General features: G+C 38.8%; 7 protein-coding genes and 2 pseudogenes across 47 annotated transcripts; 4 read left to right on the forward strand and 5 right to left on the reverse strand.

The window, feature by feature from the left end:
• Nucleotides 1-1192: 1192 nt before the first annotated feature.
• Nucleotides 1193-319239, reverse strand: ADAMTS6 (ADAM metallopeptidase with thrombospondin type 1 motif 6). Of its 15 annotated transcripts, XR_016220205.1 has the most exons (26): nucleotides 318720-319239; nucleotides 309517-309888; nucleotides 306119-306483; nucleotides 294458-294626; nucleotides 284316-284527; nucleotides 283410-283493; nucleotides 282729-282874; nucleotides 189643-189686; nucleotides 184658-184763; nucleotides 153583-153729; nucleotides 143583-143724; nucleotides 130244-130351; nucleotides 117590-117735; nucleotides 115475-115538; nucleotides 100389-100491; nucleotides 76987-77120; nucleotides 74960-75083; nucleotides 74350-74430; nucleotides 64249-64412; nucleotides 63693-63831; nucleotides 62929-63017; nucleotides 43451-43580; nucleotides 33626-33830; nucleotides 21640-21816; nucleotides 17771-17927; nucleotides 1193-4379 (listed from the first exon to the last, which is right to left on the reverse strand). XR_016220205.1 is itself a non-coding variant. In XM_089312802.1 (25 exons), the coding sequence occupies exons 2-25, from the start codon at nucleotides 309608-309610 to the stop codon at nucleotides 4270-4272; spliced, it is 3351 nt and encodes a 1116-aa protein (XP_089168928.1). In that variant the 5' UTR covers nucleotides 309611-309888; nucleotides 318720-319239; the 3' UTR covers nucleotides 1193-4269. The 15 variants fall into 15 exon arrangements, 7 of the variants coding, with proteins under 7 accessions (XP_089168928.1, XP_089168933.1, XP_089168930.1 ...); XM_089312802.1 differs by lacking the exon at nucleotides 62929-63017; XR_016220206.1 differs by lacking the exons at nucleotides 1193-4379; nucleotides 17771-17927; nucleotides 21640-21816; nucleotides 33626-33830 and adding an exon at nucleotides 63428-63497 and having other exon boundaries at nucleotides 43535-43580.
• A 22040-nt stretch (nucleotides 319240-341279) lies between these two features.
• CENPK (centromere protein K) lies at nucleotides 341280-386425 on the reverse strand. Of its 17 annotated transcripts, none has more exons than XM_089312821.1 (12): nucleotides 386252-386391; nucleotides 379023-379130; nucleotides 376860-377000; nucleotides 373253-373309; nucleotides 371432-371547; nucleotides 359720-359792; nucleotides 357630-357676; nucleotides 352939-353021; nucleotides 352742-352840; nucleotides 351983-352109; nucleotides 345477-345530; nucleotides 341280-342116 (listed from the first exon to the last, which is right to left on the reverse strand). In XM_089312821.1, the coding sequence occupies exons 6-12, from the start codon at nucleotides 359775-359777 to the stop codon at nucleotides 341958-341960; spliced, it is 627 nt and encodes a 208-aa protein (XP_089168947.1). In that variant the 5' UTR covers nucleotides 359778-359792; nucleotides 371432-371547; nucleotides 373253-373309; nucleotides 376860-377000; nucleotides 379023-379130; nucleotides 386252-386391; the 3' UTR covers nucleotides 341280-341957. The 17 variants fall into 17 exon arrangements, with proteins under 17 accessions (XP_089168947.1, XP_069912862.2, XP_089168943.1 ...); XM_070056761.2 differs by lacking the exon at nucleotides 371432-371547 and adding an exon at nucleotides 378578-378781; XM_089312817.1 differs by lacking the exon at nucleotides 371432-371547 and adding an exon at nucleotides 381466-381501 and having other exon boundaries at nucleotides 386252-386368.
• Nucleotides 364521-365917, reverse strand: LOC149122419 (ubiquitin-ribosomal protein eS31 fusion protein pseudogene; annotated as a pseudogene).
• Nucleotides 386426-386478: 53 nt separating the features above from the next.
• PPWD1 (peptidylprolyl isomerase domain and WD repeat containing 1) lies at nucleotides 386479-410052 on the forward strand. Of its 3 annotated transcripts, XR_016220213.1 has the most exons (12): nucleotides 386479-386683; nucleotides 389285-389387; nucleotides 391902-392002; nucleotides 392143-392263; nucleotides 395863-396310; nucleotides 398706-398862; nucleotides 400204-400394; nucleotides 403238-403427; nucleotides 404388-404569; nucleotides 406057-406138; nucleotides 407909-408091; nucleotides 409366-410052. XR_016220213.1 is itself a non-coding variant. In XM_002714064.6 (11 exons), the coding sequence occupies exons 1-11, from the start codon at nucleotides 386491-386493 to the stop codon at nucleotides 409507-409509; spliced, it is 1938 nt and encodes a 645-aa protein (XP_002714110.1). In that variant the 5' UTR covers nucleotides 386479-386490; the 3' UTR covers nucleotides 409510-410052. The 3 variants fall into 3 exon arrangements, 2 of the variants coding, with proteins under 2 accessions (XP_002714110.1, XP_089168938.1); XM_002714064.6 differs by lacking the exon at nucleotides 398706-398862; XM_089312812.1 differs by lacking the exons at nucleotides 386479-386683; nucleotides 389285-389387; nucleotides 391902-392002; nucleotides 392143-392263; nucleotides 395863-396310.
• A 1815-nt stretch (nucleotides 410053-411867) lies between these two features.
• On the reverse strand, nucleotides 411868-445500 carry TRIM23 (tripartite motif containing 23). Of its 3 annotated transcripts, XM_089312813.1 has the most exons (12): nucleotides 445275-445500; nucleotides 444795-445093; nucleotides 440232-440394; nucleotides 438011-438132; nucleotides 432318-432596; nucleotides 431555-431737; nucleotides 429541-429756; nucleotides 421711-421845; nucleotides 419195-419324; nucleotides 418235-418345; nucleotides 415580-415704; nucleotides 411868-414069 (listed from the first exon to the last, which is right to left on the reverse strand). In XM_089312813.1, exons 2-12 carry the CDS (start codon nucleotides 444873-444875, stop codon nucleotides 413890-413892), a joined length of 1725 nt encoding a protein of 574 aa, XP_089168939.1. In that variant the 5' UTR covers nucleotides 444876-445093; nucleotides 445275-445500; the 3' UTR covers nucleotides 411868-413889. The 3 variants fall into 3 exon arrangements, with proteins under 3 accessions (XP_089168939.1, XP_051709668.3, XP_051709669.1); XM_051853708.3 differs by lacking the exon at nucleotides 445275-445500 and having other exon boundaries at nucleotides 444294-444885; XM_051853709.3 differs by lacking the exons at nucleotides 440232-440394; nucleotides 445275-445500 and having other exon boundaries at nucleotides 444795-444954.
• A 58-nt stretch (nucleotides 445501-445558) lies between these two features.
• SHLD3 (shieldin complex subunit 3) lies at nucleotides 445559-450235 on the forward strand. Its single transcript, XM_051853721.3, is given in 3 exon segments — nucleotides 445559-445620; nucleotides 449274-450073; nucleotides 450076-450235. Coding segments are annotated over 2 exon segments (720 nt in total). The 5' UTR covers nucleotides 445559-445620; nucleotides 449274-449388; the 3' UTR covers nucleotides 450111-450235.
• On the forward strand, nucleotides 445559-494337 carry TRAPPC13 (trafficking protein particle complex subunit 13). Of its 4 annotated transcripts, none has more exons than XM_002714067.6 (13): nucleotides 445559-445620; nucleotides 459277-459345; nucleotides 459899-459998; nucleotides 465255-465339; nucleotides 472756-472883; nucleotides 478087-478159; nucleotides 479428-479472; nucleotides 482860-482877; nucleotides 484891-485024; nucleotides 487481-487679; nucleotides 488867-488967; nucleotides 492683-492833; nucleotides 492955-494337. In XM_002714067.6, exons 1-13 carry the CDS (start codon nucleotides 445575-445577, stop codon nucleotides 493060-493062), a joined length of 1257 nt encoding a protein of 418 aa, XP_002714113.2. In that variant the 5' UTR covers nucleotides 445559-445574; the 3' UTR covers nucleotides 493063-494337. The 4 variants fall into 4 exon arrangements, with proteins under 4 accessions (XP_002714113.2, XP_008260505.1, XP_008260506.1 ...); XM_008262283.5 differs by having other exon boundaries at nucleotides 492686-492833; XM_008262284.5 differs by lacking the exon at nucleotides 482860-482877.
• A 2673-nt stretch (nucleotides 494338-497010) lies between these two features.
• Nucleotides 497011-545321, reverse strand: SGTB (small glutamine rich tetratricopeptide repeat co-chaperone beta). 4 transcript variants are annotated; one of them, XM_002714068.6, is made up of 10 exons: nucleotides 545194-545321; nucleotides 539481-539584; nucleotides 536488-536557; nucleotides 525888-525987; nucleotides 512011-512115; nucleotides 503087-503225; nucleotides 502924-502986; nucleotides 499461-499498; nucleotides 499131-499214; nucleotides 497011-497279 (listed from the first exon to the last, which is right to left on the reverse strand). In XM_002714068.6, exons 1-10 carry the CDS (start codon nucleotides 545291-545293, stop codon nucleotides 497168-497170), a joined length of 915 nt encoding a protein of 304 aa, XP_002714114.1. In that variant the 5' UTR covers nucleotides 545294-545321; the 3' UTR covers nucleotides 497011-497167. The 4 variants fall into 4 exon arrangements, with proteins under 4 accessions (XP_002714114.1, XP_089168941.1, XP_089168940.1 ...); XM_089312815.1 differs by lacking the exon at nucleotides 545194-545321 and adding an exon at nucleotides 540665-540796; XM_089312814.1 differs by lacking the exon at nucleotides 502924-502986.
• Nucleotides 515047-516320, forward strand: LOC127492868 (nucleophosmin-like; annotated as a pseudogene).
• Nucleotides 545322-546169: the final 848 nt, after the last annotated feature.

Below are 546169 nucleotides of genomic sequence, written 5' to 3' on the forward strand. Positions count from 1 at the left end.
GAATTACATTTCTTTTCCTTTTTTTTTTTTAAATAATGAGCTTTAGCCCAGCCCAGCAAATGCACACGTTTGTTACTGAGGTCAACACTGGCCTTTGGGAGCATAAAGTTTTGAGGATGACACCTCCATGGGGAGTGGCTGACTCTCCGTGGAAGGCAGACTGTTTTTGTTCTTGGAGTTGGTAAGCAGGACAGGGTCCTTTAGGTTTTTCAGAGGGACAAAAATCATTTAATTGAAAACAACTGCAGATGAAACGAGAGACTTGAATCTAATGGATCCAAGCTAAAGCAAGCCACTTCCTGGGTATATTCTCATCTTGCCAAGCCCTGAAAGAACTATCCTCTGAAAATGAAGAGAGAGGTGAAAATGGCTGGTACCCACAGTCTTCTCATTAACTCAATATTCATGATTCTTGAGCCATTTTGGCTACTGGGAGTGACTTTGGGGCAATACTCTCCCAAGAATACCTAACCTCACTTGGTCCAATAAGATTACTGCAGTGGGTAAGACTGGGTATGTGTGTATGGAACATGGGAGTGGGTAAAGCACCACCATGCTTGAACATCCTACTCTTCTTTTATGATGATGATGTTGTCCCTATAAAAGTACTCAAACAACTAAGTATGCACATTCAAAGCTTTTCTGAGTTATCACTGCCTATTATAGTATCCCACAAAAACCGTGCCACTGGTTCATCTTCAGCCGAAGAGAAAATGTCTGAAGGTGGAAAATGTGCCTACCATGTTTCTATGCCCCACTGAATCTGAGTAGAAAAATCCACCCAGTTTGAATTCAGTACCCTTTCCACACTGAAATATTTTGTATTCTCTACAATACTTAAGAAGTTACATGGATAGGAAAGGAAGGAGGACAAAAGAGTTGTATACCCAGTGACAGGAGGTACATGGCAGTGGCCAGTCTGGACTTCCTTCCTGGCCTCACAGTAGCTGCCTGGTAAGTAGGTAGCTACTCTGGAAACAGAGCCCCACAAGAACTAGCTTAAGTCCTTGAATGTAGACAAGACTAAGATGTGTACAAACAGATGTACTCTCTGAGAAGGATGTGACAAATCCTCTTGATCCTGATACTTCTAGATAATTCAGATAATACAGATATGGTATCCCACAGCATAGATTTCTTGTACTGCAAGTTTAACATGAACTTCTCAGGAAATAGACAACTTCCATCTGAATCATTATTATAAGCTGAATTTTTATTTTTACTAAATTATCTATGTCAAAAAAAAAAATCTGTGCCTGGTGTGGAATTTCACTCCATCAAGTGTTACAATGACTTTTTCATTTTCATTACAAGCAGGAGAATGGATGTAGGACAAGTGTTAGGAAACATGGCAATAAATTAGAATATAATTTACAAAAGCAAAAAAAAGTAACAGTGTACCACATTAATACTGAGTATAAAATAATAAGCAACAACTAATCACAATAATACAAAAGTAATTTTGTTCTGTATTATTAAGGATACCTATGTGACATTCACTCAAATAAAAAAGTTCCTAATGAAGTGGACTGTTTGGAAGTCATATATATTTCAAGGAGTTTAATCATTTGGGTACATTTTACCTTTCCTGTTTTTGGTAGGCCTTTACACCAGTGGCAGATACTGCTCCCAGGCGTGGGGCACCGTGGGGTACCTGGGGTTCATTAAGTGGTCTGTACAGCTCCTTACTTTTGGAGAGCCTACCTTGGTGGCCCAGCTTCCATGGACAATCCTATTGTTACTGCTTAGGAATGAAGCATCATGTAGCCATGTTGGTGGCTAGAGTGGCAGTGGTAGTGTAATGTGCTGTGCAATATATGCACACACACACATATATTAACCTACTCAGGTCCATGTTCATGGCTTATTTAAAAAGTTTAATCCTGGTACATTCCGTACTTGGTTCCCTCTTGAAAGGTAGTCTGAGGTGCCCCAGGGGGAGCTCTTGGCATTCTGCCCTCAGTGCTGGTGCACGTCCCAGAGGCTCTGCACAGTACACAAGCCCTTGCAAGGTCAGGCCCCAGGCAAAATGTAGCCTTTAGTCAATAGAGTCAGAAATCTTTTTGAAATAAAAATATAAGCTGGTAGTTATCTTGGAGAAAATCAGATCATGATAGCAAACCTATGCTTAATCTACTGCAGAAATCATCTACCCTTTATTTAATTTCACCAGCACATTAGCACCAAGTTCATTTTCTTTGAAAAAGAACACAAGAATTCAGGCCCTGCCGCCCATGGGCTGCCTTCCCTTCACTGAATGGGCAAGATGGCACTGGGGCTGGTCTGCTAAGGGTAGCGTAGATGGGGCTCTGGCACCATGCTTCTTCATCAACAGCTCTCTCTCTCTCTCTCTCTCTCTCTGTAAAGCTCAGGGACGGGAACCATGGACCTGAGAGAGAAGCCAGGTAATGAGATAGATAGTCACGACTGAGTGTGGAGGAAGCAGCCCATGCCAACCATATACAGCAAACCTGTGTGAATTTAGGTTGTTTTTTGGTGTCTGAGAGTCTCTCTACCTTTCAGAAAAAAACAAAACAAACAAAAACGAATCATCGACATTAGGCTGCAGTGCATATGACACACTGAAGTGTGGTTCAGAGCAGTGAACTTGAGCAAACCTTTTCTTTAACTGCAGGTATCAGGTCTACCAAGCAGCCATTTAGTTTTGAGCTGTAGAGTCGGCGTATTCACCGAGGACACGTGTACAATAAAGGAGGCATGCTGGACACAAAGCACATTCCTCTGGAACCTGCTGCAAGCCACAAGTCTTCAAGTACAAAACATCTATAGAAACAAGTACCCTTTTCAAAAAAACACTGTTGTTGAGCCTTTTGATGAGAAGGATGCAAAACTCGAGGATAGGGAAAATATGAGCCAGACGTTTTACTTTAGGTGGATGTGACTCTAGAATTTGACTTGCCCAAGAAACTGGGTTTCACATTTAGTTGCCATTCAGAGTATCCGTAAAAATAATACAAAATTCTTGGTTGAGTGACTTACAATGTATGCTTTCTGATCTCTAGTCTTCACGAGCTTTCTTCTTTGGTTGTTATCCCTTGCCTCCTTTAAAACTCAGAAATAGCACGTTTATGTGGGAGCACACTCATCTTTCCACACACTCAAAAGCGCCCGCACACACACACACTTGCTCTCATATAAATAAATGCCCTTCTACCATATCAAAGAAAGGACATCTGGAACCCATCATAATTGTCATCAAGTTGCAAAAGGGTCTGTCTGGTTGTTACCGAGCCAGTCTAGCTTTTGCATGGTATCATCTCGGTTAGCACAACACGCATGCAACAACGCAACAGGGCAGGAGCTGTTCTGTAGCTGGTGCGGGTGTAAACACAGTGAGTTGGGGTGACTCAAATAAGAAGTAAGGTAACCTCTGTGATGGCAGCAGAGGGCCTGGTGCCTTCATCTCAGCCATACTCCAGGTCTGGCTTCTGCACGAAATTGAAATGTTTTTCTCTTAAAGTTTTAATGGAAATCTCAGCTTCACTTGCACAATGGCAAGTTGGCCACAGTCTTTTAGCACTGAATTTATAGACTTGCACAGCTGCGGTTACTGATGCACTGCTTCACACTAAGTCCCTCATTGTTGTTCAGTTTAATATAGTTTTATATATGGCTCACAGCAGTGTTCAGAACAGGGGGATTATTCCTAAGGAAATTAGGTGAAAGGAAGAAAAAATAATACAAACTCTCATTACTTTTGATTTATAATTGCTCCTTAAGTTACAGTTCAAAGCCCATTTTATAATTTAAGTTGTGGCGCTGCTGTAGTGAGATAGAGTATAGTAAATATTTTTAAGCTATGACTTAGGAATTCTGAATCTTCTTTACTTCCATAGTTGACCAAGTCATAACAGCTACATTTTAAACAGTTTTAAATACAAATGGATTCAGTGTCATTGCTAAGTCCATAATAAAAATTATCTTAATGGTCCACGGAGGTAAACAGGCTATTGGATTTACTCGAAAGAACACAAACATTCCACAGTAAGCAAGTCTCCCCGTGTTGTTTGGATCTCTCCAATCTGGCATTCCCTCCTAATACCGTGTCCAGCACTTTGGATCAATAAATCCCACTTCACAGAAGTTAAAATAATATTGAAATCCTGTCAGCTAGGGCTGACCAGTGGTTACGTTTTCCACAGGGTAATGCATTTGCAAGGACATCAACCCTCTTCCTCTGGGTGGCTCTCTTTGATGGACGCATTTCCATGATGAAATGACAAGGTTCTCTCTCTGGCTTTCTGTGGGTCAGTGTCCTTGGCAGGTCTTACAACACATCTGTCTGAAGTATGCTCGACTGCAGAACTTGAACTTCAGCACCAGTGGGCAATAAGCCACTTTGTTCACATCTTTGCACTCTAACGAATGGGGGCAAACAATGGAAAACAATTAGAGGCACATAACCAAGTACACAAACAAGCCAATGTGCTTGGGTGTTCAGTGAGGACCCCCCCCCCCGCCCCCCCAGGAGCCATCCACCTTGGCTTCCAGATCCATGTGGTTTTTGTTTTTGTTTTTAGGCATACCCTGTCTGGTACAGCCTACCAGAAACATTCTTTTGATATATTTTAACACAACATTTTTTTAAAAAAAATGTTTGCAAGGCTTTTTTTCTTCCAGACTTTTATAAGTATGGTGCATGCCCACTGTGTCTTGAAAGAATTACCATTTGTTGGGATAAGTGATCACTTTAGACAGCTTGGAAACATGAGTCATTTTTCTTACAGCGCTTTTATTGCTTCTTTCTCAAGGGTTATTTTATTCAGCAGTGCAAGGTTATCCAAAATCAAACATGAGTTTCATTGTTTGATACCAAAGTACACACGTCTCTCGAGAACCTCTGCATCTGGGAGGCACGCGGATGGGCCTGCGTGAATGAAAAGGACTGCTGACAGTGGCCTAGATTCAGCGACTACAGTCGACCAAGAGGAAACCTTTGAGGGGTTGGCCTCAAATGGCAGCAGTCTGTGGGTTATGGAAACATGTAGAAATGGCTTTTTTTAATTTGGAAGGGAGACATGGCCTTCTTTTTTCCTATGTGTGTTTTCTCTTCCGTGCTGGAATTGCCACAGCTGCAGTCTTACAGTTCCTGCAGCCAGAAGGTGAACAAACGATTGTTTCCCCATCTCCCCTTGAGGCTGTTACAGAGGTGGGACTGGGGGCCATTGTACAGAAGAGGGGCCTGGGGCCTTTGAGTCTCAATAACCTTGCCCCTGCCACACAATCCCAGTGCTGCTAATAATGATATCCTTCCCCAGTATTCTGGTCACTTTTATCTGGGGATTTCAAGATACTTTGTGTAAACCTAGTAATTAAATTTTCATATGCCTCCCAGAACCAAAGTTCCACTCTCCGTTTTCCAGGTGGTTAGCTGAAGCATGCTGGGTAAATTGCTGTAGGTAATTAGGACAAGTTCAGCACAACACAACTGAGGGTTTGCTGTTGTTTGCTTGTTCTTTTCCTGGCTTCAGTAAAATTCTCAGAGACCAAATCTGTAGTACATGATCAATATGATACAAATGGGAAATTACATGCAAAGAACTGGGAAAATGTCCAGTTCTTACAATTGAGAAGTAAGGTAACAGTCTTACAGATCTCATTCATTTTAAAGGCTCTTTCAATGAAAGTCTTAAAATTTGAACGTGGAACTCCCAAATCCTCTGAGAACATAAGCTCTGCCACCACCAAACTTTCTCACTCTTGATTTGACTGACAAAGAGAAAAATAGTTAGAAATTGGAATAGAAATTTTTCACAGGCAATTCAATTTTCAGCTAAAAGTAGGAAGGGCAAGAAAAAGTCTTTAAACTTTGCACCAAAAAATAAAAAAGAAATCAGATGGTATTTGGTGGATCATGTTTGAATATGAGTTGAAAAGACGTCCATATATTTTAAAAAATTGGAGGTCACTTGGTATTTTTTTTTCTTTTCAGCTCAAAGAGTCATGACCAATAAAAGTATCACAAAAAGTTTAGACTGAAAATATTTTTGTGAGAAAAATTTATCATTGTTACCAAGAGGGACACATTGTCAGGACAATATAATCATTCAAATAATGAGAAAAGCATCTCTCTGTTGAAGTACTGTCCCTCATCTTTGATTCCAAATTACCCTCCTTGGGCCACATGGGCACTGTGGTGCAGCAGGCTAAGCTGATGCTGGGGATGCCTGCACCCCACGTCACAGTGCCTGGGGTGCAGTCCTGCCTCTGCTTCTGACCCAGCTTCCTGATAACGTACTTGGGAGGCAGCAGGTGATAGCCCAAGTATTTTGGTTCCTGCCACCTTTGTGGGAGAACCAGATGCAGTTTCTTGCTCCTGGCTTTGGTCTGGCTTAACCCTGGCTGTTGCAGGCATTTAGGGGAATGAACCAGTGGATGGAAGATCCCTCTCTCTCTCTCTGTCTCTTTCCCTGTCACTCTTTCAAATAGATAAATAAATGATTCTTCTACAAAACAAAATAAATTGCCCTCCTTATGGGGCAACCACTCGTACTCTGCAACAGGGACTAGCAGTACTGCTTAAAATACAAAATAAGCTTTAGCTTTGACCTTCTTTGCCAAAACATAAAAATGATTTAGTTGATAAACAGATAGAAGAGGACTGGTTGTTTTAATAGTACAAGGAAATAAAATTAGAAGCCAGACTGCTTGGATTTAATCCTAGCTTTACCGTTTATTAACTTTATGACAATACAAGCACATTCAGATTTTTCTTTTCGATTTAAACTTCAGGATCTGATAAAACAGTAAATAACCTATAAGGAATGAAATAGTGTTTGAAAATTGCTTCTATCTCCACCTACTGCTCCCCTCCCCCTGCCAACCTTCAGGCTATTACAAATAGAGCTGGAGACTGCTTCTTAAGTCAGTGCTGGAAATAAGATTCTCTGCACAGGCCTCATCCAGAGGCAGTACTCGGCCTAGCTTAGGGATGGGCGGGAGGCCAGCGGCCAGGGTGACCCTCTCTGACATTCCCCATGCCCACAGTGCCCAACTAACTTGGGTAAAAGCAGGAAGCTGTTTGGGTCCTGGAAGCAGGGTCAAGCTGAGGGAGGGAGACAGATGCGTGCCCCCTGGCCTGCGGCAGCAGAGCAGCACAACTCGGAAATCAGAGAGTGGAGATCTGCTGTCAGGTGGAGCTGGAGAGGCACTCTGGCTCTGCTTCTTGTAGCACTGTTTGTCCTTTGCCAAGTTACCTCACTTCTCTGCCTCAGATTCTGCATCTCTGAAACGAAGACCATGAAGAGGCCTGCTGATAGGATGCTGTAGGGCTTGCATGAGGGCATGCATACAAAGCACGTGCCGTGGCCCTTGGCTCAGTTTATTAGTTCTCATTACTCTTCCATCATCATTGAATGTTACCACCGAAACATCTGCCTGTGTTGCCTCTCTGGCATCCCCATCCAAATGAATAGAGACAAGCTCTCAGAAGGGTGACATGTTTGTACAGAAAGAACAGGTACATCATGATAGTGACAGAGGTGAGGAGAGATCTGGGACTGACAAAACCCAGAACACAGGCCCTGATGAGATACTGAATTAGACTCCTAGGCTATAGAAGGACACTCAGCCTTGATGGACTGTGGGCACTTCCAAGAAGGATGGGCTGTGTGGAAGATCCACTTCCTACTCTCTCCATTTTGCCTTCTAGGAACTGACTGGAAGAATCAGTTCATTAAATGTTTTGACTGATAAAAATCTAGTCACCAAAGGTCAACCATGGCTTATTTTTAATTCTCTGATTTTTTTTTTTTACTCTGTAAGGACTTAGTAACTACAGCACTAAAAAAATAATTTACCAAGCATCCCTCTTTGTGTCAGGTTTTTATATATTTTTATATTTCATTATTTCAAGTCAGCTGGCAAAACTTAAGCTCAGAAAGCTGCTGAAACTCATACTGGGTCACATAGCTAGTTGGTCTAAGAACTGGGATTGGAACTCAGATTTGTCTGACTCCAAAGCCACTCTACTTTGGTAGTATTCTTGGTCTCTAACTGCAAACAGTTTCTGCTTGTCTATGACTTTGTATTCTTGAGACAACACAGATAAGCCAACATGTGAGGCATCATAGTCAGGTTTGTTTTTTTTTTTCTGAATTGGCTCTGCATCCTTAGAGAAGGGGAAAATGTTTTTTAAAAAAGGAGATTTCTAGATTATAGGCATTTAAAATAGCCTGAACTATGGGGCTGGTGCTGTGGCTGCTGTCTGCAGCGCCAGCATCTCATGTGGGCGAGGGTTCAATGTTCTTGCTGCGCCACTTCAGATCCAGCTCCCTGCTAATAAGCCTGAGAAAGCAATGGAGGATGGTCCAAATCTCTGGGCCCCTGTACCCAGAAGAAGTTCCTGGCTTTGGCCTTGCCCAGCTCTCTGCTGTTGTAGCCATTTGAGGAGTGAACCAGCTGATGGAAGATCTCTCTCTCTCTCTCTCTGTAACTCTGGAGCTCAAATAAACAAATAAAACCTTTTTTAAAAAAAAAGTAAAAATAAAATAAAACAGCCTGAATTACACCTTCTCTGAATTTTCTTTGCTATATCCTTCTCTTTGAATTTTATAAAGCTATCTAACTGAAAACATGATTTTGACACAAAGAGTTTTAAGCCCCCATTATTATAGGAAGCTGAATGTAATCTTCAGAATATTAGTACAGCTTTAAATTTTATTGGTACATTCAACCTGACTGCCACTTTCATCTAACTAGAGAAGACTGGCTTGTTGTGCTCTTGGATTGACTCATTGACATAATACCAGTGTGGTTAAGAGGCCTTATTATAAAACTTAATCACTTCATTCCTCTGCCTCATCCTCAAAATCCATTGAAATTATGAAATAATCTTCTCCCTTCTACTCTTGAGCCAATACAAAATCCAATCTTCTCTTGTGAGAAAAATCATTTTGGGAAATACATAAATTAAACTATATTTTTCCAACTGAAATCAACTCTATGATACAAATGTTGTGTTTTGATTTCTGCATGATCTGCAGTTATCCTTGATTCCTAGCTAATACTTAAAATATTTAAAAATTAAAAGTTTCTCTATATTCAAGCAGTAAATTATCTGCAAATAAACAATAGTAGGAAATCCATATGGAATCTTCTGGTTTAGGAGAAATTCTTTGTTGTCACATAAACACTGTAGATGATGTGTTTCGAGGGTTGGTCTTTACTATCAGATTTTCTTCATGAAGATACACTCATACTGACTGCTCTTTAAGTGGTGCAGTCTAAGTCAAGGATTTTTTTTTTTTTTTGACAGGCAGAGTGGACAGTGAGAGAGAGAGACAGAGAGAAAGGTCTTCCTTTTTGCCGTTGGTTCACCCTCCAATGGCCGCTGCGGCCGGTGCGCTGCGGCTGGTGCACCGCGCTGATCCGATGGCAGGAGCCAGGTACTTCTCCTGGTCTCCCATGGGGTGCAGGGCCCAAGCACTTGGGCCATCCTCCACTGCACTCCCTGGCCACAGCAGAGAGCTGGCCTGGAAGAGGGGCAACCGGGACAGAATCCGGCGCCCCGACCAGGACTAGAACCCGGTGTGCCGGCCCCGCAAGGCGGAGGATTAGCCTAGTGAGCCGCGGCGCCGGCCAAGGATGTTAAGATGAAGCAGCCCGATTTACTCTTCCAACATCATCATGTACCTGCAAGTACTCTCCTGGGAGTAGAACAGGCATGTTTTCTACCTTTTTTCCTCATCAAGATATCAGAAGTAAGAAGTCCTCATTGTGCGGTTTCTAGGAGACATTTTGTGGACCTAACTATTCTCCTTTATTTTCATGTTCCACAAACCTGAAAAAAATAGTTGTACCTTCCCCAAGGCCAGAGATTTCTAGAAATGACAATTTAAGGAGTATTCCATAATTCTCCTCAGGGAGACCTGGGAACACATCAAGGGCAAAAGCCAGGCCCTAGGCCCTTGGATGTGGACTAGATCCATGATTAGAATCGTAGGGAACTTGCCAGGTATGCTGTAGTAGTTCTCACGGGTAATTTCAGTTTTGGTAGAGTTGAAAGATAAAATTAGGCAGCTTGTTTCATAGACAACACAAGAATATACTTATTATTGATACTCCAATGAGCTTTTTCTCCAAGTGGTTTAATCTTTCAAAACCCTAACCTAAAAGACATGTTTTCAAAAATTCACATTGAACATAGGCTTAGTAGGATACAACTGGATTCAGATTCATTGGGATTTAGTCCAAGGAATACAAAACCAACTCCTCAGATGCAGTGCTCTTGTATTTATTTCATCAAATGTTGCAAAATTTGTCTACGTTATATCACTAAAGGGAACTGGGATACTCAGGGTCAGATCCCTCCACAACCAGAACCAGGCTGATCCTTCACCTTTTTTGAGAGAATTCGTACTCTCGGAGCCTGAAAGCTCTTTATGAGATTCAGAAGAACAGAGCTAAGTGGGGAATTATGACTTAATTACCTCAGAGTCTATCTTTTGGATTGAAAAAGCACAAGCAGCTGTGATTCTGACAAAGCACCCCTGTAAACACAGAGCCTGGTGAGAAGTGAGATGGCAAAGGCTATGCATGTGCAATTGCAGGACCAGAGGTGCAGATGTGTGCACTCACTGTTCTTTTCCTGATAAAGCTGAACTTCAGCTTAATACGTTACATACTCAGACAAGAAAAGGATGAGATGGTGTTTCACTTGGAATTTGACAGTATTCATTGCAATGGGAACAGTCTACCGACTTTTCATCTCAGAAACAAGATGATCAGTTATTGAACTTTGTTCTGATTTAATAATTTAAAAACTTTTTTGGTATTTTATTTATTTTAAAGGCAGAGGGAGAGTTATGGGGGGAGGAGGAGACAGAGATGGGGACAGAGGAAGAAAAGAATGAAAGAAGGGAGGAAGGGAGGGAGGAAAAGAATAGTGAAGAGAGAGAAGGAGACAGGATGGAAGGAAGGAAGGGAGGGAGGAAGGGAGGAAGGAAGGGAGGAAGGAATCTTCCATCTGCTGGCTTACTCCACAGATGGTCACTATGGCCAAAGGCTGGGCTAGGCCAAAGTTGGAAGCCAGAAACTCAGTTCAGTTCTTGCATATGGGTAGCAAGGACCCAACTACTTGAGCTATCATCTGCTGTGTCCAAGGGTGGGCATTAGCAGGAAGCTGGAATTAGGAGCAGCACCAGAACTCAAACTTCGGCATTCCAATGTGGGATGTGGGTGTTTTAAATGGCACCTTAACCTCTATACCAGACGCCTGCTTCCTGGTTTTCATCTTACCATAGACTAAACCATTCTTTTATCTCTTTGTTTTCTTAGTTTCTTTTTATTCAGTCTTCTCTTATTCTCCAGATGCTACCCCATTCAACCTCAAACTACCGTTGTCCCAACCCAAATCCATGGTTCCCTCCAACCAGACAGCCAGGAATGTGAACCTGAATGCTAAATGGATTATGAACTCTCTGAAGTGGCAAAGGAAAAACTGCCTCCTCACTTCCTGGAAATCAGTCTTCAAATGACCTTCATTATTCCCTTCCCTGATTTTAATACATAAGATTGCACATTAAAATCTAAATTCTGTAGCTGTTTTGTTCCATTGACCTTGCTATAAGATTTTGGGAGTTGCCTTGGCATTCCCAGAGTTGTTTACATGAGAGAGACTGTGCCCACCAAAGCTACCATTAGACTTCCTGGGCCAGTAAACCAATGTACACTAACCACACCTTTCCTGGGTCGGTTACCAGCTCATGGCACACCATGACTCATTACCTCACAGCAATAAATACTAGATGACAGAGTGCCTTGCGCTACTGAGAAACTGAAAAGACTTACCACATAAGCTACAAGAGAATTTGAAACTGCATGAAAGATGAATAACATGGCATTTTGGATAGAATTTCAGGTGAGCTTGAGAAAGCTAGTCCCAGTTGCCATATGCACCTTGAAAAATTATTCTGTGTAGTATTTCAAATGCAGTGGTGCCCAGCATATCTATAATTCACTCTTAGCAGCACCGTAATGTTACTCTCATCAGTGGCAGTCTGTCAAGATCACATATATAATGCTTTAACCCTTTGTTGAAGCTTTCAGACAAAAACAAAGACCAAACAACTGAAAGCAGATGTTGAGTACAGCAAATTGTGTCTCTTCTCCTCCCACTTCCCTCTCATCACTTTAATTTCTTGATGTCCTATCTCTGATTTTCTTTTTCTTATGCCCCCCTTTTTTTTGTTGCCCTAACCTCCATCCATTTCTTCAGTTTCCATTTACTTTATTGTCTGTTATCTTATTTAAATTCTATTTTATTATGGCTTCGGGAGGGAGTAAGGTATTTACCTTTTCTACTGCTGTATGAATTTCATAGCATGATTAATGGTAATCTTACTTAAATCTGAAACTTTGGAATCATCCTGAAACACCTCTGCATCTCTCATTTGCATGACTAACTGTTCATCAGATTATTTTTACTCTGTTTCCCACTTTAATTTTTCCCATTTCACCATCCTCCATTATCATCATTATCATATTAACCTTAGTTCAAGCCTTCTTCATTTCTGGCCTGGACTCTGATAACACTTTTCTAGTTCACCTTGCACACAAGGCTGCTCTATGCACCTCTACACTCCTGCTATCCTGAACATGTCACTTCCCAAGTTTCTTTACTTGGTCCCTACAATCCATAAGGTTCTAACTTCCTTCTGTTATACACAGGATCCTCTAAAATCAAGTTCCTGTCTGTACCTTTGTGGCCCCATCTCCACTGCCTGCTCATCTGACAACCCACTGCAGCCAGAGTGAGGTACATGCGTGCCCGCATGACAGCATATCCTCACCCTCTGCCAGGAATGCCTTCTTGGTAAACTGTTTCCCAGTGCCCAGGTCAAGTTTTCTTTCTCTGTGATGCTTCTGCTGATCACCCACTGCTCTGTGCACTTAGGGTAGCTTCTTTCTACCCATCACAATACTGCTCACACGGTGAAAATCATTAGTTTGCATGTTTCCATTTCAACTAAATTATGCTCTTCCCTATAAAGACGTGACCTTGTTGTATTATAGTCTCAGTGCCTTGCACACAGTAAGTATGTTTGCTAAGCAAATGAATTAATGGTTAAATGAGTGCAGCATGTTAACTTAAAAACCATAACCTTAAGGGATGGATAAGTGGATAAATATGTGTAAAGCAAATTCAATGAAATGTTAATGACATGAGTGTCCATGGTGAAATTCTTTTCATTTTGCTGCATGTTTGAAACTTTTTAATTATTTCCATAATAAAATGTTAGGTGGAAGAGGTGTTACCAAAACCTTGGTAGTTAAAAAAATCCTCACGATTCTATTTGTGACATATTTCACTCATAGATACTCAACTGAAAGACTCTATTTCAGATCCCAAGCAGTCTCTCTGGATTGTAACGTCTTGGGGCTCAGCTGAGCTGGTGTTTCAGTCGCCCTGAACCATGAGTCACAGGAACCTGACTGTACTGGGGAAAGGAGAATCCTCTTCTATTTTCTTTCCTTCTTTCTTTCTTTTTTTGTTCTTTCTTTCTCTCTCTCTCTCTTTCTTTCTTATTTGACAGGTAGAGTTACAGACAGTGAGAGAGAGAGAGAGAGAGAAAGAGAGAGAAAGGTCTTCTTCCCATTGGTTTACCCCTCAAATGGCCGCTGCGGCCGGCGCTGCGCTGATCCGAAGCCAGGAGCCAGGTGCCTCCTCTTGGTCTCCCATGTGGGTACAGGGCCCAAGCACTTGGGCCACTCTTGCATTATTTTCATGCAAGGGCTTCATCTCTTTTGTAATCCATGTTATCTGATTATTAAATATCTATATGTTTGGGACTGGCACTACGGCATAATGGGTAAAGCCTCCACAGTGGCATCCTATATGGGTACTGGTTCAAGTCCTGGCTGCTCCACTTCTGATCCAACTCCCTGCTAATGTGCCTGGAAAAGAAGTGGAAGATGGTCCAAGTATGTGGGCCCCTGCACTCACGTGGGAGACCCAGATGAAGCTCCTGTCTCCTGGTTTTGGATCAGCCCAGCTCTGGCCACTGCAGCCATTTTGGGAATGAACCAGGGATGGAAGATCTCTCTCTCTCTCTCTCTCTCTCTCTGTTTCTGTCTCTCTCTCTCTGCCTTTCAAATAAATAAATGAAATCTATGTGGTGGAGGACACTTAGGATTAACCTCAAATGTTTTATCCACTTTACCAGGGTACAAACTGGGCTCTTCCAATGCCATGCTCCAGTACAGATCACTTAGTCCGTGAAGTCTGCCTTGTTCAAAACTAGTGAAATCATCAGTCCATCATTTGAGTCCTTTAGCCCTTGCATAAACAGCTCCACATAAACACATTCCATCTTCCACTTTCAAATTAAAAATAATTGTTTTTAATTCTTACGTAAGTGTTTTCTTTGAAAGCCTATGAACTTATTAATGTATCTTAATTTTCCATAAGGAAAAGCAGAGGTTGGCCACAGGAAGAACTCAATAATTAGCTGCCAATTAAATTAACAAGTAACTTCAGGCATTTAAATCAAGTTTATATATGCCACTAGGAAGTTAAGGAGAACATTAAATAGGACAGACATGTTGTTTGTACTTCAAATCTAATTTTGAAGGAGGGTGATTCTCTTCCTTTTCAATGAGTCAACTGCTTTAGGTAATAACAATTCTAACATTAGTCATATTCTGCAGAATTAATAATTTCCTAAAAGTTTCCTTCTTTACTGAGAAGTCTAAAAATATTGCCTTAACTTCTAACTTCAGATTAATATTAACAAATGATTTAGCCCGGCAGATGAAATGACCATGAGATATTTCTACAAATAATCCAAAATCTTCAGATTAACAACTATCAATTTTAAAATAATTTTTAAGGCAGAAATAAGCACAGTTGCAAATGATGATCTGCCCACTTTGAAAATAATATTGCATCTTTAGCTACAAAGTTTATGTACAGTAATTATTCGCTATAGAGATGCTTTTGAAGAAATTATTGAAACTATGTAAAATGACATTCTGAACTTAACTTCAATATATCAATTGTTGTGGGCATGTTAAAAGTCAATTCTTTCAGGAATGATTAAAGACTTAATTTATTTAATGAGGCTGACACACATACCAGAGGATCTCTACTTCACAACCAGAAGCTCTGTTTTCATCTCAAAATACCCCAGTTTAAAGACTGAATTAAGAAAAGCATGTCTCTGGCCGGCACTGCGGCTCACTAGGCTAATCCTCCGCTTTTGGCGCCGGCACTCTGGGGGTTCTAGTCCTGGTTGGGGCGCTGGATTCTGTCTTGGTTGCTCCTCTTCCAGTCCAGCTCTCTGCTGTGGCCCGTGAAGGCAGCAGAGGATGGCCCAAGTGCTTGGGCCCTGCACCTGCTTGGGAGACCAGGAGGAGGTACCTGGCTCCTGGCTTCGGATTGGCGCAGCACACTGGCCTTAGCAGCCATTTGGAGGGTGAACCAACGGAAAAGGAAGACCTTTCTCTCTGTCTCTCTCACTGTCTAACTCTGCCTGTCCAAAAAAAAAAGAATAGCATGTCTCTGCTATGGCCTGGGAAAGCAGTGGAAAATGGCCCAAGTCCTTGGGCCCCTGTACCTGTGTAGGAGACCTGAAAGAGGCTCCTGGCTCCTGGCTTCGGATCGCAGCAGCTCCAGCCATCACAACCAATTGGGGAGTGAACCAGTGGATGGAAGACCTCCCCCGTCCCCCCCGCCCCGTGTAACTATGACTTTCAAATAAATAAATAAATCTTTTTTTTTTTTTTTTTTTTTTGACAGGCAGAGTGGACAGTGAGAGAGAGACAGAGAGAGAAAGGTCTTCCTTTGCCGTTGGTTCACCCTCCAATGGTCGCCGCTGCAGCCGGCGCACCGCGCTGATCTGATGGCAGGAGCCAGGATCCAGGTGCTTTTCCTGGTCTCCCATGGGGTGCAGGGCCCAAGCACCTGGGCCATCCTCCACTGCACTCCCTGGCCATAGCAGAGAGCTGGCCTGGAAGAGGGGCAACCGGGACAGAATCTGGCGCCCCAACCGGGACTAGAACCCGGTGTGCCGGCGCCGCAAGGTGGAGGATTAGCCTATTGAGCCACGGCGCCGGCAAATAAATAAATAAATCTTAAAAAAGAAAGAATAGCATGTAAATGTAGTTGAAACTGACACGCCCATGGGCTCTGCCAAGTCTGAGTTCAAATATTGACTCTATTATTTCCTGATAGTTTTGTAATTTAGGCAGGTCACTATCCATATCTGTGCTTCAATAATTCCAACTCTCAAAAGACCATTTTTAGGATTATATAACACACACATGCACACAAATATATACAGAGAAATGAATTATTTATGTACGTGAGAGCAATAAGGCAGTATACCTAATGGGTCTAATGTAGCATCCGACATGGATTATTTTAATATAACCACTCTATAGCCTCTTTCCCATTTCTACCTTTTGTTCCAGCTCTGAAAGAAAAACAGACTGCCAAACCGATGTTGCTAATAATTTATAATGGCTAAAAGGTACTTGTTACAGTCTTATGGAACAGAGATATTTTTAGTTAGATCACTAAGATCTAAAAATTTGTTTGCATTTAGTTCATTTAAAAGACATGTCTTTTCTAAAAAAAAAAAAAAAATTCCTGTTTGTCATGGATTTTGAGCCCTTTTTAAGAGAGGGAAAGCTGGATTTTCAGAGAGTCCCTTACCAAAGAGGCAAAACAAAAGTGGATGGCGTCAGACCCTTTGAATTAATGCAGGAAAAGCTGTGCTTCTTTGGAAGAGGAAAGTACACGGACTGTGCTGAGGCTCAGCTACAGCGAGCAGGCCACGTGCACAGACGCGATGTCTCCGCACTAACCTAGGAGATGCTCACCACCGCCCCTAAACAAAACTCCCAAGGAAACATTTAAAAATAGCAAATATAATTCAAACACCCTTCATACTGGATAGATCTGATGAAGATGGAAAGAAAAGCTTTTTGAATTGGTTTATGAGTACATAATTTTCATATGAAAATATTAACAAATTATTTGATTATTATATTCATTTTTTTAAAAGCAGGGCCTTAAAATTGGATTTCTTACATAACTTAAATTCATGGCTTCAGATATACCTCATGTGCATGTATTTCATATAAGAAGGCAGTCTGAACTTGCAGACTGTACCATATTTATCTTTACATTTCTGATAATTTCTTGTACATACTAACATTCAAGGAATTTTGAATGAATGCCTATGGATTATTTTGCTTAAATATGAAAATCTGGATTTTGGCTGGCATCTGCCATTAATAAAGGGATTTCTCATATGTAAGAAAAAGAAAGAAATTTTAAAATGTAAAGACTTTTTCTATAATGAGAAAAATTGCATTTATGACACAGTTTCAAATATGTATTTTCATTATACATATAATAAGCATGAATTTAATTTTCTCAGTGACTGAAATCCATTATCATATAAAAAACAGAAGTTTTCACTTTTAAGAGTGGTTCATTAGAAATCACGTCTAGATTTCTAGTATAAATTAAATACAGAATATTAGGTTAGATGTGACCTTAGAGATTATCCACTTTAATCTCTTATTTTCTAGATAGTAAAGTTACCTCTAGAGATGCTAAGTGACTTTATAAGGTCAGTTAGTCAGAATCATGGAAAATATTATAGATGTGTATAAGCAACTTTCACAAATACTCTATGCAAACTATAGTACAATGGGGGGTTTATGGGACTTTGAAAATGCTGGAACAGTATAGGTGAGTCTGTAAAAGCCACAGTCCCTTTCGCCATGGAAAACTCACCTTCAGTGTTGGAAATGGGGGTACTGTCACATTTGCTTTCACACTGTTGCATCGATGGAGGCCGGGCAGTTTCTGGACAATCGCTAGACGCCTGTCCAGTGTAGGAGAGACACTGCACAGTTCGCATCTGCTGTCCAAGGCCACACTGAGCAGAACACTAAATCCAAAAAACACAGAGAAACATAATGTTGATCTCAATAATTTTCAGGACGTAAGAGATACTACTTCAAATACCACACATACAACTTTTAGAGCTTATATGTGGTTCCTCTTTGAGATGTGTATTATTAGGTTTACCATAGAATGGATTTGGAAAGTCAAGGATATTATTACCATAGAAAATAGAAGCAATATAGTTCCCAGAAGACAGTAGCTGGGGATTTCTTGGACTATCATTCCAATGATTCCAGGGAAGGCTGGTAAACTCTGGCAGGAGTGCAGTAAGAAAAGTCTTGTGATGAAGTAGAATAATCAGAGATCCTAGAGCTAAAGCTTCACTATTGCTCCTGTTTGTTGTGGGTAAGAAGGTAAATAACTTGATGATTTATGGGGGTACATGGTATCTGCCCAAAATATTAGTGCAGTACAACAGCAGATACAGTTGTGGGGCCTCCTTATGGGTTCAATTAAAAAAAAGACAGAGAAAGAGTTTAAGTAACTACTTCAAGCTTTCTTAGGTACTGTCAGCCACATAAACTTGAGAAGTGATCTGATCTTAACCAATTAGCACGTCTCCTCCTCCTTCATCTACTCAAGGTTCCATTACTTCCAGGTTAAAATTACCCTCTGAGTGGCTTAGTTTTAGCTGGGACTAATCAGGTGTTCAGGCTAAAGAAGGGAGCTGGGTCTGTTCTTTGGGCCCAGCACTCATAACACCAGGGAGATTGAAATCTGGGATCAAAGAAATGAGGAGCTAACTGGTGCAAAAACCAGGGCTACCGACATTTAGAATGCAAACACATTGAAGACCTATTGGATTGTTGACAAAAACTTTCAAAGCAGAATGGGCTAAAAGTTTAGCCTAGCAGTTAAAACTCTCCTGTCCCATGTCCTGCACTGGAGTACCTGGGCTCAATTCCTGGCTCCAGCTCCTGACTTCAGCTTCCTGTGAATGCAGACCCTGGTGGGGAGTGGTGACAGCTTAAGTAACTGGGCTCCTGCCACTCGTGTGAGAGACCTGGATAGCGTTCCTGGCTTTCCTGCCTCCTGGCTTTGGCCTTGGCCCAGCCCCACTAGGGCATTTAGGTGCCAACCCGTGGATAGGAGCTCGCTCTTTCTCTCTCCTCTTTCTCTCCCTCCCTCTCTCTCCTCTTCTCTCTCTCTTCTCCTGCTCAGCTTAAAAAAAAAAACAGAAGCAAAACTCTGAAAGCACCCACAGAACTCAGAGATATTCACAGAGATTTTTTTCTTTTCCCACTTTCTAATAGAAAATGATCAATGCATTATCAAAATGTATTAAGGCATATTTCAAATACATTTCTGGGGCCAGCACTGTGGAGCAGCATGTTAAGCCACCATCTGCAGTGCCAGCATCCCATATGAGAGCCAGTTCTAGTCCCAGCTGCTCCACTTTGGATTCCAGCTCCCTGCTAATGCGCCTAGGAAAGCAGTGGAAGATGGGCCTGCACACATGTGGGAGACCCAGAGGAGGCTCCTGGCACCTGGCTTCAGCTTGGCCCAGTCCTGGCCATTGTGATCTTTTGGGGAGGAAACCAGCAGATGGGGAAGATCTCTTTCTCTCTCTCTCTCTGTAACTCTGCCTTTCAAGTAAATAAATAGTTCATTTAAAAAAAAAAAAGAAAATTCATTTTCATTGATTATTTTGAGTTTTAAAAAACTGTGTTGACTGAATCTGTAGTTGGGAGGAAAATTATTTGATATTTATTTATTTAATTATTTTTTGACAGGCAGAGTGGACAGTGAGAGAGAGAGAGAGAGAGAGAGAGAGAAAGGTCTTCCTTTGCCGTTGGTTCACCCTCCAATGGCCGCCGCGGCTGGCGTGCTGCGGCCGGCGCACCGCGCTGATCCAAAGGCGGGAGCCAGGTACTTATCCTGGTCTCCCATGGGGTGCAGGGCCCAAGGACTTGGGCCATCCTCCACTGTACTCCCTGGCCACAGCAGCGAGCTGGCCTGGAAGAGGGGCAAAAACCAATCATCTTGGCCAGCGCCGCGGCTCACTAGGCTAATCGTCCGCCTGTGGCGCCGGCATCCCGGATTCTAGTCCCGGTCAGGGTGCTGGTTCTGTCCCAGTTGCTCCTTTTCCAGTCCAGCTCTGTGTGGCCTGGGAGTGCAGTGGAGGATGGCCCAAGCGCTTGGGCTCTGCACCCCATGGGAGACCAGGAGGAAGCACCTGGCTCCTGGCTTCGGATCTGCGCAGCGCGCCAGCTGTAGCTTCCATTTGGGGAGTGAACTGACAGAAAAGGAAGACCTTTCTCTCTGTCTCTCTCTCTCACTATCTAACTCTGCCTGTCAAAAAAAAAAAATCATCTCAGATAGCCAATTGCAAATTGGCTATCTTTCTTTTGATCTTTATATAATATTGCATTTCAACAAAGAATATATAAGGAAGCAAATACCTACGTGGCTTAAAATAAAAATTATTAAAACATGTCAATACATATTCTTTAATATAGTATTAATTATAATTGTGAAACTATTTAGTATAGAAATAATTATTATTGTGAAACTACAGTCACATTCTACATTTTGACACTTATTGCATGCAATGTTTAACCTTATCAGGTGGATTCCATATGAGCATTTTGTAAACTAAACCAATTATTGCTATAGAGCTACAAAGTATTAATTATTTTATGTTCATCTTCTTTTGTCTCCCCAGGGCTGAACATAGAGCCCTGTTTGTTTGCCTAAAGAGGTTTATTGATACTGCTACACTCCAGCAGAATTGCATTTTGGCCAGAATTTTGGTAGCTACTTCTAAAATAATAGGTCATGGCAGGTCCAGAGAACAAGCAACATCATACTGGCATAATTATATGCTATTATTATGATTTATTTGGGTCTCTGATATCAGAAAATGACTAGCTACATGGCCAATTAGGAGAATAATGGCATTGATTGCCTAGAAATTTACTTTTGAGGTCATTAATTTTTCAATATAAACTAATGTACTCTTAGAAGGATAATATTTAATTTTTCATCTATGGAAATATGTCATCTTAGGGTTTTGTAAGTTAAAAATAGTTTTTAATTGATGGTAATATGTGACTATCATGTACAACATGACTAAGTCTACCAAGTTAACAATATATTACCTCATATTGTTGTTTTGTGATGAGAATCAATTTGTTTAGTAGAATTTAAAGTGGCCTATAGTAAGACATCACAATTTAAAAGTAGATGAGAAAGTTCAAAGAAAAAAATAGGAATTGAAACATAAAATGGAAATGAACCTAATATAAAAATATATACTAAAAGCTCCATACACACGTGCTTTCCAATTCAATGTTCATCAGAAAAAAATAAGACATTGGATAGTAGGGATTTTTCTCTATTTTCCAAGTGGGAAGACAGTGGTGTCAATTGATTTGTTATTGGGAAAAATCTGGGGCTAGAACCCCAGCTTGTTCAAATCTCTGACCATCTAGACTACTTCTCATGTAAGTTTAACTTTAAATAGGAGGATCCAGAACAGAAGTCAAAGTCTGAAGCCTTTAGGTGTGGGAGAAAACATAACTGTGCATGTGTCCATGTAGTAGCTGCCCCATTTGTGTATTCTCTCACATTCGAGTGTGTGAGAGTTCTTAGATTTCTCCGTGTTAACTGCTACTCCTCTCTCAAGCCCTTCCAGGGAACAAGTCAGGGACCTGAGACTTGTGTCTCAAGACGCTGCCCCTGGACTGCCTTACCTGGCCCCAGTCTCCCGTCACCCATCGAGGAGGAGGGCAGCGCCCCAAACTGCAGCGGATGCGGACAGGAGGCTTGCTCTCCTCCGGACACTGAGCAGCTGGGAAGGTTTTAGAAAGGTCACTGCTCTTGCACAGAACAATCCGATGCTTGAATCCTGGGCCGCACTTTGGAGTACACTGGAAATAAAACGAATACTCTTTATAATGACAGTAGAAAGACAAAAATTTGAGGAAACTCTTCCTGGAAGTAAACGTGCATTTAGATATACAATAAACATATACACTAAATTCTGGGCAAAATCTCTCAGATATGAAATTCCTTAAAAGTTTTTGAGCAGAAACACTTTTCCCTTTTCCCTAAGGTCTTTAAGAGCTAAATTCATTCAATGTTTGCTTTTCTTGGTTAACTTATTTTCTTCATTTACTAGAACTATGTTTATTCCTCTATTCTTCCCCATCCTTGGCTCATTCAGCTGTGTAAAGAGTCTGCTTATTTTGACAATGTGGAATTCTTGATTTCTACTTGTTGGGTGTAGTCTTATAAAAAGAATTTTTACATTATTAGTAAACCACAAGAACTTATCTCTGTCAAGCAAGCTGGGGGTTCATTTAGCCAAGCTAAGAACACATGGTCACAAGGGAAGGTTTATTACACAGAAAATTTCTGGACCTTTCCTTGCCAGTTACAAACATAATACATTTGACTGTTATTTAAAATTGTGTCTGTCCAGGGGTGGGCATTGTGGGTTAAGGAGCGGCTTGGGACACCCGAATCCCATCTGGGAATGCCTGGTCTGAGTCAAAGCTATTCAATGCTTCCGATTCAGCTGCCTGCTACTGCGCCTGGGAGGCAGCGGATGATGGTCAGATACTTGGATTCCTACCATACAGGTATAAGGACTGGATGGAAGCCCTCTGTCATCCCCTCTCTCTTTGTCACTCTGCTATTTAAATAAATAAATAAATAAATAAATAAATAAAACCTTAAAAAAGATTCGCTCCCCTTTGAAAAAAAAATTGTTTTTCATCCTAAGAAAAGATGCTTCTTCCCCTGTCACAGATCTGATTATTCACTGTATCTCCACGTGCTTCTAGAAGTCATCTATTGAACGTGAAGGTTGGCTAAAGTCCTCCGGCTTTCTCCTGTGAATGTCTGCACCCTGCCTTAAAATTTGTATTTCCCTTAAGTCAAATGAGAGTTTTACCAACAACATTTGGGAACACTGCATCTGTATTTTTTATTTAAAAAATTTTCCAGATCGCCTACAGGAACCACACCAGACTGGGGAGATCTAAAAACAACTAGATAGTCTCGACCCTGAAGGACCCCATCATCTATTTTAGGAGGCAGACATCTGAGTACAAAGTTCCTGTTAAGTACCATAACAGTGGACATGGAATGTGTCGGTTCTTGTATACCTAATCGCCACTGACTTGTTTTACAACTTTTTTTTTATTTACAAATCTTATCTCTGTCAGACCATGAGCTCCTTAAAATTATTTAATTTCTGTTTCATCTTTGTACACACACACACACACACACACACACATGCTCTGGGACCCCAGAATCTACCTGAGGACTTTGGGTAAGTGCCCAATAAATATATGTTGTACTTTATTCAGAAAGATGGTTTTGATATACCAATAGTTAAGTCAATATGTACTAGTTGTGGGATGATGATGTCTTAGTGGACATTGTACATACTTGAGTGGGTTTGTTAGAGGGTAATTCTTGAGTTTGATAAATGTCATAAAAATATTAACATCTTTTTCAGGTGGAATCAAAGGTCCCATGGCAAACTCTTCGCAGTGAATGTAGGAACAGAATACATATCCTCCAACATAGAGTAAGTTTCATCAGGATGTATTTTGAAGAAGAATAACATGAACTTATTTCCAATATGGCTCCAAAAAAGAGGCTTCATAGGGAGTTAAGATGAAGAGAGAAATTTCCAATACTTTTCACTGTTGAACCAATATCCTCACATCTTGCTATCTCACTGTATCCATATATTCAATCACTACATCTTATTAATCCAACTCCTCAATCTCCTTAACATCTATTGATTTCCCTCCATCTCTACTGCCACTAACCTTACTTCAAACAAATAAACATTTCCCAAAGGAAGCTTTGCATTGGCTTTTTAATAGGTCTTATGTTTCTTGGTCTTGCAGGGATCCAGTCCACCCTTTAAACTTTAGCCAGAAGGATCTTCCTAAAGCCAAAATCCAATTACATTGTTTTCTGAATTAACAAAAGGGCTCACTATGGCCTTCAAGATAAATATTTAAGCAATCTGTAGGTATGCTAACTACAAAATGATAATAAGGCTCTATTTACATCTTCAGTTTCATTTCTCTATATCCAACCCTACTAAAGAATTCCTAGTATTTTCAATGCAAATCCAATGTCAGGTACAAGCTAACACTGTTGCTACTATTCCTACAGCCACAAGGACTATTACTTTTAGTACCACTAATAGCAGCTATCATTTAATAGACACTATATATTGAATACTGTGCTAAGTGCTATAATTTACATAGTCCTTACAAAACTCCTATGAGGTAGCAAATATTCTGTTTTTATTTGTTTTTAAATTTTTACTTATTTATTTGAAAGGCAAAAGAGAGAGATACAGACAGAAAGATCCCATCTGTTGATTCACTTCCCAAAAGCCCACAGGCATCATAGCTGGGCCAGTCTGAAGCCAGGAGCTGAAAAAACAATCCAGGTATCCCATGTGGGTGGCAGGGAACCAGGTATTTCAGTCATTCCCTATTGCCTGCCAGGGTGAAGGCTGGGATTAGGAGTACAGCCGAGACCCAAACCCTGGCACTCCAATGCAGGATGCAAGAGTCTCTAGAAGTATCTTAACTGCTGCATCAAGCAGCCCTATTATGTTTTTAAAATGAGGGAATAGATTAAATGATGGGACATTAGAATATCAACTGTTATGAAGTGTCCCTTGGATATTAGGTGCTACTCTCTACTTTGTATATATTATGAAATTTAATCCTCACAACAACCTTATTGCTTCTCATTTCAAGAAACCAATACATGAAATAATTTCTATAGGATGAGTAAAGCCCCAATCTGTTTCCTGAGCTTGCTCTGCTTAGGTTCAGTTCATTTCCATCTCTTGAACTTGATTCATTTGTGCTAGTCCTCTTGACTAGCACACTGAGCCTCCATGGTCCAAGCAAAAGGCAGAGGGTTTCTGACACCCTGGTAATGCTTATTATTATCATTAATAACAATTACACTTCTACCTGTACTGGATTTCACAATTCACAAATGCTTTCAAATACATTATTAAACAAGTTTTTAAAAGTTATTACAGATGAGAAAAGCTTCAGTAACTTAAAGATAAAAGCAAATGGCAAAGCTAGAATTAAATGAATCCTAGGCCTTGTGACTCAAATTTTAGGGTCTATTAATTATCTATTCCTCCATTATTACTGTATTCCAAGAATTCTCTTAGTACTGGTAGAAAAAGAATTATAAGAATATATAACAAGTTTTAATTAATTATAGGAAAAAGTAAATAGAGATGAAATTCAAGAGGAGGGAAGGCTACTTCATACTAGAGATAGGCAGAAATGTAGAGGCCATATATGGAGCTCAGTTACTGTATTTTCAGGGTTTAATGAGTTTTTTAACTTTGGAACATTCATTTAAAAAGCACTGTGCCATTCCTTTTGCCCCATTTACATTTAAAAATCATATATATGAATATTAAAGGTAGAAACATCTGTCTCTTGCTTATTCTAATATATTTTTCCAGTAGCAAGAAACTTTTGCTATTATTTTAAGAATATGGTTATACCTAGCAGTCTTTCCTAAGAGTATATGCCAAGTTCTGCTTACAATTAGGGGAGGCAGATATTGCAAAGACAGACAATTCATTGATCTGTGTCTGAAAAGTCCCTGGGAAAAACAAAACAAAACAAATAATAAGATAATAAGAAGCATAAGAAAAGAAAATAGCACTAGTGTTTAATTAGTGTCAGGCAGTGTTCTTTATCCTTTGCATGTAATAATCTATCTAATGCTCACAAAAACTATTATCATATCCATTTTGCTGATGAGCAAACTGTAACACTGAGAACTACAGATAAATCCAGGTAGCACTTTAAAATGTACAAAGACCCAAACCCTTTGTAGGATAATGTATAAAGGTAATCATAGTATATCATCTTCTATTTGGACAAGAAAACATTTTAGAAAATTATATCACTGATCCACTAAATAAGCCAAGGGTATTCTATGCTGGAGCAGTAGAGGTCAAGAAACAATCAACTGGGTTCTCAAAATAGTAAATGACTGAAAATGATGGTAGTTCCTCGTTATTCATGATTTTATTTTCTGCAGTTTCAGTTACCCACAGTCAACCAAGGCGGAACATGCTAAATAGGAAGTTCCAAAAATAAATAATTCACCACTTTGATATTACACACCATTCTGAGTAGTGTGAGAGATTTCTGATCCATTCTGCACAGGAGGTGAATCATCCCTTTGTTCAGTGCATCTATACTGTATATGCTACTTATCCATTAGTCACCTAGTGGCTACTGTGGCTATTGGATTGACTTGTAAGGGTAGAACAGTGCTTCTGTTCAGTAATTCTTATTTCTTATTTTACTTAATAATGGTCCCACAGTGCAAGAGTAGCCATGCTGGTAATCTGGAAGCTGTAAAGCATTTTCTGGAAGTGAAAAGGTGAAAGTACTCACCTTCATAATGAAAGAAAAAAATCATATACTGAGGTCCCTAGAACCTACGGTATCCGTAAAACAACAAAGAAGCAAAAAGGAAATTCCTGCTAGTTTTGCTGTCACAACTTAAAGTGCAAAAGACATGGCCACATGTGTGATAAGTTCTTAGTTAACACGGCATAGGCACAACACCTGTGGATGCAAGACATGAACAGAAAACATGTTCTGACTACAAGATGCTGCGCCAGAAAGTATTGAGCCTATATGAAGACTTCAGCAAGGGATTTCCAGAAATTAGTGACATCAGGCTTTTTATTGCAAGTAAGGGATGGTTACACAGATTTGGGAAGAGGTCTAGACTGAAAAATATAACAATTAGTAGAGATTGTTTGCTGAAGAAGCAACTGCTACGTTTCTAGCAAAGTTGAATAAGTTGATTAAGAAGAGAAACCATCCAAAGCAAATCTGTAATTATAATGAAACTGTACTCTTCTGGGAGAAGATGCCCAATAGAACCTACATTTATAAAAGTGCCAATGAGAAACCAGAGCATGCACACAAGGAATGAGAGTTTAACTCTAGTACTATGTGCAGGGCATATGATAAAGTCAGTGCAGAGTACTGAGCAAAAAAACCAAGTGCTCACAGAAATAAAAAGAAAAATTACATTTTTAGAGAGAGAGGAAGTACATTCACATAATGTTTATTACAGATTAACTTGTATTTCACTGATTGTTGTTAACATCTTATTGTGTCTACTTTATAAGTTAAAATTTATTCTAGGTATGTGTGTATAGGAAAAAACATTACATACAGGGTTGATACTATATGCAGTTTCAGACATCCATTAAGGACCTTGGAACATATACCCTGCAGTTAAGTGGGAACTACCATACATTTCTGCCACATTCTCTTTTTACAAAATTACTTATTTTCATTTTATTTGAAAGAGAGGGAGAGAGAGGGAGAGAGAGAGAGAAAATGACCTTCTATCCACTGGGTCACTGGAACTTAACTTGTGTCTCCCACATGGGTGGCAGTGATGCAACTACTTGAGCCATCACTGCTATCTCCCGAGGAGGGCATTAATAGGAAGTTGGAAGAAAAAGTGGAGCCAGATCTCAAACTCCGGCTCAAATGCAGGATGTGTATGTCTCAAATGATGGCTTAACAACTTAAGCCTAATCCCTGCAGATCTAACCACAAACACTAAATACTTATGGCCAGAATCTCAATTCTGGTAATCTTCAAATATTACACTTCTCAAGAGAGTTTATAAAATTGTTAAAATAGGCCGGCGCCGCGGCTCACTAGGCTAATCCTCCGCCTAGCGGCGCCGGCACACCAGGTTCTAGTCCCGGTTGGGGCGCCGGATTCTGTCCCGGTTGCCCCTCTTCCAGGCCAGCCCTCTGCTGTGGCCAGGGAGTGCAGTGGAGGATGGCCCAGGTGCTTGGGCCCTGCACCCCATGGGAGACCAGGAAAAGCACCTGGCTCCTGGCTCCTGCCACCGGATCAGCGCGGTGCGCTGGCCGCAGCGCGCCGGCCGCGGCGGCCATTGGAGGGTGAACCAATGGCAAAGGAAGACCTTTCTCTCTGTCTCTCTCTCTCACTGTCCACTCTGCCTGTCAAAAAAAAAAAAAAATTGTTAAAATAATTACTTCTAAAAAGAAGTAAAGGCACAAGGATGTCACTTAGACCAGGTTGAATCTAAGTAGAATTCTATCCAGCAAATATTTCTGATCTTTCATATGAGATGTTCATGCAGAGATATTGTTTTAAATTTTTTTTTGACAGGCAGAGTGGACAGTGAGAGAGAGAGACAGAGAGAAAAGTCTTCCTTTGCTGTTGGTTCACCTTCCAATGGCCGCCGCGGCTGGCACGCTGCGGCCAGCGCACTGCGCTGATCCCATGGCAGGAGCCAGGTACTTATCCTGGTCTCCCATGGGGTGTAGGGCCCAAGTACTTGGGCCATCCTCCACTGCACTCCCGGGCCACAGCAGAGAGCTGGCCTGGAAGAGGGGCAACCGGGACAGAATCTGGCGCCCCGTCCGGTACTAGAACCTGGTGTGCTGGCGCTGCTAGGCGGAGGATTAGCCTAATGAGCCACGGCGCCAGCCATTTATTTTTATTTTTAATTCTTCCCTCTGTTTTCTTCTGCCTAAATTTCACTTCTGCCTCTTTTTAGCCTGTAATAAATAAATGTTGTTGTCCATCTGGCAACCTGAGTTTTATATAATTGTCAAAACGAATAAGACATTCTAGAAAAGCAAGATGTAGCCATGATTATATACATGAACATAGCATTGTCAGATATAATTGTTTGTCTAGCCCCATGAAAAGGGTATGTTTTTGCAAATTTTTGAGTTTACAGTATAATTCATTAATAATTATAAATTTGAATATTTGATTCAGTAATAAAAATGTACCATTTTCAAATTAAGGAGTAGTTATATGTACAAATTCTACTCTAATGTTCCTCTAAATATATTATTTCAGCAGACACCCCATTCTTTAGTGTGATTGTTTCTCAATATTTCTCCTTATTGCAGGTAAATACCTATTTTTCATCTACAACTCACACAAATAGAATCCCACTATTATTTAAAATCTGACCAGACCATCTGTTTTTTGTTTTCATCTCCATGGGATATAAAAGATAATTTTTATGACAAATGCGTTTATGTTTTAGCTGAATGCTCCATGATTAAGAAGTAAAGACGTATTTTGCAGAAAAATGTATTTGAAACCACACCAGGGAAAACAATTTGGCTCTCACTTGTAAAGGATACAAACATTAACATTTTGGGTTTAGACAGAGTTCTGTCTGGAGAGGTGAGTTTAATTTACTTAGAGGATCAGAGTGGAACTCGGGAATATACAAAGCGATGTCACAACTGTATTCTCAAACAGGACAGTATCTTGTAGCAGATTCCTCCCATCCCAATCCTTCTTAAGTAATGCCACCTAACTATAACCCCTATAAAGTCAATTGGGTATGAAGCCAGGTATTTAGTTGTCCAAGATAAAGTTCAAGAAACAGACTTTTTTCAATGGGTACTCTGTGGGAGTCAATGAAACCATTCAGATACACAAAAGAATGGGTTAGGACTTCTGGAAACCCATCCATAACATGCAGCAGAGCTTTCAAAACTTACTGCCAACTGAAGCAAGTCAAGAAAGAAAACATTTCAAATCCAATATAGCATGGGTGATCCCAAGACTGAAGATAGATGATAGGAAATGGGAAAGCTATGGCTTCATTAGTTGCACAAAAGGCTGCCAATGAGCCATTTTTCCATCAAGGTAATCTGGCTATTTTATTTTTTTTCATTAGACATAAGCACTGGGTGAGTTTAACTGAAGGTGGAATGGTTGCTGGCTTTGCAACAATGGAAATTTTATATCATATTAGAGTAGTCAGCAAAACAAAGGGTCAAAGGGTAAATTCCTCTTACTACAACATGTTTTCAACAGTTGAACCTCACCCTTGTGATTAGCAAAACTCAAACAGCTGATAGTTGGAAGTGGTGAGGAGGAAGAAAGAGGAGGGAAGTTATGGGTGTGTCTCAAAGAAAATAGTGTGGAATATTTGCAAAAAATGAAGTGAAAGAGTCTGAACATTGCCTGGTCTGCTGCTGAGAGTTCCCCTTTTCATTAGTGGGAGGTGTTCAGTTCCTCTGGGAAGAGTAGGCTCCTTGTTCTCACATTGTTCTCCAAAGCTACTCAGAGATTTATTTCACTTAATGCTGTTTATCCTTATTTATTTTTAATCCTTCTAGGGTGGAGGTGGGACGCCTTACAAAGTAGGGAATTGGAAGCATGAGAGTGTGACCCCCACTTCGGAAAATAAACAGAAGAGATTATGGGGCAAAATCATCATTTTCCTCTTGAACAAAGGATGATCATGGTAAAGATAGTATTCAATTAGAGTCTGAGATGTAAACAGCAGCATCTCTTGTCCAATGCTTCACCCCAGAATAGTCTGACTCAATGGTCTGTGGAGACAATAGCAGCTGCCAAGTCTTGGTCAAGGTGGTAGTCCCAACGTGTAATGCCAGCCCCTCAACACTACCCCTTTTCCCCAAGCTTTGACCTACTTATCGTAACAGAGGGGCAGGCATTTGGCTTAGTAGTCAAGACACCAGCTAAGCGTATGTCCCAAAGTGAGGTACTTGGGTTCAATACTAGATTCCTGCTCCTGATTTCAGCTTCCTGCTAAAATGCTAACCCTGCAGGCAGCAGACGATAGTTCAAGTAGTTGGGTCCCTGCCACCCACATAGGAGACCTGTATTGAACTCCTGGTTTCTGGTTTTGGCCCTGGGCATTTGAGGACTAAATCAGCAGACAGGAGTTCATTTGCCTCTCGAATTGAAAAAAAAAAAAAAGATAACTGAAATGTAATTAAAAGCTCTCAGCTTTTATATATTTCTTCAGGCAGCCTCTAGGAATGCCTGATAGCCTTTTGGCACCATTTTGTGGGGAGCAACTTGGACTAGACTAAGTTACTGGAATTAAGACTTATTCTATGCATCTGCTTTCCCACAATATGGCGCTGAGAAGGGAGTAGCAACTTCTACGCAGCTGCCTCTCGCTAGCTTGGGTGATGACCTGCAGGAGCTGATCCTGCTCCTGATTGCAGGAGAGCAGCGTACTCGGCGTGTGGGTAGCAGAGTTGGGATTGGTGGAAGAGGACTATAAAGGAAGAGAGAGACAACATGCACCAGGAACATCTGAGGGAACACCTGTGCAGCTCCCGAGAGAGCCGGCCGGCGGTGTGCTGCTCCCCCGCGGAAGTGGGGAAAGTGGCTAGGGGGAACCGCCCTTCCACGGAGGTGGAAGGGACAGTAGCCAACCCGGGAAGAACCAGCAGCAAACCTGGGGAGGGCCGAGCAGACAAAAGAACAGCGCAGGGTCCTGTGTCGTTCCTCCACGAAGACGGGGAGTGACATAATGGTGCCGTGACTCGGATATGAAGCCTAGGCAGGGTTTAGTGTCATTCCTCCATGAAGAGGGGGAGCGACACATTTGAGCAAGTCATTTTGAAGACTGGATAGACAGAGTCAAAATTCTAAGAGTAGGGAAAGCACAACCTCTGTGAAGTTGAATTTAGTACAAAATCTTAAAATGGTATTTGGAATGGAAGCATATCAATAATATACATTTGTATTTCTCAAGTTTGTTGTTGGTTGTGTTTTATTTTAAGACAAAACCACAATGATACAGACAAGTGTAGGTCAGCAGGCCAATATGAAGTGTCTGAGTTGGTATTTTGGTAACTGGCAGAAATTCTTAGATTTTGCTTGTAAAGGATACTACATTCAAGCCTTCCTATTACTTAGGAACTTTATTTCATTTTATCTGCTTGTTATACCTTAAAACAAACCCTTTTCTCCTACCCTACTTTTATCTTACAATCTTTGTGTTTCTGCTCAGTTGTTTCTCTTACCAGGAATACCTTCTTTTCCAGCTTCTTGATTCTTTCCTCTGCTTCAGATTCTATACCTCAATTCCCATCAACTCAAAAAGCCTCTGATCCTACTCCAGGCTACTCTGACCTTCTCAGCTCCAAATTATTACAATTTCACACTTACATCTCAAAATGCATTGTTTTATTAAAACACTGTCTTTATTATTCCCTACCTGTTTCGTGGATATTTCTTATTTTTCAAACTTGTATAATTCTTTTGTATTATCTCTAGTGCCTATCCTGATGTGTTTATTAAGCACTCATTTATACTTACCAACTTGACCTGAAACCCTAAAGCTGCTTCCTGAAAATCATGAGGTTTCCCATGATCATTTTTAAACAACAAACTCATCATCATTATCAGCAAATATTTATAGATTTCTGTAAGTCTCAGGCACTAAGGTGGAATGCCTATCATTTACCAATGGACTTTACCTTTCAATTGAACTTCAGAGTTAGTGTACCCACTGTTAGAGAACCACAGCACCCACACCATTCTCCACCACCACGGTCTGAGTGGTACCAAGAGCGTCTCTACATTGGACGGAACTACAGATAGAAGCAGGCAGGCAGACTGCAATTACTGAAGCTGGAGGAGGGCCAGGAAACTTGGGAGAATGCCCCCAATTCCTGTCGGAGATTGCATGGATAACCACAGCTGGCCAGAATCTGCACTTCCACGTATCACCCTAATAAAGCCTTGTGCCTATAGCAAAATAAGGCCACTCACAGGGGGAACGGTCACATTCAGAGGTTCTTGAAGAAAAATGTTTAATTTTTTCATTTGTTTGTTGGCAAATTTATGAGGTCTACTGTAAGTATCCAAAGCAAGTACCACAATGTTTCTGGCAGAGTGCGTTGGAATAGAATCTGAAATGTATCCTGTTTTGCTAACTTGAAAGCATTATCTCTCTAGTTATATAGCCAGGGACTCATTCTTTTTAACATTAACTTGTCCTACAGTAGGATTCAACTCTTCTTTGGGAAATGTGGAGAGTTCCATGGTGTGTTTATGTGTATGTCTCATGCATATTGAGAGGCCAAAAAACTAATTAACTACTGTTTGCCTAAACTTTCATAAAAATTCATCTTTCTGAGTGCCTCTGGATTATATTAAGCTATTCTGTTCACACATATACCAGGAAAACATAATTTTAGTCAGGTCTTCCTCTCTGGTCAAGTAAGTGAAGAAAGTACTGGTGAATTCTGAATTCAACTTTTTGGTATATTATAGCACTCAACGTCATGTTTCTTCCTCAGATGTAATGGAAGCAATTTAAGCATAAAGATAAAGATATGCCAAAGATTCATACCTATGACTTATATAATTAGGCTGTACCATTACTTGGAAAAAAGTTATAAAAATGTTGGGCTTCCCAACTGAGAATGTAGGTAAGAAAGGTCTTTTTGAGTCTTCAAAAAGTTTGGGGGTAAGAAAGGTTCTTCACTCTCCTTTTGAATTTCAGTTTTTTAATCACATACCACCAATTCTATGCATGTGACACTTCTCAATAGTAAGAAGGAAAAAAGCCATTTATTTGGGTACTCATTATAGAATGTTATTTCAATTTACTTTAGACTTATTTTTAATCAAATTGATGACTAGATTCTCATGGATCTCCCTAACCCCAAAACCTCCTTACTTCCTGACAAGCAGTAACAACATATAACACGCCCAATTCACTGTTCTGCAGTCCTTACTTGAGTCCTAAGCTGTTCACATGCTCAGGGGTCCTCAATGTTAAATGCTTTGGCACTGATATTTAAGAGAGCTCAAAACACACAGCCCCAGATTTCCTTACTTCCGACCAGTCCAAAGTCACCCACTGAGGTGGGCATGACTGGTTGTTGCAGGGCTCTTTTTCGATGGGCCGATGTGTTAAACAACCACTGGAGTCCAGTGTCTCCTCCTCAGAAGGTCCGATCTTCCTGATGCACAGCACTGCCCTTGTGCGCATTCCACCGTCACAAGTCTTGCTGCATTCCAACCAGTCCCCAATGAACCACCTGTGGCAAGTGGAAGAAACACATAAAAGCATTTCCCTCAGTGTACCCAGAGCTGTTCTGCTGAGTGAAGTCACTGACATGGACTTCATCCTTTATTCAGAAGGGTTGACATTTCGATGTTGCTCAATACGACAAATAGCAAATGGAAGAGCTGCTAAGGAAAAGATCTTTTCACGTCAATTGCCTTTTAAAGTGTAGTGTATGGGCTTTGTAGGTTCAAACAAACAATGCACTGTGTGTTTTTATACTTTGATTTTTCCCCTTTTTTATTAATTTCTTTTTTTAAAAAAATATTTATTTTATTTATTTGAAAGAGTTACAGAGAGAGGTAGAGACTGAAAAAGAGGTCCTCCAACCACTGGTTCACTCCCCAAATGACTGCAATGGCCAGAGCTGAGCTGATCTGAAGCCAGGAGCCAGGAGCTTCTTCTGGTCCTCCCATGTGGGTGCAGGGTCCCAAGGACCAGGGCCATCCTCTACTGCTTTTCCAGGCCATAGCAGAGAGCTAGATTGGAAGTGGAACAGCTGGGATTCAAACCAGCACCCCTATGTTATGCCAGCCCTGCAGGCCGGGGCTTTAACCCGCTGTGGTACAGAAATTTTTATTAATTTCTAAAATGAGGATAACAATGATCAATCTCATAAGACTGTCATGAGGAGTAAATAAGGTAATAAATGCAAATCTCCAATGTCCTGATAACAAATGGCTCTCCATGGGAGGAAAGAGTTTTGATTCAAAATGTTTGCCAATTTTTGTAGTGTAAATACCTCACTACAATCAATTTCAAGTAAGCAGCTTGACATACTGAACATGAACAAGAGAAGATACACTAATAATAGAGTCTCACAGATCAGTACCAATTGGCTTCAGAACACAACTGAATACTTCTAACATAGTGTCTGGCATATAAGAAACAACAAGACAAAGTAGCTATTTCCATTCATATTCTACTGAGCCATATTCTCCCATAGTTGAGGATTTTATGCTTAGATAAACTTAAAGGACCTGGGAATTTGTTTTCCAGCTGCCAAAAATGGAATTCTATGACAACAGAAGACAAAGACAGAGAAGGCTCAAGTATCCAACCTGAAGACATGGGAGTCTTAAAACACCTTCACTTTCCTCAAAAATAGGGCCCTGAGCCAGCCCCTGAAAACATGGGAGATCCCGCTTTTATCCCTTTGCTTCTAAAAACAGCTTCTACACAACTAATGTGGGAAGGAATTCAAAGGTCTTAACAAAATGAACACATCTCACATTTGTAGGTATCTTAGTCCTTTTCCCAAATCAAGGAACTTTCATATATATGATTTCAGGGTTTTTCTTGATAATACTCTCAGGACTCACTTTCTTAGACATATTAATTGGTCCAAGGAATGTGAATCATGATTCAAATCAGGCCAATAAGAATTCTGTGTTAGGGGGCCGGCACCCTAGCTCACTTGGTTAATCCTCTGCCTACAGTGCCGGCACCCCATATGGGTGCAGGGTTCTAGTCCCGGTTGCTCCTCTTCCAGTCCAGCTCTCTGCTGTGGCCCGGGAGGGCAGCAGAAGATGGCCCAAGTGCTTGGGCCCTGCACCCGCATGGGAGACCAGGAAGAAGCACCTGGCTCCTGACTTCAGATAGGCATAGCACCGGCCGTGGCGGCCATTTGGGGAGTGAACCAACGGAAGGAAGACCTTCCTCTCTGTCTCTCTCTCACTGTCTATAACTCTACCTGTCAAATAAAAAAAAAAAAAAAAGAATTCTGTGTTAGAGGAGCAGGCATTTATCCTTGTAGTTAAGATGCCCACTTCCCACATTGGAGTGTGTGGTTCAATTACTGGTTCAAGCTCCTGATTCCAGCTTCCTGCCAGTGCAGACTCTGGGAGGCAGTGGTGATGTTTTATGTAACTGGGTCCCTGCCACCCACGTGGGAAACCTGAACTGTGTTTACAGGTCCTGGCTTTGCTCTGCCTGGTTCCACCATTGAGAATTTGGCAGTGAACCAGCAGATAGAAGCTCTCTGTCTCTGTCTCTCTGTCCCTGTGTCTCCTCCACCAGACCCCATCTTTCAAATAAAAAGACTTCTAAGAATCCTGTGTAAGAATTTTTATATGTCAACTGGAGTTTTAAAAAGGATCACTTTTCTTTCCAGTTACAGAAATGTATAAGGAAATGAATGTGGAGATGCTGGTGGCCATGTCCCCTGTTAAGTGGAAATAGCTGATTTGAAAGAATGCAGAGGCTTAGAAAATCCTGACAGTGTTTCAAGTCTTTAATTCCAGACATTCTGCAAGGTAGGTCCACTCTTAGATTTCCTTCAGCCTTCTTACATATATGGAAGCTAACACCAGTTCAAGCTTTTGTTATTTGCAACCAGAGTCCTGACTGATATATTATTATATTATTGTATTTAATTTAACAAATATTTGCTAATTGCCCACTTTAGTCAAGATTTTGGGCTTTGTTTTTTATAGAAGTAAGATCCAGTGTTAGGGAAACAAATAGCAACCATGGAACTAGGACTAGATTTCCCACCAATTGCTATTTCAACTGGATTTCATTTTTAACATTGTTGAATTGTAGAGTGTAGATCATACGCATGGAGTCATAAGACATTTCTTCAATCCATAACTATAAATCCTGCAACTATCCTCAAAGGGCATGGACATGCTCAAACTCTTGAGTGAACAACTACCCAGAGAAAACATAAAAGCTTAAAACAATTTCCTCAATATTTCCAGTTTTGTATATGGAAGATAATATTTCAGTGAAGATGGTGTACTAGTATTCTAAATTTTAGCCTGCATTTGGCCAAGTAAACTACAATGGCCCTTTTATTATTATTTGTACTATTTGTAATTATAGAAGAAAGCCAGGGGGCTGGCGTTGTGGCATGGTGGGTAAAGCCGTGGCCTGCAGAGTCGGCCTCCCATATGGACGCTGCTTCGAGTCTGATCTGGCTCTTTGCTGTGGTCTGGGAAAGCAGTGGAAGATGGCCCAAGTCCTTGGGCCCATGCACTTGTTTGGGAGACCTGGAAGAAGCTCCTGGTTCCTGGCTTCGGATTGTCTCAGCTCCAGCCAATGTGGGAATTTAGGGAGTGAACCAGCTGATGAAGACCTCTCTCTCTCTCTCTCTCTCTGTAACTCTGCCTAATAAAATAAACAAATCTTTTAAAAAAAGAAAAGAAAAAGAAAAAGGAAAACAGCTTTCTCCTACCAAGATTTTAAAAAAAGAAAGCTGCATTTAGAAATAAAAATGTCATAGTTGATCATTTTCTCAAACTTAATATATATTTTGTCAAAATCTAAAAATTTCAGGGGCTGGCACTGTGGCGCAGTGGGTTAATGCCCTGGCCTGCAGTGCCTGCATCCCATATGGGCGCCGGTTCAAGACCTGGCTGCTCCACTTTCGATTCTGCTCTCTGCTATGGCCTGGGATAGCAGTGGAGGATGCCCCAAGTCCTTGGGCCTCTGCACCCACGTGGGAGACCCAGAGGAAACTCCTGGCTCTTGGCTTCCAATCAGCACAGCTCCAGCCACTGCAGCCAACTGGCAAGTGAACCAGCAGATGGAAGACCTCTCTTCCTCTCCTTCTCTCTCTCTTTGTAACTCTAACTTTAAAATAAATAAATCTTTTAAAAAAATCTAAAAATTTCAACCCAATATTCATTTAAAAATGATAATTTAATCCTGAACTTTAAAAACCTGACATTAACTTTTTTTTTTCTGTCAAGTCATTTTCCAAGGTGGATTTAAAGTGATTTTCATATTTTTTCTGTCTTCCACAGATACACATGATCCCAAAATGTTAGTACCATTTTTGGTAAGGAGGAAAATGTATACTGAGAATAATAACTTGCATGCCAGCCATAGTGAAACTCTGATTCAATTTGCAATAGTGATTTCATCATCAAGATTAGGGAATAAAACAGAAATGTGTATAACTCAGCCACAAAAAGTTCAGTCATACCACCTCCAGCCATGATCTCATTAGGTCTCATAATGTAAGAGTGATGGAGAAATTCAAATTAAACACAGGTGCCTAGAGTAAAAGCAATGATTTAGAGTTGTTGCTGTTCTTTGTCACATAGGGTCAGGGCCATCTCTCCCTTTTTATTCTTCAACCTCTCTTTTATCACCAACTGTCTCACTCAGAAACTTAGCCTAGATGTATTGCTCTAGGCTTCAACTTGAAATGTATGAAAGTAGTAGTATTAATCAGCTTCCCAATTTCCTTTCTGACTTTAACTCTGATTTTAGGCTTCATATTCAGTCCCAGTTGCATCTTTATTGCGCATCATTTCATTCCACCCCATGTTTCTCTGAAGACTTCAATCACACCCTAGTTATCTAAATAGGTTTGCAATTTCCACTGCATCTTCTTGTCTCAGTTTCTCCATTCTCCTGTCTAGTTTAAGAAAAACCGCTTCCTTCATCTTCATTGTCCATTTTTGTGAAACTCTGATGGCATTCTTAGTTTTCTTTTCTTTCCTTTAGATTCAGTGGTGAAAATATGAACACACAAGTTCTTGCTGTAAACATCAATTGCTGATTTGTTAATAGCCTGAACAATTACTGGATTGTTTTTTACCCCCACGCTCTTTCCAACCCCCAGTGATCGAACTGTCTTAATCCTCACCAGTGCCTTCATTTCCATTCACTGCCAATGAATAGTGGGATTCATATTTGGGTGTCTGATATAAGAGTGTTTGCTGTAGCCTATGTAATCTGATGTCCTGTCTCAGGCTCCTATTACTACAAACAATAATATTAATTATAGGAGGGAATAAGAGAGACACCATAGAAAAGTTCGCCATAATTTTAGTAAACCAGGATGTTTGAAAAAGCAATCCATTATAAAACCAGAATGTTATTTTTCTCTTTAAAGTGAAATAACAGAGTATACAAAAATAAAACTGACATTGAAGGTTTAGTTGAAAACAGATTTCCCAGCATTTGTCCTGGAGTTAAGGGTGTCATCACCAACTCTCTTTACAAACTCAATTCAATAAAATAATTAAAAAATCTTCAGAATTTGACAATAATCAAAGAGATTCAATTACATAATCTATTGTCTACTTACAAAGACAAAAAAATGTTCTTTTAAAATAAATTTTAGGTAGCTTTTCAAAACAAAAAGTTGATTAAAAAAGAGATTTTGTTCATTCCTCAGCTAAATGGAAAGTGAAACGAATATTAAGGAGAATTCTCTATACCCTAAGCATTCGATAGTCAAACTTTTCTAAATTTTTTTAAAAGAATTATTTTATTTATTTGAAAGAGAGAGTTACAGAGAGAGGTAGTGACAGAGAGAGGTCTTCCATCCACTGGTTCACTCCCCAGGTGGCCGCTATGGCTGAAGCTGTGTCGATCCGAACCTAGGATCCAGAAACTTCTTCCAGGTCTCCCACGTGAGTGCAGAGGCCTAAGGACTTGGGCCATCTTCTACTGCTATCCCAGGCCATAGCAGAGAACTAGATTGGAAGAGGAGCAGCCGGGACTAGAACCGGCGCCCAAATAGGATGCTGGCATTTCAGGCCAGGGTGTTAACCCGCTGTGCCACAGTGCTGGCCCCTCTAAATTTTTAAAAAGTAATGTAGAAGTGGGTGTTTAGCCAACTGTTTAAGATGTTTAAGACATTTGTGTCCCACTTCAGGGTGCCTGGATTTGATTCATGGCTCTTGTTTTTTACCAATGCCCACTCTAGGAATCAGCAGTAATGGCTCAAGTAATTGGGTTCTTGTCACCCACGTGGGAGAAGGTTTGCACTCACAGCTCCAGGCTCCAACCCTGGCCCAGTCCCAGCTGTTGCAGCATTTAAGGAGTGAACCACCAGTTGGGAGCCGTCACTTTTTCTGCCTCTCAAACAAATAAATAAACAACACTTAAAAATAAAAAGCAACGTAAATAAACTCTGAAGTTGTGGTGATTGGGAATGTGTCAACAAATCAAGGAGAATTAGAACATTAGAAAATTCTGCAGACATTTGACTTGTAACTCACAAAGTTAGTAGTGTTTGGGTATAATGGGAAAACTTCTCAAGAAAGTAGCATATCATCATGTGTAAAATGAAGAGAGTTGGTCTACATGATTGCCATGATTCTTTTCAGGTCTTAAATTTTGGAATTTTATAAGAAGGTTGTGATTAATCTTTTCCTAAATTTAAAGTAACTTATTATACTTGTTCATAGGTGAGGTCCAATGACTCAAAATAATTGTTAGACATTTTGCCATAAAAGATACCATTGCATAAAGCTTAGCCCAGATAAAAATTAATCTCTTCCCACTCTGTACTTCCCTCAGCACTTTTTTTTACAGCTCTTGTATTGTATATAGCCATATTTTGTCTTGTACTATAGTTATTTTTAAATGTATTTGCTTAATTCTGTCCTTAGGAAAAGAAACCATTCTTCCCAAAGTACAGTGCCTTTTACATTACAGTTGATTAATAAATGTTTTTAAATTTCAGCTACAGTATTATTATGATGTTTACTTCTCTACACATTTTTAGCTCACTGCTTCTCATAAATCTAAAACCCACAAAATCATATGGGAATAATATTTAGTGTTCAAAGATTCTTCATATGAGCTCCTTTGTAGAAATATTCTTGCTATTAAAACACATACAGTAAAAATTGAACTCTTGGCCTTTTTCTTTGGATTCCTACCCAGCATTACTTCCTTTCCTTAAGATACAGCACCAGCTTCCTAACAGTCATATCCTTTAGTATCAACTCTTTCTTTCCTTTTTTCCAATTATTTAAGCCTATGTCATGGATTACAACATTTTCAATTCTAGTCACTTGGATACTGCACTATTTCTCACAAAAAAAGTTGCTGCTATAACGCTAACTTTCCCTACAAAGGCCATCTCTGACCCTTCAAGGTATGCCAAACAAACACTCCTGTTATTTCTTTATCAATGCTTCCTTCGATTAATCTTTCTTTTTTTTTTTTTTTTGGTGACAGGCAGACTTAGACAGTGAGAGAGAGAGAGAGACAGAGAGAAAGGTCTTCCTGCCATTGGTTCACCCCCTAAATGGCCACTACGGCAGGCGCGCTGACTCGATCCAAAGCCAGGAGCCAGGTGCTTCCTCCTGGTCTCCCAGGTGGGTGCAGGGCCCAAGCACTTGGGCCATCCTCCACTGCCTTCCCTGGCCACAGCAGAGAGCTGGACTGGAAGAGGAGCAACTGGGACAGAATCTGGTGCCCCGACAGGGACTAGCACCCGGGGTGCCAGCGCCACAGGCGGAGGATTAGCCTAGTGAGCCACAGAGCCGGCCTCAACTAATCTTTCTAATCCCTTGTCATTTTCTTCACACAAGGAAAATCTTACTGTCTTTTATTTTTCCATACTGCACTAATAAATTCTCTCAATATATATCTTTTCATTATTTGAAAAGATACTTCTGATTAAAAAAAGACATTTTGAATTTTAAATTAATGGTATTGGGAGAACAACATTTGAAAATAAATATGGATCGCTTCCACAAATTAGGCAAATATATGAGTATTTCAGAGAGATTAAAGTTTACATTAAGACAAAAAAGAAACTTTGAAAGAATAATATTGGAGTGGGTAAGACATTTCTAAACATGATACCAATAAAAGAAATAAGGGGCTAGCATTCCCATATCAAAGTGCTGGTTCAAGTTCTGGCAGCTCTGCTTCCAATTCAGCTCCCTGCCAATGTGCTTGGGAAAGCAGCAGAAGATGGGCCAAGTGCTTGATGCCATTCACATGAAAAACAAAGAGGTAGTTACTGGCTCCTGGTTTTGGTCTGGCCCCGACCTGGCTGCTATGGACATTTAAACACTTATGCTTAGACAACTTAAAAAAAAAAAAAAAAAACTTCAACCAAAATAGGAGAGGTGTAACCAGGCCACTCAGATGCCTTAAATGGCTGATCAAACACCAAACATAATTCTTAAAATCCTAAGTGTCAGGGAAGTCACTTGTTGGGTTGAGACTCAAAATACATGAAGTTATTAGAAACATAGGAAGGCACAAAATTAGCTTGAGGAGTTTGAACATAACTTCATTTACATCATTTTTTGGCAGAAAATAGGAAAGGAAAGCAATTAAATAAAGCACTTTTGCAACACATATATAAGTCACATTTCCAACTTTCTCTTTTCTTAAGGAATTAGTTACATAGTGATCACATTTTGAAAAGAACAGACATAAAATTACACAAAACTTTGGTCATGCTACATGTCTTGTGCTCATTATTTGGTAGCCACTACCCTAAACCTTTTCCAGAGAGTAGTAGTGAGTCTTCCTTAAATATTCAACTGTTCTTTTTTCTGTTCCAGGTTTTTGTGACTTCACTTCAATGTGGTCATTTTTCAAAAAGGACTACTTCATAATAAAATTCTCCTCTCCAGTCTCACAGTTTGGATTGGGTTAGTAGCTAACCAAGGGGATAAGGGCTACTCCAACTTTCAAACCAGAATGAAATGCCACTCATGCAGCTGTCGGGCGGGATCCCTACAAAAATCATTTTTGTCAAGATGAATTCAGCATTCTGGTCTTTTTTTTTTTTTCACACCATAGATTGCATTTTTCTCAATCAAGAAACATTTTTGTCCTTATAGATAATAGTCTAGGCTGGTGCTGTGGCTCACTTGGCTAATCCTCCACCTGTGGCGCCGGCACACCGGGTTCTCGTCCCGGTTGGGGCATTGGATTCTGTCCCGGTTGCCCCTCTTCCAGTCCAAGTCTCTGCTGTGGCCCGGGAGTGCCGTGGAGGATGGCCCAAGTGCTTGGGCCCTGCACCCCATGGGAGACCAGGAGGAAGCACCTGGCTCCTGGCTTCAGATCCGGCTCCTGGCTTCGGATCAGCGCAGCGCCGGCCATTTGGGGAGTGAACTCTCTGTTTCTCTCTCACTGTTTATAACTCTCTTTCTGTCTGTCTCTCTCTCTCTCACTGGCTAACTCTGCCTGGCAGAAAATTAAAAAAATTAAAAAAAGATTATAGTCTACTTTAAAGTTATCATTAAAATGAATGGGCTCTCTCTATATGCCTCCCCTTAGCAGGAGTTGTAATTGCTATAGTAATCAATCCTAAGAGACTGAAATATACCCCTGTGCCTGTGCCTAACACTATAAAGATAGGATGTTTTACAATGACAGAATTAAAACTAGGTCAGCAAATGAAGGTACTAATATTTCAGCATATTTCTAAACCTTTTACAAGTCTTTAGGACTTTAGCATATACATATAGTAAAGACTTCAGTCCAAACAAATCACCATATTTTATTAAATCAAAGACACCATTACTTTACCGTACTAGTAAGAAAGTGGGAAAATGCCACTTACTATCTAAGACATCATCAGTTCAAGATAAATCCTAATTTCAGATATGTTAAAATGTGCAGATGTGTGCCTTGGAATTGAAGAAATACAACCATTCCCAGCACTGTGTCAGGATCAAATTCACTGAAATTCCTGCTTTAAAGAGGTTAGTAACTGAAGCCTATGGAAAGGGACATAAAAATTCCACTCTCTATGGTGTTTTTTCCTTTTTCTCAGCCTCAATTACTTGTATCATATGAGCGTGTTTCTAATTTGAAAACATAGTGTTTCTTTGCACTTGAAACAAGTAATTCCCACTTCTTCCTCTTACTTACTCAGGTGGGCAGGGCTCAGTGTTGCAGGTTCTTTGATTTTCAGGTGGCTTACTGTCGGGGTCACAGTAATTGTTCTGGACAATAGAGTTGTCATCCAACCTTTTACAGACCACCTCTTGTCTTTGGACACCTTGAGAAAAGGAGGACATCATTATTGAAGAGCAGTTTATCTTCCAGTAAGTTAGGTCTGCATAGCTTCCCTCTGTGGGGGATCAACCTCACTGGATCGCTGCTGTCTTATCTGTTCCAGATACACTTGCCTGCTTCTCTAAAAAAGGAGAGAAGTCCTGGTCATTACACTGAAATTTTAGGCAAAATTATTATTCTCATATTTAGAAACATACTGCTTTCAAGTGCAGAAAAAAGACTACTGGTAACTTTACACAATTAGTATTTCCATTTCTACATTCTTCTCCATGCTAAAAGAAAACAGGCTTCAATTTCCCAAAATATCATCAGATAAAATGAATGAATATATGTTTCAATACAAAACAATGGCTGTATGTTTATTTAAAATTAAAACAATAGGGACAGATTTACTTTTTGATATTTTATAGGACACACCCCGTCAATTTAGTCTTTGTTAGGAACACATCACATCACAGCCACACATTTCATTTTTTCTTCCATGTACACCTCTTTGAAAGTTTAGTATTTAAAGATTGCAGTGAGCCTTTTTAAGACTGTAACCAACTAGTCTGTTTGCTCTAACAGAGTTGGCCCCTGTTGATTAAATCATTGTCAAACAATACATAGTTCATTCATACATTTATTCACAAAATGCTTATCTCATCTCAGAAATTAGTCTATGTGACCTGTTGGCCACAATGAAAAATAGTCTCATTATAAAATTCTAAGTATATGTTTATTATTTTTGATAAAATATCCATAACAGCTCTCTCACATTTCACAGAATATAAAGAGACATACAAACACACACTCTTATTTGTAAACATCCCTGGTGAACAGACGTTTTGTATACTCATATTCTCTTTAGTGTCAAAGAACTAAATGAAACAGATGAGCAATGAAACAAGATACCAAAGAGAAATAAATCACACTGTAAGATAAAGCTAACTGTTTCAGATCATATAGACTCAAAGGTAACAGGTTACTCCTAGAAATGAAAATAAAAGTGAAAACTAAGCTATTCTCCCCAGTCACTCATACCATCCCTATAAACAGGGAAGTTCAATTACCCAGAAAAAGTTGTAAAAAGCAGCATGATCCAGGAAACCACAGCTTCACACCTAGCTTATCCCACATGATCCTTCAGTTGTTGTTTCTCTTTTTTTCTACTTTGCCTTTTAAAAAGAGTTGTTCTTAAGTTATAGTACACTTTAAAAAAATAGTCTGATCACAATTAGAGAAATCCATGTGACATAGGATCATTAAGCAAAGGAAACCGATACCTCAAGAGCTGTACCAAATGCTTCCCCCAAGGTCCCTTGGGAGTCATAATAATTCTGCAGGTGGGGGTGTCCCAGTTATCATGTTATGCACACCTTTAACTAAGCTGTTTGAATGTAAAGATTGGCAGGAAAAACTATATTAAATCCACTAACCTCATAAGATTTAAATCCTCCAGTCTCCACATAGTGGTAAATAGTTGAAAAAGATATTTTTGCTTGTTTGCAATGACCCAAGGCTCTTACTGATTACATTTAAGAACAAGTTTTTACATTTTCCTAATTTAGGGGTCTAAAACAAAGACAAACAATTTACTGGTAAAACGTCTTAGAGTATGTATTGTATTCAGTTCCTCTCAACTCCTAGAATAGAACAAACAACTTGGTTTATGTGATGACAACAATTTGGAATTTTTCAGCTATTAAAATTGGATTTTTGAGGGAAGAATGACATTCGTTAGCTACCTCTCCACTGTGTCATTCCAGTGGGCAGATAAGTACGTTCATGTGGTCCACCTAGACAGATAGCTTTACCCTTAGTCAGGATCCAACTACCAACTGCAACAGTGGCTCAGATTATTCATTCACCCTGGTTCAATACTTTGCTTCTACTAAGGGCAGCAAAAGATTGTTTTTATAGGTTACCGTACTTATTTTTTAAAGTAATTCAAATATGACTATATTTGAAACAAGAATATTGTTATCCAATAGAATATTTTGGTTGTTTCACAGAAAAGAATAAAGTATCTTTAAGCCTACAAAATGAAACTAATGTTTTGTTTCAGTGACAGAAATATTCAATTTCTTCGGGTTAAAATAAAATTCTACTTTCTTTAACTCTAGAAATGCTGTTTGGCTATAATCACACTTGTTTTCAAAAGTAGCCTATAAAGAGGTGATGGTGGTATAATGGTGAGCACAGCTGCCTTCTAAAAGGAGCCTTTAATGTAAAAACAGGGCCTTTGCGATTTGAATCACAAATGAGATTAGTAGAGGTGAGATTTGCATTTCATTTTTAGATAAATTCTAGCTATATGTCACATCAAAAAATTTTGCTGTAACATTTATTGTTAAAAATTTTGAAAATACACAAAACTGATAGTCTAGGACCATGGAGCTGATGGTGCCTGCAAGTCACAAGTCCAGTTCCCTGTATAATACTACCCACCTACTTATCCATCAAATAGGTCCCTTCCAGGCGGGTCTCCCTTACCTGAGATCTGGTGGGAGGGAGGCACCATGTGAACAGCCATTCCTCTTCTGACCTCATAAAAGAAGCCAGCAATTGGGAGAGGGCACTTCTCTCTGAAGACCAAGAACTAGAGACAGGCTGAAGGTACCTTCTCTTTAATTACCCTCCCCAACCGCTTTCTGCCTCCGGCCCACTCCATGCTGCATCTATGCACATACAAGTGTGTTTGCTTTCTCATCTTTTCAATAAACTTTATCACTTTGTGTGTCGTATATGTGCCTGTATTTAGAATGCTTCTCTAGGCAGAAGGCAAGGACTTGGAACAAAAACTAGACCCCACTTCCTCCACTTCAAAAACACAAGGAATAAAACTAAGATTACTCATGGTACTATAGCTTTGTTCCTGACCTTTATTTTGAGGACTATTTTGCTATTTGGTAGGGTCCAGTGATTAATTTAAAATTAAATAAATACAAACCCAAACTGCCAGCTAAATGCAGTTGCAGATCATTCATTCATTTACTGATTCATTCATTAAACTCCTAAGCACAAGAAACGATGAGAAATTGGGTGAGTGCTAAGAAGTATAAACTGCCTTAATTTTGGTCATGTTTTCCATCATTCTTAACACTTAGGAGGAATTAAGGGTATTTGGGAATATATTTCAGCTTCGTAATTTCAGAATGTTATTTTTCTATGAAGTAAAAATTAAAAATTAAAGTTCTCAAGTAGACAGCTGAAATTGCCCTATATTTTTAAAAAGATGCATTTTCTCTTGCTTTCATCTTTTATCACTTTTCTTCTAGAATGTATATTATACAGCTTGGTATTTCACACTCAAGAAATAAACCTACTAGTAATCTATTTGGAAAGTAGAAAATACTGATCAACTAGAAATCACCTACATTAAACCAACAAAAGAAATGTCTGAGTTTAGAATCTTTTTATGTGATCAAATGTCTTGTACATAGCTTCTTTTAAAGTAGTCTGTAAAATATTTCTAAGAAGTTGGTTTTTAAACCTTGTTGGAAATAATTACATCTAGGTACATAAATCCTCCCTCTTTTCAAGTCTAAAGACTTTCCGGTTATAACCTAAAATAAAAAGAATGTTCACATGATCAGTCAGTGTACATCTAATCAAAAGTAATATTCCAGTGGTCATATCCCTTGGAGATAGGCAGATGTTCTGTAAGATTCAATTGGTCAAACTTAAAACTGTACTAGTTATATTTTAAACACTTAAAGTTACTGGCATGCAAATTCTATACCTGTTTTTAACTGCAATAAAAGTAATGGTTTCATATTATAAAAGTAAAATACAAAGATGCCATTGCCATAACATATTTACCTTAAACCCTCTAAAAGGTGAATCTTTTCAAAAGCCTTTTTATTTGTTTGTCTTTTGAATCCTTTGAATCAGACAATATGATTGTCTGATGATTTTTTTTTTTTTTTGACAGGTAGAGTGGGTAGTGAGAGAGAGAGAGAGACAGAGAGAAAGGTCTTCCTTTGCCGTTGCTTTACCCTCCAATGGCCGCCGCGGCCGGCGCGCTATGGCCGTTGCATCACGCTGATCCGAAGGCAGGAGCCAGGTGCTTTTCCTGGTCTCCCATGGGGTGCAGGGCCCAAGCACTTGGGCCATCCTCCACGGCACTCCCGGGCCACAGCAGAGAGCTGGCCTGGAAGAGGGGCAACCGGGACAGAATCCGGCGCCCAGACCGGGACTAGAACCCGGTGTGCCGGCGCCGCAGGCGGAGGATTAGCCTAGTGAGCAGCGGCGCCGGCCGTCTGATGATTCTTAACATGGAAATGTAACTCTCACTTTTTGTGTACAAATTTGTCAGATCCTATATTTAATTTTCTGTCAATAGTTAAAAGTTAAAGATCTTTTGTCTGTCAAGGGTTCTCTTTATAATATAGAGAGGAGTAGCAGATTTAAATTGCTCTTCTGCCTGCATATTAAGAAATGGCTTTAATTTTGAAATTGTATGGGCCACAGGCAAGTAAGCAAGAAGCCCACCAAAAAAGAAATGAATCCTGGCAGGAATCCTTCATCTGCTATTCTTACTCCAGAGAAAGAATGCCTGATGTACTCGTAGAATGAAGCAATTCTATAAGTTATTTGCAGCATGGTATTTGTCGGTATGTTGCTTTTCTCCAGTGGTTCACTACTTTGAGTAGAAGGAGGGCATGCCTAATGTACAGAAATTACCAGTTGAATTTAACTTGAAAGAATAATAGGTGTTAAATCAAGAGAAATGGAAGTGGGTGGTTAAGAGCAGAAGAAAAATCTTCTGGATCTTCCCAGATGTACGTATATGACCCATCATTTCAGTCCTAGACGATTCAATTGTTAAATGGGCAGTCTGTAACCACATATGACTGAGTCATTAAGGCAAAGGAATATAAATATATCCTTGGGATTGAGGAGCTAACCAACCTCCAGATAATTGACTGTAGTGGCAAAGCACATCAAGTCTACCCAAGAAACCTTTTTTTTTTTTTTCAGACAAAATTGAGGGAAAAAAATTTTTGAAAAGAAGTCATAACTTGTACTAAAAATGTTGCTGGTGGCTAAGGCAACAATTTGCTTAACCACAGTATCCATTCAAAGTAGCTAGCAACCAAGACAACACTATATAACCACAGTATACCCAGCATATGAGCAACAATATTAATTTAATCTAAATATTTGGTACAGATAGCATCCAGAGAGCGACAAGTGCCAGGAAAAAAACAATGTCTCTCTGCTTTGCCTTTCACTGCTGGAATCTGGCTGTTGTGCAGTGTGATTGTTGGCCAGACACAAGTATTTTCAGAGCAGAGCAAAGCCCATCTGCCTTGGATCTAACAGCTGGCACTCAGGGTACTAATCAGCTCCACCCAGATGCTTCCTTCCCCTGAAGAGTCTCCTGTTAGTTTTTATCTTTCAAAAGCTTCCCTTCTCTGCCTCCCTTCTAAGTAAAACTAGATGTCCTGAGAAAATACAGGATGATCAAAAGGAAAATGTTGCTCAAAAATGTTTGTCTACAGCAACTGTGCTTAGTGATGGTAAGGCATACACACACCCTCTAGTTTTTGAAATCACATTATCCCAGGAGGGAATCTCTACTACTCAATGGACACTAAGAGTAATTTATTCTGTGGAAAGTGTCTAAATTAATTTAATTCACTGAGTTCCTGCTGTGTCTAAGGCACAGTTTTCATTATCATAAAGGGGAAAGTGAATAGAACAGTCTTAACCTCAATGAGATGACATTAAAATGGGAGGTAGGTAGCATAATGCAAGAACCATTATGTTACATGATGGAAGATACGTTACCAAATACAATTTTCAGTTCTATTATTTTCAGTTCTAATATTTTTAGCTTTATATTCCTCCTATTTTGTTAAATTGTTGTTTGATTTCTCTTTTTGAAACCTCAATGATCTTGAGAATTCTCTTCAAAGATTATGATATCATTACCTTTTACTTAATCTTATTCTTGTTTTCTTTATCTCAGCTTCTGTCATTTTTAATTATTTCTTTTTGAGATCTAGGCAATTTAAGCAAATGACCTCAGGCAAGTTTTTAATTCTTTTCTTGAGACAATCAAGTTATATGATTTCTAATGTTTCTTTCAGATCCAAAATTCTGTAAAAGTTGTCTCTTTTCTTCCTTCACATTTCAATTGCTCACCATTTTTTCCACCACTTTTCTCTCCCTTTTATGTATGCCTTTCCCCTATATTCTAAAGAATAATAAGTCTGAAAAACAAGCATCTGTTATTTTCCATTTGGTTTTGTCGTCTTGTTTCAGTGTCCGAGTTCTTACCAGTGTGAGGTTCATGTTTTTGGGGTTAGATATGTCAAATGGCAGAATACTAACTAGAAATAGGGATTTTAAAAAATATTTATTCATTTATTTGAAAGGTGGAGTTACAGAGAAGCAGAGGCAGAGATAGGGAGAGAGGTCTTCCATCCACTGGATCATTCCCCAGATGGTTGTAATGGCCAGAGTTGAGCCAATTGGAATCCAGGAGCTTCTTCTGGGTCTCCCAGGTGGGTACAGGGGCCCAAGGACTTGACTTATCTTCTACTGCTTTCCCAGGCCCTAGCAAAGAGCTGGATTGGAAGTGGAACAGCCGGGACTCCAATTGGTGCCCATGTGGGATTCCGGCACTGCAGGCACCAGCCCCAAAATAGGGATTTGAAAAAAGGCAATTTTCTTCATATAAAGAATGAACCCAGGAGACCCAGAAGAAGTTCCTGGTTCCTGGATTCAGCCTGGAGCAGCCCTGGCTGTTGTAGCCTTTTGAGGAGTGAACCAGCAGATGGAAGATCTCTCTCTCTTTCTTTCACTCTCTGTAACTCGGCCTTTAAATTAAGATTTAAAATAAATCTTAAGAAAGAATTAACTCATATTATACTAGAGAGTAAGCTCCATGATCTTCAGTAAAAACTTATTTGTTTCATATATTCTATTTAAAATTTTAAGAGGAATGATGCTGAGAGTACAAGACCTTGAGTTTCTTCCATATGCTATGATGTACTTATTAACAATAGAGAAGTTTTCCTTTTAATTATATATAAAATCCCCTTTTTGGGACCAAAGAGTAAATATTTTAGGTATCATTAAGACAAGGGTACAATCATAAAAAAGCTGTATATCTTTTCAATTAAACTCTTTATCTTGTTTAAGTCAATATCAAAACATCCCACAAGATTAGAATGATGACAGCTACTATTATAAAAAGCTTTACTTTTTCCTAAAGTATTTTATGTATATTATCTTACAAAGATGCATAATGTTATGGTTATTAAAAATGCTACTTTAAGCAATTTGGGGGTGAACATTTGGCATGGTGTTTAAGACTTTGGACACCCATATCAGAGTGCCTAGACTTGAGCCAACTCTACTTCCAATCCCAGCTGCCTGCTAATGCACACCAGGAAGGCAGCAGGTTCAAATACTTGGATTCCTGCCACCCATGTGAGAAACCTGGACTTAGTTCTGGGCTCCTGGCTTTGGCCTGGTTCAGCCCCAGCTATTTGGGCATTTGGGGAGTGAACTAGAGGATGGAATATCTCAGTCTGTGTTTACCTTTCTGCCATTCAAATAAAATGCGAATAAAATTTTTGTGAAATGAAACATCACCTATGATACATAGATTATTAACACAATTGAAATGTACTCAAAACTCTGGTTTCAGTCTTACCAAAGTTAGTGATTTTGTATCCAAAGTCTGCTTCTGATAATGTTAAGGAAGAATATAATCATTAAAGCAATAGAGACAATGAAAGAGCTGAAGGAAAAGGACATTCTGAGACTGTCAGCAGAGATTTCTTGCCTTTAGCTATAATCTTAATTCTAGAGAAAACAAAAGCCACAATATGCAGGGGTGAACAATAAAAATTGTCAAGATTATCAAAGTAACCTTTCATATGTAAGGCTTTTTACAAGATGTATTAAGAGGATTTTATAGGAGAAGCCATATGCCCAGCTAGGATTTTAGTATAACTAACCCAATACATTAAAGGACACTTTTTCTTTACAATAATGAAAATGATCTGAAAGGAAGAGATGGCAGGAGAGAGTGAATGTGGGAATGCCATGGTCAGTGCTGTGAGGTGATTAGTTCTCCATTTATCATCCTTTTCAAAGAGAAAATTAGGGAGCAATAAACAAAGCTGAATACAAACCCTTATTCTTTCTAAACTCAAGTCACTTTTTTTACAGAATATTTATCTTATTAAAAATAACACAGTTATCAGTTTTATGCCTAAGTTTGGTAAACACAGGAATCAAATGTAAAAGTTTCAAACAATAGTACATAGTGTAACTTCACACTGAAAATACCTTCCATAGAGAATATTTCCTAAAACACTAATCATATAACTATTTCTTCAAAGAAAAGTAAAGAACAATGAGTAAGGCGTTTTTTAACTATGTAAAGTTTCCATCTGTAATCTTATATTTAATTTTGAAATTTTCAGATAGTAACTTTTAAGTCAAAGATAAGCAAATTTAGTTATAAGATTCAACCTTTTCATATCCATCACACTTAACTTTAATCAAGTCTGTTACGAATCTCAAAAAAGAAACAATTAGATATTGTTTTCCCCTGCCTGCTCCATTTTGAGACCCTTGTGCTTTGACTTTCAATGAAAATTACAGTGTATGTGTCTTTTATGAGCTGCAATATAACTGCTAGTCATTATTTTTACTATTATATCTATAAAAGTCAAGACTCAAAACCCTTGTTTGTTTGAGGCACATTCTGTTAGTTCACTAATAATGTGAACTGACTTCTTAGTGATGTTAAATGTGTTCAACAGACAGAATAGGCAAAGAAATTAAAAATGACATCTGTGAAAAATGTAAAGCATTTGTCTCTGTTTTACTGGTATTACGAGAATTGTTCTCTTTTCATTAAGCATTATTTCTGGCCTAAAGATTGTATTGTATTTTTTCTAATAATTACTTTTCAAAAATAACTTAGAAATTATTTTAGAATAGCTTTACTGTACTTTTAAGTGAATGTTATGTTTGCATTGTATCATTCTTGAAAACAGTAAAATATATAACATGAACATATGTTTCCATAGAAACAACACAGGAACATCCAAATTTTTCAAGGAACCAAGTCAATCTACTTGATAGTTTCATTAACATAACTTGAAAATTGTGTTATCAATAAATGGAATAATGTATGTCGCTCCCTGTCTTCGTGGAGGAACGACACAGGACCCTGTGCTGTTCTTTCATCTGCTCGGCCCTCCCCGGGTTTGCTGCTGGTTCTTCCCGGGTTGGCTACCGTCCCTTCCACCTCCGTGGAAGGGCAGTTCCCCTTGCCACCTTCCCCACTTCCGCGGGGGAGCGGCACACTGCCCGCCGCCTCTCTCGGGGGCTGCACAGGTGTTCCTTCAGATAGATGTTCCCCTTAGATGTTCCTGGTGCATGTTGTCTCTCTCCTCCTTTATAGTCCTTTTCCACCAATCCCAACTGTGCTACCCACACGCCGAGTACGCTGCTCTCCTCCAATCAGGAGCAGGTCCTACAGTTTATTGGTTGAACTGGAGGCAGCTGCGTAGAAGCTGTTTCTCCCTTCTCAGCGCCATATTGTGGGAGAGCAGATGCATAGAATAAGTCTTAATTCCAGTAACTTAGTCTAGTCCAAGTTGCTCCCCACAGATCCCCCTTTCTTTTTATTTTTTGGCGTTGATACGCGCCTGTCTTCGGTGCCCCGTGGCACACACTCTGCTCTGCTTGCTAGAGTTGCCCACAGGTGCTTACAAGCCCTATCAATCAGGCAAACCGAATCCGGGTCCTCTCTTCGCCATGTTGTGAGGAGGTTTTTAGGCGCTGATGCGTGCCTGAGTTCGGTGCCCTGCAGCGCATGCTCTGCTCTGCTAGAACTGCCTGCAGGTGCTTACAAGCCCTAGCAATCAGGCAAACTGAATCCAAGCCTTCTCATTGCCGTATTGTGGGGAGACTTATTGGTGTTGATAACGTGCCTATCTTCGGTGACCTGCAGCTCATACTCTGGTCGAGCTGCCTACTGGTGCTTATCGCCTTACTAATCAGGCAGACCGAATCCAAGCCTTCTCATTGCGGTATTGTGGGGAGACTTATTGATGTTAATTCGTGCCTGTCTTCGGTGACCTGCGGCGCATAAGCTGCTAGCTGCCCGCAGGTGCTCACCACCTCCCTAATCAGGCAGACCGAATCCAAGCTCTCTCATTGCCATGTTGAGGGGAGGCCTTATTTTTCTCTATTTCTCTATCTCCGGGCATTCCTATTTCTCCTATTTTACTTCTATCTACCAGCATTCTTATTTCTCTCATTTTACTTCTAAACTTCTGTTTCTCTTATCCCTGCGGCATCCCGGCGCCTGCCCCGAGGCTGCTTCTCCGCACCTCGCCCCGCGGCGGCTTCTCCGCTCTGTGCCGCTTCAGCCCGCGCTTCTCTCATCTGCGCGGCCTCCCGGCGCCCGCCCCGTGGCGGGTTCCCGGCTCTGCGCACACGCTCCGTGGTCTCCGCGCCCCTTTGCGCCCGCACCACAGCCTCCGTGCCAGCCCCACGTTCCCTATCTATTTGCGCCCCGTGCTCTCTCTGCACGCGGCGGCCTCCACGAGTCACACAGCATAGCTTACGTTTCCGCCACCACCGGCATTCAGTCCAAGTTCCCCTGGCTAACCTGGCAAATTCCAACCTGGCGGCCCACGTCTCTGCCTCTGGTTCCAGATTTTCGCCTTTTGCTCCCCGGGCTGACTTGAAGAATTCCAAGCTGGCTTACGTCTCCGCCTCAGCCTGCCCCCGTGGCTTCAATTTTCCTAACATTTTTCTCTACCCGGTATGTTTCCTAACTTTTCTTCCAACAATATTCCCCTCTCATTTCTCCTGGCCTCTCCCCATAGTCCGCATCCGAGTCCAAGCCTCCTCCAGGTTTCACTTTCGCTTTCAATCTCCTAGCTTCCCCGCCATAGTCCGCATCCGAGTCTATGAAAGCTTTCACTTTCGCTTTCAATCCTAACTTCTTTCCCACAGTCCATATCCGAGTCTATGCCTAGGCTTTCAATAGCTTCTTCCAGCACCTTTTCCGTCCGGCTTTCCCTAGGCTCTTTGCTAGTCTCTCTCTCCGGTATTTTTCCACTTCTTCCCGTTTCTTCCCTCCTAGGTTTCCTATCCCTCCTAGGTTTCTGATCCGAGTCACAGCACCATTATGTCGCTCCCCGTCTTCGTGGAGGAACGACACAGGACCCTGCGCTGTTCTTTTGTCTGCTCGGCCCTCCCCGGGTTTGCTGCTGGTTCTTCCCGGGTTGGCTACCGTCCCTTCCACCTCCGTGGAAGGGCGGTTCCCCCTAGCCACTTTCCCCACTTCCGCAGGAGAGTGGCACACCGCCTGCCGCCTCTCTCGGGGACTGCACAGGTGTTCCTTCAGCTAGATGTTCCCCTTAGATGTTCCTGGTGCATGTTGTCTCTCTCCTCCTTTATAGTCCTTTTCCACCAATCCCAACTGTGCTACCCACACGCCGAGTACGCTGCTCTCCTCCAATCAGGAGCAGGTCCTACAGTTTATTGGTTGAACTGGAGGCAGCTGCGTAGAAGCTGTTTCTCCCTTCTCAGCGCCATATTGTGGGAGAGCAGATGCATAGAATAAGTCTTAATTCCAGTAACTTAGTCTAGTCCGGGTTGCTCCCCACAAATGTATATGACTTATGTGAACTTGTTAGTCACAAAGAAGAGACTGCTATCAGAAACTCTTTTAAATACATTCTTCCTTCATTCTTTTTTGCTTTAATCACTCACCAATCTTATACAGAATTAAGAGACAAAGGAAGGAAACATATTCAGGATGCCATATGAGAAGGAACACTTACTACAGATATGAAGAGGAAATTTATATATATTTCAAGACCTCTAGTTCATTAACTGGCAATACTACAGAGTCTAATTTTTAAATTCTGAACATCACCAGGGCCCTGAATAATGAGTTTATATGCAGCTTTTTCCTCTTATGAAATTCAATATCTAGTAAAACAAAGTGAGGTCTCATTTTTATCCAACTTTACTAATACTCATTTATAGTAAATCAGAGATTCTCAGATGTTTTTGGTTAGTGGTACCCTTAATATCTCAACAGTTTTTTAAAACATTATTTCTTGGGGCCAGCATGTGGTGCAGTGGGTTCAGCCTCCACCTGTAATGCTGCATCCATATCCACACACAGCTGGAGTCCTTGCTGTTCTGCTTCTGACCCAGCTCCATGCTAACGTACCTGGGAAAGCAGCAGAATACGGCCCAAGCAATTAGGCCCCTGCCACCCACGTGGGAGACCTGGATGAAGCTCAGGCTCCTTGGGCTTCTTCCTGGCCCAGCCCTGACTGTGGTGGGAAGTCAATCAGCAATGGAAGGCTCTTTATCTGTTTCTTCATATCTCTCTCTGTCACTCTGATTTTCAAATAAATAAAATAAATCTAAAAAATTTACTTCCTAAAGAGAAAACAAGTATTGACTTTTGTTTATGAAATAGTTCCAAATACCTAATTGTAATAATTTGTGTGGTATCTGACCAATGTCACTGTATTTTTCTTGAAAATGCAAAATCCTGCATTACTCTGGGCAGGCTGGTGCAGTCTGAAAAATATGTCCCTAATTGAGGAAAATCCAAAATAGTAGTTGAAAATCATATAAAGCTTCTTAAAATCTCAAAGAGTAGATATTAACTCCAATATGTATAAAAATAAAAAAAAGTAAAATAAAAAATTGTTCTTGCTAGAAAGAAGAAATACATAGTATGTCTTCCTTATTTACATGCTATACACATACATACACATGCACACACACACACACACACACACAACTCACAAATTAGGCTTAAAATGACAGCCACCAGGGAAGTAAAAGAATACCAGAAGAAACTTAGATAGGCAAGAAAAATTTAAATAGATAATGTAAATGTAAAAATAATGATATTTCAAATAGTCAATGATAACTGATCAGAAATGTTCCTGCATAAATACATAGCATATATATATATAAATACGTAAGCAGATACGCATGCATGCATATATCACTGCTATTAATTTCTAAATTAAATCAAAATTGTCTCTTACAGTAGTGTCTCTGTCCTTCTCCTCTTCCTCAATCTAAGCATAGCTTTAATTTATATTATTTTTTCCTCTGAGATGCAGTGTTTAACAAAGAGATGCCTCTGTTTATCAGCAGAAAACTGACCAAACTGAGTTCTTTGCATGCAAATCTTTTGCTTCTACACAAAGAAAAAGAAAACTCTAGGAAAAAGATTTTAAGAGGTTATTAGAAGTACCAATGAAGTCAATGGCAGAACAAGGATTGTAATATTTAGGGTATTAAATTTAAAAATATAATAACTGTAAAATAGCATATATATTTCTGGCCATTTTTTGAACTGCAAATAAAGTATTAATAAGGTTTCTCTTGTAATAGAACAGGCACAAAGCTAAATACAGTGCTAAAGCATCAACTCTTAGTTAGCTTTGGAAGGTCTTACTTTAAAGCCTAAGGGTTGTATTAAATAAAAGGAGGGTTGGAGGGTTGGAGAAAGGGAATGGTTTGAACAGTAGGAAATGAGAATGCATCTAGAAAGACAGAGTAGAGAATTATTATGAATATTGATGTATTTTGCAAAGGTTCAATCCATAATGAATCAGCAATGTCCTAAAACTACAGAAGGCCTTCTTTCTTTAGAATAAATCAGACAGAAAAAAGGTGCTTATCAGTTTTCATAAATATTGAGATTAAAAAAGGGAACATATACCTCTAACATATAATTTGAGATTAGAATGAAGATGTTTGAAAGATCTGTCATAGCATAATTCCAGTCAGGTTTAAAGCATTAATCAGATGCCTATAAATGATGAATCAGGTAAAGAAATCACGAAAGTAAACTGAATTACAAAGAAAGGCTTTCTGTAGGCATGTCCAAGACCATTGGTCCCACTAAAAATTATAAAATAAATCAGCATCCCACTTCAAAGTCTTATTAGACTTTGCATTCAATTAGTAGCCAATTAATAACAGAGATGTATATGAGTAATGCTCCCAGAGATATTTGGACCTGAATGTTAATTTTTTGGATACTAAAACTTTCAATGAGTCTCAAAGTCAGTACTTCTTAACTTTGGCTACACATAAATTACAACTTCTTCTTCTTCTTCTTTTTTTTTTTTAAGAGAAACAATTGCTTAGATATTTGCATTTTAAAACAATAGAATCAAGAATCTTTTCAAAATATGATGCCAAAGCCCCACTCCTAACCAGCTTAATAAGACTTTGGAGGTGGAGCTCAAGTATCAGAATTAGTTAAAATTCTCGTAGTGATTCCAATATATAGCCAAAGAACCATTACTCTAGGGAAAGCATTTGAAAAAATAAAATTTCAAGCTAGTGAAGGAGATACAGTTGAATGGGGATTTATCAGATTTCTCTGTTGAGGTTGCCAACTAATCCAAAAGCTCTGCTCAAGTTAACAAACCATTTTTATTATTAGAGAAAAATTCTATATTAAATGCATCACTAGAGACTCAATAGCTAGGTCTTGATTTCAGCAAGTTACTTCACTTGAATTATATCTATAAAATAGGAATAAGAGCAGCAGTTCTTATCTCATGCAGTTGTTGAGGATGATCAAATAAGCATCAGAAAATGTTTCATAAATTGTAAAATTTTATTTATTATTACATAGCTAAGCAGAACCACTTGTCGTTAAAAATATTAGTGGTAATGTAGATTACAACTATGCTATGAATGATTACCAGATTTGTCACTTTGTTTTAATAAGTATTTACTTTAGGACATGTGTCACAGCAGCATCACTTGAAAACTTCTTAGAAATGCAAATTCTTGGAGCCTACTTCAGACCTATTGAATCTAAAACTGAAGGCAGAACCTAGAAGTCTCTGGTTTAACAAGCTCTCCAGGTGATTTTTATGTATGCTACAATTTGAGGGCCACACATTAGTAAAAAGAGTATGTATGACTAAAATCAAAGGATAAGGATGCCACTTTGTAGGGAGGCTCACTATGCTGCCTTTCCTCCATGATAAAGAGCATCCTGTGCCCAGGGGTGGCCTCTGGGACGGCTCTCACAAATCCTTCCCCAGGTTAACACCCTAAATAAAATCTGGGGGGAAGGGCCTATCTAAACCTAGGACAGCTGGGGCTTGTGTCTTTGCGTTGATAGCCTGGTTGAACCAATAGTATTTAACATGAGTACTACGGTGAGCAGGCAGATTACAATATCTACCGCCTGGCCAAATCAGTCACTCCTGGGAGTAAAGGTGTCTTTCCAACTGGACTTCTGGGTGGTTTTATTTGGAATTAATGAACATTATCTGTGAGTCCTCTTGGACTTTGGGCTTCCGTAGTGTGACAAATATTTATTACTTAACCCAGGGGTGAGAAACCTTTTTTTCTGCCAAGGGCTAATTGGATAATTATAACATCATTTGTGGGCCATACAATGCTAGCAACTTAAAAATTAGTCTGTTATAGATTTATTGAATTTCGAGTCCCCCCTGCAGTTGCCTTGGAAAAGCTAGATCAAATGATTTTGTGGACTATATAAAACCCACGTGTGGGATGTTGTCCACTCTTGAATTCTTTAAAAGTCACAGTGCAGGGGCCAGCATTGTGGCAAAGCAAGTTAAGCTGCTGCCTGCAATGCCAGCATCATATATGAGCACTGGCTGGGCCCCGGCCAACCGTGCGGGAGACACAGATGGAGTTCCAGACTCGACTCTGGCCTGTCAGAGCCTGGCCCCAGTTGTTGTGGCTATTTGGGTAGTGAACCAGCAGGCAGAAGATATCTCTCCCTTTCTCTCCCTAGCTCTCTCCTTTTCTCTGTAACTCTGTCTTTCAGATAAATAAATCTTATAAAAAGAAGTCACAGTGCAAAGATACACTGGCATAAATTACTACCAAAACAAAAACCTCCTAAAGCTTTGAATTTTCAAATAATAGGAATTTCACTTCGCAGTCAAGCTTTATTAATTCACACATTACAATAGTCCCTAATTTAATGGTAGTACATAAATTTGAGAGTCAGATACATTATATTGTATAAAATGCTTTGGGTATGAAATAAAGAAACTCTAGTAGGAGTAACAATGGTTCTGAAAATAGTCAAGTTTTCATTCATTGGGCTTGGGCTTTTTTCTCAGAGGAATAGTCAAGGCTATATCTTAAAAATCACATTTATCCTGAAGACAACACCCCATCGCATATCTCAAATGTTCCTAATCAGCCTAAGGAAGTGTTTCATCACTGACTCAGAGAAAAGACCATGACTTGCACTGAATCACCAACAAGGTTTCCTGCACCATTAGATTTGTCACTGGGTCTTCTAAGCAACAGAAAAAAACAGTCTCAAAACGTCTTATCTTAAAAGATCTCAAAAGAGAAAGTTATTATCACTCCCAAACTCAGAATCCAAAGGGTTTGACCAGGTAAAACATATGCAGGACCATAACAGGTGAGAACCCTGAGGCATCTTGTGAGACAGCTATTGAAGGTTCTTTTGAGATTTTTTTTTGGTTTTCTCTTTCCTTTTAAAAACTGTCCTTAGACTCAAGACACTCACTACCTCCCACGAGAGTTGAAAATAAAGTAACCCAATTAAGAACTGACTAGAATTCATTCTTAGTTTTGGAGTGAAAACTAGGTAGAAATGACTTTGTCCTGACACCTTTATTTACCTTAGATGAAGTTTCATTTACCAATACAGAGCAGGTGACCCTGCCTCTCTCTTTGATCAAGGTTCGTGACCCCGAAAGATGCCCTTCAGTCATAAGTTTCCTGTATTTAAACAAGCTAGGGTTAAAAGGGGGGGCAGATGTAGAAAAAGTAAGTTCAGTAATTGATATCTGCACTCTGAATCCTAGGAAATATTTTCTACCTATTCAAAGTAAAGAAAACAGAGAGAAACTTGGTTTTGTTTGTCCACACTAAATTAAAACTATACAATCTCTCCTTGGTGACTGTTTCATGCCATTTTCATAAAAAATAGCAATCTAGACTCTCATTTTTCTACACTAGAAACAGCAAGTACAAACATATAGTTGAAAACCTGATTCTTTGGCTGGTGCCGCGGCTCAACAGGCTAATCCTCCGCCTGCGGCGCTGGCACCCTAGGTTCTAGTCCTGGTTGGGGTGTCGGATTCTGTCCAGGTTGCTCCTCTTCCAGTCCAGCTCTCTGCAGTGGCCCAGGAAGGCAGTGGAGAATGGCCCAAGTTCTTGGGCCCTGCACCTGCATGGGAGCCCAGGAGGAAGTACCTGGCTCTTGGCTTCGGATCTGCACAGTGCGCTGGCAGTAGCGGCCATTTATGGGGGAACCAATGGCAGGAAGACCTTTCTCTCTGTCTCTCTCTCTTTTACTGTCTAACTCTGCCTGCTCAAAAAAAAAAAACAAAAAAACAAAACAAAACAAAAAAAAACACCTGATTCCTTTAATTCATTCATGTATAAAGCTTTATTGAGCACTTAGTACATTGCAGATATTGTTCTAAGTGCAAAATGAGCCTACAGATATCTACAGACTTCAGTGATGGGCATGAGGATTCTTTGTTTACAGTGCTAAGTTCTAGTTTTCATGTCAGCCAAGACCAGTGTACATAAATTGAACAAGTGTAAGAATCACCTGGAGACTTTGCTAAAAAATATTGCTGGGCTGCACTCAGCATGTATTTTTTTTTCAGTAGGTCTGAAATAGGGTGCCCACATGAGCATTTCTACCAAGTTCCCAAGTAATGCTGATGCTGCTGTTCTGGGGACTGCACAATGATCACCACTTACCAAGACAAATGGCAGCTCTTCATACCATGACTCCCAGCTTTCAAACACTGACAATCCCTCTTCCAAAGAAGGCAATGAACCCATGAATGCTCATCATCACTCACAAGCAAGGAGAACTTGTGTTCTCTACACCACCTCAGACATAGAAGACCAACAGCTCCAGAATCAAAGAAAGAAGCACAAGATACAAATAACAAAGAAGAGAAATCTCTCCTTCCAGGGACTTTTCTCCTTTCTGTTTTACTTTTATTCTCTACCACAAAACAAAACAAAACAAAAATCACTTTTTTTCCAGTACAAGTGTTATGGAAAAGAATAATACTCCTTTAGACTTTTCACACTTTCTTACTTCAATAAAATCAGTTTTTCTTCCAAATTCATTTCTCATGCCTCCCCCCATCTTTTTTTCTTTTTCTGTGGGACTATCTCCTTCCAGAGCAAACAGAATCATAGGGTTAAAGGAACATTAAGAATTTACTTAATCCCTTCTTGGCCTCAGACAAGACTCTGTCTAAACCATCCCCAAATATAGCAATTTCAGCACAAAGAAGAACAGGCACTAAGAATTTGCCATTCAACATTCTGTCTTGAAGCTACTAATGTGCTTTCCCTCAGCCTTTTCTTCTCCAAGCTTATTCACCTCAGTTTTAGACTTTCCCTATTAGATTTAATAAACTTTATTTTGACTCATCTTTAATGAGTTTTTCTGCCTTACTCAGGGCCTGATTTATACATATATACATGTACATATATATATATACACACATATGTATGTGTGAATATATATATAATTCTAATGAGGAATTATTGTTTATATTCAGAAAGGGATAAATTAATTTATAGATGAATAAAAGGACTTTAATTTTAATAAGGAAAGATGTATGCATAAATGCCAACTAAAATACAATGTGATGGCATTAATGGAACAATTAACTGTAAGCATCTTATTAAAAGAAATGGGAATGTCTGATAGTTTTTAAAACTTTCACATATGTATATTTCACTATCCATTTCAACATAAAATGGATGGGAATTAGAGAACTTTAAAAATATGCCGGGTATAATCATGATTCATGATATTTACACAGGACAAAACATTGATTCTCTTTTGTTTTTTTCCTGTTATATAGTCTTTGTTATTAAAACAGGAGTCATAGTTAATGACCTAATCCTATACAAGCATACACATAGTGAACCTATTACATGATAAGCATTTCTCTGATAATAATTTATCCAATTCAAGTCTTGAAAGTCAGAGGTGTTTAGAGATTCAGGACAAGAAAGGATGAAGTCTATGTGAAATCACACATTTCTGTGTAGTTTATAAAAAGAATATAGAAAATACATTGGGTGATTCACTGTATTTCAACTTTGCTCATTCTAGATATCACTATTCAAAATTTAATCTTTGCTTTTGGAATGGTGAGGCGCTCTAGTCCAGCCTAGGCCTGAGGGATAAGTTTGTTTTCTTGCCTGTTGGGATCAAGGTGTACGGTGGAGGCGATGCATTTAGTCTCCAGAGAGAAGGAAGATGCTGCTTGCACAGCACTTCTACTCACCAGTCCATGCAGCAGCAAGGGTGTTGGCTTTGAAGGAAGCCAACTGTCCTGCTCTCCCAGCCAGAGGTAAAGAATTGCATTGGTGGCCACTAGAGGGAGGAGGATTAGGAATAGAGTAAATTGTGGGGAAAAGGCACCCATGAAAAACGCACATGGGACAACCAACACATCACCAACCACCGCCTAGCAGCTACCTCTACCTCTCTGAGGGACTATAACAGGGTCAGTATACACCATTAACCCAGAGACCCAGACACCAGTAATTATCGTAGCATCCCAGTATACAGCCCCTTAACTTTGATGGCTGGAGAAGGGAGTTTGAATAGGATGGTGGGAAACACACATGCATACACACACAAACACACAAGCACACTGTCATACATTCTCATCCCCCATTACAAGAAGCTGCATCTGTGATGTCTGATTCTTGCTCATTTTCTTATTTAAAACACTTGATGTTCTTTACCAAGAATGTGTTCACGAAAAGCAAACAGCCCACCTTCATGTTAGTCTTGGGAGAAGCACCAGCAGAGACACTCATTGTGCCAAGATGTATTTTACCAACAAATCTGTACAAATTACATGAGGTTGAAAACAAATGGAATATAATATAATTAAAGCAAAGTTTCTTTTGCTAAATTACAGTTGAAGCAAACCTGCAAGAAATGTTTCCAATTAGCTTCTTTAGCAAACACAAAACAGAGCTCAGATACGTTTTGTTCTCCATCCTGCCCTCTGAGTGGGCTGCCTAATTGGTGTCTTACCTCCAGCACAAGTAGCTGAGCAGTCTGACCAAGGCTGATAATTCCATGAAAAGCCAACCTCATTATCTCCACTGCCAGTTCGAGTGATGGGAACGTTGAACTTATACCTAATGCCCAAATTCTGTTCCTGAAGCAGAACCTGCCATTGAAAACAACTGGTGAAGACAATTAAAATACAATGAGCCTTCATTCAGATATTTATTATTTCTTTTGAAGAAGAAAATGTCATAAAGTCCTACAGTAAACTTAAAATACACTTTAAATCAATGAGTTTATATAAAAATTTCTCTTTCCATTTTCACAGGTAGTTTGAAGCCATTTCTGTCTTCTGTGGTCATAAAAATATTATTTAAGAAAGCATTGAAAAAATTAAATATTCAGATGGAAAGAGCACTATGGCTTTAACTTTGCACTGATTTTATACTTTTGGGCAAATCATTTTGCCTTCCTTTAGCTTAATTTATTGTCGGCAGAAGAGTGATAATAAAACCCGCCCCTTCCTACTTCATAAAGGGGAATTACAAATAGTAGAAATAAAGTGGCAAAACACACTTACCATAACAATGAGATTTTCTGAGGTGGGACCTAGAGCTTCCAGGGATTCTGGTTCATCAGTTGGTCTCTTGTAGTGAAAAGCTGTCCCAGCAACATCAAACTTTCTAGGCCAGTCAATAGTCCAGGCACCATTAATATAGTAATCATCCCCTTCAGATTTTAAAGCTAAGAAAAAAAATCACAATTCACCTACAGATGTAAAATTTCATTTATCAAATCATCATAACCCAAATGTCTACAAACCGATAAAAAACTGTGATATATATAGTACAATGGATTGTTATTCAGTCCTAAATATTGTTCAACCATAAAAAGGAATGAAGTAATGATACTTCGTACTCATAGAGATGAACCTCAAAAATAATTAGGTCACATATTATACCTCATTTGCATGAAAAATGCAGAATAGGTAAAAAATCCTCAGACAGAAAAGAGATTTGGTGGTTGTCAAGGGTTAGGGTTAGAGAGAATGGGGAGCAACTGCTTAATGAGTATGGGTTACCCTTTTGGGGTGGAATGTATTATAAACCACTGAATTGTTAGCTTTTTTAAAAAAATTCAAAATGTATTTATATGAGGGACTGAAAGAAAAAGAGTTGTCCCATGTGCTAGTTCATTCTCCAAATGCCTAAATTGGCCTGAAAGCCAGGAACCAGGAACTTAAACAAGGTCTTCTCTGTGGATGTCAGGAAACCAATTACCTGAACCACTATCACTGCCTGCCTCCCAAGGTCTGCGTTAGGAAGAAGCCGGGGTCAGGAGTCATAGATGGGTATCAGGCACTCCAATATGGGATGCAGATGTATTAGTCACTAGTCAAATGCCTGCCCCTAAATTGTTAACTTTAAATGCTTAATTTTAAGCAATGTGGATTTTATCTCAGAAAAAAAGGAAAAATGCCAGATGGATGAATATTTAAATGCAACTATAATTAAATGATGAAATTTATAGAGAAAATACAAGAGGACCTTTTTCTTATAATATTGGGGCCATAAAAAGGTCTAAGCATGACAAGAAACTCAGGAACCATGAAGGAAAAGATTAACACATGTGCATGCATAACCTTTTAAAAACTTTATGGGAAAATATATTTTACAAAGTTTAAGAATATATGAATACAGAAAAGAGTTTTTAGCACTGCCATATAAACTCCTGTAAATAAATAAGACAGTGATAATCATGTCACTTTAATTTTTATTACCTTCCTAGCTTGCTTAAAAAACTTCAACAGATCAGATAAACAAGATGAACAAGCAGAAGCAGCTCAAAAGGACTTACTGTTAATATTACAGAGCCTTTTCATCTTCCCCACCCCACCTGCCTGAAAAATATATTTGCACTTGCTTCAGATATGTTGCAAAGATTTATTTAATTGCCAAAGCAAACAAAAACTAACCTTTTGAGATAGGAATATGTCAAACAAAATAAGGACTATTTGATCTTTAATTTTTCTTATAAAAATTTCCTTTAAAATTTATATTTGCAACCTCTACTTCTAGCATTTTCTCTCTGATTTACAATATCAAAATTATTTAGGTTTTATAAGAACATCTGAACCTGTATTATCTGAAATAGTAAAATAAAATTTTAAAACAACTCCTAGCAGCTTTAAATACTTCAATTCGAGCTTTCATCATCTATTTTCTCAAATACTAAGTGAAAGAATCCTAATTCCCTTTGCTATCAGGAATTCCTAATTCCTGGTACCAGTTCAGAAAAAACACAAAGCATTTAAAAAACACTGAATGAGAGCTAACTAATGGAGCATTCCAAACAGGAAATGATTTAAGGGAAGAAGCTGATGCTAGGGCATTTATTTTTGTTTTCAGCCTAATTGATACAGAAAAGAACTCAAAATTATGATATGAAAACAAGGGGACTTCTTAAAAAAAGAAATCACTCACTGATACAGGTAGTATGTCTGAAGATGAATTATTATTTTAAAAAGCTTTAAAGTGAGGTGGGCCCAATCCCCTCTTAAAATGCCTTGGTTCAAAGGCTCCACTCCTATTCCAGCTTCCTACTAACGTGCATCCTGGGAGGCAGCAGGTGATGGCCCAAACAGTTGGGACCCTGCCGCCCATGTGTGTGGCCAGACCCAGAATGGCTCAGCCCTGGCTGTTGTAAGCAGCTGGGAGCAAACCAGTGGATGGGGGCTCAATCTGTCTCTCAAATAAATAATACTTTTCAAAAAGCTTTAAGAGGGCAGGCATTTGGCCTAGCAGTTAGGCTGCCAGCTAGGAAGCCTGCATCTCACATGGGAGTGCCTAGGTACGAGCACCTGGCACTCCTGGTTCCTGCGCCTAACTCCAGCTTCCTGTTGAAGAGAACCATAGGAGGCAGCAATGAGGGATAAAATAGTTGAGTGGCTGCCACCCAGGTGGGAGACCTAGACTGAATTCCCAGCCCTCAGCTGCAGCCCTCAAGCTGTTGCGGCCATTTGGGGAGTGAACCAGCAAATGAGAGCTGTTTCACTCTCTGTCTGTTTCACTCTCTCACTGATTCACTGTTTCTCAATAAATAGCTTTTTTAAAGTTTAAACGGAAAAGGCATGATATTATAAAGAGAATGACAGCACTCATTCTGGTCACTTACTAGGAGTTTCTGAGAGACTAGAGGGATTAAAGCTATCGGAAAGGATCTAATATAAAATAAATAGGAACTCCCACTTATTTCCATGTTGAAAAAACTGACACTAGATTTTCCATGGAACTGTAAGTCCTCCAGGACTCCATACCAGCACTCCCACTACTCCAGACACTGGACTGAGGGCCAACAGCCACAATCCTGGGTTCTCCTTTGTAAGCCAGCATCAAGATTCACATACCTGTGCTAGGACTGAGAGGAGCTGCCCATAACCCCACTGCTGCTGTCATCAACAGAAGAAGATACACAGAGACTGTACTACAGTGTCCAAATGGAACTAAAGACAAAGTAGTTGACAAAACCATTACCCAAAGACACATCTTCAGGAAAGAGTCTTTTAATATAAGAGCCATTCTTTAAAAGTGATAGTGACAAATGATATACAAATGTCAATGTAGGGATACTGGAAGTATGAAAAATCAAGTGAATGTGATGCCTGCAAAAGAATACAATACTGCTTTAGTAACAGACTCCAAAGAAAACAAAATTGACAAAATGCCTGATAAATCCAAGGAATAATTATAAGAATGCTCAAAGAGATATGAAAGAACACAGAGGGAAAGTTTAATGAAACTAGGCAAATACATTATATGAATTAAAAACATAATGGCCGGTGCCGCGGCTCAATAGGCTAATCCTCCGCCTAGCGGCGCTGGCACACCAGGTTCTAGTCCCGGTCGGGGCACCAGATTCTGTCCCGGTTGCCCCTCTTCCAGGCCAGCTCTCTGCTGTGGCCCGGGAGTGCAGTGGAGGATGGCCCAAGTACTTGGGCCCTATACCCCATGGGAGACCAGGAGAAGCACCTGGCTCCTGGCTTCAGATCAGCACGGTGCGCCAGCTGCGGCGGCCATTGGAGGGTGAACCAACAGCAAAGGAAGACCTTTCTGTCTGTCTCTCTCTCTCACTATCCACTCTGCCTGTAAAAAAATAAAAACAAACAAACAAACAAAAACAAACACAAAAACCATAAGCAGGCCAGCGCTGCGGCTCACTAGGCTAATCCTCTGCCTAGCGGCGCTGGCACCCCGGGTTCTAGTCCCGGTTGGGGTGCCGGTTCTGTCCTGGTTGCTCCTCTTCCAGTCCAGCTCTCCGCTGTGGCCTGGGAGTGCAGTGGAGGATGGCCCAAGTGCTTGGGCCCTGCACCTGCATGGGAGACCAGGAGGAAGCACCTGGCTCCTGGCTTCGGATCAGCGCAGTGTGCCGGCTGCAACGTGCTGGCCATAGTGGCCACTTGGGGGGTGAACCAATAGAGAAAGGAAGACCTTTCTCTCTGTCTCTCTCTCACTGTCTAACTCTGCCTGTGAAAAAAATAAGCAAAAACATAAATATTGAAAATAACTCGAACAGAAATATTAGAAATGAAGAACCCAATAAATCAAGTTAAAAATACAGATAAAAGCCTCAAAACCAGACTACATCAAGTAGAATAAAGAATACCTAAACTTGAAGACAGGTCTTTTGCAATACCCCAGACAGCAAAAGATAAATGTGATAAAAAACAAAAACAATAAAGTCAGCCTGAGATTTTGAGGATACTATTGTATTAACAAATATTTAAACTTGGGGGATATCTAAAGGAATAAAGAAGTAAAGGCATAGAAACTTATTCAATTAAACATCACTGGAAAATGTCTCCAAGCTTGAAAAAGAAGTGGGCATCCAAGTACAGGAAGGCCAAAGGCTGTGAAACAGACATTTAGTCATTTAGTCAAACTCTCAAATGTATAATAAAGATAATTTCAAAATATGCAAGAGAAATTTACTAAGTCACTTTAAATAGTCCATATTAGACTAATAGCAAAAACTTTATAGAGTAGGAGGGAATGGAATGATATATTCTAAGCTCTGAAAGAAAAAACTGCCAACCAACAGTTTTATACCCAGTAACACTGTCCTTCATAAATTAAATAGAAAGACTTTCCAAGACAAGTAAAAACTAAGGAAATTCATGACCTCCAGGCTACCTTACAAAAGATGCTTAGAGAGCATCCTACCCACAGGAGCAAAAGAAACATAATCCCCATCATAAAACATACGAAAGTATAAAGCACAAAGGAAAAAAATGAAGGATATTCAAAAGACATTTTCTAAATGGCAAGACTAAATAATTACTTGCCAATAATAACCTTGAATATAAATGAGCTAAATTATCCCAAGTAAAATATATAGACCAGTTGAATAAGTGAAAAAAAAATTAACTATATGCTACCTACCAAAAAACCTTACTTTAACACTACATATACACAGAGACTTAAAGAGAAAGGACAAAAAATACATTCCAGAAAAACAGAAACCAAAAGCAAGCAGGGGTACCTGTTCTTATATCAGACAAAACAGACTTCAAGACAAAAACTGAAAAACTGTAAGAAGAGACTAAGAAGGTCAAGAGATAATGGTCAAGTTAACAAGATGATATAATGATTGGTAAATGTATATGCATCTAATGCTAGAGCACTGGATTTTATAAAACAAACATCCAATCTAAAGGATGAGAAAAGTTTCAATGCAATAATACCAGGAGTATTACTGAACAAAAATGGAAATGCAAATCAAAACCACAGTGAAGTATCACTTCACTCCAGTTAGAAAGATAATTATCAAAAAGAAAACATGTAAGTGCCTGTGTGGTATAGCAGGTAAAGCTGCAGCCTGCAACACCAGCATCCCATATTGGCATGTGTTTGAGTCCCAGCTCCCCCACTATTGATCCAGCTCTCCGCTAATGGCCTGGAAAAATCAGCAATGATGGCCAAAGTATCTGGGCCCCTGCCACCCATGTGGGAAACCCAGAAGAAGGTCCTGGTTCCTGGCTTTGGCCTGACTCAGTCCTGTCTATTTTGGCCATTTGGGGAGTGAATCAGCAGATGGCAGATCTCTCTCTCTCTCTCTCTTTCTCTATCCTTTCCTCTGTAAACTCTTTCAAATAAATCTTTTTTAAAAAGACAAAATAATAGACACTAGGCATGAATGCAGAGTAAAGAGAACATTTGTATATTCTTGGTGGGAATGCAAATTAATATAGACATTATAGAGAACAGTGTGGAATCTCCTTGAAAAACTAAAAATAGATATACCCTATGACTCAGAATCCTCCTTCTATAACATGCCTGAAGTATATGAAAGCAGTATATAAAAGAGATGAATACAGTCTACTATTCATTACAGCACTATTCACAATAGCCATGATATGAAATCAGCCTACATGTCTGTCAATGGATGAATCAATAAAGAAAATGTGGTATACAAACACATTGGAATATTATTGAGTCATAAAGAGTGAAATCTTGATTTTGCAACAAAATACAAGGAACTGGAGACCATTATGTTAAGTGAAATACATGGACTGAGACAAATATTGCATGTTTTCTTTCATGTGTGTAAGATTAAAAAAAGTCAACCTGAACTTAGCTTAGTAACTACTAGTGGTTGGGATGGGCAGGCTTTGGGGCAGAGGAAGGTTTGATAACAAGTAGTAAAACACAATCTGACAGGAGTAATAATTTCCGGTATTCCACAACACAGTGATAGTGGATTATTTACTGTATAAATTCCTGGAAGATAGGATCTGGGATACTACAAACCTTAAGAAAAGATAAGAAAATGGATTGGTTTCATTGGTTCACAATGAGTATACGTGTTGAAATACTGCACTGGACTCCATGAAACTGTACACGTATTATGTGTTTAAAAAATTTTTTAAATTGTTTTTAAAAAACTATGCATGGATTTCAACATTTTTGCAGTTAAACAACTTATCCCTTAATTCCATTTAATCCAAACTTTATCAAGTGTCTTTGTATAAGGATAATTTATTATGACAAGATAGTATTTTTTAATCTCAAGAATACTAAGGTAAATTTAACATTTGAAATCAAATCAATGCATTTACTATATTAAAAGAAGAAGAAAAGCCCACTGATCATGTAAATAGATTTAGAAAACCTCAATACCCATTCATGAATGAAACTCAAAGAAAACTAGACATAGAAGGCAACATCCCCAACCTGATAAAAGGCCATCTACATAAATTGTCTAACTAAAATTATGTTTAATGATAAAAATAACACTTTCCCCTTAAAAACAGTAAAAATAAAAAGATGTTCAGTTTTCTCACCTCTATTCCACATTGTATTGAAGGCCCTGAACACTATTTTAAGGTACCAAAAAAAGAAAAAAAAGGCATATAATTTGGAAAGTCGAAGACCAATTGTCTGTGTTCAAGGTTGACATGAAATCTAAATATAAAGTCCAAATTAACTTATAAAACAATTATTAGAAGTAATAAGTGAGTTTTATCAGGTCTCAGGACTTGAGGGCAATATAAAAAGAGGAAATCCAAATGGCCAACAGACACATGAAAAAATGTTCAGGATCACTAGCCATCAGGGAAATGCAAATCAAAATCACAATGAGGTTTCACCTCACCCGGGTTAGAATGGCTCACATACAGAAATCTACCAACAACAGATGCTGGCGAGGATGTGGGGGAAAAGGGACACTAACCCATTGTTGGTGGGAATGCAAACTGGTAAAGCCACTATGGAAGACAATTTGGAGATTCCTCAGAAACCTGAATATAGCCCTACCATACACCCAGCCATCCCACTCCTTGGAATTTACCCAAAGGAAATTAAATTGGCAAGTAAAAAAGCTGTCTGCACCTCAATGTTTATTGCAGCACAATTCACAATAGCTAAGACCTGTTTGCCAATCTGTTGTTGATTTGCATTTCCCTGATGGCTAGTGATCCTGAATATTTTTTCATGTGTCTGTTGGCCATTTGGATTACCTCTTTTGAAAAATGTCTATTTAGGTCCTTGGCCCATCTCTTAAGTGGGTGGTTTGTTTTGTCGTTGTGGAGTTTCTTGGCACCAGAAATCAATCCAGCCGGCGCCGCGGCTCACTAGGCTAATCCTCCGCCTAGCGGCGCCGGCACACCAGGTTCTAGTCCCGGTCGGGGCACTGGATTCTGTACCTGTTGCCCTTCTTCCAGGCCAGCTCTCTGCTGTGGCCAGGGAGTGCAGTGGAGGATGGCCCAAGTGCTTGGGCCCTGCACCCCATGGGAGACCAGGAGAAGCACCTGGCTCCTGGCTCCTGCCATCGGATCAGCGCGGTGCGCTGGCCGCAGCGCGCCGGCCACGGCGGCCATTGGAGGGTGAAGCAACGGCAAAGGAAGACCTTTCTCTCTGTCTCTCTCACTGTCCACTCTGCCTGTCAAAAAAAAAAAAAAAAAAAAAAAAAAAAAAAAGAAAGAAAGAAAACAATCCAAACATCAAACATCTACAGCCAACTTATATTTGATCAATGATCTAAAACCAATTCCTGGAGCAAGGACAGTCTCTTCAACAAATGGTGCTGGGAAAACTGGATTTCCACATGCAGAAACATGAAGCAAGAAGCCTACCTTACACCTCACACAAAAATCCACTCAACATGGATTAAAGATCTAAATCTACAACCCAGCACCATCAAATTATTGGAGAACATTGGAGAAACCGTGCAAGATATAGGCACAGGCAAAGACTTCCTGGAAAAGACCCCGGAGGCACAGGCAGTCAAAGCCAAAATTAACAAGTGGGATTACATCAAATTGAGAAGTTTCTGTATTGCAAAAGAAACAGTCAGGAAAGTCAAGAGGCAACCGACAGAATGGGAAAAAATATTTGCAAACTATGCAACAGATAAAGGATTAGTAACCAGAATCTACAAAGAAACTTCATATTTTTAAGATATTAGTTCTCTATAAGTTGACATATAGATTCTATAAATATTTTATTGAAATTGAAAGTTGATAATAAAATATAAATAGAAATGTAAAGGATTTAGAAAAGCAAAAAGTAACTTTCATAAGAAGAACAAATTTGAAGACCTATTCCTTCTGGATTTCCAAACCCACTGGAAAGGTCCAATACAACATAGTTTTAGCTTAAGGATAGACACATAGATCAATGGGTAGGAGTACCCATACACACATGTTTAATTGATCTCCAACAAAGATATCAAAGTAATTCAAAGAAACAAATTATCTTTTCAACAAACAGTGCTATAGTAACAGACTATCCATATTGAAACAAATTGACCTTTATATAAAAATTAACTCATCATGGATCACATATTTAAATGTAAAAACTAAAAATGTAAGTTCTTGAAAAAACATTGAAGATAATCCTTGTCACCTTTCTGAGATAAGCAAAATTTCTAAGATAGGACATGAAAATATAAACCATACAAAAATTCATAAGACTGGGCATTTGCCTTAGCAGTTAAGATGCTACTTGGGACACTTATATCCCATATCTGAATGCCTGGGTTCAAGTTCTGGCTCTACTTCAGTTTGGGCTTCCTGTTAATGTGCACACTGAGAGGCAGCAGGTAATGGCTCAGGTAGTTGGGTCTATGCCACCCATGGATGAAACCCAGACTGAGATCAGGCTACTGACTTTAGCCTGGATCAGCCTTGGCTATTGTGGTCATTTGGGGAGATCTCCCTCTATGTCTCTGTCTCTCTCTCTACCTCTCGGATAAAGTAATTAAAAATGTTCTAAAAATTAATACAGCTGTGACACATGATGATATGGGAACATATATATTTATAGTCAATAACATATCATAATGAATTTTTAAAGTAATAAATTGGATTTCATCAAAATTAAAACATGTAATTTTAAAATTCATAAGCCAGTTATAAGCACATATATAAGATCACTTATATGAAATTACAGAATAAATGAAAGTAATATATACAATGTCAAAAATTAAATTATTAAGACTGGGACTGAGGGAATTTGACTGAAAAGGGAATGAAAGATAGTTTTGGAATCATGGAAATGATCTAAATCTTGTTTGTGGATTATGTAATTGTTAGTTCTCTTTGAACTATACTCTTATAGTAGATGCATTTTATTACATATAAATTTTACCCAATAAAATTTATATTAGAAATTCAAATAATCAGCCCAGTGGAGAGTCAACGATATATTAATTTTTCCTTTTAGCATTTTACATGTGTCCTATAAAACTGAGAATTTCATTCATTTTAGTGTAAAAGTATTTCACCTCAAAGCAGTATGTCTTTTCTTTCATGATACTATACTGACTTTCCTAATTGTTGGAATCTAGCAAAATAGGGTTACTTGCCACAGCAGTTACTTTGCCACTTACGATGTGTCCTTCCCATATTGGAGTGCCTGCTGTGAGTTCCAGCAACTCTGCTTCTGATCCAGTCCCTTGCCAATGCACACCCTGAGAGGAAGCTGGTGATGGCCAAAGTACTTGGGTTTCTGCCACCCACATGGAAGACCAGGATGAAATTCCAGGCACCTGACTTTGGTCTGGCCCAGTCCCAGTTTTGGCAAGCATTTAGGGAGCAAACCAGCAGATGGCAAATCTCTGAGTCTCTGCCTTTTAAATAAAAGTGAAAATGAAAAAAATTAAAACAACTAGCAGAATAACGTACCAATATAGTTCTTTGACATGGAAACTTCTCTGACTTCAATGTGAACGGAGCCTCTTGGTATCTGCACAACTTCCATGTATCCTGCAACACAAAAGACAAGTCGTTAATAAGCAGCCTCTGTCATAAAATGAGTAACCATTCCATAACTATACTTTTCTTATTCTTCTATTCTTTCTTTGGCTTTGCACTTCATAAATTATGAAATTTGGGCAAATTCTCCTTTGGGTTCATGAATACATTTTAGAGAAAAATCATTTTATAATCTTTTGCCTTAGAAATATCTCAAGATGTTTTTAAAGCCTCAACATATACAATACAGGTTCTTTTTCTTTTTTTCTCAACATGTTTCTTATATCAATGTTCTGTGGGAACTCACACCTTAAAGAAACATGGCTAAATTATGTCAAGTAGAGAGGACTATAACACTTTCTTAAAGCATCATACATGAAGCCACATTTGATACTTTAAAAACTGAAGGAAATTTTGGGGAAAAAACCTACTTTCTTCCCAATAAAGAAATTTTAAACTAAGTGAGGGAGGGGAAATCAAGTGTTTTTGGCTATTCCAAGTACACCAGAGGTGTGAGGAAGCGTTCTCTCTACACACTCACCTCCTCTGGGCAACGAATCATTGAAGAACCCTTCAATGGCATCACATGTGCTTCCATCCCCTCCACAGACTCGACATCTATCTTCCCTAGCATCAGATCCCAAAATATTATCACAACCTACATGCTGAAAACAGAGAAGAATATTCAGTGTGTCAAAATGAGAAGCTCTTGGAACCATAACTAACCAGATACATGAAACTTATTCATTTAGTTGTTTTTCCAGTAAAGGAAATCGAACTAGAAAAATACTACTTCCACTCTTCAATAAGTCACAGCTAATATTTCTCAACAGCTAAGATCAAGAAAAAAAATCCCATTTCCTGGAATGTACACCTGTATTTTGATCTGAGACTTTGTCTTCACTTTTAGATATCATGCTCTAATCATTAAAGAATTCTAATTGGATAGATTCTTAATTATCCCCTCCATGAAGAAATTTAAAAATTCAAGAACTAAGAAAAATGGCATATGGTCCTATACAGAGTTATAACAGCAAGAGTTCTGACTGAGAATTACTGTCTGCCCTTTCTAAACCACTGACTGTTTTTGGATATTGTAAGTATTGAAAATTAGTTTTGGAATTCACATCTTGGTGACTCTTTAAAAATGAGTATGTATCCACTAGCTGAATACAACTGCCATAAACAAAACAGGGCTGTACGCATGCAATGTAAGAAGCTGAAATTCGACCTATTTTGCATTTAATCATAAAAATTAGGATTTTTGCATATATTAGGTACTTATTTGGTACTTGAATTTGTACAACTGACCTTTAGCTATTGACACCTTTAATCTCTCTCTCTCTTTTTTTTTTTTTTTTTTTTTTTTTTTTTTGGACAGGCAGAGTGGACAGTGAGAGAGAGAGACAGACAGAAAGGTCTTCCTTTGCCGTTGGTTCACCCTCCAATGCGCTGATCCAATGGCAGGAGCCAGGTGCTTCTCCTGGTCTCCCATGGGGTGCAGGGCCCAAGTTCTTGGGCCATCTTCCACTGCACTCCCAGGCCACAGCAGAGAGCTGGCCTGGAAAAGGGGCAACCGGGACAGAATCTGGCGCCCCGACCGGGACTAGAACCTGGTGTGCCGGCGCCGCAAGGTGGAGGATTAGCCTATTGAGCCGCGGCGCCGGCCGACACCTTTAATCTCTGAATAGAGCCTATACCTGGGTCTTTGCTATCTGAAAAAAACTTGAATACTGTCACAAGTAATTTTATTCAAGGAAAGAAAGTATCCTTTCCCTATCCATACACATAAACACATATAAATACACAAACTGGATTATTGTATACACATGGAGGCATGTAGACAGAATGATAGAAACTTTCACAAGAAATTATGAGATGAAGTAAAATAGTGTTTTTTTTTCTCCTCTTTCTCAGTTTCACCACTTTGTTTTGTGCTTCTCTTTAAAGAAAAACAAAACCAAACAAGCAAAAACTTATAAAAACTGATTTTTGTAGCTTTTCTTATTAGATAGCATTCATATACAAGTCAAGGAAAATAATATAAATATATTCTACAAATCCCAACTTGTCTAAGTTCCTAAAGTAAATGCATTAATGACAAAGACTAATTCTATAATTAAAACCATTGCAAATGCTTTAAAAGAGATAAAATCGAAGGAGCATAGTTGTTTCACACTTTGGGAAAAATTATGCTATGAAATACATCAAATAATCTTCCAACAAAAACATATGGCAGCCATACGAATAACAGCTGAATCCTTTTTCCCTCCTTTTTCCTATCATATTTTTTGTAAGCAGAAAAAAATGATAGAAATTAAAGTCCAAAACATTTTCATACCTTTGGCAATCACTATAAACATAACTAGATCACATACTTGCATGGTGCTTGAGTATGAATGGGTCATTCTACCTTTAAGTACATATATTGTATTCTAAATTGGAAATTAACTTTCTCTAAAATGTGGCTCTTTTTAAAAAAATCCAAAAAGTATTAATTAGGAGATATAATTTGAAAAAAAGACAAAAGTCTCAAAAATTTGAACAAAAGGCAGTAAAATATAGAACCTTGCATTCTCCATTGATACAGATATCCAGTGAATCTGCATTGCACTGGGTCCCGTCAATCACCGCAGGGGCACGTTCAGTGTAGAAATTATAACCTTCAGCCAAACAGTTTAATGCACAAGGCTTTACACCACCTGGACAAATATAGTAGAAGAGAAGTAAATGGAATGTTTCTCCTGATGAACAATGATTCAGTATTATTCACAGCAACTTTATAATTCACATAGATATCATTCCCTGACTATATTTTTATTTTTTAAAATTTTTTTTATTTATTTGACAAGTAGAGTTATAGACAGTGAGAGAGACAGAAAGATCTTCCTTCAGTTGGTTCACTCCCCAAATGGCCGCTACGGCTGGCACTGTGCTGATCCGAAGCCAGGAGCCAAGTGCCTCCTCTGGTCTCCCTTGTGGGTGCAGGGGTCCAAGCCTTGGGCCATCCTCCACTGCCCTCCTGCGCCACAGCGGAGAGCTGGACAGGAAGAGGAGCAACTGGGACTAGAAACCATATGGGATGCCGGCACCACAGGCGGAGGATTAGCCAAGTGAGCTATGGTGCCGGCCCCTCGTTCCCTGACTATAAACATCTTCCCTGACTATATACCTAAATATGTAGGTTTTTTCCCTTTTCTTTTTCTTACCTAGTTTCATTACTTATGTAACTTAAAGGAAGATCTACAGAACAGTTTCAAGGTTTATACTTTTGGGATATTTCCTATATATGTTTACAATATATTTTTAGAAGTAACAGTGGAGGCAACAGAATGTTTAAAAAAAAACAGATAAAAGAAGAATTGCTTTTGAAATTAACCAAGGAAATAGAGTTTAAGGAGGTGTGAAACACTACATTGCATAACAAATAGCAATTTCCGTTACATATATTACTGAAGCAGATTTCGAAACTACCATATCAAACAGAAATATGGCAGTGGTAAAATTAAACTAAATTTGCATGTGCCTTAAATTTAACACATTCCATGAGCTTGGTTGTAGCATGAAGATAAATTCTTAAGATATTAGGAAATTTAAGATGAAGTAAATTACAACATTAAATCTGAATTATTCTTATGAAATTTATAAATCAAAGATACATGTTAAGTCTAACATTAAACAAATAATTAAAACAATCTCTATTTTTACTTTGTAAATAAATGTATTTGACTACTTTCATTAGCCATTGACACTGTCATTTTTTAATATTGAAGTGAAAATAGGCATAAATAATAGCAGTGAAGAAAAACAGATTACATATCATAACTATAGTATATTACAAAAATAGCAGTAAACATGAATTTATTGTATTGAAAAGCAAAACATGAAAAAGCTACTATTTATAAATATGTATTATCAATTGAAATTTTTACTTAAAAACCTTTCTTTTGAATACTTATCTCATGAGGTTTGAAATATATGCTGACCTTATTCTAATTATGCTGATAAAAATTTCACTTCAAAATAAAGAAGACTATTTCTTTTTAAAAAGTTTTTAATTTTAATTAGTTTTTAACAAACTCAATTATAGTTCATAGTTGCAATTCTAAGAATATAATGCTATTTGCTTCCTTTTCCCTCCCTCTCACCCTCCCCCAGAATATTATTTCTAATTAAGAAAATAAAACAATCTGATGAAATGGCATGCCTAAGTCTCAGTGAAGTTCTCAGAAACCAGGTTTCTGCAGGGTTAATAAAAAGAAAGCAGCAGACAGAGGGATGGAGTCAATGAGAAAGCAGGAAGAGCCATTCCACCAAGGATCACTGTTAGGTTGCATATTGTTTGGTAAGATGATGGCCCAATATGTAAGATGTAAAGATGAAAATCTAGATTTTTTTCCAATATAAACCCTTTAAGCTTTTAAATGCTGACAACTCAGTAAAGTTTTCAAAATTGTGTAGAGGCTAATATATATATATATATATATATATATGCATGTATGTATATACACACATACACACACACACCAGTTTAAAATAGTCCCTGAATTACCAGTTTACCACCTCTGGCTTGAGTCCATATTTTTTCCTATTTTACATGTTTATTGGCCTTAGGCTTCTATATAACTTACAATGTTATTTTTAGGCTTAAGTTAATGGTACATTTTGCTGTACTGAGAAAAGAAATAACACAATAAATACAATAATTTCTTCCTGAATTAATAATCAAACTATACTTTTATAAGATCCTCATGAATAAAATCACTCTACATTTCCATGAATCTTACTGGAATTATTTTCATTACTACTCAATATAGTCCTTTTTTCATCTTATTGTAATATTTTAGAACTTAATGTAGCATTTTATGTAGAAAGCCTTAAAAAGAGAACCTGAGTCTTTTGCTTACCCAATTTTAACATTACATTCACCATGTAGCCTAATATTTGATAGGCAGGACATAGACAGGTTATACTCCTCAGCCCACTACACTAGATGACAGAAATAGGAATTAATTTCTTCTTTGTTTACTGCTGAAGACACGTTCAACTTCTGCTCTGAGAACTTTCCGAAGAGAAATGTCAGCAAGTTGGTAGAAGAGGATCTTTACACCACTGCATCTCCACATTGGTACTGAGCGTGAAAACTACCCACAGAGAACAGCACCTTTGTGGGCGTCTGAGGGTCCAGCAGAGAAGTCCCAGCACACCACTGGAGAAAAAAATATCCAAGAACGGATGCACTGAAGAGGTCTAAGAACGGTTTCATTTTATCTGTATCTTACTTTCCTCAAGGCAGCACAGTTCAGTGAAAAGACAGACCTCGCCCTTGGCCTGTGATTTCTCTCACTGGGGAAAGTAAGAGCACAGAGACTGAGCACCCAGCTCGCCTACCTGTATGGGACACTGCTCAACAGGTCCATTTCTTCCATGTCCACCCCAAATACGGAGGTGACAGGCATGGCTGGATGGTTGAGAGCAAAGAAGAAAGGCTGTAAACACAACTAATCATTCAGTGGATTACATTAGGAAGACCAACCATGAGACATTTGGTATGCTTTGTCTGTGGACCCATGGATACCCCCAAATTCTGTGCACTTCTCCTACCCTTAAACACTCCCCAAGGCATGCAGCCCAAGTGCACTCTCATGGATGACCGGCCCAAGTGTCTCCTGTAGACAGCCTGATTGACCTTTGGAGGGTTGGGAGAAGGCACACAACTTCAGCATTTTAGGGTACCACTCTAAGGAAGATAAATTGAGGCTTTCCATGTCCGAACTGGCTTTGCCAGAGAGGGCATACAATCTTAAGGATTCTTCCCCAAGAGAGGAAAGAAGTGTGGAATAGGTGCATCCACAGAAAAGGTCTAAGAGAGCCTCAATTTCCCTACCTGGGCTGTTTCTCTCCAGAAACCAGTTAGTAAAATCTGGAGGGAGTAATTCCTTCTTCAAATGTGAAATTGGTAACAATACTTCAGGAAACACGAAAACATGACACCACTAATTAAATATATAATATTTGAGTAACCAAACCCAAAGAAATGGAGATACACAAATAGCCTAACAAAAATTAAAAATAATTGTTTTAAGGAGGCTATGAGAGCTACACAGGATCACAACCCAGTGAGATTAGAAAAATAATACATTAACAAAATGAGTTAAATTAAGAAATAGAAATGCCAAAAAAGTTCTGGAGCCGAACAATCAACAAATAAGATGGCAAAGTACAATAGAAAGCATCAACATGTCAAGCAGAAGAAATAATCTGTAAACAGAAAGAGGGGTCATTTGAAAACATATTAAGTCAGAAGAAAGAAAAGGAAAAAAAGAATAAAAATGAATGAAGAAAATCTACAGGATTTATGGAACATCACCAATGGAGCCGTAACATTTATATTCTGGGAATGCCAGAAGGAGAAGAGAAAGAAGAAGAAAATTTATGGAAACAAATAATGGCTGAAAACTTCTCAAAGCTGGGGAGAAATACAGACATCTAAGTACATGAAGGGCAAAGGTCTCTGAAAAGATTCATACCAAAGATGACTTCACGAAGATGCATCACAATAAAATTGTCAAATATCAAAGACAAACAGAATTTTGAAAGTAGCAAGAGAAAAAAAGCTTATCACATATAACAGAACTCCATAGGTCTATCCACAGATTTCTCAACAGAAACTTGTAGACCAGGAGAGAACAGGATGATCTATTACAAGTGCTGAAAGAAAATAACTGCCAACCAAGAATACTTTACCTGGCAGAGCTGTCCTTCAGAAATGAAGGAGAGAGAAAGACTTTCCCAGACAAACAAAAGCTGAAGGAGTTCATCACCACTAGACCTGCCATACAAGAAATGCTAAAGGGAATTCTTCAAGCTGAAACGAAAGGATGCTAATTAGTGACATGAAAACATATGAAAGAATAAAATCACTGGCAAAGGTCAGTATACAGTAAAATCAGAAAACTCTAAATACTGCCCAGTGTAAAGAAAAATATTTAATTCTAATAATCTATTAATGGATCAGAAAACTCTAAATACTGCCCAGTGTAAAGAAAAATATTTAATTCTAATAATCTATTAATGGATACATAATCTAAAAAGTCATAAAATTGTATCATCAAAAACACAAAATGAGGGCTAGTAAAAGTGCAGAATTTTTGTATGTGATCAAAGATTTTTATTATCAGCTTAAAATAGAGTGCTATAACTATAAGATGTTTTATGTAAGCCTCTTGGTAACCATAATGTAACAGGCCACCTTCTGCTGCTTTTCCCAGGCCATTAGCAAGGAGCTGGATCAGAAGTGCAGCAGCTGGGACAAAACCAGAACCAGTATGGGGTGTTGGCATTGCAGGCAACAGCTTTATCTGCTATGCCACAATGCAGAAGAGGAAAAGAAAGTAACTAAAGCACACCACTACAGCAAATCATCAAATCACAAAGAAAGACAGCAAAAGAGGAAAAAGAATGAAGGATCTATAACTCAGCCAAAAACAATTGAGAAAATGGAAATATTAAAGTTCTTACCTAACAATAACGGCTTTAAAGCTAAATGGATTAAATTTTGCCATCAAAAAACATAGAGTGGCTGAATGGATTAAGACTATAAAAAGTCTACTTCAGATTTAAGAGCAGACATACAATGAAAGTGAAGAGATAGAAAAAGGTATTCCATGTAAATGGAAACCGAAAGAAAGCAGGAGAGTGGCTATATCTATTCCAGACAAAACAGATAATAAGCCAAAAACTGTAACGAGGCAAGGTCATTTTAAAGTAAAATGCGGTCAATTTAACAATTCGTTGCATTCTTAACTTTTATTTAATAAATACAAATTTCCAAAGTACAACTTTTGGATTACAGTGGCTTTTCCCCCCATAACTTCCCTCCCACCTGCAACCCTCCCATCTCCCACTCCCTCTCCCATTCCATTCACATCGATTCATTTTCAATTATCTTTATATACAAAAGATCAATTTAGTATATATTAAGTAAAGATTTCAACAGTTTGCACCCACACAGAAACACAAAGTGTAAAGTACTGTTTGAGTACAAGTTATAGCATTAATTTACATTGTACAACACATTAAGGACAGAGATCCTACATGGGGAGTAAGTGCACAGTGACTCCTGTTGTTGACTTAACAACTGACACTCTTGTTTATGGCATCCGTAATCACCCTAGGCTATTGTCATAGGTTGCCAAGGCTATAGAAGCCTTTTGAGTTTGCCAACTCCGATCTTATTTAGACAAGGTATAAGTTCTCTACTCCCTTCAGAGAAAGGTACCTCCTTCTTTGATGGCCCCTTCTTTCCACTGAGATCTCACTCGCAGAGATCTTTCATTTAGGTGTTTTATTTTATTTTATTTATTTATTTATTTATTTATTTATTTTTTTGCCAGAGTGTCTTGGCTTTCCATGCCTAAAATACTCTCATGGGCTTTTTAGCCAGATCTGAATGCCTTAAGGGCTGATTCTGAGGCCAGAGTGCTGTTTAAGACATCTGCCATTCTATGTGTCTGCTGTGTATCCCGCTTCCCATGTTGGATCATTCTCTCCTTTTTAATTCTTTCAGTTAGTATTAACAGATATTAGTCTTGTTTATGTGATCCCTTTGACTCTTAATCCTTTCATTATGTTCAATTGTGAACTGAAACTGATCACTTTGACTAGTGAGATGGCATTGGTACATGCCACCTTGATGGGATTGCAATTTATTGCATTTTATAATTGTAAATACGTATACACCCAACATTGGAGTACCTCATTATATAAAGCAAACATTAACAGATCTGATGGGAGAAACAGATAGCTATACAATAGATAAAGACTTCAGTATTCCACTTTCAGCAATGGAGAGGCCATTCAGACAGAAAAATCAATAAAGAAACACTGGAGTTGACCTATACAATAGATCAATAGGACCTAACATTCAGAACAGCATCAAATATTTGGTGCAGCAGGTAAGTCACCACTGAGGTGCCTGTATCCTATATCAGAGAGTGCCTGGTTTGAGTCCCAGCTATTCTGCTTTCAATCTAGCTTCCTTTTAATGCATACCCTGGGAGGCAGCAAATGATAGCTGACATGCTTGGGTCCCTCCCCCAAACTTTCCACCCCATGTAGAGACCTAGATTGATTTCAGGTTCCTGGCTTCCCCTGATCCAGTCCTGGCTGTTGAGGGCTTTTGGAGAATTAACCAGCAGATGGAAGATTACTCTGCCTGTCTCTGTCTCTCCTCTTCAACTTTTCAAATAAGAATGGAAATAATTTTTTAAAGATTTATTTATTTATTTGGAAGTTGGGGGGGGGAGACAAAGAAAGAGAGAGAGAGAGAGAGAGAGAGAGAGAGAGATCTTCCATCCACAGGCTCACTACCTAGATGGCTGCAATGGTCAGGGAGGATCCAGGACAAAGCTAGGAGCCAGGAACCAGGAGCCAGGAGCCTCATTTGCGTCTCCTACATGGGTGGCAGGGGCCCAAGCACTTGGGCCACCTTTTTCTGTTTTTTCCCAGGCAGTTAGCAAGGAGCTGGATCAGAAGTGCAGCAGCTGGGACACAAATCAGAACCAATATGGGGTGTTGGCATTGCAGGCAGCAGCTTTACCTGCTATGCCACAATGCCAGCTCAGGAATGAAAATACAGTTAAAAATATACATTCTTCTCAATTTCACACAGAACATTCTCCAGGACATATTATATGTTAGGCCACAAATAATTCTTAACAAATTTAAGACTAAAATAATATCAATAATCTTTTCTTATTATGATAGTATGATTCAAAATCAGTAACACAAGGAAAATTGGGAAAATTACAAATATGTGAAAATAAAACAACATGATCCTCAGCAATCAATGGATAAAAGAACAAGTCAATAGCTAAATCAAAAGTTATCCAAGACAAGTGAAAATGGAAACACATTCCAAAATTCACAGCATGCTGAAATAGCCCTCTAAGAGGGACATTTATAACAATATATGCATATACAAAGAAAAGAAGAAAGATTTTTAAATAAACTACTTAAATTACACATCAGGAACTAGAAAAAGAAGAACACACTAAGCCCAAGCATAGTAGAAGAAAGGAAATAACAGACTGGGACAGAAATAAATAAAATAGAGATGAGAAAAAAAATTAGGATCAAGAAAACTGATTTGGTTTTTTGAACAGATAAATGAAATTAGCAAATTTTTAATTAGGAAAGAGAGAGAAGACTCAAATAAATAAAATAGGAAATGAAAGAGGAGATACCACAACTGCTATCACAAAAATACAAGGGAATCATAAGAGACGACTATTAACAAATACACACCAAAATTCTGGATAACTGTGAAGAAATTAATACGGTCCTAGAAACATACAACTGACCAAATTTGCATCATGAATAAATAGAAAATATGAACAGATCGATAACAAGTAAGGATACTGAATCTGTGTTAAAACAATTCCTGCCAAATATCAGCTCAGGACCTGATGGCTCTATATCAAATCTCAAATTACTCCAAAATGTTGCAAGGAGGGGACATATTGTAACTTATTTTAGAAGGTAGGAAGAAGGATTCCAAGATGGTGGAATAGGGAGGGAGCTTACTGCTCTAATCTAGGGGAAGATAGTTTTAAAAAAGTAGAGAGAGTGCAATCTCAGGGAAGAGTTAGCGAGAAATAGGCAGAGGAAAATCCAGGCAAGTTAAAGGGACACTGTGTATCTACGTGGAGGGTTGGACATGCACAAATCAGGACCTCAGCAGTCAAGAGCATCAGCCTTGGAGAGTGATGTGAGTCCAGACTGCAGCAGCCCAAGCCACTAGTGAGAAAGCTGTGGGAAGAGCCTGGAGTGAGTCTGACTTAGAGTTCTGTAGGGGACAGTGTACCTGCCAACCTAGAGAGAAAAAAAGTGGAGCACCAGCATTCTGTAACTAGCTGAGAGAGGCAGAAGCCTGATCTGGCTGGGAATATTGACTGGGGGCTGGACGCTAGTGAATGTGGGAATCTTGTGTGCTGGGACTGTGAAAACACTAAGGCTGTGTAGGAGGACGCAGGGTACGGCTGAGTCTTTGGGCAGTCAATGAGGGCGGCTCCACATGCTCAGGGCCCTCTGATTCCTTGCTGAGGGTCACTGCTGTGGGATCTGTGCTTACACTGAATACATGGATCCTTTGTGTGGTACTTGTGACAGCATGGATGAATATTGTACCCACTGGGGCTAGCGCCAGGGTTTGGTTTCCTTGGAGGAGAGCAAGCGAGCTTGAGATTACAAAGAGCTGATCAAACCTTCTCTCTGATTAAAAAAAAGAGAGAGAGAGAGATTTACCATGCCCAATTTGGGTGTCACCTTGGACACTCCCCTTATCCTGGAGCACTGAACAGAGCTCCATGGCCACACCCAGCACACACCTCTGGGTATTCACTGAAGGGACACTCCACAAAGCCGCAGAGGCTTAGTCTAAAGATAAAAGCTATCACGGAGGAAAAAAATGTATCTCCATAAATGTCTAATAATAAACACAGCAACTGAAGATACAAAAATAAGGAAGATGACATGATGCCCCCAAAGGAACACAACACTTCAATACTAGAATGTGAAGATGAGGAGATTGAAGAAATGCCAGAAACAGAATTCAAAAAATTGATCATAGGATTTCTTAGAAGCAATCAGAAAAAAAAAACCCACAAATTAAAGAAATAATACATGACTTGAATGAAAACTTTTTCACATGAAATTGAGAACCCCAGAGGCACAGGAAATCAAAGTCAAAATTGACAAATGGGATTACATCAAATTGAGAAGCTTCTGCACTGCAAAAGAAACATTCAGCTAAGTGAAGAGGCAACCAACAGAATGGGAGAAATTATGTGCAAACTATGCAACTGATAAAGGATTAATAACCAGACTATATAAAGAGCTCAGAAAACTCAACAACAACAAAACAAACAACTAAGTTAAGAAATGGGCAATGGATTTTAACATGATTTTTCAAGAGGGAATCTAAATGACCAATAGACACATGAAAAAATGCTCAGGATCACTAGCTGTCAGGGAAATGCGAATAAAAACTACAGTGAGGTTTCACTTCACCCCTGTTGGAATGGCATTCTTTTTTTAAAAAAAAAAAAAAGATTTATTTAATTATTTGAAAGTCAGAGTTACAGAGAGAGGAGAGGCAGAGAGAGAGAGAGAGAGAGAGAGAGAGAGAGAGAGAGAGGTCTTCCATCTGCTGGTTCACTCTCCAATTGGCCACAACAGCCGGAGCTGTGCTGATCTAAAGCCAGGAGCCAGGAGCTTCTTCCGGCTCTCCCACGTGGGTGCAGGGGCCCAAGGACTTGGGACATCTTCTAATACTTTCCCAGGCCATAGCAGAGAGCTGGATCAGAAGAGGAGCAGCCGAGACTAGAACCGGTGCCCATATGGGATGCCAGCGCTTCAGGCCAGGGCGTTAACTACTATATGCTCCAGCAATCCTACTTATGGGAACATATCCAAAGGACATACAATTACTATCTTAAAGATTACTACACTCCCATATTCATGAAACACTAATCACAATAGCCAAGATATCTGTCAGTAGATGAATAAATAAAGTGTGAATATATATCGCAATGTTATTCTGTCAAAGAAAGAATTCCTATCATTTGAGACAACATGGATAAACCTAAAGAACATGATGCTACATGAAATAAGCCAAACACAGAAAGACAAATAGCACATGATCTCACTTATATAAAAGACTGAACAAGTTGACCTTATGAACATATGTAGAACACTATGTCCAATAATTGCAGAAAGTCAATGATTTTCAAGTATACACAGAACATTCCTCAAGAATATAGAGTATTCTCTGATTTTAATAAAATTACACTACTCAGTAATAGCAAAAAGACATTTAGAATCAATATTTGGATCAAATATTCGGAAAATTAAAACAAGACAGGTATAAGTAATCTGTAAGTCATAGAAAAAAATCACAATGTTGATAAAATATTTTGAATTGAAGGAAATAAAACTTTGGAAATATCAAAGAGCAAAATAAACTGAAAACCATAAAAAATAAATTAAAAGCAATAATTATTAAATATTTTAGAGATGCCAAAACGGTAATTAGAGAACAACATACTGTGCTAGGATAGGAGTGAACAGTAAAACAAACAAACAAACAAACAAACAAAAAACTGGGGGCTGGGTGCTGTGGTGCAGTAAGTTAATCCTCAGCCTGTGGTGCCCAGCATCCCATGTGGGTGCCAGTTCGAGTCCCAGCTGCCCCTCTTCCAATCCAGCTCTCTGCTGTGGCCTGGCAAAGCAGTAGAAGATGGCCCAAGTGCTTGGGCCCCTGCACCACGTGGGAGACCAGGAGGAAACTTCTGGCTCCTTGATTCGGATTGGCGCAGCTCCGGCCATTGTGGCCATTTGGGGAGTGAACCAACAGAAGAAAGACCGTTCACTCTGTCTCTCTCTCTCACTGTCTATAACTCTACCTCTCAAATAAATAAATTAATAAATAAAATCTTTATGAAAAGGTGTAGGAAGTGCACTCTCAGGGTATAACTGGAGAAAAACCATACTGGAAATCGTATAAGAGGAAGAGGAATGCCAAGGACATGTGTGTAAGGTGTGGACACACAGCATGAACACAATTACTAGAACAACTGCAGAGCCGAGAGCCGGAGCAGGAAGCATCTTGGAGACGGAGGTGAGATGGGACTGCAGCAACTTGTAGTAATACAGCATCTTTCAAGAGAGGAAATTCAAATGGTCAACAGACACTTGAGAAAATGCTCAGGATCACTAGCCATCAGGAAAATGCAAATTAAAGCCACGGTGTATTTCACCTCACTCCAGTTAGAATTGCTCACATAAAGAAATCAACAAATGGCAAATGCTGGCCAGGATATAGGGGAAAAAGTACTCTAATCCACTGTTGGTGGGAATGTAAACTGGTGCAATCACTGTATAAGACAGCATGGAGATACCTCAGAAAGCTGAAATAGACCTACAATGTGATCCAGTCATCCCACTCCTGGGAATTTACCCAAATCAAAAGAAATCAGTATATGAAAGAGTAGTCCATATCGCCACGTTCTTTGCAGCACAGTTCACAATAGCTAAGATATGGAATCAACCCAGATGTCCATCAACTATTGACTAGATAAAGAAATTATAGTATATATACACTCTGGAGTTAAAAAAAATCATGAAATCCTGTTGTTTTCAACAAGATGGATGCAACTGGAAATCATTATACTTAGTTAAATAAGCCAGTCCCCAAAAGACAGATTTCAGGTTTTCCCTGATCCAAGGTAAGTAATGAGTACTGAAATGTAATGTGTTGGAGTGAAATAGACATTTTGAGAAAGGATGATTGTTTGTTAATAGCCCTTGTCTCTTCACTTGAGGCACAATGTTTTTGTTTGGCGGTGTTGTTTTCTTTTTTTTTTTGTCATACTATGTATTAGCTCTTTTACTAAGTATAGGGTTAACTATAGAATCATTAAGTAAGCTGAAAATATTTCTTGGTAAACATTAAGAGTGGGAATGTGAGAGGAAGGAGAAGGAAGGGATGTAGCATGGGTGGGAGAGAGAGTTGGGGGGGAGTGTCACTATGCCTCTAAATCTGTATATACGAAATACAGGAAATTTGTATACCTTAAATAAAACTAAAACATATATATATATATATAATAAAAATGTTTTTAAAATTCAGAATAATACAACATTTGATTATTTTAAAAGGTTAACAAAACTGATAAGCACGATCCAAGGGTGATCAGGAAAAACAGCACAAATTAATTGATAACGGAAATGAAAGGGTATGTATCACTGCAGAGCAAATAGATAATAAACAGGATAATATGAGAATATTATGATCAATTTTATGTTCATAAATTGAACAACATGGATATAACACAATTTTTTTTGACAGGCAGAGTGGACAGTGAGAGAGAGAGAGACAGAGACCTTTTGCTGTTGGTTCACCCTCCAATGGCCGCCACGGCTGGCGCGCTGCAGCCAGCGCACTGCACTGATCTGAAGCCAGGAGCCAGGTGCTTTTCCTGGTCTCCCATGAGGGTGCAGGGCCCAAGGACATGGGCCATCCTCCACTGCACTCCCAGGCCACAGCAGAGAGCTGGCCTGGAAGAGGGGCAACCGGGACAGAATCTGGCGCCCCAACAGGGACTAGAACCCAGTGTGCCGGTGCTGCATGGCGGAGGATTAGCCTTTTGAGCCGCGGTGCCGGCCATAACACAAATTTCTTAAAGACACAAGTAAAACTGAAAAAAGAAATTCTTAAAAAATCTGTTACAAGGATATTATTTCTAGAAGTTAGAATACTTCTACTACAAAAACCTGTTAAATACATATAAGAACTCGCAAATCAACATTCCTTACATATGTGTAAATATTCTTAAGAAGACATTAATGGTTAAATTTACTAATATATATAAAGTAATACATCATTAATGGGTTTTATTCTGGGAATATAATAAAGCTGGCTTGACAGTGTTAAATCTATTGCATCATTTGGTATATTAACAAAAATAAAGAAAAAATACAAATATGCACAAATTATACTGGTGGGCTGATTGAGTACACCAAGTCAAGAAAATAAAAGGCATAAAGATTGAAACAGATTGTCTCTATCTCCAGATACCATGACTCTTAAGGAAGAAAATTATATGCAATTGGTATCTTTTAACCTATGTAAATATAGAAAAGTCACAGAACACAAAGTTAATAAAAAATCAATTTTATTTTTGTAAACTAAAGCAAACAATTGAAAAACATAAATTAGGGGTGTGTTTCTTTTTTTAAAAAAAAGATTTATTTATTTATTTGAAAGAGTTAACACAGAGAGAGAAGGAGAGGCAGAGAGAGAGGTCTTCTATCTGCTGGTCACAGTGCCAGCTCCATATTGTTATTATTATTAAAGTTTTGAGGAAAAAAATAGCTGGATTCCAAGACGGCCATACAGGGGAAAGACATGCTTATTTTGATCAGGGAAGATAGCAGAGAAGTGTTTTCCTAAGGGAGAATTGGAGTGAAGTTTGCAGTCAAAATTCTACAAAAGAAGAGGGACACAATGGAGCAGCATGGAAAGAGCCGACATGCAACAGCAAGTGGGGACACCACACATGACTAACGTAGCCAGGGGCTGGAGGAGATGCCAGCTACTGAGAGACACAGGTGAGGACAGGCTGCAGCAGCCTGTGCCACTAGGGATATTGCATGAGGGAGAACCTTGCAAACCACACTGACTTTGAGACTGATCTGGAGCCCTAAAGGGGGGCAGGGTACCTACCAGTGAAGGAAAAGCACATTTCTTTCTCTGCATCCACCAGCAAGCGCACCCAGCAACTGGCAGAGAGAAGATGCCATCTCTACACCAGTAGAGGCTATGGTGGCTCTTGCACGCATAACCAGGGGATTTTACCAGAGGGAAAAATGTGTGTTTCCTGCTGTCTTGGAGTTTGGACTGGAGGGATGACGACGGGCTGCACATCAACTTAGAATTGTTGAGGTGCCGCCATCCTCTCAATCTATCACAAGCTCTGGAGCTAAAACTGCCAAGGCAGAGCACCCAAGGCAGCTGGTTCTGGAAATGACTGTAGGGTAGGCTCACGAGGCAGAGAGGGGATCCTCTGTACCCCACGAATGTGGGAGCCTTGTGTCCTAAGACTGTGGGGATTCTGTGACTGCACAGTAGGGATATAGCTGGGTTTCGGCAATCACTGTAGCCAGTTTCAGAGGCTCAGAGCTCCCTGACTGCCTGAGGTGGGTCACTGCAGAGAGTTCCATGCTAACCCTGAGGGCTGGACAGATCCTTTGTGTAGTTCATGCACCAACGTGGGTGAAGGTGTACCCACTATAGGCTAACTCTGGGCATTGATCACCTTGGAAGAGAGGAGGTGAGGTTGTGATTATGCCAACAGGCAAGATCATATACTCCCCACTGCTGACAAAAGAGGAGATTAACCACACCCAACTTGGGTGTCACCCGGATTCTCACCCCATCCTTGAGCATTAGAACAGAATTCCCTGGCCAGACCCAGCATACACCTCTGGGTATTCACTGAAGGAGCTGATACTCCATTGAGCCACTGAGGCATAGTTTAAAGATAAAAGTCATTGGCAGAGGAAACAAACAATTGTTTCCACAAATGCCTAAAAATAAATGCAAAAATAGAAGAAAAAAGAACAAAGAAGACATAATGATTCTGCTAAAGGAACATAAAAACACTTCAATATTAGAATTGAAAAGAATGATCATATTATTACTCAGCATCACTGGGAACCAAATTCATGAGATATATAAATTCATACATGACATGGAGGAAAAATTTTCCCGTGAGAGAGATTTTGAAGGAAAATAAAACTGAAATATTATAAATGAAGAATTCAATATGTCAAATAAAAAAAAAGCACAGTGGAAAGCCTTACCCAATAGACTAGGTGAGGCAGAAGAAAGAATATCCAAGCTAGAAGGAAAATCTTTGGAAAATCTAAGATAATAAAAGAATAAATTAGAAAAATTAAAAACAATGATCAAGATTTATGGGATACTACCAAATAACCCAACATATAACCCATATGTTGGGTCATAGGAGTTCCTGAAGGTGTGGAAAGAGAGAATGGATTAGAAGGTCTATTCTTTGATTCCTTGAAATAATAACAGAAAACTTCCCCAATTTGGAGAAAGAAAGGAACATCCAAGTACAATAAGCACTGAGAACTCCTAGAAAATATCATAAAAGATCTTCACCATGACACAATGTAGCCAAACTTTCAACACTAAAAGATAACGAAAAGATTCTAAAATATGCGTGAGAGAAATGCCAGATTACTTTCAGAGGCTCTCCAATTAGACTGACAGCTGTTTCTCCTCAGAATCACCATAGGCTAGGAGAGAACTGAGAGATGTAATCCAAGTCTTAAAACTGTCAACCCTGCAAATCTCTCATTTATGAATGAAGGTGAAATAAAGACCATCCATAACAAATGGAAATTCAAAGAATTTGTCACCACTTGTCCAGCCATACAAATGATGCTAAAAAATGTGCTACACACAAAAACACAGAAAGATAGTTATACTATGAAAGAATGTGAAGGCAGAAAATCTCCTAGTAAAACTACAAAGTAAATTCAGAGGGAACAATAGGAATATTTATGGAAAAATGTAATAGCCAAGTCATTACTTAACAATAAAAACCTTGAATGTAAATGGCCCAAATTCTCCAATTAAGAGATACAAACTTGATGAATGGATTAAAAACGAAGACCTATCTATTTGCTTACAACAAGAAATACATCCCACCAACAAAGATATACACAGGCTGAAAGTGAAAGGATGGAAAAAGATATTCCATGCTAATGGAAAGCAAAAATGAGGTGTAGCCATTTTATATCAAAGAAATAAGACTTTAACACAAAAACTTTTAAAAGATACAAAGAAGGGCACTATACAATGATTAAGGGATCAATACAACAGGAAGATGTAACTAGAATATATGTATATGCACCAAATGCCAGGGTGGCTGGCTATTTAAAAGAAATGTTAATGGATCTAAAGGGAGACAGAGACTTCAAAACTATAGTAATGGGGGGCTTCAACACTCTATTTTCATCAATGGACAGATCAAATACATAGAAAATCAATAAAAACAACAGAACTAATCTACACTATGTACCAAATGGACTTAATGGATATCTACAGAACATTTTATCCCACAGTTGAAGAATACACCTTCTTTTCATCAGTGCATAGAACTTTCTCTAGGATAGACAATATGTTAGGCCATAAGGCAAGTCTAAGCTTATTCTAAAAAACTGAAATCATACCACACAATTATATTTTTTTCACATATTTATTTATTTGAGAGGCAGAATTGCAGAAAGAGAGAGGTGCAGAGAGAGAGAAAGAGAGGTCTTCCATCCGCTGTTTCACTCCCCAGATAGCCACAATGGCTAGAGCTGGACTGATGTGAAGCCAGGAGAAAGGAGCTTCTTCTGTGTCTCCCACAAGCATTTGGGTTATCTTCCACTGTTCCACTGTTTTCCAACACCATTAGCAGGGAGCTGGATTGGAAGTGTTGCAGCCAGGACTCAAACTGGCCACATATGTGATGCTGGCACCACAGAGAGGCTTAAACTACTATGCCACAGTGATAGAGCAATCTTTTGTGACGACAATGGAATGGACCTAGAAATTAACAACCCAATAATCTCCAGAGGATATGCAAACACATGGAGACTGAATAACACAATCCTGAATGCACATTGGGTCAAAGGGGAAATCAAAAAATCCCAAAAAGAATGAGGATTACAATACAACATATAAATACTTAAAGAACACAGCAAAAGTAGTGTTAAAAGAAAAAGTTTACAAAAATTAGTGCCTATATCAAAAAATTGGAAAGGTACCAAAAAATGAGCTATCAATGTTTCTGAAGGACCTAGAAACAACAGACTCAACCCAAAATTAGAAGGAAAGAAATAATTAAAATAGAGAAGAAATAAACAAAACTGAAACCAAAAAAATACAAAAATTGGCAAAATGAAGAGTTGGTTTTTTGAAAAAAAAAATTGATACATAATTGGTCCATCTAACCAAAAACAAAACAAAAAACAAAAAACAGAGAGAGAGGGAGAAGGGAGAAGACCCAATCCAAATCAATAAAATCAGAGATGAAAAGGGAGATGTAACAACAGGTACCACAGAAAGAAAAAGAATCATTAGGAATTACAGTGATTTGCCACCAAATTGGAAAATCAAGAAGAAATGGATATATTCCTGTACACATATAATCTACCAAAATTGGGTCATGAAGACACCAAAACCCTAAACAGACCAATAACCACAGCAGAGACTGAATCAATAATAAAGACCCTTCCAACAAAGAAAAGTCCAGGACCATATGGCTTCACTGATGAATTCTACCACACTTGTTAAGAAGAACTAATTCCAGTTCTACTCAAACTATTCAAAATAATTGAAAAGAAGAGAATACTCCCAAACTCTTTCTAGGAGGCCAGCATCACCTAAACTCTGAACCAGGGGAAAAAAACAAAAAACAACAACAAAAAACCAGAGAACCATAGACCAATATCCCTGATGAACATAGGTGAAAAAATCCTCTACAAAATACTAGTTAAGTGAATGCAACAACACATCAGAAAGATCATTTTTTAAAAAGATTTTATTCATCTATTTCAGAGGTAGAGTTATAGACAGTGAGAGGGAGAAACAGAGAGAAATGTCTTCCATCCACTGGTTCACTCCCCAATGGCCACAACAGTCGGAGCTGCTCCAATCTGAAGCCTGGAGCCAGGTGCTTCTTCCCAGTCTCCCATGTGGTTGCTGGGGCCCAAGCACTTAGGCCACCCTCTACTGCCTTCCCAGGCCACAGCAGAGAGCTGGATTTGAAGAGGAGCAACCGCGACCAGATCTGGAGCCCATATGGGATGCCGGCACCACAGGTGGAGGATTAACCTACTGCGCCACAGCACCAGCCCCCAAAAAGATCATTCTTCTGGATCAAGTGGAATTTATCCCTGGAATGCAGGGATGGTTCAAGATATGCAAATCAATAAATGTGACACAACACGTGAACAAATTGATGAATAAAATCCATATAATTATTTCAATAGATCCAGAGAAAGCATTTGAATAAATGCTTTCTGTTCATGATAAAAACCTTAGGCAAATTGGGTACCGAAGGAATATTTTTCAACACTATCAAGGCAATTTATGACAAACCAACAGCCAGTATCATATTGAATGGGGAAAAGTTGGAAGGATTTACAGTAAAATCTGGAACCAGACAAGGATTTTCACCATTGCTATTCAACAGATTCCTGGAAGTTTTAGCCAGAGCCACTAGGTAAGAAAAAGAAACCAAAGTGATACAAATTGGAAAGGAGGATGTCAAATCATTCCTGTTTGCAGATGACATGATTCTATATACAGGTGAACTGAAAGACTCCATTAAGGGACTATTGAACTCTTAAGAGAGTTTGAAAAGCTGCAAGATATACAATTAACACACAAAAATGAATAACTTTTGTATACATAATAAATACCATGGCTAAGAAAGAACTCTCACGATCAGTCTCATTCACAGTAACTACAAAAGATTTTAAATAGCTTGGAATAAATTTAACCAAGGTTGTGAAACATCTCTAAAATGAAAATTTAAAGATTCAAGAGATCCCAATCAATTTTTCTCAGATCTAGAAAAGAATGATGCTAAAATTTACTTGGAAACACAAGAGACCCCAAATACCTAAAGCAATCTTAAATAACAAAAACAAAGCCAGAGGCACCACAATACTAGATTTCCAGATACACTACAGGGTGGTTATAATCAGAACAGCCTGGTACTGGCACAAAATAGACATGTAGACCAATAGAACAGAACAGAATCCCAAGAAATCAATCCACACATCTACAACCTGCTAATCTTTGACAAAGGAGCTAACATCAATCCCTGGAGAAAGCATAGTCTCTTCATCAAATGGTGCTTTGAGAATTGGATCTCTACACACAGAAGTATGAAACAAGACCCCTAACCTACAACTTATAAAAAAAATCAACTTAGAGTGGATCAAGAATCTAAACTATGACTTGATACCAGCAAATGACTGGAGGAGAACATTGTAGAAACTCTGCAAGACATTTGTGTAGGCAAAAACTCCTTGGAAAAGACCCCAGAAGCACAGAAAATCAAAGCAAAAATTGACAAATGGGATTACATGAAGCCAAGAAGCTTTTGTACTGTAAAGGAAACACTCAGCAAAGTGAAGAGGAAACCAACAGAATGGAAGAAAATATTTGCAACCACAACTGATTAATGACTAATACCCAGAATCTATAAAGAGCTCAAGAAACTCAACAACAACAAAACAAACAACCCAGTTGAGCAATGGTCAATGGACTTGAAAAGGTATTTTTCTTTTCTTTTTCTTAAAGATTTTATTTATTTGAGAGGTAGTTACAGACAGTGAGAGGGAGAGACAGAGAGAAAGGTCTTCCATCTGCTGGTTCACTCCCTAAATGGCTGCAACAGCCAGAGCTGAGGTGATCCAAAGCCAGGAGCCAGGAGTTTCTTCTGGGTCTCCCACGTGGGTGCAGGAGCTCAAGGAGTTGGACCATCTTCTACTGCTTTCCCAGGCCATAGCAGGGAGCTGGTCAGAAGAGGAGCAGCTGGGACTCGAACTGGTGCCCATATGGGATGCTAGTGCTGCAGGCGGAGGACTAAGCTACTGCACCACAGAGTCAGCCCCAAACAGGCATTTTCCAAAAGAGGAAATGCAAATGGCCAACAGACACATAAAAAATGCTCAAGATCACTAGTCATCAGAAAAGTGCATATTGAAACCATAATGAGATTTCACCTCACTCCAGTTAGAATGGCTCTCCTACAGAAATCAACAAACAAGAAATGCTGGGAAGGATGTGGAGAAAAAGATTCTCTAATAACTGCTGGTGAGAATGCAAAACAATATAGCTATTGTGGAATACAGTATGTAGATAACTCAGAAAGCTGAAAATGGATTTACCATATGACTCAGCAATTCTACTTCTGGAACTATACCCAAATGAAATGAAATCAGCATATGGAGTTATCTGTTACCCCCATGTTTACTGAAGCTTAATTCACAATTGCTAAGATATGGAGTCAAGCTCAAAAACTGATGACCAGATAAAAAATATGTGGTATATATACACTATGGAATATTAATTAGCTGTAAAAAAGAATGAAATCGTGGCTTTTGCAACAAAATAGATGCAATTGGAAACCATTATACTTAGTGAAATAAGCCAGTCCCAAAAAGACAAATATTACATGTTTTCCCTGATCTATGGTAACAGGGTACAAAAAATGTAATATATATGAAATTGATATTTTGGAACAGTGGTTTCTTTCTTCTTACTTTTTGTTGAATTTTTTACTTAGTGGAGGGTTAGTCTTTTTTTTTTTTTTTTTTTTTTTTTTTTTGGACAGGCAGAGTGGACAGTGAGAGACAGAGAGACAGAGAGAAAGGTCTTCCTTTGCCGTTGGTTCACCCTCCAGTGGCTGCCGTGGCTGGTGCACTGCGGCTGCCGCACCGCACTGATCGAAGGCAGGAGCCAGGTGCTTTTCCTGGTCTCCCATGGGGTGCAGGGCCCCAGCACTTGGGCCATCCTCCACTGCACTCCCTGGCCATAGCAGAGAGCTGGCCTGGAAGAGGGGCAACTGGGACAGAATCCGGTGCCCCGACTGGGACTAGAACCGGGTGTGCCAGTGCCGCTAGGCAGAGGATTAGCCTATTGAGCCGCGGCGCAGGCCAGGGTTAGTCATATGATTATAAAATAAACTGAAAGTGTGTCATTGTGAAAGTCAATAGAGGGGCCGGCGCCATGGCACAGTAGGTTAATCCTCCACCTGCAGTACCAGCATCCCATGTGGGTGCTGGTTCTAGTCCCAGCTGCTCCTCTTCCAATCAGCTCTCTGCTATGGCCTGGAAAAGCAGTGGAAGATGGCCCAAGTCCTTGGGACCCTGCACCCATGTGGGAGACCTGGAAGAAGCACCTGGCTCCTGGCTTTGGATTGGCCCAGCTCCGGCCGTTGTGGCCATTGGGGAGTGAACCAGCAGATGGAAGACCTTTCTCTCTGTCTCTCCCTCTCACGGTCAAAAACTCTATTTCTCAAATAAATAAATAAAAAGTCTTTAAAAAAAAGTCAATAGAAAGAATAAGAAAGGAAGGAGGAGAGAGGGTCGGAGTGCTGGTAGGAGGGAGGGTAGGGTGAGAAGTATCACTATGCACCTAAATCTGTATGAAAATTTTAAAAATTGTTTAAAAAGATAGGCAAATATCTGAAAAGAGTACAAAAGAAGATATATGAATAGCTAGTAAGTATGTGAAAAATGTACTCAACATAATTAATCATCAAGAAGTATGAATTAAAACCTCAGTGATACACCACTCTATTCCTATCAAAGGAAGATTGCAAACACCAAATATAATAAGGACGTGGAGCAAATAGGACTCTCATATATTGTTAGTGACAATATAATACAGTACAATCACTTTAGGAAAATATCTCAGAGTTTCTTTTAAAACTAAACTCACATCTATTGTTGGTCAGCAAATTCACCCCTAAGTTTTTACATAAGAGAAATAAAAACACATACTCAGGAAAAGACTTGTACACAAATGTTAAAAGCAGCCATCCATAACAGCTAAAACTAGAAACTACCCAAATGTCTAACAATAATAGCAAAATGGAAAAATAAGCTGGCACTACAATGGAATCCTGCTCAGCAATAAAAGGAATAAACTACTGCTACATACAAAAATAAAGCTAGGCCTCAAAAACATTACTTAAAGGATCCTTACATTAAGAGTGTATATGGCATTTGTTTATTTATATGAGGTTAAGAACAGGCAAAACTAAACTATGATGAGAGGGAAAAAATTCAGAACAATGGCTGTGTCTCAGAAAGAGTTAATATGGGCAGTTACTGATAATAAAAATGTATGAGGAGTAATAGGGACTAAATGTGTTACCTCAAAATTCATATTCACTATGATGGCATTAAACAAATGGGACCTTTGAGAGCTAATTATAGAAATGGAGCCCTTATGGATAGGATTATCAGCCTTCTAACAAGGATCCCAAAGAACTCTCTCCCTATTTCTGCCATGTAAGATACAATGAGAAGACAGTCAGCAACCCAGACAAGGGCCCCCACCAGAACTGAACCATGTTGGCAACTTAATCTTCATCTTCCACATTGTGAGAAATAAATTTAAGAACCCCCATCTCTGATTTTTTTAAGTTTTAGTTATTTACTTATTTGAAAGTCATAATTACAGAGAGAGGGAGGGACACAGGAAGAGAGAGATCTTCCATTTGCTTGTTTATTCCCCAAAGTTCTGCAATGGCTGGGGCTGGTCCAGGCCTAAGGTAGGAGCCAGGAGCTTCCTCGGGGTCTCCCTCATGGGTGCAGGGGACCAAGCACTTAGGGTGTCCTCTGCTGGTTTTCGCAGGCCTGAATTAGACGGGGGGCAGCCAGCAACCATATGGAATGCTGGCATTGTAGACAGCGTCCACTACACCACAACGCTGGCCCCTGAATGTACTTTTAAAAAAAGTTATATTGTTTGTTTTTCCAATATCTTTAAATATTATATGACATACAGTATTAAGAATTTTGCAGTGTCAACTGTATGTCTATCTCAAATATCCTATCATGAACATATTACTATACTTGCTCTAAACACATCTATTCACCTCTTTGACCATTTATTAATCCAGTCCATTTTTTGGATGTATTTCAAAGTAAGTTTCATTCATTAATATCGTTTCCTTTAAGTACTGCAAAATGTTTAACATTAAACATAATGTAAATAAAAATAAACCACAATCAATAAAAATTTAAAGAATGGTACATTCAATTTTTCTGAGAAAATTTAGCTTGAATTTGTGTTTTGATATATGCTCAAATTAAAGTGCAAAAAACGCTTCCTAACTCTGAAAAAGTTATAATAATCTGCAGAAAGATCCTTGACCTCTGACTAAAACTGAACATAGATTTTCCTAGTCTCTTTAATTTGGTTTATGTTGTTACCTTTGTTTTAAGGGTGGTAATTGTAAATATTCACTGATTATAATCTGGCTTATCTATACCCTAAGGAAGTCTCAAGCAAAACTCAAAAGTATATGTTTTTAATGTACATCCTATTCTAGGAATTTTGACCTTATTACATATAATTTGTTTTAAAAAATTTCTGATAATTTGTAAAAATATATCATCTTTACTACAGTGAAACTAAAACATGAGAACTTCATAGTATTACAAGCACTTTCCTTCTTTGATTTGCAGGTACTAATTCTAATTAGTGTGAACATGAATGTATATGTGTTTTTGTATGTATTTATATACTCTGATATTTTCAAATCTCTCAAGCATGAATTTTCTGCCAGGTTATACATTACCTCCAGTATAGGGTTTCCAGTTATAATACTTTCCTCGGAAAGGCATATTGTCAAAGTCTGCACACTGTTTCTCTCGAAAATCTCGGGAACCCAAAGGGCATGGCTAAAATAAAATAGAATCATAAATGGTACCATTGTTGGAAAATACCAAAACCAAGGAACAATGTCCCTCAAATTAAAATTACCTGAAGCTATCATAATAGCTTGCTACCATATTCCCTGGCAAATATTCTGGCATTTGCTTTACTGCTTTACAATTAATATTTAAATTGAAGTGTCTTAATTATAATTTTAGCTGTAGAATAACTGAAGCAATATAAACAAAGATAAGTGTTAGTTTTCATATAACTTTGCATTCAGATACATGTCAGAGTCCATCTTGTAACCAATCCATCAGGTTATAAACACACAAAAAACTAGAAAGAAATTAAAACACCAAAATCCTTTTCATCACATTATTTGATGTCTAGTTGCCATACCTCCTCTCAGTTCTTTATTTTAAGGAATCAAGAGGCAGGTTTGTAGCATGACATTTAACACTATTAATTTTGGTTTAGAACCCTTCTATTATAGCTGTTTACTGTCTAGCCCTGACAAACCCATATTTTAAAATGCAATGAAATGGACAAAATGCTAAGTCTCAAGTCTAAACACCTTCAAATTCAAGGAATTTGGATTTAAGATTTACATTTAATACATTAACACCACAGAAAATACTAGATTGCTCAAAATAAGCACATGTATTAAGGGTGGCAAGGGCAAGACTGTTGAGAGGGTAAAGAAAGGATTATTTATTTTTAAAAGTTTCAAATACTTCTTTATCTGAATTTTTAAAAGACAAGTATCCTGTCAATCTAGCTAACTACAGATTCTAAATAGCAAAGGGTCATCCTAAATGCAATTGTTAATTTCCTACAGATTTATAACTTCTCATAGTGTTTAAGCAGTGTGATTTTATTTTATTTATCTTTTAGAGTTCTGCAGCTGTAGCATTTAAAACCCAGTATTGCTGATTTTGAAATGCCGAGAAAACATTCCTCTTAAATATGGAAAAACAAGAATACGTCATTAGATATAATTTTTAATTGTAAATAAATCTGAAGGATTTCAGAGACATTCTCTGAGATCATTTTGAATGCCTTTTTACTACTGTTCCTTGGATCTCTATATTTGTACAATTTCCTAAGGTCAGTACATGGTAAATAATCTCTATGAAGCACATGCAATAAGAGTAGACCACAATTTGTAAATATTTGCATGGTCATCATTACTTCCTAAATACTATAGGTTGAATTTTTATACCAAGTCCAAAGTCTCAGATTCTGAAAAGAGTAGCAGCAGGTCCATACTGTGTTATGAGTCCTTAGTTTTAAAATATTTTCAGCACATTAAAATAATGATTTTCCATTGCCTAATGATTTTTCTTGTCAAAGTACCTTTCTTACTTGCCCTTAAGAAAAGTGAAAAATAACTATTTATCATAGGTTACATACTTCCAAGACCTTTTTTTTCATGCTCCTATTAATGTTTGAATCTTTGGAACGCTTTGGATTAAAGGAATGCTTTCCTTTTTCTAACTATTTTCAGGGAACCTTACAAAAGAAATTCTTCAGTGACTTTGCCATGCATCATGACTACATTTTTAAACAAATAATCATTTTTTAAAAATACAAGTAATTTGAACTCTAGCTACAAGCCTTCATGTAACACTCGAATATTCTTAAAAAAGTTAACACAAATATGGCTTTTAATCTAGTTGGAGAAGCAAGATATAAATGGAAAAATTATAGAACTATTTCAGGCAATATGAACAGCATTTGACAGCATGTCATAGGTTAACTATAGCGCTATTTATAGATAAAGGATCAAAGCGTCACGTGATTAGTTAGGGAAATAATGGTTGAGAAAGAAAAGCTTGTACTAAAGTATTACAAAACTTCAGGGGCCTGCTCTGGCGCAGCGGGTTAAGCCACTGTCTTCAGCGTCAGCACCCATATGGGCACTGGTTTGAGTTCCAGTTGCTCTGCTTCTGATCCATCTCCCCGCTTATGGCCTGGGAAAGTGGCGGAAGATGGCTCAAGTGCTGGGGCCCCTGTACCACGTGGGAGACCTGAGAAGCTCCTGGCCATTTGGGAAGTAAATCAGTGATGGAAGATCTCTGTCTGTCTCTCCTCTCTCTGTAACTCTTTCAATAAATGAATACATCTAAAAAAAAAAAAAAGATTTGAGAAGTTAAGAAAGAAAAAGGACTTGGTAGATTGTGGGGGACTAGTGAGAATGAAGCCAAGAGAAGCCATGAGGACAGGAAGAAAAAGGCCGTATGTTGAGAGAAAGGTTGGAAAACACCATCGTAGATGAAAGACAGTAACCATTTAGAAGTATAAGAGCAAATGCGACTTCATATATATAAGCACTAGTATTTACCAAAGGCATCATAGAGGGTGGAAATTATCATTTTTTAAAGATTTATTTATTTATTTGAAAGGCAGATTTACAGACAAGCAAAATCAGAGAAAGAGAGAGGTCTTTCGTCTGCTGGTTCACTGCCCAGATGGCCATAACGGCTGGAGCAATGCCAATCCGAAGCCAGGAGCCAGGAGCTTCTTCCCAGTGTCCCATGCAGGTGCATCCTCTACTGCTTTCCCTGGCCACAGCAGAGGGGTGGATCAGAAGTGGAGCAGTTGGGACTCGAAACCTGTGCCCATATGGGATGCCAGCACTCCAGGCGGCAGCTTTACCCACTATGCCACAGCGCTGGCCCCTTCATTATTTTCTTAAAACTGTATATATGAAATACATGAAATCTGTTCCCTTTATACAAACACATAAATAAATAAAAGTGAAAAATAAATTCAAAAAGAAAAAAGGAAACAAAACAAAATGCTATTTTTTAAGTATCTTTTAGTGATTCTTCTAAACAGTAGAAAAGTACAAGACCCAACAGCAGGCTATTATTGTTTAATTAAAGTATCTGAAAGCACTGTATAAAATTTCTGATTTACTCTTTTCCTGTGATAACCATTTCTAGGGTCTGCATAATAAAAATAGTAATAACAACAAGAGCTAGCTAGGATTCCTACTCTTTGGCAAATTATTAAGAGATGTTTAGATGTAATATCTATTTAATCCCTCTCAACAGTCTTAAGGTAGTTATAACTACCTTTCAAAATAAAATAAGTTGGAATCAAAAAGTAATTTCAGGGCTGGAGCCGTGGCTCACTTGGTTAATCCTCCACCTGCGGCGCCAGCATCCCATATGGGCACTGGTTCTAGTCCTGGTTGCTCCTCTTCTAGTCCAGCTCTCTGCTGTGGCCCGGGAAGGCAGTGGAGGACAGCCCAAGTGCTTGGGTCCCTGCACCCGCATGGGAGACCAGGAGGATGCACCTGGCTCCTGGCTTCGGATTGGCATAACTCTGGCTGTAGCGGCCATTTGGGGAGTGAACCAATGGAAGGAAGACCTTTCTCTCTGTCTCTCACTGTCTAACTCTATCTGTCAAAAAAAAAAAAAAAAAAAAAAAAAGTAATTTCAGGTACAAAAGCACCTCCATATCTCAATAGTAGCTCCTTTGGACATTTTCTAAATGCTACAATGAACACAAATTTTTAACCCTGTTAAGATGTACAAAAACCTTGGGCCAGGGCCGTGGCTCACTTGGTTAATACTCCCCTGCGGTGCCGGCATCCCATATGGGTGCTGGGTTCCAATCCCGGATGCTCCTCTTCCAGTCCAGCTCTCTGCTGTGGCCTGGGAGGGCAGTGGAGGATGGCCCAAGTGCTTGGGCTCCTGCACCTGCGTGGGAGACCAGGAGGAAGTACCTGGCTCCTGGCTTTGGATTGGCACAGCGCCGGCCGTAGTGGCCATTTAGGGAGTGAACCACCAGAGGCAAGACCTTTCTCTTTGTCTCTCTCTCTCTCACTGTTTATAACTCTATCTGTCAAATTGAAAAAAGAAAAAGAAAAAAAAAGAAAAAAAGAAGTTCAAAAACCTTATAGGAATAATTTGGGTTCTTGGTTCTTACTTAATCAATAGCCATCTGCAAAGATATTTATATCATCTCCAAACTACTTTTATTTATTTTGTAAAATCAGAATGCTAAAAGCTAGAGTTTTGGAGTCAAACAGTTTTGGATTCAATTCTAACTTCATCATTTATGTAATTCATAGCTTTGAATAATTTACTTAGTTTTCCAGGTAAGTTTCTTCTTTAAGTTGGGGATAATACTAGTATTTATGTCCTAGGTGAGGATTCATGCAAACTCTTTAGCACTGACCTGGCATATGGTAGTACTTAGAAACTATTAGCAGCTGTGCTGGTCTCAGACCTAGGTGTCCTTACCCTCATTTTCCACGTCTCTGCTCTGCTGTATTTTAAGAGAACAAACTCTGCAAGCTGCATTTCTCAGGCTTATGTGTCAGCTGACATATGGATAGGTTCAGGCAATGCAAGGAACTAGTTGAGAACCAGGATATTTTTCTCATTTCTTCTGTCTCAAGCCGCATCTCAAACAAAAGCAGAACACATTTTTTGTGGCTCCTAATTTGGGCAACAGTTCCATTCTCCCTGCCATCCTACTCTGTGGTTCAATTCCTCAATTGCAGTCACGGCTTGGACAAAAGTATCCCTGTCTGTGTCCTGCTGATGCTGATCAATGGGTTTAATTCCTTCTTCCACCATCTATGTCACCAATCCCCTGCTCTATTTAAACAGAGTGGAATAAATTATTATGGTTGAATTTTTGTTGATATATCTATTAACAAAAATAAGAAGTACTTGAAAAACTGAATAGAGAAATATCTCTATATATTACTTCTTGCTGTTTATTACATTAGAGCAGAAGTTGAGAATCTTTTTGTAAAGAGCTACATAGTAAATATTTTAGGCTTCATGGGCCATGCAGTCTCTGTTGCAACTACTCAACTGTGCATTATAGGGTGAAAAAAGCCATAGAAAACATGTAAATGAATAGCCATGGCTGTGTTCCAATCAAAATATTTATAAAAGGAAATGACAGGTCAGATTTGGTCTGGGAAGTACAATTTGCTAACCCATGGCAAATTATGTTAACATAAGACATAGCTGTCTGGCAAAATTTTGCAGAAGAACAAAACTAAATTATTAACTTTTTAGTCAATACAGAGTAATGCTTTTAAAACCTGATGTTAAAAGTGATAGACTCTATTTGTACAAGATGCTTAGATTTTCTGTATAATTATTCTTAAAGTGGTCTGTATAAACATATACAGAAAGATAGATCAAATACTTTTCAGACAGCTGCAACTATTAGGTCTTCCGTACCTTCACCCAACACCTCCCTTCCTATAACCCAATGGTCTTTCTTCTTTCTTTGGAATCTACATTGAACAAATCTAATCCTAAACCGAAAAGAACCTAGACCCTGATGACATTCCTATGGGTGCATCATAATAACTGATCATTAGTCCTCTTCAAACAAGGCACCAAGAACTGGGCCTAGATATCTTTCTTTCATTAGGCAGGTATTTATAAAATGTTTAACATGTGCCAGATATGATTTAGGCTCTAAAGTTACAGTGGAAACACAAAGCAGACAAGGTCTCTGTTCTTATGGGGCTTACTTTATTTGGAGATAAGAAACATGAAAAATAAAGCAGGATAAAGAGATTGACAGTGAGATAGAAGAAGAGTTGTTTTAAACAGTAGAGAAATTCTGATGATGTTGCATACAAGCAGAGCTGGAAGAAACTGAAGGAATTACTTATGCACACATCTGTGAAAAGAGTGTTCCAGGAAGTAGCACACGCAAAGGCCCAGAGGCAGGAGTGTATATAAGGTACTCAAAAGATAGCGTAGAGAATGGAAGAGCTAATGGTGATCATAGCGGACTTGGGGACTTGATCTCAGGTCTTGCTATTTCTAGAATACACCAGCCAGTGATCTGTTCTCCTGATTTCAATGTTATCATTAGTGAAAGTTCTGAATTTGTGTTGTTTAGAAATAGGCCCAGCAGGAGCTGTATAACATATATTGGTTCAAAGGAATGGGAATGTTCAAAGGAAATAACGATTTCTTGAGGAAAAATTATTTTAAAAAAAGTTTTTTTAGTTTAGGAATAGTGGAGAGTTTAAGGACTAATGCCTTTTTTTTTTTTTTTTTTTTTGACAGGCAGAATGGACAGTGAGAGAGAGAGACAGAGAGAAAGGCCTTCCTTTACCGTTGGTTCACCCTCCAATGGCCGCCATGGCTGCTGCGCTGTGGCCGGCGCACCGCGCTGATCCGAACGCAGGAGCCAGGTACTTCTCCTGGTCTCCCATGGGGTGCAGGGCCCAAGTACTTGGGCCATCCTCCACTGCACTCCCTGGCCACAGCAGAGAGCTGGCCTGGAAGAGGGGAAACCGGGACAGAATCCAGCGCCCTGACCGGGACTAGAACCCGGTGTGCTGGCGCCGCAAGGCAGAGGATTAGCCTAGTGAGCCACAGCGCCGGCCAGGACTAATGCTTTTTATATTAACTAAGGATAACGAATGCTGACACCATGCAGAAACTCTAACAGAAAACAGTTGGCATAAGCAAGATTTTTTTATGTAAAGCTTGACAGATTTTCAGTTGCCTAATGCAAACACCAATCAAGCATCCTCTCCTTTTAAAAACTGACCAGAAGGGACCCACATAAATCCAGTGAGCAAAGCTGCAGGTCTCAGCATCTTTTGATCTTCTTAGTACTTCAAAGATATAAAAAAAATAGTATTTTTATCACCACTTTTTTTTTCAGAGATCTATGTAGGTCAACACATTTTATAAGCTATCTGGTGCTTCCAGTAAGCATCTCCTTTAGACTAAATTTAACTTTTTATTATTAAATACGTTGTAAACAGAGTAATTCACAGGGGCATTTAAAAGTTGCTATAGAAAGAAATCTTAGTTTCTGCTGACAAACTTTCCAGTAGCAATTCTGTTAGTAGGGTTCTAATCCTGATTTTTTCCCAAAAGTAGGGTGACCTTGGCAAGTCCCAAATCCTTGGCAAGTCCTTTCTTTCTTTCATTTACAAACATATCCCAATTGTCCTTATCTTCAAGAGAAATACATCCTAAAATGTCCTGCAAATGAGGAAAATTCTGAAAATACTACATTATGTCTTATGAGTAATAGAAGTAGACCGAGAGTGAAAACTATTTTTCTGCTTTGTATTTCCTCTCCTCTTCCTAAAGGAAATGGGCAGGCTAGGAAGATTTCTCTGATCTCAAAGAAAATCACAAAATGAGTAAAATTGGCATTCTGTTCTTCTACTTCCTCCCCACCTTCTGCTTCTTCCTTTCTGCTTTCACACCAAATGCACTTCTGCTTCACCCCTGTTACATTAGATCAGCCTTCAACACGCCCAAGATTTAATTTTCTTCCTCTCCAGGAAAGCAATCTATTCTTAGCAAGTTATATCTTGTTAAATGAGGAAGTTTGAAATCCAAACCCTTCCTGCTTAGCAAGCCATGTTGTTGACAAGGAACTATGAAGGACACATTTTTATTTGTTTACTCAGCTGGACATCTTTCTGTAAGTTATACAAAGATAACACATGGGCTAACAGAGGCCTTGCTTATGCATTCCTTTTTTACAAGGTGCAAATAAAATGCCTGACTCCCAAGTTTTCAGATATTATATGGCTATCTAATTAAAGTAATTGATAAGAAGACATTTCTAAAGCTAAATTTAGTGGTCCAAACATGTAGTGAATCATCTCAATCTCAGTTTTGGTTCAACTTCTTTGGCAGTTTAAGTACATATTTATTTTTAAAGTAAAATAAAACAAAGGACTAGTAATTCAGACTGTCCATACAAAATTGATTCTGGCTGTCAGGTTTGATACCATAATCTTTTATGCATATTCTTAAAATTAAAGTTATTTGTATATGTCTTTCATAACCTGAATTAAAAAAATATTTAAGGGCAGGCACATGGCACAGTAGTTAAATCACTACTTTGGATGCCAACATCCCATATCAGAGAGCCTAGTTCCAGTTCTGGCTACTGTACTTCTGATACAGCTTCCTGCTAATGCACACTTTAGGAATCAGCAGATGATGGCTCAAGTAGTTAGATCCCTTCCTCCCATATGAGAGACCCAGATTGAATTCTAGGATCCTTGCTTTGGCCTGGTCCAATACTGGCTGTTAAGGACATTTGGGGAGTGAGCCTGTGTATGGAAGATTTCTTTCCATGTCTTTCTTTCAAATAAAAAGAAAAAAAAACATAAAATTTTTTAAAAATGTATTTGTTTGACAATGGAAGGAGAGAGAAAGAGAGAATGCTCTTTTGGTTCACTACTCAAATGCCTGCAAGGGCTAGAGAGGGACCAGGGCCAGAACCAGGAGCCTGAAATTTAATCCAGGTCTCCCATGTGTGAGACACGAACTCAGTTACTTGAGCCAGCATTTCTGCCTCCCAGGTGACAAGGGGAAACCAAGTAGGAAGTCAGACAAGAATAAATGAGCCAGGTATCTCCCCACGACTCTGTCTCACAGCCCTGCACTGTGACTTCACTTTGTATGACAATCCAGTACACCCAATTTCCCATGATTTAACTGGGCAAGAGGAGACACCATAATGAACACATGGAAGTTATCCACATGGAGATACCAGAAAACTTCATACACACTAACTCCTGCCCAAATTCCACTCTATATATTAAAATGAATACCATCTCATAAAAAGAACTTTTGCTGCTGGGAGCGGCCCTTTTTCGGCTTCTTGACCTTGCTGTTGGCCCTTCACTCCCCTTCTCCTGTGTTGTCTTCTAGCGGGCATCTCTCTGGCCCTCTCATGTCAGGTTTCTCTCCCCATGGGATTATCTACACTCACATGTGAATTTATAGTCACTCTCTTACTTTAAATAAATCTCATTTATGCACCTTACTCATGCCCCTGCTTTGAATTCTTATCTCATGCAGGGGCAAGAAACTGGAATAAAAAACCAGGAAACATATTCCAATAACACGGGGTCTGAATTGGTAGGAACGAGGAATCAGCAGTCAGAGGCACAAATAGAACCCAGGCAGGTATGAATGCAGGTATCTTAACTGATGGGCTAACCAACCTCTTCTACCCTGAATTTAAAATCCTATTTATCTATGGCCTAACCCTTTCTTCTAAGCCTATAAATATGCTAAGAAATAAACTTTGACTCTGTAATTTTTTAAGAAATGTTTTTTAAAATAATATAAACAAACTCTATTATGTACTTAAAAGCCACTCCTTATTTCTCAAAACAATATATACTATGAAATTCATAGTAACCTAAGGAAGATTACTGTTTGTGTTCTTTCCTGTAATACATATGCATGTATTGTATTTATGTTTCTAAATATATTTATTTATAAGAACAAAAGTGGTTGACACACATTTGTTTTCTAATAATACTTTGGAACAAGGCTGTGACACTCTTAGTTAATGAACAACTCTGTACCTGTTCATCACTTATGTGGCTCCTCTCCCTAGGGGTAAGACCTACAGTTTCAGAATGCTCTTAGCTATCTAATGCTGCTTCAGGGCAAGCTTAGCCTGGACATAGGACAATGTCGAAGACGATCAAACTCTCAGAGAAACTGGCTTTGCCATATCTACCTCCCAAGGGCTCTATCTGTTACAAGAATACTGTATCTGTAATCAAAAATCCCATGCCTCACTGAATCCCTTCCATGGTACTAGCCTGATGCTGAGCCTTTCCTCATTTAAAAAATATTCTTAAAAAGTTTATCTTTTGGCCAGCGCCACGGCTCAATAGGCTAATCCTCCACCTAGTGGCGCCGGCACACAGGGTTCTAGTCCCGGTCGGGGCGCTGCATTCTGTCCCGGTTTCCCCTCTTCCAGGCCAGCTCTCGGCTGTGGCCCGGGAGTGCAGTGGAGGATGGCCCAAGTACTTGGGCCCTGCACCCCATGGGAGACCAGGAGAAGCACCTGGCTCCTGGCTTCGGATCAGCGTGGTGCGCCGGCCGCATCACACCAGCCATGGCGGCCATTGGAGGGTGAACCAACGGCAAAAGGAAGACCTTTCTCTTTGTCTCTCTCTCACTATCCACTCTGCCTGCCAAAAAAAAAAAAAAAAAAAAAAAAGTTTATCTTTCTCTTCAAAAAAATTACTTAAAGGTTTAATGAGGTTATTTAATGAGTACATTAAAACATGCAAACTATTAGATAAAAATAATCATTCTGTATTGAGTGCACATTAAGGACTAAGAATAGCACTAGATGTTTTACTCGTGTTCCTTCTTTTCATTCTCTAATAACTGCAAATCTGATACAATTATGCTCTATGTAGGAGTCAACTGAAGTTATGGTACATGTAAAGAGAGATGAGAAAAAGAGCTGGAGGAAAAATGTCACCACATCCCATACCAAGGTTGCCTCCGATGGCTGGCAACCAGCGATCACTATTGTGGCAAAGCTGCTGCCCAGAACTGTCACTGGCCGAAAATATCCAACATGGCTGCAGACCTCATTCCCATGATATCTGCCTACAGCCTATTATAATAAAATTATCATGGCTGACACCTCTACTCATATCAGGTACTTGATGCCATGACACTTCTGAGACTTCCTAAAAAGATCAAAAAATGAACATTACCAAATTCCTGGAAATCTCCACCTTCTCATTGCAAACTCCACCCAAAGCACCACACCCTATTTAGCCTCCAGATCACAAAAACAGATGATCCCTAACCTCACGAGGCACAGCTCACTCTCAAACATGCCCAGCCTCCGCTTCAGTGTGTGTTCTAGCTTTACTAATGAATCTTATTCCTCTGCTAACTTTATCTACATCCCATCCTCCAGTTCAGAGACAAGAAGCTGGACTCATCCATTCCATGACAGGTACCTGCCATGGTAATAAGTAGCATAGTTAGGATTCAGACTCAAGTCAATTTGACTTCCAAATGCATGTTTTTTTCACTATAATCTTACTTCCAAATAGAGGCTATAATTTCTCTGTTTATCAAAGCCTAGGCGATAATAACTTAATTACTTTAACCATGCATTGAAAAAAAATTGCTGAATAGCATGCCCCTTTAGGAAAGTTGACTAAGAACACATACAAGTACTATACAATCTAAACTTATATTTTAGAACACACTATGATGACTTGGAAGATCGTTTTGCTCTGTACATATTTTATAGCTTTGACACATAAAGGAGAGAGATGAGAGCAGTTCAGATGCAGGAGTAATATGACTGTCTATCCCAGTCAAAGTATAGCTTAGGTAACAGAAGTTCTATCATGGTCATATTATTAAGCAGACACGTAAGTCACAAATAATATGGAATAGGGGAAAACAAATATTATTTTGATTTTGGAAAGCAACTAAGTACCAGTACTTTTCATAATAGCTAATTGTACTGTACATTATGACATTCAGCTCACATTCTCCTTTTTGCTCATTTTGACCTCATGCTCTGTCACAGAAGTCCCTATTATGTGTCTCTGCCTTCCTTGTACATTGAATATGATTACCCTTAGACTTCAATATGAAATATGGTTCAGAATCTCAATATAGTCATATTTTTACTCTTTAAAAAAATAAAATTTTCTAGGAAAGTATGTACATTGCCAACCTTTAGTTACCAGTACTTAAAAGTAGTTATGATACATATATTATTTTTTAACCTCTTAGATCATTCCACATGATAGTTTTAAGTCAACAGAATGAAAAAACAGAAATGCCTATTTGTGGCCAATATTCTTTTATGCTAGAGAAAAGGAGATTCCATACACATACCAATACTCTACAAAGGAGAAGGAGGAAGACTTCTCTCAGGACAGGAAGAGAATATGATTATAATAATATGTCTTATAAAAGGTAAGTGTTCAATAAATATTATCAGCAGTTACTTTTACTGTTAATTCTATTGGTAAAGAGGGAAATTAAAAGAGCTCTGAGGCAGTCACCTATGCTTTACCCAATATCTATCACTGCCTGCTTTCTTGCTAATAGAACTCAGATTTTTTTTTTTTTTTAATTAAGAATCTCCCTTAGGAATCCATTCCAGGGACAAATCAGGATCAGTCTAAATTAATTATGCCAACAACTTAGGTGGGCATGTGATCTTCTGGCAAATAAAAGGTAAAGGAGGAAATCTAAAGTCTAAAAAATCTAAAATCTAAAATCTAAAGGTAAAGGAGGAAGTCTAAAATCTGCCACTTTTATTTTTCTTTTTCCACTACTTATCATACATTATTTACATTAGATAGTCTATATGCTGTTAGAGCTTAAATGTGTACCTACTCACACAGTTGTACAATGAAGGAAATAGTTGGGAATTGAGAGGTGGGTCTGAGTTTCTCTCTCCTAACAGTCTGATGATATAGCATGTATTCACTTCTTTTATGATTGTATAAAACACGTATTCCTCTAAGACTCAAGCTATTATACAAATTACTACCTGGCCTAGCAAATGAGAGTCATTTTCCTTCATTTATTAAGGAGTTTGGTACCTGGTTCACAGTCTCACTCACACTCTTAGATTCTAATACAATCCTGAGTGACTTCTGCATCTAAATAGAAGACTCCCTAAACTCATTAACTTCAAAATCCTTTGAATTCCTTCATCTCCCCTTAGAGTTAGGCCTGTAATCCCATGGCCACACTACAGATGTACCATCACTGAGAATATTCTCACTGTCGTATCTCAAATTCAAATATGTTTCATTTTCAGATCTTCTCATCTTCTATTTCTCTCGATCTGTTTTTTCCTACTACATGGGTTCGTTGATTTTTATGCTCCTTAATTCTCTCCTTGTTAGTACTCTATAGACATTAGTTTTTCCCAGTAACTCTCAAATGGTATAGCCCATTACTCAGCACTTTAATCATTCTCACCAATATCCTTAAATTCTTCTTGATTTGTTTACTATCATGTGTTAATCGTGTAAGAGATGAGTTCATAAAAGCAATGAAGGCCAGACTGTGTAGAATTTGCAAAGCTTTGTAAGTATTTACATTTAAGTAAAGTGAGTTGCCATTGAAGGGTTTTGAGTAAAATAAAATCTGATTCACTCTGCCTCTTATATTGAGGCTGTAAAGGACAGGAATAGTAACAGGAAATCCTCAGAAGAGACTATTAAAGTAATCCAGTGAAAGACGGTGGTACCTTATACCAGAGTAGTAGCAGTGGAGGTAGTGAGAAGTGGTCATATCTACAACATATTTTGTATGCAAAACCAAAAGGATTTCCTGAGAGATCATCCTCTTATAAGTCAAAATAAAATTCTAGAAGTTGACATGGGAGAAAACTGTTGGGAACAAGTTTGTGGCAATGTTTTGGAGATAAATATTAGATGTCTATTAGAAGTCTAATCTAGAAAGATATGGGCCTGCAATCTATGGAAGAAGTCTGAGCTAAATATATAAATTTGAGGATCAAATGGAATATAAATGGTATCATAAGCAACAGAGCTGTATTGGATCATCAAAGAAATGAGTTATTGTTAGAACAGCAGGGGAAAAAGCCAAGGACTAAGCCCTGGATTCTCTAACATTGGGAGATCAGAGAAAAGAGAAGCAAACAGCAAAGGAGAATGAAGATTGAGAAGTGATGTAAACAAGCAACCAAAAAGTTGTGTCCTGGAAGCCTGGTGAAAGCCACGTAAAATGGAAACTCAGAATTGACTACTGGATTTAGCAACACAGAAGTCATCTACAACTTGACAAGGGCATTTCAATAAAATAACGATGCAAAAACCAGACAGGAGCAAAATTAGGAAAAAAAAGAAGAAAGGAAAAAACTAGAAGACATGAATTGGTTTCTGTAAGTATAAGCCAGTTTTCTGAGGAATTTTGTTTCAAAGGAGCAAAGAAAATATCTAGCAAAGAGGCCTGCATATTGGCATAGCAGGTAAAGCTGCCTCCTGCGATGCCAGCATCCTGTGTGGGTGCTGGCTTGAGTCCCAGCTGCTCAAATTCCAATCCAGCTCCCTGCTAATGGCCTGGGAAACTAACGGAAAATGGCCCAAGTGTTTGGTCCTCTGCATCCATGTGGGAGACCTGGAAAAAGCTCCTGGCTCCTGGCTTTGGATCACTCCAGCTCCCAAACTGCAGGCATCTGGGGGGTGAACCAGCAAATGGAAGCTCTCGCTCTCCTCTGTCTCTCCCTCTATCTCTGCAACTTTGCCTTTCAAATAAATAAATCTTTTTTTTTTAAAAAAGGAAATAACTCGCAGAGTGTTTTTATTAGTTTATTTTCAGATAGGAGCATGTTTGTATGCTTATGTAAAATTCCAGAAGATATTGGAATAATAATAAGAATATTTATTAAGTCATCAAGAATTAGGTAGGAGAACGGTTGGAGAGCACAGGAGTGAGAGATAGTGGGTTAACTCTTTGATGACATAAAATTTAAAACCATGGTTTTCAAATGGGAGTAATGTAGAATGATACGGAAGGAATAACAACATACATCAGGATAGTCAATCCTTCTCCTGGTCCCCCGTTTGGAACTAGAGAGAGAGAGAGAGAGAGAGAGAGAAGTATCTTATGAGGAGAGTCAGTGTCCATGAAAGCAAGAAGGTAAAGGGAAGAAAAATCCAAAAAGTCAGAGGGAATAAGGAATTCTGCTGATAATGGATTGCGGTTTCCTCAGAGTACACAGTAAAAGACCTTCAGAAGTTGGGCAATCAGAAGTTGATAGCAATCAGAAGGGCAGATACACACAATTTTATTTCAATGGGTGGAAAAAAGATGAGGGATAATGTGGGTGTCTGGAGCTTCTTGCAATGGCAAACATAAAGTAGGATAAAGGATAAAATAAGGTTAGTCCTGGCAGACTCAATGAAGATAGGGGTTGTGAAGTTGTAAGTTTTGTGGGGTAAGGCAATACAGGATGCGTGTGTCTCCCTTGATGGCTGCTGGGAAAGAATGTACTTGCGCCTAGTGCTGGAACTGTCTCTTGACCCTTTATGGAACTGATTAGGTTGTGATCAACTCCATTCATTATTAGCAATTTAGAAAATTTATGTGACCCAGAGACACATAGAGTTCTGATCGAACAGTTTATAATTTTAAAAATTTCCCTGCTCTAGGGAAAAAGTAAGTTAATTTTTCATAGCAGTTTGATTTTACTTACATCTGTGTTACAGGAGCGATATCGTTTCCTTTCCCCAAGGCAATATTTTCCACCTCCTGAAGGTCTGAAAAAACATTTTGTTTAACATGTGAATATAATATATCTTCCATTCAAAGAGTACATATATTGTTTGATGGAAACACATTAAAGTTTACTTTAAGAAAAATATTATATTTGACATTTTAATAATTATTAAAATAATCATGCTGTGATTATTAGCAATGATTACAGAGTTGACAAAAAAGTTAAGGCAATATACTATGAGTAATGTACAAGACTCTTCATTGTCATGTTTTACTCTTAAGAAAATGTAATTAAATCAATATTTTTCTCACTATCATGGTAGTACTGTCATCAGTTTTAGAATCATTTATTTATAATGAAAAACCACTTAAAATTTTTCAATAAAACCCATAGTCTGATGCTGTCTACCCAGTAGGAATGGAATTTTTGTTTTCTGAAGACAAGAAGCAAAGAGAGGACACTAAATATCTCTGGAAATAAGCTTCAGTTCAGATAAGTAACGCAGAAGTGAATTTCCTTCTTATTTCAAATATTACATGACGTTAAATCCAAAAATCAGATGGCTTTGCATTATATAAATTTTCATGTTACTCAAATTAAATGAAAGAGGAAGATATCAAATATTTGATTTACACAGCTTAATCTTTATAATGTTTCATAGGGAAAACCATCTGCTATTATTTGGGCATGCTAGTATTAAATGTGAAAAGAAAACTTATTTCCATTTTTAAAAGAGGTCCAGGTCATTTCTTTAAATATCTGGGTACATTGTTTATCATAAGGTTTTATACTTTTGGTTTTTAATTTACAGTAGCCTGTAATTGAATTCAGGTTAAGTATTCTGTACTTGTTTAAAAGTGATCAAGCCCAAATTATAATTTTGGCTCATTGCTACCAAAGGGATAAGTAAACTACATTTTGAAGATATTTTGAATGCCAGTGGGTCTAAGTAAGGAAGAGAGAAAAGTGACTCAGCTTGAGAGAAATGGGTAGTAGGGATGGTGACAGGATGATGATTTATGAACAGGTAACAGCATGTGTTATTTTGTAGAAGGGTAATAACTGATAGAAAGTGAGAGAATGGAAACACAGAATATAAAGGAAAAACTGTTAAATTAAAAAAAGAGTGAAAGAGAAAAAAAGGCACATTTTGAGAGAGGAACCAAAGAATGGAATCGTGAGTTAAAATGAGAGAAAAATAAAATAGTCCATCTTTTAACCTGGCAGGTGGGTGGAGGGTGGAGTAGAGGTGTTATCACATCATTCTTCACCAAAATACTAGCTGGGAAAGAATGCTCTCAAATGGGGTTCTAGACAAAAATGGGCACTTAACATGTAGCAGCTGAGAAGGAGTTTAGTCTGAGGGAAGACAGTAAAATATAACTAGAGCAACAGTCCACCTGCAATGGGCACTGGTGAGAAGGAGAAGCGATAGAGCTAGAAAAGAATACTGATGGGCCTGGCCTTCCGCCAGGAGAACGCTGGCTGGAGGAAAGTGGTGGGAGAGGAGCAGTCTGACCTGTATAAAACAGTCATTGGGAGAAAAGTGGCGGCAGCTAAGGAAGATGATTAATGGGGGCATGTGAATGGAAACTATTTTAACACATGGGCAATATTCTTTTCATTGTGATTTGTGATGCGAATCAAGGCGTTTCAACCCTTGAAGTGCTCTCATTGGTCCTTTTAATACTAATGTAGCAGTAATAATTTTATGTGACATGTGAAAAGACCTTAGGTTTCCTGGGAATAATGGTAATGTAGCTAAAACCAGACCTGGATTCATCCATAATTCAGTAGTTTTTGGAGGAGGATATATATCTGATTAATACTAGATTAAAAGTATGGCTTATCTGGGACAGAAACAATGCTTTTCTATTTTTCATATTTTATTTTTAGTTACACGTTAAGGGGAAAGGAAGAAAAAGAAATCGTCTAACAAAGTTCCTCCACTTTCCTGTGCCTTTTGCTTGTTCTGAAGACAAGCATTTGGCTCACTAGAGAAACGTTTTTACAGATAACATGTGAAACCACAGCTTTGAATCATTTCCAACTGTGTCTTTTTGTTGGCTCCGGCTTACTTTAGCTACTTACGCTGGACTGTCACAGTGTCTTAGGGATGAGGAGACGCCTCCCCCGCAGGTCCTGCTGCACTCTCCCCATAGTGACCAGGGACCCCAGCCCCCATCTACGCTCTGGGGCCAAGTGCCAAAAGGAACACAATCTCCCTGATAACACCACTGCAAGATTTCACAGAAAACACAGAATTAGCTTTTAGCAGATAGAGCTATCAGAGTAGAAATACATAAAGGTCAAGTAATGGCCAATTATAGGCATTAGCATTCTCACAATAGATAACACAGATAGTTCTTTAATTGTGCATAGACATTGGTGAAGGTGCATGTGGATTGCAAATTATTTTTAGCTAGATGGTGATTTATAGATCTCTACCTTGTACCAGGAGGTCTAAAATCACCGACTTTGCTTCTTTTTCCTTGTTTCTTCTCCTCCAGACTTTTAGTGTTTCTCATTATGAAGCTAGCTATAGACCTCCAAATCTTTTTAGATATTTTAGTATTTTGTAAAAAAAAAGATTTTTATATTCCACTATTATTAGATTCAAGAAATGATAACGCAATATGGAAAGTTCCCCAGTAAGGAATTTTTATGATGGTAATTGCTCTTTCTTAAAAAAAAAATAAAAAAGACTAGTTGAAGCTACAATAGTAAAAGAATGTGTTGTGGCATTTCATCTACACGAGCACTGCAGACATAATAAAAATAATGCCAAGACACTAGGGAATGAGTACAAAAAACCCTTATATACACTGACTAGCCATGTGTATGGTCCCTACATGAACATGTGTACTGGAATTCTGCTCGCCTTAACTCTCTGTAATAAACCACACATACTGCACCTACACAGAAAGCCAGGAATAAATTATCAAGACACAGACATCGCATAATCAGTTCATAACTCTAGCATGATAAATCTTATTTGTAGAATATGACAAAATGAAACACTTAACTTTAACCAACTATTTATAGGCTTTTATTAGCACATTTTTCTGAATTATCAAACTCTGACAAAAGCATACTGATACTATGAAAGTCATCTCCTTATATGAATAGCAATGGGGAACATGCTTATTAAGAGTTGAATAAGTGTCAGCAATGTTAAGATTGCTAAATAAAAATTTAACCTTATCTTAAAATGTAGAGGAATATGACAGGTGCTGCTCAGAAACTAATTAGCTTAGTAAACTACTTCTATCACCAGACTTCATTGATTTTACCTACACGATGCATCAGTTATTCTTTAACATTTACCTTCTTCTCTCTACCACCCTGAACCAAACTGGCAAATGGAGTGGCTTCTTACCTGATCACTCTGCCTTTACCCTTTTCTACTAGAATTTATTTTCCAGAGAACATTCAGAGAGATCTTTGAAAAACATGATATGACATCAAGTCACTTTTTGGCTAAAAGACCTTGGTGGGTTTCTACTCCTCTCAATTCTGCTCAACAGTGGAGTTAGTGGTTTAGCTCTGCTTCCTTTTCAATCATTCTCTCCCTTGCACAGACTGCTCCAAATAGTTGCTTTCTTTTCTCTAATACCAGTATAGCTCAAAAAGTTTGTAAAAACAAGGAATTAAAAGGTAAGTTTATTTGGTGCCAAAGATGTCTGAAATCCATGCTCAGTTTTTTCATAATAAAAATTTTCTATGAGCTTTTCAGAGGTTCCCTCCTACACTAATCTTGTTCTTTAGAGGATTTGCATTTGTATTTGCTGGTCCTACTTGTAATGCACTACTCGCAATTCCTCATGTTACTGTCCTCTTACCACTCAGTTTCAGGCAAAGTGTCATTTCAACAAACAGGTCTTCCCTTGACCACACACTCTTACTCTGAAGCTCTGTTTCATCAGCCTTTTACAGCTCTATTCCTCCATTGTAACATGTAATAAGGATGAAATCTTCCTGGTTTGGTTCCTCTGACCACTTAAAACTGATTCAGAGGGGCCAGTGCTGTGGTGTAGCAGGTAAAGTTGTCTCCTGCAGCGCCTGCATCTCATATGGACGCTGGTTGAAGTCCTGGCTGCTCCACTTCCAATCCTGATTTCTGCTATGGCCTGGGAAAGCAGTGGACTATAGCCCAAGTCCTTGAGCCCCTGCTCCTGCGTGGGAGACCCAGAGGAAGCTCCTGGCTTCTGGCTTCAGATCAGAATAGCTCTGGCCATTCTGGCCATCTGGGGAGTGGGCCAGCGATAGAAGACCTCTCTCTCTGCCTCAGCCTCTGTAACTCTCTTTCAAACAAAATAAATAAATCTTTAAAAAAAAAAAAATGATTCAGAGTACTTGTTTGCCTCCCCTCCTCAGTATATAAAAGACTAGAGAGCCACATGTGGCTATTAAAATTTAAATTAAAAGGAAATTTTCAGTTTCTCAGACCCACTAGCCATATTTCAAAGGTTACACAGCCACATGTGACTAGTGGCTACAATGTTGGACAGAGTAGATGTGGAACATTTCCATCATCACAGAATGTTGTATTGGAAATAATGAATGCCTAGAATAGCACTTGGCATGCACAAAATTTATTGAGTGAACACACAGTTTTTTGTTGTTTTGTTTTTTAGAGTTTTTTTTTTGTAGAATCCTGTATCTTGTTTTGCTTACTACAGGAAGGAACTGGAGATATTGGTGAGTAAACACAGTAAATTCATATTTGTTTCCTTGGTAACTGGTACACAAATTGGCACTCAGTAAATGTTTAAGTATTTGTGAAATCATAAAGGACATTTTAGGGAGATGCTGAGCAATTACCAATTGTCTGTAAGAAATTAGTCAAAAGAAAGTCCAAATCTGGTTGGCTATAAGGAAGAACATTCTGATCCTAAACATGATACACATTAAAGTACAATGCTGTAAGATTATAAGTTATGGATGGTGAAAAGTACCATGAGAAAAACAGTCATCTGTCCAAAATATTGAAAAGGCAATTGGTAAAGCCAATAGTATATTAAACACTGGTATCTGGGCTGCTAACATAAATATGAAGAAAATCTTCCAGCTGCCACTTTATGACTTGTTTCATTGGTTCTAGAGACAATCCGTTTTTAATTATGCTAGATTTTCACCTAAAAAATTACAACATCAGGCCAAATAATCTTGTTTTGTGTTTCAGTTACAAGAAGTGGCTGTGTATAAGAATATTTATATCTGTATCATTTTTTCTTTGGAAATAACTGAGTCATATGGGTGCCAGGTTCTAGTCCCGGTTGCTCCTCTTCCACTCCAGCTCTCTGCTGTGGCCCGGGAGGGCAGTGGAGGATGGCCCAAGTGCTTGGGCTCCTGCACCTGCATGGGAGACCAGGAAGAAGCACCTGGCTCCTGGCTTCGGATGGGCGCAGCGCCGGCTATAACAGCCATTTGGGGAGTGAACTAATGGAAAGAAGACCTTTCTCTCTGTCTCTCTCATTGTCTGTAACTCTACCTGTCAAAAAAAAAAATTCAAGTCTTCAAATTTATTTTTTCAAGATATAGATTTAGCATTATTAATTTTTCATAACATCCAAGCCTAGTTTTACATTTAGTTCATATAATCACAGAGTTGCATCTAGGGCTTAAAGAAACTTCAGGATTCATGTGGTCTAAGCACTTAATTTTTTCAGATGAGGAAAACAGAACCTGAAGGAGTTGATTTGCCCAAGGTCACTTAGTGGCAGAAAAGGGATTATCTGTCTAAAAATACACAAAGTCAACAAGAAAGAAATCAATTGAAGGTGCAGAGTTAGAAATTTGAAGACATGGCCGGCGCCGCGGCTCACTAGGCTAATCCTCTGCCTTGCGGCGCCGGCACACCAGGTTCTAGTCCCGGTCGGGGCACCAGATTCTGTCCCGGTTGTCCCTCTTCCAGGCCAGCTCTCCGCTGTGGCCCGGGAGGGCAGTGGAGGATGGCCCAAGTACTTGGGCCCTGCACCCCATGGGAGACCAGGATCAGTACCTGGCTCCTGCCATCGGATCAGCGCGGTGCGCCGGCCACAGCACGCTGGCCGCGGCGGCCATTGGAGGGTGAACCAACGGCAAAGGAAGACCTTTCTCTCTGTCTCTCTCACTGTCCACTCTGCCTGTCAAAAAAAAAAAAAAAAAAGAAAAGAAAAAAGAAATTTGAAGACATTAAAGAATACTATACTGAATTTTTTAGAAAATACTATATAAAATAACACTGAAGATTAAAAACAAAGAGCTGTGTATTCACATAGTATTTCAGACTGCTTTCAGTACATGACTTGGCAGAGAAAAAATTTCCTTTTTTCATTGTTCATAAGAGAAAGGGATTGAGAGGGCCACAGCATACTGAGAGATATAGGTTCTAAAGTATTTAGTAATATTGGTGACCATGTTTCTAGAATGTTAACCAAATACAGCTCAGTGAGAGAACTTACATAGATCCTATTGCTTTCCTTTTCAAACAAAAAGTAAAAGATAAATATAATATTCAGTTTGTAAAATGCTGCTTAGCTTTCACTAACATAGTAGAATTTCATAATTAGTTTATTAGAAGACCTTTTACTGCATAAATTCATGCTTTGGTTATATCTCTTCCCATGGACATATAATCTCACAGATCATCATAGAGGTGGGCTCCGAGGGTTAAGGTGCTTCTTGGGACAGCCATATCCTATATCGGAGTGACTTGGATTGAGTACCACCTCTGCTTCCATCCAGCTTCTTGCCATTGTGCCAGGAAGACAGCAGAGGATGGTCCAAGTATTTGGGTTCCTGCCACCCATTTGGGAGGCTTGGATTGAGCCCTAGGCTCCTTGTTTCAGCCTGGCTCAACCTTGGCTGTTGCAGGCATCTGGGGAGTGAACCAGTGGATGGAAGACCTCTTTCTCTCACTTTCTCTCTCTGTCACTTCCTCTCTTGCTATTACTCTGCCTTTGAAATAAATAAATAAATCTTTTTTTAATAGACAACTGTATAAAAAGTTAAATGGCTTAAAATTCATAATAATATGGATCAGTCATGCAGTAGTAAAAAAAGACTAGTTTCTAGTTTAATAACTAGTTAAGATCTTAGTTGACTAACTTACAAGTTAACCTCAATCTGTATAGCAAACTTTGTTACAAACTTCAGTTATTGTAGCAGTATCTTCAGTTCAAAGCATGTCATTTGCTTTCTTTTTTCTCCCTAACTACAAAATGGGGACTCATTTTAGCTTTTCAGATTAGGACAGCTTTAAAAGTTAGTTCAATGGAGACATGCCTCCAAGAAGTTAAAACTCTTATCAAACAACTTATTTGATTTTGATATGTGGTGGAAGTATTCTTTTATGTTTTGTTTTTCCAGTTTGTATTTATAGGAAAGGATCTCTTGGGAATTCTTGCTACTTCTCTCCTTTGGTAGGGAAAATCCTAATGTATGAGTTCAAGAAAAGAAATTGAGTCCTGCATTGTGCAGTGTGTTAAGCAGCTGCCTACAATGCTGGCATTCCCACATGGGAGTCAGCTCAAGTCCCTACTCTTCCATTCTAGATTTAGCTCCCTGCTAATGCACCCAGGAAAGCAGCAGAAGCTGAACCAAGTGTTTGGGCTCCTACTACTCAAGTTCCAGCCTCCTGACTGGCTGTTGGGCCAACTGAGGTTGAATCACTAGATGGAAAAGCTCTCTTCTCTCTTTCCCTCTCCCTTTATCTTTCCCTTTCCCTCTGTAATTCTGCCCTTCAAATAAGTAAAATAAATCTTTTTTTTTAAAAAAAAGGAGAAGAAACTTCACTTAATAAAAAGAACTTTAAGAGGTCCATAAAGGAATTCACATGGATCAAGTGATTTGAGCTATTTTTCTGTATGATTGCATTAATCAAAAAATATCAATTTTAATCTGTTTAAATCACAAGTAGAATAATTAGGTTACACCAAGTAAAGCAACTTGAAATATACAAATCACAAACGTGAGTCTTCTTTGGGGCCAGTGCCATGGCTCAGTAGGTTAATCCTTCACCTGCAGCCTTGGCATCCCATATGGGTGCCAGTTCTAGTCTCAGCTGCTCCTCTAATCCAGCTCCCTGTTAAGGCCTGCGAAAGCAGCAGAGGATGGCCCAAGTGCTTGGGCCCCTGCACCCATGTGGGAGACTCGGAAGAAGCACCTGGCTCCTGGCTTTGGATCGGCGCAGCTCTGGCCATTGCGGCCATTTGGGGAGTGAACCAATGGAAGGAACACCTTTGTCTCTCCCTCTCATTGTCTGTAACTCTACCTCTCAAATAAATAAATAAAAGAAATAAAAAAGAAAAAGAAAAAACAAAGGCAAGTCTTCCCAGTGTTGTATTATGTTTATCCTGTTTCACATGTAGATGCTGAATTTGTAAAGTTCTATTTCCAAAAGCACAGAATTCTATGAAGGGAAGTTAAATATGCAGATGGAGGAAAGTTTCTAATTTTGACTCAAAGGTTATACCCAACCTAGTCACTTTGACAGTTCTAAAAATCAGTCTTATTTCTTCAGCTTAAATAATCCAGGTAGAAATTTGATAAATTAGGTCTTTCTTTTGCTAATCCAGGTATATACAACCAGATTTGTAAAGATAACAAAAGGTATAAAGGTGAGGCTGGCGCCGAGGCTCACTAGGCTAATCCTCCACCTAGCGGCGGCGGCACACCGGGTTCTAGTCCCGGTCTGGGCGCCGGATTCTGTCCCGGTTGCCCCTCTTCCAGGCCAGCTCTCTGCTGTGGCCCAGGAGGGCAATGGAGGATGGCCCAAGTGCTTGGGCCCTGCATCCGCATTGGAGACCAGGAGGAAGCACCTGGCTCCTGGTGCGCCAGCTGTAACAGCCACTGGGGGGGTGAACCAATGGAAAAAGGAAGACCTTTCTCTCTGTCTCTCTCTCTCTCTCTCTCTCTCTCACTGTCTAACTGCCTGTCCAAAAAAAAAAAAAGGTATAAAGGTGAAACAATCACATTCCAAAATTAGTACAATCTCATATTGTTTATTCTTGCTTTTCACATTTTCCTTAAATTACTGTTCTAAACACTATTACACCATCAAGAAAGATGGTATATTCTAAAAGGCTTTAACAGCCTCTTTATGAAATACTACCCATTATTAAACAACATCTCTTACTATTAGACTAGTTAATTTCATGACCTATATTATAGTACATGAGCAAGATATATTTTAAATCAATCTATCTGACAACATGACAGAATTCCACAAAGGAAAATTTCAATGTGTACTGAGCATACACATTGTTTTCAATTAATTTTTCTTATTTATTAGAGTGATTTTTAGGGTGTTATTGTGGTTTATCTTGTTAGAGACAGCACTGGGTTCTGTCAGCATTTGGAATGAGAAGATGCTAAGGAAATCCTAAGATTTTAAAGAAAGTAATATTGATGATTCAGAACATTTTTCCCAAATCAGAAGAGCTAAGGGTTGGAGCAAAGCACTACTGAAAGTCTTGTATTTTTTTTCTGTGCAGGTGTGGGAATGCTAAAGCCACATTTCAGTCCAAATTTTAAATCAGAACTTGTCATCCCATTCCATTTAAATTTTTAGAGCAATTGTAACAATTTCTTTCTTTGCTTCCTATGTTTATAGTTTAGCACTCAGTCAAAACATACCATATTCTACCTTAAGTGAATCAAGAGCTAAAGCTACAAATGTTCTATTATATATCCAGTGCTTGAGAAGGGCAATAATAATCCTGTTTCTATCCAGGCCTATGTTTCCCATGCAAAGAAATTAGGGATCAATGTCACTTATTTTTTAAATATATTTTTAACTTTTATATAGTAAATATAAATTTCCAAAGTACAGTCTATGGATTACAATGGCTTTCCCCCTACCAAAACTTCCCTCCCACTCGCACTCCTCCCATCTCTCGCTCCCTCTCCCATCCCATTCACATCAAGATTCATTTTCAATTCTCTTTGTATACAGAAGATCGATTTAGTGTATATTAAGTAAAGATTTCATCAGTTTGCACCCACACAGAACATGAAGTATAAAATACTGTTTCAGTATTAGTTATAGCATTAATTCACATTGGACAACACATTAAGGACAGAGATCCCATATGAGGAGTAAGTACACAGTGACTCCTGTTGTTGACTTAACAATCTGACACTCTTGTTTATGGCATCAGTAATCTCCCTAGGTTCTAGTCATGAGTTGCCAAGGCTATGGAAGCCTTTTGAGGTCGCCGACTTCAATCTTATTTAGACAAGGTCATAGTCAAAGTGGAAGTTCTCTCCTCCCTTCAGAGAAAGGTACCTCCTTCTTTGATGGCCCTGTTCTTTCTATTGGGAGAATAGATTGCAGAGATCTTTCATTTAGGTTTGTGTGTGTTTTTTTTTTTTTTTTTTTTTTTTTTTTTTTTTTTTTTGCCAGGGTATCTTGGCTTTCCATGCCTAAAATACTCTCATGGGCTCTTCAGCCAGATCTGAATGCCTTAAGGGCTGATTCTGAGGCCAGAGTGCTGTTTAGGACATCTGCCATTCTATGAGTCTGCTGAGTATCCCGCTTCCCATGTTGGATCATTCTCTCCCTTTTTTATTCTTCCGGTTAGTATTAGCAGATACTAGCCTTCTTTGTGTGATCCCTTTGACTCTTAGACCTATCAGTGTGATCAACTGTGAACTGAAATTGATCACTTTGACTAGTGAGATGGCATTGGTACATGCAACCTTGATGGGATTGTATTGGAATCGGATCAATGTCACTTATATGTAAGCCCAAATGGTGAGCTATATCTCTAATTGAGACTTATAGAATAAGCAAATCAATCTTTGGCAATAAACCAAGTATTTGAAGCCTTCTTTGTGGTCATCAACAGGGATTATAAGGATTGAGTCTTGATTATACTTAATATCCTGTTCAGTAAACATTGCGATCAAAATTTCTACAATCTACATACTTATTTACCATTTCATCAAATATGGCATCCTTCTGATTCCCATCCAAACGATTATTTTTGTTGCTATATCTGAGGAAAGTTCTCTGGCTGAAAGTTATATTGATTGATTAGTAGGAGACTGACCCATAGACATAGTACCAGCGTACCGTCTAGGCTCATCAAATTTCCTCCTTTGGTTAATGCTACTGTCCCTGAGCACATCCATTCAGCCCATATGGTTCTTATTCAGTCCTTGAATGGCTTATTCAGGCAAACATCCAATGGCTGTAATAGCGATGTCAGACCCCCCAGGACTCACGCAAAGATCAGTTTTTAATTTTTTGGCTGTATTTCTTACTCCATCTGCTAAATGTACATGGAACAGTTCCCATACTTACATGGAACGTTTGTGGAACTGTGCCCCCGGGCAGGGATCCCATATCTTTTGCAGCCAGAATTTGACGAGATCATCATGGATCCAATGCTCTGGATATGTCTATGCTATTGCTTGAGCAATATTTCTACCCCTTCCTTTTAAAAAATTTATTCTGAAAACTATGTGCAGCTTTGATTTTGTACTGCTGGTCAGACAGTGTTCTTTCTTATTTCTTCTAGTGAGAGTAGTTTTTAAGTTCACAGTTAAGATTGTGGATTGTGGATATTCCATTCATGTCCCTAAGACACACAAACTCATGCTCAAACTCTCTAATGCTCATTGCTGCCAGTTAAGAGTCTGGTACTGGAATCTGTCTACCATAATCTAAGGCTGGCAAATAATAGTGAAAAGTAATGATGATACTCTAGTAATATGTAGCATATATCCTTAGAGGAAGCTCACAAAAATAACAGTTAGACATTATCTCATTCTATCCTCACAACATCTTTATGAAATAAGTAGAAATCAATTTTCTACCACTGTAGAGATTCATTTTAGCAGTTGGCACACAAACATAAATTCTTAGCTCAATGTTCTACCCATACTGTTGTCTTATTGTGATTCCTGAGCTAAGAAATTGTTATAGGTATATAAATAAAAAATTCATTTAGCATTCATGGGTAAAACACATTGTCACTACTCATCTCAGGTTTCATGACCCACTTTATTCCTGTGACAATGAAAAATGGATTTTTTTCTCTGTAATACTTCCAAGTGAAGACAAGGTAAAATTAGAGTCAGTACTGAGGGACAAAGATTTAAACTCTGGAATCAGAAAAACCTAGGCTGGAATTTCAGCTATGCCATTAAATTGCTGTGTAATCTTGTGCTCTAAGTCTTATTTTTCTCATCTGTAAAATGGAGTTAAAACAGTTCCCACGTCATAGGATTTTTATTGATATTAAACAGAAGAATGGTTGTAAAGTACCTAATAATATGTGCCTGGCACAGTGTAAGTACTTATAAAATATTCAGTCATCATCATCATTGTTACTAGGAATGTCAACTATTTTTAGATGGCAAGTTTACAGACTAACCACACAAACTTTTACAATTGAAAATTCCACTTTAATTTTGTCACAAGCTCTTTGCGTGGCTGTTTTGCTCTTAGTCAAAATTCTTGGTCTGGTTAAATTTCCAAATAGATACAGCCTTAAGGGTAAAATCTGCATTTAGTAATAGTAAACATGCTTCTCTCTTAAGAAAAAAAAAAAAAAAACAAAAACAAAAATGGAAATCAACAACAAATTAGAAATTCATGTAAAAGATAACATGATGAGTGCATTTAACAGAAAATAAATAAAAGATAAATTAACAAATATTTAGCTTACATGTCTAGTTCTCTGGTTCTTTTGTTTGTTTTTCTTAAAAATGTAGGTTGATTAAGTTCTCTAAAAGCTCTTTCATAGATCCAAAGTTAATAATAGGAATGTTTTGAGGATCTTCCTTGTTGCTGGAAGAATGGCTAAGATTTGTTTTGTAAATTAATTTTAGGTGGTGACATCCATTATATTAACCTTACGACAGTATACTCTTATATAAATGACACACATACTTTGCTAGACATCAAATTCCTTAAACAGTTTTTCATGGAGCCCAAGTTGTTCCTTGGAGGTATGTCAGGAACTGCCAAGGATTCAAAGACTGGGTAAGGGGCTTGCAAAGGGCTTTAAATCAGAGTATTTTCATTTTGTCAAATGTGTATATTAGAATTCTTTAGAATTCATTTGAACAAAGAGTTGAAAACTATTAACCTATATTAATAACACTGAGTCTTTAGAAAAAAGAATATTTTAATCCCATTTTATTCACTTTCTCTTGCCTGTGCTTATTCTTATTTATGCCAGGAGAACTGTATTTCTCCTCTATTTATTTATCTAAATTTAAATTCAATATTGTCTGCTTTACTTGAGAGTATTCCCGAAATGTCCTTCAAAACTACAATTCCAAGTAATATGTTATCTGTATCTCACATACACACTTATACTTTAAGATCTGACATTTGAGGGTTCTACTATTAAGCAAAAATGACAGATTCAATACGTGTTTATCATACAAACAATGGGTAGGGCTGAGCTATATGTTCTCAGATAGCCACTATTCAGAGCTTATTTATTTGGAGTGATTACATAAATTATAGAATGCTTCTAGGAGGATTCTTAGGTGTCTTTTTAAAAGAATGAATTCTTTATGCTTCTTGTTTTAAAATAAAGTAAAATAAAAATCCACAGTCTTAGTGGTAGTAGTATTCTAGGCAAATAAAAATTGTGGCTCTTGAACTAGATCACAAGAATAATAATGAATCAATGGCAAATAAAGAAACAGATTCTCATTATTATATTCCCCTACCCATGGCAGTGTATTTCTTCTAATTACAAACTGATGTAAATTGTTATTTGTCATTAACAAGGATTATTGGTTCCAAAACAAACCTAAACTGTTGTTTCAACAATGTGGTTTCTAATATTGTCTATTATTTCAATGAAAAAAAAAAAGAAGGAACTTTTTTGGTACTGCATGAAGGTCACTGCATTTTTATTGGTTACTTATAAAATCTTATAAAAAGGATCCTTAATCCTTTTAAAATGACCCTATCAATTAATATATTTAGCATAATTTACCAACATTTCCAAACTCAGCATGGAAAAGCCATCACCATGGCACTAGGTCATGGATTCCAAATGAAGCCGTCAGCAAGGATTAATAAACTGTGACAGCTGTCCAAAGCTTTCATTCCTCTTATCTAAACATCAGATTGCAAGCTGAAATTCAGTGTAATCTTTGTTGAAACTTGCCCAGCTAACATGGAAGAAGTCAGAACTGAGAACAGATGATTGTAGTAGTTGTTATTATAAATTTAGTTCATAGCAATAAGTCCTAGAATTTACATATATAGCAATTTTTAGAGAATTTCAGGAGTAGCACACTACTATCTCTAACTGTTTGGAATGTACTCAACAATGATATTTCTGAAAACTAGACTGATGAAACTAAAGTTATTTATTTTTAATTTCTATGGTCAATAAATTGTTTATTCTTTCACTATTGATTCCTTCTCTCATATCACAATTTAAAAAGTTTATTTTGGGGTTGCATAATTTTCCTAGGGATTATAAGAAAAAAACTAGACCATCTGATATGACTACAAAACTGTTGCTGAAATTTTTATTGTACAAATACAGCTCATAGATATCTCAACAAGAAGGTGAAACTGATCTAGAAAATGGTTACTGTAATTTCCTAAACAAGGCAGATTTGCAGAGAATAAGATATGACAATCCACTAGGCTAAGAATTTATTGTTTTTAAGTGCATATAAATGAATATATAATATTTCTTAGTGTTTAGATATTAGCACCAGAAATTTATCAGTTTATTCTACATGTCAAATAGCTAGCAGATCATTTGAGCTTACCCCCTTTTCAATATTCCCAGTTTGACATAGTGTCCCCTCAGCTGCTGGAATACTGTTGGTAACACAGCGGTTGCTTTTGCTGAGGCACCAGAGCTCTCTACACACTTCCTAGGAAAGAAGGCAAAAGCAAGTTGATCAGAAATACATACGAAATTCATGGCCCATGTTCTATAAAATATACTCACAGTCACTCAGCATTATGTTAAAGGTCACATGCTGCTGTTGAATCCTCAAAGATAAAGATTTTAGAGGAATTCCTGATGGAAAGTGGGTCTCTCATTTTGCCAAATCATTTAAACAATTGTCTTTATAACTCTTATAGATAAAATATATCTTAGCTTTTAAAATTGATTAGGATCATTTTATAATACTATATAGAAATGTCATTAATATAGAAGAGTTAGAAGAAAAATGAATATGTAGAAAGGAAATATAAGTTTATCACACTCAAGAAAATATGACAGACCAAACTTACCAATTAACAATGAAGTTTTGCCAGATAAATGATTTCCTAGATCTACCACAATATTCAAATAAAGACAATTTTAAAATATAAAAGGATGGAGAGAGAAACAGAGATAATTCCACCATAGGAATGAGTAGGGATTTAATATATGAACTGAACAAACTAAAGTATGTTTGGAGTAATTTTTAATGTTCATATAAGCCTAAGAGCAGTCTAGCAGTTGTTGTTTTCAGTTCATCATTGCAGACTACTTCCACGAAAGGGAAACTTGGTTTTGAACAAATGCTAATTTTTATGGATTGTTTCAGACTTTGTTTGGGGCTGTATTATCTTCTTGATTATGAATTTTCACTATCCTACCTTAGCATTTATCAATAGACTATATATATTCTGAACCATGACCAGGGATGCATGATCTAATACATGGTTGCACAATGGAACAGAATTTTTTTAACAAAATAATGACTATTACCTACGACCTCAGGCACATTATCAGGGAGCTGGATCAATTTGAGCCCCAGCTCTTCTACTTCCAACCCAGCTTCCTGATAATGTATACCGTGAGAGGCAGCAGGTGATAGCTTAAGTAGCTGGGTCCCTGCCACCCATGTGTGGAGGTCCGGATTGAGTTGTGGGTTCCTAGGTTTCAGTCTGGTTGTTCCAGACTAACTCAAGTCTATGTAAACACTGACAAACCTCATAGATAATAAACATTCCCCATATATTAACAAAGCTATGATGTCTGTCTCTTGGCCTTTCAGATAAAATAGAAAGTAAATAAATTTTAAAATGTTTTAAAAGGAAAAGACTGTTCATCTACATGTAGATTTAAGGCCTCAAAACCAGTGTAAGCAGCTAAATTGCTCTCATAAACTTCAGATAGCAAAAGGATAGGACAACCATACACAGTGCCTTTCATTTACATGGCATGTGGCAGACATTTCTGTTACATAACACATAAACTTTGAAATGAATGTCTAATTTCATGGGATCAGCTTGTAACTGATTAGGAGAATTGTCTGGCAATGCATAAGGGATAGTATTTTCCATGTTTATTTAAAGATATTTATTGAGAATCTACTATGTATGAGGCATTATGTCAGTATTACAAATAAAAATACTATAATACTATCACTTAGAATTCATAGTAACTTTACAGAAGGAGTTAGGATATCAACAGACACGTAGTCCAAATGTCATGGATTGGAACTGCTCTGTGAAAAAGTGTTTAAATGTTCAATGACAAAATTAGAAGAATGATGTCAAGTTAGTCACGTTTTAATGAGTCATTGGTACTTCTCAAGTTCATCCTTTTATTTTTTTATGTCATAATAGATTGTAAAATTCCTGAGGGTGGGGTCTGTGTGTTAATGGCAGCCTTTACCAAATGTTCTCCTTGGTAAAATTGGAAAGTGGCATCCTATCTTGGTCTGCCAATTTTTGGAGTGAAATTTTCCTTGCCTGCCAAAATCTAAGTAAGTGAACTACCCTCTGAACAGATTTGTTTTTTAGATTTATTTATTTTGAGAGAAACTCTTTAAATGCCTGAATCAAAGGACTTTTTGTATCCCTTTGAACTTTTTCTAAGAGTTTTTGTGTATTGTTGAAGACTTTCTCTTTAGTTGTGAGAAAGCTTACCTGATAACTTCAAATCATTAATTATTATGAAATAATTGCATATGATAAAACAAGACATGGAATCATTCTACAATTTGACAGTTGTTCCTATGTCTTCTCATCACAGAAATACATGTTGTAGTCAATGACTAAATATAATTGTTAGTTTTATTTTATTTAGCACCTTTGTTTTTGCACATAAAGGAATGATTGTGTTTACTGTTTGTCAAGGTTTTGAATTGGATCTCTTTTCCTAGATTTTAGAAATTCAATGTAATTAAAGATTAGGAAAAAATATGCACATCAGCTTAGTCAGTTCAACTAACAGGTAAAAACTAGAGGGAGCAGATTGATATTACTTTAATATATATAGAAGAATCTTCAAAAAGTCAGAGCTGAACAATGATAAACTAAAACTTAATCACTGAAAACACTGCACCACATACTTCATGACAGGGATGTTCTGACAAGGAAGAAAAGAAATAATACTTTTCTAGGATTTACTGTCAACTACTACGCTAAGCATTCTGTATCTCATTTAATCATCATGGCAATCTTTTAGAAATGCATTAAATGTATATATGAAATGCATTAAATTTGTTCACCTTAAACATTTTTAAAGTAATTTTTTAAAAAAATGTGAGAAACTTTAGGTTCAGAAAAACTTAGCAATTTGCTTTAATTCTAACTGAATCTAAATTTGAATCAGTTCTATCTGAGGTCAATGCCCAAGATTCTCCACACAACTAAGCTATTTTCCCATTTCTCTCAAATGTATCAGAACTAAATTATGTCACTGGTCAATTAAGGCTCATTAGTAAGGGTTTACTTTTATTCTAATATAAAAGATCACTAAATAATCACAATACCTTACTTTTATTGTAAAGGATTGTATCTCCAAATCAAAATGGTTATACACAATTAATATATATTTACTCAATATATGAGCTTAGACACCAATTTTGTCATTATTATTATTACATTTAAGTTCTGGATTTAGTATAGCTACTTGTGTTTGGATTTTTAAAAGATACTGTTAATACACTTAACAATATGGATATATATAACAAAATTATCCCACAATCTTCCAAAAAACAAGACAATTAATATTACTACTTATTCAACATTTTAATATGAACTCCCAGATTTCCAATCTATTTGATTTTTCAGATGCATAACACTATTTGCAAACATTAACAGTATAAAATATTATCAAGCATAAGTGATAGTAAAATATATTTAGAAAATGGAATTTTACAGTAATTATCTAATGTAAAATAATATACCTGACATACAGTAAACAACTTTGCCAAGAATTGCATGAGGGCTCATTTGAGCAGAATAGATAATAGATTATTTTATAGAGATCCTTTAAATATAACAAGAGAGGTGAAAATAACCCTTCTTAACATTTCCATGCTTCTTAAGTAACTACATACGTAAAAACAAACTAAAAAAAAATAAGAAGTTCTTTGATTTACCTAGGAAAATTAAAATTTGTAGCTGACACAAGGGGAAAAGAAACATAAAAACATAAAATGATTGTATAATTAGATTATTAAGATTTTGAAATTATTATATTTTTATTATATTATATATTTATTATATAAAAATAAAATGGTATACCTATCGCTAATTTTTTTTATTTCTCTTAACAGCTGTAAAGACCAATAAAAGAAATATTTACAAATCATCTGCCATTGGGAAACCCTAACTCTATGACATCCTGGGTCCTTGACTTCAAATCTGAAACATTCTCTTTGTCCTTATTACCCTATCAGTAACATCCTTCAACAGCTGTTCACAATAAAGGATCCTGATGGTAGAGGAGGAGAGCAGAGCCCTGGAAGAGGTCAGGAAAGAGCACTCGTGGTTAGAAAGGTTACTTATCATATGATCACACAAAGGAAAACTGAAAACCAACATATGGTGACCCATGGCCCGGTACCAGTTGTTCACAAGCCATTTCAAGAGAGAGAATAACATGCTGTCATTTCTGCCTTAAATAGCTTAATCCTGTTACGTGGGTAATTTACATATAAGAGATCTTAGAAGGCAGAAAATAACAACAATCCTAGTCTAGAAATTCAGGTTAAATAAATAACTAACAATTTGAAGGGATTAAAAATTATTAAATGGTTAAGAAGAAGAAAAATATCTACAAAGCAAACCCAGAGTAAAAAACCATTGATCTTTAAGGATATGAGTGAGATGGATATATGATTTTGGCTTGGAATTTAGGAAAATTAAAATCAAGTAAACCTCTTGCTAAGTATATGCCAGATACATGTATCTGTATGGACTCCAAAAGAATATTGAGGTGCTACAATATTTCCATGGTTTTTATTCCCTAAGTCCATATCAAACAGCACTGCAGAGTATTTATATCGCCTTAAAATCTTTCAGGAAAGTGATTCTATAATCTCTCTCAGTGCAACATTCCAGTATTTAATAACCTGGAATTATTTCTAATACCTAATCTACAATCTTTAAATTGTAAAAATTAAGACTACTTTGAGTTTCTAAATGTTCTTGGTAGGAAGGGTATCAGTTTGTTACCAGAAATCAAACTATTAGGTGTTCTAACACCTGAGGATGGTTTTGAGGCCAAAACAAGGACATTTAACTTTCTCTTTTATAAGCTACTCTCCCTCATTTTCTTTAAACTTCTCTAATATGTACTTCTCAGTATGTCACTACTATCCTCTCTCAAGTTATCTGCACCTCTTAAAAAATTGTCCATGTAGCTAACAGTATCTTAAGAAAGAGTAATTTGAGTAAGGTCAACATATAATTATATGAAGGAATGATTCTTAATGATAAATAATGACTTGAATCTTAGTTAAGTGATGGTGATTTAAAAGCAGAAACAAAAGAGAGATAGCAAGAAAATATTAAAAGCTAGAATCTGAGAGACAAAATATGCAAGTCTTTATTAAGTACTCTACAGGGAAGAGTTGATCAGAGATTCAACTATCTTTTCTCTGGTAGTGACCTTGACTACAAAGAGCTAGCTTTCAAGTGGAAAGAATTTAATGGTATTATTACTACAATTATTAATACTGTTTCGTGTTTTAATTCTATGCTTATTAAAAATATTTTAATAATGAATTTACCTACTGGTAGATTTCTATAGATGAGCAATGTGCAGATTTCAGTAGATTTGACTGTTGCTATATTTCCTATTATAAATCAATAAATACAATCACATCCTTATTTCTTTGATCTTTCATTTCTAATATTAGATCTAAAAATCTCTCAAAGTTTGGAATAAATATGTTGCTCAACTCTTTGTAAAAAGATTGTTCTGGGCCGGCGCCGCGGCTCAACAGGCTAATCCTCCGCCTTGCGGCGCCGGCACACCGGGTTCTAGTCCCGGACGGGGCACCAGATTCTGTCCCGGTTGCCCCTCTTCCAGGCCAGCTCTCTGCTGTGGCCAGGGAGTGCAGTGGAGGATGGCCCAAGTGCTTGGGCCCTGCACCCATGGGAGACCAGGATAAGTACCTGGCTCCTGCCATCGGATCAGCACGGTGCGCTGGCTGCAGTGCGCTGGCCGCGGCAGCCGTTGGAGGGTGAATCAACGGCAAAGGAAGACCTTTCTCTCTGTCTCTCTCACTGTCCACTCTGCCTATCAAAAAAAAAAAAAAAAAAAAGATTGTTCTATTATTGAACATTTAATTGAGGTATGTAAAAAATTTGCAAGTTTGATGATCTGTAAGTAAAGTACATTTCTTCTGGAAGGATTCAAAAATAATATGAAGTCTTAAAGTTTGCGAAGTTACGTCACTTTTTAAATATGTACTTTAATATTTCTACCTAACATACTGGGATTCTGCTATTTAAAAGTCAAAATTATGGAGCCCACACAACTTTAAACATGAATTTCTCTCTATTTTATCTCAGAGTTATGCTGCATCACCTTCTAGTATAAAAAGAAAGAATTTGCAGTTACCTAGAAAAGTGAGGGCATGCTGCAATGCAGGATCATCAGTGGAACAGCCATTTTAGTGTTTTATGTAGGATGTGTTGGGGGTGAGAGAAGAGGGAGGAGAGAAGGGCTTATATCACTTTACAATAGCCTTTAATTTTCTAATATCATTTTTCCAGATTATGGAATGATATGCTTCCCAAGACCTAAGGTGCCTTAGAAATGTTGTGACTTTCTGCATATCAATAAGCCCCTCTGGTATCATTCATTAAAAACACTTGAATAGTTCCTCATTGCTTTTAATATAAAAACATCGAATTCTTAGCATATCTTTTTAGATGCAGCCATATTTGACTTCTCCCACCTCTATATTTATGTAGTGTTTAAGAGAAAAACCACAATGTAATTTTTCAGCACTTCACAGTAGCAAGGCCTTCACAAAGGTCGTCTCCCCATTACCTCATCACCAGATGATTTTCTTCACAGACTTTGAGTTACTCATTATACAAATATCCATGAAATAGCCAGGTAGAATCCTTTTCCTCATAGAAAATTACACTCTTATTACAATTATCAGTCTATTCATTCACCAAATATTTGTTGAACCCCTACCAAGAGCTAGACAATGTGCTAGGAGCTGAGAATACAGCAGTAAATGAAATAGACAAAATATCTGCCTCACAAGGAAAAAAGAATTTGGTGGGAAAGGTAGCAATAAGCAAGATAAGCAAGTAAAATAAACAGTGTTACAAAGGATAAATGTTAAGGAGAAAAATAAATGATGACAGGAATTGTGTGTGTGCCCATGCAATTTTAAGCAAGGTTGTCATGAAAGATTCATCTAGATCACATTTAAATAAGTAAAAAGAAATCAAATAAGCAAAATAATTATGGATTTTAATAAATGCTATAAAGGAAATAAATAATATAATGTGAAAGAGTAATCAAAGAAGCCTTTCTATAGAAAGTGATCAGAGAGAAATGCCTCTCTGAAGAGAAACTGGAATTTGAGTTGAGATTGCAGAGATTGCGTCAGTAAGTGATTCCTGGGGTAGGTGTTTGGCACAGCAGTTAAGACACAGCTTGGAACACTAGCATCCCCTATCAGAAGGCTTGGGTTGTAGTCTTCACTCTGCTCCTGATTCCAGCTTCCTGCCAATGGGACCCTGAGGGACAGCAGATGATGGCTCAAATGCCTGGGTCTCTGACACCCACATGGGAGACCCAGACTGAGTTTCTGGCTCCTAGCTTTGGCCTGGCTTTGCCTTAGCTGCTGTGGGCATTTAAGGAATGATCCAGTGAAAGGGAGATCTATCTCTGCTTTTCCAATACATACAAACATTTTTAAAATTAATAACCCTTTGAATATCTGTTTTCAAAAATATAGAAGGCTCCAATTTTCCCAAAGCAGTACCAACGTATCAGCAATATAGGAGTGACATTCATAGAGGAAACAGAAATAGTTGTTGAATGTCTACCATATGCCAGGTAAATGAAAGGCATTTTGTATGGCTGTTATATCCTTTCATTATTTGAGGTTTATAAGAACAATCTGACTGCTTTTACTGGAAAAAGTGTTCTAAAACTGAGTAAAATCTATTGATGGTCAATTTGAAGTCATAGTTAATAGTGAAAAGTTGCTTTTATTTAAAAATATTCTGCTAAGACATATTTGGTTCCTCCGTGTGTTAGATCATGTGTCCTTATTCATGGTTCAGAATATGTGATCTATTGGTAAGTCATTCAGTTCTACTGTAAAATAAGTTATAATAATATAAAAGGCACTGTTATGTATTTTTGTACTAACTCAAGACTATGTAAATGCTGAAAAACTTCAGAGATAATAAAAATTCCTCATAAATTAAGCAGAGCTATGACATCTATAACATTTCATGGTTTTTAGGCCTTAAATTTACCTATAGATAAAGAATCAAACAATCAGCTCCTTTTTAAACATTTTTTTATTTGACAGATAGAGTTAGACAGTGAGTGAGAGAGAGACAGAGAGAAAGGTCTCCCTTCTGTTGGTTCACCCCTCCAATGGCCGTCACAGCTGGAGCTATACCGATCCGAAGCCAGGAGCCAGATGCTTCCTCCTGGTCTCCCAAGCAGGTGCAGGGGCCCAAGCACTTGGGCCATCCTCCACTGCCTTCCCAGGCCACAGCAGAGAGCCGGACTGGAAGAGGAACAACCGGGACTAGAACCCAGCGCCCATAGGGGTGCCGGTGCTGCAGGTAGAGGATTAACCAAGTGAGCCACGGCGCTGACCCCATCCTTTTTAAACATTTTAAAAGCTTATTTATTTTCATTTTTTATTTGAAAGGAAGAGAGAGAGAGAGAGAGAGAATCTTCCATCTACTATTACTCCCCAAATTCCCCAGGCAGGGTTGTGCCAGACTGAAGGCTAGGAGGCCACAATTCAATCCAGGCCTCCACGTAGCTGGCAGAGACCCAAATACTTAAGCCATTACCTGCTACCTCCCATGGCATACATTAGTAAGAAGTTGGGGGTTGGAAGTGGAGGTGCTGGGGTTCAAACAGGCACTGTGATATGGGATGTGGGTGTTCCAAGCAATGTCTTAACTGCTGCACCAATTATATCTTAATGGTTAACAGTAAATGATGCCCTGGATATTGTTAATCTATTCTGAACCATGAAGTGTATTGAAAACAATGTTTGGTATATGATTTGAAGTAACAGAATAAAGAAATAAGAAGGTAATTCTGAGATTGAGACCTGAATTAATATATATATTTTGGGGGAAGCTGTCAAAATCACCCAGAACCCCAACATTACATAGGCCTACTAGTAGTTTCTTTCCTAAATATAAATTGTTGTTATTGAGGTAATATGCTATTTGTTAATCTAATTTTTATAAGTCTTTTCTAGTAAATTTGAGAAGACTAATAGAAACTGTTAGAGAAGTGAGACAATAGATTCTACGAAGCTTTCTAGGCAAAGAAACAGGCACGAAAACTTTTTTTGAATATATTGATACTGCTGATCTATTTGCAATGTATTTTCATCAAAGAAACATCATAGGTCCCTTAGAACCTGGTAACATAAGTTAGCAGATATTTTTGAACAATTTATTAGGGATCTAGCAATGCGCACTGCTTGTCTGTACTTGCATCTTGCTAGGAAGAAATCTTAATTTTTTTTATATAAGGTAAAAGAAAAAATCCACTGAAAGGCAAAACATAGACATCTGAGAATTTATGACTCCAAAGAATAATTTCAGAAAAGGCCTTCTGATGATGATATCTCTCTCCAAGAAACTAGGACAAGATGAGGGGTTTTGAAATTTCTAGTAACTGATATTACCTGATGTAAATGAAATTACATGGTCTTTTGAAACAAAATACATCTCCTATATCTATTTTATCAACATTATTATACCTAGTAGATTTAGACTTTGTTTTTTAACTGTGGAGTAGATATATCACATTCTATATTTTCAGTTTCCTCATACATGAAATATTATAGCATAGTTTTTAGGGCACTCTGAAGTATCTTACAAAAAGGTACTTGATAATTCAGAAACTACATTGTACAACTAATATTCTATATATTATATTATACTGTTTTGTTCTTTGTATTACCATTAAAATCTCATTATTTCTATTGGAAATTAGGAACATTAGGAAAATAAATAAAAATAGATATGCAAGGATAATAGTAGAAAATAGTTGTCTCCAGAAAAATATCCATGTAACTTCTGAAATGTAACTAACATGTTTATTAATGTACCAGCTTAATAAGAATTCAGGCAAGATTTTTCATGACTTATAATCACTGGTAACCCAGCGATGACTACATGATGACCAAAAGAGGTGAAAAACTGATCACTGCAATACTTATGGATCATTTGACAGTTTTCTAGACTATATGACATCATTAGAGACCTGCTAGTTGAAAAAGGAATGAGTTCATGATTCTTCAACAGTTTCCTGAAAGACCACAGTGTGGTAAGTATACAGCAGAGGTGTTTAGTATTGATCTCGGCAGGCCATATTCAGACTATCCACATATTTCTACCTTCACCTGTCACCAGAAGCATAGTTTGCTTATCTGACTGAACTATCATCTTAAAGCCATTATTGCTTTCTTTTGAAAAAAATATTTATTTATTTGAAAGAGAGAGAGAGAGAGAGAGAATGAATAAATCTTCGATCTGCTGGTTCACTCCTCAAATGGCTGCAATGGACAGGACTGGGTGAGACTAAAGCCAGAAGCCAGGAGCTCCATCCAGGTCTCCTACATGGATGCAGGGGCCCAAGTACCTGGGCCATCTTCCACTGCCTTCGCAGGTGCATTAGCAAGGAGCTGGATCAGAAATTGAGCAGCCAGAACTCGAACTGGTATCCAGGTGGGGTGCTGGCAGCACAGGCAGTAGTTCAAATGGCTAATCCAGGCCCACCACTATTGCTTTCTAAAGCTATTTAGAATTGTTTAAAATCTTAAGCATTCACCAGATAAACCATAGTATAGTTTTGGGTGCTATCAATTATGTAAACCCATTTCTTCAGGCATAAGTTTAGCAAGTATCAGTGATTACAAAGAATCTATTATGATTCAAGAAATTTTATTAGTAATATATATTACTTTTTAAAAATAGCATTTTTATATATTACACAAATCTAGGGAAACCACCATTTTGCATCAAACTAGAGTGAAAAGGATTCATGATAAAATATATGAAATTGTATAGGTTTGTAAGATGCTACTGTCTTTCCCAACATCTTCCAATTTTCTATTATGACTATCAAAGAAGTTATTAAAAACAGGACCCATGAAGAATCTAAAAGCAGAATGTGAGGAACATAAACTGAAAATACATAATTTCATAATTATTACTTATTTCATTTTGAATCAAACAATCTGAAATGAATGAGATAGACACAGTGAGGACAATCAAGTCAATTTTTAAAAGGTATGTATGTATTTATTTATTTACTTATGTATTTATTTATTTATTTATTTATTTATTTCAGAGGCAGAAAGAGTGACAGAGAGATAGAGAGACAAAGAAACAGAGAGGAAGAGCTCCTGTCTTCTATCTTCTGGTTCATTTCCCAAATGGTCACAATAGCTGGAGCTGGTACAGGCCAAAGCCAGGAGCCTGGAACTCAGTGCAAGTCTCCTGCCTGGGTAGGAGGAACCCAACCACTTGATTCCATTGCCTGCTGTCTCTCACAGTGCACATTAGCAGGAAACAGGAAATAAGAACAGAACCAGGACTTGAACCCAGTCACTCAGATACCTCTAAGTGTACCTCCTAAGTGGTAACTTAACTTAAATGCCAAGTGCCTGACCCCATTTTTAAATTAATTTATTCATGAAAGATTAAAAAATCTGTTCAGAGATCAGAACTGATCATCTAAATTATCTAATATGAAAACATATAGGTGGAATTTAAATCCAATTTTCAATAGAAAATTAAAATGTAGATTAACTATTTTACTTGTGAAGAAAGAAATGAGCGACACATAGATAAAAATAATCTAAAAAAATCCCTAATGTCATTTGATCATGAATTCTAATTTACTAACCAATAAGTATATACAAAGGCTGTGATTAAAGTCTGACTTATTTACACACGAAGGGTAGAACAATCTAAGGATAAAGGAAACTGGAACCATACAGAAAAACAGAAGACCCTTACAATAATCAAACACCAAAGTTGTATTGAAAGTTCAACCAAGAAGTCCTTTAAAAATCACTTATTTTGTACTAGACCCAAGAAGAATAATTAGTATAGGACAGTGATATATTGCTTAGTCTGAACTACTTTAAAACTTAATTCTTGGGGCCAGCACTGTGGTGCAGTGGGATAAGCTACTGCCTGCAACTCTGGCATCCCATATGGGCGCTAGTTTGAGTCCTGGCTGCTCTACTTCTGATGTAGCTCCCTTCTAAAGTGCATAGGAAAGCATCAGAATATGGCCCAAGTGCTTGGGACCCTGCACTCACATGGGAGACTGTGATGAAACTTCTGGATCCTGGCTTTGGTCTGGCTCAGCCCTGGTCTTTGGAACCATTTGGGAAGTAAGCCAGCGGATGGAAGACTTCTCTCTCTCTGCCTCTGCCTCTCCCTCTCTGTAACTCTGTCTCTCAAATTAATAAATCCTTTTTAAAGAAAATTTATTTCTTTAAAAAAATTTATTTGATTCATTTGAGAGGCAGAGTGACAGATACAAAGAAGGAGAGACAGAGAGAGAGAGGTGTTCCATCCGCTGGTTCACTCTCCAGATGGCTGTAATGGTTGGAGCTGGGCCGATCCAAAGCCAGGAGCTTCTTCTGAGTCTCCCATGAGGGTGCAGGGACTCAAGCACTTGGGCTATTTTCACTGCTTTCCCTGACCGTTGGCAAGGAGCTGGATCAGAAGTAGAGCAGCCAGAACTGGAACCGGAGCCCATATGGGATGCCAGCAGGGCAGGTGGAGGCTTAAACTACTATGCCACAGCACTCAACTCTACCAAAAATTATTTTTATTGACATTACTTTTAAAAAGGATTTTAAAAATTATTTACACGAAAATAGGAACCAGGCCTTAATTTAAAGTTATTTTTGCATGTTTTTTGGCAAACAATTTGACATTTTAAAATCCATTTTTTGATTTGACATGCTTATTCTATGTTTCTACTATGAACATGTCCTATACCAGACCTGAAATATTTCTCTATGAAATTTTATACATTTTCTGGTATTGGCCCTTTAATTTTTTAAGGCAGATATAAAGAGTAAATTATGATGCCTACCTTTTTTTTGTTGTTGTTGTGGTTTTTTGTTTTTTTTTTTTTTTTCCAGAGCAATTTTCCTTGTTTCACTACTTGAGCTAATGTCATCTTGTTCCTGCTTGGTTATCATGTTGGAATGTGGGCAGTGGATGAAGCAACTTGAAATGACTCAGTTCTAGCTAGTATGAATTAAAGTAAAGGCACCTAGCCAACTTAAAAATGCCCTTTAGCTCAAAGCTAAGACTACCAGAAAAGAGGATTTGGGGAGGGCTTTTAAATCCACAACACTTCACAAGACAAAATAATGTGGCATCATAAACTCAAAACTTAAAGAATAAATACCTTAGAAGTTATTAAAATCCTACTGCATCTTTTCATAAGAAATTTGAAATTTGTTTATTTTAGAACTACTCAAGCATTTACAAATAGGTATTATACAAATGACATCAGAAATACATATTTAAAAAGCCATATTTAAATTAATAATGTTACTGGATATAAATTACTTTCATAATAATTCCATCTTAACATTTGTGTCATGAAAGAACATATAAAAATGGCTAAACAAAAGGATGAAGACTTCTTACCCCATATTTACATTGGCGGGATGTTGCTCCATACTGGAAACGACATTGCTCATCAGCATCATACACCTGACCTGGAGCCACAGCTGGATAAAGAAAGTCACGCTTGGGAGGCTCATTATCAAGGCAAGTACCACGGCCTGAACTGTTCAACATAAAGGATCAAAGGAAATTAGGTACTCTATGGACTGTTTCAGTCACAATTATGAAACCATGTGTTGAGCTCTTTATTTTAATAACTTGATGCATGAAAACAATACATTCTACCAGGAAATAATCACATGGGAAATAGAATAGCTTTATTGAAACCTGAATAAGAGCTCCAGATTTTTAACACCAAAAACACAATAAAAGCATCTCAGATAATAATGTGAAAATGTCATGTTGGCCTTTAAAAGATTGATTTAAATTAATTTCTGAAGGAAAACAGAACTTCATATTGCTCTAAACGTCTTTTTTTTCCATTGAAAATATAACCACATCTGGTAGTAAAATTAAAAACATGAAATGTGGAAAGTTTTTTAAAAAATTGTGGTTGTAATTTTTAAAGACCTAATTTATATGCTTCCACCTTGGGCAGAACAATAGATGCTGTGGTAAGACATGTCCATAGGTTCTTGAAGTATTTCACTAAAAAATAGGCTGAAAGACAGATGAGGCCAAGATCCAAAATCCTCCTCTCAAGTATATTAGAAGTGTTTAGTCTCTAAAAAATTTCATATTTCATCTAGGGTCATCAGAATTGGAAAAGAGAATGTTCTCCTCTCTATAATTTCTGCTTTTCAAAGTACGCCTGCACTCAAACATAATATTTTAATTCACTGGAACAAATAACATGAAGATCGCCAAAAGCCAGACAGAATACCTTAGTTTAAAGAGTTTTAAACTTTGCTAAATATAATTGTTCATTTTTATTTAGTCAGTGTGCATAAAATAGGACATATGCTTTTTTACTTTCATTTCACATGTGAGTAAGTTAGAATTTTTAAAGAATTCCTATGCCAACATTTAAAAATTTTTTCCAACATTCCTGTTCATTGTGCCAGCACTTGCGTTTTTTTTTTTCCAAATGTTTTCCATCCACTTTGCCAAAGGAAAATAATTTCACAAGTAGAAGTTCTTCAACTGTTATTTAGGAAAGTACAGCTTTTCATTTATAGGTAGGTAAGAAAGAACCATGTGTAAGAGTAGGCTTTATACTCACTTAAAAGTTTCTCATATTCTTAAAATGGAAAAGCTAAGGTATCATAGAAAAATGTATATTTGCATATCCAATAATCAATACCTTTTAAAAATTGAACCATTCTATTGCTAAGGTGATATAGATTCAAAGACCAAAGGGATAGAAGACTCTTTGGTATCCTTTTTCTTTTCATTTACATTCTTCTTAATTTTTTAATCAATAAAATATATTTAGATGAAATATAAACATGGTACTTACAGAAAAATGTAATTAATGGCTATTACAGTTGTCACTTCAGAAAGCTATCCAGTTTTTGTAACAGAATTTCTAAATTTCTTTTTATTTTACTTTTAGAAATTGACATGATAATCAGCAAGAAAATCTGTTTCTAGATGAAATTTTTAAATAGTGAGGGCTGGGGCTGGCATTGTGGCACAGCAGGTTAAGCTGCTGCTTGCAACCTGGCATCCCATATGAAATGACAGTTTGTGGTCTGGCTGCTCCACTTCAAATCCAGCTTCCTGCTAATGTGCCTGGGAAGACAGCAGATGGCCCAACTAAAGGAGACCCAGATGGAGTTCCTAGCTCCTGGTTTCTGCCTGGTCTTGACATGGATGTTACAGCCATTTGGGGAGTAAACAAGTCTCTCTCTCTCTTTCTCTCTCCCTCCCTTTCCTCCCTCCCGTCTCTTTCTCTTTTCTTTGTATCTGCCTTTTAAAGAAATAAATAATGGGGCCAATGGCTGTGGCCTAGTGGGTAAAGCTGCCGCCTGCAGTGCCATCATCCCATATGGGCACCAGTTCAAGTCCCGGATGCTCTTCTTCCAATCCAGCTCTCTGCTATGGCCTGTGAAAGCAGCAGAAGATGGCCCAAGTCCTTAGGCCCCTGCACCCACATGGGAGACCAGAAGAAACTCCTGGCTCCTGGCTTCAGATTGCTGCCGCTCTAGCCGTTGTGGCCATTTGGGGAGTGAACTGGCAGATGGAAGACCTCCCTCTCTCTGCCTCTCCTCCTCTCTCTGTGTAACTCTGACTTTCAAATAAATAAAATAAATCTTAAAAAAAAGAAATAAGTGAATCTTTAAAAATAAGTAAATAGTAAAGACTTTTTATGTGATTATATGTAATCTTTGGGCAAATATAATTCTAGTAAATCAGAAATTATATATTAAGGTTAACAACAAAGAGATTATATTTGAATAGTATAAAGGAAAAAGAACTATTTTGATAATATAGATCATTTGTGAGATGACTGAATTAGTAGTTTAATTTCTCAATTTTCCTTCTAAAATACCAGTTTCTCCTCTATCTATAATAAAGTTAAAATATCCTTATGGAAGGAATTAAGTATGTAATAAAAACAAAAAAAGTTAAATACCACTACAAATCAACATAAAATATAAAATTGTATACTTAAGTACTTAAGTACAGTATCCTATTGGCAAAAAATATTTAACAACAGCATTACCAAAAAACTAAAGGATATATTTACCTAAGCAGTTTGTCAACTCAGAATCTTTTTAAAATTATAATATATATTTAAAAAAAAATTGGTTGGTGCCGTGGCTCACTAGGCTAATCCTCCGCCTGCAGCGCCGGTACTCCAGGTTCTAGTCCTGGTTGGGGCACCGGTTCTGTCCTGGTTGCTCCCCTTCCAGTCCAGCTCTCTGCTGTGGCCCGGGAGGGCAGTGGAGGATGGCCCAAGTGTTTGAGCCCTGCACCCTCATGGGAGACCAGGAGGAGGCACCTGGCTCCTGGCTTCGGATTGGCGCAGTGTGCTGGCCGTAGCGGCCATTTGGGGGAGTGAACGGAAGGAAGACCTTTCTCTCTGTCTCTTTCTCTTTCACTATCTAACTGCCTGTCCAAAAAAAAAAAAGATAATATAATATCAAATTAGTTCTAGGAATACAGAAAATTAACCTAAACACTTAAAGGAAGAATTATGTAGACCCCAGAGAATTTAGAATAGATATAATTGGGACCAGTGTTGTGGCATTGTGGGTAAAGCCACCAGTTGTGGTGCCAGCATCCCATATGGGCACCAGTTCTAGTCCCAACTGTTCCACTTCTGATCCAGCTCCCTGCTAATGTGCTTGGGGAAGCAGCAGAAGATGGGCCAACTGCTTGGGCCCCTGCACCTACATGGGAGCTTCTGGCTCCTGGCTTCTATGGGCCCAGCTTCAGCCGTTGTAGCCATTTGGGGAGTGAATGAGTGGACAGAGATGTCTCTCTCTCTCTCTGTGTGTGTGTGTGTGTGTGTGTGTGTGTGTGTCTTTCTCTCTGTCTCTGTAACTCTGCCTTTCCAATAAAAAAAAATAAATCTTTTTTAAAAAAAGAATAGACATAATAAGGAGAAAATTATGTTAAATTGAAAATTGGCTTAACTAAGGAGGAAGCAAGAATAATTATATTCTTATTTCAAGATATTAATGGTCTTCTAATCATGGTTCATATTCTTTAAAACATACTGAATCCAGGGCCCGGCATTGTAGAGTAGCACATTAAGCCAGTGATGCCAGCAACACATATGGGCAATGGTTCTAGTCCTGGTTGCTCCACTTCCCATCCAGTTCCCTGCTAATGCACCTAGGAATAGCTGAAGATAGCCTGAGTACTTGGGTCCTCGCACCCACATGGAAGACCTAAATGACGCTCTGGCTCCTGGCTTTGGCTTGGCCCAACCCTGGCTGGTGTGGCCATTTGGAGAGTGAGCCAGCAGATGGAAGATCTTTCTCTCTGCCTCTCTTTCTCTAAAACTCATTCAGATAAATGAATAAACAAACTATATATATGTATGTATGCATATATATATATATATATATGGAATCTGGGGACCACTGCAAAGCCCTTCAGACAACCAGAATACCATGCATTTGAGGGCACCTGTTGCCCAAACCCTTCTGAAAAAGTTCATTACATCAGTATATTTTTATTTAAGTTCTTTAGATTCACCCACTGCTTTGTGCTAATATGGTCTAATTAAATAGCTCCACAATTCTTGTTTTCCTTTTCCAGTATATTTCTGCAGAAGAATAAAACATCATGTGAAATAAAATATAGAAGACAGCCATCTGGATCTATTACAAGGAACCTGTATTTAGGAATATCACATCAACAAACCAACAAAGGCCTTTTGAAATGAGTTTGGCTATATTTATGCAAATTAACAAGGCCTTCTAGTTAAGTTCTTGCAATTCTTATCTGAAGGTTAAAAAACAAAAATGCTGTTTGTATAATATAACAAAAATTTATCTGTCACTTTGCAGCCAGTTCTGTAGATTTTAATTATTATTAATTAATTAACCCTTAGAAAATAATAACCCTGGATATTTTCATGTCTTTTAGTCACCAATTACCATAATGAAACATCTCAGATATAGGTACAAAAGATAGAGGACATGATCAGAGAGGTGCAGACTTAACCCTGGAAGTATTTTCATTATTATTATTATTATTATCTTATTGCTAAGAAAATTCCCAAGTGCTTAACTCCAATTACAGTTTTCATTTTCCTTCCCAGAGATCACTACTACTCTGGTGCTTTATAATAATAATTCCCTTTTTTTCCTTATAATTTTATGCCCCAATTATTCAACTGCTTGGTTTTAGACTTTTTATAAAAGGAATCCTGATGTAGGCTTTCTTTTGTGACTTTTTTTAGCTCTAGTATTATAAATGTGAGATCTGTCTATGGTCATGTACATAACTGTAGCCTGCTAACTTTTATTGTCCTTTAATATTCTACTTAAATTATACCACAATTACTTATGCATTCTTCCATTGATAAACATTTGCATTATTTCTAATTTCTGGCAATTGCAAATTATACTGATTTAAATGTTTTTGTACATGTTTCCTGGTGCAAATGTGTAAATGTTTTCTTGCCATAAAATATTAAATGTGTGCTATTGTTTTATACTTTGTAATTGTCTTATTTTTAACAAAATAGAAATTATAGGGAATTTTTATTTAATCTATGGTTCTAGCTAATTGGCATATAGCCATATAATTCTTATGATATTAAACCTAGTATTATTTTTGCTATTGTCAAAATAATAATAGAAGTGATATTATATTAATCTTCTTGAATTTTGTCATCAATTATCACTTTTAAACATAATTGTTTTATGCCTTGGTGTCATATACAAATTTTTCCACCCAGAAAAAATAAACTTCACACATTAATAAACTAAATAGTAAAATACTGTTAGTCACCATTTATGGGATACTATTAAAAGTTACTATTGTTAGGTAAAGATAGACTTTTCCTGAGTAAAACTGTATATACAAAAAGTAAAAATGTGATTATTTTCCTAGCAGCATATATTTCACAACTAAAAACCCAAGCCCAGTTAATTCTACAGCAATATAATTATTGAATACACAAACTAATTTGTGCTTCTAAGACAGAAAAAAATATGTATTAGTTTAAGTATATGCTTCTTCCTTGATTATGAAATTCATAGTACATAAAATGGCATTTACATTTCCAGAAATCTTTGCAGCATAATGAGAAAGTCATATTTTGTATTCTATTTCTACTTTAGAGTGGTCTTATTTACATAGTGTACTCCAGGTTTAGCTAGCAGAATTGCGTGAGGAATACTCCTAGTAGTCATTTTAGGTTTCCTTTCACTAAAACAATTATACTATATAGTATAAATCTTAAGTCTACAGCATAATGGGCCAGTCTGAAAACTAAATTTCCTATATGACTCTGTATATATCTTAACAACAACAACAGCAAGCTAACAATCACATGTCCTAGTTTTTTTTTTTTCCCATAAAGTTATGCGGACACACATAAACTAAAGAACAATGAATCAGGCAGATACCATCTATATGGCTAGTCAAGAGTCTTACCTATTACATTCTCACAAGCTACGTTACCATAAAACTTACAATGTTTTACCTAAGTTTAAAGTATAACAATACAATAATCCATTTAGATAAATGTAAGCCTAAATGTATTATCCCAAGTCACATCTTTTTCTCTCAGTATAACTGGAGAACTTGAAAACAAATGAAATTGAGGCTTCCAAGATACAAATATTGTATGGATAGTAGTTTGCACTTTATATCTGTCATATGTAATTATGACTTAACAAAAACAATGGTTAGAGCAAGGTTCCCAAAACATGTCAGACAAACGGAAGGTGCAGAGACCTGTTTTGCCAAGCTGTTTCTTGGAATCCACATTTTTAAAAGGTCTCCCATCTATAAAGATTGTTTTCCATCTAATAGATTAATGTTGACCTTCAAAGTAATTACTATAGAGAAAATATGAGTGCCTTGGTCATCTTGTCTATCTCATATCCCTTCTTTTGCCGCTCTACTCTCATCTTCTTCACATTCAACCATAACACTGACTCTCTTAATGTGTTCAGCTCCTACCCTTTCTATAAAAATGGCTAGGTACTTTGGATTTAATTTGGAACTGCAGGAAATTTTGCTATGGGCCTTTGACAGTTCAATTTAACAGACTTTAATTTAAGTAATGCAAAAGTTGATTCATAGATCTCCTATAATTGTTGAAAACTATATGAAAATACTCCATACTATCTTTAAGTAGTGGAGAATGTAATGAAAACTGGGCTAAATTAGTTCTGGCTGCCTTTCACTGCCTGGTAAATTAGCCCATAGTCATCGAAGAGTATGAGCTATAATACCAGGTTCATTTTTCTCTATTTTTCTAAATAAATAAGTAAGTCCCGCAGGCAGATAGGAAGAACACTACCTGCAAAGCCGTCGTCGGAAAACATCAGAAGCTGGCATAACACGTCCATTTTAACGGAAATGGGTTCTTTATTATTTAATCAGGACGGCTTCTGGGCGATTCATGAACCACTTATTGAATCACCGAGTTAAAGAAATCTGAAAAAAAATATTGGGAGTTGGTAAACACCATCTCCTGAATGATCAATAGCACCTAGGGTTTCAGAATGACACCAGAGACTATATTCTATTGGCACTTAAAGGCCACGGAATTGTTTTCAGTTGACCATAGTGTGAATCCCTATAAATCATAGAAAGCTCATTGTTAAAATCCACCATAATCTTTGGCTTATACAGTCACTAAGTGGAGAAAGGTATGCATTTTGTTGGCTGGGCTGCAGTTCCTAAACAATTCATCTTTCAAGGTTTCTTTTTCTTGAGAAGAGAAGCTAAAATAAAATGTTATAAACCTTTTTGAGCCAACTATAAAACATAAATGTAACCTCATCCCTGATCAAAATATCATTGAATTTTTAAAAATATCATGCATGGCTGTTAAAGCAATTAAGTTCACTGCCTTAATAAAAAAGAAAAAAGAAACTCAAGAAAGTTACTGTTATGTCTTTGTGCTCCAGTGAACTGACCTTTATAAAGGTCCTGGAGTTTAAAACCCTTTATTACTTGGTCATATTATAATCAGAATTGTTTAGTTTATTATCAAAGTAAGGAGAAAAAGCCAACTTTTCTCCGAGCCTCTGCTCATTGTCTTTCATATTTATCTTCACTAATGGTCTTAATTTTGTGTGCATTCACAAGAGAAATAACTTTTACAAAATACCAGATAAATAAGCCTATTAGAATTGCATTGACACTAATCATACTTACACACACAAAATGCCAAGAAGCAATAAAAATTAAATACTGCTGTTAATTAATTATTTTAATTAATTCAATGGAACATTTCAATGCAATTAGTAACAATTTATATCTCTCTCAACTGCATTTTACCAACAATTTAGGAATTCCCCTTTGGAGTATCTTAAAAGCCTTAATATGGTTTAATCTAGAAAGGATTTGGCAAGAGGCCAATTTTGGTCCTTGTAGTAAGTATACAGATATGGTCTAGCAAATGAGCTGTGCAATGGTCAATGGGATGGAAACAAGATATAAGAAAAAAGAAAACAATACTTTTAAAAAATAAGAGAAAGGCAAGCATCAAAAAGGTTTAAAAATCCAGAACATGTTGAACAGTTTGTCTTTTGATGATAGTAAGATTTCATTATAAAAATATGAGCCAACTTAAAGGAGAAATTCCAGATTTGGCTTGATTTCTGGGGAGAGCAGATATTCAACACTGTTTAAAATTCAGGCAAATTATTTCATTAAAATCATCTTAGAAAATATTACTGATACTTTCCATTAAAACCACCAAAAGATGTCAAACAAATTCTCTGCAATCTATTTTTATAGAATTTAATACAGCTTTGGCACTGGGCAAACACAGTGTTATAATTATCTATCACTAAGATTAAAATTTGTTAGGATATATATTATATGATTATTATGAAGAGCTACTTTCTAAAATGAATCTCTAAATTTTCAATTTTATTATTATATTTATTTAAAAAGATCCCATTTGAAATATTTATCTTTAGCTTTTTGAGTAAAGCTCTGTACTAGGTAATTTCAAAATATCTTATTTGAGGCTTTTAAAAATACATGATTCTGGGGCTGGTTATGGCACAGAGAATTAAGGTGCTGCCTGTGATGCCAGCATCTCTTATTGGAGCACAGGTTCAAATACTAGCTATTCCACTTCTGATCCAGCTCCCTGACAATGCACCTGGGAAAGCAGTGGAAGATGGCTGTCACCCATGTGGGAAACTCAGATGGAGTTCTAGGCTTCTGGCTTCAGTCTTGATTAACTCCAGCCAGTTGCAGCCATTTGAGTAGTGAACCAGTGGGTAGAAGATCCTCTCTCTCTCTATTTCTGTCACTCTGCTTTCCAAATAAATTAAAATTATTATTAGTTATTAGTAGATGTAAAGGAAAATTTTAATGAATAATATTATCCTATATAATGTATCTGAATTTTAAAAACTTTACAACATAATCCTATTAATATAAACTTTGAAAAAGCCAATTGTTAAAAAGAATTTCCATTGTTCTATGTATCACTTTTTCAGAATAACGTCTTAACCAAGAAAATAAGGCCACAAAACAGTTAAAGTAACTGTAGAGCAACAGAGCAATGAAACCTTGATACTATTTAAAATAGTAACATTTGCCAATTAATGAATGTTTTATCAAGTGTTTTATATACATCATAGCATCATACAAAATTTTACACAAACCACCTGATGATGTACATATTATGACTTAAACTCAGGTAACAAATTAGCACACTGAAAATCAGAAAAGTTATGTAACATGTCCAAGGTCACACAGAAAGTTATACCCAAGCCTAACAATTTCCAAAGTCCAATGCTGAAGCCCTAATCAGGTGAAATGGAAGAGTATCTCCTTTTCTCAACATAATTATATTTGGGATAATTCATATTCTTCCCATTCAGATAACCAAACTCTTGAAATATAAAGGACAGGAAAAGAAGTTCCCTAACTGTAGAAGAGATGGGTCATTTAATAAATCCTTTTCTGAAAGTGTTCAATACCTGGGTGTTTGTTGTTGTTGTTGTTGTTGTTTGGTACTGTTAGATAAAATTGCATTTCTATAACACTCTTTTTTAAACTGACAAAATAAAATTTATAATAACTGAATTAATTTTGGCCTTAGTGCTACTAAATCATATATATAGAAATTCTTTCTAAAATTGATTTCAATTGATTGAACAATTCTAATTACTCATATCATCAGCCTCACTTACATCCTTGCTACACCTCTTCTCATCTATTCAATAAGATCTATTTGAGTATGAAGGGAAAATTTTGCCATAAGGATATATTAAAACATTTGGGAAACAGCCAGATACCTCACTGGGTCCTATAAAAGTTCCTCATTATGCAAAGTTTGAAGCACTACATAGTAGGCTTCTACCAATGGATTACTTCTGGAACAATTTATCATCACTCTCCAGAGATTACTTACTCTAGAAAGCTGGTGATATAGTCTCTACTGCAGGCAGACCAGGAAAAAGGATTGGTATTTGCAGTAATATGAGCTGCCATAAGTTTTGCTGCTTCATGACCTTTTGTCCCACAAGAATTTCCAATTCCATCATGGTTCATACCAAAACTGTTTTAATGAGAAACATAAAAGACAGAAATAAGAAAAAAATAAAGCAATCTATACCATATTCTTTATTTCCTTATCCAATCATTTATTAGTTTTATCAACATTTGCCTTCCGTTAAGATAGACAGATCCTCTTAAAAAATGTAAGACTGTGGTTAAAGAGACTAATGAATAATTTAATTATACAATATATGTGTAATTCTATTTAAATTTGCCATATATGCTCACATGTTATCACACATGATTACATCTTTTCTTGAGCAATAAAGGAAATATAGAATATTAATCCTCACTTTAACAATTAGCAAAGATAAATGACCTGCTAAAGATCACACAGTAAGTGTTGAAAATGATAGAATCTGCCTTTTAACAAAGGACTATTCTTCTTACCTTCCTATGCCCTTCTGGAAAGGGAGTTATAAAAATATTGTTATAATCCACTGAATTCTAGTTTATAGGGCAAACACGTAAGTCCTTTTACTTACTAATACTGATAAAGGAGCATTAAATACATGCAGTTTTCAATTCCTTACTTTCATCAAATTCACATGAAGTGATCCAATTAACAGCTATTAAAGTCATTTTTGATACAATCACCATGTTTTAATTTATTTGAGAGGCAGGCGAAAGAGAGAAAAAGAGAGAGATTGAGAGAGAGAGAGAGAGAGAGGCCAAGCTGAAGCCAGGAGCTGAGAGCTCAATCCAGGTCTCCCACATTGGTGGAAGGGAAACAATTGTACTATTACTCATTGTCTTCCAGAATCTGCATTAGTAGGAAATCGGAATCATGAATGAAGGCAAGTACTGAACTCAGGCACTGCAATGTAGGATGTGGATGCCATATGCTCCACGCTAGACACCAACCCCACTATGGTTATATTTTGACAAATAATTCAAAAGAGTTCAAAGAATTGAGTGATATTTCTATAATAAACTCCTTAAATCCATGTCTACTCATTTATATAACAAATTTCCTCAGTAGTCATATCTATAGAAACAAAATATAAAAATAAAATACATGCTGAAATCTTGCCTCATTCTAGCAATATTCTAGCAATATAGAAATAAATGCAGTAGTTGGAAAAAATATATCTAAATAAAAATACATTTTCTGCAAACACTTTACTTTTACATTTATTTGTCATAAAGACAAGGAAATGGAAAAGCCAATTATTTGATTTGATCATTTGTACTGTATGTATGCATTGGAATATTGCAATATATTCCATAAAAATGTACAAGTATTATTATTACATTAACACGAAAACTTTAAAATAATAAAATTTATAATGTGTATATGTTCTTCCAATTATCACTAATAATTATTGTAATATAGTGAATGTTCATTTCAGAAAATTTATGAACACAGGTTATGATTTTTATTATAATTTCAATTTACAAATGTTTTTGTTGTAGAAATATATAACAATACTTTTACAGATACATCTATATTTAAAGTACATTAGGATATATACTAAGATAAAATAATGCAATGGAATGAGCATATTGAGTCAAAAGAAGAAAATAAGGATGTAAATTTTGACTATCGAAGAACCAGTTCAGATCTGCTGCAGAAGATAGTTCACTAACAGTGACACAAAGTGAAATGGAAGTTTACACTTGACATTCTTGACATCAGCTTCAAAAAGATCTCTCTAATTGGCAGATTAGGTCTTTTACAAAATATACTGTTAAATATATTTCTTTAAAAAAAAAAGATTCCCTCCTGGATATACTGTAACACCCAAGAGTTTGATACGAGATGTGAAACTCATTAGAGATCAGATAAAATAAAATAAGATGCCACTTTAAAAACAATTACACTTGTAAAAATTAGAATGTTAGCGGAGACTAAATGTTGGCACTGGTGTAGAGAATCAGCGATCCTTGTGCATCACAGATGTTCTAAGAGCTAGTCAGCATTACTTACTTAAGTTAAATGGGTAAATACAATATGACCCAGCAATCCAATTCTTGGATATGTATTTAAGAAATACTCTCAAAGGGAATATTAATAAGAATGCTTATGGCAGAATTACTTTTAACAGTAAGAAGTTAAAGCAACCTAGGTGTCTGTCACTGGAGAATGAATAAATAAACTTTGGCAGATGTATATTACAGAACACTAAGAACTCAGAAAGAACAAATAAGATTGATATCTACACATAATTACAATGAATCAAAAAAAACAAGAGAAAAAAGGTGTTTAGCACAACATAAGTACACCAAAATGACATACTCTTAGATGACTAATAAGGGTTGAAGAGCTTTTCCAGATTAAACACTAAATAGATACAACCAAATGCAATGGAAACTGGATTAAGGAGAAATAATGCTATAAATGATATTGCTAGAACAATGGTAAAATTTGCATATAGAATGCATATTACATCATTACAGTATATCAATGCTAAATCTCCAAATTGACGATTTTCCTGTGTTTATATATATAAAAGAATATCCTTTGTTCTTATGAAATATTCAAATATTTAGAGCTAAGGAACATAATGTCTAAAACTTACTCTCAAAGAGTTCAAAAATGTATTTGTACAAGTGCATAAACAGAAAGAAATAAAGTAAATGTTGCAAAATATTAAAATTTTTTGAATCTGGGTGAAGAACACATAATAAAGCTTTCTACAAATCATTCAAAGCTTAATTGAAAATAATTATTTTAACTTAATTGAAACAACTGAAATAATTTCTAACTTGAATAGTAAATACTCATATAAAACAATGGGCAATATTTTACAAGAATATCCATGGATTCAAACGTGCATATTAAATTTCTTAGCAAAGCTGTCTATGGGAGAAGAGAAATTGGAACACAGAAATTTATAAAGATATACAGATATTAAACAAGAAAGGATCTTGCTGGTATTGATACTGATAATGTTGTTGTGCCATGAACTAAGTATAGAAGTACAGATGGATGGGTGGATGGATGGATGGATGGATAGACAGAAAATCAACTCAACTCTCTGCTCTTGAATTTCAAAAATAAACATTAAATTTAAAACAATAAGAATGGAAGTTTGGCAAAACTGGGGCCAACTCCAATGGATAATCTGTAGTAACAAGAGAACTTCACCATGGTTGGTTTTGTGTATTTAGTAAAACATATCAGAATACATAGCTATAGATTCTTATTTGTGGATGATTTTAGGGAAACACACAAACAGAGATAGAGAGATAGAGAGAGAGAGAACTTTCTTGAGCCTCCTGTCATCTTCCACATCTTGCTGTATTTTCCAAGACTACAAGGCCTTTGCTCTTCTACTCAGTTCATTTCAAAGCTTAACTTTGAGATGTGATGTAATACCTCCTCTTGAATAAAGTACAGATTAACTTTTCTTTTCTTAGTTTTTATTTAATGAATACATTTTTTCATAGATATAACTTTAGGAATGTAGTGGTTCTTTCTCCCTTATCCATCCCCCAGCTCCCATCCCACCTGCCTATCCCTCTCCCATCTCCTTCTTCATTATGGTTCATTTTAGTAAGGATTTATATACAGAGCACCAACTCCATGCTAAGCATAGACTTCAACAATTTGCACCCACGCACACACACAACATACAGATTACAGTTTGGGGAGAAAATTTGCAGTCGATTTTCATATATCAATTCATTAGGGACAGAGGTCCTACATGGGGAGCAAGTGCACAGTGACTACTGTTGTTCTTTTAACAATCAACACTTTTTTTATGACATTAGTGATCATTCGAGTCTCTTGCCATGGACTGCTGAGCCTATGGAAGCCTTTTATGACCACAGACTCCATCGGTATTTGGACACGGCCATAAGCAAAGTGGATGTTCTCTCCTCTATGCAGATAAGAGTTTATCCTTCTTTGATGACCCTTTCTTTCTTCTGACGTCTCACAGAGATTGTCCGTGTAGAATATTTTTTGCCACAGAGTCTTGACTTTCCATGCCTGAAATGCTCTCACAGGCCTTTCAGCCCAACCAGGAAGCCTTAAATGTTGATTCTGAGGTCAGAGTGTTATTTACAGCGAATGTCATTCTAGGAGTCTGCTGTGTGGACTGTTTCCCATGCTGGTCTTTCCTTCTTTTAATTCTATTATTTTTACCGGGTACTTGATGTTATTTATATCATCCCTTTTAAACTTAGACCAATCTACATGTTGCCTTTAACTTTTTTTTTAACTTTTATTTAATAAATATAAATTTCCAAAGTACAACTTTTGGATGATAGCAGTTTTTTCCCCCCATAACCTCCCTCCCACCTGCAACCATCCCATCTCCCGCTCCCTTTCCCATCCCATTCACTTCAAGATTCATTTTCAATCATCTTTATATACAGAAGATCAATTTAGTATATACTAAGTAAAGATTTCAACAGTTTGCACCCACATAGAAACACAAAGTGAAAAATACTGTTTGAGTACTAGTTGTTTCGTTAATTCACATAGTACAACACATTAAGGACAGAGATCCACATGGGGAGTAAGTGCACAGTGACTCCTGTTGTTGATTTAACAATTGACACTCTTGTTTATGGAGTTAGTAATCACCTGAGGCTCTTGTTATGAGCTGCCAAGGCTATGGAAGCCTCTTGAGTTTGCCAACTCCAATCTTTTTCATGCAAGGCCATAGTCAAAGTGGAAGTTCTCTCCTCCCTTCAGAGAAAGGTACCTCCTTCTTTGATGGCCCCTTCTTTCTGCTGGAATCTCGCTCACAGAGATCTTTCATTTAGGTCATTTTGTGTTTTTTTTTTGCCACAGTGTCTTGGCTTTCTGTGCCTGCAAAACTCTCATGGGCTTTTTAGCCGGATCCAAATGCCTTAAGGGCTGATTCTGAGGCCAGCGTGCTTTTAGGACAATTACCATGCTATGAAGAAGACATTGATTCTAAAAGTGACAATTTAGCTTCAATAGCTTTCACTTTTGGTGCATTTTTTTTTTTTTTCGCGAATCAGGGAGAACATATGGTGTTTGTCTCTTTGGGACTGGGTCATTTCACTAAGTATGAGGTTTTCCAGCTTGCTCCATTGTGTTGCAAAGGACTGGATTTCATCCTTTTTTATTGCTGTGTAGTATTCCATAGTGTACATTTCCCACAATTTCTTTATCCCATCTTCAGTTGATGGAAATTTAGGTTGCTTCCATGTCTAAGCTATTGTGAATTGAGCTGCAACATGGAGGTGCAGATAGTTCTTTTGTTTACTGATTTCATTTCCATTGGGTAAATTCTCAGGAGCAGGATGGCTGGGTCATATGGTAGGTCTATATTCAGATTTTTGCAGTATCTACATACTGTTTTCCACAGTGGCTTTACTGGCTTACATTCCCACCAACAGTGGGTTAGGGTGCCCTTTTCCCCACATCCTTTCCAGCATTTGTTGTTTGTTGATTTCTTTATGAGGGCCACTGTAACTGGGGTGAGGTGAAACCTCATTGTGGTTTTGATTTGCATATCCCTGATGGCTAGAGATCCTGAGCATTTTTCATGTGTCTTTTGGCCATTTGGATTTCCTCTTTTTTTTTTGTTTTTTGTTTGTTTGTTTGTTTTGATTTTTTTTAACTTTTATTTAATGAATATAAATTTGCAAAGTACGGCTTATGGATTACAATGGCTTCCCCCCAATAACGTCCCTCCCACCCGCAACCCTCCCCTTTCCCACTCCCTCACCCCTTCCATTCACATCAAGATTCATTTTCAATTATCTTTATATACAGAAGATCAGTTTAGTATACATTAAGTAAAGATTTCAACAGTTTGCTCCCACACAGAAACATAAAGTGAAAAATAATAGATGATTTTTTAAATGATGATGAAATCAGATCAGACCTATTGTCATGTTTAATCCCAGTGAGAGTCAAGTTGGGAATTCATAATTTCTTCTTTTTTTTTTAAACAGAAGATCAGTTTAGTATACATTAAGTAAAGATTTCAACAGTTTGCACCCCCATAGAAACACAAAGTGAAATATACTGTTTGAGTACTCGTTATAGCATTAAGTCTCAATGTACAGCACATTAAGGACAGAGATCCTACATGAGGAGTAAGTGCACAGTGACTCCTGTTGTTGACTTTACAAATTGACACTCCTGTTTATGGCATCAGTAATCTCCCTATGCACCAATCATGAGTTTCCAAGGCTATGGAAGCCCCTTGAGTTCACCGACTCTTATCTTGTTTAGACAAGGTCATAGTCAAAGTGGAGGTTCTCTCCTTCCTTCAGAGAAAGGTACCTCCTTCTTTGAAGACCTGTTCTTTCCACTGGGATCTCACAGAGATCTTTCATTTAGGTTTTTTTTTTTTTTTTTTTTTTGCCAGAGTGTCTTGCCTTTCCATGCCTGAAAATACTCTCATGGGCTTTTCAGCCAGATCGGAATGCCTTTAGGGCTGATTCTGAGGCCAGAGTGCTGTTTAGGACATCCGCCATTCTATGAGTCTGCTGAGTATCTCACTTCCCATGTTGGATCACTCTCCCCTTTATTTATTCTATCGGTTAGTATTAGCAGGTACTAGACTTGTTTATGTGCTCCCTTTGACTCTTAGTCCTTTCATTATGATCAATTGTGAACTGAAATTGATCACTTGGACTAGTGAGATGGCATTGGTACATGCCACCTTGATGGGATTAAATTGGAGTCCCCTGGTATGTTTCTAACTCTACCATTTGGGGCAAGTCAGCTTGAGCATGTCCCAAATTGTACATCTCTTCCCTCTCTTATTCCCACTCTTATGTTTAACAGGGATCACATTTCAGTTAAATTTCAACACTTAAGAATAACTGTGTATTAATTACAGAATTAAACCAGTCATATTAAGTAAACAGACAAAAAAAAACTACTACGAGGGATAATGTATTAAATTGTTCATTAACAGTCAGGGCTATGCTGATCAAGTCACCGTTTCTCATAGTGTCCATTTCACTTCAACAGGTTTCCTTTTTGGTGTTCAGTTGTCACCGATCAGGGAGAACATATGGTATTTGTCCCTTTGGGACTGGCTTATTTCACTCAGCATGATGTGTTCCAGACTCCTCCATTTTGTTGCAAATGACTGGATTTCGTTGTTTCTTACTGTGGTATAGTATTCTAAAGAGTACATATCCCATAATTTCTTTATCCAGTCTAGCGTTGATGGGCATTTAGGTTGGTTCCAGGTCTTGGCTATTGTGAATTGTGCTGCAATAAACATTAGGGTGCAGACCGCTTTTTTGTTTGCCAATTTAAATTCCTTTGGGTAAATTCCAAGGAGTGGGATGGCTGGGTTGAACGGTAGGGTTATCTTCAGGTTTCTGAGGAATCTCCAGACTGACTTCCATAGTGGCTTAACCAGTTTGCATTCCCACCAACAGTGGGTTAGTGTCCCTTTTTCCCCACATCCTCGCCAGCATCTGTTGTTGGTAGATTTCTGTATGTGAGCCATTCTAACTAGGGTGAGGTGAAACCTCATTGTGGTTTTGATTTGCATTTCCCTGATTGCTAGTGACCTTGAACATTTTTTCATGTGCCTGTTGGCCATTTGGATTTCCTCTTTTGAAAAATGTCTATTGAGGTCCTTGGCCCATCTCTTAAGTGGGTTGTTGGTTTTGTTTTTGTGGAGTTTCTTGATCTCTTTGTAGATTCTGGTTATTAACCCTTTATCTGTTGCATAGTTTGCAAATATTTTTTCCCATTCTGTGGGTTGTCTCTTCACTTTCCTGACTGTTTCTTTTGCAGTACAGAAACTTCTCAATTTGATGCAATCCCAATAGTTGATTTTGGCTTTGACTGCCTGTGCCTCCCAGGTCTTTTCCAGAAATTCTCTGCCTGTGCCAATATCTTGAAGGGTTTCTCCAATGTTCTCTACTAACTTGATGGTGTCAGGTCGTAAATTTAGGTCTTTAATCCATGTTGAGTGGATTGTTGTGTAAGGTGTAAGGTAGGGGTCTTGCTTCATGCTTCTGCACATGGAAATCCAGTTTTCCCAGCACCATTTATTGAATAGACTGTCCTTGCTTCAGGGATTGGTTTTAGATCCTTGATCAAATATAAGTTGGCTGTAGATGTTTGGGTTGATTTCTGGTGTTTCTATTCTGTTCCATTGGTCTATCATCTGTTTCTGTACCAGTACCATGCTGTTTTGATTACAACTGCCATGTAGTATGTCCTGAAATCTGGTACTGTGATGCCTCCAGCTTTGTTTTTGTTTTACAAGATTGCTTTAGCTATTCGAGGTCTCTTGTGCCTCCATATAAATTTCAGCACCATTTTTTCCAGATCTGAGAAGAATGTATTCGGTATCTTGATTGGTATTGCATTGAATCTATAAATTGCTTTTGGGAGAATGGACATTTTGCTGATATTGATTCTTCCAATTGATGAGCATGGACGATTTTTCCATTTCTTGGTATCCTCTTCTATTTCTTTCTTTAAGGTTTTGTAATTTTCATCGTAGAGATCTTTAACATCCTTGGTTAAGTTTATTCCAAGGTATTTGATTGTTTTTGTAGCTATTGTGAATGGGATTGATCTTAGAAGTTCTTCCTTAGCCATGGCATTGTCTGTGTATACAAAGGCTGTTGAATTTTGTGCATTGATTTTATACCCTGCTACTTTGCCAAACTCTTCTATGAGTTCCAATAGCCTCTTAGTAGAGTTCTTTGGGTCCCCTAAATAAAGAATCATATCATCTGCAAAGAGGGATAGTTTGAGTTCTTCCTTCCCAATTGGTATCCCTTTAATTTCTTTTTCTTGCCTAATAGCTCTGGCTAGAACTTCCAGAACTATATTAAATAGCAGTGGTGAGAGTAGGCATCCCTGTCTGGTACCAGATCTCAGTGGAAATGCTTCCAACTTTTCCCCATTCAATAGGATGTTGGCTGTTGGTTTCTCATAGATTGCTTTGATTGTATTAAGGAACGTTCCTTCCAAACCCAGTTTGCTTAGAGTTTTCATCATGAAAGGGTGTTGTATTTTATCAAATGCTTTCTTGGTATCTATTGAGATAATCATATGGTTTTTCTTCTGCAGTCTGTTAATGTGGTGTATCACATTGATTGTTTTGCGCACATTAAACCATCCCTGCATGCCAGGGATAAATCCCACTTGGTCTGGGTGGATGATCTTTCTGATGTGTTGTTGCATTCTATTGGCGAGAATTTTATTGAGGATTTTTGCATCTATGTTCATCAGGGATATTGGTCTGTAATTCTCTTTCAATGCTGCATCTTTTTCCGGCTTAGGGATTAAGGTGATGTTGGCTTCATAGAAAGAATTTGGGAGGACTCCCTCTTTTTCGATTGTTCTGAATAGTTTGAGAAGAATTGGAGTTAGTTCTTCTTTAAATGTCTGGTAGAATTCAGCAGTGAATCCATCTGGTCCTGGGCTTTTCTTTGTTGGGAGGGCCTTTATTACTGTTTCAATTTCTGTCTCAGTTATGGGTCTGTTTAGGTTTTCGATGTCTTCCTGGTTCAATTTAGGTAGGTTGCATGTGTCCAGGAATCTATCCATTTCTGATAGGTTTCCCTGTTTGCTGGCATACAAGTCCTTGTAGTAATTTCTGACGATTCTTTTTATTTCTGTGGTGTCTGTTGTTACATTTCCTTTTTCATCTCTGATTTTATTGATTTGGGTCTTTTCTCTTCTTTATTTAGCTAGTTGGGCCAATGGGGTGTCAATTTTGTTTATTTTTTCAAAAAACCAGCTCCTCGTTTGGCTGATTTTTTGGAATGTTTTTCTTGATTCAATCCTGTTGATTTCTTCTCTGATTTTAATTATTTCTCTTCTCCTACTAGATTTGGGTCTGGTTTGCTGTAGGTTTTCTAGATCCTTGAGGTGAATTGAAAGCTCATCTATTTGGTGCCTTTCCAATTTCTTGATGTAGGCACCTATTGATATAAACTTTCCTCTTAACACTGCTTTTGCTGCGTCCCATAAGTTTTGGTATGTTGTGCTGTTATCCTCATTTACTTCCAGAAAATTTTTGATTTCTCTTTTAATTTCTTCTATGACCCATTGTTCATTCAGGAGCATGTTGTTCAATCTCCATGTGTTTGCGTATGCTCTAGGGATTCCTGAGTTGCTAATTTCCAACTTCATTCTTTTATGGTCTGAGAAGCTGCATGGTATGATTCTAATTCTTTTGAATTTGCTGAGACTTGCTTTATGGCCTAGTATGTGGTCAATCCTAGAGAAGGTTCCATGTACTGCTGAGAAGAATGTAAAATCTTTAGCTGTAGGATTGAAAGTTCTGTATATATCTGTTAGATCCATTTGGGCTATAGTGTCGTTTAAATCTACTGTATCCTTGTTGATCTTCTGTCCTGTTGATCTGTCTATTTCTGAGAGTGGAGTATTGAAGTCCCCCAGTACTATTGTATTGGGGTCTAAGTCTCCCTTTAAGTCCCTTAACAAATCTTTTAGATAAACCGGTGCCCTGTAGTTAGGTGCAAATACATTGATAATTGTTATATCTTCTTGTTGTATTGATCCCTTAATCATTATATAGTGTCCCTCTTTGTCTCTCTTAATAGTTTTTGTGGTAAAGTTTATGTTGTCCGATATTAAGATGGCTACACCCACTCTTTTTTCATTTCTGTTGGCATGGTATATCTTTTTCCAGCCTTTCACTTTCAGTCTGTATGGATCTTTGTTGGAAAGATGTGTTTCTTGTAAGCAGCAAATAGATGGGTTTTGTTCCTTAACCCAATCAGCCAATCTGTGTCTTTTAACTGGACAGTTCAAGCCATTAACGTTCAATGTGACTAATGATAAGTGGTAACTTCGCCCTGCCATTTGCCAAAGATAAGTTCTAATATATGCTTTGAATTCCCTGTGATCTTTTGCTGTGAGGTTTCCTTCCTTTACCTTCTTTCATATTGATGACCGTGTTTCTGTGTGTAACACATCTTTAAGCATCTTTTGCAGGGCTGGACGAGTGGCGACACACCGCGCTGATCCGATGGCAGGAGCCAGGTACTTATCCTGGTCTCCCATGGGGTGCAGGGCCCAAGCACTTGGGCCATCCTCCATTGCACTCCCTGGCCACAGCACAGAGCTGGCCTGGAAGAGGGGTAACCGGGACAGAATCTGGCGCCCAGACCGGGACTAGAACCCGGTGTGTTGGCGCCGCAAGGCGGAGGATTAGCCTATTGAGCTGTTGCGCCGTCAAGTTTCTTGATGTAGGCACCAACTGCTATAAACGTTCCTCTTAGCACTGCTTTTGCTGTATCCCACAAATTTTGGTATGTTGTATTATCTTCATTTGTTTCCAGAAATTTTTTGATTTCTCTTTTGATTTCTTCCATGAACCAGTGTTCATTCTGAATCATGTTGTTCATTCTGTATGTGTTTGCATATGATGCAGAGATTCTAGAGTTGTTGATTTCGAGCTTCATTGTATAGTGGTCTGAGAAGATGCATGGTATAATTTCAATTTTTTTAAATTTTCTGAGGCTTCCTTTATGGCCTAGCATATGGTCAATCCTAGAGAAGGTTCCATGTACCAGGGAGAAATATATGTACTTTGTGGCTGTGGGGTAGAAGGTTCTGTAGATATCCACTTAGTCTATTTGGTCTACAGTGTCGATTAGCTCTGTTGTTTCCTTGTTGGTTTTCTGTCTGGTTGATCTGGCCATTGCTGAAAGTAGGATATTGAAGTCCCCTGTTACTATTGTATTTGAGTCTACATTTCCCTTTAAATCCCTTAAAGATTCTTTCAAATAGCCAGGTGTCCTGTAATTAGGTGTATATACATTTATAATAGTAATTTCTTTGTGTTGAATTGATCCTTTAATCACTATATTGTCCTCCTTTTTCTCTTTTAATAGTTATTTGTGTTAAAGTCTATTTTGTTTGATATTAGCATGGCCACACCAGCTCTTTTTTTGTTTCTGTTAGCTTGGAATATCTTTTTCCATTCTTTCACTTTCAGTCTGCGTGCATCTTGGCTGATGAGGTGTGTTTCCTTAAGGTGACAGATAGATGGGTTTTCTTTTTTAATCCATTCAGCTAGTCTGTGTCTTTTAACTGTAGAGTTGAGAGCATTTACATACAGTGTGACTATTGATAAATACTGTCTTTTTCCTGCCATGTTTCTTTAAGTAGAGCTGTTTATGTATTTTGGCTTTTGTTTGTATTTTAGCTGCATCATTTTTTACATTCGTCTTCTTTTTAGTGAAGTTCTTGTTTCTGCATTTCTGAGTGCAGCATATTCTTGAGCCAGTGTTGTAGGGTTAGGTGTGAAGATAGGAATTCTTTCAATTTCTGTTTGTCACAGAAAATCCTTATTTCCCCTTGATTCATAAATGATTGCTTTGCAGGTTACAGTATTCTGGGTTGACAGTATTTTTCTTTTAAAACTTAGAATATATCTGAATATATCTCATCATTGTCTCCTTGCCTGTAGGGTTTGTGATGAGAATTATGAGGTGAGTCTGACTGGATTACCTCTGAATGTGATTTGTTGTTTCTCTCTGGCACATTTTAAGATTTGTTCTTTGTGTTTCACTGAGCTGAGTGTTGCCACAATGTGTCCTGGTGAATTTCTTTTCTGGTTGTGTCTGTTGGGAGTTCTGTGTATTTCTTATATTTGGACATCTCTTTCAATCTGCCTATTGTGGAAGTTTTCTGATATTATTTCATTAAGAAGGCCTTCTAATCTGTTCTCTCTTTCCACACTTTCAGGGACTCCTATTATCTGTACATTACAATGGTTGACAGAATCTTGTAAATCTCCAGCTGTGATTTTTAATTTTCTAATTTCTTCTAGTGTTTGGTCTGACTGTATTATTTCTGGAAGTTTGTCTTAGAGTTCTGATATTCACTCTTCTATTTTATCTGTTCAATTTCTGAGAGATTCAATGGCATTTTTTATGTGGTCAATTGAATTTTTTATTTCCAGTATTTCTTTTGGATTCTCTTTAGAATCTCTAATTCTTTGGTGTGCTATGCATTCAGATCTTGAATCTGTTTCTGATTACTTTTAAGTAATCTTATTATTAATTTTCTGAATTCTTTTTCTAGCATGACTTCAATTTCTTCTTCTTCAGCCTCTATTATTGAAGGTTTAGATTGCTCCATTGATGAGTTCACAGGTTCTTCCATATTCTTATTCAGGATTTTTCCTTTGTTCTTCAGCATTTCTGTTTGGTTTCTGTTTGGTTTAATTTTAAATTGATTTCCCTCTGCTGTGGGCTGCTATGGGTCTGTGCCAATTGCCAGTGTAACAAGCAGCCCCACCTCCTAGAGCTTTGATTATTTCTGGGATCTTAAGGAGGCATGTACTTAAAGAGGTAGGTACCCGGGCTTTGATGTTCTAAGTCCCGCCCACTGGGGGGCCAGTCTCCCTGTTCCTTTGTTCACCCAAAAGGGCCTGGACCTCGGTTGTTCAGCCTTCCCCATTGCTGTGACCCATGTGCAACAAGGGGGAAGTCACTCTGAACTGTTGTGATCCTTGTTCCCGGGTGGGGTGGCCCCTGCAAAGGATGTTTGTGTGCAGGAGGTGAAAGCACAACCTGCGCCTGTGCTCAAGAATGTAAACAATCAAGGTGGCTGCTTCCCTCCTGCTGCAGCTCCGGTTGGGGCGGGGGGAGGAGACATGAAGGGATCCTGGTATGTTCAACTTCTCTGCTGGTCCCCCAGAATCTCGCCCTCTTCCCCCTTAGAGCACCAAGCGCTGTTCACTGTTTTTCCCCACTCATCTGTGTCTGCAAATCCATGGGTTTTCACCCTCTCACCTGGTTTTCCCAGGGTGTGGCAATGGCTGCCCCCTCACTGGTCCTCCACTCTGTTCTCTTTCTACTTTTTGGGCACCCCTCGATTTTCCCCAGTGTGGTTCCCAGCACTCTCTGGTGAACTCCCGGGCCACTCTGTGCCAACATTCGGTGGTTCTGTCGCCTATTTGTATCCACTCTATTCCTTAATCACTTATCTTTCTCTGTGCAACTCAGAACATCTTGCTGCTCTACCACCATCTTCCTCCGACCACCCACATTAACTTATGACTTGCTATAAAAGTATATAGATTCTTCACACTCAATGTTTCTCACCTGTGATGTAAAATCATTGCATGTGCAGCAGTTATATTTGCCAAATTGTATTGATCCTGTGGAAATTTGGATCAAGAACCAAAATAGTATGCTGAACCTTATGCTCTTTACTCTGCTGTAATAAAATACTCTCAATGGCATAAATATGTCTTTTGCTAGAAGCCATGCAACAGTAATAGGTTTAGCTTTCAGCAGTGTAAAATACAATCACAAATCCAAAGAGATGATGGGTATATCACAGTGGGTTATGCTGCCACTTGGGATGCCCACATCCCATATCAGAGTGCAAGCCAGAGTCCCAGCTACTCTGCTTCCAATACAACTTCCTGAAAATATATGGTGGAAGGCAGGAGATGAAGGCTCAAGTGTGTAGGCCCCTAAAATGGACATGGAAGACCCAAATAAAATTCTGGGTTCTTGGCTTTGGTATGGTCCAGCTCTGGCTGTTGTGTGCATTTGGGATGCAAACCAGTGGAAGGAAGATTTCTCTTTCTCTCTCTGCCTTTCAAGTAGATGAAACTCAATAAATAAACATCAAAAGAATCTAATGAGAGAGAGCAAGTGAGAGATATGATTAGGATAACAAACTCAGTGTACATAAAAAGCTAAGTAAGCCAGAAAGCAAAGTATCCCAAATTAGTCAATTTTTTTTTTAGAAAATTAAGCCCATATTGTTTACTAAAAGTAGGGGTTTTTTGTTTTGTTTCCTACCTAGGAAATACATCATATGTAGTAGATTTTTCAACTAAATTTCAGGCTGGAGACAGCTAAATTCCCTTTCTCATATCTTAGTATTCCTATATATCTCAAAAGTTTAAAGGACATTTTTTATTTCTAAATTGTTAAGTGCAAATTTTTCTAGGGGCTGGCATTGTGTTGTAACAGGTAAACCCACCACCTGTGACACCAGCATCCCCTGTAGGCACTGGGTTCATGTCCTGGCTGCTCCACCTCCAATCCAGCTCCCTGTTAATGTCCCTGGGAAAAGCAGTAGAATATGCACAAGTACTTGGGCCCCTGTCACTCATGTGAGAGATGCAAATGAAGTTCCTAGGTCCCTGGTTTTATCCTGGCCCAGCCCTGACTGTTGTGACCATCCGAGGAGTGAACCAGCAGATGGAAGATCTCTGTATCTCTGTCTCTTGTATGTCTATCTGTCTCTCTCTTTCAAATAAATAAATAAATCTTAAAAATAAAAGTTTTTCTGCAAGATTATCACCCAAACACAAGAATAAAAATAAACACAAACTATATATTTAATGAAAAGTAGACGGGGCCGGTTCTGTGGCTCACTTGGTTAATCCTCCGCCTGCGGTGCCGGCATCCAATTTGGGTGCTGGTTCTAGTTCCGGTTGCTCCTCTTCCAGTCCAGCTCTCTGCTGTGGCCCAGGAAGGCAGTGGAGGGATGGCCCAAGTGCTTGGGTGCCTGCACCCACGTGGGAGACCAGGAAGAAGCACCTGGCTCCTGGCTTTGAATTGGCGTAGCTCCGGCTGCAGTGGCCATTTGGAGAGTGAACCAACAGAAGGAAGACCTTTCTCTCTGTCTCTCTCTCTGTCTAACTCTATCTGTCAAATAAATAAATAAATAAAAAGAAAAGTAGAGAAATTATAAAACTATAAAAACTATAAACTGTTCTATTGAGATCCCAAGATAGTGGAATAGGAGGGAACAGTATATTATGCTAGGCTGGGATAAGCAGTAAAAGAAAAAAAAAAAGTGTAGGAAGCACATTCTCAGGGGTGAGTTAGAGAGGAAACCACAGTGGAAATTTCAAAATTTTTACAAAAGGAAAAGGAATGGTGTAGATCTGTGTGCAAGGTATGGACACGCAGCACGAACATGGACACAACACAACTCCAGCAGCTGAGAGCCAGAAAAAGCACCACCTCTGGATACTGAGGTGAGCTCAGATGCTGCAGTCCTTGCCACTGCTGATACAGCTGGAGGCAGAGCATGGTGTGAGTCCTGTCTGGAGCCCTAAGGAGGAGTGGGTACCCATGGACCCAGTAAGAAAAGGGGGAGCACATTTCTCTCTCCCCATTCCCACCCCACAATGGTGCCCAGCAGCTGGCTGAGAGAGGGAGTGCCATTGTGGGCATAGGTGGCAATGGTGGAAGCCATTCTGCATGTGCACAACAACCGGCTGGACAAGATGCCATCTTCTCAGCAGTACTGGTGGGAGCAGCTCTGATGAACGGCGGGGAGAAGGCAACATTTGGCTAGAGGCTCTTGTGTCCATGTGTGATCAAGAAATTCTAGCAGAGGGAAAAATCTGCATTCTCCACTGACTTTGAGTCTGGCCGAGAGAACGGATGGGGGCTCGGCATCCATGTAGGACTGTGAGTTGACCCCGACTTCCCATCATATCATAGACTCCGGGACTCAAGTCACCCAGGCAGAGTACCCACAGGCAGCTGGCTTTGGGAATGTCTGCCTCTCTGTGGACTAGCTAGGCTAGAGGGCAGACCGGATCATCTGCACCCCATGACTGTGGGAGCCTTGTGTGCTAAGACTATGAGACAGCTGTGATTGCACATAGGTCACAGGGTAATCTCTGGGCAATCACGGTATGAGGCTCCACATGGTCAGAGCTCCCTGATTTCCTGGGTGGGTCACTGCAGTGGGATCCAGGATCACAGGGAGGATTGCACAGATCCTTTGTGCAGCTCATTAGACAGTGTGGATGAGTATAGTACTCACGAGGCATAACACCTAGGCATTGATCACCTTGGAAGAGAGGAGCTGAAGGTGAAACCACACCAACAGAACTGACCATTCCAGCCCTTCTAACAAGAGAAGATCTATCACACCCAACTTGGGTTTTACCTGGATACTCACCCTACACTGGAGCACTGACCAGAGCTCCCTGAACACACTGAACACACACCTCTGGCTATTCAGTGAAAGTACAAGTATTACACTAAGTCACAGAGGCACAGTCCACAGACAAAAAACAGCAAAGAAAAAAACCAACAAGCATACCCCGAAATGTTTAGCAATAAATGTAGAAATTCCAGTGGCGTTGGCACTGTGACATAGCGGGTAAAGCCACTGCCTGCAGTGCCAGATCCCGTATGGGTGCTGGTTTGAGTCCTGGCTGCTCCACTTTTGATCCACCTCTCTACTATGGCCTGGGGAACCCAGTGGAAAATGGCTCAAGTCCTTGGACCCCTGCACCCATGCAGGAGAACCAGAAGAAACTCCAGCTTCTTGGCTTTGGATTAGCCCAGCTCCAGCTGTTGTGGCCATTTGGGGACTGAACCAATGGATGGAAGATCTCTCTCTCTCTCTCTCTCTCTCTCTCTCTCTCTGATTCTGCTTGTCTGTAACTCTGCCTTTCAAATAAATAAATAAATATTTTTTAAAAAGAAATTCAAGAAACAATAGCAAAGAAAACATGGTGCCCCCAAAGGAACACAATAATACTTAGAATGTGAAGATGAAGAAATTGATGAAATGACTGAAATGGAATTCAAAGAGTAATCACAGGATTACTGAGGCAAAAATCAGAAGAAAATGCATGAATTAAAGAAATACATACATGACATGTATGAATATTTTTCTCATGGAATTGACAGTTTAAAGAGAAATGAAATATTAGAATTGAAGAATTTAATAGATCAAATAAAAAATATGGTGGAAAGCCTTGACAGATTTAGATTTAGTGAGAAAGAAGAAAGGATATCTGAGCTAGAAGACAAACCTCCAGAAATTTTTCAGTCAGGCCAAAAAGAAAGAAAAAATTAGAAAAAATAAAAACAGTGTTGGAGATTTATAGGATACTATCAAATGACCGATGTATAGGTCTTAGGAGTTCCTTAAGGAATAGAAAGAGAGACTAGATTAGAAGACCTATTTAATGAAATAATTTCAGAAAACTTTCCCAATTTGGAGAAAGAAAGGCATGTCCAAATACATGAAATTCAGAAGGAATAAGAAGTGGGCATATAAATATATAAATTGAAAAAAAAAACTCAGAAAATTAGAAATAAAAGAAGAATTAACAGAGAGTTGGGGGCGAGCATTTGTCTCAGTGGATAAGATGCTGCTTGGGACTCTTGCAAAACATATCTAGGACTGCCTGGTTCATGTTCTAGCTCCTCCTCCAATACAACTTCCTGATAGTGCACATTCTGGGAGGCAACAGGTAATAGCTCAAGTGTTTGGATCTGTGCCAATCACATAGGAGACCCATACTTGGTTCTGGGCTCCTGGCTTGGGGCTGACTCAATCTCTGCCATGAGTTTATGGGGAATAAATCAAAAATGAAAGATATCTCCGTGTGTGTGTGTGTGTGTGTCTATGGGTCTGTGTCTCTGCTTTTCAGTAGGTGAAAATAAATAAGTTAATTTATAAAAGAACGAAAAAGAGCTGCCACAGAAAAGATAAAAATCAGATACATATTAACATGAATCCAAACTTAATAAAGTTATCATTTTATAAAAACAGAATATAATGCAAATAAACAAGAAATAAGAGAGGATAAGGCAATATGGGAGATGGAAACAAAAGCTATCAGAATAAATAACAGGAAAAGAACAAAATCATCACAGGAAAAAGGCCACAGTGAGATAACAAAAAAGTAGACAACTGCTAAAAACATTTCTCATAGGAGTGATAAAAACAAATAAAATGAAAGTTTAGAGAGTTTAAAAGTTTCAAAGTAAAGATATGCAACATTTATATTACTAATGTCCTCAAAAAAGATAACCAAAACAATTTTTCAAAATATCATGATAAACTGCAAGAAAACAAGCAAGAGATAAAATGGCTAAAGTCTGATCAAACTGAATTATTTTATGGGTATGTCCAAGAAAAAACTGATGCAATATGAATGCACACTGAGCTACATTTCAAAAAACTTATGGGGCTTCAAAAATAAAGTATCTTTTGGGTAATCAGGACCAAAAAATTGCCTATAAAGTTAAAACAATCAGAGTATCCTCAGATTTCTTTGTGGTGATATTTTATGCTAGCAGATCATGGAGAAATTTGTGTGTCTTGCACCCAGTCAAACTCAGATAAAAATCATTTGGAGCAAGAATTCAAAGAATAAAAGTTTGCAAGCTATTCTTACAGAAACTTCTGAAAGATAAACTTCAACTTGTTTTTAAGTAGTATAAATGCTTAATGGTTTACTGACATTATTTAAATTTCTTAGCCCCTGAAAAGGGTGCCTGGTGACCAGGAGAGAATCTGCCATTTTTTTAAAAAGATTTATTTACTTGAAAGTCAGAGTTACACAGAGAGAGGAAAGGCAGAGAGAGAGAGAGAGAGAGAGAGAGAGGTCTTCCATCTGCTGGGTCACTCCCCAATTGGCCTGAACTGTGCCGATCTGAAGCCAGAAGCCAGGAGCCTCTTCCGGGTTGCCCACGTGGGTGCAGGGGCCCAAGGATTTGGGCCATCTTCCACTGCTTTCCCAGGCCATAGCAGAGAGCTGCATCAGAAGTGGAGTAGCCGGGTCTTGAACCAGTGCCCATATAGGATGCCAGGGCTTCAGGCCAGGGCATTAACCCGGTGTGCCACAATGCCGTCCCCAAAACTGGCATTTTAATACAAGCAGAAGCTACAGAGTCTCACACCCATTCACCAACCACTAAAGGGGTTTCATTAGAGGGATAAATCTTCATTACCTACTGAATATTTATATGCTTAGTAATTTCTTTATTTCCTCTTGTTTTTCATTTGTATATATAATTATATATATTTTATTTAAGGTATACAAATTTCATATATTTCATATATACAGATTTAGGAACATAGTGATCCTTCTTACCCTACCCTCCCTTCTGCCCACACTCCCACTCTTATTCCTCTTCTCTCTCCTCATTTTGACAAAGATCTATTTTCAAGTTTCTTTATACTCATAAGATTAACCCTTTATTAAAGAATTCAACAAATGGTATGAAGGAAAAAAAACCTTTTTCTCAATAGTAGAGACAAGGGCTGTAAACAATCATGGAAAGTCAAAATGTCAATTTCACTACTGTACATTACATTTTAGGTACTCTATTAATTACCAGAAATCAGGGAAAACACATGGTACTTGTCTTTTTGGTACTGGCTTATTTCACTAAGTATAATGGATTCCAATTGCATTTATTTTATAGCAAGAGAGAAGATTTAATTCTTTCAACTTCTGAGTAATATTCCATAATGTATGTGTATATCTATAGCTATATCTATATATATGTATCTCTATCTATCTATCTATCATAATTTGTTTATCCAGTCATAAGTTGATGGCTATATGAATTGATTCCATATATTACCTATTATGAATTCAGCTGCAATGAACATGGGGTTACAGATAACTCTTTCATATGCTGATTTCATTTCATTTGGGTAAATTCCAAGTAGTAGGATTGCTGGATCATATGGTAGATCTATTTTCAGTTCTCTGAGGAATCTCCATATTGTCTTCCACAGTAGCCGCATCAGTTTACATTCCCACCAACAGTGAATTAACGTACCTTTTCCCTATATCCTTGCCAGCATTTACTGTTTGTTGATTTCTATATGAAAGCCATTCTAAATGGGGTGAGATAAAATGTAACAGTGATTTTGATTTGCATTTCTCTGATGGTTAGTGATTCTGAGCATTTTAAAATAGTGTCTATGGCCATTTGAATTTCTTCTCTTGAAAAATGCCTGTTCAAGTCCTTTGCCCATTTCTTAACTGGGTTGTTTGTTTTGTTGTTGTTCAGTTTCTTGAGCTCTTTATAGATTCTGGATATTAAACCTTTATCAGTTTCATAGTTTGCAAATATTTTCTCCCATTCTACCAGCTGCCTCTTCACTTTGCTGAGTGTTTCTTTTGCAGTGCAGAAGCTTCTCAGCTTGATATAATCTCATTTGTCAATTTTTGCTTTGATTGTCTGTTCTTCTGGGGTCTTTCCTAAGACATCTTTGCCTATGCCAATGTCTTGCATAGTTCTCCCAATTTGTTCTAAGTATTTGCTACTATTGAGTTATAGAATGAGATCCTTGATAGACTTTGAGTTGATTTTTGTATAAAGTATATGGTAGCGATCTGGTTTCATACTTTTACAAATAGAGATCCAGTTTTCAAAGCATCATTTGTTGACGAGACTGTCCTCTCTCCAGGGATTGATTTTAGTTCCTTTGTCAAAGACAGCTTGGTTATAGATGCATGGACTGATTTCTGGAGTTTCTATTCTGTTCCAAAGGTCTATATGTCTATTTTTTTGCAAGTAGCTGGCAGTTTTGATTATAAATGCCTTCTTGTATGTCTTGAAATGTGGTATTGTGATGCCTTCTGCTTTGTTTTTGTTTGTATAACATTGTTTTAGCTATCTTGGTCTGTGTGTTCACATATGAATTTTCACATCAATTTTTTTCTAGAACATAGAAAAATATTATTGTTGTTCTGATTGGGATCACAATGAATCTGTAATTTGCTTTTGGTAGAATGAACATTTTGATGATATTAATTCCTCCAATCCAAGAACATGGAAGTTTTTTACATTTTTTGTGTCTTCCATTTTTTTTCTTTAAAGTTTTGTAATTTTCATTATAGAGATCTTTGATCTCCTTGGTTAATTTATGCCCAAGTATATAGTTTTTTTGTAGTTATTATGAATGAGAATGATCTTAGAAGTTCTATCTTACCCATGGCATTGTTTGTGTATACAAAGACTCTTGATTCTTATGTGTTAATTTTCTATACTGTCACCTTACCAAACTCTTTAATGAGTTCCAACAGTCTCTTAGTGAAGTCTTTTGGTTCCCTTATGTATATAATCATGTCATTTGCAAATAGGAATATTTTAGCTTCCTCATTTTTAATTTGGATCCTGTTGATTGCTTTTTCTTGCCTGATAACTCTAGTTCCATATCTTTGTGGGAATGCTTCCAACTTTTCCACATTGAATAAGATACTGGCTCTGGTACTGTCATAAATTGCCTTGATTGTGTCGAGGAATGTTCCTTTGAAACACAATTTCCTTAAGGTTTTTTATCATGAAAGGATGTTGTATTTTGTCAAAAGCCTTCTCTGCCATCTATTGAAATAATTATATGATTTTTGTTCTTCGGTTTGTTAATGTGATGTATCACACTGATTTGCAAACATTGAACCATCACTGCATAACAGATAAATCCCAAATGCTCCGGGTGAATGATTTTCTGATATGTTTTTGGATTGATTATAAAGTACTTTGTTGACGATTTTTGCATCTATTTTCATCATTTACATTGGTAGATAGTTCTCTTTCTCTGTTGTTTCTTTTTCAGGTTTAGGAATTAAGGTGATTCTGGCTTCATTGAAGGAGTTTGGGAGAATTCCCTCCCTTTCAATTGTTTGAATAGCTTAAAAAGAATTGCAATTACTTCTTTAAATATCTGGTAGAATTCAACTGTGAAGCCATCTGGTCCTGGGGTTTTCTTTGTTGAGAGGGTCTACTGCTGACAATCTCCATCTTGGTTATTGATCTCTTTAGATCTATCTATGTATTCATAGCAAATTTTCGAAGATTGTATGTGTCCAGAAATCCAACCATTTCATCTAGAATTTCTGATATGTTCACATAACTCTTTGTAGTAATTCATGATGATTCTTTTTATTTCTGTGGCATCTGTTACTATATTTCCTTTTTCATCTCTGATTTTATTCTACCTCTCTTTTTATTTTTGGTTTGTTAGGTCAATGGTATATTACTTTTGTTTAATTTTTCAAAAACCTGGCTCATCATGTTACTGAAATTTTGTAATTTTTTGTTTCAATTCTGTTTATTTCTTCTCTAATTTTATGTTTTAAAGATTTATCTATTTATTTGAAAGGCAGAGTTATAAAAAGGCAGAGGCAGAGGCAGAGGCAGAGAGAGAGAGAGAAAGAGAGAAAGATCTTCAATTTGTTGCTGGTTCATTCCCCAAATGGCCGCGATGGCCAGTGCTGGGCCCATCTGAAGCCAGGAGCCAGGAGCTTCTTCTGGATCTTCCACACAGGTGCAGGGGCCCAAAGACTTGGGCCATCTTCTACTGCTTTCCCAGAACATAGCAGAGAACTGGATCAGAAGTGGAGCAGCTGGGTCTCAAACCAGCATCCATATGAAATGTTGACACTGCAGGCAGCAGCTTTATCCACTACGCCACAGCACTGGCCCCCTCTAATTTTAATTAATTCTTTCTACCTACTAATTTTGGGTTTGATTTATTTTTGTTTTTCTAGATCCTTGAGATACAGGGATAGCTCCTTTATTTGGTGCCTTTTCAATTTCTTGATGTAAGTACCAATTGCTATGTACTTCCCTATTAACATTGCTTTTGCATATCCTATAAGTTTTTGATATAATGCATTATCATCTTCATTCATTTTCAGAAATTTTTTATTTTTCTTTTGATTTTTTTCTATGACCCACAGTTTATTCAGGAGTATGTTCAGTTTCCATGTGTATGCATATCTTCTAGAGATTCTTGAGTGGTTGTTAATTTCCAGCTTCATTCCATTGTGGTCAGAAAAGATGGTGGTATGATTTTGAACTTTTTTGGTGAGACATGTTTTATGGCATAGCATATGGTCTATCCTAGATAAAGTTCCACGCACTGATGAAAAGCATGTGTATTCTGAAACTATGGGATGAAAGGTTCTGTAGATGACAGTTAGGTGCATTTGGTCCATAGTGTGAATTAGTTCTGTTGTTTCTTTCTTGATTTTCTGTCTAGTTGATCTGTCCATTGATGAAAGTTTCCCACTGACGTTGACTCTGGTCTGGAGGATTGGAACCAGGCTGGGAACCCACTTAAGAATGTCAAGTGCTTCCATCCCCTCACTTTATTAGACTCTGGAGCTAAGAACTGACAAGGCAGAGCACCCAAAGGCAGTTGGCTCTGGGAACGCCACTGCTCTCTACATGGACATGCAGCCTTGTAGGGCTGAGAGTGGATCCCTGTACCCTGTGACTGTGGAAGCCTTGCACACTATGACTGTGGGAATTCTGTGACTGCACAATAGGGCATGTGATGTAGCTAGTCTATGTACAACTGCTGTATCTGGCTTCAGAGGCTCAGAATGCCCTGATTGGCTGGGGTAGGTCATTGCAGAGGGTCCATGTTCATAATGAGCACCACATAGATCCATTTTGAAAATTATGCTCTTATATTGTTGCAGGTTGTAGCCACTGTGGGCTAACCCCAGGCTTTGATTACCTTGTCAGAGAAGTGGTAAGGGTGTGATTACACGAGTAGAGATGTAATTACATCAGCACACACCAGGTTTGATTACAATGACATACCCTCCCTCCTGCTGACAACAGAGAATATCTATCACACACATGTGTCACCCTGGACTTCTGATTGACCCTTGAGCATTTACTAGAGTTCCCTGGCCCAATATGGCCCACAGCTATGGATATCTACTGAAGAATCACAACCTCCACTAAGTCATAGAGGCAAAGTTCAAATATATAAGCCATCATAGGAGAAAACCAACAAATGTTTCCACAAATCCCAAAAAGTAAATGTAGAAATACAACAAGAACAAGGAAGATAATATGACTCCCTGAAAGGAAGAAAAAAAAAAACAGTTCAATATTAGAATGTGAAGATGAAGAGACTGATGAAATGCCTGAAAAGTAATTCAAAAGAATGACCATAAAATTACTCAAAAACAGAGTAACAAATTCTTGAAATAAAGAAATTAATACATAATATGGATGAAAATTTTGCTGAGATAGAGATATTGAAGAGAAATCAAACAAATATTAAAAATGAAAAATTCGGCCGGTGCCGCAGCTCAATAGGCTAATCCTCTGCCTGCGGAGGGTGCCAGATTCTGTCCCGGTTGCCCCTCTTCCAGGCCAGCATTCTGCTCTGGCCCGGGAGTGCAGTGGAGGATGGCCCAAGTACTTGGGCCCTGCACCCCATGGGAGACCAGAAGAAGCACCTGGCTCCTGCCTTCGGATCAGCACGGTGCGTCAGCTGCAGCGCGCCAGCTGCAGCGGCCATTGGAGGGTGAACCAACAGCAAAAGGAAGACCTTTCTCTCTGTCCCTCTCTCTCTCACTGTCCACTCTGTCTGTCAAAAAAAAAATGAAAAATTCAATATGTCAAATAGAAAATACAATGGAAAGCCTCAACAACAGACTTGGTGAAGAAGAAAAAATATCAGAGCAAGAACACAAATTCTTCGAAAAATCTAACTCAGTCCCCCTCCCCAAAAAATGAAGAAAAAGTTAGAAACGCTGAAAACAGTGTTAGAGATTTCTGAGATACTATCAAAAACAAAACATACATGTCTTAGGAGGTGCTGAAGGTGAGAAAAGATGAAATACATTAGAAGGTGTATTCAGTGAAATAAAAGCAAAAAACTTTCCTAATTTTGAGAAAGAAAGGGACATCCAACTATAGGAAGCACATAGAATTTCTATTAGGCACAATCAGAAAAGATCTTCAAGATGACATATCATAGTCAAACTTTCAATACAAAGAAGAGATTCTAAAATATGCACAAGGAGAGACTACCTTCAGACAATTGCCAATTAGACTAACAGTTGATTTCTCATTAGAAAAACTGCAGGCTACGAGATAATTGAGACACATAATTCAAATCCTAAAAGAAACTGTCAACCCAGAATACTGTGTCCAGCAAAGCACTCATTTATAAAAGAATATGTGAAATAAAGATCCTCCAAAACACAAAAATTGAATTTGTCACCACTTGTCCAGCCTTACAACTGATTCTTAAGTCTGTTTTATGAACAGAGAATGATAGTCATCATTATGAACAAAAGTAAGGGAAGAAAATCTGCTAGTAAAATTAAAAAGGAAATCCACAGCAAATAAAAAGAGTATCTATGAATATCACATTAACAGATTGAAGAATAAAAACCATATGATTATCTCAGCAGATGCAGACAAGGCATTTGATAAACTACAAAAACCTTTCATAATAAAAACCTTAAGCCAAATGGGTTTAGAAGGAACAATCCTCAATTCAATCAAGACAATTTATGACAAACCCATAGCCAGCATCATATTGAATGTGGAAAAGTTGGGAGCATTTCCATTAAAATAAGGAGGCCCAATTTCACCACTGTTGTTTAATATAGTTGTAGAAATTATAGCCAGGGCCATTAGGCAAGAAAAAGGAATTGAAGAGATATAAATTGGAAGGAGAAAGTCAAATTATCCCTATTTGCAGATGCCATGATCCCACATGCAGAGAAACTAAAAGACTCCACTAAGAGACTATTGGAACTCATAAAAGAGTTTGGTAAAGTGGCAGGATGCAAAATAAACACACAAAAAGTAATAGCCTTTGATTACACAAACAATGCCAAGGCTGAGAATGAACTTGTAAGATCAGTCATATTCACAATTTCTGTAAACAAGACAAAATTTAAATGCCTTGGAATAAATTTAACCAAGAATGTGAACTATATCTATGATGAAAATTATAAAACAATAAGGATAGAAATAGAAGAAGACACAAAAATTGTAAAAATTTTCTATGGTCGTGGATTGGAAGAAGTAAAACCATCAATCAAAATGTCTATATTATGGAAAGCCATTTACAGATTCAATGAAATTCCATACAAAATACAATCACATTCTTCTCTGATTTAGAAAAAATGACGTTAAATTCCATATGGAAACATAAGAGACACAAATTGTTAAAGCAATCTTTTTTGTTTAAGACTTATTTATTTATTTATTTGAAAGGCAGAGTTACAGAGAGGCAGAGGAAGAGAGACAAGAGAGGTCTTCCTTTTGCTGGTTCACATCCAAGATGGCCAAAATGGCCAGACCTGCAGTGATCTGAGCCAGGGGTCACGAGCTTCTTCTGGGTCTCTCACATGGGTACAGGGGCCTAAGGACTTGGGCCATCCTCTACTGCTTTCCCAGGCCATAGCAGATAGCTGGATCAGAAGTGGAGCAGCCAGTACTTGAACAGGCGCCCATATGGGATGCCAGCAAGGCAAGCAGTGGCCCTACCCGCTATGCCACAGAACTGGCCCTCCTAAAGCAATCTTAAGCAACAAATATAAATCCAGAGTCCAAGACATACTACAGGGCAGGTATAATCAAAACATCATGATAGTGGCATGATAGTAGACAAATGGAACATAATAGAAACATAAAAGAAACCCCAGAAATCAACCGATACATCTACAACCAACTAATCTTTGACAAAAAGCTAAAATCAATCCTTGATTCAGCAAATGGTGCAGGGAAAACTGGATCTACACATTCCAGTAATATTGAACATGGGAAGACCCGGAAGAAGTTCCTGGCTCCAGGCTTCAGTTTGGCGCAACTCCTGCCATTGTGGCCAATTGGGGAGTGAACCAGCAGATGAACGACTTCTCTCTCTGCCTCTCCTTCTCTCTCTGTATAACTCTGACTTTCAAATAAATAATAAATCTTAAAAAAAAAACACCTAGCCAAACAAAAATTATTCCACAGTTATTTCAAATGGATATTCATCTCTACACAAGAATATACTGCGTGTAAAAACATATTGTACACAATTTATAGAAAGATAGAAAATGTTCATGGAGTATAGTATGGGGGTGCTCTGCTCAGGAACTCATTGTCAAATAATCATCAGTGATCAATCAACATAAATCATCACTTTATCCAATCAACTAAACAATAAATGTAACAAAAAATCAGAACCTTTTATCTGAAAAATCTACTTGATATATTTTCTATGATTATTGCTTTGTTCCAGGATGAACAGAGATCACTGTATTTTAATGACAAGATGAGTTGTGCCAGGGGTGATTTGCTATGTTCTAAAACCTGAATCCTAAGATCCCAAATCCAAGTAAAAGTATCTTCATCTGTGAAAGAGATTTTCCCTGACTGATCAAATAAAACTTTGACATATTAAAAAATAACATATATTGAGGCCGGTGCTGTGGCATAGTGGGGAAAGCCTCCACCAGCAGTGCCAGCATCCCATATGGGTGCCGGTTCGAGACCCGGCTGCTCCACTTCCCATCCAGCTCTCTACTATGACTTGAGAAAGCAGTAGAATTGGGCCCTTGCGCCCACGTTGGAGACCTGGAAGAAGCTCCTGGCTCCTGGCTTCAGATCGGCACAGCTCCAGCCATTATGGCCAACTGGGGAGTGAACCAGCAGATGAAAGATCTCTCTCTCTCTCTCTCTCTCTTTCTCTCTCCCTCTTTCTCTCTCTCTCTCTGCCTCTCCTCTCTCTGTGTAACTCTGACTTTCAAATAAATCAACAAATCTTTTAAAAAATAAAATAAAATATATTAAACACATCCTGCCTACCTAAGGACAGATGGATACATGGAAAACACTATATATTTATCAACTGGACCTGGGTAAAAAGCTATTGGGGAGGGGGAAGTGAACATGGAGGTTTGTCAAATATTTTTGAATGAAACCATCCTTCTAGGTCTTAGTCTAAAGAATTTTGTGGAATTTCCCCCCACTTTTTAACACTCAAACTTCTGAACAAGAATTAACTCTGAAATATTCCATGGAACATAAAATTTCATAGGTATATTCTACTCCTTTCACAATTTTTGTACATAAGATAAAAAGCATTCACCTATGTTTCCAACCCAGCTTCATGGTAATATGCTTGGTAAGGCAGTGGATGCTGGTCCAAGTATTGTGTTCCTGCTACCTACCTATATGGGAGACCCAGTTGGAGTTCCCCATTACTGGCTTTAGCCTGGATCAGCCTCAGCTGTTGTAGCCAATTGGGGCATGAATCAGCAAATGGAAGATCATTCTTTGTCTCTCCCTCTCTCTGTATCACTCTGCCTTTCCAATAAGTAAAGAAATAAATCTTTAAGAATTCAAAGGATTGGGGCAGCATTGTGGCACAGCAGATTATGCAACACCAGTATCCCATATGGATGCTGTTGGTGTCCCAGCTACTCCTCTTCTAATCCAGCTCTCTGCTAATGAGCCTCAGAAAACAGCGAAAGGTGGACCAAATGCTTGGGCCCACGATACCCAGGAGGAAGACCCAGATGGAGTTCCTGGCTCCTGGTTTCAGTTTGGTCCAGCCATGGACCAAACTGTAGCCATGTAGGGGGTTAACCAGTGCATGGAAGATCTTTCCTTCTCTTTCTGCCTCTCCTTCTCTCTTGGTAACTCAGCTTTTCAAGTAAAATAAATTTTAAGGAAATTAAAAAAAAAATAATTCAAAGTATTTATACAGAAGGCCAAGAAAAAAAAGTTTAGAATCTTTAACAATGAAGAATGGGACTGGGAATGGGACAGGGAGGAGGTGAACGGGTGGGAGAGCACGTATGGTGGGAAGAATCACTACATTCCTAAAGTTGTACTTATGAAATGCATGAAGTCTATATTACTTAAAAAATGGTTTCCTTGGGGGGGGGGGAAATAAATTTTAAAAAAAAAAGATACAGAGAGGTTAACATTCACCTCAGCTATTTTAAATATATTCTAGAATGTGACTTGAAATGCATGTGTGGACATTGACTAACTTGTAACTACATGAGATAATAGCACATCCATATATACACATTATCCACCCATTGTATGTTACTTACCCTAGCATTCAATTAAATACAATCTACAAAGCCTATTAAATTCAATATGGAGGCATAAGATTATGACAGTCATTAGGTTTTTAAGCGAGTTAAAGATAAACTGGTTAGGAGGCCTTTTTCCTTTTGTTCCTCTGCCATTGATTGCAATGGAAAACTAGAATACCAATATTTTTAAGAATTCAATAAAAGTGTGATACTGACTTCCTGTGTGTAAGTCATATCAGGTTTGAAACTTGTTGGTTACTTGAATTACACTTAAACCAATATACATTTGATGAAAAGTTTTTTAAGCAAAGCAACAGATTGACCCATTTTTCTCTGCACTTAAAAAAGAAAAACTTAACTACAGATTTATTTCAGAAATTACCTCTAAGGCAACTGTATAATAAATGTTCATTTTGCTTTTTCCCGATCTGTTTCTCCACCAAAACGGCATAATGTAAAATTTAAGTCATACAAATGACAGTTCTTGCAAATAGACTGGTGCCCTAGCTTTATTTTTTTAGTTTTCTCTCATTTTCTTGTGACCAGATGTAATTGGTCATTTACTAACTGAAATGTTTCTATTTTATAGGAAAAGGGCTTTTCTGCTTAAAAAAATGTAATGAATTAGAAGCTGTCTTGTTTGGTTTTACCATTATCATAGCATCAGAATCACATTAGAATTTGACTAATTAAGAATAAGTTATCTTTGAATCTTAGAAATACAAGTATTTGAAATAAGGGAAAATATTGTCAAACCTGTATCCCTTCATATGAATAGGCTTTTACATTTACTATTGCCTGTTGGAAATAAAGAAAGGAATTTATTGCCTCTGAGGGTAGGGAAAGCCAAAAGACAGTTTATCCATTGGCATAGATTTATCTAAAGAAAGTATTAAAAATTTAAGCCCTTCCTAAAAAGAAGTGAGGATGATATCTCACTACACTTTTTAAAAACAATTTTGTTTTTTCAATAACATATAAGTACACCTGAAAATGTAAGTTACATAGCAATGGTTGCACAAATATGCCTAGAAAGGTAAGTGAAAACTAAAAGTACATTTTGTGGCAGTGGCGTCAACAATTTTAAAGGATGTATATACTGTCACTTGAGGAAGAGCAAGATCATTTGTGAGGATGTTGGGGAGACAGCTAAAGCTGTTTGCATGTAACAAACTTTACTGGGTTGCATTCACCACTGAGGGTACCCAGTCACTGCATCACAAAGATTATTTCACAAGTCTCCAGTTCTTAAGATGACTTATCCTGTTGCAGAACAACCAAAAATGATAACATTCTCTTTTGAAAACAGACCAAAAGACAGTAAAATATGGTTGAGCCAGGGCTTTCCACACAGTAGTTAGGAGTTGCTCAAAAGAGTAGAGTTCTAAAATTTATTTTGATTTTCTTAAACTTACTCACTTGTGACCAATCTCATGTGCAATGGTAAAAGCTGAACCCAGGCCAATGTCTTCATTAATGCTGCAGCTCCTTTCAGGCTCACACATTCCAGCCACAGAGGCCAAGCCTGAATAAACAGAAAGAGACACAAAGGGTCAAGCCAAGGTGTTTCAGTCTTAAAAAGCCCATACTTATAAATGCCTGGATTCTTTTTAATAACCTCCATGCACAGAAGGAGCAGTTGGCAAAAGGTTAACTTTCTAGTCATTTGCAAAATCACTGGGGGGAATTTCACTTTGCCGGCTAGACATTAATATTTTTTGAACTGCAGTCAGTGCTGGAAAATGTCTAGACTAGGGGTTAGATTTATAAATTTTACTTCTGGTAACTTGGGACCACCTAGTAACTTGAGCCAGAAGAGGGAATTCAAGAAAGCATTTCTATTTTAACATTCTTCAGGCTGTAGAAAGCAAAATATATCCACATTATTTTTCTAAAGAGATCTGTTTAAATTTAGTGGGTTCATAAAAATACATGAGCAACTTTTTAGTTGCAAAACAGGGGGATCCCAAATCATTTTTAAAAATGACATTTTTATAAAAACAAAAAGGAGAACTGCTGAAGATGGGACATTTCATACTTTTTAAAAATCTTTTGAAATCAGTCCTGATAGTGATGCAACAATTTCTCTTCATATTTAAATGGAAGAAAAGTCATTCACACTTTGAGTGTAGTTTCCCTCTCCCTCCTTCCCCTAAAATGCATTGGAGTTTTGCTAAAAAGCAACAACTACATGTTAGTTCAACGACTCCAGTGAAATGCTATGTTACTCCAGGTAGTCTCCCCTTGGGAATGTCAGTATGTAAAAACTCCAATATTTACTTCTAAATGAATGTTAGGCTCTGTGAAGTAGTAAAGAACTTTAAAAACAGTGCTTAAAAAAAGAATTTTTGTGCAAAAGGATTGTCATTTGTTACAAGGAAACAGATAACAAATCCTACTCCACACACATAGAGACAAGAAATTATTTAGAAGAAGTTAAAGAAAAAGTAGGAAAAATGTTTTATATATTAGTAGACTACTACTGTCACCCAAATATTAAGAATTACCTTCTACCAAAAGTGATTTCAATTCAATTCAATGAATATTTACTGCATGCAAGAAACAATGTTCTGTTGTAGGTACAATTTCTCCATGGCACTAGTTTGGAACAGTAAATGCTATTCAATTTGTGTTTTTACTGACGAGAAAGCTCTAGGCATTGTGTTTCTCTATGTTTCCTCACATAAAAATCAAAATAATTACAGGTATACTGGAACAGAGGCAAAATTAGTGCTGGTTTCCTAATAGATTTCTTTGCCTACTGTTTTATATGGGAGGAGACCTATGTTGGGGAGGGAGGTGAATTCTATCCTGCTGAGTTTTTAGAAATAGTTATGATACTCTTGTGCTGCCCTTCCACTCATGTAGAGGTCTTGGGAACAGAAAAAGGAGAAGTGAAAATAGGAAATGATTAGGGAGAGATGATTTTTTATTAATAGAAAATAATGAATATCACTTCCAATCTCCACGAAAAGAAACACACACACATACAAAAGTCAGAATTAAAAATATTGTAGTTTATCTGACTTTAAGCTATTGGAATCCATATGGCTCATCACATGGGAAGAAGAAAGCTACACTGAACACTGTTTCTCTTTTGAGGTTCATGAAACGTGGTTTAAAAAAAAGTTACTAAGAATTATTTTTAAACTAATATTTCTCCTATTTCCCAAAACATATTATTCCATGAGTTAGCTGTTTTGGTTTTGCTGTTGCTGTTGTGCTGTTTTTGGTACGTGCCATGTGGCTGTATTTTCAAGTAAGAATTCTCAACAATTCTCTGAGATGTATATAGAGGCACATAGTTATTTCTGATATCTGATAAAATGGTTAACTCTACTAAAATATAAGACAGAATATATTTAGAAATAACTACTAATTATTGAAACGCAAGTGTAAATCTTAACTAGAATAAGGAAGTATTTTAAATGTTAATGTATTTTCACAACCCCCATCATTTTCTGTATCCCTATAAAATTAAAGCTGTCAAAGTTCTTATGTGTGATTGTGTTAATAGGGGTTTGATTACTATTTGGGTCATTTAGATTTCCTCAGTTTGATGGCCATAGTTTGCACCCTTAAGCTAACTTAATCAATTGATCATTGAGTTACTAAACAAAAAATATGCAAAAATCAGTATAAAAGTCAAAATGAAAGTTACTAGAATGACAACTCAAAAAGTAACAGCCTGATCAATTTTGTACTGATATATATTTTCCACACAGGAAATTAGCACATATATGAAATTTACTCAGCTTTCATTATAAGGGATACTATAAAATAATATATAATTGTTCATATTTTTAAAATAATTTATGTTGCACTTGAAAAATAAAGTATTGATTCCAGAAATTAATAAACTATCAAAGTTGGAACACACTATTTTGAAAAAAAAAAAGTAGCAAAGGAAAACTCCTCAATTTCTTGGTAACAATAACAAAAGCACTATATAGTAGTATTACTAATGCCACAATGAAAGATATATTCACTATTAATAATCTATCCTCAAAAAGCAGAATAGACTACACATGCACATTCATACATACTCACACACACACAGAGGTATATATGAGGACACTTCAAAAATGTTCATGGAAAGTTTAAGTAAAAGGTAAGTTTCTTTTGGCAAAAAATTTGGAAATTCATGCACATGAAAGGACTTCAAAAAGTTCATGGAAAATGTATGCCATGAAAAAATTCATGAATCTCAAAAATTTTTACAACTAAAATAAATGTATATGCTAATTATATTTTCTATGAACTTTTTGAAGTACCCTATTGTATACACACATATGCAGTCATATGTTACATAACATTTCAATTCACAATTGACTGCATATACCACAGTGATTCTATCCTGATTATACTGCCTAGTGACACAGCCATCTTAGTGTGCGTCAATACATTATATGATATTAGCACAACAATGAAATAGCCTAAGGACGCATCTTTAAGCAGCATGTGACTATATACATATTATTGAAAAATACAAGCTCTAATTCATATGTGTATTTTCTTTGAAGCTTAGTGTTTACTGTATCTAAACTAGATTAAGCACTTAGTAATACTGATGGATACATAGAAATTCAACATTTACAGAATTTGAATGGTAAATACAGGAGTTGAGGTAAATAGTATAGATAATTTCTACATTAAACACTACCAATCCCTCCTTACAGTACTTCTTTACTAAATATCTTAATATTTTCTTCTTTAAATGACTTTAACAATATCCCTGTAGCAAAAAGGCAGGCAATATTTGCACTTTGCAGGTAAGAAAATTGAGAAACAAAGAGCTTAAATAATCCGTAAAAGGCAATGCAGTGAAACTGTCAACAGCAGTTGTAGGCTCCCAGCTCAAGGTTCCCTCTGTTGGATTATGTTGGTCTTACTAACCTAAACACTATGAAGAAAAATCTTTTTGAGGTGCGCTGTCTCAGCAAAAAGAGCACTTGCTGTGTTACACATTTTAACTAATTTCTCCACCCATAATACTCAGAACTGGCTAATTGGAATTTCCTCTATAGCTATAATTCCTAAGAGCAATGGGATATGAGAACCTGAGAAGGCAGGTACAATCATCATGAGACGTTTTAATTATGGAAGAGAAGGAAATTGAATAACACTTTTTCTCCTGCATCTGGAGGCACATAGGAATTAACTTCATAATTGTATTTACAGGTAAGAAAATTGAAACTTGTCATACAGACTAGAACAGTTACCTTCAGTTGCTTGACTTCTGAGTCTGTAAAAAGCCTCTATGAGACAAAAATAAAATCTATCATAGGAAAAAAGTTCCTGCTCCTTTAAAGAACTCTATATGTGTAATAATTTAGTCTGTTGGAAAGCTAGCATTTTCTCCCTTGTATTTGCAGTTGACTTTCAACCAATATGAAACTGTATTTCATAACAAAACATTATTTTTACAATCTAGAATACTACAGAAATGCATTTTAAGAAGCAAATGATACTGAGGTGGGCATTTGGCATAGTGACTTAAGTTGCTGCTTGGGATGCCCATATCCCGTATCAGAGTGCTGGGTATAGTCCTAGCTACTTTGCTTTCAATGCAGATTTCTGTTAATGCACAGATGATGGCTCAAGTACTTGGGTCCCCGCCATCCACATGGGAGACCCGGATGGAGTTCCAGGCTTTTGGCTTCAGCCAGGCCCAGCCCTGGCTATTACAGGCATTTGAAAAGTGAGCAAGCAGATGGAAGATCTCTCCCCTGCCTCTCCACCCCCTTTGCCTGTCAAATAAAGTGAAAAATTAAACAAACAAATAAGAAAATAAATAAAGCAAGTGATTTATAGGGAGCATAAAGAGAAAATTCTGTCCTATCCCTCTCCTTCTGGTTATAATATTTTATAAAATTGCTTCCTTTTTTGGTTGGGATACTAAAAATTTACAATAATGTATTTATAAGGCTATATTCTTTCCATAAAATTGCACCAAAGGAAATATTGTACTTGAGAGGGCCCTTTTAAAAATCCCCAGATTTTTGTTTTCCTTTTCTTGTCTAGCCTTTGATTTGAAGATGCTGGTTGCTTCCAATTGCTCTCAAATTCCTTGATATTTTATGGGAAATATATGACAGAGATGCATTATATGAAAATGAGTAATAAGTTATAATTTTTATTTGATGATTTTAATCATTTTCTAAGTTGTTTTTAATCATTATTCCAGTTTTCAGGGGAATAAAGCCAGTAAAATTTAGATAGTATTTATTATAAGGATAAATATGTTTCCTAGTAAATGGCATACCCAAAAAGGTCAGATTTAACTATTTTAAGGGGTAATTTCAGGTGTGCAAGAGAGGATAATGACCAAATTAATAATAAAGAGTAAAGTCATTGATCCAAAAAGACAATCTGAACTATCCTTCCTTTATTAAAAAACTTACCCAGTGTTCCACAGGGCTTATTTTTATAAGTGCAGATATCATATCTATGGAGGAGAAAAAAAGAGAGATGAAATTTGTAATCTGATCAAATTTTGTAAAATAATTTTTGTATATTCATCACATTTCTTTCTTGGAGCTCTGGTTGTCAAACCACAATCAATGCAATTATGAGCAGCCAGCTGGAGTGTCAGCATTGTCAGCACTCTGGGGGACACCGCAGGCTACACTGCACTCACAGCCTCTGGCTGCAAGCCAATAGGACACCTGCCAGTAAGAAAGAAAGGTTAAAGTGGATTTTTGTAATCGTGAGTTCCATAAAACCATCTACCAGACTGTTTTGAAGCTAGAATAGCCTGTCTGCAGATCGCTACTGCTTCTACAAAAAGCAAATAAGTGGCGTTTATTTCCAATCTTTTCTGAATCTGCTGAGATGTTTTCTTGTTACAGCCACTTTCGGTATTTTATATGTCTGAGTTATAAGCACTTCTTGGAGTTCCTTCAACCCCAGCACAGATCGTTGTTGTTGTTGTTTTAAACAGTAAAACACAGCACGGATAATAAAATTTCTATATTTTTTCCTAGTTCGATGCTAGCAATTTAATTTAGAATGTTTAAAATACAAATATTTTAAGTGACTTTTACAATCAGCCAAAGGCATGGCTCAATAGAAACCTTTTCTAATATTGGCCAGATACTCCAATGTTGTACAGCAGTATAAATCAGTAAAAATTGGGTCCATAAAGCACTGTTGCATTTTAAAAATATATGCTATTATATTTAGAATGCTGTCAATATTTATTTGAATGTTTAAATTCAGCATTTTAATGATATCATTATAAAATAATCTTTTTAAACCCAAAAGTATTTGCGTAAGTTAAGTGTTAGAAATAAAAAGATTTTTAGGTTAAAAAATAAAGTTTCATAAACTGCAGGGAAACCCAAGTTCTTTTTTGTTGCATGTAAATATTGGTTAGTCAGTACTACCAGGGTAGGATGTTAACAATTTATATCATTCTGATGCATCAGTCAACAGGCCAAAATGCATTTTCAAGAAACAAATAATGCAATCAATCATACCAGTAATATTTCTGAAACTCATTAATTTTCCTAGAGATTCCCTCTGCCTATTTTTAGATTTTGAAATTTTTCATCTTACTCATTTTATATTTGGGGACGGGAATTTTTTTTCTTTTTAAATAACATCTTCAGGCTATTCATGTATTCATCCCCTCTCTTTCCTTTCTCGTGATTGATAAGCATGGGACTGCAGTGTCCAGAACATTCTGGAATGTAAGATACAGAGAGTGTACTAGGGTGCCAGAAAGTATATTCTGAGGATCACAATCAATTATCTTGTGATCATGTTGTGTTATGCCTATTATGTTACGTAGTCACAAACCATTCCAGCAGTCTTCAAGAAAACATAAACAAAGGCTTTTCTTGGGTAATGTAGATATAAATGTTTAAATAGACTCTATTCCCAAATCCTCATGTGCCATATGTGCTTCTTCTAAAACTGATCTGCCTGAGAATGCACTTGCAATCCAGTAGTCTTCCTTCTGTTTTGCCATTCACTATACGCCCGTTTCTGTTGCACAAAAAAAAAAAAAAAAAAAAAAAAAAAAAAAAAAAAACACATATCTTTCAGCCATCCTAAACCTTGTTATTTGCATTGTACCATGTGTAAACATCTCTAGAACACAAAGGAACAGAATAATTGAACAAACGTTGATACTCATCCTGAGGAATAATATCTAAGTAGTAAAGCAAGAAAAATTTAAATAAATGATACTTATTTCATGCTGGAAAGGCGTTATACTTTTCTGCCAGTCTGTCTATTTACAAATCAATCTGTATATTTACCTCACAATTAGAAGGCAGAAATGGGATTGGAAGTCATGGAGAGCATTGCCAAGTTCATTTAATGTAAAAAAAATGAAGTCAGACTTGATATTGACAGACACGAAGTCTGACTTAGCTAAGAAATTGGCAATGAAAAATGATTTAAACTATTAGATTATATGGTGAACATTTTTGATAACTGAATGAGCTAAATATATTGCTCCAAAGTTTTGACAAAACTCATTTAAAGTACACACACACACACACACACACATACAGTTTTACTGTGGTCTCTGAAGCTACTTCAATTTGTGATTAAAATTGTTTTAGATATTAACTTCAAAATGTGCAAAGTGGTACATCATTTTCCAAAATGGATTTAGGAAGTGAATTAAACTAAAAGATTGAAGACCATGGACAATTATAACTTTTTCTTCAAGCTTATAGCAATCTTCTCCTCTTACTTTACCTACATATATTATGTTACACTCAGGAAGTACATATTTCATTCTGTCACATTGCCCTAAATAACCCAGTAGATTATATTCATCAACTAATAATCAAGCTAGAACATTTTAGACCAAGATGATGTCATTTGCATTTTCTTCACATTTCCCAATCTTCTAACACAGATACAGAATTCTATATAACATATTCTATAAAAGGAAAAGACAAGTCTCTTCCTCATGGTTTTTAGACTTCTATTCCCACTGAATACTTCAATATTCTCTATTCACAGAGAGTAATTATGACCGATCTGCTATCTTTAATATATCAATACTGAATAGCAACTTTTTTATTCATTCTTTCATACATGGATTTGCTGAGCACTTATTTGCCTAGCTACATTGTCATATACAAGGAATTGAAAGATGGTAAATTAGTTGTGATGCATTTCGAGAAAAAAACAGAAACAGGTTACAAAATAATGTGGAAATGAGATTAAATAACCTAAGTGTAAAAATTAGTTAAACATGGGGCCGGTGATGTGGCGTAGTGGGTAAAGCCACCACCTGCAGTGCCCGCATCCCATATAGACACGGATTAGAGTCCTGGCTGCTCCACTGCCTATCCAGCTCTCTGCTGTGACCTGAGAAAGTAGTAGAAGATGACCCAAGTCCTTGGGCCCGTGCACTCACATGGGAGACCCAGAAGAAGCTCCTGGCTCCTGGCTTAGGATTGGCACAGCTCAGGCCAGTTGCAGCCATCTGGAGAGGGAACCAGCGGATGGAGGACTTTCTCTCTCTCTCTTTCCCCCCTCCCTCTCTCTCTGTCTCTCCTTCTCTCTCTGTGTAACTCTGACTTTCAAATAAACAAATAAATCTTTTAAAACAATTAAAGTTCAATGACTTGATTAGCCCTTGTCCTGATTGTCGAGGAACAATTTAATACTTTATCCCATTTAGTATTTTTTTTGTTCTACTTAATACTATTGGTTGAACTATTTAATTAACACACAATTATTCTTAGGTGTTTAGTTTTAACTGAAAATTGATCCCTGTTAAATATAAGAGTGGGAATAAGAGAGGAAAGAGATGTACAGTTCGGCACATGCTCAATCGGACTTGCCCCAAATGGTAGAGTTAGAAACCAGGGGATTCCAATTCAATCCCATCAAGGTGGCATGTACCAATGCCATCTCACTAGTCAAAGTGATCAGTTTCAGTTCATAATTGATCATAATGAAAGGATTAACAGTCAAAGGGATCACATAAGCAAGACTAGTGTCTGCTAATACTAACTGAAAGAATTAAAAAGGAGAAAACGATCCAACATGGGAAGCAGGATACACAGCAGACTCATAGAATGGCAGATGTCCTAAACAGCACTCTGGCCTCAGAATCAGCCCTTAAGGCATTTGGATCCGGCTAAAAAGCCCATGAGATTATTTCAGGCAGGAAAGCCAAGTCATTGTGGCCAAAAAAAAAAAAAAAAAAAAATGACCTAAATGAAAGATCTCTGTGAGTGAGATCCCAGAGGAAAGAAGGGGCCATCAAAGAAGGAGGTACCTTTCTCTGAAGGGAGGAGAGAACTTCCACTTTGACTATGGCCTTGTCTGAATAAGATTGGAGTTGGCGAACTCAAAAGGCTTTATAGCCTTGGCAACTCATGACAAGAGCCTCAGGTGATTACTGACGTCATAAACAAGAGTGTCAATTGTTAAATCAACAACAGGAGTCACTGTGCACTTACTCCCCATGTAGGATCTCTGTCCTTAATGTGTTGTACTATGTGAATTAACGAAACAACTAGTACTCAAACAGTATTTTTCACTTTGTGTTTCTATGTGGGTGCAAACTGTTGAAATCTTTACTTAGTATATACTAAATTGATCTTCTATATATAAGATAATTGCAAATGAATCTTGAAGTGAATGGGATGGGAGAGGGAATGGGAGATGGGATGGTTGTGGGTGGGAGGGAGGTTATGGGGTGGAAAAGCCAGTGTAATCCAAAAGCCGTACTTTGGAAATTTATATTTATTAAATAAAAGTTAAAAAATAAAATAAAAAATAATGTATTCATGGAAAGCAAAGTAAATAAATAAACCAAAGTATTACAAAGTCAAAAAATTAAACTTATTAAATTTAATCAATATCTTTTAGTTTATTGTTAGTATGACTATTGTCATATTCAAGTTATATACAAAATGCCATAGATACTATAGGTGTGCAGAGGAAGGAGTGATTCCACACAGAAAAGTGGGAAACAAATTCATATAGAACATAACATTGAAACAGATCTTACAAAATTCAGCAGAAAAAAGGAAAAGTAATGCCATTCCAGGCAGAGAACAGAACATTCGCTGGAATAGAGCCTAGAAAGAGCATAGCATACTGAGGGAACTACGAGAAATTCAGAGATTGAAACATTGAGTATATGGCATGAAATATCAGAAAATGAATTCAGAAAAGGTGAGGAAGATTATTAAGTATTTTGAATACCAAACCAGTTTGTTTTTTGTTCTACAGGTAAAAATAACTTAGAAAAGCTTGCATAGTAGGAAAGCCCTTTTACATTTGTTTATGTGACTGTATATAGAGATTGACTATGTAGATATAAATCTGTGAGGACAATAGTGAGTAAGGGAAAAATGGGAGAGTAGGAAGAATATATTGATCCTGCTATATGCATTTCTAAATAACTACCATTGAATCAGAAAGTGTTTCATATATGCCTATCTCTGATGACTAATACAGGGGAAATTTGAGAATTGGCCTGAAGATTGGTTAATAAATGTTTGAAATGTGTTTCTCATTGAAGGAAAAATTAGCTATGTTTCAGACCTGTAGATTGGCCAAAATATTCCCAAGGCACTGCCCCACTTTGCATGTGCCATATAAGAATCCAGCAAGCTTCACAGGCTGTAAACTTAGGTAAAGTATCTGGGATACTGCCCTGTTTGTCAACTCACTCGTCTGGAAGATTATGGAGTAGGTGATCAAGATGAGGGAAACAAAATTCTGTCCCTAAAATACTTTCATATACATATTGAGTACATGTTTCAGACAAAATGTTGTCAAAGTGTCTAAATAACATGGAGCTGAAATACCATCAAGTTTGTAAAATAAGAACTACAAACTACTTTGTGCTTTCTTAATAAATATTTATGTGTGTAATAGAAGTTTATTATAACTGATAACAACACTCACTCACCAAACAGTAAGAGTTGGCCTGAACATATTAGCTTAAGTCAGTTTGCAACAATAAAAATTCCTGATTAATGGAGGCAAGAAATAATAGGGTAATAATAAAAACAATTTTATATGGCTTTATTAAGCATGATAGCTAGTTTTTTTTTTGTTTTTTTTTTTTTTTTTGACAGGTGGAGTTAGAGAGAGAGACAGAGAGAAAGGTCTTCCTTTTTCCGTTGGTTCACCCTCCAATGGCCACTATGGCCAGCGCGCTGCACCGATCCGAAGCCAGGAGCCAGGTGCTTCCTCCTGGTCTCCCATGTGGATGCAGGGCCCAAGCACTTGGGACATACTCCACTGCCTTCCCAGGCCACAGCAGAGAGCTGGACTGGAAGAGGAGCAACTGAGACAGAATCCGGTGCCCCAACCGGGACTAGAACCCAGGGTGCCGGCGCCGCAGGTGGAGGATTAGCCAAGTGAGCCACGGTGCCGGCCAATAGCTAGTTCTAATACAGTTATCTTCCTGAAGCTATTCTTATCATTGCCTTCCCTGAATATGTATAACAGAATGGTAGAAACAGACTGAGTAGAAGGACAATTTCAGTCATGGGTCATGGCTAAAAGACTATCTTTTATATGAATCATATAATATAGAATCAAGCTGTCTTGGCATTACAATTTGAAAGTAACAAACCTGAAAAACCAAAGTTTCTAATCAAAGTAAATTTTCTCAACTACATTGAATGCAATTATTCAATGTAGTTGAATTATTCAACTACACTGAATTATTTTCATGTCAATATACAATTGAGGAATACAAACAATTTTTCCAGTTTCATTGTGCATTTTGCTCAATATTATATTGCTTGCACATAACAAAATAATTAGCACAAGTGCAAAGTATTTATTGGAGATAGTTCTTGAAATTTTTAACTACTTTAATTCTATTACCTTCATATTTTATAAATTTATAATTCTTTTATATTTTATATTTTTAATTTCTTTTTGTGGGTTATTTTCTAGTCTATCCATTCTCTTATTTCTGATTTTGTTTCTTCTTCATGTATAATATCCTGATTTTTTCCTTTCCTGCAAACCACTCTTATTGTTATCAACCCCATACTTCTACCAATATGAATAATCTTGAGAAGTCATCTAATTCAAGCTGTACTACATTTAAAGCACTGTTTCTCAAATTACGCCAAGTATGAACCAGTTTGTTTCAGTTCCTTGAAGCATCACTCAGTCTTCTCCCATCTTACCTTTAAATATCATTTTCAACGTCATGCTACGATGATGATTCTCAGAAACTTCACATTGCTCCCCTTCTTTCTTTCTCCTGACTTTCTCATTTTTACCTTGTATCACATTTCATTCTATATCTCATCAACTCTTCTCTATCATAGTTTGGGCTTGTCTTATTTTTCTCCAGATCTAAACTTCTTTGAGATAATTTGCAAGGAAAAATAGCACAAGAAATCTTGCTTTACCTCAAAGAAGTAATTGCATGCTTTGAGGACTTATCTTCTTCAGTATGAATTTTAGCAAGGAAAGACAGAGGAAAAGTAGTTCCCATTGCCTATCAGCACCCTTTATACAAGTCAGTCATAGTGAATTTTGATTAGCCAAATATGGCAGGAACCCTAAACTGAGGGCTGTGACCTAAATTTCAGGCTACTCTAAAAAGTCCAGTAGAAGTCTAAAAAGTACATGCCACCTCGATGGGATTGAATTGGAATCCCCTGGTATGCTTCCAACTCCACCACTTGGGGCAAGTCAGCCTGAGCATGTCCCAAATTATACATCTCTTCCCTCTCCCATTCCCACCACCATGTTCAACAGGGATCACATTTCAGTTAATTTTCAACACTTAAGAATAACTGTGCATCAATTACAGATCTAAACCAGTCATATTAAGTAGAACAGATAAAAAAAACTACTAAGAGGGATAATGTATTTAGTTGTTGGTTCTCTGAATTCTGAACTTGGATAGAAAAATAATACCTTATCACTGTAGTATTTTTGTTTTGTTTTGTTTTCTATTCTTTCCTGAAAGAATGATAAACGTTTAAAAGCAGATGAATAAGATTCAAGAAACATGGTCTTAGGGAATCTGCATAAAGCCCTGTACTTAAAAGAAATCAGGGTTCTATTTTTGGATTAGTAGATGAATGCATATGTTGTCATCTCCTCACCCTAAATTCATGAGGAGGTTGGACTGATTAAGCTCAAAATCAGAGAATTCGGTAATATCTGTGACTATCTCATTGGCACACTTTTCTGTTGTGGATACTTTGAATTCTTTAATTTCCTAATCTGTTTGGGCTAGGCATGGCTATCAAAAGAAACTGACCAAAATATAATTAAGTTCTATAATATATACTGCACTATCTTATAATAAAGAAATACCTTGATGGGTTCTTAAAACTTTTCCCCAAAACTACATCCTATTTTTTATGTAAGGAAAATACATATATAGAAGAGTTCTTTTTAGTTACTTAGTTTTGAAAACGGAGTGCCTCAAAATCTAGACTGTAATAAACCTCTTCTGTAAAGTACTGAGTCATGGACTCACTCCCAGTCAGTATGTCCTCTCTAATGTGTTGTCTCATTTAGTTCTCTTAAATGAGGTGGTGATGAGGGTTCAGAACATGCTACTCTAAAATACAGCACTTTGGCATATTGAGTATTTTAAGCTGAAGGAATCTGAGAAGACAGCAGAACAAGGCTGGTGTGCCCTTTTCCTCACTCTATTCTCCTGAAGCAGGTCATAAAACCTAGCAAGGATATTCGAACCTGCCCCAGAAGCAGGTAATGAGCCCCTCATGTGAGCAGTGCACCACTATATTGGGAGTAAGAAACACCCTATCTTTGAACATAAAAGGATATGGAGATAATGAACCAAATGGCCTTTTTAAGTTTTCCCCAGTTTAAATCATTAGGGTACACACTCTTTTCCATATTGTATTTCTCCACAACTATTCATTCTTCATCAAACCTACTGTTGAAAACATTCAGATTTAATAATTGCTGCTTCAAGTCTTCAATTCATTATGAAGGCTCCCATGTCACATAAAACACATTAAATATATCTGCACAATTTTCTCTTGGTGGCTTATATTTATTATAAGGGCCTTAGCCATAAACCTAGGATGTAGAAGAAAAGACAATTTTTCTTTTCTACAGTATTGAACATTAAGTGATAGTGACACAGCTTTTTTTTTCTGCTTTCTTTACATAAACCAAGAGGGTAGCATTACACAATTGACATCAGTTGCAAAGAAAATTACAATAAAACAATGAAGAGAAAAAATTATTTTAACCCAATATAGGCAAGAATACATACCACTAACTACAACAACAACAAAAAGATTATAGTGATTTTAATAACCTACAGATTGGGAGAAAATATGTGGGAACCAGATGTCTGGTAAGAAGTTGATACCCCCCCAAAAAATGTAACACATACAACTCATTAGCAAGAAAATAAATCACCCAATTTTAAAACTGGGCCAAGGATCTTTGTAGATATTTCTCAAAAAAAAAAAAAAAAAAAAAAAAAAAAAGGAAAGAAAAGACATACAAATGACCCACAAGTATATGTAAAAAAAAATCTTTAACATTACTAACCACCAGGGAAATGCAAATTAAAAACAATGAGAAATCACCTCACACAAGTTATGACAGCTATTATAAAAAAGATGAAGGATGACAAATGTTGGTGAGGATGTGAAGAAAGAGAACCGTACAAGTTAGTACAACCATAATAAATAACTGTGGAGGTCCTTCAAAAAATTAAAAAGAGTCACTATAGGATCAGTAATTCCACTTCTGGAACTAAAATCTGTATGTTGAATAAATATCTGCATTTCTATGTCCATTGCAGCATTATTCACAATAGCCAAAATATGGAACCAATCTAAGCATCCATTAATAAACAATGAATAGACAATGAAATACAACCCTATGAAAAAGAAGGAAATCTTGTCATTTAAAACAACACACATTGAATCTGGAAGTCATAGAGCTCAGTGAAATAAGCAAGGTAAAGAAAGACAAATATTGTATGATCCCAATTATAAGTGGAATCTAAAAAAGTCAAACTAATTTAAGTTGAGAGATGAATGATTATCAGAGAGTAGGAAGGAAGAGAGAGGAGAATAGGGAGATACTGCCCAGAAGATACAATGTTTGGGGCCAGCATTGTGGTATAGTGGGCTAAGTTGCCAACTGCAAAATGAGCATCCACTAGAGTAGCACCAGTTCAAGTCTGGGTTGCTCCACTTCCTATCTAGCTCTTTGCTAACATGCCTGGAAAAGCAGAGGAAGATGGTCCAAGTACTTGCTTGGGCCTCTGCCACCCATTTGGGAGACTTGGAAGAAGCTCCTGGCTTCTGGGTTCAGCTTGGCCCAGCCCTGGCTGTTGTGGCCATCTGGGGAGTGAACCAGCAGATGGAAGATCTCTCTCTCTCTGTAACTCTGCCTTTCAGATGAATACATAGATCAAGGTTTGACAAGAGGAATAAGTTTTTGATTTCTATAGCCACACCAAGAGCATAGATCTTAAATTTTCATACGACAAAAAGAAAAGTAGCGAGGTGCTGGTTATTCTAGTTAGATTGATTCAACCATTCATATTCTATCCGTATCAAAGGATCATATCTTATCCCATAAATATACATAATTATTTTCAATTAAAATTAAATTATTAGGAGGGAATGAGATATTTGTTCACATTAACATATAATGGAAGTGGTTTATAAACTGATATGCCCACTTTTATATATAACACAAAGACAGTTTATACAAATAACTTTACACACTTTACTATAACATTTTTTCTTTCTAAATTTTTTACTACAGCATCTTTTTGGTTCTCAGAACATGGTAGACCACAATAGTTCTTTGCCTTAAAATAAAGTACACAGCCTATTTTTTCTTCTTCCTCAAAAACCTCAAAACCAAAGAAGCTATTTAAATCAAGAAAGGAAAAGCATAATATACATGTTAACATTGCTCAATAAGGAAAAGAATTTTTCTATTGTTAGTATATGAGTCTTTTAAATCTAGCCACAAGCAAACAATAGTCTAATTCTGCTAGGTACTACTTTGTTGGTTTGCAAATGTACATAATTTTTATGCACAGTCAGGCAAACCATTCAACAACATTGATTTTGAAACCCCAACTTCATTTTTAAAATGCATATGAAAGAACTATGCTTAGAAAAAAACTACTACCACAGGCTTTAAAACTTGTAAGTATACAACTGTATCTTAAAGTCTAGAAAATAACTATATTAAAACTTCAATCATTTATCTTTTTTATTGATATTTACTATCAAACCAATTAATAAGCAATAGCTATCATGTGTGTTCTAAAGTGTGGTCAAGTTAAAATCAGGTGGGTTTAAAAATGACTTTGAGGTCAGACTGACTACTCTTCTGATTTAATGGAGCGTGGTACTACATTATCTTACACACGGAATTGACTTATAATTTTCATTAACAGAATATCTATCAAGTCTGACATATTTTCCATACGGACTAATTTTTAAGTCAGAATTCTCATATCAACTACTAATTTTCCTCACTCAGAAATAAAGAATGCTAAAAACATAAGCTTAACTAAAGAGCTACTGGAATAATAAATACTTCAAGTGTCCTTTTAGCTGTTTGATGTTATCAATAATCATATACACTTTTATATAAGATTTCACATGTCCCATAGTTAACTAGTCTAATATACTAAATGTAAAATTTGCCTCATATTTAACTTAAATTTATGCTTCAGGTTGATTTCTTTTTTTTTTTTTTTGACCTTCAGAGAAATTGAAAACATCTGGTCTCCATCCTTTATGCATAAGTTAAATACCTCTAAGTATTCTCTGAAATAATAATCCCTGTAACTTTAAAATTTTTCTTTTGAATTTCTTTTTCAACCCTTTAATCATCTTTGTGGTCCTCCTCTGAACTTTCTCCAAGTTCTCCATGTCCTTCTTTAGTGGTAGAACTGAGAATTAGAAACAATGCTCTCATAAGGTTCTGACCAGTGGAAGTACAAGGGCAAAATAGTCTCAAGTTTCCTTTATTCTGGATTCCTTTTTGTTACCAAGTATTGTGTTGGCCTTCATCAGAACACTATATTGTTACTTCATGTTTATCTTATAATTGCTTTACTACTAAGGGGGTTTCCAACTTTATTTAAATACAATAGTTATTCATCCTCTGGAAATCAAGCCCTTATCATTAATGCCTTTGATGTATACTTTATCAGGCCCCTAATTTCTCTCCTTGAGCATGAAGTTCCTTTGCAAAGCTTTGATGACTGTACGTCAACTTCTTACTAATGTTTAACTCAATGAATTAAGGGAGTGACATATCGGTTCCAGCTAGCCCTACAGTGTTCTGTATCACAAAAATCCATTATTTTGCTTATTTCCTATATGGAAAACATGTAGGTATTACAGGAACTTCAGGTTCTAAACAAACAGAATAGCAGCCAATTACAAATGCCCCCCAGACCAGCCAAAGCCTACTTGGGCAGCACCAAAATTCCTAAAAGAACATGATGGCTGTACTATCTCTGACCTGTCAAAGGAGGACCAGGAGCATGACAAAACAAGAGACCTGCACCCCAAACTTCAATCTATAAAATTCCTTATTTGAAACCCTTTGAGGGAATTCAGCACTAGCTGCTATTATCCATGCACTGGGATTTGTAAAATAAATACTTCTTTCCATCACCGCCAAGTCAATAAATGACTTGTTACATGTTGGGAGAAAACTAAGAGTTTTGAGAGGGTTCTGACACTCCGGATTTTATGTTATTTTTCCTCTATAACCATCCTGCTTTATGTTTTTCCACTTCTATATTTCATTTTTCTCAATATTCATATTGGCAAGTTATTTTAGTGTAATTCTATTCTCTATCACGACTGAGGTATTGATGCCATTTACTATATTTCTCTCCAACTGCAATTGCTGTAGTAGGCATTGGCCAAGTGATTAAGATATCATGTGGGATGCCCACATTCCACATTAGGGTTCCTGGAGTTAGATTCCTGGCTCCAGCTCCTGACTCAAGTTATCTGATGATGCAGACCTTGAGAAGAAAAGCTGACAACTCAAGTAATTAGGATCTTGCTACCTATATTAAAACTTTCTCTTTTCCAGGTTTATTTATTTATTTATTTATTTACAGGCAGAGCTAGCCAGTGAGAAAGAGAGACAGAGAGAAAGGTTTTTCTTCTGTTGGTTCACCCCCCAAGTGGCTGTTACAGCTGGCGCGCTGCGCCTATCGGAAGCCAGGAGCCAGGTGCTTCCTCCTGGTCTCCCATGCAGATGCAGGGCCCAAGCACCTGGCAGAGGATTAGCCAAGTGAGCTGCGGCGCCGGCCATTTTTCCAGTTTTAGACTGCCCTACCCACAGCTATTCAAGGCTTTAAAGAGTGAACCAGCATACAGAGGTCTGTCTCTGTCTCTCTACTTCTCAAATTAAAACATATACATATACATATATATGAAATTGAATCACCACTTGTCCACAAGAGGTGTTTGTTTAAGTGTACTAAAAGACTCAATGAAAAAATTCATAGTTCTGGCCGGCGCCACGGCTCACTAGGCTAATCCTCTGCCTGTGGCACCAGCACCCTGGGTTCTAGTCCTGGTTGAGGCGCCGGATTCTGACCCAGTTGCCTCTCTTCCAGTCCAGCTCTCTGCTGTGGCCCGGGAAGGCAGTGGAGGATGGCCCAAGTGCTTGGGCCCTGCACCTGCATGGGAGACCAAGCGGAAGCACCTGGCTCCTGGCTTCGGATCGGCGCAGTGCGCCAGCCATAGCAGCCGTAGTTGGGGGGTGAACCCATGGAAGGAAGACCTTTCTCTCTTTCTCTCTCACTGTCTAACTCTGCCTGTAAAAAAAAAAAAAAAAGAATTAATAATTCTCTGAAAAAAGTGTGATTATGGAGGCCTTGTTGAAGTTCCAACTCAACACTGTTTCAGGAGATACACAAAGTATAAAGTCTAAAAAATGAACACTTTATAAAGTCTCAAGAGCTAGACTAGAAATTTCCCAATATAATAATTAATTTCTCTTGCAGAAAACAGTGAAAGGCTTGGAGGAACACATTATGTTATAACTACTTGGGTTACCTTACTGAACTAGGCATTCTATTCTGTCATTAACTGAATTTGATCTGTCTGAATAAATTAGTTTACTGCTAAATAATCTGAAAAAGAATTTCTATAATGACCTTAATAAATGTGAGGCTATTCCAGAAAAAATATTTTAAAAATTTAAATTGTCCCCACTTGTCCCCACTGAGTTTCAAGAAACCTAGATATTTAAATAACAGTAAGATGGAAGTAAAATACATAGCCAGATAAAATACTTCAATTCATTTACTGATATCATATATAAACCATAAAATCCAAAACAAGATAAATTATATATTATACACAGTTCGGAAGTTAATATACTTAAGATATGGGATACCTAATCAGTACTTAATTGCCATGGAGAAGGAAAAGTAATCATAGTGCTCTATGGTCTATCTGAACAAAGATGTTCTAGACAACTTTTTTTTTTTAATGCAGTTTTCTAGATAAGCATTTCTCAGGGTTTTTTTAGATTTATTTTATTTATTATTATTTATATTTAATTTATTATTTGAAAGCCAGAGTTACAAGGAAAGAGATAGGGAGAGAGGGAGGGGGGAAGTGGGAGGGAGAACAGGGAGAGGGAGGGAGAGAGAATCTTCCATCTGCTGGTTCACTCCTCAAATGTCTACAACATTCCAGGCTGGACCAGGCCAAGCCAGGAGCCTGGAACTCCATCCAGGTCTCCTATATGGGTGCAGGGACTTAAGGACTTCAGCCATCTTCTGCTGCTTTCCCAGACATATTATCAGAGAAACAGATCAGAAGAGGAGCAGCCAGGACTCTAACCTGTACCCATATGGGATGCTGGCACTGCAGGAGGTGGTTTAACCTACTTGTGCTACACCCTTGGACCCTCTAGTCAACTTTTTAGTGGGAAGTATGGTTACCTTCTTAGAATTATATCTATAAAATCTGTTCTCTTTATATAAATAAAACATTTTTAAAGTCTAGTAGGCACTAATATCATTCCCTTCAAAGTGTAGATATAAACTATGTTTATAAGTAATAAAACGAGAAAGAAAATGAATTTATATCTTAAATTTCATTGGTAGCCAAAAAAGGCATTTATTAAGTATATTAGGAAGATGGGCATATAGTCAGTTGTAGTTTTCATTTGAAGAGTATTGTATTTAAAATAAGCATAATGACATATTACACTTATGAAAAAATCAAACTACCTATCATGGCTGATGAAGCCCTAATGATCTGACTCTGCCTTGCTCTGCAGTACTAAGTTCCTTCTCACCCTCTATGAACTGACCACATTCTTCCCCAAACATAAATAAACAGGTTGCTTCTCCTTTAAAATTCTTCCTTAGATTGTCATATGATTGAATCTTACCCTCTTGGTATATACTTGCATTCTGAAATTGATACCATAGTAATACTTCCCACCCTATCCTCCCTCCTGCCCACATTCCAACCCTTCTTCCTCCCATCTTTCCCATTCCACTCTTAATTTTTACAAAGATCTACTTTCAGTTTACTTAAGGATTGTAAAGTTAGTCCTACACTAAGTAAAAGAGTTCAATAAACAGTATGAAGGGGAGAAAAATAAAACCACTGGGAAGTATCACTATGTTTCTAAATCTGTATATATGAAATACATGAAACTTTTACAACTTAAATAAAATTTTTAAAAATACCATAGTAATAAAGGCTTAACATTGTTTATTGTAAGTATGTGTTGGTCAGAAACATTATTAATAATAATAATCAAAACTACTTGAAACAGATGAAATGCACAATATGTTAATAGTTTCCACCTATTAATTTTCTCAATTGGACCCTGCAAAAACTTTCACAGTGTAGGAAGTGAGAGGTATTACTTTCAATATGTTATTAAGCAAACTGAGATTTATAGGAGTTGAGTAACTCACCCAAGAGCAAAAGGCTAGTAAATGGTAAAATATGGTGAAATTCTAACTCAGTAATTTTGAAAACAGTCTAGTGTTCTTAGCATTTGTTGAAGGCAAATCAATGAAAACTTTTACTTCTGTAGGGAGGAAAGATAAGATTCTTGTCCCCAGTATTGAACCGCTATGGAACACTGGATAAACATTAACTCTCACTATTCTTTAGTTTTTTATTAAATAAGATGACGGTGACCAGAGGCAGGGAGGGGTAAGAAGTGTATAAAAACTAGGGTAAGTTGGGTGTGGTTCATTAATTGTAACAAATATATTATAGTAACAAGAGATGGTAATAGGGGAAAATAAATAAGTAAAATTCAATATAAAAAAATGAGTGTGATATTTGCCAGTGGTTAATGTTTGGAAAATACCTAAATCTTCTCAGATTAAAATCTTTGATGTTATTCGCAAATTCTGTATGCTTAAATATGCATTCACTTATTCAATGATAATTAATGAGAACTTAATCATGTACAGGCTCTGTTAGAGATTCTTTGAATATAGCAGTGTACAAGTTATACAAAATTTCTGTTTCTTTTTTTCTTCTAAAGAGAATTAGACCCCTCTAACAGGTTTGGATAATGTGAATTTTAGTGAATATGGACATTACTGCAAAAAATATGCACAAAAGAACTTCTTTCTAGAAGAATATTTAAAATTTTCATTCCACTAGATTATTAAGTTGGTATAGAACTAATGACTAACGTATATATACTCTGTGTATTGTTCCTTATGGATTGGTCTCAAATGCAATGCTCAAAACATTTTCTATGTATGTTCTTACTTTGTTTCCTTAATCTCTTCTACCATCTTTCTATATAAATCATGTGTCACTTGACCACAGGGATGCATTCTGAGAAATGTGTTCTTAGAGAATTTTGCCACTGTGAAAACATCATAGAATATACTTATACAAACCTAGATCACATAGCCCAGTACAGACCTAGGCTGTATGGTATAGCCACCATCTTAAAGCACAGTCTATTATTGACTGAAACATCATTAGGCAGTTCATAACTATATAATATATTCAAAATTCATCTCGTCCATTAATCATTTTCTGCTTACTCTTCTGTTGATTTCTTCTTTGAGCTCCTGCTGCACTTAAATTATGCATTATCATACTTTAATAATTATATACTATTCCATATTCTTTCATTATTCTTTTTTCTATTTAATTTCATCTCTCCTACTAGTTTACATGCTTATTGATTACAAGGGCAAAGATTCATAGTATTCCTCTATCCTCCATAACTAAGTTCCACATATGTTCTACTCCCAGAACCACCATGTCCCTTACTATATAACATCAATTTTCTCACCTATAAAATGGGAAAATAATAAGAACTACAGATGCTGATTGCTTTGTGGATCCATTCAGATAATGTATATATGTATATAATAGATATAATATTCATATTAGCCTAATACATGTTACCAATGTTTTAATTATTATTGCTTTTAGTTTATGAATAAATATTTGTGAACTGATTAAGTAGTATAATATAGTAGTTAATAGGAATTGGCCTTTTGAAATTATGGTTGATAATATATTAGCAATTTTTTGTGTCTTTCACTTCTTTACTAAAACTTTGGGGCAGGTGCTGTAGTGCAATGGATTAAGCCACTGCTTGGAACTTCCACATTCCATATCAGACTGCCAGTTTGAATCTTGGCTCCTTCACTTCCAGTTCAATTTCCTGCTAATGTGCCTGAGAAGGATTAGTTGGATCAGTTGATGATCCAAGTACTTAAATCCCTGTCACCCATGTGGGATACAAAGAGTTCTGGGCTCCTGTTTTCAGTCTGGCCCAGCCCTGGCTATTTCAGGCATTTGCGGAGTGGACTTATGGATGAAAGATCTCTGTCTCCTTCTCCTTCTCCCTCCTTCATTCTCTCTCTACCCCCTCTCTCTTTCCCTTTCTGCCACTCTGCCTTACAAATAAATATATTTTTAAAAATAAAACCCTATGGTAGACTATAAATTTCACATCCATATACTGCTAAAATTAGGAATAATAACCACCTTACTAAATATTATAAAGATATTTACAATATCCTAATGTCTGCAGATTCTCATTTAATTAAAATCACAGTACAGACACCACAAGATGGTATTTGAGGTATTATAAGGTAACCAGTTATGAGGTTTGGAACTACCTTCTTATTGTCCAACAAGGTTTTCCTTCAAATTGCCAACTGAAAGTCTTATTAGCCCTAATATTGTTAAGTTAAATGAAGTGTCAGGAAAGGTACTGTAGCAACTATGAAGGAATATTTGGCTTGTAAATTTTTTCCACCTGCCAACTTAAATAATCTTCATCCTTTCTTCCAAAAAGACTATTCTTTCAGTCCCGTGAGCACTGTAAAAGTAGTCAACTTTTTTTTGAACAGTTATAAATTACACTTGAAATTCCCAAAGTGCTCACTGCTATTTGTTGGCGAAAACTACTATATCTCCTAACTTTTTCCTCTAGATCCTTGACACTCACATTGCTTCCAACACTAAAAGTTTTTCTGAGTAAAAGTGTGCGTGGCCACTTTTGTGGATTCATCATAATATAAAGGTACGCAGCAATATAATGCAGTGATAATCTATCACAAAATCATCTTAGTGTGAACATCGACATGAACATCAAGTGAAAATGAGCCACTGTGTGAACAGTTAAAAGTAGTCATGATAATAACATGTTGGAACTCTACAAAAACAAAGCAATACCACGATTCTCTCACCAAGGAATCATGGCAAAAGGGAAATTTAACTCTGACACTGATAGGCAAAGAAAAAAAATTTGATCATAACAAAGATAGCCTTTTTTTCACGCAAATCAAATTCCTTCTCTAACTCCATATTTAGCCTCTCATGGCACTAAATCTTTAGGTTTCAAACTCAAGAGATAAAACATAAAGCCAACTTGGATAAAGAAAAGTAATTAACAAAGGAAATCAACACCCCATCTAAGGTTTAACCAAGAAATATAATACAGAACCAAATTTTTAATTCTAGTACTATTATCATTCTCACTTAAATTAATTTATTAGGGTTTGTACTGGTATTACAGCAGGATTATGAATATGTTTTATAAAACTTTAGGCATGAAATTATTTCAGATTAAAAATTATTATTATAACATTGACTTGTATATTCTAATTCTGGTTTTTCAATTTTTTAAACTGTATTCTGCCAATCTTTAATTTCAATAATCGTTCCTGTGCTCCTATTTCAAGCACAAACACACACATTTACATAATAAAGTGATATCAAGAAATCATTCACACTCAAAGAATATTCACTTATACTATCAGGTTCCAATGTTTGATAGGCATATTCTAGGCTTATAATTGGGTGATTTAAATTTGCATTTTAATTTTTAAAAATGTATTTCATATATCCAATTTATCAGTATGATGATTATTTTGCAAGCTTAATACCACAAAAAATCATAAAGATATCAAGACAACATTTCTAATAATAAAAATCCACTGAAATGTTTTCAGTTGTAAATATTTTATCTTGAAAATAAAATATTTTTATGAGTCTCTTGAGAACTAGTTGTCCTCAGCAGAAAGGGCCTAGTCCTGGTTGTGCTGTGTTACTGAAACTCTCCACAATTATGTCAAGTGAGGACTGAAATTCTTTCTCTCTGTTTATCTCAAAAACATATCTCATAAGAATGGAAGGCATGCAATATAAAAGGAAGAACCAAACAACAGACCCAGAAAGCAGCTGGCCAGCCCACAAAGAGAAACATTTTTCTTCTAGTCTTTTCTTAAGGAAAATATTCTGTGCCTTTTCTTGTTTAGTATTTAATATCTCTTGTTTATATGTATTATCATCACTGCCAAGGATCTCCTGTAATATGTCTCTTCAAATTAAACCAATAGCAACATGCAAACATTTATAACTTTGCTTGAACTATCTTGCTAAGAAGTTGGATTCTATTGTAGATTTTAAATTCCAACCAAATACTGATGCAGCTGATGTGTGAAGTATTAGAGTATGTTAACATTGTGGTTTGGGGCCAGCGCCGCGGCTCAATAGGTTAATCCTCCACCTAGCGGCGCCAGCACACCGGGTTCTAGTCCCAGTCGGGGTGCTGGCAGAGTCCCTAAGCAGCAGAGAACATCAACTGCTAAGATGTGGTTCCTTACAAAGCCACAAGGATTTAATCATGGTGGCTCTACCTAAGGGGCTCAATCTAATCCAACCATCGCTCAGAGGTCCCACCTTCAAACAACATAATTAAGATATGTTTCCATCATCTTAGTACCATTAACACAAGGCTTTTAGGACCCATCTTTAACACATAGGTCTTTGGAAAACATTTAACAACCAAATTAACATCCAAACCATACTACTAAAAATCCCAGTCAGAGCAACTTGTCCGAAAAAAAAAAAAAAATAAATGGCATCAAAAGTGGAAGAAAGTTAAATAGTCTCTTACAGCATGTTATATTTAGAAAATCCTGGAGTCTACTAAAAATCTGTTAAAACTAAGAAACAAATTCAGTAAATAAAGAATACAAAATCAACATACAAAAAATCAATAACATTTCTATAGACTAATAATAAATTACACAAAAAATAAATTTAGAAAATCTATCATGTTAAAAACTCTGACCAAGTAATTAAAAGGAAAATATCTCAACATAGCACTAGCTAACACACCACTAGCTAACATCACATTGAATGGGGGTAAGACTGAATGCTTTCTGACCAATGTTTGGGACAAGATAGGATTCCCACTTTGACAAAGTACTAGAGGGCCTAGCTAGAGCAATTCAGCAAAAGAAAGAAATAAAGGACATTCAGATTGAAAAGGAAGAAGTCAAATTGTTGTTTTTTGTAGATGACAGGATCTTATATATAGAAACCCCAAAGACTTCACCCAGAAGCTGTTAGAACTAATATACAAATTCAGTAAAGTTACAAGACACAAAATCAATGTGCAAAAATCAGTAGCACTGAGGTCAGCATTGTGATGCAGTAGGTTATACCACTGCCTGCAATACCTACATCCCAAAAGGGCATCTGCTCAAGTCCCAGCTTATCCACTTGCAATCCAGCTGCCTGCTAACATACCTGGGAAAACAGTAGAAAATGGCCCAAGTATTTGGGGCCCTGCCACCCATGTGGGAGACCTGAAAGAAGCTCCTGGCTACAGGTTTCAGCCTGACCCAGTCCTAGCTATAACAGCCATTTGGGGAATGAACAGTAGATGGAAGATATCTCTCCCAGGACTCCTCCATCTCCCTCTCCCCCCATAACTCTGCTTTTCAAATAAATCAATCTTCTAAATAAAAATCATTCACAGGGTAAAGAAAATTATAAAGTTAAAAATTAGTTTGTTGTAGATCTACTGAATTTCAGCTCCCAGCTATAGTTGCCTTGGCAGAGCCAGACCAAATATTGGAGGTTTGATATGGTTCACAGGCCATATCAACCCACCAATGGAACAGAATAAAGACCCTAGAAGTAAACCCACACATCTGCAGTCAATTGATCTATGACAAATGTACTAAAAACATGTATTAGAAAAAGAAGGCCGGCACTGTGGCTCACTTGGTTAATCCTCCGCCTGCGGCGCCAGCATCGCATGTGGGCACAGGGTTCAAGTCCTAGTTGCTCCTCTTCCAGTCCAGCTCTCTGCTGTGGCCTGGGAAGGCAGTAGAGGATGGCCCAAGTGCTCGGGCCCTGCACTCGCATGGGAGACCAGGAAGAAGCACCTGGCTCCTGGCTTCGGATCAGCGCAGCGCCGGCCATAGTGGCCATTTGGGGGTTAACCAACGGACGGAAGACCTGTCTCTCAGTCTCTCTCTGTCTATAACTCTATCTGTCAAATAAATAAAAAAAGAAAAGAAAAGGATAGTCTTTTTCATGATTGGTGCTGGGAAAATTGGATATCCACAGGCCAGGAGAATTAAAGTTGACCCATATCTCATTTCAGGTACAAAAATCAGCTCAAAATTGATTAAAGATCTAAATATAAGACCTGAAACTTTGAGACTATGAGAATAAAATACAGAATAAACACTTCAGGACATTGAGATTGGCAAGGATTTTCTGGATCAAACCTTAAAAGCAAAAATAGCGGATGGCATTGTGGCCGAATGAGAAAAGCTACTGCCAGAGATGCCAGTTTCCCATATGGGTGCTGGTTTGTGTTGTGGCTGCTCCACTTGCAACCCAGCTCCCTGCTAACATGCCTGGGAAAGCAATGGAAGATGACCCAAGTGTTTTGGCCATGCCATCTACCTAGGAGACCTAAAAGAAGCTCCTGGCTCCTGGCTTCAGCATGGCCCAGCTCAGGAAGTTGCAATCATTTACAGAATGAACCAGTGGATGGAAGATCTCTTTTTCTCTTTCCCTCTTCCTCTCCCTCTGCAACTCTGACTTTCAAGTAAATATTTTAAAAATAGACAAATGGATTCTTATCAAACTAAAGACTTATTGCACAGCAAAGGAAACAATCAACAGAGTGCAGAGAGAACCTACACAATAGGAGAAAATATTTGCAAGGGGTAATATCCATAATAAATAAAGAACTCAATTAAATAGCAAACAAACAATCCAATTTAAAAATGGGCAATAGATCTAAATAGATATTTTGCAATGGAATACACATAGGGGCTGATGGATAAGATACCTCCTCCTGCAGTGCTGGCATCCCATATCAGAGTGCCTGTTCAAGTCCTGGCTGCTCAGCCACTGATCCATGTCCCTGATAATGCAAGTGGGAAACCAGCAGAAGATGGCCCAAGTACTTGGGCCCTTGCCATCAATGAGGGAGACTGAATAGAGTTCACGTTTCTAACTTCAGCCTGCCCTACTCCGAGCAATGGTGACCATTTGGGGAGTGAATCCACAGATGAAAGATATTTTTCTCTCTTTGTCTCCACTTTTCTCTGACATTCTGTCTTTAAAATAAAAAAAATCTTTTTTTTTAAAAAAAGGACATACAAATGGCCAACAGGAATGAAGAAATGCTTAACATCACTAATCATCAGGGAAATGCAAATCAAAATGAGCTAAAATTGAAATTAAAAAAAAAAGATCAGTGAAATGACAAGCTGGTTTTAGGAAAAAATAAAAAAAATTGATAAACCATTGAACCAATTAACAAAAAAAAAAGAGGGGGAAAAGTAGGGTGTGGAGAAGACCTAGATTAATAAAATAAGATATGAAAAAGGAGACATTACAATTAATGCCACAAAAATTAAAATAATCATCAGGAATTATTTAATTTATTTATTTGTATTTTTAAAATGAAATAAAAGTGATTTTATATGAGATATATAAAACATAAATAAGACAGGTATGGGTAATCCCAATTTCTTTGCCAATATGATCATCAGGAATTATTAAAAATAGCTAGCTATATGGCAACAAATTGGAAAATCCAGAAGAAATGGATAGATTTCTTGACATAAACAATTTACCAAAATTGAGGCATGAAGACATAGAAAACCTAAATATATCAACAGTTAAGAAGAAGAATGAATCAGTAATAAAGACTCTTCCAACAAAGAAAAGCCCAGGACCAGATGACTTCACTGCTGAATTTTACCAAACTTTTAAGGAAGAACTAATCCAAATTCTTCTTAAACTATTCAAAACCAATGAAAGGAAGGGAATCCTCCCAAACTCCTTTTACAAAGCCAGCATCACCTTACTTCCCAAAGTAGAAAAAATACAACAAAAAAAGAGAACTATAGACCAATATTCCCGAAGAACATACATGTAAAAATCTTCAACAAAATTCTAGTTAATCAAATGCAACAACATATCTGAAAAAATATCAACCCAGACCAACAGGGATTTATACCTAATATGCAAGGATGATTCACAAATGCAACTCAATAAACATGATACATCACATTAGCAGACTGAATAGTAAAAACCACACGATTATCTCAATAGATGTAGATAAAGCATTTGATAAAAATAAACCACCCATTCATGATTTTAAAAAAACCATAAGCAAATTGGGTATAGAAGAAACAATCCTCAATTTGATCAAAGCAATATATGACAAACCCACAGCCAGCATTAAATTGAATGGGGAAAAGCTGGAAGCATTTCCACTAAGATCCAGAACCAGACAAGGATGCCCACTTTCACCCTTGCTATTCAACACAGTCTGGAATTTTTAGCCAGAGCCATTAGGTTAAAAAAAATCAAAAGGATAGAAATTGGAAGGAGGAAGTCAAATTATCCCTGTTACCCCTGTATTCAGATGGCATGATTCTGTATGTAGGGAAGCCAAAAGACTCCATTAATAAACTAATGGAATTCATTAGAGAGTTTGGTAAAGTGGCAGGAGATAAAATCAATATGCAAAAATCAAAAGTCTGGGGCTGATGCTGAGGCATAGTGGGTAAAGCCACTGCTTGTAGTGCTGGTATCCCACATAGGTGCCGGTTTGAGTCCTAGCTGCTCTACTTCTGATCCAACTCTCTTTTATAGCCTGAGAAAGCAGTAGAAGATGGTCCAGGTCCTTGGGCCCGCCCTGTACCCATGTGGGAGACCTGAAAGAAGCTCCTAGAGCCTGGATCCTAGCTCCTGGTTCTTGGCCCCTGGCTTCAGATCAGCACAGTTCTGGATGTTGTGGCCATTTGGGGAGTGAGCCAGGGGATGGAAGACCTCTCTCATTCTCTCTCTGCCTCTGCCTCTCTGTAACTCAGCCTTTCAAATAAATGAATAAACCTTTTTAAAAAAATCAATATCCTTTGTATACACAAACAATGTCATGGCTGAGAAAGAACTTGTAAGAGCAGTTCCATTCACAATAACTAAAAACCATAAATATCTTGGAATAAATTTAACCAAGGAGGAGAAAGATCTCTACAATAAAAATTACAAAACATTAAATGAATAGAAGAAGATATCAGAAAATCAAAAAATCTTCCATTCTCATGGGTTGGAAAAATTAGTATCATCAAAATGTCCATATCCATACTACTGAAAGAAATTTACAGATTCAATGCAATCCCAATCAAAACACCTAGGACATTCTTCTCAGAACTAAAAAAAAATGATCATAAAATTCATATAGGAGCATAAGAAACACCAAATAGCTAAAAACAATATTAAAGAATAAAAAAAAAAACAAAGCTTGAGGCATCACAATATCAGATTTCAAAACATACTACAGGGTAGTTAAAATCAAAACAGCCTAGTATTGGCACAAAAAGAGATATGTTAACCAATGGAACAGAATTGAAACCCCAGAATTAATCCATGTATCTACAACCAACTTGTCTTTGACAAAGGAGCTAAAATCACTGACTGGGCAAAGGACAGTCTCTCCAACAAATAGTGGTGGTAAAACTGTATTAATCAAATAATGGACTTAAGAAAATATTGTGTATATAATCAAAAATTCAAACTTTTTCTTATTTTCACTTTTTTTAAAAAAAGATTTATTTATTTATTTGAAAGGCAGAGTTACAGAGAGGCAGAGCCACAGAAAGAGAGAGACAGAGACAGAGACTGGTCTTCCTTCTACTGGTTCACTCTTTAAATGGCTGCACCAGCTGGAGCTGGGCTGATCTGAAGCCAGGAACCAGGAGCCTCTTCCAGGTCTCCCACGTAAGTGCAGGGGCCCATGGACTTCGATCCTCTTGTACTGCTTTCCCAGGCCATAGCAGAGAGCTGAACTGGAAGTGGAGCAGCTGGGACTCGAACTGCTGCCCATATGGGATGACTGCACTGCATGCAGCGACTTTACCCACCATGCCACAGCGCCAGCCCCAAACTTTTTTTCCTTCATAACACACTGAGAATTTGGTATTACAAAGCACAGTGATCTATCTAGTTCTTTTACTCACAGTTCTAAAAGAGATTAAAAGCTATGAAAGAAGAAGTAGAATATGTCCTCAAAACGACTCTGAATTTATCTGCTTTGTGTTAAGTTGTTAAAAATACAATCTTAATGTATCTTTTTTTCTAAAGTTAAGAAAATTTTTAATAGTTTACAATGTGATCTTATGTCCCTTTAATACCTTTTGGAAGGTGTTGATCCTATTTTCTCTGTATCATGTCAGCTCTTCTAAAAACATAGTAAATTCGGTGGACCCTCAATAATTATTTGTAAATAAATATTGCAATGCATTTAATCTAGCGGAATACTACGAACTTCTCTTGGTACCAGTCTAGAACTTACTCAGCAAGTCCACTGAATACGAATCCCATAGTGAAAAGGGGAAAGTTGGCCTTATGTACAAAAACTACAGAGTACAGAACAAAATTTTTGGAGATCAAGAGGGCTTAAAATAGTTTATACAAACATGAAATGAGTTTTGATTGGATTCTAAATTTGGATTCAATTTACAGCCCATCTTGCTCCAAAATACTTCTTTATAAGATGTACAATTATGCTGAATGCCTCACTATTCCAAAGACACTCAAATAACCACAACTACTATCCACCTTAAAAATGTTTTAAATATACACATAAATCTGGTAATCAAAGTTCAGTACCAATACCACTTCATAGAACCAGGCACCTCAGTTTCAACCTACAACTCCCAAATTGTTTCCGTTTCTACACCACTGCAACCAACAATTCTGCCAGACAACACAAAACCATTCAGTGGTTTTTGTCTGATGTGGAAAAAGTCCATGTGGGACTAGGACATGCCATCAAATTCATGCCAGGATGAAGATCTAAATTGGTTGGGCTAGAAATCAGTGCATTAATCCAATCCATCACTCTATTTCCATTCTATACCTTTTTGAGTAAAAATTATTTTTATCATAATAACCTTTCATCACTTAAAAATAGTTTCAAATGAAATAATGATAGTATACCTGAAGGATTTATTTGGGTAGATTTTTAAAATAGGTACTCAGTTCCACATTAAAATTTTGGCTGCTTAATGATCCTCAGGTAATAGAGACTGTGGATGACTTAAAGGAATACACAGAAAGTTTGTCAGGAGATCCACTCCCACTCTGTGGAATCTGAGTAATGATCTCAACACCCTGCAACACCAAGATGGTACCAATTAGTTCTAAATACCTCAATCCTACTGTAATCTACCTGGTGAATGTCAGGAAGAACCTGTCAGCATGCCATCACTCTGGACTCATACCGGCCAGAGCAAAATCTCCTCTGTACCTTGTACTCACCCTGTAGGACTGGGTTCAGTTCACATTCCCTAGTCCGAGGACAAGGGCTCTTGGTGTTATAAGCCACACCAGTTGGGCTTTCATAACAATACCTGAGGAAGGGCCATTCTGCATCGCACAATTTTAGAGCCACAGCAATTGCTGCCACCAGCTCTGGGATCACTGAGGTTTGCCAGTGCGACAAGGAGACAGACCCCTTCAGCACCAAGAACAAGGCCCTGTCACCAAACTCTTGGTGGACCAAAGATACACACCCTAGGAAACAGTATTTATCTCAAAGTGACACTTTTATTCCTGTAACTTCAGCAGTCTAGACCACTGTGTCATTTACAGACATTGTAGTTAGACAAAAGTAATGACTCAGAAACTATTCCCTAGGAATACACAGAACCAAAGCCAAAGCAAGAAGCCAACTGATAAACAGCATTCCAATTAAAGAATAAACTCTTTTCCAAAAAATTCTACTTCATAAAGAAGGGACAATTACACCACAAGGGTAGACATCAACATTGGGACACAGGAGACAAGAAAAAGCAAGGTAGCACCAGCACAGCGGCTCAATAGGCTAATCCTCCGCCTTCGGTGCTGGCACACCAGATTCTAGTCCTGGTCGGGGCACTGGATTCTGTCCCGGTTGCCCCTCTTCCAGTCCAGCTCTCTGCTGTGGCCCAGGAGTGCAGTGGAGGATGGCCCAAGTCCTTGGGCCCTGCACCCACACGGGAGACCAGGAGAAGCACCTGGCTCCTGGCTTCAGCTTCAGATCAGCGCAGTGTGCCGGCCGCAGCGCGCCAGCCACAGTGGTCACTGGGGGGTGAACCAATGGAAAAAGGAAGACCTTACTCTCTGTCTTTCTCTCTCACTGTCCATTCTGCCTGTCAAAAAAAAAAAAAAGAAAAAGAAAAAGAAAAAGGAAGCAAGGTAGCATATGTCTCCCAAAGAACAAAATAATCCACTAGAATTTGAAGGAAATCTATTAAATGCCACATATAGGATTCAAACATTGAAGGAAACTCAGTGTGATGCAAGAGAATACAGATAGATTAAAGAAATGAGGAAATCAATGAGTGACATGAATACAAATCATTAACAAGAACCAATTGGAAATTTTGGAGATTTTCAATTAGTAAAATAAAAAATATGATTGAGAGGCTCTTTTTTCCCAGAAACCTTTTACTTAAGATATACAAACTCCATACATTTCATAAATACATCTTTAGAAACATAGTGATTCTTCTCACCACACCCATCTGCACTCCTGCACTTCTTCCTCCCTCTCTTCCTATTCCAATTCTTATTTTTTACTAAGGTATATTTTTCAATTAACTTTATGCACATAAGATTAACTCTATACTAAGTAAATAGTTCAACAAATAGTCAAGACAAGGGCTATACAAAGTCAATGCATCTCAAAGCATCAATTTAACTTCAAGAGATTAATTTTAGGTGCTCCATTAGTTATCACAGATCAGGAAGAACAAACGGTATTTGTCATTTTGATACTGTGATGCCTCCAGCTTTGTTTTCGTTGTATAAGATTTATTTAACTATTCAGAGTCTCTTGTGTTTCCATATGAATTTCATTTTTTCTATAATGAGAAGAAAGTCCTTGGTATTTTGATTGGTATTGCATTGAATCTATATATGGCTTTCCATAGTATGGACATTTTTATGATATTTGATTCTTCCAAACCATGATTAAGAAAGATTTTTCCATTTTTTTGTGTGTCTTCTTCTATTTCTTTCTTAAATGTTTTGTAATTCTCATCACAGAGATCTTTGACATTTTTGGTTAAATTTAATCCAAGATATTTGATTTTTGAGTAGATACCATGAATGGGATTGGTCTTAAAAGTTCTTTCTCATCTGTGGCATTGTCTGTATATACAAAGGCTATTGATTATTGTGTGTTGATCTTATATCTTGCCACTTTACCAAACTATTATGAGGTCCAACAGTCTCTTGGTGGAGTCTTTTGGATTCCTTATATATAGAATCATGTCATCTGCAAATAGGGATAGATTGACTTCCTCCTTTCCTATTGGTATCTGTCGCTCCCCCTCTTCATGGAGGAACGACGCTAAACCCTGCCTAGGCTTCATATCCGAGTCACGGCACCATTATGTCGCTCCCCGTCTTCGTGGAGGAACGACACAGGACCCTGCGCTGTTCTTTTGTCTGCTCGGCCCTTCCCGGGTTTGCTGCTGGTTCTTCCCGGGTTGGCTACCTTCCCTTCCACCTCCGTGGAAGGGCGGTTCCCCCTAGCCACTTTCCCCACTTCCGCGGGGGAGCGGCACACCGCCGGCCGGCTCTCTCGGGGGCTGCACAGGTGTTCCTTCAGATAGATGTTCCTGGTGCATGTTGTCTCTCTCCTCCTTTATAGTCCTCTTCCACCAATCCCAACTCTGCTACCCACACGCCGAGTATGCTGCTCTCCTCCAATCAGGAGCAGGTCCTACAGTTTATTGGTTGAACTGGAGGCAGCTGTGTAGAAGCTGTTTCTCCCTTCTCAGTGCCATATTGTGGGAGAGCAGATGCATAGAATAAGTCTTAATTCCAGTAACTTAGTCTAGTCCAGGTTGCTCCCCACAGGTATCTCTTTTTTTTTTTTTTATGCCTAATGGCTCTGGCTAAAACTTCCAGGACTTTACTGAATAGCAATAGTGAGAGTGGGCATCCTCATCTGGTTCTGGATTTTAGTGGAAATTCTTCCAATTTTCCACATTCAATAGGATGCTGGCTGTGGGTTTGTCATAAATTGCCTTGATTGTGTTGAGGAATGTATCTTTTATACCCACTTCCTTAGAGTTTTCATCCTGAATGAACGTTTTACTTTATCAAATGTTTTCTCTCATCTATTGAGGTAATCATATGGTTTTTGTACTTCAGTTTGTTAATGTGATGTATTATATTGATTTTTGAATGTTGAACTATCCCTGAATACCTGGGATAAGTCCCAGTTGGTCCAGGTGAATGATCATTCTGATGTGTAGATTCAATTGGCTAGTATTTTGTTGAGGATTGTTGTGTCTATGTTCATCAGGGAAACTGGTCTGTAGTTCTCTTTCTCTGTTGTATCTTTTACAGGTTTATGAATTAAGGTGATACTGGCTTCATAGAAGGAGTTGGGGGGATTTCCTCCCATTCAATTATTTTGAATAGCTTAAGAAGAATTAGTTAGTTATTCTTTAAATGTCTGCTAGAATTCAGCAGTGAAGCTGTCCAGTCCTGAGATTATCTTTGTTGAGAGAGTCTTTATTACAGATTCAATTTATGTCTTGGTTATTGGTCTCTTTAGGTTTTTAATATCATCATGGTTCATTTTAGGTAGGTTGTATGTATCCAGTAATCTATTCACTTCTTCTAGGTTTCCCGATTTGTTGACATACAGATCTTTGTAATATTATTTTTTATTTTATTTATTTTTTCAAAAGCAATCATTTTCAGTGGGCATTCAATTCATATTTAGCATTTATCAAGTAAGCACTGCCTGTTAGGCACTGTTGTGAGCAAAGAAAACTCAAGCTGAATGCTTTCTTTTTTTATTATTAGTTATTTGAAAGACAGAGTTAGAGAGAGAGGTAGAGACAGAGAGGTCTTCCATCCACTGGTTCACTCTCCAGATGGCCGCAATGGTCGGAGCCGCATAGATCCGAAGCCAGGAACCAGGAGCTTCTTCCGGATCTCCCACGTGGATGCAGGGGCCCAAGCACTTGGGCCATCTTCTGCTGCTTTTCCAGGCCACAGAAGAGAGCTGGATTGGAAGAGGAACAGCCGGGACTAGAACCAGCACCCACATGGGATGCTAGCACTTCAGGCCAGGGTTTTAACCCACTGCACCGCAGCGCCGGCCCCAGCTCTTTGTAATAATTTCTGATGATTCTTCTTATTTCTATTGTGTCTGTTGTCACATTTCATTTTTCATTTCTAATTTTATTGATTTAGGTCTTCTCCCTCTATTTTTGGTTAGTTAGAACAATGGTGTGTCAATTTTGTTTATTTTTTCAAAAAACCAGCTCTTAATTTCATTGATCGTTTATATTGTTTTTTGTTTCAATTTTGTTTATTTCCTCTCTAATTTTAATTATTTCTTTTCTCCTACTAATTTTGGGTTTGGTATACTGTTGTTTTTCTAGATCCTTGAGATGTACTGATAGCTCATATATTTGGTGCCTTTCTAATTTGTTGATGTAGGCATCAGTTGCTATAAATTTTCTTCTTAACACTGCTTTTGTTTTATCACATAAGTTTTGATATGTTGTACTGTCATCTTCATTCATTTCCAGAAATTTTTTTATTTCTCTTTTGATTTTTGATTTTTTTCTATGCCTCACTGTTAATTCAGGAGCATGTTGCTCAGTCTCCATATGTTTCCATATGTTCTAGAGATTCCTGAGTTGCTGATTTCCAGCTTCATTACATTGTGGTCAAAGAAGATGCACGGTATGATTTTGATTTGTTTGAATTTGCTGAGACTTGCTTTATGGCCTAACATATGGTCTATCTTAGAGAAGTTCCATGCATTGGTGAGACGAATGTGTACTCTGCAACTGTAGGATGAAAAGTTCTATAGATAAATGTTGGATCCAATGGTCTAGTGTTGAGTAACTCTGCTGTTTCTTTGCTGATTTTCTGTCTTGTTGATCTGTCCATTGCTGAAAGCGGGGTACAGAAGTCCCCTATTACTATTGTATTGGAGTCTATATCTCCCTTTAGAACCATTAATTACATAGCCAGGTGCCCTGAATTAGGTACATATACATTTATTGTAGTCTCATCTTCCTGTTTAATTGATCCCTTAATCATTACATAATGTCCTTCTTTGTCTCTTTTAACAGTTTTTCTGTTAAAGTCTATTTTGTCTGATATTAGGATTGCCACACCAGCTTTTTTTTTGTTTGTTTCTATTAGCATGAAATATCTTCTCCCATCCTTTCACTTTCAGACTACATGTATCTTTGTTGGTGAGATGTATTTCTGGTAGGCAGCAAATAGATGAGTCTTGTTTTTGAATCCATTCAGTCAGTCTGTATCTTTTAACTGGAGAGTTGAGGCCATTTATATTCAAGGTAACTACTGATAAGTAACAACTTGGCCCTGCTTTTTTCCATAAATATTCCTATTTTTTATTTTGGATTTCCTTTTTATTTTTACTGGGAGATTCTCTCCTTTGCCTTCTTTCATAGTGATGACCATGCTTCTCTGTTTCTGTGGTAGTACGTCCTTCAGCATCTTTTTGTAAAACTGGACAAGTGGTGACGAATATGGGATGCCGGCACTGCAGGCAGAGGATTAACCTACTGCTTCACAGTGCCAGCCCCATCAATATTTCATTTTGACTTCTCTTCAAAATCTCAATTTCATGGGAAAATTTTTCATTCATGCCATGTATGGATTTCTTTCATTTGTGGATTTGCTTCTGATTACTTCCATGTAATCTTAGGATTGATTTTTTGAATTCCATTTCTGGCATTTCTTCAATCTCTTCATCTTCACATTCTAGTATTGAAGTGTTGTTGTATTCCTGTATTCTTGTTTCTTGAATTGCTGTGTTTATCACTAGACATTTGTGGAGTAACTTGTTTGTTTTTGCCCTGTGATAGGTTTTACCTTTGCACTATGCTTTCGTGGCTTAGTGGAGTGTCTGCTCTTTTAGTCAATACTCTGAGACAGTTGCTGGATGTGGCCAGGGAGTTCTATTCAGTGCTCCAGGATGAAGGGAATGTCCAAAGTGGCATGGTAAATCTCTCGCTTCCCCACCTCTGTAATCAGATGGGAGGTTTGATCAGCCTGTCAGTATAGTCTAACTCTCATCTCCTCTACTCCAAGGAGACCAATGCTGGGCACTAGCCCCAGTGAGTGCAATATACAGCCATGCTGCCACAAGAACCATGCAAAGGATCCATACAGTCCTTAGTGTGAGCATGGATCCTACATTAATGACCCCCAAAGTTAATCAGGCAACCCCGAAGGTGTGGAGCTGCCCACAGTAGCTGCCCAAATACTCAGCCACACCCTATACCCTCCCATGCAGCCACAGTGTTTTCACAGTCCCAGCATACAAGGCCCCCATAGTCATGAGCACCCAGCCCCCTGTGAATTCTACTAGCAGACTCAGGTGTCTCCTCTCTGCTGGTTGCTGGCCGCATGGACACAAGCTGGTACAACTGTTAAATATGTCAAAAATGGCACCCATCCTCTCTCAGCACATCACAGGATGCTGCTGCTGGTTGGCCAGAGAGAGAGAAATGTGTTCCCTTTATTTCCCTCTAGGTTGGCAGGTACACTGTCTCCCACAGGGATCCAAGCCAAAAATCATGACAGGCTCTTCCCACAGCTATATTGCCAGTGGCTTGGGCTGCTAGAGTCTGGTCTCACCTCATTCTCCAAAGCTGATACTGAGGATCTTAGCTGCTGGGGTCCCGAGTTGTGCGCATCCACACCCTCCACAGAGATCCATAATGTCCCTCTGATTTGTGTGGAGTTTCCTCTGCAGTTTTCTCCATGACTCTTCTCTGAGATTTCACTCTCTCCACTTTCTTTTAACTATCTTCCCCTAGACTAGAGCAGTAAGCTCCCTCCCTGTTCTGTCATCCTGGAATCCTTCTGATTGAGAGCTTTAACAGCATAATAGACCAGGCAGAGGAAAGAATTTCTGCACTTGATAAAAGAATTTTGAAATAACCTAATCAGACAAAAATAAAGAGAAAAGATTTAAAATTTTAAGGAAGTCTACATGAAATATGGGATACCATTAAATGACCAAATTTGTGTATTATAGGTATTCCTGAAGGAGAAGAATGGGAAAAAGGTATTAAGAACCTGCTAAATGAAATAACATTTGAAAATTTTCCAGATCTTAAAAGAGACATGGACACCAAATACAAGAATTTCAAAGGACTGCAAGCAGACACAATCAAAAACAGATATTCTCCAAGGCATATGTTAATCAAGCTGTCAAAAGTTAAGGACAAGAAGAGAAACCTAAAGACAAGTTACATATAAATGAAAACCAATTAGGTTAACATCAGATTTCTCAGTGGAAACCCAACAGGCCAAAATATAGTGGGATAATATATTCAAGGTCTTAAATAAAAAAACTTCCAAGCAAGAATATTATATCCAGTAAAGCTATCCTTTAAAAGTGAGGGAGAAATAAGGTACTTTTCAAGTAAGCAATAACAGAGAATTCACCATCACCAGATCAAAACAAAAAAAGGAAAATTAAAAGGAAATTTTAAAACTAACATTAATTTTGAAAATACTTACATTTTCCTCTAAAATGATACTTTCTAGTATAAGATATAAAATTATTGTTAATTCATTTCAGTTAATACTTATTCTCTTTGACAGTGAGTATCTCAACACCTTGGAAATATATTTTACCTAATTTTACTATTATTGACTCCTTTCATCAACTTTAAAACAAGTTTTACATAATTCACTAAATACAAATGCTTTTGGAAGAATTGCTTAGTGTACTTCTATTCTCTGTAACATATTCACTTAAGTGTAAGAGGATTTTTAAATAATTTTTGGGAAATCTACCTACCAAACAACTTAATATTCATGGTAAGAAAATTATCTTGAAGATTAAGAATTTCAAATCAAAATAAACCATAAAATATTTTTAAAAATTATTTTCTGTGTCAAATAGAAATGCTAACTAACATTGTCAAAAGCCTGTACCTAACTAGGAATCATTTTATGATCAGTCTAGGATATTTCAACTTGTTCTAAGCCATAACTTCAAATTCTGAGAGGTAATTGAGAACTATCTTTATAATCTTTATAATTTTTTTTTTGACAGGCAGAGTGGACAGTGAGAGAGAGAGACAGAGAGAAAGGTCTTCCTTTTGCCATTGGTTCACCCTCCAATGGCCGCCACGGCCAGCGCACTACGGCCGGTGCACCGCGCTGATCCGATGGCAGGAGCCAGGTACTTCTCCTGGTCTCCCATGGGGTGCAGGGCCCAAGCACTTGGGCCATCCTCCACTGCACTCCCGGGCCATAGCAGAGAGCTGGCCTGGAAGAGGGGCAACCGGGACAGAATTCGGCACCCCGACTGGGACTAGAACCCGGTGTGCCGGTGCCGCTAGGCAGAGGATTGGCCTGTTGAGCCGCAGCACCAGCCTATAATCTATTTTGAATTTAGAAAAATTGAAGTGCAAAAATCACATGAAGGTATGTGATAAGGATGCTTGTGGCCCGAGTTTCCATAACCTTGCCATCCACAGTTCATCCATTTAAGAAGCCTACCCCTTCACCGTGGCTCACTTGGCTAAACCTCCCCTGCGGCGCCAGCATCCCATATAGGTGCCAGGTTCTAGTCCCGGTTGCTCTTCTTCCAGTCCAGCTCTCTGCTGTGGCCCAGGAGGGCAGCACAGGATGGCCCAAGTCCTTGGGCCCTGCACTCGCATGGGAGACCAGGAAGAAGCACCTGGCTCCTGGCTCCTGGCTTTGGATCGGTGTGGCGCTGGCCATGGCGGCCATTTGGGGAGTGAACCAACAGAGGGAAGACCTTTCTCTCTGTCTCTCTCTCTGTCTATAACTCTACCTGTCAAAATAAAAATAAAAATAAAAACAAGAAACCTACCCCTTATGTATTAGAAATGGGCATAAATATCTTCAGTTTGACTTAAGATACAACACTCTCCTCAAGTATTGATGTGAAAATCTTTTGGCTAAATAAACAGACTATTTTTCCATGAAGAAACTGCAGCTGAGACAGTTGACCTCAGCCTTTTAAAATGAAAAGATTCAGTCTGGAAAAATGAATTAAGTGATCATCAAGGTTAGCTAGAATAAAAGGCCTTCAGAGCTTCTTTACTGAAGAAGCCTAACTTCACTGAACAGCTTTTCCCTGAACAGCTACCTTTTAGTAAGTTTTAACACATCATGAAGTACTACCATGCTGCACAACTCCAGATGACATAGGAAATATGAGTTCATCCCCTGGAGTTTTGAAACTCTGATAGTTCTGGTCTCATTATCATTAAAGCGCTCTCTCTCTCTCTTTTTTTTTTTTCCCCCTAAGTTTTTGATTATGGAATCCCCACTCCTGTTTTGGTTTTCTTTCAGGATTTCTTGAGAGAGACAAAAAGGTAGACAGATCTAAAGAGATTTCCCATCTGGTGGTATAATCCCCAAATGCCTACAACACCCAAGGCTGGGCCAGGCCAGATCAGGAATTGGAGACACAATCCAGGTGTCTCTTGTGGGAACCAGGAACCTAGTCATTTGGGCTAACACATGCCTCCCAGGATCTCCACTGATGGGAAGCTGGAATCATTAACTGCATTGGGGAATCAAACCCAGGTGCTGCAATGTTGGACACAGGTATCTTAACTGGCATCTTAACTCATAGGTCAAATGCCTGCTTTACTAACTTATTCTGAACTTAATGTAGATATGCTGCTCACATCAGAGGAATTTGCCAGATTATACCTCCTATAAAACTGAATAAGAGCTGTATCTTTTATAAACTATAACACCTATCTGCGGCCTTTTAGAAGATGTTTTGCTTGCTTAAGACTGACAGAGAGAAACTTTGCTTAATCTGTACCAAAACCAAAACAACTGATACTCCATGGGAAATAGTGTAATATGGTAGAAAGACCACTAGAGCCAAGATATCACCCATTTATTAATTTATGCCTCAGTTTACTCCCCTACTGGTTAGGGAAAAGAATAAAACTGTCTTAACCATTCCAAAGAATTGTTATGACAAACAACAGGCCAAACTGATCATAGCTGGAAAAATATAAAAATATAAATTTAAGAATAGACAAAATTTTAACAGAAAAATATTCTTTATATTAACTGAACAACACAATGGTAAGTAAGTTATCTGGAACAGAATACTCAGGTTCTACCCTAAGAAGCCTACATAAGGGGCCCACTCAGTGGCATAGCAGGTAAAGGTGCCGCCTGCACTGCCAGCATCCCATATGGGCACCCGTCTGAGACTCAGCTGCTCCACTTCCTCTCCAGATCTCTACTACAGCTTGGAAAAGCAGTAGAAGTTAGCCCAGATCCTGGGCCCCTGCTCCCTCGTGAGAGACCTGGAGGAATTTCCTGGCTCCTGGCTTTGGTTCAGCCCAGCACCAGCCGTTGTGGCCATTTGGGGAGGCAAACAACAGATGGAAGACCTCTCTCTTTCTCTCTGCCTCTATGTAGCTCTACCTTTCAAATAAATTAATAAGTCTTAAAAAAAAAAAAAACTGAACACCAATGCTTAAAAAAAAGAAGCCCACTTAAGATACCTTTTGTAGATTAATCATTTTTCTTATATAAAATTAGCTCAAATATAAATTGGAGAAGCATCCAGTATTATTGGTTTCTATAAGGTAAAATAAAAACTACTGAGGTGACGCTGTGGTATAGTAGGCTAAGCCTCAGCCTCCAGTCCAAGCATCCATGATGGGCAACAATGGTTTGTGTCCTGGATGCTCCTCTTCTGATCCAGCTCTCTGCTTATGGCCTGGGAAAGCAGTAGAAGATGGCCCAAGTCCTTGGGTCCCTGCACTCGTGTGAGAGATCTGGAAGCTCCTGGCTCCTGGCTTTGGATGGGTGCAGTTCTGGCTATTGCAGCCAAATGGGGAGTGAACCAGTGGATGGAAGGCCTCTCTCCCTCTCTCTCTCTCTCTCTGCCTCTCCTTCTCTCTGTGTGTAACTCTGACTTTCAAATAAAATAATAAATCTTAAAAAAAAAAAATCTCAAGTTGGAATAAGTCACCTTTAATAGTCTAACATCAAGAGCCTTAAGAACACATATAAGTAGATCTTGAACTTACCATAATATTATGGTAATAACATTCCCAAGAAGTATGATTATAAAACCAAATTTTATAAATTAAATATGATTTTTCTACAGATACAAGTAGGTTTGGAGAATTTATTCCCCTATAGCTATCAGTGCTGTGCTGTCAGTCTGCTCTCAGAATTACCCTAAATTGTATATATCACACCACCCAAGATCACACCACCTACAAGGGGCAGCTTTCATCAGATGAACAGTCAATGTCAGGGTGAAGATCCTGCCTGCTTATTTGAACTTGTAACAGTTCCAGTCTTCTCCTCGAGGTAGGCTGAGGCCTTTGTTCTAACTGTATCACATTCCAACTTCTGCCTAATCCTGCTTCCATCTCTTTCGTCACAAGAATAAACAACAAAAATTTTTTTTTACTAATAAACTTCTTGCATATTAAACTCCTATTTCCTAAGGAAACAACCAGCAACTGGCGTATATAAATCATAGATGACTATATATACATATAACCACATAAAATTCTATTTAATATTGTACTATAGGTTCAATATCCTTTATCTAAAATGTTTGGGACTGGCTCTGACATTATAGCCCAGTGGGCTAAGCCACTGCCTGAGACACTAGCATCCCATAGCAGAGCACCAGTTCGATCCCCAGCTGCTCTGCTTCTGAACCAGCTTCCTGTTAATGTGCCTGGGAAGGTAGTGGAAGGTGATCCAAGATCTTGGGTCCCTGCCACCCATGTGGAAGACCAGCCTCTCTCCAGCCACTAGAGTATATGGCTAGAAAGGGAACTGGGAACCAGCACCTGATAAAGCCCCTAAGCCTTCACCCCCAGACTGTGCTCATGGAACCTCTATACTTGGCATACAGCACGGATGGGTGCCCCAGTGGGATAACTTGTTTCTGCATAAGTCACTGCCATCCCCAAGACTGAGCAGAGCCTGGTAACTATCAGATCCTGCTGTAACCTAGCTTATTGCTGGCCTGGATGGCCAAGGAGCTGCCTTTATCACCTTTCCCTCAGCCTTCATAACACAGCAAAGAACTACAGAATTGTGTCTTGGGGCACAGTACTGAGCTGGAAAAATCCAACACTAGGTAAATCCTAATGGTCCATTCTCAGATCAGTATCTGTGGAAGAAGCCTCTAGATGTGCTCATGGCCCCAGTTGATCAAATTACAACTCAGACAGCATCCACCATGATTAGTTGCAGCAGCTCCAAGTCATAGGTTCACCTCTGCAGCAGATAGCACAGAGCAATGTGGGTTTTGGCCTTACCATTGTGTGGTTCTGGTCTTGGGTATAGGCCCCAGGGGTAAACTAGCAATGTAAACTTTGTGGCCACAGACTAAGCATCTGGAAGATGCCCCAGGAAGAGGCTTATATTTGTAAACTATCCCTTTTAGACATTTCTCCAGCTCATTATGAACAACACACCAACTATGGAATTGGAAAACTCTGGCCTTTGGGCATCCCCTAGGACTAAAACAGCAACAATGCCAACAGCAATCATGTGGTAAACATCCAATTAAGGTACCATTCAGTGCTGATATAGGAGAAGTGTCCACAGTTTCAGAGAAAATAAACAGATTGCCTAAAATTTCTGCAAAGACAACCACAAAGTCAGATTACATAAACTGGAAAAAATACCAATTCATTCAATGAATTGGTAATAATTCAATGAATTGGTAATGCCATATAACCAAAAGTGCCAAAAACTCTCAGGGAATTATGACTTCACCTAACAAAGGTATCAGAAACCACCCAGGTATCAATTGACATTTGCACACTCTTGGATGAAGAATTAAAAATAGCTCTTTTATTTAAAGAAACTGAATGAATTTTAAAAGAACATGGAAGATGAGGCTGGCGCTGTGGCTTAGCAGATAAAGCCGCCACCTGCAGTGCTGGCATTCCAAATGGGCGTCGGTTCGAGACCTGGCTGCTACACTTCCAGTCCAGCTCTCTGTTGTGGCCTGGGAAAGCAGTAGAAGATGGCCCAAGTCCTGGGGCTCCTGCACCCATGTAGCTGCTGGCTCTTGGATTCAGATCAGTGCAGCTCCAGACATTGTGGCCAATTGAGGAGTGAACCAGCGGATGGAGACCTCCCTCCTCCTCTCTCTCTCTCCCTCTACCTCTCCTCTCTTTGTGTAACTCTGACTTAAAAATAAATAAATGAAATCTTTAAAAAGAAAAAGAACATGGAGGGCTGGCGCTGGGGCATAGTGGATAAAGCTGCCACTTGCAGTGCCAGGATCCCATATGGGCACCGGTTCAAGTCCTGGCTGCTCCACTTCTGATCCAGCTCTCTGCTATGTCCTGGGAAAGCAGTAGATGATGGCCCAAGTTCTTGGGTCCCTGCATTCATATGGGAAGCCCAGAAGAAGCTCCTGGCTCCAGGGTTTGGATTGGTCCAGCTCTGGCCATTGTGGCCAGTTGGGGCCATTGTGGCCAATTGGGGAGTGAACCAGCAGATGGAAGACCTCTCTCTCTCTCTCTGACTCTGCCTCTCCGTTACTCTGTCTTTCAAATAAACAAATAAATCTTTAAAAATAGAGAGAAAGAGAACATGGAAAAGTAATTTGGTATTTTCACAGAGAGACTTAAGAGAGATGGCTCTGAAGCGTTCGGAGAGATAACCTGTGAATGGGCTTTTACTCTCTCTCCCAATCTCTCTCTCAGATAAATTTTAAAAATCAAACAGAAAGGATTGAACTGATAAGTATACTAAGTGAAATTAAAAAAACAATAGAATGTACCAATGGCAGAATAGATCCAACAGAAGAATTACTGAACTTGAAGACAGATTATTAGAAAATACATAGTCAGAGGGGGGAAAAATAAAGAATAATGAAGAAATGTTACAAGAACTTTGAGACAGCATGGAAAGAGCAAATACTAGAGTTAACTGAGGTTCAAAAGGGACTTGAGAATATTAAAGGACTAGAAAGCATACTCAAAGAGATAGTAAAAGAAAACTTCCAAAATCTAGAGAAAGATACAACTGTCCGGGTACAGGAAGGTCACAGGTTATCAATCAGATTCAACTTGACAAAAACCCAAGACATATTATAATTAAGGTCTCCAAGGTGAAACATGAAGAGAAATCTCAAAGCTGCAATACAAAAGAAACACACAAAGAGGTTTTCCAATTTGGTTAACTGCAGACTTCTTCTCAGAAACCTCATAGGCCAGGACAAAGTGGTATGAGATTTTTGAAGTATTCAAGAAAAAAAAAATACTCACGGAGATGGCACTGCATGGAAGCCACCATGGTTTTTCATCTGTGCCTTATGGAGAGGTGGCCTGAGCCACAACCTGATTTGCCAATTGTGATGGAGGAAGGGGAGCCTTGAAATTGTTTTGCCTCCAAAGCCCTGTCACTCTGGGCCTATATATTAGAGGAAAGTTAGTCCCATTTCCCTTTCCCCCAAATCACTGAAATGCCTTTAGACTAATTTTTCCATTGTCTTTTTTTTTTTTTTTTTTTTTGACAGGCAGAGTGGACAGTGAGAGAGACAGAGAGAGAAAGGTCTTCCTTTTGCCGCTGGTTCACCCTCCAATGGCCGCCGCTGCAGCCGGCGCACCGCGCTGATCCTGGCAGGAGCCAGGAGCCAGGTGCTTTTCCTGGTCTCCCATGGGGTGCAGGGCCCAAGCACCTGGGCCATCCTCCACTGCACTCCCTGGCCATAGCAGAGAGCTGGCCTGGAAGAGGGGCAACCGGGACAGAATCCGGCGCCCCAACCGGGACTAGAACCCGGTGTGCCGGCGCCGCAAGGTGGAGGATTAGCCTATTGAGCCACGGCGCCGGCCCATTGTCTTGATCAATAGCATCCAGCTTCTTCATATCTACATTGATCTCCTTAAAAAATGATGGCTTAGCTATGCCCTTAGTGTTTTCTCCCAATTGTACTTTCACACTTTTTTTCTTTCAATAGGACTGGGCTGAGAATTTTTCAAATCTTAAAGTTCTGCTTCCCTTTTGATTATAAATTCCATCTTTAATTTGTTTCCCTTTCACCCATTTTATTATAAGCAATCAACAGAAGCCATGCTATACCCTCAATACTTTGCTTAGACATTTCTTTTCCCTAATATTCTATTCCATTTTGCAGAAGTTCTACTTTCCATGAAGCGCTAGCTAGAATACAAATATAATATAGCCAAGCACTTTGCTATTTTATTACAAGGTTTGTCTTTCCTCCAGTTTCTAATAATAACTGCATACTTCCTTCTGAAGCTGCATCAGAATGGCTTTCACTGTCGATATTTCTATGACATATATAACCTCTGAGATTATTGAGGTTTTCACTACAGTCCTCTTACTCTTCTGAGCCCTCATTAAAACTATCTAAAAGGCTCCTTTCATGGCAATGTACAAGAAAACTTCCAGCTACTACTCATTACCCAGCAACAGAGCTAAATACGTGTTTCTGGTTTTGTTATAGAAACACTCCAGGGGCTGGCGCTGTGGCACAGCGGGTTAAAGCCATGGCCTGAATGGCCAGCATCCCATTTGGGCACCGGTTCTAGTCCTGGCTGCTCCTCTTCTGATCTAGCTCTCTGCTATGGCCTAGGGAAGCAGTAGAAGATGGCCCAAGTCCTTGGGCTCCTGCACCCACATGGGAGACCAGAAGAAGCTCCTTGGTTCCTGGCTTTGGATTGGCGCAGCTCCAGCCATTGCAGCCATCTGGGGAGTAAACCAACGGATGAAAGACCTCTTTCTCTCTGTCTCTACCGCTCTCTGTATGTAACTCTTTCAAATAAATATAATAAATCTTTTAAAAAAACACTCCACTTCACTTCTTAGTACCAATTTCCGTCTTAGTCTATTCATGCTACCTAAAGTACAAAATACTTCATGTACCTAAAGTACAAAATACTTTAGGTACTTTATAAACAGATATTATTTATTGCCCACAGTTCTGGAGACTGGGAAGTCAAAGATCAAGGCACAAGATCAGTCTCATTCACAATAGTAACAAAAAATTAAATACCTTAGAATAAATTTAACCAAGATGGTGAAAGATTTCTATGGTGAAAATTATGAAACATTAACAAAAGAAGCGGCCGGCGCCGCGGCTCACTAGGCTAATCCTCTGCCTAGCGGCGCCGGCACATCAGGTTCTAGTCCCGGTCGGGGCGCCGGATTCTGTCCCGGTTGCCCCTCTTCCAGGCCAGCCCTCTGCTGTGGCCAGGGAGTGCAGTGGAGGATGGCCCAGGTGCTTGGGCCCTGCACCCCATGGGAGACCAGGAAAAGCACCTGGCTCCTGGCTCCTGCCATCGGATCAGCGCGGTGCGCCGGCCGCAGCGCGCCGGCCACAGCGGCCATTGGAGGGTGAACCAACGGCAAAGGAAGACCTTTCTCTCTGTCTCTCTCTCTCACTGTCCACTCTGCCTGTCAAAAAAAAAAAAAAAAAGAAGTAAAAGACAGCAAAAATTGGAAAAATATTCTATGTTTGAGGATTGGAAAATTACTATCAACAAAATGTCCACACTACAGAAAGCAATTTACAGATTCAATATGATCACAAATAAATACCAAAAACATTCTTCTCAGATCTAGAAAAAATGATGCTGAAATTCATATGGAAACACAAGAGACCCTGAATAGATAAAAGAAATCTTAAACAACAAAAATAAATATGGAAGTATCACAATACCCGATTTCAAGACATATTAAATGGTGGTTATAACAAAACATACTGGTAACGGCACAAAATTAGACATGTAGTCCAATGGAATAGAACAGAAGCCAAAGAAATCAATCCATGCTTCTAAAGCCAATTCTGACAAAGGTGCTTAAATCATTTCCTGGGAAAATGACAGTCTCTTCAAAAAATTCTTCTGGAAAAATTGGATCTTCATGTGCAGAATTAGGTAGCAAGAATCCTACCTAAAACCTTACACAAAAATCATCTTACTCAAAATCGATCAAGGATCTAAATCTACACCCTGATACCATCAAATTACTAGAGGAGAACATTGTGGAAACTCTGCAAGACACTGGCATAAGCAAAGACTTCTTGGGAAAAACCCCAGAAGCACTGCCAATCAAAAGAAAAATAGACAAGTTGGATTATATCAAGCTAAGAAGCTTTTGTACTGCAAAGGAAACAATAAAGTGAAAAGGCAACTAACAGAATGGGAGAAACTATTTGCAAACTCTGCAACTCATAAAGAATTTATCTCTAGAATCTATAGAGCTCAGTAAACTCAACAACAAACGATCCAGTAAGAAATGGGCCAAGGACTTGAACAGGCACTTTTCAAAAGATGAAATTCAAATGGCCAAGGAACACATGAAGAAATGCTCAGGATCACTAGCCATCAAGAAAATCAAATAAAAATCATAATGAGGTTTTACCCCATCCCAGTTAAAATAGCTATCATCTAAAAATCAATGAACAATATATGCTGGTGAGGATATGTGGAAAAAGGTAAACTAATCCAGTGTTGGTGGGATGTAAACTAGTATAACCATTATAGAAGAAAGTGTAGAGATTCCTCAGAAATCTGAATATAGATCTACTATATGACCTAGCCATCCCACTCCTGGGAATTTATCCAAACTAAATGAAATCATTGTATGAAAGAGTTATTTGTTGTACTCTCATGTTCATTGCAGCTCAAGTTACAATAGTTAAGATCTGAAATCAACCCAGATGTCCATCAACTGATGACTGGAAAAAGAAAATGTGGGATAAATACACTATAAAATATTATTCAGCCATAAAAAAGAATGAAGTCTTGTCTTATGCAACAGAATAGATGCAATTGGAAACCATTATGCTTACTGAAATAAGCCAGTCTCAAAAAGACAAATATCATATTTTTTCTCTGATATATGACAATTAATATAGAATACCAAAAAATATATAGAAATGACATGGTCATTGTGGAAGATGATTGCCATATTTAGCTCATGTTTACACTCCTCTGGAACTGTGGTCTTCCTACCTTTACTTGCTGAATATTATAATCAGTGGTGCTTGTGAATGTTTAGTGGATTAAAATTATGGCTTTGCAAAAACTGATGAGAAGAGAGAGAGGGAGGGGGGTTAGAGGAGAGCAAAGGAATGAAGGAAATATGATTGTCTTCTTGGAACTGTACCTATGGAATGCCTAAAATCTATTCTGTTTATATTAATAAAGATTTTTAAAATGTTTTCTGAACTTTGAAGTGAGGTTATATAATAATTTTTTTAAAATTTATTTGACAGGTAGAGTTACAGACAGTGAGAGAGAGAGAGACAAAGAGAAAGGTCTTCCTTCAGCTGGTTCACTCCCCAAATGGCCGCTATGGCCGGCGCTGCACTGATCCGAAGCCAGGAGCCAGGTGTTTCCTCCTGGTCTCCCATGCAGGTGCAGGGGCCCAAGCACTTGGGCCATCCTCCACTGCCCTCCTGGGGCCACAGTAGAGAGCTGGACTGGAAGAGGAGCAACCGGGACTAGAACCTGGCACCCATATGGGATGCTGGTGCTGCAGGCAGAGGATTAACCAAGTGAGCCACAGCGCTGGCCCCGAGGTTATATAATAATTATATAAACGACAAAAATGGTTACAAAGTTTAAATTAATTACTATGTATAAAATACAAAAATGGTTACAAAGTTTAAATTAATTACTATGTATAAAATGTTTAGCAGAGCCAAGTTCTTACACCATTCAGTAAAAAATCAACTATCTTATCACTTCTTGTTATTTATATTTTAGACTTTATATTATGTTTATTTTGATTTACTCTATAAAGATAATTTCATTCTTATTGCAAATAAATTTTTAAAGCATCAGGATAGAAATACACTTATTCTTCCTTTGTATGGCTTAATGTCTCAGATTATTGAGTACTTCACAAAGAAAGGGAAAAATACTGCCATTTTTATAACATCTAATAAGAAGCAATTGCAAGAACTTAAAATTACTAAAAAGAATAATGCATTATGTGAAGTATCTCATAAAGTATTGGCACTGCCCAAATGTATGGTTCAGTGCAGTGCTTACAGTTTACCAGTACATGTTGTCTGAGTACTGGAGAAGGGACTAAGAACTGAGAGGCAATGATGACCTCTAGGCAGAGAAAAGAGAAGCTATTATAGCAACTATATTTTAGTTATCAAAATCTCTCCAGCCTGATACTGAATATTTGAATAATATTTATTATTATGTCATGGCTGATACTGAAAATATATCATTTTTTTCTTTTTTTTTTCATTAAAGATTTACTTATTTATTTGAAAGTCAGAGTTACAGAGAGAGAAATACAGGGAGGGAGAGATAGAGACAGAGACAAAGGGAGAGAGAGATCTTCCATCAATTGGTTCCTTCCACAAATGGCTGCAGCAACATGGATAAAGCCAGGCTAAAGCCAGGAGTTAGGAGCTTCTCCAGGTCTCCCATGAGGGTGTAGGAGCCCAAGTTCTTGGTCCACCTTTTTGAGTTTTCCCAGGTGTATTAGCAGGGAGCTGGATCAAAACTTGAACTGGCACCCACATGGAATGCCAACGCTACACGTAGCAGCTTTATCTCCTACGCAACAGCACCAGCCCTCACATTTTTCTTTATAAAAATATTCCTTGTCAAAATCAGGTGATGGGCCGGTGCCGCGGCTCACTAGGCTAATCCTCCGCCCAGCGGCGCAGGCACACCAGGTTCTAGTCCCGTTTGGGGTGCCGGATTCTGTCCCGGTTGCCCCTCTTCCAGGCCAGCCCTCTGCTGTGGCCAGGGAGTGCAGTGGAGGATGGCCCAGGTGCTTGGGCCCTGCACCCCATGGGAGACCAGGAAAAGCACCTGGCTCCTGGCTCCTGCCATCGGATCAGCGCGGTGCGCCGGCCGCAGCGCGCAGGCTGCGGCGGCCATTGGAGGGTGAACCAACGGCAAAGGAAGACCTTTCTCTCTGTCTCTCTCTCTCACTATCCACTCTGTCAAAAAAAAAAAAAAAAAAAAAAAAAATCAGGTGATGGGTGTACCTATTTTATTATTGTATAGGTTTGAAAATTTATGTTCAGACACTGTCTTCTAGTAGATATTTAATATGCATCCAATTGTTCTCTATAATAAATATGGTAATAAATATATTTATATACAAATCTTTGATGACATTTTTATTTGAGTCCTTAGAATGGATTCCTAGAAACATAACGGATGGATCAGAGGCATGCAAATGTTTAAAAATATTGACTTACATTGAAAAAAATGCCTTTAAGAAAAGTTATATAATACTTCTAAAGACAGGGCTTATCTGGATCTGTGACAAAATATCTTAACAAGCATTGACTCTTAAACTGCTTTAGTAAACACCTTAGCAAGTATTGATTGTTAACTTTTTGTCCATGATGAATTAAAAATGATTACTGGGAAACAAAGGTGATTTCATTGGATTTGTTATGAAAGGAAGAGTAATAATGCCAGTTTATGCTTTAGTTACTTGGAAATTATACAATGCCAAAATTAGCTCATGTTGACTTTCCATAGAACCTGAAATTCCATCAGCAGAGAGTTATTCTTTGGTTCAAAATATGTAGTAGGGGGGCTGGCGCTGTGGCATACAGGGAAAGCCACTGCCTGCAGTGCCAGAATCCTATATGCGTGCCAGTTGAATCCCAGTTGCTCCACTTCCAATCCAGCTATCTGCTTAGGCCTGCGAAAGCAGTGGCAGATGGCCCAAGTCCTTGGGCCCCTGCACCTGCATAGGAGACCTGGAAGACACTTAGGGCTCCTGGCTTCAGATTGGCCCAGCTCTGGCTGTTGTGGTCATTTACGAAGTAAACCAGAGGATAGAAGACCTCTCTTTCTCTGCTTCTGCCTCTCTGTAACTCTGTCTTCAAATAAATAAGTAAATCTTTTTTAAAAAAAAAAGTAGTAGTACTGTGATAATTGATACTTATTAATATCAAAATAGGCAGTCTTATTAAAAACATTCAGTATTAAAAAACCAAATGTGGAGCTGGCACTGTGTTGTAGCAGTTAAAGCCACCGCCTATAGTGCTGGCATCCCATATATGCACTCGTTCTTGTCCCGGCTACTCCTCTTCAGATCCAGCTCTCTGCTATACCCTGGGAAAGCAGTAGAGGATGGTCCAAGTGCTTGGACCCCTGCATCCATGTGGGAGACCCAGAAGAAGCTCCCGGCTCCTGGGTTCAGATCCACCCAGCTCCTGTCATTGCGGCCTTCTAGGGAGTGAGCCAGCAGGTAAAAGATCTTTCCCTCTATATATCCCTCTTTGTGTCTGTAACTCTTATCTCTGAAATAAATAAATAAATAAAATTAAAAAAAAAATAACCCAAATGTACAGTTATTCTGATGTTTAACTTGAAAGCTAGCAAATCAGCTTTATAAACAATTACCTTAAATGAAAAAATGCATTCATAATTCATTTCATTTAAAATATATATTCAAAATAAGAAATAAAATGTGTCCAATAGATTATTCATGCATCCTCAGTCATTAAACTACTATAGTTATATGTTTAATATCACACTTTTAAAAAGTTTGCAATTTGATATTTGAGAGAGGACTAGACTTCACATTTTACATGTTGTTATAGTGTGCCATTTAAATCAAAGGTTTAAAATGTCTGACCTTACTGGTCATTGTAAACTCCAGATTCATGGTTAGGTCAACCCAACCTGATATCTGAGTGATAGAACAGGGCCACTGAAATGCATGAATAAGTTTCTTACTCTCCAAGTAGGCAATAATCATCAGTTTTATAGTGGTGACATTTATGGTCTCAGAGTATGGGGAAGAAGAAAAGCATCAATAACTCATTTGATATACATCTCTGGTAGATTAAACTAGGGTCACCATAGTGAGGTTTGTTAGCTAACCTTCTGGTCAAAAAGCATAGATTATTATGTACCACTACTTATAAAAGACTGCAGTGAACTTGAACAACAGTATCCAATAATACCATAGAATTCTCATTTCTTATCAATGATAGAATTTGTACAAAAAGTCTTGAAAGACTGTTACACTAAATATATCATGGGACCCAACTTTATCATTCCAACTACCATTCTTCTGTAGCTCATTGCATCTAAGTTATAATCCTGAAACCTTCAACATAAATTAAATTTAACTCCTAAACTTTTAGGTAGACAACTTCTTTTTTTTTTTTTTAAGAATGTGGGGGAAAAGATACCCTAATCCACTGCTGGTGAGAAAATAAACTGGTGCAGCCACTGTGGACGACAGTATGGAGATACCTCAGAAATCTGAAAATAGATCTACCATATGACCTACCATTCCTGGGAATTTACCCAAGGGAAAGGAAATCAGCACATGACAGAGTGATCTGTACCCCCATGTTTATTGCAATTCAATTCACAATAGCTAAGATATGGAACAAACCCCATGCCCATCAGCTGATGACTGGGTAAAGAACTTATGGCATATTACACTATGGAATACTACTCAGCCACAGAAAGAAATCAAGTCCTATCTTGTGCAACAAAATGGATGCAACTAGAAACCATTTTACTTAGTGAAATAAGCCAGTCCCAAGAAGACAGATATCATATATTTTTTCTGACGTGTAGTAACTAGTATAGTACCTCAAAGTAATCCACAGGAGTGAAATTGACACTTTGAGATGTGGTGATTTTGAACAGCCCTTACATCTGCTGTTGAGGAACAGGAGGAACAGTGTTTTTTTGTTTTCTTCATATTACTTGTTGAACTCTTTACTTAGTGTATGGTTAGTTTTATGAGTGTTAAGTTAGCTGAAAATAGATCTTTTTTTTTTTTTTTTTGACAGGCAGAGTGGACAGTGAGAGAGAGAGACAGAGAGAAAGGTCTTCCTTTGCCGTTGGTTCACCTTCCAATGGCCGCCGCGGCCGGTGCAGCTGATCCGATGGCAGGAGCCAGGTGCTTCTCCTGGTCTCCCATGGGGTGCAGGGCCCAAGCACCTGGGCCATCCTCCACTGCACTCCCTGGCCACAGCAGAGGGCTGGCCTGGAAGAGGGGCAACCGGGACAGAATCCGGCGCCCCAACCGGGACTAGAACCCAGTGTGCCGGCGCCGCTAGGTGGAGGATTAGCCTAGTGAGCCGCGGCGCCGGCCTGAAAATAATTCTTTATAAAAAATAAGAATGAGAGTAGGAGAGGGAAGAAGAAGAAAGGTGGGAGTGTGGGCAGGATGGAAAGTAGGGTGGGAAGAATCACCATGTTCCTAAATCTGTATATATGAAATGCATGAAGTTTGTATATCTTAAACAATTTTTTTAAATAGAAATGGGAAGAAAATGAAGGAAAATTTTTATTTTATTTATTTAGTTTTAACTTCTTTCCATAAATAAATTGATACAAGCTTATTAAGATTAATGAAGCCATAGAAATGCGACAAGTTGGCCGGCGCAGCGGCTCACTAGGCTAATCCTCCGCCCAGCGGCGCCGGCATACTGGGTTCTAGTCCCGGTTGGGGCGCCGGATTCTGTCCCGGTTGCCCCTCTTCCAGGCCAGCCCTCTGCTGTGGCCAGGGAGTGCAGTGGAGGATGGCCCAAGTGCTTGGGCCCTGCACCCCATGGGAGACCAGGAAAAGCACCTGGCTCCTGGCTCCTGCCATCGGATCAGCGCGGTGCGCTGGCCGCGGCAGCCATTGGAGGGTGAACCAACGGCAAAGGAAGACCTTTCTCTCTGTCTCTCTCTCTCACTGTCCACTCTGCCTGTCAAAAAATAAAAAAAAATAAAAAAATTAAAAAAAAAAAGAAATGCGACAAGTTACAATATAGATCAAGCCCTCTTATGAGAGATTTTATCTGATGTGTGACATGCTAAGTCAAGCATTTTAAATTGTTTGAATTGGTCAAGAATCTTCCTGATGAAATAGTTCACCAGAGGAACTCTATCACAGGATCAAAGACAGGAGGAAAAAATCAATAAGGCATTGATAGAGTAGGCTCCCAGAGATTTCTGAGAGCTGGTAAAAACTAGAGTAGATTAGAGGATTAATGAATCTAATTATAGTGCTGCAGGAGAGAAGAGAGTTTTCAAAGCAAGATGAAAACAAAGGAATTGTTAATATAACAGCAGAGGTCAGGGGCTGCTTTCATGAGTAACAGTATAATTTATAGCCTTTCAGGTCATTAAAAAATGTATGTTGTTTCTTCTCTAAAGCAACATATATTCTAAAGGGAAGGGCAAGAGTTTGGGGTCTTTTATTCTTACTTACACATATGAATATTCTAAAATAATAGAAATAATAATTTAGGAGATTATCAATAAATTCATTGTTATTTTTATCTTTACTACAACCACCATTTCTTTCCTTACATCCTTGGATATAACCATTGCAAAAATCACAAAGAATCACAGATGCCAGAGATAATTACATCCTATTGTTCACTTTGGTATCCAAAAGGAATCTCTTTCACACCTTCATGTGATATATTTGTTTCAACTATCTCAAAGTAATGAATCTCCTATTAGATAATTAAATTATCAAATTCTCTTTTTTTTTCCCCCATAGGCAGTGTGGATAGTGAGAGTGAGAGACAGAGAGAAAGGTCTTCCTTTTGCCGTTGGTTCACCCTCCAATGGCTGCTGCGGCCGGCGCACCGCGCTGATCCGATGGCAGGAGCCAGGTGCTTCTCCTGGTCTCCCATGCGGGTGCAGGGCCCAAGCACTTGGGCCATCCTCCACTGCACTCCCTGGCCACAGAAGAGAGCTGGACTGGAAGAGGAGCAACCGGGACAGAATCTGGCGCTCCGTCCGGGACTAGAACCCGGTGTGCCGGCGCCGCAGGTGGAGGATTAGCCTACTTGAGCCACGGTGCAACTATGCTCTCCCTCAACACATGCACACATGTTTACATACAGACACACATTTTTGTCTGAGCCATTTGACATAATGGTCCTTTACCACTAAGTATTTCTTTATGGATTCCCTAAGAAATGAACCTAGAAATATTCTATTACATAACCAGAGAATATTACTGCATAAATTTAAATTATAATATTTTTTACCTGTTCCATTATCTATATTTCCATTTTGTCAGTTGAGCTAATAACATATTTTAATTTTTGGGCCAGTGCCGCAGCTCTGCATGGGAGACCAGGAGGAAGCACCTGGCTCCTGGCTTTGGATCGGCTCAACGCGCCGGCCGTGGTGACCATTTGGGGTGTGAACCAACAGAAGGAAGACCTTTCTCTCTGTCTCTCTCTCTCACTAACTCTGCCTGTCAAAAACAAAAACAAAAAGAAAGAAAAAAAACAAAGAAAATAAAAAATATTTTAATTTTTATGGCTTATTTATTTGAAAGGAAAAGAGAGAAAGAAAGAGAAGCATGTTATTAGTATTTATTCTTTTTACCTCTAGTATAGGTTCAGCCTAGCTAGAGTCAGATATTACATTTACTTGTCATGTCTCTTTAGTGTCTTACTAAGAAACATTTCCATAGCTTTCTATGTCTTTTATGATGCTGTCATTTTTAAAGGACCATTCCTCCCTTAGTCTTTTAAAGAAACATTCTTAATTTGCATTTGTCTGATGTGATCAGGTTGAGGTTAGACAATCTTGGCAGAATATCACATCTGGAGTCATATCAGGTCTTTCTATCTTTTATTCATTCTATAAACTTTAACACCTGGTCAAGCTGTTGCCTACTTTCTCCAGAGCATAATTAATTATGATTTTTTCTCCTCTCTTACAAATCAATAAGCAGTCTGACATTTGAAGTCAAGCAAGCATCTTGCTTCTTACCAGAATTCTCCCTAGACTTGGTATCCGTATGTTATCCTTACATGATCTAATCTTCATCTTGATGATTTTGTGACTCCAGATCTCTATAGGTACAAGTCAACTCTCAACATTCCACTACAAGGAAGAACTCTTCTTTCCCTGTTTATGGACTCATCAATTCCTAGTTGTTCAATGGTTTATAATTTGTCACTGTATTTCCTTTTGGTGTTTAATGGTGGGCCAGTTGGGAAAACTTTCAGTTTGGCTCTTTTGTCCTTCTTAAGTTATCCTTTTTTTATTTTTATTTTTTTTAACACTGACATTCCTGAAACAAACCATTTCTCTGAGGAGTTTCTAGATCTACCTTTTCTTTGGCAATTAGAATATTTTTAAATCAGAATTTAAAGTTGACTTTCAGCAGGATCTAAAATTTTGGAAAAGCTCACATCATAAAACTGCATAGTGACTTAGAATAAAACATTTCAAGACTACTTTTGGCACAACGGGTTAAGCCATTCCTTGCAATGTCAGGATCCCATGTTGGAGTGCTGATGCAAGTCCTGGCTGCTCTGCTTCGGATACAGCTTATACTAATGTGCCTGCGAAGCCAATAGAAGATGATCCAGGTACTTGGGCCCCTGCCATCCACAGGGGAGACCTCAATGGAATTCCTGACTCCCGGCTTCAGCCTAGCCCAGTCCTGGATGTTGCAACCATTTGGGGAGTAAAGGAACAGATGAAAGATTCTCTTTTTCTCACTCTACCTTCCAAATAAATAAATAGGTAAATTTGAAAAAAAAGAACCTCAAAAATATTTTTAAAATAAAAAAAAATAAGAAATGCTCTCTAATTTTTTAAGAATTTAAGTGTCTTAAAAGAGATGAGTACTTAGCCTAGCAGTTAGGATGCTGGAAGGGTTGTGTAGACCCCACTCAGAATTACCTGAGTTCACAAGGATCCAGCTCCTAATTCCAGCTTCATACTAATGTGGACCATGAGAGGCAGTGGTGGTAACTCAAGTAGCTGGGATCCTTCCACTCACTTGGGAGACCTGGATTGAGCTCCAACTACCCAGCTTCTTGCCAGTTCTGTCCTGGTCCCTGAATGTATTTAAGGAGTGAACCAGCACATGGGAGCTCTCACACTGTCTCTGTTTCTCTCATTCTCCCTGTCTCTCAAATAAATAAACTGCTTCTAAAGTTTCAATAAGCAATCTTATAACCATCTAAAACATGTTAATCATGAAAGATTAAAATACTACATTTTATATTTCTTTCTTTTCTTTACTTACCTAGAATCTCAGAATCTAGTGTACTAGTACTAGTGTACTCCAAACGGCCAGTTTTGCCAAATTTTCTCAACATTTCAAATTGACAATGCTTTTATTTTTCAATTAAATTTTTATTTTCAAAATGTGCCTAGTAAATCTCATTTTTCAATCATTTGCTTCAAGCTAACTTTAAAAATTAGTTCAAACATGAAATCCAAAAAGGTTATTTAACAAACTATCTTTCCTCCAAAGAATACATGGTTTTGAATTTACAAGAAGGTATTCTTTTTATTGTTCTCCAGGTTTAAAACATTACCTGTTTTAAATATATGGATTCTTGTCAATCTGTAAGATTGCCCTCAGTTTTTAGGAAATACATGTCACTTCAAAATCCTTTTTTAAATGTGTACCCCTAAAACTGTTTTATTCCAGTCACATTACTTTAACATAATCTTTCAGTGAATATGTCTCAGCTTGAGCATATTAATGCATATTTATATACATGCAGCATATATGCAGATCAGCATTACCAGCTATCTTGTCATTTCTCCAACTGGCTGAATCACCATCTGAAAATTTAGTTCCATAAGTTGCATTAGGAAATTGCATTATCTAGGCAGATCTCTACAATTTGAAATCTCTTTACACAGACTCACTCTATAAGAAACCAATGCCATGAGCAAGAATGAACATCCTCACTACCTGACAGAGCACAAATGGTTCTCAAAGCATGAATTTATGGCATTTTAAAGCATGTTAGCAGAAATTGATTTTTATGAGCTTTTCAAACCAATATTTAGGATCACATTTTTTTAAACTATGACTCCAGAAAAGCTGATTTTTTTTCTTTGCATTTTATGTCAAATAATCTTTCCAAACAGGATGATTTTAGATTTAAGTGGATTTTTTTAGGGTCCAGAGCTGTGGTGCAATGGGTTAATGCCCTGGCCTGAAGTGCCAGCATCCCATATGGGCGCCAGTTCTAGTCCTGGCTGCTCCACTTCCGATCCAGCTCTCCGCTATGGCCTGGGAAAACAGTAGAAGATGGCCCAAGTCCTTGGGCTCCTGCACCCATGTGGGAGACCCAGAAGAAGCTCCTTGCTCCTGGCTTCGGAATGGCGCAGCTCCAGCCATTGCAGCCAATTAAGGAGTGAACCAGCGGATGGAAGACCTCTCTCTCTCTCCCTCTCTCTCTCTCTGCCTCTCCTCTCTCTGTGTACTCGGACTTTCAAATAAATAAATAAATCTTTAAAAAAATAAAAAGAGGATTTTTTCAAAAAGCAATCCTATTACTTTGAGTTAGCTTTAATTTGTTCCTTTTTCATAAGCAGTTGAGAAAGTGTACAGTTGCAAAAGAAAAAGGAAAGTAGAATATTTTTCTTTAACAGATTCAATACAGTTTGTAGATACAATTCTGAGAATATAATGATATTCCCTTCTCCCATTTATTCCCTCCCTCCCTCGAAAAAAAATTATTCATATTGTGGCCCTACAAAGGTCAGGTTAACAGAGAAACAATGGGATTAAATAACATTCACATGGCAGATTGTTTTTCTTTTCTTTTTTTTCTTTTTTTTTTTGTTTTTGACAGGCAGAGTGGACAGTGAGAGAGAGAGAGAGAGAGAGAGAGAAAGAGAGAGAAAGGTCTTCCTTTACCATTGGTTCACCTTCCAATGGCCGCTGTGGCCAGCGCACTGTGCTGATCCGAAACCAGGAGCCAGGTGCTTCTCCTGGTCTCCCATGCGGGTGCAGGGCCCAAGCACTTGGGCCATCCTCCACTGCCTTCCTGGGCCACAGCAGAGAGCTGGCCTGGAGGAGGGGCAACCCGGGACAGAATCCGGCACCCCAACCGGGACTAGAACTGGGTGTGCTGGCGCCGCAGGCGAAGGATTAGCCTAGTGAGCTGTGGTGCCGGCCAGCAGATTGTTTTTTATAAAGCTGGTCACTCTAATATTATCCCGGCCGCTTACAGACTTTGTGACTACTCTCAATAGTAAGTGGAATCTTGTTTCTTCCCATATTAATCTTGATAGGCTTGTGCCATCAGAGACCAAGTCCTCATCACAGACTACTTCCACTTGTTTCCCTTAGGACACTGGCCTTTGAAGTCTCCATGTAAGAAGGCTAATTGCCTTGAAGCTAGGATGCTGGGGCAAAGTCCAAACCAGAACATATAGAGAATTCACATTAAGAGAGAAATAAGTCCATGCAGCCACTAGATGCTTCAGTCTCCTGATGTCTGAGCTCTCACCATAGTGTAAGGGCAACTGCATTAGAGATGCAACCATTACTGCCCAGCTGAGCACTTCCCTAAATTCCTATCCAGAGAAACTGAGAAATAATAATGTTTGTTCTTGTTTTAAGCCAGTAAGTATTGGGTGATTTGCTGGGCAGTAACAGATAAATTGAACACATCAGCATTCCAAAGAGCAAATACTGCATAATATACCACAGACTGAGTTGAAGATGAATTTTCAGATAAGGAATTAGAGCTGTGGAAGTCATACTGAATATTTGTTGCAATATCACTGAAGTTTCCAGGGCTCCCAATTTGGTTCAAATTCTATTTAATAATACCACTCTAACACAAAACCCAAAGTAAAAATTTCATGAGGCATATGAGGAAGGCCAACTTTGGACAACTGAAAAGAGTTTTGCAGCTAAGTTTCAAAAACATTTGGGCCTTATCTCAAAGTTTCGGGGTGTTAGCATCTGACTTACCTATTCTAATCTAATTAATAATAGTATATATACTAAGTTTATCACTTGATCATTTACAAAGTCTTGCATGCACACATTTCATTTGATTTTAGAAATAATCCTATGAAGTAGCAGTGCCTCAAAAAGAGAAATTCAAGTCTCAAAAAAGTTACCTAAATTGCACAGAAGTCCTGACTGTTGATGTGCAATATAATACTTTATCCATTTTAGTATTTTTTTCTTCCAGTACTATTGGTTGAACTCTGTAAATAACACATAAGTATTCTTAAGTGTTTAAATTTAACTAAAAAGTGATCCCTGTTAAATATAAGAGTAGGAATAAGAGAGGGAGAAGATGTACAATTTTGGACATGCTCAATCAGACTTGCCCCAAATGGTGGAGTTAGAAACGGGCCAGGGGATTCCAACACAATCCCATCAAGATTGCACGTACCAATGCCATCTCACTAGTCAAAGTGATCAATTTCAGTTTACAATTGATCACACTGATAGGTCTAAGAGTCAAAGGGATCACACAAACAAGACTAGTGTCTGCTAATACTAACTGATAGAATAGAAAAGGGAGAGAACAATCCAACATGGGAAGTGGGATACACAGCAGACTCATAGAATGGCAGATGTCCTAAATAGCACTCTGGCCTCAGAATCAGCCCTTAAGGCATTTGGATCTGGCTGAAGAGCCCACGAGAGTATTTCAGGCATGGAAAGCCAAGACACCCTGGCAAAAAAAAAAAAAAAAAAAATGACCTAAATGAAAGATCTCTGCGAGTGAGAGCCCAGTGGAAAGAAGGGGCGGGCCATCAAAGAAGGAGGTACCTTTCTCCTCTGGCAACTCATGACTAAGAGCCTAGGGAGATTACTGACACCATAAACAAAAGTGTCAAATTGTTAAGTCAACAACAGGAGTCACTGTGTACTTACTCCTCATGTGGGATCTGTCCTTAATGTGTTGTCCAATGTGAAGTAATGCTATAACTAGTACTGAAACAGTGTTTTACACTTTGTGTTTCTGTGTGGGTGCAAACTGATTAAATCTTTACTTAAAATACACTAAATCAATCTTCTGTATATAAAGATAATTGAAAAGGAATCTTGATGTGAATGGAATGGGAGAGGGAGTGGGAGATGGGAGGGGTGCGAGTGGGAGGGAAGTTATGGGGGGGGAGCCATTGTAATCCATAAACTGTACTTTGGAAATTTATATTTACTAAATAAAAGTTTTAAAAAAAAGTTGAGGAAAAAAGTATTCAATCCAAGTAAAAGACTAGGTCTGATTCTCTTGAGAGCTGGGAGAAAAGAACTAAGCATGTGTATGGAACACACATGATATATTAGATCTGTCACTGAATACGTGATACACAGTGTAAGCATGCTGCTCTCCAAGGAATCAAGATTCAAGAGTATATCAAGTACTATGCTCCTAAGTGTTACAGTATTTTGCTTTTCAAATACTCTCTTCTGAAAATATTACATTTTTATTATACTCTGGATAATCACTAAAGACTATTCCAAGGACTTGTCTCAGGAGCCTTGTAATTTTTTAAATGCTAAACAAAGTAGGCACTATTTCAAAGTTCTTTAAGGTTTGAGTTAATGAATGCCAAGCATCATTCAAAACCACAGGAAAGTTTTTTAATGTAACTCTGCTGGTTATATCCTGAAGAGGAAAGTTAACATACACACTAAATGGAATTTTCATTGACCTGCAAGTAAGTACTTCTTATCAAGAAAGAAGAGATTTGTTGGTGTTATTATTCAGTGTACCAAACCTTGAATATTATTTGTAGGAAAAACAAGTTTTAAATTCTCTGCCCTGTTCTTTGCCACTAACCACGCCTCCCCAACCACTGGAATGGTTCCATCTCCTTTTAACAACTTCCCATTAAACCTCATGAACCATATCCTGTACTTAATGGGCTGTTAATATTTTAAAACTTCTGTAGTTCTACTGTAAATCCCTGGTCCTTTTCCCAACATTCAAAAGATATACCAAAAAATTCTTCCCAGCTGATGATACAAAGAAGCCTCACAACTTACATTATGAAATTTGAACAATAGGCTGTGCTATTACAATAAACACAATCATAACAGTATGGCAGGCACAGTCATTCTGACAGCTATGTATCTGAAAACATTAAGTATGTTTGGGAACACGCAGACATTTCATTGGCTTCAAGCCACAGACTTGTCACATTAGCCTGTAGAGGCCCCAGTGCACTTGTTTAATAATCACTAACATGGCACGTAGGTACTTAAAAAATAAATAAATAAAATTAAGGTAATATGTCAAGAAAGTTTAACCTAATTACTTATTTCACTTTAGAAACAGGAAAAAAAAAGATGAGATAAACTAGTTAATTAATAAAGTAAACCAGAACTCTAAAAACATTTTGAACACTCCACCTTTTTTGGAATAAATGAATTAACAATTCAGGTGATGTCATTTCCAGTTTCTACCACCGTTTTTATGCATGCATATACCATTTTTATACTTCTTGCTGATAATTAGAATGAGATAACAGTATTTTATGTAAATAAAAAAAAAGGTAAGAAAAATAATAAAATAAAACTTTAGGAACTTAAAATGTTTTGATCATGAGAAAAGAAAGAAAACTACATTTCTATCTGATTGATATTCCTACTTCCCATCTATTGCCATCCAGCTTCCTCCCTTGAAGCTCCTCACCAGACCCATCTCACTCTTGCTGTCAAGTCATCCCCTCTTTCCCTCTCCAGCTGTGTAGCTCTGCTCTACAACAATCAGAGGTTTCACATATAGATGTGTCACATTGCCCATTGGATAAGCACAATCAGAAAATTCAGACTTCAATGACTCTATCTTTAGAAAACACTAAAATATATTTAAAATACTTTTCCCAATGACCAGAAAAATGCACCTGTTAAAAACAAAAGGCTTAACAGTGGCAGTGTTCCATATTTTCTGTTAAACCAATCCTAAATTCTTATTCTGATAAATTACACCAATTTACCCTCTTTCTCAGCAGAATTTGGCCATATGTCCTCCGGTTTCTTTTGCTCAGTTCCATCACCCTGTAGGTTCTCCCAGTTACTAACTACCTGTTGGCCTTTTTTATCTTTCCTGGCTCTGGTGTCTCTGTCTCTAAGAGGCTTAGAAATCATTTTGTTTATTACAGAGATATGCCCTCTTTTGCACTTAACTACTGTTTTTTGACTTTCAATTTCACCACAACTTTTAACGTGTGCTTTCAGAAGTCCATTTTACTGCTAGTTATTGATACCTCACTGACCTTAAAAGTCAACAGATCTTTTTTAATACTCCACAATCACTCTTGACATTAACTGCAGTTTGGTTTTTATTTTATTCCCTCTTGGTTTTCTTATTTTCCTACTTCGTTAGGTCTATCCAAGATTTATAGTATTTTCTTTTCTTAATTGACTACTACATAAATGAGTTACACTATCTATGCCACCACAAATTTCAAGAGAGTGTAATGTTTCCTCTATGCTTGATGAGCACATTCTCTCATTACATAATTCACCTCTGGGAAATCATACGAACAAATCCTTTTTCAGAAGCTCCTTGTATGAGTTCAAATGACTTCTTCAATGGCACAAAGTGAAACATATCACTTTATTTCATAATATCTAAATATTTCAATTAAATTCCAAATTGTTTATATTAGCATCTGGATCAAATTCCTTTTTTTTTTCTTTCTAAATTCTCAGCATTAAAATGAAAAACTGGGAAGGAAATTTCTAATAGCATTCCTGATACGAAACTCCCATAAAAAGATGTCTCTAAAAGGGATAAAGTATTAAGTTGTATCTCGAAAGTCAGGACAAGGGTTGATCAAGTCATCGTTTCTCATAGTGTCCATTTCACTCCAAAAGGGAAATGGTGCTCGGTTAGTTGTCACTGATCAGGGAGAACATATGATATTTGTCCATTTGGGACTGGCTTAATTCACTCAGCATATTTTCCAGATTCTTCCACTTTGTTACAAATGACTGGATTTCATTTTTTTACTGCTGTGTAGTATTCTATAGAGTACATATGCCATAATTTCTTTATCCAGTCTACTGTTGATGGGCATTTGGGTTGGTTCCAGGTCTTAGCTATTGTGAATCGAGCTGCAATAAACATTAAGGTGCAGACATCTCTTTTATTTGCCAATTAATTTCCTTTGGATGAATTCCAAGGAGTGGTATGGCTGGGTTGTATGGTAGGGTTATATTCAGGTTTCTGAGGAATCTCCAGACTGACTTCCATAGTGGCTTCACCAGTCTGCATTCCCACCAACAGTGGGTTAGTGTCCCTTTTTCCCCAAATCCTCACCAGCATCTGTTGTTGGTAGATTTCTATATGTGAGCCATTCTAACCGGAGTGAGGTGAAACCTCATTGTGGTTTTGATTTGCATTTCCCTGATTGTTAGTGATCCTGAACATTTTTTCATGTGTCTGTTGGACATTTGGATTTCCTCTTTTGAAAAATGTCTATTTAGGTCCTTGGCCCATCTCTTAAGTGGGTTGTTTGTTTTGTTTTTGTGGAGTTTCTTGATCTCTTTGTAGATTCTGGTTATTAACCCTTTATCGGTTGCATAGTTTGCAAATATTTTTCCCATTCTGTTGGTTTTTCCTGACTGTTTCTTTTGCAGTACAGAAACTTCTCAATTTGATGTAAATCCAATTGTTAATTTTGGCTTTTACTGCCTGTGCCTCTGTGGTCTTTTCCAAGAAGTCTTTGCCTGTGCCAATATCTTGAAGGGTTTCTCCAATGTTCTCTAATAAGCTTTATTCCTTTTAGCATTTTATTTGTTCTACTTAATACTATTGATTGAACTATTTAATTAACACACAATTATCCTTAGGTGTTTAAATTTAACTGAAGAGTGTTCCCTGTTAAATATAAGAGTGGGAATAAGAGAAGGAGGAGATGTACAGTTCGGCACATGCTCAATAGGACTTGCCCCAAATGGTAGAGTTAGAAACGGGCCAGGGATACCCATTCAATCCCATCAAGATGGCATGTACCAATGCCATCTCACTAGTCAAAGTGATCAGTTTCAGTTTACAATTGATCACAATGATAAGATTAACAGTCAAAGGGAACACATAAACAAGACTAATGTCTGCTAATACTAATTGATAGAATTAAGAAGGAAAGAAAGATCCAACATGGGAAGCGGGATACACAGCAGACTCATAGAATGGCAGATGTCCTAAACAGCACTCTGGCCTCAGAATCAGCCCTTAAGGCATTTGGATCCAGCTAAAAAGCCCATGAGATTATTTCAGGCATGGAAAGCCAAGACATTGTGGCCAAAAAAAAAAAAAAAAATGACCTAAATGAAAGATCTCTGTGAGTGAGATCCCAGAGGAAAGAAGGGGCCATCATAGAAGGAGGTACCTTTCTCTGAAGGGAGGAGAGAACTTCCACTTTGACTATGGCCTTGTCTGAATAAGATTGGAGTTGGTGAATTCAAAAGGCTTTATAGCCTTGGCAACTCATGACAAGAGCCTCAGGTGATTACTGACGCCAAACAAGAGTGTCAATTGTTAAATCAACAACAGGAGTCACTGTGCACTTACTCCCCATGTAAGATCTCTGTCCTTAATGTGTTGTACTATGTGATTTAACGATACAACTAGTACTCAAACAGTACTTTACACTTTTTCTATGTGGGTGCAAACTGTTGAAATCTTTACTTAGTATATACTATATTGATCTTCCGTATATAAAGATAATTGAAAATGAATCTTGAAGTGAATGAGATGGGAAAGGGAGCAGGAGATGGGATGGTTGCGGGTGGGAGGGAGGTTATGGGGGGAAAAAAGCCAGTGTAATCCAAAAGCTGTACTTTGGAAATTTATATTTATTAAATAGAAGTTTAAAAAAAGATGTCTCTAATAATTGAGGTAGTACTTCCAAAGAAGGAAAAAGTGGGGCAGATAAATGTCTTAAAACCTCAAAGTCCTAAGTTAAGTTCATCATGGGTCAAAATCTTACAACCTTTTCAGGCAAATTTTAAGATGGAGGATTTCTATGGACAACAAATTATGAGGCTAAAGGTAACTTAGAAAAGCTCTCCTAATATAATCCAATAGTTTATAGGATCTCTTTTTGTTCTTTGCAGTTTCTTTATAAAAAATGTTTCCCACTCATTAAAAACTTTGAACTCACTCTGAAGGTGTTTCAAAAACAGCAAATTCCTCATTTTTTTCTACCATAAACCTGAATCTGAACTCATTAATATGTTAGATAATTTCTACTAATATTTATACAGAAAAAAGTATTTTTTCAAAAGATTATTCTAATCTCTTCCATTTATTCTCATAGAAAATTTATGTTCTCCATATGGAAGATATATTAAACAGTAATTAGCTAAAAATCTCCTTTTTTTTTACAAGATGCAAAAGGGTAAAAATACATAATAGCATCCCACATTCAAACAGAATTTGTAAGGACAGCATTGTGGCACAGTGTGTTAAGCTGCAGTGTGTAATGCCAGCCTTCCATATGAGTGCTAGCTCAAGTCCCTGCTGTTCCATTTCAAATTCAGCTCCCTGCTAATGCACTTGGGAAAGTAGCAGAAGATGGCCCAAGCAGTTGGGTCCCTAACACCCACACTGGTGACCTGAATGGAGTTCCAAGTTCTTGGCTTTGGTCTGGCCCCGTCCCAGTAATTATGGCCATTTGGGGAGTGAACCAGCCAATCAAAGGTGTCTCTCTCTCTCTCTCTCTCTCTCTCTCCCCCTTTCCTTGTCTCTGTAGCTCTGCCTTTCAAATAAATAAACCTTTTATAAAAAATAGAATTTGCATACTTCAAGACAATTAACTAAACCAGTATTTACTTAATTTTTCTCTAGAACAACCCAAAATCTTCATCTTTTCTTCTCTTTCAGACCAAATATTTTTTATGAGAATCTACCCTCCAGATTCCCATATGTTGCATTTTTCTGCAATCACCAATCAAAATGATTTGCACAGAGATGATAGCTTTCCAAGTTATTCCACCATTTTTATTTCTTTTTCTTAGAGTTAAGCATTTTGCTATTCAGGGTTTTAAAAAACTATTTCTCAAGAGGAATTTTTGGTTCATAGTTAAATTAAGAGGAAGGTACACTAGGACCGGCATTGTGGTATAGTGGGTGGAGCCGCTGCCTGCAATGCCAGCATCCCATATGATGCCAGTTCAGGCCCCCACCTACTTCACTTCTGATCTAGCTCTGTGCTGGTGTGCCTGGAAAAGCAATGGAGGATGGCCCAAGTGCTTGGGCTCTTGCTACCTATTTGGGAGACAATGAGGAGACTCTTGGCTTTGGACTGACCCAGATCCAGCCCTTGCAGCCATTTGGAGAGTGAACCAGTGGATGGAACATCTCTCTCTCTGTCTCTCTCTGCCTCTCTCTCTCTGTAAGCTCTGCCTTTCAAATAAATAAGTAAATATTTAAAAACAAAAAGCAAAAAGGAAGGTACATGGTCTTCCCATATACTCCCTGCCCTCACTCACATACAGACTCCCTCACTATCAACATCCCCCATTAAAGTAGTACATTTGTTACTGTCAAAGAAACTATCTCGATACATCATTATAACCCATTAAGATTCACTCTCAATGTTGTATATCCTATGGATTCAGACAAATTTACAATGACAAGTATCCATTATTATAGTATCATACTGGGAAGTTTTACTGCTTAAAAAAAGCTTTGTGTTCTTCCTATCCATTACTTCCGCTCCCCAACGCCTGGTAACCACTAATCTTTCTACTGACTCCATAGTTTTTCCTTTTCCAGAATGTCACTGACTTGGATTTATATAGTATATGTAGTCTTTAAAAATTGGCTGCTTTTAGTGGGTAATATGAATTCGAGGGTTTTCCATGTCTTTCTAAACCTTAACAGTCCATTTCTTTTTAGCACCAAATAATATCCCATTGGCTAGAGGTACCATCATTTATCCATTCACATAGTGAAGAACTTCTTGGTTGCTTGGCAATTAGGGCTAAAGCTATTATAAATATCTGTGTACATCTTTTGTGTAGACATAATTTTTCAGCTCTGTTGGGTAAATATCAAGGGGGATAATTACAGGATCATCTAGTAACAGAATGTTTAGTTTTGTAATAAGCTGCCAAATTGTCTTTCAAAAGTCTCATTTTTGTCTTCACCACCAATGAATGAGAGTTTCTGTGGCTCCACATCTGCAGCAACATTTTGTGTTGTCATTGCTCTGGACTTTGGCCGTTCTAATAGGTGTGTAGTGACAGCTCATTGCTATATTAGTCTAAATTTCCCTGATGATATATAAGACAGAGTATTTTGCCATATGTTTATTTGTACATTTTCTTTGGTGAAGTTTTGTCCCATTTTTAAATTGGGTTGTTGATTTTCTTATTGATGAGTTTTAAGATTTCTTTGTACACATAGGAAAAGTCACTTCTTAATGATGAATTTTACAAATATTTTCTCCCAGTTCATAGTTTCTCTTCATTCTCTTGACAGTGTTTTCACAAAGAACAAATATTTAATGTTAATGAAGTCCAGGTCATCAATTATTCTTTCATAGTTTGTGCCTTTGGAGTCATTTCTTAAAAAACCATCACCAAATCCAAGAGTCAACTAGATTTTTTTCATACACTATTCTCCAGGAGTTTTATAGCTTTTATTTTACATTTAGACCTGCGATCAATTTTAAGTAAATTTTTGTGAAGGGTAAAAGATCTGTGTCTACATTCATTGTTTTTATGTGGATGTCCAGCTGGAAAAACATCATTAGTTGAAAAGGCTGTATTTTCTACATTTTATTGCCTTTTTTTTTTTCTGTCAAAGAACAATTGACTTCTGTGAATCTATTTCTGGCCTCTATTGATATCACTGGTATATTTGTCTACTATTTTATTAACACTACATTGTCTTGGCTAATGTAGCAGTGTAGTGAGTCTTGAATTCATTTGGTCAGTCCTCCAATTTTGCTCTTCTGCTTCGATATTATGTTAGCTATCTCGAGTCTTTTGCCTCTACATACAACCTTTAGAATCAGATTCTCAGTACTCACAAAGTAACTTCTGCGATTTTGACTGGGGTTGAATTGGATCCATAGATCAAGTGGGAAATAACTGACATCTGGACAATACTGAACATGGAATAAAAAGTCCATTTATTGAGCTCTTCTTTGACTTTTTTCATTGATTTTGTAGCTGTCCTTATAAAGATCTTACACATATTTTATTAGATTTAGCCCTAAATGCCTCATTTTGGGAATATTAGTATGAATAATATTGTGTTTAATTTCTTTTTTTTTTTTTTTAATTTGACAGATAGAGTTAGACAGAGTGACAGAGAGAAAGATCTTCCCTCCACTGGTTCACCTCCCAAATGGCCGCTAGAGCTGGAACAACGCTGACCCGAAGCCAGGAGCCAGGTGCTTCCTCTTGGTCTCCCATGCGGTGCAGGGGCCCAAGCACTTGGGCCATCCTCCACTGCACTCCCAGGCCACAGCAGAGAGCTGGACTGGAAGAGGGGCAACCGGGACTAGAACCTGGTGCCCATATGGGATGCTGGCGCTGCAGGCAGAGTATTAACCAAGTGAGCCACGGTGCTGGCCCCTGTGTTTAATTTCAAATTCCACTTGTTCACTGCTTTTGTATGAGAAAGCAAAGGACTTATAACCTGCAAACTTAATATAATCCTCTATTATCTCCAGAATTTTTTTATTCTGTTAGATTGCCTACATAGACAATCATGTCATCTGTAAACAGTTTTATTTCTTCTTTTTCCAAGAGTTAAGTTTTTAGTTCCTTTTCTTGTTTTAATGCACTACCTACCACTTCCAGGAGAATGTTGTAAAGGACCAGTAAAAGGGAATATTCTGCCTATTTACTGATCTCAGTGGAAAGTTTATATTATCTCACCATTAAGTATGATGTTATCTATATGTATTTTGTAAATATACTTTATCAAGGTGAGGATGGTTCCCTCTGTTCATATAATTAGCATTTTTATCATTGTGTGTTAGATTTTGCCAAGTGCTTTTCCCTTAGCTATTAATAATAAGGCCTTGTGATCTCTCCATTTTAAACAGTTGATGTAAAGGATTTCATTAACTGATTTTTGAACGTTTTACCAGCCTTGCATACCAAAGATCTATCTTACTTGGTCATGGTTTGTAATACTTTTTATACCCTGTGGTGTTCCATTTTCTAACATTTTGTTATGGATTTTTTAGTTTATTATATGTGTCTACAGTTTTCCAGTAATGTCTTTGTTGGTTATGGCATCATGAGGTTGGCCTCATAGACAGGGTTAGAAAGCATTCCTTTTACTTGTGTCTTCTGAGATATTATGGAAAATTGATTTCTTCCTTAAATGTTTGGCAGAATTTACCAGTGAATGCAACAGGGTTTGCTGCTTTCTGTTGTGGAATTGTCGATTCAATTTCTTTAATAGTTATATGTCAATTTGATTACTTATGTCTTCTTAACTGAGTTTTTTTAAAGATTGTGTCTTCAAGGAGTTAGTCTATTTTGTCTAAGTTATCAAATTTGAAGGATATAACTGTTCCAAGTATTCCATTATTACATTTTAATGTCCCATGGGAGAGGATCTGTAGTGATGTCGCCTTTTATATTTTTGACAACAGTAATTTTTGTCCTTTCTCTGTTCTTAGGTTGGCTAGGGGCTTATCAATTTTATTTTTCTGTTCAAATAACCAGTTTCTTCACTAACATCTTATTTTCAATTTCATTGATTTCTGCTCTAATTTTTACTATTCTTCTACTTACTTAGGATTTTCTCTCCTTTATTTAGTTTCCTAAAGTGAAGGTTTACATTATTGATTTTAGATTATTCCTCTTTCCAAATATGTGCACACAATGCTATAATTTTCTTTGTAAGTACTGCTTTAGCTGTATCCCCCATATTTGATGCTATGCTTTCATTTTCATTTGCTTCAAAATATTTCTAAATTTTTATTGACATTTTTGTTTTGATCCACATGCTATTTTGAAGCAGGTTGTTTAATCTCCACACATTTGGGAATTTCCCGGTTATCTTTCTGATTTCTGGTTTCTTTCCATTGTTTATCTGAGAACATACATTGTATGATTTCTATTCTCTTAAACTTGTTAAGATGTTTTTTATGGCACAGAATGTGATCTATCTTGGTAAATATTGTGTGTGAGCTGGAAAGGAATGTGCACTCTATTGTTGGATAAAGCAGTCTATAGATGTCAATTATATTCAGTTAACTGATGGTATTGTTGGAATTCAACAATATCCTTATTGATTTTCTGCATGCTGAATCTGTCCACTTCTGATAGAAGCATGGTGAAGCCTCTAACAATATATTAATTTCTTTCTCTTTATAGTTCTGTCAGCTTTTGCATTATATACTTTGATTTGTAGCCACCTATCTACATATTAAGTACTGTTAGGGCTTCTTTATGACTTCTTGAAGTATTAACTACTTTATCATTATGTAATTTTCTTATTATTAACTCATTTAACAGATAATTGCACAAAAAGATAATAGCAAAAATTTAATTATGTATGCTATGTACATCATAGGTATGTAGGTATGTATGTATACATGTACCCATCTACTGTTTTTATTTAAGTGAAATGAATGACATCAATGATATTAGGGAAAAAATCAGGAATTAGTATCATTTTGTTATAAAGTAGTCTACCTGTGAAGTGGTATAGTATTATTTGAAAGTAGACTTGGATTCTTAGTAACTGTATCTTGCAAAAGCTAAGGCAGGCACGAAAAATATTTCAAAAGAAGTATAACTGATAGGCTAAGAAAGAAGAGAAATGAAATCATACAAATTATTCAATTAAAGTAACACAAGGCAGAAAAAGAGTGGAAAGAAAAAAAAGGAAAACAGAAAAATGGTAAGAAATTAAGAACAGTTATAAATATGATAGATATTAATCCACCAATATCAATAATCATTTTAAACAACAATGCTCTTAATATAAAAATTAATAGATATTGATTTTTAGAGTGGATCAAAAAATAAGTTCCAATTATGTGTTGTCAATAAGAAATCCACTTTAGGGGCCACCTTTGTGGCGTAGCAGGTCAAGCCACTGCCTGCAGTATCAGCTTCCGATATGTGTACCAGTTGAGTCCCAGCTGCTCCATTTCCAATCCAGTTCTCTGCTATGGCCTAGGAAAGCAGCAGAACATAGCCCTGCACCTGTGTGGGAGATGTGGAAGAAGCTCCTGGCTCCTGGTATATCCTGTTCTTATACATTAGAAAAATTAAATAAGGGACATAAGGAAAACAATCTATATATTTGTAATAGTCTTTAAAGACTGCTATTCTGATGTTTTAGACTAAACATTCCTTCTCTAGACAATTAGTTGTCTATTGTAATTCAATCAATATATGTATATTAAATTGCTAATGATGGGATCAGACAGAAGACAGTACTCAAAGTCTGGTGCTTCAGCACATTGAATACATTGAGATGAATAAATTGAGAAACAACTGGTATGGGCAGGACTCTGCCAACCTCCTTCTCACCCGAAGCAACTCAAAAGACCCCTCTAGTATGAAGTGCCACCTTTGTACTAAAAAAGAAAGGAGCATCCTTATATCTATTGAGGGACTAAGGACACCCCAGCTCATCCACCTTTGTCCTATCATACTTTCCCACAATTTTCCACTCTTCATCAAACAGTGTATAAATAGTTTTAACTGATTCTTCAGATCTCTCCTTATGAAGACTCCTGTGTCATGCAAAACTTTTAGTAAGTGAATTTGTCCACTATTCTCCTGGTAATCTGTCTCTTTAAGTTTAATTTTAAGACACAGCCAGAAACTCAAAGGTTAAATGAAAATTTTTCCTCTCCTACACTAAACTGGAAAACTAATTAAACTATGAACTTTCCCTTAGGAACAGAATGCTAACACATTTACATAAATAATTTCAGATGAAATGTGGCAAAGTTTCTGTAAAAAGGATATAAAAAAGCCACGTGAGAGATAAGTTTATCCTTGGGACACCCACATCCCATTATGAGTGCCTGGGATCAAATACTGTTTCCAGTTCCAATCCAGTTTCCTACTAAAGCACCTGGGAGAGAGAAAATAGACTAAGAACTTGGATTCCTGACACGAACTTGAAGACCCAGATGAACTCCTGCCACTGGCTTTAGCTTGGGCCAAACCCTGGCTGCTGTGGGCATTTGAGGAGTGAACCTGCAAATGGAAGCTCTTTCTCTGTCTCTCCCTCTCTGTCACTCTATCTTTCAAGTAAATAAATTAATCATTAAAAAAAAAAGTAAGAAAAAAGAGTGTCTTTTGAAAGCAATACAAAACATTAGGTGTAGAGAGAGAAAAAGTCATTAGCAAGGTGGAATAAAGTAAATGGTAAAAAATTTTAGTTTAAAGCTTGAACATAATTTAAAAAGCAAAAGAGTACTACTGAATATCATAGTAAAGAGGAATAATTACAGGAAGAAAAAGTCAAAAGGCTATTTTTAAAAGTTGACTTTAAGAAAGTATCAAATAAATTGGTGATTTACTGGACTAAAAATAAAACTTCTATTTAAGTTCTTCAATTTTCATTAATGGTAATAAAATAACATAATCTGGGGCCGGTGCTGTGGAATGCAGATAAAGCCACCACTTGCAGTGCTGGCATCCCAAATGGGCACCAGTTCGAGTCTCAGCTCCTCTCTTCTGATCCAGCTCTCTGCTATGGCCTGGGAAAGCAGTGGAAGATGGCCCAAGTCCTTGGGCCCCTGCACCCACATGGGAACCCTGAAGAAGCTCCTGGCTCCTAGTTTCCGAATAGCCCAGCTCTGGCAAGTGCAGTGATTTGGGGAGTGAACCAGTGGATCAAAGACTTCTCTCTCTCTGCCTCTGCCTCTCTGTAACTCTGCCTTTCAAATAAATAAATAAATCTTTAAAGGAAAATAACATAATCTGTATAAAAATTCAACTAATATGGCAGTTGGTAACTACATTAAAATAATTCTACTCCATCTTAGTATTTTTTTAAAGTTAAGAACTTAATGTAAAGCATCACTGTGCTCTCTCTCTTTTTAAAGATTTATTTATTTACTTGAAAGTCAGAGTTACACAGAGAAGGAGAGGCAGAGACAGAGAGGTCTTCCATCTGCCGGTTCACTCCCCAGTTGGCTGCAATGGCCAGAGCTGCACTGATCCAAAGCCAGGAGCCAAAAGCTTCTTCTGGTCTCCCACGAGGGTGTAGGGGCCCAAGGACTTGGGCCATCTTCTACTGCTTTCCCAGGCCATAGCAGAGAGCTGGATCGGAAATGGAGCAGCCAGGACTTGAACTGGCGCCTATATGGGATGCCGGTACTGCACGTGGCAGCTTCACTGGCTACACCACAGTGCCAGTCCCCATTTTAGTATCTTTAACTTGTAATTTTAGATTTAAATATTTGATAACCTCACCTTGATAATAGCAATTTAAAACAGTCTATATAAAATACATTCTGTAAGATAAAATATTTTCTTCTTTTTTTTTGTTCTAGGAAAACTAATCCTAAATTAATATTAGGATGAAACTCTTCAAAGTATAAACAAAAGTATGACATCTATGCAAGAAGTTATACATCTTTTTTTGATTACTGCCCATTTTAAATACAAAATACAGTATATTATCAGAATTATTTTACTATTTATTTTATACTTCAATAGCTACCACTTAAAAAAAAAAAGACTCAAAGCCCATTATTTAGAATCATTCCACATTTTTTATCTAAGAAGCAAAACTAACGATGAACAAAGTGTGTATGACACATCAGTCATGTATTGACCATTCACCTTAATTTGTTCTTTCCTAAATATTAAGATTTTAAAAAATCAGCAGTAGTTATAAGAAATAAGCAGTTCACCAGGAATTACTTCATCAAAGGGCTTAGCTGAAATAATGTAAAACTAAAGAGGTCAAAATTTTTTTTGAGGCCAAGGCCGCTTTTTTTCTTTTCTCTTTCCTTTCAAAAACATAGCTTACTTTGATTTCCCTCCTTCATCATCATTTCCTTACCCTAAGTGTAATCAAGCAAGAAAAATTCCTCTTTGAAGCACGGATCATGAAAAGAGAATAAATCAAAGCTTTTCCGAAGCCTTCTGCTTCCCAAAAGATCTACCACAGAACTCATGAAGTAGGCAATTAAATGGGTAACTTAATTGGTTGGAAAATGAAATAACTAACACTACAATTAGCAGTAATATACATTCAAAAACATTCATAGTCATTTATTCAAATAATAAATAATAAATATATAAGCCTAAAAGTTTCAAGTACGGTGTTCATTTCTCTCATTCATGCAAGCATGCATGAATTCAGACTTATTTCTCATATTCACTCAAACATGTATTTGTCAAACAGCTACTGAAATTCCTTCATGCAAACCTTCTCTGAGATAAACCATGGTCCTTATCTTCAAGAAGATTTTAGTACAAAATTGAGTGATTAATTATGCATTAGGAATCAAGACTACTTGAACCCCAAAACAAAATCTGTCATGGTTAGCCGATATTCAGAAACAGGTCACTGTCACTGTAGTTGCCAAGAATTTAAATCCTGCCTACTGAAACTACTGATTCTATAATTAAATTTGAAGCCATTAATGCTATAATTAAATTTGAGGTCTGTATACTTAAGATAATCATAGCATATAAAAATATCACTTCAAAATTATTAGCAACTTGTCATGCCTATATAACTGCACTGATTAGCAACATAACTGTGTATTTTTTCTGCTTTTAATTTTATCCTGTCACTTTACTTTCTGTCAAATTAGTATGCTAAATAAACCGCTCCATTTATCCGGCTGTTGAATCTTTTTTATATTTGTTTTGAGATTCATTCAGCCAAACTCCAACAGATAACTATGTTTTGATTTGCTCTAGCAATGCACAGATCCCTGAAGCTAGGACTGATTACAAGTAGCAAACATAACTGACTCACAAAAAGTGCAAAAATAAGAGGTAAAAAGGAGAGTTTACTAAAAGTATAAATATATATTGGGTATACAGACGAACTCAAGGGGTTAGAATTAAAGTATAGAGATAACAAGTTCAATTAAAGCCAGTCTGACTCAAAATAATGTTTGGAAAATATATATTTTTATTTTTTATATAAAGGGAACAAATTTCATGTATTTCATAAATACAGCTTTTAAGAACATAATGATACTTCTCATTCTATCCTCTCCCTCCTCTGCTCCCACTCTCCCTCTTCCCATCTTATTTTTCTTTTAATTTTTGCGATGGCATACTTTCAATTTACTTCATAATCACAAGCTTAACCCTCCACTAAATAAAGAATTCAACAAATAGTAAGTAGAAAAACCACTATTCCTCAGGAGTATAGACAAGGGCTATAAACAATAATCAAATTAAATCTCAAAATGTCAATTTTGCTGATACATATTACTTTTTTTGTATTCTGTATATTAATTACCACAAATCAAGGAAAAACACAGGATATTTGTCTTTTTGAGATTCGCTTATTGAAAATATTTTAAATTGATTTTAAGCTATATTTGTAGTAAAAAGAAGCAAGTTTTGAAAACAAGACAGTATAACCATAATTTTTTTGTTAGATTTATTTACTTATTTGAATGGCAGAGTGACAGAGAAAGAGGGAAAGACAGAAAGAGACCCATCATCTCTTTTAATGGTTTATTCCCTAAATGGCCACAACATCCCAAGCTGGGCCAGGCTGAAAGTAGGAGTCAGGAACTCCATTCAGACCTCCCTCCTGGGTGGCAGGAATTCACGTACTTGAGCAATTATTTGCTGCTTTCCAGGTGCATTAGCAGGTGCATCAGAAGCAGAGTAGCCAGGACTAGAACCAGCACTCTGATGTGGGATCCAAGCATTACAAGCGATGTTTTAATCTGCTGCACCGAAAAGCACATCACAGTATAAACAGAATTCTAATCATTAAATAAATTTAAAATTTTTAATTACATTTCCCTTGGTTTAAGAAATCATTTTTAAAACCATTATTTAAGTCATTTTTAAAAAAACATTATTTCAGGGGCCGGCACCATGGCTCACTTGGTTAATCCTCCGCCTGCGGCACCAGCATCCCATTTGGGCACCGAGTTCTAGTCCCAGCTGCTCCTCTTCCAGTCCAGCTCTCTGCTGTGACCCGGGAAGGCAGCGGAGGATGGCCCAAGTGCTTGGGCCCCTGCACCCCCATGGAAGACCAGGAAGAAGGACCTGGCTCCTGGCTTTGGATCGGCGCAGCACTGGCCGTGGCAGCCATTTGGGGGTTGAACCAACAAAAGGAAGACCTTTCTATATGTCTCTCTCTCTCACTATCAAACTCTGTCAAATAAATAAAAATTTAAAAATAGTTATTAAAAAAACATTATTTCAAAGGAAATTCAGCTGTTGCCTCTGTTCACACTAGAAAGGGTTCACTAAGTATATACTAAAAAGTGTTACTACTTTCAATCACTTTTCATTTAATAAGCACTGAGACTCATGATTATAATCACCATTCTTTTTTATTAATATTTATTTATTTATTTGACATACAGAGTTAGACAGTGTGAGAGAGAGATAGAGAGAAAGGTCTTCCTTCCATTGGTTCACCCCTTAAATGGCCACTACGGCCGGAGCTACGCCGATCTGAAGCCAGGAGCCAGGTGCTTCTTCCTGGTCTTCCATGGGGGTGCAGGGGCCCAAGCACTTGGGCCATCCTCCACTGCCTTCCCGGGCCACAGCAGAGAGCTGGACTGGAAGAGGAGCAACCGGGACTAGAACACGGTGCACATATGGGATGCCGGCGCCGCAGGCAGAGGATTAACCTAGTGAGCCATGGCACGGGTCCCATCACCATTCTTCTACAACTATTGAAAAGTAAAGATACCTAAATGCCAAAGGAGTAGAGCAAAGGGAGATGTAAAGGATGACAGGGCCTGGTGTTTGGCCTAGCGGTTAAATAGCTGGTTTAGACACCTGCATCCCAAATTGGAATATCTGGGTTACACATTCAAGTCTGGTTCCTGATTCCAGCACTCCGGTTAATACTGACCTTGGGAAGCTGTGGTGATGGGTCAAGTGATTGGGTTCCAGTCTCCCACAGGGGTGACCTGGGATGCATTCCCAGATCCCAGTTTTTATCTGGTCTATCCTTAGCCATTGAAGGCCTTTAGAGAGCAAACCAGTGGATGGCAGTAGTCTGTAGTCTCTCTTTTTCTCTCTCTCCCTCTCACTCTCCCTGTCTCTCAAACAAATAAGTAAATAAATTTAAAGGACCTTAAGGATCTCAATTTTTCTGCTGTGCACCAAAATGGCTTCTTGACTTACATGGTATACCCAAATATGTTTATCCTTTTTTTTGTTTGTTTGTAAACCATTAAGAAACATATTTAACATACAATTTTCCTAGTTATCCTGTTACACAACAAAATACTTTGCTATCTGGCAATTCTGATGACGTCCTAGAAAGGTCATCTTCTTAGACAGAATTTTTTTTAATAAAAGATTTATTTTATTTTATTGAAAGGCAGAGTTACAGAGAGAGAGAGAGAGAGAGAGAGAGAGAGAGAGAGTCTTCCATCTGCTGGTTCACTCTCCAAATAGCCATAATAGCTGGGGCTGGGCCAGGCTAAAGCCAGGAGCCAGGAGCTTCTTCCAGCTCTCCTATGTTGGTGCAGGTGCCCAAGCACTTGGGCCATCCTCTGCTACACTCCCAGGCACATTACTAGAGAGCTGGATTGGAAGTAGAGCAGCCGGACATGAACCATTGCCCATATGGGATGCTGGCATTGCAGTAGCAGCTTTACCCACTATGCCACAGTGCCAGCCCCCTAGAGAAGATTTTTCCTGGGAAAAATCCAAAGGGCTTGTATATCAGTCATAGACAAAAAGTAAGAAATAAATAAATATTTTCTTCTGACCTAAGCTAAGGATCACAACAAAAATACTAAAGATACTTCAGTAGTTGAATTGTAGCATAACAGGTTAAGCTGCTGCTTGCGTCACCGGCACACCATATGGGCATGAGTTTGAGTCCTGGCTGCTCTACTTCAAATCCAGGTCCCTATTAATGCACCTGAGAAAGCAGAAGATACTCCAGGTACTTGGGTTCCTGCCACCAAAGTGAGAGACCCGGATGAAGTTCCTGGCTCCTGGCTTCAGCCTGGCCTACCCTGGTTGTTGCAGCCATCTGAGGGAACAAGCCAGTGCGTGAAAGATTCTCTCTCTCTCTCTCTCTCTCTCTCTCTCTCTCTCTCTCTCTATGTGTATATATATATATATATATATATATATCTCCCTCTGCTTCTCCCTGTCTCTGCAACTCTGTCTTTCAAAAAATAAATAAAATCTAAAAAAAAGAAAGAAAATTAGTTGAGAAAATAAGGAACCACATTGGGAAGAAAAAAGGTCATTTGAAAAAGAAAGAGCAAAATAAACTTACCATTGATGCTACCCCAAAATACAGCATCTAGGCATACTGAGTATTTTCAGTTGGAGAAAACCATACAAGAAGGTCTCTCTGACTTTCTTCCAAATTGTTCTTTCCTAAAGCAGGTCATAGAAACCAGAAAGAATTCTCTATGCCTCTTCTCTCCTGAAGTAGGTCACAAAAAATCTAAATAAAATTCTCCCAAAAATAGATCAGAAGACCTTTACTCCAGAGTAGTCAACCCTATACCCAGAAAAAAATGAATGTCTTTATCTCTGAAAAAGAGTCACAAAGAAGAATCTAAACAAATATGCCTTGCTGAGTTTCCCTTTTTTCTAATCATTTTTCTCCACAACTATACACTTCTTCATCAGACATAACACAAAATCTCCAAGTTTTCTCTCTTTCTTTGAATACTCATTTCTGAAGGTTTTCATGCAATGAAAAACTTACAGTAAATGAACTAGGAGGGAATTCATTCCAGGCCTTAGTACAAAGACCAATATCAAAACTGCCACAATGAAACCCATGCCAGGCATACTGCCCCCAGGGCAGTACTCAAAGACTGAACCTCTGGAACCATATTAGCCAGGCGGCCAAGGGGCTGTCTTCATCACCTCTCCTCTAACTAGGTCAACACAGCATAGAAACTGAATACAGGACTAGACATTTTACAGCATAGAGATACATAATGGCCTTATAAAAAAGGAAACCAAGTACACAGCATCTACTGTTCCATCTTTCAAGATCAAGTCTGAAGCAAGAGGGACCTTCACTCATTAGGGAAAGGGGGGAGCAAGAGGCCCCTGGTACTTCCCATTCATGACACAGAAATCTGAGGCATTTACAGCTACAGAATCCTACAGCCCTTGCAGATCCTGAGTTCCTCAAATTCCTGGTTTCTTGAGAAGCAACCAGGCAACTGCACCCAGCAGCTCTGCTCACCAGCCCTGTGACCTAGATAGAAGGCCGCTTTTCTTCCCACATCCCTGGGAAGAACCTATATAGCACACTCTGAGCAGCTCAACCTGCAGGACTCCCAAGAATACAGTCAGGCAGCTCCACTCACCTCCAGGTGCTCCAGACGCACTTAGTGTGCCTTGTCCAGGCATTCTTGACCCCAAGAAGCAGCCATAAAACCAAACCTGTGTGGCTCAGCACTGGAAAGGAGCCTTTTATGAGTAATGCCCTGGCCATCGTGCTTAGGCATCAAGAAGGAACTGAACAATCTATTCTCATAAATTCATGCCAGAAAGACCCAGAGAAGTAGACACTAGGCCCTGCTTAGCCACCCTCAGTCACAATAGGCTTCCATGAGCAGGTCAGCTCCTAGAGACCCGGCAAAATCAACTGTGCAGAACGTAGATGCTGACAGACACCCCACTTTGCTACAAGTCATGCTGCACTGTACCCACCTGGGTGCACAGGGTGGCCTTACAACTACATGACCTGCAGAAAATGTCAGATGGCCCATACATGTACCTAGTGCACCACAGCCAGAGCTTCCAGTGAACCCAGCCCATATAAAGAAAGAAAGATCCCAACTAGGAACATAATTCCACAACACCTTCAGCATAAGCTACTGCTACAAACCCAGATGTCACTAATGTTGAGTATATCTGAAGAAACTACACAGATACTGAAGTGTCTACCTAGAACCAAAAAGACATTGCAGCATATCCAACAAATGCCTTAGGACACAATCCCACTAGAAAGCCTTTTACTATGAAATTGGTAGAAGCACCTGCACACCAGATGCATAAAAGCCAACATAGGAACACAACAAGCATGAAAAAACTTAGTAATATTACACCTTCAAAGGAAAACAATAACTGTAGCAAGAGCAAAAAAGAAATAAAAATCAAAGCATTGCCTGATAAGTAATTCAAAAGAATGGTTTTAAGGAAACTTAATGACATACAAGAGAATATAGATAGACAACTTAATGAAATTAGGAAAAGAATTCATGATATGGATGAAAATTCATCAGCAATAGAGATTATAAATTTATCAGAACTACAAGGGCTAAAGAATCCAATAAACAAACACTTCAAAGATACTTGAGAACTTCAACAGCAGAACTTAGCAGGGAGAAGAAACAATTTCTGAGCTTGAAGATTGGAATTTTGACATAATCCAGTCAGACAAAAAAAAAGTTTTTTTTTTTTAAATGAAAGCCTTCAGGACTTACGGAATACCAATATGTGAACAACCATTTATATTATGTGTATTCCAAAAGGATAAGAGAAAGAAAAAGCTACAGAAAATCTTTTAAATAAAATCATCACTGAAAACTTCCCAAATCTTGGGAAGGACAGACATATCCAGCTCCAGAAAACCCAAAATACCTCTAATAGATTCAACTAAATAGGATCCTTTCTAAGACGTGTTATACTCAAACTGTCAAAAATGTAAGACAAAAAGAGAATTTTAAAAGCAGCAAAAGAATCAAGTACTTATAATGGAATCCTCATTAGATTAATGGCAAACTTATTGGCAGGAACCTTACAGACCAAGAGAAAACAGTATGAAGTATTTAAAGTTCTGAAAGGAAATTGCCAGCCAAAATATTATACCCACAAAAAACTATACTTTGAGTGTGATGAAGAAATGAAAACTTTTCTAGACAAACAAAAACTGAAGGAATTTATCACCACCAGACCAGCACTATAAGAAATGCTTTCAGGAGTCCTTCATTAGAAATGAAAGAATGAGGGCACCAGTATTACGGTGCAATGGGTTAAGCCACCATTTACAAAGCCAGCATCCCATATTGGAGTGGTGGCAAGTCCTCAGTTGCTCTGCTTCTGATCCAGCTTCCTGTTGATGTGCCTGGGAGGACAGTGAATGATCACCCAAATACTGGTGTCCCTGTAACCTGTGGAAAGGGAGGCAAATGGAGTTCCCGGGTTCAACCTGGCCCAGCCCAGGTTATTGCAGGCATCTGGAGAGTGAACTAGCAAATGAAGATCTCTGATTCTCTGTATCTCCCTCTCCCTGTCACTGTGCCTTTTGAATAAATAAGTAAGTCTATAGAAAACAAGAAGTGAAAGAATGAGAACTATCATCATGAAAACATGCAAAAGTACAAATCTCAACATAGAACAGATAAAAAAGGTCAAATCCTATCAATACAACAAACCACCAAACTGCAAAGATGAACAAAAGATAAAGGGAGGAACAAAGGACATACAAAACACTGAAGAAGAAGAAGAAGAAAAGAAGGAGGAGGGGGACAGGGAGGGGGAAGAGGAGAAGGGGGAAGAGGAGAAGGGGGAAGAGAAGGGGGAGGAAGAGAAGGGGGAGGAGAGGGGGGAGGAGGAGAAGGGGGAGGAGAGGGGAGGAGGGGAAGGGGGAGAAGTGGAAGGGGAAGAGGAGAAGGGGAGGGGGAGCAGAGGAGAGGGAGAGGGGGAGGGGAGGAGGGGGAGGGGGAGGAGAAGGAGGAGGAGAAAGGGGAGGAGAGGGGAGGAGGGGAAGGGGGAGGAGGAGAAAGGGAGGGGAGTGGAGGAGGGGGAGAGGGGGAGGGGAGGAGGGGGAGGAGAAGGAGGAGGAGGGGGAGGAGGAGAAGAAGAGGAAAATAATCCATGACAGGATTATTAAATATCAATAAAAATTTTGACTATAAATGGATGAAATCCTTCAATTAAAAGTTACATACGGATTGAATGAATAAAAAACAAGACCCAATAATATGCTACAAAAAATGCACTTCACATAGACACACATAGACTGAAAAGGAAAGTATAGGAAAAGATATAGTATGCAAATGGAAACCCAAAACTACCAAGAGTAGCTATACCAATTCAGAAAAAAACAGACTTTAATTCAAAAACTGTAAAAATGAGACACACAAAGTCATTATATAGTACTCAAGTAAATCAACAAGAAAACAAACATATTGCATAAATATATATACAACAAGTACTGGAATACCTAATTATATAAAACAAAGATCTAAATGGAGAGATAGACTAATATAAGAATAGTTGGTAACCTCAACATTACAAGTTAATCAATGGACAGATCATCTAGACAAAAAATGCTAAGAAAGATACATCAGAGTTAAATTAGACTATAGACAAAATGGACTATATTTACAGAGCATTTTCATCCAGGAGCTACAGAATTTACATTCTTTTCATTATAACATAAAACATTGTTCATGACAAATAATAAGTATGAACACAAAGCAATTCTCAACAAGCTAAAAAAACTGAAATTACAACATCTATCTTCTCAGATCAAAATGAAATAAAAATAGAAGTTAATAATAAGAGTTTTGGAAAGTGAACAAACACATGAAAATTTAAGAGTTTAAATTACTCATGTGGTAATGAAATCAAAAAGGAAATTTTAAAATTTGTTGAAAAATTTTAAAAGAAAAACAGCATACCAAAACCATAGAATACAGCAAAATCAGTAATACCAAGATACTTTGTAACAGTAAATGCCTAAGTTTAAAAAAATTTGAAACATTTCAAATAAACAACCTACTGGTACAAATCACAGAACTAGAAAATCAAGAATAGATCAAATAGCTGGTGTTGTGACTGAGCAGGTAAAGCTGCCACCTGCAGTGCCAACATTCCATGTGGGTACCAGTTTCAGTCTAGGTTGCTCCACTTGCAAACGAACTTCCTGCTAATGCACCAGGGAAAGCAAATGAAGATGGTCCATGTACTTGGGCCCCTGGACCCATGTAAGAAACTCAGCAGAAGCTCCTGGCTCCTGGCTTTGGATTGGCCTAGCTCTGGCCGTTGTGACCATTTGGGGAGTGAACAAGCAGATACAAAATCTCTCTCTGTGCCTTTCAAATAAGTAAATAAATATTTAAAAAAGAGACTAGCTCAAACTCAAAATGAGGGGAGGAAGGAAATAACAAAGAAGTGGGCAAAATCAGATGAAGAAGAGATTAAAAATTGTTATTTTCTGAAACAGTAAATTAATTTGATAATTTAGCTTGACTAACTTAGAAAAAAAGAGAAAAGTCCTGATCAAATAAAATTCGAGATGAAAAAAGAAACAAAGAGACATTATAACACATACCACAGAAATGCATAGGATAATTAGGGACTACAATGAACATTTATATGACAACAATTGGAAAGCCTAAAAGAAATTTATAAATTTCTGGACACATATAACAGGAAATTGAACTGTAAAATCCTACAAAACTTGAAAAGACCAATTATGAGTAATAAATAATGAAACTTAGTAACAAACAGTCTCTCAATGAAGAAAAGTCCAAGACTGGATGGTTTCATTAATACTATCAAACTTTTATTCTAAGTTTTTATTTAATTTATTTGAAAGGCAGTATGATAGAGAGAGGGAGAGAGACCTTCCATCTACCTGTTAACTCCCCAAATTGCAGCAAAGGCTAGGGCTGGTCCAGGCAGAAGCCAGGAGCCCAGAATTGCATGTAGATCTCCCAGTTGAATACCAGGAATCCAAACATTTGGGCTGCTTTCACAGGAACATTGGCAGGAAGCTGAGCCACAAGCAGGGCAGCTCTGATATGGGATGCAGGCACTACAGGTGGCAGCTTAGCTAGCTACCCCACAACACCAACTCCTAGGAAACTTTTAAACAAATAACATCAATTCTTCTTGATCTATTCCAAAAAATTCAGACGGAAGACTGTTCCAACTATAAGGCTACCATTACCCTGATACAAAAACCAGAAAGAGATACCACATTAAAAAAAATTAAACAATAGAGTATATAGACCAATATCATGATGAACATGTACAAAAATTCTCAAAAAAATACTAGAAAATTGCATCCAGCTGCATATCAAAAAGGTCATAAACAATAATCAAGTGAGATTATCCCAGAGATGACAGGATGATTCAATATATGCAAATCAACAGTGTAACACAGCACATCAACAGAATTAAGGACAAAAAAATCACATGGTCATCTCAATAGATGAAGAAAAAATATTCAATAAAATTCAATATTCCTTCATAATAAAAACTCTGAACAAATTGGGTGAAAAAGAAACATATTTCAATAAAATAAAGGCTATAAATGACGAACCCACTGCCAATATCATACTAATCTGAGAAAAGCTGATAGCATTTCCTAAAAGATCTGCAACAAGAAAAGGATATTAATTAACTTTTACCACTCTTTTCCAAAACAGTACTGGACAACCTAGCCAAAGCAGTGAGGCAAGAGAAAGAAATGGAGGTCAAATTATCCATGTTTTCAGATAATGTGATTCCATATGTAGAAAATCCTAAGGACTCCACCAGAGTTGGAACTGATAAACGAATTCAGTAAAGTTGCAAAAACAAAACCAACATAAAAAATCAGTAATTAACTTGCTGAGAAAGAAAGAGTCAGGGAGGGAAGGAAGGAGAAAAGGAGAAAGGGAAGTATCATATTCTTAGAATCAATGAAGTACATGGAATCTCTTCTCTGTACCACTACCACATTAACCTGAAAATTGATTTAAAAAATAAAATTACCTTAGGTTTTTAAAAACAATAACTATAAAAAACTGAGAATAAACTGAATTAAGAAAGGGAATTATCTCTACGATAAAGATTACAAAACACTGATTAGGGGCTGGCACTGTGGCGCAGTGGGTTAATGCCCTGGCCTGAAGCGCCGGCATCCCATACATGCGCCCATTTGAGACCCGGCTGCTCCTCTTCCGATCTAGCTCTCTGCTATGGCCTGGGAAAGCTGTACAAGATGGCCCAAGTCCTTGGGCCCCTGTACCCACATGGGAGACCTGAAGGAACCTCCTGGCTCCTGGCTTCCGATCAGCTCAGCTCCAGAAGTTGCAGTCAATTGGGGAGTGAACCAGCAGATGGAAGACCTCTCTCTCTCTCTGTCTCTCTCTGCCTCTTTTCTCTCTGTGCAATTCTTTCACATAAATAAATAAATCTTTAAAAAGAAAAACACTGATAAAAGAAACTGAATATACAAAAAATGAACTGAAGAAGACAAAAATTGGAAAGACTACCCATGTATACTAAATGGATGAATTAACACTGTTAAAATGTCTATGCTACTACAAGGCCGGCGCCGCGGCTCACTAGGCTAATCCTCCGCCTAGCGGCGCCGGCACATCAGGTTCTAGTCCCGGTTGGGGCGCCGGATTCTGTCCCGGTTGCCCCTCTTCCAGGCCAGCTCTCTGCTGTGGCCAGGGAGTGCAGTGGAGGATGGCCCAGGTGCTTGGGCCCTGCACCCCATGGGAGACCAGGAAAAGCACCTGGCTCCTGGCTCCTGCCATCGGATCAGCGCGGTGCGCCGGCCACATCACGCTGGCTGCAGTGGCCATTGGAGGTCGAACCAACAGAAAAAGGAAGACCTGTCTCTCTGTCTCTCTCTCTCACTGTCTACTCTGCCTGTCCAAAAAAAAAAAAAAAAGAGAGAGAGAGAGAAAAAAAAAATCTCAAAATGAAATTAAAAGGGAAGGGACTCTTTCAAACTCATTCTATGAGTTCAGAAACTATGAAACTAAATGTAATACTTGAAACTATTAAACAAATGGAAGAAAACACATGAGTGTAAAAAATGGCTTTTTGGACAACATCCCTAAAGGCAATAAAAGCAAAGCAAAAGGAAGGCCCATGGGATTAATTATATCAAAGTAAGATGCTTCTACACAGCAAAGGAACAAGCAACAGAGTGAAGAGATACCTACAGAATGGGAGATGTGCAAACAAAATACCTGATGAGGAATTACACACATAAGGAACTAAAAAACAACAACAACAAAGAAATCCACTTTCAAAATGAGCAAATGATCTAAACAGATTTTTCTCAAAAAAAGAATTACCAAAGGCCAACATTTATAAGAAAAAATGCTCAACATCACTAGCCATTTGAAACATGAAAATCAAAACCACAATAAGACATCATCTCAACCCAGTCAGAATTGCTACTATCAAAAAAAGAAAAAAAAATAGCAAATGCCTGTGAGAGTATAGAGAACAGGGAACACTACTGGTAGTAATTTAAACTAGTACAACAATTGTACAAAGTTTCTTCAAAATGCAAAAAACAAAAAACAAACAAACAAAAAAACAAAACAAAACAAAAACTAATGTATAGTCCAGTTTTCCCATTTCTGGGTATATATCCAAAGAAAATAAAATGAATCTGTCAAAGAAACATCTGCATACCCATGCTTATGGAACCATCCTAGGTGTCCATCATTGAATGAGTAATCAAAATGTAGTATATATAAAATGGAATACTAAACAGCCAGAGAGAGAGAGAGAGAGAGAGAGAATTAAATCCTGTCATTCAAAGCAGTATGGATGGAACTGGAACTGGATATCATTATGTTAAGTGAGATAAGCCAGACACAGAAAGACAAATGTAATTAACTATATTAGAAAACTAAAAGGGGAGCCGGCACCGTGGCTCACTTGGTTAGTCCTCCACCTGTGGCGCCGGCATCTCATGTGGGCACCGGGTTCTAGTCCCGGTTGCTCCTCTTCCAGTCCAGCTCTCTGCTGTGGCCTGGGGAAGGCAGTGGAGGATGGCCCAAGTCCTTTGGCCCCTGCACCACATGGGAGACCAGGAGGAAGCACCTGGCTCCTGGCTTCAGATCGGCATAGCTCTGGCCATGGTGGCCACTTGAGGGGTGAACCAACAGAAGCAAGACCTTTCTTTCTGTCTCTCTCTCTCTCTCTCTCTCTCTCACTGTCTAACTCTGTCAAATAAAAAAAATAAATAAAAAAAATAAAAAAAAAACTAAAAGGGACCTGCACTACGGCTCAGTAGGTTAAAGCCCTGGCCTGAAGCACCGGCATCCCAAATGGGCACCGGTTCTAGTCCTGGATGCTCCACTTCCGATCCATCTCTGCCATGGCCCAGGAAAGCAGTAGAAGATGGCCCAAGTCCTTGGGCCCCTGCACCAATATGGGAGACCTGGAAGAAGCTCCTGGCTCCTGGCTTCAGATTGGCACAGCTCTGGCCTTTGAGGCCATCTGGGGAGTGAACCAGCGGATGGAAGGATGGAAGACCTCTCTCTCTGTCTCTACCTCTCTCTGTAACTCTTTCAAATAATACATAATAAAATCTTTTAAAAATTAAAAAAAAAAAAACTAAAAGAAAGAAGAAAAACTGTATGATCATCTCAAAGGATGCAGAAAGAAAACTGACAAAATCTAAAAATCTTGCTTGATAAAAAAAACTCTTACTAATGAGAAGAACCTTTCTCTACCTGTTCAACATCATGAGCAAAATGGAATACACAGCTAACATCACACTCCTGGTGAAAAATGGAAGACTTTCCGCTTTAACATCAGAAAGAAAACAAGGTAGAGGCCAGTGCTGTGGCACAGCAGGCTAAGCTGCCTGTTGCAGCGTTGGCATCCCACACCAGCGATGGTTGGAGTCTCAGCTGTTCCACTTCAGTCCAGTTATCCGCTAATGCACCTGGTAAAACAGCGGAAGATGGTTCAAGTCCGTGGGCCCCTGCACTCATGTGGAAGACCCAGAAGAAGCTCCTGGCTCCTGGCTTCCAACTGGCCCAGCTCCATTATCTGCGAGGTGAACCAGCGGATGGAAGACTCTCTCTTTCTGCCTCTGTCTCTCCCTCTCTGTAATTCCACCTTTCAAATAAATAAATAAATCTTTTGGAAAAAAAAAAAAAGGTGTCTACTCTCAACACCTTTATTGCACAATGTACTAGAGGTTCTAGTGAGTACAATGAGGCAAGAAAAAGAAATAAAATTAATTATTGACTTTTTTAAGATTTATTTTATTTATTTGAAAGAGTTATAGAGAGAGGTAGAGACAGAAAGAGAGGTCTTCCATCTGCTGGTTCACTCCCCAGATGAACGCAATGGCCGGAGCTGCACCAATCCGAAGCCAGGAACCAGGAGCCTCCTCTGGGTCTCCCGCACGGGTGAGTGGACTTGGGCCATCTTGTACTGCTTTCCCAGGCCTTAGCAGAGAGCTGGATCAAAAGAGGAACAGCTGGGACTAGAACCAGTGCCCATATGGGATGGCGGCCTTTCAGGCCAGGGCCTTAACCCACTGTGCCACAGCGCCAGCCCCAGCCCCAAAATTAATTATTGATTAAAAGAAAGAAGTAAAACTGTCTTTAATCTCAGATGACACAATCATCTTTGTACAAAATCCAATAATATCTATTAAAAAGCTACTGAAACTAATAAATGAGCTAATCAATGAGGCTGTAGGATATAAATCAATATGTAAGAATCCACTGTATTTTTATATTTGAGTCATTAAAATTATAAGAACTGTATCACTGACAATAACATAAAAAATGACAAAAATTATAAAAACTCTAAAGACCACAAAACACTGATGAGAGAAATTAAAGAAAACCTAAAGAAATGGAGATTTTATTTTGTTCATGGGAAGGAAGACTTTTTGTTGTTAGGATATCAATTCACTAGGTCTAGCCCACACAAGAAAAGAGTATTATATAAGGTCATAAAGATCATTGGGAACCACCTTAGAAATCTGTCTACCAAGGCACCAATTTTAAAGAATTTCCACTTTATTTCTTGTTGAACACTTTCATAATTGCTCTGAAAATACTCCACACACAGAATACTGGTTCTACTAATTACTGTGTCATCTTGCCATCATTTAACTTTCCTGTGCCTCAGTTTCCTCATTGATAAAATGGAGATAAGAACAGTGTCTATCCCACGCAGTTATTTAATATTTAATTATAAAAGAATATGTAAAGCATTTAATTATATGGCACATGACAAGAATTTTCTTGTATGTATACATCAATACATTCACATAACTAATATAAGTACTAAAGGTATTATTCCTTAAAGTGTTCATTATAGCACATCTTTCCTTTCCTTAATGGTGCCTTCTACAAATAAGGCACAAACTTTAGTAAATGTCTACAAAGATAATTTACTAAATTGCATGTATTTCATCAACCTTAGGCATTGATGGCAAAGTATCTCCTTATCTGCATTTTTAGTTGAAGTTTAACAAACATAGATATGCTTGAGATGACCATAATCATGTTTTGCTAAGTCCTGGTCTGTGCTTGCTCTCTGGGCACAACTGTCAATGGCACTTACTTGCACTCTTAGAAGTACTCCAGGAGCAGGAGTTGTGGTGCAGTGCGTTAAGTCACAGCTTGGACACCCATATCCCATATCATAGTGCCAGTTTGAGTCCTGGCTACTCCCCTTCTGACCCAGATCCCAGCTAATGTGCCTGGGAAGTAGCAAATGACAGCTCAAGCTCAAGTACTTGAGTTCTTGTCACCCATGTGGGAGATCTGGATGGAGTTCCTGGCTCCTGGCTTCCTCCTGGCCCAGCTCCAGATGTTGCAGCCATCTGGGGAGTAAAGTAGCAGAGGGAAGATCTCTCTCTCTCTCTCTCTCTCTCTCTCTGTTTCTGCTTTCAAATAAATAAAAAAATTTTTTTAAAAAAAAAGCTTTCCAGTTTACACAAAAAGATATTGACACTCTAATCTGTCATAGTCTTAGATTAAAATGGAAACAGAATGTAGATAAACACTTTTGAGTAAGGAACCAGTAAGTCAGGGATGAAAGGGAAAGAATGTAAGAGGAGGGGTACAGACAATGGGGATGGAAGGGAATGGTGGGACCAGAGTGGTAAGAGAGTAATATTTCAGAATGCTCAAGTATCAAATCAATCACAATCTGGATTCATGCTTCATATGATGCTATAAACCTAAAATTCCTTAAAAGCTTGGTAATAAGTCATAAAACATTTAACTGGCATTTCCTTAAGGATAAAAATCCATAAATGAATATCAAATAATGTCCACATTTAATTTACCTTTCTTCTATCTGTTCTAATATATAATCATGAAGCCAATATATAATCCAGATAGATATACTCTTTAAAAATAAGAAAATTTGGGACTGGCTCAATTACATAGTAGGTTAAACCTCTGCCTGCAGCATTGTCATCCCATATGGGCACTGGTTCAAGTCCCAGATGATCCACTTTCAATCCATCTCTCTGCTAATGGCTTGGCAAAGCAGTGGAAGACAGCCCAAGTACTTGGGCCACTGTACCACGTGGAAGACCCGGAAAAAGCCCCTGGCTCCTGGCTTTGGATTGGCCCAGTTCCCACAATTGTGGCCATTTGGGAAATGAACCAGCAGATGGAAGACCTCTCTTGCTGTCTCTCTCTCTCTCTCTCTCTCTCTCTCTCTCTAACTCTGCCTCTCAAATAAAACATAAATCTTTAAAAAAATAAAATTTGTCAAATCTATGCATTATGGGCCAAGTTTTACCTAGAAATCATTTTTATAGCTATTTTTAAACTCTCACTGAAAACATTAGTTGACTTTGGAAATTCTAATTCCTTTACAATCCATGAGTACCAAAGCATAGTCATGAGCTCTTCAGAGAATACATTTACTTTAAAAAAAGAATAAATTGCTTAAATTAATTGAATTGGTGTGCAATATTTGCATATACATTTTGAGATGTATTTTTTTAAGTCCTATGCTTTTCATTAGTGAAAAATTAGAAAGGTATAATAAAGAACAGCCTATAAACACAGGCATTCTTAAAAAAATAAGTACCTTTGATTTTAAAGAATTAAGAAGAGGGGATGGCACTGTGGCACAGTGGGTTAAAACCACAGCCTACAGTGCTGGTATCCCATGTGGGTGCAGGTTTGAGACCCAGCTGCTCCACTTCCAACCTAGCTTCCTGCTAATGCGCCTGGGAAAGCAGTAGAGGATGGCCCAAGTCCTTGAGTCGATGCAATGACATAGAAGGAAGAAGTTCCTGGCTCCTGGCTCTGGTCTGGCTTGGCCCAGGCCTGGCCATTGCAGCCATTTGGGAAGTGAACCAGAAGATGGAAGCGCGCACTCTTTCTCTCTCTCTCCTTCTCTGTAACTCTGCCTTTCAAATAAACAAATACATCTTTAAAAAAAAAAAAAAAAAGAATTAAGGAGAATGAACTACCAACACATGACACTATATGCACAAGCCTTGAAAACATGCTAAACAGAAGAAGCAGACCACGTTATGATTTCATTTATACAAACGGTTCAGAATAGGCAAATCTATAAAGAAGGGGCTGGAGCAAAGGTAAGGCAGGGAATGAAGGCAATGGGGGAATGATATCCTGTGGGAATGATGGTACATTCTAAAATGGCTTACAGTGAATGCTACACAACACTGTCATTATACTAAAAACCACTGAATTATATGTTAAATGTAAAAATGTTATTACCTATGAATTATACCTCAATAAAGCTGTTATCAAAAAAACCTGGACTATAATTCATACTCTTGATATGTAAAATGTTATGTATTAATATCTTAAAAGTGGAAAAATACTTTAGAGAAGAGAAAGCTAAAAATGTAGGTATTAGTGTAGTCATGCTAATTGTCAGACATTGATGGTAATACATTAAATTCCTACTGTTTTTCAGGCTATAAATGCATTTCTTGAATACTTCTCCATAAAATATATTTAGAAATTGGCTTGACTTTAATCTTGTGGTGGATATTTCCTGACTTCAAGTGGAAATAAAAATAACTTATATAATCTGTCAAATTATAGGTTGTTATTCCTAAGTAGCTATTAATTTGCAGTTTGTCAATACAAAGCTTATCAAGCTAGTGTTTTATTTAGTCATACTACAATGCATACATATATCAGAATATCATGCTGTATATAATAAACACATAAAATTTTTAATTTAACAATTTAAAAATAAATAATTGGGGTAGGCATTTGGTCTAGCAGTTAAGCCACCAGGTAGAACATGCGTATCCCATAGTAGAGTGCCTAGTTTTGAGTGCCAGCTCCATTCCAAGTTCTAGATTCCTGCTAATATTCACCATGGGAGGCAGCAGGTGATGGCTCAAGTAGCTGTATCCCTGCCACCGACATGGGCGACCTAGACAGTTTCTAGCTTCTACTTGGCTTAGCCCTGGCCACTGCAGGTATTTGAGCAATTAACCAGCAGATGAAAGCTCTCTCATTCTCAAAACAAAGTATGAATTCTAAAAGTAACCAAAGCAAAAATATAAAGTTTAATAAAAATAATTTAAAATATTTATAACAAGTTAAATATATATATGTAGAATCCTATAGTATCTTCTTAAATTATAATTCTAGAATTTCAAGTACAAAGTGTTAATCATTTCTTACCCTAGTTAAATGGTGTTATATTCCACTTCTTAAAAAAGTGTCATTAAATGTCAAGCTGACTTAGGTGAGCACTACTAATCGTCAAATAATTCTAGCAGATTTAGTCTAAAGAAGCAATCAATAAAAATTACTAATATGAGTATATTAATAAAAATAAGCAATATAGTAAACATACATATGTATACACAAACATACTTATATAAAAATATGTATGATACACATGATCTTAAAATATTCTTTGGCAGCTGGTGCCGCGGCTCACTAGGCTAATCCTCCGCCTTGCGGCGCTGGCACACCGGGTTCTAGTCCCGGTTGGGGCCGGATTCTGTCCCGGTAGCCCCTCTTCCAGGCTAGCTCTCTGCTGTGGCCAGGGAGTGCAGTGGAGGATGGGCCAAGTCCTTGGGCCCTGCACCCCATGGGAGACCAGGAGAAGCACCTGGCTCCTGCCATCGGATCAGCGCGGTGCGCCGGCCACGGCGGCCATTGGAGGGTGAACCAACGGCAAAGGAAGACCTTTCTCTCTGTCCCTCTCTCTCAATGTCCACTCTGCCTGTCAAAAAAAAAAAAAAATATATATATATATATATATATATATATTCTTTGGCATTAATTCAATATTATTGCTACCAAACTAAAAATGTTCTAAATTCATATTTTTTGCTTTCCTTCCATATAATGAGAGGGAGCTGCTGACTTTGCAAACCAGTTTCAAATTTAAGTCAATTAAAAGAACAACAAGATTCATTTGTTAAAGAGAAGTAACATTTGAGCTTATAAAAGTAACGATTGTTGCCTAAGTTACTATAATTCCAAATGGTTTTCTGCTTAAAACATTTAAGTTACTGGGACAAAATTTGGCTTAGCAGAGATAAACATGTTCATTAGTTTTCCTCTGGAATTCTCAATAAACACATTACACATTCTCCCTACTGAGCAGACATTTCAAGCAAACATAAATCATGTCATTACCTATAAACAGTAGGGTCACAACCTGATATGTTAATACATGAGTTATATGACATTATTTTCAACATTAATATAAAATCATCTGTGGGAATTCTTGTAATTATTTTTACTAAAAGTAGCAATATAGTTTAAACATATGTTCAATTTCACAAATCAAAGATATACAAAGGAGAGTAATTATTGACAACTCCCCTCCTCTCCCTGTAAAATAACTATATCTATATATTAAAGATAATAGTCATCTCATTTTGATTAGTCACTTTGTGGCCCTAGTAATTCAAAGATAATTGTGGACTTGAAAATAGGCTAGAAGTTATTTTGAGAATTTCATAATTCCAAAAAAAAATTCTCTTTTGTTTCAAAGAGACTTTTTCTAACTTCTAGTACATTAGCTAATATAAAGCCACATGAGATATGAAATCTTTAAACTATATCCCTATTAAATCCTGAGATCATTTCTAGTACTAGCCTGATCATTAGAGACAAATTCTAAGAGAAAACTTTACATTCGAATCTAAGACATCAAAAAGACACTCAAAGTAGCTTACAAAAGCAAAGAGGAACTCTGCAGAGGATCAGAAAAATATCTGGGCCAATTCAGAGTAATAAGTTGAAAGCTGAATGTTATAGTCAGTAAAAGGTAAGGGAAGCTACCTGCCCAGATGTATTTCACTGCTTGAATGCTTATAAATGTGTGCTTTTGATGTAACTTCTATCATTTGATGCAAAAGGTAAAAATCTTGGGAGACCAGAATGCAGTTCCTGGCTCCTGGCTTCAGCCTGGCCCAGCTCTGGTGCTGCAGCCATTAGGGAATGAACCAGCGGATGTAAGATATCTCTCTCTCACTCCCCTCATCCTGGCTCTGTTTCTCCCTCCCTTCATGACTCTGTCTTTAAAATAAGTAAATAATTATTTTTAAATGCCAATGCAGGGGCCGGCGCTGTGGTGCAGCAGGTTAATGCCCTGGCCTGAAGCGCTGGCATCCCATATGGGTGCTGGTTCAAGACCCAGCTGCTTCACTTCTGATCCAGCTCTCTGCTATGGCCTGGGAAGGCAGTGGAGGATGGCCCAAGTCCTTGGGCCCCTGCACCCACGCGGGAGACACAGAAGAAGCTCCTGGCTCCTGGCTTCAGATCAGCGCAGCTCTGGCCATTGTGGCCAAAGGGCAGTGGACCAATTGGAAGACCTCTCTCTCTCTCTCTCTCTCTCTCTCTCTCTGACTCTCCTCTCTCTGTGTAACTCTGACTTTCAAATAAATAAATAAATCTTTAAAAAAAAAATCAGCTCTTGGAAGAACAGATTAGGACTATACAGTCACATATACTTTTTTGTGACAACACATGCACATACACACAGGTACTTGTACATACAATACATGCACACACACACACAAGACTTGAGCAATATACACGATTTTATGAAACAGATTTTTAAAGCAGTAATATTACTACTCTTACCTTGATAGTGTGTTACAAGGTAAATACACATTATATATTTATAGACACAAATCACCAATAATATGTCCCCACACAAGTAAACTTGGAAAAGAGAGCATTTTGTATACATTTGTTTTAGCTATAAGATTATGAATGATTATATGATAGGTTATTAGAAAATTTGGGTCAGAAAATGAAAAAGACTGCCTAGGAAACTTTATTTTTGTCAAGCAAAAACTAAAAATAAAATAAATGATGACAGAATAGTAATATAATTGAAATCAACAATTTAAGTAATAGAAATACATGACTAATTCAAAATAACACTGACAAGGTTTTTTCTGGAAATTCAAAAATTTGCAGCTGAAATATTGGGTGATAAAACTATAGGCAGGCTCAGTGAGACATCTACTCACAAGACAATGGAACTCTGTGTTAAGACTGTATTTTTCTAAGTCTTTCTCCACTTTCAAGAAAGTGAACAAATGAAAATTTGGCATAATACCTATTCAAGACTGCAAATCTCAACATACACTGTCAGTCACAGTTTTCCCAGGCAATTTTCTTTTGTAAGGCAATGTATTATTCAGCTTTTCCAAAAATATTCTCCAACCTTTTAATAAACTTCAACACAACTTGGAGGCAATAATAGTTAATATATTTTATAGTCAAGATCAACAACTTTATTTTTAAATATATATATTTTCTCATATTTTTAATCTTCCTTTTAGTATGTATTTTGTTCAAATAACAAATACTATTTGTGCCTCCAATTAAATATCATGTACAAATCTCATAAGCAAAAGGGAGGTTATTATCAAATTCCTAAGTCAAATCTTAACTTCTTTTTTTCTTATTTGGTTCACTTAAGGCAAACAAAATGATAGTGTAATAGAGTCCTTCTCAGTAGCAAAAAGTAAATTACAATAATTTTGCTTTGTCTATACTCTACCTGAATGAGTCTTAAAATAGAACCAAATATAGTTATAATATCGAACACATAAGAATTGGAAAAATACTTGGAATAAGCCATACCTAGTAATCAGGACTGCATTATCGTGGTGGGCAATCCCATTTTCTGGAATGGTGTTTCCATCACTTTGGTGAGAGAGAATGGATTTCTGCCATTTACAGAAGCTATCGAGGGACTTGTCTGCATGGTGGTTTATCTCCAAGTTTGGCTGTAATACAACATGCATACCAGAAATGTTCCAAACAAATTACTAAGATTGGTTGTTAAAATTTTTGAAGACTAAAATGGGACTATAATTAGAAGCAGTGGTTTCTAGGAATAATCTCTTGCCAATTTTTATCTGTGTAATACCTGATCTAGAGTTCACTTAGTATATAATTAAACATTCTTCCTAGTTCAAGCTTTAATGATAATGTGAAAATATGAGATTGTCAGCATTCAAAAAACAACCAAAGCCATTATTATAAAATATGCCATGCAAATGTTCATCTTTAGACTGAAACATATAGCTAATACACACATACTTGTGTATATATATATATACATATATAAATAGCTTTAACATGATAAGAGATATATTCTTCTAAAGTATTTCTAATTTGCTTACATTTTAATATTCAGAGCAAAAACTCATATTCAACTAGAACTTCTTAAGAAGAGCAACAATAAAATATATCATCTTATAATAAACAATTCCATAGCAGGTCTAACACTTTTAGATTTATAAGGTAACTCACTCTTACCTGATCTTCTGTGAGAACAATCAAGCGGGCCACTATAATATTCACAACGTTTCCTAGACTGGAATCACGGTAAAGTTTGGCAACCTGACCTCCAGAAAATAAGAAAAGACACAAAGTCAGACAAAGTTCACAGGGTAACAGCTTTTTTAAAAAGTGGTAAACAACTTTCTACAATAAAAAGGTATTCTTTTTCCCCAAATCATTTAGAACTCTACACTCGAAACGCCTTGGTAAAAAGTTTCTATACAAAGTCTACCTCAAGAAATATTTTTGGCCAGCGCCGCAGCTCACTTGGCTAACCCTCCGCCTGCAGCGCCGGCACCCCAGGTTCTAGTCCCAGTTGGGGCGCTGGATTCTGTCCCGGTTACTCCTCTTCCAGTTCAGCTTTCTGCTGTGGCCCGGGAGGGCAGTGGAGAATGGCCCAAGTGCTTGAGCCCTGCACCCGCATGGGAGACCAAAAGGAGGCACCTGGGCTCCTGGCTTCAGATCAGCACAGCGCGCCGGCCGTAGCAGCCATTAGGGGAGTGAACCAACAGAAGGAAGATCTTTCTCTCTGTCTCTCTCTCTCTCTCACTGTCTAACTCTGCCTGTCAAAAAAAAAAATTTTTTTTTTCTCCCAGAGTTGAACTATAACATAGCAAGTAGAGGGTGAGCTGATGTTTAAAGTTAAAGAAAACCCCTTAAACAAGACTTAACAACTTATTTTTAAAAATCATATCTGAAAATGAACCATAGGATCACCTTTAAATTTAATTTCTATGTAAAGGAAACATTAATAGATTAATTCTTTAACATTTTAGACAAGTGACTTCTAATCATTATTTATTTCAAAGTAAAAATCCATGACCCTAGTCAAAAACACAACAAACTACTAAGTAAAATGTTATATAGAGGGATCAAACTTACAATATTCATCACACTCAAAATGTAATGTTCAATGTCTTTGCGGCCATGGTAGCCCACCATCATTTTGTCTGCCACTACCAATGTCTCCACAAACCGCTCAATGCTCACTGATCTCTTATGTCTGTGGCGGATATGTGTGTCATTAATTGGTAAGGAAGAAGGAAAAGTAGATGTGTCATTCAGCCACCAAGGTATGCCACTTCTTGTGAGGTCTACAATAAAAACAATTAACCAATTCAGATAGGCTCACTAATTAAACCTATTTAATTATAGATTTTTGAAGGAGCTATGTTTTTGACAAATTCTCTAATATATTAAGATTTTTCCAAGTAAGGGAAGGGGATGAGGAAATGCAGCAACAAAAAATTAAACTCTTAAAATTTTTGAAAATAATCATGATAATATATGAAAAAAAATCCTAAACATTAATGGCATCCAATTCTCATGAAAATAAAACCCAATAAATCTATGAAATGAATTACTTAAAAAACTTTCAAATGGTCATTTCATATTATTCCAGTGAGTAATTATAACATAATATTTTCATATTATTCCAGTGAGTAATTATAACATAACATTTTCATATTTAAAATACATACTTTAAGGTCCTTTAAAGTTGTTTAAAAAGAAACTATGGCATGAATCTCTGAAACAGCCTAAGACAATTCTGATAAACAATTAAGTTGCAAAAATATACTCCTAAAATGCTGCTATTTATTTTAAAGTAAGATGCTTTTACTAAATTATCTTAATTATAAATAATTCCATTATTCTAGAAATATCCATTCTAAAAGGCTGTCAGTTACTTTTTTCACTTAGTTTTGCAATCTACAACTATCTGTATTTTCAGAGTATTACTTTTTCAAAGTCTAGAGATAAAGCACATTAAAATGAGAGTTGAAGATCATTATCCCAGCCCAGTTCTCTTTAAATCACATTTAATATGGATGATAGCATACCCTTTGTTTTCTGAACATTTGGTCTTTCACTACTGAGGAAACACTTTTGTACCGTAATTTTATTACATATATTAGCACCTTTAGCATTTGTAACTTTGCCTCATTTATCTTCATCTTCATTAAATAAATGAGAGCAGGTAGAGATCCTCCACACAGTTTACTTCTTTATCTTTATAATGAACATAAAATCTTTCTCACCCTCACTTATTGAAAAATTAGTGAGGAAAATTAAATTAATATGTATTACACACTTGACAGAATGTAGCTCTATTCTCATTTTTTCTAAAATCTTTAGTCTTTTCCTTTTCCAAAATTATATGGGCAAGATTGATAAATTTTAAGAAGAGGTGCAAATGACCATGACAAGTACCAGTGAAGTACATTTCTCTAAAGATTTATTTATTTATTTATTTATTTGAAAGGCAGAGTGACAGAGATAGAAAAGTTAGAGAGGGACAGAAAGCTTCCATCTGCTTGTTTACTCCCTGAATAGCCAGAACAGTCAGGACCCAGGAAGTCCATTCTGGTCTCCCACACGAGTGGCAGTGGCCACAAGTATTTGGGCCATCTTTCAGTGCCTTCCCAGGCACATTTGCAGGAAGTCTGAGTGGAAGCGGCATACACAGGTCTTGAATCAGTCCCAGGATAGGAGACATTGGCATCAAAAGCTGCGGCTTAACATGCTGCACAACAGTGCTGGCCCCCCACAGAAAAACTTTTGAAGTTCATATAAATTGAGTGTCTAATTCCTAAAAGTCAATAGAGGCGGAGACATTTCACTTCCTAGTTCAACAGTACAATAGTCAGTGTTTTCCCATGTCTAAATATGGCAGTCTCTTAAGGTGAACCCCATGACTTCTGCTTCCTGATATTCACATTCTTTTGGGATCTCCTCCCTTTGAGGATGAATAGGAACTGTGACTTGCTTCTAACCAATAGAATTTCTCAAAGATGATGGGACAAATGCGATTACATGTATATAAATACATAATTCTATTATGTAATTGTAGCATTTGCCTTACTATCATCTTCCTTGGTGGCTTAGAGAAAACATGCTTCTCCCTACTGGAGAAGCCTATATTACAAGGAACACAGATGGTCTCTGACAGACACCCAGCCAAAAACTAAGCTACCTATATCCACAAAGAACTGAATGCTGCCAACAACAAATGAGAATCTGTCTCCATCCCAGCTCCCGGCTGGGGCTAAGAAAATGATACACCTTTGCAAACTAACCCACAAACTGTGACATGATAGAAGTAGGTTACTTAAACCACTGAGTTGGTGGTAATGTTGTTACGAAATGACCAAAATATTTTCTGGATCAATATAACACCAATTTCTCCTGCCCCGTACTCTGTGATCATAAAATCTTTCATGCATTTAAGTTATGCCTGGGGCTGGCGCTGAGGCGCAGCGAGTTAGAGCCCTGGCCTGAAGCGCCAGGATCCCAAATGGGTTCTAGTCCCAGCTGCCCCTCTTCCAATCCAGCTCTCTGCTATGGCCTGGGAAAGCAGTGGAGGATGGCCCAAGTCCTTGGGCCCCTGCATCTACATGGGAGACCCAGAAGAAACTCCTGGCTTTGGATCAGCATAGCTCTGGCCATTGCAGCCATCTGGGGAGTGAACCAGTGGATGGAAGACCTCTCTCTCTGTCTCTACCTCTCTCTGTAACTCTTTCAAATAAAAAAAAAAAAAAATGACTGGGAAAGCAACGGAAGATGGCCCAAGTGTGTTAAAAAAAAAAAAGTTATGCCTAATCGTTCCTCCTTTCTTTGGCTGGATACTTTCAATGTCTAAATAGAGGATTTAATTTCCATTCTTTTGAACACTTCAACTTTGTTGATTCATTCAATTTCTCCTTATTTTTACTTAAAGTATGGTAAAAAGAATTAGACATGATTGAGGCCTAAGTATTAAGCAATTGCTTTCCTCATTTTATAAGTATTCAGTTTTAGGTAACTGCTATAATCATCAACATCTCATTGCCATAATTCTTAACCCTCTAGCTTTTAAAATGTTTAGTTTGTTTGGCTATCACTCCATCAGACTAAAGATGCTTTGAATATAAATATATCTTGTAACAGGCATTGTGGCTCAACTGGTTAAGTTGTTGCTAAGAAGTCCCTCATCCTATATCAGAGTGCCTGGATTTGAGTTTCAGCTACAATTTCAATCCAGTTTACAGATAATACATACCTGGGAGGCAGCAGATGATGGCTCAAGTAATTGGGTCCCTGATACCCACATGGGAGACCCAGATGGAATTCTGAGCTCCTGCCTTCACCATGGCCCAACCCTGGCTATTGAGGCTATGTGGTGAGTGAACCAGTGAAAAAAAATTTCTCACTCTCTCTCTCTCTCAACTCTCTCATTCTTGCCCTCTCAAGCATTTCAAATAAACATTTTTTCAAAATAAAAATATATGTACCTATAACATATTGTAAAAACACTAGGTCTTTTTATTCATCAATGTCCATCAAAAGAATTATATATACATATAAAATGTATATATAATGCAATGTATATATAATATATGTGTATATATACATATATAATGTATACTGAATAAATAAAATCAAGAGAGATACCATCTTGTTTCATTGAAACATGAAATTAAACTAATATGACAGACTCATTACAAAACTAAATCTACATTCTATAATTGTCAACTGACTGGTTAATGTTAAGCTTAATGATGTGTAACTAAAACATTTGCTCATCTAAAATGAAATAGGATCTTCAAAATGTTCATAGAAAATGCATATGAAAAAACTATACTTAGATTTCAAAATTTCTGCAACAAAATAAACTATCTTTCTTTAAAAATTTTATATATATATATATATTTTTTTTTTTTGACAGGCAGAGTGGACAGTGAGAGAGAGACACAGAGAGAAAGGTCTTCCTTTGCCGTTGGTTCACCCTCCAATGGCTGCCGAGACCGGCGCGCTGCAGCAGGCGCACCGCGCTGATCCGATGGCAGGAGCCAGGTGCTTCTCCTGGTCTCCCATGGGGTGCAGGGCCCAAGCACCTGGGCCATCCTCCACTGCACTCCCTGGCCACAGCAGAGAGCTGGCCTGGAAGAGGGGCAACTGGGACAGAATCCGGCGCCCCGACCGGGACTAGAACCCGGTGTGCCAGCGCCGCAAGGCGGAGGATTAGCCTGGTGAGCCATGGCGCCAGCTAAAAAACTTTATACATTTAATTGAAAGTCAGAATTACAGAGAGAGGGAGAGACAGAGAGGTCTTCAACTCACTGGTTCACTCCCCAAAGTGATCATAACAGCCAGGCTGAGCCAGGCCAGAACCAGAAACCAGAAAATTTATCCAAGTCTCCCACGTGACTGGCAGGGCCCAAACAGTTGGGCCATTTTCTGTTGCATTCCCAGGCCATTAGCATGAGTTGGATAGTTAAGTGGAGCAGCCAGGTGTGAACCAGCACCCATATGGGATGCCAAGGCGCAGCCAGCAGCTTTACCCACTGGGTCACAACACCTGCCCCTAAACATATCTTTTACTTATATTTTTCCTCAAACTTGTTGACACATCCTCCTATAAGAATGACTAGTTTTGTTTCAAAATAAATGTTAGTTCTTCAAATGACACTTGTGGCAAATGTTTTGTTCCATTTAATTTTGGGCAGATTATAGAATGTTAAAAAAAAAACAACAACAAAAAAAAAAAACAGTGGGGCCGGTGCTGTGGCATATCAGGTAAACTCTCCACTTGGCTGCTCCACTTCTAAGCCAGCTCTCCGCTATGGCCTGCGAAAGCAGCAGAAGATGGCCCAAGTTCATGGGCCCCTGCAACTGCATGGGAGACCCAGAAGAAGCTCCTGGCCCCTGGCTTCAGATTGGCCCAACTCCAGCCATTGCGGCTATTTGGGGAATGAACCAGCAGATGGTAGATCTCTCTCTCTTTCTCTCTCTGCCTCTGCCTCTCTGTAACTCTGCCTTTCAAATAAATAAATAAATCTTCAAAAAATACTCTATAAACAGACAATATAATAACTTTTTCCCAAACCAACATATGAATCAGATTGCTACATGAAACAACATATACAGACATTCACAACTATATCATTGACCTATTTTATTTTTGTTCTTGGCACTTACTACTTCTTGACAGCTATGTATTTATTTCTTTGTTTGCTTATTTAGTTAACTCTTTATCTTTCCTCACTAGAATATAAGCTTCATGATAACAAGAACCTTTTCTGCTTTATTTATTTTTGCATCTCCAGCACCTAGAACAGTTTTAAATACAGGTGGTAAATGAACCTATAAGTAGCTAATGAAAATATAAAAGTATAAAGATAATATCTATGACACTGGGTCAGAAGAATACTAAATTATCTCTGGGTGCTAGAATAACAGTGATTTTCATTTCCTTTTATTCCTATATTTCCTAAGTTTTATATAAGAACAGATACTACTTTCATAAATTTTAAAAAAATACTTAGTTTAAATCTAGAATGGGAAAATTTATGTCTGAATATGAGGCAAATACACCCAATGTTAAAAGGGTGTTTTAAAATTATTTTTCATGGGACCAGCATTGTGGTATAATGGTTTAAACCGCTGCCTTTGACACCAGCATCCCATGTGAGCAAAGGTTCAAGTCCCAGCTGTTACACTTCCTATCCAGCTCCCTGCATATACACCTGGAAAAGCAACGGAAGCTGGCCCAAGTCCTTGGGTTCCTGTACCCATGTAGGAGATCCAATGGAGTTCTAGGCTCCTGGCTTTGGACTGGTCCAGCCCTAGCAGTAGCAGCCATTTGGGCAGTGAACTAGCCGGGCGAAGATTCTCTGTCTCTCTCTCTCTCTCTCTCTCTCTGAAACTCTGCCTTTCAAATAAATATTTTTAAATAAATTTTTTATTTATTTGAGAGGCAGACAGAGATGTCCCATCTTCTGATTCACTCTCCAAATGCCTACAACAATGGCTCTACCAGAGCCAGAGCCTGGAGTCAGGAGCACAAACCATATCTCCCATGTGAGTGGCAAGAATCCACTTGTTTGAGCCACGACCATTGCTTCTCAAGGGCTGCATTGTTGAGGGAAGCTGCAGTCAGGAGTGGAGCCAGGAACCAAATGTAGGCATTCCAATGTGGGAACCACTAGACTAAACACCCACACTCAAAAGGGTTTTTACATTGTACATTTTGATACAAACTGGCAATATATGTCATATCTCACTTATTCTATACAATTGAAACCTTATCACAGTTAAGTTCTGTGCCAGACATTTCCCAAACTTACTAAACATAAAATACTGTGTCAACAACATCCAGTAACATTTTCTCAGAACTGGAGAACTACTACCATATCCCTACTAATAGGAAACCAGTGAGGGGGTGTATGAAGGTATATAATACAGGTAAACAGATTTAGGAGACAGATTTGACTAAAAACAAAAAGACAACCTGGAGAGAGAAAAAGCAGGAAATACAGTGTTCTAGGCCAGTGATAAGGACCTAAACTAAATGGATTGGCTTATGGGTAGCAGAAATGGCTAGCGAATGAAATACACTGAAAGGGAAGACTAGGGGTGGGTGCTGCAGTGTAGTAGGCAAGCCTCCGCCTTCAGTGCCAGCATCCCGTATGGGCGCCATTTGGAGAGTGAATCAGCAGATGGAAGACCTTTCTCTTTCTTTCTCTCCCTCTCTCAATCTGTAACTTTGCCTCTCAAATAAATAAATAAATCTTTAAAAAAGAAAGGAAGGAAGGAAGGGAGGGAGGGGGAAGGAAGGGAAGACTGTTTAATAATACAAATAGCAGAAGAAAATCTTCTCCAAAAAAGGATAGAATTTTATGATTGAAGTAAAAAGAGGTTTGGAGATGTGTTTGAATCATGCCTAAAACATTAAAAACTACACACAAATTTGCCTCAGTTAAAATAATGTGATTAGGCCCTTTAAAATAGAATAATTTGAATATCAAAGGATTAATAGATACCTTTCATAACATGATAAAATCTTTAAATATTTTCTACAAAGAGTGAATTTCACCAGCATAAAGTAAAGAAAAAATACAAAGAAAATTATATCATAGTAAATAAGTATTTAAATCCTAGTTTTAAAGAATTTATATATAGTTGTACTTTGAGCCTAAACTTTGTTAAAAGTAAGATAAATTTATTACATTTAATTTTATCATACAATACTAATAACCAATCAAACATTAAAAAATATTTACTAAGGAATTCTATATCATGCTTTAAGTAGATTCACTTCAAGTGGCCAATATCTAGTATCAACTATCCTTGATCATTGTAGAGCTCCCATAATTAATAGTTTAAGAGATTTTTAAAGCCTTTCGCAAAAAGAAATTGTGCAGAATGAGAACATTCAATGGATCAAGGAACTCCAAAAGCCCTTAACACTTGGGACAGAAAAAAAAGGACCTATAAAGAATACAGAAAAAAAGCTAAAGAATGAGCCATTCATTAAATCATAAGGCATCCCATCTCATTTTTTACTAAATCTACTTGTTAGTGAACTCCTTGCATTAAGCTGAAATCTTCATTTGAAACATTTTGCCACAGGAAAATTTTTGAAAACTTTATCTTGAAATGTTGTAGCTCTTTAAATACTGGAAACAGTCATCCTAATAATAATGACATCTACAATTTGACTGAATAACTAATGTGTACTCATATGAGCACTCAAGAGAGGTTGGGTAATCTGACCAAAGCTACACCAAGGCCTATCTTCTTTCTACTATACTATATGTATGCACATACACTATATGTACATACAAGATTTTTCTAAGTTTTCCCATTTTTAGACTTCTCATCTGCCTAACTGCCTACCTCTAGTTTTGCTCTTCTCTAATTTAATCATCGCACTATTGCCACAGTGGCCTTTCTAAAACACAAATCTGAGAATGTCACTCCTTCCGCTTAAAATCTCTTAATGGGTTTCCAGTGAACTTAGGATAAACAAACTTTTTAATATACTTTACAACCCCTTCATGATTTGGCCCTTTCTTATCTCCCCAGTTTCATCTCTCACAACCTCTCTCCCTGGCAACTATGTACCTAACCTCTATCTCTCCAACCCACATTCTAATACCTCATTACATAAACTCTCTATTTCTGGAATGTGGCTCAGGACCTTTGTAAATACTATTTCCTCTATCTGGAATGCTCCAGTCATTGTTCTCAGACTTCTGCACACCAAACTTCTTTTTTCCCTCAAGCCTCAGCATAGATATCACTTCTTTCGTGAAGTTTCTCTTGATCACTGAAGTCCAGGTTTGTTGTATCTACTCTGTATTATACTAATTATCTAGTTCAATGCTATTACTATCTTTGAATACTACCTTATTCAAGAATCTAGATTCCTGTAATTAGCATGAAACTAGCCTGATAAAAGTACTAGGCTAACAGAACAGTACTATGGAATACCAGCTCATGAAAGCTTATCCATTACCTGGATAACATAAGGCAAGTTCTTTTTTTTTTCTTTTCAAAGAAAAAAATGTCAAATTCTAAATAGTTTTATATTGGGACTGGTGTTGTGGAGTAGCCGGTGAGGCTGCCACCTGCGTTGCTGGCATCCCATGTGGGCGCTGGTTCATCTCAGCTGCTCTACTTCAGATCAAGCTCTCTGCTGTGGCCTGGGAAAGCAGTAGAGGATGGCCTAGGTCCCTGGGCCCCTACACACGTAGGGGAGACCCAAGGAAGGCTTCTGGCTCCTGGAAAGCCCAGCTCCTGCTGTTGTGGACATCTGGGGAACAGGCCAGCAGAAGGATGAACTCTCTCTCTCTCTTTTTTTCTCCCTCTGCTTCTCTTTAAATCTGCCTTTCAAGGACTAAGAGTCAAAGGAAGCACATAAACAAGTCTAGTACCTGCTAATACTAACTGATAGAATAAATAAAGGGGAGAGTGATCCAACATGGGAAGCGAGATACTCAGCAGACTCATAGAATGGTGGATGTCCTAAACAGCACTCTGGCCTCAGAATCAGCCCTAAAGTCATTCCGATCTGGCTGAAAAGCCCATGAGAGTATTTCAGGCATGGAAAGCCAAGACACTCTGGCAAAAAAAAAAAAAAAAAACAAAACAAAACCCTAAATGAAAGATCTCTGTGAGTGAGATCCCAGTGGAAAGAACAGGTCTTCAAAGAAGGAGGTACCTTTCTCTGAAGGGAGGAGAGAACCTCCACTTTGAATATGACCTTGTCTAAACAAGATAAGAGTCGGTGAACTCAAAAGGCTTCCATAGCCTTGGAAACTCATGACTGGTGCATAGAGAGATTACTGATGCCATAAACAAGAGTGTCAATTTGTAAAGTCAACAACAGGAGTCACTGTGCACTTACTCCTCATGTAGGATCTCTGTCCTTAATGTGCTGTACATTGAGACTTAATGCTATAACGAGTACTCAAACAGTATATTTCGCTTTGTGTTTCTATGGGGGTGCAAACTGTTGAAATCTTTACTTAATGTATACTAAACTGATCTTCTGTAAAAAAAAAAAAAAAAAAAAAGAAGAAATTATCAATTCCCAAATTGACTCTCACTGGGATTAAACATGACAATAGGTCTGATCTGACTTCATCATCATTTAAAAAATCATCTATTATTTTTCACTTTATGTTTGTGTGGGAGCAAACTGTTGAAATCTTTACTTAATGTATGCTAAACTGATCTTCTGTATATAAAGAGAATCGAAAATGAAAAAAAAAATCTGCCTTTCAAATAAATGAATAAATCTTAAAAAAAAGAAATACATAGTTTTATATTTATAAGGACTTCTCCAGAAGCTTCCAAATTGACTTAAAACTACTGATATGGAAATTATTAACATTTATTTATTTATATAATCTTCCCTCCACTAATTCACTCCTTAAATGGCAACAACAGCCATGTCTGGGCCAGGCTAAAGTCAGGAACCAGGAACTCTATCCTGGTCTCCCACATGGGTGGCAGGGCCCAACTACTTGAGCTAGCCTTTGCTCCTTCCCAGGTGCAATAGCAAAAAGCTGGATGGGAAGCAAAGTAGCAAGGATTTGAACCAGCCCTCTGCTGTGGGATGCCCATGTTGTAAGCAACAACCACTGCACCACAATGCTAGCCCTCCATTTATGTTTACTATCAATCTTACTATACTTGTCAGAACAAACAGAAATCAGTGATACAATATGTTTTGTAAAAGCTGCACATTCACTTACCTGAAACCCCACAATGAGAGTGATCATACAGATGCCGCTGTTGAAGGGTAGATTTTTTGTAGATAACATGAGGGTGGCCATTTTCATAACTAAAATTCTTGGAATCCTCTGTGGTATTCTTTAAAGGTTCAATAAAATATTCTTCATCTTCTGTAGCAATAACACCATGCTAAAAGAAAAACAAAGAATTCACCAAGAAGAATCATTTTAAATTTGAGTTATCACTATTACCAAGAATCAAAAGTAAATTATACTTTTCTAAAAAGGAGGCTACACATGTTAATATAAAATTTGGTCTATTACCTATACTCAGAAAGACATTATACAAATTTCCCTATTTGAGGAGGGTTTTATGGCATAGCATGTTAAGCTAATGCCTGCAATGCCAGCATCCCATATGGGTGGCAGTTTGTGTCCTAGATGCTCCACTTCTGATCCAGCTACCTGTTAATATGCCTGGGAAAGCAGTAAAAGATGGCCTAAGTGCTTGGGTCCCTGCACCCACATGGGAGACCCAGAAGAAGCTTCTGACTTGGGCCTGGCTCAGCCTGGGCCATTGTAGACATTTGGGTAGTAAACCAGCAGGTGGAAGATCTCTCTCTCACTCACTCTCTCTGTAACTCTGCCTTTCAAATAAATAAATAAATCTTTTTAAAAAGTCCCTATTTTACAAAAATGATGTTTAAATACTTTCACAGGCCATGTTGTGAACAAAACCTGTCTCATACATTGTTTCCTCCAATCTTCCTAACAACTCTGTGAGGTAAAATTGATTTCCTCTCTAAATTATGAATTACATCCTCTGTGCTTAGCTTTGTGATTAGGTTATGACCACTAAAAATAAGCAGGAGAAAGACCAGCATTGTGGTGTGATAAGTTAAGCCACAACTTGTAGTGTTGGCATTCCACATCAGAATGCTGGCTCAGAATCCCACTACTACACTCTGGATCCAATTTATGCTAATGTGCCTGGGAAAGCATCGGAAGATGGATCACATTCATAGGCCCCTCCCATACATGTGGAAGGCAGGATGGAATTCCTGGATCTTGGCTTACATGGCCATTTGGGAAGTAAACCAGCAGATGGAAGTTCTTTTCCTCTCTCTGTCTCACTCTTCTCTGTTACTCTGCCTTTCAAATAAATGAATAAATCCTTAAAACAAAAATAGGCAGAATATTTATACAACTTTCAGGCCCAGCACATGAACACCTCCCCGTAATTCTCCATGCTCTGTTTTCCTACTGTCAACTGAATGAAAAGGACTCCATAGATCTAGGAGGGGTGGAAGCCATAAAAAGTAGGAACCTGGGTCCTTGTGTGATACAATACAGAAAAGATGTCTGTATTGTGAACTCAAGAGGCTTCCATAACTTTGGCAGCTCATGACAAGAGCTTTGGGAGATTACTGACAGGATAAATAAGTGTCAATTGTTGAACCAACAACAGGAGTCACTGTGCACTTGCTCCCCATGCAGGGCCTCTGTACTTAATGTGTTGTACTATGAGAATTAACGGTAAAACTAGTCTTCAAACAGTACTTTATATTTTGTGTGTCTGTGTGGGTGAAAACTATTGAAAACTTTATTCAGAATAGAATTGATCTTCTGTATATAAAGATAATTAAAAATGAATCTTAATGAAGAATGGGATGGGAAAGGGAGTAGGAGATGGGATGGTTTGCGGGTGGGAGGGTGGTTATGAGGGGAAGAACCACTATAATCCAAAAGTTGTACTTTTGAAATTTATATTTATTAAATAAAAGTTTTCTATTAAAAAAAAAAAGTCTGTAAAAAAAAAAATGGGGGCTGGCGCTGTGGCATAGCAGGTCGAGCAGCCACAGCCTGCAGTGCCTGCATCCCATTTGGATACCAGTTCAAGTCCCGGCTGCTATTCTTCCAATCCTGCTCTCTGCTATGGCCTGGGAAAGCAGTAGAAGATGGCCCAAGTATGGGAGACCTGGAAGAAGCTCCTGGTGCCTGGCTTCGGATCAGCCCAGCTCTGGCCGGTGTAACCATTTGAAGAGTGAACCAGCAGATGGAATACCTCCCTCCGTCTCTCCCTCTCTGTCTATAACTCTACCTCTTAAATAAATAAACCTTGAAAAAAAAAAAAAAAGAAGTATGATGTAGACACTATCATGAGAGAATAAGCTTCTACTGTGATAAACATTGACATATTAAGGCTTATATTATACCAAATAATATGTCCTTAATTAACAGCATTCCATACCTCCTCAGTTTTCAGATGAAGTAACAGGTTCAGAGGTAAAGGACATGCCCAATATTTATAGAGGCTAATGAAGGAGTTGGAATTAAACCAAAGCTCTGCTGTTATTCATAGTATTATATCCCTTACTCCTATTTACTTAGTCAATTCCTGTTCATAATAGTCATACTTTCTCTCTAGCCCATACGGAGTACCTTCACCCTCCTTGAAGCTCCAGTAGAGCTTATTAATATATTTTATTTTCAATTAATTCCACACTGTTTGGGTACATCTCACCTGCAAGAAACTTTATCTCCCCAAGTAAACAACTTGTTTTCTTAAAGCAAAGAGATTATATCTTAAATTTATTTGAATCAGTTACAACTATAGAAAGTGTCTCAGATATAACAGGTACAAATCAGTTTTTTCATAAAAATAAATAAGATGGTGTTATCTGCATCAAAATTAAGAAATTCTACCCTTGTCTAATAGTGCTTTCCTAAGTATAGTATATGTGAGGACCACGTTTAATCCAACTAATTTACCCTGTGGATAAAACACAAACTCTCTTGGCATATTTCCTCAGCTGGAAAAATAAAAGGGTCAGTCTTAATTAGAGGTTTGGAAACAGCACTCTGGATAATCTTAGGGGTTCAATGGACGTGCCCTCAGGATATTGTACCAGACAACAAAGGGAAACCTACATGGCTTGGATTCCTGGATAGAAATCGACTAAGCTTTTGTTAATCTACATAGTAAGCTTCCATATAACATTTTATCATTTTAAAAGAAAAAAATTGAAAACTTCTGGTCTAGATAATCTCCAAAGTCTCTTTGACTTCTAAACCTCTATGATGCTGCTAAGGGAAATTCAAGTTATGGTTGGAAAGAAAGATAAGATGAAGTTGATAGTCACCTATATGACATGAGCTAAGAAAGGCAAAAACAAAGAAAATATTGAAAAAAGCAACCCTTAACCACTTCATATTATTTTCACTATCCGTTGCCTTAGTTTAAGAATAATAAGTTCCTGGGGCCACCATTGTGGCAAAGCAGTTTAAGCTGCCACCTGCAATGCTGGCATCCCATACGGGTGCCAGTTCATTTCCCAGGTGCTCCATTTCCGACTCAGCTCCCTGCTAATGACCTGGGAAAAGTAGCAGAAGATGACCCAAGTACTTCGGCCACTGTACCCACATAGGAGACCTGGATGAAGCTCCTGGCTCCTGGGCTGGGACTGGCCAAGCTCTGGACATGGCAACCATTTGAAAGCAAACCAGCAAATGTAAGATTCTCTCTCTCTCTCTCTCCATTGTCTGTCTGTCTCTGTGTGTGTGCATGTGTGTGTGTCTCCCTCTCGCTCTCTCTGCCTTTCAAATAAATAAAATTTTTTAAAAGGGGGAGGGGAGTGTGCAATGATGTGGCATAGCAGACTAAGCCACTGCCTGCAGCACCAGCATCATTCCCCTCATTCCTTAAAGATTTTAGCTTCTCGATCACTCACTCTCTGCAATATCATTCCTGAAGTAATCGATGGACACTGGAGTCCCATATGGGTGCCCATTCCAGTCCTGGCTGCTCCATTTCCAATCCAGCTCTCTACTAATGTGTGTAGAAAAGCAGCAGAGGATGGTCCAAGCAGTTGGGCCCCTGCACCCAAGTGAAAGATCTGGAGGAGGCTCCTGGCTCCTGGCTTTTCCTGGCCCAATCCTGGCCATTGCCACCATCTGGGGAGTGAACCAGAAGATGGAGGATTTCTTGCTTGCTCTCTCTCTCCCCCTCTCTCTCAGTAACTTTGCCTTTCAAATTAAAAAAAATTAATAAAATGGGTATATATGTGCCCTAAATTCTTTTAGAAGTTGAGGAGAAACCTAAGAATTCCTTCTCAGAATAATATTTTAAAGGTGGAAATAATATGTATTTCATTATAAATAAAATTTTGTAATTTCATGGTAGTGAAGCATATTTATCAAAATATTCTTAAAATGTTATACATGTGACTTCAACACTGTAAGTCAGAATATCTTAAGTGGCTCTAATACCTACAATAAATTCACAACAGTATTAAATAAAAATAGAATCTTGAAAAAGGTGCAAAAATTCTAACTTGATTTAAACGAACTGGTTTGTATTGATGCAAAGCCATGGGTACTGCTATTATTATATATTGGTGTATTACATGTACTTATAATTGAAGGAAATGGTAAATTTCAGTTAAGAATTAGTAAAGTTGTAATTTTCCCCATTCCAGTTCACAGACTTCCTAAATTACATGCAAGGACCCAGATTAAGAACTACCAGCAACAAATGGTCTCTGCAATCCCTTCTTTCCTAATACTTTGACTTCCTCTCCTTCAGATACCTTGTCCTTCTTATCTTAGTCACTCATGCCCACAAACTCTAGACTATAGCATTATCAACATTTGCAACCTTCTACAACCTTCTACAATCTTGCTTTCAAGTATCCCATTCGCTTTTCAGTATATATGTCTATTTCAACTCCAAAAAACAGCCCTTTTACCCCCACTAGAACCCACACCTGTTCACTGTACCCACCTCATGTTCTCACTTCTCTCACAACCCAGCTTTAATTCCTTTGCCTCTTTTGCACTTCATTGAATTCATTTGGCTAAACTACAATCTTGATAAATTCAACTTTGCTGCATTTGCATCTTTGCAGCTACATTTAGCCAGGGAAATACACACCAATATGCTGACCAGTTTCATTTTAAATTCATCATCACAGGCTGAGAATTTGGCCTAGTGTCTGAAATGCTGGTTAAGATACCAGTTGGGACACCTACATCACATATCAGAGTGCATACGTTCAAGTCCCTACTCCATTCTTGGTTCTAGCTTCCCACTAATGCACACCCTGGGAGGCAAGAGGTAATGGCTCAAGTGATTGGGTCCCTGCCACCCATGTAGGAGACTTAGATTGAGTTTCCAGATTTTGGAAAATGAAAACTGGCCAATAGGAGCTCTCCCTCGAGCTCACTTGCTTGCTCTCTAACTGAAATAAATAAAATCAAGCAATGAAAAATTTTGTTTAAAATTGATCATTACTAATTTCAAGTCTGCCCTTAATTCTCTTTATTTTTATTTATTTATTTTTAGATTTATTTTTATTTATTTGACAGTTTCAGAGAGAGGTAGAGACAGAGAGAGGAGGAGGAGGGGAGAGAGAGAGAAAGAGAGAAAGAAGGAGAGAGGGGGAGGGGGGGTCTTCCATACACTGGTTCACTCCCCAAATGGCCACAATGGCCAGAACTGAGCCAACTGGAAGACAGGAGCCAGGAGCTTCTTCCAGTTCTCATACCTGGGTGCAGGGGCCCAAGCACTTGGGCCATCTTCTACTGCTTTCCCAGGCCATAGCAGAGAGCTGGAAGCAGAACAGCCAGGCCTCAAACCAACACCCATATGGGATGTCAGCACTGCAGGTGGCAGCTTTACCCACTACACAAATGTTCTGGCCCAAAAAGTAATTCTATTTGTGCAGAGGATTCCATCCCTTCTTACCTAATAAGGACTTAACTCCAGCAGTCTCCCCTCTTTCTACATAATCAGTATCATCTCAAAGAAACAAAAAAGCAAAACACCCAAAATATCCTCTTACCCCACTTTTGCCTCGGCTACTGAACATTTCTTCCTTTTCCAAATGTCCTTGAAATAACCAACTGTGTAATTTTTTATCTAATTCTCTCTTAAACCTACTACAATGAGGTTTTTGCTTTTCCACTAAACTCCAACAAGATTTTATCAAAACTGCTTTCATCAAAGCTACTAATAACCTCCTCACTGAAAAACTGAATGACTAGTTTTCAGTCCAACTCAACTATTATTTTGACTAATCAGCAACACTTTCCTCTTGAAATACTTCCTTCTCTTGGCTTCCAGGATACTTGCTGGGTTTTCTCAATCTCTCTCTCTCTCTTTTTTTTTTTTTAAACTATTCTGTTCTTTGCTCTTTCTTGCATACTTCCCTGGCCTCCCTGACCTCTTGAAATATACAAAGGTTCAGTCCTTAGAACTGGCAGTAGGTATAAGGGACCAAGGAACTGGATACTATTGATCACCTGATAAAGAAATGATGCTTTTCTCAATATGAAAAAATAAAAGTAATTGGAAACAAAAAAAAATCTGGATCAGAAAACTGTGTCCAAATATAAAGAAAACTACATTGTGACATTACTGAGAATAACTGGTAGTCAGTAATTCTAGGAAACTTTCCTTTGTTACAAGGCTTGTAACAGTGAAACTATGGGTAAGGAAATATGCTTAAGAAATACTAATGATCTGTGTATTGGGAACTATTTTTTTTTATTTATTTGACAGGTAGAGATATAGATAATGAGAGAGAGAGACAAGAGAAAGGTCTTCCTTCCGTTGGTTCACCCCCCAAATGGCCACTACGGCCGGCGCTGCGCTGATCCAAAGCCAGGAGCCAGGTGCTTCTTCCTGGTCTCCCATGCGGGTAAAGGGGCCCAAGCACTTGGGCCATCCTCCACTGCCTTCCTGGGCCACAGCAGAGAGCTGGACTGGAAGAGGAGCAAACAGGACTAGAACCCGGCGCCCATATGGGAAGCCGGTGCCACAGGCAGAGGATTAACAAAGTGAGCGACGGTGCCAGCCCCATGTGTACTGGGAACTATTTTATATAGAACCAGTAATAACACAATTAACAGTAGTGGCCTTTGTAAAGCAGGTTTTTAAAAAAAAAAAAACTTGTTAACATATTCTATTTGAATAAAGAATCTAACAATACAAAATAAGAATGAGAGTGAAAGTTTCTACAACAGGTAAGTAAAACTGTGATGAGAAACTGAATATTTACATAGTCTCAAAATACCTTCTCACAAATTCCTTATCAGCTGCATGGAGAAAATGGTAATTTTACTAGACAAAACTGGCAGATCATGCCTTAGTCAACTAATCAGTTACTTAACAATGTCCATGTAGTGTCAATAAGAAAAAGGTAAAACACAAAGGTGATAACAATGGGAAAAGGAATGAAAGACAAAGTCTCAATAAGGAGAAGAATACATGGATAACTCCATGCCCATACAGACATATATAAAAATATCTGTAAATTATATATATATATATATATAAATTTTCCTTTTTTAATGTTAGTCTCACTGTTGACTCATCAGATGTTTTCTCAATTTCATAAACAGTCACCTGAATTAATGACTCTCAAGCTATTTGCTTCCGGGGCCAGCACTGTGGCATGGTGGGTAAAGCCACTGCCTGCAGTGCCTGCATCCCATATGGGCACCGGTTCGAGTCCCAGCTGCTACACTTTTCATCCAGCTCTCTACTATGGCCTGGGAAAGCAGTATAGGATGGCTCAAGTGCTTGGGACCCTGTACCTGTGTGGGGAACCCAGAAGACGCTCCTGGCTCCTGGCTTCGAATCATCTCAGCTCCGGCTGTTGTAGCCATTTGAGGAGTGAAACAGCAGATGGAAGACATTTCTCTCTCTCTCTCTGCCTCTCTGTAACTTTGCCTTTCAAATAAATAAATAAATCTTTTTTTAAAAAAAATAGCTATTTGCTTCCAGAACTAAATTATTTTCTAAACTTTAGGACTATAATTTCCTAATACTACCAGACAACTTTAACTTTGATTTCTTCAAATTCCTCACATTTACTAAAGAATTTTTTTTTTTTTTTTTTTTTTTTTGACAGGCAGAGTGGATAGCGAGAGAGAGAGAGACAGAGAGAAAGGTCTTCCTTTTGCCGTTGGTTCACCCTCCAATGGCCGCCATGGCCAGCGTGCTGTGGCCGGCACACTGCGCTGATCCGAAGGCAGGAGCCAGGTGCTTCTCCTGGTCTCCCATGGGGTGCGGGGCCCAAGCACCTGGGCCATCCTCCACTGCACTCCCTGGCCACAGCAGAGAGCTGGCCTGGAAGAGGGGCAACCGGGACAGAATCCAGCGCCCCGACCGGGACTAGAACCCGGTGTGCCGGCGCCGCTAGGTGGAGGATTAGCCTATTGAGCCGCGGCGCCAGCCACTAGAGATTTTTTTTTTAATTTATTTTATTTATTGGAAAGATAGAGTTAAGAGAGAGGAGAGAGAGAGAGGTCTTCCATTTACTGGTTCACTCCCCAGATGGCCTCAAATGCCGGAGCTGTGCCAATCCGAAGCCAGGAGCATCCTCTGGGTCTCCCACGTGGGTACAGGAGCCCAAGGACTTGGGCCATCCTCCACTGCTATCCCAGGCCATAGCAGAGAGCTGGATCAGAAGTGGAGCAGCCGGGAATAGAACTGGTACCCATATGGGATGCCGGCGCTTCAGGCCAGGGCATTAACCCGCTGCGCCACAGCGCCAGCCCCCTAAAGATATTTTCTTCAACGTTTTCTCCAATCTAGCATTCATCTAGAATTACTTCTCAACTAGTAACATTCATATATACTTTCACCCAGAAGAAAAACCTTAGCTACCTTCAATTACTTTTCTTTACCCCACATCCATTTCAATTCTATCCCAATTTTTAAAATAATATTAAATATTTACTATATACCATCAGTCTTAAACATGCCAAGGATTTTTAAACAATTAGTATGATACAAGTCTTCTAAATTTTCACCAAGATGTAGTTCAAATTCATTCTGTCTATTCACAGTGCCAGAGTCTTCGTATAGACCCTATTTTCTTCTACATGTTCTAACTCATCTCCTTCTCTCCAATGAATCTTTTCTCCTCAAATTCCACAATTGAATTAGTTTTTCTTTGTTTTTCCCAAATCTCAAATTTTTTCATGTTACCACCTGTTAAAACTAATGATAGCAATAATTAACGTTAATGACAAAGCAAATATATTGTGGCCGGCACTGTGGCATTGCAGTGCCAGCATCTTATATGGGCAAAGGTTCAAGTCCTGGCTGCTCCACTTCTTTTTTTTTTTTTTTTTTTTTTTTTTTTTTTTTTTTTTTTGACAGGCAGAGTGGACAGTAAGAGAGAGAGAGAGAGACGGAGAGAAAAGTCTTCCTTTTCTGTTGGTTCACCCCCCAGTGGCTGCTGCGGCCAGCACACTGTGGCCAGCGCACCGCGCTGATCCAAATCCAGGAGCCAGGTGTTTCTCCTGGTCTCCCATGCAGGTGCAGGGACAAGGATTTGGGCCATCCTCCACTACACTCCCAGGCCATAGCAGAGAGCTGGCCTGGAAGAGGGGCAACCGGGACAGAATCCGGCACCCTGACCCAGACTAGAACCCAGGGTGCTGGCGCCGCAAGGCGGACAATTCGCCTATTGAGCCGTGGCGCTGGCCTAAGGCTGCTCCACTTCTGATCTAGCTCTCTGCTATGTTCTGGGAAAGCAGTAGAAGATGGCCCAAGTCTTTGGGCTCCTGCACTTGGGTGAGAGACCCAGAGGAAGCTCCTGGCTCCTGGCTTTGGATCAGCACAGCTCCAGCCGTTGTGGCCAAGTGGGGAATGAACCAGTGAATGCAGGACCTCTCTCTCTCTCTCTCTCTCTCTCTCTTCCTCTCCTTCTCTCTCTGTGTAACTCTGCCTTTCAAATAAATAAATAAATCTTTAACAAAAAATATGACAAATATAAAGGATTTAGTCAATGACTAGGAACAGTAGTCTTCCAAGATAATTAACAGCAAGTATCATTTTAACACATGGTAAATTTTAGACCACATTTATTTTCAATAATTTACTTCCTAAAGATTCATCTATTTTATATAAAAAGTCCTAACATTGCTTATAGAGAAAGAAATTAGCAATAAATGTACTCATGTGTCTATTTATATGAATTAAACCCAAAACCTATGATCTAAATAATTATAATAATTCATTTTATTTAATAGTTATAGAAAGTGGATAATCTGAGCAAACTCTTAAATATACCTACAAAGAAAATCTCTTCATTGTGCATTTCCTTTTGTAAAAAAGTGCACAGCCTCTCCCGAAGTAACCTGAACACTGAGGAGGAGGAAGCACAGCCAAGTGCACAGCAAACAGGAAAGTCGCACTTGTCATTCCCTGCACAGCTACAGTTCTTCACATAGCTTACTACAAATTGTCAAAAGAGCTAGAAGCCTACTGTGTCATAATTGCCCCCCAGTAATACCCTTTTTTTGTTCCACAGTACTTTAAGTGAAGCAGCATAGCAGCGAGAACAGTAACTGAGTTATGTTGGTTCTTGAAAAGGCCCAACACCATTAGAGGTCCATGGTGTAGTCCCTTTTTTTTTTTTTTTTTTTGGGGGACAGGCAGAGTTAGACACTGAGAGAGAGAGACAGAGAGAGACAGAGACAGAGAGACAGAGAGAAAGGTCTTCCTTTTTCCGTTGGTTCACCCCCCAAGTGGCTGCTACGGCCAGCGCACTGCGCTGATCCGAAGCCAGGAGCCAGGTGCTTCTCCTGGTCTCCCATGGGGTGCAGGGCCCAAGCACTTGGGCCATCCTCCACTGCACTCCCTGGCCACAGCAGAGAACTGGACTGGAAGAGGAGCAACCCGGACAGAACCAGCGCCCCAATCGGGACTAGAACCCGGAGTGCCGGTGCCGCAGGCAGAGGATTAGCCAAGTGAGCTGCAGCGCCGGCCAGTGGTGTAGTTTTTGATAGTCTTTGCAGAATGAAAACTTATTTAAAGTCCAATCTAATTATATAGTTATTTAATATTGATATAAAAATAAGAATATCAGCATTGTAGTAAAGAATAAAAACAGTTTCTGAAAATACTACTTGGGCATCAAAATGCACTCTTTTACATGGGTAAAACTATAGTGGAATATCTACATTAACCTGAACAGGATAGAAGCAGAGGAATTATACGCATATATTTTGATCTGCAACTATTACTATGTGCAACTTTAAACTGTGTATTTACCATTAGACTAGAATGTATTCAAATGCCTGTACTCTTGAACCCATTTTCAGAGTAACATAAGATTTATTAGCAATCTTCATATAAATATTTGGAAAAATTGTTTCATACATATTGGTATTAAGGATTACATTTTAAGAGCTTGTAACCTAGATAAACAATAAGTAATTTTAAGCTATGCTATATATCATAGAAAGATATAGAAAGAAACCTAATAAACAGGCATCAGTGTGACGGTCTCCTGCCGTAATACACGCACGCATACAAATAACCTTGCAAAGTCTTCACCAATGACTGAGCTTTGCTTATACATAAAAAATATCTGATTTGAACAGAAAAACTTAAGACTAAAAAGAAACCTAAGGTTTTATTGATTCCTTTACTATTAATAGTTTCAAAGACTGTTATTTGAAAAGTAAATAAAAACATTATTTTAAAAGATAATTAAAAACAAAGGCAGCAGAAATGAAAAATTTTGGACTATTACGTTCCTACTTAAACCATACCCTCCATATTCCCCACCCCAACACATACACACATACTCATTTTGAGCAGACATACACATTGTAAGCCTATTTTCTCATCAGAAATTTAAAATTACAGGATCTACTTACCAACCCAACACAGTTGCTTAAAGCCACTTTAGTTGTGCTACGTTGATCTTGCAAGTATCCTGTGTAATGACAGTTGTCTAAAAAATCATGTTTCCACTGGGGTCCATCTTTTCCCCAATATTCTACTGTAAAATGTTTGGACACAAAATCTGTATTGAGAGTCAAGTTTAGGTGAAAGTGCTTCCCATAGGCTGAAAGTTTAAAAAATAACTTAGATACTGCCTTCTGTGGATCAATAGGGTCCATACTCCGTCTTCTCCTTGAGTGTTTATCATTTTTCACAGTAAAGCTGAGAAAAGCTCCATTTTGATCAACTCTTATTGGAATAGTTAGCTGGTACTGTTCAAGATAAGTCAGGAATTCCTCTTTTTAATCACAAGGCAGAGAATACAGAAAAAACACATGGAAGAAAAGAAAATTTAGCAGAACAAAGCAGCAATATAAACAACAACTCTCAGTTAAATCTATGTATCATTTTATGCAAGATATAGACCAAAAAAATTGAAAATAGATAAAAATGAAAGAGCAAAAGTTTAAAATATGAATATTAATTTTAATTATTTCATTCCCTAAAATACTATTTTGTTATTTGTAGACTATTTTTCTTCATTAAATTTAATTTTAAAAACATAGAATCTACAGCTAAATTCTATCACAAGTATGATCATTTTATATTGAAACAAAAAACAATGAAAAGTATAAATATATAAAAGAATTTAGCTCAGATAAAATCTATTTTTGAAAGTTATCCAAAAGAGTTTATGTAGAATTTCTATAGTCTTATAGAAACTATTTTTTTTTAAATCATCAGTGGGAATGTAAACATTGTATCCACTTTGGATAACTGTCTGACAGTTCCTCAAAATGTTAAACATGATATTATCATTTGATTCAGTAATCCCTCCTATAGGTAGATGTATGAGAGAAATAAAAACACACACCCATGCAAAAATCTGCACATGAATGTACATACCAGTACTATTCATAATAGTGAAAAAGAGAAATAACTAAAATTTCTAATAACTGATAAAACAGAATATGGCATACACTTACAATATATTATTATCCTGCAGTAAAAAGGAAAGCAGTATTGATACATGTTACGATGTGAATGATCCTTTATAACTGTCATTGCAAAGTACATTATCTAATATTATAAAAATATCATATTAAGTAAAAGGAGCCAGTCATAAAAGATATATTCTATCATAGAATAAACATATTCTATTATTCCATTTATATGAAATATTTAGAATGGGCAAATCTCTAGTTACAGAAATCTAAAGGTTAAGAAGTTGCCTTGATTGTGGGTGGGGTAGTTTAGAGAGAATTTAAAAGCTATGCAATGGGTACAGAGTTTCCTTTTGTAGTGATGAAAATATTCTAAAATTGACACGGCAATATGACAACTCTGAAAATACCAAAAACTATCGAATTTGTATACTTCAAATAGGTGAATTATAGGCCGGCACTGTGGCTCACTAGGCTAATCCTCCAACTGCGGCACCGGCACTCCGGATTCTAGTCCTGGTTGGGGCACCGGGTACTAGTCCCAGTTGCTCCTCTTCCAATCCAGCTCTCTGTGTGGCCCAGGAAGGCAGTGGAGGGTGGCCCAAGTGCTTGGGTCCCAGCACCCGCATGGGAGACCGGGAGGAAGCACCCGGCTCCTGGCTTCGGATTGGCACAGTGCCGGCCATGGCGGCCATTAGGGGAATGAACCAACAGAAGGAAGATCTTTCTCTCTGTCTCTTTCTCACTGTCTATAACCTCTCTGTCTCTCTCTCTCTCTCAGTGTCTAACTCTGCCTGTCAAAAAATTTTAAAAAAAAAAGGTGAATTGTACATTATGTATATTTTATCTAAATAAAGCTGTTAAAAATCATCAGACTGATATAGAAAAGTGAAAAATAAAAACTATGATAACTTATCTCCTGGAAATAATTATTCAGAATAAAAATCTCAAACTACCTCAAAAAAAATCATCAGACTGGATAAAAATTCAGAAAACTATTGAACATATTTTCCTCACTTAGATGCACTAAATATTACCCTTCTACCATTTTATGCAAACCTTCCTTCAACTATATTTACCACTGAGGGAAACCAAATGTTTTCCTCTTGCCTCACTGTCCACACATGGAGTTTACTCACACATATAAACCTCCATGAAACCATAACCAAATGGAAATAAAACACAATTTATTTTACTTCTTATAAATTTATTTTTTAAAAGAGTTCATACTAAACACCATAGCTTTGATAATCTACTTTGAGACCCACACTTTTTAATATGGACTTTCAGTCATATACATCAATCTTAAATAATCTTCGAAATCTGGCTCAGCAACACCAAAAACCAATCTATTACTATGCTTTCAAGGGAAGGGGATACAAAGGCATGCCTTCAGTAATTCTATAAGGATTGGATTGGTTCATGGAAAACAAAACAGTATTTACTCTTAGGACTTTTATTTTAAAGACCATTTCTATAATATAAAGTTCAAATCTATAGATTAAAATTATAAGATTTAGAATTTGAAAAGTTAAACATTTTACAACACTCACTCTTTTACTCAGATTCTAATCCTTAGATCATAATTTTTAATTTTGAAGAACTTTTTTCTCTTGAAAGGTCCCTATAGGGGCCGGCGCCACGGCTCAATAGGCTAATCTTCCACCTAGCAGCACCGGCACACCGGGTTCTAGTCCCGGTCCGGGCACAGGATTCTTTCCCAGTTGCCCCTCTTCCAGGCCAGCTCTCTGCTGTGGCCCGGGAGGGCAGTGGAGGATGGCCCAAGTGCTTGGGCCCCGCACCCCATGGGAGACCAGGAGAAGCACCTGGCTCCTGCCTTCGGATCAGCGCGGTGTGCCGGCCACAGCATACTGGCCGTGGCGGCCATTGGAGGGTGAACCAATGGCAAAAGGAAGACCTTTCTCTCTGTCTCTCTCTCTCACTATCCACTCTGTCTGTCAAAAAAAAAAAAAAAAAAAAAAAAAAAGTCCCTATAAAAAGTGTCCTATATAAGGATTTATCTGTTTCTTCCTCTTTTACAATATCTCCTTGATTCTCTTTTAACATGACCTTGCCCAAAAACCCTAGCAAGGAATAAATCTACTTAAATGTAGGTTTCAGAAGAAGAAACTGTCTGGGTCTATCATTTTCCAAGAAAGACCAGTCAACTCTAAAACTCCCTGGACATTAACAGACCCAGTAGGACAAGTTTAAAAGATGCTTATAGTCCCTTTACATTGATGAAACTAGCACTGAACTAATACTGTAGGCCTCTGTTCCAGCCACTACATATTCCAAAGAAAGTGCTCACCCAAACTAAGTACTAAGAATTTTTTTTAGCTGATAATTAACAACATTCTTGTCAGTTTCAAAATCAGGAATCCTACCTTGAGAACTGTATGAAAGTCTGTGGTCATGAAATTCCGATGAAGCCATGATGAGGCTCAGAATCCATGTTAACGTCTTCCACAAAATTTCCATAATTTAGAAAACTGGATGATATTTTGGAGGGCTACCTATGTGCTAGAGAGTCAATACCATACCAAAATCGAAGCATAACAGTTTTATTTCTCTGAAACTTCTTGAAAATTGTTATTAAATATTCCACTGTTTAACAAGTAATTTTTTCCAACATCCCGTACTTTCTTCTATATCTGGATTCATTTTCTCAATCCAAAATGAAAAAAAATAGTGATGGTAAAAATTTCAAAAGCAAAGCATTAGGCTGATTAGTTACTAGAGTATGGCCATTTTTTTACCTAGAGGGAAAAAATTTAAGTTAATTAAAAAAATACTCTCAAAGGACAAACCTACTACATATCACTGAATGTTTGCCAAAGAATATAAATATAAAATAATACAACATTTAAAAAACATTGTAACATTGTTCTTTTTAGTCTAAATAAACTTTCACAAGACTAAACACAGAATTAGAAACCTAAATAGCAGAATAATGCCACAGTGACTTAATAATCAAAGAAATCTGAAGAATCACAATTCTTTTTAATAAACCTTTAAGATAAGTCAGCTAACCTCCTTTTGATAAAACAAAAAGCAGACTTACTTCATAATCTAAGTTAACTGTATGTGACAGTAAAAGATCCAATTCTTTTTTAAAAAAATTATTTATTTGTAAGGTAGAGTTAGAGAGAGAAAGACAGAGATCTTCAATCTGCTGGTTCATTCCCCAAATGGCTGCAATGGCCAGGACAGAGCCAGGCTGAAACCAGGAGCCAGGAGCTTCTTCCAGGTCTCCCACACGGGTGCAGGGCCTAAGGACTTGGGTCATCTGCTGCTTTTCCAGATGCATTCGCAGAGAGCTGAAATGGCAGTGGAGCAGCTGGAACTCAAGACAGTGCCCATATGGACGCTGGCACCCCAGGCGGCGGCTTTACCTGCTATGCCACAGCGCCAACCACTGCTTATTCTTTTTTTAAAACAGAAACTACATGCATAAAGACAGAAAGAGAGAGAAAGCGAGAGAGCAAGAACAAGAGAGAGAGAGAGAGAGAGAGAAGTCTTCCATCTGCTGGTTCACTCCTCAAATGGCTGCAACAGCCAATTCTGGGTCAGGCCAAAGTCAGGAACAGAGTTCCATCCTGAGTTCCTGTGTGCGTGGCAGTGGCCCAAGCAAGGTCTGACGCCCTGGTATAAGTTGTCACTGGAAACACCAGTACCCTGTATCTAAGTGCTAGTTCAAGTCCTGGCTACTCTGCTTCTGATCCAGCTTCCTGCTAATGCACCTGGGGAAGCTGCAGAAGATAACATTCTTGAAGACACCCTGTGAATCCACTCATACCCCAAAATTGCTATGTTGCTTTATGAGGCACCTATCATTGCACCTATCATTTTTTTCTGACAAAGTAGATTTACAAATTTGGAGTGACACTTAGCAACCATCTGAACACTCAGTATCACAAATTCAACTTCTAAAAAGTTAAGCCATATTTACTGTAACTCTTGACTTTATCTGGAAGTCTTATATGACTTATAAAGCAATTTAAATGAGGTAATTTTAACTCTCTAGAATGTAACTAAAAAGAAACTTTTAAAATCTTATTTTAGGTACCACAAGAGATTTCACATCCTATCTCATATTCTTTACTTTCAGCAGACAACCTCACTCACAGAGGCCATCTACTCACATTTTACACATAACACCAGCACACTTGGTCACCTGACTTCTCAGGAACTACGATCTAGCTTACTAACAGCAAAAAACTGACCAAAGAAGAATCAAAAAACTAAAGAATTGCTTTAGAACCCTAAAGCAACAGTTGGGGATAGAGGCAAGTGGTTCTTATACAGTTTAATAGTTCCTACTGTGCATATAACTGCATTATAGCTCAATAGCTGAAACTCACAATATTATGCCTAAGACAGGGATAAAAAGTTAATGACTTTTAATGACTAAATACTATTAATAAGATATTAGAAAGATTCTATGCCAAGTCTCTAATACATGCAATTATCATCCAATAAGTACTTACTACATATTTGTTGATTGAAAAATTGATTAAAAAAATGAACAGCAGCTAAAATAAAATTACCTTAGGCAAATAAAAGAATATTTGTAGTTAACTGGAAAATTAATTTATGTGAAATACTTTATCCCCTATGGTGCTAGAAATAGTGGTTATTACAACATTTAAAACAACCACAACTATTTAAAATTCCTCACATCTGCCTCCACAAGTTATTAAACTGTTAAGGCTTGGCAAAACTAATTCATTAATCAACAAATATTGTCTTACCATGTTTAAAAGGTGATGTTACAACAACTCAGAATACAGACAGGATTAAGGGATACAGAAAAGATTAAGATAAAATCCTTGCTCTTAAGAAGCTCAAAATTTAAATAATGAAGAAAAAAATCAAGACAGACTGATAATACCACAATAAAGTTATGAAAAATTGTTTCAAGAGATTAGATAAGGGTCATGATCTCTAAGTCAGAGAAGCATGAATCAAATAAGATTTGTAGGAAAAGAGCATTTTGTGATAAGGCCTGGAAGATTAATAGAATTTCACAAGTCAGATTACTTTAGGACATCATTACATACACAGTATGCATTCTAAAAAATCTAGATGGCAAGCAAAAGAGAAAAATAGTAAACAGTATTAGAATAGCAATAATAATAAATTAGGTTCCTATGCAGAAGACTAAGGTAAGAAGAAGGTAAGGTAGTTTAAGGTCAGACCAAAAATAAAGAACTTTAAATTAATATTACTTCTTCTAATCTTCAAGACAATCTTGTGAGGCAGTTATTATTGCCCCATCAACAGGGCACTCTGATGGTCCCAATGATTCCATCTCCTAATATCAATGCCCCTATATAATCCCCTCCCACTGAATCATTTAATTCTAACCAAGACAATACATCTCAATACTGAAGGGATGTCACTTCCTTGACTAGATTACAAAATACTCTGACTTCCATTTTGCTAGCAGGCTCTCTCATTGGTTTGGAAGACACAGGCTGCCATATGAAGATGCCTACATGGCAAAGAACAGAGAATAGCTTCCAAATATCATCAACAGGAAATGAGGTCCTCAGCCCAACAGTATTCAAGAAACTGAAACCTGCCCACTGATATGTGAGCTTAGAAGCACATTCTTCCCCAGAGTGGGTTTCCATGAAGACCCCAGTCCTAACCATCACTTTGTAAGCTTATGAGAGATCCTTTGTAAGCTTATGAGAGAAGCAGGAGGACTTAGCCGTGTCATGGCTGAATTCTTAATACACAGAAACTGTGAGATAATAAATGTATGTTATGTTAAACTGCTGAGTTTGGGGGCCAGCGCTGTGGCATAGTACACTAAGCCTCTGCCTGCAGTGCCAGCATCCTATATGGGTGCAGTTTTGTGTTCTGGCTGCCCCTCTTCTGATGCAGCTCTCTGCTAATGGCCTGGGAAAGCAGTGAAAGATGGCCCAAGTGCTTGGGCACCTGCACCTGCATGGGAGACCCAGAAGAAGCTCCTGGCTCCTGGCTTCGGATAGGCCCAGCTCTGGCCGTTGTGGCCACTGGGCAATGAGCCAACAGATAAAAGACCTTTCTGTCTCTCCAGCTCTCTGTCTGTAATTCTACCTCTCAAATAAATACATTTTCTAAAAAAAAAAAAAAAAATTTTGCTGAGTTTGTGGTAAGTTGTTATGGAGCAACTGATAACTAATATTGCCATCAATTTCAGATACCGCTGACGCTTAAAGAGGTCAGATAGCTAGAAAACAGAGGAGCCCAGATTCAGGTACAAGGCTTCTGGCTCTAAAGCCTAAATTCTCTGTATTTGGGCAGATGCTGTGATACAGTGGCTTAGGCTGCCTCTTTGAACATCACATCCCATATCAGAGTGCTAGTTTGAGTCCCAGTTACTGTTTCTGATCCAGCTCCCTGTTAATGCACCTGAGCAGTTAATGGCTCAAGTACTTATGTCCCTGCTCCCACATCGGGGATCCTGGCTCCTAGCTTCAGCCTGGCCCTGCCCCGTCTATTATAGCCTCTTAAAGAATAAATCAGAAGATGGAAGATACCAAATCTCCGTCAGTTTACATAATTTATTACTTCAGAATAAATTCTATTATATCATACTTCCAGTAAACTGAAACTTAAATATTCAAAATCAGTTACATATAATCAACATCGGTATATTCATAAATGGCATTGGTTAGTTAATGTAAACAGATTTTAGCAACTTTACATATAACAATTATTTCACCTCAAAATTATTTTTACAATGATTTAGGCAAGACAGCAGACACTATATATTCTTTCTCAAGGAAAAATCTATAAAGACTAAGTGATACCTCTGTTCAATAATATTACTTATCTTTTTAAAAATATTTTATTTATTTATTGGAGAGGTAGAGTTATAGACAGAGAAGGAGAGACAGAGAAAGATTCTCTATCCACAGTTCACTCCCCAAATGGCCACAATGGCCAGAGCTGGGTAGATCTGAAGCCAGGAGTCAGGAGCCTCCTCCAGGTCTCCCATGTGGGTGCAGGGGCCCAAGCACTTGTGTGCCCTCCCACGCCACAAGCAGAGAGCTGAATTGGAAAAGGAGCAGCTAGGACCCAAACGGTGCCCATATAGGATGCTGACACCACAGGCAGAGGCCTGACACACTATACCACACAATCAGCCCAATATTCATTTTCTTTATATCTAGCCTACTTATATATAATTTTAATATTCTAAAACTTCCCATGAAACATTAAAGTATCATTGTTGCTACATGAACAATATTCATTCTCATTATTTTATTTTCAAATCACTAAAATGTTTTGAGTAAAAATGTCTGACATTCAGTGAGAACCCCACATACTTTACTTTGTAATCTTCCTTTAAACAGTAATACAATTAGGGCCAGCGCTGTAGCATAATGGGTAAGCGCCTGCATCCCACATGGGTGGCGGTTCAATAACCAGCTGCTTTACTTCCCATCCAGCTCTCTGCTATGGCCAGGGGAAGCAGTGAAGGAAGGCCCAAGTCCTTGGGCCCCTGCACCCATGTGGGAGACCCAGAAGAAGCTCCCGGCTCCTGGCTTCAGATTGGTGCATCTCTGACCATTGCAGCCATTTGGGGAGTGAACCAGCAGTTGGAAGACTTTCTCTCTCTCTCTCTCTCTGCCTCTGTGACTCTGCCTTTCAAATAAATAAATAAATCCTTTAAAAAAAAAAAAGAGTAATATAACTAGCACATTTGAGTTAACTTTATACTGAATCATTCCTTCTTTTCTTCCTGTTTTCCTAGACTTTGAAACTAATGGCAAACTGAAAATACATTTGGTTGGATTTAGGGGAAAACAATTTTTCCTCCTTGACAAATATCCTGCTTTTCAGAGTTTTGTAACCTTCACTCCTACTCTTACTAATATCATTCTATAAACACCCAAGCTGACTAAGGCAGTAACATTGAGGGGAAAAAAAAGTAGTTAAGTTACTATTTGGCCAGAAGTAGACTAATGATTTAAGGATTTGCAGTGCGCGCACACACACACACACACACACAAAGCAAGAGAGGTTTATTTGGTGCATGGTAGACAGAACAGGAGCTCTGAATTGAAACAAATCAGAGTTACAATTACAATCTTGGATTTACCACTTGATACATACAGTATCTGGCACATGGGCACTCAATAAATTTGATGTTTTTACTCATTTTTCACTCTCTCACTGCACAAGCCCTAGTGCTCAGTGAAGGAACATTAAGTAAATGATTGGCTAGAACTCAACTAAAAACAACACAACTAACAAAACTTAACACTCTTAATCACCAACAAGATAAAAGCGAATGAGTTAACCTACTTTCTGACACCTGCTGAGGAGGTTAATCTGGATCCCATAAACAAATCTGTAACAGCTCAGATTTTTCCAGATACAGTTTCTAAAGTTCAGACTAACATTAAAATACCAGACAATTGTCCAGAAATCATTATGCATAAAGCACAATGCATTTAAGTTATATAGCAGAACCATTATGTTATGGAAAATACAAAAGCCTAAAGGTCTGGCTTGACCCCAAGTTATCACACCTCTCTGGATCTGTTTACTCATCTACAAAATCATGATAATGATACTTACTTTCAAAAACTTGTTGAGAGATTACATTGGATTACACATGACACATGATTTAAAATTCTGCACACTTCACTTTAAGGACTGTTAGCCCTCCTTCCCTCATTATCTAAATCATATTTCAAAGGTTTTCCTTCAAAAAGTTTCATATTCCTCCTTCCCTCAGAAATATGGAATAGTTGGATATAATGATTAACTGGGATATGAGTCGATCAACTAGGTTATACTGCCTAAAAGCAAACAGTATCAGGGTCTTCAAAAAGTTCACAAAAATTCATATTATGAAAAACTGCATGGATTTTTTGGGTACCAAATTAAACTTATCTTTTAATTCCATTTTTCCATGAACTTTCTGAAGTATCCTGTTAAAGATGATAATTGCATTTATAAGTATTTAAAATTTGAAAACAGAATAAAAATTCCACTTTACTTTAATTTCAAATGTCTTTTTTTTTTAATATAAATGCACCAGCCAGTAAAGTTAGGGGATCATTTACATATTTCCATGAATCAAAACAACACTAGTTAAATAGAAGTAAAACCAGACAACTTGCACTACTATGATTCCCCCAGTAATCTGCCCTGGTCAAAGGGTTATTACTTGTCTTTTTCCTCTATCATCTTTACTTCCCACTCAAGTGATCTGAGTGTAGCCAAGGTAATAATTTCCTCTCATGAACTATTATTATGGAGCTAAAGAACATGTATAAATCCCTCTCCACTTCTTTCATCCATCTTAACTCTTATTATTTATTTTAAGGCTGATTTGGTCTCCATCCAAGAAGCAAAAATTCCATGCTCCCTTTGAATATTTAACTTTTACACATGAAAATTAACTTTTCATTTCATTTCCCATTTACTCTCTCAGTAAATATTTCTCATCAGCAACTAATTGCCAAGAACATGACTAGGTTTCTAAGTACAAAGGTCATTTATAAACTTTCTGAGATTAGTCTCCAAGGCAATATATAATTAAACACAAATTACTCAAAATTTACCTATCAATAAAAGCAAAGGAGTCAAAAGTTAAAATATAAAACACAACTTACAAAAGTCAAGGCCTAAATTAATATAAACCCAAAATTTTTATAGATAACAAGGTAAATATATGTTATCTGTATCAGAACTTCTTTCCTGGAAAAGAAAAATCAACATCTTTTTCTCTTGGGGCTATTCAATATGTTGATAACCATGTCTTTTGGGGGAACTAAGAGAGTATCTACTTCCCCTCCTCTTTTTCTCCCCTAAAAATATTCCAAATATGCTTTTAACTCTGTTAATTCATTTATTTTATTCATTCTCACTAAAGTCACAAACAGAGTAAGATTTGGCAGACAGGTCCATACTAAACCACGAGTAGCTGCTAGTGGTTGCTAAGGAAATGAAGAGGAAGTAGTAACAGTAGACAACAGTAGAATTAGTCTTACAGGTATTGGACCAAACATGAAAATACTATAATATTTTAGGTCTTAACGCTGTAGGTTTTCCTCTTGGGGTTCACAAAAATAGAAATAACATAATACTGATATTTGTTGCCAACTGTGGCAAATGAATGGATTTTATTTGTTTGAAATTACTTATTTGCCTCTATGTGCTGTTCTTCAAAAATCCAAAATATCAATGATCACATTTAAGCACTAAATTGAGATAAATCAAATTGCAGCTGCCACTTTGTGAAACACAGGAAAACAATGATCTCTAAAATTAACTTTCTTAATTTCCCTCAGCTATACCAGTTTTATGTTACCTTTCTTTCCCTGACATGAATTCTAAGAACTGTCATTCCCACATATAAAAAGTTTCAGTCTAATCAATGTAAGCTAAAAAAAGAAGAAAAAAGAAAATTAGCCCAAAAAATCCAATCATAAAAGAATATGCTGCAAATCACATACTCCAGTGTCTTTTTAAAAAGTTCCAAGCCATGCTTCAATTTTTTCTTCCCACTCCACTGCACACCCTGGCCTTCGGCCCCCCTCCTCCTATTCCACTTCACCCAGACAGAGGGTAACAGTCTGAGCTGCCCTGTTTGAGTTGTGATCCTAACGTTAACATCCAGCAGCCCATTTCCAGACAGCAGCGCTAAATCTATTTGGATAAAACGCGTGTGACCCAGACAGTTGGCATTTGGCCCAAACGCGTTGCACCGGCAGCTCAAATAAAAACAAGAGTAAGAAAACTCACTCTTGTTCTCTCTCAGTGCGCTTTCTCATTCTCTTGCTCTTTGCCTCTAATACAAGGACAGAAATTATCAGACGGGAATTGAAGCACACACTATCAGGAAAAGGTTTTCCAATACTCCATCCAGCATTCTAGCTTCCCCCTCCCATATCCCTGAACTTTGGTCCCATACACCATATATACAGACATACCGCGATAAACAAGGCTCCGGAGGGCTATGAGTCTAGCACGTCCCAAGTGGCCAAAAGTAAATCAAAAACACACGCTTCCATCTCTTTGATTAGCCTATTAAGAGCTTAACAGATCCTAGAGCATCAGGGCTGCAGCTCGCACATTAATGCTACTCCCTGAGCCCACACATAAAATATGCACTTGTCTGAATACTTAAGACTGACATGAAACTATAAAATGCAGAAGATTTTTCTTGAGGAAAACTGAAAATCGATTTAAAACACACACATCATCATTACTTTCCTGATGACTATTTGGTGATCAGTTAAGAGACCACAATAATCATAATAAGTCCACTGCACAAAACATGTATATTCATAAAATAATCATATTTTTGCATCATAAAATACTTGCAAGTCCCAGAATTCTACAACCCCCGACTAGTCTGGAGTTAAAAAGATTTCTATCTGTAAAATGAGTTCAGTCAAGCTCACTCATTGCCATAAAACACACATACACACACACACACACACACACACATACACAGAGAGAGGGAGGGAGAGAGAGAGAGGGAGAGAGAGGTTTTCTAAGCATTATTCCGAAGACAAGCAAAGCACAAGTTTTTTAAAAAAGGTTTCATTGAATATTGTGAAGTCTTCCTTACCGTTTTCATCTTCAAATTCTGATTAAAAAGTAAGTTTCAAACAATAGAGATTGCACTGGACGACTCACGTACTCCCTCTCCTTTTTTTTTTTTTTTTGCCCCCCCCCCCCCTTGCAAAGCCACACCAGTTATTCTGCAGTTATTCTGCAGCCAGAATAAAACCCTATAGTCTGGCTAACCCAGGCTTTAGAAAAGAGACTTTACAATTTGGCAGAAAAAGAGATACCTTCAATACAAGCAGGCTATCACCCTGAGATGCTGCCTTTGCAAACCTTCTTTCTCCAACCCCCCCTCCACCACTTTCAAAAAAAAAAAAAAGGAAAGAAAGAAAGAAAGGGAAAAAGACTTATTGGGGGTGGAAGTGGTGCCCTCTCTTCCTGGACAGCTTAGTGCCTTTGCTATGCAAATAACATGTGCAGAGCATCAAAAGGTATCAGGAGAAAAGAAGACAAGAGGAGCAGGAAGGGCAGCAAAGTTTTGTTGAAGTAGCCCTAGATCTCACTACCGGCCCCCAGCCAACTTGAATTGCAGCAGGAGAAAATTTTGGCAGCTTTTCCTCGGAGGCAGAGCACACTGACGTCAGTCTGCAGATGTGCCTTGGCTGCGTCGGGTGCGCATGTGTCCTGGGTCGTCACGTGGAGGGGGAGGGGAAGTAGAGGTACAATCAGGGTAACCAACTACCAGCCATTCAGAAGGGCTTAGACAATGTCAACTTTTCCACCCTGTGAATGAGAGAAATTCTGGCCTCTCTAACCTCTCTCCCCTAACCTACTCCGCCTCTTTTCCTCCTCCTTCTCTAACCTCTTTCAGAAACTCTAGCCTGGTTTGTTATTAGTAGTTTCTTGGAAAAAGGAAGGGAGGAGGTAGATGAGTGACTTTAGATGGACTAATGTCACTGTTAAGATCTCCTGTGTCATTCTCCGTGCATTTTTTTTAAGTGTACACAATAAAAATGTTAAAAGTTGCACATAAACAGTACCGCTGAGGAAACTTACAGCAAACTTTATAGATCAATGGAGTATGCAGATTTCAAGACGCGGTAGCTACGTGTGTACAAAATGCCTGTGTGTTTTATATACATTTCAACAACTAAAGTTACCACCAAAAGGAAAAGTAAACTAAGACCAGCACAGTTTCCATCTGATTATTGACTTCAGGTTATGTGGGGCTTTAAAAAAAAAAGAAAAAAGAAAGAAAGAAAAGTGGGGAGGAGGGAGCGGAGGAAGAGACAAGCTTGCATTATTTCCAGATGAGGGTGAGACTGGATGGTGTTTTAAAGTGCAACCACGAAAAGCTGCAAGTGGAGTGCATTTTTTATTAAGTAAGTACATTGAATGAAACTTCAGTGACTGCCCAAATGAAAATAAATCCGCAGTCAGCCCACCTCCCCACCAAAAAGGAAAAAAAACAGGAACCCCGCTGCGATCTTAACATAAACAAACAAAACCTCAGAACCGGTTCTTCAAGCTTCCCAGTCCTACCTCCCCACCCACCCCCCCCCCCCCATCCCCATAGGTTCACACACCAGCTGCCAGTCCAGTCTTTAAGGATAAAATACCACTACAATGTAGCACTTTCACTTTCATTTGCTGGGAGAAAGCCACTGGCGTTAAACTGTGGAGAATATGCCCAATATGTTTTCCATGTCCTGAGCAAGCAAACAAAGTCTGGCACACAAATCGGAAACAGGAAAAAATGTGAAAATAGCTCAGGACAAATGCTGCCTTTCAGTGGTGTAATCTGCTGCATCATTTATCTGTCTCTACCGCTGAGTGTAGGGTTTAAAAGTTTCTGAGACTGGGGGAGGGGAAAATTGACGCCTTGAAAGTCCAGTCCTAGGTTAACGCCAAGTCAATTTCCGATGGCCACAACCAAAAAGCGGAATTGGACTTGAAGGAAGGGGGTAGGAAGGAGGACCTTTCTGAATACCAATTCTTAAATTTCAAGTTTCTGCTAACATTATTGCCCATTTGATTTTTTTTTCTTCCTAAACTGGAGGTAGTAGGTGTAATTCTTCTGGTGAATCCATGAATAGTTGGCTAAAAGAAAGCATGAATCAGACTCAGAATGTCCAAGAATAAAGTTCTTTCAGTGCTTCATTGAGGTTTGAAAGAGGAAAGCATCTGTCCACAGAATCGATAGCCCTCATTTTAATCAGAGGGTTTTTGGCTAAATGCCATTAAAATATGGAAACAGGTCTTGTGGTTGGTATTGAACTGATAGAATTAAACAAAGATAATTCGTGTGTGTGTGTGTAAAATACATGAAGTGGCTAAATCTCAGAGCAATAATACCAAAAAAAAAAAAAAAAGTGGACACAAAGCAAGTTTTGTGTCATACCACTTTTTAAATAGTCATGAACTTTAAAACCTTCCTTAATTTTTCAAATAGGTACATGGGGACAGACAGCACAGAAAAATAAGGTTGAGCAGTAATCACCTGTATACTCTATCTGAAAAGTTTTTGCCCTCAGCTAAAACAAACTGCCCTAGGAAGGAGCAGAACTGTAGAGGAACTTACTCACTTTGGCTAATTACTTATTCAAAGAGTGCCATCCTGCGTCTAAACAGAGTAATGAAAAATTTCCAACAAATTCCTTGTCTCTTCCTAACAATTAAGAACATTATGAGTAAGAGTAAAAAATTATGAGAATGAGAAATGAAATGTTGATTTAACTTCATACTTATACATATGTAAATGTTTTAATATTACAGAAAATTTAAAACATAGACAAAAGGAAAAAAATGGTATAATGAACTCCAATGTAGCTATCATTTAGTTTTACCAAGTGCCAAAGATTGGTGGATTTTGTTGCATCTATATTTCTATGATTTGTTCTACTTCATGAGATTATTTTAAAGCCCATCTCAGACATCATTTTATTGCATTCATTATTTCTCTGCATTTCTAAAATATAAGGACACTCTCTTTGTCTCCGTCTCCTGAACACTCTGTCTCTCTCTCTCTCTCTCTCTTTTGTTCTCCTTCTCCCTCTTTCCTTTTTTGCCCCTTCCCTCCAGTCTGTCAGGTTTCCCCCAATAAACTCTTTCCCTTAAAAAAATAAAATAAAAGGACAAAAAAAACTACCATACCACTATTACTATTAAAACATTAATAACTCCTTTATGCCATCAAATGTCAGATTCCTCAAAGAAAATAAAGATTATGCATTCTACAGAAATCTGCATTGTGTCACATACTTATATTTTTTGGTGGGAACACTTTTTTCAGCAATTATCAAGTACTCAAGATATTGTTATCAACTATAATCACCATGATGTAAAATAGAATTTATTCCTCCTATATAATTGAAATTTTGTGTCCTATAACCAACATCTTCCCAATTCCTCCTTTCCCCTTAAATTTATTTTAATCTATTCGTTCATTTTCATTTCTTCTATTTTTATAAAATAGTTTTGATTAACATATAATACTTGTAATTTTTACAGATTTTTTTAATCTATTTGAAAAGCATAATGACAGAAAGAGAGGAAGAGACAGAGAAAGGAGAGACATACAATATTCTATCTGGTGGTTCACTCCCCTAGTAGCTTCAATGGCTAGGGATGGAAAAGGTGGAAGCCAAGAGCCTGAGATTCCATCCAGGTCTGCCACATGGGTGGCAGGGACTCAAGTGTGTTTACCATCATCCACTGTTCCCCAGGCTCATTAGCAGAGAGCTGTATCAGAAAGGAAGCACATGGAACTTGAACTGGCACTCACATACGGAATGCTGGCATTCAAGAGTTAGCCTAATCTACTTCACCATAATGCTAGCCCCATAATTTCATCTTTTTCTTGCAAAACAAATCCTCTATTAATTTCTTGTCATATGAATACTATATTCAGCACTTCTGTTAGCATGGAAATATTTTAGTACAATACTCTTTCATATTTTATTTAATTTAAATATATGAAACAAACCCTAAATAAATTTCATTTGATGTAGAAACTTAAAAATTTTTATAGAGAACAATCTTTTTCTCTTTCAAAGCATTTTGGTGTTATTTCTCCATTTAAATGCAGCTTCAAAATGTGTAAGAGAATTGATAGCAAATCCCCTAGTTAGTTCTTAAAAAAAAGTTTTGCTAGTAATCTTTATTTTTTTTTTATTTCTTTATCTTTATTTATTTGAAAGAGACAGAAACAGAAACACACAGAGATCTTTCCTTCTGTGGTTCACTCCCCAAGTGCCTGCAACACCATCACAAGTGGCATCTCAACAGCTGGGCCAAATGCCCACCCCTGCTAGTAGTCTTTAGAGGCCTATTAGACTTAAGTGAACAGCGCCCATTCAAAAATCCAAAGATGGGAGCCTGTGCTATGGCACAACAGGTTAGGTCCCAGCCTGCAGTGCTGGCATCCCTTATGGGTGCCGGCTCAAGTCCCCAGTGCTCCACTAGTAATGGGCTGGGAAAGCAGGGGAGGATAGCCCAAGTCCTTGGGCCCCTATTCCCAAGAATAGGGGAGACCCAGAAGACGCTCCTGACTTCGGCCTGGTCCAGCTCTGTGCATTGCATCCATTTGGTGAGTGAAACAGTGGTTGGAAGATCACTTTCTCTCTCTGTTTCTCCCTCTCTCTCTCTCTCTAATTCTACCTTTCAAATAAATAAAATTTTTAAAAAGAAAAAAATCAAAGATAGAATAAATGGAAACTGAGGAGACAAGGGAATATATATATGGATATGGACGTACATATATGTGTACATACATATATATACAAACATACATATTTCAAAGAATAAAAAAACAGAAGCAAAGGCAAAAGAGTTTGAGATTAAAAGAATAGGGACTGAGGAGTTTTTAAACAGAAGTCCAGAGACTTGGGACAGAATATTTGGGACATCCTCTATCAGAGCACCTGGGTTTGAGTTCTGGCTCCACTTCCAATGCCAACTGCCCACTAACGTGAACACTGGAAGGCAGTAGGTGAGATTCAATTTCTTGGGTCACTGCCATCCACATAAGAGACATGGATTGAGTTCTGATCTCCTGGCTTTGGCCTGGCCCAGCCTCAGCTGTTGTTGGCTTTGGTGAGTGGACCAACAAATGGAAGATCTATGTCTCTGTCTCTATACATTTTTTTCTAAGATTTATTCATTTGTCATTTATGTGAAAGTTGGAGTTACAGATTGAGACAGAGAGAGAGAGAGGATCTTCCATCTGCTGTTTCATTCACTAAATGAAACAGCCAGGACTGGACCAGGAGGAAGCTAGGAGCCAGGAGCATCATCCCAGTTTCCAAAATGGGAAGGGGCCCAAGCACTTGGGCCATCTTCTGCTGCTTTCCCAGGCCATTAGCAGGGAGCTGGGTAGGAAGTGCAGCAGCCAGGACATGAACTAACACCTATATGGAATGCTGGCATCACAGATGGCACCTTTACCTGCTGTACCACAACACCAGCCCCCTGTATCTCTACTTTTCAAAAAAAAAAAAATGTTTAAGTAACAAAGATCTTTAATTCATTACTATGAATTAAATCTTCAAAAGATTTTTTTTTAAGCTAAAAACCCAAGGCATTTCTTAAAAGTAGATTGCTTATAGCTTCATAAAAACTAAAAGAAAATTTCTGATTTTATGCTTACTTATTAACCTGAAACAGGTATTTCTGAGTGTTATATGAATTATGAATTCTTCCTTTGAGACTTAAAACTAGAGCCAACACATTAGGACCAAATTCTAGATAGTTTCTGTACATGTAATTCCTTCAATGAGACTTTAATTTGATATGGTGAAAATAAATATTTTCTAATATTTAAAAAGACTTTTGGGAGGGGGTCACTGGCGGCACTGTAGTACAATGGGTTGAGGCGCCACCTGCAGCAGAGGCATCCTACATGCATGCATTCAAGTTGGAGTCCTGGCTGCTCCACCACCTTCCCTGCTAATTGCCTGGGAAAGTAGCAGAAGATTGCCCAAGAGGTTGGGCTCCTGTTGCCCACATAGGAGACCCAGAAGAAGCTTCTGGCTCCTGGCTTCATCCTAGCTCAGCCCCTATCGTTGTGGCCATCTGAAGAGTGAACCAGAGGATGGGAGACCTCTCTCTGTAAACTCTTTCAAATAAATAAATAAATCTTAAAAAAAAAAAAAAAAGGTTATGGAAAGACTATGGGGCACTCACTTTGTGACACAATAGGTTAAGCTGACATTTGTGACATTCCCATCCCATATCGCAGTTCAAGTCCTGGTTAGAGTCCTACTCCACTTCTGATGCAGTTTCCTGCTAAAGCAATCTGGGAGGAAGTGAATAATAGATAAGTGCTTGAGCTCCTGTCAGCCATGTGGAAGACCTCGATGGTAAAAATATTTCCTCCCAGGAGTATCTCTTAAATTATAAGTGTAATTCACAAAGTAATAGTTCTAAACACTGATAAACTCTAATTTACCAACTTTTTTTCAAAAATCATGTTTTTGGTATCATTGCTAAAAAGACATCACCAAAATCAGTCACTCCTCCAACTCTGTTCTTCAATATTTTGGTGGATATTTTGGGTCTTCTCCATATGAATTTTAGAATCAGTTTGTCAATACCTACAAAGTAACTATCAAGGATTTTAATTTTTTTTTTTTTTTTTTACAAATTTAAGGGCTGGTGATATGGTGCAGGTTGTTAAGTCACTGCCTGTGATACTGATATCCCATATCAAAGCTTTAGCTCAGATTCTGGCTATTCTGTTTCCAATCCAGCTCCCTTCTAATGCTCCTGAGATAGCAGCAGAAGATGGGCCAAAATGCTTGGGCCCCTGCCACCCATGAGGAAACCTGGATGATGTTCCTGGCTCCTGGCTTCCACCTGGTCCAACCCAAGTTTTGTAGCAATTTGGGGAGTGAACCAGTGGATGGAAGATAGATAGATAGATTCTCTCTCTCTCTCTCTCTTTCTCTCTGTGTGTGTCTATGTCTCTTCTCTCTCATTCTGCCTTTCCAAATAATAAAAGATTTTTAAATTTAAATTGACACATAATAACTGTACACATTAATGGGTGACACTGGGATCTTTCAATACATGTATACAATGTTTGATGACTAGTTCAGGGTGATTGGTATAAAATATTTATCATTTCTTTTCTGTTGGGAACATTCAACATCCTTTGTACTAGCTATACATAATTAAGAAAGATCCAAGATGGCTGAATAGGGTATAGCCACACTAACTGAAGCTGCTCTGGGATATGAAAAGAACAAAGGAAGGTTTACATTTCCAGGGATCTGACAAATGGAAATTTTCAATGATGAAGTAGAAAAAACAGAAACAAAAGCAAGGGCTCCGAGGGACCATAGGAGAGAAGACAGAGATACCACTGCAGGCAGCCATGCTGGTCCCAGCCAGCTGCCTGCTGTGAGCTGCCATTTTACTGTGCCAAGATAGGAAGAAATCACCACACCCCGCTGCTCACAATTTTAGCTGAGAGGGAATTCCACAGTCACCCAATGACTCTTACTTGAGCCTGGAGAGCTGACTGGGGTCTGAGCAACTGCCAGGCTTGTAGTAAGGAAGCCAACTTGCTTCCTTCCCCTCCCCCAGTTCTGAAGAGCACCATGTTCTGCAGCGTGCTTCTGTGCTATCAGCATCACAGTCAGAATCATGACAATGTGTGGGGCAAAGGACAGAGCCCTTGTATTCTGCAACAGTGGGAGATCTGGGGCTACACTCACACACTCACTGTTCGTGAGTAAGGGCAATTCACCTTAGCTTCTGGGGACTAATGCCATAACCAGCCCATAAAAAAATCTCCCACCTGGGAGACCTGGGTAATGATCCCACTATGCCCTGCAATACCAGGACTGGAATAATTCATTCTAAAATTCTCAGCACTGGAATCTACCTGGTGGGCAAATGGAAGAACCTACCTGCATTCCACCTCTCTGGACTCTTACCCTCCAGAGTAAAATCTCTTGTATACCTTGTAGTCACACTGTAAGACTGGAACAGGGTCCAGTTCACATTCCCGAGTCCTAGAACTACGGATGTTGGCATTATAAGCCACAGTTCCAGTTAGACTTTGCAAACAGGACATGAGGGAGGGTCTATCCATATGAGGAAAGGTCAATTAGTATGATACAATCCTAGAGCCACAAACCCCAGCATCACTCAGGCTTGTCAGTAGGGCAAGGGGGCAGCCACCCCTGTTCTCCCTTAGCACATAGAACAAAGCCCTGGTTATCACATTTGTCATGGAGACTGACATTGAACTCTCTGTGGATAAAAGATACATACCCAGGAAACTCATTCATCTCAAAGTCACACTTCTATCTCTAGGAACGGCAGCACACTAGACCACTATGCCATTTATAGACACAGCTGACATTGACTAAGAAAAAAGAAATCACTCAGAGACTACAGTATTGGGCTCACCTAGAACCAAAGCCAAAGCAACAAGCCATGTGATTAAGTTGCGTATCTGCTAAACCATAAACACTTTTAAACATAAACGCTTTTAAAACAAACCCTACTCTATAAAGAAAAATGGACAAATACAGCAGATGTAGACATCAATGTAGAGATACAGGAGACATGAAGAAGCAAGATAGCATGATGCCTCTAAAAGAACACAATATCTGGGGGGATTCCAAGATGGCAGAATAGCAACAGGGCAGTTTGCTCTAGGCAAGGCGAAAATAGTAAAAAAAAAAAAAAAAAAAAAAGAAAGAAAGAGAGAGAGAGAGAGAGAGAAAGGAGAAAGTGCATTCTCAGGGGAAATCTGCAGGGAAAACCACAGTGGAGATTCTGCAGAAGCAGAAGAGACCCCACACATCTGTGTAGAAGGTGCAGGCACGCCTGAATATGAGGTGATCCCAACCTCTCAACAAGTCACAGGCTCCAGGGCTCCAGGCTCCATCCACCTAGGTGGAGCACCCACAGCAGCAGGCTCGGGACCTCTCAGCCTCTCTGTGGATGGGACAGCTAGCAGGGCAGAGTGGATCCTCTTGCAGCCCGGGACCGTGGAAGCCCTCAGTGCTGAGACAGTGAAAACACTGTGACTGCTTGCCAGGGTACACGGGGAAGCTGGGTCTCCGGGAAATCACTGTGAACAGCTCCCTTTGTTCAGAGCTCTCTGCCTGCCTGGGGTAGGTCACTGCGGTGGGACATAGGCTCACGCTGAGGGGTTCACAGATCCTTTGTGCAGTCCATGTGGAAGCACAGTTGCGTATGATACCCACAGAGGGCTAACACCCAGGCATTAATCACCTTGGAAGAGAGGGGGTAAGGGAGTGATCAAGACCACAGAAGTGACTAAGCCCACCTCCTTCTGTTAACAAGAGATCTACCACACCCAACTTGGGTGTCACCCAGATACTCACCCCAGCCTGAAGCACTGACTAGAGCTCCCTGGCCACACCAGCACATACCTCTGAGTATTCACTGAAAGAGCAGACATTCCACTAAACCATAGAGGCACAGCTCAAACATAAAAGCCATGAGAGGAAAAAACCAAGTATCTCTACAAACACCAAAATAAATGAAGAAATTCAAGAAACAATATTAAGGAAGGAGCACTGGAAGCTGCTCCCCCATGAGGCTGCAGATCCTGAAAGGCAGCCGCAGGGCCAGGCGCTATGGCTGCAGAACGGCCCCGGCCGCTGCGAGGCTCTGGCAGCCTCAGCACACCTAGTCGGTGTAAACCCGGCACAAGGTCCCAGGCCCTGGGCCACTGGCTCAGGTAAATTTTTCCATAACCTTATGGAAAGAAAGGGCTTTGAGACATGTAACATTTCTGTTACATTTCTTTCTCTGATGGACTTGCAGAAAAACGAAGCTCTGGATCACCTGATTAGTCTGAGTGGGGCAGTCCAGCTCAGGCATCTCTCCAATAACCTGAAGGCTATTTTAAGAATGAAGCAACTGGAGGACCATGAAGCCTTTGAGACCTCATCATTAATTGGACACAGTGCCAGAGTGTATGCACTTTACTACAAAGATGGACTTCTCTGTACAGGTGAGAGCCGCTGGAGCTTTTGTTGTTTGACTTTGTATAGTTTTAAAAGCAAACATTATATAACGTGTGCAATAACTATTAAAATCTAGAATTCAGTATGTGATCTTGCAATTAGAATGGACATGCATTTCTATATATAATCAGTGCCCACATTTTAGGCAACATATTTGACAGGCAATGTAAGTAATTCTTAAGCAATGTTTAGAATAGTCCTAGGCAGTTTTATCAATGATCCCAAATCCTATTTACTTGCATCAAGTATATAGAGGTATGTGGTATTCTTTTTTCATCCAAGATAATTTCTTTTTTTTTTTTTTTTTTTTGACAGGCAGAGTGGACAGTGAGAGAGAGAGACAGAGAGAAAGGTCTTCCTTTTGCCGTTGGTTCACCCTCCAATGGCCGCCACGGCCAGCGCACTGCGCTGATCCTATGGCAGGAGCCAGGAGTCAGGTGCTTCTCCTGGTCTCCCATGGGGTGCAGGGCCCAAGCACCTGGGCCATCCTCCACTGCACTCCCTGGCCACAGCAGAGAGCTGGCCTGGAAGAGGGGCAACCGGGACAGAATCCGGCGCCCCGACCGGGACTAGAACCCGGTGTGCCGGCGCCGCTAGGCGGAGCATTAGCCTAGTGAGCCGCGGCGCCGGCCATCCAAGATAATTTCTAATAAATGTCTGTGTGTTACCTAAACTGCATAGTTGTCATTTAAAATAAATATAAACTGTTCCTTTGTGTAAATACATCATCATGATTTATCCATTTCCATATTAGTACATATTCATGTTATTTGTATTTTTATGAATATTTTTGTTTATATTACTCTTTTCTCCTCTTAAATTATTTATTTGAGTCAGAAGCCTAAAAATAGAATCACCAGATCCAGAAATGTGAATGGTCTTATCTGTAGCAGCCTTTCCAGGTAGACTAATTGATGCCATGCCCATAGCAAGCTCGTAAGCAACTTGGTTCTCCCTTAGAGTGTCCCACTAGTCCTAATCTTTTTAATTAAGAGATGTGTGATTTCTCAATATTGTTTAAAAATTGCATTTCCTTGTTTATAAATTGTACATTTTCCCATGTGGTAGTATATTCTCTGAAATGCTACACATTTTACCAGTTTTCTTAAACAAATATTTATCAGAGGCAAAAAAAAAAAAAAAACAATATTAAGGAAGACAACATGATCTTGTAAAAGCAAAACAACAATTCAAGGTTAGAATGTGAACATGATTGGTCAAATGTCTAAAACAGAATTCAAAAGATTAATCACAGGATTACTGAGAAGCAACCAGAAGCAAATCCACAAATCAAAGAAATCCATACATAACATGAATGAAAATTTTTCCCATGAAATTGATATTTTTTTCCTTTCTTTTTCTTTTTCTTTTTTTTTTTTTTTTTTTTTTGACAGGCAGAGTGGACAGTGAGAGAGACAGAGAGAAAGGTCTTCCTTTTGCCGTTGGTTCACCCCCCAAGTGGCCGCTACGGCATGACCGGAGCGGCGCTGATCCGAAGCCAGGAGCCAGGTGCTTCTCCGGTCTCCTATGCGGGTGTAGGGCCCAAGGATCTGGGCCATCCTCCACTGCACCCCTGGGCCACAGCAGAGAGCTGGACTGGAAGAGGAGAACCGGGACAGAATCTGGTGCCCCAACTGGGACTAGAACCCAGGGTGCTAGTGCCACAGGTGGAGGATTAGCCTAGTGAGCCATGGCGCCAGCCCGATATTGAGATTTTAGAGAGAAATCAAACAGAAATATTAGAAATATTATTAAACAAATCTATTTTATTTAAATAGATCAAGTAAAAAATGTGGTGGAAAGCCTTAACAACAGACTCAGTGAGACAGAAGAAAGAATATCCAAGTTAGAAAAAAAAAACTCTGGAAATCTCTGTCAGATCAAAAAGAAATTAGAAAAATTAAAAACAGTATTGGAGATTTATGGGATACTATTAAATGACCCAATACAGGTCCTAGTAATTCCTGAAGGCGTGGAAAGAGTGAATGGATTAGGAGGCCTATTTAGTGAAATAATTACAGTGAACTTCCCTAATGTGGAGAAAGAAAGGGACTCCCAAGTACAAGAAGCACATAGAACTCCTAATAGATATGAGCAGAAAAGATCCTCATCACAACATATTGTCAAACTTCCCACAGTAAAACATAAAGAAAATATTCTAAAATGTGCACAAGAGAAATGCCAGATTACTTTCAGAAGATCTCCAATTAGACTCACAGCAGACTTCTCATCAGAAACCCTACAGGCTAGAAGAGAATGGAAAGACACTGTCCAACAATTAAGAGGGGAAAAAAAAAACAACAGCCAACCCTGCAAAGTTCTCATTTATGAATGAAAGTGAAATAAAGACTTGCCATAACCACCAGAAATCGAAAGAATTTGTCACCACTCCTCTGGCTTTATAAAAGATGCTTAAAGATGTGCTACACACAGAAACACAGAAAGATAGTCATCATTATTAAAGAATGTGAAGGAAGAAAACTCCCAGTAAAAGTACAAAGGAAAGCCAAAGTAAACAATAGGAATATTTATGGAAATGGGAAAATGGCAGGACCGAGTCATTATTTATCAATAGTCACCTTGAATGTAAATAGTCTCAATTCTCCAGTTAAAACATATAGACTGGCTGAATGGATTAAAAAAAAAAAACCCATCCATGTGCTGCCTACAAGAAACATGCCTCACAAACAAAGATACATACAGATTGAAAGTGAAAGGATAGAAAAAGATATTCCATGCTAACAGAAAGCAAAAAAGAGCTGCTGTAGCCATCCTACTATCAAAGAAAATAGACTTTAACACAAAAATTGTTAAAAAAAAAAAAAAAGACAGAGAAGAACATTATGGAATGATTAAAGCATCAATTCAACAAGAAGATGTGATTATGATAAATGTGTATGTACCCAATTATTGGGAGCCTGGTTATTTAAAAGAATGTTAACATTTAAAAAGTGAGACATAGACTCCAATACATTAATAACAGGGGACTTAAACACTGCACTTCTATCAATAAACTGGTCAACCAGACAAAAAAATCAATAAACAACAGAGCTAATCAACACTATGGACCAAATGGACATCACTGGTATCTACAGAACTTTTCATTCCACAATTGCAGAATACACATTCTTCTCATCACTGCATGAAATGTTCTCTGGGATAGACCATATGCTAGGCAAAAAACAAGTTTCAGCAAATTCAAAAACATCAGAATTATACCATGCATCTTCTCCAACCACAACAGAATGAAGCTGGAAATCAACAACTCAAGAATCTCTAGAATATTTGAAAACACGTGGAGACTGAACAACATGCTCCTGAATGAGCAGTGGATCATAGAAGAAATCAAAAGAAATATCAAAAAATTTCTGAAATGAACGAATATGACAATGCAATATATTAGAACTTATGGGAATCAGCCAGCGCCGCGGCTCACTTGGCTAATCCTCCACCTGTGGCACCAGAACCCTGGGTTCTAGTCCCGGTTGGGGCACCAGATTCTGTCCCGATTGCTCCTCTTCCAGTCCAGCTCTCTGCTGTGGCCCAGGAGTGCAGTGGAGGATGGCCCAGGTGCTTGGGCCCTGCACCCACATGGGAGACCAGGAAAAGCACCTGGCTTCGGATCGGCGCAGTGTGCCGGCCATTTGGGGGGTGAACCAACGGAAAAAAGGAAGACCTTTCTCTCTGTCTCTCTCTCTCACTGTCTAACTCTGCCTGTCAAAAAAAAAAAAAAAAAAAAAGACTGGAATCAACAAAAGCAGTATTAAGAGAGAAGTGTGCAGGCTGGCACTGTGGCAGGTAAAGGTACTACCTGTGGTGCTAGCATCCCATATGGGTGCTGATTTGAGTTCCACTTGCTCCACTTCCAATCCAGCTCTCTGCTAATAGCTTAGGAAGGCAGTAGAAAATGGCTCAAGTGTGTGGGCCCCTGCATCTACATTGGGGATCAAGTGGAAGTACTTGGCTCCTGGCTTCAGCTCTGCCCAGCTCCAGCCATTGTAGCCATTTGGGGAGTGAACCAGGGAATGAAACAGTCTCTCTCTCTCTCTTTATCTCTCTCTGTGTGTGTCTCTTTCTGTGTGTGTTTGTGTGTGTGCCTCTGCCTCTCTGTAATTCTGACTTTCAAATGAATAAATAAATCTAAAAAAAAAAAAAAAAAAAAAAAAAAGAGGGAAGCATATAGCAATCAGTGCCTAGATCAAAAAATTGGAGGGGCTGGCGCTGTGACTAGCAGGTAAAACTGCCGCCTGCAGTGCCAGCATCCCATATAGGCACCAGTTCAAGTCCAGATGTTCCATTTCCAATCCAGCTCTGGCCTAGAAATAGTGGAAAATGGCCCAAGTCATTCGGCCACTCTATCTGCATGGGAGAGCTAGAAGCTCCTGGCTTCTGACTTTGGATGGGCACAGCTCCTGCAGCTGTGGCCATCTAGTGAGTGAACCAGTAAATGGAGACCTCTCCCTCCCTCCTTGCCTGCCTGCCTGCCTGCCTTCCTCTTTCTCTCTTTCTTTCTTTTCCTTCCTTTCTCTTTCCTTCTTTTTCTTCCTTTCTCTCTTTCTCTTTCTTTTCCTTCCTTTCTTTCTTTTCCTTTCTCTTTTCTTTCCTTTCTCTTTTTCTTTCTTCTCTTTCCTTTCTTTCTCTCTCTTTCTTTCTTTTCCTTCCTCTTTCTCTTTCTTTTCCTCCTTTCTCTTTCTTTTTCTTTCCTTCCTTCCTTTTTCTTTTCCTTCCTCTCTTTCTCTCTCTTTTCCTTCCTTTCTCTCTTTCTCTTTCTTTTCCTTCCCTTCTCTCTTTCTTTCTCTTTTTCTTTTCCTTCCTTTAAGAGAGAAATTCCATTCACAATGGCCACAAAAACAAATATTTAGAATAAATTTAACCAAAGAAGTGAAAGATCTCTATGATGAAAATTATCACATATTGATGAAAAAAATGAAAGACACAAAAAAAGGAAGCATATTCCTTGCTCATGGATCAAAACAATCAATATCATTAAAATGTCTATACTACCTAAAGCAATCTACAGATTCAATGAAATCCCTATCAAAACACCAATGGCATTCCTCATAGAGTTAGAAAAAACAATCCTAAAACCGATCTGGAATCACAAAAGACCCTGAATAACCAAAATGATCTTGAGCAAGAAAAACCGAGCTGGAGGCATCACAGTCCCTGATTTCAAAGCATACAACAGGCCGGCGCCTTGGCTCACTAGGCTAATCCTCTGTCTGTGGCACCGGCACCCCAGGTTCTAGTCCCAGTTGGGGCTCCGGATTCTGTCCCAGTTGCTCCTCTTCCAGTCCAGCTCTCTGCTGTGGCCCAGGAGGGCAGTGGAGGATGGCCCAAGTGCTTGGGCCCTGCACCCGCATGGGAGACCAGGAGGAAGCATCTGGCTCCTGGCCGGCTGTGGCGGCCATTAGGGGGGGTGAACCAACGAAGACCTTTCTCTCTGTCTTTCTCTCTCACTAACTCTGCCTGTCCAAAAAGCATACAACAAACCTATACTAATTATAACAGCGTGGTACTGGCATAAAGGGAAGGAGGATGGGAATATCATTAAGTTCTTGGAATTTTAGCTATAAGTCACATTAAATATCTTAAAAACAAAAATTAAAATTAAAAAGATATATAAAAAGAAATACATAACTAGTTTTTCTGACCACAGTTATCTTAGAAAATTAGAAGCCATTCCTCTTATCCAACCGTACCCCTTTACCCATTGACGACTTTCCCACTGCCTTGACATGTTATCTGTGCCACTCCCCCGAAAACTACTATTCTTTTTTCTACCTCTATGAAATCAACTTTTCAACTTCCACATTTACAAAGAACATGAGGTATTTCTCTTTCTGTGCCTGACCTATTTCACTTAACATAATGTCCATGGTTCCATCCATGTTTCTACAACGATAAAACATCATTCCTTTTTATGGCCGGAGAGTATTCCATTTTGTTTATAGACCACATTTTCTTTATCCATCCATGCATCAATAGATACCTAGATAGATAGGCTATTGTGAATAGTGTTGCAAAAAACATGAGTGCTGATGTCATTTTTAGACACTAATTTTATTTCCTTTGGATATGTATCCAGTAGGGGGATTGCTAAAAAATGTGGGAGGTCTATTTCTAGTTTTTTCATACTTCAATATTTTTACTAATTTACATTCCTTACAGTGTATGAGTCCCCCTTTCTCCATATTCTCACCAGGATTTAATTTTTGTCTTTTTAGTAACAACCATTCTAACTAAATGAGATATCTATTGTGGTTTTTATTTGCATTTTCCTGATGTTTAGTGATGTTGCGCATTTTTTCTGATACTCTTTGGAACATTAAATATATCAAGAAACATCTATTTAGGATATTTGCTTATCTTTTAGTTGGATTAAGTTATGTATCTGTTTGCTATTGAATTCCTTGTATATTCTATATATTAATTATTTGTTGGATGAGTACTTTGTGAATATTCTCACATGGATTCTTTTGCTCTGCAGGAGCTTTTCAATTTGACTTCTTTGTTGTTTTTTGCTTTTATTGCCTGAACATTTAGGGTGGTAACCAAAAAAGCCTATGCTCAGAACAATATCATGGGACTTTTCCTCTGTTTTCTTCTAGTAGTTTCATAGTTTCAGGTATAATATTTGTCTTTGATACATTTTTATTTTTACTTTTGTGCTTGATGTGATAGGAATCTAGGTTCATTCTTTTATACATGAACATCCAGTTTTTCTAGCACCATTAATAGAAATGATCACCTTTTCTCCAGTGGGTGTATTTGGTACCTTTCTTGATAATCAGTTGGCTATAAAATTGTGGATTCATCTGGGTCCTCTATTCCATTCTACTTTTTGTTGATTATGTGATTTTGTATTATTGCAAGAGCAAGAATATCCACTATGACGGTAAATAGAAATGATGAGAAGGGACATCTTTGGAATGGTCTTGATTTTAGAGGAAAACCATCTAATTTTCCAACCAAGAATTGTGGGCTTATTTTAAAAATGTTATATTCATCTATTTTACTTATTTTTTTAATTCTATATACATTTTTAATTTTTATAACTTTATTATACCATGATATTCAACAAGAAAAAAGTATAAAGACCACAGTTTTGTAGGCATATAAATAAGGACCTAAAGAAAAATCAAATCACAAGATGTCCATTTTGTTCCTATACATTTCTTTGTATTCTATAGAATACATATGATATTTGTCTTTTGGAGGACTGGCTTATTTCAACAAGCATAATCATTTCCAATTCCATCCATTTTGTTACAAAAGAAAGCATTCATCCTTTTTTATGGCTGAGTAGTATTCCATGGTGTATATATACCACATTTATTCTATCCGGTCATCAGTAGACCAACATTGGGTTGATTCCATCTTAGCTATTATGAAGCTGCAATCAATGCGGGGTACAAATAACTTTCATATGCTGATTTCTTTTCTCTTGGGTAAATTCCCAGAACTGGGATGGCTGGGACATGTGGTAGATCTATTTTTAGATCTCTGAGGACTCTCCATACTGTCTTCCACAATGGCTGTACTACTTTACCTTCCCACCAACAGATTAGAGTACCTTTTTCCTCACATCCTCACCAGCAGTTATTTTTTGATTTTTGAGTAATGCCCATTTTAACTGGGGTAATAAAACTTTTATTTGCATTTCCCTGATTGCTAGAAATCCTGAGCATATTTTCATGTGTCTGTTAGCAATTTGTATTTCACCTTTTGAAAAAATGCTTGTTCATGTCCTTTGCCCATTTCTTAACTGAATTGTTTGTTTTCTTGTTGTTGAGTTTCTTGAGCTCTTTAAAGATCCTGGATATTAATCCTTTATCAGTTAAATATTTTTCAAATATTTTCTCCCATTCTGTCAGTTGCCTCTTCACTTTCTGAAGTGCTTCCTTTCCTGCACATTATTGATTTAGGTATGTTGAACTATCCTCCATACCAGGGATCAATCCTACTTGGTTCAGGTAAATTATCTTTGTAATGTTTTCTTGGACTCTATTAGCTAGTATTCTCTTGAATATTTGTGCATCTATGATAATCAGAGATATTGGTCTATATTTCTTGCATCTTTTCCTGTTTTTGGGATTAAGGTGATGCTGGCCTCATAGAGTTTGGGAGGATTCCCTCCCTTTCAATTATTTTTGAATAGTTTGAGAATGGAATTAGTTCCTCTTTAAAAGTTTGGTATAATTCAACAGTGAAGCCATCTGGCCATAGGTTTCTCTTTGTAGGGAGAGTCTTTATTACTGATTCAGTCTCCATCTTGACTATGGGTCTATTAGGTTTTCCAAGTCTTAGTGACTCATTTTTGGAAGATTCCATGTGTCCAGAAATCTATCCATTTCTTATAGATTTTTCAATTTGTTGGCATATAGCTGATAAATTTCTGATGATCTTTTCTGTGGTATCTGTTGTAACATCTCCTTTTTCATCTCTGATTTCATTAATTTCATCCTTCTCTTTTAATTTTTATTTACTTTGGTTAGTTGAGCTGATAGTGTATCAACTGTTCTTCTTTAAAAAAAATAGTTCTCCAATTTGCTGAGCTTTTGTATCTATTTATTCTCTAATTTTTTCTTTCTTCCTAACTTTGGGTTTTGTTTGCCTCTTGTTTTTCTAGGTGAACTGCGGGATTTTTGTAGATAATGCTTTATCAAATTGAGGAAGTTCCCTTATATTCCTAATTTGCTGAGTTTTTGTTTTAAAAATGAATGGAGGTTTGATTTCAGCAAGTCTCTTTTTCATTTATTGATATAATCTTATGATTTTTCTGCTTTTGTCTGCTCATATGATAGATTATATATATTTTTTTAAAGATTTATTTATTTATTTATTTAAAAGGCAGAATTACAGAGAGGCAGAGACAGAGATCTTCCATCCGCTGGTTCACTCCGTAAATGGCTGCAATAGCCAAAGCTGGGCCAGTCCGAAGCCAGGAGGCAGGAGCTTCTTCCAGGTCTCCCATGCGTGAGCAGGGGCCCAAACACTTGGGCCATCCTCTACTGCTTTCCCAGCCACAGCAGAGCGCTGGATCAGAAGTGGAGCAGCTGGGTCTAAAACTGGCGGCCATATGGGATGCCAGCCCTGCAGACGGTGGCTTTACCTGCTACACAACAGTGCTGACCCCAGATCATATTTTTGAATGCCAAACCAGCTCTGCATACCAGAATAAATGCTGTTTGGCTATAGTATAGTCTTTTTTGTACATTATTGGATCAATTTTCTAATATCTTGTTGATGACTTCTGAGTTGTGTTGATAAAACTGTTGTTGCTCTTTCCTATCTACTTTCGGTATCAGAATAATGCTGGCCTCACAGAATTAGTTACAAAGTGTTTCCTCTGCTTCTATTTTCTGGAACAGATTGTGCAAAACTGGCATCACATAATCCATGAATATTGGGTAGAATTCACTTGGTGAAACCGTCTGTGGTGGAGGCAGCCTTGTGGTGGAGCAGGATAAGCCACCACCCACAATGCCAAGCATCTCATATGGGCACCGGTTCAATTTTCAGTTGCTCTGCTTCTGATCCAGCCCCTTGCTTATACACCTGGGAAGGCAGAAGATGGTATCTCAAGAACCTGTGTCCCTGCCATCCAGGAGTTCCTGGGGCCTGGTTTTGGCCTGGCCCAGCCCTGACTATTGAGGCCATTTGGAGAGTGAACCAGTGGAGGAGCTCTCTGTCTCTCCTACTCTTTATAACTCTTTCAAGTAAATAAACAAATGACTAAATAAATAGAAAGGGAGGGAGGGAGGAAGTAATAGTGGGAAGGAATGAAGGGAGGGAGAAAAAGAAGGAAGGAAAGAGAGAAAAAGAAAACTATTTTGGACCAATATTTTAATTTGGAAGCTCACTGTTTATTTTATAAAGCCTGGTATATAGTAGTTATTTCTCCTGCACGTTTATTAATTACATCTCTCACAGATTTGGTTTACTTCATCTAAGTATATCAAATCTGTGGGTATAGAATTGTTCACAACATCTCTTTATTATCCTTTCAATGTTCATGTAATCAATAGTGACGGCACTTTTCACGAATTCTGGTATTAATAGGTTTGTCTTCTTTTTCTGTCAGTGAGGCAAGATTTATTAGTTTTATTTTCATTGAATTTCACTCTGGTTTCTCTGAATTTCTTCATTTTCCTGTTTTCAGTTTAATTAATTTCCTCTGTGATTTCATTTCTTCTTACTTTGGATTAACTTGTTCTCCTTTTTCTAATTTCCTATGATGGATGATTATTGATTTTAGGTCTCTTGTGTTTTCTAATAGATGCCTTAAACTCCATAAATTCTTTTAGCAATGCTTTTACTGTATCACACAAAGTCTGGTAAGTTAATTCTATCAATTTATTTTGTTTATGATAAGATCAAAAGTGATCAAGAAATCTTGCTATTGCAAGAAATATTCATTAATGAATAAAAGCAGGATGAAATCATCATGTAAAACAAAAACTTACCATGTAAATTGAGAAAATTGTATAACAGCTTTGTCAATCCTTTCTGTAATCTGTAACACAGAGGACTTCATATACAACAGTGGCATCTCCTTTAAAGAATTACTATCAGGCTTATACTACCAAAACCATTTCTTGTGCCTCCAGTATCTTGAAAAATAAAAAAAACTGCTCACTCCTTTGATGACCACTTGGAGTATTCCAGGAAGGGACTTTCTATATCATCTTTCCCTTAAAGTTATATTCTTTAAAATATAACAGTATTTCTGTTCTCTACAGAAGGACATGGTATATGTAGACTATCATTTGCTTACTTTAAAAATGATGAAAAGTAATTCAGACAGGCAAAAACCTTGATGATATATAAGGTACATCAAAAAGTTCATGAGAAAGGCCAGTGTTGCACAGTGGGTTAAGCCACCACCTAGGACACTGGCACCTCACATGGGTGCTGTTTTGAGTCCTGATTGCTCCATTTCTAATCCAGCTCCCTGCTAATGTGCCTGGGAAAGCAAGAGAGGATGGCCCAAGTACACAGGAGACACAGACAATGTTCTTGGCTCCTGACTTCACCCTGGCCTAGCCCTATCCATTGTGACAAGTGAATGAAGATCTCTCTTGACGTCTCTTCTCTCTCTGTAACTTTGCCTTTCAAAATAAATATATAAAACTTTAAAAAAAAAAAACTCATGGAAAATGTAATTAGAAGATAAATTTGTTTTGATGCAAAATATTTTGAAATCCACATATGTGGGGAGCAACTCGGACAAGACTAAGTTACTGGAATTAAGACTTATTCTATGCATCTGCTCTCCCACAATGTGGTGCTGGGAGAGGAGTAAACAGCTTCTACGCAGCTGCCTCCAGTTCGACCAATAAACTGCAGGAGCTGCTCCTGATTGGAGGAGAGCAGCGTGCTCGGTGTGTGGGTAGCAGAGTTGGGATTGGTGGAAGAGGACTATAAAAGAGGAGAGAGACAACATGCACCAGGAACATCTGGATAATATCTGAGCAGCCCCCGAGAGAGCCGGCCGGCGGTGTGCCGCTCCCCTGCAGAAGTGGGGAAAGTGACAGGGGGAGCTGACCCTCCACAGAGGTGGAGGGGTCGGCAGCCAACCCAAGAAAAACCAGCAGCAAACCCGGGAAGGGCCGAGCAGACAAAAGAACAGCGCAGGGTCCTGTGTCGTTCCTCCGCGAATGGGGGAGCGACACACATATAATTTTTGTTTCTTTTTTTTTTTTTTTTGACAGGCAGAGTGGACAGTGAGAGAGAGAGACAGAGAGAAAGGTCTTCCTTTGCCGTTGGTTCACCCCTAAGGTCACTGCGGCCGGCGCACCGTGCCGATCTGAAGCCAGGAGCCAGGTGCTTCTCCTGGTCTCCCATGCAGGTGCAGGGCCCAAGGACCTGGGCCATCCTCCACTGCCTTCCTGGACCACAGCAGAGAGCTGGACTGGAAAAGGAGCGACCAGTACAGAATCCGGCACCCTGACCGGGACTAGAACCTGGTGTGCCGGTGCTGCAGGCAGAGGATTGGCCTATTGAGCCATGGCGCTGGTTTCACATATAGTTTTTTATAAACTGCATTTCCATCAACTCTTCAAAGATCCTTCACATAACAGAAAGCATGTTCAAGTATAAAAGTACATACAGACTGGCGCCACGGCTCCCTAGGCTAATCCACCACCTGCTGCGCTGGCACCCCGGGGTTCTAGTCCCGGTTGGGGCACCGGATTCTGTCCCAGTTGTTCCTCTTCCAGTCCAGCTCTCTGCTGTGGCCCGGGAGTGCAGTGGAGGATGGCCCAAGTGCTTGGGCCCTGCACCTGCATGGGAGACCAGGAGGAAGCACCTGGCTTCTGGCTTCGGATCGGTGCAGCGCACCGGTAATAACAGCCATTTGAGGAGTGAACTATTGGAAAGGAAGACCTTTCTCTCTGTCTTTCTCTCTCTCACTGTCTAACTCTGCCTGTCAAAAAAAAAAAAAAAAAAAAGTACATACAAATTTGTTAGAAAACAAATGATATTAAACAGGTTTATAATTCTCTGTTAGAGTGTACGTAATCCTGAATGTGTCCCATGTGATATCTTAATTAATCTACCTTAGAAATGTCTTTTCCATTTTAAAAAATAGTCTACACAATAGCTAGAGATATTTAGAATTTTATTTACAGAAAATTAACAAAACATTATGAACATAATTTTGTTGGTAATAATTAGTAGAATCAAGAGTGGATTAATTTATGTCATTTGAGATACAATATACATTAAAATAGTTTTTAGGCTATCTTTACCCATTATCTCTTTAAATTTCAATTTTTAACAAATCTAGAAAAAAAAGCAGTAGACATGAAACAAATTTACTAAATATTTAAAATTATGTAGCCTTCTACAAATATTACTCAAACTTAAAAACCATCTGCAAATTAAATCACTTTTGCATTACAACTGCTAAATATAAAGGAGTTAAGTACCAGGTAGAACTCAAAATACACACATAAATTTTAAAAGAAAAATATTACATTAGCAATATCATAAATTAACAAAGATTTTCTGAAGAATATTGCATGATATAAAGCATATTAAATGTTTTATGAGTCTAGGATATTTTTTATTTACAATTTTGCCCATACAGTTTAAAACGCCAAAGCACTAAGCAAGGACCATTTAACAATGAGTAATGGGTGGCAGCATGTATCATTTAAGGATAAAAGGAAGATGGACTATGTGTTTCCACTTGCAAATAATATTCTTTATAGAAATGCCCTGTGTTTCTATTATCAGTGAATGACAAGAATCTTTACTATGTTAAAGAGACCATTCTATTACTGATGGAAGGCTTCTAATCTTATTTGGGTTGGATCTTCTGGATGTCTCAAGGCAATTCCATTACGCAGCAGCAGTTCAATATAAGGAGGCCAAAAGGAATCACTAATTTTGACATATGGATCATGTGGAACATCAAATAATCTATTTATAAGAGTCTAGAAAAAAATCATTTAAAATGTATTTTGTTACAGCTATAATTAAACAGAGAGGTTTCCACCAAAGAATGTTTTCTTTTCTCCTTGAATAACTGTTTATGTCATAATTTTTATTTACTAATTTAACTGTTTTAAAGAATGAGAAAAGCCTTAAAATGAATGTCTGCACTTTATCTTAAAAATATTTCCTAAAATGTGATAGAAAACATTTAAAAATCCCTTTTCTTAACATTAATAATTTCTTACATAAAAAATAGTTTGAAAAAATCAACATTCTACAAAATATGTATAAAACTCAAAAGAAAGCAAGTCTGCTGTATATTTAGGACAAAAGTAGGACAAAATCATCACTTCTGCCCTCTCCCAAAACATCTATTCTTCTGGTAAATCTTTAAAGCAGAGGCTGGCATGGGACAGCAGATTAAGCTGCCACTTGTGATGTAGGCATCCTGCATGGGTGCCAATTCCATTCCTGGCTGCTCCACTTTCAATCCGGTTCCATGTTACTGTGCCTGGGAAAAGAGTACTTGGGTCCCTGCAACCCACTTGGGAGACAAGGATAAAGCTCCTGGCTCCTGGCTTCAGTCTGGCCCAGCTTTGGCCACTGTGGCCACTGTGAACCAAGAGATGGAAGACCTCTCCTTCTGTCTATCCTTCTCTTTAACTCTGCATTTCCAATAAATTTCCATTTCCATCATCTGCTGCCTCTCAAGCACGTTAGCAGGAAGCTGGATTAGAATCCAAGCCCAAAACCAGGCACTCTGAAATGGGATGCAGGCATCCCAAGTTGCAGCTTAACCTGCTGCTCCACAGTACCCACCCCGAATATCTCTGATTTTTTTTAAAGTCTTATTTATTTATTTATATATTTACTTACTTATTTGAAAGAATGACACAGAAAAAGATCTTCCATCTGTTGGCTTATTTCCCAAATGGCTGCAACACCATGGCTGTGCCAAGCCAAAGCTGGAAGCCAAGAATTCCACTCAGGTCTCATTTGAGCCATCATCCACTGCCTTACCAGGAGCATTAGCAGGGAACTAGATGGAAGGCAGAGCAGCTGGGACTTGAACCAGTGCTCCAAGATGAGATCCCAGCACTGTGGGTGTCAGCTTACTGTACCACCCATCAGTTCTTCTGATTTCTTAATCATACATGTTGAGGGGTTACAATCAAAACTGAAAAGATTTGTGTAATCTGTATTAATTTTCCAAACTACAGTCTAAGAAATTGGTCTACATGATTTGGTTCTTATCTTGAAAAACAGGGTAGTCTAATAAATTTAGGGAAGGTTGCTAATGTGAATGAGAATCATCTGTCTATCTCAAATCCAATGGCATTAAGAACATTTTTTTCAAGAAAATATTTACAATTCTTTAAATATTAATGCTTTATAAAACATAGTGAATATTTTTACTATATTTTTTCCTCAGCTACCTTACAATGTTTTCACAAATTAAAAAATCAGAATTCAGAGAAGGAACAAAAAATTAGTAGCAGGTCATGGATTAGACTATATCTGAATTGCCAAGCTATAGCTTTAATTGAAAGATGTTTTTATTTTAAGGAACACAGAAAAGACATAATTTACACAAATATAAAGTACACTGAAATGAATAAAATTAACCCACCAAGCTCTAATGGCAATCATATTTCATAATAATATCAATATCATAATCATCTTTAAAAAGATTTATTTATTTATTTGAGAGGCAGAGTGACAGAGCAAGAGAGAGGGACAGAAACTGAGAAAGAGGGAAGGTTGGAGGGAAAGAGACAGAGAGGGAGAGAAAAAGAGAGATATCTTCCATCCACTGGTTTATTTCTCAAATGGCTGCATCAGTCAGGTCTGGGCCAGGCCAAAGCCAGGAGCCCAGATCTCATTTTGGGTCTCCCATGAAGGTAGAAGGGACTCAAACACTTGGACTATCAAATACTGCTTTCTCAGGCATATTAGCAGGGAGCTAGATCAGAAGCAGAGCAGCCACAAACTTAAACTAGCACTCTGATTAAGGGATGAACTGCCAAGTGGCAGTTTAAGCCACTGCACCACAATATTAGCTCAGTATCACAATTCCAGATAAAATATTTTCAACTAGCATTAACTTTACCTACTTCAAGACCCACATCTTGGGGAAAAAACTTTTGGACTCATTTCTCTTAGGCATCACAATGAAGAATTAAATATATTTCTACTTTGTAGTAAGTATTCATTTTAGTACAACATAAAATCATTTCTTTTCATTTCTAATTTTAATTGTATTAACTAAAATTCTAGTAGATGCCAGAAATCGTTAAAAACAAAAAATTCAAATTTAAAATGAGTATGTATATTACATTTTATTTTTCATCAAGTTGCTGCTTAAGTATTCATGATTTTTAATACTGATAATGAGAATCTAAAAGACAAAGTTAGGTTTCAAATTGTGTTTTATACAGTATCCTATAGCACACTGTTTAAAAATTATATTTGAATTTCTAGTTTATGTCTTTCAAAATTTGTCAAATGAAAAACTATTGAAAAAATTTATAATGAGAAAAAACAGCCTTATTTCAGTAAAAGATGAAATAGCTAGAAATGTTTAAAGATTATAAATCTAACAAATATTTATATTTTGCTGTTCAAAGCAATAAAATTTTGTATTAAGATATCTTGAATCACAAAAATTGGTTAATTGAACAAAAAAGAGACGTTAGCTCCCAATTCATTAAATGACAGTGAAACATGTTTTCTGAAGTTGTTCTTTCTTCTAAATTTACTAAAGACCTTTAAACACTTGCCACAAATTGTCGTTATCAAGATTTCTAAAGTAATTAATAATATACCTTATAATCTGGTTCAATTTCAAAGTGATTTTTAAAAACAAGAATACTTACAAAGCAAAGTAAATGTCAGAAAGAGTTGGAATTACTCAGTTCTTATAATAATAAGTGACTGATGTCATTCATTTAAGGGAAATTCTGTAGAAATATCTATCATTTTAAGGAAAGACTCTTAAAACTCACATTTTTTACATAGAGCAGAAAACTTCCAACTAAAGATTCTATCAATGTAACAGCACAGGATTTCACTATGAATATTAAATAGCAGCATTAAAAATACTTCAGGCATTTATCTGTAATAAATCTCTTAAAGATTGAAGGTTAGACTTTAATTTCATATTCATTTTTAAAATTATTATATTTTTCCTAATACTGTAGAGAAGATGGACACCAATTTTCAACTAAAGTTTAATTATTATATATTTAATAAACATTGACATATTCCTTAAAAATTAAAGTTTTTCTTTTTAAGCCTGACTTTAACTATTCAAAAATGACTATGAGACAGCTTCAAGACAAACTAAAGAGAAAACTTACCTCTAATATTTCATGTAGTGTTATCAGCTGTGCAGTTGATTCTTGAATGCTTTTCTTTGAGAAAAATAAAGAAATTAACATTTCAATTCTGCTACTGGCAGAATATTAGGCTTAATTATGAAATTTTTAAAGTTAGTATTTCTTAACTTCAAGGGTACAAACATTCATAATACAGTGATTTAAAAAGAAATATGAAAATAAATGTTATTGTACTAAAGTCAAATTCATAAAAATGTAGTTGGAACATCTTCTGTAAATTTTGTAATTTTTATGATAATTTTGCAATTTTTGTGAAAATTTTGTAATTACTAGAAGAAATAATTCAAACTATTCATAAACATAAAATAAATTGCATTATATATATTATATAATCATATAAAAAGAAAGTCTAATGTTCAATTTCCCAACAAACTTCCCCAAACAAATGACCTTCCAGAGTATATTCATGCATTGTCAGGACAGGGGAACTAGCTTCCAAGAGAGCACCCTCATCTTTCTACAGCTGCTGATAGCTACTCATGTTAACTCAAAGGAGAGTAAGTCTCATCCCAATTCCACACAAGACTTCCTCAAACATTTGATGACAGCTATTAGAAGACCGAAAGTCGTCTACATATTAATTATCATGAGTTACTTCAATTATTTTCCAAATGTATAATTTGAAACCCTTCAATACCATGGTTGTTCTCTGAATGTGCTGTAATTTGTCTTATTCTTAAAGAGATGTAGATTACATGAATATATAAATATATATATATCTTCTGAAATTCACCTATTTGCCAATACACCTTCTTGATAAATCATTAAAGGAAGAGATACAAAAATAATTGAGTCTTCCACAATGAAATAAGTGTGATTAAATCACCAAAGGGAAAAGAATGCTCACTTTAATAATTGGTTTAAAATTTCATCAGCACTGGGCCGGCGCCGCGGCTCACTAGGCTAATCCTCCGCCTAGCGGCGCCGGCACACCGGGTTCTAGTCCCGGTCGGGGCGCCGGATTCTGTCCCGGTTGCCCCTCTTCCAGGCCAGCTCTCTGCTGTGGCCAGGGAGTGCAGTGGAGGATGGCCCAGGTGCTTGGGCCCTGCACCCCATGGGAGACCAGGAAAAGCACCTGGCTCCTGGCTCCTGCCATCGGATCAGCGCGGTGCGCCGGCCGCAGCGCGCTGGCCGCAGCGGCCATTGGAGGGTGAACCAACGGCAAAGGAAGACCTTTCTCTCTGTCTCTCTCTCTCACTGTCCACTCTGCCTGTCAAAAAAAAAAAAAAAAAAAAAAATTTCATCAGCACTGGACAACCATTTCATCCTGGTAACTTCCGGGTATACTATCATCTAAAATGACAAAGTGTTTTTCTAGCCAAGATATATCTCCCTAAATGTTTCAAATACAAGAAGTATGTTCTGTATCTCTACTAAAAATCTGCCTATTTTATTTGGCTTAGTTCCTAGCCACCTGAAAAATACAGGATTAATTCTGTTATCCAATATATTTACTATCTTACCCAGTTTTATACTGCTGTAAACATAATCATGTATTCTACTTTCTTATTGAAATTACTGTCCAAAACACTTAACAAGACTCTAATGTAAACTGATAGAGACCTCCTTATAACAGTAGCTCTACGCAGAAGGTTTTCAATTAAATTCATTCAATTAATTACACACTCATATACCATACTAGCTCCTAGTACCTTTCTAATACCAGCCAAGGATTGCCATGGAGTCCTAATAAAACTTGGTGAAAATACAAATATGTCAAAGACATAGTAAAATAATACTAACAAAACCAAAAATGATTCTGAAGTAAATACAGTAAAATCAAATTTCAAAATTTTTTCTTATTAAACATTAAAAGAGTGGTGGTAAAAATAAGCATATGATTCACTATAGTGAAAGCAACACAAATATAGAATTAATAAACAAAAAGCAATGCACAGATTAAAATATAAATGAGACAATTAAAGGAAATACAGAGGGAAAACATGAGGAAATGAAACAATGAAAGGAAAAAGTTTCAACATACAATAAACATTAGGTATAATAAAAAAATTTTCATGCATGAAATGTAAACTAAATCTGGCCACATAAAGAACATGCCTTGTTCAATGTTAAACTGATACTGAATAACCAATTCTGTGACAAACTGATTTTAAATTAACTAAAGGTCAATGAAAATGAAGTTCATCATTTCATAGTCCAAAATAGCAAGTTATCTATAATCTGGCCTCAGACTTCTCCCAGGAACTTTCCATTTTAAGACATGAAGGAATGTCTTCCAAACCTTGAGGATTTAAAAAATAATATGGAGCTGGTTTTGAGGAACAGTGGGTTAAGAACCTACTAGTGTTGATGACATCCCATATGGGTGCCAGTTAAGAGTCCTAGATTTCCACTTCTGATACAGTTCCCTAGTAATGCAGCTAGGAAAGCAGCAGAAGACGGCCCAAGTACTTGGGCTCCTGCCATTCCTGCGGGAGATCTGGACGGAATTATGGGCTTCTGGCTTCAGCCTTTCCTGGCAGTTGTGGCCATCTGGAGAGTGAACCAGCGGTTGGAAGATATCTCTCTCTCTGTCTCTCTCTCCCCCTCTCTGTATTCTCTCCCCTTTCTAACTCTGCCTTTCAAGTAAATAAATTTAAAAAAAAATAAAGTGCTGAAGATTTATCCTTTGAGTATACAGGTAAAGAAAATACTTTCATCATTCAATAATTAAAATAGCAATCAATCCAATACAGTATAGAATGAAGGCTAAACATATACATGAATGATACTTTCTGAGCATACAACATAAATGGTATAATGTAAAACTAACACAAAGCAGGAAGTCAATACAACATAAAATTGAGAGATGAAGTTAAATCTTAAAATCTTTTAAGTTTTTTATGATTTGTTTTCTTTATATCAGAGGGATCTCTCCCAAACTAAAACCATTTGAAACAAAGAAATATTTATGTGGCCCTGGTGTGACACAAAGCAGCTGCTTACACTGCCAGCATCTCCTATCAGAACTCTGGTTCACGTCCCAGTTACTCTGCTTCCAATCCACCTCCCTGCTAATTTGCCTGGAAAAAAATAGCCCAATGGAGCCAGCACGGTGGTGTTGCCATTAAAGCCGCTGCCTACAGTGCCGGCACCTAATATGGGCACCGGTTCAAGTCCTGGCTGCTCTACTTCCTATCCAGCTCTCTGCTATAGCCTGGGAAAGCAGTAGAGGATGGCCCAAGTAGTTAGACCCCTGCCTCCGTTGGACCCCTGCACCTGCATGGGAGACTTGGAAGCTCCTGGCTACTGGCTTCGCATCAGCACAGATCCTGCTGTCATGGCCACTTGGGGAGTGAACCAACAGAAGGAAGACCTCTCTCTCTCTCTTTGCCTCTGCCTCTCTACAGCTCTGCCATGCAAACAAACAAAAGAATAGCTCAAGTGCTAGGACTAGAGCACATGGGGGACTTGGATGGATTCCCGGCTCCTGGCTTTGGCTTAGCCTATCCCCAGCTGAACATGGCCATTTGAAGAGTGAACCAGCAGATAGATGATCTTTTTTTTATGATTTATTTATTTATTTGAAAGTCAGAGTTACATAGAGAGAGGAGAGGCAGAGAAAGAGAGAGGTCTTCCATCTGCTGGTTCACCCCCCGAGTCGGCTGCAACAGCCGAAGCTGCGCCGATCCGAAACCGAGACAGGAGTTTCCTCTAGTTCTTTCCACATGCGTGCAGGGGCCCAAGGACCTGGGCCATCTTCTACTGCCTTCCCAGGCCATAGCAGAGAGCTGGAACAAAAGTGGAGCAGCCGGCACCCATACAAGATGCATGCACTGCAGGCGGCGGCTTTATCCACCACATGACAGTGCCAGCCCCAAAAAATCTCTTTCTCACTGTCTCTTCTCTTTTTCTCTGGCACTCTGCCTTTCAGATAAATAAAATCTTTTTTGTAAAAAAGAAATATTTATCTGAATTCAATATCACTTTTTCTATCAAATTTAAATAAAAATGACATTTAATATTCAATTTATATTAGCGTGTACAATATCTTCCATCATTCCATCTATTGACATATCTTTATAGTCAACTTGTTTAGGAAGATGGTTCAAATAGTGTCAATGATCTGATGGAGGAATTTTGATAGTCTTTAGCTTTCTTGTTTGTAGACCTCACCAGACACCAATCCAGAGTATCTTGATCCTGGTGCTGTGGCGCAGCGGGTTAACGTCCCAGCCTAAAGTGCCGGCATCCCATATGGGCACCAGTTCTAGTTCCGGCTGCTCCACTTCTGATCCAGCTCTCTGCTATGGCCTGGGATCGCAGTGGAGGATGGCCCAAGTTTTTGGGCCCCTGCACCCACGTGGGAAACCTGCAAGAAGCTCCTGGCTCCTGATCGGCGCAGCTCCAGCACCTGTGGACTTCTGGGGAGTGAACCAGTGGATGGAACACCTCTCTGTCTCTACCTCTCTCTCTGTAACTCCTCTAACTCTTCAAAATAAATAAAATAAATCTTAAAAAAAAAAAGTATCTGTTATTGAAACCAACTAGTCTGTGGTATTTTGTTATGGCAGTCTGCAGACTAACAGTATTATTCAGTATTACTGCTGGCCAAAGAGAGAAAGACAGAGACACTTATAATTTTATACCATGTATCGATATTCTTATATTTAATTTTTAAAAAGTGAGTTAGCAAATACAACTTAGTGAACATATGATGGCTTCCGGTAATTAACACTTCTTTTTTAGGATGTCTCAAACCCCTTAAAAAGCTTAAAAAGAAAGCTGAGATAAATAGAGGAGACTCGAGCCAGAAAATAAACCAATGAGTTGTTAGAATATTAAGATCATTAAATGCCAAGCTATCATGACCTTAATGAAATGGCCAACAGAAGACTATAAATAACTTCAGAAATAAATAAGAAATATAAATAACAAAGGACAGAATGGAAGAGACAGTCTATAACAAGCATAAAGCCTACAAGTAAGAAAAAGGGAAGAAAAAAACAACACACTGTTAAGAAGAACCTTTGCTCCTTTTCCAAGCATACTACATATATATAAATATGATGATAAGGAGTGGGCAATTAGCCTGGTGCTTACGACTCCTATCCCACATCACAATACCTGGGTTCGTTTCCTGGCTCTGGCTCTTTATTCCAGCTTCCTGCCAGCAAACACCCTGGAGGCCAGTGGTGACGGCTCAAGTAACTGGGTGAGTCCCTGCCACTCATGGGGGAGACCTGCGTTGTTTCCAGCTCCTGGCTCACTCTCAACTATTTCAGCAGTAGTAAGCATTTAGAGAGTGAACCAGGGGATGGGAGCTCACTCACTCGCTCTCTTTCTCTCTCTGACTCTCCCTCTCTGACTCAGCCTTTCAAATAAATAAATCTTTAAAAAGAAAAAAACGAACTCAGAGGATACTATAAAAGATACACAGATATAAGAGATACAAAGATGAATTAAACACTTCAAGTAGTTCACAGTGCATCCGAGGAAAGAGGGAGATACAAATGATAATTACAAAATCATTTGACAAATGCTAACAAAGGACCCCGACCCCTAAATTTATAGTGCTTCACACAAAAAATGTTTGAGTTATCTTAAAGTAAGAATTTACTACCTTCATTAGACAGGAAGGGTTTTCTGGATAAAAGAAATAGGATGTATAAGGCATATTTATTGAAGTTATAGCAGTATAGTTGACTAGATTTGTGGACGAAATGGATAAAGAACAAAGGAAATCAGGTTGAAGAAACACTGAAAGCCCAGAGTATAAATTCATTATTCTAAGGTGTGGATAGATGCCACGCCATAGGGAACCATCAAGGGTTTTATGACAAAAAGTGATTAAACTATACATAGGTATTATAGAGAAATCATTTTGATGCCTGTTTCAAAGCCAATTCCAACTTCAGACATTTTCATTATTTATATTATATCATGCATAAAAAAGGAATTAAAGCAGTTGGTCATCATCTTTCTGTCACCAAATGAGATAGTTAATTGCTTTTTTGGAAAATGTTTATTTCACCATAAGTACTACCCAAATAGTGATTAACTTATGGTAAAATAACATATTTTAAACAATATTCTTCTGATTTAAAAAGTTACATATATTCATCATGAAAAATTTGGAAAATAATTAAAAGCAAAAGTAATCCCACCTACAATCCTAGCCCTCAGATACACATTTATTCATAAAAATTAGATTCTACAGTTTAGTGATCTGTTTTATTCATCTAACAGCAAAATGTATGTATTTCATCAACTCCTGTGTTGTTCAATACATTACTTTTAAAAGCTGAATCATCCTAACATACATATATAATATAAAAAATGTATTTATCACATTTTATTGCACAACTAGGCAGTTTCTAATTTTTCAATAAATACATAATGATAGCACACTTCTTCTGCACATGTGTGTGTGTCTATATTTGAACTATATAAGAAAATTTGCTTTTGGACCTACTTAAACTAATTCAAATATGATTATCAAAATGAATGTCTTCTCCAAAATTTACCTTTTTCTTTTTAACACTTCCATCAGGCAGAGGAAAGTGGTCTTCTAGAAACTCACCCAAGGTAATCAAGAGTTTCTTCTTATACTTTTTTACATTAAGCAGTTTAGTTTTCAGCTCAGTAAAGATTCTAATAAATTAAAAACATTAAGGGAAACATTTAATGTAAAATAATATGCACATGCATCTGCTTATTTATAAAGTTGATGAAAACTTTGCTGAAACTTCAAACCAAATAACTACCTTTATGAAAGTAATATTTTTAATGTAACATGTAGGGAAATTAAAGGTACAACAAAAGGTTATACAACAGGGACAAGCATTTGGACAAGTAAGATGCGGCTTGTAGCTTCTGCATCCCATATCAGGGTGCCCAGATTGAGTCCTAGTTCCACTCCTGAAACCAGCTTCCTGCTAATGGTGCACCCCAGGAGACAGTAGGTGATGGCTGAACGAGTTGGTTCCCTGCCACTGACACGAGAGATCCAGGTTGAGTTCTGGCTCACAGCTTCAGCCTGTCCCCATTTAGGCTACTGTGGGCATTTGGGGAGTAAACAAGCAGATGTGAGCTCTCTGCCTCCCAAATTTTTAGAAAATGAAAACTAACAAGAACAAAGAACATCATGTAAATAACAGTTGGCAAAAGTCAGAGCACGAATCACGATTCCTGGTAAAATTTACCTTCTTTCAACTACATTTCATGTAAGATAAAAAAGAAAACACTTTCTCTTATTTTAAAAACTTGGAACACAAAATTAGTACCTTGATTCAGAAAATGTCACAACCTGATTTTTCAATTCACTGTGTAGTACATTAAGAGATTCCATTATCTGTTGCTGTTCATCCAACCACTGCTGCTCTCTTTACACATGGAAAAACAAAACAATTAGCCAGATAAAATTTTAAAATGCCAACTCAACATATATGAACAATTAATACTACTTATAACATAAATATACCTTTTTAAGTCTTCCTTTAACTTTTCATTCTTTGACTGAATAGTAGATAGCACCATTTCAAGATCATGCTGCAATTTTTGGAACTAGAACAAAATAATTCAAATTAATTGCTTAGTTTTAATCATATAGTTTATTTCTGAATGATGTGAAGTTTACATATTGGGCTAGTATACTTCAGTTTAGGAATTAATAGCTTTTTTTAAAAAGCATAGCAGAAAGCATTTGAAAGGATAAATACAAAACTAAGTTTCTGGTAGTATTCCATTTTAAAAATATAAGAATATGCAAGCAATATATTTTAATTTTATGCTGAAACACAAATGCTGTGTTTTTAATAATCACACAGATTAGGTCTCTTTTCTAAGGACACTATAAAACACACAAATGAACATTATTTATTAATGATTGATCAGTTATTGACTATTAGGCATTGCTAAAGTAGGCAGTGATGCAAAGGTGAACAAAACAACAAAAAGAGGAATCCTGACAACTCCAGCAAGTGATTAAGTGCCACAAAGAACAAATAACCTAAAATAAGAGTAAAGCCTTGAAAAATGGCTACTTTAGGTTGTGTGATAGAGAAAGAATGCTCCGATCAGGTCACATCTTAAGAACAGAGAAAGAATACAAAATCTAAACCAAGTTACTATCTAGCAAAATAATGTTCTAGGAAGAGAAAATAATAAGCACCAGGGAAGTGAGACAGGAATGTGTCTTAGGCATTTTAGGAATAAGAAGACTATGTCACTAAAGTGAATCACAATGAACACTGGATTTTATGTAGTATCCTTTTGCTTCTGGAATGCATTAGCCAAAGGTTTCCATTAGCTTTTCCTTTTTTTTTAAGATTTATTTTATTTATTTGAAAGACAGAGTTACAGAGAGAGGTAGAGACAGGGAGGTGTTCCATCCGCTGGTTTACTCCCCAGATGGCCGCAACTGTCGGAGCTGCGCCGATCCGAAGCCAGGAGCTTCTTCCGGGTCTCCCACATGGCTGCAGGGGCCCAAACACTTGGGCCATCCTCACTGCTATCCCAGGCCATAGCAGAGAGCTGGATCAGAAGAGGAGCAGCCGAGACTAGAACCGGCACCCAAATGGGATGCCAGCGCTTCAGGCCAGGGTATTAACCCACTGCGCCACTGTGCCGGGCCCTCCATTAGCTTTTATAAATCAAATCAGTAAGTATATTAAAGTATATATAAGTATATATTAAAGATGTATATTATAAACCTTAAATCCACTATGGAGAGAAAGAAGAAATAATAAGACAACAGCAATTTTAAATGGGTCTATTTTCAAAAATATACAATCTAAGAAAGTGGGAAAAGAAAAAACAGGAACAGAGATTTTATAGGACAAATAAAAAAGATAAATCAGGACCAGCACTGTGGCGATAGTAAAGCCACTGCCTGCAGTGCAGGCATCCCATATAGCCACAGGTTCAAGTCCCAGCTGCTCCACTCCGATACAGTTCTCTGCGGTGGCCTAGGAAAGTGGTAGAAGATGGCCCAAGTCCCTGAAACCTTGCACCTGCGTTGGAGACCTGGAGGAGATCCTGGCTCGTGGCTTTGGATTGGCGCAGCTCCAGCCGTTGAGGCCAGTTGGGGAGTGAGCCAGTGGATGGAAGACCTCTCTCTGCATAACTCTAATTTTCAAATTGATAAACCTTAAAAAAAAAAAAAGATAAATCAAGAATGTAGATTTTGGGGCCAGCACTGTGACATAGCGAGTAAAGCTGCCATCTGCAATGCTGGAGTCCCATACGGGCGCCGGTTCGAGACCCAGCTGGCTACTCCTTTTCCAATCCAGCTCTCTGGTATGCCCTGGGAAAGCAGTAGAAGATAGCCAAGTGCTTCGGCCCCTGAACTCACATGGGAGAGCCAAAAGAAACTCCCGGCTCCTGGCTTCATATCAGCTCACTTTGGCCATTGTGAACATTTGGGGAGTGAACCAGAGGATGTAAGATCACACTCCACTCACTCCTCCCACTCCCCGCCTTTGCCTCTCTGTAACTCAGCCTTTCAAATAAATAAATCTTTATTAAAAAAAGAATGTAAATCTCAATGTACTCATTAATTTTATGTTAAATGTAATCTAATAATGAAATTAAATTAGAAAAAAATAATAGAAAAATATCTAGAAAACTTTGCAAACGGCATACTTCTAGATAATCCATTGGTCAAAGAAGCAATAGGAAAATAAAATATTATAATTGACTGAAAATAAAAACATCAAAATTTCTGGAAAGAGACTGCAAAAAATAATCTAATAAAAAATTTAAATCAATGAAATAGAAGGAAAAAAATGAAGAAACAAATTCACAACATCAAGAAAGAGGTAATATCATAACAAATCTTAAAATGAGAATGAGGGGGCCAGCACTGTGGCGTAGTGGGTAAAGCCACAGCCTGCAGTGCCAGCATCCCATGTGAGCACTGATTCAAGTCCTGGCTGCTCCACTTCTGATCCAGCTCTCTACTATAGTCTGGGAAAGCAGTAGAGGATGGCCCAAGCACTTAGGCCCCTGCACCCATGTGGGAGACCTGGAAGAAGCTCCTGGCCCAGGCTTCAGATCGGTCCAGCTCCGGCAGTTGCAGCCATTTAGGGAGTGAACCAGCAGATGAAGACCTTTCTCTCTCTCTCTCGCTCTCTGCCTCTCTGTAACTCTGACTTTCAAGTAAAATAAATAAATGTTTAAAAAAAAATGAGAATGCTAAGAAAACGTTTATGTTTATAAATCTGACAAATTAGATGAGATGGATAAATTTTTTGAAAGATACAAATGGAGAGATTTTGAGACAAACAGAAAATCTGACAAGATCTAAGAAACTGAATTCCTAGTTAAAAAATTTCCCAGAAGAAAATTATTATTCAATATCTCTGAATTTTTATTCAGTTTACTGGAAAACTACAGGCTGAGACAACTCTACCTCTGAACTGAAATAGACGTTTAAAGAAAAATATAACACTAATTATACACCAACTCTTTTGAAAATAAGAGGATATTTCTCAGGTTATTTCATGAAGCTAGTATTATCCTTTTATTAAAGCCTGATAAGGATATCACAAGAAAACCACAGAAATTTCAGAAACACAGATGTAAAATCATAATAAAGTTCTAGCAAAATAAATTCAGCAATAAATAAAACAGATTAATACATCCAAGCAGAGTAGGTTTTATGCCAGGAAAGCAGTTAATTAGCAGTGGAAATCATTTTTAAAAATCAGTGTTCTCGGCTGGCGCCGCAGCTCAATAGGCTAATCCTCTACCTAGCGGCGCCGGCACACCGGGTTCTAGTCCCGGTTGGGGTGCCGGATTCTGTCCCGGTCGCCCCTCTTCCAGTCCAGCTCTCTGCTGTGGCCCGGGAGTGCAGCGGAGGATGGCCCAAGTGCTTGGGCCCTGCACCCCATGGGAGACCAGGAGAAGCACCTGGCTCCTGCCTTCGGATCAGTGCGGTGCACCGGCTGCAGCGGCGGCCATTGGAGGGTGAACCAACGGCAAAGGAAGACCTTTCTCTCTGTCTCTCTCTCTCTCACTGTCCACTCCCCTGTCAAAAATAAATAAATAAATAAATAAATAAATAAATAAATAAAAAATCAATGTTCTCCATCCCGCTTCCGGCTCATGACTCTAGCTTCCTGCTAATACAGTCCCTGGGAGATAGCAGGTGATGGCTCAGATACTTAGGCCGCTGTCACCCACATGTGAAATCTGGACTGAGTTCCTGGTACCAGCTTTGGTCCTTACACAAACTCAGCGATTTGGGGAATGAATCCGCAGACAGAAACATGCTCTTTGAAATACATTAAAAAATTATTTTTAAAAATTCTGTTCAGGAGCTGGCACTGTGATGCAATCAATGGGTTAAGCCAACACCTAGAGCACCGGCATCCCATACAGGTGGCTGGTTGGAATCCTGGCTGCTTCCAGCTCCCTTGTAACAAAACTGAGAAAGCAGTGGAGGATGGCCCAAGTACTTGGACCCCTACACCCAAGTGGGAGAACTGGATGAAGCTCCTCACTCCTGGCTTCAATCTGGCCCAGTCCTGGCTGTTGTAGCCATTTGCGGAGTAAACCACAAAGAAAGATCGCTCTCTCTCACTCTCTCTCTCACTCTCTCTCTCCTTTTACTCTCCCTCCCTCTCTTCCCCCACTTCTGTAATTCTGCCTTTCAAATAAGTAAATCAATCTTTAAAGAAACAAAAATTCTGGGGCAGGCATTGTGGCATAGTAGATAAAGCTGCCACCTGTAACACTGGTATCCCTTGTGGGCCCCCATTCATATCTCAGCTGCTCTTTTTCCAATCCAGCTCCCTGCTAATGTCCTGAGAAAAGCAGCAGAAGATGGCTCAGTTGTTTGAGCCCCTGCCACCCACTGTGGCAAGAAGCATCTGCAACAAGAAGCTCCTGGCTCCTGGCCCAGCCCTGGTATCACGGCCACTTGGGGAGTGAACCAGTGCGTAGAAGATCTCTCTCACTCTGTCTCTCCCCTTCTCTCTATGACCCTGCTTTTCAAACAAATAAATCTTTAAAAAAAGAAAAAAAAATTCTATCCAATAAAACAACAAAAAATGAAAACTTAATATGATTTCAGAGTGGCTTCATCCTATTTCTTATGGCATGAACTTACCAAAAACAGTTCTAATTATAAATTACTAGGGATTAGTACAAATTCATTAACTGACTTACCTCTTCTTTTCCTAATGTTACCAGAACATCGTCATTTAGGGGAGCTACTACAAAGAGCAAAACAAAACCAAATTATATATAGGCTTAGTTAATTCTCAATAATTCAATTTTGTGACTTTTTAAGAAAACCTTTTCCATTTCTTTATATATCATACAACTTTTTATGAAATGTGTGCATTTTAAAATTACTTTTATTTAATATCTTGCATATATAACCAGCTATATGTAATTTTAGATATATTTGGCCATATTTATACATTTTGCTCTGTCTTCTTTTCCTCTTTGTTTTTTACTAGTTTAAAAGCAAACTTGATTTACAGTGTTCTCAAACATCTGTCTCTGCAGTCCCATGATCTTATGCATATATATACATATCCACATACACACACATATAAATGTAAAAAGGTTATTATTGTTATCATTGCTGACTTTACAAGGACGGTATATCATATATATTATTTTCATCTTGTTTTCACTCAACAAACACCCACAGAACTCTTTTATATCCATCAGATATATATTTAATTCATAATTTTAACACTATATAATATTCAAATGTGCATGTATCATAACAAATTGAGTGATTCCCTTACTGACAGAGCATTAACTTTGTGTTTAGTCTCTAGCCACAACAAACAAGGATGTAGTAAGCATCTTTTTTATGTCTTCATGTATTAGTGCTTTCATTTCTATGAAACAGTTTTCCAGAGATGAAATTTTGCAGAATGAAATAAGCATCTGAATTTTAACAGAAGATGCCAGATTCAATGAACAAATATTATACACTCTTGTAAAATTTTTGCTAGTCTGATAAGTAGAAATGAATATTTAAGGTGGGAACTCATTTTTTTTTTGACAGGCAGAGTTAGACAGTGAGAGAGAGAAGAGAGAAAGGTCTTCCTTCCATTGGCTTACCCCCTAAATGGCTGCTATGGCCAGCGCGCTGCGCCAATCTGAAGCCAGAAGCCAGGTGCTTCCTCCTGATCTCCCATGCGGGTGCAGGGCCCAAGCACTTGGGCCATCCTCCAGTGTCTTCCCGGGCCACAGCAGAGAGCTGGCCTGGAAGAGGAGCAACCGGGACTAGAACCCAGCCCCATATGGGATGCCAGGTGCCGCAGGTGGAGGATTAGCCAAGTGAGCCATGGTGCTGGCCTCGGAACTCACTTTCTATCTCATTGTCACTCTCCCTTTCAAATAAGTAAATAAATAAATCTTCAAAAATGGAGAAATCGGCCGGCGCCGCGGCTCACTAGGCTAATCCTCCGCCTAGCGGCGCCGGCACACCGGGTTCTAGTCCCGGTCGGGGCGCCGGATTCTGTCCCGGTTGCCCCTCTTCCAGGCCAGCCCTCTGCTGTGGCCAGGGAGTGCAGTGGAGGATGGCCCAGGTGCTTGGGCCCTGCACCCCATGGGAGACCAGGAAAAGCACCTGGCTCCTGGCTCCTGCCATCGGATCAGCGCGGTGCGCCGGCCGCAGCGCACCGGCTGCGGCGGCCATTGGAGGGTGAACCAACGGCAAAGGAAGACCTTTCTCTCTGTCTCTCTCTCTCACTGTCCACTCTGCCTGTCAAAAAAAAAAAAAAAAAAAAAAAAAAATGGAGAAATCAAGATATGCTCAAAGAAAAATAAAGAGAAATTGTTATCAGCAGACCAACCATACAAGAATAGCTAAAAGAAATTTTTGAAATAGAAACAAGAGGGACTAGTGTTGTGGCACACAGCAGGTTAAGCTGCCGCCTGCGATGCCAGCGTCCCATGAGTGCTGGTTCAAGTTGCTCCACTTCCAGTCCAGCTTTCTGCTAATATGCCTGGGAAAGCAGTGGAAAATGGCCCAAGTGCTTGCCTCTGCCATGCATGTAGGACACCTATATGGAGTTCTTGTATCCTGGCTTCAGCCTAGCCAACCCCTGGACAATGTGGTCATTCAGGGAGTGAATAAAATAATGCATAGAAAGAAAGGAAAATGGAATAGCTTCCTGATATCAATGTAATTTAAACAATTTCAGAAAGTGAATCTTATAATTCTTTTGTAATCATTAAATTAATTTCTCATTAATTTGCTCACAAAAATACAAACTTAAAATGAATCTTACTTTCAGGTGTTTCTTTTTGCCACTGACTGAGTTCAGCAGTCAAACATTTCACTTGCATAATTAATAGTGAAATCTTTAAAAGAAGAATAAGAGAATAAAACAAAGTTAGTTCTTATGAAATATGCATAGCTATTCATTGATAAAAATGAAGACAATCTCAATATTGTAACATGAGTTCCTAATATAAATAGCTAATAAAATAGCACATCCAAACTGTAAAAAAATTATCACTACACTTTAAAAATGATTACTTAACCTAATTATAGCTATTAAATTCACTTTATAGTCCTAATTTAGTACTAAATGATAAATTCTGCTTTATCACTCAAAAGAAACTATGCATGTTAATTTTCTTTCATAAACACACTTTACAGCAAAAAAATAAATATCTTTCTTACCAATATTTTTAAAAACAAATTTGCTTAAAATTCATTCTGTTTCCTCTCAATGCCTTTTCAGAAAAAGGCCACGTTTAGGTGAGTAGCTAGAAATAAATTTAAATACACATATGGAGACAATTATAAAACCTAGTTCACAAGCTACATATAAAAATCACTTTTCTACACAAGAGTATGTAAATTATGTATCCCTTAGTCAAAGGTAAAATAGATGAGTATGTTTTTGGTTTTAGGTATCTTCAGTCATTCTAATTTTTAAAAAAAATTTATTTACTTGGGGCTGGCGCTATGGCACAGCAAGTTAAAGCCCTGGCCGGAAGCGCCGGCATCCCATATGGGCAACGGTTCTAATCCCGGCTGCTTCTCATCTGATCCAGCTCTCTGCTATGGCCTGGGAAAGCAGTAGAAGCTGGCCCAAGTCCTTGGGCCCCTGCACCCATATGGGAGACCCGAAAGAAGCTCCTGGCTTCAGATTGGCGCAGCTCTGGCCGTGGCGGCCATCTGGGGAGTAAACCAGCAGATGGAAGACTTCTCTGTCTACCTCTCTCTCTAACTCTGTCAAATAAATAAAATAAATCTTTAAAAAAAAAAAAAAAAGATTTATTTATTTGAAAGCCAGTCAGAGAGAGCGGAAGAGACACAGAAAGAGAGAGAGAGATCTTCCATCTACTGGTCTATACCCCAAAATGGCTGCAAGCAGGCCAGGCCAAAGCCAGGAGCTCCATCTGAGTCTCCCATATCGGTGGCAGAAGCCCAAGTACTTGGGTCATCCTCCACAGCATTTTCCCAGGTACGTTAGCAGAGAGTTGGATCAGAAGTGGAGCAGTGGGGACTCAAACCAGCATTCATATGGGATGCCAGCACCACAGGAAGTGCTGTACACTGCACAATGCAGGCTCTAGTCATTCTAATTCTGATCATTACAAATGCATGTACAATTTCTTGACTGATTAAGACCACAAGAGTAAGATACGGGGCTGGCACTGTGCGTAGTAGGCTAGGCCTCTGCCTGCAGCATCAGTATCGCATATGGGTGTCAGTTTATGTCCTGGCTCCTCTTCTGGTTCAGTTCTCTGCTATGGCCTGTGAGAGCAGTGGAAGTGCTTGGGCCCCTGCACCCATGTGGGAGACCTTGAAGAAGCTGCTGGATCCTGGATTCAGATCAGCTGTTGCAGCCATTTGGGGAGTGAACCAGTGGATGCAAGACAAGCTCCACCCCACTGTGTCTCCCTGTCTGCCTGTCTGTAACTCTGCCTCTCAAATAAATAAAATCTTAAAAAACAGAGAGAGAGTAAAATTCAATAGTGCTTTAAAAAAAACCACTTATTTGAAAAGCAGAACATCAAAGAGAGAAGAGACAGGAAAAGAGAGAAAAAAAAAAGAGAGAGAACAAGCATCCATCACTAGTTCACTTCCCAAACGCCTACAGCAGCCAGGTCTGGGCCAGGCTGAAGCCAGGAGTCAGGAACTCCATCTTGATCTCCCACATAGATGGCAGGGGCCCAAGCACTTGAACCATCATCCACTGCCTTCCCAGGGAGCAGGGAGCTGGATTGGAAGCAGAACGGCCAAGACACAAATCAGCACTTTGATAAGGTTTTCCAACATTGAAAGCATTTGGGGAATGAACCAGCAGTTAGAGGATATTTCCATACCCATCTTCATGTCTCTCTCTCTCTCTTTCTCTCCCTCTCCCTCTCTCATCATTGCGGCCATTTGGGGAGTGAACCAATAGATGTAGGATATCTAGTCACTCTCTCTCTCTCTGTAGCTCTGCCTTTCAAACAAATAAATACATTTAAAAAAAAAAAAAAAAGGCAGCAGAAGCAGCAAGACAAGATTTGAACCCAGCCACTTTGATGTGGAATGTAGTATCCCAACATGAGACTTAATCACTAGCTCAAACACCTGCCTCAAAGTATTTTTTTATTTTCTATTTATAATTCATAATGTTACCTATTCAGATCAAAACTGGCATTTCAAAAATGTAATAGGTATTAGTAGAAGTGCTCTGAAGTGAGCACAAAAAAATGAAATAGAGATTTTTTTAAAGGTGGAGTTAGAGAGGGAGACAGAGATCTTTTTTTTTTTTTAAAGATTTATTTATGTATTTGAAAGGCAGAGTTAAAGAGACAGAGAGAAGAAGAGACAGAGAGGTCTTCCATCCGCTGGTTCATGCCTCAAATGGCCACAACAGCTATAGTTGAGCTAGTCAAAATCAGGAGCCAGGAGTTTCTTCTGGGTCTCCCACATGGGTGCAGGGGCCCAAGCACTTGGGCCATCTTCTGCTGTTTTCCCAGGAGCATTAGCAGGGAGCTGGAATGGAAGTGGAGCAGCTCACACTGACACCCATAAGGGATGCTGGTGCCACAAGCGGTGGTTCTACCCATAATACCACAATGCTGACCATGAACAGGTTATTTTTTTTTTTTTACAAAGGATTTACTGATTTATTTGAAAGTCACAGTTAGAGAAGGAGACAGAGATCTTCCATCCATCAGTTCATTCCCCAGATGGCCACAAAAGCCATGGCTGGGCTAGAACAAAGCCAGGAGCCAGGAGTTTCATCTTGGTCTCCCACAAGGGTAATAGGGGCTCAAACACCTAGGCTATCAACTATTGATTTTCCTAGGCCATTAGCAGAAAACTGGATGAGAAGTAGAGTAATGGGAATGGGAACGCAGCCCTTATGGGCTGCTGCCAGCCCCCAAAACAGGTATTATGGCACTCTGGAGAAATTTTAAAAGTTCATGAAAATTTTGCATTATTAAAAAAGTATGCCTGGGGGCCGGCGCCGCGGCTCACTACGCTAATCCTCCGCCTAGCGGCGCCGGCACACCGGGTTCTAGTCCCGGTCGGGGCGCCGGATTCTGTCCCGGTTGCCCCTCTTCCAGGCCAGCTCTCTGCTGTGGCCAGGGAGTGCAGTGGAGGATGGCCCAGGTGCTTGGGCCCTGCACCCCATGGGAGACCAGGAAAAGCACCTGGCTCCTGGCTCCTGCCATCGGATCAGTGCGGTGTGCCGGCCACAGCGCACCGGCCGCGGCGGCCATTGGAGGGTGAACCAACGGCAAAGGAAGACCTTTCTCTCTGTCTCTCTCTCTCTCACTGTCCACTCTGCCTGTCAAAAAAAAAAAGAAAAGAAAAAAAAAAAGTATGCCTGGGATACCAGTGTTGTGGCGCATTGGGTTAGGCCACAGTCTGTGACACCAGCAATCCATAAGGGTGCAGGTTGGTTCAAGTCCTGGCTGCTCTACCTCTAATCCAGAAGACCCAGATAGGGTTCTAAACTCCTAGCTTCAGACTGGCCTAGTCCCAGCCATTTGGGGAATGAACCAACAGATGGAAGATCTCTGTTTCTCTCTCTAACTCTGCTATTCCAATAAAATAAATAAATCTTTTTTTATTTAAAACATTTTTTAAAGATTTAGTTGAAAGGAGTTAGAGAGGGAGAGAGAGACAGAGACAGAGAGAGAGAGAGATCCTCCATCAACTGATTCGCTCCTCAAATGGCCTCAACAGCCGGAGCTGGACCCATCCAAAGCCAGGAGCCAGGAGCTTCTTGCAGATCTCCCACATAGGTACAGGGGGCTAAGGACTTAGGCTGCTTTCCCAGGAGCATTTGCAGGGAGCTGGATCAGAAGTAGAGCAGCCTGGACTTGAACCAGCACTGATATGCAATGCCAGCATTGCAGGCAGTGGCTAGACCCCCTATGCTATAGTGCTGGCCCCAATAAATAAATCTCTCTTTTTTTAAAAAAGATTTTATTTATTTATTTATTTGAGAGAGAGAGTTACAGACAGTGAAAGAGAGAGAAAGGTCTTTCTTCCATTGGTTCACTCCCCAAATGGTCAAAACAGCCAGAGCTACGCCGATCCGAAGCCAGGAGCCAGGTGCCAGGTGCTTCTTTCTGTCCTCCCACACAGGTGCAGGGGCCCAACCACTTGGGCCATCCTCCACTGCTTTCCCAGGCCACAGCAGAGAGCTGGACTGGAAGAGGAACAACCAGGACTAGAACCAGCGCGGGATGTCAGCACTGCAGGTGGAGGATTAATCTAGTGTGCCACGGCGCCGGCCCCGCCAATAAATAAATCTTAAACAACAACAACAACAAAAAACTATGCATGGAGCAAGTATTCTTATATTTACTCTACAAGAGCACCACAGTAGCTCAAAGGCACTGTTTTATATTCTACATTACCTACTGAAATAAGAAAAAAAAAATCCAATTGTCCCTTTGAAAACTACATAAATTATATAAAAATGTATTTCCAATTACTCAAAATTTTTACCAAGAGAATTTTTTAATTAAATAAGAACGTGAAAAGTTTTTGTAAACTATAAAGTGAGTTATAAGTTTTTTGTTGCTGTTAGTTCATATCTTTTAACAACTCCTTATACACATTTATTTGTGTTCTGCTTTACTAAAGCAATAGGTCAGTCAACATTTGCCACAATAATGTAGCTAGCAATAAAACTCCAGCATCATATCTATCATAAGGGCCCTCCTGACAAAGGCAAGTAATTATGCCATTCTAATCCACCTTATAGTACTTCGAAACAGTCAGCTTAACCTTCTTTATCTAACACTTGCTATTCTTGGGAGTGGTGTAAGATTTTGTAGCACCACCAAGAAGTTTCAACGCATGAAGAGTAGTCTCTGCTTAAACATTATAGTCAGATAACATATTTTGGTGATCAGGAAGAATTCCTTCCTTATCCTGGATCTTGGCTTTTGCATTTTCTTTTGCATCCAAAGTTTCAAACTCAAGAATGATGATCTTTCCCATAATGGTTTTTATGAAAGTCTGCTTCTTGGTGGCAGTACCACTGTACATGCCGATCAGAGAGGGCTATAAATGTTTTATTATTACTAAGAAGGAATAACAAATTTTAAAAGTAGCATTTAAAATAGGTAAAATTACTATTTATAAAGACATTCATATAATTTCTATTCATATTAGGTCAAAACATGGAACTACTGACACTCATTTCTAACCTATAAAAAACTAGTACAACCTCATACTATAACAATGAAGCACAACTCTCAGCCAAAGCCTGACAAGGCAAAATATTCAAATTATTTATCATGGTATAAAATCAATGCTCCTTCCAAAATATAAAATAACAGTATTATTTCATTTAAATATAAACATTTGATAAATTTACCATTTTCTCAGTTAAAATATCTAACTTCTTGCTTTAGAAAATGTTTCAAGTTGAAATATGAAGGTTTTAAAGTTAATAGGCATGCAGAAAAGAGTGAACAAAGCAGGCCTAAGGCTGCTATGATTTTTTTAAAGATATAGTTCTTGTATTTATTTATTGCATTTTACTTGAAAAGAAGAGCAACAGATTGAGAGTGACAGTGTGAGAGAGAGACAGAGAGACAGAGAATTCTATCTTCTGGTTCACTTCCCAAATGGCCACCACAACAGCCTGGGACTCAACTGGGGTCTCTCTAATGAGTGACAGAATCCAAGAACTTGAGCCATCATATGCTTCCTCTCAGGGTACACATTAGTAGAAAGATTGATTGGAGGGCCGGCGCTGTGGCATAGCAGGTAAAGCTGCCACCTGCAGTGCCAGCATCCCATAAGGTCGCAGGTTTGAGTACCAGCTGCTCCACTTCCAATCCAGCTCTCAGCTATGGCCTGGGAAAGCAGTAAAAGATGGTCTGTGTCCCTGGGCCCCTGCATCCACATGTGAGATCCGGAAGAAGCTCCTGGCTCCTGGCTTCGGATTGGCACAGCTCCAGCCGTTGAGGTCAGCTGGGGAGTGAACCAGCAGATGGAAGACCTCTCTCTCTCTCTCTCTGCCTCTCCTTCTCTATGTAACTCTGACTTTCAAATAAATAAATAATCTTTAAAAAAAAAAAAAAAGAATGAATGATGGATTGGAAAGAGATGAAACTTGAATCCAGACACTCAGATATGGGATGCAGTACACCAAGCAGTAGAATAACCTCCTGAGCCACAACGCCCACCCTAACTGCTACCCTGGGAAAGGCCTACTTGGCAAGGCAGGCAAAAGCCTGGTATGTGGCAACTTGGATTTCAAGACAGTTCCCACCAAAAACTGTTAAGAACAACTAAACATGCAAAAATTATTTGTGCAAAGAGTTTATGCTGAGCTCTGCTTTCCTTCTGGTAGTCTGGTACTTCCATACTTGCCAGGCAGAGAGTGCTTATGTGACCTGTTTCCACTAAAAACATTAGGGACTGAGTATCTAACAGAGGCAATGGTAGAAGATATCTCAAGTTTCAGAAACTTGCTATTGGAAGAATTAAGTAGGCTTTGTATGACTCTACTGGGAGAGAATTTCTGCAAGTGCTTGGTTTCCTCCAAAATTTATCCCATTTCTCCTCTTTGCTGATTTTACTCTGCATCATTTTACTGAATAAATCTTAGCCATGAGAACACTATATACAGAGTCCAGTGATTCCTCCTAAAGAATGATCAAATCTGAGAGATCTTGGGATCCTCAACAAAATAGGAAAAGCCACATACTATGGCTGCTTTGCATACTGTTATTATTGACCATTTCAGGACACTGCACATTTACAACTACGTAAGTACTCCCCTCAAAGCCTGTGATTGGCTTACTACATGAAAACCATTCAGGAAGCTTGTAGTACAAGCCCTAGTGATTTTCACAGTTTCTACCATACAGAAACCACATTTCCCAAGGAAACTAGATCATATTTTACTTAGGATACTTTCATAATGCTTTTCCAAATACAATATTCAGTTTTACTCTAAGTAACACATCTGTATATTTATTTACAGATTCTAAGTATTTTTACAGGCATTGAAGATGATTTAATTCTTCATCACCAATTTTTAGAGTAAGAATCTATATAAGTACTTCCAAAAGTGACAAATCTATTTTCCCCTCACTTATCTCTTATTTCTTATTGAGTATGCTTATATTTATCAATTTTTCCATATCATAATAATCAATTAAAGGAACGATTCTTGACACCAAACTTGGATAACAGAACTATTTAAAAAAAAAAAAAAAAAAAAAAAAAGGCCGGCGCCGCGGCTCAATAGGCTAATCCTCCACCTAGCGGTGCCGGCACACCGGGTTCTAGTCCCGGTCAGGGTGCCGGATTCTTTCCCGGTTGCCCCTCTTCCAGGCCAGCTCTCTGTTGTGGCCCGGGAAGGCAGTGGAGAATGGCCCAAGTGCTAGGGCCCTGCACCCCATGGGAGACCAGGAGAAGTACCTGGCTCCTGGCTTCAGATCAGCGTGGTGCGCTGGCCGCAGCGCGCCAGCCATGGCGGCCATTGGAGGGTGAACCAATGGAAAGGGGAAGACCTTTCTCTCTGTCTCTTTCTCTCACTGTCCACTCTGCCTGTCAAAAAAAAAAAAAAAAAAAAAAAAAAAAAAAAAAAACACCTGTGAAGTAGGCATTGTGCTTGCTTTCTTTAAAAAAAAAAAAAAAAGACTTATTTATTTGAAAGGCAGAATTACGGGGCAGGGAGTGAGGTGAGGAGAGGGAAGGGAATACAAAGAGAGAGATCTTCCATCTGCTGGTTCTCTCCCCAAATGGCCACAATGCCAGGCTGGCCAAAACAAAGCCAGGAGCCAGTTCCTGAAGATGCTGAAAGAGAGAATGGATTGGAAAGCCTTTTTAGCAAAATTATTACAGAAAACTTTGCTAATTTGGAGAAGGAAAGGGACATACAAGTACAGGAAGCACACCTAACTCCTAATAGAAATGACCAGAAAAGATCTTTAGCACGACACGCTATAGTAAAACTCTCTACAGTAAAACATAAAGAAAAGATTCAAAAATGTGCATGAGAGAAACACCAAATTACTTTCAGAAGATCACCAATTAGACTAACAGCAGACTTCTGATCAGAAACCCTACAGGCTAGGAGAGAATGGAGAGACATATTCCAAATCTTAAGAAAGAAAATTGTCAACCCAGAATACTCTACGCTGCAAATCTCTCATTTATGAATGAAGGTGAAATAAAGACCTACCATAATAAACAGAAATTTAAAGAATTTGTCATCACTCATCAGCCTTACAAAAGATGCTTAAGGATGTGCTACATACAGAAACACAGAAACATAGTCATCACTATGAAAGGAGGAGGAGGCAAAAATTTCTCCCAGTAAAAGCACAGAGGAAATATGGGAATATTTATGGAAATAGAAAAATAGCAGGGCCAATTCATGACTTATCATTAGTCACCTTGAATGTAAATGGCCTAAACTCTCCAGTTAAAAGACACATTGGCTCAATGGATTCAAAAACAAAACCCATCTATTTGCTGCCTACAAAAACACATCTCACCAAAGAAACACACAGAATGAAAGTGAAAGGGTAGAAAAAGATGTTCATAGTAACAGAAAGCAAAAAAGAGCTGGTGTAGCCATCTTAATATCAGTATACGTGCTGCTGAAGCAAGCACAGCCATCTTGATATCAGACAAACTAGACTTTAATACAAAAACTATTAAAAGAGACAAAGAAAGACACTATGAAATGATTAAGGGATCAGTTCAAAAGATATGACTTTTGTAAATGTATATGCACATACAAAAGGACACACGTTATTAAAAGAAATGTTAGGGGTTGGTGCTATGGCCTAGCAAGTAAAGCCACCATCTGGTGTGCCAGCATCCCATATGGGCACCAATTCGAGTCCCTGCTGCTCCTCTTCCATTTTAGCTCTCTGCTATGGCCTGGGAAAGCAGCAGAAAATGGGCCAAGTCCTTGGGTCCCTGCACCCACATGGGAGACCTGGAAGAAGCACTTGGCTCCTGGCTTTGGATCGGCGTAGCTCCAGCTGTTGCAGCCAACTCAGGAGTGAACCAGTGGATGGAAGACCTCTCTCTCTCTCTCCCTGCCTCTCCTTCTTTCTCTTTGTAACTCTGCCTTTCAAATAAATAAATAAATCTTTAAAAAAAAAGAAATTTTAATGGATCTAAAAGGAGTCATAGACTCCAATACAATAGTAATAGGGGACTTCAATACTCCATTTTCAGCAAAGAACAATCAACCAGACAGAAAACCAGAAAAAGAAACAACAGAATTAATCAACACTATAGACTAAATGGATTTAATGTATAGCTACAGAATTTTTCATCCTACAGTTGCAGAATACAAAGTCTTCTCACCAGTGCATGGAGCTTTCTCTAGCATGGACTACATGCTAGTCCTTTTTTTTTTTTTTTTTACAGGCAGAATGGACAGTGAGAGAGAGAGACAGAGAGAAAGGTCTTCCTTTGCCGTTGGTTCACCCTCCAATGGCCGCCATGGCCGGCGCGCTGCGGCCGGCGCACCACGCTGATCTGAAGCCAGGAGCCAGGTGCTTCTCCTGGTCTCCCATGGGGTGCAGGGCCCAAGCACCTGGGCCATCCTCCACTGCACTCCCTGGCCACAGCAGAGAGCTGGCCTGGAAGAGGGGCAACCAGGAAAGAATCCAGTGCCCCAACCAGGATAGAACCCGGTGTGCCAGCGCCTCAAGGCGGAGGATTAGCCTACTGAGCTGCGGCGCCGGCCTACATGCTAGTCCTTAAAGCAAGTCTCAGCAAATTCAATCAAATCAAAATCAGGGCCGGCGCCGCGGCTCACTAGGCTAATCCTCCGCCTAGCGGCGCCGGCACACCGGGTTCTAGTCCCGGTCGGGGCGCCGGATTCTGTCCCGGTTGCCCCTCTTCCAGGCCAGCTCTCTGCTGTGGCCAGGGAGTGCAGTGGAGGATGGCCCAGGTGCTTGGGCCCTGCACCCCATGGGAGACCAGGAAAAGCACCTGGCTCCTGGCTCCTGCCATCAGATCAGCGCGGTGCGCCAGGCGCAGCGCGCTGGCCGCAGCGGCCATTGGAGGGTGAACCAACGGCAAAGGAAGACCTTTCTCTCTGTCTCTTTCTCTCACTGTCCACTCTGCCTGTCAAAAAAAAAAAAAAAAAAAATCAAAATCATACCATGCATCTTCCATGACCACAATGAAATGAAGCTAGAAAGCAACAACTCAATATAGAACATATGTAAACACATAGAGACTAACCAACATGCTCCTAAATGAACAGTGAGTCATTGAAGAAATCAAAAGAGATATAAAAAAATTTCTGGAAACGAATGAAGCTGGCAATACAACATATCAAAATTTATGGGATACAGCAAAAGCAGTGTTAACAGGAAAGTTTATAGCAACTGGTGCCTACATGAACAAATTAGAAAGGCATCAAATAAATGAATGATCAATGCATCTAAAGGACCTAGAAAAACAAAAGCAAACCAAATCCAAAACTAGTAGAGAAAAGAAATAATTAGAGAAGAAATCAGCAAAATTGAAACAAAAACTACAAAAGATCAGCAAAAAGGCTGGGTTTTTGAAAAAATAAACAAAATTAACACACCATTGGTCCAACTTATCAAAAAAATGAAGTAGCAAACCAAAATCAATAAAATCAGACATGAAAAAGGAAATTAACAACAGATACCACAGAAATAAAAAGAATCATCAGAAATTACCACAAAGAGATATATGCCAACAAATCAGGAAACCCAGAAGAAATGGATAGATTCCTGGACACATACAACAAAAAAAAAACCAGATTTCAAGACATACTACAGGATAGTTATAATCAAAATAGCCTGGTACTAGTACAAAAACAGACTGATAGAACAATAAAACTGAATAGAAATGCCGGAAATCAACCCACGCATCTACAACCAAATTATCTTTGACAAAGGAGCTAAAATCAATGCCTGGAGTAGTATCTCAATAAATGGTCCTAGGAAAACAGGATTTTCACATGCATAAGTATGAAGCAAGACCCCTACCTTTCACCTTACACAAAAATCCACTCAAAATCGATCAGAGACCTAAATCTATGACCCAATACCATTAAATTATTAGAGAACATTGGGGGAATCCTGCAAGACATTGGCATAGGCAGAGTTCTTGGAAAAGACCCCAATGGCACAGGCAATCTAAGCCAAAATTGACAAGTTGGATTATATCAAATTGGAAAGCTTCTGAACTATAAAAGAAATATTCAATAAAGTGAAGAGGCAACTGGCATAATAGAAGAAATTATTTGCAAACTGCACAACTGATAAAGAATTAATAATCAGACTATATAAAAAGCTCAAGAGCCCGGCACCGCAGCTCAATAGGCTAATCCTCCACCTGCAGCGCCAGCACACCGGAGGATTCTAGTCCCGATCAGGGCGCCAGATTCTGTCCCGGTTACCCCACTTCCAGGCCAGCTCTCTGCTATGGCCTGGGAGTACAACGGAGGATGGGCCAAGTCCTTGGGCCCTGCACCCACATGGGAGACCAGGAGAAGCACCTGGTTCCTGGCTTCGGATCAGCGCGATGCGCCGGCCGCGGTAGCCATTGGAGGGTGAACCAACAGCAAAGGAAGACCTTTCTCTCTGTCTCTCTCTCTCTCACTGTCCACTCTGCCTGTCAAAACAAAAAAAAAAAAGAGTTCAAGAAAGTCAACAACAAAACAAACAACCCAGTTAGGAATGAACAAAGGACATAAACAGACATTTTTTAAAAGAGGAAATCCAAGTGGCCAACAGCACATGAAAAAATGCTCAGGATCTCTAGCCATCAGGGAAATGTAAATCAAAACCATAATGAGATTTCACCTCATCCCCAGTACAATGGCTTTCATACCAAAATCAACAAAGAACAAATGCTGGCAAGAATGTGGGTAAAAAGGTACCCTAATACACTGTTGGTGGGAATGTAAACTGGTACAGCCATTGTGGAAGACTGCATGGAGATACTTCAGCAATCTGAACACAGACCTATCATATGATTGAGCCATCCCACACCTGGGAATTTACACAAAGCAAATGAAATCAGTGTATGAAAGTTACCTATACCCCATGTTTCTTGCAGCTCAATTCATAATTGCTAAGATAAGGAATCAACCCAAATGTCCATCTACTTAGACGTGATAAAGAAATTATGGGGGCCGGCGCCACGGCTCAATAGGCTAATCCTCCACCTAGCAGCGCCGGCACACCGGGTTCTAGTCCCAATCGGGGCGCCGGATTCTGTCCCGGTTGCCCCTCTTCCAGGCCAGCTCTCTGCTGTGGCCAGGGAGTGCAGTAGAGGATGGCCCAAGTGCTAGGGCCCTGCACCCCATGGGAGACCAGGAGAAGCACCTGGCTCCTGCCTTCGGATCAGCGCAGTGCGCCGGCCGCAGCGCACCAGCCACAGCGGCCATTGGAGGGTGAACCAACGGCAAAGAAAGACCTTTCTCTCTATTTTTCTCTCTCACTGTCCACTCTGCCTGTAAAAAAAAAAAAAATTATGGGATATGTATACCATGGGATACTACACAGCAGTAAAAACAAAAAATGAAGTCCTGTTGTTTGCAAAAAAACGGATGCAACTGGAAACCATTATACTTAGTGAAATAAGCCAGTTCCAGAAGGACAAATACCATACGTTCTCTCTGACCTGTGGTAACTTATAAAGTACCTAAAAAGTAATCTATAGAAATGAAATTGATACTTCAAGATGCAATGTGTTACAACAGAACTTGTCTTGATTGTTGAGGAACAGCTTTGTTTTTCATACTCTTTGTTGAACTCTAGTATAGAGCTAATCTTATTTGAAAATAAATCTTAGTAAAAAATAAGAATACGGAAAGTGAAGAGGAAGAAGGGTGGCACTGCAGGTAGGGTAGGAAGAATCACTATATTTCTAAAGTTGTATTTATGAAAAGCATGAAGTTTTTATACCTTTTATAAAAGGTTTCTGGGAAAAATACTAAAGATAGATATGAAAAGAAAATTTAAAAAATAGATTCTATAGATAGTAAAGCATGGACGGCTATTATATCTACTATAAAGTAGGGTCATCTTGCTCTAAATTTCAACATAATAGCAAAGAATAAGCAATTCACATCAGTGTTAAATGTATGTATGTTAAAAGACAAATAATAAAGAAAACGCTCTCTACTGATAGCTTGTTCTAAAAACTTTTTAGAATATTTCTTCTAACTCTTAAATCAGAAACAGGGAATTTTCCAAATGATGAAGCATTTCAATATTAACAAAGCTTTTATATTGGGATAAATATAGACAGAAACAGTTCTTTTCTAAAAACAATGAATTCTACTTAACTTAGCAAGAAAAAATATTCATACCTGAGCATTTGAATCAGTGAGTGTCTCAGTTCCAATAAGCGATAATTTATTCTGACACTTGATTTAAAAAATAAAGAAAAACAATATTGTTATGACTCACAATTTCCTTCCCCTCCCCATTGCATATATAACTCAGAGACAATTTTCTTTCCTCACCTTTGTAGCAGTCCAATGTAATGTTCCTCTAAAATAGTAGTCAAACATTTAAGAAAAGAGTTTGTTTATATTCTTTGTAAGCACGAGTACCAGAAAACAGTCCAACAGGTTACAAAGCGAACATATCAGAAGAGAAAAGGGATGACAAAATGAAGGAAAAAGAACAAAAACTAATAGCTATGGTGAGTTAGAAGACAGAGTAGAAAAAATGGAAGACAAAGATATTGAAAGGGAAAGAAATATATAAAAATGGCAAAATAGAAAATAATGATAGGGACTGCCACTGTGGTGTACAAGGGTAAGCCCTTGCCTGCAACACTGGCATCCCATATGGGCTCTGGTTCATGTCCCAACTGCTCTTTTGATCCAGCTCTCTGCTTGTGGCCTGGAAAAGCAGTACAATACAGCCCAAGTGCCTGGGCTCCTGCACCTGCATGGGAAACTGAGAACAAGCTCCTAATTCCTGGCTTCAGATTGACCCAACTTTGGTTGTTGGGGCCATTTAGGGAGTGAACCAGCAGATGAAAGATCTTTCTCTCTGTTTCTCTTCTCTCCGCCTGTAATTACCGCTCAAATAAATATTAAAAAAAAAGAATAAGATAATTAAGATCGTAAGAGAACAATGCCTCAAAGAGGCACTGCTTCTGTGCCATTAAAATAAATTCCAAAAATATTAATAATGATTATTTCTGAAAGGTAAAAATATTGATAATTTGAATTTTATCTGTTTTAGTCTAGTTGCAATATTTTTCAATAAAAAATTTTTAATTTTTTTTTGACAGGCAGAGTTAGACAGTGAGAGAGAGAGAGAGAGAGAGAGAGAGACAGAGAGAAAGGTCTTCCTTCCGTTGGCTTACCCCCCAAATGGCTGCCACGGCGGGTGCATTGCACCGATCCGAAGCCAGGAGCCAGGTGCTTCCTCCCGGTCTCTCATGCAGGTGTAAGGGCCCAAGCACTTGGGCCATCCTCCACTGCCCTCCTGGGCCACAGCAGAGAGCTGGACTGGAAGAGGAGCAACCAGGACTAGAACTCAGTGCCCATATGGGACGCCGGCACTGCAGGTGGAAGATTAACCAAGTGAGCCACGGCGCTGGCCCCTTTAATATTTTTAAACCCAAATTTCTATACTGATAAAACACCCAAAGCAAAAAAAGTTAACATACATTATATCAAAAACAAAGATATAGAATACCCAGGATTTCTGTAACAAATGACTTTTTAAAAACATTTATTTTATTTATTTGAAAGGCAGAGCTCCTAGAAGAGGGAGAGCCTGAGAGAAAATCTTCCATCTGCTGGTTCATCATCCAAATGGCTGCAAGGCCAGGGTTGCATCAGACCAAAGTCAGGAGTCAGGAGCCTCATCTGGGTCTCCCATGTGGGTACAGAGGCCCAAGTAGTTGAGCCACCCTCCCATGTACAACAGCAGGGAACTAGATGGATAGCATGGCAGCTGGGACTCAAACAGGCACCCACATGGGATGCCAACACCGCAGGTAGAGGCTCAGCCTGCTACACTAAAGCAGGCTCCAAAAATGATTTTTTAAAAAAAAAAGGAAAAGAGAAAAAACTCCACTAATCTGCACTATTCTAGGACTACACTACCCTATGCTAATAACACATCTTATATGACTTTAAGAATAAATCTTTATCGACATAATACATTCACTATTTTAGGGAATACCTCACAACCCTCCAACGGTTCAAACAAGTAACTTGAAACTATCCATGATAATCCACTCTCATTTCATATTAATTAACTTATAAGTCCTTTTGATCTTATCTCTTTAACTTCTTTTGAATCACCTCTATTTGCAATGACAGTATTTAGGTCGTCATTACTTTTTACCAGGACTACTGGTAGAACTTTTTTTTTTTTTACAGGCAGAGTGGACAGTGAGAGAGAGAGACAGAGAGAAAGGTCTTCCTTTACCGTTGGTTCACCCTCCAATGGCTGCTGCAGCCAGCGCACCACACTGATCCGTAGCCAGAAGCCAGGTGCTTCCTCCCGGTCTCCCATGCAGGTGCAGGGCCCAAGCACTTGGGCCATCCTCCACTGCCTTCCAGGGCCACAGCAGAGAGCTGGCCTGGAAGAGGGGCAACCGGGACAGAATCCAGTGCCCCAACCGGGACTAGAACCCGGTGTGCCAGCGCTGCAGGTGGAGGATTAGCCTATTGAGCCGCGGCGCCGGCCCTGGTAGAACTTTTTAAATGTTCTTTCTACCTGTAATTTCACTCTACTCCATTTTCTTCAAAGCCAACAAATTGTGTACATGATCATGTCACCTCTGTACTTATAACCCTTTAATGGCTCTCTGTATTACACACTGAAAAAAATCCTTCATATTCTTTTTTTTTTTTTTTTTTTTTTTTTTACGCTTTAGGTTTTTATTTAGTGCGAGAGGTATCTAGGAAAGTGAGAGTTTAGTTCTGGTAGGAGAGGGAGGAAAGTCTAGAAACCAGGGTAGCATCCATACCAAGCAGGGAGCAGACAAAAGCCACGTGCAGCAAGCACCTCGAGCTGCTATTCACTGCTTACCACTGGCAGCAAAGCAGAGGCTGAGAGTTAGGTAAATGTAGGTTCATACTGAGCACCAGGAACCAGCCACATGGAGGAGCATCTAGGCCAGGAAGCCTAGAGCACATGGCCTGAGGGCACACGTCCTGGAGGCACAGGGCTACAGGAAGCCCCTCCTGGCAGGAGGCCAGGCAAGAAAAGAAGGCCATCCTTCATATTCTTTTTTTTTTTTTTTTTTTACTTTTTTTTTTTTTGTTTTTTTGTTTTTTGACAGGCAGAGTGGACAGTGAGAGAGAGACAGAGAGAGAAAGGTCTTCCTTTGCCGTTGGTTCACCCTCCAATGGCCGCCGCTGCAGCCGGCGCACCGCGCTGATCCGATGGCAGGAGCCAGGATCCAGGTGCTTTTCCTGGTCTCCCATGGGGTGCAGGGCCCAAGCACCTGGGCCATCCTCCACTGCACTCCCTGGCCACAGCAGAGAGCTGGCCTGGAAGAGGGGCAACCGGGACAGAATCCGGCGCCCCGACCGGGACTAGAACCCGGTGTGCCGGCGCCGCAAGGTGGAGGATTAGCCTATTGAGCCACGGCGCCGGCCATCCTTCATATTCTTGACCCTAACTCTCCAGTCTCACCCAAAATCCTTCTTCCCATAATTTACATATCTATAATATTCTACTTAGAGCTCTCTAGATTCTGCCAATCTTTATAAATCTTGTTCTTTCTGCTTTGTATACTTCTACTTCCACAGGCTAATTCCTATTTTCTAATAGAAATGAAATCAGTTATTACTTCTTTTAGAAAGCTATCTTTGACCTTTTCTGCCTGGGTAAATATTTAATATATAAAAAATGAGAACTAACACAACTATTATTTCTATTATTGAATTTTATTTGAATCTTATATCAACTGATATAACATTTTATCTTGATACTTACTTCTTCCATTTCTTTCCACATTTCTTCACATTCTTTAATAAGTTCTTCTTCAGTATCTGTAACAACTTCCACATCTGTTGTACTATCTGGATCGAGAGATTGCTGATTCACTGACATGTGCTTTGTGATTTTCTTAATTCTCTGATAAGAAAAATTAAAATAAAAAATATTTATTCATTCAATAAAATATTTTGAACACTTACTAACTGTCACACAGATAACACATCTAGGTGCTATGGATATAGCTGTGAACAAAAACTCTCCCTACCATGGAGCTTACTATAGTTAAGGAAAATGGATAATAAACAAAAAATAAAATGCATATACATACTATAGTATATCAAACTATTTATAGATTCCATGGAGAAAAGCAAGGCAGGGAAGACATGCAGGAAGTACTAGGGCAGAGATAATGTAATTAATTATATAGATTAATTAAGGTGGTCATGAAAGGTAACTGAAAAGCAGACAAATGAGTAAAAAGATATGAAGGACATAAAGGAGTGACCTATAGGATTATAGAAAGAAAGAAATCCATTCAGAGGTTCTGAAAATGCAAAGGCATTGGAAAAGGAATTTGACTTAGTTGTCATGATCTTTGAGTAGCAAAACAGCCTATGTGACCAGAACAGATTAAATAAATGAGACAGCTGAACATGAGGTCAGAGAGACAATAAAGGAGAAATAATATGAGTTTTGAGAGCTCTTTAAAGGACTTAGGGTGAAATAACAAGGAATTAGAGAGTTTTAAGGACTGAAATCATTTGAATTACATTCAGTTGTACAACTGTGGTGAGCTACAGCTAATCAGTATAGAAGCAAGAAAACCAATGAGAGGCCGGCGCCGTGGCACACTAGGTTAATCTTCCGCCTGCAGTGCTGGCATCCCATGTGGGCGCCAGTTCTAGTCCTGGTTGCTCCTCTTCCAGTCCAGCTCTCTGCTGTGGCCCAGGAGTGCAGTGGAGGATGGCCCAAGTGCTTGGGCCCCTGAACCCAAATGGGAAACCAGGAAAAGGCACCTGGCTCCTGGCTTCCGATCTGTGTAGCTCCCTCCGTTGCGATCATTTGGGGAGTGAACCAATGGAGGAAAGACCTTTCTCTCTGTCTCTCTCTCTCTCACTGTCTGTAAAATGACAAAGGCAGAATAACATTTCCATTTCTCTTTTTAAAAAAAAGATGCTATTTATTTATTTGAGAGGTAGAGTTACAGTGAGAGGGAGAGACAGAAAGAAAGGTCTATCCTTCCATTGGTCCAATCCCCAAGTGGCCACAAGCCAAAGCCAGGAGCTAGATGCTTCCTCCTGGTCTCCCACGCGGGTGCAGGGGCCCAAGCACTTGGGCCATCTTCTACTGCTTTCCCAGGCCACAGCAGAGAGCTGGATTGGAAGAGGAGCAGCCGAGACTGGAACTGGCACCCACATGGGATGCCAGCGCTGCAGACGGAGGATTAACCTACTGCACCAAGGCGCCAGCCCCAATTCTCTTATTTTCAAGATAGATCCAACAGAATTTTAAGAGTCTGTAAATGGACTGGACTGTCAATGAAAGAGAGAAGTCAATTACTACTAAAAAAAAAAAAAAAAAAAGTCTGTACCTAACTTTCTGGAAGGAATGTTTATAAGGATATTAAAACCAATAAGCATTATGGCAGTGTATACTGAAAAGGGTAGTGATCCAGGACCTAAAAATCTTCAAAGAATGATGGGAAGAGAAACAACCTTGCTAGATGGTGCACCACAGTCTGGTGGCATGAGATTCAAAGTTGCCTATTTTTAAGAATGTAGACAGAGCTGGGCCAGCGCTGTGGCTCACTCAGTTAATCCTCCACCTGCGGCACTGGCATCCCACATGGGTGCAGGGCTCTAGTCCCGGTTGCTCCTCTTCCAGTGCAGCTCTCTGCTGTGGCCCGGGAGCCCTGGAATCTGAATGTGACCTTGTGATTACCTTTATAAATAGAATACAATGGAAGTGACACCACTACACAACTTTTTAGATTAAGTCATAAAACACAATGTAACTTACAAACACGTGGCTCTGGCTATCACATCTTTGCAACTCCGCCAGCTATTTAAAAGCCCAAATAACACAAAATGCAGAGACCACATGAAGAAGTTTATGTGGAAAGGAATCGAGGCTCCCAGCAGAAAGCAGACACACACACACCTGAGCAAGTGTCCTGATGTTTCAGTCCCAGGACTTTGAGTCTTCTAGCAAAGTCTCAGGTATTTCAGAGCAGATAAAAGCTGTCCGTGGTGTGTCTTGTCTGGATTCCTAATTTAAAGAATTCATAAGCATAATAAATGACTCTTTCATGCTCAAGTTTTGGAGTTGGAATCATTTCACCAGAATATATATAAAAATTGAGACTACTGCTAACTTTTTATAAGAGTAGTTTTGGTAGAACAGCGAAAACCTCATTACATGAATTCAAAGGAGAATGGGAGGCAAGGAACTGGATATATCTTGTATTTAAAATATTCTAAAAAATTTTTTCTCTAAAAGAAAAGAAAATAATAAGATGATTATCTAAAGGATATATAAGACTAAGAGGGCATTTTCTTAAAGATGGGAGAAAATACATCTTTATATACTACAGTAAAAAAAGAAAGTATTCCTGGCCGACGCCGCAGCTCAATAGGTTAATCCTCCGCCTGCAGCGCCAGCACACGGGGTTCTAGTCCCGGTCGGGGCACCGGATTCTGTCCCGGTTGCCCCTCTTCCAGGCCAGCTCTCTGCTGTGGCCAGGGAGTGCAGTGGAGGATGGCCAAGTCCTTGGTCCCTGCACCCCATGGGAGACCAGGAGAAGCACCTGACTCCTGCCTTCGGATCAGCGCGGTGCGCCGGCCGCAGCGCACCAGCCATTGGAGGGTGAACCAACGGTAAAGGAAGACCTTTCTCTCTCTCTCTCTCTCTCTAACTCTGCCTATCAAAAAAAAAAAAAAGAAAAGAAAAGAAAAAAAAGAAAGTATTCCTGATACAGGAGAAGGGGAGAATGGTATCTAATAGATAAGTAGAGAGGCTGGCTTAAGACAAATGTACAAGCTGGCGCCGTGGCTCAATAGGCTAATCCTCCACCTTGCGGCGCCGGCACACCGGGTTCTAGTCCCGGTTGGGGCGCCGGATTCTGTCCCGGTTGCCCCTCTTCCAGGCCAGCTCTCTGCTATGGCCAGGGAGTGCAGTGGAGGATGGCCCAGGTGCTTGGGCCCTGCACCCCATGGGAGACCAGGAAAAGCACCTGGATCCTGGCTCCTGCCATCGGATCAGCGCGGTGCGCCAGCTGCAGAGGCGGCCATTGGAGGGTGAACCAACGGCAAAGGAAGACCTTTCTCTCTCTGTCTCTCTCTCTCACTGTCCACTCTGCCTGTCAAAAAAAATTAAAAAAAAAAAAAAAAAAGACAAATGTACATACATTTTAATGGACGGGTCAGCAGATTATTAAGAGTGCAGATGCGGGTAAATGACTAGATATGTTTGTGAGAATTTGTGGAAGTTCTGTGTGAATTGCTTCTTCTTTCTCAATCATTGGTAATTAGGAGAAACTATTAGAGATTTAAGAACAGAGAACAAAATAGAAATGGGAGAGAATAGTGTAGGATTACTAAGTAACATTACAAGCCCACCTGAAATTAAAAATCATAAATTTAAAGTAAAACTGGTGTGATTTTCTCTGTAGTGTAACAGCATAGTTGCAGACAATGTGAAAAAAATAACCCTATGAATGAGTAGCTAAGACAAGATGGAAATAAAAATCACTACAGGGCAGGAGGCCAAGACAGAGAAATAAATTTTGGAAGGATTACTTATTAGGACCTTAAAATCACTAAACATTATGATGCATACTACAAAGGACGACAGTCTACCAGGAGCAAGAAATCTTCAAGTAATGTGGGGAAAGATAAAATTTTGTGAGATTGTACATAAATGCTGCAAGGAGCATATATGGGGACATGGATTCATAGCTGGACAATTTTAAGGAGGTAGACAGAGCAGTTAAGCATGATTAGGATATTTACTCTACAACATCAAATGCAAAACCAGAATAAACACTCCACCCAAAATATTTTTATTCGCAAGAGACTTATAAGTTTTATACTACTTTATCAAGAACATATCAATAAAGATCTACACAAATGGAAAGATAGATCACATTCCCAAACTAGAGGACTCAATATTACAAGGATGCTAATCCCCCCTAAATTTATCTGATAAATTTTAATCAAAATACTCAAAGTTTTTTTCTGTTTCTGTGGCACTTGACAAGTGAATTCTAAAATGTATATGGAAGTGTAAAGGGCCATAAACAGTCAAGACCCTCATGAAAATAGGTTGGGAGGATTTTCTCTATCAGATATTAAACTTATTACATATAAACATACTAATTATCATAGTGTGGAACTGGTATATGAACAGACAATCAAATAATGGAATAAATGGGCCTGGCACTGTGACACAGCGGGTTAATGCCCTGGCCTGAACTGAGGAATGAACCATCAGATGGAAGACCTCCATGTCTGTCTGTCTGTCTGTCTGTCTCTCTCTCTCTGTATAACTCTGACTTTCGAATAAATAAATAAATATTTTTTAAAAAATGGAATACAACACAAACCCTTTCTTGAAATTCCAGACTTGCATATACATGGACCTGTGGCATAACAGAGATGAAAATGCAAATGAAGAATACAAATGGGCAAATATTTTATATTACACTGCTTCTTCCTCTTTGTATATACCAGCCCATAGAGAGCTTCCTCATTTTTTTTTTTATTTGACAGAGTTAGACAGTGAGAGAGAGAGAGAGAGAGACAGAGAGAAAGGTCTTCCTTCCATTGGTTCACCCCCCAAATGGCCACCACAGCCAGTGCTTTGCCGATCCGAAGCCAGGAGCCAGGTGCTTCTCCTGGTCTCCCATGGGGTGCAGGGCCCAAGCACTTGGGCCATCCTCCACTGCCTTCCTGGGCCACAGCAGAGAGCTGGACTGGAAGAGGAGCAACTGGGACTAGAATCCGGCACCCATATGGGATGCCAGCGCCGCAGGCAGAAGATTAACCTAGTGAGTCACTGCGCCAGACCGCCTCCTCATTCTTTTTGACAAACTAAATAGAATTTGAGGGAGGGGGTAGGAGAGAAATAAGCCTAGATTCACATGTCAATCTTTAACCCCTCCTCTCTCCTTCAAAAAATAAAAAACCCAATATCGTAAATAAGAACAAGAAGAAAAGATGGAGAAGTTTTTAAAATATTACATTAGGAAAAGCATATCTAAGCCAAATTAAGTGAAATCTTTATATAAAGATGTTTAAAATTCTGCATGGACAAAGATCCCAACATCAAAGTTAAAATTCAAAACCAACAAACTTAGGAAAAATATTTGTAATAAATATGACAACCAAAGACCTAATTTCCTTAATGTATAATGAGTACCTACAAACTAATGATAAAACAATTACACGATAAAACAATTTCTAAAAAAATGACTACCATAAGTAAGGACACCAATTACTTTTAGAAGAATGAAAGGAGGAAAGGAAGGAAAACGTGATTGGGATGGCCCAAATGGAGAGGCTTCCAAGGGGATTTCAAAGTTTTACTTATCGACTTGCATAAAAGTAAGGGTGTTCACCTTATGGTAATTCATAGGCTTTACATTTATTTCATGTGGGTTTCTTTGTGTAGGCATTTTATTTTAAAATAAAGGGTAAACAACGGAAATGCACAAATACACTGGAGATATCAAAGAAAAATACCTCTTAAATACAGAAAATTCATTCTTAACCTCACATATAATTCATAAGAATGCTAATTAAATAAGCATTTTAAATTCAGATTAGCAATAATGCAAAATTTGATAAGAAACAAATTGGTGAGCACACAGCACAAAGGGCACACAGTCAGGATTAACCATTGTGTAGGATACTAAAAAATAGCAATCAAAAAAATTTTTAACATTATTTATTTATTTGAAAGGTGGAGTTATAAAAAGAGAGGGAGGGAGAGGAGCCAGCACTGTGGCACAGAGGGTTAACACCCTGGCCTAAAGTGCCAGCATCCCATATGGGCACCGGTTCTACTCCCGGCTGCTCCTCTTCTGATCCAGCTCTCTGCTACGGCCTGGGAAAACATTAAAAGGCCCAAATCCTTGGGCCCCTGCACCAACGTGGGAGACCCAGAAGTTGTTTCTGGCTCCTGGCTTCGAAGTGGCGCAGCTCCAGCCATGTGGCCAATTGGGGAGTGAACCAGCAGATGGAAGACCTCTCTTTCTCTGCCTCTCCTCTCTCTGGTAACTCTGACTTTCAAATAAATAAAAATAAATTTTTAAAAATAAATAAATAAAAAGAGAGGGAGAGCAGATTTCCATCTGCTGCTTCACTCCCCAAGTGGTCACAAGGGCTAGGGCCAGGCCAGGTCAAAGTCAGAGCCAGGAGCTTCTTTCTGGTTTCCTACATGGGTGCAAAGGCCCAAACACTTGGACCATCTTCTGCTGTTTTCCCAGGCACATTAGCAGGAGCTATCCATCAAAATTTTACATGAATTTTTCTTGTGACCCAGCAATTCTACTCCTAGAAATGATCTTACAGATGGATATGATTACATAAGTCTACCACAGCATTAGCTATATATAAAATAAAACTAATTATTAAACTAAGTATGAAATCTATAAGCAGACCATCTAGTTGAAATTCCAGCTTTGATACTTACAAGTATCAAAAGGAAATCACTTAAACCTTCTGTTCCTCAGTTTTCCTTACCAGTACAATGAAGATAATAAGTATCACACACCCCATAGGGTTGTTACCACAGTTAACTGAGTTAATACATACAAAGCTTTTAGAACTGTATCTAGCATATAAAGAGCTATATCACTGTTAGCTATTAACATTACTATTAACAATCTAAATGTTAACTAGAAGTCTTTTTAAAATTTTAATTTTCTACTTAAGAAGCAGATAGGCAAAGAGAGCTCCCATCCACTGGCTAACTCCCCAAATGCCCAAAGTGCCCCAGGGATGGGCCAGGCCAAAGTTGTGTGTAGGGAAAACAGTTCAGGTTTCCCATGTGGGCAGCAGAAAGCCAAATACCTGAGACATAATTACTCTTTCCCCAGGTCCACATTAGCAGGAAGGTGGCATCAAGACCTGGGATTTGAACCCAGTTACACCAATGTAGGATGCCAGTTTCCTAATGGCTGCTTAAGCAGACCAAATGCCCACTCCAGTAGGTTATTTAATGCCTAAATCTTATACAAAACTGTCAATGCTAAACATCTTATAGCTATACACATAAAATATAAGTTCACAAAGCCAGTCATTAACAATTTTAAAATGTTTCAAGCAAAAAATTCAACATTTAATAAATGTCTATTTTAAGGGCTGGCGCTGTGGCGTAGCAGGTAAAGCCACTGCCTGCAGTACTGGCATCCCATATGAGCACCAGTTCAAATCCCAGCTGCTCCACTTCAGATCCAGCTCTCTGCTATGGCCTGGGAAAGCAGTGGACGGTGGCCCAAGTCCTTGGGCCCCTGCACCTGCGTGGGAGACCTGGAAGAAGCTCCTGGCTTCAGACCGGCGCAGCTCCAGCAGTTACAGCCATCTGGGGAGTGAACCAGCGGAAGACAGACTCTCTTTCTCTCTGCTTCTGCCTCTCTGCAACTCTGCCTTTCACATAAACAAATAAATCTTAAAAAACAAGTAAATAAATGTCTATTTTAAATAGAAACTTAAAAACTGAGTGTAAATTGATCTTTCACCACTTTGTAGAATACTGACCATTAAAATGTATTATCAGTATGTAAAAGTAATACAAAACATTGTGTGTATGTGTATGAAAGAGAGTGTGTTTGAGTATGTGGATAAACATTCAACCAATTAGCTGGCTTGGCAACTCAATGCATATTAGAATATAAATAAATCAACACACCTATGAATTTGCTCTTTCCCTCTTCCCACCATGCCAGGATACATGGAGAAGTAAGCTATATGCAATGTGAAAGAAGGTTCTCAACAGAACAAGAAAATTCTTTAAAAAAAAAAATAGCTAAGAGTTGTTTAACTTTATCCTTTTTCTGTGTTTTGTACCCTTAAACCTATTTTTCTGGAAAAAAGATCAAGTCAACGTTTTGAGATTTCCCAGTTAGGAATACAATATCCAATCATTCATTGGAAAACAACAAAATCACTGTATTTAGAGATAACACTGTCATATCTACTTAATGAAACTCATGTTATTAATTGGGAAAATACTAATATATATGAACTACAAAATACTGACATTCAGATATATTCACTGATTCAACAACATGTTCTTAATGTGTGTGCCATTTGTCAGACACTGTGGCTACAGCTGTCTGCACTCACACAGAGGTAATTTTCACAAAGGTGAAACAATAAATGGACAGAAAAATAAATATATGATATGATTTCAGGTAGTTCGCCTTGACCTGAAGTGGTATATTATATATCCAGACTGCAAGTGCTTTCGGAATTCAGGAAAGTGAAGGGTAGAGAAATAAACCTGGAAAAATAAAGGGATCGGTACACAATAACGTTTAATAAATGTTCTCTAGCTCCCTACCATTTCACTAGCATCTCCACCCTCAGTTATTATTTGCAGGGGTCTGAAAGATGAAAAGCTGTAGGTCAAGGCTGGATGGCCATGGTGATGCTTTCAAGGCATAAAAACCTAAGACAGGGCGGCAAGAATGGGCAGAGCAAATCTGTAAGACCTTAGAGCCAAAGGCAGTGAAGAAATGACCCTTGCGAAGCAGGAGGGGTCTAATGAAAGCCTCCGGCGCGGAGGAGGGACTTTAAGAAAGTGCCTGCCAGGGGCGGTTCCATCCCAGTGTCGGGCGTCCACCCTCAGGCAAAAGAGATTTGAAAGTAGTGTTACAGCTGAAAGGCATGGACGGTGTTGTTAAAAGTTGTAGTGAATAAATTAAAAAAAAAAAGACTAAAATGGCAATTTTTATGTTCTACCACAATAAAAATATAAAGACGACAGGAAGGGAACGAAGAAGGGGGCAGCCTGGCGTCCAGAAAAGAGACCAAAGACGACATCAGGGTGAAGACCCAAGGGTGTGTGGCTCCGTGCGGGTCCCTGGTCCCCATCTCCAGAGAACAAAGCAGCTTAGGCGAGAAGACAAAAGAGAAGCCCGTACAGGGAAACCCGCCACCCAACCCGTCCCTGGCTTCCCGCCCCTCTGCCTTCCGTAACCGCCCGGAGTTTGGCGGCCGGCGCTGCCCCGGGGGCGGGGACGAGCGGGACGCGACGCCCGGCCGGCCTCCAGGAATCCAGTTTCCCCGACATGGGGATACCTCCCTCGGGCCTGGCATCCCTAGCCTGCGAGAGGCCAGCGCCGAGGCCAAGCTTGCACCGCTTCGGCACTCCCCGAAGCGCACCTCTTACCACTACGAGGCCAAACCTGCAGGCCTCCGCTGCCGTCAGATCGCCTCGGCGTCGCCTAGTCAGCTTCCCGGACCTGGATCAGTGCGCGCGCTGCTTCCTGATTGGATCGCCCCTGCTCACCCCAGCCAATCCCGATAGTCGCCGAGACTCTGACAGAAGGCTGCGCCGCTGCTGTTTGATTGGTAGCCCGGCTGTGCGTCTGCGTCGCGCCTCTTCTGACGATACGGACAAGATGGCGGCGGACAGTGGCAGCGATTCGCAATTGAGGAGAAGGCGCCGGGATGCGGGGGACCCGGAAAAAACGGAACTCGGTGGCAGAGACCTGACCACGGCGGTGGCCGTAGATCAAGATAACAATGAGGAGAATGAAGAGCGTTGGGTTGGGCCTTTACCTGTGGAGGCAACATTGGCCAAGAAGAGAAAAGGTAGCTGTAAGATACCCGTAAGAATCAAGAATAGGTTGAGAGAATTTCAACCTTGAGTCTTCAATTAATGAATTTTCAGACTTAAGGGAAGTTACTTAAGCATCTGAGTCAGAAATTGTTTTCATCCAGAGCCAAAGGTCTGGGGGTTTCAAACCATACTCGGGATATCATGGGCCAAAGCATTTTGCCAATAACTTTAAATAATGACAAAATTTTTTTAAGTGGAGAAACTAATAGATTACATTGCCTTGGTTTTCCAGTGTGTGAAATGTTCCCCTTATACATTTAAGACAATTAAAATGTAATCTAAGTTCACTCTTCCCTACTTAGAACTCTTAAGTAATTTTACTTTCAAAACAAAGCATTTTATGATATGACTGCTCCTTACCTCCCAAGTACATCGTCCATTACTCTCCTTTCCCAGCCCCTTACTTTGAGTTTCAGCCATAGTAAACCACTTGAGAATGCCCATGTCTTCTTTCTCCCCAGGCTACCCACGCTCATGTATCAGGGTGTCTGTCTGGAATAATTTCCCTCACCCCTTTCACTGGATTAACTTTTGTACAGACTTTGGCACTGAACCTGTCATCTCCTGTGAGAAGCCTTATGACTTCTCCAGCCTAGATTTCATTTCTAAAGCATATTGATTGTATTCCTTAATGTTTATTTTACTGAATTTATGATTAAAATCCCCCCCTTGTTTTTGTTTGTTTGGTTTTTGTTGTTTTGTTTGAAATGTGGAGAGACAGAGAGCTTCCGTCCACTGGTTCACTCCCCAAATGCTCACAACAACCAGGGCTAGGCCATGCTGAAGCCAGGAGCCCAGAAATCAGTTCCATTCTCCTATTTGGGTGGCAAGGACCCAAATACTTAAATCATAAGTATTTGTTGCTACCTGCTGGGCTGTGCATTAGCAGGGAGCTGGGTGTCTCAAATAGGGACTTAATTTAAGCAACTTAACTGCTTGGCCACAGGCCAGTCCCTGAAGCTACTTGTTTGAACATTATTTACTAACACACTTAGACTTCCTTGTCTTTTTTTAACTACTTGGTCTTCCTGATAAATGTTCCAAAGCAAGAGCTGGTATTGTGTCAAAGTGGGTTAAATGTTCCATAGAAAACTTTTCCTTCATTGCACTTGTTACAGTTTGTGTATTTATTCGTGTTACCTGGTAAATGTTTTTCTACTGCTATAACTATAGACATGTAAAAACAAGGATCATGCTGTTTTGCTCCAATTTGATAGAGTGATTTCCATATAGCAGGTGCTCAAAAATATTTAGTAATGAATGAGTATTAAAATTCATGTGCTAATACTTAATTATCTTATATTGTTAATGAAATAAAAGAGGGTAAGCAGAACAGTCCAACAATATTGAGACGCTGATAGTAGTGTTACGAAACAGGTATCTTATAAACTTAACATAATTGAGACAGAGATAGAAATTACTAGGTGTGAAAATTTTTACCTTAAGTTAAAAGCTTATTGTTTTGAAGCCTGTCAATAATGCCTTCAGTTTGAAGAGAAAGTTAAAACTAAAGAACTTTGAAACATTAGAAGAATATAATTGGAAATTTATCTAAAAGGATAGTTGTTTAATAATTTTAACTTACCAGAGATGGAACTATGGTGTTTAACATGTTCTACATACATTTTGAAGAAGACATATGGCACTAGTTTTAATTAAACTGACTGTTTTAGGACAGGAACTTTCATACTCTTACTCTGTATCCCCGTGAAATTTATTTTGTTCTCAATGAATATTTAAGAGTGAACTAATAAGCAAAAAAAGGAATCTGTATCAGGATTAAATTTAGCTGCATATTACAGAAAAACAAAAATGATGTTAAAAAAATAATAAAAGTATTTTAAGTGTAGAAGTCTCAAAGTAGGCAGTCCAGGATTAGTATGGAGACTTAAAAGGTTCCTAAGCTCTTTCTAACTTTCTACCATAATATAACTAGGATAGGACCCTCATCTTGAAGCACTAATAATTGGTTGGACAAGGTTAGGAAGATAATTATTACATTTTCATGAAATTTCGTAAGTTCTGTTTTTTGTTATTGTGTATATGTTTTTTGTGTTTTTTTTTAACGAATTGATAGACTGGCCGGCGCTGCAGCTCACTAGGCTAATCCTCCTGCGGCGCTGGCACCCCAGGTTCTAGTCCCTGCTGGGGCGCCGGTTCTGTCCCAGTTGCTCCTCTTCCAGTCTAGCTCTCTGCTGTGACCCAGGAGTGCAGTGGGGGATGGCCCAAGTGCTTGGGCCCTGCACCTGCATGGGAGACCAGGAGGAAGCACCTGGTTCCTGGCTTCGAATCCGCGCAGCGCGTGACGGCCGCAACGCGCCAGCCACAGCAACCACTTGGGGGGTGAACCAACAGAAAAAGGAAGACCTTTCTCTCTCTCTGTCTCTCTCTCTCTCTCTCACTGTCTAACTCTGCCTGTCAAAAGAAAAAAAAAAAAAAAAGAATTGATAGACAGCACTTCATTACATGTTAAAGGAGAGAAAGAAAATCCAAATAGAACATGGAAAATTTTAAGTGAAGAAATGACAAAATAATATTTAATTTATTCATTTGTTATACTTTTTTCCCCTCAGTGCTAGAGTTTGAAAGAGTTTATCTTGACAATCTCCCCAGTGCAAGCATGTATGAGCGGAGTTACATGCATAGAGATGTTATCACCCATGTGGTATGTACCAAGTAAGTCTGTCACTTTTTTTTTTCTGAGCAGGTTATTAAAAAAAAAAAAAAACCTTCTACTTTCAGATGGATATGGATTTGTTAAAGTAATTTGGGATTTTACAGATTTCTACTTAATTCCACAGATTCTGTGATAGTTCGTGTTAAAGGCCTGTATGTTCTTCCTTTGTTATACGAAGAATGCATTCTGTAAAACAAAACTCCCTAGCTTATGGATATGTTTTCTGGAGCTAAAAGCCAAGAGGTGGTGTCTGAGATTCCCTGAAGAAGAGGAGTCATTACTTAAAATGGGATTCATTGGCTTATTTCTCTAATAAAGAAAATGATAAGAACTGAGACATTTGGAAATATTAAAGGATTTTCAAAATGGATGAATGAGGGATTTGGGGAAGGAGAATAGTAGTAACATTTTACTGTTTGTTGAGCTCATAGTATGTACTGTGCCAAGGCTTTTTCCTAAGTTACTTAAGAACAATCTTGTGAAGTAGTATATGCTCTTCATTTAAAGATGAAGAAACTGAAGTTTAGAGAGGTTGAATGACAGATGAGGCTGAGTAAGAAATAAAAGGGGTAAATGCTATCAGGATTTCTATTCTTTAATAGATTTTGAACATGTGAGCAGGACAGAGATGTAAGATTCATTTTTTTTTTTTTTGAAGGACCACTCTGGCTGTAGTGAGATGAATGGATTGAAATAAGGCAAGAATAGATACAAGGAGAGCAGTTAGGAGACTAATGTAGAAATCTGAATGAGAGATATGATGGTAGCTTGGAGGATAATTAGCCATGAGTATGGATAGTAGATCTATTGGTCTCTTGAAGAAAAATTTTGTTTCAGATATAAAATGTATAGGACAAGTCTGACCAAATATTAGCACCATTCCTGATTCAAAGATACCGAACTATGGATACTGCCATTGCTGTTACTTTATCCTCAACTTTGTTTTGTTTTTTAATCCAAGGTATTGGAGTATAATAGAAAGATTGTAGGTTTAGTGGCTAGGTAGATCTAAAAACCATTCACTAGCCATGGATCTAGGATAAGTAAATCTAACATTTTAAAATTACTTCCTAAATTGGATGTGGTTTATTGATTGTGCCAAATATATCTTCTTTTTTTTTTTTTTTTTTTTTTTTTGGACAGGCAGAGTGGATAGTGAGAAAGAGAGACAGAGAGAAAGGTCTTCCTTTTGCCGTTGGTTCACCCTCCAATGGCCGCCACGGCTGGCGTGCTGCGACCAGCGCACCGTGCTGATCCGAAGGCAGGAGCCAGGTGCTTCTCCTGGTCTCCCATGGGGTGCAGGGCCCAAGGACTTGGGCCATCCTCCACTGCCTTCCCAGGCCACAGCAGAGAGCTGGCCTGGAAGAGGGGCAACAGGGAAAGAATCCAGCGCCCCAACCAGGACTAGAACCCGGTGTGCCGGCGCCGCTAGGTGGAGGATTAGCTTATTGAGCCGTGGCGCCAGCCAAACATACCATTTAAATATAAGATGTTATTCATAGGGAAAACTGGGTGTACTACTTCACAGTTTTTGTTTTGAAAGCTTAAAACTATCCTGAAATAAAAAGTAAAAAAAATTAGAAAACTCTCCCAATTTGGAAGATAATAAAAATACCCATCTAAAAGGGTTACTATAAAGATTAAGGTAGCAGCCGGCGCCGCAGCTCAATAGGCTAATCCTCTGCCTGCGGCGCCAGCACACCGGGTTCTAGTCCTGGTCGGGGCACCGGATTCTGTCCCGGTTGCTCCTCTTCCAGTCCAGCTCTCTGCTGTGGCCCGGGAGTACAGTGGAGGATGGCCCAAGTGCTTGGGCCCTGCACCTGCATGGGAGACCAGGAGAAGCACCTGGCTCCTGACTTCAGATCAGCGCGGTACGCCAGCCGTGGCGGCCCTTGGAGGGTGAACCAACAGTAAAGGGAGATTTGTCTCTCTCTCTCTCACTGTCCACTCTGCCTGTCAAAAAAAAAAAAAAGATTAAGGTAATATGTGTAAAGTACCTGGCATACACTTTCAGTAAATAGAAAGAAGTAAATAAGTAAAAATCTGTAAAACCACATGTACTTTATAGGGAAGACTATTGTGTTTAAAATCCTTGTGATACTTACATAGCCAAAATACCTTCAGAAGGATATAAAAGAAACTTATGTTGAATTTGAAGTTTATTTATAAACTTCTGAGAAATAGTGTACATTTTCTCATGAAAAGACTGCTAATGGGTAGTTTTATCAATAAGAAATCCTGAATTCTAGTAATTCCTAGCAAAATTTCTTTTTAATGTCAAATCCTAGTTCAAATCTGATTCTAATTCATGGGGAATTTAACACAGCAGCAACTGAAAGTAGCCAGAAAAGAGCTTCAAAATTTGCTGTGTTCTATTTATCCTACTAGTGGTCTGCATCAAGGAAGATTAAAAACCTATTATGAAAGAGTCAAAGATTTTCAGTGAGTGATTTCTTTAATAGTGATTCATAGATCTATTTTAGTAATTAATACTTCAATTTTTATATATGCAGAACAGATTTTATTATTACTGCCAGTCATGATGGACATGTTAAGTTCTGGAAAAAAATAGAAGAGGGAATTGAATTTGTTAAACATTTTCGTAGTCATCTAGGTAAGAATTTTACCTTTTTATTTGTAGTTCTCTTTTAAACTGTACTAGTTAATGTTTCATTAATCTTTGTTTTTTTTTCTTTGAATCATGCATATTTCTTCATTAGTATTTACCAGAATGTTTTAATTTGATTTAAATAGGCATTATTGAGAGTATTGCAGTTAGCTCTGAGGGAGCATTGTTCTGCTCTGTGGGTGATGATAAAGCAATGAAGGTGTTTGACGTGGTGAACTTTGACATGATCAATATGCTGAAGCTTGGGTAAGTCTTTTGTAAAGTCTGTATTTTTTTTAAGTTAGTGAAACAATTTTTAAACCAAACTTCACCATTTCACAGGTTGTTTCTAAAAAGAGAGTAATACTATATCAATGCAAAAATGCACGTTTGGGTTCTACTTGTGAAAATGGATAGGCTGATTCCTTGTTACTATATTATTTTGAGGCTTATGCTGTGTTTTTCGTCATTAATAACAGAGATTCCAAAGTGCATTTTTTTAAAAGATTTATTTTATTTTACTTAAAAGAGTTACACAGAGAGGGAAGGAGAGGCAGAGAGAGAGAGAGAGGTCTTCCATCTGCTGGTTCACTCCCCAGTTGACCACAACAGCCAGAGTTGTGCCAATCCAAAGACAGGAGCCAGGAGCCTGGAGCCTCTTCCAGGTCCCCCACACAGGTGCAGGGGCCCAAGGACCTGAGCCATCTTCCAAGCGGGTGCAGGGGCCTAAGCACTTAGGCTATCTTCTACTGCTTTCTCAAGCCACAGCAGAGAGCTGGATCGGAAGTGGAGCAGCCAAGACCCAAACCAACACCCATATGGGATGCCAGCACTCCAGGCAGCGGCCTTACCCACTAAGCCGCAGCATCAGCCCCCCAGAGTGCAACTTAACAAGGATTTGTTATATTTGATTAACACTATGTAGTAAATTGATTGAGATCCATTATGTCTAATGGATCCATTATGTCTAAGAATTAACTTCTTTTCTGGACTGTAGTTATTTCAGTAATACGGAATTGTGTTTTATGCTTCAAAAAGTTAATGGGTCTTTGGAATTAAATGGTAAGATTGGTGCAAAAATATTTTTGAAATCTTTATATAATATGTATTTTCCGTTAACTTTTTGAAGATCCATAGTGTACGATTTATATATATGTTTGGATTTCATCAGTAATATTAAGTTTTGGAGTATGTTGAAAGTCAAATACTCTTTAAAGCATGTCCTTTTTAAGATAACATACTGTGTTTGTACACATCTAGGAGAATGTCAGCTTTCAAGTCAAAAAGTTTTAGAACTTGCTATAGTGTGCTTGGATGCCATAACAGAAGACCGTAGACTATGTGACTGAAACAGTAGAAATTTGTTTTCTCACATGTTTGGAGTCTGGAAAGTTCAAGATTGATATTCCAGCAGCTTTTGGTTTCTGATAAGGTCTAGATTGAGAGACTTAGAGACACTGACCCTTCTAACTGCCTCCATGATCCCATTTAACCTTAATTACCTCCTAAAGACTTTATGTCTAGAATGTCCTATTATGGACTAAATTGTATCCATAATTCAAATAATTCCATATTTTAGAATTTCCTTCAAAATTAGTTTATGATTTTATGAACCACTAAAGGAAAATGTTATTTTTATAATTGAGACTTACTTTTGACCACAAATAGAATTACATAACTTGATTATCTGCCTTATTCTCCAGCTTTGTTTTCTAAGATGTTAACTTTTTTAAAAATAAAGTCTATTTAGAAATGTTGAACACTGGCCCCTTGAAGATACTCAAAACCACGTATTTCAAGTTTTGTTAGCAATGCTAAAAGAAAGTTCCTGCATTGCAGCATAGCGGATTAAGCCACTGCCTGAGTTGGGGACGTCCTGGCTACTCTGCTTCTGATCCAGCTCCATGTTAATGCACCTGGGAAATCAGCGGAAGATAGCCCAAGTACTTGGGCCCCTGCGCCCATGTGAGAAATTCAGATGAAACTCCTGGCTTCAGCCTGGCCCAGACTTTACTATTGTGGCGATTTGAGGGGTGAACCCATGAATGGAAGAGCTCTCTCACTGTAACTATCTGTCTCTCCCTCTTTGTGTAACTCTGCCTTTCAGATAAATAAATAAGTCTTTAAAAAGAAAGAAATGCTAAAAGAAGAGTTTCAAAAAGATTTTGAGCATTAGTATCATGGCTGGAATAATCTTTTTAGCTTCTCAGAATACTAATTTGAATCAGACAATATTCATTTGAGGATATAAGTTTGATATAATGATTAATTCTGTTCCTTTTAGTTCTTTTATATTTGTTTACCATGCGGCCTGTTCAAAGTTTATAGTTAATTATATAAAAACAAACTAATGATGAGTATAATAGGATAATGTTTTCTTTTGAACATAGTCATAACTAAAATGTTTTTATTTTAAATATTTTGAAAATGGGTTTTTAGGCCTGCGCCGCGGCTCACTAGGCTAATCCTCCGCATTGCAGCGCCGGCACACCGGGTTCTAGTCCCGGTTGGGGCGCCGGATTCTGTCCCGGTTGCCCCTCTTCCAGGCCAGCTCTCTGCTGTGGCCAGGGAGTGCAGTGGAGGATGGCCCAGGTGCTTGGGCCCTGCACCCCATGGGAGACCAGGAAAAGCACCTGGCTCCTGGCTCCTGCCATCGGATCAGCGCGGTGCACCGGCCGCAGCACGCCGGCCCCAGCGGCCATTGGAGGGTGAACCAACGGCAAAGGAAGACCTTTCTCTCTGTCTCTCTCTCTCACTGTCCACTCTGCCTGTCAAAAAAAAAAAGAAAAGAAAAAAGAAAATGGGTTTTTAAAAAGATTTGTTTATTTATTTGAAAGACAGAGTTACAGAGAGAGAAAATCTTCCATCTATTGGTTCACTCCCCATATGGCTACAACGGCTGGCGCTGGGCCAGGCAAACTGGGAGCCAGGAGCTTCTGCTGGATCTTCCATGTAGGTGCAGGGGCCCAAGAAACTGGGCCATCCTACTTTCCCAGGTGCATTAGCAGGAAGCTGGATAAGAAATGGAGCAGCCAGGACTTGAACCCATGCCCATATGGGATGCCAGCATCGCAAGTCACAGCTTTACCTGCTATGTGACAACACCGGCCCCTGAAAATGGATTTATAAAGTATACTGTTACATGCTAACTTATTTAAAGGAAAGTTATACCTGGACTTTTACAGAGATCCAAAGGTAATGTCCCAGAGTATTTTAAGGCTGGGGTCTGATTAGGTTTCATTATCTACTCAAGAGAAATAAATGGTCTGCAATCTGCAGTTCTTTTCTTGTGGCTTGAAAGATCTTTAGATGTTATTCTCATCACATTGATGAGGTCGTAAGGGGCCAGTGCTGTGGCGTAGTGGGTAAAACCACCGCCTGCAGTGTCAGCATCCCATATGGGGGTGCCAGTTCAAGTCCCGGCTACTCTGCTTCCAATCCAGCTCTCTGCTATGGCCTGGGAAAGCAGTGGAAGATGGTCCGAGTCCTTGGACCCCTGCACCTGCATGGGAGACCCAAAGAAGCTCTTAGCTCCTGGCTCCACATTGGCCTGACTCCAGCCGGTGTGGCCAACTGGGGAGTGAACCAGCAGATGGAAGACCTCTTTCTCTCTCTGCCTCTCCTTCTCTCTCTGTGTAACTCTGCCTTTCAAATAAAGAAATAAATCTTAAAAAAAAAAAAAAAAAAGGAAGAAAGAAAATAAGGTAGCTATTCTTGGCTACTTTTCCCCATTCTGTGTCTCTGCTACCTTTCATTAAAGAATCCAAGTCTAAATCACTAGCCATGACATTTTGGTAGTAGTGCAAGGAAGTTGCTTACTTGTTGTACTGACCTTTTTATCCTCCCTCAATTTTTTACTCTTTTAGCTACTTTCCTGGACAATGTGAGTGGATCTATTGCCCAGGAGATGCCATATCTTCTGTTGCCGCTTCTGAGAAAAGTACAGGAAAAATTTTCATTTATGATGGTCGAGGAGATAACCAGCCACTTCATATTTTTGACAAGCTCCATACATCACCTCTTACTCAAATACGGCTAAACCCAGTTTACAAAGCAGTAGTGTCTTCTGACAAATCTGGAATGATTGAATACTGGACTGGACCTCCTCATGAATATAAATTCCCTAAAAATGTGAACTGGGAATATAAAACTGACACAGATTTATATGAATTTGCCAAGTGTAAGGCTTATCCAACCAGCATATGTTTTTCACCTGATGGGAAGAAAATAGCTACTATTGGTTCTGACAGAAAAGTTAGAATTTTCAGGTTTTTAACTGGAAAACTCATGCGTGTATTTGATGAATCATTAAGTGTAAGTGCAATTTATCACATTTTACTCTTAAAATGTCTATTTTGTGTGGTTTCTTGAAAGATTTTTTTTAGAAAATAGATGTTTAGATTGATCATTATTTTCTTTTAGCCATCTTCTATCTTGCATTGTAACTGTATTAGTTAGGTATATTATGTGATATTTTCCAAGCCAGTTATTCCCTATTTATGTGGTTGGGTATTATTTTCCAGTTTTGTTGCAAGTTCATCCTTTGATGATCCTCAAAATCCATTCTAGGCCACCTTCTGTTCTTTCTATTCACTGCTATATTCTCCCAGATTTATTTATGTAGCTTTCTATTATGAACAAATCTGGTTGTTGTCTTCGTAAATAACACCACTGTCCATCTGAATGCGTAAGCCAGCAACCTTAGTCATCCTTAACTCTTTCTCCTTACCTATTTTGCATGTCCCGCCCATTTTACTTTCTAAATACACTTTAAATCACCCCATTTCTTTTCACAGCTATCATTACCCTAGTACATGATCTTTTGCCTGACCTGCTGCATAGCCTACTGCCTGAATCTACCCTGGATTCCTCCTACCATTGTACTCTGCACCAGAGCAGCCTTTTAGAACCACATGTCTGGTCATGCCATTCCTTTGCCTAGACTCTTTCAGTGATTTCCTGTTCTTCGACAACAACAAAATAGTGGCCTACCATGTACAGCCTCTACCTACTACCATTCCAGCCTGCTGTCAGTCCTCCTTTCCTCTACCTTAGTCTAGCAGTTTGGACCTTCTTTCAGTTTCTTAAACATGTCTACTGCCACCGCTACCACTTGTATATGCTGTTTCTTTTCCCTGGAGTGAAACCTCCCTACACACATGACTCCATTGCATATGAAACTCATTTTCCACTTTTCAATTGAAGGTTCACTTCGTCTAAGTAGCTTTTGGAATGTGACTGATTATCGCTTCTGGGCCTTTTGGCTAAGAGCAAGTGTGGAATGTGACTGATTATTACTTTGTTTGGTATGATTATATTTGGTTACTGTGTTATCAGCCAATGAGAATTAAGCCCCATGTGATGTTTAGCCTCACAATTCTATATCACTAAAAACAGCTCTTGACACAGAATTACTCAAGTGACTCTAGCCTTCTCTTATTAGACTGCTACAACAATTTATTTTAGAGTATATATAGTTGTATTTTGTTTTTACCCATTCAGAGTTAAGTGGTTTCTGTGGATACTTGAATCTCATCAACTGTTTGCTGTCAGAAGGTTCTCTGACTGCTAAGGTGTGTTAAAACCTCCAGTAATCTATGGGTTGAACCTTTCTAACAATAATGCTTATTGTATGACAGTGTCAATTCTACAGTCTTTGGCAGTGACCACTTCAAATTGTATTCTTTGCATTAAGCACTTCAAAAATTGTATCAACTGATATTAGTGGCACTCCTTTTTTTGAAGTCATGTGGTAATGAGCTCTGTGTCTGCTTTAAGTAATATAAAACCAGACAAATACGAAGATCTGTTTGCTAGCCAAGTGATCATCATGACAGATTTTCTTGTTGAAAACAAGTAGATTTCCACTCTGATTTAAGGAGAAACCTTTCTTGATGTTTTCTTCTTTAATGGTGGCCAAAAACCAGGTATCACTTTTAAAACTCTTTACCAAATTGCAGTTCTTCCAAATTGCTCAGGAAAAAAAAAATCAGAAAATAGAGACACTCTATACATAAATAATCTTAAAACACACATTCTGTGATGTTTAGTCCACTGTTTCTTCATTGTTGTCTTAAATATTTGTTAAAGTGACAGTAATGAGTTGGCAACAGGAGGTTAGGAGGAAAACTTATGAAAGAAGTTGAAATGCAGAATGAAAATTTACCAAAAAAGCCAGTATCAGTTTAATTAGTTCCCTACAATGCTAGTGACCAATGATGCCTGGAATTTCACAGTTCCATGTTGGAAAGCGGTGGAGCTTCTAACAGATTAGAATCCTAGTTTAAGAAATTGAATGGGATGATATGATATTGTATCTTTCAGTATTTATTAACTAAAATACAGAGTCTGTGTACCCATGTAGTTGTATATTACAGAAGTTCTGCTATGAAAGTTGTAATACTGTAAAGGGATTTCTGATCAGGTGTTTATGAGAGTGGATTAAATTATGAAATAACTGCATGTGAACAGGTGGCTACTTTTAAACCTTATTTATGTCTTTAAATTTTATTTATTATTTTTGAATGTCAGAGTTACACATAGACAGAAGGAGAGGCAAAGAGAGACGTTCCATCCGCTGGTTCACTCCCCAACTGGCCGCAGTGGCCAGAGCTGCGCCGATCTAAAGTCAGGAGCCAGGAGCCTCCTCAGGATCTCCCATGCCGGTGAAAGGCCCAAGGACTTAGGCTATCTTCTGCTGCTTTCCCAGGCCACAGCAGAGCGCTGGATTGGAAGTGGAGCAGCCGGGACTTGAACCAGCACCCATATGGGATGCCAGCACTGCAGGCGGTGACCTTACCCACTACACCACAGCACTGGCCCCAAACCTTATGTCTTGAAAACTGAGTCATCTCTAGCTATTCCTGGTATACAAATAGGCAATATAATACTTGTATGTATTTATAGGTAGATGTAGATATAGATATCAGTCTGAGACTGGAGACAAGAAAACCTAACAACTAGGTCTTTTAACTATTTTATAAGACCTTGGCCTCCTGCTTGTACTCTAGCAAATATACATTCTTTTGACATTTAATATCTTTTATTATTCTGACCACATCAAGAAAAACTGTAGATTTTCAGTTAATATAAGCATGAAAGAAAGATGGAAGTAAGTGGGACATATCTGGTTTATTTTCACCTGCAATGGAGAGCTACTTTTGAATTGTATTTGGAACCCTATTTAAAAAATTGACTATAAAGATCATCATATCTTTTGGAAGGCTTATGTAAGTGTACTAATATAATTGAAATGTGACCCCGAACATAAAAATTGTATATTAAGTGTCAAAAGAAAAGTAAGCAAATTTCCAAACTATATAGGGCACTCAGAAAACTCATTTCTCCTAAGTCACACTTACCTGTAAGTAATCTAACTTCTCCCTGTTAAAATAACCTGAAATATTTTCTGAAGTATGATGAATTTGTTATAAATCGTAAGATAATAAGACATCATCTTACGAAAAAATTGAATTTTGCACAAGGATCTCATAGTTTATACCTGCAGTGTCCATTATAAGTAGCCTTTAGCCACATGTGGCAACTGAACACCAATGTCTGTAGTTCAAATTAAGATGTGCTGAAAGTAAAATACCTGCATGGTTTGAAAAGCTTAATTTTGCAAAGAGTAAGTTTTTTTTTTATATTATTGCTGAAATAATACTTTGGATATATCAAGTTGAATAAAACATTAAGATGAATATCACCTTCTTTCTATAGCTGCTGGGTAATTTTACATGTGTGGTGTGCATTATATTTCACTAGAAAGTGCTTGTCTGAGGCTTTTAAAAGGCAGCAGTCTGTTGTTCTATAGAGAAGGTATTATATTAACCAGTTGGATTTTTCTTTTTAATTAAAAGAAATGCTTACCACTTAGTGTAAAATACTTTATGATTAAACTTACTAATGTCTTTTAATTTCTACTTACACTATTTAGAGTGTCTATTAAGAAGATATATTAGCATACAGACTGTCAGTGGCTCTTAATGTGTATTCTGCTTCTCTTTAGATCTTGCTGCCTTTTTTTTTAATATGGTCATACTTCAAAAATTCATGGAAGATGTATATTGTGGATTTCAAAAAAATTTTTGTACCAAAATAAACTTACGTTTTAATTTCATTTTTCCACAGCTTTTAAACACTTGTTTGGGGAGAGGTGAGGAGAGTATGTGTGTAACGTTTTTGTTAATACATGGTTTGTTTCCTAGATGTTTACTGAACTGCAGCAAATGAGGCAACAGCTACCAGACATGGAATTTGGCCGACGAATGGCTGTAGAACGTGAGTTAGAGAAGGTGGATGCTGTAAGGTTAATTAATATAGTTTTTGATGAAACTGGACACTTCGTACTATATGGAACAATGCTGGGCATTAAAGTTATAAACGTAGAGACAAACCGGTAAGCTTCACTGTGTGTGCTTTTAAAAATGCCTTTATGAGGGACCAGTTCCTCCATCAAGGAAACAATGGGAGTTTTGTTTGTTCCAAGACAAGTGGCATGGTCCCAAATGTCTAAACTTAACCAAATGTTTTGACTGGATTTTCTGTGGTCTCTTGGTTGTTTATAATCTTATGTAAAAAGTTTCCACTTGTGTTTGTAAAAGAAACAGAAAGAAGATATGCATAGTTTCAAGATTTTTTTTTTTTAACAAGTTTCAGTCTGTCTTTTGCTTATTGATTTAGCCTGGTTCATGTTAAATGTTGCCAAATATTTTAACCACAGAATTCGGCATTACATCCTGCTAGACATAAAATCAGAAGTTAAAATGCATGAAACCACAATAAGCTTTTTGTGCAAACAGTCCATTTGGTCTTAGTACAAAATAGCTACAATCAGATATTGTCACTGAATATAAATGAAAGGAACTTAAAGAATATTTTAAGGACAAAAAAAAAGCCCTTGTGGTCTACATTCAAACATATATGTAGACATTCATATTGTAGTTCTTGGTGATATAAAATCTTTGAAAGTTTGCAGAAAGATTGAAATAATAAGAATAGATTAAAATGTTTTATGTTCAGCTCTCAGGATCTATAAGACACCCATGGATACCAAACTGTGGATGTTCAAGTCTCTTATGTAAAATTGCAAAGCATTTGCAAATAACCTATGGCCATCCACTCATGTACTTTAAATCATCTATAGGTTACTTCTGATACTTAAGACAATGTAAATGTATGTAAATAATTATAATACTGTGTAGTTTAGGAAATACTGACAGGGAAAAAAGTGTACATGATCACAATGATAGGTTTTCTTTATTAAATATTTTTGATCAAAATATTTGCTTGAGGGGCTGGCGCTGTGGCCCAGCTGGTTAACGCCCTGGCTTGAGGCACCGGCATCCCATATGGGCGCCGGTTCTAGTCCCGGCTGCTCCTCTTCTGATCCAGCTATCTGCTATGGCCTGGGAAAGCAGTAGAAGATGGCCCAAGTGCTTGGGCCCCTGCACCTGCGTGGGAGACCCGGAAGAAGCTCCTGGCTCCTGGCTTCGGATCGGTGCAGCTCCGGCCATTGCGGCCATCTGGGGAGTGAACCAGCAGATGGAAGACCTCTCTCTCTCTGTCTCTACCTCTCTCTCTCTGTCTTTCAAATAAATAAAATAAATCTTTAGAAAAAAAACAAATTGCTTGAAGCCATGGATGAGGAACCTGCAGATACAGAAGACTGGCCATATAAATGCATGTTTTGTTTTTATTCTAATAGACTTAACTTTTTAGAAAAATTTTACATTCAAAGCAAAATTGAGAAGAAGGCTACAGATTTTTCCCATACGCCCTTTGCCCCACCACCACCATGCATAACCCCCATTATCAACATCCTCCACCAGAGTGATACACTGTTACAACCAAGATCCTGTATTGACATATCATGGTCACTCAGAATCCGTAGTTTATGTTAGCGTCCACTCCTAGTGTTGTACATTCTTTGGGTTTGAACAAATGTAGCATCAAACAGAATAGTTTCACTGCCCTAAAAAAATCCTCTCTGCTCAGACTGTTTGTCCTAACCTACTTTGTAACTCTTGGCAACTACTAATCTTTATTTTCTCCATAGTTTTGCTCTTTTCTAGAATGTCATATACTTGGAATCCTATAGTTTGTAGCTTTGTCAGTTTGGCTTCTTTCAGTTAATAATATGCATTTAAGGTTTCTCCATGTTTTTCTATACTTTAATAGTTCATTTCCTTTCAGAACTGACTAATTATCCATTGTCTGGATGTACTACAGTTTATTCCAGTTACCTACTGAAAACATCTTGGTTACTTCCACATTTTGGCAATTCTGAATAAAACTGATGTAAACACACACATACAGATCTTTTGTGGATATAACTTTTCAACTCCTTTGGGTAAAAGCCAGGGAACACTATTGCTGAAGCCTATGATAACTGTATACATTTTTTAAAGATGCATTTATTTATTTATTTGAAAAAATTAGAGACAAGGAAAGACAGATCTTCCATTCGCTCATTCACTCCCCAAATGGCTACAATGGCCAGCCTGGGCCAGGCAGAAGCATGGAGCCAGGAGCTTCATCCTGGTCTTCCATGTGGGATGCCAGGGCCCAAGCACTTGGGCCCTCTTCTGTATCAAGGAGCTGGAACAGAAGTGGAGCAGCCAGAACACAAACTAGCACCCATATGTGATGCCAGTGTCAGCAACCTGTTACAACACCAGCCCCTGGTATATTTTGTTTTTAAAGAAACCACAAAACTGTTCCAAAAGGCTGCAATGAGTGAGAGTTCCTGTTGCTCCATACACTTGCCAGTATTTCATATTTTCAGTGTTCCGATAGGTGTGTGATAGTGTCTTATTTTAGTTTGGAATTTCCCTGATGGCATATGATGTGGAACATCTTTTCATATGCTGATTTGCCATCTGTGTATCTTCTCTGGTGTATTTAAGATGTTTTTTTAAAGTGGATTGTTTATGTTCTTAATGTTGACTTTATGAGTTCTTTATTTGGTAATTATGTTATCAGATAGGTCTTTTGAAATTATTTTTCTGTTAATCTGTGGCTTTTTATTTTCTTAATAATTTTATTTAATCTGGAAATTATAACTGTCTACCAATAAAAAAATGATACTTTGGGGAACAGTAAGAGAAAACTTTTAAAAGACTCACTGGTTATTGTAGATAACAGATAATAGATAATGGATTCCTAGCTTTTATTTGTAAAGTCATCATGATTAGAATTAATTCTGGCCATGTTATCATGTAAAACATTGTTATTTTCCAGGTGTGTACGGATTTTAGGCAAGCAAGAAAATATTAGAGTGATGCAACTGGCTTTGTTTCAGGGAATAGCCAAAAAGCATCGTGCTGCAGCTACTATAGAGATGAAAGCCTCTGAAAACCCTGTTCTTCAGAATATTCAAGCTGACCCAACAATAGTCTGTACATCTTTCAAAAAGAATAGATTTTATATGGTATGTGGAAGTACTAGGAAGTACTAGGAGATAGACCTTAATGTTAGGAATTTTATTTTCTTGGCTTAATAAGGCTTCAAATGAAGAGAACCTTGGCAGTAACTGTAGACTTTCTAAACAGCCAAAATACAATAGTACAACATTAGTATTGGAGAATTTTTAACTAGAAGTTTATTTTATTTCTGTACTGTTTTCCATTATGTCTTAAAATTTTTCAATCCGGCTTCTGTAGTTATTTATGCTGAGATGATAGGAGGTCGGTGGATATGGTCATAATTGCATTCAAAATAGTTTTCAATGTGTGGTTTTTGCAATTTTAATGTTTTTATCATTTTTTCAGGTTTTCTCAAACAATTTATCTCCTCTAAAACTGTATGACTTCATTCTCTAAATGTATTTTATCTTTTCACTTCATTGTAATGGTGTAATTCTCTGGAGAATTAAAAGTAATTATGTGTTAGGCATTGTTCTCTCAGCATTTCATATCCATTCATTTAATCTTTAAAATCACCTTTATTGAGAGTTAGGTACTATTATTTCCCACTACAGGTGAGGAAAATATTAACAATTCACTTCCCCAGAGTCACATAACTAGTAAATGGCAGAACTGGAATTCAGACCTAGGCAATGAAAAGTAAGCCAAAGATGGCAAGCTAGAACATACTTAGAAGGCATAAACAGTACCACAAGTATAGCTGTTACCTTGATAAATGTGTACCCGAGACATTTTGTATCCAAAGGAAATTAAATCTCATTTTAAATGATACATGTACATTACATGGATTATTTTCATATTAAATAAGTTAGTTGACTTACTTATGATGGGAAGTGATTCCAAAAAAATAGGATTTATTCTGACATGAATTCTTCAAGTATTTCATCAGAAATTAAATTTCCCTGTTAATAAATTTTTACCAGCTATAAACTTTAATTCACTCACTTTTTACTCTCCTTTTTCAGTTTACCAAACGAGAACCAGAAGATACAAAAAGTGCAGATTCTGACCGTGATGTTTTTAATGAGAAACCTTCTAAAGAAGAAGTCATGGCAGCTACTCAAGCTGAAGGACCTAAACGAGTTTCAGACAGTGCCATTATCCACACAAGCATGGGCGACATTCACATCAAACTTTTTCCTGTTGAGTACGTACTATTTTGTGCTTGTGTAAATAACTATTTAAATGTGTGTGAAGAATCTTAAAATTGTTACTTTGACTTAAGGAATTTTGAAGAATTGAAATGTTTGATAGAGTACCTATTCCTGGGCTTAATAACTATTCTGCTAGACAGTGGGAAAACTGTATACTTCCTTGTATACCCACAGGTTTATTTTGAGGACAAAATGTTTTGGCTATGAAGGTACTGAATATAAACTATAACGATACACAAGTGTGTATCATTATTACCATTAATTATACAACTAAACTCTAGGTTTTGTGCCTGCCTTGTAATTGGCATTTCTCTCAAAACAGATCCTTCAGAGAAGGATAATTATTTTTTCTTTCTGAAATTTGTTCGCCATTTACCACCTCTTCTTTAGCCTCAGTAGTTTTCTGCTTTGAAAATGAATTCCAACAAAAAATAAGAGCTTTCATTGAAAGAAAAAAAGCTGAAAAGCACTCTAAACACTTTAAAAGATAATAAAACTAAGGTATAATACTGAACACAATAGAATTATCTATGGCCATTCTTGACCCAAAAGAAGACATCTTTTGTAAGACCTTTATTTTAAAGTATTTACTTACAAATATGAGTCATGCCGTGTCTTGGTACTGAATAAAGAATGAGACAATTTAAGACCCCTGGATAGTTTAGTTTCAAGTGCTCAGAACCCATATGTCCTTAAATCCATGTCATGAGTACTTGGAGTGAGTTCCTCTTGATTCTCTACCTTCTAATCTCTGCTGTCAGCCATTTCAGGATAATTTACCATGTGAAACCATTTCATACGATTAGTTATTATTGAGAGGGCTTTATATTTTTGAGTGTAGTTGTCATTCAGTGCTGATTACATTTAGGCGATGTTATTTCTGTGAGTAAGTGCTTAATCAGGAATGTGTTACTTTAAAAAAAATTAATAAAAATATACTACTTGGGGCCGGCGCTGTGGCTCACTTGGCTAATCCTCCGCCTGCAGTGCCGGCATCCCATATGGGCGCCGGATTCTAGTCCCAGTTGCTCCTCTTCCAGTCCAGCTCTCTGCTGTGGCCCAGGAAGGCAGTGGAGGATGGCCCAGGCGCTTGGGCCCCTGCACCTGCATGGGAGACCGGGGGAAGCACCTGGCTCCTGGCTTCCGATTGGCGTAGCTCCGGCCATGACAGCCATTTGGGAAGAGAACCAACGGAAGGAAGACCTTTCTCTGTCTCTCACTGTCTAACTCTATCTGTCAAATAAATAATTATATATAAAAAAAAAAACACCCAAGTTCCTACTTTAAAAAATACATATACTACTACTTATATGTCCTTTCAACTCTTGCTTCTCCTGAGATTAGAAGAGGTTAGGAAAAAAATACTGCCCTTCTAAAAACTCAAAAGACATTGACAGTATCATTAGGAAGCGGACCTACAAAGAAATTTGTCTTAAGATGCTCTGAATCAGTTTCATATTTTTAATGTACATCTTACTAGGTGCCCTAAGACAGTGGAAAACTTCTGTGTTCACAGCAGGAATGGTTATTATAATGGACATACATTTCACCGTATAATTAAGGTAAGTTACACAAATTTCGTGTGATTTAACAAATAGTATGTTATTGTATAACAAGAGATTTCAGTCAAAGGAATCCTCTTTTTCACATTTATTAGTGAGTTAAGGAAAAAGGAAACATGGGCTATTGAAGCCAAATAAGAATGGATAGTCATGAATACCTGAGATCAGGGATAGGAAAGAGGGACATGGCTACCTTTTGCAGTATTTTGTCAGCAGCCAAGTAAAGAGTAAGATAATGGGCAAATGGCATGCTGAGATAAAACCAATAACCAAGGTTAACCTATTCTAAGTAGGTGCATAGGTCTAGATCTAGAAAGTAAGATTTTTAAATCAAGAGTCACAATGTCTTCTGTTCAGTGAGAATCACTATTAGAGAAGCATAGTGAGCTCAGCCCAGAATTGTGAGCAGCATTCCATAAAGTGCATGGGGCAGTGATGTCGTTCTTGCTTATCAGCAGGTCAGAAATGACAGATGGAAAAATCAGATCTCAGTGTCCTGAAGAAATTAGTGGAATGGCTTTTCAAGAAACCCAGAGTATTTGGGGAAAGGGAGGAGAGATGAGGGCAATTATAGAAGATGTAAAATAATGTGTAATTCTAAAATGTAATTATAGTATTGACTAATTGAATTTAGACTGTTAGAAAATATAGTTCACATCTGTAAATTGGGAGATCTATTTTGTTTCAAACACTGATTAAGAAATAGAAGTACACCATCCAAATATAGCTTAATAAGGTTTTGATCAAACCACTTTATAGGGTGATTGTTAAGGAAGCGAAGATTTAAATACAAAGCACTTTCGGCAGAAATGCATAAAACTGCAAAGAACACAGACACAGGTACTTCAAAACATTATGGAAAATCAAAGGGATAGGTGTTTGGCCTAATAGTTAAGATACTGGTTGGGATGCTGCATCCCACATTAGAGTACATGGCTTTGACTCCCTGCTGGGAATCCTGATTACAGCTTTTTGCCAATGTAGACTCTTGGAGGCAGTAAAGTAATAGCTTAAGTAGTTGGGTTTCTACCACCCATGTGGGATACCTGGATTGAATTCCTACCTGCTGGCTTTGGTCCAGCCCAGTCCTGGCCATGGTGGGCATTTGGGGAGTGAACTAGTAGATAGGAATTCTGTCTCTTGTCTTTGTCTCTTTTGTCTCTGCCTCTCAAATTTGAAATTGATATTCAAATTTTTTAAAATGTAAGTAAAAAAAAGTCCATTTATATAAAGAATTTTCAAAAAGTTCATGGAAAATGTGGATTGTGAAAAACCTAGGTGTGGATTTCAAGATTTTTTTGGCACTAAAGTAAATATCTATTAATTCTGGTTTGCCACAAAACTTTCTGGAATACTATTTGTATGTACAGACATGGAGTATGTATATATAGAAAAGGACAAGGGCCAGCACTATGGTGCAGCAGGTTAAGCTATTGTCTGCAGTGCCAGCATCCCATATGGGCTCCAGTTCCAGTCCTGGCTGCTCCGTTTCTGATCCAGCTCCCTATTAATGTGCCTGGGAAAGCAGTGGAGGATGCCCCAAGTCTTTGGGCCCCTTCCCCCACATGGGAGACCCAGAAGAAGTTCCTGGCTTCTGGCTTCAGCCTGGCTCAGCCCTGGCCGTTGTGGCCATTTGAGAAGTGAACCAGCAGATGGAAGATCTGTCTCTCCTCTCTGTAACTCTGACTTTCAAATAAATAAATCTTAAAAAATAGAAGAAGAAGAAAAGAAAAGGATGATGTAATCTGCTTTTGTATTCTTTCTGTTAAGGGCTTCATGATTCAGACAGGAGATCCAACAGGTACTGGTATGGGAGGAGAAAGCATCTGGGGAGGAGAATTTGAAGATGAATTTCATTCAACATTACGGCATGACAGACCTTACACACTCAGCATGGCCAATGCTGGATCAAATACTAATGGGTCACAGTTTTTCATAACAGTAGTACCAACAGTAAGTACAACAATCATTATCGAGAACCTACAGGTTCACAGGTTATGACCTAAGAGAATTAATTCAGTGGAAGAGAGCTGCATTATTCTCGTATCTGCCAGGTTAAACTATCCTAAGCTGCCTCTTAGTTATTCAGGTAAGACTTCTGCAGAGCGCAGGTGTTTGGCATAGCAGCTAAGATGCCAGTTGGAATGCCTGTGTCCCACATTGGAGCTCCACTGGATTCAGTTCCCAGTTCCTAGCTTCAGCGTCCCTCAGCTGTTGCAGGCATTTGGGGAGTGAACCAGCAGATGGGGGCTCGCTCTCTGTTTTCTGCCTCTCAACTATAAATAATTTTTTAAAAAATATTAGTGTACAAACTTAATAGGTTTCTGTAGAGAACTTTTAAAGTTTTAACCATAGTTTGTTTAAGCCATGCAGAGTAAACTACCTTTAGCAAACATCTTCTGGCTCCCTTTGGTCTGAATGATGTAGATGCTAAAACTTATATTCCGCCCTCTTAACTCTAAAGGTTCTACATCCATGGATCAAACCAACCACAGATCAAAAATACTTGAAAAAAAAATTGCTAACATGTGTGGACTTTTTTCATCATTATTCCCTGAATAATAATAAAATGTACATTGCATTAGGTATTACAGATAATCTAGAGATGATTTAAATTATGTGGAGGATATGATTAGGTTATATGCAATGCCATGCCATTTTATATAAAAGAACTTGATCATCCATGGATCTGGTATCTGCAGGGGGTCCTATCTAATCCCCTGTAAATATCAAGGGACAACTTCATTAAGTTTTATTGTTAAGGGGCCAATTGTGGCATAGAGGGTAAAACCACCCCTTGGGACACTGGCATTCCATATGGGTGCCATCTGAGTCCTAGCTGCTGTATTCCAAACTGGCCTGCTAATGGCCTGAGAAAAGCAGCAGCAGATGGCCCAAGAGTTTGAGCCTCTGCCCCACCATGTGGGAGACCCAGATGAAGCTCTTGGCTTTTGGCTTCGGCCTGGCCCAGCTCTGGCTATTAAGGCCATTTAGGGAGTAAACCAGCAGATGGGATCTCTTTCTCCCTCTCTCTCCCACTCTCCCCCTCTCTCCCCTCCTCTCTCCCCCTCCCCCACTACCACTCTAACTCTGACATTTGAATAGATGAATCTTTAAAAAAAAAAAAGAAACAAAAATGGTACTTTTAATTTAGTTTGCTCACCCACAGAGTGTGATTTTAAAAAATCTAGATGTAATAAGGTTTTTCCATTTGTTCTCCAACACAGCCTTGGCTTGATAATAAGCACACAGTATTTGGACGAGTGACTAAAGGAATGGAAGTTGTTCAGAGGATCTCCAATGTCAAGGTCAATCCCAAAACAGATAAGCCTTATGAGGATGTCAGTATCATAAATATTACTGTCAAATAAAAGAAGACTTTTTTTTTATTTGTAAATAAAAATGCACAAAATTAAACACAAGATTATTTTACATAAGAAAGCTTAAGACTTGCTGAACTTACAAATCATGTTTCAAAGATGCAATGCTATATTTTTGTATTTTTTATTAAAGGACATTTTTTAAAAATTATCTTTGATTTAACTTGCTGTATTTCTAATTCTGGGAGATGTTAAATTTAAATGGACTAAACTCAGGCAAATAGCACTCCTTGTAGGTAGCTTCTCATGAGGTTCAAATAATCTTTAAACAGAGAGGGATGTATTCAAAACCATGTCTGCTCTTGTATGATGAAAAGAGGACAAGACCACTGTGAGTCAATCACCAGGATCCAATTTCATATACCATTTCTTCTGTAAAGTTTTCATTTCATGCCAAACAGTTTTGTCTTTTGAACACTGTTAAGGAATAGTGATAAGCCTCAACAAATAAACAAACTCTCCAGTTAAAAATATTATACTCTTTAACTATTATATCTTTTTACATATAAGAACCAGAATAAATGAATACCTGAATCCTTGGTTTTATGTGGAAGTTCATTTACTATTCTTTCTATCCTCAAGTTATAGTAAAAATTTTGGTATCTAATAATAGATTAGTAAAAATTGTAAGTCTTGTACTGATATCATTTCCTTACCCATCCATAAAATAACTATTAAGGGCCACTGCTTCTCATTTCCAGAAATTTGTAGAGGGAATGTGCTCAACAGACCTGTTTAGGGAATTATATTCTTATGTTTTAAATCTAAGCTTATACTTATATTTGATCAGCAGGAATATTTCATTCATTTTACATCACAGATTTATGAGATGGAAGCATATGCAGAATTGTGATTTTAAATTAATATTTTGTCCTTTTAAAAGTAAAACATAAAACTGAACTTAAAATGACTTTTCACTCTGATATTTACTTTTTCTAATTTTAAGTATATAGACTTAACCACCTAGCTTTACTCTCAATCTGACTTTTGGTACTACTGCCACCAAGTGGTAACGATGCTTTATTTCTCAAAAAATACAATTATTTTGCTTCGATTGAAGATTTTTGACTAAGGGCCGGTACTGTGGCATAGCTGGTAAAGCTGCCATCTGAGTGCTGGCATCCCATATGGGTGCCAGTTCAAGTCCCAGCTGCTTCACTTCCGATCCAGCTCTCTGCTATGGCCTGGAAAGCAGAAGATGGGCCAAGTCCTTGGGCTCTTACACATACCTGGGAAACCCAGAAGAAGCTCCTGGCTCCTGGCTTCAGATTGGCACAGCTCCAGCTGTTGTGGCCACTTGGGGAGTTGAACCAGCAGATGGAAGACCCCCCTCTGTCTCTCTCTCTCTCTGCCTCCTCCGCCCTCCCTCCCTCTCTCTCTGCCTCTGCCTTTCAAATAAATAAATCTTTAAAAAAAAGATTTTTGACTAATGAATTTTTCCATTCCATCTCACAAATTTAGCCTATTTAATAGACCTAAAAACATACATGGCCTCATCTATTTTAAAGCCTTTTAACTCTTTTAAATTATCAAGATACAATCTCATACTTATTCAACAGTCCGTTCATCCTTACACTGTTTTAAAGCTATTTTTCCAAACTGAGAACTATCCCAACATGACATAGACTTTCTCTTAGGAATATCAGTGCATAGACTATGGCTATATTTTAAAATGACCATTTGAAATGCTACATTCTCATATGAAACAGTAAATATAAAATTTAAAAAGCAATAGAAATTTAATTTTCCTCAATGCCAAGTTTTAGCTCCTCCTTCAAAATGCTGCATTTGTATTACTTAAATGAGATCTTGGGACCAGCACCGTGGCTCACTTGGCTAATCCTCTGCCTGAGGTGCCGGCACCCCATATGGGTACTGGGTTCTAGTCCCAGTTGCTGCTCTTCCAGTCCAGCTCTCTGCAGTGGCCCGGGAAGGCAGTGGAGGAAGGCCCAAGTGCTTGGGCCCTGCACCTGTGTGGGAGACCAGGCGGAAGCACCTGGCTCCTGGCTTTGGATCGGTGTAGCTCCAGCCGTAGCGGCCATTTGGGGGGTGGATCAATGGAAGGAAGACCTTTCTCTCTGTCTCTCTCACTGTCTAACTCTTATCTGTCCAAAAAAAAAAAAAAAAAAAAAAAGATCTATGTTGCAAACACAAAATAAATTACTTCTAAATCTTCTTTATCAAATAAACTACCTCTTAGATAAGCAAGTCAATCCCCACAACTTTTTTTATTGTCTCTCTTAACTACAGCACAAATAATGACTTTTTAAGTTATTTACTAATAATAATACTAGATAGATGGTTCAAGAAACACCTTTTAGAGTAATGAGAGCAATTCTCATTTCAAATGATTTTAACATTTTTATTGCTGTCTGTACTGATCATATATGTACTTCAAATAAGGGTTTCTGGTGGTTATAAAACATTCCTGAATTAGAGAACAGGGCTTTATACTTGACAACTTGGCTTTATGTATATCACACAATAGTACTTAGGCTTAATACAGAAATCATCTAGCTGGCAAATCCTAATATATTGTATTTTTAAAACATGAAATTCTTAAATTTGATATTTCCCAGGGGAAACTGCACAATTTTAATTAATCAGTAGTGAAAAAATATAACCACAAATAGTAATAGGAGCCTGAGAAAAATATTTCTTTAAGAAAAATCACAAACACACTTTCTTGATATATACACTATCATCAAGCCTAAGAACAAGTTTTAAATTTAACATATTCACTTACATGCTAAGAATGAGAATTACAAAATTAGTGAAATAATTTACAAGAATGTTCACATGTTAGTGTTACACTTTTTCAATTACCTAGTAGAGAAAACAGTTCAAGGGCTCACAGGCAAATGCAATACTATTTTATTTTTCACAGTTAATTGAAATCAGTCACTTATTAAATAATTTAATCCCAAATTATTTTTTATGCACACAAACTACACTTATAACAGCATGACCTTTTAAATGAAAAATAAAAGACAAAATAGATTTACTTATTTACATATTGCCCATAACACTGATGGGATTTTTAATGCTTTGCTTTTTTTAAAGTTTAAAAAAAATTTTTTTGAAAAGACTGAACCAAAACACTGTCACCCAAAAGTAACATCTTATCATCTGACATTACCACACTTAACAACAGTTCCAACTGATAAGTTTAAAGATTCAATTCATCTTGGAATATGAAGAGCATTAAAAAAAAACCTCAGTGTAGCTCATTTAAATATAATAAATCGTGCTTCCCTAAGAGAATATCTTCTGAAAATGAAAATGAAGAGAATAAAATATCTTTACTCACAACACTGCATACTAAATGTAAACTCTCTTGGAATATTTCTTTTCCTTTAGACCTATTTTTCTTCTTAAATAACTTTTCAAAGCCTCGTCATGAGCCTTGATCACATTTTATTATTGAGATAAATGTACTCATTTGGGGAAATATTCTAAAGTAAGTAAGAAGCATTTCTCACTGCTTATATAATTTTTTTTAAAAAGTAGTTTTCTATTTAATTCTCCACATTGTGTATAAAGCTGACACTGATCCTCTGTGTGACTTACTATGTTTTATCTATAGACAATCCCACAAAGGATCTGATATTATTCTAAAAAATTTTATTTTAAATCTGTTGAAAAATAGAAGGACCAAGTTAGAACTCTGACCTAGGATGTACCACATAAGCCCAGGTTCAGTCCTGGAAATGAGTCTTCCATAAGTGAAGATCAGATGACTTTCACAGTTTCTTATTTCATTATAGTACTAATCTGATAATCAGGTCTAGTTAAATAACATTTCACTCTGTCTCACTGTTCCATATAAAATGCTTTAGGAGAATGTTTTAATAAAACACTATATAAAATACCTTAAATCTTTAGCTTATAGTTTTTAGCATTAAAGCTGTTCTGATGGAACATAAAAGTAATCATGTTACCCAAAGGTGCAGTTTGCCTACTATCTCATTTCTAATTACTGCCACAAGTCAGTGAAAAGCAGGCTAAGGAAGAAGCTGTACTTCCCTTCTTCACACAGAGGTTCTACTAGACAGCTATTCCTTTTTCACTGAAAGAATAAACCTTCACTTATCCTTTCTCTGTGACTACTTCTTTCCCAATATATGAGTCACCACTCTGAAAAATTTAAATAACATGTACTTTTTAAATGTGTACTCAAGAAATCTCTACTTAACACAAACTGCTCAGATATTTAAATTTGCTACAAAATAACTTTTTTTTAAGCAATAGTGTACTTAATTCCCAGTTTAAGATTCCTTTTCCTAATCATCTTTGAGGTGTAGGATTTCTTATATTATGTGAAAAATAACTCTTAAAACATAAAACTTTAAAGAACTGCTACATTTTAAATCAAGCAACATCCAGTACTCCGGCGGCCACAAGTTGCCGTGAGAGCCAGTCTAACCCTTCGTACAGCCCCATACCACTTCGAGCATCACAGCCCTGAATATACCAGCTACGGCCACAGCACAGTTTATGGAGACTGAGCAGTTCAGTGATTTCTTCTACTGACAGTGCTCCAGCAACATCCTGAAAGATATCCACACATAATTTTTTATCAGTTTATCCAAATTACCATTTTTCTACTTAATACTATTTACATAAAAATTTGCTGAAGCATACTAACAGAAGCCCAAACCAAAGTTAAAACCTAGACCCATCTTTCAATAATTACTCTGAGATTAATATGAACAGAAAAAATGAGAGCTTTGTTTACAATGAGTATTTTGTAACAGCAGCCTTACCATGAAACAATAAAAGCCATGAAACCTAAATGAAAGATATGACCTAAAGTAACACAAGTATACCACAAAATATGCTATAAAGAGAGTATATAAGGAAGAGTTACAGCATTCTCACTCCAAACATCTCCTACACTGACTTCTGGGCAGCATCACCAGTAACTATGTATTTTTCCAGAAAATTTCCAGCTCATGCAAATAAACACAAGAACATTTTCATCATTAACATCTGAGAGGTGGAGAATGGTATGAGTATGAGTATGTCTTACTCAAATGTCTTTAGTCATAAGTAAATATCTCAATTCTTAATAGCTTAGCTGTTTTTATTATGGAGGAAAATTCCTTATTCATCATTGTGTTCCCCTCCTATGACATCGACTCTACTCCACCTCTCTTCTCTTCATTGCTTAAAAGCATTCTGAAAGCTTAGGTTTGGGATCGAGGAATCTTCAGCTACTCTCAGTCTGTCATCTTCCCCATTCAACCAACAAATTCTACAAATTTTGCCAAAAAAAATATGTCTTCCATTGGCTTCTACTTTTCTGTTCCCTTACTTCATACCCTTGTTAACTCTCAGTTGAATTATATCAGCAGTTTACTGCATCTCCCTGTCCTTACTCGCTTGCCCTGATTTCATTCTACATTCTAACTCCCGAACCACAATCTTAAAATCTGGTTATATCTACAACCCACTAGTCAGAAACATTTTGATGGTTCTCCTTTGCTAAATCTCAGTCCAGCCAGGTAGGCCTTCACGATGTGATCGCCTCTGTTATTCTAGATTTTCTTCTTGATCTTCTTCTTGCATCTCTCATACAGGTCTGCTTGCTGCTCCTAAAAATCACTCAGATTACTATTTTCTCTGCCTGTAACGTTCTTTCCTTCAAATACTTAAATTCTTATCCATAATATCAACTCATCATAATTTCAACCCAAATTCTACTTTTTAAAAATCTTTCAAGATACCATCTTTAGAATCTCTTTCCCAATTCTCCATAATACTTTTAAAGTATTATTGAAGTTATTTACCGTTTTCTTTGTATTAGAATCTCACATATGTGTTAACATACATACATAGGAATGTCTGGTATCAACTATTTTGCTTTTTTGTATTCCAAACTATCCAGCATAGCACTTTCCACAGGGAATGTACTTGAAATACACGGTAGAAATGATGTAACTCTATTGAATTGATTCTCTTTTGAAATCTTTCTACTTGCCTTATGATATGGAATGCATGACTACTAAGGAATACTAAATACTAGAATGATAAATATTCAGAAATAAAATTGCATTACCTGTTTATTAGCAAAAATCAGTAGCAAAGCATCTCGGAGTTCTTTTTCCGTTAACAACTTTGCAAGTTCACTGTGTGCTTCACTAATTCTGTCTCTATGACTGCTATCAACAACAAATACAACAGCTTCCAAAAAACAAAAGCCACAAAAATATTCAGTTAGTCATCTGTCAAGTTTCAACGAATGAAAAAATGTTTATTTAATGCTCTATTATATTATAGTTAGGGTCTGTCTGCCATCACTATTTTCGCATACTGACTGCCTTAAATTACAGTAGTTCACATAAATTGTCAGGTTTGGTTTTCCCTATCTATGATGGATTTACAACACTTCCTCTATCAAACATAAGTTGCTATGTATATTAATGTTTTTCTCTTAACTAGTGAAAATTATGCCTCTTAAGATTTTCTACCTACTGATGGCACTTGTTTTCTGAAGACTATTTCATTTACCAAAAGATAATCTTAAAAATAAAAAATCAGGGGCCGGCGCCGCGGCTCAATAGGCTAATCCTCCGCCTTGTGGCGCCGGCACACCGGGTTCTAGTCCCGGTTGGGGCGCCGGATTCTGTCCCGGTTGCCCCTCTTCCAGGCCAGCCCTCTGCTGTGGCCAGGGAGTGCAGTGGAGGATGGCCCAGGTGCTTGGGCCCTGCACCCCATGGGAGACCAGGAAAAGCACCTGGCTCCTGGCTCCTGCCATCGGATCAGCGCGGTGCGCCGGCCGCAGCGCGCCGGCCGCGGCGGCCATTGGAGGGTGAACCAACGGCAAAGGAAGACCTTTCTCTCTGTCTCTCTCTCTCACTGTCCACTCTGCCTATCAAAAAAAAAAAAAAAAAAAAAAAAAAAAAAAAAAAAAAATCAGAATCTTTCTTCAAAGTTCTCTTTCTCTCAGCTAAATATCCCCAGACTTTCAAGCATTCCTCATATTCAAGATTTCATTTTCTATTAACTATGATTCATAGTAAACTTAATATCAAAAATCTCAATGTAAAAAGTTACCCAGTCTACCATCTATGTGGAAGGTAGGATGACACAGGGAATAGGTAGCATGAACATAAGCCTCAGAGTGGGGTATAAGAGGTGCTATGCTTAGGACCTTGTTTAGGTGGTTCCCCTCAAAGGTTCCTGTGTTGGAAGCTTGGTTCCCAGTGCCCTGATGTTAACATACTGGTAGGATGTTTAAAAAGTAGGGCATTAGGGGGATGTTGTAAGAAAACTGAATGCATGCCACTGGGAGGAAATAGCACAGTTATGAGACCACACTTGCTTACTGGCTTCCTGTCACACACACACTCCCAACACTTCTACAATAATGTGATGCACCTGAGGGGTTCTTCCCAGAGCCAACATTGTGCTACATAGACTTTTTGCCTGCAAACTGTGAGCTAAATACACCTTTTTTTCTTTATATATTACCCAGCCACAAGTATTTTGGTATAATAACAGAAAACAGACTAATACAAGAGGCTAAAGTGTAGAGTAGGGCCCAAATATGAACAAAAGTGGAGGATATGTGATATAACACTCATATAGTTTGGTCAAAAGCAAATCACTGTAGGTTTCTCAGCAGGTTGAACCAACCTGAGCAGCAAAACCATACACCACAAATTCAAATTACTACCACCATTGCCCAGAGATTATATCTGTATGAAGAATATTGAAATATACATTAATTGATAATAGCACAAAAGGCAAGTAGTCTTAACCATCTATATAGCTAAGTATGGCCTCTATTCTCTAATGATGGTTTATCATGAATAATGACAATAGGTCTGATCTGATTTCATCATCATTAAAAAAAAATCATCTATTATTTTTTACTTTATGTTTCTGTGTGGGAGCAAACTGTTGAAATCCTTACTTAAGGTATACTAAGCTGATCTTCTGTATATTAAGATAATCGAAAATGAATCTTGATTTGAATGGAAGGGGAGAGGGAGTGGGAAAGGGGAGGGTTGTGGGTGGGAGGGACGGTATGGGGGGGGAAGCCATTGTAACCCATGAGTCGTACTTTGGAAATTTATATTCATTAAATAAAAGATAAAAAAAAAAAAAAAGATGGTTTATCATGAATAAACCAAAAAAGTATACATCCCCATCTTACCATAATCATTTTCTTAAAATAAGGACTTGGTCACTGATATTTAATTGTATAAAAAATATTTAATCAATTTTTAGAAATTTAGACTAGAGGGGCTGGTGCCATGGCATAGTAGGTTAGGCATCTGCCTAAAGTGCCAGCATCCCATAAGGAAGCCGGTTGAAGTCCTGGCTGCTCCACTTCCAATCCAGCTCTCTGTTGGAGCCTGAGAAAGCAGCAGAGGATGGCCCAAGCACTTGGGCCACTGTGGGAGACTGGAGGGAGCTCCTGTTTCCTGCCTTCAGATCGGCACAGCTCTGGCCATTGTGGCCATTTGGGGTGTGAACCAGTGGATGGAAGACCCCTCTTTCTCTCTCTCTCTCTGTGTCTCCCTCTCTCTGTCTGTAACTCTGCCTCTCAAATAAATCTTAAAAAAAAAATAAAATAAAAGGAAAGAAATTTAAAGTAGAATCAATGGAATTACAATCAAATTTTAGCTAATTTCACTTGAATCAGTATACTAAAGACTGTTACCCTAAAAATTTGTAAAGTCAAGATGTTATTTTTGACTCTTACCTTGGGTATTAAGGTAATAATGTTTCCACAATGGTCTTAACTTGTGTTTTCCACCTACATCCCAAATAGTGAATTTCAGATTTTTATATTCAACGGTTTCCACATTAAAACCTGTTTTAAAAAGAGTTCCTTTATATTGTACTTCTACTTACAATGAGTGACACACCACAAGCAACTCTCTGTTTATAATAACGACTTACAAAGTATCTGCATGCAGCAATATCTACTGAAGTCCACCTAACTCCTCTCCAAATCCCACATGGGGAATGAATACCTTTAACAGCTGCTAACCATCTAAACCTGGACCAGAGTCCTTAGGACATTGAAATCCATGAATCTGTCAAGTACGTACCACTAACCCTCAGCCTGAGTCACCATCCTCTATTCTTTTCAACTGTCCTATCAATAGTTTGTTCCTTCTCACTATCCCACCATCCACATTTTAATCCCATGGTCACTGAACCCTGCATTTTTCTGTGAAATGCTGGTATCTCAGATAAAAGAGAGCCCTATTGCACAGTACAGCAGTATCAAATAAGACCCCAAGAACTAAGCTGTAAGCTAGAGTTTGTCTACAAAATGTACGTTAAAGTAAACAGCAATAATTGACGCTGGTATCAAGTCAAAACCAGTTAAGCCACTGCCTGCCTGCATCCCATATGAGTGCCAGTTTCAGTCCATGCTGCTCCACTTCCTGATTCAGCTCCCTGTAATGCACTTGGGAAAGTAGCAGAAGACGGCCCAAGTACTGCATCCCTTGCAAGCCATGTGGGAGACCTGCATGGAGTTCCAGGATCTAGGCTTCAGCCCCGACCAGCCCATTGCAGCCATTTCAGGAGTGAACCAGCAAATAGAAATGGAAGATTTCTCTTTCCTTCTCTCTCTGTAACTCTGCCTTTCAAATAAATAAATATATAAACCTCAAAAAAAAAAAAAAAATAGGCAATACCTGTAACTTACCAATTGTTGGAATGGGCTGCATAAATTCATCCTGTTTTAATTTAAACAAAATAGTAGTTTTCCCAGCACCATCCAATCCTAATGTGACAACTCGAATTTCCATTTTTGGTCCAATGTGAACTCTATTGTCCTGCAATTTAAAATCTTTTTATTTATATACACTTATCAAGCAATAGAATTTATATTTTATCTTTATAAAGCACCTCTGTTAATTATTTCCATGTCTTCTTAACCCATTGCAATTCAAGTTGTATTTCTCAAAATCCCCTGAATCCAATCTCAAGAAACTGAATTCTGTCTCATAGCTAAAAGTCTCCTTACTAAAACTGGCCACTTTCTCTTGCTACAAAAAAACACAAAACAATAACCACTTCATTGTCCTACATTTTCCAGCTCAAATGAATCTTCTTTTGATAATCTATTTTTTAAAGTTCAAAATAATTAAATAAAAATAGAAACTGCTGCAAACTTTCCAGAAGTGTCATATACTATTAATCTGATATATTCATAACCGCTTCTGGATACTTCCATATGCACACACTGGCCGACATACACAAATAGAACAGACACACTTTTAAAAAACACCCTACGGGGAGATTCCAAGATGGCTGAACAGAGAAAAGATACTGCTGATTTCAAGGAGTGGAAGACAGCAGAAAAGCAGAGGAAGCACATTCCCAGGGGAAGAGTTGGAGCGAGGTTTGCAGCAGAAATTCTACAGAAAGAAGGACACCATGCAGCAGCCTGGGAACGGCCGACACAGAGCAGCCAGTGCAGACACAGCTTCTGAGAGCGAGGTAAGAGCAGACTGTAGCAGGCTGTGCCGCTGGTGATACTGCATGAGGGAGATCCTCCCAGACACCGACTCTGAGTCCAGTCTGGAGCCCTAGCTGGGGGGAGGGTACCTACCTAACCCAGCAAAGGAAAAGCACATTTCTTTCTCTCCACAAAAGTGCCCGGCAACCAGCAGGGAGAAGGCACCATCCTGACACCGGTAGAGGCTGCTGTGGCTCACGCATGCGACCAGGGGATTTCACCAGAGGGAAAGCTCCATGTTTCCCAATGACTCCAAAAGTATTTCATCTTCTAAAACTGAAACTCTGTACTTTTTAAACAACAGTTTCCCCTTCTTCCCTATCCTCAGCCCTGGTAATCACTATTCTATTTTGTTTCTACAACACTGATTCGTTACAGACCTCATATATTTGGAATCATATAATATTTGTCTTTTTGTAGATGGCTTATTTGACTTAGCACAATGTCCCCAAAGTTCATTCATGTTCTATCATGTCCCTTTAAAGCTAAGTAATATTTCTTTGTGTGAGGTGTATTCATAAATGGTATACCATGTACATATTTGTTTAACTGTTTAAAATCTGATGTCTTAATGGTTGGTTGATTAAGATGGAGACTTGATCAAATGATGGCATCTGTGGGAGGGAAGGCAGTGGATGTCTTTGGGTCACTGGGGGTATGCGCTTGGAGGGTGGTTCTCTGGAGAGGTTTTGATTATTTCAGTTCAAGTTCAGCCTAGGTGATCTTACTCGTTTCCTGGCATGTAATTATTGCCACCATACCCTCAATAACCAGCTTCCACCAAATGCAGGACAATGGGGATAACACCAGATCCTGCAACCTCCACTGAAGGCTGAAATAAATCTTCTGTTTCCTAAAAAGCTCCTCTCAAGGTATTTTAAACTAACAAAAGACTAATAAAGGCACTGTTTAGATTGTCTCAAAAAAACTACTAAAAAAAATTGTTGTGGAAACAATCTTGGAAATTTGAAAATATTAGTGAACCTATTAAAGATTATTAAACCTTTTTGGGTATGATAATGGTATCTGGTTACGTTTTATAAAACAGACCTTATCTTGGGGCCTGTGGCATGGCACAGAATGTTAAGCTTTGGCTTGCGGTGCCAGCATCCCATATGGGCACTGGTTTGAGTCCCAGCTGCTCCACTTGTGATCCAGCTCCCTGCTAATGTGCCTGGAAGAGCAGTGGAGGAAGGCCCAAGTATTTTGGCCCCTCCATCCACATGGGAGACCCAGAAGAAACTCCTGACTCCTGGGTCTGACCCCACCCTGGCCACTACAGCCATTTGGAGAATGAACCAGTGGATGGAAGATATCTCTTTCGCTCTTTTTCTCTCTCTCCTTTTTCTGCCTTTCAAATAAATACATATTTTTTATAAATAGGCCTTATCTTTTAGAGATAATTTCATAGATGAAAAGACATTGGCAAAAAATGATATAATATTAGGATTTGCTTCAAAATTTGTGGGGGACTACTGGAAAAAGGGGATGAAATAAAAAGTTTGTAATTGTTAAACCACAGTGATGGATACAGAAAGATTCATTGTATCATTTTTTTCAATTTTTCACTGATAAAAGTTTTTCTTAAAAATCCTGTAATTTATGAAATTCCAGGCTGTCTCTTCAGCTGATTATTATGAAATGTAAATATAATGTAATTTGTCACAAAATATACCTAAACATAAACCGCAACCCATTACCTTTGTAAAAGTGACAGGGATGCTGGCATCCAATTGAATGTGATCTGCAACTTCTGTAAACTGCTGTTGCTGCTTCTGCAGTGTTTCCAGTAACCTTGTAATTTCTTGTTTTGCCAAGACAACTCTGCAATCATCCTAAAAAGGGGAATACAGTATTTCTTGTAAAGTTTTTGTTAAAGAAATAGAGACAAAAAATTAAATTACAATATTCAAAGTTAAATGTAAAAATTGACTAAAATAATAATAATTGGAATTAATAAGTTATTTAAGGGCCTGTCAACATTTTAATGTATAAATAAGTTTTGACATAGTCAGAAAGGGAATGCTGAATTGCAATAAGGATAAACCACAACCACATGTGAATCTGTTTGTGAATTTCACAAAGTGTGGAATGACAGCAGACATGACATGGAGAGCTTGTATTGTGTGATTCCATTTGTATTAATTTCTAAAACAAGTTATGCATTTGAACTCAGGATAACGGTAAGCTTTTTGGGAGAAAGCAGGTAATGACCAGAAGGGAGAATGATGGACTTCTGCGATACTAAAAATGTTCGGGGGTCGGTGCTGTGACAGCAGGTAAAGCCACCTCCTGCAGTGCCAGCATCCCATATGGATGTCAGTTTGAGTCTCTTATGCTCCACTTCTGATCCAGCTCTCTGCTATGCCCTGGGAAAGCAATAGAAGATGGCCAGAGTCCTTGGGCCTCTGCACCCATGTGGTAAACACAAAAGAAGCTCCAGGTTCCTGGTTTTGTACTGACACAGCTCTGGCCGTTGTGGCCATTTGGGGAGCAAACTAGTGGATGGAAGACCTCTCTCTTTCTGCCTCTGCCTCTCTGTAACTCTGCCTTTCAAATAAATAAATAAATCCTTTTAAAAATGTTCTGTTCATTTATGCAAAAATCCTCAGCAAAATACTAGGTCATCGAACCCAACAACACATCAGAAAGATCACTCACTCAGACAAAGTGGGATTTATCCCTGGTATGCAGGATAGTTGAACATTCAAATTAACAAATGTGATACATCACATGAACAAACTGAAGAATAAAAACCATATGATTATCTCAATAGATGCAGAGAAAGCTTTTGAAAAATACAACATCCTTTCATGATGAAAACCTTACGCAACTGGGTACAGAAGGAACATTCCTCAATACAATGTGTGGCAAACCCATTGCCAACATCTTACTGAATGTGGAAAAGTTGGAAGCATTTCCTCTAAAATCTGGAACCAGACAAGGAAGCCCACTCTCACCTTTGCTATTCAAAACAGTCCTGGAAGTTTTAGCCAGAACAATAAGGCAAGAAAAAGAAATCAAAGGGATATAAATTGGAAAGGAAGAAATCAAATTATCCCTAATTGCAGATGACATGATTCTATGTATAGGGGATGCAAAAGACTCCATGGAGAGACTCTTGGAACTCATAAAAGAGTTTGGTAAAGTGGCAGGATACAAAATTTGCACACAAAAATCAATAGCCTTTGTATACCCAGACAATGCCATGGCTGAGAAAGAACTTCTAAGATCAATCCTACTCACTATACCTACAGAAAATATTAAATACCTTGGAATACATTTAACTAAGGAAGTGAAAGATCTCTATGATGAAAATTAGACAACATTAAAGAAAAAAGAAGAAGAAGACACCAAGAAACGGAAAAATCTTCCATGCTGGTGGACTGGAAGAAACAGAAAAATCTTCCATGCTCGTGGACTGGAAGAACTAGTATCATCAAAATGTCCATACTACCAAAAGCAACTTACAGATTCAACACAATCCCAATCAAAATACCGATGATATTCTTCTCATATCCACAAGCTAAAATTCATATGTCAATACAAGAGCCGTGAATAGCTTAAGCAGTCTTACACAACAAAAACAAAGCTGGAGGCATCACAATACCAGATTTCAAGAAATACTACAGGGCTGTTAAAATCATAGCAGCCTGGTACTGGTACAATCAAACAGAATAGAAATGCCAGAAATCAATCCATGCATCTACAACCAACTTATCTTTGACAAAGGAGCTAAAATCAATCCCTGGAGCAAGGACAGCCAACAAATGATGCTGGGAAAACTGGATCTCCACAGAAGTATGAAACAAGTTGTCTACCTTACACTTCATCCAAAAATCAAATCAAAATGGATCAAGGATCTAAATCAATGACCTGATACCATCAAATTACCAGAAGAAAACATTGGGGAAACTAAGCAAGACACTGGCATAGGCAAAGACTTCTTGAAAAAGACCCAGAAGTACAGGCAATCAAAGCCAAAATAGATAAATGGGATTACCTAAAGGTGAGAAGCTTCTGCACTGCAAAGGAAACACACAGCAAGGTGAAGAGGCAAATGACAGAATGGGAGAAATTCTTTGCAAACCATGAAACTGATAGAAGATTAATATCCAGAATCTATAAAGAGCTCAAGAAACTCAACAACAATGAAACAATCCAGTTAAGAAATGAGCAAAGGATTTGAACAGGCATTTTTCAAAGGAGGAATTCAAATGGCCAACACACATGAAAAAATGCTCTGGATAACTAGCCATCAGGGAAATGCAAATCAAAACCACAGTGAGGTTTCATCTCACCCCAGTTAGAATGGCTCTCATATAGAAATCAACAAACAATAAATGCAGGTGAGGATGTAGGGAAAAGGTACCCCAACCCTCTGTTGGTGGGAATGTAAACTGGTGCAGCCACTGTGGAAGACAGTATGGAGATACCTCAAAGATCTGATAATAGATCTAACATATGACCCAGCCATCCCATTCCTGGGATTTTACCTAGGGGAAATGAAATCTGCACATGAAAGAGTGATGGGTACCCCCATGTTTATTGCAGCTCAATTCACAGTAGCTAACATTGGGACAAACCCAAATGTCTTTCAAGTGATGACTGGATAAGAAATTATGGCATATACATACACTATGGAATACTACTCAGCCATAAAAAAGAACCAAGTTCTATCTTTTGCAACAAAACAGACGCAACTGGAAACCATTATATTTAGTGAAATAAGCCAGTCCAAAAGACAAATACCATATGTTTTCCCTGATCTGTGGTAACTAACAGTACTAAAAATGTAATGTGTAGCAGTAAAACTGACATTTTGAGCTTCCATGATTTTTTACAGCCCTTGTCTCTATTGTTCTGGAAAAAAGTGTTTTTTTCTTCTTACTGTTTTTTGAACTCTATACTTAGTGTAGGATTAATCTTATGAGTTCAAAGTAAACTGAAAGTAGATCACTGTAAAAATTAAGAGAGGGACTAGGAGGAGGAGGAGCAGGAAGGGTAGGAGCATGGGTGGGAGGGAGAATAGCGTAGGAAGTATCAATATGTTCCTAAATCTTTAGAAATAAAGTACCTGAATTTGTATAGCTTAAATAATTTTTTTTAAAAATCAAAAAACATGTGCTGTTACTTTATCTGGGTGCTGGCTACATACTAATGATTAATTACTGACATTAACTAATTGAAAATTTAGCCTGCTCAACACTTATGTACATATTTTTATATGTATGTCCTACTTTATAAAAAAAAAAAACAATAAAAATAATTTAAGATATACATGTGGTGGTTAAAAAAATAAAGATAAAACTGTGAAAAGCTGACCTAACTTAAAAACACACAATGAGGGGCTGGCGCTGTGACATAGTAGTCTAAGTCCCCACATGGACTACAGTTTGTGTCCTGGAGGCTCCTCTTCCAATCCAGCTCTCTGTTTATGCTGTGGGAAACCAGTGTAAGATGGTCCAAGTGCCCAGGCCCCTGCACCCACATGAGAGACCTGGAGGAAACTCCTGGTTCCTGGTTTCAGATTGGCCCAGCTCCAGCCATTACGGCCATTTGGGGAGTGAAGCAGTGGCGAGAAGATCTTTCTGTCTCTTCCTCTCTCTGACTGTAACTCTGCCTCTCAAATAAATAAATAAAATCTTAAAAAAAAATGAACAATAAAGAAAATAGCACAAAAATAGACACATATCTCAAAGGAACACAATGAAGAACCCAAACATAAATTCATGTATTTATAACTAACAGATTTTCATGAAATACGTTAAGAACATACACTGAAGAAAGGATAGTGTCTTTAAAAAATGGTGCTGGGAAAAGTGGATATCCATAAGCAGAAGAATAAAACAACCCCTATCTCTTACCACATACAAAAACCAACTAAACATGGATCAAATGTGAGACCCAAAACTATGAAGCTACTAGAAAGAAACATAGGGGGAAAGTCCCATGACATTAGTCTAGAAAAGATTTTTTGGATATGACCCCTAACAAGCACCAGCAACAAAAGCAAACAAGTAGTAAATGAGATTGCATCAAATCAAAAAGCAAATGACCCACTCAACAGAGTGAAAAGGCAACCTACAGAACGGCAGAAAATATTTACAAACTTCATCATCAAATAAAGAATTAATATCCAAATAAGACAGATAAATGGCCAATAAGTAAATGAAAAAAATGTTCAACATCACTAATCATCAGGGAAATGCTAATCAAAACCATAAAGAGATACCAGCTCACCTCAGTTATATTGGTTATTATCAAAAACACATAAAAAACAAATACTGATAAGGATGTAGGAATGGAGAACTCTTGTACACTGTTTCTAGGAATGTTATAGTACAGTCATTATGAAAAACATTGTTGAGGTTTCTTGATAAACTAAAGAAGAGAACGACCATATAATGAAGCAATTTCACTACTAGGTATGTGTCCTCAAGAATGGAACTCACTATGTTGAAGAGGTATCTGCATTCCTATGCTTATTGCAGTATTATTCATAACAACAAGATATAGAATCAAAATAGGTATCCATCCATGGATGGGTGTTTAAAGAAAATATGATGTATTTATATATACAATGGAATATTATTCAGTCATAAAAAAGGAAATGCTGTCACTTGCACCAACATGAATAGAACTAAAGGATTTCAGTCAGTCACAAAAACACAAAAGCCACATGTTCTCATCTATATGAATGAAAACTGAAAATGTGACATCAAGGAAGTAAAGAATAGGGAAGAAGGGAGCAAACATGGTTAAAGAGTATATGGTGGGGGGCCGGCGCTGTGGCGCAGCGGGTTAACGCCCTGGCCTAAAGCGCCAGCATCCCATATGGCTGCTGGTTTGAGTTCCAGCTGCTCCTCTTCCAATCCAGCTCTCTGCTATGGCCTGGGAAAGCAGAAGAAGATGGCCCAAGTCCTTGGGCCTCTGCACCCATGTGGGAGACCCGGAAGAAGCTCCTGGCTGCTGGCTTCGGATGGGCCCAGATCCAGCTGTTGCAGCCAATTGGGGAGTGAACCATCGGGTGGAAGACTTCTCTCTCTCTTTCTCTCTGCCTCTCCTCTCTCTGTGTAACTCTTTCAAATAAATAAATAAATCTTAAAAAAAAAAAAAAAAAAAGAGTACATGGTGGGGATGGCAACACTGTGGTGTAGTAAGTTAAGCCTCCGCCTGCAGTGCCGGCATTCCATATGGATGCCAGTTCAAATCCCAGCTGCTCCACTTCCGATTCAGCTCCCTGGTAATGGCCTAGGAAATCACCAAAAGATGGTCCAAGTTCTTGGGCTCCTGCAGCCACAGAGGAGACCCAGAGGAAGCTCCTGACTCCAGATCAACTTACCTCTAGCCATTGTGGCCATTTGGGGAGTGAACCAGCAAAGAGAAGACCTTTCTCTCTGCCTTTCCTTCTCTCTATAACTCTGCCTCTCAAATAAATAGATAAATCTTTAAAAAAAGAGCACATGGATACAGCTGGATAGGAGGAAGAACTTCTAATGTCCTAAGTATGGCTTACAACAATAATTGTATAGTCACATAGCTAGGAGATAGGATTTTGAGAGTCCCCAAAACAAAGACTTGATAAATGGAGCTGATATATATGCACATTATACACTGCATATTATATGCACATATTTAAATATCACATGGTATCCCATATGTGTCCACAATTACTATTTATCAATTTAAAAAATCAGTGAATTAAAAAATTATTAAATCATCTGCAAATTTGTAACAAAGTCTTACAATACTTCAACCATTATGAAACACAGATTTATCGTTACACCGAAGTTAAGAACCGCTGAATTAGAACAGAGTAGCATATGCTGGAGAGGTACCCAGTGAAAGAACAAGGTAGGAAGCAGGCATTTGGTACAGTGGGACACCAGTACCCCATGTCAGAGTGCTTGCAACTAAAACCCCACTCTGTCTCTAACTCCAGCTTCCTGCTACTGCAAACTCCAGAAAACAGCATGTGATAGCACAAGTGGTAAGGTCCCTAGCACCACGTGGGAGAACGGACTCGTGGCAAGTTAGTGCAGGCGTTTGGGGAGTGAACCAGCAGATAGGAAATCTCTTTCTTTGTAATTCTGTCTTTCAAATAATTCTTTAAAGTTTTATATATTTATTTTTTATTAACTTTTATCTGACAGAAAGAGAGAGAGAGTAAACTTTCATCCGCTGGTTCAGTCCCCAAATGCCCGCAACAGCCTGGACTGGGCTAGGCCAGAGGCAAGAGCCAGAACAACATTCATGTCTCCCACATGCATGGCAGGGTCTCAAGTGCTGGGGCCTCTCAGGTTGTGCATGAGCAGGAAGCCAGATGAAAAACGCAGACAGGACTGGTCCCAGGGCCTCTGATATGGGATACAGGTGATCCCAAGCAGGAGCTGTGTCTCAGTGTCCACCCCTCAAATAAATTTTTAAATAATTAAAAGAAAAAAACAAGAAAGAAAAGTTACAAAGAACAGCAAACATTTGTGCTAGACCTTGAAGGATTAGGATTTCCACTATCAGAAAAGACAGAGGCGGCCAGTGCCACAGCTCACTAGGCTAATCCTCCTCCTGCAGCTCCGGCACCCGGGGTTCTAGTCCCGGTCGGGGCACCGGATTCTGTCCCAGTTGCCCCTCTTCCAGGCCAGCTCTCTGCTGTGGCCTGGGAGTGCAGTGGAGGATGGCCCAAGTGCTTGGGCCCTGCACCCACATGGGAGACCAAGAGAAGCACCTGGATCCCGGCTTCGGATCAGTGCAGTGCGCCGGGCACAGCGGCCATTGAAGGGTGAACCAACGGAAAAAGGAAGACCTTTCTCTCTGTCTCTCTCACTGTCTAACTCTGCCTGAAAGAAAGAAAGAAAGAAAGAAAGAAAGAAAGAAAGAAAGAAAGAAAGAAAGAAAGAGAGAAAGAGAGAAAGAGAGAAAGAGAGAAAGAAAGAAAGAGAGAGAGAAAGAAAGAAAGAGAGAGAGAGAGGGAGGGAGGGAGGGAGGGAGGGAAAAGAAAAGAAAAGAAAAGAAAAGAAAAGAAAAGAAAAGAAAAGAAAAGAAAAGAAAAGAAAAGAAAAGAAAAAGAGAGAAAGAGAAAGAGAGAAAGAGAAAGAGAAAGAAAGAGAAAGAGACAGAGAAAGAGAGAAAGAAAGAGAGAAAGAGAGAAAGAGAGAGAGAAAGACAGAGAGAGAGAGAAAGAGAGAAAGAGAGAGAGAAAGAGAGAAAATGAAAAGACAGAGGCACTCCAAGCAGAAAGAAGAGTATACACCTGACATGAAAAGTAAGAAAGGGCTTGGCAGCACTGAAGAATGAAATGAAGCCTGAGGGCTTCTGGAATCCGTAACGTTATGGGAGGAAGGTACTGAAGGAAAGGATGCTGATGTGGCTGGTGTAGCAATTTCAAATTAGAGATCATGTCCTAAGCACAACGTTAATGCACGGGACAGAACACACTAAATCAACAAAACAGACTAGTGTGTAGTTTCTGTAATTATCTACTTAATGTCACAACAAAGAGCCTAACGACATTTAACCTACCTACCTACCTGCTGTAAAGTCTTTTCACAATGGAGGCAGGCTGTTGAAACCTGAGACAACAAAATAGTCATATCTTCTTGTTGCTGCCTGAGCCAAATTAGCTTTTCACGAACATGGGCATCAACAACACTTAGAGCCATTTCTTCTTGTCGACACAGAGTTTCATGTAGATCAGAAAAATAAGCTCGGACACATGATCGAGCATTCTCTGCAGTACCTGGTACCTAAAGAAATACAATTTTCAACAACTTTAATGTTAACAAAGATTTTATAACTGAAATGATGAAAAAAGTTACATACCATCTATACCCTCAAAAATTCCAAGTTTTCAATCTCCATGTTAGATTTTTCTCCTTAACTATAGACTGTGGACATCCAAGTATTCACAAATGGCATCTCCAGCAAAATGTTACACCTAATCTATCCCCAAACCCTAGTTACTTTCATCTCAGTAAATGGCATTTCCATCCTCCAGGTTGTTGAAATAAAAACAACTGGAGTTAACCTTAACATCTCTCTTTAATGTACTACAACTCATCCCTTGGCAAATTCTTTAAAACTTCTTTAAGGAGCCACCATTGCTGCACAGCAGGTTCGAGACCAGCTGCTCCACTTCCAACTCAACTCCCTGTTAATGTGCCTGCGAAGGCAGTGGAAGATGGCCCTACTGCTTGGGCCCCTGCACTCATGTGGGAGATCAGGAAGAAGCTCCTGGCTCCTGGCTTTGGCCTGGCCCAGACCAGGCCGTTGCAGCCATTTGGGGAGTGAACCAGTAAATGAATGTTCTTTCTCTCTCTTCTGCTTTCTCTGTAACTCTATCTTTCAAATAAATAAAAATAAATATTTAAAATATATATCATATGCATATTTTATATATATATATGACTTCTTTAAAGTCTCAAATCCATGTACTTCTGTCCATTTTCACTACCATAGTATCATAGGACAGAAGCACTTTTGAACTAGGCATTTCAACATCTTCATGCTTCCAATCTTGTTGCTCCTCCACTTCATCTTCTACATTTCAGAGCAACCTTTCTTTATACAGATATGATTGTGCCATTTCTATGTCAAATCTTCAGGGGCTCATCATTGCCCTTAAGCTAAGTTCTGAACCCTTCAATATGGCTGACAAAATCATGGATGATTTAGTCTTTAATTCTCCAAACTCTTCTTACCATGCTCCATTCAATACTCAAAAGTTCCAATCACAGTGAACTTAAGTTTTAACAGGAAGCCTAACCCTCACTTCCAGGCATTTTAATATACTGTTCCTCAGGCCGGCGCCGTGGCTCAATAGGCTAATCCTCCACCTTGCGGCGCCGGCACACCGGGTTCTAGTCCCGGTTGGGGCGCCGGATTCTGTCCTGGTTGCCCCTCTTCCAGGCCAGCTCTCTGCTATGGCCAGGGAGTGCAGTGGAGGATGGCCCAGGTGCTTGGGCCCTGCACCCCATGGGAGACCAGGAAAAGCACCTGGATCCTGGTTCCTGCCATCGGATCAGTGCGGTGCGCCGGCTGCAGCGGCGGCCATTGGAGGGTGAACCAACGGCAAAGGAAGACCTTTCTCTCTCTGTCTCTCTCTCTCACTGTCCACTCTGCCTGTCAAAAATAATAAAATAAAAAAATAAAAAAATAAATAAAATTTAAAAAACAATATATATATATATACTGTTCCTCTCCAGAGCAACTCACTCCTATCCTGCTCTTCCTCTTGACTGCATTCCTGCAAATTTCAGTTCAGAATCACTTCTAGGAAGCTTTCCCTGACACACAAAAATTGTTGCCCTTGTTATACATGCCAAGGAACCCTGTAGTTCCCACCCACAAAACAGTTACCACACTTGAAACACTCTTTCTTCCATGATGAATTACACATTCCATTAAAACAGGTTTTTTTTAAAACTTATTTCCAGTGACTGATGCAGTACGGAATTCACGTTAGCTGTTCAATAAATACTTACTAGAAAATGGAAAGGTGTGAACAAAAAAGGATAAGGAAAGGGGGAAGAAAGAAATCCATACATGTTCTGTGTGAGCCATTGCAATTCCATCTTCAACTATTTGTTCTCCACCTTCAATGTGCTGGACAATTCCAACTAGTTTTCTGGAATAATCTGCTATTTCTTCAGTGAACGTCCGTATGCAGTGAGCCATATCTAAAATTGATGCTCGAATCTGATTAGCTTCTGGTTCCAGTACTGAATGCTATAAAATGCAACAAAACCATAGGAAAAAACTCACAGCATTGGCCAATGATACTAAAAAATTATTTAAGACCTTTCTATTAAAACAAAAAAGATCAGTCTCAAGTGGCCTTTATAACACATTTAGAAATGTATATAAGAAGTTAAACAATATGAATTCATTTTAACTCCTTCATTAAAAAAGAAAACTTTCCTGCACATAATTTAAAATTCGGAAGTCCATCTATCACTAAACAAGAAACCTAGAGATAATCTCTAAAATTATACTATAAGAAATGTTCATCAATAAACTTACATACTGACAAAACAACCCAGTACATTATGAAAACACAAACTCAAAGAAGAGAATTTTTCCTTCTTGCTAGAAAGCTATTTCTCAGTAGAGAAAGAATCATGAGGCCTCTGACATTTTTCTGACATTCAGAAATAAAGAGCTCTCATTTCTTTATATACTGCAAAGCCTAACACATTCCTCCCTTATCTCTTCTTCAACCTCTACTTTTAGGATAAAGATCCAGGTAGATGAAAACAAATGGTGGGCTGGTAAACTAGCTAGTCATTCAGTTTAATTAGATTCATACCTTGTGACCTTGGTGCTTTCCATATTCTTTGCAGACACAGCACATGAGTGGGCTACTTTGACAACCTTCTTCCAAACAAACAAACTCAATGGCATGCACCTGGTGCTGCGAGCACATGGTTTTCTCATGAGGTTTATCAGCTAGAGGCACTCGCCTGTGCTTTGCTAAAGTCTTTGTAGAATGAGTACCTTGGGAACACTCTGAGCACAAGTGAGTTGCACACACAGTGCAGTATACAGATGCAACATGAGCTTCATCTTCATCACAACGAATAATGCTCTGACAAACAAAAAAGTAATGTCTTAAAACTGAATTCAATCATTATAACATGACAGATTTTAAAATACAAAAGCCCATGATCTTTTTTAACAAATCAGACTTTTACATGAAAATATACTGATAATTATGTACAAGAGTCATTAGTCACTCATCTAAGAAAGCATTCATTTCTACAGGTAAGCGAGAAGCTATTTCCAGGATAGATTACCAATACCTATTATGAATTTGAGTCCAAAAATAGTCCATCACATATTCTCATAAATATCATAGTCAGTACAGTACAGTCAGCACAGATCTCTTCCATCAAATATCCTCACTTTACACACAAGAAACTAGACCACAGAAAGGTTAAAGTTTTTTTAAGATTAAAAAAAAAATCTGACATTAAATATATCTCCATGATGTAAGTATAAGTATTACTTGTCATGATGATGGATAGGAAGGAAAACCACATCAGGCCGGCGCTGCGGCTCACTAGGCTAATGCTCCACCTTGTGGCGCCGGCACACCGGGTTCTAGTCCCGGTCGGGGCGCTGGATTCTGTCCCGGTTGCCCCTCTTCCAGGCTAGCTCTCTGCTGTGGCCAGGGAGTGCAGTGGAGGATGGCCCAAGTACTTGGGCCCTGCACCCCATGGGAGACCAGGATAAGTACCTGGCTCCTGCCATCAGATCAGCGAGGTGCGCCGGCCGCAGCGCGCCGGCCACGGTGGCCATTGGAGGGTGAACCAACAGCAAAGGAAGACCTTTCTCTCTGTCTCTTTCTCTCACTGTCCACTCTGCCTGTCAAAAAATAAAAAAAATAAAAAATAAAAAAAAACCACATCAATACTATTCTATTTATCCTGGGAGTATACATCCAAGTCATCTGTAAAGGTTTTAAAAACACAGATGTACAGGTTCCAAATTGGGACATTATTTCAACAGCCTATAGGTGAAGCATGGACCTGTGTATTTTTTTTGTAAATATACACAAGTATATTCTAGCAGCTCCACAGATGAGTCTATCATACATACATGGTTGGAAACCACTGATCTCAGCAAATAAAAATAATTAATAATAGAACACCATATATGCATCTAAATATTAGTTCTAATTTTCTAAAAAGCATTTCAAGTGGGTAAAAAATTGTTATGTCAAACTCAATAATGATTTGAAAACTTTGACTGAATACTAAAAGGACATAATTAGAAGGCTTTTAACTAAATGTACTATACATTTTTCCAGGAATAAAAATTAGAAAATACATCAATGGTGCTGTGTTCATTATCACATTAAACAAAAAAAATCCCAAATTGGCAAGCTTTGTTTATAAGAAATGTATATTTGTAACAAAAAATCCACATCTTCTGTTATCCAGACCTGAAATCTACAAAGCAAACCTCAAATGACACTCAAAGCCTTTTAAAATAAAGATTAAAAAAAATAATATGGAAGACTGCAAAAATCATAGAAAAAGGAGTGCTTCAGTTTGAAATTCATTTCACTGACTCACTTTAATGTTAAGAATTAATCTAGTAGAAGGAAAATAGAAATCTAACTTTTTTTCTTTGATACAAAATACTTGACTTTAAAGTCAGTCACCAAAATCACTGATAATCACTTAATACAAATATTCTCCTATCTAGAACAGCCTAAGCAAGCCACATCTTGTGGGGAGCATCCGGACTGGACTAAGTTACTGGAATTAAGACTTATTCTATGTATCTGCTCTCCCACAATATGGCGCTGGGAGAGAAGTAAACAGCTTCCGCACAGCTGCCTCCAGTTCAACTAATAAACTGTAGGACTTGCTCCTGATTGGAGGAGAGCAGCGTACTCGGCGTGTGGGCAGCCGAGTTAGGATTGGCGGAGGAGGACTATAAAGGAGGAGAGAGACGGCATGCACCAGGAACATCTATGGGGAACATCTAAGGGAACCCGTGCAGCCCCCGAGAGAACCGGCCGGCGGTGTGCCGCTCCCCTGCGGAAGTGGGGAATGTGGCCAGGGGGAACTGCCCTTCCACGGAGGTGGAAGGGATAGTAGCCAACCCGGGAAGAACCAGCAGCAAACCCGGGGAGGGCCGAGCAGACGAAAGAACAGCGCAGGGTCCTGTGTCGTTCCTCCACGAAGAGGGGGAGCGACAAAATGGTGCCGTGACTCGGATAGGAAACCTAGGACGGATATGAAACTTAGGAGGGAAGAAATGACTCGGATTAGGAAACCTAGGTCGGATAGCAAACTTAAGAGGGAAGAAACGGGAAGAACTGGGAAAATACCGGAGAGAGAGACTAGCAAACAGCCTAGGGAAAAGCCGGATGAAAAGGGTGCCGGAAGAAGCTATTGAAAGCCTAGGCATAGATTCAGATACGGACTACAGGGGGAAGCTGGGAGAAATCTCTAAGGGCGAAAGCGAAAGTGAAAGCTAGAACAAACAGACTCGGACGCGGACTGTGGGGAGAGGCCAGGAGAAATGAGGGAGGAATATCGTTGGAGGAAAGTTTGGGGAAACATACCGGGTAGAGAAAAATGTTAGGGAAATTGAAGCCGTGGGGGGCAGGCCAAGGCAGACACGAAAGCCACTTTGGGATTCTCAAGTTAGCCCGGGAATAGGGGGCGAAAAGTTGAAACCAGAAGCTGAAACATGAGCCTGGTTGGGATCCGTCTGATTAGCCCGGGGAGCAAAGGACGGGAAGCCAAACCGTGGGGCGGAGACGTACGCTGGGTTGAATTCGCCAGGCTAGCCCGGGGAACTTAGATTGAATGCTAGTGGCGGACACGTAAGCTACGCTGTGTTACTCGCGGAAGCCGCCGCGTGCAGAGAGAGCACGGGGCGTGAATAGATAGGGAACGGGGCTGGCGCGAGGCCGTGGTGCAGACGCGAAGGCGTGGAGACCGCGGAGCGCGCGAAGCCAAGCCGCGCAAAGCCGGGAAGCTGCGCAGATGAAAGAGGCGCGGGCTGAAGCGGCTCAACCGGGAAGCTGCCGAGAAGCTGCAGGGATAAGAGAAATAGAAGTTTAGAAGCAAAGTGAGAGAAATAGGAATGCTGGAAGACAGAAGTAAAATGGGAGAAATAGGAATGCCCGGAGATAGAGAAATAGAGAAATAGAAAGGCCTCCCTACAGCGCTGCAATGTGAGAGCTTGGATTCGGTCTGCCTGATTAAGTGAGGCGATGAGCACGATGAGCACCTGCGGCGGCTAGCAGCTTATGCGCCGCAGGTCACCGAAGACAGGCACGAATTAACATCAGTAAAGCTTCCCCACAATGCAACAATTAGGAGGCTTGGATTCGGTCTGCCTGATTTAAGGCGGTAAGCACCAGCAAGCAGCTCGACCAAAGCATGAGCTGCAGGTCACCGAAGATAGGCACAAACCAACACTAATAAGTCTCCCCCACAATACGGCAATGAGAAGGCTTGGATTCGGTTTGCCTGATAGGTTTTGTAAGCCCCTGCGGGCAGAGCAGAGCATGCGCTGCAGGGCACCGAACACAGGCACGCATCAGCGCCTAAAAACCTCCTCACAATGGCGAAGAGAGGACCCGGATTCGGTTTTCCTGATTGATAGGACTTGTAAGAGCCTGTGGCAACTCTAGCAAGTAGAGCAGAGTGTGTGCCGCGGGACACCGAAGACAGGCGCGTATCAACGCCAAAAATAAAAAGAAAGGGGGATCTGTGGGGAGCATCCGGACTGGACTAAGTTACTGGAATTAAGACTTATTCTATGTATCTGCTCTCCCACAATATGGCGCTGGGAGAGAAGTAAACAGCTTCCGCACAGCTGCCTCCAGTTCAACTAATAAACTGTAGGACCTGCTCCTGATTGGAGGAGAGCAGCGTACTCGGCGTGTGGGCAGCCGAGTTGGGATTGGCAGAGGAGGACTATAAAGGAGGAGAGAGACGGCATGCACCAGGAACATCTAAGGGGAACATCTAAGGGGAACACCTGTGCAGCCCCCAAGAGAGCCGGCCGGCAGTGTGCCGCTCCCCTGCGGAAGTGGGGAATGTGGCCAGGGGGAACTGCCCTTCCACGGAGGTGGAAGGGATAGTAGCCAACCCGGGAAGAACCAGCAGCAAACCCGGGGAGGGCCGAGCAGACGAAAGAACAGCGCAGGGTCCTGTGTCGTTCCTCCATGAAGAGGGGGAGCGACACATCTTGTACTATATAAGGTATGCGGACAATTCCTTAAGTGCTAAAAATGTATTTTAACATTGTTAAAATGCAATGCTAGTGAATTTTTTCTAGTAGTTAGTAGACATCTGCTTGTCTGCACAAAGAGAATATGTCTACACATAATTCTTGAATATATTTAGTAATAATTTCCTCAGAGGCTATTGCTACTTAAGGGGACTTTGCCTTGGGGCTGGCAAGCTACCACCTGCAATACTGGCATCCCATATGGGCACCAGCTTGAGTACCAGCTGTTTCATTTCTGATCCAACTCCCTGTTAATGCACCTGGGAAAGCAGTGAGAGATGGCTCAAGTGCTTAGAATCTTGCCACCCACATGGGAGATCAGATGGAGTTTCAGGTGCTGGCTTCTGCCTGGCCCAGCTCCAGCCATTACAGTCATTTGAGGAGTGAACCCTCAAATGGAAGATTCTCTAATTCTGCCTTTCAAATAAAATACGTAAATCTTTAAATAAAGGGGGGGGGGGCAGGGGCAGGGGATTTTGTCTTAACATTAAAAGGCCTCTGGTGGGAGTTTCTCTTTCTTTTGTGGTGCTTTATTTTTGACCACTTTTGCTTTCTCTGCTCCACTGTAGCTGACACAACCTTTTTACTCTTCTATCACCTTCTTACTCTTTTTCACTTTATCCATGGGTAGAATTAAATTACGAAAAGGAGAAAAATTTCACACAAAAAATATGTTAGTCTTAGTTATCTTCAAAGAATTCAATTCAAAGGTTGGCACTGTGGCATGCTATGTTAGGCTTCCGCCTGTGGTGCCAGTATCTCATATGGGTGCCAGTTCACATCCCAGCTGCTCCTCTTCTTATCCATCTGTCTGTGAACGGCCTGGGAAAGCAATGGAAGATGGCCCAAGTCCTTGGGGCCCTGCACCCACATGGGAGACCCAGAAGAAACTCCTGAATCCTGGCTTCAGATCAGCCCAACTCTGGCCGTTGTGGTCATTTATGGAGTGAACCAGAGGAGTGAAGAACTTCCTGTCTCTCCCTCTGTCTGTAACTCTGCCTCTCAAATAAATAAATGTTTTTTTTTTTTAAATTCAATTCAAATAATTCAAGTTTCAGTTTTAGTTCTGTTCTGTTGGGAAAGATACTGCCTTCAGAACTGTAATGTAATGAAAAGTTGTGTTTCTAGAAATCTACCTGTTGAAGCAAATGAGGTAATATTGTTTAATAATGGCAAAAATTTTTAATTCAAAGAAAAATTCATGTTCACAACAAATATTTCACCAAGTTCAATCAATACCTCTCCAGATATCCCAATGGCTTCTTCTGCTGCTCCATACTGACCAATATGTCCATTCTGCAGTCGTTCCAAGAGCTCCAATAAAGCAAAATTTTTTTTCAATCCCCAGACTCCAGAATCGCCTAGAAATAGAAAAAAAAAACTAAATCTAAAAAAATGGAATATTAATCACTCTATATCTAACCTCAAAGCAATTTTCACATCTTATAGTTTAGTCATTAATAATGTCAAATTTGTAAAATCCAGTATTTCCATTTTCTTTTTAGGCCAGAAAAATTGCCTGTTAATGCTTTCTTTTTTTATTCTTGTTTATTTATTTATTTTTAATGCTCACTTACAAAAAAAAAGCAGAAGAATGGGGCTGGCATTGTGGCATAGAGGGTTAAGCCACCATCTACAGCACAGCACACAAATATCTCATGTGGGTGCTGGTTCGGGTCCCCCTTGCTCCACTTCTGATCCAGCTCCCTGCTAACGGCCTGGGGTGGGCAGAGGAAGACAGCCCAAATGCTTGGGCCTCTGCACTCACATGGGGGACTCTAAAGCAATTTTTTTAAAAGAATGACTTCCAACTACATCAGTAGTCACTAACATGTATTACAAAGCTAGAATCACAGTAAAAATCTAACATACAAGTTATAGTAATTACAATTTCTATCCATTTTGATGTGATAGCAGTCATGTTTGATCTCAAGATAAGATATAGCTAATCATGCCCTGACATAAATTTCTCACTTAAACAATGAGGATGGTTAACACTCTATATGTCAGTATTCATGTAAAAAAGGTACAGTACTCCAAAAAGATAAAAGAAAGGTTCTATCCTCCATTTGCAAAACATTGTCATTTCTGTAGCTATAGTATTATATAAAAAAGTAGTATGATATATGTATAATATATAACATACTAGTCAAATAAAAGAACCTCAAAATACTGACACCTTCCCTAAGCCTGCTTTTTGATTAACATTAAGTTAAAGCTATCTATAATAATACTATCACTGTCCTATATTAAGTATCTAGCAAACAGACTCATACATACATTAAAGACCACCAAAAACTTAAGAAATCTATTCTTTCCCTAGAAGAAAACATTTTAAAACATGTTTCTCTGTATTTTAAAACTAACTTTATCTGTGTATGGGTAAATTGTCTGTATTGTTTTCCACTTGACATATACTATTTACATATTAAAACAGTTTTCAATAGTGCTACTGACCTGGAAAAAAAGATAATAAACTTGTTATTCTGGAGAAAACTTCCAAAAGAAAAGGTATAAACTCAGAGAATTCATATTGTGTCTATAAAATAATTATTCAAATGTTAATGTTACTATTTCCAAATCTGTATCTCCAGCGCTATGGCATAGTAGGCTAAGCCTCTGCCTGCAGTGCCAGCATCCTATACGGGTACCGTTTCATGTTCTGGCTGCCCCTCTTCTGATCCAGCTCTCTGTTAATGGCCTGGGAAAGCAGTAAAGATGGCCCAAGTGCTTGGGCCCCTGCACCCGTGTGGGAGACCCGGAAGGAGCTCTTGGCTCCTGGCTTTGGATCAGCCCAGTTCTGGATGTTGCTGGCATTTGGGGAGTGAACCAGGGGATGGAAGACCTTTCTCTTTGTCTTTCCCTCTCTGTCTGTAACTCTATCTCTCAAATAAATAAATAAAAATCTTAAAAAAAGTATGCAGGAAACTGAAAAAAATCTGTGATGCCTTTAAACTAATTTTAACAGAAAATAGTTATCGTAACAATAGATACTTCTGTCTGTAATATTATTTCTCTTATATTATTAAATAAAAACATGCTAAGACTGAAATGAATTTTCTGTATTTTCATTCTTGGCTTAATTTGTAAAGAACATATTATTTTAATAATGTTTTATTAATTAACATATTAATATTTATGTACTTATGGTAAACATCAATGTTTATCAATATTAATATTGTATTAATTTTGTTTTATTAATGGCTTCAGGCAAATTCCTCTGTGATCTATATTCTTATTTGAGGGGCACAAGTTTTTATTAGGTACCATAAAACTCTTCATGAGCTCTGAATAAATTCAGAGTGGGTTAGTTTATGTTTAGAAGACCATTGATCTTAATAGAAACTCAGACTTTTCTGAACCTTTTATAATTTTAAAAATTAAGTAGAAACAAATTATTTTCTAAGGCATCTGCATTACATGAATAAGTTTCTGCCTTAAATCCAAATAATTTCCCCACCGAGTTCTGTTACTTGGCGATCAAACGGGCAGCGGATTGCTCTCCCATGAAGAGGGAGGCGGGTGAGGCAGTCGTGACAGACAGTGTGGCCGCACAGCAGAAGGCGAGGTACTTTGTCTCCTTGTAAGGAAAAGACATCTTCACAAACTCCACACTCCAGCACCTAACATTTGCAAAGGAAACGTGCTCTTTAAACAATGTTAAAAACATACATATTTTAGGTTTAAATAAAAGTCAATGGAAAAATGGGATTAAACATTTATTTGGGGGCACAAATTTAGAAACCCATGCAATGGATCTTCAAAAAAGTTAATAGAAAAATGTATATTATGAAAAAAAACCATGCATGGATTTCAATAAAATTTCACACAAAATAAAGCTATCTTTCAGTTCCATTTTCCATCAACTTGAAGTACTCTCATAGACTGAATCATTCCTATTACTTTTAATCTTCCATGAAAAACTGTTGAAGCCGTAAAACCTTAAATCACTTTTTAGTCATTCCATCTGAACAGACCCTGCCAAAAGCACGTCATACCGAAAGCCCCCTGAAGACTGTTAGACACCAAGATAATGTTGTAATTAACATCATTTTTATCTTTTTTTATTTTAAAGATTTATGTATTTATTTGAAAGTCAGAGTTACACAGAGAGGGCAGAGGCAGAGAGAGAGAGAGAGAGAGAGAGAGAAAGAGGTCTTCCATCCGATGGTTCACTCCCCAATTGGCCACAATGGCTGCAGCTGCGCTGATCCAAAGCCAGGAGCCAGGAGCTTCTTTCGGGGTTTCACACACAGGTGCAGGGGCCCAAGGACTTGGGCCATCCTCCACTGCTATCCCAGGCCATAGCGGAGAGCTGGATCGGAAGTGGAGCAGCCCGGTCTCCAACCGGGCCCATTTGAGATGCCGGTACTTCAGGCCAGGGTGCTAACCCACTGCGCCATAGCGCTGGCCCCTATTTTTATCTTTTTTTAAAGCTTCATTTTATCACACGTACCAAATATATATCATAAAGCATATCAACAATGCACCTTAAGCTGCCACTTTACAACAAAACTGGACAAGGCAATTGTGTTTATTTAAAAAGTTTTCAATAATCATGCAATACAGCCAGAGGGCAGTGGAGGATGGCCCAAGTGCTTGGGCCCCGGCACCCTCATGGGAGACCAGGAAGAAGCACCTGGCTCCTGGCTTCGGATCCGCTCAGTGCCGGCCATGGCAGCCATGTGGGGAGTGAACCAACGGAAGGAAGACCTTTGTCTCTATCTCACTGTCTATAACTCTACCTGTCAAATAAAAAAAATGCAGTGTTCATACTTTTCCAATATAAAGGAAAGTGAAAAATAAAAGGTCTTTGCTACTTAGCAACAAAAGTTTAAGACTAGAATGGCAATTTAAAAAATGTAAGGATCTAAGAAAACAACTTTTTGATATCAACAAAACATCCACATTTATAGTTTACTCTCTTTTTAAAGTTATTTATTATCCTTGAAAGGCAGAGTTACAGAGAGAGAGAGAGAGAGGAGAAAAAGGAGAGAGAGATCTTCCATCTCTTGGTTCACGCCCCAAACGGCAGCAATAGCCAAGGCTAGGCCAGATCTAAGCCTGGAACTCAACTGTTTCCCTGTTAGACCAAAAAGCTCTCAGGTACAGGATTTTCCAAATACCAAGCACCTATGTGCTTATACAAATAAAATCTAACTAAATAAAAGCTTAAAGACAATTCAATTCTCCACTGTCAAACACACAAAACAAGGTTAAAAACAGACAACCCAGTTGGAAATTAACTACATCCATTATAATTTCAAACTCTGCAAATAACTTGCACTTTATGCTTGAGATGCAAATATCATTTATTGTAAACAAACTGATAATGCATAATTGCCTTGCAGCATGCTTCAAAAGAAACTTAAATGTAACACAATCCACAAAAGGAAGTAAAAACCATTCTCTCCCTCTCTCTCCCTCCCTCCCTATCTCCCTCTCTCTCTCTTTCCAAGAAGTTCTCTCTTCCCTTCAGAGAAAAGTACCTCCTCTTTGATGACCACTTCTTTGCATTGGTAGTCTACATCGTTTTAAAAAGGAAGACAAAAGCTCCACTTCATCAAATTTAATACAGAAAAGATATTCACAATAGAATTAGGCAGTATAAAATAAATCTAAGATTTTAATAAATGCTCTCATTATTGAATACTGCATGTTAAATTTATTTCTGACAATAACCTCAAAAGAATAAAATTAAAACTTTGCTTGGGGTCGGCACTGTGGCGCAGCAGGTTAAAGCCCTGGCCCGCAGCATCAGCATCCATATGTGTGCCAGTTTGAGTCCCAGGTGCTCCACTTCTGATCCAGCTCTCTGCGATGGCCTGGGAAAGCAGTAGAAGATGGCCCAAGTCCTTGGGGCACTGCACCCATGTGGGAGACCTGGAAGAGGCTCCTGGCTCCTGGCTTCAGATCAGCTTAGCTCTGGCCATTGCGGTCATCTGGGGAGTGAACCAGCAGATGGAAGACCTCTCTCTCTCTGGCTCTACCTCTCTCTGTAACTCTGTCTTTCAAATAAAGTAAATCTTTAAAAAAAAAAAAAAACTTTCTTAGTTCATTCACACTTATACTTCTGACCCATCACTAAACAAGGTAACTTGCTCATGTTGTTACTATAGGTTTTTTTTTTTTTTCAAAAACCATTAGCATAATTCCATTTAGTAAGCCAACCACAGGTCCAAAAATTATTCAGGTATCAACTTAGTAGATAGTCTTTCCTCAGCATCTAAGAACAGTTATTGAAGAGAACAGTGTAAGAAATTAAATCCTAGATGGGGGGTGGTAAATTTCATACTTCACAAGAAAATTTCAACTTATTACATGTAAATCGAATTTGAACAAACCAGATCATACTTTAAAAGGACTATAAGAAAGCTTAGGAAACAAAAGAAACTTTGCAATTAATTTTAAAATGTAAATAACTTTGCAATATCAGATTTTGTTTTTCCTAACAATAAAAACCCTGCCATTATCAACTTGGTCACTAAACAAGACAGCATTTTACAAAGCATTAGCATTATAAATGTCAACTTTCACTTTCTGATGAATTTCTTCTTTCATCAAAAAGGACTATCTTATTGCACAGTTCAGAATATTTTACATGTTAAAATAAAAATGAACATGCTAAAAATGCTTCTAATATATCAAATTCTGTAACAAATTCTGCATCACATTTTGGTACTTTTTTTCAGATTATAAAGCAAACAAGGTAACAGAAATGTAAACGATACTCCAATTATGGAATTAGACTTCAAGTCAATTCACAAATAATCTTCAGGTATTCTCTATTTATCAAAAGCACAATTCAATCAATAAAATCTCACCCATACAACATGCCTAATAATGAGGGCTCCTCTGTATCTCAGATATGCTGCTCTATATATTCAGAATAACTTAATTACTACATAAAGGTCAGCTGAATCAACAAGCAATAATAATGACTAAGTTGTGGGCAGAAATGTGTCACTTGCTGTTATATAAAACCAACATTAGGTGAGAAAACATAAGTGCCTACTAAGCAAAAGGTCAAAAGAACTTCAGATATTATCTAGTTCAACAATTCTCAGCCTTGGTTGTACATCAAAGTCACTCTGGGACTGAAATATGTGTAGAAACGCCAACCTAATAACCGCAGAAGTGCGCCATTCCTCCACAAAAGGCCTCGGTGACCCTGACGTGCAGTCAGGAACGAGAATTACCAATTGCTTATAGTATTACCAATTGCTTATAGTATTACCAATTGCTTATAACATTGACAATCCCGAAGGTTGGCATGAACCATTCAGATCAGTTCTCTCTGTCAAATCCTCCGATATTTTCAGAGCACAGGGAAAATGAGTGCCATGTGTTTCAACTGACTTTTCAGTAAGTGCATTTTTGCAGCATTATACATGGTAGCATCCCAACCTTCCAGCATAGGGCCATTCAGGCACCCCAGAGTTAAGATTCAACTGTACTGCCATTGGAGACTTCTCAACCATGTCGACAGGCTGTACGGCTAAGCGGGAAAGGCGCAGCTCACCAGTAACAGACGTCTAATCACAGAAGCTGTGCCGTAGTGGACGCCGCAGGCGTTAAAGTCGCACACCATGTTAACCGAAACCTGGGTTTCCTTCCTGCAAAACGAGAGCTAGCATCCACCTCATGAGTAGATGCCAACCAGCTAAAACCCCTAACACGGTACCTGGAGGCTATAATGGCTCAATTCTACAAAACCAAGCGAGTTAACGCCTCCTAGGCTCAACTAAGATAGAGGGGCTACAGAAAGAGCGGTCCGGGCCACTCCCACAGGCCCACAGCTCCCTCTCACAAACGTCCCCGCTGTGCATGCTGGCATCTGCAGGATTAGAACCGGCAACTTCGGGCCCGGGCATCCAGGTCGCGGACGGAGGGACGCCAAGACCTGCCTGCCAGGCACACAGGGACGCCGCGGCCGCGCCTGGGCCCCAGGGATGCCGCCCAAGTCTCCCGGATGAGCCGGAGGACGGCCGAAGCGGGGAGCGCAGTCCGCAGAGTCCCTCACCTTCACCACGGCCGTCCCCCGGCTGCCTTGCCGGCCACTGTCCGGCCCAGCTCCAGGCTTGTTTACCACCAGAGCAGCCATCCCGGGCAGAGAAGCGGCGCAGGAGCAGCCCTCGGAGCCTTCACCTGGGAGGCGGGGTCGAGCCACCTACCCAGAGGCCTCCGCGCACGCCGCTGGCGCACAGGCCCAGTACGACGCGGCCCCGCCTCCCGTCAGCGGCTCCGCCTCCCGTCAGCCTCGGCTGGGTTGGAGGCACAGTCCTGCTCGTGTTGTTTTTGTTCCTAAGAAGCCTGCAACTGCTGAAAGAAAAAAGTCAAAGGAAAAAAATGGATAACACATAATTAAAGTTTAAAGGTGAAATTCCCGGCCCGGTTATGAGTTCGGCTCTCTAATGGCAAACTAGCCAGGCGGAAACTACATCTCCCTTCATGCAACGCGACTTTTGCTTGCACTACAAATCCCGGCATGCCACGCTCTCGCCCTTTTTTTTAATCTCTAAGAGGCCGCGTATCGTTACAGTGGTTGCTTCCAGTCGCAATGTGTGATCGTAGACGGAAAACGCCGTATTTTCTGTGCAGATCTCCAAGAGCCAAAGGATGGCTTTGGTGAAAAGAAGCCGTTGGGTCCGTAAAGGACGCAGTGAAAGGAGAATTTAAGGTACAAAGAAGCTGTTGGGAGGACGTTTGACGCCTGTTCTGCCCGACGTACGCTTTTTTTCCCTTCCGGGCCAAGTTGAACCTCGTCAGCCCCCGTAGGCCGGAGTCAGACGTGCCGGTCAAAATGGAAGTGAATCCCCCCAAACAGGAGCACCTGCTGGCGCTGAAAGGTAAATGTGTGCCGAGGTACCGTTGTTCTGTCTTATTCCCTTCTCTCGCAGTTTCCCGAAGGCCGTTGCCACACAGACGCGACCTCTGTAACAGGGGCCAGGCCTCAAAACACTCGGTGCCCGCCGCCCCGCGCTGCGTCCGGCGCGAGCAGGAGGAGGCGACTTGGCCTCTTCGCGTTTCGCTTTCAGAGCTGCTTTCTGGAACGAAACAGACACCTGGTCGTTCTCCCTGACCTGTGCTGCTGCAGTCACCAGATGTTTGGATGCAGAGCCGAGGCCGCGCCCCTACTGGGGAGACCTCTGCGAACCGGGATGCATTAAAGCAAACATCCGAAATGGCTTTTCCTTCCGTCTCTCGTCTCTTAGTGGGCACTGGGAAGTTACCAGGTTTCAGGTTTATCTGGGGTGTTAGCACTGCGTAGCAACTGTGCGAAGGATTTAGCAATACATAGCCCTGCCACGCGTAACGTAGATTTGTTAAAATGTACGGCTGACCGTCACCGCATTGGGTTCCTAATCTTAACCGCAGATCGCAAATATTTGAGTCAAATTATGTCTGAGCTGAAGGTGTGCAAGCTTTTCCTCCTATCAGTATTTTCTGAACCGGTATAACCACAGTGTACTGCAAAGTACCTGCCGCCCACGTGGGAGACGCGGTGAAGTCCGGGGTCCTGCCTCAGCTCTGGTCCAGCCCTACCTGTTAGGGGCATTTGGGGAATAAAGTAGCAGATGGAGGCGCTCTTCCTCTGTCCCTCTCGTATTGTAAGTTATCCAGACGTGATTTAAAGTGTAGGGGAATGTGTTCTTATGTTGTATGCAAATACGACACCATTTTACATAAGGGACCTGAGCGTCCTGGGATTGTGGTGTCCCAGGGTGAGCCGGAGGCGCTCCTTAGGGAATACCAAGGGATCACTGTTGGGTACTGGTATGTTGGAGACTTGCCCAAAACTTCACGGCAAGTTTACTGAGTCTGATAATTGTATTATTTAAAAAGAAACAGCAAGGCATAATTTCCTTGAATGACTGTTTTCTGAAACTCATATTTGAAATGCTTTGAGCTTTGTTTCTTGTGTTTTCTGCTATCACAAATGCGTATCTCTTGGATGCTTCTACTCTTTGGTTACCAAGGCCTTCTTGGACTGAGCTGATGAAATGCTCAGTAAATATTTGAATTCCGTTGAATTTCACTTGCCTTCCTTACTGCATCATCCTTACGCCCACCCACTCCAGGTTAAGATGTAGACATCAAGCGTGATTGGAAGCTTGCCAGTCCCTTTGTAACAATCATTCTGATGCCTGGAGTTAACAAGGCTATCTCTGACTGCAGAAATAAGAAACGTCACTGTGTTAAGTATAATTGCAGTGAACAAATGGTCTAGACTAAAATGAGGTTAGTCATGGTAAACTGGAAAAAAAGAAGAAAAAAAACTATTTATGTCTCTTATTTTTCAATATCACATCAAGTAGTAGAATAGTTATTACTTTGCTCTCAGAAGTTAAACAGTCTGGTGAGTAATTTAAGGCAGTATTTCAACACGAGGCCTGCCTCCATCTTTCCAAGATGCCATGTTTCCTAAAGAATGAAACAGCATTTTCAAAGATTATTCCTTTACCAATTACTTCGATGGGAATTTGCAAGTTCTGTTCACTGCGAGGTGTGGTTTTTCTACAAATCAAAAGCTTGTAAATACAGTTAAATTCTGGTGATAGGGAGACTGCCATTAGAGATTTTTAGTTTTGTTTCTTTATTTCTCAAAACAAAATTTACATAGGAAAGAATGCTTAACTGACCTAAAAAGGCAAATGCTGTAACATTTCCTGATATTTGCAGCTTCATGAAAACTCTTTGGTACTGTTCTTCCCTGTTATCCTAGTGAATCAAGAATTTCCACAAATTTTAATTTTATTGATGTTGAATGCTAAATATATCTAAATGATCATTTAAGTTTATTTTCTTGTACTTTAGTATGTGAAATGTTAAGATAACACCTTGTTAATCTTGAAATGAGAAAAATTTTGTTTAACAGGAGCTCTTAAAACTTCAGTTTTCCCCTGAGTACAATATTGAATAACTTCAAATAACAACAAAGAAAAGATTCTTAGTGCCATATTTTAGAGTATGGAAGTGTAAGAAAGAATGAAAGAAAAAGAAATCATTACTAATTCTTGAAAGAATATATTGTCGTTAAAATTATGGATCTATGTTAACATTATGGATGTAAAGAACTGTAGTCACTATGAATTAGGACAGCTCTGTTAGTGGACATTAATAGTATGTAAAAGAACATTATGAAATTGGTTACTTTTGACTTTTTAGAATCAAACAGTGGTTCTGTTATGACATCATGACAGGAATCTCCACTCTAGCTGGCAATGGCGAAACCCTCATTAAGTAGTTCTGCAGTGAGCTTTGTGGCAAAGGGATTCTAGTTTTCTTAAAGTAGTAGAGCCTGCATATGACTCTTAGTGCTTTGGATCTGGTCAGCTGGAAGACTCCATTCTTGAGCCTGTGTGCTAGATGCTGGAATTTATTATTGATTGCTTTATTTGGGGCAACCTGAGGACTGTTGTGTTCTAAGAGAATACAATAAGAATCTAAACATCTTGTTCCTGCTTCAGATTGGAATTCAGAAGCTGCGGTTCTAGGGCCTTGATACTGTGTTAAGTGCTCTGGTTGTAACAGAAGAATCTGACAAAACCAGTTCCTAATTTGGTTAAAATGAAAAATTAAGCTATATTCCTGTTTGGGGTGATAACTGAGAATGAGCTAAAATCATTAAATATTCTATGTATTTTTGGTGGAATTCATTTAATTTTAAAATATAAAATGATTTCTTTTCACCCACATAGATTAAAAATTACAGTGATTTCATTGTCCTCAATTCAGATGTCTCAAATTTACAGTGATTTCATTGTCCTCAATTCAGATGTCTCAAATTTGTACATATTACGTTTCTGTTATTGTCATTATGAATGTGATAATTTATTTTTTTTAAAGAGTTATTTATTTATTTGAAAGGCAGAGTTACAGAGAGGGAGAGGCAGAGAAAGAGGTCTTCCATCTACTGTTTCACTCCCCAAATGGCTGCAGTGGCTGAGCTGGGCCAATACAAAAACAAGATCCAGGAGTTTCTACCAGTCTCCTACGTGGGTGGCAGGGGCCCAAGCACTGGGGACATACTCCACTGCTTTTCCAGGCCATAGCAGAGAGGTGGGTTGGAAGTGGAGCATCCAGATCTCGAAACGGCGTCCATATGGGATGCTGGCACTTCGAGTAGCTACTTTATCCACTATGCCATAGCACCGGCCCCAGAATGTGATATTTTAAGAATCACTACTTTACTCTGTTTTTGCTATATTCTTAGAACTATTATTACTTAATAGATACTTTCAAATCCTTTATATCTGTTGATTTAAACATCTGGACTCCTGGCATTTTTAGCCTGAAAGTGATCTTGAAGGACATCTAGTTTAGATTCATTATTTTGGTGAGAGGATTTTCAAATTTGTGATTCACATTTATCAAAGTAGCACTTTGATAAAATATCATGTTGGGATTGATTTTTTTGTGTGTTTTTCTTTTTCTCCCTGCCTGTTTGTATGCAGGCTATTCCTACCATATCTTATTCTTTGCAATACTTCTACTTTAGGTCCTGTTTCCCTCTGATTGGGCAAGAAAGTCTTGTAATAATAAATTACATTCTAGTTCTGAGGAGTTCAGCTAAGACATTTTCTCTTCCTTAAGAGTGACTGGATTACTGAAGAATGACTACAGAAATAATATTACATTATCGACCGTATGAGAGTGATCCCACACAGCTGCCAAAAATTGCAGAAAAAGCAATTCAAGACTTTCCTACTCGTCCACTATCAAGATTTATTCCTTGGTTCCCATATGATGGGTCCAAATTTCCAGTCAAACCTAAAAGATCACCACCTGTGATTTCTGGAGAGGCCATTGAAGATGTGAAACAATCCTTAACCAGTTCAGAACAAGCCGTTAAATCACAGAGTTACGATTGCACGGTAGATCTATTGGAATTTCAACCTAGTTTGAAAAAGCAGCACTTAAAGCAGTCATACACCCTGGATGGGCAGACTGATTCTGGAAATCCGGATAAACCATCAGGAGAACGGCGCAAGAGGAGATCTTGGAGTGTTTCCCTTCCCAGCAGTAATTGCACTGGAAAGATTTTGCCTTTGTCTAAAAAATTGCAAGATAGTTTAAAGGCATTAAATGTACATTCACTTTATAGAGCAAGATGGACAATAGAACATACCATTTGTGACCATCAAACTCTGGAAGACATCTGGGCAAAACTCAATCAAATTATCAGGCACAATGAACTTCCATCTTGTAATGCTACAATTCAGAGACATTTAGGCCAAATATGGGTGTTCTGTGATATTATGTACTGTGAATATGTGGGAAATCTTCTTAAAAGGAGATTAGCTCTTACTGGAAAAATTCATTTATTTGTACATAAATATGGTGTTATTTTTAGTATGTAGTGAATTGCGCTGCTTAACCAAAAGAGGAATGTTCTGAGTGAACTGAGTATGGAGTGAACTATTTAACTGAATAAATTTTTTCTGATTTTTAAACTTCTAATTACTATTTTTTGTTTGATGCTTCTCTGATATAGCCTATTTATTAATATTGTGGAAAACTAATTTTATGGTAATATGTGTTATGATTTGTGTTCCAGAAATGAATAAGTACCAGATAAATTCCTAGGCTTGTTAAATTTAAGTTGAAAACTTTCTAGCAGCCTTCTTTTAAATGAATTGTGATGGATTACTTCTCATACTGAATTTGAAAGTAAAATGCTGTGTTCCTTTGGTTCTGTTACCTTCACAGTGTTTGAACAAGGTATTCCTATTAATTGAAATGAGTAATTCAGATTTTGATGAATCCTTAAAATCTAATTTTACTGTATTTTTTCTTTATTTACCTGAAGTATAGTGATTTTTTAAAATAATGCTAAAAGCTATTCTGTTAGCAATGCTATTCAAGTGGCATGAATGTAGTTCAAAGTGGGAGACCAGCCCAGATTCTTAAGATTCCCAGATATGTGATGGATGGTACAATTTGCCTAAGACCATAATGTATCTTCAAAGTTCTAACCTGTTTGGAAGGAAATATCAAATATAGATAGGAGATCAAATTCTTTAATTACTCTAATACAGGTAATTCAATCCATGTGACTGTTAATATTTATTATTAATGTGAATGATTATTGTAGTCATTATAAGTTTGTCATAAGCAAAATCTTACAAATTGGTTTTATACATCACATGAAAATAGCCAAAATGATTTATAGAATAAAGGTTTTATAAAAGCATGTAAGCATGTCTTTATTCAACCAATGTAAATGTGTACTTGGTGCTATGATATAGTAGAGAAGGACACATACATGGCCCCTATCCTCACAGAGTTTATGTGTGATTCCTACAATTAACTCAAACCAGCTCCCTGAGTAAAATGAATAATACAGTACACACTGGGAAGACGGAGACGTACTTGCCTGCCATGGTAGGAACTCAATAAAGCATAATAAATGTGCCTGTTGGTGGGATTCTTCATGGCCTCAGCTGACTGACAATGCCTAGAATGCACTAATTTTTAACTAAAGAAATCATATTTTCCTGATAGGTTTCTCTCTGGCCAAACTGATTTACTTTTAAATTCCATTTAGCAGCTTTTTACTCGTTCAGATGAGATTCCTGTCTAGAAAATAATCATGTGCATGAAAGTTTCCAAAAGTCATTAACTAAAAATATACAGGGGAAGAGGAGGAGTTTTCAAGACAACTTCAGTAATTTCTTCTTTTATTTAATTAAATTATTACTCTTAAAAAGACTTGAAGAAGTTATTCAGTGTTGCCAGTGAGCTTAAAAATAAAGGATGCTTGGTATTATTAGTCTTTTTTTTTTTTTTTTGACAGGCAGAGTGGACAGTGAGAGAGAGAGACAGAGAGAAAGGTCTTCCTATGCCGTTGGTTCACCCTCCAATGGCCGCCGCGGCCGGCGCGCTGCGGCCGGCGCACCGCGCTGATCCGGTGGCAGGAGCCAGGAGCCAGGTGCTTTTCCTGGTCTCCCATGGGGTGCAGGGCCCAAGCACCTGGGCCATCCTCCACGGCACTCCCTGGCCACAACAGAGAGCTGGCCTGGAAGAGGGGCAACTGGGACAGAATCCGGTGCCCCCACTGGGACTAGAACCCGGTGTGCTGGCGCCGCAAGGCGGAGGATTAGCCTAGTGAGCTGCGACGCCAGCCCCTAAGACAGTCTTAAAACAGTACATTTGGTTTTATTTTTCAAGTTTGTTTAGCTAATCAAGAGTTAAAAGTTGGGAGCTGATGTTGTGGCATTGCAGTTTAAGCCACCACACAGGATACCAGCATCCCGCATTGGACTCCAGCTGCTCCACTTCTGATCCAGCTCCCTGCTAATGTGCCTAGGAAAGCAGCAGAGAATGCCCAAGTACTTGGACCCCTGCAGCCATGTAGGTGACCTGGAGGAAGTTCCGGGCTCCTGGCACTGGCCTGGCACAGCTCTGGTTGTTGTGGCCATTTGAGGGATTGAACCAGCATATGAAGATCAATCGCAATCTTTCCCTCTCTCTCTCTCTCTGCCTTTCAAATAAATAAATAAATCTTTAAAAAAAAAAAAAATAAGAGTTCCAGCCAGTGGTGTGGTGTGGTGGCTTACGCTGCTGCCTACAACGGCAGGCATCCCTAATGCGTGCTCCACTTCCAGTCCATCTCCTTGCTAGTGCACGTGGGAAAGCAGTGGAAGATGGTCCATGTGCTGGGGCCTCTGCACCTACATGGGAGACCCAGGTGGAGCTCCTAGCTCCTGGCGTCTGCCTGGCCTAGCCATGGCTCTTAACAGCCATTTGGAGAGTGAACCAGCAGATGGAAAATCTATTTCTTCCTCTCTCTGACTGTGCCTTTCAAATAAATAAATACATTTTTTAAAAAGTTAAAAGTCATACCATTGTCTTTTTATGCTAATCTTACTGCTTTGACATGATTGTACACAGAACTAAAAAAATGTACAAGGTATAGTCAGGGTTCATAGATTTCTTATGAGCAGTTTTCTAATTCCACAATCACACATTAAAAGGAGCATCTTTGTGACAGATTTAAAATATTCTAATTTATATAAATTACTTTCTCCTGTGAGAACCAATGAAATCCAAAAGTGGGAAACTGAAGATTGAGTTTTACTTCAAATAATGCTAGAATTTTAAAAAAAGAAACAATTTATTTCTCATCTACCTGAACAATACTTAGTAGTCAGGGCCTAAGAATTTAGAACCCATTATTATTTCTTTATTTCTTTTTTTTTTTTTTTTTTTTTTTGATAGGTAGAGTGGACAGTGAGAGAGAGAGAAACAGAGAGAAAGGTCTTCCTTTGCCATTGGTTCACCCTCCAATGGCCGCCGCGGCCAGCACGCTGCTGCCAGTGCACCGCGCTGATCCAATGGCAGGAGCCAGGTGCTTATCCTGGTCTCCCGTGGGGTGCAGGGCCCAAGCACTTGGGCCATCCTCCACTGCCTTCCTGGGCCACAGCAGAGAGCTGGCCTGGAAGAGGGGCAACCGGGACAGAATCCAGCGCCCCGACCGGGACTAGAACCGGGTGTGCCGGCGCCGCAGGGCAGAGGATTAGCCTAGTGAGCTGTGGCGCCGGCCCCCATTATTATTTCTTTAAAGATTTTCTTAGGGTCTGTAGAACCGTAGCGCTTGTTATTCTTGCAGCAGTGTTTCTGGGTTCCATCGTTAAGTCATAGAAATGAAGATAAACTGGGGAGGCGAGTGTGTACCGAGGTGTATCTGTAGGGGCATTGGTAAAATACTGTTAGCATTTACTAAGAAAGTAGCAGCAGTACCATAATTTTATTTTTCCCTGACTGATAAGCTGCTCTTTAAATAAACGTTAAGTCAAATTTAAAGGAAAAAGATAAGATGTAGATGGCATCCAAATTATGAATTTTTTTCTTTTTGTCCTTATCCTAGACAAATCTAACTTAAGTTGTGAACTTGTCAAGTAACTTGAAGGCCATCATTTGGTAAATTTTCAAATAATAAATACTCAGACTCTATCTGCACAAAATGCTAAAAATTAATCCAAGGTTCACAAACTTGAATGCCCTCAAACAGGCATTCAAACAGGTACTCTGCACATGAAGAAGAGTCTACCTAATTTTTAATATTCTGGCCAGCAAAAATGTAAATGGAATTTCAATTTGGTCCCATTTGCTACTTTGTGACCTCTCATTGATCTTTCTCTGAATTTTCTGATGACTTACAAAAGGTTTTTTTTTTTAATTTTGCATATCAGTTTCACAAGTGAAATGTGTATGCTTAGCGGTTTAACTTGATAGTCTCTAGACATGGTCCTACTCAGTGTATGCAGAGAATATTTGATACTTGACTTACAAATCATATTTTCCTCTTAATTTACTAGGCCAAAGTGAATAACTTTTTGACCAAAAATCTGCCTTAAAAATTAACAGTGGGTACAAAATTAATATTTGATAACCAGTGTCTCCTTCTAGTTCTTCTATCATTTGTTTTTAAGATTTATTTATTTGAAAGTCAGAGTTACACAGAGAGAGGAGAGACAGAGAAAGAGAGGTCTTCCATGAGAAGGTTCACTCCCCAGATGGCCGCAACGGCCAGAGCTGCACCAATCCAAAGCCAGGAGCCAGGATCCAGGAGCTTCCTCTATGTCTCCCACTCAGGTGCAGCGGCCCAAGGACATGGGCCATCTTCTACTGCTTTCCCAGGCCATAGCAGAGAGCTGGATCGGAAGTGGAACAGCCAGTCTCAAACCGGGATGCCGGTGCTTCAGGCCAGGGTGTTAACCAGCTTCGCCACAGAGATAGCCCCTCTTCTGTCATCCTTTAACTTTGTTTTTAATGGACAGTATTTTCTCTTTTCCAGCTAATATTTTTAATTCTTGAGATCCATTCATTCATTGTAAATAGGAAATACTGAATTTTAAATATGTGTTAATAGCAGCATATTTTGGATTGTCTTTTAGACATGTACAGTGAAACCTTAATGGGTTTAAAAGTTCAAGAAATAATTGTACTCTAGAGTGATAATGTCACTAACTTGTTTGTGTTTGTGGTTTAAAAATCTGCAATATGATGAATTGTGGTTTATAGTAATTTTCTTTAAATCCCCAACATGATACCAACTGCTTAGCCTTCTGTTGATTTCTTTCCTTTTGTTTTTGAAAAGTCAAAGAAAATTGGTGCTTTTAATACCAATTTAGCATATTTTTTTATAATTTTTTATTTTTAATTTGATTTGAAATGCAGGGAGAGTGAGCTAGAGAGAGAGAGAATGTCTTATCTGCTAGTTCCTTCCCCAAATGCCCACAACACCTAAACCAGGAGCTGAGAACACAATCCAGGTCTCCCACAGGGGTGGTAGGACCCAATGCTTGAGCCATCACCTGCTGCTCCCCTACCCCCACAAGGTACACATTAGCAGGAAATCGAAATCAGAAGCAAAGTGCCAAGACTCAAACTCAGGCCCTACAACAGTGGATGCCTGCCCCATATTTTTATTTTAAATGGGGAATTGTTCCTTATCCACTGTCTATTAAATCACAAGAATCAGGAAGAACTACAGGACTTACGGATCTCACAGTAAGCAAATAAGTTACACATTGAGTTCACTTTAAAAATTTACTTGAAAGAGGTTTTTTTTTTTTCCGATTTATTAATTTGAAAAGCAGAGGTACAGAGAGGCAGAGGCGGAGAGACAGAGAGAACCTCCGTCCACTGGTTCACTCCCCAAGTGGCCGCAACAGTTAGAGCTGGGCCAATCCAAAGCCAGGAGCCAGGAGCTTCATCTGGTCTCCCATGCAGCTGCATAGCAGAGAGCTGGATTGGAAGTGGAGCAGCCGGGACTCAAACCGGCTCCCATATGGGATGCTGGCACTGCAGGTGGCAGCTTAACCTGATGAAAGGGCACCGGCCCCTGAAAGTCAGAGTTACACACAGAGAGGGAGAGAGAGAATCTTCCATTCACTGGTTTATCCCTGAATAACCACATCAGGGCTGGGCCAACTAAAGCCAGGAACTAGGAGCTTCCTCCAGGTCTCCCATGTGGGTACAGGGGCCCAAGTAGTTAGTCCATCTTCTGTTGCTTTCCTGGGCATATTAGCAGGGAATTAAATGAGAAGTGGAGCAGCTGGGACTCAAATAGGCACTCATATGGGATGCCAGCGCTGCAGGTGGCAGCTTTACCCACTGGGCCACAACGCCAGCCCTGAATGAATTCAGCCCTGAATGAATTCTAGGATCCCTTTGAGAGTGTGTTAACTTCCTTGTGTAAGATTTCGTTTCTTATGAAATAAAAATAATTAGTGGGAAAGAAATAGAGAACACCAAATGGTATTCAAAGTGAGCTTAGAATCCTGGATATTTACGTTGCATCCTGTGTATCACTTTGAAGGCACCATTTTATGATCTTCATATTCTGTTTAATGGTTATCTTTTCCTAGTTAAAAGTGAGAGGGACCAGCACTGTGCTGTGTGTTGAGCTGCTGCTTGTGGCACCAGAATCCCATAGGTTCAGCTCCTAGCTGCTCTGCTTCCAATCCATTTCCCTGCTAATGCACCTGGAAGGCAGCAGATGGCCCAAATGTTTGGGCCCTTGCCACCCGTGTATGAGACCAGGATGAAGTTCCTGCCTCTTGGCTTCAGCCTGGTACAGCCCTGGTCATTGTGGCCGTTTGGGTAGTAAACGAGCTGATGGAAGATCTCTGTTTCCTTCTGTACTAGTTAATACTCTGTTTGGGGGCCAGTGTTGTGGCATAGTAGGCTAAGCCTCCACCTGCAGCACCAGCATCCCATATGGGTGCCATTTCAGGTTGAAGCTGCTCCACTTCCAATCCAGCTCCCTGCTAATGTACCTGGGAAAGCAGTGGAAGATGGCGCAAGTCCTTAGGCTTCTGCACCCTTGTAGGAGATCTGGAAGAATTTGCTCCAGGCTCCTCTCTTCCACCTGGCCCACCCCTGGCGGTTGTGACCATTTGGGGAATGAACAAGCAGATGGAAGATTTCTCTCTCTCTCTCTCTCTCTCTCTCTCTCTCTCTCTCTCTCATCTTCTCTCTGTAACTCTGCCTTTCAAGTAAATAGAAAATAAATTTTAAAAAATACTGTACAGATACATTCCTACTTCTCATTCCCCTAGGATGTTTCAGATGAAGTGTGACATTCCAGGTTTGTGCTCTTACACTTATAGTTAATAATTATAAAGCATTATTTTAGAACAGAGCAAACGCATCTGAGTTCAAATCTAGGTTTTGCGACTTACCTGCTATATAATACTTTGTTTGCAAACTACCCTTTCTAGATATTATCATTGCCGTATCTGTATAATGGGAATATTAATACCAACCTTGTAGTGCATTCAGGAGAATTAAATGGATTATTACTTGTGTTTCACAGAATGCCTGGCACTAATAAATACTCAGTAAATGCTAGCTATACAAAGTGACTTAAGAAATTTAAAGTAAGTATTTGTTGACTGTTTCAAAAGCCAACTACTCAATATACCAGGTTGTTTAATAGCTTCAGTTCATGAAACTTACACTTTCAAGATAAAGCCCATTACCTGGAGACTTCAGTGAAATGTGAATCCTTTCATTTAGATTCTGTAGAACTTTGCTAAATGAGAGTATTTGCCCTCACTGTGCCAGAACCAATATCAAATATGGCAGTTTCAGAACTGAACATGGTATGTAAGAGCCTAGACCTCATGGAGTTGGGAAAGAAGTGCTAGAAACAAAAAAGGAAATAAATATTGTTTATGGTAAATATAAGATACTATATATAAGAATAACAGCCTGAGTTTTTTGTTTTTTGTTTTTTTTAATTATGACATTTAAGCTGAGATTAAGATGACAAAGTCACTAAATTTTTAAAGATTTTATTTTTATTTCTTATTTATTTGAAAGGCAAAGACAGCTTCCATTTGCTGGTTCACTCCCCAAACGCCTGCAACAGTCAGGAGTGGGCCAGGCTGAAGCCAACAGCCAGGAGTTCAATCTGAGTCTCCAACTTGGGTGGCAGGAACCCAACTTACTTGAGCCACCACAGCTGCCTCCCAGGATCAGCATTAGCAGGAAGCTGGAGTCAGGAGCCAGAGTAGGTTATCAAGCCAGGCGTTTTGATGTAGGACATGAGTATCTTAAATGCTAGGCTAAATGGTTGCCTCTAGTTTAAATTTTATGTTGTCTTTTTTTTTTAAATATGGTCAAATGACAGTCTTCAGATGTTATTTTAAATTTTTATAAATCAAAATATTCTATTGCTGAAACTACATTGAATAAATATTCACTTTTTCTATCTGTCAATGACTTAGATTTTTTTCTGTGTACCTATTTGGACGTATGCAATTTACTTGACACCTGAGATGAATGTGTAAATTAAATTTTATTTTTTTCTAGGTAGCTTAATAGTTATCTTATTGCATAATAATGAATAATCCTTTTCCTTTTTGGTTGATTTTTTTTCCCCTACATCCTAATAATTTTTTTAAGTATCTAATATAGCTGAATGGTCTCATGTTAATAAGCCAGTTAATTTAATATGGACCGAAATATATTTTTAAGTATAGTATGACCTGTTCTTAATTTTTTTCTCATCTAGTTTCCTTAAGTTATTTTCATTTATTTGTTTTCCTAGATAAATTTTAGAAACATTCTGTCTTATCCCAAAAAGAAATTTTTTTTTTGAGAGGCAGAGTTAGACAGTGAGAGAGAGAGACAGAGAGAGAGTTATAGTCAGTGAGAGAGAGACAGAGAGAAAGGTCTTCCTTCCGTTGGTTCACTCCCCTAATGGCCACTATGGCTGCCACTGCACCGATCCAAAGCCAGGAGCCGGGAGCTTCCTCCCGGTCTCCCATGCGGGTGCAGCGACCCAAGCACTTGGGCCATCCTCCACTGCCCTCCCGGGCCACAGCAGAGAGCTGGACTAGAAGAGGAGCAACTGAGACTAGAACCCGGGGTGCCGGCGCCACAGGCGGAGGATTAGCCAAGTGAACCATGGCGCTGGCCCCAAAAAGAAATCTTAGATTTGGTAGGAATTATATAGACTTATACATTAACAGATATTTTCATAATTTTATGCAGAATTGATATTATTTAAAGAAACATTTATTGAACTTCTGATACTTACATATATAATTGAGAGACTTATATTATAATTGAGAGACAGAGGGCACAAAGATCTTTTTGCCATAAAATTATTGTTTCATATTGAAAATGGTAGGTGAATATAAGCTAATATTTTGTTGACATTGTATACAGTGAAGTCGCGCAAGATTTTTTTAAGCTGTGTGTTCATAATAAACCATTAGCTTTAAAATTATTTTCCAATAATGAAAATATATTTACATTTTTATAATTTATAGATTAGAAATAAAATATTTTTCTCAAAATTCTTTGTGTCACATAGAGTGATTTTTAGTAAATCATTGATGTGATAATCTTAGGAAATATTTAATGTTATATTTAGGGAATATCTAGGTTATAGTTTGTGTTAGTATAAGATTGAATACCATACGTTTGAAAATATTACCCCAAAGAAATATTAAATGTTTGTTTACTTTCTTAATTCACAGTGATGCGATTGACTAAGCCTACTTTATTCACCAATATTCCAGTAACATGTGAAGAGAAAGACTTACCTGGTATGTATGATATCTGCTTTACTCTATAATAACCTTAAGGAGACATTGAGTTGCCTCTGTTGTCTTGGAATTAAGCCTAGCCTTACCAGTCTTCTGCCAACACTAGCCCTGTGTTGGATTCCTTATTGCCTGGTTTTGTACCATGTGAGTGGTGGCTAGCTGAGTAATAGGCTTTCCTTTTAATCTACATGTCACAGTACTATTAATATCTGTCAACATGACAGTTTAGTTTAAGGAAGGATATGTTCATATTCATGAAACTATTAAAATTGCCTTTATCCTCAATTGGTACATCAGTGTATGTACTAGTATTCCTTTTATTGAGAAGTATTGATGCTTTGTACTTTTTATATCATGACCTGCATTTTCGTTTGTTTCTAAAGTGTTTGTTCTCTGTGTGGCCAGATTTTTTACTTGCCTTTGTTGTATTAAAGATTAGAAATTAGGCTTTTTAAGATATAGCTTTTGTCAAGAAATAAACTTTTAATGTATCTCTGCCAAATATTTATGTAAGCAAAACTTATTAGAATTTCATGTTTTTCTGTTGCTGCAGGAGATCTCTTTAACCAACTAATGAGAGATGATCCTTCAACTGTAAATGGTGCAGAAATTTTGATGTTGGGAGAAATGTTGACTTTACCACAAAATTTCGGGTAAGAATGATATATACACATAGGAAATGCAACAATACTTTTCTTTTCCTTTTTTTAAAATTTTATTTAAAGTATACAAATTTCATGTATACAGATTTAGGAACATAGTGATACTTCCCCCCTACCCTTCCTCCCAGCCACACTCTCACCCTTCCTTCTCCTTCCTCTCCTATTCTCTCTCTTAATTTTTACAATGATGTACTTTCAGTCTACTTTATACTCATAAGATGAACCCTACACTAAGAGTTCAGCAGATAGTAAGAAGAAAATGACACTGTTCCTCAACAGTAAAGACAGGGACTGTAAACAATCATGGAAGCTCAAAATGTCGATTTCATTCCTATACATTACATTTTGGTCTCTATTAGTTAGCACAGATCAGAGAAAACAAATGGTATTTGTTGTTTTGGGACTGGCTTATTTCACTAAGAATAATGATTTGCAGTTGTGTCTATTTTGTTGCAAAAGACAGGATTTCATTCTGTTTTATGGCTGAGTGGTATTCCATATTATATATATACCATAATTTCTTTATCCAGTCATCACTTGATGGACATTTGGGTTGATTCCATATCTTAGTTGTTATGAATTGAGCTGCAATAAACATGGGAGTGCAGATTATTCTTTCATATGCTAATTTCATTTCCCTTGGGTAAATTCTGGGGAGTGGGATAGCTGGGTCATATGGTAAATCTATTTCAGCTTTCTGAGATATCTCCATACTGTCTTCCACCATGGCTGCACCAATTTACATTCCCACTAACAGTGTATTAGGCTACCTTTTCCCCACATCCTCACCAGAATTTATTGTTTATGGATTTTTCTTTGAGAGCCATTCTTAGTGGGATGAGGTGAAACCTCACTCTGGTTTAGATTTGCATTTCCTTGATAGCTAGTGATCTTGAACATTTTTTCATGTGTCTCTTGGCCATTTGAATTTCCTCTTTTGAAAAATGCTTTTCAAATCCTTTGCCCATTTCTTAACTGGATTGTTTGTTTTGTTGTTGTTGAGTTTCTTGAGCTCTTTGTAGATTCTGGATATTAATCCTTTAGCAGTTGCATAGTTTGCAAAAAATTTCTCCCATTTTTTAAGTTTCCTCTTCACCTTGCTGAGTGTTTCCTGTGCAGTCAGAAACTTCTCATCTTTATGTAATCCCATTTATCTACTTTGGCTTTGATTGGCTGTGTTTATGGGATCTTTTCCAAGAACTCTTTGCCTATGCCAGTGTATTACAGCATTTCCCCAATGTTCTCCTCTAGAAATTTGATGATATCTGGTCCTAGATTTAGATCCTTGCTCCATTTTTTTAAAGATTTATTTATTTATTTGAAAGGCAGAGTTACAGAGAGAGAGAGATCTTCCATCTGCTAGTTCATCCTCCTAAATGGCCACATCAGCAAGGAGCCAGGAGTTTCTTCCAGGTCTCAGTACTTGAGCCATCTTCTGCTGTTTTCCCAGACACATAAGCAAGGAGCTGGCCTTGATCCATTTTGAGTTGGGTTTTGTTTTTTTTTTGATATATAAGGTAGGGTTGCTTTTTCATACTTCTGTATGTGGAAATCCAATTTTCTCAGCACCATTTGTTGAAGAGACTATCCTTTCTCTAGGGATTGATTTTACTTCCTTTGACAAAGATTAGTTGTTTGTAGATATGTGGATTGATTTCTGGAGAATCTACTCTGTTCCATTCATCTGCATGTCTATTTTTGTGCCAGTACCAGGCTGTTTGAATGTAATTCCCCTGTAGTGTGTCTTGACATCTAGTATTGTGTTGTCTGTCTCAGGCTTTGCTTTTGTTGTATAAGATTGTTTTGGCTCTTTGAGGTCTCTTGTGTTTCTCTATGAATTTTAGCATTGTTTTTTCTAAATCTGAGAAGAATATTGTTGGTATTTTGATTGGGATTGCATTGAACCTGTAAATTGCTTTCAGTAGTATGGACATTTTGATGATATTAATTTTTGCAATTCATGAACATGGAAGATTTTTTCCTTTTTTGTGTATGTCTTCCTCTTTCTCTTTAAATATTTTGTCATTTTCATTGTGGAGATCTTTCACCTTCTTGGTTAAATATATTCCATGGTATTTAATTTTTTCTGTAGCTATTGTGAATGAGATTGATCTTAGAATTTCTTTCTCTTCCTTGGAATTTGTATATACAAAGACTATTGATTTTTGTGTGTTAATTTTATATCCTACTGCTTTACTAGATCTTTTAGGACTTCCAATAGTCTCTGAGTGGAGTCTTTTGGATCTCCTATATAAATAGAATCATGTCATCTACAAATAGGGATAATTTGACTTCCTCCTTTCCAATTTATATCCCTTTGATTTCTATTTCTCACCTGATGCCCTCTGGCTAAAACTTCCAGGACTGGATTGAATATAAATGGTTCTTGTCTGGTTCTGGATCTCAGTGGGAATGCTTCCAACTTTTCCCCATTCAATAAGATGCTGGCTGTGGGTTTGTCATAAATTGCCTTGATTGTGTTGAGGAATGTTCCTTCTGTACCCAATTTGCTTAAGGTTTTCATCATGAAAGTATTGTGAATTTATCAAATGCTTTCTCTGTATCTACTGAGATAATCATATGGTTTTTGTTCTTCAGGTTTTTGTTCTAATGTGATGTATCACATTTATTGATTTGCAAGTGTTGAACCCTCTCTGCATACCAGGAATAGCTCCCACTTGGTCCAGTTGAATGATCTTTCTGATATGTTGTGTTGTTGGACTCTATCAGCTAAAATTTTGTTGAGAATTTTTGCACCTACATTCATGAGGGATGTTGGTCTATAGTTCTCTTTCTCTGTTGTATCTTTTTCTGTGTAGGAAGTAAAGTGTTGCTGGCCTCATAAAAGGAGTTTGGGAGGATTCCCTCCCTTTTAATTGTTTTGAATAGCTTGAGAGGAATTGGAATTAATTCTTCTTTAAAAGTCTGGTAGAATTCAGCAGTGAAGCCATCTGGTGCCAGGCTTTTCTTTGTTGGGAGGGACTTACTTTATTACTGATTTAATCTCCATCTTAGTTATTGATCTATTTAGGTTTCCTGTGTCTTCTTGATTCAATGTTAGCATATCGTATGTGTTTATTCTTTCTTTCAAAAAACCAGCTCTTCGTATCACTGATCTTTTGTATAATTTTTTATGGTTTCAATTTTGTTTATTTCTTCCCTAATTTTAATTTTTCTTCTACTAATTTTGGATTTGGTTTATTGTTTTTCTAGGCCATTGATAGCTCATTTATTTTATGCCTTTCTAATTTCTTAATATAGGTACCAGTTACTCTGAACTTACCTCTTAACACAGTTGTGAAATGCGACAGTGCCATAAACTGTTGCAGATCCATTTGTTCAGAAACTAACCATGGAATCGGAACATGCTTGTGATAGATATAGGTGATAAAAAGTTGTACAGATTATACTGTGTGGCTCTGGTTTTTATTTAAAAATGAAATTATATATTCCATAATAAAATGTTAATAGTAATTCCTATTTCCTTGTTTTGATTTTCTTCTTTTAGGTTCAATTATATTTATTTTTATATATTATTATTATTTAGAGTTGCTTACATTTATTTTTAGTGGCCATGTATTTTTATTTAAACTAATATAATATAATATAAATGTCTTTCGTTTAGCCTTACAGTCCTCTCCCAGCATAAGTTATTAGACTTGTCAGCTAATTAGGAATTCTAAATTTTTTGTTTCTTCTCTTGTTCTTAGGTATTATCTCAATTTTTAGACTTTTAAAAAAGATTTATTTATTTATTTGAAAGGTACTGTGAGAGAGGGAGAGACAGATCCCCCATCTGCTGATTTACTCCCCAGATGCTCGCAGTAGCCTAGACTGGGTCAGCCTTAAGCCAGGAGCCATGATCTTCATTTGGGTTTTCCACATGGGTGGGAGGGGCCCATGTACTCGTACCATCTTCCACTGCTTTTTGATAGCCATTAGCAGGCTGCTGGATTGGAAGTGTAGCAGCCAAACACCAACCAACAGCCATATAGGATGCCCGCATCACAGGCGCAGCTTTACCTGTTATGCCACAATGCCACACAAAGGATCTGTGTAGTCCTCAGTATAAACACAGATCCTAGGGCCGGCGCTCTGGCGCAGTGGGTTAACGCCCTGACCTGAAGCGCCAGCATCCCATATGGGCGCGGGTTCTAGTCCCGGCTGCTCCTCTTCCAATCCAGCTCTCTGCTATGGCCTGGGAAAGCAGTAGAAGATGGCCCAAATCTTTGGGCCCCTGCATCCAGGTAGACCTGGAGGAAGCTCCTGGCTCCTGGTTTCAGATCGTTGCAGCTCCGGCCATTGCGGCCATCTGGGAAGTGAACCAGTGGATAGAAAACCTCTCTCTCTCTCTACCTCTCTCTGTAACTCTGCCTTTCAAATAAATAAAATAAAAGCACAGATCCTGTATCAATGACCCTCACCAGGGAATCAGGCAGCCCAGAGCATGTGGTGCTGCCCACAGCAACTGCCCAAAGTCCCAGACACACCATGCACCCTCCGAAACAGTTTTCATAGTCTTGACACACAAGGCTCCCACAGTCACCAGCACCCAGCCCCCTGTCTGTTCTCCCAGCCAGACTCAGGCATCTCCACTCGGTTGGTTGCTGGGCACAGCTATTACGTATGTCCAAAATGGCTCGTCCTCTCTCGGCTTATTACAGAATGTCAGTGCAGTGTGGTCGGGGAGACAGAAGTGTTCCCCCTTTTTTTCTCCTCTAGGTTGGCAGGTACACTGTACCCAACAGGGCTCGAAGCCAGACTTGAGCTAGGCTCTTCCCACAGCTGTATTGCCAGTGGCTTGGACTGCTCCAGGCGCATCTCCCCTCACTCGCCAAAGCTGGCGCAGAGGCTCTCTGCTGCACGTGTCCACACTCTCCGTGTGGGTCCCCAGTGTCCCTCTAATTTGCCTGGAATTTCCTCCGCCATTTTCTCCCCAACTCTGCCCTAAGACTGTACTCTCTCCCCTTTTTGTAAGCTGTCTTCCCCTAGACTAGAGCAGTAAGCTCCTTCCCTATTCCACCATCTTGGATCTCTCCTCTCTAATTATTCCCATATTTACATTTGTATTTTGGACTATGCTAGGCACTGAGTGAGCAGCCTAGTGTAAATAAAGGGATGTTGAAGTGGTATTTCACCCAATCTCTATCTTTCCCTAAAGTTTTCTGCATTTGAAGTTTTTAGTCATACTGAAACAGAGTATTTATAACACCTGAATGTATGTCTGCATTTTATTTTATTTCACAGGAATATATTCCTGGGAGAGACCTTTTCCAGTTATATCAGCGTTCACAATGATAGCAATCAAGTTGTAAAAGATATATTGGTAAAAGTAAGTGGCATTCTTGTTCAGGATATATTTTACTAAGAAATATATAATTCTTTCTGTTGTGTTTTTGAAACATTATTAAAATGGATGTTTGATACTGGGCTGTTTAATTGTCATTAACAAGTTTTAATGGAATGTCAAAAGGTATAAGATATTTTTGCTAAACCCAAAAACATTTTTTCTTATCCTCAAGGTTTGTGACTACCTGGGTAAGAAAATGTACTAGTCAAATGTGGGTGACTGTTTAAACTTTTATTAATATATGTGACTGTTTAAACTTTTATCAATAAACTTTTTATTAAAATTAATAAAATTTTAAAGACCAAAGTGGAAATATCACTAGGGATTATATCAGTCAGGAAGGCTTATTGGAGGAGAAGGAATGCAAGATCATCTTGACATGGAGAAACAGTCAAGAGGGACATGGTAATCAGAGGAAGAGACATAGGAATAACCAGTGTTCCTCATAGCAGTGTATAAAATTCACTTGATAAGAGTAGATGGGGTTGTAGAAGATGTGTGTTGACCATACACTGGAGCATCTTGAAAATCAGGCTAAAATTGTAGTCTTTTAAGTTCATTTTAAAAATATTTGGTAATCAATGTAGGCTTTGGAGCAGATTTCTCTGTGCCTAGTGTTGGGAAGACTGATAGAAACGCATTATGTGGGATGGTTTGTAGAATAGACCAGTTGCGAGATTCATAAAGTAGTTCAGAAATCAAGAAAGAATATGCTAACTCAGTTAACAACCTGAAACTGATTATAAAGAGAAAAAAACAAAAAGAAATAAAAATTCATTGTATGGCAGGGAGAACTTGTTATCCAAACTGTCTCTGAGTTTAGAGTTTAGAGTTTTGGAGCATTACCAGGAGGGCTGTAGACTAGGTACAGTGGGTTTGAAGATGATCATAGAAATTTAGAATTCAAAAAGACTTCAGAAGGACTGGTGTTTAGCTAGCAGTTAAGACACTCAATTCCCAGCACCATCTCTCTCTTTTTTTATATATGATTTATTTATTTATTTATTTGAAAGGCAGACATTCAGAGAGAGAGGGAGAGGCAGAAATCTTCATTTATGGGGTTATTCCCCAAGTGGCTGCAACAGCCAGGAGCCAGGAACTTCATCCTAGGTCTCCCACATGGATGTGAGGGCCCAAGCACTTGGGCCATCCTCCACTACTTCCCCAGGCACAATAATAGGGAGCTGGATCAGAAGTGGAGCAGCCAGGACTCAGAACAGAGCCCATATGGGATGCTGGCACTGGAAGGCAGGACTCTACAACACAGCAGTGCCTGCTCCTGCCCCAGCTCCAGCTCTTGACTCCCTTCTTGCTAATATAGAATCTGGGAAGCAGTTACGATGACTCAAGTGATCAGGTACCTGCCACCCACATAGGAGCTCCTGGGTTGAATCCCCAACTCCGTCTTCAGTCCAGCCCAGCCCTTGCAGGCATCTGGGGAGTGAACCAGCCAACAGATAGAATCAGTCTCTCTCTCTTTGTCTTTCCTCTCTTCGCTGCCCTCCCTCCCTCTCGTGAATTTTTAAAAAAATAGACCTTAGAATGCAAATATTTGAAATTATATATATATATATGATCCAATTTCCAGAATCCAGAAGCAGATTTTTGTAGGCATCTTCCTGTGTTTGTCATATATGAATGAAATTTCTGTTTTTTTTTTATTAGATCAGGGTTTACAAGCTACAGCCTTTAGACCAAATTGGCTCTACGGTCTGTTTTTATAAGGCTTTTGGACAAAGAATAGTTTTTCATTTTAAAATGATTGAAAAGAAACAAAAGAATATTTCCTGAGGTGAAAATTATATGAAATTCAGATTCAGATAGCTCAAGTAGTTGAGTCCCTGGCACTAACATGGGAGCCCTGGATTGAGTTCCTGGTTCCCATTTGTGGCCTGGCTCAGCCCAGCTGTTACAAGCACTGTGGAGTGAAGCAGACAAAGGGAGCTCTCTTTGTGTCTCATGGATGGATGGATGGATGGATGGACAGATGGACGGATGGACAGATAGATAAATAATTCTTAAAACAGTTAACTCCTTTCCATGTACACAGCTCTCATCTTCCAGTAGTATCCTTTCTCAGTATTTTCACACTTGGACTTTGGCTGTTTGGCATCGCTTTAAATCATTCTTTGGTCTGACCCTACTCTTCTTAACTTCAGCTCCATTTTTCATGAATTTCTCTTATTCTTTGGAAAAGCTTATGCAAAAGCTTGGGAATTTGCCTACTTACCCATAACTGGAAGTTTGGACATTTGTTGCCTTCTATTCACACTAACATAGGTTTTAAATTGTTTTATCCTTCCATCCTTCCCTCCCTCCCTCCTTCCTTTCTATTCACACTAACATGGGATTTTGAATTGTTTTATCCTTCCCTCCCTCCCTCCCTAAATCCCTCCCTCCCTCTTCCCTCCCTTCTTTTTTGAATTGTTTTATCCTTCCTCCCCTCCCTGTCTCCTTCCTTCTTCCTTCCCTCTTCCCCTCCCTCCTCCCTCCCTTCCTTCCTACCTTGGAAGAGTCACAGTTATAGTTCAGCTACCGAGAAGTCTGTCTTCAGAATTTTAGTTTGTCTGTAACTCCTTGAATTTTGGAATCCCAGAAAAAAGATGGTGGAATGTTCTCCTTTTATTTATTCGCTGTTATCTTATGTTATTTTGGATAATACAAATGCTTATAGATATTGTACTATGTTTAATTAGAAATTACTAGTTTTTTGTTTTTTTAAATTACAAAAATCTCAGCATTTAAGTCTGTAAACCTTATCGTGCTACCATAAGTATTTTATAATTTAAAAGTTTGTAATAAATGTGCTATAAAGAATAGTAAATAGGCTGGCGCCGTGGCTCACTAGGCTAATCCTCCGCCTGCGGCGCCGGCACACCGGGTTCTAGTCCCAGTCGGGACGCTGGATTCTGTCTCTGTCGCTCCTCTTCCTGTCCAGCTCTCTGCTGTGGCCAAGGAGTGCAGTGGAGGATGGCCCAAGTCCTTGGGCCCCGCACCCGCATGGGAGACCAGGAGAAGAACCTGGCTCCTGGCTTCGGATCAGCGCAGTGCGCCTGCCGCAGCGGCCATTGGAGGGTGAACCAACGGAAAGGGGAAGACCTCTCTCTGTCTCTCTCTCTCTCTCTCTGTCTACTCTGCCTGTCAAAAAAAAAAAAAAAAAAAGTAAATAACTCTTAACGCTTTATGCTAGTGGTTCTCAAACGTTCAAAGGCGTTAAAGCCATCTAGCGGCTTGTAAAGCCACTGGTTGGTAGGCCCCATTCCCAGAGTTTCTGATTCACTTCATCTTAAATGGCGCCCAAGAATTTATAAGTCCAGTGTTTTCCCAGGTGATACTAATTTGTGGTGTTCTGGGATCCATGCTTTGAGAACTACTGGTCTATACTAATCATTCACACATTGATTCAAATATATATACACCAGTCATGACTTTAGAAACTAGATTTTAGCAAGAAACGAAACAGACAAGCCTACTATATTCTCTTGAAGCCTACTCTACATGTTTTTAAGTATATTTCTCCATTCTGAACATGAACACCTTAACTCTACCAAACTCTTGATGGCCTCTGAAAACTCTAGAGCTTTCACACTTGTCCTAATTTGCTACCTCTGTTTAATTTGCTAGGAATTATTACCCCAACACCCTCTCCTCTCTGCCTATTCAAATTCTATTTATCCAAAAACCAATTTGCAGCCTGAAGCCCACCTTGCAATTTTCATTGCATATCCTATCTCAAGCCAATCCTTCTTTACCACTTTACTCTGCTGTTTTTCTCTCAGTATGTGCTCTGGCCTCTAACATCTGTAGTAATATACTTATTTACTACAAGTTGTCTTCCCTGCCATCTTCTTCAGAGAACAGAACTTTCGCAGGGGCAGAGATTTGAACTGTTTTGTTCAACTGATGTACCTCCAACTCTTTGAACAGGCCCTGACATATCCTAGGTAATCAGGAAGTACTCAATGTAGCATTATTTATAGTGGTAAAAAGGAGAAAGGCAAAAGTGTTGTGTAATCTGTACACTGTACTTACAATTAACATTTACAGAAATGACATAGAACATACTGGGAGAACTCAGGAGAACATATTACACAGAATACCGATGGATTTGAGTATTTTTTCTCTCTCTCTTCTAATTTTAAAAATAATTAAGGAATTTTGAATCTCAGCTCCATTAATAATTATGTAACCTTGGGACAGTTGTTACTTTTATCTTTTTTAAAAAAGATTTATTTAATTATTTGAAAGAGTTTTCAGAGAAGGAGAGGCAAAGAGAGAGAGAGAGAGATCTTCTATCTGCTGGTTCACTCCCCAAGTGGCTGCACCAGCCAGGGCTTAGGTCAGGCCAAAGCCAGGAGCTTCATCCAGGTCTCTCACATGGGTACAGGTGCCCCATGGACTTGGGCCATCTTCGACTGCTTTCCCAGGCACATTAGCAGGGAGCTGGATTGGAAGTGGGGCAGCCAGGACTTGAACTGGCATCCATATGGGATCCTAGCATTGCAGGCAGTTGCTTAACTCTACACCACAGCACCAGCCCGTTACCTTTTATGCCTGAGTTTCATTGTATGTAAAATAGGGATTATACACCTACTTCAGGTTTATAAGAAAGAAATGAGTAAGGTACTTAGAACAGTGTCTTGCACATGATAGGTACTTGATAAATGTGAGCTACTATTTTGTGACTGAATATAGTAGTGAATGAGATGGCGTTAGTAAATATCCTACTTTAAAATGACTCACATTAAGAAGGTTGTATTAGAAGTAACTGCAGGCTGGCGCTGTGGCTCACTAGGCTAATCCTCCACCTTGCGGCGCCGGCACACCAGGTTCTAGTCCCGGTCGGGGCGCCGGATTCTGTCCCGGTTGCCCCTCTTCCAGGCCAGCTCTCTGCTGTGGCCCGGGAGTGCAGTGGAGGATGGCCCAAGTGCTTGGGTCCTGCACCCCATGGGAGACCAGGAGAAGCACCTGGCTCCTGCCTTCGGATCAGTGCGGTGCGCCGGCCTCAGCGCGCCAGCCGTGGCGGCCATTGGAGGGTGAACCAACAGCAAAGGAAGACCTTTCTCTCTGTCTCTCTCTCTCTCACTGTCCACTCTGCCTGTCAAAAAAAAAAGTAACTGCAAAGTTGGCTTTTTAAAAGAAAGAAAAGCTTAGCCGGCGCCATGGCTCACTAGGTTAATCCTCTGCCTGTGGCGCCGGCATCCCATATAGGCGCCGGGTTCTGGTCTTGGTTGCTCCTCTTCCATTCCAGCTCTCTGCTGTGGCTCGGGAGGGCAGAGGAGGATGGCCCAGGTGCTTGGCGCCTGCACCCGCATGGGAGACCAGGAGGAAGCACCTGACTCCTGGCTTCGGGTTGGCATAGCCCTGGCCATGGTGGCCATTTGGGGGTGAACCAACGGAAGGAAGACCTTTCTCTCTCTCTCTCTCACTGTTTAACTCTATCTGTCAAATTAAAAAAAAAAAAAAAAAAGAAAGAAAAGCTTAGACTCCTAGCTCTTATGTAAAAACCTCCATCAGTCCCTATGAGCTAATGTGATCTTTGCTTTCTCTAAATTTTTCTTAACATTTGCTTTGAAGTTTTATCATAACTTCATCCATATATTCAGTATTCAACAAATGTGTGTTAATTGCCTGTTATATGCCAGGCTCCATGCTATAGTGATGAGCAAGAGAAGACAAGAGGTTCCTGCCTCCATAGACTTTTCCCATAGGGGAGACAGAAACAGGTAAATAATGTGTTTGTAGATTATGATGAGTGCTGCAAAGGAAGTGTAAGTCAAATGTGATAGAGTGACATTAAAGGAGGATGCCATTTATGACAATTAGGGTGATAAATGTTCAAAGGAACATACAAAAGGCAATATAAAAGTAACTGGGTGGGAATGAAACTATTACTATAGAGAAGGTGGTATTTTCTTTAAAAAAAAAATTATTTATTTACTTGAAAGGCAGAGTTTGAGAGAGATGGTAGAAAGACAAAGGGAGAGAGATCATCCATCCACACATTTACTCCCCCAAATGACCACAAAAGCCAGGACTGGACAGGCCCAAACCAGGAGCCAGGAGCTTCATCCAGGTCTCCCATGTGGGGGCAGGAGCCCAAGCACTTGGGCCATCTTCCATTGCTTTCCTAGGCATATTAGCAGGGAACTGGATTGGAAGTGAAGCAGTTGGGCCTGAAACCAGTGCCCGTATGAGATCCCAGCATCACAGGCAGGGGCTTAACCTGCTGCCCTAGGAGCTAGACTGACTTAGTTGATGACTTTAATATCGTTCTCTAGTTTTTTTCATCAATTAACTAAGGTCTCTGACATTTTAATATTATTGTTTTGAATTCATTTTTCAATATTATATACTAACACATACATGGATATCTATATATATTTGTTTCAGTAAAGTCCATCTATGTGAATATATATTTAAATATAAATGTGTGTGTGTATAAGCATAAACCATATGCCTAAGGTTCAAATTCAACACCAAAGTTTCGGGTTAGCCTCCCCCATTTTCTTTACTTTTTAAGATTTATTTACTTATTTAAAAGGCAGAAATACAGAGAGAGAGTGAGAGAGGAAGAAAGAGAGAGAGTAAGAGTAAGAGAGATCTTCCATCCACTGGTTCATTCCCCAAATGGCCGCTACGGCCAGGGCTGGGCAAGGCCAGAGCCAGGAGCTTTTTCCAGATCTCCCACATGGTGCAGGAGCCCAAGAACTTGGGACATCTGCTGCTTTCCCACACACATTAGCAGGGAGCTGGATCAGAAGTGGAGAAGCCGAGACCCAAACTGGCTCCCATATGGGTTGCCAGTGCCCCAGGTGGAGGCTTAACTTACACCACAGCACTGGCCCCTGGTTTTCTTATTTGTACCTTTTTTTCATGGAAGGTAAGAAGCCTATCTCATTATCCATAATTCTTTGATTTGTTTCCTAGTACACACATAATCTTTTCAGAATTGCTACCCATATGCCTTGAGAAAACAAATGTACTAACTAGGTGTACTAACTAGGGTTCATTTGTGTACTGTTCCTTTTCTTCTTAGCCTTTGATTGTGGTAAGACTGTTTTCCATACTTAATTAGGTTAATTCTTTCTTCCCCTTTTCTTCTCTCTAGTGCGGTTGTGTTTTTCATTTGAAATACAGTTAGATTCATCTGTTATTGTTTGCATTCCATTTTGGAACCTTCCTACCTCCTGGTTGATTTTATGTCTTTATTTTCAAGGCATCCATGTGTGTATGAACCACTTCCATGTTCTAAGTTCTAAGCTTTGTTTAGAGAATTGTTGTTCCCTGTTTCATCTCCACTTCTTTGTTTCTTTTCCCCTGCTGTTTCCACCCATACTCATCCATACTCTGTAGAAAAACAATCTCATCTGGGTTTTTTTTATCTTTTATTTCAAGGCTGATCTACAAACAAGTTCTCAGCGTTTAAATCTTTCAGCCTCGAATGCTGCAGTGGCTGAACTTAAACCTGATTGTTGTATTGATGATGTCATACACCATGAAGTAAAAGAAATTGGAACACATATGTAAGGATTAATTTTACTATTTCTCAGTGTCCTTTACTTATATAGGCCTTTATTTGAAATATTTGCTTTCTGCTTATCATTACGCCTAAGAGCCTATTTTAAAAGAAATTTTACATTCCACATTTACTTGCTTACCAGAAACAAACTAAATGTAATATTTATCTTACAGGGAAATAATCTTAACTCATCATTTATCTCTAGTTTCAGTTTTGTATCTACAGTTTTATCTAAAAAAGGACGTTACATCAGTGTTTAAAACTCACATTATTTTTTTTAAATGGTAGCAAGTGACATTCATAGCATTTACTTTTTTGTTTGTTTGTTTTTGTTTTTGTTTTTGTTTTTCATAGCAAGAGTTAGGACCTTGGGATCTCTTTCATTTTGGCTAACTAGATCACTGATTACTTTTTAAATTCACGATTTTCTAGTTATATAATTAAGTGCATACATTATGTTCTCAGAAACATGAAGTAAAAAACTAAAGACAAACTTTCAAAAAAAAGTCTCAAATTTTGTATTTCTGGCCTTTGTATGCAATTCAACATGAATACTCTATTTTTCTTTTTTCTTTTTTTTTTTTTTTTACAGGCAGAGTGGATAGTGAGAGAGAGAGAGACAGGAAGAAAGGTCTTCCTTTTGCCATTGGTTCACCCTCCAATGGCTGCCGCGGCCGGCGCACTACGGCCAGCGCACTGCGCTGATCCGATGGCAGGAGCCAGGTGCTTCTCCTGGTCTCCCATGGGGTGCAGGGCCCAAGCACTTGGACCATCCTCTACTGCACTCCCTGGCCACAGCAGAGAGCTGGCCTGGAAGAGGGGCGACCGGGACAGAATCCGGCGCCCCGACTGGGACTAGAACCCGGTGTGGCGGTGCCGCTAGGCAGAGGATTAGCCTATTGAGCCGCGGCACCGGCCTCTATTTTTCTTTTAGTATGAGTAGCAAATATGCAATTTTCAGCCTTCTTAAGTAACATTAGACTTTTGCATGTTCCAAAGCACTCCCACATCCATCACGGCTCAAAATGCTGTTAATTCTTCTAACTGTATATCCTTTATCTCTTTTTTGTCTCTACTTCCATCACCACTTTTCCTTCTCCTGTGCCCATTAAAACTTACTATATTAGCTTTATTTAGTCAGTTAATTTTGATGACTAGCTCTATTATAGGCACTTTTTGATATGTATTCTTTGATTCGTGTAAACTTTAGAGACAAATTTCTTGGAGTTCAAGTTTCAGCTCCATCGTTTATGAATTATGTGATCTTGTCAAAGTTATGTAACTGGAGGCACACTGTGGCACAACAGACTAACCCGCCATCCAGGACAAACACTCACATTCCATATTAGAGTGCCTGGGTTTTGTTTTTTTTTTTTTTTTTTTCTTTTGACAGGCAGAGTGGACAGTGAGAGAGAAAGAGACAGAGAGAAAGGTCTTCCCCTTTCTGTTAGTTCACCCTCCAATGGCCACCACGGCTGGCGCGCTGCGCCAATCTGAAGCCAGGAGCCAGGTGCTTCTCCTGGTCTCCCATGCGGGTACAGGGCCCAAGCACTTGGGCCATCCTCCACTGCCCTCCCAGGCCACAGCAGAGAGCTGGACTGGAAGAGGAGCGACCGAGACAGAATCCGGCGCCCCGACCGGGACTAGAACCCGATGTGCCGGCACCGCAGGCAGAGAATTAGCCCATTGAGCCGCGGCGCTGGCCTGGATCAAATCTTGACTCAGCTTCTGCTTCTAGTCCAGCTTCCTGATAATGCACCTGGAAGGCAGTGGTTGATGACTCATATGAGTCCCTACCACCCACATGGGAGACCAGAAGGGAGTTCCTTGCTCCTGGCTACAGCCTGGCCCAGCCCTGGCTCTTGTGGGCATTTGACTAGTGAACCAACAGATGAAATCTCTCTCCCTTTCTCTTTCTCTCTCTCGCTCTTGCTGTAGCTCGCTGTGTCACTCTGGATTTCAAATAAATAAAGTTGAATAAGTAAACAATTTTTTTAAAAAGTCACGTAACTGTCTAGTGATCTCCCATTCCCCTTAGGACATTCTGACGTTGTGTTTTATATAGCTCTCCGCAACCTAATCCTTACCAGTCACTCTAACATCTTAACTTTTGTCAATTCTCCCTCCCTGTCTACACTGCAGTCATTTTGGCCATTTTGGTTTTGTGTGTGTGTGTTTGTCTCTGAACTCCATGGCTCAACATGTGTTCAAAGGAATGAATGTCAATGGCATTTTGTTTCATTGGCAACTGCTTTTTTTTCACATCTCAGATTCAGCCTGACTTCCTCAAAAGAGGCTTTCCTAACCTCCTAGAATAGATTAAACCTCCCTTTTTGTAAATTCTATAGCACCCACAACATACCACTTTTTTCTGAATTTCATGTTTATAATTACTTATTAAGTGCCTGCTTTCCCCATTATAGAATGAGGTCCATGGAGATTTAGTAGAGAATAGTGGTCAATTTTTTTTTAAAGACTTACTTGTTTATTTATTTGAAAGGCAGAGCAGCAGAGAGGAGTCTTCCATCTACTATTCACATCCCCCAAATGCCCACAATAGCCGGGGCTAAACCAGACCAAAGCCAAGCTCCAAGAACTCCTTCCTGATCTCCCATATGGGAGGCAGGGATCCCAACCAAGCACTTGAACCATCTTCTGCTGCCTTGCCAGGTACATTAGCAGGAAGCCAGATCAGAAGCAGAGTAGCCAGGACTCAAATTGCACTCCAAAATGAGATGCTAGAGGCACAAGTAGTGGCTTAACCCTCTTGCTGTAATGCAGCCCCTCACTTATTTGTTGACATTGAATTTATTGAAATGATAAATGTAAAACCTCTATTTTGCAGAAAATGAGTCTGATAGAATCAAACAATTAGTTTATAAGACAAAACAATTTTGTTTCAAAATCTGTGCCTTCCTGTACTATTTTACTGTGGATACTTTGAGGGCATATTGTATTCTGATCAAACTCTTTCCAGCTCCAGGCTTAGTACAAGGCTCAAGTATAAAGGCAAAATAAATTACATGATAATATTACCAGTTAGTTTAACAACTGTCAAAATATTGAAATATTTCTTTCCAATCATTTAATGTACATCTATATAACAAATGTTTATAAATGATATTTTATAAAATTTTAGTATTATTCATGGTTTTATCCTTTTCTTTTTAAGATTTATTTTTAATTTGAAAGGCAGAGTTACAGATAGAGAGGGAGAGACAGAGAGAGATCTTACATCCCCTGGTTCACTCCCCAGATGGCCACAATGACCAGGGCTGTGCCAGGCCAAAGCCAGGAGCCCAGAGCCTCTGGGTCTCCCACATAGATTTAGAGGCACAAGCAGTTGGGCCATCCTCCACTGCTTTCCCAGGCCATTAGCAGGGAGCTGGATTGGAAGTGAAGCAGCTGGGTCTTGATCTGGCACCCAATTCAGTGTGAATGCTTTTTCACCTCAATCAGTATTCTTTCAAGACAGTATTTTCTAAAAGACTATATCTTATACATTTGGACAGTACAGTTTGTTTATCCTAATGTTTAGATTATTTTTAGTTTTCCACTGTTATAAATAGGACAATGATGAACACTTTCGTATTTTTATGATATATTAATTGAAGTAAGTTTACTTTAATATGGAATTTTACTTCAATATGGAAACATATTAATATTTTTATTTTTTTTAAGATTTATTTATTTATTTGTAAGTAAGAGTTACACAGATTGAGGAGAGGCAGAGAGAGAGAAAGAGGTCTTGCATTCACTGGTTCACTCCCCCATTGGTCGTAACAGCCAGAGCTGCGCCAATCTGAAGCCAAGAGCCAGAGGCTTCTTCCGGGTCTCCCACATGGATGCAGGGACCCAAGGACTTGGGCCATCTTCTACTGCCTTCCCAGGCCATAGCAGAGAGCTGAATCAGAAATGGAGCAGCTGGGTCTCGAACCAGCACCCATTTGGGATGCTGACACTTCAGGCCAGGGCGTTAACCCACCGTGCCACAGCGCCAGCCCCCATATTAATATTTTTAAAACTCTTTTACTAAAAGATTGTTTTCTTAATTCCTTTCAGCCACAAGCAGTATAAAGAAAGTCAGTTTTACTAAACTCTTAACCAGCTCTGATTATCACTTTTATTTTTCTTTAAAAATAGGTTACTTTTTTTTTTAAGATTTACTTTACTTATTTGAAAGACAGTTACAGAGAGATGTAGAGCCAGAAAGAGAGCAGGTCTTCCATCCGCTGGTGGTTCACTCTCCAAATGGCCACAACGGCCAGAGCTGAGCTGACCTAAAGCCAGGAGCTTCCTCCGAGTCTCCCACGTAGGTGCAGGACTTGGGCCATCTTCCACTGATTTCCCAGGCCACAGCAGAGAGCTGAATCAGAAGTGGAGCAGCCAGGACTCGAACTTGTGCCCATACAGGATGCCAGCACTGCAGGCCAGGGATTTAATCCACTGTGCTACAGTGCCGGCCCCTGATGGTCACTTTTAAATATATTTGCCACATCTTGATAGATGGAGAAATCTTGCCTTATTACTGTAATTTGTTTCTTACCTCATTATTGTAATTCTTTTCTTGGACTACTCACAAGGCCAGACATTCTTGTTAGCAAGCTGTGGTGCTGAGATTTATGTGATCCTCTCCTCATATTTTGAGTGATACTTTGATGTTTTGTTTATTGACTTACAGGAGCCCTTTGTATGTTAGAAACCTAATTATTGTTACATACTGTTCTAAGGATTTCATCCCAGTTTATTGTCTGCTCTTCAGTTGTTTTAGTGTTTTTGATTTATCCAGTCTGAAATTTTTCATAATAATCTTTTGTCTTTCATTGTATTTATTTTAAGAAGTCTGTCCTGGAGTTGATTTCTAATCCTTTTTTTTTTACTTTATATGAACTTATTTTTTATATCCAACTGTTTGGTTATTCTGAGACTTTTTTTGGAATGCATTACACTTTTCAAAGGAAAAGTTTCTGACTTCCTGCTCCAAAAATACTAAATCTCATCTTATTAATCAGAGCTCACTTGGTCTTCATGTAGTTATGTCCAAATCTGTTAGAACTTTTTTTCTCCTATCTCTAATGCCATTTGGCTATACTTTCACATAATTAATAGAAATGTTTTTGAAGATTGTAAGTAAATTCAAGTATGTTAGTTTTATTATTAATAAATAGAAAATGATGTAGATTCATTAAGACATCTTTCTGTTTCAGCTTGGTGTGTGCTGTGAGTTATACAACTCAGGGTGGAGAAAAAATGTATTTTAGGAAATTCTTCAAATTTCAGGTATTGAAAATGATGACCTTCAATAGTTCTAATTCTTCTTATTTTAATGGAAGGGTAAAGTTATTCCTGTTTATCTGCAGAAAAACAAGATCCACATGAAACGAAGAGCTCAGTATTTTTTGTTTTATCACATTATTGTCAGCCCTTCACATGTGCAGATTCTATATGCACAGATTCAACAACCACAGAATTGAAATCATGCCAAAAGAATTTCATCTGTATCAAATATGTACAATCTTTTTATTTTCTTCTATTCCCTAAACATTGTAGTAGAGAATAGCAGTGATTTGTGTAACATTTATGTTGTTTTACATATTATAAGTAATATTGAGGTGATTTAAATATACAGGAGTATTATATAAGTTATTTGCAAGCCTACACCATTTTATATAAAGGACTTGAGCATTCTTCGATTTTGGTAGCTGTCTGGGGTTAGTTGATACTAAGGAATGACTGTTACAGCAATCTAAAGTCAGACTATACTAAGGTAAATAATAGCAGAGAAAGTATCCTTGCCAATGTAATGTTTATAATGAAATTTAAAGATTTTTATCCCTCAAAAAATACATTTTCTTTGGACAAAACACACAAGAATTCCAAAAGAAGGAAAAAGTAAGTATAAATAGTTTGAAATATCTAAAGAAAATTTTAAAGGAGAAATTCCTAACTTGGGTTATATTGAGCAATCTTCCTTTAAGAACTCCACAATTCACTGGGATTTTAGATATAGCTTTGTATTACTACATACTTTTCAAAGACCATCAAAAAATAGGTAAAAGGAACTGGTTTAACACTTGTATGTGTGGCTGGTAAGATGAGAGTAATCTATAACAGTAGATCTAGAAATGATACTATAGATACATTTTTAATTTCTCCATAAGTGGAAGAAAAATACTGTCAATAGAGAAAAAAACCTTGCCACTATTTTATTATATCACTCATTTGCATGCCTTTTAAAAGAAAATAAAGGAAAGTGCAATTGCTTTTTTGAAAACAGTGTTTGTTAAATATACTGTTGATATTGAAAATTCATAAAATGTGTATTCAGCTTAACAAAATGTTATGTAATAAACACCAATATTACTATCACCCAGTTAAGAAATGAGGATAGCCTTTCAAAAAATGCACAAGATTTTTCTTTTTTCTGCAAGGGTATTGATATTTAAAAATTGCTATGATGAATTTAAACCTTGTAATTTAAACCAAATAAACAAAAATAAATTATTAAATGGTAAGAATCTGCTGATTGGCATGCTTTATTTAACCAGGTTCTCAAACCACTGGATGTGAAAACTAAATTTTACAATGCAGAGGTAAGTAAGTGTTGCACTCCCAATAGGATTTCAAATTAAATGTTAAAATATTGACTGAAATTCTGATCATTACATTTATTATCATATTGAAGTAAATTAATAATGTGATTGAATTATTTCTGAAAAATGAGCATGAAGTTCAATTAAAAGTGAATAATTTCATTATAGATCTCTTTTAATCTACTGTTTTCAACCTACATAGAATCACTGTCTTGATTTTTATTCTCACTGTTAATTTTGTAAAGCTTCTCAACCCCTTTCCTTAAATGATTGTCATACAATTCCATTTCATGGTCATTGTTACTCCTTAAAAACACTGTCAATCTGTTGGATTTTTATAATATGATTCTAGATATTATAAAAATTGAAGGAGTAGATCTAGCTTTAATATTTACATGGAAAAATATTAACAAGCAATGCTCAGCACACTTCTTGAAAAGGCAATATGCCAGCCAGAGTTAGCCTGTTAAGTTAGTAAATAGCTTGAAAAGTTTCTTGGAAGAAATAAGTTCTAAAATAGAAGACAACATGTCTTTTCTCTTAATGAAACAGGTAAACTAGAATTTTCCATAGAAGAAAGAAAGGTTTTACTGCTTGTTGCACGGTTGGGAGGTCCCAAAAATTCAAAATCTTGGCTTAGAGCTGTAGAAAAATCAGATCTCTCAAATAGTCCCCTTACTCCCCCAGAATCATATGTTTCATACTGCACTGATAAATTGAAAAGTATCCAAATACAGTGTTTTGAAATGAAGATTATATCTCTGTTACTCTTAAAAAAAAAAAGATGATGAACAGAAATTTGAAATAACATGTCGTTTAATACATATTTTTACCATCAGCAATCTACGTTTTTTAACTCAGTATAAAGTTTATTTTATAATTACTAATATGTCAAAGTTAAGGAACCTGATTTGCAGCAGACATACTAAGAGAAAAGAAAAAATGTATATAATATAACAGCAAAATTACCCAAATATAGCAAGTCAAAAATGAGAATTACCTAAAAGATGTGCTACAGGAACTTTGGAGATGAGATCTTGGAGTATTCTAAAGAGTCTTCAAGGAAGAGAGGGGAACTAGAATGGAGTCTAGAATGGATGTTGCTTGGAAGGTGGCAGAGCAGTGAAGGTATTCAAAGCAGAATGACAAAGGAACGTAGAATAGTAAGTTCATAGTGAGGAGCATACATATTTGATGAGAGAATTTGGCCTCAGCAAGGAGGTTACGAGATGTATAAAGAGTTGATAATGAGTTGAGGTACTGCACATTTAGTCTACCTTTTCTGTTATTAATAGCATACTGTTACTTGATTACACTATCATGAGTGATTGGTGAATTTTAAATAGTCTATCATTTTTGGGAAAAGTTTTCATTCATACTATGAGGGAGGAATGTTACCTATTTTATAATACATGTTAGAAAGCTCAAAAGAAATAGGGCCTGGAGTGATATGTTTATTTTATTGTTTTTTATAATTGGCTCTTTGGAAGCACATGTTAAGACATTTTAAATTTTCTTTATTAAAAATGTAGCATTACATTAAGATACTTGCCAAGTAGTTTTATAACACTGATATTCAAAGTAATTTGCAAATGTTTTAAATTGCTAGTTATTCCATAAATATTACACAAATTACATGCTTCCTATAAAGAAAGAATAAAATCCACATTTCCACCACACTAACAAATGATTGATTTTTCATTAATCTGTATTCTCTTGGAGTCTTTATTCATTTATATGTAATCTATTTTTATAATCACAGTGACAATTTTGTTTGCTGCCTTTTTCCATTAACATCATATATAGTCATAATCTTTAAACTTTGCCAACAAATTTCAACTAAAAAGTTTTTAGTAAAATTCTAACCTTTTGAAAATAGACATATCTTAAAAGACAGTAGTGAGCAAATACCATTTAGAGTTTCTCTTATCTACTCAGTATTACTTAGGCAAACAAATCTGTTCAGTCAGTAGCATGAGGTAGATTCTGTTGACCCTAAGTAGGAATTTTTTTTTTTTTTGACAAGCAGAGTGGACAGTGAGAGAGAGAGAGACAGGAAGAAAGGTCTTCCTTTTGCCGTTGGTTCACCCTCCAATGGCCGCCATGGCCAGCGCGCTGCGGCCGGCGCACCACGCTGATCTGATGGCAGGAGCCAGGTGCTTCTCCTGGTCTCCCATGGGGTGCAGGGCCCAAGCACTTGGACCATCTTCCACTGCACTCCCGGGCCACAGCAGAGAGCTGGCCTGGAAGAGGGGCAACCGGGACAGAATCCGGTGCCCTGATTGGGACTAGAACCCTGTGTGCTGGCACTGCAAGGTGGAGGATTAGCCTAGTGAGCCGCGGCGCCGGCAGTAGGAATTTAAAACAGATTATAGAAGTTAGTAAACCACACCAATGTTAGTATATGAATGCTTTGTACTCTACTATAGTCCTTGATCTCAGTCTGTGGTACAGTGACCACTGTTAGCCTACATCTGTCTCAAATGTTTTTGGTATGATTGTAGTAACACTATTAGTATGTGAATCACCTTAAGAAAACCAGTTCCATGAAAAACTTTATTACAGTCTTCTGAGATAAGAAAGCCTTGCAAGAGGTTTGGTAAGATTAAAAGCAAGGTTTCAAACATTCTGCTGATACAGAATCCCACGCCAGATGCTGAAGAGAAATAAATATACACTGAGCATCTTCCCAGTTCTCAAGGAACTTAAACCTGAGGGAGGAGGCTGACATGACATACCTGCAGTGTAAGGCCCTCCCTTGCACTCCCTGCAAATAATGAAGTAACTGGGAACATGAAGAGGTAAAAAATGATCTCCAGCTATGCATTTGATAAAGGAGGTGTCTTTGACATTGTCCTTAAGAAATATATAGAAAAAAAGACAATGAGATCTATTAAAAAGAGGAGAATAAACTGTCCATTGACAGAAGTACTGTATCCCAGCATTCCCTGAAATGTAGTCAACCAAGATGTTCCTGAAAAGAGGATTCTGTTATCAGATAAATTTAGGAGAAGCAATACCATGTATATTCTACATGTGTATAACCATTCTAAGTATCGTTTAATTATTACACTAAAGGTAAAAAATGTATAGCACTAGAAAGTCATGAAATAAACTTCTTTGCTCCCAAATGTGCCTGTAACTGTTTGCTTGTTTTGGTGTTCAGCCGTTGTGTTCTTCTCTGTTCTGTTGTAATTAACCTTAGCAATTTTACCTTTTTAGAAAAATAGCTTCTCATATTTCTTCATGTTGCTTTCTGTTTACTTTCTTGTTAACTAATGCTGTCTTACATAGTAAGTTTTTAGAATGCAGAAATGCATTTTATTTTAAAATTATTCTTTTCCTTTAACATTTAACTCTGATTTTTCTTTTTTATTTTTCCATTAGAGTGACCTCAGTTCTGTGGTAATTTGATTTTTTATTATAAATTTGTATACTTTTCTTACTTACCACTTTTTGACTCTGCCTAATTAATCTCTCTTTACAAAACATAGTGGAAAAACAGTTAGTTGTGAATACCACCTATGAAATACATAATTTGAATGTGCTATTTATATTTTATCTATTATCTTATTTTCTGGGAAAAAAAATTAGACCAAATGTTAAATTGTCAGTTTTGGTGTTTCTATTTAGGTATTTTTAAAAAGAAGCATGTTAGCCCTATTTAAAATAGCCTTGAGATTTTCAATATCTTACTATAAAATACCCTATTATCCTTCAATTCTTTGAAGTTGAAATTCATTTTCACATAGAAGCACAGTGATTTTAGTTTGAAGTTCAGGTCACGTAGCAATGACCTTTTGACAGAAGTAAGCAGAAAAACAGATTTGCCCAAGCAGACTAAAATCATACTTTCAAATTTCTGTTTACAATAAACAGCATTTGCTTATATCACATCACATATGTAATAACAACTGCTTTAGCACTAAATTCTTACCTTAATTTTTCAATGTCAAATTATTTTATACTAACTGTTCAAACTAACTTGATTTTTCCATTATGCTGCTTATTTATCTTTCATTTTATATAAGCTCTTCCTAAATTTATGCAGAAAGTTGCATTTAAATTTGAAATGTGGGTCTGTGGTTATTTTTATAAAAGCAATGGATTGATGGGATATATTTTTTTAAGCAAAAGTAACAGAATAATGCCCTTATATGCTACGTTGTTTTGAACTGATACGGTATGTTGTTCTATTTTCACTTGAGCACATGGCCCAAAGACTAAAGAATCTATTGTATTTTAGATAATAATGCATTAAATTATAATCTCATCATAATACTTTGGCAAATTATATCCATCTTTCTGGCTTTGGTGTTAAAACTCATAAATGCCAAAAATTTTTGGTCATGATTTATTTTAGGTGATATTTATATTTAGATATATTACTATGAGGCTTTTGAAAAAATTAGTTCTTAGACACCCCTAATATAACATTTTTTATCTCTTTTTTAAAGATGTATTTATTTATTTGAAAGTTAGAGCTACAGAGAGGGAGAGAGAGAGATCTTCCATCCGTTGGTTCACTCCCCAGATGGCTGTAACTTCCAGGGCTGGGCCAGGCTGAAGCCAAGAGCCTGGAGTTTCTTCCAGGTCTCTCACTTGTGTGCATGGTCCAAGTACTTGAGCCATTTTCGCTGTTTTCCCAGGTACGTTAGCATGGAGCAGGATCAGAAGTGGAGCAGTTCAGACTCCAACCAGCACCCATTTGGGAAGCTGGTGTCATAGCCAGCAGCTTAACCAGCTGCACCACAATGCCAGCCCTGAGGTTCATTTCAAAGATAAACCAAGTTAGTATGTAATCCTTCAGTTACGCCAAAAAAAAAAATAATAATAATAATACCCAAGTAGCAGAAAAAAAAGGGAATAAAATATTTAAATTAAGTATTTAAATTACACAGTGACTGAAATATTGCCCAGTAGCATCAGTTTCAGATCTATTACTAAGGCCACAAGATACCTTTTGTTGATTTAAATTGAATTATACCTGATGGTCAGGTATAATTCACATATTCTTTTTTTAGCCCTAAGTCTACATTTAAAATAAAACAGGAAATCATTAATAACTATTCAAAGTTACTTAATTTAAAAATTTAAGTGTTATATGATTATAAAATAGTTTATTCATAGTGCAGAAAATTTCAGGTAAATAGATATTTTGGGATGTACAAAACCTAGTTATCCCCCATCCATTGTTTGACAAGGTTTCAGTTGACTAACACTTGACTTTGCTCCTGTTAATTATGTTAGGGTGAAGATTTCTTTTCCTACATTAATTATGATAACTTTGATTTGCAGGCATGAACTAATCACATTTGTGGTTAATATTTTTTCTTCATATAGATAAGATATTTTTGTGAAGGTAAATATCTTAAATACCATCACACTTTGGTGGGTATTTTTTTTTCATATCTTCAGACTGATGAAGTATTCCTGGAAGCCCAGATTCAGAATATTACAACTTCACCCATGTTTATGGAGAAAGTTTCATTGGAGCCATCTATAATGTACAATGTAACAGAATTGAATTCAGTCAGCCAAGCTGGAGAGTGGTAAATATTCATTATGAACTGATTGTTGTTGTTCTGAGAGATGCTTGTTTCTCTAACATCCATCACTCTTGAGTTGTTTTTAAGAGACTTTTTTTTTAAGATTTACTTATTTATTTGAAAGGCAGAGTTACAGAGAGGCAGAGAGAGAAAGAGAGATCTTCCATCCGTTGGTTGACTCCCTGAGTGGCTGCAATGGCCGGAGCTGGGCTAAGAGACTTTTTAAGAGAAGTTTTAGGTTCACAGAAAAGTTCATCAGAAATTAGAGTTGCACATACCCATTTCCCTCCTCACAGTTTCTCCTGCTACTTACATCTTGTTTTTGTTTTTGTTTTTTAATTTTTTGACAGGCAGAGTGGACAGTGAGAGAGAGAGAGAGACAGAAAGGTCTTCCTTTGCCGTTGGTTCACCCTCCAATGGCCGCCGCGGCTGGCGCACCGTGCTGATCCGAAGCCAGGAGCCAGGTGCTTCTCCTGGTCTCCCATGGGGTGCAGGGCCCAAGCACTTGGGCCATCCTCCACTGCACTCCCAGGCCACAGCAGAGAGCTGGCCTGGCAGAGGGGCAACCGGGACAGAATCCGGCGCCCTGACTGGGACTAGAACCCGGTGTGCCGGCGCCGCTAGGCGGAGGATTAGCCTAGTGAGCCGCGGCGCCGGCCACATCTTGTTTTAATGTGGCACTTTGAAATAACTGGTGAACAATATTGACCTATTATTAACTAAAATCCATGCCTTATATCAGGACTCCTCTTCATATGGTACATTCTAAAGCTTTGGGAAAATATAAAATGATAGACATCCACCATTACTATATCATACAAAATAGTCTCACTTTCCTAAAAATCTTTTGCTCTTCCTGTTCTTTCCTCCCTCTGTATTTAAAAAAAAGTAGGTCCTAGTCATTTGCAGTGTATGTTTTTCTGTTCAAAGCACTTGGTCTGAATTCTCATGACAATTCAGTGAGGTAAACCTGTCATTGCTATCCTGCAAATGATAAAACTGAGGTATAGCAAATTTAGAGGAGGAATAAATTATGGTTAATTTTAACATAATTAAGAAGGTTGGGGGGCCAGCGCCGCGGCTCAATAGGCTAATCCTCCGCCTGTGGCACAGGCACCCCGGGTTCTAGTCCCGGTCAGGGTGCCAGATTCTGTCCCAGTTGCCCCTCTTCCAGGCCAGCTCTCTGCTGTGGCCCGGGAGTGCAGTGGAGGATGGCCCAGGTCCTTGGGCCCTGCACCTGCATGGGAGAGCAGGGGTAAGCACCTGGCTCCTGGCTTTAGATCGGCGCAACGCGCCGGCCGTAGAACCAACGGAAAAAGGAAGACCTTTCTGTCTTTCTCTCTCTCACTGTCTGACTCTGCCTGTCCAAAAAAAAAAAAAAAAAAAGGTTAGGGGCCAGCACCATGGTGCAGTAGTTTAATCCTCTGCCTGCCTTGCTGGTATCCCATATGGGTGCCGGTTCTAGTCCCAGCTGCTCCTCTTCCAATCCAGCTCTTTGCTGTGGCCTGAGAAACCAGTGGAAGGTGGCCCAAGTGCTTGGCCCTGCAGCCATGTGGGAGACCCAGAAGAAGCTCCTGGCTTTGAATTGGCTCAACTCCAGCTGTTGCAGCCCTTTTGGGAGTGAACCAGCAAATAGAAGACCTTTCTCTCTGTCTTTCCCTCTCATTGTCTGTAACTCTGCCTCTCAAATAAATAATTAAATTCTTTTTTTTTTTAAGTTATAACTGGGGAAAATACCTGATTTTCTTAATCAAGAATGAAAGTTTACTTTTATATCGTTTGGTGATTACAAACAAAAATTAATAGCCTCCTTTACCATTATTTTCTAAATCTTTCAGTTTGTTTTAGAAATGATTAGTTTTTTAAGGATATCCAACTTTTTAATTTTTTTTGAAACTTATTTGAAAGGCAGATTTACAGAGAAAGAAGGAGAAACAGAGAGAGAGGTCTTCCATCCACTGGTTCACTCCCCAGATGGCCACAATGACCAAGGCAGGGCCAGGCTGAAGCCAGCAGCCAGGAGCTTCATCTGGGTCTCCCGCATGGATGCAGGGCTGCAAGCTTTTGGGCCATCCTCCACTGCTTTCCAAGGAGCATTAGCAGGGAGGTGGATCAGAAGTGGAGCAACCGAGACTCAAACTGGCACCCACATGGGATGCCAGTGTTGCTGCCAGTGGTTTTACCTGCCAGGTCACAGCACTGGCCCCACACGTATCCTATTATAAAGAACATATGTATCCTATTGTAAAGAATCTCAGGATTGTCCATGTTGATTGAAAACATGAAAGAATAAATTCTCTCAGTGTAAGTCCTCTTCTTTGAGGTTGAAACCTCTAACCTATTCTAGATCTTTGGGTGGTAAATCATCCGGTTCCTGTCCAAAAGGAGCAAATCACACTATGTTTTTTCCTTTAAAAGATGCTAGAGAATTCTCTGTACATCTATTTTTGCCCTCTCAGTTTATCTACGTTTGGGTCGAGAGCATATTTGCAGCCAATGGATACACGCCAGTACTTATACTGCCTAAAGCCCAAAAAGGAGTTTGCAGAAAAAGCAGGCATCATTAAAGGAGTAACGGTAATCGGAAAACTGGATATAGTATGGAAAACAAATCTAGGTGAGAGGGGAAGGTTACAGACCAGCCAACTTCAGAGAATGGTAAGTCTGGAAAAAAATTTCAGTGGGGATTTTGGACGTGGGGAGAAGGAACAAGTAGTTGGCACAACTTAACTTTTCCTAGCCATCAGAGCCTGTAAAAGGCATTAATGATAATAGAGAAGAATAGACTAACAGTTTCACTGGTCTCCGGGTAGGATACTAGTATTGAGGTGAATGAAAATGTTCAGATGTTAATTTGTCCTTAATACATTTTTTTTTTCACTTTACCAAGAAGAACTTAAACTGCTTATCAGTTGTCCCCTCCTTTGTGAATTTATGCTCACTCCTCTCACATCAAGGTTTTCTTTTTTGCAATGTCCCGAGACTTTCAGATTTACTACATTTACGTACTCAGATTATGTCTTTTGTAACATGTTAAAAATCTGAGGCATCTGAAATTCAGAAATGAGTCCTACTAAGTTTAGCTTATAAGCATTAGTTAGATATTTTAGTTAATTTCTTCACTGAAAGCAGGGATAGCTTCCAGCTACTAGTTAGCTTTCTCTTGTTCTAGTGAGAATTCCTACAGGATCCTCCCTTTGTGCTGAATATTCCCTGTTCTCTGTTCTCACATACTCTAAAAGTGACTTTCTTTCACCGTTCTAAGCTATAAGTTATGGGGGGGGGGCGATGATGATGACCTATCATTACCATCAACATCAACATCATCATCACTGGGCCCAATTTAAAATATAGCAATGAATGAATTATCATCCCTACATGGCATGTCCTAAACCTTAATGTTTCTGTAATCTGTCCTTTCCCATATGTCTTGTGAAAAAACGTGACTTTCTGCCTGACTCATTTCAAAGTTCCTTCTCTCTGTCTCTTTAGGTAGCAAACTTATCTACTTAAAGTTTTCTGTGTAGATGCTATATTATCTCTGGAAAGCATCCTTTTAAGATCAAACACCCTGAGATTTCCTTACTGCTGCTTCCCTGTAAGATTGGTCTTAACTGTATGGACATGTAACAATTATAGGAAAAACCAAACAGGTCTGCAAGGCTGTTCCACTGGTGGCAGTGAATGAGGTAGAATGAGGGAACAATAGAAGGAATAAGAAACATTTTCTCAGAACATGAGCGTGGAGACCCAGAGTGCATTGAGTGAATGTGCGGGTCTGGCAGCATCATTAAGATGGAAAGGTTTCAAACGATGTATATTAACTGTGTCTCTAATTCTCCTAGGCTCCAGGTTACGGAGATGTTAGGTTGTCTTTGGAGGCAATCCCAGATACCGTGAACCTAGAAGAACCCTTTCACATTACCTGTAAAATCACAAACTGCAGGTAATGCCAGTTTTTATGGATAGATGTCTTTGCTGCCTCACCCAACTGGAAAAGAACTATTAAATGTTTTGAATATGTTGTCTTCTTTTATATTTTCTGTTGACAGAAAGGCTTCTCTGGTGTTGAATACACGGGGCCTTCAGAAAGTGCATAGAAAATATGATTTATGAAAAAATTATGTGTAGATTTCTTAATTATTTATATCAAGCTAAACTTGTCCTTTTCTTTTTTAAAAGTTTTATTTAAGTATTCATTTATTTGTTTGAAAAGCAGAGAAACAGAGAGACAGAGATTTTTCCATCTGCTTTTTGACTCCCAAGATACCCACCACAGCTGGGACTGGACTAGACAGAAGCTGAGACCCAGGAACTCCATCCAGGCCTCCCATGTGGGTGGCAGGAACCTGGTACTCGAGCCTTCACCTGCTGTCTCCTAGCAGCTGGTAGTGGAGCCAGAACTTGAACTGAGGCATCCAGTATGGGATACAAGTGTCCCAAGCAGCACTGTTAGCTGCTACACCAAATGCCCACCCCAGTATATTATCTGTTTGTGAGATCTTACTGTATTAGGTATTTTCTACTTTTCATTTATGCATCACATAAATGATGTGGGTATTAATTATCCATCTTTTATCCAAGAAAAAACAGCTCATGGAGGTTAAATGACTTTTTCAAACTCGGAGAACTAGACAAGGTAGTGCCAGAAAGTGAAACCAGGTGTTTTTGACTTCAGAGTCTGTGTTTTTTTCAGGTTTATACTTCTTGAACACTTCAGATTATTAAAGCATAAACTATTAGGTCCTTATGTAAGGATATGTTATTGATTGAAAGTTGTAAGATAGGTTGTTCTGAGGCATGCTTATAATGAGCTGTATATTTAGTATTAAGAAACCAAAAATTAATTATGAATTTAATATCAAGGGTAATCATAGTTTGAAAAACATGGTATTGGTAATAAAGAGTAAAACCTAGTTACTGGGATACAAAGAGCACATGGCTTTGAAACCTGAAAAGTCTAGAACCTGAAGAGCCCAGTACTTTTGCTACTGTTTGTATCACGACTTGGCATGTATCATTGAGTTGGAGTATTTTAATAGTAGTTCAGTGATGGATCCCAACCCTCATAGTGTGACTGTATAATCCTTTTAGTTCTGTATCCATATCAGCTTTTTCTTATTGGGAAAATGGGAAATATTCATCCTTCACAATTACAGAGAAAACTGCCTTCTCTATGATGCTACCAAGAGTCTCCCAAGCTGCTAATCATTCCTTCTGTGTCATAGCAAATTCTGGCTTAATTTTTTAGTGATACTCATATATTGCTATAACTATTAGTCTCTACCACTGGATTGTGATTGAAAAGAAGGGACCTGGGGCTGGATTTGTGGCACAGCAGATTAAGCTGCCACTTGCGATGGCAACATACTATGAGTGCAGGCATCCTGTGTGAGTGCCAGTTCAAGTCCCAACTGCTCCACTTCCAATCTAACTCCTGCTAATGCCCCTGGGAAGGCAGTGAAAGGTGGCCAAAGTGCTTGAGCCCCTGCCTTCCATGTGGGAGACCTGAATGGAAGTTGTGGTTCCTGCCTCAGCCTTGCCCAGCCCCTGCCATTGCAGCCATCTGGGGGATGAATCAATGGATGGAAGATCTGTCTCTTCCTCTCTGTAACTCTGCCTTTCAAGTAAATAAATCTTTAAAATTTAAAAAAAAAAAAAAAAAAAGTGAGAGAAGAGACTTGTCCTACTCAATTTTGTAAAAGCAGTGCCCTGTCACATTGTAAAACCTCAGAAAAGAACAGTGCACCAAAGCAAAGACCCTATGTATATGAAGTTTGTTAGATGTTTTCATTTGAGTTTTTTCAGGTTTAGCAAATCAGTTTACTGAACTGACAAAGTACTACTAAATATATATATATATATATATATATATATATATATATATATATATTGGTGTTCACTTTAAGTTCTGGTAACTCAAGTCTTCTAAAAGACACTTATTTATTAGATCTTCAGTTCTTTCAACTCTAAAAATATGAGTCCCCCTGCAACATACATATAACACAAATCTACTGGATTTTAATGGTAAAATTCATGTAGTGCATCTACCCTGGTCTCTGGAACATCCTGGGCATTTCAAATATTTGCTAAGAGACAGAGACATATAAACCTAATATCACAAAGTCAATATGCCTAAAACATCATTAAGTTAAAATTTAAATAAGTTTTGCAATATGGAACCATTTGTCACAGTGGTTAAGATGCCATTTGGGATGCCCGCATCTCCTCTCAGAGTGCCTGACTTTGAGTCCTGACTGTCTGACACAGCTTCCTGCTAATGTGCACCCTGAGAGGCAGCAGGCGGTAGCTACATGGCTCAAATGCTTGGATCCCTGTCAGCCTTGTGGTAGACCTGGATGAGTTCCCAGCTCCTAGCTTCAGCCTGGACCAATCCTGCTCTTGTAGGAATTTGGGAAGGGCACCAGCAGCTGAAAAGATCTCTTTCTTCCTCTTTTCCTCCTTTTCCTCTCTTTCTCTCTCTCTCTCTCACATACACACACACACACACACACACACATACACACAAACACACTTTAAAATACAATGAAGGCTGGCGCCGCAGCTCAATAGGCTAATCCTCCACCTAGCGGCGCCGGCACACCGGGTTCTAGTACCGGTCAGGGCGCCGGATTCTGTCCCAGTTGCCCCTCTTCCAGGCCAGTTCTCTGCTGTGGCCAGGGAGTGCAGTGGAGGATGGCCCAAGTGCTTGGGCCCTGCACCCCATGGGAGACCAGGAGAAGCACCTGGCTCCTGCCTTCGGATCAGCGCAGTGCGCCAGCCACAGCACGCCAGCCGTGGTGGCCACTGGAGGGTGAACCAACGGCAAAAGGAAGACCTTTCTCTCTGTCTCTCTCTCTCTCACTATCCACTCTGCCTGTCAAAAAAAAAAAAAACAATGAAAACAAATTTAAATTTTTTAGCCAAGTATGAAGAGGAAAAATCTATACAAGTTGAAAATAGCCATGAATAGTAGGAGATTAGAAGGCTATTTTTCATTGGAAGCCTTTTGATTATTTAAATTAAAAAAAAAAAACCAGGTATTTAACAAGGTTAAATATCCTTGTGTTTATCATATTTCAGTACCTGAATTTGGTACGTGGCTCCAGCTCCTGACTCCAGCTCATTGCTAATGTATATCAGCTATAAGCAGAAAATCTTTAAAAATGATAATAAAATGAGCAAACCTGAATACTGTTTACTCCTTTAGAATCTTACCATTTTCTTAGCTTTCTGCACGCCTAAGCAACATAGATTAATTAGTAAAAGCACTAGACCAAATTCAGTTTTTCTTTCCTTAGAGTAACCTGTCAAGTAAGAATACAGAAAATATTAGACACAAATGTCTGAAGTCTTCGAAAAAATGGCAAAGCTGTTCACAGATCAGCGTGAGGAAGCAGGGGTTAAACAACAGAACTAGATGGCCAACCTCCAGTAGGCAGATAGTCTTAAGACCATTTTAAGCCCTAGAAGATGCCATCATCTTTCATTTTCATGAATTCTATCTTAAGTGAAATAAAAATAATATAATAGCTTTTCTCTTTTTGGATTTTATTTTCCTGGCACCTGGAAAACAAATTTAATGGCATAAATGGAAGAAATATTGTAGTATCTCTTGGTGAAATGAACAAGATTTATTCTTGTTTTTCTAACTCCTCCAGCAGTGAAAGGACTATGGACCTGGTTTTGGAAATGTGCAACACCAATTCTATCCACTGGTGTGGGATTTCAGGAAGACAGCTTGGAAAGCTGCATCCAAGTTCCTCTCTCTGCCTCGCCCTTACTCTACTATCTTCGGTACAGGGACTACAAGTATGTTGCTTGCAAAAACTTCAATACTTGGGGGCTTATTGATAATTATTTGCTATATCCATATTTTTTTCTGATAATCACCAATTATACAAAACTTAGACCCATATCTTTCTCTCAACAGAGCGTCTCTGGCTTAAGACTAACAGACACATTCTTAAAGAGAACATATGAATATGATGACATTGCACAAGTCTGTGTGGTATCTTCGGCCATTAAAGTAGAAAGCTGAAGAAAATTACCCTTTTTGTTTCTATATTTCCATCATCTCTGTAAAATAATCAAGTCAACAGCAAAAATATATTATTTAAATTTCTTTCTTGTAAGAAAATATTAAATAATTGTTTTGAACAGAACTATCTACCGATTTTATCTTGTGAGTTACATGCTCAGTGAACATTTGTACATTTTCTACTCATATTTTGTTTCATTGTAGATATCACTTGGACTTTGTTCTCCACAATCTCTGTATTTGACGCCATTTGTCCCAAGTTTCTAGAGCTGCAGTCAGTGAAGTTTTTATGTGAAAGACAGAATGGTTTCTACCGCAAATACTACACTTTGCAGTTGTAGTGCAAGAGCAGCAGTAGGCAGCAAAGTGCACTGGTGTTTACAAGCCAGGAGGCTGGCAGGACTTGGCCTGGTGTTTACAAGCCAGGAGGCTGGCAGGACTTGGCCTGTAAACCATGGTTTGCTGACCTCGGCATAGAAGATACAATTGTTTCTTACAACTTTAGAACTCTCTCAGTACCTTATTTAGAAATAGGGAGCTCCAGGATTTTTTCTTAGCTCCTTAGTCAACATAAAAGGTTTGTTTACAACTGGGGTAGTCCTCCTGGTACTGGCTAACACAGTATGAGGTTTGCTAATTATTTTCAAAATCATTATATTGGTATGTATGTGTCACCTGCTCATCTAACTTTAAGGTACTAAACAGCCGATCAGAATTGGTTTTCTCTCCTAAGCTGTTGATTATTCAGTTAATTTTTAACTGACAGGCCTAGTAATCTTATAATTCAAAGCCAAAAACTACTGGGTTTTTTTCCCATTGAAAAATAAGACATTTATTTTCATAAGACATATTTGTAGGCCTCCCAGCATCTGATATTTGATTGTAAACTTTAGATCATGTTTTAGTAGTTTGAAGCTTTGTGTCTTTCCATTGAATCACACTAATTTACATATGCTATGAGCAAAACAATGGGAAAGTTAGGTTGTAGCACTGTGAATGTAACAACAAGTTTCAATATTTTGCGAAGAAAACAAAAGATTATGCTGTTAGATAAAAGCTATCCTGTTTGGTAAAGTTGAAATTCAAGAATGTATATATAATTTCTTAAATGTAAAAGCACATCAAGTCAAATACAAAAATTTTTTTTCTTAATTGCATAATTATTTATTGCTGTGACAAACTGGTCCCAAATGAAAGCTATAATCAGAAGGGTTGCCCTTCAAATTTGAATAATAAAGAAATATCTGTGCAAAATAAATTATAAGCAGTGTAAAACTGAAGTCTATCTTTCTTCCAAATGATTAAGGTTGATCAAATAATGAAATAAGACTTTATAGCCACTGCACTGAGTATTTTGATTTTTTTCGAACATCTCATGATTGAACTTTCTGTTTCACTGTTTCAGATTTAAGAGGTAACATATAATTGTGCATATACATATATATTTCTATTTAATTACAAAATCTCTTATGTTTCTAAACAATAACCCAGATGCATGTCGTTCATACTTCTAAGTAAAGGTTAGATAATGCCATCTTAGAAAGGATCTATTTAAACTATTTTATAAAAATTAACACTTTGGTACAATAAAAGGACATGTTCAGTTTTATGCAACATTGTAGCAGCTATAGCTACTACAATAAAATGTGATTAATGGAGGACAACATTCCTAAGTAAAACGCATATAAAATTAACATTAATGCCTTCTTGTTTCTATAGTTAGATAGCAACCATATTTTTGAGATTACTATTTGGACATTTCATATAATTGTAAGAGTAGCTACCACAATCTGTCTACACAAAGCTTTTGGAAATAACTTGCAGTACAATTATTCCAAAGTGATGAAAGTAAATGAAGAGCAAAAATACCTTGAATGAAATGAAAATCCAGGTAAATGGATAAGATAGCAACTACAATGAATTTGTTGTAGGTGGTAGATTAGCAAAAAAAACTAGACAAATGAAATGGAAGAAATATATCAGTTTTCATTTATCTAAAAAGAACAGTTACCATAACTACAGATAATACTACAAGAAGGCATTATTTTAAAGTGTGTTTCTTATGATATTTTTGATTTTATTACCATGGCACTACTGGCCACACAAGGAGCTGGGAGTGCTTCCTCCTGGAAGAGACTGTCTAGCGTGGATGGTATTCCTCCGTTCTGCAGTGTACTCACCTTTCACTTCTGATCCTGGCTGTATTTTCTACTTTCCTCATCAGTCAGCTAAAGGCTTATCAATTCTTCTGAAAGCATTTTTAATGCACTCAAGATAGTTATGCTACAGACTTGAACTTGTTATGCAACACTGTTTAAGAGAATTAAGGATCAGCTTTGCTTTTTTGATCAATCATAACTTTGATATGATTAGTTAGTACTTCATTCTTTGTAACACTTAAACACTAGGAGCTGATTGTAATTTTATGAAAAATTAAGATGGTTTGGTTTAAATATAGATTTAATTTCAAAGGTCCAAAGATTTAAGCCCTACTCTTCTCTGTCCAGCTCTGTAAGGTCATTTAAGTCTCATGTTAGCCTGAAGCCAAGTGCTTCAGTATTTGCTGGTCAAACTGCAAAGCAACCTCTAACCCAGTGTTGCTCTAGGTTGGAGTCCTTGGACCTGTATCAGAGCTTCCTGTTGTGCTGTTTAAAATGGTAATCCCTAGGCCTTATTATAGGACCAACTAAGTCAAAATTGAAGGTGTGGCCCTGAAGCTGTATTTTTAATGAATTCCCCAGGTGATTCTTAACAGTGAAATTAGAGAACTCATCTAATCTCACAAAAAGAAAAAGAAAAAAAAAAAAGGTTGGGTAACTTCAGTCTACCAAAAATAATTAGTCTTTTGAGAACTGTTATGGATGATGTTATCATCATCATTTTTACTGATTTAATTTTACACTACTCTTTTTCAGTTTTCCCTCTCAACACTTGTGAAATCACTCCATCAGCCCCATTTCACCAATTTCATGATTAATAAACAAAAAGTAAATTCCATTTGGATTTAGAACTGAGTCATCCATCAATGTAATTAGAGCCAAGCTATTAACACCTAATGCAATTTTTCTCCACTAACCATTGTAACATCCAATTTATAATAAATACGGTGTCTCCTGTTTAAATTGTTTCAAATTAAACTTAAGACTAACATGCCAAGCCATATTATAACAGAATTGCATAAACAAGCAAAGTTAGTGATAGATGCTTCTTGCTATCCTAAGTTTAAAAAAAATGTTTATGGGCACATAATTAAATGCCACTTAGAAAATCCTTAGGGCCAGAGCATTGGCTTATTTAAATATAGGTATATAAGAATTTGATAATTTCCAAGGTAAAGTCACCACCAGGGAAATTGTGATAATTACGTTGAGCAGTTATATCACTGATTAAACCAGTACCAGTAAGGATTTCTAAATGTATTTTATTATGTACTTAGCAAAACTGGCCATGCGAATGTTGTCAACACCAGAATGTAGACAGGACTAGTTAAGAGCTAAGCAGATAACCTGGGCAGTCCTCCCATTCACCTTCTCTGGGCTGTTTCCTTTCTAAAACATGCCTTACACCAATGCTGCTTTCTACCAGCTCTAAAGATACCCTGCACTCATCAGGACAAACAGCATTAAAGATAGGATAAATACTTACTGCCAGTACTTATCAAGGCTAACCCTAGATAACAAGTGACTTCTCTCCTGAGGTGCTGCTCGGTAGCAAATACTTCTTCTAAACCAGCATGGGAAATGATTCTCTTAATCATCTCCCCTCTCAAAAAACTGATACTTAATGGAATTTGGAGCTATGGAACTCACCATGAACAGCCCCACTGTCAAATAAATATACTCTGCTATTCAGTCTAATGTGCAAATATAATGGTAAAAGTTTGAAGATGGAACCTTGTCCCAGGACTACAGGATTCTTCCCAAAGGAGTCGTGTGATGGTCGAGTGTGTTTGTGATAAATCTATTGTCTAAACAGATTTATTCTTTACGAATGTACACAAGAGGTTTTCCTCCATTCTTTTCAAACATCAGATACGGTGCTTGAGGGACGGGGCGCTGTCTACAGGAAGTCTGTCAGCTGCGCCCCGAGCCTGGGTCCCTGCAGATCAGGAGTGTTCTTCAGTGCTGCTGCTGAATGACCTGCTCCGGATGTGATTTCTCAGCTGCTCTATAAGTTCAGGGTTTTGCTGCTGTATCTGCTGTGCAAACTGCTGTCCCCTGCAGGAGCAAAGCAAAGGGGTGAGGATTAGGGCATTGCCAGTCATGCAACATCCATGTCTAAAAGAATTCAGAAGATGTGGGGAATACGCAAAGTATACTCTTCCTATACAGACAAGTTTTAGAACCATGACTGTTAACCTACAAGCTAACCAATACCTCCTTATTCAGCATTTTTATAATGCACTGTTCTTGATGACAAAACACCCCTTGCTTCTGCAACTTTTGGTTAAGTCAAGTGAAGAAACAAAACACCCAAGCTAAAAAATGAGTGCCTGAATTGGGTGAAATCTGTACCTCTAATGCTTAATCACGAATAAGCAAACGGCTAAGAAGTATATGCTGTTATTATGTATGCTCAAATATAATGTTCTCATGCTCAAGTCTTATTGGTCTCTGATGGAAAGAGGATGTAACACCCAGTGTGGGATGCTTATAGGGGTTACTTAACTGCTGATTCTTTGAAAGACAAAGAAGTTGAACACAAATTCCTCAGCATATGACCACAAATGCAAGTGTTAGACATCACTGTAATTGTGCTATTTAAAGATCACTCTAAAAATACAGTATTTTAAATGGTTACACAGTCATGATCATGAACAGCAAATGGTACTTGTGACTTTACAAAAAAAATTTCCAATGACAGCATCAGATACATATTCATAGAGCAAAGTATCCTAAGCAATTTGGGTGGAAGTGAAGATAATACAATCAAGTAATGAGAAAATGCAAAGGAGTTCCTCTGGTCATCAGAGGTACTGATAAAGTTTGGATAAAATCATTTCTTAACTTGAACATAAATGTACATAATGTGATTTTGGCCGGCGCTGCAGCTCACTAGGCTAATCCTCCGCCTTGCAGCGCCGGCACAGGGTTCTAGTCCCGGTTGCCCCTCTTCCAGGCCAGCTCTCTGCTGTGGCCCAGGAGTGCAGTGGAGGATGGCCCAAGTGCTTGGGCCCTGCACCCCATGGGAGACCAGGAGAAGTACCTGGCTCCTGCCATCGGATCAGCGCGGTGCGCCGGCCGCAGCACACCAGCCGCGGCAGCCATTGGAGGGTGAACCAATGGCAAAGGAAGACCTTTCTCTCTGTCTCTCTCTCTCACTGTCCACTCTGCCTGTCAAAAAATAAATAAAATAAAATATACATAATGTGATTTTAATTTAGGTATTTGTACCTAAATTAATACTGTTTTAAGTACATAATTGACTTTCATCTACATTCCTGAGTAGGTATTCAAGTCTGCTGAAAAACTTTCTCTTGGGAAAAAAATTTTTCTTGAAAAAAATTGCTTTATATAAGAGATAAAAATATATTTGGACATATGATTTTTACTGCTTCCTTCCATGCCCTCAAAAGTCCCAGGTCACCAGGACAGGTGCTAGGGCACAGCAGGTTAAGCTGCTGCTTCGATACCCACATCCCATACTGGAGTGAGCGCCAGTTTGAGTCCTGGCTCCACCACTTCTAATACAGCTTCCTGTTAATGCACCTGGGAAGGCAGAAGATGGCCCACGTACTTGAGTTCCTGTACCCTAGGTAGAGACCTGGCTCCTGGCTTCAGCTTGGCCCAGCCATTGTCCCTCACCTGCCTTACTGAGATGATACAAAAAAAAAAGACTCCTGGTACTTGAAGGCTTTTTTAAAAAAAGCATGTTGAAAGCACATGGTAGCTTTTCTTTAAGGACAGAGCTGGCCAGACAACCCAGGTCTTCTGGATTCCTGCCTTTTAGTCTGAAAAGTGATTCTAGTTTATGAAATTCTTTCTGATTTTAAAGAGGCCAATCTGAACAATAACAGATAAACATTTAAAAAGCCCTGATCCTTCACCTTAGAAACAAGCAACACTTACGCTTGGATGAGGCTAGACAGGTCGGTTAGGCCCCCAACTCCAGCAGCAGGTCCCCCAATGGCGTTTGTCATCATTCCTGACATTCTAGAGTATGCAAGAGATACAACACTGAAATTATATTGTTAACAATCAGGATAACTAGGCCAAGGAAAAGTCAGTTAAATACAAGTATACCCATATCGTGTAAGAGGTAGGATCCTATATGTGTCATTTTAAGTTTTAACTGACCAGCATTTGGGGCAGTTTTTTATCATTTTTGAGTGGCTATGCTCAAATAAGTTCCAGCAAGTAGAAGAAGGAAAATGAAATAAGCCCTTTCTATATACTTACAGTTGTTGAACTTGAGGGTTCTGCATTAAACTTGCTGCCTGGAATTAAAAGATAGCATTTAAGTGTAAAAGTGATCCTGTAAATCACATCCAGTGCCTGGTAATAACAATAGAATGAAAAAGGAAGGAAAGTCCAACATGGGAAGCAGTGCACACAGCAGACTCCTAGAATGACATTCGCTGTAAATAACACTCTGACCTCAGAATCAACCCTTGAGGCTTCCTGGTCGGGCTGAAAGGCAAATGAGAGCATTTCAGGCATGGAAAGCCAAATATCCTACATGGAGGATCTCTGAGACCTCAGTGGAAAGAAGGGATCATCAAAGAAGGATGTATTCTTCTCTGAAGGGAGGAGAGAACACTTTGCTTATGGCCGTGTCCAAATACCGATGGAGTCTATGGTCACTGAAAGCTTCCCTGGCAGCCCATGGCAAGAGCCTTGGGGTATCACTGATGTCATAAATAAGAGTGTTAATTGTTAAAGGAACAACAGAAGTCACTGTGCACTTACTCCTCATATAGGATCTCCGTCCCTAATGAGTTGTACTATGAGAACTGACTGCAAATTTTGTTCCCAAACTGTACTCTACATGTTGGGGGTGGGGGGGTGCAAACTGTTGAAGTCTATGCATATCATGGATAGAGTTGGTCCTCCATATATAAGTCAAACTAAAAATGAACCATAATGAAGAAGGAGATGGGAGAGGGAGAGCGAGGTGGGATGGGAGTGCGGGGAGGGGGGACATGGGTACGGGGGAAAGAACCACTGTATTCCTAAAGTTGTATCTATGAAAAAATTCATTCATTAAATAAAAACTTAAAAAAAAAGATAGCATCTTCCATCAAAGGCAATTAATATTTAGGGATATTTAACAGATTTTTTTTTTAAGTAGAGGAATGAAAGCTAACTCACGTATGTGTACTAGAACATTGTAGAGATTTAAGTTGACGGGAATGTAAAAAAGGAAGATACTAGAAAATGTGACATTAAAAAGTCATTGCAGGGGCCAGTGTTGTGGCACAGTGGGTGAAGCCGCAGCCTTGGATGCCTGCATCATTTTTGAACACCAGGTTGTGTCCCAGCTGCTCTTTCCACTTCCAGTCCAGCTCCCTAATAATGTACCTGGGAAGCAGTGGCTCTTGCTACCCACTTGGGAGACCCGGATGAAGCTCCTGGCTCCTGGCTTCTGTCTGGGCCAGCCTCAGCTTTTGTGGAGTGAACCAGCAGATCTCTCTCTTTCCCCCACCCTGACTCTTTAACTCTGCCCTTCAAATAAATAATAAATCTTTAAAAAATATATATCATTGCAAGGATAAAGAGATTACTGACAACACTATTAACCCTAAAATAGAAACTTTTAAAATGTAATTACAGAACCTCTCACACTTGAGAGGGTCCACTCCAAAAGAGTACTTTTTTTTTTTTTTACAGGCAGAGTGGACAGTGAGAGAGAGAGACAGAGAGAAAGGTCCTCCTTTGCCGTTGGTTCACCCTCCAATGGCCGCCGCGGCCGGCGCACCGCGCTGATCCGATGGCAGGAGCCAGGAGCCAGGTGCTTTTCCTGGTCTCCCATGGGGTGCAGGGCCCAAGGACCTGGGCCATCCTCCACTGCACTCCTGGGCCACAGCAGAGAGCTGGCCCGGAAGAGGGGCAACCGGGACAGAATCCAGCGCCCCAACCGGGACCAGAACCCGGTGTGCCGGCGCCGCTAGGCGGAGGATTAGCCTAGTGAGCCGCGGCGCCGGCCCAAAAGAGTACTTTTATAAAGAAGTGGCCATGTTGCATGGGGTGCTGAGTGGACCAGGAAAGCCCTTTCTCAGTGGGCTGGACACGACGGCGGGCCTTTCTACTTCCTTCACACATGCAGCTCTGCCCAAAAACTCATTGTTAATCTCTACCAGCCTGCTGAAAAGTCACAAAACATGTTTTCAACCCCCTGCCTTTACAGCTCCTCCATGGTGGGCACACACCTTATTTGGGTACCTAGCAGTGTGCATCCTAACTCACAGTAACAAGTCTGAAACTGAAGGAATTCCCTTTTCATATCCTGCAACAATAGCATAACTTGGGCCCTGGAGATGAGTAACCATGTTGGGAAAATGTCATAAAACTTAACAAAGAGACTGATTTTCCAGCATGTAGGTGGAAAGCTGACAAATCTGGGGGTGGGGGAAACCTAGCAATTCCTCAAAAGACTTTATCTCACTTGGACTGAGTCATCTGCATACTTCAATTCAGCTGAAAGTTTAATGGATGCAGGACACTTCTTGAAGGAAACAAATATGAAAAGGAACTGAATTCTGCTTTCCAAATATATATCAGATGGTAGAATGGCTCTCAGCCACAGCACACAGTCACCCAAGGAGCATTATATGCCAAGGCAACATCCTAGATGCACTACATCAAAGGTACCATACAGCATGAATATTTTCAAAAGACCCGTAAGTTATTTTGTTGGTTTGAAGAACAAAGTACATACACATAGGATGTTCCAAAAAGTTCATGGAAAGCCGGCGCCGCGGCTCACTAGGCTAATCCTCCACCTAGCGGCGCCGGCACACCGGGTTCTAGTCCCGGTCGGGGCGCCGGATTCTGTCCCGGTTGCCCCTCTTCCAGGCCAGCCCTCTGCTGTGGCCAGGGAGTGCAGTGGAGGATGGCCCAGGTGCTTGGGCCCTGCACCCCATGGGAGACCAGGAAAAGCACCTGGCTCCTGGCTCCTGCCATCGGATCAGCGCGGTGCGGCGGCCGCAGTGCGCCGGCCGCGGCGGCCATTGGAGGGTGAACCAACGGCAAAGGAAGACCTTTCTCTCTGTCTCTCTCTCTCACTGTCCACTCTGCCTGTCAAAAAAAAAATAAATAAAAAAAAATAAATAAAGTTCATGGAAAATGACTGTTATAAAAAATTACGCATGGGCTTCAAATTTTTTTTTGCACTGAAATAGTCCCATTTTTCCATGAACTTTGTGCAGTCCCCTTGTACACTGAGACTTATATGAACTCTTATGTATTTTATATTGAGACTTATAATAAACTCTTCAGATATAAAGTAAGGCAGACAATGCCAGGGAGCAAGTATAGGAAACCACTGTAGCCCAAATCCCGAGACCTCGATTGTTAGCTATTTTCCTAGGATCACTTCAGATAAGACTGTGGTCTTTATCTTTTCATATATTAGTAGACTCCTATGCCAATCTGTGAAAAATATGGTTCTCTTCGTAGATAATGAACACATATATGTACACAAATTATTACAATTTGGGAAATCCATGGGCTTCCTGTAGCCCATCCATAACTTTCCCATGGAGGCACATGGACAGGTGAGGAACCTTGGCCATAGCCTGCCATTCACACTCCACCAACCACTACCACCACCACAAAATCTCCCTTACTTGTTTCTAAAAACTTTCAGAAATAATAACTATGGAAAACAGAGGCAGTGGAACAGAAAAAGAAATACACTCACCATACTAATGAAAGCTGGATTATTTATCAAGCTGGCCATGTCAAAGCTCAATCCAGTTCCTGTCTGTAAAACAATTATATCTGAGAATCATTTAACCACTTCATTTTAATTATAATAAATCATAAGTGAAAAAGTCTTCACTCATTTGGCATTAATGACTTACAGGACTGGATACCTCTCTCAATTTCTGCTCTGCTATTTTCAGATTTGACTTATAGGAATCATTTTCAGGGTCAAGATCTAATGCCTTTTGATAACTTGTGACTGCTTCTTCAAATTTATTCATGGCAGTGAGGGCCAGCCTGAAAGAAATACAGAGTATAAAACATTAAGATACGTGATTGAAGAACAGCAGAACCTCACAGTCAAATGTCTGTCTTGGTACTCAGCGCCAGTCCAGCTTACACTTAATGTATTCATTGTACAACTGAACATGGGAATATCGCCAAAATGCTCTCTGATTCCATTCTGTGTCTGAATTCTCTCCATTCTGCTTGCTGACAGCCTAGGTGGTTCTGTATGGATCATGAACTTAATATGTGGAGATGAACCCTACCTACTCTTTCAATTTTTTAAAGCCTATATATGTGAAATAATTTGCTTTACTATGAGAGTGAGCTCCACAAAGATTTGTGCTAAGGATCCTGTGGTCACGTAAATCCACGAGGCTCCTGCCATTTTTAAGGACTTTATATTTGTGCTTCCAAATGTCTCCATCCTTCCTTCTTACTAGCAGAGACTAAGGCAGCAGGAAGCATTGAAGTTGCCGTTCCAGGGCCAGCATTGTGGCACAGCGGGTTAAGCCACCGCCTGCGACACTGGCATCCCACATGGGAGCCAGTTCAAGTCCTAACTCCTGATCTAACTCCCTACCAGTGCTCTGGGAATATCAATAGAAGATGGCCCAAGTGATCAGAGCCCTGCACCCAAGTGGAAGACCTAGAAGAAGCTCCTGGCTCCTGGTGTCAGCCTGGCCAAGTCCTGGCTGTTGTGGCTACTGGGGGAGTGAATCAGCAGATGGAAGATCTCTGTCTCTCCCTCTCTTTCTCTGTTTAACACTGCCTTTTAAATAAATTAATATTTTTTAAAAAACTGCCATTTTAAAAAGCAGGCTGGGGGAAGGGGGCAGCAGATGACTTCCTAAACTAGATATGTTACCTGTCAAATAAAGTTAGCATCAGTTACCATTCATTTAACAAATTATTTTTCCAGATACAAGTCAAAGAGTTGGTTATGAAATTTTAATGTTTATCTCTACCTAGTTATAATTTATTGGAAAATTATTTCAGAATTAACAATAATATGTTTTTTTTTTTTTTTTTGGTTTTTGGTTGTGGTTTTTTTTTTTTTTTTTTTTTTTTTTTGGATACTCCTTTTTGCTCAGTGTATTTTTTTTTTATCTTTTATTTAATGAATATAAATTTCCAAAGTACGACTCATGGGTTACAATGGCTTCCCCCCCCATACCGTCCCTCCCACCCACAACCCTCCCCTTTCCCACTCCCTCTCCCCTTCCATTCACATCAAGATTCATTTTCAATTATCTTAATATACAGAAGATCAGCTTAGTATACCTTAAGTAAGGATTTCAACAGTTTGCTCCCACACAGAAACATAAAGTGAAAAATAATAGATGATTTTTTTTAAATGATGATGAAATCAGATCAGACCTATTGTCAGGTTTAATCCCAGTGAGAGTCAAGTTGGGAATTGATAATTTCTTTTCTTTTTTTTTTTTTTTTTTTACAGAAGATCAGTTTAGTGTACATTAAGTAAAGATTTCAATCGTTTGCACCCCCATAGAAACACAAAGTGAAATATACTGTTTGAGTACTCGTTATAGCATTAAGCCTCAGTGTACAGCACATTAAGGACAGAGATCCTACATGAGGAGTAAGTGCACAGTGACTCCTGTTGTTGACTTTACCAATTGACACTCCTGTTTATGGCATCAGTAATCTCCCTATGCACCAGTCATGAGTTTCCAAGGCTATGGAAGCCCCTTGAGTTCTCCGACTCTTATCTTGTTTAGACACGGTCATAGTCAAAGTGGAGGTTCTCTCCTCCCTTCAGAGAAAGGCACCTCCCTCTTTGAAGACCTGACAGGCAGAATTAGACAGAGAGAGACAGAGAGAAAGGTCTTCCTTTACCGTTGGTTCACTCCCCTAATGGCCACTACGGCCGGCGCACTGCGCCAATCCAAAGCCAGGAGCCAGGCACTTCCTCCTGGTCTCCCATGGGGTGCAGGGCCCAAGCACTTGGGCCATCCTCCACTGCACTCCTGGGCCACAGCAGAGAGTTGGCCTGGAAGAGGGGCAACCGGGACAGAATCCGGCACCCCGACCAGGACTAGAACCCGGTGTGCCAGCGCCGCAAGGAGGAGGATTTGCCATGTGAGCCGCAGCGCTGGCAATAATATGTATTTTTTTAAAGATTTATTTATTGGCCCTTTTAGCCCTTTTTCCCTCTGCTCCTCTTCTTCCTTGCTGCCCTGCGCCTCCGGGACGCCTGGCCTTCAGATGACCTGCTCCACGCTTCGTGGCCTACGTGCCCCTCCACGTGGCTGGCTCCTGGTTCTCGGGATGATTCCAGATTTCCCTCTCTCTTTTAGATGGAGCCCTCACTCTCCTATGCATTTATCTCACTGAATAAAAAGCTTAGAAACTTAAAAAAAAAGGGGGGGAGGGCCGGCACTGTGGTGCAGCAGGGTGAAGCCCTGGCCTGAGGCACTGGCATCCCATATGGGCGCTGGTTCTAGTCCTGCCTGCTCCTCTTCCAACCCATTTCTCTGCTATGGCCTGGGAAAGCAGTGGAGGATGGCCCAAGTCCTTGGGCCCCTGCCCCAGAGTGGGAGACCCAGAGGAGGCTCCTGGCTCCTGGCTCCTGGCTTTGGATCAGCACAGATCTAGATGTTGTGGCCATCTGGGGAGTGAACCAGTGGATGGAAGGCCTCTCTCTCTGTCTCTACCTCTCTCTGTAACTCTGTCTTTAAATAAAAATTTAAAAAATATTTATTTATTTATTTGAAAGGCAGAATTGGCTGGCACCGGGGCTCACTAGGCTAATCCTCCACCTACAGCGCCAGCACCCCGGGTTCTAGTCCCAGTTGGGGCACCGGATTCTGTCCCGGTTGCCCCTCTTCCAGTCCAGCTCTCTGCTGTGGCCCGGGAAGGCAGTGGAGGATGGCCCAAGTCCTTGGGTCCTGCACCCGCGTAGGAGACCAGGAGGAAGTGCCTGGCTCCTGGCTTTGGATCGGCGCAGCATGCTGGCCACAGTGCGCCAGCCGTAGTGGTCATTTGGGGGTGAACCAACCGAAGGAAGACCTTTCTCTCCATCTCTCTCTCTCTCACTGTCCATTCTGCTTATCAAAAAAAAAGAGAGAGGAGAGGCAGAGAGGGAGAGGTCTTCCATCCAGTGGTTCACTCCCCAGTTGGCCGCAACGGCTGGAGCTGCGCTGATTGAAGCCAGGAGCCCGGAGCTTCTTCTGGGTCTCCCATGTTGGTGCAGGGGCCCAAGCACGTGGGCCATCTTCTACTGCTTTCCCAGGCCATAGCAGAGAGCTGGATTGGAAGAGAGCAGCTGGGACTTGAACCGGCACCCATATGGGATGCCATCACTACAGACGGCAGCTTTACCTGCTCCACCACAGTGTTGTCCCCTGATAATAGGTATTATGATATATTATTGTTTTTTTTTTATTCTAGGTTTGATTTTTTTCCTTATTTTTAAAAAATTTTCTATTTATTTTATATATTTGAAAGAGAGACAGACAGAGATCTTCCATCTATTGGTTCACTCTCCAAATGCCAAAACAGCAGGGCTGGGCCAGTTCAAGGCCTTGAGTCAGGAACACAATCTGGGTTTCCCACAAGGGTAGCAGGGACCCACCTATTTGAGCCATCACCTGCTATCTCCCAGGGTATGAATAAGTGGAAAGTTAGAACTAGGAGCAAAGCTGGGACTCGAAACCCAGGCACTCTGATATGGGCTTCAGGCATCCTGAAGCAGCATGTTAAATCCTTCACCGGACCAGCGTTGTGGCATTATGGGTTAAGCCACCGTCTACAATGCTGGCATACCATATGGGCACCAGTTCAAGCCCCAGCTGCTCCCCTTCTGATCCAGCTTCCTTCTAATGCACCTGGGAAAGCAGTAGAAGATGGCCCAAGTCCTTGGGCCCCTGCACCCACGTGGGAGACCTGGAAGAAGCTCCTGGCTCCTGATTCATCCTGGCCCAGCCTGTTCTAGCCATTTGGGGAGTCAACCAGCATATGGAAGCTCACTCGCTCGCTCGCTCCCTCTCTCTTTGTGTGTGTGTATGTGTGTGTGTGTGTGTAACTCTTCATTTCAAATAAACAAAAAATAAAAATACTTCACCAAATGCTTGCCCCTCTGGGTTTACTTATGAATTCAATTCTTTATTTTCTGATTTGCCTCAAAGACTTCTGATTTGGGTAAAATACAATGCCCAGTGACAAAAAAAGTTCTTACAGTCTAATTTGTTTTCTGCCAGTCAACCATGAAAGCTACTTTACCAGAATGCCCGATTAATCAACAATTAATAAATATTTACTGAAACTCTACTCTATAATAGATATTTTAGATAGTGAGGGTTCCACAGTGAAAAAGATAAAGTTCCGAACTTCAAGAAAATTTCATTCAACCTGGGGAAGACAGCCCCACAAACTTGCAAACAAGAAGGTAATACCATTAAGGGAAAGACGAGGGGAGCTGCTCAAAAGAGGCCACACGGAAAAGGCAGAATGACATGAAGAAAGCACCAGCAAACCAAAGTCCTGAGAAAGACGCAAGCTTGGTGTGCTTAAGGTATAAGACAGGTGAGGAGGGAGTACAGAAAACAGCGTGAGACGATGATGTCAGGTGCAGTCAGGTGCCAGATGGACCAGTGGAGCGTGGACTTCAGTTGCAATGGAGTGACGTGATCTGAGTTATGCTTTAGAAAACTTACTCCTACTTCTGTGTAGAAGATCAACATGGGCAGCGTCGGGTGGAGGTGGTGTGGAGTGCAGGCAAGACCAGTTAGGAAGCTTGTGCAGTAACCTAAGTAAGAGATGATAGTCTGACTAGGGGTATAAGGAAGAGAATGCTCAACACCTGAATTCAAAATTTACACAGAAGGGGCCAGTGCTGTGGCATAATGGGTAAAGCCACCTCCTGCAATGCCAGCATTCCATATGGGCAATGCTTCAAGACCCAGCTGTTCCACTTCTGATCCAGCTCCCAGCTAATGCTCCTGGGAAAGCAGTGGAAGATGGCCCAAGTACTTGGGCCTCTATACACATGTGGGAGACCCAGAAAAAACTCCTGGCTCCTGGCTGCAAATCAGCCCAGTTTTGGCCATTGTAGACATCTGGGGAATGAACCAGTGGATGGAAGATTTCTCTCTCTCTCTCTGCCTCTCTTTCCATAACTTTACCTTTCAAGTAAATAAATAAATCTTTAAATACACACACACACACAAAGGACTTGCTAAAAGATTAGATGTGCCACATATAATAAGAATGTAGGATGATTCCTTAGCTTTTGATCTGAGGACTGGGTAGATTAGTGATGGTACAATTTGCTCAGGTGGGAAAGATTTAAGAAGGGAAACAAGAGTTCTGTTTGGGGCAGGTTGAGTTCAAAATGTCTATTCCATATTCAAATATGGAGATGAAAGTCACTGGATATATTAGAATGGAATTCATACAAATACCTTAAGAGCCCAACAACATATATAGTAAGTTCTCATTCACAGCCGTTGCATTTTATGAAATCACCATGACCAGCTGTTTCTAAGGAAAATACAGGGTCAGTTTCCTGCTAACCTCTGGTAAATTTAATTCAACTAGAATGGAATGGGAGAGGGAGTAGGAGGTGGGACAGGAGTGGGGGTGGGAGGACGGATATGGGGGAATAACTGCTATATTCCTAAAGCTGTACCTATGAAATTTGTATTCATTAAATAAAAGCTTTCTAAAAAAAAGTTCATGAGGACATCCTTGAAAAAACTGTACATGGATTTTTAAATTTTTGCATAAAATAAGCTTTAAAAATACTTTCATATGTATAAATAAATACCTTTCATGAGTATAAAAAACAAATTTACTTCAACTAATCAATATATAACCTTGTTTTCTATGTGTTTCTGTTTAAAGAAACTTCATTTAATATATATTTTCTTTCATTAGCATTGAACCCTTAGCACTAACTCATACCTGAATGTATTTTCCCGATAAAGCCTTTTTGCACTTAAAAGCACAGACAACACTTTGGCCTATATTTTGGGACTACTATAAATAGTGAAATCAAACAAAAGTCACAAAAATACCATGTAGCATTAAATCAACTGATCCAGAATGAGATCTAAAGCAACAAAGCAGGCTATCATCACCTTATTCAGCTTCAGTTGACATCATGTGCCTCAGGAGACAAATTTTTCACCACTTTTCATTGTCCATGAATGACCACATAAGGGCAGTAAATATTAATTTGAGAATTACAAATAAATTCTAGCAAATAGGTTAATTCATAAATGCAGCATCTTAAAATAATGAGCATCAACGTCAGATGGAGTAGGATGAAATCAGAAGAGAAATAGAGACACAGCAGCAACAGAGGATTCAACCCTGCAACGCACCACTTTTAGAAGTAGCAGAAGAGGAAGAACCAGAAAGGAGACACAAGAGAGTTCCCAAGGAAGTAGCAGCAAATAAGGCAAGTATGATGTCAGAGAATCCTAGGGGATGGGGTATTTTGAGAATAAGTTAACTGCACCGAATATAAAAGATGAGGTAGGATGAGGATAGAGAACGGGACACTAGCCTAGTAAAATATAGACAACCGATGACTTTGAATAGAGCTGTTTCAGTACAGTGATTGCAAGACCCAGGCTACTCAAGTGAAGCAGAACCAACAGTACATGGGGAGAGACATAAAGAGATTTATTATGAGGGACTGGCTCACACAATTATGGAAGATGAGGAGTCCCATGACCTACAGTCGGCAAGCTGAAGGCCTAGGAAGACAAGAGTTGTAATTCTAGTCCTAACCCTAAGACTGGGAAGTCAATGGTTTGTCAGGTCCACATCCAAAGGCTAAGGACCAGGAATGCTGAGGTCCAAGGACCGGGGAAGATAGATGCCCTAGTTCAGAGAAAGGGAAGAAATTCCTCCTCCCTCCACCTTTTTCTTATATGTGGGTCATCAAAGAATTGCACGAGGCCCACACACATGGTAGAGCATGCCCTGTCCTCATTCTCATGCGACCTAGGGAGGGAGTCAGTGAGAGATAAGGAGCTAAGCCAACACCCAAGCCATGTGTACTACCCAAATCCCATCAGCTTCTATTTTGAACTCAATATGGATGAAGTACAGCCCCTCCTCATCATGTGGCTAGGCCTCACTTCCCATCATGCACCAGACACTCTGCAGACCGCATCTGACCTTCTTGGAGACCACTTTGTCTGCTGCAGCCCCATCCCAAAGCCTCCCTCCTTTGAATATTCCATCACCCAGGCCAGAGCACTACCCCTTATCTTATAAAAAGGACACCTCCAGTCTAGGTGAGAACAATTCTATCTCTTGAGGTTGCCCACACTCAAGTACAAGGGGGTACTACCCCTTTGGCTTTCAATAAATCCAGCTTTTCTACTCACCTCTATCTATGCTTCCTGGTTGTATACTTACAAGTGGGAAGATAAGAGCCTGGTTACATCTGGCCAGGGGGTTGCCCTCAGCCCAGCCGGGGCTTTGATCCTAAGAACATAACTTGAGGGTCCCCATCCCTACACCATACCCATGTCCCACATCAGAATACTTGGGTTTGATTCCTAGCTCTGGCTCCTGATTCCAATTTCCTGTGTATACAGTGTATCAGCACTGGGAGACAGTGGTGATGGTTCAACTAACTGGGTTGCTGCCACACATATGGGAGACCTAGACTGGGTTCTCAGTTCCCAGCTTCAGCCATGGCACAGCCCAGGCATCTGGGGATTGAACAAGTGGGAAGGAACACTTTCTGTCTCTCTATCCTTGTCTCTGTCTCTCTTTGCCACTCATTTTTTTAAATTAAATTATTAGGGCTTTATTAATCTGTTCTACTTGCTACTTAGCTTTGGTGTAACATAACTCCTTGCAAGTTTTCCCATAAATGAAAACATTGCAGAATACCAAAGATAGCAATGTATGCAACATGGTACCTTCGTTTACTATTAAAACATCAATTAATGAGAACTTGAAACTTGTGAAGTGTATCTTGTTGCTTATGCCTTCAGGATCACTGAAAGGTTTTGGAAATCAGAGTTCTTTAGTGTTTTTTGTCTCAAGTTCCCCTTTCTGTGACCTAAAAACTGTCAGCAATTCTTCTCTTTGTAGCCTCTAATATGTCTGAGAGAAAGCATTTAACAAAACTGTTCAAATATTTTGCTTTTTTGTACACTGTATTTGTAAATATCGTACTAAGTTTTTGAGTTTTTCTTCTGGACTTAAAATTAGAGGCAGCTTTTAGTGTGTGGAGATTGATAATTATATTGAACTGCTCATAGTGGTACATAACCCTATGAGTCTATTTAATGTGTGTAAGGATTGTGGGGCCAGCACCATGGTGCAGTAGGTTAATCCTCCACCTGCGGCATCAACATCCCATATGGGTGCCGATTCTAGTCCCAGCTGCCCCTCTTCCTATCCAGCTCTCTGCTGTGGCCTGGGAAAGCGGTGGAAGATGGCCCAAGTCCTTAGGCCCCTGCACCTGCATGGGAGACCAAGAGGAAGCTCCTGGCTCCTGGCTTCGGATTGGCGCAGCTCCGGCCGTTGCAGCTGTCTGGGGAGTGAACCAGTGGATGGAGGACCTCTCTGTCTCTCCCTCTCACTGTCTGTAGCTCTACCTATCAAATAAATAAATTTTAAAAAAATCTTAAAAAAAAAAAAAAAAGGATTGTAGGACCAATAAAAACAAAAATGGTGTTCAGGGTAGTGGTGTTACTATAATTTACTAAACATACAAATTTTCAATAAAAATTGCATACTTTAAAAGTATTTAAACTAAACAGCTGCTTGGTACTACTTTCAACATTCTCCCAGAACTTACCCCATTCTCCCGTAGGCCTTGCTGTACTTCGAATCAATTGCTATTGCTTTTTCACAGTCCTTTATTGCATCTGTGTAGTGACTTAATTTGCTTTGAGCAGCAGCCCTAAGAAAAAGACAAGAAATTTTCTTATAAGCAGTTTCCAAGGCACCAATTTAGATTTCCAGGTACTAAGAAATGACATTTTCCTTGTCTCACTTTGTAGATGACTCCCAGGAAATTTCTAAGCAAAACTGTCTAAGATAATTATTTAATCAAACAGAAATTATATATTAGAATAAAGAGTTCAGAGACTTCTGTTCAGAAAAAAAAATATATGCAAGCTGAACTATTTGCATTCCTACCCAGACAAGACTAATGTGCAAGTCATACAACTGATCTACCCTGGGGCCGGCGCTGTGGTTCACTTGGTTAATCCTCTGCCTGCGGCGCCGGCATCCCATATAGGCGCCGGGTTCTAGTCCCGATTGCTCCTCTTCCAGTCCAGCTCTCTGCTATGGCCCGGGAGGGCAGTGGAGGATGGCCCAAGTGCTTGGGCCCTGCACCCACATGGGAGATCTAGAAGAAGCTCCCGGCTCCTGGCTTCGGATCAGCGCAGCGCCGGTCGTTTTGGGGGTGAACCAACAGAAGGAAAACCTTTCTCTCTGTCTCTCTGCCTATAACTCTACCTGTCAAATAAATAAGTAAAAACCTGATCTACCTGCTTACTGCCTTAAAGGGAGGCACACAGTGTGTGACTGCTGTGAATGGCTGCAGAGTGCTCTCCTGTTAGCTATAATCACGGCAGAGTGAAAGCACAAGTGAAATACTCTGGCACTTTACTTCTCAGGCAGACTGCACCTACATTTATTTATTTCAGTCTCCCAGAATTCTCATAATCTTGTTCCACAACAAAAGCCTGCAAAAGCCAACTCTGGAAAAAGAACATTTGTTTAGATCAAATCCTTATAATTGTGACCTCTTTTCAATAATGTTCCTGGGTAGGAAGAACGGTCACAGAAGAGGACCAGGAAAGAGAGAGAGAATTTCTCAGACAGACTTCCAGAAGCCAGTGTGGAGGGCCAGCAGCCTTGGGTCAGGCAGATCAGTTCTCCAATTTCTCACAACCACACTGGAGAACACCAGGCTGCAGCCCCTTGCCTTAAACACTGGAGTCCTGAGACCTGGTACTTCTCAATGAATCAAGGTGAAGTAAAGGCTAATCTTTCTCCCACTGAAAAATGTTGTTCCCTAAGCCCAGAAACTGACTGACGTCCTGCCGTGCCCTTGGGCCTGGAGGTGAAGGCTCTCTGCAAGTGCCCCGTGCTATCCCAGACTCTGGCCTCTTGGCCCTCTCCACCGCATTTGCAGAAGTACCTCTTTCATCTTTGCTACATTTATTCCCCCTTTGCCTACAGTTATTGTCTAACTGTCCTAAAACCCTTCTGTTAACCATCCAGCAAATCAGCTCTCTTCCTTGAAATTAGTCAGTGATCACTCTAGTAAGTACACATTAAAGGCAATATAACTGATTAAAACATCATCTATCTCTGAGTTTCGCTCCTCGTTGATCCTCAGCACGCTGCACCTTTTACCCGCTATGTCACAGCACCAGCCCCCAAATGTCTTCTAACTTGGAGCCAACGTTATGGCATTGTGGGCTAAGCCTCCGCCTGTGATGCCGGCATCCCATATGGGTGCTGATTCGAGTCCCAGCTGCTCCACTTCCAATCCAGCTCTCTGCTGGTGGCCTGGGAAAGCAGTGAAGGATGGCCCAAGTGCTTGGGTTCCTGCATCCTTGTAGCAGATCCAATGGAATTCTAGGCTCCTGGCTTTGGATGGGCCCAGTTCCAGCCATTGTGGCCATTTGGGGAGTTAACCAGCAGATGGAAGGTATCTGTCTCTCCCTCTCTCTGGCTGTAACTCTGCCTCTCAAATAAATCAATCTTTAAAAAAAAACAATGCAAGACCTCTCTCTCTCTTTTCTGTCTGTAACTCTGCCTCTCAAATAAATAAATAAATCTTTAAATAAATAAGTATTTTAGAACTATATTTATCTTCTAACAACCTCTGACAATCAAACTGTAGATTAGGATTATTTAATACTACTTTCAATATCACATCAAGTCTATTATTATACTCCATAAATACTGAAAGTGCATAACAGATCAATTATTTTGTTAGATATCTATGAACAGAATGTGCTATACAAAACCAATCCTGGGGTGGCAGTGCGGTTGCATAGTAGGTAAAACTGCCAACTGTGATGACAGCATCCCATACGAGTGCCAGTTCACGTCCCAGCTGCTCCACTTCCTATCCAGCTCCCTGCTAATATGTTTAGGAAAGCAGAAGAAGATGGTCCAAGTGCTTTTGCCCCTGCTACCCATGTGGGAGACCTGCCCCTAGCTGAAGAGTGAACCAGAGGATGGAAGATATCTTTTTACTCTCTCTCTCTCTCCTTCTCTCTGTAACTCTGACTTTAAAATAAATGGATAAGGGCTGGTGCCACGGCTCAATAGGCTAATCCTCCACCTTGCAGCGCTGGCACACCGGGTTCTAGTTCCGGTCAGGGCACTGGATTCTGTCCCGGTTGCCACTCTTCCAGGCCAGCTCTCTGCTGTGGCCCAGGAGTGCAGTGGAGGATGGCCCAAGTCCTTGGGTCCTGCACCCCATGGGAGACCAGGAGAAGCACCTGGCTCCTGCCATCAGATCAGCGCGGTGCGCTGGCCGCAGTGCGGCGGCCATTGGAGGGTGAACCAACAGCAAAGGAAGACCTTTCTCTCTGTCTCTCTCTCTCACTGTCCACTCTGCCTGTCAAAAAATAAAATAAAATAAAAAAATAAAATAAAATGATAAACTTTAATAAATAAATAAAACCAATCCAAGATAGAAATAGTCCTGGAAGCTGAACCTGGGAATATAAACGTAGTAAAATGTCTCAGAATGAGCCACATTTAGTAGGAAGAACAAGCAGGAGAAATAGGAGTTTAGTTCTAGTCAACAAGAAGACGCTGTGGGGTGGGAGGGCAGGTGTTCAGTGCAACATTTAAGATGCCACATGGCACCCTGGGGTGATTCTGTCCCGTGTGGCTGTTCTTTGCAGCAGTGGGCGTCTAATCTCTGTCTGCCTTCTCTCCCACCTAAGTTCATCCCACTGCCCCTTGGAAGATTCGATGGACATGGACATGAGACCCTTAGGCCCCAGAAATATCTTTTGGGTTTTAAGCTAAAGGCCAATGAAAATTATCACTTCAATGTGGACAATGATAAAACTGAGCAGTTATCTTTATGAAAGGCTAGTCTAGACACTGGCACAAAGGCTGAATGGCACATTGCTGAAGCAGAGGCCGATATGAAGGCAGTCCAATTAAAGCAACACTGGCAACTTTGAAAACGTCTGTATAGCCAAGAGTTTCCCTTGGGGGCTTTCAAATAACACCACCTGGGGTCTTAAGACTGAAGTAGTTCAGTGCCTGAGCATATTAGTGCACAGTACTTAGTAGCTGTGGAGGACATGCAGAGTCAGAAGATGAAGAGGAGGAGGATGTGAAGTTATTGAGAATATCTGGAAAGTGATCTGCCCCTGGAGGTGGCAGCAAGGTACCAACAAAAAAGTAAAGCTTGCTATTATTGAAGATGACGATGATAATGATGACAACAATGATGACGATTCTGATGAGGAAGAAACTGAAGAAAAACCTCCAGTGAAGAAATATATATGAGATATCCCAGGCAAAAGTGCACAGAAAGCAAATCAAAGCTGAAAAGATTCAAAACCATCAACAACAAGATCAAAAGATCAAGAATCCTTTAAAAAATAGGAAAAATCTCCTAAACCACCAGAAGGACCTCAGTCTGTAGAAGACATTAAAGCAAACATGCAAACAAGTATAGAAAAAAAATGGGAGCAGCAGGTTAAAGCAGAAGATGGCCCAAGTTCTTGGGCCCCTACCCCTACATGGGAGACCTGGAAGAAGCTCCTGGCTCCTGGCTTTGGATCAGCTCAGCTCTGGCTGTTGTGATCAATTGGGGAGTAAACCAGTGGAATGGAAGACCTCTCTCCCTCTCTGGCTCCACCTCTCTCTGTAACTCTGTCTTTCAAGTAAAATAAAGTAAATCTTAAAAAAAAAAAAAAAAAAAAAAAAGGAAGAAAAAGGTGGTTCTCTTCCCAAAGCAGAAGCCAAATTCATCAATTATGTAAAGAATTCTTCCAGATGTCTGACCAGAAAGCTATTCAAGATCTCTGACAATGGAGGAAATATCTTTTAAAAAATAGTTTAAACAGTTTGTTAAAATTTTCCATCTTAATTCATTTCTGTAACAGCTGATGTCTGGCTGTCCTTTTGATAATGCAGGGTGAGAACTTTCCCTACCATGTTTGATAAATGTTGTCCTGGTTCCATCACCAAGAATGTGTTGTCCAAAATGCCTGTTTAGTTTTTGAAGATGGAACTCCACCCTTTGCTTGGTTTTCAGTATGTATGGAATGTTACGATAGAACACAGTAGTAGTGGTGGTCAGAAGTGGAAATGGTGGGGAGACAAAAAAAAACCACATGTGAAATTAACTCAGTATTTCAATAAAGTAAAAAAAAAAAAAAAAAAAAAAAAGACAGCACTAGCTGCTGTACTTACTTGAAGAACAAACCAAAAGATGAAAGGCAGATCTTGATCTCTCTCTCAGATTTTCAAATAAATAAATAAACAAACTGGGAATTTTTTAAAAATTAAATTCACTGAATCAGTTCAACTCAATAATTCATTTCAACATCCATTATATTCAAGGCCCTGAGCTCAAAACCACTATACAGAGTTGAAGAAGATATTTCATAACCTAACAGGAAAACAAATTTGTAAATAAATAAACAGTCTGATAATGCAACAATGGAAGCATCAAAGGAAAGGCAGAAGGGTGTGGTTAACCCTATGCAGAACTTTCAGTGATAGAAAAGTCCTTTATCTGTGCTATGCGATCCACAGCCCTAAACACATATAACAATGAGTACTCAAAATGTGCCAGTACAACTGAAGAACTGCATTTCTAGTTTTATTACATTTTAGTGATTTGCTCAACAGTTCAACAGTCACGTGTGGCTGGAAGTTATCATACTGGAAAGCATCACTTCAAGGACACAGAGGGGAAGAAGAGAAATTAAGAAAGTCTTCCCCAAAGAAGCAACTTTGAACAGTTTTTGAAAAATGGCTAGCAAGCAACAAATTAGATTTGATGGAAAAATATTCTAGGCAAAGGCAAGGGCACATACAAAGCAGGAAGAGATGACTCCACATGATATTTTTAAGAAATCAGTAAGATTCACATCTCATGTGCATAGAGAGTAGAAAGAAGAGGAATGGGGTAGAACAAGTAAAGATAATAAAGTTAAGACAAAGAAATAGCCCAGATTATAAAGCTCATTTATATCATGATGAGTTGCTTTAATTTGATCATGTAAGTATTTAGAACTAGTGAACAGAAGAGTCAGATGATGAACTTCATGTTGTAAAAAGATCCTTTTACAGATGACTAGAGTGCAAGCAGTAAGGGGAGGCCATTTTAACTCCCTACTCATGCACTAGTTTAGCAAAAGCTAAGAACTAACAGAGTAGGGAACAAATTAGCTGCTTGAGATGTTATATGGAAAAAGGGCGCATAGAGGAAGAGGCCCGATCTCTGGCTTTGATACTGACAATAAGAAACAGAATAAAGAAGGGAGAACCAGACTCAAAGCAGGGGGGTGGGAGGAGAGAGGATGATTGTTTGAGTCTTGACAGCTTTAGATCACAAACTGCAACCTCAGGAGAAGGCAGATTTGTACCACTCACAAAAGGAAAAGGACAGGCGTCTGAGCCTCAGAGGCCAGGCAAGGAAAGGAAAGGCAGGCTACAGCCGAATCTTGTGAGAGACAAAGCCAAACATGTCAACGTCTCAACAATGCAGTCAGTGCTCTCTGCCTTTGCTGGCTGCTTATTGGGGCATAACTAACGAATTCCAGTGAACAACCCAGGCAGAGGCACTGTGTTTTCAGACATCCTTGCTTTTCTTAGCTTTTTCACCTTAACAGAACAAAAGCATAAATATGTGTTTTATTTCTCTAGAAAGTAAGGCAGTAAAAAAATCACAGCTGCCACATAATTCCCATATGATGCATGTATAAAGTATAGCAAAAGCCTATTCCTACGACTTAAAAAGTCTTATCTTGTTTTTGAAAGAAATAAACAGTAAAGGCCTAGGACTAAGCTAGGGACTCTGTATGTATTATCATCCCTCACAACTATCCTTTTAAAAAATTATTTATTTATTTGAGAGCAAGAGAGAGAGAAGCTTTCCATCTACAGGTTCACCCCCTAAATGCCTACCTCAGCCGGGACAGGCCTAACTGAAACCAGGAGTCTGGAACTCAATCCAATGTGGATGGCAAACACTCAACTACCTAAGCCACTAGCTCCGCCTCCTGGGGCTGGACTTGAACCCAGGCACTCCAATATAGGATACAGGTGTCTCAAGTCAGGTCTTAAGCCCTGTGCCAAATACCCACCACTATCCTTATTTTACAAGTGAGGAAATTAGGACTTAATAAGGTTAAGTGACTACCCAAGTTCGCATACCCAGTAAGGGGCAGAACTGAGATTCAGCTCTAACCTTAACACGTCAAGTTCAGTTCCCAGTGAACTGACTGGCTGCATGCTCCTCATAGAGAAGCATGCAAACAAAATGCAAAACAAAGACAACTCTGTTTCCACCTTTCTCAGAGTTGAGAACGTTACAGGTCCGTTGGCAGGATTCCACATTACAAAACTTTGTCGTTTCCTGATTTTGCCTTTTAAATTTTGTTCTGCAGTGCCACCCTCTCTCTCTTTTTTGTTTATCCAAGTACTACTACCTGTCCTCTAACTCCATGTCCAGTTGAAGTTCCCTAAAACCTAATAGGTCTTCCAGACAAATTCCTCCAATTCATGCTGTCTCTCTACCATGTATCTTTTACTTCATTTATTGCCTAAAATCATTCAAATAGCCATCCAATCCCAGCAACATGGTCCTGTTATGGGTAAAAGTAATATACTCAGGGCCAGCGCCGCGGCTCACTAGGCTAATCCTCCGCCTTGCGGCGCCGGCACACCGGGTTCTACTCCCGGTTGGGGCGCCGGATTCTGTCCCGGTTGCCCTTCTTCCAGGCCAGCTCTCTGCTGTGGCTCAGGAGTGCAGTGGAGGATGGCCCAAGTGCTTGGGCCCTGCACCCCATGGGAGACCAGGAGAAGTACCTGGCTCCTGCCATCAGATCAGCGCGGTGCGCCAGCCGCGGCGGCCACTGGAGGGTGAACCAATGGCAAAAGGAAGACCTTTCTCTCTGTCTCTCTCTCTCTCTCTCACTGTCCACTCTGCCTGTCAAAAAAAAAAAAAAAAAAAAAAAAAAGGTAATATACTCAGAACTAAAGTTGTACAAAAGAAGTAACCAAGTTTGCGTAGGAACAGAAGACATAGAAAACTGCTCCTGTGCTGTGGCACAGTAGGCTAAGCCTCTGCTTGTGATGCCGGCATCCCATGTGGGCACCAGTTCATGTCCCAGCTGTTCCTCTTCTGATCCAGCTGTCTGCTTATGGCCTAAAAAAGCAGTAGAAGTCTCCATGTGGGAGATGTGGAAGAAGCTCCTGACTCTTGACTTTCAATCAGCTTAGCTCCAGCCATCTGGAGAATGTACCAGCTGATGAAGACCTTTCTCTCTGTCTCTCCCTCTGCCTGTAACTCTATCTCTCAAATAAATAAATAAATCTTAAAAAAAAAAAAACACTTTAAATATATTTGCATTAGAACTACACAAGTAAATTAAAACATTATAAAAAATGCGGCTCATTTCATACTATAAATTACTTGGAAGTATTTTTGACAAGGGTTAATGTAACTGGCTAATATAACTGAAAATTCCTTACATTCCTTCTATATATCTCCATTCATCCAACAAAACTTGGCTGAACTCCTGTAAGACAGAGTGCTAAGTGCTACTTTGATATAAATAAATACAAGCCATCATCTCTGCCCTTCACCTAAAGAAGTAAAACAAGTATGTGTGTAAGATAAGGCGGAACATATGACAACCCTATGAAAACATCAAACATTCTTTTAAGTCCTAGAAATTAGTGGGGGAACAGAAATACTCAAATATAATAGGTTTCAAGGAAGGACTTGAGTTTTCCTTGCTTCTAAGCAGAACCCAAATCATCATCCTTCAAGCTCAAAATAGAAGATAAATATTAGCAAAGAAAGATTCTTGCTAGAAAAAGTGCCAACTGATCATTTTCCAACAAAAAGTCACTCTTTATTAAGTGAACTTTATGAATTTATAACTTTAGTTCGTTGATTTAGTGAGTTTAGTGTCTGAAAAATAGTTTGATTTGAAATAAAATTGTGGGTGCCAGCACTGTGGCAGGACAGGTTAAAGCCCCAGCTTGTTGGGGCCGGCCCTGTGGTGCTGCGGGTTAACGACCCGGCCTGAAGTGCTGGCATCCCATATGGGCAGCAGTTCAAGACCCTGCTGCTCCACTTCCGATCCAGCTCTCTGCTATGGCCTAGGAAAGCAGTAGAAGATGGCCCAAGCCCTTGGGCCCCTGCACCCATGTGGGAGACCTGGAAGAAGCTCCTGGCTTCTGGCTTCAGATTGGCTCAGCTCTGGTCATTGTGGCCATTTAGGGAGTGAACCAGAGGACAGAAGATCTCTCTCTGTCTCTCCCTCTCTTTGTAATTCTGCCTTTCAAATAAATAAAATCTTCAAAAGAAAGAAGACAGAGAGAGAGAGAGAGAGAGAAAGGAGAGAGAGAGAAAGAGAAAGAAAGAAAGGAGAGAAAGAGAGAGAGAGAGAGAGAGAGAGAAAGAAAGAGAGTAAGAAAGAAAATAGTGGTAAAAGAAAAAACACAGAAGTAAATCTGGCATCCCATATGAGCACCAGTTCGAGGACCAGTTGTTCCATGTCCAGTGCAGCTCCTTGCTACTGCACCTGAGAAAGCAGCAGAAGATGGCTCAAGTACTGGGCCCCTGAAACCTACATGGAAGAACCAGGTGGAGTTCCAGGTTCCCGACTTTGGCCTGGCCTAGCCCCAGCCACTGTAGCCATTTGGGGAGTGAACCAGCAGATGGAAGATCTGTCTGTCTGTCTCTCCTTCTCTGTCTATAACACTGCCTTTCAAGTAAATAAATAAATCTTTGAAAAAAAGAAAACTGTGAAAATGAATCTTGTCTGTAAGGTTTAGACCTGCTATTCTGAGCTTCCAATGCTTGACGCAAGCTGCCTAAGAAAAATGGCAAGGGGTAGCTGGCTGGCAAGGTTACTGGTTATTGAAATTGTTATGGCTACTAGTCCCAAAAACATCCCCAAATAATCCTAAAGCTTTATCCAGTATTTCTACTAAATATGCAAATAAATTTTTCTAATTATTCAATATTAAGTAGTATGCTCTATTATTGATCTCCATAGGGAAAAACATATTATATAACTGCAAAAGAAAAGCATAATTACCAATCTGTTTAAGAAAAATTAAATAAAAAGTATGTATAGGTATTGCCAAGAATCTCTTCCAATATAGAACTAGTAGACATAAGACTATTTGTGAACTCTAAGCTCATTAAAAATTAATTATTTAGAATCACATATTCACAGTTAAAATTAGTTGGCTTACCGTGATCTATAAGAATTTTCTGATAGCATTTACATTTGGCCATAATATTTTTGTAATACTCTTAACTGCATTTATTTTAAGATTTCACTTGCATATGCATATTCATGGGATTATGCAGAATAAAAAGCAAACAACAAACCACAGCTTGGGGAATTCATTCTCTGCAACTTGTTTGGATTTTCTATTTTTCTGGGCCAGTTTGTTGAAAACAGATTAATAAAAGGATGTGGGTGTGTGTGTGAAGGAAAAACATAAATATCTCCTGGATGAATTCTTTATGTTTCTAACTTTTCCACAATTAATGACTATAAATTCTGGACAAACTAAAAAAATGCAAAACATTAGAAGTAGTCCAAACCATATCAATGAAAAAGAATGAACTAATAATATATGCAACAACATGGTTGAATCTCAAAACTATTATGTTGAAGAAAAAATCTTAGAAAGAAAAGCATATATGATTCCTTTCATTTGAAATTCTAGAAGGGACAAATATCTCTGGTAGGAGGGGAAAAGCAGGGGTTGTCTCTGGTTACTGTTGTAGGCAACTGACTTTGATGGGGGCATGAGGAATTTCTGGACATCTGATGGTAATTTTTAATATTTTAAGAGGGGTTTAAGCTACACTGGCGAATGTATTTGTCAAAACTTAGTAACAGCAAAGATTTGAGCCCTCTGTAATATGCAAATCTATATAATAAGAATCTAAAGTAAACAAATACTGGACTCTAGTTAATAATACATATGCTAGGGGGCCGGCACTGTGGTGCAGTGGGTTAATGCCCTGGCCTGAAGCGCCGGCATCCCCATATGGGCACCGGTTCGAGTCCCGGCTGCTCCTCTTCCAATCCAACTCTCTGCTATGGCCTGGGAAAGCAGTAGAAGATGGCCCAAGTCCTTGGGCCCCTGCACCCGTGTTGGAGACCTGGAAGAAGCTCCTGGCTCCTGGCTTTGGAAAGGTGCAGCTCCAGCCATTGCAGCCATTTGGGGAGTAAATCAACGGATGGAAGACCGCCCTCTCTCTCTCTCTTTCTCCTTCTCTCTCTCTCTCTCTCTCTCTCTCTGCCTCTCCTTTCTCTGTATAACTCTGACTTTCAAATAAATAAAAATAAAAATCTTTTAAAAAAATACACATGCTACATATTTAGGAGTGAGCGTATACTGATGACTACAACTTTTTTTTAAAGATTTATTTATTTATTTATTTGAAAGGCAGAGTTAGAGAGAGGCAGAGGCAGAGAAAGAGAGGTCTTCCATCCATTGGTTCACTCCCCAATGTAGCTGCGCCAATGCAAAACCATGAGCCAGGAGCCTCCTCTGGGTCTCCCATGCAGGTGCAGGAGCCCAAGGATTTGGGCCATCTTCCACTGCTTTCCCAGGCCATAGCAGAGAGCTGGATCAGAAGTAGAGGAGCCGGGACTCAAACCAGCACCCATACGGGATGCCGGCACTGCAGATGCTGGCTTTACCTGCTATGCCACAGCACCAGCCCCTCCAACTTGTTTTGAGATACATGAAAAATAAGATGAGCATTGTGGTACAGTTGGTTAAGCCAACACTTGTGATACCAGTGTCCCATATCGAGTCCTGCCTCCTCTTCTGATCCAGCTTCTACTATGGTGCACCCTGGGAGGCAACAGACAATGGTAAAGAACTTGAATGCCTACCACCTTTGTGGGAGACCCAGATGAAGTTCCTGGCTCCTGGCTTGATCCTGGCTCAGCCTCAGCTGTTGTAAGCATTTGAGGAGTAAACCAGCACATGGGAAGACCTCTCTCTCTCTCTCTCTCTCTTTCTCTCTGCCTTTCAAACAAGTACATAAATAAACCTTTAAAAAAGATGGAATAAAAAGGGCCAGTGCTGTGGCATAGTAGGTTAATCCTCTGCCTGCAGCATCCGCATCCCATATGGGCACGGTTCTAGTCCCGGATGCTCCACTTTGATCCAGCTCTCTGCTATGGCCTAGGAAAACAGTGGAAGATGGCCCAAGTGCTTAGGCCCCTGCACCCACGTGGGAGACCCAGAAGAAATTCCCGGCTCCTGGCTTCAAACTGGCCCAGCTCTGGCTGTTATGGCCATTTGAAGAGTGAATTACTCTTTTTTAAATAATGAAAAAGAAATTAATATCAAAATACAGGTATGGACATATGACTATTGACTGTAAAATTCAACTTTAGAAAATTTTCAAAATGTTAGAGAAAGATGTTAGAGAAAAAATATTATACTAGATCAATTCAGAAAAAGTCATATGAGACTAACATCATTTTATTCTTTATTTTAATAGGATTACTATCCGACTGGCAAATTAAAGACAGAAATACTTAGACCTGATAAATTTTTATCTTTCTTCATATTCTGGTCAAGACAAAAAAAGCAGGCTGCATAAATAATAATAATAATAGTACTATTTGTTGTGTCCAACACTCTAACTAGATGCTTTCCCAACATTTTACAGGTATTAACTATTTGATCTCCACAACAACCTTATGAGATATATACTATTATTATCTACATTTTACAGATAGGAAACTGAAGTATAGATACATTAAGTAAATCCAGAAGTTAGAATCCAGGGTCTGGGTCCAGAACCCCTGTTTTTAGCTCCTGTCCATAGTTCCACTGGTTGACTTGTAATTGACATAATGTAAGATACGACACTCTTCTCAAGTCTGTGGATGACATGAAGCTGAGAGCAACGGCAAATACATTATTTAACAGATTTTTTATGTAAAAGATTAAAGGGAGATAAACAGAATAAATGTAATAAAATAAAATTCTGTAGGAATAAAATAAAGCTCCTGCAACTGAGTCCAAGGAGCTACCTTTAGTGACTGTACCAGTACACAGCAGGTATTTGATAAGAATCTGTCAAATGAATATATGACTGAATGTTAGGGCACGCAGAACACATGAAAAAGGAAGCTTTAATAAAGAAAATAAGTAACAAATATTATTTCAGATGAAACATAATTATGGTATCTAGAAGTAAATGATAGGCTATACGACTATAGGTCTCATCAGACCAATGCCAGATACACTGTGTGAACTTGTGGGAATTACACTTTAACAAGCTTCAGTTAAAGTGCAGGGCTTAAAGCTGTACTACCTGAGGTGTACTGCAAGAAACACTGAACATTTAATGTAAAGAAATAACTCAGATGCAGGTGGGTATTTAGTCTGGTGGATAACATTCCAGTTAGAATGTCCATATTCTACTTCAGAGTGCCAGATCCAGATTCCAGCTTCCTACCAGTGTAGTCCCAGTGGTGATTGGTCAAATAGTTGAGTTACCACCTCAAACATGGGCGACCTGGATTGAATTCCTGGCTCCTGACTATGCAAGCATTTGGGGAATGAACAAGTGGATGGGAGATCTCTCTTTATCTATATGTCAAATAAATAACATTTCAAAGTACTATTTAAAAATAAAATCAACTCGGTAGCAAACTTCAAAATGTAAAGGGCTGTCATGAAAAAGAAGAATCCTATTTATTCTCAGTTTCAGAATTAGGGGCAGTCCTTCGACCTTGCAGGTAAAACACCCACATTCCACACTGGATATGCCAAGGTCTCAGTCCTGGCTCCTCTCCCAGTCCCAGCTTCCCGCTAAGGTGCACCCGTTGGGGCAGCAATGATGACTAACATAGCTGAGTCCTTGCCACCAACACAGGAGACTCAGATTGTTCCTAGCTCCTGGCATATGCTCATGAGGCATAAAAAATTGAAACACAGATGTTTATTGCAGCTTCATAATACTGAAAAGAAAGTGAACAACCTCAATGTCCACTAGTATGGATAATGTCCAATAGATAACTAGGGTACAGCTATCCACTTATGCAAAAATAACACTTACTGAGTACGTCTTTTCCAGTCACAACTGTGGGAGCTGGAAATATAAGAAAGAGTAAGAGGTGGTGACAGACTAATTTGTAGCCACCTAAATGTTTGTGAGGGATTTTAGTAAAATAAAAACATGTTTATGATATGATCATTGAACAAAGCTAAATTTAAAATTGAGCAAAACAAAAATAAGCTAACGAACAGGTAGCTTATTTTTTAAATAATAACATGATAGTGATTGCTTTGCGGGGGTGCGAGTAAGCTTATGATTTTGTGACTTCCTTCTCTCTGTTTTTCTCGGCCTCTGAAATTTCCTAAATACAGTTTTCCATCAGAGCTATTAATCCAAATGAGTGACAGCTGCAGCCTGGCACAGCAGCACCGGTTTACCTGTTGCAATAGTAAACCGCATTATTAGGGTCCAGTTCTATGGCTTGCGTGTAACAGTCCACTGCAGCAGCATAATTCTCTTCTTTCATGTGGTTGTTGCCTAAAACGGTCAATATACACAGTGAGCGCAGTCATCAGGAAAACATAGTCTGACAAATTTTAATCACAGAAAATACAAAAATATGAAAGTCAGCTTTATAACTTTTTTCAGTCACACTGGAGTTAAATTACATATTATACAATATAGTTGTGTTATTAGATTTCAGTGTTTGAATGATTAAAAAGGCAGAATCTTAAAACATCATCTGTATAGCAGTCTTACATAAGTAAACGCAATCATTATGACCATCTCATGAGAAAACAGTTACTTCTCACTTCTATCTCTTACTTCTTATTAGAACTGTCCTACCCCACACCTGATGCAATACCCTCCCTAATTACTATCTCAATCTTGATCTGGTTCTCCACTCCTTCCCAATCAATCTCAGCACTGTGCTGTGTGTGAGCTGGCAACACAAATCGTGCTAAAACTGTGTTACTAGCAGATAGCATTTTTACATTCTGTTCTTTCCAGGAACAGACTTTTTTTTAATATTTATGTATTATTTATTTGAAAGGCAGAGTTATGGAGAGAGGGCACAGCAGAGAGAGAGAGGGAGAGAAGGAGAGAGGGAGGGAGGGAGGGAGGGAGGAAGGACGTTCAATCCCCAAATGGCTGCAAAGGCAGGAGCTGGGCTAGACCGAAACCAGGGGCCAGGAGCTTCTTCTGGGTCTCCCATATCGGTGCCTGGGCCCAAGCACTTGGACCATCATCCATTGCTTTCCCAGGCACATTAGCAGGGAGCTGGTTCGGAAGCGGAGCAGCTGGACTCAAACCAGTGCCCAGAGAGTGCTTTTAAGAGTAGGTTTGTGGGGTCAGCACCGTGGCATAGCAGGTAAAGCTGCTGCCTGTAGTGCCAGCATCCCATATGGACGCCGGTTCGAGTCCCAGCTGCTCCACTTCTGATCCAGCTCTCTGCTATGGCCTGGGAAAGCAGTGGAAGATGGCCCAAGTTCTTGGGCCCCTGCACCTGTGTGGGAGACCCAGAGGAAAATCCTGGCTCTTGGCTTCAGACCGGCACAGCTCCCGCCATTGCGGCCATTTGTGGAGTGAACCAGTGGAAGGAAGACCTCTCTCTCTCTCTCTGCCTCTCCTTCTCTCTCTGTAACTCTGACTTTCAAATAAATAAATAAATCTTTAAGAAAAAAGAGAAGAGTTTTGGAGAGATTAATTTGTAGGCAGACAGAATTTCAGACATGAGAGGTACTGATTTTTAGGCAGGCACCTGCACGTGCATATGGAAATGATATAGCTAGGATAATGAACCCCCAGAATAAGGGATTTCCTGTGGCTGTGTTTTGTATTCTATTAAATGTGTGGGGAGGGGGAGAGGGGGTATCCTGTGGTGCTTATAAGACCTAGTGTACAAAATTTTAGCTATCAGAACAACGGAGATCAGGAAGGAGCACTGACATCTCAAGAGCCCCAGATTCCTTCCAGAGACTCTCCTATTAGCCTGGGTTTTTTTTTTTGTTTGTTTTGTTTTGTTTTTGTTTTTTTGTTTGTTTGTCTGACAGGCAGAGTGGACAGTGAGAGAGAGAGACAGAGAGAAAGGTCTTCCTTTTGCCGTTGGTTCACCCTCCAATGGCCGCTGCGGCCGGCGCACTGTGCTGATCCGATGGCAGGAGCCAGGTGCTTCTCCTGGTCTCCCATGGGGTGCAGCGCTCAAGTACCTGGGCCATCCTCCACTGCACTCCCTGGCCACAGCAGAGAGCTGGCCTGGAAGAGGGGCAACCGGGACAGAATCCGGCGACCTGACCGGGACTAGAACCCGGTGTGCCGGCGCCGCTAGGTGGAGGATTAGCCTAGTGAGCCGCGGCACCGGCCAGCCTTGTTCTTAATATATCATTAGCTACTTAATAAGAAGAGGGTATAAATTTGCAGGCTAAAGGAACAAGAAGATTAAAGGAAAGGCAGGTAGATAAAAGGATCTAAAATTAAACAAAAGGTTCTACAAATTAGGAATCAAAAATGAATACAAAGAATAACTGTTAATGATTATATATTTTCTTTTGGGAGTGATAAAAACGTTTCATAATTGATGGTGATGACTGCAAAATTCTGTGAATATACTAGAAACCAATGAATTGTATGCTGCAAGGAGTAAATTGGGGCCAGCATGGTGGCATAGCAGGTAAAGCCGCTGCCTGCAGCTCCAGCGTCCCATATTGGCGCCAGTTTGTTTCCTGGCTGCTCCATTTCCCATCCAACTCCCTGCTAATGGCCTGGTGAAAGCAGAAGATGGCCCAAGTGTCTGGGCCCCTGCCACCCACCTGGGAGGCCCAAATGAAGGTCCTGGCTCCTGGCCCAACCAGGCTTTTGCCGCCATCTGGGGAGTGCATCAGCAAATGAAAGATTCTCTCTGTTTCTCCCTCTCTCTCTGTAACTCTGACTTTCAAATAAATGTTTTTTAAAAGGAGTAAACTGTATGATGTGAATTATATCTCAATAGATTTTTTTTTAAAGATTTTATTTTTTTCTTTGAGAGGTAGAATTACAGACAGAGAGAGGGAAAGACAGAAAGTCTTCCATCCACTGGTTCACTCTCCAAATGGCTGCAACAGCTGGGGCTGGGCTGATCCGAAGCCAGGAGCCAGAGCTTTTTGCGGGTCTCCCACGCAGGCGCAGGAGCTAAAGCAATTGAGCTATCTTCCACTACTTTCCCAGGCCACAGCAGAGAGCTGAATCAGAAGAGGAGCAGCCGGGACTAGAACCAGCACCCATATGGGATACTGGCACCACAGGCAGAGGCTTAGCCCATTACGCCACAGCACTGGCCCCAAGATTTGTGTTTTTTTTAATGGAAAAAAATTTTAGATCCATTCCCCCTAAAAAAAGATCTAAATTTAAAGCCTCTTAGCAGGCTGTGGACTGTGAGGATACCAGTTTTTTTGTTTTTATGTTTATGATTAAGAAAAAAGTTAACCAGGGGTGAATGCTGTGGTGCGGTGGGTTTAACTGTCACTTGAGATGCCTGCAGCCCATACTGGAGTACCCGGCATACAGCCTTGCTTCTTCTGCTTCGAATCCAGCTTCCTGCTAATGTTCTTGGGAGGAAGCAGATAATGACCCAAGTACTTCAGTTCCTGCCACCCACATGAGTGGCCCAGATGAAGTTCCAGGCTCCTGACTTTCGCCTGGCCCAACCCTATCTGTTACGGGCATTTGGCGAGAAAAATCACTGAATGGAAGATTCTCGTTCTCTCTCTCTCTCCCTCCCTCCCTCCCTCTCCCTATCTTTCAAAGAAATAAACCTTTTTTAAAAAAAGAAAGGCTTTAACTACATTAGCCTAGGTACTTAAATAGATTCTCATACCAATGACTTTAATTTTCTGGGTTATTGAAGTTTATTTGCTGCTATTGGACCTTCTTGTCTTGGGGTAGTATTTTATTGTTATTATTATTACTATTATTATTATTAAAATGTCATTATATGTCTTTTTCTGAAAATCACCTCAAATACATAGATATAATAATATATATACCACAAATACTATATATGTATACTATAATGTTATGTTAATGAGAAGCGTCAAGTTACAACACTCAACATACAAAATTTCAGGACATAAAGAAATGTGTGCAGAAAGGACATAGGTATAACACTGAAGTGTTTGAGCAGCACTTCCTGCTACACATGGTACTCTCCATCACACTGCCTGCTTCAACTGCCCCAGCCCCACCAGGTATACCTATCCTTCTGTGGCCTGCCAGGGAACGACAGAGGAAGCCCTCTTAACTTCTTCCGATCTTATGGGAGCGCCTCAGAGACAAGGCACGCGAAATACTTAAAGCAATGTTCTGGCAAAGCACTAGCTGGCTGGAAGTCTTGTTTAAATCAGTCAGACGGCTGGTGCCACGGCTCACTAGGCTAATCCTCCACCTTGCGGCGCTGGCACACCGGGTTCTAGTCCCAGTTGGGGTGCCGGATTCTGTCCCGGTTGCCCCTCTTCCAGGCCAGCTCTCTGCTGTGGCCTGGGAGTACAGTGGAGGATAGCCCAAGTGTTTGGGCCCTGCACCCCATGGGAGACCAGGAGAAGCACCTGGCTACTGCCATCGGATCAGCGCGGTGCGCCAGCCACAGCACGGCAGCTGCGGCGGCCATTGGAGGGTGAACCAACGGCAAAAGGAAGACCTTTCTCTCTCTGTCTCTCTCTCTCACTGTCCACTCTGCCTGTCAAAAAAAAAAATAATAATAAATAAATAAATAAACCAGTCAGATAAGTGTAACACCCATCTGGAATAACCCTATTTGACTTGTTACCATGGCCATTAGTTTTCAAATGAACAGCAGAATCTGGATAGAATGACAAGAATGTTAACTTTATATGCAACATGTCTTAGGTGTGACACATCTTTGTGAAAACAAAGAATGAGAGCTTCTGTTTAAAGGCAAAAACAGTAGCATGTCATCAGTCTACCCATGTTGCCACAGTAAATGAATTCACCTTCCATGTCCTCCTAACCCTCATCATACACTTAATATTCACTATGTCAAAACAAACTGTGCAGCACATGAAGTCACCCAAACTTCTGTCATGAAGAGAGAAAAAGTATGAGGACAAAAATAAAATTTAATCTTGCCATTTATTTGATATTATTGCTAAAACTAAACTGAGAGAGCTGTAAAAGTGAAGTGGTAGTAGAAAACAGACTGCATCACTGAAGGTTTCCCATACTACAAAGATTTGGGTGTGAAAATTAGATTAAACTCTTCCCATTAGAAAAAACACATAACAAATGCACTTGTACTGGTAGAGTTTAAATCCAGTTCTTTGGGGAATATTATAACTCAATGACAACAAGGGTCTGGTTGTTGCTTTATGTTGCATATAATGTATGAAAGTCATACTATTTTAAGATTTTAAGGCACTAAGGTGATGCTATTTTAGAGGAGATAAAACACTGAAAAATGAGATCAATCTATTTGTTTGAAACATAGTACTATATAATTTAATCCTAAAATAATAACAAAGTAGTAGGAGAGAGATTCCAAGATGGCAGAATAGGGAAGGAGCTTAATTGCTCTAGTCAAGGGGAAGATAGTCTAAAAAAAAAAAAAAAAAGTGGAGAGTGTACAGTCTCAAGGAAGAGTAAGGGAGAAAACTGCAGAGGAAACTCCATGCAAATTAGAGGGAGACTGTAGGGTATGGACACCCACATCCTAGGACCCCAGCAACTAAGAGCCTCAGCACCAGCTTTGGAGAGTGACGGGAGACCAGACTGCAGCAGCCCAAGCCACTGGCAATAAAGCTACGGGGAGAGCCTGGAGTAATTCCAGCTTAGAGCCCCGTGGTGGACAGTGTACCTGCCAATCTAGAGGGAAAAAAAGGGAGCACATTTCTCTCTCCCAACCGCCTGACACTGGGGTCCTGTAACTAGCAGAGACAGGGCGGGTGCCATTTTGGTCAAATATGACAGCTGCACCAGCTTATGTCCACGTGCCCAGCAACCAGCTGAGAGGAGAGGCCTGAGTCTGGCTGGGAGAACTGACAGGGGCTGGGTGCTTGTGACTGTGGGAGCTTTGTGTTCCAGGACTATAAAAACACTAGGGCTGTGTGGGAGGGTGCAGGGTGTGCCTAGGTCTTTGGGCAGTCACTGTGGGCAGCTCAACATGCTCAGGGTTCCCTGATTCCCTGGTAAGGGTCACTGCTGCAGGATCCATGCTCACACTGAGGACTGCACAGATCCTTTGTTTGGTTCTTGTGGCAGTGCAGATGAATATTATACTCACTGGGGCTAGCACCCTGGCACTGGTCTCCTTGAAGGAGAGGAAGTGAGTGTGGAACCACACCAACAGAGCTGATCAAACCTCCCCTCTGATTAAAAAAAAGAGAGAGATTTATCATGCCCAACTTGGGTGTCACCTTGGACACTCCTTTCACCCTGGAGCACTGAACTGAGCTCCCTGATGCACCTATCACACTTCTGAGTATTCACTGAAAGAGCAGACGCTCCACTAATCCACAGAGGCATAGTCCAAAGAGAAAAGCCACCACAGGGGAAAAAAACCCAACAAATATCTCCACAAATGCCTAAAAATAAACACAGCAATTCAAGAAACAAGAATACGCAGACAACATGACACTACCAAAACAACATTTCAATACTAGAATGTGAAGATGAAGAGATTGAAGAAATGCCAGAAAAAGAATTCAAGAAATTGATCATAGGATGACTTAGGAGTAATCAGAAGCAAATCCACAAATTAAAGAAATGCATACATGACACGAATGAAAATGTTTCCCAGGAAATTGAGATCTTAAAGAAAAATCAAGGGCCGGCGCCGCGGCTCACTAGGCTAATCCTCCGCCTTGCGGCGCCGGCACACCGGGTTCTAGTCCCGGTTGGGGCGCTGGATTCTGTCCCGGTTGCCCTTCTTCCAGGCCAGCTCTCTGCTGTGGCCAGGGAGTGCAGTGGAGGATGGCCCAGGTGCTTGGGCCCTGCACCCCATGGGAGACCAGGAAAAGCACCTGGCTCCTGGCTCCTGGCTCCTGCCATCGGATCAGCGCGGTGCGCTGGCCGCAGCACGCCAGCCGCGGCGGCCATTGGAGGGTGAACCAACGGCAAAGGAAGACCTTTCTCTCTGTCTCTCTCTCTCTCACTGTCCACTCTGCCTGTAAAAAAAAAATGAAATATCGGAAATGAATAATTCAATAAATCAAACAAAAACTCCAGTGGAAAGCCTTAACAACAGACTTGGTGAGGCAGAGAAAGAATATCCGAGTTAGAAGACTTATTTCTGGAAAGTTTACAGTCAAACCAAAAAGAGAAGAAATTAGAAAACTAAAAAACAGTGTTGGAGATTTATGGGATATGATCAAACAATTGAACATATGGATCTTGGGAGTTCCTAAAGATGTAGAAAGAGATAATGGATTTGAAGGCCTTTTTAATGAAATAACTACAGAAAACTTTCCCAATTTGGAGAAAGGGATGTGGAAGTAAAGGAAGCACATAAAAGAACTAATAAACACGACCAGAAAATATCCTCACCATGACAAATTATAGTCAAACTCTCCACAGTAAAACAGAAAGGAGATTCTAAAATGTGCACAAGAGAAAAGCCAGATGACTTTCGGAGGATCTCCAATTAGACTCACAGCTGACTTCTCATCAGAAACCCTACAGGCTAGGAGAGAATGGTGAGATATATTCCAAGTCTTAAGAGAGAAAAACTATCAACCCAGAATACTGTACCCTGCAAGGCTCTCATTTATGAATGAAGGTGAAATAAAGACCTTCCATGACAGAAATTGAAAGAATTTGTCACCACCTGTCCAGCCTTACAAAGATCTTAAGGATGTGCTATGAAGAGAAACACAGTCATCACTATGAAAGAAGGTGAAGGCAGAAAATCTTCCAGTAAAAGTACAAAGGAAATCCAAAGTAAATAATAGGAATATTTATGGAAAAATGGCAGGGCCAAGTCGTTACTTATCAACAGTCACCTTGAGGGGCCAGCGCTGTGGCTCACTTGGTTAATCCTCCGCCTGCGGTGCCAGCATCCCATATGGGCACCGGGTTCTAATTCTGGTTGCTCCTCTTCCAGTCCAGCTCTCTGCTGTGTTCTGGGAGGGCAGCGAAGGATGGCCCAAGTGCTTGGGCCCTGCACCCGTATGGCAGACCAAGAGGAAGCACCTGGCTCCTGGCTTCAGATTGGCACAGTGCACCAGCCATAGCAGCCATTTGGGGAGTGAACCAACGGAAGGAAGACCTTTCTCTCTGTCTCTCTCTCTTTCACTATCTAACTCTGCCTGTCAAATTAAAAAAAAAAAAAAAATAATCACCTTGAACGTAAATGGCCTCAACTCTCCAGTTAAAAGCTAAAGATCGGCTGAATGAAAAAAACAAAACCCATCTATTTGCTGCCTATAAGAGACACATTTCACCAACAAAGATACACACAGACTGAAAGTGAAAGGATGGAAAAGGATATTCCATGCTAACAGAAACCAAAAGAGAGCTGGTGTAGCCATCCTAATATCAGACAAAGTAGACTTTAACACAAAAACTGTTAAAAGAGACAAAGAAGGGCACTATGTAATGATTAAGGGATCAATTCAACAGGAAGATGTGACTATTATAAATGTATATGCACCTAATTACAGGGCACCTGGCTTTTTTTTTTAATTTTTTGACAGGCAGAGTGGACAGTGAGAGACAGAGAGAAAGGTCTTCCTTTGCCGTTGGTTCACCCTCCAATGGCCGCCAAGGCCGGCGCACTGCGGCAGGCGCACCGCGCTGATCCGATGGCAGGAGCCAGATACTTATCCTGGTCTCCCATGGGGTGCAGGGCCCAAGGACTTGGGCCATCCTCCACTGCACTCCTGGGCCACAGCAGAGAGCTGGCCTGGAAGAGGGGCAACTGGGACAGAATCCGGGGCCCGTTCGGGACTAGAACCCGGTGTGCCGGCGCCGCAAGGCAGAGGATTAGCCTAGTGAGCCGCAGCGCCAGCTGCACCTGGCTTTTTAAAAGCAATATTAATGGATCAAAGGGAGACATAGACTCCAATACAACAGTAATGGGAAACTTCAACACATTACTTCAGTATATTACATTACTTTCAGCAATGGACAGATCAACCAGACAGAAAAACAGCATGTAAGCCAGAGTTAATCGACACTATAGACCAAATGAACCTAACAAATATCTACAGAACTTTTCATCCTGCAGTTGTAGAATACACATTATTCTTAGTGCATGGAACTTTCTCTAGGTTGACCACATGGTAGGCTATAAAGCAAGTCTCAGCAAATTCAAGAAAATTGCAATCATACCACACAGCTTCTCTGACCACAATGAAATGAAGCTGGAAATCAACAACTCAAGACTCTCAGGACATATGTAAGTACATGGAGACTGAACATCAAGCTCCTGAATGAACAGTGGGTCACTGAAGAAATAAAAAGAAAAAGAAAAATATTTCTGGAAATGAATGAAGATGATCGATGCCCCCACGTTTATTGCAGCTCAATTCACCATAGCTAAGATACGGAATTGACTCATATGTCCATCTACCAGACTGGATGCAGAGATTATGGGATATGTATACCACAGAATACTCACACTAGTAAAAAAAATGAAATCCTGTCATTCGCAACAAAATGGATGAAACTGGAAAACATCATACTTAGTGAAATAAGCCAGTCCCAACATGACAAACACTAATGTTCTTCTTGATCTGTGATAACTAATAGAGCACCTAAAAGGTAATCTATAGAAGTGAAATTGACAGTGAGAGATGCAATGATTCTGAACAACCCTTGTCTTGACAGCTGAGGAACAGTACTTTTGTTTTTCAAATTTTGTTGAACTCTTTACTTAATACAGAGTTAATAATATGCATATAAAGTTAATTGAAAATAGATTTTAGTAAGAAGTAAAAATGGGAATAGGAGAGGGAGGAGGAAGAAGGGTGGGAGTGTGGGTGGGAGGGCAGGTATGGTGGGAAGAATCACCATATTCCCAAAGCTGTATTTATGAAATGCATGAAGTTTGTATTCCTTAAATAAAAGCTTTCTGGGAAAAAAATAACAAAGCAGTAAAAATAAGTTCAGAAAAAGATACTGAAGACAGTGTTACTTAGGATTACAAAATTATCTGTCTAGGTAAGTAAGTCACATACAGAAACACATGGCACTACACAACCATTAAAAACAGTGATACGAGTGTTTATTTATAGTCCTATGATATGACCTTGCCCAAGAAATCTCTTTTCATATGTGCCTTTTTAGGCACTAGGTAGCTTTTTCTTTTTCCTAAATTCAACTGTCTTCTTCAGAATATGAACTAAAGTAAAGACCAGAAAATGATTCTGTGTATAGATTCTAAACCAAGCACACCCCCTAATAACTGTCTGCTTATATAAAGATGGGGCAATTTTTTGGCTCTCATTCACTGCTAAAAATAAGGTGTGCCCTACAGCATCTCAGTGCGAAGCTTGTAGGCCTGACCTGCCTCTATAGCTTACCCCAGGTGACATGATGGAAAAACTGAACACCGATTCTTAACAGTGGCTTAGTTATTAAAATCAAGAATGCTTAGTCAGCTATTAGAGGAGTAATAAAATCACCAAATGTGCTAGCTAATAAGTCTAGTGCCACAATGCATATATTAACAAAATTTCAAAGGACTCAAAAACTCTATATGAAAGTTAAAATCATACTGAAAATTATTTGCCTCTATTGCATTAAGCATAAAGAAGAATTTGGGATCCTAGATAACAAGTAGCAAATACAGTTACCAATAATCAGTCTTCAAGTTCCTTGTTTTGCAAGCTTTATTCACATCAGATCTGCTTCTCTTGATTCCAGCCACCCCACCACTGCCCATAGCACATTCTGCATTCCCAGGCTTCATTTATTTCCCAAATGCTATGTGGACTTAAGATAAACCATCCCTACTGGTATAAACCAGAGTCTCATTAACTGACAGTTACTTTCTCCACAGTTTGAAAAAACATTATTAAATAAGTAACTTTTGTATGAAATATTCACCTTCATCTTTTAACTGGTCAGCTTTTCCCACATCTTCAGGTGCTGAGTTTGAGAGGGGCAGAATGTCATTCTGAAATTAAGTAAAAATCAAGGTACTTTCAATTAGCTACATAAAGAATCATTCCAGAGTATTATAAATAAAAAATATTAAATTACATTTACATCTTGGTGAATCATCAGTACTTCCATTTCATGAAATCTAACACATAAAAGACAGTGTTAAGAAGAAAATGGGGTGAAAGCCCCCCTGAAATACTTTTATTAGAAATATGAATAAGTGGATTTTTTTCTAAAGAATGGTAAACAAATGTGAGTCCATTTTTCAAAATTTGCTTTCTGCATGTCCAGAAATCCCACTTCACGTATCAAAAAATTAAATAAGAAGATAAATAGGCCAGCGCTGCAGCTCAATAGGCTGATCCTCTGCCTGCGGCGCCGGCATCCCAAGTTCTAGTCCCAGTTGGGGCACCGGATTCTGTCCCGGTTGCTCTTCTTCCAGGCCAGCTCTCTGCTGTGGCCCAGGAGTGCAGTGGAGGATGGCCCAAGTGCTTCAGCCCTGCACCCCATGGGAGACCAGGAAAAGCACCTGGCTCCTGGCTTCGGATCAGTGCAATGCGCCGACCACAGCGGCCATTGGGGGGTGAACCAACTGCAAAGGAAGACCTTTCTCTCTGTCTCTCTCTCTCACTGTCCACTCTGCCTGTCAAAAAAAAAAAAAAAAGAAGAATAAGAAGAGAAATAATTACGGGATTGACCACATTAGTGAAACTTTTGAAACAAAATTTTTAATATCCTATGTAAGAGATAACCAACTAACTAAAAATCACAATTGGGGGCCAGCTCAAGTCTTGGCTGCCCCACTTCTTTTTGTTTATTTTAAAGATTTATTTTATTTATTTGAAAGTCAGAGTTGCACAGAGAGAGAAGGAGAGGAGAGATAAAGAGGTCTTCCATCCACTGGATTACTCCCCAATTGGACGCAACGGCCGGGGCTGCACTGATCTGAAGCCAGGAGCCAGAAGCTTCCTCCAGGTCTTCCCATGCGGGTGCAGGGGCCCAAGGACTCACACCATCTTCCACTGCTTTCCCAGGCCATAGCAGAGAGCTGGATTGGAAGTGGAGCAGCTGGGTCTCAAACCAGCGCCCACATGGGATGGAGCACTGCAGGCGGCGGCTTTACCTGCTATGCCACAGCACTGGCCCCAGCTATTACACTTCTGATCCAGCTCCCTGGTAATGCACCTGGGGCAGCAGTGGAAGATGGCCCAAATGCTTGGGCTCCTGCACCCCTGTGGGAGATCCAGATGAAGCTCCCAGCTCCTGGCTTCAGCCTGGCCCCAACCATTACGGCTATTTTGGGTAGTGAGTCAGTGGATGACAGATCTGTCTCTATCTCTGCTTCCCTCTTTATGTAACTCGTCCTTTCAAACAAATAACATAAATCTTAAAAAAAAATCACAGTTAACCAAAAAAAAGAATTTACTATATGATACTATTTAAATACATATATACAGAGAGAGATTAAAAAACAAAGACTGAAAGTTGTATACCAAAAGATTAATAGTAGTAATATTTGGAAGTAAAATATTTACTCTCTTCTTCCCATTTTTCCATATTGTCTATATTTTACCTTTTTTAAGATTTATTTTATTTATTTGAAAGAGTTACAGAGAGAGGTAGAGATAGAGAGATAGAGGTCTTCCATCCGCTGGTTCACTCCCCAGATGGCCGCAACAGCCAGAGCTGCGCCAATCTGAAGCCAGGAGCCTCTTCCAGGTCTCCCTTGCGGGCGCAGGGGCCCAAGGAATTGGGCCATCCTCCACTGCCCTCCCAGGCCATAGCAAAGAGCTGGATCAGAAGAAGAGCAGCCAGGACTGGAACCAGCACCCATATGGGATGCCAGTGCTTCAGCCCAGGGCGTTAACCTGCTGCACCACAGCGCCAGCCTCTGTCCATATCTTAAAAATAGTGAGCCACAGCTGATCTTAACCAAAGGAAGAAAAAAAAATATCCTTAATGGGCAACACAGAAACCAGTCTCTGTCTCCTTACATCTTGACATGAGAGTTCATCTGTTTGATGAGCTAATGTGTAACTGCATTACTTTCTCCAAATATAAAAAGAAGGAGTTTACTGTCAAATTATCATCTTCATTGTAACTCTGTGAACCTCTTCCAAACAAGTTCTAAAAACAGAGCTGAGAAAATCCAGCCAAATGGGGCAGCCATGTCCACCCCAGGCTGAAGGATATGCTGTATGTTTCAGCTTCACTCCAGAATTCTTCCTTACTGAGTATACGACAGCTCAGACAAGCACCGGAAAAGGAATTCACAAGGCACTAAAATGTAATGAAAAGCATGTGTGTGTGTGTGTGTGTGTGGTCACCCTGGGACCTTACACTCCTTAACCTTAAAGTTTTTCAAGCAACCATATGGTCCATGTTTCCTGAAAAGGCCAGAAACCAGGGACCATGGAAACAGGTGTTGGGAACAGGGGCAAAACACTCAGGTTTCAGTCTTTGTTTTGCATACTGTCTCTGAACACTTCTCTGTTTTCAAGCGCCCCATCAGCGGCCAAATTGAATGAAATCTAAATCAGAAATGATGACTCATTCCAGAGGGATCTACGTTTGCATGATTGGTTCCTACACACTAAAACTTCTGCTTTAAACTTGCATTCCATGCTTTAGGGGAATGTCAATGCAGATATCAGAAATCTAAAAATACTAAGACACTGCAAAGCACCTAAAAGTGAACTAAAGCATTTCATCAACTATAAAAGGCAAGAGGATGAGAATAGCAACCAACTTGAAAACCTAAAGCACATTAAATGAGTTATATTTTAGATCCCAAATTATATCCAGATAGACCATCTACCTTATATCCAGAAAGAAGTCAGCTACTTACAGGCTTGGTCTCTCAACTATTAACAATCCAACATAAAACTCCAGTCACTCTTACATCAGATACTGATGAGAAAACAATGGCAACTTACCTTACAGAAGGAATTTGTGAACATTTCTGTCAAAGGTTGTGGAACTGCTAGATGTGTATCTTCTGAGCTGATCTTAAAAACTGTCTCCAAGCACTGAATTGCAACTTGAAATGAAATTTCATAGTGGAGAAAGATTAGCAACTTAAAAAAAGAAATAATCTTTTTTTTTTTCTCAGAGGACTGCAATCTTTGGTGATTCAGTATTTATGATCACAGAACATAAGGAAAACTAATTGGTTCAGCTGCACAGAGATTTCTGTTTATAGACCAGCTGTTGAGGGAAGACAACTTGATTTCTCATTCCTTACTGAAAGAGAAATGTTATCCAGAATATCACTTCTCAAAATATATATTACATCATCCTCTTGTTAGATACTACCAGAAGAGCAACTCATTAACAGCATAAGCTCCACTACCAATCTCTTTGATTAACCATCAGTGTCTTAATGCCTGGAACTAATAAAAGATATTACCTTTTCCAAATGTGAGAAATAGATCTCCAATCTAATGAAAAAAATAGTAAGAGAAACAGTCCTGGTACACAAGAAGCAATTTATATTAAACAGTCAATATTAATATTAATCCTGGGTACTAAAGTGAAGATAAATCAGTTTTTAAAAATTCATTCAAACAGACCAATTTTCCAAGTACCTACCATGTAAAGGTGCTGTTCTAAGCTGGCAGAGAAAAAGCAGTAAGCCTAACCAAGTATCACTAATCACATGGTCAAGTTTATATTTAATAGAAGGAGGGAGACAACACAATAAGTAAAACACATAACATGTTAACTGGTGAGAGGTGCCTTGTCTATTTTAGGTGTATGACAAGGTTGATAGGAATAGGGAACAAACTGAGTGCAAAGTCGAGGCAGGAGGTTGTTGGAAAGGAAGTCTGTCATCAGATGAAAAGCCACCACAGATAGCATTTCTAAAAGATTTGGACCTTGTGCAATGGGCAAATTTAGAGCCACAAAAGAGTTTTGTGAAGGAGAGAAACATAACTGTATTTATATTTAGAACTAAACGTCTGGCGGGAATGTTGGGAATGGATTAGAGAGGGTGTGGACTGAGGAAGTGCAAGGAGAGGAGCAGGTGTTTGGTGCAGCAGTTGAAGTGCTTCCTGGGAAACCTGCACCCCACGGTGGCGTGCCCAAGCGCAAGTCCCAGCTCTGCTTCTAGTGCTACCTTCTTCCTGTTGTGCACCCCGGGAGACGATGGCTCAGATACCGGGGTCCCTGCCACCCACACAGCAGATCCGGGTTGAGTCCCAGGTTCTTGCCTTCAGCCAGGCACAGCACCAGCTGTTGTGGACATCCTCCCCTCTTCAAGTAAAAGGAAAAATAAAAAATTGTAAAAATGAAAGCAGAAAAAAAGGTGGGTTCCTACTCAGATGATATAAACAAATAGGCACCGGACCTAGGGCAGTACCACTGTGGTGTGTGCATCCTATCCTCTCTCTGAGGGAAATGGAGGCAAATTCATAGCTTAATCATACTGGCACTGAAAGAGAGCAAGACAAGTGAAGAATCCTATTCAATACTAACATCTACATAGTACTTTCTTCAAAAGTTTTCACATGCTAGGTTCCTGCCATTCACTGATTCTGATTCCCTTGACAAATCTGTTAAACAGAGATGAGACAGATATCTCCACCTAATAGATTTGGAAAATAAAATACAGGCCGGCGCCATGGCTCACTAGGCTAATCCTCCGCCTTGCGGCGCCAGCACACCGGGTTCTAGTCCCAGTCGGGGCGCCGGATTCTGTCCCGGTCGCCCCTCTTCCAGGCCAGCTCTCTGCTGTGGCCAGGGAGTGCAGTGCAGGATGGCCCAAGTGCTTGGGCCCTGCACCCCATGGGAGACCAGGAGAAGCACCTGGCTCCTGCCATCAGATCAGCACGGTACACTGGCCACAGTGCGCCGGCGGCGGCCATTGGAGGGTGAACCAACGGCAAAGGAAGACCTTTCTCTCTGTCTCTCTCTCTCACTGTCCACTCTGCCTGTTAAAAAAAAAAAAAAAAAGAAAATACAAACCAACTAAGTTATATACTCAGGACCAGTGGATTCAATTCAACGATTCAAAAATATTTATAATATCCTATGTGTCCAGCAATTTTCTAGAAACTTTGATTTATCAATGAATAAAACAGAAAAGATTGCTAACTTCTTGGGGCTCACAAGCTAGATGAGAATAGAGAGGTGAACTATAAACAATAAAAATACAGAGTAAGGTGAGAGGGGAGTGTGCAGGGCTGAGCAGAGAAGCAGGGTTTAGATTGAACACAATTCAGAGTACATTGAGAAAAAGAGATTTGACAAAGACTTGAAGGAGACAGGGATGTTACCTTTATATGAGGACAGTCCATTCTAAGCAGAGGAAACACAGAGCAAAAGCACTTAGGCAGGAGGATCTGGTGCATTCACAAAGAACAAGCTAACCTGGCTGACGCCAAATGAGAAGAGCAAGGACTAGGTGAAAATACAGCACAGAAGTCCAAATCACATAGCTTATTCAAACAATGAACATTGACATCAGGAGATATTGCAAGATGCTGAGTGAAGGAAAGACAGCATCTGCTATACTCTGTTTTAAAAGATCACTGGCAGCTGTGTTTGGACTAGTCGATGGAGAGGCAAGAATAGAAGCAGAGACCAGTTCGGGACATCCACAGTAAAGCAGGTGAGGAAACCTCAGTTCTATCTGGGGGTCATATCAGTGGAGGTAGTAAGAGGTGATCAGACTCTAGACATATTTTGAAAGTCAGCAAACAGGATTTATTCTAGGGATTCTAGAACAGTGAAGTATAGAGTATTACAGAGAAAGAAAGTGAGGAGTCCAGAGTCACACCCAAGTTTTTGGCCTGAGCAACAGAAAAGCTGGAGTTGCCACCAACTGCGACAGGGAAGTTGCAGATAGAACAGATTTTGGGTGGGAGGATTAGGAGTTCGTTTTTGGCGATGTTAAATTTGAAATGCCTTTTAGACAAGCAAGTTATGCCATCTTATAGACAGTTGGCTATGCAAGTCAAGAGTTCAAAAGAAAGGTCTAGGCTGAAGGTATACCTCCAAAAATATTAGCATACAAATAAAGGGTATTTTAGGCAAAAAAGCTGAGTGATATCACCAAAGAAAAGAGTGTAGATACCGGGAAGAAGAGGATCAAGCAGTGGGCTCTGGGCACTCCAAGGCAGGGAAAAGAAGAGGCATCAGCCAAGGAAACAGAGGAGTTAACAATGAGATCCGAAGATAACCAGAGCCTGAGGTGTCCTGGAAGCTAAGCAGATGGGGAGGAGGGGAAAGGAAATGACAGAGTGAGCATCAACTTTATCAGCAGTGGTCAGACAGAATAAGATCACTGAACCAAACAGAAATTCCTAATGACCTTAATGACACAGGTACGGATGGAGAGACAGTAGCAAATACAAAGAAAGATCTATCCGTTGGTTCACCTCCAAAATGGCCGCAATGTCCAAAGCCAGGCCAGACTGGAGCCAGCAGCCAGGAACTTTCTCCGAGTCTTCTATGTGGATGCAGAGGCCAAGCACTTGGGCTATTTTCCACTGTTTTCCTAGGTGCATTAGCTGGGAGCTGGATCCGAAGTGGAGCAGCCGGGAATCAAACCGGCACTCATATGGGATGCTGGCATTGCAGGAGGCAGCTTAACCCACTATGCCACAGTACCAGCCCCTGTGATAACTTTTTAAAAATATGGATAAAAGAGGAGTGGGAAAAGTGAGGGATAAACAGACTAGAGGTATTAGTGGTTCAAAGAATTCTTGGGGTAGGGATTCTAGATGGAGTGAGCTGGAGACACAGGCAATAGTGATCTGAAAGTGATTATGCGAGAAAGGCAATTTTGATAATAAAGTCAAGGAAAGGATTTCTCAGTCTCAGCGTGCTGATGTTTTAGAATGGACACCTCCGTGTTGCAGGGACTGTCCTGTGCATTGTGGTTAGAAGCACCCACCGCCTCTACCCACCAGATGCCAGTAACAACAATCCCCCAGTCACAACAATGAGAAAAGTCTCTAGGCCTTGCTAAATTCTTGGAGTCAAGAGCCACTGATCTAGGGTATGACCAAGTAGTTTGGATCACTGTGGAGAGCCTGTGAACTGGAAGAATTATCGATGAGTGTACTGCAATCCCAAGAATTAAGACAGGAGTAGTGCTGGAGACAGGGACAGTGAGCAGGAACCACAGCAGTGAAAAATGAAGCAGATGTCAGAAGATGACAACAGCTCAGAGGAGCTGATACACCAGAGGTGACACACCAGCTTCACCACAGTGGTAAGGATGGTACGAGGACAGAGGCTCCTTTCCTGGGGCTTTTTTAAATGTCTAGAAGGTGGGCAGACGCCTCCACTTGATTTATGTTCAATTAAATTAGACTCACAGAGTCAAAAATAGGGGTCAGAGACAACTGGCACCATTTCTGACTGCCATATATACCAAACAGATGAAGGCCCATGCTTTTGGCTGAATACCATCCTAAAAATAGGACATAACATCTTGGTTTAAAAAAAAAAAAAAAACTCCCCATTTTCTTTCTTGCCCTTAAAAATATTACACTGTCTTTGGAAAAAAAATCGTATTAAAAGATTTGTATCTGCTTGCTACAGATTATCATAACCAACATTTTTCTTATCTAACCAGACACCTTTATCTTCAGTCTAACCATCAAGGAGGACATAAAGACCATAATATTAAATGGATGGATTGCAATGGTTTCCAACTGTGCTCCTCTCACAACCTGCTCCTCTCACAACCACCTGGAAAGACTTCTCACCAGACTGCAAGCAGATGTAGGGCAAATGCCCAACTGTCATTCCCACTGTCATTCCCACTGTCATTCCCACTGCATATTCACAAGGGAAATGCTCATGGAAATGAATAGATGTGTCCCCTTTACAGGAGAAGCAGCTTCAGGATGGGAAATTCAAACTGTGTAAGTTCTCCCAAATGTACTCTCACAGCAATATAATTAAGTCTTTAGGTCACCGGGAAGCCTGGCTCACTGAACCTGCACAAGCCCATCTGCAGAATTCTCTGGTTACGGTTATACTGAATTTAAATTTTGTAATGCATAAACATGAAGTACAAAAATGGTGTCAAGGAAACACATGACGCCATCACCAAGTCCTGCTCAACTTCACCGACTGCCGAATCCCACACTGAAAGCTCATAAAACAAAGGCGAAATCCTCTCTTTTCAAGTCCCCTAACAGGCAGTTTTCAGAGCTCACCAGCAGTAAATTAGACTTTCACAGAGTGCATTACAATGATTGGGTATTTTCATGGATTATTTCTAACATGGATGGTTTCCTATTAGGAAAAGAAGAGTAAGAACCAGGTTCTAAACCTCAGCTTTGTCACATATCGGCTTTTATGTTCCTTAATCCATCTGGCTTTGTTTTCTCTTGGGTTAAGTGGGGACAGTACTAAATTAGTTGCTGTGAAGAAAAAATTCCCTACAATATGAATAGCATAGTTTTGGCACATAGTAGTTGCTCAACAAATAACAGTCTTATTTTGTTGTTAACAAAACTATCCAAAATAAGTCTCAAAGATGGGAAATAAGGAAACCTAATGGTTAGGCCTCCCTTCGAGAAAGATCAACAAAGTACTCTGATTTTGTTACAACAGATCATGAATTCAGGCATAAAGGTATTTCAGTCTTGATACTTATAACACAAATGAGAGGAAATAGGGATGTACCTTCCAAACTCTCCTGTTCATCTGAAGTATATGCATCCATCTGACTCTGTTCTCGTAAGAAACGAATAACTGCATAAACTAGGTGCTTGATAGATGACATTTTAGCAGCTTAAACACTTTTCCTTGATTAGAAAAATTAAAACACTGAGCTGAGTTATTTTAAAAAATCAAGCAGGAAGGTTATAAATTACAAAGGTAATCAATAACAATGATAAATTACAGTGAAAGTAAAAAAAATCTGTATTACTTATTTCTAACAAGTCAGGGGAGCACAAAGTATTGATATGGTAATTTATTTAATATTTTCATTCATACCCAGTAGTATTAGGCTACATTAAATCTTGCATAAATAATCTTTTTCCAAAACATATATGACATAAACTTGGACTCTTACTGACTACTCCATTATATCTTAACAGTGTAGACGGTTCGGATACAGAATAGGATAAGGGCACAGATTGAAACATAAAAATCCCCTAAAGGCCTCAGTACTAAATCAAGGGAGATTTCTTAGTGCTGACTCAGAAGCTGATCCACAATGAGCATCTTCCTCTATTTCATGAGTTTTGTTTTTTTTTCAACTGCATTAATAATTTACACTCCACCTACTTTAGTAGGTTGCGAGTTAGTTATTTGCTAAGGAAATGCATTCATGAAAGGTTGTTCGGTGCAGAGTGTCGTTCTGAATAAAAATGGCATTTCCATTCCATCAACAGACACGCCAGGCACTGAGGATGCTACCCACGGGCCGGCGTGGTCTGCAGGGGCTGTGCCCTCGGGGCACCGTCCAGACCGCCAAGCGCAGCCAGCTCAGGGCTTATTTCCACTAAATCGCATCAGCCCTCCATCTGCTCCCCGGGTTCCCCAACCCGAAGCCAGGGTGTGGTAGCCGCCGTTTGCATGTTTATTATTTGTGCACTTATTTTGCAGGCGAGCCCGGTCTCTAGGCCTTGGGTTATTACAACTGCCAAACGAG

Source organism: Oryctolagus cuniculus, chromosome 14 (genome assembly GCF_051225735.1).
Source record: "Oryctolagus cuniculus isolate XC-2025 breed Fujian yellow rabbit chromosome 14, ASM5122573v1, whole genome shotgun sequence".
In the NCBI taxonomy this organism is placed as follows: Eukaryota; Metazoa; Chordata; class Mammalia; order Lagomorpha; family Leporidae; genus Oryctolagus; species Oryctolagus cuniculus.

Bases quoted from the DNA above. Each gene is read 5' to 3' on its own strand.
- ADAMTS6 (XM_089312802.1), bottom strand. From the start codon at position 309,610: ATGGAAATTTTGTGGAAGACGTTAACATGGATTCTGAGCCTCATCATG. The intron at 306,484-309,516 runs GTAGGATTCCTG...GTGATTAAAAAG, and splicing joins ACTTTCATACAGTTCTCAAG to AGGAATTCCTGACTTATCTT. The intron at 117,736-130,243 runs GTAAGCTCAAAT...GAAATCTTGCAG, and splicing joins CTGGGAATATTGAAAAGGGG to TGGTGTTATCAGGGAGATTG.
- CENPK (XM_070056761.2), bottom strand. From the start codon at position 378,610: ATGCCACCAGACTGTGGTGCACCATCTAGCAAG. The intron at 352,841-352,938 runs GTATATTTATGT...CCATGTGTAAAG, and splicing joins TTAAAGGAAGACTTAAAAAG to AGAGCAGCAGTGGTTGGATG. The intron at 342,117-345,476 runs GTAAGTTTTCTC...ATTTTTTTCTAG, and splicing joins CACTACATGAAATATTAGAG to ACTCTTATAAATAGATTATT.
- PPWD1 (XM_002714064.6), top strand. From the start codon at position 386,491: ATGGCGGCGGACAGTGGCAGCGATTCGCAATTGAGGAGAAGGCGCCGG. The intron at 396,311-400,203 runs GTAAGTGCAATT...TTTGTTTCCTAG, and splicing joins TATTTGATGAATCATTAAGT to ATGTTTACTGAACTGCAGCA. The intron at 408,092-409,365 runs GTAAGTACAACA...TCTCCAACACAG, and splicing joins TCATAACAGTAGTACCAACA to CCTTGGCTTGATAATAAGCA.
- TRIM23 (XM_089312813.1), bottom strand. From the start codon at position 444,875: ATGGCTGCTCTGGTGGTAAACAAGCCTGGAGCTGGGCCGGACAGTGGC. The intron at 418,346-419,194 runs GTAAGTTACAGG...TTTTTAAAACAG, and splicing joins GCAGCCCATTCCAACAATTG to GTTTTAATGTGGAAACCGTT. The intron at 415,705-418,234 runs GTAAGAGTCAAA...GTTTTTTGGAAG, and splicing joins TTATTACCTTAATACCCAAG to CTGTTGTATTTGTTGTTGAT.
- TRAPPC13 (XM_002714067.6), top strand. From the start codon at position 445,575: ATGGAAGTGAATCCCCCCAAACAGGAGCACCTGCTGGCGCTGAAAG. The intron at 465,340-472,755 runs GTAAGTGGCATT...TTTTATTTCAAG, and splicing joins TAAAAGATATATTGGTAAAA to GCTGATCTACAAACAAGTTC. The intron at 472,884-478,086 runs GTAAGGATTAAT...TTTCTGTTTCAG, and splicing joins AAAGAAATTGGAACACATAT to CTTGGTGTGTGCTGTGAGTT.
- SGTB (XM_002714068.6), bottom strand. From the start codon at position 545,293: ATGTCATCTATCAAGCACCTAGTTTATGCAGTTATTCGTTTCTTACGA. The intron at 539,585-545,193 runs GTACATCCCTAT...TTTCATTTCAAG, and splicing joins TGAACAGGAGAGTTTGGAAG to TTGCAATTCAGTGCTTGGAG. The intron at 502,987-503,086 runs GTAAGTCATTAA...ATTGTTTTACAG, and splicing joins TGAGAGAGGTATCCAGTCCT to ACAGGAACTGGATTGAGCTT.